Genomic DNA, 437931 nt, shown 5'->3' on the forward strand with positions numbered 1-437931 from the left:
GAACTTATTCATATTTTGGCTGGAAGGACTGGTGACCTCCACCTGTGCAGAAGTCAGGAATGTCTAGAAAATTAAAGCACAGTGAGGCTACAGGGATTTAAACAAAGATGGAGAAAAACCTCTAGATTTTGAGGTAAGCCATTACACCAGCTCACGTGCTGGTTGCTCACTTGTAAAAAGGACAGTTCAGGGCAAAGTGGATAGTTCCACAAGAACTGTAGGGGAAGGTTTAGGAAACCATCCAACCGTGGGTATTCCTGGGCAGAAGAATTCACATCTCTGATAGAATTATTAGGGCTTATTTTTCAAGAAGGTGAATCACATCCAACAGTTTCTAGGAAAAATAGAGAAAACAACATAAAGGTGGAAGTGAAATATATACTGCTGTGAATGGGCTAGGCTGCAATATTGCAAGTTTTGAGACCTTATGAGGTGCCTCATGCCTCACAAGGTTGAACTCTCATATATTCTTCCCTGAGAAATCAGGAAAATAATTAATTGTAAGAGTGGGAAGGAAGACAGCCATGCCAGTGCCTGCCACTTCAGTGAATACAAACTCATTCTGCTACTTCAAGACTTCTCGGCTGAATTAATGTGTAGGACATAATAACAGCCATGCTGAGAGTGAAATATTCCCTCTCTCATTAGAAACCACTTCTGTTCTTGTTGAGCTGTATCCTCCCACCTTCATCTGCTCTGGGTTCTATCCAACATTATTTACAATAATTGTATCCACCTTCGCTGTTGGATTTCTCAAAGGAATTGTGGCTAAGAGGGATAAGAGATATCTACACACTCAGTGGCTTTTTCCTCAAACAAATCAGGAAGTCAAGCATGGTTTACAACGAGGAAGAGCTACTTGAAGAGCTCTGGGGTGTATTTTTTTTAACCACTTAACGTTGCAGGACACCTTGACATCCTGTCTTATACACGAGGAACTAAAATTGTACATTCCGTCAAGTAGATAAGTGAGTTGATTAAAAAATCCCTGAGTATCCAAGAGCTCCTGCTGAAATCTCAGGAGACATAACACATTCCTTGACCTAAAGACTGGAGTAAGGTAATGTAGGAGTAATGTACCCAGAGTTTGTCCTTTCTTCCATGATTTGTCAGCTTGCTGGCAAGAAGCAGGCAAACTGCCCAGGACAAGTGTGGAGTGATGACTGGATTTGCTAAAGGTAGTTCTTTGCACCTCTATTAGCCTGGAATATTTGTCTGTTTCCTTATATAAAAGATAAAATTATAAACACCACAAGCAGGATGACGTGCAGCTGATGCCTCCTTGCACAGAAACACTTTGCAAGTCACACTGACAAACACCAAAATGCAAATGACCTCTCTCTCGTCACTAACCCACATTTATCCACATGGGTTTCTGCACAAGTGCACAGCTACAGTGGCTGAATGAGCGAGGAGGGGTTGGTCATATATAAATACATGAAACAAAAGATAAATATAGGGTTTAAACAGACTGTACATTTACCTGCCTCACTGAAGTGGGCACTCAGCAGACAAAAGAGTGTCTAGCTTAATGAGGTTAATGAAAATTGGATTTCCTTCTGCCTGGCATATTTAAGAACCTTAGGTGAGGAGTTCACAGCAGACTTCCCCAGGGGACTTTGTTTGCTTCTGTGCTCTCAATAACTGATACACACACGGGATCAGTGAGTTCTGAATGGCATCCTTATGTCTGAAAGTGAACACAGAGAATTTCCTGGGTTAGTTTGCATTTTTCCTTTCAGAATACAGAATGAGTTCAGTGTCCATCATTGATGAGGGAGAATTACTCACTCACCATAAGAAAAGTAAAAGCCTGAAAAAGGTGTCTTTGCTAATTCTGCCTTCTGAGGAGCTTGTTAAGTTCTTGGCTCCCTGTGGGAAGCTGTGGTGGCCCTGCCTCTGCAGTTATTGCTAATACCTGCATTCCAGCTGTTGGTGGAAGTTAGGCTGGGAGCCACAGTTATTCATTGTAAGCATCTCCCAGTTTGCTTTCCAAATATTTTTCCTTTCCCAAAGGAGATTTTCCTCAGTGCACTGCTCTGTACTTTTTCAGTGAGGAGGTGCACAATGTCCACCCACAGCTGTGCTGAGCAGCACCATGGAAATGCCTCTTCCAAATTATTTTGAGGACAGAGCGTGTGCTCAGTGTCCCCCCCCTTGCAAGGACCTGTCTCTCGCTGACCCTGCAGCTGCCTGGGCTCTGGTGGAAGAGAGGAGCCAGCAGCTCTTCTCTCCTGCTCTTGCTTCCCTCAGCAAGGAGCAGCTTCCATCTCTGCTGAGGGGACAACAGCTGGACTGTGGAGCAGCGTCACCACAACTTGGCAGCCCACTAGTGAAGGATGCACGTTGACCTGTTTGCTGCTCCTCCTTTCAGGAGAGATTTTGGCTTCTTGAAGCCTTGGTCTTGACTTCTACTGAAAGGCACGATGTGTGTCAAGTTTGTTTCTTAAATAAGTCCAACCCTCTGTGCACCCAGATTGTTTCCGTTTTTTCTGTTCTCATGTTCTGCACTTTAGGCTTTGGGATTTAGGGAATCTCTGTATGGCCAGGATGTTGGAATCATGGCTCAGATTGCTTTTAAACCAGAAAGCTCAAGTTAAAGGTATTCCCTTCACAGAGAAGGGAGGAAGAGTAGTTCCTCAAGGAGTAATTCAGCCCATCTGAGAAGCAATTATTACAATTCATTGTTATTTTTCAAACCTTGTGTCCTCTAAAACATGACTTTTGGGGTGTGGAGTCCTGCTTTTGGGATACTTGTACGGACTAAATGGGAATATGCCAATGTGTCTGAGTGTGGCATTTGCATTTCCTCCTGTTTGAGTGACTGTGGTGTGTATTTTCAAACTACCAGGGGATTTTGTGTTGCATTTCTGAGTACATCGGGGCTGGCTCACATGCATACATAACTAATGTCTGTGTTTTTGAAGTGCCAGGAATATAAAATGGGTTAGCGAGAGAACTGAGGCGAGCAGCAGGTCGAGACATGTCACAACAGAGTAATCCATCCAACAGAACAAGGATAGCTTGGGGGGTCCTAAGTTAAAAGAACCTGATTAGTCTCAGCTCAGAGTGAGGATTACCACAGACTGGCAAAGGCAGGAGCAGAGACACTCAGGCATGGCTCAGGGTGTTGGATCTGTAGGTTCTACCCACAGCCACCAAACTACTCAGGCAGTACTCCGCAGTGAGTCAGTGTGAGGGCTGAAGGTGCTGAAGCATCGTTGTGAACGTGTCTGTCTCTTTTCTGAACACTTTTACAGGAGGTGCTCAGCTCATCTCGGAGCTCGTCACTGTCAGGGTCCCGCCTGAAGGTGCTGTACTGGCAGGATGTGCTGTCACCCACTGTGACAACTGAACCTCCACTGCTGGGACAATCTTCCCTCCTGCACATTTCACCTGCTGCTCCTGCACTGCAGTGGAGCCACAGCTTCCAGCACTATGGACAAGCTGATCTCCAAAGCTCCCTTCCAACCCAAACCACCCCATGACTCTGTGGATGCTGTGAAGGGTCCAGATTCTGTCCTCAGTCTCACGATGGTCAGTCCCAAATAATCCCAGTTTTTCTAAGAGTTGACAATGGGTTTATGCTGCTGATTGTGAGGACAGAATACGGCACCTTTCTTATGTGCTGTGCTCCTTTTCATAATTTTGAGCAGGTTTAGGTGTGTGGGTTATTTCATTAGCACAAACAGGGGAGTTTGTTACGATGTCATGTGATGATTCCCCCATAACGGTATTTTAGAAAAGTGCCAAAGGATTGAATTAGAAACTTGTGACATTTGCAAAAAGTTGTTAAATGCCTTTGTGGCTCCTGGATTTACAGCTAGTGTGCTGGAGGGATGTTACCATGTTCTACACTCAACATCTGCAAAGCAATGCCAAGCTACTATATCCATAATTTCCAAAGTGACTATTTCAGCTGGCATTTTCCGCTGCATTTTAAATTCTAGAATTGTCCCTCATTTGGCAGTCCTTTTCTAGTGCTTTTAAGGATGGTGTAGCCTAAAATCTGTGCTGTACTTTGTGTTGGTACTGCTGCTTGTGTCCTATTCCACTCTGTGTGTGTGTCTGTAATGGAGCAACACTGGCTCCAAATCTGTGTGATGTAATCCAAACAACTCTGAGACTCACCTGCAATTAAACCACAAACACCTGCCATCAATTCAGTCACTGGGTCAATATTTAGATATTATTTTCTGTAAACTAAATTGGATTTTGCTATGCTGAATTTTTCTCAGAGGAGGTAGAACCTAACATTGTGAGATTTCAGGTGAAGAATTCCAATTTCTCACCCCAAAATTCTAGGAAGCTCCATGCCATATTGTAAACATTTGCAAAAATTATGCATGTGTGTTGGTACAGACAGAAATTACAAATGCAGCAGATTAATTCAGAAAATAAGATCTCATCCTAACAGAAAATGTGATAGTTGACCCCATCAAAAGCTAAATAAAAGACACATATATTCAGGTAAAATTTCTGACAGGGAGAACCATTTGTCAAGTCTTGTTCCTTCATGCTTTGAAAGTTTTAAGTGAATATAATTCCTTTCTGTGGGGATACCTGGCCAGAATGTTGGCAGATGTCTAAACCTCACCTGGTTTCCCAGAGCTCTTTAGCTTTCCTTTAACCTCTCTGCACTCCTGACTTCTGTTCTGCTAAACCCAAACTTCTCAGCATGGTTTCTGGCCAGCAAGAACAGGTTTTGTCAGCAGAAACTAATTACATTCTCATCAAATCCCATCTTGCAGCAATAATGTTGTGATCTGTCCCGCTGCTTCCAAGTCCTCCCAAAGAGTCCCTGAGGAGATGCCCTGGAATGACCAGCAGCACGAGGTGGGAGTGCAGGATGTGCTGGAGCGTGGAACATGAGGGTGACACCACTGACCACCCTGGCTCACAGTCACTGGGGGCTGAATTCTGTCACTGAGACAGCCATGGCTTCAGCTGGCTTGGCCAACCACCATCAACATAAGATAATATTAATAACAACCACAACAGCAATGCTTAAAAATAGGTTCTAGCTCAACCAGAAGACATGGCCTTGAAATTGATATATAAAACTCTATGGCCTGAGTTAGAGAGGAGAGGCTAGAGATGGGGTTTTTGATGGATTTGTCTGTAAAACTCTAGTGGAAAGCACAGTGGGTTTCCTTATAATCCATCAGCTCAATTATTTTGGTTACTGTTGGGTCTCCTGTTTTGGTTCTGCTGGATGGATTCATCTCCATGACAATCCATTTTCACCTGTTGTTGCCCAAGGCTTTCACAAATGAGGCGCATGCCTGCTTTTCCCACTGAGGATCTGGACAGGATAAACAGCCAGGGAATAAAAATAAAGAATTAATGCAAAAGGCTGGGATTTTGCTGCTTTGTGCTGTAGGCTTGTCTAGGACAGGCTTCCCATAGGGTCTGTAGATGCAATTTTGTGCTTCTGCTCCCTCTCTGTGGAACAAGGAAAGGAATAACAGCTTGTTTCAACCTTGTGGGTATGTTGGGAAGACAGATTCAACCTTGGTTTTGAAATACGCATCTACTGTGGTAATTAGAACAATACAATAGCAAATAAAAACAGGAAGAAGAAAAGTACCTAAGCCACAAAAGGATTTGTTTGATGTGCACCAAATGAGATATGGGACCACAGACTACGTGAAGAAGTTAAGAGAAATATTGAACAGCTGCTTTGCTACACAGTCCTACAAAATGAAATGACATCCTGCAGGAAAAACCGTGCAGGCTCCGGCACTGCCCAGGAGGGCAGAGCTAAGGTCACAGGGACTGTAACAGTGTTGTCATTTCCTTACTCCCAGGAGCTGCATTTTCCAACTTGATGGCTTTCCTAATGTAATTGCTCTTTATGTGATGATTTTTTAGAGCCTGACTGTTGCTAGCATAAATCAGGAGGAACCTGCAGCAAATCCAACCAAGTGATCTCAGTGCAAAAAATTTGGGAGCCACAGCAGAATCGGGCATGCTCTGTCCGTAACCTTCTCCAAATTCTGCAACAAATGCCCCATGCTGGAATGGCAAGTAGGTATCAGGTGAAAACACAAAACAATGACAACAGTGCATTTCTCAGTAGCCACATCATATTATGTCATTGGTGTCAGGCTGAGTTATATTAGCCTGCTTTTCATTATGTTGTGTTATGCCTTTTGACATAATGCAACACACTGTAAGTAACATAAAGTGACCTCCAAGTAAAAAAGAGTACACAGTTTTTGTCAGATTAGATAGTGGCTATGAATTCTCAGAGAGGGAGGGGTAGCTCAGAGAAGGGGGTTTGCATTCAGTGTCCTGAACAACAAATGCACAGAACTTAATTAACAGTTACAGCAGCCCTGGCTGTTTCCAAAACGATGGTTGTGTCTCTGCTCGACAGAGAGAGGAGATTCACAGTGGGATTTGCACTGTTTAATTTATTTAAAATTCTGCAGAGGTGTCTGTAATAGCTTCTTCTCTGTACCTGTACTGCAGGAGCTCTGTACACAGTGAACATAAGGCTCACTTGCCTGAGATTTGCTTTGTTGCCAGGCTCCTAAATACAGCACTGAGACCACACTTCCTGAGCAGCACGGGGTAACCTGTCCTCTGTACAAAGAATTTAATCAGCTACTCAGAGAAGAACTGTACAGAGAAAAGGACCATCATCATGGCTCTTGAAAGAAAGGGAATTCCTGTAAATTTAAGGTGATTAAGGAAAAGTGAGTGGTTCAAGGCAAGTTGCTAATTTTCTCTGGGGGGCTTGAAAATCTTGGTGGTTCTGCCTGGTGGCTTTGCTGGAATGAGCTGATGTTCTCCCTTTAGTCCTTTGGTTTATACTCCTGACCCAGAGTTTGCTCAGCTCCAGGACTCGCACTGAAACTGGAGTCCTTTGGTGTGAAGGATAGAACGCAGCTCTCCTGAAGGTCAGGGGATTGTTCCCACCTATTGGCAGGATGTTCCCAAGCCTGATTCACTGCCACAGGCCCTCTTTTGAAGGCATCCACTCAAAGGCAGGCCAGGAGACTCTCTGTGGGCAGGAGCAGAGTCACGTTGTGGTGTGAAGTTGGTCTCAAAACTTGCAATAACCTGCAGTAGCCCCAATACTTTCAGAAGTATTGAGTCGTTGAAAACCGATATAGTCACGGACAAAGACCTTGTAACTAATTAAAGTTAGAAAGTGGGATGTTTATTCACCATGGGCGGCACAGGAGTCATCTCCGAAAGGCGTGGCCGCCCCGAACAAGGCTCTTTGCTCTCTATTTATTTTCCAAGATCTTACATACAATACATATGCATAACGCCAGCACCTCCCATCCCCGCCCTCTATTAAAATGAGGCTATCAGTCCTTCACGCGTGCACAGCTCTTCTCTTGAATTGGGTCGGTGGTCTCGAATTGTGTCAGTGGTCTCAAAGGATGAAGTCAGGAGAGTCTCCATCAGGTCTCTGTGACCCTCTGGCACTGTCCAAGGTCCCCTGGTTCATGACTGATTGATACCAAGTCCAGGTGCTGGCCATTGTTCTTAGCGGTTTCAATCTGTTCTTATGATGGCTCACTTACTCCACTTTTTCTATAAACAAGCTCATAGTATAACAATTAGCTCTAGCTTGGGCATCTAATAATCATTAACCTACCATTTACTAATCTAACTTACATCTTGATCAATATAAATTGCTTCTAATCCTTAGCTAAAATTTTAACTCTTTAAAATCATGTTTCAGTATTTGCCGTACATTTCCTACATAGCATATTCAGCATTAGCATTTTTTTGGCTTCCACCTTCCATTTGGCACTGCATCTGGCATCCCATCTCTCCACAAGGATTGTCCCCAAGACCTGTCATCTGCCTTTTTAGATCATGAGAGTTGTACAGATCAGAAACATTCTCATGATCAGTCTCAAAGATGGAAATTGCAAAGGCATCTGAATACGTTTGATGTGGGCTTTCTGAGCAGTAATAGATGTGGAATCTCACTTTAAAAGGTCTTTTAAGATTAAAATTTGACATTACTAACAGGAATAAAGTATAACATTTTGTGTGAAAATGCTGCACAGGTGGGCACTTAGAACAGCACAGGAAGCCAGAATCCAATGTGTCATGTGCATTTTATAATTTCTCCATCTATAAATGCAGCATAAATTATTATCCACCTAACTTCCAGGTACACAACACTGCCTTAAGGTGTGTATGGGATTCTGTCCTTGTTCATTGGGCCATTAAATATCAGAGAATGAGCATTTACCTCTCCTGAGCAGTGTGCAATAAACCAGCTCCTCTTTCCATCCTGCCAAGAGACCTGTGCAATCAGACCCCTGTGACACCGACACCCACAGTGCTCTGCAGGACTGCACAGCTCTACCTTGAAGTATCATTTCCTGGCACCAGAGAGTCCAGAATTAAACACGAAACATCCTGCTAATCCTTGTTAAGTTGACAAAGAAAGCTGTTACCCTGTACTTGATCAGCTCCTAAAGAAAACTGTTCCCCTTGGTAGGACATCAGGCTGTGCTCGTGGCCAGACACAGAGACTCAGCACTGGAAAATCTCACTGAGATTTGCAGCCAGGCTGAATCTCAGGAGACTTCCTATTATTATTTTCTCTACTAATAAATCATTATGTTGTCTCCTTCACAGCAGAGAGTTCAAATAAACCTGTCCCTGTGACAATCTGATTTTCTGAAGGAGTGTCCTGTTCTGTTGAGTCATGTGAGAGGAAAATACAAAGAAGTAGAAAGACAGATCAAAAAGGGGTAGCAGAAAGGGCCCTGGAGGCAGACTTAAGTTTGGTATTTAATATTTCAGGTAAAATATTCACTTAGCATCAATTATCTTGTTGGGCTCTTTTTTTATTTTTTTTTTTCCAAATGAAATTGCTTTCTGAATCAGCCAGCTCTCTAATTACCAGATTGAATGATTGAAATTTTTAGGGCAATTAAATTCAAGCCTCTCTTTTTCAGTCCTTATGTTATTCCCCCCTTCTCTCCCTCCCCTCTCCAGTCTGGAGCCTTTCTATAATTTGGAGGCAGTTGCAGAAGCAAGCAGACCTTTAAAGCCAAGATGTATGTCTCCCTTAATTCCTCTGTGGATTTGTTTCACAGACTAAGCAGAGAGGGTTCTGGTCTCTCAGGACACGTGCATTACAAACACACAGTATTATTGTGTGGGTTTTATCCCAACGTGTCATGTCATTTCAAAACAGCTTGGAAGGATTCATTTAATACAGAAATTCTGTGAAAAGATAAAGATCAATGCAGAAAATACAGGCACTATTGGAAAACACCTGCAGATCAAGCTACAAGACTAAAGAGCAAATTGATAATAATGATGATGATTGATGGTATACTAGATAAGAGAAAACAAAACTCCCAATAAAACAATACAAAAGCCTGTTAACAGAGCTGCCAGGACAAAACCGTGAAATGCGTGGGTGAAAGGATTGAGGATTCTTCCAAGAAAGGACACAAAATTCACAGGATGGAATCCCAGGCCAGGGGACTCGGTGACAAAGTTGCTGCTGATTTGTCTCTGCTGTTGGGAGTAGGGCACTGATCCTGCAGAATGAGAAACCACATTCTCACATGAAGCTTTGTGAGCTGTTCTGTGGATTTCTGTGGGACTATTCCTCCCTAAAAGTTAAGTGGATGCTTAACAGCTTTGATGAATCAGGATCTAACCCTGTGAAGATGATACATCCTTATCACAATGAACCTTGGAAATTGTGTAGGATTTCCCTCAGAAACCTCACTGTGAGTGTTTCAGGTTTCCAGACCCAGCCTAGGACACAAACCTGGGGCTGCTCTCCAGCAGCCACTTGCAGGCAGAAGGACTGAGGGATTTATTTTCGTGCTCTGTTACACTGGGGATTGGTATAATGTCACTAAGTCAGAACGATGAACACAAGGCTAACTTCCAACGTGCATCCACGGCAATTCCACTAAAGCCAGATGAGCTGTATTATGTCTATTTATTACTTAATTATCCCTGTAGGTGTTTGAGGTGCCCCACAACAGCTAAAGCTCTCCTTGCCCTGAAGAGAACGCAGTCAGATCTAAGATTAGAGATGACAGCACTGCAAGGGGCTGGACCTGGAGAAAGAACAAGGTCCCAGTTCAACCAGAAACTTAAATGCACATCTGTCTCAAAGGTCAGTTAATTGGTTAAGCGCTGCTGTAACTCAAGGTTGGGGTGACTGATGGAGAGAAGAATTTCAGATGCAGCCTCCTGAAAAACCTACTGTTTCTGCTGAATTGAATGTTCTGATGTTCCTGTATAGATACTCTGAGAGACACAGATCAGACCTTCAGCAACCATGATTTCATGTCAGTGGAATGATACAATTTCATACTGGTTAATGTTTTGGCCCGTTGCAGTAATTCCAGTGGGATGGAATGTGTATTAATGTCCGTGAGCATTCCCTGGGAGACACAGCCCCTGTGGCTCCTACGCTGCCTCCTGTTTCCTCCCTCTCCCACTGCCATCTTCATTTCCACACATCTCTTTTTTCATGCTTTGAAGTCCGTGACTCTCCACCGCTTTGCGGTATCTCGGGACATGGCCCCGGATTTCAGGCATGTTTATAGATTCAGGGAAAAGAGACCTGGTCTGAGTCACTTTATCTGCAGAGAGGGGCTTCTCCAACCTCCAGGTACAGATGCAGTCCTGCAGAGCCTCACACGTTTTGCTGGAGCTCTGAATGCCTGCACCAAGCTCTGGGGCTACTGAAGTGGCCAGGATTTATTGCTGATTTATTGCGTTTTCTCAAGGAGTGTGTTTCCCTTCCTGCTTTTTCAGGATGCCATGTCCACTTAAAATCTTCCAGTGCATGCCCCGTGTTCATTATTTAGCAGTACATGGGAAAACCCCTTCAGCTCGAGCCTGCTGCGTGAGCGCTGTACAATTGTATCCCAACTGCCTCCTCTACTTATCTGCTGCATTATTTCTGTGAAAGCAAAAGCTATGCACGGAACAGATGCTTGGAATGGTATTGGGATCCAATTACTGCACTTTTCCAACCTTACATCTATTGTCTAAACTTGGAGCAGGCATATTTTTATTCCTTGGTGACACTATATAAAGGGACAATTGGCACTGTGTTTGCTGGCTGACTGGTTGGCAGAGAGGGGGTGGAAGGAGCAGCAGCACCATGGTAGGTTTTATCCTTCTCCATGTATCTTTATGTCTGTATTTCTTTCTGACTCTAACGATTCAAACAGAGCAGGAGCAATCACACAGCATCCCATGAAATGTCACCTTAGTATCACATCCAGAATGCAGATATACCCCACAGAGTGAGCTGGGAACTCCCAAGGACTCCTCTGTGTGTATTTAACAAATGAGGAAGGCAGAGAACGTAGATGAAGGTGCAGAAAGGAAGAGCTTGTGCAGCTCTGTCCCACATTCACACACCTGGCACAGCTGGTGTGAAGTAGAATTAGTCTTGTGGTGTGATGGGGACTGAGGGAAAGGGATTGCTCTGGAACAGTGACTGTGTTGCTCTTGTGACTGTGGCAAGAAGTAGGAGACACTGCAGAAATTTCTGTGTCGTGTCTCTGCCCTGCCTGTTGGCTTTTAGCTCTGGGACTCCACCAGCCATCTATCTCACTTGATGTGATTCCAAGGAGCAAAGAACTCCTGCCTAAGGAACCGTGGGCAGACTGGGCAGATCTTTGTCTCCTGCAAATTCAGAGGAATGACTACGAAAATATTAGAAAAAAAATGAGCAGGTGATTTTGTCTTTGTTTATTTTGCTCCTTTTTGCAGGTCCTTTTCAGGCTGTCTAAAAGCAATGCTGCCCAGTGGCTCCCCGAGGCTATGGAATATTTGATTGTGGAGAACACAAGAGAGGGAGTTGTATATGAAAAGCTTTCTCAAAGCTTAGTTCAAACTTGATCCTATTTAAGCAGGTGATGAATGTGATCCACGTGCTGTTCTGAGCAAGGCAAAACCACATTCAATGTCACTTCTAAAATCTGTGCACAAAACAGGTTCCAGTTTCAGCCAGTGCCAGCCCAGTGTCAGTGGTTTCACACTAATCATGTCCCTCACCAGTGCTTCAGAAGGGGCCAGTGCCTTGTGCTGATTATGCCTCCTCAGGTGTGGATTTACAGGTTTCCCTTTCATCAGCCTCAGCCTTTTGTGGGGTGGGGGACAAGTGATGGGTCTTAGCTTTTCTTTCCCCCCTCCCCCCCACCTTTTTCTTTTTTTTTTGTTTCCCCAAGATTTCACTTAACAGTTTTTTTCCCTGCCTACTTAGTTCAATGACACACCAACACTCATTGATGTTTGAAGATATTCCAGGACATTCTGTGATGAAATGCTTAAGTTAGGAGACGTGAAAATATAGTGAGAGACTCGTCTGTCTCCTCGCTCCCAGCTCAACTGACGATGCTCTGTGGTGGTTCTTTTCATTGTGCCTTTTGTTTTGGGAAAATCTCTTCTGAGGTACCTTACTATACAGGGACACATGAAACAGATTTAAAATGGAAAGAAAAAAATAGCCTTAATGAAAGAAAGCTGAAGAATATCTTTACATAAGGAAGTGATCATTTTTTATTAATCAGAGGGAAATGTATATGTAATTATGCTAGATGAACTCCGTGGGGAGGTTTTTTTCTCTCTTTATGATGTCTTAAGGGATTTATAAATATTACAGAGGTTTTATAGCATCATAATATTTCAGATGTGCAGTAAAGCTACTTTCAAAGGATTAGTGCAGACAAAGCAGCATAGTAAAAAATAATTACAAGTCAGCCAGTGCTACTAGGCTCTGACATCCCGGGCTGATGACAGTGAGAGAGGCAGGGTTCAGGGAGATAATTTTTCTAACAAGAGCAGACCACACAAGTGCTGTGGAACGGAGTTCTGAGAACTGTCTATGGCTCTCTGTTTATTCCAGGGAATTTCAGACAAGTTGGGTCTGTGATGTCTCCCTGCACGCTCTGTGCTGATGGGAGAAGGAAGGGCAGAGGCACAAGGAGGGAGAGGGAAGCCTTTTTCTTATTTCCCATTCCCGTGTTTGTTCAGTTCGAGCAACACCTCGTAGCACATTTCTGTGTGCTGAGGGGAACCGCGTGCCCAAAAATAGCCTGCATTGTGATCAGATGTGCTCTGCAGGCTGGAATGTGCCACCTGGGCTGAGACAGGCCCTGACCACAGCACAGCCACGCTGACTGACCCTGCCAGCTGAAATGGGGCTGCTCCTGGCACCGCTGACGTGCTTGAGTGTGTCCGTGTGTGTGACAGCCCAGTGCGTGTCCGTGTGTGTGTCTGTGTGTGTGTCAGTGTGTGTCCATGAGTGTGTGTCCATGTGTGTCAGTGTGTGTGACAGCTCTGTGTGTGTCCATGTGTCTGTGTGTCTGTGTGTGTGTCAGTGTGTGTATCCATGTGTGTGTGTCCATATGTGTGTGTCCCTGTGTGTGTCCATGTGTCCCTGTGTGTGTCCATGTGTCCATGTGTGTGTCCGTGTGTCCCTGTATGTGTCCATGTGTCCGTGTGTGTGTGTCTGTGTGTCCATGTGTGTGTCCATGTGTTCATGTGTGTATCCGTGTCCCTGTGTGTGCCCATGTGTCCGTGTGTGTGTCCATGTGTCCGTATGTGTGTGTCCATCCGTGTGTCCATGTGTGTGTCCATGTGTCCCTGTGTGTATCCATGTGTCCCTGTGTGTGTCCGTGTGTCCCTGTGTGTGTCAGTGTGTGTGTGTCTGCATCCATGTGTCCATGTGTCCATGTGTCCCTGTGTGTGTCTGTGTGTCCCTGTGTGTATCCATGTGTCCCTATGTGTGTCCGTGTGTCCCTGTGTGTGCCCATGTGTCCGTATGTGTGTGTCCATCCGTGTGTCCCTGTGTGTGTCCATGTGTCCATGTGTGTGTCTGTGTGTCCATGTGTGTGTCCATGTGTTCATGTGTGTATCCGTGTCCCTGTGTGTGTCCATGTGTCCGTGTGTGTGTCCATGTGTCCGTGTGTCTGTCCATGTGTGTGACAGCCTCATGTGTGCAGACAGGGAGTGCTCATCTGTTCACATGAAGGAGTTTTGCTGGTTGGAAGAAGCAGCTGTTGGATTCTGGCTCACCTGCTGGATTTGGGGTCCTGGGGGTGGAGGAGTCTGCGGCTGGAGAGGCTGGGGAGGTTATCGGCTGCTCCGGGATGACTTTGGGGAGATAACACCTTCCCTCTGCGTGCCTGGAGGAGGAGGAGGAGGCTGTGCCTGGGAAGGGTTTTCTGTGGGGCGGAGGAGAACGCTTCAGTGTCCGGGAGTGTGAAGCAGGGAGGCTGCAGCCCAACAAATTTTTGTATCTAGCAGGGATCAAAGGTGTGTCTGTGTGGGTGTGTGCAGGCTGGGACTACACACAAACCGGAGTCAGGATGAGAAGGGAGGGGTCTGTTTGTGACTGCGGAGCAGGTAATAAAAGGATCTTCTGTTTCTCACTTCTGATAACGTGGTTTATTTGAATGATCTGAGGCTGCTGCCTGTTTGAAATGCAAATTGTGCCCTTAGAGCAGTTTGTGTTGCTTACTCCCCTAGACTGTTCCCCCAAAGGCACGCACTTGGATTGGCCTTGTGCTGCTCACCTGCCATGGAAAGAACCTAAACCACTCTAAAAAAAGGTGGCTTGTCCATAGCTGGGATGTTTGGTGTGGATGCAGTGTAAATTATCTCAGCAGAGCAAACTCGCGAGACAAAAATTAATAAATATCCTGTCCCATGCTGCAGCAATCCCTTGTCCAGGCCTGAGATGTAACTTATGATTCAGAAGAAGTATTTGATGATAACAAAAATTCAAAGACAGGAAACATCAGCACCGAGATCCCAGAGTGGATGAAAAACAAGGGGAGAGCGTGATGGATGAAAAAGTAATGGTAACTGAGAGTTAACATCATACAGTGGATCACAGCAGGGGACAGAGTCTGAGCAAAGTGATGGATGATTCTGTCTTTTCTGTAGTTGTAGATGCAGTTGCAGAGGAAGGAAGTACAAAATGCGAAACAGTAAAAACCTGGTGGTATCTTATGTCTGCTTTGTCCTGGACTGAATAAACACTTAAGGGTACAAGACAACAGAATCAGGCTCTTAGCAGTGTCCACTGCTGACTGTCCCTGCAGGGCTCTCCGCCTGCTTATCCACTGAGGTGTTCTCTGGTAGAAAAACTAGAAGAAGACACAAAAAGTGGCTGAGTAGGGAAGTGTTTCTCATGTTTTTGAGTTTGCTGTCAGGAACACCACACTGTGTCATTGTTAATTATTAAAAGTATTTTTGTGAGGGGTTTAGAGTGTGGTGGACTAAACAAGGAAGTGACCTCCCCAAACCAAACCAAACCAAACCAAACCAAACGAAACCAAACCAAAGCTGTGGCTCGTGGCAGAGTGCTGCCCATCTCTCCTGACTGCCTCTGGAGAAGTCCCTGCACTGCAGGAAATGCAAAGTTGGTTACCTCCTACTTACTGAAGGGTACAAGTGTGCCTCTGAGCAGCCGCTGAGGGACCTTGCTCACCCTGCAGCTACTTGCCTGCTTTTCCATATTATTCTGGGTTGTCTGCACTGAGGGGTGGAGATGATAAAACTCTGCAATAATCCAGTGTCATGGATCTGCTCTAGCATCACCTCTTTATGAATTTATCAGGCCAAACAATGCCTCATGTTCTGAAGTAAGAACAAGGTGTTATCAGCTCCTTCCTCCTTTGTATGTAGAGACAGAAACTGATTCCCCACCCCCTTTTCTTCTAGGTCACCCTGAAATCAAATTTCCCTCTGATTCACTTGAACATCCCCCCCCCACACCTTTGCAGCATATAAAAAACGGATCCCTATTCTGACATCCAGAGCGGCAAAGGCTACACACACTCATTGTCTCTGCCTGCCTGTGTCCCTGCACACCCTGGTGCTTTTGGGCTCCCTGACACCACCAGAAAGGAGAAATATAAAGAGCCTCAGTGAGGGAAACTCAGCTCAAAGAAAATGTCTGGTACCACAGAGTTTTCTTAAACCAGATTTTGGTATGGCTCCATTTCTTCATTTAAAGCCTCTAAAACAAACCAAAACCAACCAAACAAAACAACAACAACAACAAGACCCTTTAAAATCCAGGCTAATTGAAAGAGTGCTAACACTGGTAAGACAAATGAGTGATATGCGACAAGCCTGTGGTTTCTCCTCTAAAGTCAAGTGTTGTTTTCTTCACAATGGGATGATTAATACGCTCAGGCTGGAATATTAATAGGCTTCTTCAGTTGTTGCAACATTCTTCCCACTGCTGTGCTGTTGAGGCCTCGGAATCTGAGCCCAGGGGACCCTCAGCTCTTCAGTTTCTCATCTGGCACGTTTTGTATGTCAGTCTCACAGCACATGTTGCAATGAGAGCTGCTCTGTCTTTCCAAAGTGCAGCCTGGCACACTTTGGTTTCAGGAGTGGGGAAATCAAGGCAGGCAGGAGTGATGTGTCAGTCACCCACTTTCTCCTCTGTGGGTCACCTACTAAATCCTTGACATATTAGAAGCCACATGTTTGCTCAGTTCTGTGATGTTCCTTTTAATATGCCATTCTTTCAGAGAGAGACTCTGGAGTCAGAATCCTGGTTGTGTTCATTAAAAAATTCTGGAGTGTTTGGAATTGTCAGACAGCAGCACAGAATTATTCTATTCTCAGAGTTGTGTGGGGTTTTTTTTTTTCTGTAACACAGACTTATTTCTGTTCTCTTAGAGCTGTCTTTTAACTCAAGTTACCCACCAGAAAGACAATGAGCTCTGTTCTGTTCCTGCTCCACCTACTTCTCTCTCAGCCTTCCTCCTCATAGCCCCTCCCTGCCCACAGTTGGTACAAAATTGGGGTGCAGTTCTCTCTGTGTTTCTGTGAAATTCTGTGACCTTCCTGGCTTTTGAGGGCAGGTAAGCTGCATTCCCAGTACTGGGAACTGGTAATTCAAGATGCTCTGTGTTGGATGCTACAAGACTTAGCTTGAACCTGGTGATGGAAACCAACCCCAGCTGGCAGATGGTCATGGACCCCGTGAAATGTATTGGTGGTCTCAGCCCCCTCTTATTTATGAGCAGGTCATAAACAGGATCCATATCCAGATCTCCAGCAAAAAAACTAAAATTGATTTGGCATCATGGGCACTGATCTCCACTGTCATCCCTGGACACCACAAACCAGAGAGTAACAGTGAACAAATGTGTTAGGATGAATTTTTCTAGTACTTCTAGGCTGGGAGTAAACTATTTTTAAGGTTCCTCCCAATCCAAAACATTCTATGGTTTTATGATACTACATTAATTGTTCCCTGTATAATCAGTTTTCAATCTTCTTTGCCTTGAAAGGGACTTCACTAAGGCACAAAGCTTTTTGGGTGGCTTTTGACTTGCTGGTCTGTTTCTAATAGATACTGAGCTGCAGCTTTTGTATTTATTTGATCCTTCCTTACAGCTACAGCTCTTGCTTGAAGCCTTACAGCCCAGAGAACCCAATAAACCGAGGAATAATGGAGGAATTGCCAGTGTTTGGCATTTAGAAGAGCTGAACCCCACTGCCCATGGTTGTGGTGATAGCTGAAAAAATGCAGATGGTTGGCTAGCACAGGGAATATCTATCAGGCTGAGGATGGATGCTGTGCTTGGCCACACCAGAACAGACCATGAGGAGGGCAAAGCCTGTTTTGTGTCCAGGAGGAGCAGCTGCAGGAGCCCAGCAGAAGCAGCCCCTCTGCCCCATCCCAGCCCCCAGCCTCGTGCTGAGTCCCCCACGGCTGGCAGGGCTCTCCCCTGGGTAACATCGGCTTCCCCTTCACCTCAGGGAACAAATACATGTAAATACATAGGATTGTTCTGAATATTTCCATTCGATCTGGAAGTGTTGAAAGCCTCCTCCAGGCACCTCACGTTATGTGGAAGATTGCCCATTACTGCTCAAAATAACACTTATTTCATGTGTAGGAGGAGGAGGGAATCTGTTTATTCCAAAATCAATATTTCTACATTCATTAAACATTCCACCTATTAACTTATTTTTTCCATGCCTTTGGTGGCATTCTATCCTTGTTTTTATCCTCGCTACAACTATATTTTTCACTTAATTTCCATTCCTATTTCCAGATTTTGAATTAGTTCTTTGAATTAGCTGATAGGAGCTTGACAGGTCTGGAGTGTGGGTATGTGGGAGAGTGTCTAACATTGCCCTAATCTCCCCCCTTCCATATCCTGGGATCTAAACCAGGGTGGCTGAGTGCAGAAATCTGCCTGGCAAATTAAATTGATCAGACAATGTATGCTTCAAACAGAGTCAAGTGGGAATACTTCCTTGAGCTGCTCTGCTCCTCAGGATATTTGAAATCAGTATTGAATTTGAACTTTCACAGGCTTTTTTTTTTATTTTGATGAAAGGAGACAGTAGAAGTTGCCTTCTGTTTCACGCAGAATAGCCCAAACTAAGTAAGACTAATTTTCTGTGACACGAGAACCAGGTGGGACTATGATAATGAAGTTTAAAAGCAAAAATGCTAAAGAAAAAAGTAATCTGTCTGGAAGGGAGCTCAAAAGGCAATGCAACTCATTATCCTGCCCCAAGTAAGGATAATGCTGTGGTTAAAACACTTCTGTAATCCTTTGGAATCACAGATTTTATTCTTTACTGCAGAACAAGAACTGTATTGTCTTAGGCAAGCTGGTTGGGCCTTTATTCAAAGATATTTAATGAAGCCTAGTTCTGGCTGATTTTTAGTGAGCATTAGATTTTTAGATATCATTGTAGCTCTTTTCCCAATCTTACTCTGTCTCAGCCTCCAGACTCAAGAACGGTGATAAAAGCAGTCCTGCCCTTTCATTTAAGATGGCTATCTTGAATATTAAAATAACATGGTCTGGTAAAGTACTGCACTGCAGTGCCATAGGTTGGTGCAGGAATAGAGGCTCCAAGAGTAGAAGGTGTTCCTGCTTGGGAAGAGTTAGCCTGTTCTGTCAGTGCTGGTCCAGGCCGAGCAGATTTTTAAACATTTCTGTATGAGTAGGAAATGATATAACTTCCCTTTATAGTTCCTGAGCTGAGTCTTCGTGCAGGGCCTTGTTTGGAGTCTGGCTGCCAGTCCCAGCATAGGAACTGGGAAGAAGGAGCCCTTGTAGGCACTTACCTGAATTTTGGAATTTCTTGAGAACAGCAGGCTGGGAATTCTAGCTCGTATCTCCAAGTGACACCACTCCACACCAAGGGATACCATCCCAGAGCTCTGCAGAGCCAGTGTGGAAGGGGAGTGGCCCCTGTGTGAAATGGTCTGGGATCCTCTGAGGTGGAGGAGACCCTGCCCAAGGACAGGCAGCTCCTCGGGGGAGCCAGCAGTGCACCAGGCAGGATGCTGAGTCACACTTTGGGTCCCTCACCTTTGTGAAGGCAGCACAATGACAAAGGGTCCTGGTTTTTCTGAGCTGTCAGGTCCCAGGACACAGCAGGGAGTGGCAAAAGGCCTCAATCTGTTAATAAGGCAGCAATTTTTATCCCTCGTACAAATATATATATATATATATATACACATATATATATTCAATCCCATACATATATCTAAATCTATCTGTCTATAAGATTGAATTTTAAAACCTTGTAATAACAAAGCACAATCCTCTTGTATTACTTGACTGTGTAGTTTTTACCTTCTGTTGAAGATGTAATTTGTTTTCATGGGTGCTTAACAGACAAAGGGATATGTATCTGATCTTCTTATTTGTATTACAGGCTCCCAAAAAGGCAAAGAAGAAGATAGAAGGCGGCTCCAATGTTTTCTCCATGTTTGAACAAACCCAGATCCAGGAGTTCAAAGAGGTTGGTCACTACTCTGCTGTTCTCTATAGTCTCCTGTTATTGCTAATGAATAACATAGGTTTTGTTTGTAATCCTTATTCAATTCTCCATCTGCTTTAATAGAACACACAGTTGTTTTCTGAATCATCCCTGTGGTTTTGGCTGGTAGATCATTTTCCTTGTGTGTTTGTTTGTTCTTTCTTTCATTCTTTCTTTCCTTACTTCCCTCACTCACTCCCCTGTTTCAAGCTCTAGACTTATTTGAACAGCACCCAAGCCCCCACCCCAAAATAAAGGAAAAGCAACCTCTCATCCACTTCAGCCCTGATTCAGGAAAACACTTGAGCACATGTTTAAAGTTAAGTGGTGTTTTAAATAAGAATAGCCTTACATGCTCAAGTATTGTCCTGAATAGAGATGCCAGGCCGAACCAGGGCTTTCATTTGTGCTCTGTTCCACAACAGCAACAGAAAATATTGGTCTGTGCCCTTCTAAGGCTGCCCACAAACTAGAAATAAAAACTCCAAGATGCCCTCAGCCAACTGCCAGTAAAACAAGACAAGATGTGGAGATGAGCTAAGCATCCTTCAGCTCCCAGGGGATTTGCTGTTCCATGCACTGCTGGTTCTTTGACCAGTTACCTGTGAACAGGTAAAACTGATGGGGTGGCCTAAAAGCCGGAGCATGTAAAAGACAGATAATCTGTTCGATGAGTTTGTGCTCTTTTTCTGTGTGGACCATCTAGAGGGTCCACAAAACCATCACATTCTGCACTGATTTGTCATTTTAAATTACTGATTTTTCCCCATTTTTTCTAACTCGTATCTCTAAAGCAATTTCCATTGTGATAAATATCTATTGTCTCTTTTTATGCTTTCAAGTGGCTTCCAAGTTTACTTTCCTTGAGGATTCCCACCAGGAAAGCTCAGTGATGTATGAGACTAAACCCCAAGGCAAGGCCTGGGAATATGACCCAGCTAAATTAATTGGAATCACTAATCATTTCCCCACAGTCAATGGGAATATGTTTGACTCTCTTCTCCTACTTCTTCTCCTAGGAGCTTCCATTTTATTTTCTCCAAGAATTACTGTTCGAAGATGGACCAACAAAAAGAACTGGAGAGAATGTCATTATTTGATCTTCTCTAAACATGATAATACCACCAGCATTTCTAGGGGGATGGTGGCAGAATAATGGCAAAAGCATGAGGCAGAGGAGTGGTCGAGTGAAACCCAAAACCATGTTGTGTCTAAGAACTGCATATTTGGGACACATATTTCTGCAAAGCTGGTTTGGATTAGAACATTTTTATCTAGAGATTTCAACCAGCTCATCAGCAAATGTTTCAGCATTGCTGTTATGTTATTTAAAATTCTTGCATTACAGTGCCTGATGCTCTTCCTGTCTCCTGTCAGCTGCCTAGGTTCGGCTTTGCTCTTCGTATTTTCTTTTTCTTTTGCTTCCAAATTGTGGGGAATCGCCACTTAAAGCAAGGGCAAAACATCTCTAAAGAGCTGGGCTTAATCTTTTGTAAGGGGATGGTTTGGAAGGTAAATGTAAGACTATGAACATAACGCTGAAAGGAGCCTCAGGGGCAAACTGGGCTGTGAGCAGTGGGGCTCTGCAAGAAACTGGAGGAGAAAATACCTGAAGATGTGTGGAGATAACTTGTTCCTGGGAAGAAGTACACCCTGTAGGACTTGAAAACACTGCAAGTTACTGCAATCTCAGGAGAACACTGAAGAAAGAATAATTTCTGGCCATTGCAAAGATACTCTCCCATAGTGATGTGCCTGTCACACAAATAACCAGCTTGAGTCATGCCAGGATCGACTAATATTCCCCATAGCATGACCAGGGGAATTTCAGGTCATTGAAATCTTTCCAAATCAATGAAACATTATAAGTGTGATGGCAGGCAAGAGATGGACACACAAATGGGTAAACAGATAGATGAGCAGTTAGCTGGCTTGGTAAACAATGGTTAAAGCACATGAAGTCTATGTTGGATGAAAATTTAAAAAACAAAAACAAAAACAAACAAAAAAACCAAACCGAACCAAAACCAAAAAAAACCCAAAAAAAACCCCAAAAAACCAAACCACCAAAACAAAAAAACCCACAACTTTTTTTCTATCAAAAGTTAAATTTTGCCTGACAAGAGTATTTAAGGTCAGCACATCAGTGTCAGTCATAGCACAAAGCTCAGTCTCAAAGATGCAGTGTATTGGAAAGGGGAAAAAACTTTGAATAAATAATCTTATGGAAGCTACACTTCTCTGTACTTTTGAAAGTTCAGCTATCTTGGTGTGATGGTTCATTCTAAGGCCCAGGAGGAACTGACTTCAGGTTGATAGCAGAGAGATATCCACAGAAATGGAATGTTTCACAGAAATGTTTTACAGAAACATTTCAGCCTTGTTCGAAGAATGGGGTATGGGGAAGGTATAATACACAAAGCAACCTCTGGCTAAATCTGCCCTGACTAAAGCCTCCCTAATTCAAACTTTTATGGGTTAAGGCCTGGGTGGCTGGAGCTGCCAGGATTGGCTGCAGCCCAATGCACGCTGCACTGAGCATTAATTTAGTAAGAAGAAGTTTGGCTGGGTTTAATTAAGCCCCTTGCCAAGATACAGTAATGTGTTGAAAGTGAGGAAAGTGCAATGATGTGAAGGAATCAAAGGAAGTTAAATATTCCTTTTTACAGCATGAATATCATCCTCCCATGGACCGATGTGTGTGACTGGAGCACTGTCCTGTGCAATGGAAATGGCAATACCTGTTCCTTTTCCTTCCCACAGGCTTTTACCATCATGGATCAGAACAGGGATGGCTTTATTGACAAAGCAGACTTGAGAGACACATTTGCTGCACTAGGTAAACTAATAATTCAATACTTAAGAGATACGCTGTCTCAATTTCAAGCACAGAAGAAAGGTTACTATTAGGATGACAGCGGGGGAAGAAATGAGATACACAGGGGGCAAAAGGAAACCTGTTCAGTTTGACCTTCCTCCCTGTGGTAGTTGGGATCTCAGTACAGAGCTCCAGCTGGAAAGTCTCCTGAGCAGGGAGCGGAATGAAGGTCTGATCCCTCCCCTGCAACAATTTCAGAAGAAGCCCCCCCAAGCGGGGGTCCATGCCAGGCATTTCTGATTTCCCTCTGAACCCAGGCTTCCCAGGCTGCACCTTTTTCATCTGGGAGCCATGGAATATCCACTGATTAGCACTGCAGTCATGGACTAGCTGCCCCTCTGCCCACACAAACTGGAGGGCTTCTTCATGTGAAGTTCTGTGCTGCTGTGAGTTTGTGTGGGGTGAAACGTGCATGTCATGAGATTAGGTATTGTCCATTCCACGGCTATCACAGTCTTGATAGTATCAGGCAGATTAGAGCAAATCTTCCCAAGGAAAGAAAAAATTCAAGCGCACGTGACCCCAAACCTGGAGTTGTATCCTTGTTGCAGTATTCGAGGCTTGAACAGTGATGTAGGCATTTGGGCTTCTGCCATCTGGAGCTTATTAAAAAGAGCTTGATAAGAATCTTTAGTGCTCCCTGGGGTGGAATCAGACGCCAGCGGAGTCAGTGCAAGGAGCAGAAGCTCCTGAACTCTTTATTGTGACAATGAGGTTTGCAAACTTTGGCCTGTAGCTACTGTTACCCTGAAATATTTATTTCTTAAGGCCAAGTTCTGCTATCTTTCCTGTTTAGTAAAGCCTTTCAATGCCTATAAAGTACATTCACAGCAAATTACCACTCAGTTTGAGGAGGGTTGCCAGGGTCTAAATTCTCATCAATAGGGCTGCAGAAGGATGGGGAAGGGATACCACTACTCAGCTCGTCCATCTGCCCTCTACTCAGAGAGGTGGCTCAATATACAGGAGGGCAAAGACTGAGACCTTGGATTCACTTCAGTCACTTTGATCTCCGCTATATTAATATCAGTGGGGCCCATATTTCACCTGAGGTTAAAAAAAAAAAAAAAAAAAAAAAAGCCCCAACCCAAAAAGCAGTTTATTTGGAAGTGCCCTTTCTCTCGTCCACTGCTGGCCACGGCTGTGTTATTTATCCTTCTTGCTCCTTCAGTCACCCTTTGATCTCAGAGCCAGCTCTGCCAATTTCTTTTTCACTGGGGTATTCGGGAGTTGTGTTCTACCATGTTATTAGCAAAGTTGCACAGAGCCCTGAGCTCCCCAGTGGGAGGAGATGAATGGGAATTGTTTTTTGAAACACAATTTGTGATTTATTATGAAAAATGATCTCTGCTGCAGGTCGTCTGAATGTCAAGAATGAAGAGCTTGAAGACATGGTGAAGGAGGCGCCAGGTCCTATTAACTTCACTGTCTTCCTCACCATGTTTGGGGAAAAGCTGAAAGGTAAGTACCTCTGGGGGATTGGAGAGGTATCTGTCAAAGATCCTCGGCACTGAAATATCTCAGCACCTTGCAAATTATAATAATGTCTCCACAGAACAATGCTTAGAGGCAAGGAGGGATCTCCAGTTTTGCAGACAGAAGGGAAGAATGAAAGGCTAAGGGACGATGCAGAGGACAATTCAAAGGTGTGATTTAGCTTACACAAGCTAACATGAAAGTGGTGAGTTGGGATCCAGAAAGTGATGAAACCTCAGCAGCCTGGAGCACGGTGCAGGGGAGTTATTCACCATCAGAAGGCTCCTGGGCTGAACTCATGCTCATGCTCTAGTCTCCCAGTGTTAGCTGGTCTTAAGTATCTCTAAAAACCCAAACTTTTTGCACTCCTTTGTCACATTAAGCAAACATGGGCTCCCCTCATTTCCTGTATTCATTGTAACTCAGCGGCCCAGCCTCACTTGAGGCCAATAGTGATTTTGCCATTAGGTGAAGATTTCACTGAATAACCCTTAATCGAGTGGATAAATTGAAATAATTACATTTCAGTGGATTTACAATAATAAGGGAAGGGGTTTTACCCATTGCCACAGAATATATAGGGAACACTATGGGAAGTTCAGGAAATGTGGGTAGTGAATTTGCTGTGTGAGCTGGTAATTTAGTCATGTCTCTTCCCCAGTTAATGGCTGGAAACTGCAAGAGAGGGGATGTGAGGCCAAGACAGAACTCCAGTCATCTTCCTACAGGCATAAGAGAAAAGTGAAAACCTTCAAAGCAGGGCTGGGCTAAGCCAAGCACATTCCAGAAGTTTGTTAAAGCAACTAATGAATAGAAAAATGGAAAAATCTGATCCTATCTTCTTAAAAACATTTTTGTTTTGCTGCTGGACTCTGGCTTTATATTGCTAAACACAATTCCAGGGAAGGGTTTTCTATGCTTGGAATAGAAAACAGAGAGGTCTGAAAGACAGAATTCATGTAGTTGGTTCTGGAAGAAAGACACTCTTGCTAAAGAGGGCAGGAAGTCTGGGAAGCATGAGAGGGGATGGAGAAGGCTGACTGAGGAGGGGATTTCATTCCCCAGACATCAACCTGTCTGTGGTACCCCCTCCAGGACATTCCAGGTGTCTTCTGGCAGAGTAGGGAGCGCCCTCCTCCATATTCTTCCTCTTGGGACACGTGAACATTTGTTGTGGGGTGGCCTGCTGTCCATTCCATTTGTGAGCGTGGAAATGAGCTCTTCCTCCTCTCCCTTCTTCCTCCTCTCCCCTCTTCTCCCCTGCCCCATGCAGTTGCTGGAGCTGGCAAAGCCTCTGGCCCTGCCAATCCTTTGGCCTGAAAGCAGAGCCAGCACAGGAAGGTGAATGGCAAAGCAGAACCCTCTTGTCTGCAGGTTTCCTGTTGGCTACTAGCAAAGGAGGAGGGTTTTTTTAATTTCCATTTGGTGAAGGGAAAATCACAGCTGTGCTTGTCATGCCCTTCTGGTTGGGTTTGTCATGCAAAGGAAGCAGAGCCAAAAGACTGCAGATTCCCAATCAAAACTAATTGGGATGAAGAGCCTTTGTAGTGCAATTAGAAAGGGAGAAAGGGCTGGAGGAAGTGGATATGGCAATTTTGCAACACTCTTTATTAGCTAAGTACCACTCAGAGAATTTGGTGAAAGGTGCTTTCTAAGTAAAATTTGTTGTGCTATAATTGATTTCTGTCATAAAGGGGAAGCTGGGATTTTCAGGATGAGCTTTAGCTTTGTATGTTGAGATTATGATGCCAGATGAACAGCTAACAAAACTCGGTTTATGTTAATGCCAACCACATGGAGCTGCTTCTACAGGGAGTCAGAATAATACAATTTGTACAGAAAACAGAGATGCCGCACATCAAAGAAACCACTTTATTTACCAGCTAATCAATAAAGAATGCCTGCTGCATTGCTTCTCTTCAAAGCCAAAGTCCAAGGATATGACAGAGTAGAAAATGTAAAACACAGTAAGGAAAAAAAAATCCCCCCCACAGCGGTGACTACTTAAAATGCAGCCCTCTCCCTGGAGCTGGGGGATGTTTCTCTTCATGGGACAATCAAAACACTCATTAAACACCAATGCTCTTTGTATTGATCACAGATTCATTGCAGTTTGAATACACTGCTTACAGCCTGGCAAAAATAATATACATGGCCATTGTGTGGCAAGGAGGAGGCCATACAGCCCGAGGTTTGTTCACTGTTACATCCTCCAGGATCCTGCTAATCCCTGTTTGAAATCTTTCAGACAAAGCAAACTGCGAAGGCATCAGGAGAGTCTGTAGAGCAGGGGACCTTGGCTGGGTTCTGTTCTGGTTCTACCCCTGCCAAACTTTGAAACAAACTTTGAATCTGCAACCCTTTGTCTTGTATCCTTTTTTAATCGCTCTTTCAGCACACCAAATAGCTTCATTTTGTCCGTGGAATCAGTTCATCTGCTTGTAAATTTGGTATCCTACAGTTAACAAAGATTTGTATTATGGGTACTACGGTAATATTTTGAAATATTGGGGAATAGTCAGGAACAGAGTACACAGTGTATCCTTTGGTGTGGGTTGAAAATGAGTGTACTCAGAATCTGCAGAATTACAGAATAGTCAGAAACCCCAGCCAAGATTAAGGCACTGTGAAAATGAGTCCCTGACACAAATGTTTTCCAGTCTAAAAAGATGGGATAGATAATGGAAGGAAGAAAAGGAAGACCATTACAATCATTTTACTGCTGGGAACAGAGGGACAGGGATATTAAAGTCATACCAAAAATCTGCGGCCCAGCTATGAGCAGAAGCAAAATCTTGTAGCCAAAGTTTAGTTCTTTAAACCATCCTGTTCCTGTAAGTAACACTTAATGAAGAGACACTTAAAGGCAAGGGCACAATGGGATTTAAGTGCAGATCCCCATCTCACATTGATCATCCTGTTTCCATTGCATTCCAATGGCATTTGGATTTTATGATGAGCTCCATTTCCTTTAGTGAGGGAAATAACCTCTTCTCTATATGGCCAAGAACAAGTAACATCAAAAAGTGTTTTTACAAGGAACGTACAGTGCAAGATTAAAGGAAGCCAGTGAGGGAAACAGTTTGTTATATTTTCATTTCTGAAAGCCACTAATCCTCTGGGTACTGATATTGGAGACCAGTTCCTGGAAGTTTTCTCTCCTGCAGACATAGAATAGATATGAGTTATTATTTTTAAGCTTCTGAGCATTGAACTATTCACCTCTATTGTTTATCTGACATGACAAATGCAGCCGACTTAGGGAACCTTTGTCTCCAAACCCACAACTGCAGTATTCTCCATTTTGCACTGTTTTCAAGCGAATGTAATTACTTAGCAAGTATTCTGCAGCCAGAGAAATACATCCAGGCTTCTAAATTATATTTCATTAATTTTAGGCACGGACCCAGAAGAAACCATTCTGAATGCTTTTAAGATTTTCGACCCAGAAGGAAAAGGCCGCATAAAGGCAGACTAGTAAGTTTATTTCAAATCCTTTAGAAGAATGGAAACAATAATAATAATTGCAGAGTTTTAAAGATCTGTTTAAAAGCTGTATTTTTCACAGTATTTTAAGAGGCAGAGAAACATTTAGCTTTGTAAGCCAGAGTTAAAAGTCTGGACTGTTATATGAATGTATCTGTATACCAAAAAGAGATGTTATTGTCTTCAGACACTGCAAGAGCCAACGGAAATATAATCACATGTAGGCCATTAGATAGCCTCTTTTTGGAGGTCTGGATATAAATCGACACATGACTCTTTCCAAATTAACTCCATATGTAAAATTAAAATGAATGTCTCGTGCCTAACTCTCAGTGCTTGGCTAAAATGGGAAAGCTACTCCCCTCTTTTAAAAAGTGATCAATTTAATTAACTCTGAGACATAGCTTTAGTGCAGGACGTTTTCCTTTTTATGTGTTTATCATTTGAGCCTTCTGCTTCTAGAAATAATTTGCTGTAAAATTCCACTAGATACTGTGAGAGCCAAACCAAATAATACTATTAATAATCTGGCAATTATTGTCAATACAGCTATTTTTAAATAAGGAGGCAGAACCTAATTTGTATTCATATCCTGTTGCACCAACAAAGCAATGTAAAAGGACTTTAAGAGGTATTTGCACAAATGCAAACCCTCCTTGCACTGTCAGAATCGTGCAAGCAGGACTTTCAGGTGAGTGAGATAAATCATCAAAAAATCAAATCAGGGCAGGGATGAGGAGGTTGGACCTACTGCTCCAGAGAAGTGTTTTAAGTGCCTAGATTGATGCAAATGTTTAAATCTGTTCATATGCTGAAATTTCATGGTGAATTTGGGGTCTGTACTTCTACTGCAGCAGTCATTTCAGGTAGACTTTAATAAAGCATGATATGTATAGGAAATCTATCTGGGAACCTTGAGTTACAAAATTGTATTTGCATCAATTATTTCTGCTTATGTTGTGATAGCCTCTGACCAGAACCCTGTGGAGATTTCCATGACATTATCTGCAATTATTGATGAAAGTTAGCAGAAAATGTAAAATTCATGTACAATATTTCTTTTCCTTTACCAAGGTGGTTTTCTATGGCACTACCCCAGTGGGTCTGAGAACTTTTGCAATATGTAAAATAAGAGAGACAGTCCTTTGAATAAGAACTTCCAAATTAATTAAAACAAGTGGACATAGCAACCAATCAGAAGGAACAGAGGGTTAAGAGTTGTCCTGATGGTTTTGAATTTAACATCACCCAAAGAGCTTGGGAAGAACAGTCAGGGAATCATATCAGAAGCGATTCAAACAACAGAATAAATGTAGCCTGTTGCCAAATAGGGCAGATCTCACAGTAGTGAAATCACAGCCATGAAATACGAACTTCTGATACTCCAGAACCCATGAAATGTTATATTTCCCACCGCCATCCGTAACAATATCCTGCATACAAAATCTGCAGCTTGCCACCCTGTGTCCAGCTCTACATTCCTTGGATGCTGGAAGGTTGGGGCAAATTAGGAATGCAGTATCACACTCCAAAATGAAGATGAGAGAGAAATATTTTATTTTTTCCTTGATGGAAAAGGTCAACCTTGTCCCCACCCCCACTGCACTGCTAACATTAGACAATTGTTTTAGTTCATCACCACAACAGAGCATAATGTTTACTTATTAGACCCGAGGGTAATGTTGATCATTACAGAACAAACCATTAAATCAATTCCGTGGATGTCTTTGAGGTTTAACTTCTATTCATATGCTTCCAAAATGTAGACATTTGAAGTTTTGAAATAATTTTTCTGTTGGCTCATGCAGCCATTTCAATGCGACAGTTAATGCTAATAAATAATATTTCTCCATATTAAAAAATCCTGGAATGTTTCTCTCCAAAACCAGCCGTGCTGACCTTTTAATCAGAACTTTTTTATGTTCATGGAGTTAACATCCTTCTGGGGATTTTTATGTCTCTTCCCTCTGCGTGTTTTCACCTCTAGTCTGGAAATGACTCACTTAGTCCATGTGATGGTAGCTGGGATGGAGCCTTCTAACCTTTCCAGAAGCTCCAGGAGTTTATAACTTACTTCCAAATTCAATGACAGACTTTGTTTGTCTGCATCATTATACCACACATACAACCCTTCCCACAGCACGACGTCAAAAAGAGAAAATGCTCTCAGTCCCCTTCCCAGTTGGTGTGGACGGGGGCAGGGTTTGAAAAGGTTGGATGATTCAGTCCCAAATGCCACTCATGGGGCAGGCTGAGTCAGGCCAACACCAACTGTGCCTGATGCTGAGGCCAAAGAAACTTCTCAGATTTGGGCCAGATGAAAATGGACCCGGGGGATGGAAGAGGTCCCTGGCACACTGGACTTTGGAGGTGTTTGGCTGAGCTAGAGATGATTCCACCCGCAGCTGTAGAGCTCTGCTCCTTCCCACTCACCTGTTTTCCTCCAAGACAGCACTGTAGAAAGGGCAAACCCAAAGGAAAACCAAAAATGTCCCAGAGATTTCACAGATAATTTTTTTAAAGGCTTTTAAAATATCAGAATGCAACAAGGTATTTGTAACTGTAGAAGGAAGTGATGTGAGGCAGGACAAGGGATAACATTTAGACTCCTAAGTCAAGGCAAATGGGGTGGGTTTTTTTTTTTTTGGGGGGGGGTGTTGTTCTTTGTTTTGTTGTTTATTTTTGGCCTAGAAGACTTGGGGTTTGTTTTGGGCTTGGGGGGTATTTTTTGAGAAGAAAATAAGCTTTCTAAAGAAAACAAGAAACAAAAAGAAAATAGTGCATGATTTCTGGCTTTGGAAATTGTGAGTGTTTGTTTCCCTATAAAATAAATAATGGAAAATGTGCATAGATCCTTTAGTCAGTCCTTCTTCCTTATGAGTGTGCCAGAGCCTACTGGGCTGTGCATCAGAAGATTATAATTAGATATTTGATCTTTTCCCCTAAATACTTTAAGCATGTGAATAGAAGACTCACAGTGCCCAGATCTCTTTTTAATTCAGGCTTGTTTGCGATGAAGTTTATTTCTGACTTCTGACAAAATTGCTGTAAGTGCTTCCTTCTATTCACCAAGCTCCTTCCTGGATCACACTTCCTATTTACATTTGCTAATGCAGTTTGTCCAGGGCATATATATCCAATAATCAATTTATGCTGAGGGGAATGATCTCTCCACTCTTGCATCCACTGATCATTTGAGAATTCGCCTTCAGAAATGCAGTCACATACCAAATGGCCAGAGGAACAGAACAGAACCAGAAACTTGAGACAAAGAGGTGAAGAAACTTAGCTGACTGCAGAGAATGGTGAAGTAACGCAGGAAAACTATATCCAACAGCTTAAGCTCTGTCTGTATTTCCCAGTATTTCCCAAAGCTTGCACAGGTATTTTCACACTCGTCCTTGTGGGTAAGATCCTTATTCATTGCCCAGAAACCTCTGTTTTCAATTTTCCCTTTCTGGGCTTCCAAATGTCCAATTGATACCAACAAGAGCTGCAGAAGTGTAGCTACAAGTGTATCCCCTGCTACAAATTGGGATGTGTAGCCTTTTCCTGGGAAAAAAAAAAATCACATTTGTCAGAGCTTTGAGTGCCACTGCAGCTTTGCCACCCAAACTGCACTTCTGTGTGGGGGACTCTTCTCATGTGCAGTGTATGGGAGCAGAAAGGGAAGATTTACTGTTTTGCCTGAACATCTGCACCCACAGTAGGTGAATGTTGCTCCCCTGGAAGTGTTCCTGTTCAGGCATGATTTCTATTATAAATAGTTTTAAATATTCCCTTTTAAAAGCAGAAAGGGCTTCTTCCAGAAGAGCTGCTGCTCTCACTCCCCCAGAACAAATTCTTCAAAAAAGCAGCCGTTTTTCAAATCTACAAACCAAACCAGATTTCTGTATTTGCCTCAGCTTTTGGTTTTGTACAACAGACTGCTCACCTGTTATCACAGCTTTACAGTTTGTTTTACTGCTCCAGAACTGTGTCTGATAATGCACAAATACATTTGGTAGGGACAAAACGAGACAACTCTGCCTCTTCAGCGTGAATGAAAACTGTGAGATTAATATAGGAATTCTTCTACAGGAAGGGGAAATTATTGGTGTTATTGAAGGGACGTTTATGTGAATGTGAGTGAGTTTATACTGGTGGATGTCCCAGCACGTGGTGCATGTGCTGCCCTCAGCACATGAGTAACTGGGAGAGGTATAAAGATATTTTATCTACAGCAGTTAGACTAGAAACAGAAATAATTCTTCCTGGCTTTTCTATTCACCTCTAAACTTAGGTAAGAAAAAAAAAGAAAAAAGAATTACATGCTCGACTGCCTTCCCACAATGGGTTTAAAACAGAGGGTAAATCAGCTGAGAGTCTGCCCCCAAAATATTCTCTTTGATGTGATTGCACGGGATGCAGATTGTGTGTGGGATAAGCTCCGTGCTACAGCGCTGTGGCTCCAGATCAAGACAGTGCACCGTGAAATACAGCAGGGCTCATGCAGCCCCACAGCCTCCTCTGGGAATGGCTGCATGCACATAAAGGATTCTCGGGTGATGATTCGGAATAGCGGCTGGAGCTCTCTTTCAAGTCCTCCTTCTCATTTCATGCTCCGTTCCTTTCATCCTCGGATTTTACAGAAAATATTCTCTCTTTTGGTTTTGTTAAGTGATCCAAACTTTGAGCAGCAAGTGAGGAAACCTACCATTTTAGGTTAAGATAAGCATACAAAATTGCTGTATTTCAGTTACAGTAATAACCTTAAGCAATTTTAAACCTCTGTAAAATGTCACAAAAGAGAAATAAGTTGGCAGAGCGAGGCATTGACACTGATGGGTGCCCACGGAAAATCTCTTACAATATCGTGTAAGGATTAACAGCTCTAATTTATGCGGTCACACAGATTTTCTTTCATGCAACTTCAGGAGGGATCTTGCCATCTGAATTGTCATGTGCCATTATCACCCTTTAATCAGGTTATTTCGTTTTATTTGAACAGCATCAAAGAAATGCTTATGACACAGGCAGACCGGTTCAGCCAAGAAGAGGTAAGGAACTTTATTCACAATGGGAATCCAGCTCCAGCTCCTGTTCAGCACTAAGTCCTTGCCCCTCTTTAAATGCATGAATTTAGCTGAAATCCAGACTGAGAGGAGGTTGATGCCAGCTCTGGCAATTAGAAACAATTCAAAGCCTCTCTTCTGAAGAGCTCCATGGCTAAATCAAAGTCAAATAGATTCTTTGGACTCCCATCCAAGTGCAAGTGTGGCCTATCTCGTGCTGTTCTTCCCCATGAGCAGCTGGGCACTTGATTTACTGGAATCCAAGTGGATTGGGGTGGGGACCGTGTCTGGTTTCCATTTCTGTGAGTTACTTGGTTTGAAATCTGAAATGAGGTACTGACTTGGTGGTTTGTGTGAGACTGAGCATGGATTCTGCTGGTTGGGAGGAATTTAGGGGGACTTTATTGTCATAAGTGGAGATGGAGTGGAGTTGGTCTGTGGACAGAGCAGACTGGACAGTCTGTTCCAGTCAGAACAGAGACTGGACTGCACATTTATCAACCAGGGCTTCCCTGGATTTCAGGGAGAGCTCTTTTCAACAGGGAACTTGTGGAATTCCAGCAGGACCTTATTAACCAGTCATGTTCCAACTCTGCTTTCAATTTTACGGAGCCCAGGGAAAACTTTTCCATGGCGGTTAAAGGACCAGGGCACCAGGAAGATGAGCTGGGTTGAAAATGGAAAGCTGTCCATGCTGCTGCCCCACAGGCTGTGACACTTATCTCTGTTTGCCTGGCAGATCAACCAGATGTTTGCTGCTTTCCCTCCGGATGTGTCTGGGAACCTTGACTACAAGAACCTCTGCTACGTTATCACCCATGGTGAGGAGAAAGACTGAGAGCAAAGAGAGGAGCTTCTCCTCTGGTGATGCACTCACTTATTTCATGATGCTCTTGTGTACAAGACAAAGGGCTAAGCATCCAGGATGTGAAGCCATGTGGTCATCAGAAGAGAACCAATAAAATAATTGAAAATAGATGAAAGTTATTTAATGCTACTGTTATTATAAAATATCAAAATACCAATTTTGTAAGGGTTTTCCCCCCATCTTTTTTTTTCCTGTCGGTGGTTTGAAATGGAATTTTCTTGATGAACCGGTGCTTTTGTGATTTATTGACAAATCTAATGCTCACCAGATGGTCCACTGGGCACTGCCGTTTTACTTAGCTTCTTGTCTTTTATAAATAAGCTCCATGTATTAATTGAGAATTCTTCTAACTTATTGCACCAGGAAGAGTGTCTGGCAAAATAGAATTATGTTCCATTCCACAGCCCCTAGCAATGGAAGTGTAAATAAAACAATCTTAAGCTCTTGTGAATATGCAATATGCCCTCGCCATCTCAGTGATGTGGCCAGTTCCTGAAACCACTTGGCTCGTTTGCTTTGGTGCAAAGGAGCAGAAGTAATGGAATATTGGCCGTTTCTCTCATAGCAAAGTTTACCTAGGTGCACTTGGAATCCAGCAATAATGAATTTCCTCCCTCCTCCACATCTTTATTATGTGGAGGAGGTTGTCCGTGACACAACAGTAACACCTGGTCTGTCACCCTTGGCCATCATCCTTGGGGTTAGAGGTGAGACACGCACAGCAAGGATGTGTTTGGCCAAAGATCATCAACTCCGGGGACAAAGAGGACAATTTGGGAACTGTAGCCCATGAAAGCAGATTACCTCTCACTTTTCGAATCCAAGAGCAGCCTGGTTTTGAAATGGGCTACAGTTTCTTGTATTTAGACTTCTAGGAACGGGGCATATTCTGCCTATGTGGAATATTGCATGAACACTTCCTGTGTGGGAGGCAGAAGGATGCTGCAGCCAAAGGAAAACAAGCTTCTGCTGTTTTAACAGCTCATGAAAATGCTTTCCTTGTGCATCATTGCTGCTGGAGCCACAGTCCCACAGACACTGAGAGGAAGCAACAAGCCACTTATTTTCTGTTTCCATCTCCATAGGCTTTGTAGGAAGAGAACTTGAGGGTAACATCTGGAATTCTGCCCTCCTCAAGAGGGGCAGAAATTCCATGAGAAAGCTCTAAAATCTGCATGGCTCAGGGATGTGACATTCATCCCCACCTGCATTTTCTGTTGTTCCAGCAAAATCCTGCACTCTGCACTTCAATAATACAGAACAACTGGAGTGAGAAGGCTCTTATCACACAGAAAATTCATAAAATAAACCTCCCCCTTGCCCCTGTGTGCAGAAGCTGTGTGAACACTCCTGCACCAGCACTGTTTTTCCAATATAACAAGCAGATTCCCAATTGTATCTAGTAGGGATTATCTCTTTTAAAAACATCAGTGGACACAGCTGGGGCAAAATTCCCTCTTTCCTGCACAAATCTTGCTGAAGATGTGGACAAGGCTTTAGCACTTCTTGCTTCCTGTAACAATTGAAGCAATACTGGAGCTGTCCCTCCCGACACAGTGAGCAGCCTCACTGGGCTCTGGTGACTCAGAAATCCTCCTGTAGTGCAGGAGTGCACACAACCTGTCCTTCCACCTCCTGGCTCACTCACCAGCTGAGCCTTCCTGGACAGCCCCAGCTTCTATCGCTGTTCCCACAATGGGTTTTTCTCTGCAGACTGTTTTTCCTCACAGGTCCATGATTACTGCCCGTGGGATGGGGTTGTAGGCTGGCAGTGGGAGGTCACAGAGGTTGAGGATTTTCTGTTGGCACAGTCAAAAAGATGATTTCTTTTGAAATCTATATGAGTTTCCGCTTTAGGCTCTTCTGCAGACCCAAGCGGGTGACAGCTCCTCTCAGCAAAGAACAGAGCCGCTCATGGGGGAAGGCTGCAAAATGGATGTTTCATTTGTAGAACTCCTTCGGAAATTTCTTGAGAGGTGGGTCTGTAAAATGCTCTTGTGTGGCACAAACACATGCACAAAGTGTAATGTTACCTTGTATAAGCCCCACAAAATCACATTCCCCAAAAATTGACTCCTGAGCTGAAGTCACTCAGGCATCAGACGTCAGACAGTGCTTATGGTTTTTACACTGTGTAAAGAGTTCAGAATGAGGCTGAAGACGAGATGAAACAGTACACAGGCTTACCTTTGGCCTTCAATCTAGAGAGATTTACTTTTCTTCATGCAAGCTGGTAGGCAAAAACTTGGAGGATAATGCTCTTGAAAGATGAGGTCACACTTTTCCATCAAAGCACAGTTTTTGATGAGTCTTTTTTCACCTGTAACTGTTGCATGACTTCTTCCAGTACAGCTTCTGTGACTTCTCAGGCTGATGGGAGTCTGGTCCATATTCTGAGCAGTTCCACATTCTCCCCTTCCCCTGGCTGCACCCTCTCCCTCCCTTCAGTCAATGGGAAGAAACCTCCTTGTCCCTAAATTTCCTTTCTGGACTCTGGGAGCTGACATCCTCTTCAGTTCTGCCTTGTTTGGATGTTGCTGAGGTCACTTTACCTTGCCCTGCTCAGACTCACACCTGCAGATGGGGCAGGAGCACTGAGCTGTGGGGAGGATGGAAAGCAGGACCTCCTGAGCGTGGATTAGGTTGAGCCAGATTTATCATGAGGAGAGCTTTAGTTCGGAGCATTGCAATTTTGAAGCAATCTCTTGATTGCCCTTACTTACCTTGTGCAACCTGGGTAACTTTTTTTGAGGAAGGTAAACCAGAGGCTCTGCTTGGAATTCAGTCCAAATTCCCTTTGGTTCCTGGTGGGACCAAACCAGGGTGCAGCTGTGATGCCCTGCAGCACCAAACAGTGAAGCACCACCAGGGTGCTCCCAACCACCAGAGCTCTCCAGACCCTCTGAAGTGGTTTGTGGCTGTACAAAGCCCCGGGTTCCATCTGACCCTGTGTGCCTTCAGGCTTTTTGCAGTTCTGCTCCTTCCTTGTTGCTGCACTTTTATCTTGGTTCAAAATCCATTTCTTGCTTTTCGTTTTCTGTCTGCTACCCCAGAATTATGGCACTTCAAGGGCAGTGCAGCTGAGTAGCCTGTTGCAGATTGCTTGAGGAGATCTTTGGATTGGGCTGTGCCACCAGTCTGGCTGCACCTTGGACCCTTGGACCATCATGCAAGGCAGTTTGGGGTTGTCAGGCTTCCCCTTCTATGAAGGGTAAGGACAAGTGTTCAGATAAACATCATGAAAATATTCAAGACTCAAAACAAACCTGTATCAACCCCAATTTCATTTCAATGTCCATTTTCATTGGGGGACACAGGGCTGTGCTCATGGGGTTTGGATGCAGATTCAAATAACCAAAGGGAACAAAGAACTCAGATTATTTCCACAAAACATACTTTCATCAAGGATCATTAAAATGATCAGATGAGAACTGAACTTGCATGAACTCTGGCAGTTGGTCTTCAGTGTCAGCCCTTTCACAAAAAATTACTATTTGGATGGGATAAAAACAAAGAAGCAGGATAGAATTGATAATGTATGTTATTAACTCTTGAAAGTTTAATCCCATAAACCTTTCTGAAACTTTGTGAAAGGGTAGAGCAGCCTTTGAAAGAGACTCCAGAGAAAGGTTCTCATGAGTTCCCCCAGTTTGTTGTTCTGCTTAGAGGCAAGATTGTTGTTACAAACATTTGTCTGACCTGTCTAAACTTTGTAGGTAGCCTCAAGTCCAAAGCTAGCCTTAGATTTATGCATTTTTCCCCCTAACCTAAATCTTTCTGTCTGCAAATTAAGCCAATTTCATCCTTTGCATCCTCTCTGTAATGACGTTAGCACAGTGGAAGCCTGTTTCGTTTTCTTTTTTCAATATTCTTTTTCCAGCTTTTCCTCCCAGTAATCTTCTCCGCTCCTAATTTTTCTTGCTCACTTTAGGATTACCTTAAATTTGCGCATATTTTGTTTTTAAACATCCTATGCCAAGTTGGACACAAAATTCCAGCACCAGCAAGATTGGAATAATTATTTCAGAGGTTGGTTGTCTGTAAAAAGCCAAACAAACCAATGCCCCCACTGTGATTCAGCAGCACTGAAGGTTATGAATGTTTCTAGGCAATGTGGGTAGGAGTTTATTCCAGAGCTCTCTTCCTTAATAACTGCTTGTTTCTGATCCCCCTGTAGCTTCTTCTGTCTATCCCAGAAAGTTCCTCAGATCTGATTCCCTCTGCCTCTGTTACCTTGGTAATGTGCCAGCAGGGGTTATCTGAGGACATACCTTGAATTTTCAAGAATGTTAACGAGGTGTAGATTGTCTGGAGCCTCCTTTTTCTATTTGAAAACAATGCCAAAAGTGTTTAACATTTTCATCAATGACCTGGGTGATGGGACACAACAAATCCATGCTCTTCCCATTGGTGTCCATGCACAGGGTGAGAGGCAATGGACATGTGGGAATACAGGAAAGCCCCTTTAAGCTTTTGGACTGTGAAGGGCATCAAATATCAGAACAGCTTTGCCAGATAGGTTGTGGAGCTCCCAAATATCACTGGAGATATCCCAAACTCAGCTGGATTTGGCCCTGGGAATCCTGCAGTAGCTGATGCTGCTCTGAGGAGGAGGTTTGGTCTGGACCATCCCCTGTGGTGCCTTCTCACTGCAAACCCCTGAGATGCTGATGTTACAGGTGTCAGAGCCTAGCACAGCCCAGGGGACGCTGCCCTTGCACTGGGGTGACACCTGATCCATCTGAACCTTGGATCCTCTCCTGACCAGCTGCAGCCTGACCAATTACTCCTTGAATGTTACTTTCTTCTAACTTGTAACAACCTGCACTGATCTTTAATTCCTTCTCCCTGGCTTTCTCTCTCTCCTTCAAAGCTGTTCCTCCAAACTCCACGTAAGTTGCCTTAGCTTACAGCCCATCATCCAAAAATTTTGTATGTTCTCTGTTTCACCCTTCAAAATGTTAATATTGAACAGTATCTGATCCTGGGACAGTCTCATCCTCCTCCTTTTCCTTCTCCCTTGTCGTCCTTGAAATGTCTCCTGATTTTATCAGTGCTAATTCACATTGGACATGGTTTTAGCTGTAATCAGGGGCACTGGTCTTTAACTTGCCTGCAGGTACAGAGAAAGTTCTGCATCTTTGGGCCTCACCTCATTTCTTCCTCAGTCTGTTTGAATTCAGGTGGTCACCAGCAGGATTTCCATGAGCCACATCTCCCTGAGCCAGCCTATGACAATGCTCATGCCCAAGGAGAGGGGATTTCCCACCGTGAATGGGCAAAAACCAACTTCAGTCCAGCTGGGTTATATGCAAGGGTAAATCCACTTGGATTCCTAGAAGAAATGGCTTGCACCAGAAAAGTCTCCAAACCCCATGGCCATGGTTGAACCAGGACCGGAGTTGCCAGCTCATGAAGGAACACTCCTGGGATGCTGGTGCTGTGCAGAGCTCTCTGTCCAGCTGCAGCATCTGAGGTCCCTTCTGGGCTGTGGAGCCTTTTTCCAAACTCCAAACAAGGCTTTGGGAGCCAGAGGAAGGAGACAGAATCTGGATCCCTCAAGCACATGGGGCTTTGAAAGTGTTTGAAACAACAGCTTCCTGACATACAAATCTGGGAAGTTTTATCAGTGTTATGGAATTTGGGGGATTCTCACGTGTATTGACTTCACTTTGGCCGCTTGGATGTGGTGTATATTCTCAAGGGGGCTCCTCTCTGCAGGGCTTCTCTTCAGAGGCTGAAGGGAGAGAGGTCCTTGAACAGGCATTTTGTGGCACTTAAGCTCCTCTCTCCTCTGATTCAGCCCCTGCAAGCATCTGTCCATCCCCACTGGTTGTAAAGCAGGAGCCCAGGAGTGCTAACTCAGGTATTTAAGGTCAAGCATGGCAATACCTCCTTGAATCCCTGTCTGGTGAACTGTTGACATTTGTTACTGTCCCTTTCAGTTTAAATGACTGCTTGATGTGCCTGTTGACCTCAGAAACATAAATTTTTTTGCAAAATATACGAGCAAGTTCATGTTTGGTCAGCTGCTTTAGCTTTGATACAGAACTCAGATGCCAGGCCAGGCAGGATTTTTTTTTTTTTTTTTTAATAATGATGAAAAGACAGCAGCTGCCTTTTCCTGGGGTAAGAAGACATGTAAAAGTGAGAGGAGTTCCAAACAGCTTTGTCCCTTCAAGGTTTGGAAGCTGCAGGTACCACCACAGCTGTGATGAGTATAAAGTTCACGACCAGAGAGTAGGGTGGGATAGGGACAGCCTTCCTCTAGCAGGTCAGAAAGAGATAATTCTCCATGAATTTCCTGGTAAGCCAGTGCCTTTTAGATATCAATGTAAAAAGGATGCAGATTAAATAGCAGCCAGAAAGGTGGGGTGTTTTTGTAGAACAGGCATTAGCTGGTTTCTGCAAGGATTGTGCCCCTCCCCGACCAGGCTGAGAGTGCAAAGGCTGTGACAGAGCTTAATGCTTGGAAAAATAATACTGGTGTGAGCCAAGTGCTGAAGCAGTACAAATATCCGTAATTTGTCTGGAATTGTAAAAAGCCTTATGGAAATACCAGCGATTTCTTTTTAAATTGGTGTCACAGTTCACCCGGGTTTGTCCAAACTGGTAACGCTGAAATACTGTGCGTTAGTGCCCTGGAAAAGGTGGAAAAGGCGGAAAAGGCCAGTTTTGTTCCCTGTGGCAGTGCGGGCAGACCCCCGAGGCTGTCACAGCCTGGCTGCTGGCGGTGACCCCCGTGTCCTCTCTGCTGGGGCACCAAATGCCACCAGGCTTCACCTTCCCACACCCAGCTCCAGCCACCAGCTGAGGCCTCTGGCCAGGGCCCCTCTCCTCTCCTCTCCCTGTGGCGAATGTGAGCTTTTCCACCTGCATTTTTGCAGACTCACGAGTCCACGTGAAATATTTTCAGGTTTGCTAAATTCAAATCCCGATTTGTTAAACACGGCCATGCCTTGGAGCTGCCGCTGAAGACAACTGGCAAGTATTTGATGCAACGTGTTTGAAACCTCTTTCTTAACTCCAGTGTTTCTGTACCTCCGGAGAAAAAACACTGGAGCTGTCCCACACCCGGTGCTCCTCCAGCCCTCACGGGTTAATTAATTAACAGGGGGCAGTTAATGCCAAGGGGCTCCCCTGCCCCAAGGCAGCCACCAGAGAGGATGAGGGGGGCTCGTCCCGTGTCCCCTCACAGCCCTGGCTCTGCCGTCCCCGCTCCCGCACAGCCAAGGTGGAGCCGAGGCCTCGGCATGCCGAGGTAAGCCGGTGTTTTTTTCCAAGGAGAATTTTAATTAGGGGGTTGGAGGTCTTAGAAAAACCCTGGGATTGTGCCTGGGGGACGGGTTCTTTGGGGAGGAGGGATGGCGAGGTTGCGGGGGTTTTGTTGTTTTGTCTTCCTTTGGCTGTGAGTGACTTTCAGTGCCCTGTTTAGTCAGCTGTGGCTGATTATATAAAGTAACCCCCTGGCTTTTCATATAACATAGAAAGCTTATCACCTTTTCCAGCCACTACAACACTCATTAAAGTCCCTGGAAAAGCAACCACCTGCTTTTACTGTTAAAGATCTCCCGTGTTTTGTGCCTGCTGTAGTGGGTGAAGCCCTGGGGCGCTGGGCAGTGTTGTCCTTGTGGCAGGGCCTTTCCAGGCTGGCCTTGTACCTGGCTGAAGGAGGGGGGAAAAAAATCTTTATCTTTATTCTAGTTATGTTTAAATCTCCCGGTAAAAACACTGCAAAACCTGGAGCTGAGTTCCTCGAAGCCCTGCTGTCATTGGTTTTCCACGTAGGAAAATAAGAAGCCTGGGCCAGTTTCACTGCTGTGGGTACTGGTGGCATTTTGTGGAAGGGCTGATGTGAGGAATCGGAATTTTGGTGCTTTTGTTGCATTCAGTGTAGTGAGGGACAGCCCGGAGGCCACTTCTGACCTCTAAAGGGATGTGCTGGGTCTGCACTGCTTCCCTGAAGAGGTCACCCCTCCTCTTATGACCACTATGTTGGGTGGCTAAAATCTGAATAACTCAGCTACACTGAAATGTGTCCAGTCATTCAAAACTCCTATGGCCTTACTCAGTGCTCCTGGCAAGTACCAAGGCGTATTTCTTGAGCTTTGGGTTAAAAATAAAGCCCCAGCACTGTGTGGGAGCATGGGGGCTCTGAGGAGGAGCTCCCCAGCCTTCCCTGTGACCTCCCACCAGCCGTGCTGTGGGCAGAAAGGAGCAGGAATGGATTTGGGAGCAGCTGATGGAGACGCAGCTGAGGCACAGCTTCAGCTGCTCTCACCAAGACAAGAGCAGATGTTCCCAATAAAACGTTGACTCCTCAGATGTGGGTGCCTGGCTGATAACAAACAGCAGGAGGGCCCTGTGCTATTAGACCACAATGAAGGCTGGGGTGGATTCCCTTGTGTCTCGTAAACACTTGAGTTTGGTGGAGCCCTCAAGTGCATCTTTGTCCTTTACCCAGCTGCCTGCACTGTGAAACCCACAGGAACTTCATATCTTTGAAACCTCTCCCACTCTGTCAGGCTTGGCTGGAGTTTGCATGCGGTTATTAGAGAAGAGGACAGGCAAGTGCATGTTTTATTGTTCTCCATCCCCCCCCAGTGTGCTTTTTCATGTGTGTGCATATATCCTGCTGCTCCTGAATCAATTTGTTGTTGAATCCTTGCTTTAGTGTAATTTATCTGGCAGGGCTGGGAACTTGGAGGCTTTCTTTTCTTTTTCTTCTGAGTTGTTTCCGTCTACTGTTTTATGAATATTCCATTGCTCAATAACGGGAGGTGGAAAATGAAATCCCAAGATCATCTTTTAAAGGATGTTAATGACCATGAATGTAACCAATACAGTTAATTACAATCCAGGCAGAGATGGAAGACCATTCCCTTCTTTTGAGTAAGGACCAACATAGCTTTCTGCTTATCCCTACTAGAGAGGGGTCTGGATATTAAAGGATAAGTCGTGCTAAGTATTTCCTTCTTAAACTCCTTATTCATTTATGCCTCCTGGTTTTTGTCATTTTTAAAGGTGTTGTTTAGCCTGCTTTGAATTACTTTAAACCAAAAGGTTTTAAAAGACAGCTCTTGAATCCATGGAGATGTTTGCTAAGTCCTTTGATTAAAGGGATGGTGTTTTTCGTCTTTAAGCAACGTTTAGTAACAAAAGTAAGAATTACTCTTAATTTGAAATGTGAAAGGGAGGGATGTGGATTTCAGAAAGCTCTGTTTGGTGGAAGGGGTGGCATGTGTTTGGTTTTCTTGTGCTTTGCTGAGTTAAGCGTTGGGAGGCTCAACAATAATGTACCATGTCATGGATCCCAGCATGGAATTCTTAGGAGGGAAAAAAATAACAATAATTGCTTCCTTTCCATAAAGGAAAAACCAGTAGAACCCCCCCCCCCACCCCCCCCCCCATATTTTACCCCTGGAGCAATAAGAAGATAACGAAGTATTGAGCAGAGGGAGAAACAAAGCCCTTTGGCTAAAGAGGCTGTTGCCTCAAGGTTTCTCTCGGCTCCACCTCTTTCCTTTGTCCCTGTATTCTTCAGTCTCCTCCTCCAGCCTAGCTGCCTCTTAACCTCATTAATACTTTGCTTTGATGGTCTTAAGTTCTTGACAATTTATTCCAGATGTTTGCTACTTTGAGTGAAATAGATTCCCCAAATTTCCTGTTTACTCTTAATGTCTTTTGTCTTTTTCTTCTTTGAAAGTGTGACTTTTTTTTTAACCTCTTAACGATCCAGACTTGTTAGTTCACTGTTCCACCCCCTCTTCCTCCTGGCATCTCCTAAAGTTTGTGGTGCTTTCCACAGAATGCACACTCCTTTTTTTTGTTGTCTTCTTGTGGGGCAATCTTGATCTTTTTCACCTTCCTTAATTCTGCACACATGAAAGTCTGACTCAAAAGTTTCTCAGGTGCGTTCGGTGCTGCTTTTTTTCCCCCTATGGGCTCGCGCCCAGAGGAGAGCAAGAAAATTATGGAGAGAGAAAATAAAAAAATCATACTTTTTGACAGGCTCCAGACCAAACGTCCTTCAAACATGGGTCTTTCTCGCTCCTACAGGTGCTTTCCATGAATTACCTGAAGAGTTTTGAGTAGACAGAGTGAGCTGGCACTGCTCCTTGAGCTGCTCAAGGTGTAGGAGTTGTGGCTGCTGTTAACAGCCTTGGCACAATTCCCTGCAGCAGGAGTGCAGTTGGAGCAGCACAACTGACCTGGGAATGGCTGTGCTGTTGGAAGTTCCCATTATAGCAATAAAAAATGTGTCCATTTTAAAGTGGATGTATGGCTTTAATTATTCTGTTGTTTTCTTTAAAAATAAAACCAAAAACAAAACAAACCTTGAAGTGAACCAGGTTTTCAAGTACAAAAGCTGTACCTAGACCAGGCCTTAGGCCTCAGTCTTGCAGACACTTTCACAGGTGCTTAACTTTACCATTATGAGTAATCCTATTGATTTTCAACGGCACTGCTCAGGCAATAAAGAGTGGATTTGTATGATCTGGGGCTTACCATGGGGTATATCTGAAGTCACTCTTCTGAAATTAATGATTACATGGGTGTAAGAGGAGTGTCCAGCCCAGGATTGAATTAAAATTAATAAGACTTTTGCTTGTAGGCTTTCTTTGAAGTATTTAGCTGTCCTGTCTGCTCCTTTGAGTGCTGTATCTTGAAGGCCGGGCGTTTTTTTTTTTACTTTTGTTATTACAACCTTCGGAATAAATATTCAGGTAGAACTTCATGTACTGTGACTTTCTATCTCTTGGCTCCTTGTAACTTTCCATGGAGGCTCTTCCAAGTGTCAGTGCCTTTACAATGTTATTTGTGTGGTGTCTGATGCTGGCTGAGCTCACTCTGCACGTTTCCAGCCTCTGGATCTCTCTTTTCCATCCAGTTGCCTGTTTTCATGAAACTTGTGGCAATGTGACAGCTCTGAAACTCCTGTCTTGCTCTCAGAATGGGCTGAAAGCAACCCGCTCATTCAAAAGTCATTAGAGATGCATGCTCATGCACACCATGATCATATATATGCAGTATTTTTTAAAGAAGTCAGGCAGGAAAAGTAAAATGTTATTTGATTAGGGATAGATGCATTATAATGTCTCATGAGCTTGAAAGACATTACTTTTCTGTACAGCTGGTCTTAGAAATACACTTTACCCCAACTTGTCTCTTACCCCTCTTAACAAAAACAGGCATAAGGCTACTATTTATGGAAAATATTAGGGAAAGGTTCTCCCCCCGAGGGTGGTGGGGCCCTGAACAGGCTCCTCAGGGAATGGGCACAGCCCCAAAGCTTCCAGAGCTCCAGGAGAGTTTGGGAAATGCTCCCAGGGATGCACAGGATGGGATTGTTGGGGTGTCTGTGCAGGGCCAGGGGCTGGACTGAATGATCCTTGTGGTTCCCTTTCAGCTGAGGACATTCAATGTTTCTATGAAATAGAGATGGACAAGCCTTTTTGGAATCCACAGAAGGAAAATTCCCCCTTTCAGTATTTCAACAATATAAATGTAGGCTTGGCACCAGGGCTGAGAGGTCTGTGCCAGTTACCGACACGGTGAGTGAGTCATTTCTGCTCAGGTGTTTGCTGGAGAAGGAAATCTTTGAGTTCTTAGAGAAATACTAGGAGGGAAATGGCCCTGTTGTGTTAAAGCACCAGGAATCTGACATCCCAGCCAGCTTTGTCCCAGCAAAACACCAAAGGGAGTGGGCATTTGACTCAATCCAGCCTCTCTTCCCTTTTCAAAGGACAATTTTAATTTAAGGAGTTTCGAAATAGGAAAAGAAAAACAACACCCACCCCCTACAGGTACTGAGATCAGGAAGAGAACATCCAGCTTCATCTGGAGCATGCAGGGAAGGAATGTTCAGTGTGAGAGGGTTTATTCTGAATGCTGCACAGCACCGAGTGCTGCAGTCCCAGCGCCCAGACTGTGAGTGTTGGTCATGTTGCAGCTGTGCAGGGAATGCCACAGCTTTGCCTGGCAAGAACCTGAACTGCAAATTTTGCAGAAATTGTGGAGAATTTCCATTGAGCTCAGCAGGAGCAGGCGAGCACAGGCTCGGTTGGATCGTGCGCTGTGGGATGCACTGGGGAACCAGGAGTGCAGGACACCAGGTGAAGATGGAGCTTCCCGAATTCTGTCACTGACTCAATAAACTCTTGAACAAGTTGCTTTTGCACTTGCCCATCTGATTGTGGAGTAATTGTGGCACTTTGTTAGGATTCCTAGCACTGTGCAAGTGGGTGCTCTGCAGGAGCCTTCAAGACCCCCAGGAATTGCCAGGTAGATGATGATAACTTGCATATCCATTATTTTCCTGGCCTTTGTGGGATTGCCTTATCCAAATCCAATCTGCATTTAAGTTCACAGGACAAATGTCAAAAATTCAAGCTCTGAAAATGCTGCTTCCTCCCTGCTGTTCAACTGTGTTTGCTGCCAGTTTGTTCTGCCCCTGTTTTGGGGAGATCTGTGGGGCTTTGGAAGGGGATAAAGTTGGAAGATCAGCAATAAAGGCTACAGCTGGCTTTTCTCCCTCCTGTAGCTTGTAAGACCAGACTCCTGGGTGCTAGCAGGAATCTTGCACCTTCTGCAGGGAGAAGGATGGGATTTCTAGATCTTGGACAGCCCCAGGGGCTGCTGCCACTGCCTTACTCCTTCTAAGTATTGTTCTTGGGGCACTGCCACTGCTACTGCCAGGACTTGAGGCTCCAGCTCAGCCCCTGCTGGTGCTGTTGCTGACTGATGCCTTTTTTTGCAGCTCTCTGGACACACAGTTGCTCACTGCAAACTTGGGGCATGGGAGATTGGGCACTACTTGTCTTAATTTCTTTTCTCCTCTTCATTTGCTGTTCACCATCTCAGAGATGAGTATAAAGGGAGACATGCTGTGCAGAAGTAATGTTTATTTTGGGAATGATCCTTTTAATCATAGCCTTTGGTTAGGTTAGGACTGAAGAGTGTGTCCATGAGAGGACAAACCAATGAATTTGGGTTTGAAGGCACCAACAACCTGTGAGAAGATATGGTAAAACTGGAGGCTGGGGTAGAAAAATGTCTTTATTGGGTTCTTGGAGCTATACAGCTGTTCTAGGATTTTGCTTTTAATTCTAAAAAAGAATTAATGGCTTTTCCAATCCCTAAGATGCCCCTCAGGTCCTGCTTGCAAAGAATAGGATCAGCCAACATTCTCCATGCAGGACCTTCCTCTGCCCTGTGTCATTTGGCAAAACAACACAGTAGAATCTCCAGTGTTACAAAATACTCACAATGGGCATTTGCTAACTCACACACTGAATTTGCTAATATGTCTCTTCATAACTTTTATGTCTAGAAGCCCCAGCTGTGATCAGGGCCTTGTTGTGCGAGATGTTATGCAAATACATATTTTGTACAAACACGATGATGAAATCACATGGAAAACATCATAATCAAAGCAGAAAAAGAGCAACAGGGGAAAGGAAAAAACCACATGGAGTTGCTTCTTCAGGGTCATGTGGTGGGCCACTGGCAAAGGCAGGAACAGCAGTGGGTCTCCTGGGTTCCAGGCTGGTCCTTATCTGCCGTGGCATCCTGCCTCTTCCCGACCATCCCTGTGCTTTCTCAGTGCTCCTTTAAACTCTGCTGCAGAACTACAACACTGAGGGGGTTCAGCTAATTCAATTTAGCCCTCGTTTGTCAATCTGCTGCCCTCCCCAGAGCCCTGTGGCTGCTCTGTGCTGCTGGGAACTGAGCTGGGCTCGTTGGTTTGCAGAGAGGAGAGAGAGCAGAGCTGGGATGCTGCACTGAACCGCGGAGGTGCCATCCCAAGAACAACTTGTGGCCGCATGCCAGGCTACCTGGTTTTAAACTGTGTCCAACTGCTAGAGCCAGGCAACTAAATACTTCTGAAACTTATTAAATTAACCAGTTAGACCAAGGCAATATACAAGGTACACAGGCCAAAGAAAGCATTGTGGGTGTAACTTTTTTGAAGGAGAATTTTGGTTGCTGCTGATCAGGCTGTTACAGTAAATGTGGTGTCAGTGTTTCCATATTGGTCTCTTTTTTTTTTTTTTTTTTTCCTCCTTTCTTTTTTCCCCGTGTGAAAAGGTTTGCACCCCATGAAAAGGTTTTCACGTGCCCTGAAGGGCAACATGAAACCACCAGATCTTTGTTACCCAAAGAACCTGATCTTTGTTCCCCAAAAAATCTGCGCTGTTTATACAGGGAAGGAGCAGCCTTTAAAACTGGGGTTTGAACCTGATGCCAGCCACCCAAATGTACCCAGCTCGTACTTGATTCTTCCTCTTGTAAAAAGTATTCCTCTTGGTTGTTGCTTAGTGCTGGAGAGGTGACAGATCCCTGGGTCAGGTACACCTGTGTGGTTCAGCTCTGGGGACAAACAGCTTTGCAGTGTTTGCGATTTGTCTTGGTGTGGGGTGGCTGGGATGAGGGCAGGGCGCTGCTGCACCCTCGCAAAGGGCTCTGTTACTGGGCAGGCTCTGCCTCAGCCCACACAAACGTGCTGTGCTTGATTAATCACCTTCATTATGGTCATATTCTCACCCAGCCAGGAGCAGGGCACTGTGCAGAACCAGCCTCCCTTTGTTTCCCCTGGAACTGCCAACCTGTTTCCCCAGGCCACACCCCCTTTCTAATTTGAGTGACAAAATTAGGGAAAAACTGGTTTGTGTCTTGCTCTTCCATCCGCCTGGGCATGTCTGGGAATCCCTAAGAATGACTGAATTCAGTGGTTTAAACCTTTTTTTTTTTTTTTTTTTTTTTATTACACACCTCCCACAATAACTCTGAAGTAGCTTCATAATGGAAATGCTGACACGACTGGATCGCCTCAGCCCCGGGAGTGTGTTCCACCTTCTATTGTTTGCCTTGGCCTCTGTAAATTGTATATTGCCTCAGTTTAATTGGTTAATTTAATAAACTTCTGCAGTGCTGTATCAGTTGCCTGACTTAGCTTTTATCCACCGGGCTGATGAAGAAAGTATAAGTTTCAAAAGCTTTCCTGTATGAAGTTAATCAAATAAAAGGTATCTCCTACTGTACTTTGCATGTATGTCTTGGAAAGATGGCTCGAATTGACACATTTTTATAATTAAAGCATTTAACAAAACCCTCTAAAAATCTTTGTGTAGCTTAAAAAAGGAAATTTTGCACTTAAGGCCGTGCAGTGCTTCAGAAGCCACATCTGAATGATCCTTTATGGTATTTTAGATGGACTCTTGGGTCTGCAGAGGGGGGAGAAGAGTGGGGGAAACACAATAGACATGATCAGAAGATGTTATAGAATGGAAGCCTTGCAATCCATGTGAGGCTTGGGTGATCTGCGCTCATTTTCTGGCTCTGGCTGAAGCTCCTCATAACCCTGAGCAGATCCTTTAACACCTCTCTGCTTTGTTCCCAGTTCTTCCTGTTCCGAGAGTCTCATCCATTCCAGTTTTGAGATTTGGGGCTCACACACTGCAGTGGGGCTTTTCCTTTCCCAAGCTGGAGTAACAAGGAGTCAGAAAGCTCAGTACCTGCACTGTGGGTGCAGCAAAGCCTCTTCCAGGCCAGCACAGAGAGCCCCTGAGAGGCCCCATGTGAGGGAGTGTTTGTCTGTGCTCAGCAGAGCCATGGAGCCCAACACACGTGTAACACGAGCCCATCTTTATCTCTTTTAATCCCCAGCTCGAGCATTCCAAGATTTAGGGGTGTTCATCTATCAAGAGCGATTTAGATATACTTGATCATGCCTCAGGGCAGGGGGACAGCCTAGGTTACCTCTTGATATCCCTTCCAGCCCTGTTTTTTTATGACTCTATTAGATCTGACAACAACAGAATCGTATACTTTGTTCCAAAGGCTCCGTCCATTAATTAGTACTTTGTGGTGCACAGCTCCTCTTCCCTTGAGGAGCTCTAAGAGGTTGACAAGTGCTAATTAAGTCCTACAAGAACTGGTGTGTTGGGTAATTATTATTTTACAGGTAGAGAAACTGAGGTGCAAATGTAACCCACAGGAAGTTTTGGGACAGAGTCTCACTTCGATGCTCAGCGTTTTAGCTGCTTAAAATTCTGTCTGCGCTGTGCCTCTGGGCTGTTGTCAATGGAGAATAAGGTTGTGTTTCGCTCCTCCTGCCCACATCTGATCAAGGCTGTAATGGGCTCACCAGCCACGTTTGGGCTGCATCAGCATCAGAGGGCCACTGCTGGTAAAATGAATCTGCCCTGCGTGCCAAAAATAAGTTTATTTTTTCTCTATTCCATGCTTCCTGGACTTGCAGAATTACACTGACATTAAAGGGGAGCTGCCCCAGAGCCTTGAATCAGGCCTCTTGTACGGAGAGGGAGGTAACCTCTTGCAGTCCATGCCGTTCGAGTGCAATTTTCAATCAAACGTTTGCCAGTGTAATTAGTCGGCCTCAGAGTTCTCTGGTGCGCGGTGACGCGGCCAAGTGGCATTTGAGAACACTTGAAGAGGAAACGGGCTAATTAGTTTAGCTCTGGGTCAACAGCACCTCAGGAGCCAGACTGGGTCTCTCTCTGGGTTGCTGCTGTTTGAAGTTCTCTGTTCAGTCAGCAGTGCCTGGCTAAAGGAGGGTCTGTGGTGTGGCTGCTGAGGTGTGGCTGGAAGAGTTTCCTTTGTCCTGTAGCAGGGTCATCACCCGTTGCTGTCTTTCCATCTGTGATGTTGCATCCCTAAGAGATGACACGTGCTGGTTTTTCCATGCTGCTTTTCCCGTGTCTTCTGCATCTCACAACACCTGTTTGCGAGGTTAGGCTTTGTGTAGAATTCCAGGAAAGCTCACTGATTCCAAAAATAATGTTCATTGTCCTTAATCAAATTCTGTCCCAAAGACTCGGTGATTCCACTAACTTCTTTGGGTCTTGTGAAGCCTGTGCACAGGGGTCTGAATTTGATCAGCCGTGGATTCTGATGAAGAAAATTTCATTCCGCCATGCCAATCCTCAAACCTCACATTTATAAATGACCCAGTTGAATTCCCACCTTAGGTCTACGCTCACAGTTAAAGATCAGTTTTACGAGAGCCCTTCCTGGCTCCACCTGAAACACACATTAAATGATGGCAAACCAGGAATGCAGACCTGAGAGTACAAATTCCAGGGTGGTAGTAAATTTGTCCTTGATGTGCTGCAGAGGGGCTGGTTAGACGAGTTAAAACTCCAATTAGCAGCTTTCGTGTGATGGAAATTGTAGTCTTGTTGCCTGTGTCCGGCCCTGTCACGCTGCTGCGCATCGATTCCCTCCCCTCCTCCAGGGTGTGGTCTCCATTAACGTGTGCACACTGTAATTTGTGGGGCTGCTCCGTTTAACAGGACCACATTTGCCAGTCCGAGCTGTGCCTTGGTGGAAGGGTGAGGTGCCTGTTGCAGCCGGGAGGGTTTTTCCCGTTCACGCACGGTCTCTGGTAATCCCACAAGCTGGGGTGTGATGCAGCTTTGCACGGCAGCACAGGCTGGGAGGGAATGGGCCAGTTTATCAGGAGGACAGGAGGATGTGGTGGGCATGAAGGAGCTCAGGACTTATGGACAACTAACTAACATCATTAAGCATTAGCTATTTATTGTTTACATTAAGCTGTACTTATACATTCTAAAACTACTGTTCACACAATCACAAATTATTTGATTGGTGTCTCTGTCTTGTCCATGCCTTCAGCATGCACCTTTCAGGATATAGAATTGGTTACAGTCCAGTGCTTCATGGGCCTCCTCTATCTAATTCTTGCACTCTTGGTATTCTGTTTCTCAGCCTCTTCTTTCTTATTTTAGAACAGTTTATGTCTTAGTAACCTTGACGAATTCCAGAGGGTTCTGATAAGAATGACTAAAGATGGTTTGGCTGGAGCACACTGTAGCCTAAACTGTTCAAACACATTGCTACAGTGGGAATGAGCCCCAGAGATGTTTCTGCCTCGTTTGCTCTCCCTGATGAAGAGGTTTCCTTGACTAGGACTACACAAGTAATCTTGTCCCAAACTGTGCTGGACATGCAGGTGCTCCCTGTGCTGTGTGAGGCTCCTGCCAGAGCAATTGCACTGTGAGTGGACAGGTCACCCCCACAGCAGTGCACAGCCCCTGTGCAGTGCCCATTCTGGGGGAATTCTGCCACAGGGCTGCCAACCTTAAAGAAATTGTCTGTGTGGTTTGGAACGTCTCTCCCTGTACTGGATATTTCAGAAATGGGGCTCCTTTTCTTTCAGAGGTGGCTCTGCAGAGTGCAGAAAGGAGAAAGGGATCTCCCAGGCTCTTTCCAAGGAAGCAATCCCAATGTGTTCTGGTGGAGAGGGATGGAGAAGCATTGGGAGCAAGTAACAGCCCATGTTTTTCTCATGATTTCAAGCCAAAAAGGCTTACGAATGGACAGTAGAAATGAATCCTTCCCCTTCTCCTCTCATTGTGGGCCAGACCTCCTACACCTGTCCTGCTCTGTTGTGTGTCCAAATCTGGAGTCTATTCCCACCAGGACAAGGCTGCATTTTATGGCTACGACCACAAAGGAAAGGTTCGGCATCCAAGGGCTGCAGTTGAGAGCCCAGCTGAGCAGACTGGGCAGCCCCCAGCTGCTAAGAGAGCAAATCAGTCAGCAGAAATGTTCTTGGGCATTGCCAAAATGGCCAATGCATCCATATCCATGTCCTAGCAGAGCTGGGCATTTCAGCCTGAGCATTCATGTGAAATCAGAGGTGAAGGACTGGCAGGGGACAGCAGCAAAGCAGTCCAGGGGATGTTAAACACCTCCTCTCACTGCAGCCAGCCCCTCTGAGCACGTCCGTGTCCATCTGGCAGGTAATTAGCTGGATCTCTGGTGGAGGAATCAATGAAGGGATCCCTCTTGCCACATCTCCTCATAAAGTGACTACTCCAATTCTTGTGATATCCAGCTGGAGGGGTTCTGTATCTGTCATTACAAACCATTAAATTCCTTCAGATCCATCTATATATTTTAAGTAGTTTCTGACCCCTGGGTGACAGTGGCTATGGGGGGATTTTTTTTTTTTTTTTAATTTTATTTTTAATTTTCTTGGATGGAATGAGTCAAAAAGTTTTTGGCTGAGGAGGGTGCATGTTGGCAAGCTCCTGTCCCAGCAGGCTGGGGATGGGCAAAATCTGCCTTCCACAGCAGCTTTGTATTTCCCAGAATACAAAAAAAAAAATCTGTCAGATTGTCCCTGATCTCACCAGCAAATGGAAATGGGACAGTTTTGTCTCCAGCAAGAATTCCTCCAGTTTCTTAATTACAGTGGTCTTGATACTGGTAGGCACAAATTTTCCTGGAAGAGGCAGTGAAGAGTTGAAATGCTGCAGGGAATAAACAGGCAGAGCAGACTGCTCCAAAAAAAGCTGCAAGGAAAATGTTTCTTAAAAAGCTCCTTGGATTCTGGAGGGATGGTGATAGTAGTGAAGGGACCAAAAAGGGGAATTGGCTCAGGTTGAATCAAATGCTGTTTAACTCAACACATAATGCTTCCTTTCATTAAAGTGCCTGCAATATTTTCTTGTTAATTGAAATTAATTTATTAATTTCGGTTTGAAAATGTGTGAGCACTTTCAGGCTGATGACTTTTATTTTTTCAGCTGAAGTGACAAATCCAACATAAATTTGCAATGTTTTTATTGACTCAAATACGCCTGCTTTCTTTGGGCTGGCATAAAAGTTTGAGCTGAGAAACTCTGCCTGCTTCTGATCTGGACAACACCTTCTGCCCAAGGATGCTTTCATTCATGAATGAAGGGATAAATAAGGAGAATCAAAGCTCAGGGAAGCAGTAGATGCTCTGTGAGGGCTGAGGATTTCGCACAAAGAAAGAAAAATTGAAAGAAATGGGCAGTGCAGATGTTTTGAACAAAGTTTGTGTCCCTGTGTAAGGTGGGGTTATGATTTCTGGGATGGTCCTGCATCCTGAAGTGTCTGTAACAGTGCTGAGCTTCTGTAAGTTACCTGAGCTGCAGATTTGCATCATTAATAATGTGTATTTAGAGAAGTGTGGGGCAGCAGAGGAGTAGGAGACCTGATCACTCCAAACCACCATTTCCAGGCCATCTTCATCCTTCACCTTCTAATCAGTGGTGGGAATGAGGTCCCAGTTGCTTATTACTGAGCCTTCAACCCCAGAAATAGTGCCCAGCCTTTTTTTTTTTTGGCTAAAATAAGAGGCCCTTTTCTTGCCTTTGTAGAACCAGGGATGAAAAGGTGAAGTATTCTTTAGTTGTTGTCAATGACAATATTTTCTTCTTGCAAAAGGACAATAGGAAAAGTTTACAACACTAATTGTCAGTGGAAGCAATTTTCTAAAAAGATGGGGTCTGGGCTCAGCTGTTTAAATGTTTACTTGCTGGTGCTTGATTAAAAGCTAATTAGAGAAGTATGATTTTATGTAGTTTCTAAATCTGTGAAATCTGGTGTCACTCAAGGATTGAGCTTGTAATTATATAGCATGTGTGGAAAAGTCCTATTGACAGTCCTCACTGATGTCCAAAGAAACAGCTGGAGTCAGTGTAAACACGGGACTCTGGAAAGGAAAACTCACTGGGGGCCTGTAGAATTTTTCTCTAATACACATTAAAATTTTATATAACAAGCATGGTGTATTAATATATCATATTTGTAAGTTGCTATATAAACAAGTCTATAAAAATATATATTACCTATTTATTAATTTGATTTCATAAATGAAACTAATGAGCTGAAACTTGAATTCCTGCTTCCTGAACCACTTTTTTTTCTCTGCCAGAAATCTGGAGGCTTTGGGGTCTCTCCTGTGAGAGGCAGAACATTTTTCTGGAAGGTGTTCAGAACTCAAAAGTAGATAACCAAATAAAAGTCGGATTATCGGAAGCGCGTGTCGTGTTTAGTATTTAATAACGCTGAGAGACTTTTCTGGAAGCTGCTGTCGGCGGTGTCCAGCTGCAAACCCAGCTCCAGAGCTCCAGCTCTGGTGCCATCCTGAGTCCGTGCAGGGAAGTGCCTTTCCCATGGGCTCTCCATGCATGCCGTGGTTTGGAGCCTCTCTCCATAAAGAAATTGTGTTGTAAAAGCTTCGGTAATGACTGAATGTGCATTTCTGCTGCGCTTTAAGATACTTCCTCCTGTCTGGAAATCTTCCACCTAGCCCCTAAAGGCACAGAATAAAAAAGAAGGTAAAAAAATCCGTCCATGCAGGATGGAAAGGGAAGGGCAGAGGAAATATTACTCTGCAGGACATCAAAATGCACTGAGTTTCTACAAATCCAGAGCAGAAGAACAGTTAGCCAGTGACTACCTAGTTTGGGAGAGCGATGGTATAATCACCAAACCCATTTTGAAATACATTTCTAAATAAAAAAGCATTTTGTGCAGTTGCAGTAATTACTGGTTGCTCTCTTGCAATAGCCTGGAGAAAAGTAACTCATGCGTTTGACAGCAAACATGAATATGCTTGTAAAAGTGAGGGGAATCGTTAGGCTTGTGTGAGCTTGAGCTCTTAGGAACAGCCCAGGAAGCTGAACAAGGCAGCAAGTCACGACTCAGGGCCTCGACTGAAGTCGAGGGGAGTTGGTTGGGATTAAATCCTACAGACAGAGGGAAGGCCCAGCTCATTTTGGCTGGAATATTTAATTTCCAGCTCATTTCCAGCTTCCCCGGTGTATGTGCATGTTACAGGGGCACACCTGAGACCCCAGAAAGCGCATGAATGTATTGAAGGACAATTGTCACAGCAGTGACAATTTGTGTTCTTAGACAATCTGTGGTTCTTAGAAAAGCTGGACCTTGCTGTGGAAGATGGTGATTTGAGATTGTTGTCCACACCTCTGGTTTGGGTTTGCCTCTGGCTTGCATGAGGGTGACTTCTGTCCCATCCTGGAATTCCTGTAGGAGGAAATATGGTTTATTCATGAGGGTGAAAGGAGGGAGGATTGGGACAAATCGTGCAAATACTAAAAATTTCAAAAAAGCAAACAAAAAGGTGATTCAGTTTGCTTCTCGCTTTGCATGTGCTTACTCTGATTATTCCATCCAGTGAATTTGCAGGCATGAATTTTCAGGAGTATTTATTGGAAAGGCTTATAAGGAAATATGGCAAAGCTTGCAAGGAAAGTGAATTAATTTCAAGAAGCTCTTTGTGTTGCTGATTCTCTTTATACACCTGAGCAAGGGACAGAGACACATTACGTGACCACCCAAAGTTTCTTCTTTGGCAATTTGAATATTTTAGATTTTGTTTGGACACTGGGAAGTTAGAAACAGCAAACATCACTTTACAAATTCTTTCTGAACTGTGAAAAAATTCCTCAAATGGAAGGTGGGGAAAAAAAGCCCTGCTGATTTGCTGGAAGTCTGTTGACCCAAGGGGAAGATAACGCGCTGACTTGTTGAAGATATGGTGTATGAAGTCTACTGAACATTTTAATTCATGCTATAGAAATTAAACATCTGATCTCCCCCCATTTTTCATTTGCATCACGAAATGCAAAACACAGGATTTTACAGCTCAAATATCCCGCACTTCTGAATTAATGGTCAATTTCAAATTTCTATTCACAGGATGAGTGTTTCGCTCCGGTTCTGGAGGAACAAGCAAGTTTTGCTTGTGTTTACAGAGACAGAGGCTCTGCTGCCTGTTGGAACCACCTGTGTGGGTGGAGAAGGACATTGGGAGTGATAAATGAACTCCTCTCTCCCTCTCAGGGCTGAGCAAAATCCTTTTGGAGCCAGATTTTCATCTCCTTTGTGTTTGTGCTCTCTAATGTTATTTCTAGCTGCCTCCTGCACTGTGTAGGATTGCTCAGTCCCTGGCATTACCTCAGTTATGAATATGACAATTTCCTGATAGATTGTTTATCAAAGAAAATATTATGTCAATAATGTCTAAAAGCTGTAGCAACCCTGCTCCCAGCCCTGAGATGTAAATACTCTGTTATCTCATGGCACAGCCTAAAATGACGCCACACATCTTGAAATAACATGTTCCAATGTGTCAGAGGAAGAGATTGTTAAAGCCTTTGCCTTATATTACGTGCCTGCTAGCAAATGGGTGGTGAGAGACCCAGAGTTTAATTTTTTTTTTTTTTTTTTAAATGTCTATTAGGCAGATCATGCAACTATCTAAACACAGTTCTGGAAAACCTGTTTGCTGGCTTACTCACAGCCCCAAATGGCTTTGAGTTGCAAGAGTGTGGTGCCTAACCCTTCGGGGGAAAAGAAAAACAGAGCAAACCCAACCCAGTGCACCTTCTAGAACAACATCTTCCGAATTTGTGAAGACTGGGGGGGGAGGAGGGAAGGGAAAAATGGTCTGTGTGTGAAACCACGAATTATATTATGTCTGCCAAACCCCTTTGAGAATTGGACCAACTGTCGGTTCAAATGATTTGTGCTTATCCAAACTTTACTCATCAAAGGTTTTTATGAGTTCACTTTGGCAACGGCTGTGTTTTTCCATGTGGTGAAATCATACACCTGGAAAACATGCAGCCAAAATGGTGTGGAGCCTGAATAACTCTCCTTGTTCTCCAAATGCTCTTGAGTTTTAAGCATCATGGTAGTTAAAGTGTTTGTGGTCCTATAAAATTTGTACAACTTTACAGTAAACCTGACTCTTGCATAACCCCCTCAGCCAGATGATTGACAGCTTGGTTGTGATCTTGTAGCACAAAAGGGAACAGATATTGGGCTTTAGTTTTTACTCCACAAAAGGGAAGAAAGCTATAAGTCTTTGCCTTGGTACAAGCTGTGCATGGCAGCATGGAAAACATCCTGCAAAGAGGCAGCCCAGGAATAATCCTGTTTTATGGTGTGCTTCACTAACAGCGTGCGGATCCCTATCCAAAAGTTCTGGGGTGGACAACAGCCACCAAGATGATTGCACTTCCCAGAAGTGATGGGGAGAGGCTGATGGAAGATACCGGCAAAAAATCCAAGAGAAAGGGAATGTCAACAGCAACTTGATGTTGACCTTGAAGTCACCTTAAGCAGCCTGTCTGTTGTTTCTCGCAGCCTGCAGCAAAGCCAGTTGTGTTGCCTTCCTCATTTGCAAATTGGGCCCTCCTGGGACTGGTTTTGAGGCCAGCCTGCCTTCCCCGTGGGCAGGAGGAGCAGCAGAGCTGGGGAGGAGTGCTGAGGAGCGGGAATGGTGGGATTGTTGTGGGTTGGCTGCTGTGCCTCATGCCTGTGCTGGCTCCAGACGTGGTTCAGGAGAACACCAGGCTGTAGGGCTGGCAGCAGAGGGGGGATCTCTGACCTGTGACTGAGCAAAGGTTCTAAGATCTTGGTGGGCAATTTGTGGCTTTGGCAACCTCAGGGTTAATCCCATTGGCATCCTGGGCACTGGGGAGGGTCCCTGAGCATGGATGAAGATGTGCAACACTTTCTGTTTAACTGGAGGGCGTCCTTCCCTGGCAGTGTAACGGGCTTTTTTCCAGCTGTAATTGAGCTGGAGTTGTCTAAGAAAAAGGGTGCGGCATAATTCTCAAAATGGCATCATGGAACAAAAGATACATTAAAGTGGTGTAACAAAACCGGTGAAGTTGCAAAGAATTCAGGCTACAGCGAGCATCAGTTTCTTTCCTGCAATGCCCAGTCACTTGTCTTTCTGTTTACACAACAAAATAGCCCGAAGAGAGTTAATATGTTTAGAAAACGGCACTCGCGTGTTTCTCTAAAGGGAGAGGAAATTCAGCAAATTGATGTGACTCAACAAATTGAGGATACAGAGCCGAACCACAGCTCTGATTAGGCCATGTGCAGATTGGTTTGAAGGGCACTGGCCTCTGGCCAGGGAGCTCCTTCTCCCTTGCAGGGAGCGCAGGACACTGAGCCGATGCTGTGGCTGAGGAATGGTGATCCCGGGCGTGGAGCCTCCACCACACCAGCCCTGCAGAGCTCTGCCACAGGGGCCTCGGAAATGGCGGGGATTAAAAATAATAGGGGCAGCCTAAAATGGAATTGAAAAGAATGAGAACGGCTTAACGCGAAAGCCATGAATAATGGTGCCTAAAACACCCGAGCTGTTAGTTCACTTCCCAGCAGTGAGCCTGGGTGCAAACCTGGGCTGCTCCTGCCTGCTGCAATATAAAAGTCTTTGTTATTGCATTTATATAACAAGACCCCACCTAATATCTAGGCAGCCTCGTGTGTGAGTTTTACTCACACGTCTAATTTAGTTGTTAAATATTGCTCCAAAACTCACACGTCCACCAGAAGAACTGTGTATTGTCGAACTGGTTTGGAACACATCAAGAAGCGGTGCTTGAGAAGGGTTGAAAGCTGAAGAATTAAAGAGCATTCCTTTTCATTTAGTGGCCTTGTAATATGTTAGGAGGAGAAAAGAATGAGCCTGGTGGCTCACTGGGGTCTTGTTGCCTCTGTTGACCTGGTGGAGCAGGAAGGTGAGGGTGTCCCCAAGCCCTGGAAAGAAGACCCTTGGGGTTTAACTCTGGGACAGAATTGTTGGGTTCACCGCCCTTTTCTCCATTTCAAATGCACATTAGTGCTTCTTCCCCTTAAGCTTTAACCTCACAGGCCTGAGGAAGCCCTTCCAGGAAGGGTCTCACTGTGAGATGTGGGACCCCTCCAGTGGTGTCCCAAGGCTGTGGTGGGTTTGGGAGGGTCTGGGGTCCCAGGGGTGATCCAGGGAAAGGGTAGGAACAGCTGTGAATTACCACGGAATCTCAGGAAGGCCAAAACAGTTGGGTTGTCAGAAACCTGGGGGACGTTAATGAATATCAGTGCTGCAATGAGGATTTTTTATTCTTTTTTATTGGTGTCTCCTACTGCATTAGGGCAGGAATCCACAAAGAAAACCCCAAAGGCCCAGCTCTGAGGAGCCAGGAGACAAACAGTTCACACATGAGCTGCCCTGAACGAAGAGGGGAGGGAAAGATGCTTTTCGTTTTGTGATGAGTTGTTAACTGGGAGTCACTTTGCCATGTGCCTGTGGGAAAGCCCAAGGAGGAGGCTTTGAGGACAGCCCATGGAGTTCTCACTGCTCCCCCTCCTAACCATGCCTTCAGCATGGAAAGCTAATCCCGCTGTGAAAGCACCACATGTTGGAAGTCTGCCACATTTTATGGGTAATTCTGAGGGAAAATGCTCAGTCTGTGCCCTCACAGCCCTCTGCACAGGGGGACAGCCAGTGCTTCCCCCCCACACGGGGGGTTTGTAGGGATTATTATTATTATTATAACGATAAGAGGTGTTTGTGATGCTGGAGTGGTGGGAGAACCTGACCCAGCCTTGGGTGATGGGTGCAGTGGGTATGAGGAGCTCTTCCCCAGTGAGCAGAGGTTTCTCTGCCTGCTCTGGGGGTGTTCAGAGTTACCAACTCTGCAGCTCTGTGTCTGTGGCCACCCTGGGCTGGTTTAGCCCCTGCTGAAGCTGTGCCCTGCTCCTCACCTCTGCATCCTCTCTCTGCCCAGCCAATTCCGCACAGAGGTTTTCCCAGAGGCTGCAGAAAAGTTACTCGGCAGCTTCAGTTCTCAGGTGCCCATTACAGATATGTTAAATACATCCATTAAAAACATCCTCCCTGCTGCTGTCCTCCCCCACGTCTGGAGCACCCATCACATGACCTCCTGCTGGCCAGGGTTGATGATGCAAGGGTAGGGATTACTCCTGCTTGCAGGAATTGCATGGCAGCTCCAGCCATGTATTATAATTTTGTGCCGGTCGGCGCCAACGCCGTAATCTCTGTGATAGCCTTGGGAGCAGCTTTGCCATGAGATCTTAGGAGTGATATGTTGTCTCCCTGTGAAAGTGCTGAATTAAACAAGTATTTGCAAATTGTCATGAATGAGAAATTCTATTCCCCCCCCCCCCACCCCAAACAAAACTGGGGAACTTTCTTGAATCTGTGCAGATGACAGATGTGGAGAAATCCTGTGGTTAAAGAGTCTGCCCTTTTAAAATTCCCTGCCCTCTGTTACTTTTGTTTCTCTGGTAGAGGTAATAGTTCTAAAAATCCCAGCATTATGGTTCAATATGTTCTGAGGGGAAAGAATCTGTAAATCTTTTGTTATGAACCCATGAATTTTGCTCTGTAGCGTTCCAAAGCTGCCCTGTGTTTTACTGAGTGGAGGAGGTGAAGTTTATTAAGTCTGTCTTCTTGTTGACTTTATGACTTTGATGTCACCCAAATTATCAAGTTCTTTGTATTAACATATTATAATTTCTACCTGTATTGATAGACAATTATAAATGTAACTGCATTATATCACATGATGCTAAATATGTGATTCATCCTTTGTTTCTCGTGAATCTAAAACTTGGATCTCCTGCCTTCCCAGGCTGTCTCTAATTTAGGGACTACAAGCTTAAGGCATCAAAATCTGCTCTGCTCTGTCTGTGGTTGTCACAAGGAAGTGGATTCTTCACCCAGTCAGGCCAGGGAGGGGAAGAGCCTCCCTCCAACCTGTAGCTCCACCACAGCCAAGTCCTCCTGTACCTTTGGCTCTTGTGAGGACAGCGGGTACATTCTTCCATTTAATGGGTACTTAGAGCAGTGCTGCCTTAAGATCAAAAGAATTACTCTGGATTTGTACCAGGGTAGCTAAACATGGAATCATACATAATTCCCAAGCACATTTGTCTTGCAAGAGCCACACCTGATCTGCCTCCCAGCTCTTATTTACATAAGACATCCTCGCTGCGTTGGGAACATCTGGGGTGGGGCTGCTCTCTGCCAGGGTGGGCAGAGCCTGGACCCCGCCTCTTTGTGCCCGTGGATCCCGACTGCTCCCAGCCCTTCCTCAGACAGCAGGAACATCTCTCTGCTGGGCTCGTGCATTTCTGTGGTCGTAGCACTATCCTGTTTTATCCCTGAACACAATGGGATAAAATCCTACACAAGAAAGACATATCTCGGATGTTTCCAGGATGTGTACATCAGTGATGCATGTGTAGTTTCTAGCACAGAGAGGATTAGAATAAATGCATTCTTAGTAGATACTGTTTTAATCTTCCAAGCTAAACTTAGATCTCGGACACCTGTCTCTGCAGCAGTCTGTCTTTTGAGCTCATGAATTTTGTGCACAGCTGTCAGTGCTGTATGTGGGGTTCTCTCTTTTCAGCTGGCTCTATTCCCAGTTGGCTGAAAAGTAGGAGCCTGTCTTAGAAAGAGAATTTCCACTCCTGCATACTTTGATGGAAACAAGAAGATATAAAACAAGATTTAATGACCTCAGGTTTTTTTGAACCATTTATTAGCTGTTCTGTACATACTCAGTCTCTGGGGAACTAAGTTACATATTATGATAAGTATAGAGTGCCTGTTCCCTATGGACTTTGTTTCATGATTTATGTGGATAAAATAAAGCATATAAACCACATAAATTACCTTGGATAGCTTACTTTGAAATAGGACTCCGGGAGGTGCCACGAGGTGGCCAGATGAAATGCTGACCTGAATCAGTGGTGCTAAAATGGGTCCAGCATCTCCTGGCCTTGCCTCCTTTCTGCAACTCTGAGATTGAGGGTTACAAAAGGAGGAGAACGCTTGTTCTTGGGAAAAACATCCACCTGTGTCATCTTCATTCCTTGGGGACTGATGAGATAGGATGTGTCACAAATGGAATGGCTTCACCAGCATCTTTGTGTTGAGAGGTGTCTGCAGAGTTTTGCGGTGTGGTTGACTGCAATTGGACTTCAGTGGTCCTTGTGGGTCCCTTCCAACTCTGGGCATTCTATGATCCTGTGACTGCCTCCTTTTTTTTCTCTGAGAAAGGGCAGCCTGAGACTTTAAACCTCACCTTGCTCTACTCACCCTCTTCAGATGGGAACAAAAGCAAAGCTGCCCAAAATGAGGAGTTGCCTGGTCGGGTCTGCAGTTTGTGTGCAGTTGTCTGCCTTGGGTACCTTCAGCACTCCAGGATGAAGTTAGGTGCAGCTCAGACAAATGTCTAATTCAACCTTCTCAAAAGCAGGAGTAATTGTGTGTTCCTGCTCAGAGGGAAATCTTGTTCTCGGATTGCTGGCAGAATTTAAGAAACCTGGTGCTTTATGAGGGAATCGTAAAAGCGAGGCCTTGTCCTTTGTGGGCAGTAACGGGGATGCATTTCCAGGGCAAAGCATTTCCAGAGAGAGAAATCCCTCATGTGGAAGTCAGGTTTGCAGAGGTGCAAATAGCTGAGATTTTTACCTACAAGTCATCCTGTGAGCAGTAACAGGGAAGTGGAAACAGGGCCCAGAAGGCCCAGTGCCACTTTCTGCACAACATGAGCCAGACTTGGAGGATCTGGCAAAACTGGAAGGGTCAGCAGGTTTAGCTCTGCTGGGCTGGTCTCTGGAAATGGAGATTTCAGTGCTGAGAAGAGATAACTGTTTTTCTCTCCTCTCTGCAGATTTTCTGTGATAACACTGCGGGCACAGCAACCCTTTTGGGGAAGCAGAAAGCAGGGCCTGCTCTGGGTGAGCACAGCCGAGTCCCAGCCCTGAATCCTCCCTGGAAAAGAGAGAAGCAGCAAACTGGAGGAATTTGGCTGGTGTTAGATGATACACCTACACCAGCAGATAATGATTTGATCAATCGGCAGCCTTGTCAGATCGGACCCCAGATAGGGTGGCTGCGTGCCAGGAGCTGGATCAGAGAGACTTTGTTTGATGTTATCAGAGCACAATTAGGTTACATGCTTTGCTCCGTGGCACAGGCCAAGTGCTGGCAACCAGGAGGTGAATTTACCTGCCCTCGGAGGGGTGGGCACACCTGGCACCCCTGGTCACCCTCTGCCATGGCTGGGTTTGCAGAAGGGGTGGCAGGAGGGCACCCTAAAGTCCCTGCCCGGGTTTTGGTTCCTGTCAGCCAGCAGATGAGAGAACAAGTAGATTCAGTTTCAGGAGACCTCGGGGCTTAGTAAAAAAGAAAGCTCAAAGGAATTACTCTGTAGAAGAGTAAAATACCAGGTGTAACATGCAGCTAATTATGCCACTGGTTTACAGGATGGATTTTAAATGTTTCTTTCTGAAAAGCCTGAAAGGAAAAAAAAATCAAAGGGGAAAGATTGAAAAACAAGTATGAGAAGATATAAAACAAGATTTATATCTAAATAATTTCCTCTAATTGCTGTTAGAAGACATTAATTTTCCTTTTGATGCTCCACTTTACCTTAGGCTTTGCTGTACCTGCCAGGATGGCAGGGAGTCAAAGAGGATTAGCTCAGCAGCTCTCTGCCTTAGTAGCCTCTGTAAAAGATTTAGCAATGGGAAGAATATACAGGTTTAAAAAAAAAAATCCTAATTTAAACAGGCCAACGTCAACCTTCGTTTATCCCGTGCAATCATGATGACTTCACCAGCATCCTATGGGTACAAATGAGGTAAAACCTGGGTTCAGAGTGCCAGGGGGGTGTGTGTTGCTTTTTTAAAATACACAAGTACCAGGTGTACCTGTGGCTGCAGAGGTGTCAGCGGTGATTTCGAAATAATTTCAAGTGGGAAACGTTTTGTCCATACAGCCAGTCAGCCTAAAGACCAGCACCAGTTAAGGTCTGCCTAAATCTTGGTCTGGAAAAGACTTAAATAATGTAATGCTCAGGGATGAGCTATCCCTTTGTCAAGAGGGAACTCTGCCTGAGGAGAATCCAGACAGAAGCAATATGATAATATTTAATTTGCCCAGATTTTTATAAGCTTTTCTTCTGGTTTGCACATGTGTGGGCCATCTCTCTGTGTCTAGGGTGGCGTTTGGGCTGTGATTCCCTTGTTGACCCTTTTTCTGTCTCCTCCATCTGAAGATTGCACAATTTTCTTGACAGAGACTGGGAGTGCAGAGGTTGCAGCTCCCCTCAGAGTTTGCTTGCTGAGGCTGAGCCTGTCACCTCTGCCAGCTGGGTCAGACGCTTTTTCTTTCACCTCTTGCCTTGTCAGAAATTTTCAGTCTAAGGGCACTTCTTGATGTCTGACTGCACCTGAAGTGCAGGATTGCTTTTGGTGGTTGTGGCAGCCACTTCCCAGCTTGACTCAGAGGCACCGACACCCGCTCGGTTTGACGGGAGTGGGAAAGTCCACATTCCTCAGGCTGTGCTGAATATCTCAGCCTGGAAGTGTTGTTTATCAAAACTTCTTTTAGATGAACCTTGCGGTAATTCTCCATTAATTTATTTCCTCCAGTTATTACAATGAGTTCTGCTCAGGGGTATCCTGGAAAACCACTTGGAAGCACCAGGGGAGAGAAATGAAGTGCGGTTGGCTGGAAGGAGCACCCTATGCCACATCACAAGACTTGATCTCTTCTTTTCCCACTGCTTTAATCTATTCTGTTCTCTGTGTAGGGCTTAAACAAAAGTTACCTAAGAAGATCCTGTCTCTTTGTTTTCGTCCTGCATATCATTTTGTAGGAGGCAGCAATTCCTGAACATGGCTCACAGCTCAGCAGTGGTGCAGATGGACCTTCTGGGTGAACAATAAAACCAGTGCACAAATAATGAGACTCGAAAGCTGCTTTTAAATTGCAGGTTGAAGTTACGACTAAATCCCCTCCTGCAGATGGAAATATAGAAATATATAGTGTGTATTAACTGTCCAGTTCACTGAGGTCACGGCTTTCATGAGAGTCATTCTCATTTAAGCACTAATAAATACCCAGGCTGTCCAAAGGAGTTTTAACTGTGTTGAAGGCAGACACTGGTTGCTGAGCTCTTCTAAAAATCTGGTCCCGCTAAATCAAGAGCAGACAGTCTCTCTTATTCATCTCCTTGTCTGGTGGTGGTTAAACAAATGCTTTTGAGTCTGAGGAACATTAAAATTCTGCAGCTTCCATAAATGACTTTGATTTCAAGATGAACAACGAGATGTTCCAATCAAAACCAAAACCACTGCAGAATGTAGCATTTGAAGGAAGCTGTGCTAATTTCTTCAGAAACAAATGTAGAAGTCAGTAACATGAAACAGCTGACCACGAGCCAGATGCTGCAAAGCGATAACGAGGAGTTCAGGAAGCCCCCAATAGCTTTGGCTTTCCAGAGAACTCGAAGATCCATATGTGCACCTTTAGGGCTAGAACTCCTTCACCAAATGCAGTAGTGCTCCAGACTGAAAAATAAGAGCAGACTGTGATTGTAGATACCAGTGAGTGAGCGTCTCCTCACTGTGGGGAGTAGTGCATTTGTCCCTTTGAATATCAAGTTAGGAATTGAGTTATTTTGCACAAAAAGCAGCCACAGGGTACAGCTGATAATAAGCAAAATACTTTCATCTGCTTTGATATGTTTCATGAATTCCCCTTGCCATCATATTTAGAATAAGCTCACAAACCCCTACCAAAATTACAAAATATTACTCAAGGAAACGTGCATTATTTTCAATTCTGTATTCCTGCTCAAGAAACTGTTCAGTGCCCCCAAATATGACCATGCCCTCTATTAAATCCATTGCATCTTGCCTGTATTCTGACCCACTGCACACTCTTTAATCACAATTTGACCAAATTTGACACTGAGTAATGGTGCAGACTCTGAACTAAGTAACAGCGGTTGGAATCTTCAGCAATATCAGAGTTACTGTGACTTTCTCCTATCAGGCATGTTCTCCTAAAGATGTCCTGTTCTGCTGTCAGGCTTTTCATTTTCAAAACAATAGATGAGTGTTTGGGAGTTGAGAGAAAGAAAACCAGTCCTCCTACACGAGATAAGATCTGAAATAGAGACCTTGGAAAGAAAATATGGCAAAATTTATGGTTGCTGTTCTGTATCTTATTTATCTTTTTTTACATTTATCCCAATTTATATTTATTGTTTCTCAAGCAATTCTGTGCCACTAAAAAGTTCTTTCCAGTGAATTCAAAGAATGAATTTAAATATTACAAGAAACGGGCAGAATCTCTTAGAACCTCCTACCTGAGGTTTCATCTGTTGAGGGCAGATGCTTTATGCTGGTGATCTGTGATGCTGAGGTTTCTTTGCACTGGAGGGGGATGGCTGCAAATCCATCCCTTGAGGGGCCTTGTTCAGAACTGGGGCCTGTACAAAATCATATCCACCACTGCATTCATGGGTTTCTGTGCTCTTGTGCCATGCCTGGGATCACATGAAAAGCCCTTGGGGAGGCAAGGGGCAGGAATTTGCCATTTTCCAGTGCTGCCTCCGTGTCCTACCCAGCTGGGTGATGCACGAGCAGCACTGAAGGGGCTCCGGCCATCGCTGACATCCTGTGTGTGACCCACACCACTGAGGAAGACCTCACATTCCAGTCGATAGAAATGTGCTAATAGCACATGTTCCTTTTTATATATTTTTTTTTCTTTCCCAGGAGGGGCAGCTGCTAGTCTTTCTCAAACCAAAACTCTCTGCAGGACTCACCTTCCTTCTTGGTTTTGAACATTATAACTATTTTTTAATCTTTCAAAATAAGGCTGTGGCTGAAATACCCACTCTCAGGATGCACTGCTTCTCAGTCTTTATTCAGCCTGCAGTATGGATCTTTTTTCCATGTTTTTGTACCATAAAAATGCTGTGCTATCTCCACGCCTTTGGGTCCTTCTCTTTCAGAAATTTACCCCAGCTCCCCTCAGCTGGTGACTTTATCCAGAGCTGTGAACACTCATGACCTCACAAAGTCAGTCCCAGGCTCTCTGAGTGACAAAAAACAAATTAGGGAGTGATTTGATTTTATTTTTAAGCAGAAGTTTATTTACTTGCCTGGGAGCCTGGGGCATAGCCAGAGAGAGACCTGAAGGTGTTCACAGCCCTGGTTGTGCCAGCTGTGCTAGACAGTGCTGCTGCCTTATATTAGAAAAACTTGATGATTAAAAAGAAACAGCTAGATATATCTAATTTAATAAGATACAACCCATGTGGATCATAAAAGGGAGATCATAGCTGATTAAAACTGCATGAATTGTTTTAAGTGCATTCCTCAATTTTTAGACTAGAACAAAGGAGATGACCTGATTTATCCTGGAATATGGAGATAGATAACAGCAACTACCTCGACTAGACTTTTCCTCTGCCAATTCAGGATTGTATATTTAAAAACTAGTCTGGACAAACACTAACTGTGTGCCAAGCAGCAATGTTTCCATCACTTCCCTTGGAAGATTATTCCATGCACTAATAGATCTTGTTGTCAGGAGGCTTTTTCTTACAGCCTAAATCCTTCACCTCAAAGCATTAAGGAACTCAGGCAAGAGTCTAAATGGGTTGGGTTTTTTCCCTTGTGCCCTGCTCCTCTCCAGTGTCTCCAGGCTATAGGCAAGGTACATGGAGCTGCTGCTGGGCTGGATTACCAAGAGTTTGGGAAGACTCTGTATGAAACAGACTGCTCTGAAAGGCCAGCCTAGAGACTGGTAAAAAAACTGGCTTTTGGACAGAAAATAGAGGATGTCGCAACCAGGAAGCAGTTCAGGATGGGGAGGTGTGGCAAGGTTCCCTTTTAGCTACGCTTTTGCTTCCTTTTTACATTAAAATGATCTTCACCCATTTTGGGGCTTTAAACAAATTGCTGTTGGGGCAAAAGGAGACCAAAAAGACAAGGTTTTTCAGTAATACCAGAGCAGTGCTTGGCTGACCTGTCTGGGTGTCTGTCCTTATCCCCAGTCAGTCCCTGTTGTAGTGCAGGACCATCAGCCTTACCTGCTGTGGGTTATCTGTAAATAAATACAACCAGAGCAGAAGTAGTTTAAATAAGCTGCCTTAATGTATTGGTCTGATAACAGATTTATGGGACTGTTTCCACTCCTGTGAATTGGCCCAGTTCCACTGACTGAATTAGGGCTGTGCAGATTTACACCAGCCGAGGATGTGTCTCATTGCCTTTAATATACCAGGAACTCTCAGGCCAAAAATAGCCATGGATACCTTGAAAGGAAATGCCATGTGAAATGCTGACTGAGAACAAGGCTGTTGGGAGGAGGAGGAGGAGGAGAAGGAAGGGAATGTTGGGGTGACTAATACTCTATGGCCATCTGCACAAATTGGCAGCTGCAAAATAAAGCAGCAAGGTTGTTGCAGCACACATACGTATGTATATATATAGATATTGAAGCATTAAGTGTAAAGAGTGCCGATATTCTGTATGGAAGCCTTCAGCATTAATCAGTGGGGAGCATGAAATAAAACACGTAGGCCATTGTGTGAGGGTTTAGTTCCCTCATTACGGGGAGCGTGGCGCACGTTGGAGCGCGCGGAGGGGGCAGCGCAGGGCAACCAAAGTTATTCAGGGATTTGGGGAATGAATTATAAAGGAAGATTAGCTAGGCTTGGCCTCTATAACTCTGAAACAAGAATTGTTGAGTTGAGCAGCTTGCTCAGGCACGGTGATACTGAATTGGGTGCTCAGGGAAATAATTCCTTATCTGAGCTCTTTGACAGACTTGCTGGAAAAAGCACCATGAAAGATTTGGAGGGTGAAACTCTGTCTCCGTGTGCTGAGGCTGACCCTGAATCCACGTGTGGGATTTGAGTGCAGGGATAGGTGAGAGAGCAGGGGGAGTTTAGGCACCTGAATTTCATTCCACTTTTGAACTTACAGGATAATTTTGTGGAGAGGGAACTGAAAGAAGGTGAGACTGTGGCCCTGCTCGGGTTTGGTGGTGCTGGCTTTCACCAGGGCACTCCACATTCCTGGTTTTGTACTGGAGTCTGTCATTGGCTTTTCAGGATTTAAAAAGGGTGACCTTCAAGCCTGGCATCAGGTGTGTTTTTATTTTCGGCACATTGTAGCTTTCATTGTGGTATTTCCAGCCAGGTTTTCTGGAAAGCTTTTTGGTGAGCACATCCTAGTTTAGCCTTTCCATCTTGAGGACCTACTTTCAGCCTACCTTTATTTTTCCTGGGAGTCAAACCAGGACATTTAAGCTGTCCATGACATCTTATGTCCTGTCTGTACAGTGAGAACAGAGGTGAGTTTACAGTGCTGTGCTGATCTGGACATTTGTGACCATCTCCACGCATGTGGAATTTGTGGTGTAATGAACATCTGAAAAGGGATTTGAGGTGCTTGGGTTAAAGGCCCATCTCCTGTAGAACACCACATTGTGGTTATTGTATTCCTCCTTGCTGATGAGCTGCCAGGGACACGGACTCAGTGCCGCTTGGCTGATGAAATGGCAGAACACCAATGCCAGCACCACTCCCTGGAGCAGCTTCCAGGAATCCTGCCGGGCACGGCTCTGGGAAGGGCCTGGCAGCAACACCAGCAGTGGTGCCGCTCCACTGATCAGCTGCTCATCCCAAGGCTCCACAAGTGCTCTGCCCATCGCTGTGGGCTCCAGAGACGCTCAGGAAACTCCAGGAGGTCCTCACCAACCTGGTGGGAGTCCTGTCCCAAGGCTGTATGGACAAAGCCTCCATGATTTGTTTTGTTTCTCAATCTCCATCTTGGCCATGATGGAAAATGCTGCACTGGTGCAAAACTGTTGCACAGGAAAGCCCAAGGCTCTGTCTGTTATTCAGGGTAATTCCCACCATCCCCAGCCCTCTGCTCTCCCATCCAGCCCTAGAAAAGGCTCTCACAAAAGTGTGTGGATGTTTTGGGGATCTGTACTTGCAGTAATTCCTGTTCCACCCCACAAACCGGCAGGAATAAGTGTTTAAAAATAATGGAAATACAGCAGTGTGTGTACATGAATCACAACTCAACGTTTCCAAGGCTGGGGGTGAGAGGTGGAAAGGAAGTTGATCTGAAATGGAGCCAGAACACACTGTTGGTGTTTTAGCTGGGGACTCTCTAAAAAATGTGCTCCTTTCTCAGGGCTGAAGGCTCCTGAGGAGCAGGAAGTGTGCTGCTGGCAGAGCCAGGCTGGAGCGAGCATGGGAGATGGTTTGGCACGTGCTGTTTTTCCTGGTGTGCCACTGGAAAACAACTGATGGAGGTGTTGCTCTTTGTATCCCGAGGTAGCCAGTCCCACCTCCCCTGGCTGGCCCTCTCAGGGTGTCTCTTGCTGCTTTTATGTAGGGGGATGCAGACCACCCCTTTTAAGGTGCTTTTATTTATTCATTTATTTGTTTATTTATTTATTTTCTTTACCTCAGAGTGACCATTTCTGAGTTCAGCAAAGCTTCTCTGCAATAAAGGGAAGCCCAGACAGACTTTGGGTTCTCCACATGAGAGGCACCCAGCAAACCCATCCCATGATCTCCTTGGGGTTAGTTCTGCTGGATGTACTGCATGGTGAACTTCAGGTGTCTGGTCTTTACCTGGTGTTCAGGTTTTTTTCCTGCTTTGTTTCGATTTTATACTTTTTTTCTTTTTTTTTTTTTTTTTTTTTCCTTTAACCTCAGGATAGTTCAAATGAGTTAATTACTGCAAGGTAAAGGAGACATCTTTTAATGTGAAGGCTACCCTTGCACATGTGAAATATTTAACACTTGGTATGCTGAGACTTGCTCTTCAAAGCATTTTCTTTAGCTCCAGGGGTAAATAATGTTTGGCAAGGATGATTTAGCAGGCACCAGAGGGAAGGTGCCACCAAACAAGGAAATCACCCAGACACCCCTCCCGTTTTCAAACTAATTTCGATACACCCCATGCACCTTGTTGCACCATGCTGCTGAAACCTGGAAGGTGCAAAGGAGGGGCACACATTGTGTCCGTGGCAGGAATCTCATTTCATCTCATAAATTTTATTAGCATCCTTTAATATGTACCAAATATTCTATTGGCATTTACAGAAAGAAACCCACTTGATTAGATTGTAAAGGCGTGATTTTGGATGTGCATATGGTTAAATCCCTGATGTTTTCTTTACAAACTAATTCCTGGCCAATTTGGCTACGTGAGCCAAAGCCTTAAATGGCTCCCCAGCGTTGAAACTTTGTGGAAAATTTTAGTCTCCTTGATGAAAGGCTGTATCCACAACACAGAGATCTTCTGATTCTCGGTATAAGTGCAATGCTGAAGAGTTTGTTTCTTAAAAAAAAAAAAAAAAAAAGAAAAAAAACTAGAATTAGTGCCATAATAAAGCAGACAATTTAAATGCAAACTAAAAGGAAATTAATTTTAGGGGGAATTTTTTTTTTTTTTTTTTATCTGCCGTTCCCAAGAAAAATTCTTCTTTTATGGTTCAGAAATTCAAATACTGAAAAACTCAGGGGTTTGGCCAAAAAGACGTTTGTTTTTAGGCATTTGGTTTTTCAGGAAAAATAGGACAAAAATTTTCCACACAAACCAACACTTTTCACAACCTTTCATGTTTCCTTGGAAATTTTCCTTCCAATTTGTTTTTGTTGGAGAAGTCGGGCTCCGTCCGCCCCCGGGGAAGGATCCGCAGCCTACCTGACTGGAGTCCTCAAAAGCAGGTTAATGCAAAGTTCCTCCGCTTAGCTGAGCTCTGTGGGCAGAGCAGGGTTATCCTTAGCACAAGTCACGGATATTCCTGGGTGTCCTTAACCCTTCTTTCCCCAGGCCTTTGCTGTGGCACCCTCCGGGTTATCCCTGCACAGCTGCCAGGTGGTGACCGTGGGCATCTCCTGGGAGCCGTGCAGGGCTTGCAGCAGTGTTGGGGCTCCTGTTTGGGAGCTCTCTCCTAGCTCAGGCTTGGAGAGGAAGCTCAGGAATTCCAGGCGAGCGTCCCAAAGTGGTTCTTCTCTCAGTGCTGTGCTCCAGGGCAAGGCTGGCTCAGTCCCTGAGGGGCGACAGGGTCTCAGCACAGGAGCTTTGCATTTCTGGAAGCCAAAGGGGAAAGGAGGAGCCAGGAAGGAATGCAGACAGGATTGTTCTTCTGCTGGGAAAAGGTGTTCTGCAGGCACAAAAAAAAAAAAACAAAAAAAAAAAAAAAAAAAAAAAAAAAAAAAAAAAAAAAAAAAAAAAGGCAGTCCCCAAAAGCTTTAAATCTGTGGTTTTCCTGGCTCTGAGGAGTTTCTGCTGTCACTTGCAGGGTACAGAGAGTATGGTGCATGAAGATGTGCAGAGGGCACCATGTCCCCACGTGGGTTTGGGGAATGAAGAAGGGCTGTGGGGGTTCCCAGGTGTGGATTTACCTGGGAGCTGGGCAGCAGGAGGGACAGCATGTCTCTCATCCTCTGCTGATGCACAAGTGGCCGTGAGCCTGCAAGTTCCCCGCTCTCCCTGCCACCATCCTTGTTACCTGGCCCAGACACCGAGCTTTCCATGCCTGGATTGCCTCTGTGCTCCTTTGGCTTTATCCTGTTAGGCTCCAGTTTCCAGAGTGTGTTCAGATGTTTGTCAAAAGCGCCGAGATGTGCTATTTTTACAGAAAATCAATGGGGTTTAGCTATTAAGTGCTTTCACCTGACTCTTTTGAAAATGTCCCCCATCAATAACAAAACAAAAGCAGAACCCCGTGTGTGAGCGAGCCGTGGGTTTGGAAACTGGCTCTGTGCACAGGCCTGGCCTCCAGGAGCCGGGAGGGGAGGAGGACAGGGCTGCAGCAGGAGCTGCATTAGCAGGGATTATCCCGGAGCCGCGATTTCCACCGAGAAAAGTTCACACCGCTCTTAAAACGTTTATTCTCACAAAGTGAGGGTGCTGCAGAAGCAAAACACTCAGCCTTTTAATGTCTTGTATAATTAAGGACCACTTTATTTTCTCTTTTTATTAATGACTTACCTTTAATGTTAGCCCGATGACACAGTTGTGTAATTTAATGTGAAATGTATTATTCAGCTCGCTGCTGCCTTACAGAAAGGTTTTGACAGGCTGGAATGGGTTTGGTTTCAGGACAATAAACCATCTTTTTTATACATGTTGGGAAGAAAGTTGAAGGAAGTGAGGTGGTTCTTTCAGTAGTTTGATGGGATTAATTTTTTTAAAAGAAAGTGTAGCTGAAGGAGAAAAATCCAGTAAAGGCCCTATCATAGCAAAGGCCAATTAATTGTTCAGTCCCCAAATCAGAGGAAGCATTTAGGCATATCCTTAAGTCTCACTGGGGACTTGCCTCAATGAAGCTTATGCTCTCTTGACTAAACACTGAGTTAAAGCAATTATTTACCCTTTGCATAGTGAAATTTGGAGAAAGAGATACAACATCTTTTATTAAACCAGTGTTTTGTAAGGCACACCAGCATGGCCTCTGTCTTTGGAAATGGCACTTGGAGGCAGCTGAAGATTAGCAGTTGCCTCAAGTTAAACCAATTTAGGAATGTTCCTGTGGTTTTGTTGAACTGGGGGGCAGAAATATTAATAATTAAATGGGCTACATGAAGAGGCTTCCTGTGGGAGCAAGCGATTCGATTCAGTGACCCAGTCCTAAATTCCATTTGCTGAAGCAAAAAAACATATAGGGAAAAAATGAGCAAAAGTTTGTTGCAGTCTTGTGCTTTAGACTTCCTTCCAACTGAGTGAAAATGTGGAATCTTTTTTCTGGTGCCATTTTCCTAGGAAACAGAGCCAGTGCAGTCAGGCTGTGGTGCTCAGTGACTCTGGATCTGATGGCTGATTTCTTCCAAACTGGATGGAGGTTTTGGCAGAAAGCTGGTTCCTGTGGGGATGAGGTGCCTGGGGAAAGGAGAATTCCCAGATCCAGGTCAAGGTCTGCCATGGGAATCTCAACACCGAGGCACCAGAGCATTCCTGGGTCACGGAGCAGAGGACACCTGTCCAGGGTGAAGCCCTGGTGGGGAGGAGCACTCAGGCCATGGCACACACCCTTCGTGCAGGGGCTCTCCCAGTTCATTTCACTGGTTTCAGGCTGCTGGATTGATCTCTGATTTCTGTACAAGTAAGAGACTTATCCGTACCTACGCAAAATCAGATTATTTTATCTATCCCTGCCTGCATGACAGGGGAAGATTCCTGAAAAGGAGTGCTTAGGAGAAGTTTAAATGCAGATTTCTGTCCAAAATCCAAGTCTTTGGTACTGCATTGTCAATTCCTCCAGCACGCCAGCCCTGCTGAAGGAAGTTTGTATTTCCTATAAACCTGGTCCTAGAGCATCCATGCATCCCTACATGCATTCCAGCAGCCTCAGCCAAGGGGAGGATGCATTACTGCTCTTGTGGCCAGACTAAAGGAGTGACCAAAGGTGCGCAGAGGCATCGCCTGAACACAGACACCCCCAGCAGGAGGTTAACACCTAAACCACGAGGGTTTTTCTTCCTTCCTCCCTGCCAAAAGCAGATGGTTTGGAGTGAAACACAGAAAGGAAGAGGAGAGGTCTGCACTTAGGGCAGTGCTGTTTGCTGCCTGCCCTGCAGTGCTCCCAGGGCCCTCCTGGAGCTGGATACCAGGTACGGGGGGAGGCTGTGGAGAGGAGTTGGTCTCACGTCCCCTCTGCATCAGGCACCACTGATATGCTTAAATTATGATCTTGCAATTAAAAACTGTATTAAAATCTTCTGCTGGTTCTGGAGTGGGAAGCTGTAGTAAATCAGATAGCTACATGGAGACTCTTAGACAAGTTACAAATTATTCATAACCAATTATGTAAATTCCTCTGGAGCTGTAATGGTAAAAAACATCCCAGAGCCCCATACAAAAAGTGGGTTGGTTTGGGTACCCCCAGAGAAGGAGCAGCACTATTATTGTTTAAGTCTACTCTGTAAATGTGTTAATGGATCCACTCTGAAGTATCTGAGGGGAGAAAGAACAGACGCAACCTATTAACTGCCCATGTCCTAGTAATCATCGAATAAATTGACTTTTATTGTATCCAAAAGTAAGAAATCTTCTGGGATAAAAAAAAAACCTTTTGCTACTTGGCTGCTGATAATTGGAATCAACAACTCAAGGAATTAAGGAGGCTAGATCAGCTACATGCTTTTAAAATGATTTGTAGCTGATGCATTGCCAGTTCTGCACTCCGTGGGCTAATCTCTAATTGTATTTTCATGTATGGCTCTGGACTGAGTGGGTGATTTATTTGACACACGGTTTGATCTACTCATCACCAGCCCTTAACATACAGGGTTTGCCATTCCAGATTGAGCTCCTTGTCCAACAAGTCCCATCCCCTGCCTTTAGCAGGATGAAAACCCTCTTGCATGGCAAAGGGCTCAGACGCTGCTGGAAGTGGTGGTGGCAGGGATGGCTCCTGGTGGCCCGTGGCTCTTCCCACTGTCACCTTTTGGGTGACAGACACCAGGAGCACATTCCAAGGCTGCTTCAGAGCCAGGAGTTGTTGTGTTTGTGAGTTTTTTGGGAGCCAGGAGGCAGCACCAGGACCCTCCTGTGCGAGGAGCCGGTGTGGGTGAGCACAGTTCAGAGGCCGGGGAACTTGGCGAGTTCTGCTGTGGGAGATACTGAATCACTCGCTCTCTCTCTCTCTCTGAACTTGTTTCCACCCACTCCCTCTCTTGCATAATTAGTCTATAAGCTCTCCAGGGCAGGGACCATCTTTTTATAACCTGTTTTGTGTAACACCTAACACACAATGGGGTGCCAGTCTCACCTCAGGCCTCAGGCACCGCACTGCTGTGGATAATTAGTATTTTTTTAGGCACCGCTGTAGTACAAATAACCAGGGTGTTTTGTTGTTGTTGTTTATTCTTGGCCGAGGCCTGGTGAAGGCAGCAGATCACAGAGGACTGTGGACAGGCTGAGTTTAGAGAAGAGCAGACACGTGAGCTTGTGGTAAGGATGGAAGGGCTGTGCAGACCTCTGTTTTAATCCCAGCTCAGCTGCTTCTCAAGTTACTTTTAACTGTCCACTTCATTACTTCTCACCAAAGTTTCCTTGCTATGAAAAGTGTAATTTAAGGACCAGCTCTTTTGTGAAGGCCTGTTAGAGGTTTGGCTAGAGCAGAAAGAGTAAGAAATTAGACATGGCAAATTCAGTTTAATTGTTCCTTGCCCTTGCACAGACCAGAGGATGTTCTTATAGCACTTCTGTAATGTGTTTTGCTGTGGGTGGGCAAAGCTGGGAGAAATCACAGAAGATCAAGTGCCAAAGTGTGTGTGTGTGTGTGTGTGTGTGCTCATCTGACCAGCTGGGTGTGCATCACGTGCGTGAGAAATGCTCTTTTTTTTCTTTAAATTCACAGAACTGCTCTTTGTTTCCTTAATCTCACCGTGGATGGCTTCCTCTCTGCATGCCCATGCTGTAATTCCCCCAGTAGACATCTGTCAGGAATACACAAAAACGAGCACAGCTTTGATGCAACAACAGAATCCTGGAAACTAATCAAGAAAAAAAAAATAAAAAATTGCCCTTGTAAAACTGGGTCTGTAATTATTATGGGAGCCAAGATATCGAGATAATAAGGAGACAGCCCTAAATAACTTGGGGGAATTACAGAAGGTAATAATGTACTGCACCGCTGCCAGACAGGGTTAGACAGACAGAGTGGCTTTGGGTTTTGGCCTGGGTTCTGCATTGTGTTAAGGCTGCTCCAGCACTGCCAGACCGAGGGAGGAGTGTGAGGAGAGGGGCTGTGCAGGCTCCTGCCTTGGGCTGAGCCTTCCTGGGGGATCTGCAGCTCCTCACCCCCTCATCCTACAGCCTGGGGAGGCTCCAGCCCTGCCCCGCACCCCAGAGCTGCTGCAGAGAGGCCTGAAACCTGTTCAGTTTGGGGGATATCAGCTCTTCCTTCCCACGTCAGCTTGGCCTTGACATCTCCTACCCACGAGATGCTCCACTCCGTGCCAGCAAACCTGCCCTGAGCGCTGAAATCTCTGCAGCTGCCCCCCTGCAGTGTGATACCAGCCATGCAAAATAGGCAAAGGGTTACCAAAAACCAAAAAAAAACCCAACAAAAAACCCAAGCAAAACTGTTGCTGTCTCCGAGGGAGGGAGTGTCAGCTCGGCTTTGCTGGTTATGGTAAACTGTTGTACACAAGCTCCTCTCCTCAAACAGGAATTTCTGTGCCAGGAAGTCCATGTAGTCTTGGAAGACAGATGGTGTGGGAGCGAGCTAATCAGGAGTGGTTGCCCTGCTGCATTTGTGTGTTGCCAGAAGAGTCAAGCCAAGCTCCCGTTGCTTTTTCACAGCCACCTTCAGCAGGGCAGGAGCTGCCCAAATTCTCCTGCCGAGGAAACGTGCCGGGCGCTGCTGGAGCGAGGCCGCTGCCAGCTCCGGAGAGCTCTGGCATGGGCAGCTCAGCGCTGCGGTGCAGACATATCCTTTGGGTGTAATAACAATAGAAAGATGAGATAGGTCCTTTTCAGAGGGTTTGGAGCAACAGGGTGTTAAGATAATACAGGCAATCAAGCTCGAAATGTATCTGGTGGTGGTTTCTAACCCTGCTGGTATTTCTCCTCGGGGTTCAGTGTGTTAGAAGAGATCAGGGGTGTGTTTTAAAGTATGCAGAACCCACAACCACGAGTGAAGACTTCCAAGGACCTTAACACTCATTTAGACAAACAGAAATCACTCCGTGCTACAAAGCTGCTCTGCAAACTGGGGGGATGAACTCCTTTGGAAACTCAGCTTTTAGGTGTCATTGATTTAATAATCATCAAGACAAGATCTCTGCATTCTTTTTCAGCAAAGCAAGTGCTATTTAAAGACACAAATCCACACATATTGTTAAACTTAATATTTCTGTTTTGCGAGGATATTCCAGCTCCAGGATGGGGATGCAGAGCTGTTACCCCTTCGGGCTGACTTCAGCCCTCAAAACTGAATCTTAAACAACAACCTCTTCACTTCTCCACTGAATCTTGGAGTTGCACTAAAATATTCTGTGCCTTCCTTAAACAGAAGAAGCCCCATGAGTTTCAGGTGTGTGAGCACTGAAAATTCCAGTGTATTCCACTGAAGAGTCCCCTGTACAGCAGCACTTTCCAGGGGCACTTCCTACCTCTCCTTTAACGTCCTCGTACTCAGTACCTGGAGGAGCATAGCATACTGCTAAGTGCTTTTAAATTAGGATTTTAAAACTTCTCCTGTGGTTGTCCCTGTTGATTACAAATCTGGGGTTTTTTTTCCCCACCAAGACCCAGTGTTTTGGCTCCAGCACCCTCATCAGTTGTAATTACTGTGCCCTTTTACATGGAAAATGTGATCAACTTCAGCTCCTCTGAGCCGCTTCATCCATCTGCACCTGTGGCTATGGAGGGAATGGCTCATGCTGGAAATTCTGACTGTATCAGAATGGCAATTATTAATCCTAGGAACTGCATTAAAAATATCTCCCTTTTTATTAGCACTATCAAGAGAAGTCTTATTCTTGATGATCTGCTAATCGCTTGTCATGTTAATTCCGATGTAAAGTATAAAAGCCCTTTAATTTGAGTCAAAATCATGTGTTTAAAGACACAGGAATATAGTTGGTGAATTAATGTGATTGAGGGTAAATATGGCCAGGGTAGATCTCTTCACTCCCTGCTCTCTTTGAATCCTGTTTAATTCACACACCAAAATGGCCAAACACATTCTGGATTTCAGTGGGTTGTGCTGAGCACAAATGGCCTTTGCAAATCAAGAGTTTTAGCTGAGCTGGATGGGGTGTTGTGGGGCACTCTGCAGGTATCAGGCAGCTCTGCCTGTCCTGCATCTTTCCACAGCTCACAGCAGGGCTGGGATTCCTCTGTGGCTCCAGGTTCAACAAAAATCTCCGCTGATGAGACCAGGTGGAGCAACATGAATAGTTTGCTCATTTAAAGGAAGTACCTGCTTTTGGTACTTCAAATCAATCGAGGGTGAAAAGACAGAAGTTCATGGTGTCTGTGCACAAACAGGAGAGGGAGAACAGGAGCAGTTCCCAGGTCTTACAGCAGCCCTGTAAGGCTTTGCATCTTTGTCCTGCTCTGCTGCATCAGTTCCAGAACCAGAGCCAGTTCCCTGGCCTAAGCCCTGTGCTCAGGTTAAGCCTGGCCACAGAGCTGGGATGTCCAGATCAAGCATTACTTGTGACCTTGTTCCCATTCTCACTGCCCTGCCTGTGTCTCCTGGGCTGTCCCAAGTCCCTGTGTGCATCCCTGAGCCTCCACAATCTGCCCTCATGGAGCAGAGGTGGGGCACTCCAGCCCCTTTGGCAACCAGCAGTTTTCCTGCCTCTGCTCCTGCCTGGGTGGCTCAGCAACCACAGCTCTCATCATTAGCAGCCACTGGTGGGTCCCAGATTTAGCCCTGTCACCACAAACCCTCTCTTTTGCTCCAGCTTTAGCAAGTGGCAACTCCCTTAATTACACATTTTTCTCTCCTCCACCCCAGCTACTGCACCCGGGGAAGGGAGGGGAGAGCAAAAAGAAGGAATCAGAGGGGGAAAGTTAAATGAGGAGCCCTGTGGTCCTGCTGGCTGTAGCGTGACTCTTCCCTGCAGCACGAGTTTAGCAAAGCCCTGGCTAAGTGTGCTTTCTACTGGGGCTGCAGCTTAGGGCTGGATTTTGGGGCTTCCCCCACCTCAGTCCTTTCCTTCCCTGCTCAAGGAGGCTTGTGGTGTGCCTCCCCTTCTCTGGCTTGGTTTGGGGTGAGCCCAGCTTTGCCCTAAGCCCACCGCCATCTCCTCAGGCATCCTCCAGCCCTGGCCGGGGTTTTCCAGGTCCCTTGTTCCTCCCTGCTCCTCTTTCTCTTTCCTTTGCTGCCCTCTATCCCCCAGCATCTCTCTGCCGCCTGACACATAAACCTCGAATTTGCTGCATGGGCATAAAATCCTGTGAACTGCTGCACCTTTTGCACATGGATAGGTCAAAAAGAAGTGTAGCAATTTGCTTGAACATGTGCACGGGCAGTATTAATGCAGATCAGTTGCAAGAAATAACGTAATACAGATTTGCCAACGTATGTATTGCATAAATGCTCACAGGTGCTGACAGAAGTGTGTGCGTAAACATTTAATAGCACTGTTAATTCATAGCACAACAGTTGCTGTTGGCATGGTTTGGAATTTATTATATTTTGCTATTTATTCCTAGTCAGCTTGTTGTCCATCATCCTCCCAGATGGCATGTCTGCCGCGATTCCTTCCTCCTCACATTTGCATGATGCTTTTCCTGGGAGGAAGGCAGGGTGGCTGAGAGCTCAAGTTGTGCTTGCAGGCTCCAAAGCCTCCTTTCTTGTTCAATATAAGCCCACTCAGTGACTGTGAAGAGTTCCCCTAATCTCTTCGTATCTTAATTGCTCTCTGTGAATCGGGGGAAATAAATATTTCATTCCCTTATAGATGTGTTTCCCTATTCTGTTTTTCTTTTGTAATCTGTTCGGATGCCGTGGTGAAAACCCAGCCCCTCTGAAGGCAAAGGCGAAACCACCACTGATTTCAGTCCAACAAAGATTCACCTTAACTGACTCTGCCTAAAAGTCCAAGATAATCATCAAGGCTCCTTTTACAGTCCCTGTCGAAAGACACTGGCACCTCCAGCATCAATCCACCCTCCCTGTCTCAGACAGATATCTTGGGAAGGCATGAATGGCCCTCCAGAGGTGCCAGTTTCCCTCTCCATTCACCACAGCAGGAAGTTCAAACTCAAAACTAACTTTTAGGAGAGCGGCAGGGATGAGTCCTTGCATTGCTGTAGTCCTGCCTCTCTCCCAGGCTCGGGATGTTCCCTGCTGCAACACTGCAAGGATTTATAGCTGGGTCGACGCTTTCGTGGGATTTTTCCCTCAGATATCCCCCTGGGAACGACACCCAGGTGGCCTTGGGCAGTGCCTGGCTCTGTCTGCACACTGGCACCCCTGTGTTCATCCATGGCAGTCTCCAGGAGCAGCGGGAGGAGGTGGATGGATACACTGAGCAGCCTTTAGCTGGGCATTGCCAAGGGAAAAACTGAACCAGTCCGTAGCTTTCACGTTTGGCTTTTCTCAGTGGAAAAACTGGACAATATCAAATGACAGGAACAGCTTTCCAAAAACATTTTCTTTCCAGCAGTGAGTGAGAGGAGCTTTTTCACTATTAATCTCCATAGGTACACAGTAATTGGTCGTGTTTCAGGTGTGAGGGGCAGTAAATGGGGTCTCTGTGGGTGTGCTCATGGTGTTCTTCAGAAACGTGGGAATAATGAATGGCCACATGTGACAGCCATTCCTCGCTGTTTTCCCCCAAATTCAGGGTGCTGGTTTGGAGATGGCCCTAACAAGGACAGTTTGATGGGATTCATTCCTTTAACTTCACCAGGAACCCACAGGAACTGCAGCGTGGCCTGGCTGTGGCAGGGAGTGGTGCTGCTAGACCAGGGTGGCCATGGGTGCTGAATCCCAGCCCTGAAAGCTGCTGGGGTGTCCTGCTGACAAGTGAGAGGGAGAGAAGTTTCTTGACTTCAACAGTCGCCACACAGGAAAAGTCAACATGGAGAAGAAAATAAAAAGCCCTTGTTCCTCTGAATTGTGAAAATTGTTTCCTCTGTGGGTGTAAATGGATGGGGGATATTCTGATTTATCAGGTAAGGATCTGCTCTAACGTGCAGTAAAAGCTTCAAGTTCTGGCTGTAAGTCAGGGGTTAGTCCTTTGGGTAGTCACAGAGGAGGTTTTGCAGGGGGATCAGAAGGTAGAGCCCTTGGGAACCCCAGGAAAAATAAATATAACCCAAAAAGCTGTGAGAGATTGTGTGACAGCCTCTGGTGAATGAGAAGTGACTGAACACCAGGTTTTTCTCTTTCACAGCCATAAACCCAGGCTAAGGAGCCTGTCCATTACATCTCTGCTGTGGTATCACTCCCCGTGTTTGACACTGCCCACATGATCTACGAACTGGGGCCTGGTTTTGATTTAGCACTGTTTATTAACTGAGCAGTGCTGACATATTTTAGTGCAACATATAAAATCTAAGGCTTTTTCTTAAGCTGAGGAAATGAGGTTATGTGACATTGATCCAAAATGGAGGGGAGTATTTTAGGTTTCACGTTAACAGACAAGGGAGCAGAGACAGGGGAAATGCAGTTTTTCTCCTGTCCTCCTTGCCAAGTCCTCTGCAAATGGGGCAGAAACACCAGGCTTCAGTAAAGTCCGGTGCAGATTTAAAACCAGCTGCAAATGGCTTTTGATCATTTTGTCATGTGTGTGAAAGATTGTAAGGATCGGTTTAAAACCTAAATTGAGACGATAAGAAATTCAAAATAACGACTGCTTGAGTTATTCAGCTCTGAAAACAGAATGTCCCGTGGCTACGGTGAAGGTACAATGTCATCCCCATTAAATGGAAGAGGAAACTGAGGCCAGAAATGGGAAATGGTGATTCAGTGGGTAGAGAAGAGGTTGGTCCTTCAGATTTTAGGACCTTATGGAATCCCACCAGTGCTTAGGAATGTCGGCTAAGGATAACTGATTAAGGAAATCCAGAGTTTATTGGCACAAAACAGCGATGTGCAGACAGGCAATGACAGGCCATTAATAGGCCTGGTAATATGGATTTGCATTAACTGTTTGAGGTGTTTTGTAAGGCCCTTGGCCGCCTGTCAAAGCAGTAAAGCTGGTGCATTGTTCCAGCACTGGAGTTGCTGCTGTTGGTGTGAGTCCAGGGCTGCTGGGGTTGTGCAACGCTCCCAAATCCTTGCTTTTCTCCTGGTTACCTCTTGAATGGAAGTCCTCTCCTTGGTTTTGATAACAGCTATTAAATTTGGCTGCACCCACTCAACATTGCTGTGCTTCTCGGAAATAGGGCAGCGGTTGTGTAACTTCCATTCATCCGTCCATGCAGAGCAGGTAATTTCCATTATTGAGGTTTCCCAACATCACAAGAGAGTTGCATTAACGGGGCTTATCTGTGATAACCAGTGCAAACTGGCACAGGAAAATCCATGAACAGAGCCAGCCCTGTTTAATTCGGCCTGGTGAGTGAACATTACACCATCACCTTCCACCAGCATCTCTCGTCTTCCTGCTCCTCCCCACACCTCTCCTGACCTCTGTCGTGGTGCTTGGAAACCCACTGGCTGTACTTTGGTCCCTGCTTCAGCTGGAGCTGCCTGTAAATATTCCCACCATCAGTTGCTCTGTGGTCTGAGCAAGCTGTGCTGCCATTCCACCAAATTCCCTCCGTTCCCACCAGGAGTGTGTGGAGTTGCTCGTTTTCCTCCTGCAGCCAGCCCAGAGCTCACTGGTGCATCTCTCCTTTCCCACCGCTCTTGTCACCCCAAGAAGAAGGGCTGAAGGAGCTCACATGTTGCCCCATGTAATCTCACTGCTAGCTGACGTTTCTCCTCCTCCTCCACTCATTTATCCCAAATCCCTTCCTTTTCAGATCCCTTCATTTCCTCCTGCTCTCGGTTTTTAAGCCTTCTCTTATGTGACTTAGTGTCTAGAACAGCTTCCCTCTGTACTTCTCGCCCCTTTCAAATCCTTCCTTAACCACAGCCACTTCAGCAAGTCCTCCTTTTCAGAGCAGTAATCCCCAGTTATGCCAGAGCCCACAAACATTATCTGGTGTCATGTCAAGCCTGTGCACAGCCTCTGAGGGAGGCTGGGCAGGTTTCTGAGAGGGAGCAGAGCTTCTAAATCCCTTTGAAATGGAACACAAAATCATTCTCTTTGGTGTCAAACCCCCATCCTTGCCCCAGGGCAGGGCGTGGGGACGGATTTAGGGACAGGATGCAGCAGCACCGTCCAGAGTGTGAGAGGTTTGTGTGGAACCACAAATCATTCAGATGTGTGAGTTAAGGGCATGTCCCCAGTGCTCAGATGGGCTGCTTTAGATGTGTCTCGTGGCACTGCTTCTTGCTCATTTCCAGATGTGAATTTTGAGAGAGGCAGAACTCACACGTGCTGTCTCCTGTCAGGGATCCCCCATAGTCAGTCCCTATCTCCATGTAAGTAACTGGGATTGCTCCCAATAAAACCAGCAGCAGCAGGACTCTGGATGCTTTGCTTTTTGGTCACCAGCTGGGTAAGAGGTTTGACATTGGGGGCATTCCCTCTGTTCCCAGCGAGGCTGTTGCTGTGAGAGTCCTGTACAAAAGGTGACACTGAGCATCGTGGAAATGTCAGGAATACTCAGCCTGCTGTGCTTCTCAAAGGGAAAGACGTTGGAGCTGGGATTTGAGAGGAGAGTAGTGTGGTCAGAAAGGGGTTTAGGGCTAGGATTAGGCATGGGTGTGACTATGGGGCACCCATGTTGGTTGTTGTCTAGAGGGCAGAGCAGAGAAATAATTCAGGTGATGGATATATCCCACATCCCCAAAAAGCAGGGTGTTCACAGGGGGCCCAGCACTGGGCTCATGAAAACTCTGTGGTAAAACCTCTGTGAGGAGGTTCTCGGGTCTCGAGTCCTAAACGTGTTGTGACCAATTCCATTTGCTCCTCAGGCTGTGATTTAATTCCCAGCAGCGTCGTCAGCAGCAGCCTGTGAGTGGATGGGACTCCCGTGGCTGCTCCCAAGTGACTCTGCCTGATCAAAAGTGATGCCCAAGATAATGTGAACTGTCACTCATGGTCAGGCCTTAACGAGTGCTGGATTCAGCTCAGTTAGAAACCCACTCTGAGGGGAAAAATCCCCTCCCATGTCCATGTCTATCCAGTGGAGGAAAACACAAATGTCCTGGGAAGGGGCTGTGGTGCACAGCAGATCCCACACACCACATTTGTTGGGTATATTCTCCTCCTTCAGAAAGATGAAAGGCAAAAGAATGAGAAAAGGCTATTCCTGATCAATTGCCAAAATCATAAAACGCAGAGAGGGGGAGAGAGGAAGAAACCAGCTGTAAACATAAAAACCAGCACAAAAATCCAGTGAGTCCATGCTGGAGCTGGGGATTAAACCCAAGCCTGCAAAACTCAGTTCCTGTGACCTGAGGCTGCCTGCATGTGCTGACTCCCTGCTCAGGGTGCTCCTGAGGGGAGCCAAGGGTGAGAGTGGGGCTTGGAAGCAGCGCCAGGTCCTGGCAGCCCTGGGGGGCAGCAGGGTCACATCCCCTCCTGCTGCCACGGGAGCTGGGAGCGCCTCAGAGCTCCCTGATGGAATCCCTGCCCTGGGCCGGGGTGGTGCAGGAGGAGGAGGAGGAGTGACTGCAGAGGATGAACACTGAGTGGGGACAGGCTTCCCATTCCAGCAGCTCTGGATTTATTTCCGTTCATTCACCACAAGTCAGAATCCATTCTCTTCATTTTCATTCTTCCATGCCGTGACACCCTTAAAATCCGTGCTACATTTAACTTTTTATTTCCATTTAATACCTTTTAAAGTGATCTAATGCAGACAGATTGCAGACAGTGAGGGTTGCTGTCCTTTGGTGGAAATACCCTGTTTAATAAAATATTGAGAGACAGACTGGCCCCTCCATGCATTAAAAAAAGAAAGATATACTACGTTTAGATGCTGTGGCAGTAAAACTTAATAGACTTATCAATTTTTGGACAGTCATGTTCTCCTGAAGTTTTCAAATCACCTTGCAAAAGGCAGCCAGCTCTCCTGGTTTGGAAATCAGAGCCAGTTGTTTTTGCAGTTTGCAGTATTTAATGTAGATCTATGTAAATTGCTAGGGGAGGGGGAGGAGAAGAGTCTGATCTTAAAATGTAATTTGGATTGTTCTCATCTTTTCTTGTAAGGGCTGTTTTGATCATTTGTTGCCACCTCCCAGTTTTCAAACATCTCAGTCTCAAAAAGTTCTGATACTTTTAAAGATAAGGATCAAATTTTATGTATTTTTGTCTCTTAGTTCTCATGCCTTTGACGTTCAGGTTTGCAAACTTTCCCTATCAAAGGCTTTAACATCTTTCCTTTTCCTTTCCTTTTTTTTATTTTCCTTTTCAAATGAAAATTGACATTCTCATTTAATAGTGAGACTCTAGGAGCCAAGACATTCAGAAAAATGCCAAATACCACAATACCTTTGGGAATTTGCAACCTTATTATTAGTAATGGGCGCCACTCGCTTCTCTTCAAGCCTCCTGAGATTTTGTTGTTTCATCTAAATCCACCCAAATTCTGTGATCTTTAAAAGTGGAAAGAGTGGAAAAGTACCTCCTCAAGACAAGAACTTGGATCTATTTTCCAGTTTGAACCGCTTTAAATATCAAATATTTTCAGGTGCAAGGTTTTGTTGCCTGAAATGTTGTTTATTCCCCACCTTTTTTTTTTGCTTTGCTGGTAGAATGAAAGACTTGATTTAACGTTATATGCCTGAAAAAAATAAAGCATTTAATTTACATTTTACAAGGCAGTTATTGCAGGTTAATTAAATATCAATTGAGTGTTATAGGCCACATTAAGATTTATTAATAACCCAGCAGATAAATCTCCTTGGAATTCAATTAAATGAAAATCACATAAAAATATATGTGCAATTTTATTCATATAATACATAAAACTTGTGAATTATTGTGCAGCATTGTACAGTAAGTTGATTAATGGGAATTAATTGCTGAAATGGAGAGAAATCAATTTAAACTTCCTGTAGCAGCTATAAGAACCTCGGTGTTCTTCTCTCACACCCTCGGAAAGCCGAGTCTGTGCCTGCCCTTCGACTCTGCCATAGGATGGGTCCTGGAATAAATGTGCTTCCTCTCCTCTCACCCACTTTAGCTCAGCGTCCTGGGCTCGGAGGAAGGAATCAGTCACTGTTGCCAGTGTGTTCTGTGGAGTTCATTGTGCCACTGGAGCTTTTAGAGGTGAGAAAAGGAGCAGAAAGGCGACACGGGTGGGTGTCCCTGGCGCTGAGAGCACCCCTGGGCTCGTGCCTGGTGTCCCAGGCAGGTCCCAGAGGCTCCCAGGAGCATGGAGAGCTTTGGGAGTGTTTGGCACAGCAGACGTGGAACATTTTATGGGAAGAAGTCCAGAAGTTTCTATGCCCTTCTAGAAGTTTCTATGCCCTCCTGACCGTGCTTGGCTCAATGCCAGGACAAAAACACTGGCAGGTCTCTTTAGCTGTTCCTCAGAAAAGTAGCTGTTGTCTGTTGGGCTGCTTGCCAGAAAACCCACCCAAATGGTTCAATATTTAAGGAAGAGCATATCTTTAAGAGGCTTCTCAGTGCATTTTTGGGGTGTCGTAGCACCTGTATGGGCTTTGTTGTTTGTTCCTTGGTTTTGTATTATTTTCTTCTTTAATTAAAACCTTTTTGCTTTTTCAAGACACATTTGATCATGCCGTCTCATGAGTTATTTTAAGCCATGTCTGTGAGGTGCTGGCCACCCTCAGTGTGTGTTGGACCCTCGTGGAGCTGCAAACCTGGCTCAGTGAGAATTCCAACAGATGTGGGAGCCTTTTACCCTTTGGGGGCCGTTCCCACTCTGTCCCCATGTTCCCAAGGCAGTTCCTGCCAGCCAGGCCGTGGGCTCAGGGCAGAGCAGCGTGTGGGGCTTTAACCAGGATCAGTGAGGAGCTCGAGGCCCTTTTGGGGCATCTCAGGTGAGGTTCAGGAGCTGGGCTTGGAAAATATCTTCCCAATGCTTGCGGGCCGATGGGGACCTGGCCTGGTGCCATCTGCTCCCTGCGCATCCTGAGCTGAACACTGTCAATATGAGATTATGTTCCAATTACAGGACCAGACCGACTGGTTTAACTCCTACCACGAATCTGTTTTGCTTTGTTACCGTGCCCTGACTCCGTGACTGATGTACCAGACACCAAAAGAGATGGGCTCTGCCCAGAGGGCTTTGTCTCACAGGAACACGCCGGGAGAAGACCGAACGCGGCAGAAAATGCAGATGAATGAGTAACTCAGTCGAGATTTTCTTTTTAATTTGGGGGTTCTTTGCTTGGTTTTGTGCTTGGCTTGAGTTTTAATATTGCTAAATTTGCTTCCTTCAGACGTTGCACAAGAACAGAGACTTCCAGGGAAGCTCCAACACGGTTAGGCATGTGGCTCTTTGAAGTGTGCGTGTTGGAGGGGCGAGCGCTCGGTGTGCACGCGGGAACGCTCCTGGAGCATGGAAAACCAAGGGAGAGCCCTGCTCCAGCTCACACAACAACTCCAGCTGAGCCGTGGCCCATCCTGGGGAAGTTTAACCATGTTGAAAATACAAGCAGGTGTCGGTCCTTGCTCATCCTCCCTGCTCCTGCAGCAGAGAGTGCCTGCATCTGTCTCCTCTGTGCTTCAGCTCTGCTTCTCCCTGCAATAGTTGTCAGGGATATTAGCATTAAATACTTACTGCCTGGCTTAACTAAGGGGTAAGATAGGATTTAATTTGTATGGCTGAAATCCAATTATATAATGGAGCCCCTGGGGGAAGCAGTTATACCTGCTGAATCTCTTGGATGAGTAATTGTGCACAAAGGCTCCTCTCCAGAAGTAGAAACAGATCTGAAATATTTTTTTTCTTTCCTCTTTTTTTTTTTCTTTTTTTTTTTTTTTCCCTGCTGCTGTTACATAATAAGACTGAGACCCTGAAAAGAAAAGCCAATGACAACTCAATGCAGTAGAAAGAATTAAAGCATTGCCAGGGGAAAACAAGTTATAATCTGATAAAATCAAGGATCTAACAGGAAGTCTGCAGCAGCATTAGCTTGGAGGAGCCAAAAGGCAGGGCAGCCAAAGGAAGCTTACTCATCTTTTTGGAAAATAGCACAGAGGCTTTGCTGTCTAAATTTTCCCCCTATTTCTACCGTGACCAGGGAAAGGGAATCCTCTGGTTGCTTTTGTCAAAGCTTGGGAGGCGAGTAGGTATTAAAAAAGCTGAGCAGCCAGCTAATTCAGATACTTTTGAAAAAGCCAGCACTTAACCTGCTTTGAAAATCCCTTCTGCTTATCCTGCATGTCATCTGCACCCTGATAAGCATCAGAATCCTAGGTGATGATGAGCAGGACAGGAACAAAAGCGTGATGAGGTTCCCAGCAAGGTTTATGAAAGCAGGCAAGTTTGTAAGGCATTAATCTCTGGGATAGTGCTGGGGCTTGACAGCTCTCCCATCTGATATCTGCCGCAGCTCCAAATCCCACAGAGGAATTACTGAGGGCCTGGGACTGAAGGCATCAGCCTGCCCTGCTTGAGCGAGGCTCCTCAGAGGTCAGGGCGCCAAAATTTGTTCTATTTCTGAAAACAAAAAGCAAACTTTTGTCCTTTTCTAATGAACTCCGACTGGGGGGAAAAAAAAAAAAAAAAAAAAATCCTCAGTGTCTTTGATTTCAGGGCTCCATGCGGATAAAATGGTGACTGCGGAGGGAAGGCCGGAATTCCCAGTGCCACAGCGAGGACACGTCCCTCAGCCTCGCAGCCCGGGCAGGGATTTCAGTCCTCGCAGAGCGCGGAGAAATCCCGGCGAGGCTCTGCGAGGAGGGACCCGTTCCCAGCCTCGCAGCTCCACCCAGTGGCTCTTTTTTGGCAGGATAAATCCGTAATTTCAGAGGCGTCAAAACCTGTTGAGGCCAGCGCTGGTGCGCTGTGGAGGTGCTCTGGGATGTGCGTGAGGAACCGAGGGTGTATTCGTTTGTCACGTCCTTAGTGGTGTCAGCTACTGTTTGGATAAAGGCAAAAAAAAACCTGCAAAAAGACTTTTAGTGAATATGGAAAAATCAAAAATCTTATTATACCCGTTCTTAACACCCCCTGCCCCAGCACAAGTGGAAGGGGAAAAATAGTAGGGAGCTGGTAATTTACACATTTCACCTTTTCAAATTCTCTGTGAGCAGATTGTAACAGTTTGGGCCAGATTTATTTGTTACATGAGCTTGGGAATGAATTACCAGAGCAACTGATTTCTGATTTGTAAGCTCATTTTGAAGAAGAATTCTCTCATGAGTGCAAATTTGGGCAAATTTAACTTGGCAGCTCTCACTGTATTACTCCACTTTCCTTCCTGGGTAATTACCAGGACTAACAGGAAGCAAATTTTCATCATCTCTATCAGGGATGCCATGCTGAAACTTGCTTTTTCCAGGAGTATCAGCTCACTTGTAATTAAAATAAGCTTCTATTTGTGCATGTGCGCAGTTTTACTCCAGGAACACTTAAGAGATGGGTGCAGATTCACAGACCACAGAAGTGTGATGTTAACAGAGTTAATTATCGACTTGAGCCAGTATTGTAAAAATATCCCATTCCTCCAAGCTCAAGTGAAAACTGAAATCTCAGTGGTGCATAATGTAGATTTATCAGCCTCTCTGCAAGTCATAAAAATAGAGAAGCTGATAAACTGATAGCAGCCACAGTTTCGCTGTGAATCTCCTGGAAGTGCCTGCCCCATCTGTGTGAGGAAAATATCATCTGTGCAGTGCTGCTCCCCGATCTGTGCAGCTCCAGCGCCATGGAAGGAGGTGAAATGACCTCTTCCTCCCGGAGTTCAAACGTTATTTAGCATAAATGCAGCCCCTAAGGCCTTCACTTGAAGTTGCTTTCTGCCAGCACAGCAGCTGAAGAGGGGCTTTAATCTGCTTTGCTTTGCCACTGGAGCGCTCTGTGGTAAGAGATTTGGAGTTGCAAACTAGGAGAATCCCACCTTTAAGCTTGTAGGCATCAGTTCTCCATCCACACAATTAAAAGGTTAACCAGCCTATGCCTTGTTAGGACAAAAGATCAGAGGTTTTACTTTCATAGGGATAATATTTCAAAATAGATATTCAATATTCCACATGCAAAGACTAACAGGAAGCACCTTGCCAAAGGCAGTTTTGGGAAAGGGAATATATTTTTTTTCTTTTTATTAAACCCTAAATCAGAGCAAGAACCTGCTAGGTTTAACTTTTCCTCCCCAAAACCATCACTGAAGAGCCCTTCAGTGGCTGAGCCAGGTACAGCTACCCCACCAAATGTCCCAGGCTGTGGAACAAAACTTCTTCACTGCTTTTACCACAAAGGTAAAATTTGCTGGGCACCATCTCCCACCTGAGCTTGTTCCATCTTGTTCCCACGGGTTGCCCGTGCAGCGCTGGCACCGTGGCAGTGGGGGAGGCCAGCAAGCCCCGTGTCTGTGTGCAGGGAAGGTTTCAAATGCCCATGGGACACAAAATAGCTGAGATTTTTGGCATGGTGAGGGTATGACTTGCAGCCTGAGAGTTTTTCTCCTCTGTCTCTGTACCAGGGTTTCTGTGGCTGCAAAGCTCCTGCCAAAGGTCCGTGCAGGTTGTGAAGCTCGGATGAAACCTGCTGCTGTCGTAACAAACCTCCTTAGCCCAAAAGTGCTGTTCAGTTCTTCTTTTCATGCAGCTGGGGGGATCCCAGGCTCCCTGCAGCTGCTTTCAGCCACTGTGCAGTCCTGAGCCTGCTCTCCTGCCACGTGAAGAGGGGTTTGTACCCGAAATGCCTGGAGGCCTTGTCTGTCTCGAAGGAGAAGGTGGTGACTATGGTGTTCAGCAGGGGCACGTTGAGGAAAGGCTGTGGCCTCCAGAAAGGGGACAGGATGACCCTGAGGATCCTGTGCAGTTGTATCATCAGCCACATCTTCCAGTAGGGGATGTGTGAGCCCAGCCTCACCGAGGGGTCTGCGCTGGACAGCAGCTGGTGCCTGACCAGGAAACCCTTCCTGCTTGGAGTGTCATCGTAGCAGTAATACACCTGTCCTGCCAGCAGGTCCGGCTGCAGCTGCAGGTTCCTCGCCGCAAGGACGTGCATCCATGCCACGTTCCCTGCAGAAATAACAGAGGGAGAGGAACAGGCATTCAGGAGGAGCTCAGTTTCCCTGTTTACCCTAAAATGAGTGCATTGGATCTGCCAGCTCCAGTGCTGGAAGCAGGGAGGCCCTCATGGTGTGCTCAGCTGTGCTGCAGAGAGGCTGAGTAGTTAATCCAGGCCTCCAAGATCCTTTAAACCTTTGGTGTCCCCTTTTGAGCTGGACAATTAATGTGCCTTGTGATCCTGGTTCGTGTGAAGCAAAAGGGCAGAGTGTTGTAGTGAGAGCAGGATGAATAGGAGGCAGAGCTCCAGGGTTTTGTCCCTGCCTCTGCTGTGAGCCTTTGAAGGAGTCACTTGATTTATCTGGGCCTGATTCTTCTCTAACAGCATTTTCAAAATGTGCACTTTTGGAAAGAGACATACATATAAGTGCGGTGCACAGAAATCACAGAATGCCTGTGTGATCTGGTGGTGAATTACACCCTCCTGAAAGGCACCAGAACAAACCCTTCCTATAGGTTTTGTGAGTAATTTCTTGTGCTTGCTAAAACTGGTTACGTAGTGCAGCCTTTTCTGTGAAGAACATGACAAGCAGTGGTGGTTAATTTTTTTTTTTTATAATGGAGAAGTGTCTTTCCCTTGCAAAAACATTTTTAAAAACACAGCTGGAATTTCTCTCTGCCCCCCATATATCCCTGAAACACTTCTCAAATGGAAAAAAGAAAACCCTTCCCAGGAAAACAGTAATAAATTAATAAAATCAATAATAAAATACTGCTTTTAAAATAATAATTTAAAATAAAATAAATATAAAAATAATAAAAATAGAATAAAAAATAGAATAAAAATAGAATTAAAGTAGAATAAAAATAGAATGAAAATTAAAAACTGTTTTTAAAATTCTTTAGCCAGTCTAAGTTTTGTGGTTCCAAACCCATTTGTGCTCATTCACCATACCCATCTCTCTCTCTGGGGAGATTATGGCTAAGCTGACGTGTAAAATCCCCTGTGACTAAAGCCGGTAGCACCCCGTGCAAAGAGCTCAGCCCTTCACTCACCCACGTAGGTGAGATTACGCTCGGTGTTTTCAGGCTCCAGGTAGTTGAGAACGCCATTCCTGGCTCTGGCAAGCAAATACATCTCCTGCAGGAACGCTGCCTTCTCCCCATACACGCTGTTGGGACGGATGACGCAGGTTCTGAGCGTTCCACCGTTGCTCAGCTGTGACAGCAGGGAGGGAACGTCAGGGGATGGATCCAGTTGAGATGGATGCAGAGATGGAACCTTCCACAGTGACACTGGGTTTCCCAGACAAACCCAAACCCTGGGAATATTGGCCTAGAGGAGGTGACATCTGCAGAGCTGCTCTGCATGCTGGGCACCTGCTTTGGGTCCCTAAAAACACAAGGAGGTGCCCAGTTTGATTTATTTGGTTTTTTCCACAGCGCACCTGTGGTGCTCTTTGAGAGGTGGAGAACGCTGGTGGCATGAACCCTTCTGCAGCTGTGGTGTGTAAAGGAGGATTTGCAACAACCAAAACCAGGTACCAATTGCATCAATACAAAACAATATCTGTATTGATCAAGCCAGCCAGATGGCTGGTCTCAGACTGGGACGGGGGGAGAGATGCTCCAGGCAGTGGTTTAGAGCACAAGTCTCATTTTCACATTCTCCTTCACTGTCTAGAAGAACTCATATGCCTGCTGACTGCGCTGCCAGTCTAAAACACTGAACAGCTACCTTGGGCAGGGGGCTGGCTCTGGGTACACCGATATTTTTAATTCTTAAGCCACTCTGGAAAGCCTGGAAATTACACTTTTTTTCAGTATGGACTAGGTGAGCCCATTTCCTTCGGCCCTAATTTAGCAGAGCCCATTCCAAGGTCACACTCCTGCTGGAGCTGAAGCACAGGCTCCAAGGGGAACACCCTTTGATCCTGGGAGAGTCTGGCAGCTTCCTGCTGATGTGGGAATATCGGGCTTTGGGAGGCTTGGGACAATGTGGTTTATGCATCAAATCCAGGCAGAGGTTGGATACACACTTGGACAGGAGCTGAGGGGTCGTTCCAACCATCTCCCGCTGTCCTGTGCTGTAATTCCAGGGGTGCCACCGCAGGATTTTGTACCTTTTTTCCATTGGCTTCCAGCACAATTTTCTCCGCCGCGGCTTTTGTCTTCCCGTAGGGCAGCTCCACTTCCCCGCTGTACTGCGTGTCCTCGTTCCCTCTGGCGCCGATTGTGGGAGACAGAGTGACCACAGAGCAGAGCACGGGGCTCAGGGACATCTGTCCCGGCGTGGTTTGCTCTGCATTCCCTGCTCCCCAGGGATTTCTGCTGCCTGGGAGCTGTGGGAGTCTGAGATCCTCGCTGCACCTTGGATAAAGCCTCAAGGAACACCGGGGGCTTCGGGGTGTTCACAGGCAGGTTTGCAGTGGTTTCTCAGGGCTGGATTTAGTTTTGGCTAATGGCATGGTTGAAATAACATTCCATCAGGCAAATTAGGAGGCAGAGGAGTTACGCTTTTAAGCAGCTCACAGAAGGCGAGCAAGGTAGAAAGAGCACAAGAAGATGGAGGGCAGGAAAATGAGAGCAATTCTAGTTCATTTTTTTCATTAGAGGCAGAGAAAAGCCTCTCATGAGCCATAAACTAAAAGGAGAAACTGCTACTTAATTTTCTCACAGAGTTGATTAAAGTTGGGAGGCATTTGCTGGGGCTGTGGTGGAGGTCTCCTGGAAGCCTTGCAATCAGCAGGGCTGTGCTGGGATTGCTCCTTCCTCTCCCCTCACAAATTACCCTTGAGGGGAAGGAGAAGCAGAGGACCCAAGGACAAGCAGGGAACACTGGGTGGTGACAGTGGATGACAACCTGCTCCTCAGGCTGCCACGGGGAAAGCCTGTGGGATCTCACATGGAGCCGGCCTCACGGGGCCTGGAATGATTCCAGGAAGAAAGCAGAAAGCAGCACTGTTCCCCATAGGCTGTCAGCGTTTTGTCCCAGTGGTTTTAGATCAGCCTGAGGCCATCATGGGGTTTGATTAAACATCTCCAGTGGGCTCTGGAGGGAAGGAGCCTGGCTTGCAGCATCCACTTGCTCCCGTGCTCCCCTGGGTAGCGCAGATCAGCTCCCTCTCCCCCTCCGTGTGCTGCTGGAGATGTTCTTCCCATTTTTAAATTACAGAATCACAGAATAATGAGGTTGGAAGAGACCTCTAAGATCATCAAGTCCAACCTATGCCTTAACACCTCAACTAGACTATAGCACTAAGTGCCATGTCCAGTCTTTTTTAAACACATCCAGAGATGGTGACTCCACCACCTCCCTGGGAAGACAATTCCAGTGCTTTATTATTCTTTCAGTGAAAATTTTTTTCCTAATATCTAACCTGTACCTTCCCTGACGTAGCTTGAGACTGTGTCCCCTTGTTCTGTCAGTTGCTGCCCGGTGGAAGAGACCGACCCCCACTTGTCTACAACCTCCCTTCAGGGAGTTGTAGAGAGTAATAATTAATTTACTCTGTATTTTGCCATCCAAGAGAAATCCACCCTGGCAAACCAGGATCTGCCAGGCATGGGTTACCCCATGGAAGGGCAAAGAGGAATCCTCACCCTCCTGTGGCTCGGGGTACATCTCCTGGAAAGGTTCAGTGCCCTGTGAGGACTTCACACAGCAAATCTGCAGCAGAGGTGTTTTTGTCAAACACTGGGCCCTGGGAGAGCCAGCTCTGACTCAGGCTCCCTCTTTGACCTTGGGCAAGTTGTTTTCTCTTTCCTGTGCTCAGATCTGCCTCTGTAAAACGTGGCTGATGCTGCTGCCTGGCTCTTGCCTGTTCAGCAGTCTGGCATGTTGTGTGTCAGATATCCCAGCTGAGATCAGGCTCTCCTTGTGCTACAGCAACAGAAATAAATTAGGAGCATCAGAAATGCAGACTCCTCACGCACCCTGGGATTCTATCACAAAACCCTCCTCCCCTCCCCTTGTTTACAGGGCATGAACAAGAGACAAACCAAAAAACAAGCAAGACAAAAGATTGATTGTGCAAGGTTTGTTGAGAGCCCTGGAGAGGCCCAAGACAATTAGTGGGGGGTTATCTAGAAGTTCTAGATTTAATTGCTTTCTCTCTTTTTGTTAATCAATTTTTTTTTCCCCCCTTGCAAAGCTTTTAAAACGCAGCAGCTCCACAAAGGGACAAACCTGCCTGCTGTTCCTGGGCTCTGCTGTGTGTGCCTTCCCCCACCCCTCTGAAGCTTGGTAGTAACAAAGAGCTCAGCATAATGCTCTTGCTTTTCAAAACGATCCCAGATAAGTGAACGCTAATCAGACTGGAGCAGCATTGTCAGAAGGTATCTCAGCAGTGCCTGTCTCCCAGGGATTGAGACTGACAGAGGCATTTTCTATTATTGTGGGATGCTGAGGTGTGAGCATTATCCCTGTGCCCATCACCCTGGCCAGAGACTCCTCCTGCTTTGTCCGTGCCAATTCCCCAGCACCTAAAAGGGAGTTAAATGATGGAGAAGGGGGACAGAGGAAAAGGAAAAGGCAGGCAGGATCATGGACTGCGAGGGAGAGGGCAGAACAGATGGGGTGGGGATGGGGAGATGAGGAGAGGGGGAAGGAGAAAGGCATCACCTGTGCTTTCAGTCTGGAAAACAGAGCCATCTTATGCTGCTCCCAGTCACCCCTGGGCTCTCTGTTGAGACAGGTGGGTTAAATTTTGGCTGGGGGGCTGATACTTCTCCCATTATCTAATCCCCTTCGTTTAAAATCAAAAGTAATTGGAGAATGAAGACTCCTCTCTACGGCTTCCTCTCAGCATAATGGGGGAATCTGAGTGTGTTCTGCAAAATGAGTGAAAAGCCCCAGGTGTGGTTTTGTTTGTGGTGGGAAGGGCTGTTCATAGCTCCATGAGCATCAGCCTGGGTGCGTTTTGTTTGTCCCTGCTGGTGCCACCATTACAAGACAAAAGGCTGTGGTCAGGCATGATCTGGGGCTGGTTTTTTAAGACATTTGTTCACATCTCTCTTAAGTCACAGCACTAAAGTACTGACGGGGATGTGCCTGTATCTACATGAATTCTTAGGAATTATTTGTATTTGCTAGTGACCAAATTCCATAGCTTTGCAGTGACACAGTCTCCAGTGCTTGTGGTCCCAAGTGGATTGGGTTGCTCTCGTGGATTTTTTCATAAGCCAGACATTTATTCTACAGATCTGAGTGCTTAGAGGCTTTTCCAAACAACAGGCTTATGCCTTGACTTACTTGTGAGCATGAAATTTAGGCTTGTAGGTAATTTTAAGTTATGCCTTTTTTAGCTGGGCTCAAATTTCTTGAGCCAAGGGACTGAAGGCAGCTGTGTCCAGCCTGTGGAGATACCACTTGACTTGGAGCCAGCTCCCCTGGCACACAAATTTCCAGGGGCTGAGCAGTTTGTGTGGCTACAACCAGGCTTAAAATCAGCAAGGAACTTTCCAATAGTACACATCAGACTGATCTCAAATTTAACCTAAAACTTCAGCCCCTGTTTTTCAGAAATATCAGCCCTGCTCTCTCGCCTGCTCTGCAGGTGCTGTTGCCCCAGGGATACAAAAGGTGTCCTGATGCTGAGCCCTGAGCAGGGGTGTCAGCTGATTGTCAAAGTCACTTCTGGAGACCAAAGCAGAAAAAACCCCTCAAAATTGTTATTTTGACCACTGTCTTTGTATTGATCTAAATGCCACCTTTGCCACAGGGGGTTTTCTATTGATCTGCTGCTGTTCCTGCGTCTGTGGGTCAAACTCATGGGAGCCACAGAGAAGGGATGAGCTTAATGCCCTGAAGAGGTGACATCCAGCAGCCCAGCAGGGAGCCCTCATGAGCATTGTTGCCAGCAAGAAGGATTTTGAGAGACAGCAGGGTACAATTTACAGGTCAGAAGCAGGTAACAAAGGCAGGCTCACACCCGTGCATCTGTCCCCTACGCCTTCATAGCAAATTGCTTTTTTCTGGGATAATGCTACAGGAGACTTGCCCACATTTGGTAACAGGAGCTGGGCACAGGCTTGCAGGCAGTCCCCTGTGGAGCTGGGAGGAGGAGGGGCAGTGTGGGGGTACCAGTGGGGTACCACCTGCCCTTTGGGTTGACTCATTGGGAGGGAGAGCAAAAACTGACCCAACAGCAGGATGTAATTTGCCCATATCCCAAACTTTGAGCACCTGAAACCTTATCTGCAAGTGATTTTAGGGCTCAGAGGAGCAGGGCTGTAGATCCAGGGACAGCTGGGACACACAGCTGTCACCTTGGGCTGTCGCTGGCCAGGCTTAGGCTGGGAACAGCCATGGTTCCTAAACGGGCAGAACAGCAAGGAAGGGGTTTCAAGAAAGAGAAGAGGAGCAGACAGGAAGGGGAACACAAATCTTCTCCTTGGTAGCCACAGCTGAAATCTCCCTCTGGCTGCAGTTCCTTTGCTGTTTGACTGGACAAACAGGGCAGTGGAGAAGATTTGCTGAGCCTCACCTGAGCAGGGGCTCACAGGAGGTGTTGGGCCCCACGGCAGCGATGGAGCTGGTGTACAGCAGGTAGGGGATGCTCAGGACACAGCAGGCCCTTAACACATTTTCAGTGCCTGTGGGGCAGGATGGGAAGGACAAACATCAACCACCTTGCCTTGCTTCCTGCTGTGCAAATCCAAAGAGATTCCCAGGCTTTTTCTGACTTGGAACGAATCCATCTTTTTTTATGGCAGAAAATATGTAAAGGTCAGGGCTGCATTTCCTCAGGAGGGGATGGTTGATAACATCAGTAGCAGTCACATCCATAGCTCTGATGTGGCTGACCTTCCATGGCCATTGGCAACTGGCTTAACTTGGGCTTTAGAGCTGCTAACAAAGGGAAGATGAGGGCTTGGCAGAGCGAAACTCCATCTTTTTTCACTTGTGGGCAGATTGTTGGTGAACTGCAGTCTTGTGGCAAAGGATCAGGGTTTTAGTTCTATGTGTTGCTCTGTAGAAGCTCTGCAAGGTGCTACAGGGTGAAATCACTCCATCAGACTCCTGATAGCTGCAGAACTTAAAATAAAAAAAGCGAGGGCAGCTTACAAGTCCACCTGAAACCCAGACAAATCCCAAACATGGTTTGCTTTAAGGAAGGTTGTTCTGGCTGAACCAGTTGGTCAGTGTGTGTGATTTGGTGTGGCTGTTTTGGAGTATTTTGGTGGGTTCAAATGATTTATGACCCTTGCAGGGTGGTTTTTGCATTCATTGTGGGTTTGATCCAAGCTGAACCTGTGAGAACCTCAATGACAAGGACTGAGGGCTGCAGATCTGATAAGGCAGATCTGAAAGGAAGCAGCTCCTGGGGTGGCTTCCAGAAACCTCCACACTCTGTTCCTGCCCCAGCAGGCTCTGCCCTGAGCCTGTCTGCAGATCCTGTGTTGGAGGGCCTGTGATTTCTCTTCTCTTTGCTATTAAGGGCATAATCTGAAATTACCAAGGAAATCCTGAGTTTAGGATCATTTCAGAGCACACGAATCCATCTGAAATCCCAGTGGAAGAGAATCAATGTGCTTCTCTATGAGCCTATCACAATATGTAAAGTTAACTGAGAACCCCTGGTGAGAAACATCACTGGAAACAGCTGAGTTAAAATCCATTCAGCTCAACAAAAAGCAGATTAAAAACTCTTTAAGTGACTAGATGGAAAAAATAACTTTTGTAGAAGAGAGCTCTTCAGTCAACAAGGCTGTAACAGGATTCAGCAGCCAGTGGTTGAAACAGAGGAGGGAATCAAAGCAGAAGATGTAAATTTTGGCCAGAAATTATAATTAACTGTGGCCACACCACCACTGCTCATCATTGTTATGGCTTGCTGAAAGCCATGATAGATAGCCCATTAACTTGCACCCTTAATTCAAGGCAACAAGCCTTTTGAAAAGGAATGGTCCAATTTCACCACTAATCGTTGGGCTCAGGGCAGTAATTGGGTGAATTTCTGTGGCCTGAGTTGCACAGAGGAGCCAGCTAGAGGATTATATACTTGACCTCTCCTGACCCTACTTTCTTCCACGGAGCCTACAGCAGGTATCAAATACCATTTTTATACTTTCACCTGCCGTGATTTTAATGGAGAACCTCAGACTAATCTCCTGGTTCAGGATTTTGAGGAGCCCTAGTGAGGGCAGCAGCCCCACTTTGGGGAGTTCCATGTGGAGCCATCCAAGGGGACGCAGAAATGCAGGACAGGCTCCTGTTAAGCCATCCCAGGCCATGCTCAAAGAGTCCCTCGGTGACACTGGGAAATCCTTGCGTGTGAGGTTTTCCTGGAGTGTCACCGACATCTGCAAGAGGTTTGGTTTGCTGAGGAGGAGACTTGCCCGGTGTTCAGTGCTCTCTGTAAATCCTCCCTGTGCTGAAGCACAGAGCTCACAGCGACAGTGAAGGGGAAGAGCTCACAAAGCCACTAAAAGCAGCAGGAACCCTGGGGCTCTGAATATCCTCAGAACACAGAGAGCACAATACAGGCTCTTAAAAGCATTGAGTTTTGAAAACAACTACAGCAGTGAAAAGAAGGCTGGAATTTAAATGTTACCCTTGAATGTCTCAGCAAACAGTCAAAGCCCTAAGCAGTAATTGAGTTGGAGATGTATATATATTAAAAAAAAAATAAAACTCCTTCCTTTTGGTTAACGACTATTTTAGTAGCTAACAGCCTGAGGTACCACTGGAATTGCTGCTGTAATAGGGATTTCATTATTTTTATAGCCTGTGCTTATTTCCTAGATTTATGAACAAATTTTCTCTGAGCAGATCTTGCACCAAACATGAAATTGGCTCGTGGTGGTAGGAGGACAGGGTTGTGGAGCTCTCAGTTATACGTGGCCTGTCGATACATGATAGCTGGGAACTCTGACTAATTAAACAGCATCACTCTGCTAATTAAAACAGCATCACTCCCTTCTGGTGGGTGCAGTTCAACGGGTACAGCCTTGTGCTGGGATGCACAGGGGAAAATCCCTGGGAGAGCTGGGAGCTATCTAAACAGGGTTTAATTTTAATTGTTGTCCTTGTCACTCACAAAACTGTTTCTTACCACTGCAGGTGCGTCCTGAAGCGCCTCAGTGCCATCAGGGGAAGTTCTGCCCTGGACCAGAACAGCTGTGCCAAAGCTGAGCCCAGATTTGATGGGCAGTGGAGAGGAGCAGCCCTGAGCAAGGACAGGGGGACAAAGGGAGAAATTTCCCCGCTGGGAAGATCCCGGGCACCTTTCCCACGCCGGGGTGTGTGGGATCCAGGGAAGAGGGAGCACTGACCGCGGGGGGATGCGTCTGCTGGAGCCCCCGAGGTGTGTGTGAAGGCAGGGCAGTGTTGAGGGCCCTGTTCCAGGCTCACCCCCGACGTTGACTGCTCTCATCTCCCCGAAGGGCAGCGTGCCCCTGTAGTCCACCACAGCAGCTGTGTGCAGCACCACGTGTGCGCCCCGCATGGCAGCCAGGAGCGCGCCGGCATCGCGGATGTCTCCTCTCATCACTGTCACACGGGTGGTCGCTGCAGGAAAATGATACAGAGGTGCAAGGGGGAAAGGAAAAAAGGGTACAAATCAGCGTCCTCACCTTCCTGCAAAGCGTGGGATGTCCCCTCTGCGGGGCAAGGCGAAGCTCTCTCTGATAGCGGCTGCACCGTTTGAATCCAGCACACCGGGGCAAAATTCCTTTTTTTTTTTTTAATTGAACCCCGAGAAGACAGGTTTGCATCTGGTTTTAACTCAACACGGTGCTCTGCATCCAGCATCGCTGTGTGTGTCGCTGCAAATCCCCAGCCTGCACCCAAGGGTAGCCCTGGGAGCAGGACGCCCCTGGCCCTGTGGATCGGGGAAGCTGTGCTGGACCCTTTCCTGCAGACAGAACATTTTAGGGCTTGCTGGGAATAACACCCAGAGACTTCAAGAGACATCGCACAGGGCTTTGTTCGAATTGCAAACACTGTAGATTAAGAAGGAAAACAATGTAATGGGTTAAAAAAGCTTCATAGGAAATTCCATAGAGCCACTTGGAATTTTCCCCCTATTCCCTTTTACCTCCTCCTTCTTCCTCAGAGTAGCTGTTCCACCCATGGCTACTCTTGGCATCTCCTCTTCATTTGCTTGCTTTGAGAAAGTGCTGTAACATTGAAGTAGGACTTTTCCCTTTTTCCTTTCCTGTAGCTGGGAATAGACCAGGCAGAAGCTGGGGTGAGGAGCCCGTGCTCCTCAGGCAGGGGGCTGCTTTGGGAAGGAGATGTCTGGAGAGCCCCACACATCCCAGGGTCAGGGGAGGAATTTCTGGAGGATCACACAAATCAGGGCAGGGTCTGTGCCTCCAGGTGTGATGATGTGGAAACCCTCAGGGAAGAACCAACAGGGCAAGGTGGGAAGAGGATTATTCCTCATGGTCCAAAAGGAGGGATGGAATCCAAGCCATCAGATGGATCTCTGAGCAGCCTGGGATGGAGGAGGAGACAGAAATTCTACCAAAGGGTCAGGCTGCTTTCTTAATTAATATAGCCAACAATCAGTGGACTCACTCTGAGGAGTTTTAATATTAAATTAATTAATATTGGGTATTAATATTAAATTAATTTAGCAGCAAAGCACAGAGTCGATTCAGTGAGAATAGAAGGTGAGAAGCAAGGAGCTGTCCATGTAGCAGAGGTAAAACCTTCACCTGGAGGAGCAGAGTGCAGAGGATGCTCCTGCTGGGAGGTGGAGCACGGTGCCAGCAGACCCTTGGGAGGGGGAATTTCTCTGCTACTCTGTGGTTTAGGAAAGCCTGGAACCTATCAGACCGAGGAGTTAAATAGTGTTTTTCACACCACCTGTGTTAAGGCAGCTGGTGTGAAGCAGCCATGAGGAATTTTCAAATTGACAAGGGCTGATGAGATCTTCCCAGGGCTTCTAAAGAGACGAGGGGTGTAACCGCAGCTTCAGTGTGTTATCAGCTGCTTTGGAGAACTGGGAGAGCTCAGCAGAACAAATGAAACACCCGTGCTTAGAAGGGAGATAAAGGAGAGGCAGGAAATCACAGAACATTTTGGTTTCAACCCCAGGAAATCCAGGAGCACTGCGCTCAAACCACACGTGTCTGTGAGCACCTGTGGGGTGATGGGGAGAATGGGAGCAGCTGACACGGATTTGTCAAGAACAAATCAAGCCAGATAAACCTCCTTTGTTCTCATGACAAGGTAACAGGCTGGAGGGATATTGTGGGACAGGTTGATGTCATCTATCTTGATTTTGGAAGGGCTTTGGAAACTCAGCCTCGTTCTCACAAGGAGTCAGTAGAACACGGGCTAAATAAGCCCCATTAAGGAGGGCACAAAGCTGGTGGAATTACAGTTCCCAGGGAATTGCCAGCTGTGGTAGGTGGCTGCCCTGGGGCTCTCCAGGGCTTATTGCTGTATGTGAGCCCTTTTGATTGTTTTCATCAAGAATCTGGCAGATTTGTTCATTAAATCAGCAGATAACATCAGACTGGGAGGGACTGTGCTGGAGGATTTGATTATGAGCTGAATGGGACTAACAGAGTCTGGAGAGGGGAAAAAAAAAGGTGAAATTTGATAGGAGCAAGGAGAAGTTTTTGGGTTTAGCAGGGAAGAGGCAGCTGAAGTTCATGAAGGAATTAAATTGGGCCAGAGCGGCTCAGGAGCTGTTGCTTGTTGTCAACTGAAAAAGGCACAGTTGCAGTGACAGGTAAAACAGGAGGGTAAATCGCAGGATGGAAGAGACAAATCCATCAGCTTTTTACAGCCCCAGGAAGGTCACAGCCCACAGTCCCAGGCCTCTCTTGCAGACAGGAATAATGCCGGTGCCCTGCAGTGCTGCATGGAGCAGAGGGGGAGGAAGGAGTGTGTGAGAGCTGCTTTAGCCTCAAGCAGAAACCAGTATGGAGTGGAAGGATGTGGTTTGCAGATGGTGAAGATTGTTGTAAAGAAAAAAAAAAAATAATGATCACAGTAATCCTGTAATACCTCTTTTACCTGTGAGTTTAGATGGGAAATCAAGGACCCAGACTGTGCCCACTGCCTGCTGGGGCAGAAATAAATGGGCTGCCCGGGGTGGCCTGGGGACAGAACAAACATCTGAGGGGAGGCTGTGGTGGAGCTGACTCTGCCTTGGGCAGAGGGCTGGGGTTGGGATGGTCCCTCAGGCTGCTTCTGCCTCGTTTTCTGTGGTTTGCTGGGGTGTCAGGCCACAGACCTCTCATGGAACTTGGATTTTGGCACCTCCCTAAGGTTTAAACAACTTTTTCTTCAATTATGGGTGCTTTTAAGGTAATTGGCTCCCTGAAACCTGGGGAAACCAGTCTGCTGAGTTCATCTGCCAGGGAGGGTTTCTGATAGTGATACTTCCCTGGGAGTCTTGACTTGCTGTGGGTGCATCCCCTTCCTGTCCATATCTCCCAACAGGATCTCCCTCAGCATTTTTTGCCTCTCTCAAAGCAGTCTGAAGGTTTGGGCAGCCAGGGACAGGGGACCCAGCCCAGCATGAGCTGAGCAGAGCACCCTGAGCTGCCTCGCCTTGTTTTGCATGGGTATTCCTGAATCCAGTAAAACTGGTTGTTTTTCCCCAACAAATCTCACTCTGCTCAACCCTGCATGAAGGCAGCTCTCAGAATATGATCAAATGGATTAATTCAGTATCTCTGAGTGTTTACTGAGACTTATCTCCTCCTTTTCTTAAGGCTGCTCTAGGTTTCTCTCAATTATTTCCATAATTTATTTCACAGTGCCTGCAGTAGGTGCTGAGTTTGATTCTGCTGCTGTCAGGATTTTCAGTTATTTTCCTCAGGAGCAGTGGCTGCTTGGAGCAGCTCAGGAGGAAGTTGTTTCAGCCCCTTTGTGTCAGGCTGGGCAGCCAAGGTCCCACATCACGGCCCCGTGTGCACGTGGCTCCTCACAACTGATCCCTGCCTGGGGACTCAGAGCCTCCCTGGGAGACATCTCTTGGGGGATCCAGCCCTAGGGGTCTTTTTTCCTTCATTTAGTTCAATGCTGTTCACAGGTTCACGGGTTTCTGTGAGCTGGAAGCTGTTCCTCACCCAGTCTGTTTAATCCCTGTTCCTGCCCCATGTCTGTAACTGTGGCATCTCCAGTGTTAACCCAGCTGCCAGGAAAGGGAGGGTTATGGCCTCTAAATGGATGCTGATGCCCTTTTCTTACCTGTGCTGAGTTTTTCTACTTCTTCTCTTGCTACTGAATCAAAAACTCTGACTTCTTTGATGTAGTCTTGTCGAGACAGGAGCTCTACGATCCTCTCCCCCACAAACCCACATCCTCCTGTCACCAGGTAGACCCAGGCCCCATCCATTTCTGAGGATGTCTTTGTGGTTGGGCAGCAGAGTGAAGGAGGCTGCCAGGATCTTATCTTGCACTCAGCCAGTGTTTTCTGAGCTAAGTCTAAAGTTTAGCTGTCACAGAATGCTGCTGGGTGAACATTAACTCCAGCTGGTTACACATAAATCAGGTTTGCCTTGGCACAGTCCCACAGTGCTGCCACAGGCCCCCTCTGGGCTCTCTGCCTCAGCCTTTCCCTGCTCCCATGGTAGCCCATGGCCAGTGGGGCACCTCTGCCTTGCCTCGGTGTGTGTCCAGTCTCAGGCCAAAATTCGGATGGCAGAAGCTCTGCACCCGGGGCAGTCCCTTCCCACAGGCAGGTTTATCAGCTGTTGGAGCTCTGGGCTCGGTGGGACATGCAAGGACGCTGCTCCCATGCCCTGGGGGTTTGTAGAGAGGTTTTACAGCAGCAAACCCTTCCAGTGCTGAGCTGTGTGAGGAACGGGCACCTGGGGTTCTGTGGTCACTGCTTCCTCCAGTGTGAGCACGTGGCATGGCTCTCCTGGATGGATGTGCCTGGAGTGGGATACGTCACACACAGCCCTCTCTCTGAGATATAGATACATATATTTATAGATATGTTTATGGATATATATTTAGGAGGAGAAGGGCCTCTCATAATTTGAAAACCATACTGGAGTGCAGACTCTGCCACATCCTTTGGCCAAGTGTTCCAACAATTAATTCTCATCACTGGTACGAGTTTCACCTGCCAGCCCACGGCTGACAAACCTTTCCCTGCTGTGCCATAAGAAGGCTGTGCCGTTTAGTTCCCCACTGGAGTCCAAAAATGGGATCAGCTTAGTCCAAGAGTGCTGGATCCTGTGCTAAAAGTGGGATGTGGCAGGGGAAAGACCTGTCCTGTTTCTCTCTTGCCTCTCCCAAAAAGGCTCAGGGATAACAAAGTCAGGCCTGATCAGCTCCCAGGCTCTCCTTGATGCCAAGCAAAGGACCTCCTTCAGTCTGGAACAGTCACATTGTTTCCAATCCATCTTTGAAGCAGCTTGTCACTGGTTTTGGTGAACTGTTCTTAGAGGGTAAATGAGGTAAAATAGTCTCCCTGCTAATTTTTCCTTTATAAAGTGTAGTAGTTACTTTCCTGTAGTGTTGCTTGGGAAGTTTAGGGTGAGTTTGTTCCTGTTTCAGGTTCACTGCTTCCCCATCCCAGGGCTGGAATGTGGAGACAATTCCATCTATATTCATGGCCAGAGCCGCTCTTAGCACAGCCCTAGTGCCTGGCTGGCTGCCTAAAGAGCCACTTGGTGCTGACCACGAGGTTAATGAAGAGTTAAGGCAGCGAGCTCCAAGAGTGGCTGTGTTTTGTTTGTGAATAAATAGTTTTCTTTTAATCAGCTGCTGCTGCAAGTTCAGTGTGTTCCCCTCTGCCATTGATTTTCCTGGGCTGTGCTGAGCTCAGGAGAAGTCAGTTCCCCTCGCTGTGATTACAATCAGTGGCCATAATGGCCCGGAGACCAACATGGGCCTGATGCTAATTTGGTGCCTGGCAGACCAGCACAGCCACAAATGTCCCAAGAAATTAATTTAGCCTTTTATCCAGCAACTCCCAATCTGTACAGTGGTGATTAACACAGCTGCTGTCCCTCAGAGGATTTTTTTTTGCAAGGATAAATACATTGGAGTTGGAGGTGTTAGGACTCAAAAACTGAGATAAATACACCCTGAGAGACCCAGAGAAGTGCTGCATGGGAATGTCTGGCATGAAGTAACCTTGAGCATGTCCTCATCAGTGATGCAAAAAGCCCTGTGAGGCAGAGGCCTCGGCTCTGTGGACATTTCTCAGTGTTTACAAGGCTCAGCCTCTGCTGCACTTTCCGTATCTGCATCTCTGCAGTGTAATCTGATCAGGAGGGGAAACCACTGCCTGGGATTTACACACCTCTTGTTTGCATTGGGATATGAAAAACAAGTTCAGAGCCCAGAGTTGTGACACATGTGACAGAAACAGCCCGGGTCCTCCCCTACTGATACCTTGGGAAGGCTGAGCTGGAACAGAGACTGGACAGAGCTGGAGAATAAAGTAGAGATTTATTGAAAGGCCTTTAGGTTACACCTTGGGCAGGACAGGGCCTGGCCAGGGCTGCACCCAAGGTGGATCCAAAATGGGCACAAAATGGACAAATGGTCATGAGATCTTACATTTTTATAAGTTTTGCTCCATTTGCATTTTGGGCTTTAATTGTGCAATTCCAGCTCCAGGCTGTGAGGTCCCATCCTTCCTGTTCCTCCCTCCAGCCACCCTTGTTTGTGCTTTTGGGCTGAAAGTTGTCCTTGGAGTGCAGCAGGAACAGGATTTGTTTTGTGTCGCTGCTGTGTGCAGAGAGCTGAGTGAGCCTGAGTGTGAGCTCAGAGCTGCACCCTGGGCAGCACAGAACATGAAATACATGGAAGCTAAAACTCAAGGCATCACTACAGCCTCCCTTTGCTAACACGGAGGGGCTGCACCACGAGGGGCAGTTGTTCTCAGAGTAGGAAGGTTAAAAAAAAGTCTTGACCCACATTGTCTTCTGGCAGTTTGAACTGTCACAAGAAATGACAACTCTGGGGGCCTCCATAAACCCAGGGGTGCACTGAGACAACACCCAAAGGCTGCTGGAGGAGGCAGATGCCCAGGAGGTACCAGGGGATGTCAGGGAGGGGGTCTGGGCAGCCCTTGCTGTCTTAGCTGAGCCAACTCGACTTCCCCGTACTCTGAGGAAACTTTTGGGGAAGTGAGGAACGCTGCAAATATCAGCAGATTTTAATTCACGCTGCTGGGCAGAGCACAATTCTCTCTCTGGCTTGTTCCCCCCTCACAACCTGCTGAGCCACTCTGGGTGCCCTCGCTGAGGCCAGGCAGAGCTTTGATCCCTGGGGCTGCCCTGGCACAGAATTCCTGCAGGGGCTGGAGGTGCTGCTCTGCTGGAGGAATCTGCCAGCTCTGGGGAGAGCCTCCCTCAGCAAGGCACAGCAAAGTGCTCAGAGGTGACCTGAGAGGCTGCCTGAGGAGCTAAAACACCTCTCATGAGGGCAGGGTGCTCCTGTGTTTGGGGTGTGCTCCTGTGTTTGGGATTTTCCGCTGTGTTTGGGATGTGTCCCTGTGTTTGGGATGTGTCCCTGTGTTTGGGGGGTGTCCCTGTGTTTCGGATGTGTCCCTGTGTTTGGGATGTGTCCCTGTGTTTGGGGGGTGTCCCTGTGTTTGGGATGTGTCCCTGTGTTTGGGGGGTGCTCCTGTGTTTGGGATGTGTCCCTGTGTTTGGGATGTGTCCCTGTGTTTGGGGTGTGCTCCTGTGTTTGGGATGTGTCCCTGTGTTTGGGGGGTGTCCCTGTGTTTGGGATGTGTCCCTGTGTTTGGGGGGTGCCCCTGTGTTTGGGATGTGTCCCTGTGTGTGGGATGTGTCCCTGTGTTTGGGATTTTCCGCTGTGTTTGGGATGTGTCCCTGTGTTTGGGAGTTTTCCCCATGTTTGGGGCATGTCCCTGTGTTTGGGGCTGTGGCTGGGAATGCAGAGGTGACTCGGTGTCCTGCAGACACACCGAGTGTGTCCATCCAGGTCTCTCTCTCCAGCCCCTAGAGAGGAGTCCGTCCCACCGAGGGCAGGGGAGCTCAGCTCTGGTTTTTGATAAGAAAAGCCCTTTTTTCCCCTCCAGCCCACAGCAGTGCCCAGAGCAGGGCCTCCATGCACATCTTCTTTTCAAGACCCTGCAAAGGAGCTTTCCCAAAGAGAAGGCTGAGGTGTCAGGAAGGAAAAGCAGCTGCCCTGATTTCAGGCTGCAGTTGCTTGAACTCGCTCTGAACTTTGCAAATAGAGGACACCTGACATGATATTCATTTACAGTAAGTTTATTTCTCAGTGCATTACATGAAAGGTCTTTGGTATTTGTGGGTCCTTGAATACTGTTCCCACTCTGCTCCGTAAGAAAATGCTGAATACAAAACATTCCATATACAGTAACAAACCCCATAGCAAATAAAGAGAAATAGATATTTTGAACAATAACATAGCAATATGAAAACAGATAAGTAACCATGCAAGAGGTGGGACAAACAGGTTGTGTTTACAACAAACATTAAAGCCTGCCATAAATGAGTTCATCCTGCCAGATGAGATTTATTCTTGCTCTAAGTTAAGAAATTACACATGATTGCAAGATGCTGCCTATGGCTGCCCTATAAAAGACCAAATGGTTGTAAAGCTGATCCCAGGAGAGAAGCCAGGACCATTGGCACACGTACGAAACAGCTGATATAAATAAAAAAGTTACTGCTTAAAATAACTGGTGAAGAAGTTACCATTTCCTTCTGTGGCTGGGAATGTGCCTCGTGAACAATATAGCACCTTTGAATCCCTCAGCTTCACAGGAAACCAAGAAATCACAGAGACTCTGAGCAGTTTAACCCCTACACCCCCAGTGGAATGTCATCTTGAGTCAGAGAGAAGCTGTAAACGTGGAGGAGGATGGGTTTCCAATCGTTCTATCGGGAGGGAATTCCAGGAGCTGATTGTCTTTAGAAGCCTTTGTCACAGTGCCCAGGGTCCCACATGACAACAGCTCATGGCAGGCACTGGAGCAGAGCCCACATAGCACCAGCACGTGCTGCTCCAGGGCTGAATCTGATTTGTAAGGCCTGTTCCTTTGAAAGTTGATGACAAAATGTCCGTGGAGTTTGGTGGGAGCAGGTGAGGGCTCTTCTCCCTAGTTTATTCCTATTTCCCTGGATTGCCATCAATTCCTTACAGTAAGTGCAAATTAGACCCTCTGGAGAGGAGCATTCCCTGTCTCCCAGGGGTTCCAGGTTCCTGGTGAACGTGAGGGTGCACGACTTGCAAAGGGTTTTGGTTGTGCAATGTGCTGCTTCTGGTTAGCTCAGGGCAAGGAAAACACTGCTACTACTACCAGAGCTGATCCGAGTCAAAAACACACTGGAGCTCAAACAAACACCAAGAATTTTTAAAAAGTCTTAGGGAAAAAAAAAAAAAAAAAAGGAAAAGAACACACTATGGTATTGCACAGTATGTACATAAGATAAAGCACTAAACATTTCAATTAAAATATATTTCTAAATGAGCACGCATTCAAAATAAATCCCCTAAGTTACACAGAGATGGCAAGAAGCATTATATGCCCTGGCTGAAATGAACCTCAGGATCCTGCCTAGGATGGAGAACGTGGTTGGAGTGGTTTTGCTTGGTCATCAGCTTCATTAATGTCAGTGTGTGAGGCTGCGCTCACCTTTAAACAGAATTAAACTGGGGTGGCACAACAGTGTGGTCCGGCTCACGTGGGAGTGGAGAGGAATGAAACCCCAGCAGAGAGAGAAAGTCCATGTGCTGTAACCCTGCTGTCCCCCATTTAAAGATACAGTACCTCATCAGAGAGGTGGTGCTATACAAAGCAAGGAGAAAAAATTACACAGCTCCTACTGTCAAAAGTTAAAGTGGTCTCAACCCAAGTTTAAACAGCCCTTTGACAATTGATTTGGCAGAATTAATTGCAAACAACTTCCATTAAATTTTCCTTTCATCTTGTCAGTAATTTGTTTTAAAAAATGAAAAATTCCAAATCCTTGTCAGTATGAATGCCTCAGCAATGTGAGTGACTAAAGCATTAGCACTCACCAAGCTCATGCAATATCTTTGAATTCAGAAGATGAACTTGAGGAAAGAAAGATTTCTCTTTCAGTTCAGTGTGAAGCCTCTGAAATGTCAGAGAAGCAAAAATGGCCTCACTGTATTCCCTCTTCCCCAAATTCAACCCTGTAGCTACAGGACCAGCGAAACTGAATTTCCCCATTTCCCTTTTTAAACATTGCTTTGGTTGGGTTTGGTTCTTGAAGCTGCCATGAGGACAGATTGTTCCTGTGGCCTCGACTACAGCTGGCACCAGCCTGCCCAGTGCAGGAGTTTAGACTGAACTGAGATTTCTCCTCACTCTTCAGGCCTGATTTTCCAACACCAACTGGCTGATTTATCTCCTGGAAGCCACCAGTGAAGTCTTGGAGTGTCCATGTGATCCAGACCAAGATGGTCCCAATTCACCACAGGGGTAACCAAGTACTCCTCAATTCCTGCACAGGAATCAGCCTGCAAATGAGGAAACATCCTTTTTTTTGGACATTTAATTCTTGGATGGAATGATCATTCCAAGAACGTTCCCATGGCTGCACCTTGCTTGGCTGGCCACAAACAGAGCTCTTGCCCTGGCAGCAGTGGAAGGAGGGACCTGGGCTCTTACAGCACCATGGACATCCTCAGACTCAGTGCTGGGTCTAGAGTTAGTGCTGGGTGTGAAACTAGGCTGCATTCAGAGAGGTTTTATTTCCTTCTCCCAAAGGGATTGCAAAGACAGGATGGCTCCTTGAGCTCAGGAACCTGCTGCACTCGAGCTGTGCTCATCTTCTTGCCTCCCTAAACTCCAGCTGAAACTCAGAGCGCAGCCAGGGAACTCCCCAGAGTCCTGCAAAGCTCTGGGCTTGTTTCTTGGAAATGTCCCGTGGAAAACTCAAACCATTCAGAAGCACAGCCTGAACCAGGTGGGCTGGTGCTGAACGAGCCCCACCACGGCACTGGCCAAGCAGGGTGAGGGTACACAAGCAGGGCAGGACCTTGCATCCCTGCTGCCTCCAGCACAGCTTTGTTACTCAGCTGCACAGCAGATAAAGCAAGGCTCTGGTGCTTGCCCAGCATCAGCCTCTGCCATTTCACCTGGCTGGGGATGGCTGGATTCCTAAAGAGCAGGGCCAAGTGAAGGCATGGTGGATTCAGCCATCCTGAAGGAGCCTGGAACCTCATTTGTCAAAATGCCGGGTTCCATAGAGGAAGGACTGGAATTGGATGTCTCTTTTGGTAGCACTGCCACATTTACAGTGTATATGGACCGTCAATCTAATGTGTGGCTAATGCTGGGCTGGCAGAGCTCCTCCATTTTTAGCCTAATTTCCACTGGGCTTTGCTTTTGGGGTGCTGAACACAGGGACTGCAGGATATTTTCTTTGGAAAGCCTCTGACAGAAACCCTGCAGCAGTGCAGCCCAGCTTGCTCACACAGCTGTGCCCTGCACAGGAACCAGAGGGGCAATAACACAACTCCATTTGCTCACTTTTGTCCTGGGCTGAGTTTGACAACTGTCAGAATGTGGGAATTAAAAAGTAAAAAAAAAAAAAAACAAACAATCCAGCCAGTTTTGTTGCTTAATCTCCCCCTTCTAACAAAAATCACTGTCTACATGAATGACATCAGCTTGTCCGACCTGGTTAACACAGCAGGTGGAGTGATTCATTTGTCACTGAAGGGCAGGTTCAACTTCTTAAACCTGGAAACTGGTACTTCCCCTAAAATAACAAGTTATTGCAAAAAGTAAAATGACTTTGTATTTAACTCCCAGTGCAAGATAAGCTCTTGACAAGACTCTAATTCCCTAGGCAGTGGTTTGCTACTACATTGTCTCCAGATCCAAATGATGAGGATTTACTCACAAGATTAAAACAAAACACTGTGAAAACATTTTTCCTGATTGCTGTAGGATTAAGCAACTATTGCAAAATATCCTTTTCTGTGAATAGTTACTGCCACCACTTAAATTAATTATCTCTGAATGTATGCACAAGCTGAACACAGTATGGGAAAATTCTTGCACAATTCCATCAGATCTCAGGCAGACTGCTCTATGTTTTCACAGAAAAAGTCTAAACTCTCTGAAGATAGACAGAAAGCCAATGTTGCCATGAACATTTGCATCAAAAGTCCTTGTTTAGCCAACCACAAATTGAAATAATGTCACTCACATGCAATTAGCAACATGAAAAGGCAGGATTTTGCTGCTGAAGCCCAGAGAGCCACCTGAATTTCCAGAGTAACATTTCTAAATGTACTTTGTATTCTAACTTGTCCTTTGCTTAAAAGAAATCCTTGCAGGCCATGCTTTCATGGCCTGTGGAAGTCACACCTGGCAGTCAGTGTGACACCAGCACAGGAAATAAAAGCTGGTGCCTCCAGCTGCAGCAATGGACAAGGCTGAGGCTCAGCTTTGGGTGAGATGGGTGGGCTGGGCCAGTTAAGCAGAGCTTTACTGAGTGACTGTCAAGGGCAGTGAGGGAGCAAGGGCAGGGTTAAACCCTCGAGGCACAGCCAGGAGGTGTCACTTCTGCAGGCAGCTTCTGAGACACCTGGCAGCTGCTATTCCAAAGGCAAAACAACAAAATCAAGGAAAACCTTCTCAAAACCCTCTCTGAGCTATGCATAAGTCATTCCCTGCAACCAGGGCTCAGTATTGGCCAGGGCAGGAAACCCAGCCACCAACACTGCAGCCTCCCACCCACTGCATCTGCAGGGTGCAACTAAGCACTGGGTACTGTATCTTTAACTGGAGGACAGGCAGGGAGGACACGGAGATGCTCCTACTTCATCCGGTGGCTTCTCCTTCTGGCTTCGGCATCATCCAGCAGTGAAGAGAGGATCTGGTGGGCCTGGGGCTGCCGGGGTCCTCCTCGCTTGATCTTGATGCTGCTTCTCAGGGGGGAGCCCGGGATCACATCCTGTCCAGAGCCTGGCTCAATGGAAGACAAAGAGTCTGTAAGGAGAGAAAGTCACGGGAGAGCGCGATTTAAAAGGGGAGGCTGAGGAAGACACTCATGGGCCCTTCCGAGTGGTTCCTCCTCTGGGAGCTGTGTGCTCCCTCCTGTTTGCTCTCCGTGCAGGAAGCAGCTCTGGAGCTACAGCTTTGCTGCCATCACACAACTCCTGCATTAGGTGCTTCCCCTCTGCTCTGCCTGAACTCGCTGGGGGAAGTGCTCCTACTGCAGGGCCTGTTCTCCTTTGCAGTTCCATTTCTAAAGTGCTGTTCTTTTATTATTTATACATTTACTTGGGCTCCAGCAACTACTCAGCACTGCCCAAAGACTCGTGGAGTTGGAGGATGAGCTGGTGGTCATGGACAGCGATGCTCTTAGGGTTTAAGTACAATTAAAAGACATTTGGAGGCACTGAAAGGATTGAGTGGAAGGACTGACCCACCCTGGGCTGCAGCCAAATCAAAATAATGCTGGGAATGGATGATGGCTGCCCCTGCTCCTCCAGGTAACAACCTCCTGCTCTTCCCTCAGCTGAACAAATTAAATACACACTGCTCTGGGCCACTTTTTGGCAGTAGATGCTGGTGGTTTGATCTCACTCATCATTTCCAATGCCCCAATTTCTTCTTCCTTCTGCCTCCAGAGCTGGATGTTTGTGTTTCCCTGCCAGGAGCCCAACGTGCCAGCCTTGGTCTGATCCCACGAGGCAGCGTTTCAGTTTCCAGTGAGCTTCTGGCTGCCAGAGGATTTGGGCTCTGTCTGCTGGCACCAAACCCTGCCAAACAATTTGGGCTTTGCTGTGTCCTGCTGAGCTGCTCTCTGCAGCTTCCAGGCCAGGTCAGCTCCAGCTGCCCTCCCAGTGCAGAGGAGAGCTTTGTTTGCTGGGATGTTTTGCCTTGTTGCTTGGGTGGCTGTGGGTTTGGAAACCACACTCAGTGGGAAATTTCTGGGGAAAATGAGAGCATGGGATTGGTATTTCTGAGTGGGGTTTTAAAGCTGGGCTAACCCAGGGCCTGTGGTCAAATCCTTAACACCTACACTGGGAACACGACCAGACAGTTGGTGCTGGGTGATTTAAACCTCTGTGGTGCCTTTCAGTCCGGGGAGGTCTGTGCTCAAGGAAAATTTTTTTGTTGTAATTTTATGTCTTTTTCTCTTTGTTCGTTGGGGCTTTTTTTTAACCATATACACAAAGATGAACATAATTGCACAAGGAAAATATGCCTTACTTTCCAAGTTCCCTTTCTAAACAGTATTTTTGTAGGGCCTAAAATACGTGTGAAGTGAAAGAATGTAACTACTTCAAAAGCACAGAGTAGAAGTACAATTATCAATACTTACGGGACAAAAAAACCCCTAAAGTCATACAATATAAGTGTTTAAATATGACCTAACCACAGTGCACAATTAAAAACCATCCATTTTTGCTGCTGCAGTTACACTGGTACAGAAGTGCACATGGGTGTAAATAACTCATCTCCATCCCAAGCAGTCACAGGTCAATACAAATGGTTTGCTGAAATGACTGTTCCAGAATAACACAGCACGTGCCTTGTTGCTGCTCTATTTCCAAACAGAGTGTGAAAAACAGCTAAACCAGGCAGTTCTGCTGGGGCAAGGCTGTGTGAACCCCAGAGTCCACAGAAGATTCTTAAAGAGGTGACTTTTTGCTTTCTACCATAAATGAAGGTACAAAGTAAAAGCCAAAGGAGGCCCAGGCCCTGTGTCCCGTAAATACCCTGTTCTTATGGATTCATAAACCCCTTTCCCTCCTCCCTGGAGATCATCCCAGCTGGCATGGATTGCTGCCTAGGAAATCCAGTGGGCATCTCCCTGGTACCTCCACCAGCTCACAGCAAAGCAGCATAAAAATATGTATTTTCTACCCTTGGAATGAAAATGTGAAGCGAAGCAGCAGCAGTGCCAAGGTAAGGTCAGGGTGAGTGTGGTTGAAGCACAGGGTTGTGATTCAGGGTTTCCCAAAAATCTTACACTGCTGCTGCCTGTTGCTTTTGGAAATGGCACTTGAGGCCTCCAAGAGCATGAGGCCACTGAGCAGAGCAGAGCAGAGCGGAGCAGAGCAGGCTCCAGGCCAGCCCAGCCATGCCCTGGCACTGGAAGGGTGCAGCAGCAATTCCATGCTGGCTCCAGACAGGGCTGGGATCCCGAGGTGCTGCCTGAAGTGCATTGTCAGGACTGCTGGGCATTTGAGCTGTTTAGCATTTCCACAACTTATCCAAGGGGAGGTGTGAGGTGGGCTCACAAGCAAGGCCAGGAACGAGGTTCCACACGTCAAGGACAGAAAAGTGCTCTGGGGCTTGGTCAGTGCCAAGGAACAGGTTTGCTGCTCACTGGCTGGGATAGCAGAGCCAAACATTTTGCCTCTGACTGCGTTTCTGAAAGGGGAGAAACTGGCACAGCAGGTTTTGGCAGCTGTGAGAGAATTGATCCTCCCAAAAGGAGCAGTCTGACAATAACCAGCTCCTGTGACAATGACCAACAGCACACTGTGCTTAAGGGGAGAGAACATTCTTGAAGGGATGATGTACACGCTGTACCAGTGATGGGAGAGCCAACAGCCTCAAGAGGTCACAAAAATCTATCTGAACGTAGGACATGTGGGACTTTCTTTAAATCCGGCTGTGAAAATAGGTTTCATGTAAGTTACGATCACAAAATGTCCAGGGATCACTGATTTTCAGGGTGGCATGGCAGCACTCTCTGGGCTTTCTCTGCAAAACGTGGTGCAGCACAAGGCAAGGGCCTCAGTGGTGTTCAAGTCACTTGGAAGATGCTGTTAACAGGATTAAATGATCTGGCCTAAAGACTGGAACAAGCAGCTCTGTGGGAAGCTGGTGGATGATCTGTGCCACATGGCTTGAGCCGCTGCTCGTGACTTGGCTGCCTGAACTGTAACAAAAATCACTGTAAGGGTCATTTCACCTGCTGCTGGAAAGCCAGAGGAGCTGGTGCAGCTGGTGGGGCTCAACAGCTCTAAGCACCCCTAAGTCATGGTACCTAGTTTTGAAAATGTGGCTTGAGCAGGCACCAGAGCTCAGGCCAGTGGGAGGATGTTTGACCATCAAGCCTGAACACAGCCCCTGGTTCCTTAGAGAAGAAAACCTGAGCAATGCTTACCATGAATTCCTATCATGTGCTCAAGGATTAACACCCTCTCAGCTAAAATCTTCAGAGCCTCTCGAAGCTGTTGGACACCTTCCCCCTGCAAGAAAGAAAACCAAACTAACATTGGAATGTGTTGCAGAACAGGCTTCTTGTCCATCATGTTGCTTTCACAGCACCAAACTCTGCAGTGTGGATGTTTAAAAATGAAAAGATGCAAAAGAGGAGATAACCTAAGCAGGAGTGCAGGAGAAATCCCTCTTCAAAGAGCTCCTCGTGGACACTCAGGCTGTAGTTTGTTGTCACCCTAAGTGTGGGCTTGGAGGGCCAAAGAGATGTTGGGAAGTATTTCAGGGATTGAAAGCAGAGATGTGAGAACTCCAGCACCCTGCACATGCAGTTTGATCTCCTCTGGAAGTCTGTCCCTCAGAAGGTGGGAGGGACAATAGGGAAGCAATTCCCAACCAGCTCCAGGTGACAGAACAGCCTCTGGAGACTGGGGCGTTCAAGAACATGGTGACAACATGGCCAAAGAAACCTCACAGAGCAGGGCTTCTGTCACACATGAAATTCAAACCCAAGGCTCACATCCCCACTTGCTCTGCACATTTAACTGTGAACTCACTCTCTGGCCCCCCAACCCCACCTGTCAAAGGGAATATGGTTGAAGGACAGCAAAGTGACAAAAAGGGAAGTAAAACAGTACAAACACATCCTTACATCAGTGCCTTTGTCACCTTCCTCACCCTTCTTGCCTGGTTCACCCTGAAACAAAGGAAGGGAAATTCGATTACATGTGGCTGAGGACCCTTCCAGGACCCCTTGGGTCCCTCCTCACCAAAGGAGCACATTAAAGAAGCATTTCACCAGCAGAAATCACATGGACTGGCACTTCACACCAAGGGCCAAAGGTGCTCTCCTGAACCAAATTTGCCCTGGCTCCTGTCAGTTTCCCAGAAGGTCACCACCACTTCTAACACCAATGAACTTGTCCAGGAGTGGCCAAGCTGCAGGAGCAGCCACCCAGCCAGGCCATAGACATCTCACTGGGCCCTCAGTGAACAACACTTGATGCTAAACCACAGACAAATTGCTCCTTTCCCCCAAACATGCACGTTTTTATCTTGATTCAGAGCAGAAAAATCCTCCATTCTGCTTTCATTAATTAGTCACATCACTTTCTGCCTCTGAAGATGCTCATTAAGCTTTTCTTGAACAAAGATCTCTCTGTGCTGTGTACATTGGTCTCATGTTTCCCCCTCAGGAAGTTCATGCACTTTCCAAAGGGCAGGTGACAGGGAGGGATTAAACCACTCTAAGCTAAACATAAAACCAACAATCTAAAATAGAGTGGAAAGGCTCAGGCTCTTCAAACCCTGTTGGGCATCCCTGAGATATTTTCAAAGCAGAGGTGAGCATGGGAGAAAGGACCAAAGAAAAGGTTGTGTGAATTGTATGAAATGATGAGATGGAACCAAAGAAGAGAGATGAGAACCCTCCCAGAGGTTCTGGGACTTCTCTGGAAGCTGGCAGCCAAAAAAAAAAAACCACCCAATTTTCTCCACTAGATCTCTGTCAGCCAACCTTCATCACCAGTGGTTTGTTCCCACTGGCCATATGAGCCAGTGCAGACATCTCCTCTGTGCATCTCTTCAGGTACTGCCAAAACATCACCTGGAGACATCCCTTAATCTCACTGCAGGGTTTCCAGCTCAGCTTGGCTGACCCAAGATGCAGGAGGGAGTTGAGAGCACCTGATGGACTTTGAGCTGTCTAACTGTGCCCACCTTTGGGCTCTGGCAGTGCCAGGAACTCCTGGGGCCCAGGGAGAGCTGAGTGTGCCCAGCTCTGGCCAGAGGGATCTGCTGGGGTGATGCCCTGCTGGTCACATCAGCACTGTGCTTTACACCAGGGCACGTTTCGTTTGCAGAGAGACTCCTTAAGGTGAGGAACATTGTCTGTGGAACAAATGGCTGAGCTGGAGCCAGCAGGGCACTGAAGCAGCTCCAGGCCAAGCCAGTGGCACCTTCAGTGCCAGGCACCAAGCCCAGCTGAGTCTGGCACCCACCCACGAGTGCAGCACTTACAGGAAATCCCTTAATGCCCCTCTCTCCAGGCAGACCTGCTTGCCCCTGTTGGAAATAAAGGCAGTGTCATTAGGAGATACTTTGCCACTTGACAAGAACACAGTGTAATTTTTACTAGTGGAATTAAGGTGGCTTAAGGAAAAAAACCTTACACTTGGAATAACGTGAAAAAAAAAAAATTTCCTCTCCCTTGACATTATCAGTTAGAGACTGCAAAAGGGGGTTATGGTTTTCTGTCAAGCATCAGTTCCAAATCCCATCAGACTCTGGAGGAGCTGGAGCTCCTGAGCTCAGTGCCCTCTCTGTAAGACGATTAGCAGGTTTTCTGAACTTTCCAGCAGTCAGTTACATTATACCAGGAAGGAATTTGGCTGGAGATTTGTTCCTTACAAAGACACTGCGTTCCTGTCTCTGGTAGAAGTGATGGGCTGCCGCTGCCCCAGCCAGAACAGAGCCCAGCACTCCCACCGAGCACTGATTTAATCTGCTCCTGCTCCACGCACACCCCACGGCTACTGAGCAAAACACAGGTACAATATTTTGGTTGGTTTGTTTCTTTCTCCTGCTGTGCCAATTTTCACGTTGTTCTCAGTGAGGGGCTTTTGTTCCTTTTTTTTTTTTTTTTTTTTTTTAATTTTTATTTTTTAACAGAAACAGTTTGAGCTAGTGTTGGTTTGGGGCAGAAGGAAATGCCATTGAACTGAACACCTTTTTTCCCCTCTTTTCCTCCACAGTACTGGTTTCCTACCCTGAAGCAGCTGGGGCAGAATCCCTGACCAGGAGAGCAGTTATAGGTTATTTAGTGAGAAAGCAGGAGCTTGGGAAGAAAAGGCAAAATGTAAAAGCATTTCTAGAAATTCATTGATGAAACAGCCACATATATCCCCTGGCTCTTCTCCCGTAGACACACACAGCAACAAACCCATCCTTTTCTTTCCCCCAAAAAATTACATATATGGTGGCAGGGTGGCAGATTTCTGCAGTAGAAAGGGAGAGCTGCTGGGTTCGTGTCCATCAAATTTGAAAAAACCAACAGGCACCTACAGAACATTCCCATGGAGGGCTGAATTCCTGTGGAATGCCTTGCCAGCACCAGGAACAGGGTCCTATGGACAGGGAGAGCTCTGGGAGAGAGGTTCAATCTGTCAGGTACTCCCAGTATCTTCAAAGGGAAATACCTGGATTCTGCACTGGAGGCAGCAAAGCTCACGAAAAAGCACAGGCAAGAGGAAAAAAAATCACAGAGAGGAGCACACTGAAAATACATAAACAGGCTGTGCTCCATGTCCAGGAGGAACAGAAAGGATGTTATCAGCTTAAAGGGGATCAAAGGATATTTAGGCTGGATGTTGGCAGTATCTTTTATCCCAGGCCTCCCTGGCTGTGCCTCTGAAGAGTGCCTGGAGATGCTGTGGAGCCTCCCTCCCTCCCTCCCTCCCTGGTGCTGCTCAGGCTGAGCCATCCAGGGGCTGTGCTCTGACTGCTTCAGGTCTCTTCCACATCTGCTCTCTCCCAGATTAAGCAGGAAGAATGTACAATAACATTTTCTCAGATCTCAGTAGATGTTGTAAAACCTCCTCTCCGCTTTTCTTTGCAGCTGCTCCTCTGCTCGAGCCCTCATTTGTATCCACCAAACCCAAAATTGCAGCGTGGAGTTGTCAAAACCAGCATTCACAGCCACACTCACAAAAGACAAAATGCACACAGAGCATCCTACAGAAATTCTGACAGAAAAAAGCTGTCAGCGTCCCTTTCCACACTAACAGAGCATGGACAGGAAATATGGGGTTTTTTTTCTATTTATCAACACATTTTGATATTTGAAAATCTCATTTGGCCCAAACCTAAGAGGAGAGTCACAGTTCTAAATCCCTAGCAAGGAGGGAATGAAACCAAATTCTAAGGGATCTGTCTGGAGTGAATGGACACAATGCAACAAGATTTTGTTTCAAAATCAGTGTAGCAGTAATATGGAATATTAGTAATAATATCAGTAATATGGTTGACCACAAACTATAGCAAAATGTGAGATGCATCATTGAGGAAGAGCTTTATCAGTTTCCTGGATGGAAATGTGACACTTGGCCACACACCATGCCCTTCTATTTTTTTTAGCTTCTATTTATTTTTTAGAAAATAAACCTGGAATGGCAATGAGACGTAGCTGGCAATCTGTGCATCCATGTCACCAGGTAAGGATTTGCTCTCTCTCAGAATCTTGAATTCTAGCCCCAGAACTCCATCAGTCTGTAATCTATTTGTAAAGCCAAGTCATGCCCAAATTGGCTGAGCTGCACAAGGAAAGCGTTACAAAGAATGACCAACAGTCACTCTGTCTTTCAGGGAAGTGCAAGTGATTTCTTACATAAGAACAGGATCAAGCACCCAAAACTAAAATATAACAGAGATTTCAAAAGGCAGATGTGCTCCATCTTTAGCTATCTGCTGCTCCTGACCCCTCAGGAGGGGTGAAACAAGCACCTGGGCCCCCCCTTGCACAGAGTCTGGACAGAGGAGCAGTTTGTCTGTGGCTGGTTATTCCCACGAATTTGAGAAGTCAACACAGTGGAGTTCTGATCTGCATTTGCCTGTCTTGGCTCCTTCAGGCATCCCTCTTGTCTGCTGGATTGGAAGGGAGCAGAGTGCAGAGGTTCTGCCGTGGGGGAATCACGTCACCCGCAGCCCCCATTCACCTCCATCTGTGGGACAGCAAAATGGTACTTGGAAGAAAAGGGAACTTGTTTCCCACAGATGCGGCAGGAGGTTGTGTCAGTGCAGACACCCATCATTTCAGAGGTCCCAGCCAATGTTTCCCCCTTGTCCTTCCCCCCTCCTCTCAGTGATCCTCCACAGCCCACGGTGCCCATTTCACAGACCTCAGGGCTCCTCTTCCACCTCGTGCTCCCACACTCACCCAGAGATTTCAAAGACCTTCTGGCAATTAAGCTGAACAGAAGCAGCCAAAGGCCCAAATGTCACTTTCAAACCCTTCTCAATGCTTGGAGGCTGGACTGGGAATCTGACACGTTTATACCCTTGCTGGATGTTCCTCTGGTAGCCCCTAAACTTCACCAGTTCAGAAATAACATTCAAACAGCCTTTTTGTTCTGTGTCTAGTTACCAGCACTGCACAGCCCACTAAGGACTGAGGCACATAAACATTAAGAACACGATTTCAGTATTCCAAATATGTTAGGAACATTGTTTGACGTGGGGAATGACTTGGTTCAGGCCAAGTCTGGTGAGTTTTTAAAGCCTTAGTGCCACAGAAGGAAGGGGTCAGTAAGACCTCTCAAAACACTCCACGCTAAACAGCTTTGGCTGGTGGAAGAGTGTTGGTCTCCAAAGGCCTTTTTGCATCATGTCTTTGCTACCTGAATCTCTTTGGGGAATGCCTGACTTCACAAGGAATTCAACCCTTTCTCTGTACAGGAAACCCTCATCTTGGTTCTTGCAGAAACCCCAGAAACTCTGCATTTAGAGCTGGCGGTGGCTGTAGCCCCAGTGCATCTGTGAGACCTGTGCTGTGTGGAAATCCTGAGGCCTCACCCCCAAAGGCTGTGGGAATCTCTCTGTGCATGTAAAACCTTACTCTCTCTCCTCGGTCTCCTTTGGATCCTTTTGGTCCAGGCTGTCCTGGAGATCCTGGCAAGCCCTAGAAGAGATGCAGAACGAGAAGGAATTCATTTCTACTGTGCAACCTTTGTGTAGGTGAAGTGAATACATTTCCCAGTGATCCTCAGCTCCTGAAAACCTCATATACCCATTAAGCAATTGGGCTGGATTCTCTTTTTCCCTCAGGCAAATACAACAGGAGCTCTGTTTGCAGATATCCCGAGCCCTGTACTTTCTGCAGATCCCTCTGCTTGGATCTTTTAATGCACTGCAGGCCCCTGATGTAACATTTTTTCGGGGTCAGTATGACAGGACAGTTCTTGTTCTCAGTTACCACGAAGAAATTAATACACAGGTAGAATGTTTAGCTTAAAAACCCCCACTGCTTCCCCCCACTTCTTAATTGCCTCAGTGGGTGGCAGGAGCAAGCACACATACCTGAAAATTAATTGGATTGTGCAGTGGAAATTATTTTGAAGCTATTCACTCACCCTAATAAACAATTTTCAAATTAAGCCCAATCTCTGCTAATAATTTTACTCCCTGGGTTGAACAAATCTATAAAGCAGTCACCAATGGCTAAGAAGGGCACAGTCTCCAGATTTCTACTAATTGAACTGCTATGCAGAAATCGATCCAAATCCTTAACTTATCCACCCAGAGAAGCCACAAGTTATTAACCAGACCAAGAGAGAAGAGTACTGTTTGTTTATATTCAGCCTGTCAGCTCTCCTTCTCCCCACAACCACGTACAAGATGCTTTTTTTCCACCTCAAGTGACTTGCACGTTGTCTTGGAGGCTGCAGAAGTGAGTCTGGAGCTCCCCTCCAGGCCACTGGGGATTTAAGCCAGCCTGGTTAGGAACAACCCCAGAGAACTGGGTTTTCTAGGCCCAGAGAAATGAGCATTGCTGTGAGGAGCTCAGTGCCTGTGAAGTGGCCCAAGGGGGTTGCACACGTGTGATTTAAGGGTGCAAATGAGGAGCCCTGTCCCAGTTTCAGCTGGAAGCCAGCAATGCTCACAGCAGCACCGTGTTCCCAGCCTGCAGCCAGCCCCAGCAGCTCAGAGGAGCTCCCCACCAAGGATTCAGAGAGCCAGGCCTGGCTTAGGAGGTTCCCTGGGGCTGCCAAGGTAGGGCACGGAGCAGGCTGGGCCCTGTGTCAAACAGGCAGCCGGAACAAAGCCCAGGGGTCCATAAGCATCCTTTGCCCAACAGTGTGTGGTGAGACAGGGATGCTCAAGAACACTGAATTCCACGTTGCAAAAATAAAAGATTTACAGTGTGTGCTGCGTGTCAAAAAGCCAGGCTCTGCTGCAGAATCTACTTATGAATTGTGAATTACCTTATATTTAATGATGTTAAACTGCATCTTGTCATTTGGCTGCCAAATCTCTCACTGTGTTCATATCTATCTGGGGTTTCTCATTGTTCTCCAGAGCATTCCCTAATTGAAAGGATTCTGCTATATTGGCCAACTTTCCCTAACCTGTTGTCCACTGCTTCTTCAAAGTGGTTAATAACCACATAGGAAAAGTCTTCTCTCTCTATTTTCAATTCCAAATCTCCTCTTATCAGATCGGAGTTACATCCCCCTATAAAGTTACTTGACCTTTCTCTCTGCTCTCCAGTCATGTGGGATTCCTTTGAAAAAATTGATGCTGCTGCTTTACCTCCACATTAAGCAATATTCTTCCCAAAACTGAGTCCCTTGGTATCAGCCAACCACAATTTGGAGTAGTTTGGCAGTTTTCTGTTCATGACTTCACTTTTTTCCATTTAATCCGCTTTTTCCATCCATGTGAGTGCTGTGCCCTTCTTCTACCATAAATTCTTTGGAGTGAGGTTTTCCCACTCCATTATTATCTCCCCCCTCCACAATGTTTGTATCAATAAATAATCAATCTGATGGGAATTTGTGACACTTTTCTTGAATAGAAAAGTGCTATGCCTGGAAAAGTAGGCTTAACACGTTCACTCTGGTGAGTTCTCAGAGATGCATTTTTGTTCTTTTTTTGTGTTCCACGGGAAATGCAGTATTTTTCTGTCACTGTGTTAGTAAAGCCCATATCAGATCCTTTGCATCAGCTCAGGCCACAGTGAAATGTTTTGACACAGCAGCAGCACAATGTGTTATGATTAAGGGAAACTCTGGAAAGCAGAACCGTTTCAACCTCTTAATCCGGAATGAGAAAAAGGAATTAAATCACAGAATTCCATGGGGAAGAAAACAGCAGATCTAAGATTTCTCTCTCTCCCTGTGCAATAAGATGATGTTCCACCCCTGATCCTTCCCTCTGCCCTTCACCCCAAAGCACCAAACACCTTACCTGTGATCCAGGGGCTCCAATGGGTCCTGGGGGGCCTTTGGGTCCTGAAGCACCTGGTGGCCCTGGTGGGAATCATAATTGGAGACAATTATAAGGAGACTTAGAAGGAAGAAGCCGAAATTCCAAAGGCACGCACTTCCTGTGATGTTCTGTGAGTCCCTCAATGCGTGAGAACCCTTCACCTAACACTGGATTACTGCACAGCCACATCCTGACAGAATACACCCCCATGGCCTAGGGGAAATGTTAGAGCTCTGGGAGGAAAAAAATGGTGAAAATAGGCAGGAAGGATGTCAGTAACATCCACATTCGCATTCCTTAAAGTGCAGCTTTTGAGAAAAGCTGAACTAGATCCATGGAACAGGAGAGTGAGGCACTGAAGGTGCTGGCCCTGAAACAATCTCAGGTGGGAAGGGAAGGGAAGCCCCAGGGCTGCTCCACTCGGTCTCTCTGGGGTGTCAGAAAGCTGATGATGAACACGAAGGAGATGGAGTTTGGCCAGAGCCAGAGGAGAGGCTGAGTGGGCCAAAGCAAAGCTTTCTCTTGGTCTTCACTCACTGCAGTGGCAATAAATTAATTTAAAATCTGTACCACAGGAGAGCTTCTTCCTGGATGAGTTAAGCACTATCTAAACAGGTCGACTTGTCTCACACAGTCACTTAACAGATTCATTCCTTTTGAAAAAATAATTATATCCCAACAGTAGCTGTTAAATTATACCTGCAGATGGGAGACAGGATATTTGCTTAGCCTGAACTTAGCAATACTCCTCTCTGCTTTAGTTGTCACAACCCTTGAGATGAAACAATGTGGACATTATACACAAAGTACAGCTGAATCAGCCTCAATCATTAATGCACCATACAAATGCTTAAGTCAAAGAATAAAGGAATTGAAGGATAAATGAAAGGCCCTCATAATGAAAGGAGAAGCCTTTTCTGCAACTAATGGGAGTTCACTCCTAAATATGCATCATACAGGGAAGTGCTGACGTTTGCAGGAATATTATCATTTAAGCCACCCATCAGCACAGAGAGAAAGAAGGCTTGTCACTGAATTTTCATCTCAGATTCTGATTTCAGTTATACTGGTGAAAATCTGCAACAGCTCAGACCATCTCCAAAGTTTTCACAGACATCACAGAGCATCCCATCTCTGCAGCGACAGGTTTGCAGCAGGAGGAGAGCAGGAAGGGATCACCCACTCCTAAAGACAGCTGTCAATCAGCCCCTTTCCCGAGATGAGTCCCGCCCCAGGTGAAACATTCGGCCAGCATCAACAGCTAAAACCCGCGGTCACTTCGTTCGCAGCCCCGCCGCCCCCCGAGGGATGCCCGGTGCCCGTGCCAGCCCAGCCCAGCGCCCGGTGTCACCTGGCGGCCCCGCGGGCCCCGGCGCTCCCCGCGGTCCGGGCAGTCCTGCCATGATGGTGTCGATGACGGTGGAGGCCAGCTGCGGTTCTCCATCTGCGGCACAGAGCACAGTCAGTGGCCAGCCCAGCCGGGATCGCTCTCCAAAATCCTCTGGCGCCCGTTGCTGGCCGAGGGCCGGCGGTGCTGCGGGACGCTAAATCGGGGCTCCTGCAGCGCCTGCCCTTTGCTCACAGGGCTGTGAGCCCTCGTCCTGCAGAGCTGCTCATCCCACCCCTGAGACCCCCGGACAGCTGTCCTGTCTCTGGAAACCTTGGGGTTTAATACACCTCTATAATCCTGCCTTGGAATGACTGACCCCAAATATTAGCGATGCCTTAACGAAAGGATGGGACCACAGTCAGGCTAATAACTATTTATTACTCCGATAAACATCAGCCTCAGAGGCAGTCAGATTTTAGAGGAGCAAGAAGTCGGCCCACAGTTCAAAAGCAGTCACAAGTTTCTTTGTTACAAGGCAATATATAACATTCTGATTCAATGGAAAGCTGCAGAGTTTATTTTGTTTTTCTAACCTATCACCTTTGCTTAATTCTGCCACACTGTGTCTGTCCTTCACCCAATAGCCTCTACCTCACATACACCAAATGCTTCTATTATACCATTTAAACTCTTAGCTTACTCTATAAAATTACATTGCTCCACTTTAAAACCTTCCACCATCTCACCTAATACAGCTTCTTACTTACTTAAAGCATATTCTTACTTGCAACTATAGGAACCCAAGTTTACGATTTCTTTACTTTGAGCCCGTGCACCTTTATTATTACATCCATCCCAGCTTCTCCCAAGGCTGCAAACCAAACCCTTCAGGATCTGGGGAAGTTTCTTTGTGTTGCCTGCACCCAAATTCACCATTTCCACCACACACCCAGCTCGTGTGGCAATCCAGGGGCTGTGGGGCTCCCTCCTGCCTGCCCCCAGGGCCCTGCTGAGCCTCCCTGGCAGCACAGCTCACCTGGGCAGGTGCCCTGGGGTCTGAGGATGCAGGAAAGCCCAGGGATGGGCGTGCTCTGCCCCCTCCATGTGCTCAGGAAACTTTCCTGCCATTTAGGATTGTTTTAGGTGTTCCATTGGGCAGGTTCACTGAGCTCTGGGGAATGGAGAGAAATGGGAGCGGAACAGGGAAGGGAAAGCCAGCAGTGGGAATTGGAGGAGGTTTGTGTTTTTGCACACCTTTCTCAGTTCTCTACAGTCAAGAATAAAACCCAGCAGCCTGGAGCTGTCCATATCTTCCCTCAGCCTGGAGCCAGTAGGTTTCTATTCAGTTGGCAGCTGAACAAAAACTCCACAACCATAAATAAAGAAGCAACCCTCAGTATTTATTGTGATGCCAAAACCACGCTCCCTGTGGAGCTGTACTGTGGCACACCTGTAATCTGGGGAGGTACCTGGGTGGCAGCACCTCTTATCTGAGCACCCCACAACGCTTTGGGACAGCTGTGGAAACCTGAGGCAAAAATCCAATCAACAACCAAGACAAGGCCACCAAAGAAGCCAGGGAACCCCACGTCCTGGTCCTACCAAGGCTTACTGTCCCGACCCTTTGCTGTAGGACCAACAAAGCATTTCCTGTTTAACCTGGATGAAGGTGTTGGCTCCTGGTCACCAGGGTGGCAAACCCTCTGAAAATCCCACATTTTCCACAGCTGGAGGCTGCCATGCAGGAGTAATGTCCACCTCCTCCTGCCCATGACCTCAAAGCTTACTCATCTTTCTGTAACTCATCACAGTAAAATTCAGGGGAACCCTGTGCAGGAAAAGGCTGGGAATGTCTCACTGCAAGTGTCAAGGGACACCAGGAAGGTCAGAAGGGTGTCTGCTTACTCTGCAGAGTCCAGCCCAAAGGTCAGAAGGTGAACTCTCCAGAAATTTTAGCAGACACGTTGCAAAGCCTTCCCAGCTTCTGGAGTGTTGGCAGTGATAGAGAAGAACTTCCAAGCCAGTTGTTTGAAAGCAGTTCCCAGAAAAAACTCTGCAACGGCTTTGACTGCCAAGGATGACAGGATGCCTCTGCAATGCCTTCCTGGCAGCAGGACAGCACAGCATCCAGCCCAGGTCCCTCTAAGAACCACATTTTGTGCCTAAAGCCTGAATGCAAACAGGTATTTATTTGACTACTGTTTCTAAACCCATTCATCCTCCCCCTCCTCACAGCCCTGAAACAAAACAACTGAGACTCTTCATGTTCAGGAGGAAAGGTACCCCAGTGAAGTGTGTAATCCAATTAATTTGAGTTTTATTTGACCATGTCAAAATCCATCACGGCTTGGGAATAAGATGAAATTGGGAAATGAGCATCAGACAGCAGTGAAGGCATTAACAGTTGCAGAGCCTTTTGTTTTTAAAGTCATCAACAAAAAATCAACTGCACATCCACTGAGAGGAGCAGAGGACGGACTGCAAACAACCAGGGTTTAATTTCTGCTGGAGGTAAGCCAGGGATAAAGATTTGGGTTACAAAACCTTCCAGCCAAATGGCACATTATTACAACTCCCACAAATCCATCCATCCTGACATTTGACTCAACATTGTTTATGAAAGGTGATTCCATGATTGTGACACAGAAGAGAGCTCTGATCAGCAGCCCTTGGGCTCAGCAGCTCCTGCTTGGCCTGGGCAGCACAGGACTGGAACTTTCCTTCCTCTGCTGCCTGGCCAGGCAGGACTCACCCAGACCCAGGTTTCCTTCCAGGATCAGCTCTGAATGAAACATACTGTGAATGAAATGGGACTGAAGGGTGTTAAAACACAACCCCCTTCTTTTTTTAAGGGATTGCCTCCATATTCTTGTAAAGCTGCAGGAAGAACTTGTATCTCCTTATAAGCTCCCTTATAAACAGGGGGACATTCTGGGGCTCTCTGCAGCTGGAGAGTGTTAGAGCTGCCACAAAATAGCATCAAATGGTAGCAGCAATCTTCCCTTCTCAGCCACCTCCTGCACTGACCCAGGCTCTGCTAGGCTCAAGAACTGGATTCTGTTTTAGTGCTCCTGGATACCCCAAAGCAGCAGACAGTGCTTCATTTGAGAAGAACTTGATACTGAATTTGTCCCAGGAGCTTTCCAACCCCTATCCAAGCCAAGAGGAAGCGTGAAACCAGTGTGACCTGGTCAGGTAGGAGCACCTGTGTTCTCTGGAAGGGGACAGAGACACCCTGAACCAGCAGAGAAATGCCCTGAAGGACACGGGGAAAGCTGAGCAGAGCAGCAAAGGCAGCTCGGGGCACACTTTGAAAGGACTCAGTTTCCTCAATTCCTTTCCTCCTCTCCTTCCCCTTCACTCCTCTGCTCTGTTCTCCTTCCTCAGGAAGGGCCTTGCTGGCAGCAGGCACCGGGATGCTGCTGCACAAATCCCTTATCACCACTGATCACGCAATCAGCCGCCCTGCCTCAGTTTCCCCTTGCTCTCCCCTCCGGCTGCCCAGGGGAGTGGTGGAGTCACCATCCCTGCAAGTGTTAAAAAATTTGTGGCTGTGGCACTTGAGGACATGGTTTAGTGATGCTGGGCTGATGGCTGGGCTTGATCTTGGAGGTCTTTTCCAACAGTGATGATTCTATGCAAACAGGTTCATTTCATTTCACGTGTCCTTTGCAGATCTTCGAGATGTAAGAAAACAGCCCTCAAGAGTGAGAGCTGCATTCTTTTCTCTACCTGTTCCCTAGAAACCATCGATGTTAGCACAAGGAATAGGTCTGAGCTGGCTCTACACCACGTACCTGATCACTCATTTTTAAGTGGCAGGGAAAGTGAGATCCCAGTAGCAGCAGCCCCAGCAGTGGGGAGCAGCAGCTCAGCTTCTGGCCCAGGGCTAAGGTTTCTGACTAAGGGATAAATTCCCCCATTACAGCCTTGATTTGTTGAGACAGGATGGAAATGAAGTAATCCTGTCTTCATTTTTTCCTGCTACCTGATCTGGAGGGAGAAAAATGGGACCATTTCTTTTACCGCAGCACAGGGAAACTGTGAGAAAATATTTGTCTCCCCATTCCTGGCTTCTGCCTGCGGATAAATATTGCCAACAGGAACTCGTTGCGATTAATAAAGGCACAGGCATTAACCATGTTCAGGCAGAACCAAACTCTGTATAATAACAATAACCTGATACAGCTCTCACATCTCATTCCCATTACCAGGAATATGCTTCCCTCTGCTGTCAGCAGCTGGAATTTTGTGTTTATAGATTTCAGATGTGCTCCTTTCAAAGCAAGTAAATACATTTTTTAAAATCTAAACAGAATTTACAAGGCTAAGTTTTACTGGTAGCAGAGGATCAGTTTTCCATCAAGCTGTGGGAGGCAGAATCAGCCAACACAGAGGCAAAATGGTAAGAAAATAGACTCGATATTGCAGAATATTGTCATGGCCACATAGATAACTTACACTTGCAGCTGGATTTGTATTAAGAAAAAGTGTCATAAAGTTTTGGGCTACTACTTCTGCAAAGCAAGGAATCCACAGGCATGGAGGGAGGAATGCCTAGGGATGTAAAAGGAACAGCCACCATCTCCTCACTGTTCTCAAATCCATGTGGCTGCCCCAGTGCTGCAGAGATAATAAAAATAATTATCCACCATTTATCCTCTTCCCATTTGGGCACAATACTGAGTTCACCCTTCTCACACATCAGCTGGGAAGGCCGTGCAATCAAAGCCTTTATTCACTTTTTAATTTATCCACTACTTCACAAGAAAGAGTTTAATTCAAAGGGTGGTTGGAGGGAGGGGGCAGCAGCAGCACCCAAACCAGCCTTAGGGATCACCTGGAATAAAAGGCAGAATTTGGGGTGACCCTGAGAGGAGGTCAGGGTCCTTGTCCTCAGGCTGATGAATGCCACATGTTGAGGAGTATTTTGTGAGCATCTTAGGATTGAACCTCAGTTATTCATCCTGCCCAAACACCCCAAGTGACTGAATATGAAATGGAGCTGTTAAAGTTCTCCCTAAATTAAAAATAAATCTGTTCACTTTTGGGGAAAGGAGTCTGGAGAGCAGAGTGGGGGGAAGGGAAGGGAAGGGAAGGGAAGGGAAGGGAAGGGAAGGGAAGGGAAGGGAAGGGAAGGGAAGGGAAGGGAAGGGAAGGGAAGGGAAGGGAAGGGAAGGGAAGGGAAGGGAAGGGAAGGGAAGGGAAGGGAAGGGAAGGGAAGGGAAGGGAAGGGAAGGGAAGGGAAGGGAAGGGAAGGGAAGGGAGAGCTTGAGATAACTGTCAGACATGGGGAGACTTCATAACCCTTGGCTGTAACTAAGACAACCGAGCTTTGAAGCTGGACAGGAGCAGCAGAGCTGGGGAAGAGGCACAGCTGAAGTCTGGGGGAGTGGAGATGGGAGACCCGACAGAGCTGGGGCTCCAGGAGTTTACAGACCAAGGGGAGACACAGCTGAGCTCTGCTTCCTCATTAATACCTGCCAGCTCCACAGGGCTGGACCAGGAGAATCGAGCCCAAATCTGAGAGCATTCCAATCCAAGTGCAGGATGTGCCTTTCCTAGAAGACCTTTTCTTGCCCTGCACAGCACAAATCCAATAAATATATTTTTCAAATCAGCATAAGCACAAAGAAATCCTGGCCCTCCTGTTACAGGGAAGGGATGAACCATGGTGTCAGTCTGGACTTTCCAGTCCATAACTGTGTGTTTTGTGTGGATGTGGGATAATGTGGATGTACCAGAAACACAGGTGAAAGAAGCATCCGCAGGGAAAGAGACACATTTAACAGATGTCCTTGTTATAACTCCAGAGCTGCAGATCTCTGGTCCTTGCTGATCCCTGGGCAACCCTGACACTCCAACACCACAACAGTGGCACCAAGAGGGCTCCAACTCTGCAGTTTTGGTGCACCAGCAGCTAATCTGCCACTCTGGGTTCCTCTGGCCCTTGTCTCTCAGGTGATGCCTCCTGAGCTCTGTCATTTCACCAGAGACCCTCTTCCCTGCAGCCACTCCTGATGGAAGCTTACAGGACACCGAGTTACCTCCCCAAAGCTGTGATGAACCTAAAAAAAACAGGCACAGACAACAAAATCCTCCAAACCCTGCTCTCACTGAAGGTCTAGGAGAGCAGGGACTTTGTCCTTCAGTTTGGAGAGGCGAGCCCCTTGTAGCTTCCAAGATGTTCCATCCTGAACAGGAACTTCCAAGAGACCCACACCACGCAGGCAGATTGTCCAGCTGCTCCCAGGGCCTGGCAGAGCCTGGCAAGGAGCTGGGAGCAGAGCTGAGCTGCTCTGTGCCTGCCCACTCTGCTGATTGAGAACTGAGGAGGGAATTGAGGAGGGAACTTACTTTCCTTTTCAGCTGTGGGCTGCAGTGAGTAGAGAACCCCTTGCTGGAAGGTAAGAGGGAGGCTCGGGGTGGCTGGTGGCCCTGGAGGACCTGGGGGACCTGGGATCCCAGTTTCTCCTGGAAGTCCTCTTGGTCCTTGAGGTCCCAACATCCCTGTGCAGAGGCAGGAGAGGATGTGTTAATGCCTTTGGGGATGTGCTAATGATGTTATCATGTAAAAAAGCAGCAAGAGGACAAAGGACTTCTGTCTTGAACTGCAGCTGTGGGAATCAGAGGGGTGGGGAAAATAGAAACAGCTTCCCAATTTTCCTTTTTTTTTTTTTTTTTTTTTTTTTTGTGTAGCGTCTTCCTCTGCAAAGGAGAGAGCTTGACTTGGCTCAGAGGTGCTGCCTTTGAGCAGCCCAGTTGCTGAAGGAGTGAAATCTCCCCTCTCCCTGAGGCTGAGTGAGAAACTACAGCCAGCGGAGTGTGAAATCAAATCCTCCTTCCCTCCAGGTACACCTGTGTCACCTCCCTGCCAGGAAAGCTCAGGAAGCACAAGGGAAGCAGAGTCAGTCCAGGAGCAGACAGATCACATGTCCTGTGGGGCTGGGAGGCTCTTGCTGCAGACTGAGAAACCAAAAAAGGCAGACACATCCTTGGCCAGACTTTGGCTGCTGACAGCTTGCCAGGAAGTGCCAGAAACTGTTCAGGGCTGCTCTCACATTTAAGGCACGCTCAGAGTTTTAAATCTTACCCGAGCTGAGGCTCACAAGGCACAGCCTTTTAGACACAGAGAGCACAGAGCCTGAGGTCTGGCACCTGTTGTGCAGTATTGCCTTCATCAAAATACTCAGGATCGTTTGGAGAATGAAGAAGGACTCCTAGCTCAGGAATGGAGTGCTCCCTGAAAGAATGGTCTCATAACCTTTTTCCTTTAATATACAAAAGCATCATTAGTTTGACATCCTGGCACCTGACAGCTTGACACAAACGGTGGAGAAAAAAGGGAGCTAAAGCAGGCACCCAGTGAGAGGGTTAAACAGGGAATGCTCTGCTCCAAAGGCTGACAGGTCACAGGCTCTCTCTTACAGCTCCTGAGCAGGATGGGGAAACATGATCCTGCTCTGCAGCTTTCTGGGACAGGCTCTCTCCAGCTCCACAGGAAATCCCAGGGTCTGTCATTGCTCGTGCAGGTGCTTGCCTGCCCTGGGAGCTCCTGGCCAATTCCAGCTCCCAGGGGAATCGCTGGAATGGATTTGATACCAGTTGAAGAAGCTCAGATCTTGCTTGTCTGGCCTTCTCCGAGCTGCTGTCGCAGACAATTTGTATGAAGTGCACCATCTCGTGTCACAGCAGCACTGCCCTCCTCCAGGACTCACCTGGTGGCCCTGCAGGGCCTCTCTCACCGGGCTGTCCCTTCTCTCCTTTTGGCCCTGGTGGTCCTGGGAGCCCAGTGGGTCCAACCGGGCCCGGGGGACCAACCTGTCCTGGAATCCCTGAAAATGTTCAGAAAGGAAATTAGCTGGAAGTTAGGACACTGCTGAGGGCAGAAATGCTGCAGCAACCTCGAGACCAGAGGAGAGGGACCCAGCGACGCAAAGGGGAAATGCAGCGGTGCACGAACAGGGTGGCACTGGTGGCACGTAGGCCAGACAAGCCAGACTGGATTTTGCTTCTCCTCTTCTTCCTTCAATCCCGTGAGGAAAAAGCACATCCCCATGCACAGCACCCTCCCCAAAAAGTCATCAGGATGTGCACCTCCAGCTGGGATGTGCTGGGCAGAGCCCACACTGTCCCCTTCCCCAGGCCTGGATGGCTCTGGGCTGGGTCTGGCTGTCCTTTGCTGGGTTCCTCCAGACACACATAAACCCCAGGGCCGTCCCAATGTACCAAAACACACAAAATAGATTTGCCAAAGAAAATCAAACCCTGCCTCCCACTTGCTCTACGTGCATCACACAGAGGTTCTGCCTCAATGGTGTTTCCCTGGTTTCTCCTGTGTCTGTTCATCTCCCAAAGGCTCCGTGCTGTGCACAAGGTTTTTCATCCCAAATTGACATTAATGCCCCCTCACTTCTGCAGGAACTGGATGTCAGTAATGCCTATCACCGAGCAGGCTTCCAGGGTGACTGGAAACACTGGGAGCAGCGATTGCAGCCCAGTGGGAGTTTCCTGGCAAGCCCACTCAGACCCCCAGGAAGCCCACGAAAGGTGCAGAGGCAGCACCAGAGATCTCAAAGTCTCTACTTCTGGTGACACTAAATAAAATCTTAACGTTGTTTTCCCCGGACTATCAAAATAATAACAACACTTAACAACACTTGGCAACTTTATTGTGCTGTTCAGAAGAACTGTGCTCATCTTGGGCTCACATGGAGAGCCGTTTAAACACTGTGCAAACAGCACTGAAGCTTCAATGCCCTGGAGATGAGGGCGAGTGGGTCTGTCTGCTCAGATTAAGTGGTTAATTGTCACAATAAAGGCATTAACTGCCAGAGCCAAGAGAGTTCAGAGGTTCCTGGTTTCTGGGCTACCAAAGGGCTCAGAGTATTTGAAAGCAGTGGCAGATGCAAGCCCCAAAGCCAGAGGGAGATCAGGATGAGTCCAAAGTTCAGTGCACTCAGATTTCAGATTTCAGTCCGTGTATTATGACCACAACACAGCAGAGCAATTTAAGGTTTGATCAACTCTTAAGGGGTGTCTTTGTCCTTCCCAGGGATCAAGAGAGGTACTGGACCCCCAAGACCAGTGCCAGCAGAAGATGCTGCATTTGGGGGTGGAGAGCATGGATGGGAATGGAGGGAGAGAAGGGCAAAAGGAAAGAAGCTGGGCAGCACCTTCCCAGCTGGTACCAGGGAACAGGGCTGCACAAACACATCAAGGACCTGCAGCTCCCATATTTGGATCCATTTCCCACTCTGGATGTGGGATAGCTCACCTGGGGTACAAAACCTCGTCACCCCAGACATCCAAACTCCTCATTTCTCAGAACAAAGCAATAATCCCCCAATATTAGATCCCCTGGAAAGATTCTCCTTCCTCTCTTCTTTTTTCCATTTTGGAGAGATGCTCAAACTGTTTTTTCTTATAAAAATGGAATCTCTCCCCCTTCAATCCATGATGAAACTGAGGAAATTACATTTCTCAATGGCTTTGAGTGGGAGTGTGAGCCTGTACTTTTTTTGCATTCAGTCATCAATAAAGATCTGATTTAATTTGAGTATTGAACAAGGAATTAAGGCCAGATTTTAATCTGGATCAATTTGCTTATCCACAGGACACAAACTGCAGCCATTTCTATGGATAGAAGGATGGATCTCCCCTGGCAGTGGATGCTGTCCTGGGGAGCCCAGGCAGGTGATCAGGAGCCCTTCTAGGAAAGCAAGAGCACTTTTTTACAGCATTGGAAACAGCTTTTACCCCTAAAAAAACCCCAGTACACCGGAAACTTCACTGCAGCAAATTCCAACACAGAGGGAAGAAGAGCAGAAACTGTTTTGCAAGCAGGACACGCTGTGCTGCTGAGTGTGGGTAAGGACATTCCCTCACTTGTGTAAATCACCCTCAATCCTTCAGTCCAACCTCGTAACTCAACCCCACAAAGTCCTGCAGAGCAGGAGCAATCATTTCCTGCAGCATTCTCAATCCCACTGCTGCAGCAGAGCTTTAGAGAAACTGGCACTTCCTTCCCTGGAGGGGGAAGCGCTGGAGGAAAGGCTGGGAGAAGCAGACAAGGGCTCACCCTGGTGACAAATGGTTTTACCAGCTTAGAAGAGATAAGTGCAACAGGGGGAAAGAAAGAGGGAAGGATTCAGGTTAAAGGGGGGAGGCCAAGTCTTCAGCTGGCATAAATCAGCTCTGCTGCAGTGGCATTGCTTCCAGAGAGCTGAAGTCTGTGGTGAGCCTTTATCCTCCAAACGATATGAAGCAAAAGACCATAGGAAAAATATTTTTAAAAAGGCAGAGGGTGAGTAATCTACTGCTGGAAACCAAATCAGATGTGCAGAGACCTGGATTTTCTTCCTGGCTTGGTCATTAACCTGCAACACACCATCTGCTCCCCTCCTCCCCCAGGGTTTTCCCTGCACAGGAGCTGCTCTGTTTACATGGAGCTTAGGAAAGTGATGCCCTGAGCACCCCCAGAAGCTCCTGGTGCTCCTGGCAGGTGAAACCAGCTAGAGAGGAGTTTTGTCCCATCACTCAGGACATGCGCTGCTGGCTCTGGCCACATGTGCTTCCATGATCTGCCTCTCCATCAGACAGTGCTGCCCATCCCTTGTGTGCTGGGGAATTCATGTCTCAGAGGTGATAAAACTGGTGTTTGGCCTCTCCAACCAAAGCAGCCCATGATCAGATAAAACCCAAAGAACAAACCCAGCCTCTCCATCGTGAGGCTCCAAAGGGTTCCTGACCTTCTGCTTTTTGGGACATAAGTACAGGACTGGGCATAACAACAGTTTGTGCTTTGAAAGAGAAATAGCAGAAGCTATGAACTTACCCTGTGGTATCAGCTGCTCCTCTGCACCTCTGTGTCCTTTAGGCTCTGTTTAAGAAGGACAGGGTAAAAAAAAAAAAAAAAAAAAGAAAGAAAGAAAGAAAAAAAAAAAGAATAATAGAAAGAGATGAAAAATTAGGTCTCTTGCTGCCAACTGGCTCAGCCAGAGTATATATATTATCTTAATACTCAGAAAAATGTATTCTGCTGATTAACAAGCTGATCAGAAAGACCAGTGGTGCAGCTGTCTCAACAGCACTGATTGCTTTTAAATGATTGTCTATTCTCAGCCCTGTCACTCACAGAAGGAATAACCACCCTCATAAACAGTAGCAAGTTTTCCTGGACCTCAGCCTGGAGAGGCATCAGCCAACCCAGAGCTACGGGGTCATCCAGAAACATTTCCAGAACTCACAGCATCCTGTCCATATCACCCACCTTCGTGTCAGGCCCAGCATCCTGCCCTTGGTCCATGCAGCTTGGTGGCGCGCAGGGTAGGGCTGGGGTTTATTTTGGCTGAACACCCAGAAGCAGGGCAAAGCAGGGAATGTTTCACAAAAGGCTCAGGGGAAGGGGTGGGAGGGACAGAGGTTTAGCTTTCCACAGCCCCAAATCACTCAGGACACTCAGGCTTGACTTCCACCTACTCCAATATCCCACATGATGAAAGATCTCCTGAGACCCCTGTAAGAGAACCTGGGGGCAGCTTCGAGCACCAAGTCACGGCACGGTGCTGAAATCATGCAAAATGGGCAGTTCCCCTCCATCCTAAATTGTGTGGAGCTCCCTTCACTCCACCAAAATCCACGCTGAGTTTGTTTGGCTGGCTGTGAATCGTGGACACAGACTGGTGTGGGGAGGGAAGGAGGCCAAATACAGACCCAGGTCCATGAAATATCCCCAAGGCTCTTTAGCAAAGCGAGAATTTGAAGGCCCCAGGGGCTGGGTCGGGGCTCCAGCAGGCAGCCACGTGTCAATGAGCGACTGAACTGATTATTTCTCTTTGCTGAAAGACGCTGTCCCGCCTCGAAACGCTCCGGTGCAACCCCGATCCCGTTATTACACCACAGTTATTATTCCACAGCAGGTTAAATAAATCAAGGCCAGAAAAACAAAGGGAAACAGTGAGCAAGGACTACACCTGGTAGCACACACACAGCCTGGGATCTGGCTGACGCCACAGAGCTCAGGCAGCACCGGCTGCTTTAGGAGGCGACCGCCAGTGGTGCAAGGCGCGGAGCCTGGCCCAAGGGCTGAGCCTGACCTAAGGGAAGCTGCTCTGCTTGGCAGCAGCCTGGGGGAGAGGCAGCCACTGCTCTGTGCCCAGCAGGACACCAGCACCTGTAAGGAGCCTCCAGGAGGAGAGGAATGGGTGGGGAAGGCCCAGAGCCGCCAGCATTTTGGTGCAGCAAAGTGCAGGTGCAGAGGCGCTGCCACAGCAAAAATAAACGACATGGAAAAGGGGGAATGAGCATATAATGGACACTGGGGGAAAGTGCTCTAATTCAGCTCCTGGCAGCCGTGGCTGTGGTTCTGAGAATACTTTGCAGAACATATTGTCAGTGAAACCTCCCTCCATGTTGTGGCATCATGTCAAATCATAAACAGGGACGACATCTGGGCTGTTTTGGTCGCTCCAAGTCTGCTGCAGTCAGGAAAGGCGGCCGTAATAAACTGCTCAGGAGGAAAAAATGAAAAGAAAGAAAGAAAGAAAAAAAGTAGAAAAAAGCAAAGTAGGTCCTAAAGAATAAAGAACTGCTCTGGGAGCAAGCAAAACAACAGACAGGGCTTTGGAAGGAGAGAGCAGGGATCTTGAAAAAAGATGCCAAGGTCAAGAAAATTCAATGCACGGGGATGTGTCTGGCCAAATGGGCTCAGAGGGAGACTTTCTTATAAGTGTATTTTTTTTTCATGCCACAAGAGGGATCATAAAACAGCCCATTGTGTTTATGGCAAATTTAGAAAATATAAAGCAGACTGCAACTGATGCTGCTATCCATGGGAAAATTTTTGTACTAATAAAACCAAGAATGATCTTTGCAACCCATTCCTTTACCCCTCAGCACTGCTCCCAGACTGGGAAATGCTGCATTTGGTGCTCAGAAGGTGAGCAGGAACTGTCCCACTGTGATCCTGATTGCCCTCTGGAGTTTCCTCAGGAATGTTTCAGTGTGTCCAGGCCTCAAAATCCACAACTTTTGGGCTTAAAACAAGCCCACTGAAACACACAGTGGCCCTGCTGGGGTTAACAGAACTCAAACAGACCCAAATTCAGCTCCCAGCACACGTTTGTGCCAACAGAAATTGTGGCTGCCACAGGCCACCAGGGCTGGCAAAATGCAGCTTCAATGGATTCCCTCCAAGGACATCTCTGCATCCCTGAACCCAAGGAGGGGCAGAGACCTCCCAACCCCTCTCCTCTGCAGCTTCCAAGGATAGAGCAGACCCAGACTCCATTTTAGCTACCCCCAAAGGCATCATGTTGATGCCTTAAGTTTTATTTTTCCAGTTTTCCAGCCTCTGTGCTGCCCAGGGTGCAGCTCTGAGCTCACACTCAGGGTCACTCAGCTCTCTGCACACAGCAGCGACACAAAACAAATCCTGTTCCTGCTGCACTCCAAGGACAGCTTTCAGCCCAAAAGCACAAACAAGGGTGGCTGGAGGGAGGAACAGGAAGGATGGGAGCTCACAGCCTGGAGCTGTCCTGTAATTGGACAAATAAACTCCAAAATGCAAATGGAGCAAAACTTATAAAAATGTAAGATCTCGTGACCAGCCAGCCATTTTGTGACCATTTTGGGTCCACCTTGGGTGCAGCCCTGGCCAGGCCCTGTCCCACCCAAGGTGTATCCTGGAGGCCTTTAATAAATCTCTATTTTATTCTCCAGCTCTGTCCAGTCTCTGTTCCAGCTCAGCCTACCTAAGGCATCAGAACAGCTTTCAAAAGGTTATTTTGGGCTCTACCTCAATTTGTCACCCCAAAATGTCTTCTCTATAACCTTGTGACTGGTCAGCCATTTGGTGACCATTCTTAGTCCACCTCGGGTGTGTCCCTGGCCAGGCCCTGTCCCACCCAAGGTGTATCCTGGAGGCCTTTAATAAATATCTATTTACTCTCCAGCTCTGTCCAGTCCGTGTTCCAGGCCAGCCTCCCCAAGGCACCAGTGCAGGTAGGCTGGGGGATGTGGTGAAGGGCAGGCCAGGCTTACCAAGAGATGCCACGTTTTTCCTGAGGACGGTGCCGGGGTTCAGCAGGGGGAAGGCGTCCGGCAGCAGCTCCTCGAACCACGTGGCCGCGGTGCCGGCGAGGGGCAGGCTGTTCTCCAGGGCCGGGCTCTTCTCCGCAGCCTCCAGCAGCAGGATCTGCACGGGGCAACGTGGGGAACACACCCGGGGTCAGCTGGCTCCCACAGCCAGCGGCTCTCAGAGCTGTGGGCTCGGCCCCTCAGAGCTGCGCTGGATGGTCCTTGTGGGTCCCTTCCAACCCAGAACGTGCCGTTGAGACATGACTTTAAAGAGTTAAGATTTTAGCTAAGGGTTAGAAGCAATTTATATTGATCAAGATGTAAGTTAGATTAGGAAATGGTAGGTTAATGATTATTAGATGCCCAAGCTAGAGCTGACTGTTATATTATGAGCTTGTTTATAGAAAAAGTGGAGTAAGTGAACCATCATAAGAACAGATTGAAACCACTAAGAACAATGGCCAGCACCTGGACTTGGTGTCAATCAATCATGAACCAGGGGACCTTGGACAGTGCCAGAGGGTCACAGAGACCTGATGCAGACTCTCCTGACTTCATCCTTTGAGACCACTGACCCAATTCGAGACCCCCGACCCAATTCAAGAGAAGAATTGCGCACATGTGAAGGACTGATAGCCTCATTTTAATAGAGGGCGGGGATGGGAGGTGCTGGGGTTATGCATATGTATTGTAGGTAAAGTCTTGGAAAATAAATAGAGAGCAAAGAGCCTTGTTCGGGGTGGCCACACCTTTCGGAGATGACTCCCGTGCCGCCCACGGTGAATAAACATCCCACTTTCTAACTTTAATTAGTTACAGGGTCTTTGTCCGTGACTACATCGGTTTTCAACAACTCACCGTGATCTGTGACCTGCGTGCTTTCAGACGTGGTCTCAGTTCCTGAGGAGCTCCTGAAACTCCTCCTCTTGCCAGACGGGGCTGGGGATAACTCTGCTCACAGACCACGGGATTTGGGCGTAAAAGCTTTATAGGTTTTAGGAGATCAGCATCAATTAGCTGGGAAGCTGCTGTGTTAATTGGGAGCGTGTCCCACACACACCCTCCTTGGGGAGGACTTCACTGCCTCCACAGGGACTCGGCCTCACGTGGGACAGTGTCCCTGGTGGGAAACATGAGACCAGGGGCCGAGGCTGCTGTCAGGGACGCAGCCTTTCCCTGGTGTTCAAGCCCAGAGTCAGAAAATCAGAAATTACTGAGAGCTGGGACGAGGTGAAGGGCTGTACCTGCAGGCCCAAGGTAGCAAACTCAGGACAAGAACTGGTTGTAAAAGCACAAATACAGACCAAATTAAAGATGATGGAGAAGATGAAGCTTTTAAAGAGTTGGAAGTGCCTTAACTTTGAAGCAAATTAAAAAAAAAAAAATTAAATTAAAAAAAAACGGCAGGCTATGTACTTGAGGAGCTCTGCTTAGAAGCAATAGGATATTATTAAAACTCACAGCTGTTTTTAGGCCTTGCAGAACACACAACCTTCAAACAAACCCACGTCCCCACAGGCATCCCTGAGGTGTCTGGGCCATTTACAACCTTCTCTCCCAGGCAAGGTGACCCCACGTTCCCCAGATGATCCAGGCTGTCCATCAGGCTCTGCCCCCTGCCCACTGGTAGCCTCCATGAAACGGGGAGCTGGTCTCTAACATGGGAACATTTTTCCAGGCATATAACACTGAGGTTTGCTACAGCAACATCTTTTCCTGTTTGAAAACCACCTAAGCAATACTAATTTAGGGATAAGGGAAATAAAAAGGAATATGGCTCAAACTTTCCACTAAATCCTAGAAGTTTCAGCCTTTACACACTGTGTTGTCTTTACATAATGAAGTCACACTGCAATTATAAATGAGAGTGACTTGGCTCCACTTGTTTGTTTTTAACTTGCAATTATTACAAGGTTTATCACTTCTTTATTGCAAGGCCTGGTGAGAGCCAGTACTGAAGCAGTGCCAGAAATGATGAACTTCCTGCAGAATGTACTGGCCTGACAGGGGTGAATCAGAAACTAATTAAACTGGGAGCTGGGTTAAGTGCAAGGGAGCTCAACCTCACTCTCGCAAACAAGCAAAATTCTTCCTTTATTGCAAGGATCTCTATTTACACATCCAGAGTCCTGCTTTCTGAGTACAGCAAAAAGGAGTAAGGTCACAATGCTTTTCTTCACCAGCTTTGACTGATGCCAGGCAGGAAGGAATCAGTTCCATCTGCCTTTTGCACTCTGTGCTCCTACCCAAAAGACTTTCCAGGAAACGTGTTATCAGTTCAACAAACACTTAAGCATGTGCCTTACCACAACTGTGCTTAACCCCCATTGCCGTGGGACTCAAGTGTGAGCTGAAGACCTTTCCTGAATCGCTTTATATTATTTATTATATCATCCTTTTACTTCCCCAGCAAGCAGCACATTGCCAAAATGTGCTCGGGCAGAGAGGCAGAGTAACCCCGGAGGTGGCAAACTGGAGGGGCTGCAGCCAGGGCAGGGGTGGGATGCTCCTGCTGTGAGGAAGGGGCACACAGGGGCTGTCTTGGACAGTGTTCTGCAGAGCTGTGGGAACGGGGATGTTAAATCACTGCAGCCACGGTCAGGGCCCAGCAAACCACAGGGGCCCGTGGCCCTCGCGGGCGGCGCGAGCACGGCTCTGCCGAAGGTCGCATCTGGAGTGGAACGGCTCCAAATCATTTTTATGGGTGATAATAAAAATGTGTTACCACATAATCAACACAAAACAGTGGCAACGGTATCCTTTTCATTAAAACAACATGTTTTAAATGAGCACTCTGCTGATAAATGCTGTAAAAGCTGTAAAGCCATGCACAGGATAATCCAGCGTGCGCTGTTATAAATTGACTATATATACTTTGCAGTCATTAAGGCTCAAACCATAGTAACAAGTTTATTTTCCCTGGGCACGAAACGATAGAGGTCAGGAAGTCCCAAGACTTGAAATTGCTGAGAAATTCTAGTTTTTATGATTAGGACTGAAGAAATGCCCAAAAGAAATAAAGCAGAAAGAAGAGAGCTCTCACGTCCGTGAGATCCACAGAGCCAAACTAAAGAAGGAGAAGCACAAGGGATTTAGTCACATTCAAAAATCTCAAACTACACATGGCTCTTTCAACAAGGAGTGTCCTCTCACACAGCACGGAGCACAAACGGGCTCCTTGCACATTATTGCAATAGCGCTGGAGCCATTCATCCATTTTCTGTCACGTTCTGTTTTTCTTAAGGCTGCCATTGCTGTAGTCAGGGGACATGGGGAGAATTCCCACTTTCATTAAACAAAAAAAAAAAAAAAAAAAAAAAAAAAAAAAAAGAACGTTTCGAGCCCTCTGAGTAAACTGCTGGAAAATGATACCACAGAGGCTCACAGCCAGAAAGAAAATTAGCAAAATGTGCAGTGTATTAAAGTCTCAGTACTAAAATCTTGGTATTTCCTAGTCAATAGGGTTGAGGTAGAGAGAGGGATAACATCAAGGGAAGAAGGAGTGGTGCTCAAAGGGAATCCTCATTGCAAGCAGTGCCCACCTGTGATGCTGCTACAACTTCCAACCCAGAAGTTGTGCCTCCATGAAGAATGAGGGCAGAAAACATCCTCGTGCCACCAGATAAATGAAATATGTCTTGCAGCCGTGGGTGATGTCACTCACCAGCCAGCCAGGGAAGGCAGAAGAGGACAATGGTTACTGCCTGTGGTGCTGGGACAGCAGATCCCTGCAGGACACAAAAACCCTTTTCTCCCCACCTTGCACTGTGCAATCTGAGTCCAAGGACAGCCACAATTCAGCAAAACACTCAAACTTTCGTCTTTCCGCACGAATGGAAGGAAAAACTCAAATCAGCCTAAATGGCCGTGCTGAGCTGGAGCCTCTGGCAAGGGAGGTCCCAGCAGCACAAGGGTTTGTCCCTGGCTCCAGAGCCCGGCTCTGACACAGCTGAGCTGGGTCAGGAGCTGAAAAACGGAGCCAGCTCTGCTGCCAGCAGCGCGCGGGAGCCGGGCCAGCCGCAGGAGCCACGTGAACGCTCAGAGGATGGGAAAGGATGGAAAAGGATGGAAAATGCAACTCTTTCCTCAGCAGGCACCTTCCAGGGGGAAGTCAGGGCAGAGAAGAGACAAAAGCCCAGGCTGCCCTGGCCAGAGGCTGCTGCCTGCAGCACCACCCCGGGGCTCGCACGCCCGCCAGGCTCCCAGGGCAGGCTCTGGCTCCTGCTCCGCTCCCGGGGCTCGAGGCCCGGCCGTGGATCCCGCTCTGCTCCCGGCCCTCCACGGGGACACGAGAGTTGTGTGCCTGGAGCTCAGTCCCAGCTTACTCAACCCACCTCCTCCTTTTCCATTTGCCAGCATAAACTTTCTCAGCTTCAGACAAATACCACATTTCTTGCGTCAGATCAAAAGCTCGGGCCAGGGACAATGGAAATGGGAGGACGGTTTTCATCTTCTTGAGATGTTCGGTGTCAGAGGACTTTTTTTGGCTTGTAGTGGCTTTCCAGAGCCCTATTTTTGTTGTTCCCACACATCAAAAAAGGATTTCACAAAGGCGGCCTCCTCCCATCATCTGTCCTCTGCCACATTCCTGATGTCCCGTAACTAGGTAGGTGTAAGAAACAAGGGGAGAGCAGCCAGGCTTCCAAAGATTTAAAAGTTGATATGACAGGGCTCAGAATGCTTTTTCTTTGGATAAAAATCCAGATGGATATTATTAATTAATAAACAGGGGATATTTGGTCTCTTGAAGCATTGGTGGAATTAACTCCCTTCCATCCCTCTCTAAAGAGGAGGAGAAGAAACTGCATGAATCCAGCTCATCAGCTAAAAATTCCAGTGTAAAGTAAGATCCCTTGATCTTGTAGAGACACAAGCTGATTAATAATGGTAATTGCATAACTTGGTGGACATATCTTTCTTCAGAGCAAATTATCTGGCAATATAAGAGTTTTTTAATCATTCATCAAGACAGACCTAAACAGGGAGTTTTTCAAAATGTGATGGGGAATGGTCTGTCTCTCACAGCAAGGAGGGACCTGTGAACACAAGGCTCCACCACAGACATAAGTGCTTGGTTTCAAAAGCCAAAAGACATCCAGCAAGTGTCCACCGACATCTGAGGAGCTGGATGCCCAGAGAGAACCTGGGTGACTTCAAACTTACAACATCTTAGAGGCTTTGGCCAAAGGGACAAGATAATTAGTGCATGGAGGAGTTCTTGTTGCACTGATAAATGATGGGGGGAGCACGAGCTGATGTCATCGTAGCGACTCAGTGCAGAGCAAAAGGTGAGGTCTATGTCATAGGATAACACACGGAAGACAGAAGCATGCACCAAAGGCTGCCATGGTAGCACAGTTCTTGTTCTTTCTACAAAGAGTGCTACAAGATTTCCAAAAACAGGATGGAAAATGCAACTCTTTCCTCAGCAGGCACCCTCTGGCGGGAAATCAGGGCAGAGAAGAGACAAAGGCCCAGGCTGCCCTCCCAGCTCAGACGAAACACAGACACTGTTCAGCAGCTCCTCAGACCCTGGAGGCTTTTTGAGAGAACAGCTGGAAGGGAAGGAGTGGCTGAGGTCCTGCGAGGCGCCCAGGGAGCTCCTCTGCTCCCCAGTGGGATATGCTCTGCTGCTGAGGCCCCCAGCCTGCCACAGCTGGCACCCCGAGGAGCCAGATGTGGAAAAGATCCAGCAATCCTTCGATGTACACAAAGCACACGAGGGAGCTCAGAGTGAAATGGGATTCGCCGTCGTGCCTTTAAAACACCTGATAAAAATACATGGGAGCTGTCGCCCTCAAAATCACATCATTCCTCTGCCCCAGGTGCTGCTGAGACCTGCTGGGGGTGTAGGAGTGCCAGGGATGTGAACCCAGACCAAGCTGAAAGAAAATGGACCCAAAGTTGTTTTTATCTTACAGTGGAACTTTACTTATGAAACTCTCGTAGAATTTCTGATTAGAGTCAAGTGGAAATTCGAATGTTTGGACACCAAATTACAAAAGGATCTGAGCACATCCCTTGGGCTCCTCATACACCTCTTTTGACAAAAACTTACTCTTTGTCCACAAATGTATTTCTCTTAAAAAAAATCAAAGCTTGTAAACGGCGTTCCCAGGTATTAAACACACCAAAAGTATCTCCTAAGGCAGACATAGGATTTGCTTGGCAAACTTAAGTTGCGTGTCAGGAAAAGAGAATTTTGCAAAGTTATTTTATGAAAATATTAAATCCATTTGACTAAAAATGCCAGACTTGTAACTAAAAGACTTTGTGGGAGGGAATGGTGGACAAGGAGGCCTTTGCAGCCTTTTTGTTGTTCTGGCAAACGATTTACAGCATTGGCCAAACACATGGAACAGTCTTAGGGGACAGACTGCTCCTTCAATCCAACAGTGATAAGAAATAAGGTCCAAAAATTACTAGAACTTGTGAAGGGAAGGATTTTAACCGTCATTCTGAGAGACAGCAGGATGCCCAAACCAGAGAAGGGTCAGTAGCCAAACTGCCTCATTGTCAGGATTATTGCAGATCAGCAAAAAAACAAGACATGGATGCAAAGTTACACAAAATTCAGTTTGCCCACCCAGTCTTGATTCATGGTTCCTCCCTGTAAGAACCAGTTAAAAAGTTGCATTTTATTCTTGGGGACATTTGAGTCATTAACTGACCTACAGAAACTCAGCGTTAAATTAGAAATTTTACAGGGATTGATTCCAGGTTGTTACTGCTACCAGAAACCAGCCAGTAATTATACAGCAACCTGTGAACCAGCACAAATTCTCCTTAAATTCAACGTACTGCTGCAGCAGGAGAAACAGATTCTGCAAAGAGCTATTAGGAAACCTTAGGGATTAATAAATAAGACACTTTCCTGTTCAGAAAGGGAAGGAAATACCTGCTCGTGGCTATCACATACAGAACATGGAAAATCCATGGAAGTCCTCGAAGTATCAAGCAACTGCTCATGTCCACCCTGCAGAGCCAGCAGCAGCCTCATGGCCAAGCAATTTTGGTTTCCCTCCCAACCTCTCAGCCATGTCACAGCCCCATGAAACATTTGCTGTCTTCCAAGTATCTCTCCCCTACAGCAGGGAATTGTTTTATTGTCTATCAGAGAAAGGAAAGACAAACCCCATAAAACATCCCAGACAGCTGCCAGTGTTTCATGTAACTGCTTGGGAGAAGGGGGAAATACAGGAACATTTCATACAATGATCACATGAAAACTCCAAATAATGATGCTTTACCATCCAAAGAGATGGGCAGTGAAGGTGCTGTTGGTAATCTGTCCTAAATAAATGGGCTGATTTCAGAAAAATAGCAATGAATCGATCAAATTCTGCGCGCCGCACAAAGATTTTCTTGAAAACCTTTCCGAATCTTCAGTGTGGGGAATCACATTACAGGGGCTGTTTTCATGCAAAAACTATGCATGTCATTTATCAATCACACAATGAATCCATCAGACACTGGATATGTAATGCTATCTCCAGGCATTAAAGCTGTAAGTGAAATGCCACGAGCTTCGCAAGAGCGGTGTCAGGAGATAAGGCTGGGTTAGATCAGCTTGGATCGAGCTGCACTCCAACCCCAGCCCAAACCTAGGATTAATATTGTGCTGCCCAGAGCTCTGTGGTGGTGCTCACTTAGAGAAACTGGGCGAGCAAAATGAGCAGAAATTTGTGTGCAGCTGCCTGCAGCCCTGCCAGCAAATCTGCCAGTCCCACCTGCATCCCTGCCTGCAGCCCTGCTCCCTCTCCAGCCCTGCCTGCAGCCCTGCTCCCTCTCCAGCCCTGCCTGCAGCCCTGCTCCCTCTCCAGCCCTGCTCCCTTTGCAGCCCTGCCTGCAGCCCTGCTCCTTTTCCAGCCCTGCCTGCACCCCTGCTCCCTCTTCAGCCCTGCCTGCACCCCTGCCTGCAGCCCTGCTCCCTTTGCACCCCTGCTCCCTTTGCACCCCTGCCTGCACCCCGGCTCCTTTTCCAGCCCTGCCTGCACCCCTGCCTGCAGCCCTGCTCCTTTTCCAGCCCTGCCTGCAGCCCTGCTCCCTTTCCAGCCCTGCCTGCACCCCTGCCTGCAGCCCTGCTCCCTCTCCAGCCCTGCCTGCACCCCTGCCTGCAGCCCTGCTCCCTTTGCAGCCCTGCTCCCTTTGCACCCCTGCTCCTTTTCCAGCCCTGCCTGCAGCCCTGCCTGCCCTCTCTGCTGTAGGTAGTGCTGTCACTCCCCAGGTTCGTCTGGGCTCAGTCCTGTGACACAGGAGGGCAGCACCAGGCTCAGGAAATTTAGGAAGGGCTGAACACACCTCCCACTAAGAGGCCGTGCTGGCTTCAGGGAAACCTTTGCTGTGAAATAAAAGCAGGGTTTGCTCTGCTGTCCCACCAATAAAGGTCCCATGGGGTCAGGGGCTGTTGTGGGGGTGTAAACTAAGAGGTCACAGGAGAGAAAAAAAGGTTGGCATGTTGGGGCCTGAGGAGGGGGTTGTTTTCTTCCAGTCCACATCATTTCTTGTGCTGGACCCCAGGATGGTCACCATCCTCCCTGACGTAGATCCTGTGCTGTGTAGATTTTGAGCTCAGCACCATCAACGAAGCTCTCAGAACTCTGGCACTCAGTGGGCCCGGTGTCCATGAAGCACATGAACTCCATCCTGGGGAGACAATGCTGGAAACAGGAGATGAGGATGGGACCTGATTCCACCTACCTTCACCTGCCTCCCTGCAGAAACACTTCCTACAGGCACAAGGGCACCCTAGAGCAGCACTGAGGAAGGTGTGAGGCACATGAAGAGTTGGTTCCGCTGCAGTTGAGCCAAGGCTCAGCCTCTCTCCTCCCCAAGGGCAATAAAAGCACTGGTCCCTAATGAGTCATTTTTCATTCCATTTGCTCTGTGTTTATTTTCGCTTTTCACCTTCTGATCCAACTCTCATATTACTAAAATAAGAGGGTTACTTTTATTACCTCATTTGGGCACTGATCTAACAATTTGGATGAACCAGTAATGAGAAAGATGAGACCATTGCTGGTTATATCCCCATTTCTAGGGGAGGGGGGTGCTATAAAAGCTGAAGAGGACTGGGGAAAGAAGAAACCTCAGGCTGGTTTTCCCATTGCCATTCCCTGAGCTCACCTTGGTCATTCTGGGCTGAAATTCAAAAGAGCAAAAGCGGCCTCAACTTCAGCTCCCTCCAGAGGGAGCAGAACTGTGGAACGAAAATCCAGCTTTGCTTGTGGGGAAGATGAAATTCCCCACCTGCCTTTGCAGAACAAACCTTCAAATATCCAGAGGGAAACAGCCTCTGGCACTGGCAGAGATGCGTGTGCCCATCCCGCCTGTGTTCCTCAAAATAGCTTCCGGTTGTTGTGGTGAAATGAGACACTACAAGAAGACAGTATGGACAGCTGAGAGACAGCTCCACATCCAGATCATCCAGCAAAACAGGGATCTTCCTCCGAAATCCAGAGCAGGAACGCAGACAACACCAAACAAACATAAGCACCTTTCAAATGATGCTGACTATTGTTGAATAACAACAACTGAGTTCATTAGATTGCTACAGAGATCAAACTGAACTTAAATTAACCTTAAAAAAAGGGGGAATCAGCATATTTCTCTTGTGTACAGCACCAGCAGTCGTGTACTGTTGCTTCACTCTCTGTTTCAATTTTTGCAAAGCATCCACAGCTTTTCAAACAAAGTGGAAGCCAAAAGATTGATAAGGACCTTGCTGGGCCGTGCTGCGGAAGGTCTCCTCGCAGACTCATGGTCTTTAGTACTTCAAAAACGAAGGCAATAACTCATTTTCCTCTGTAAATTTCCCTTTGATGAGCCTTGCTCCCAGCTCGGGTCTGTGTGGGAGCAGAGGGAAGTCAGAAGGAAAACCATCGCAGCGACAACACGAACTGCCTGACTGCAGCACTAAACCAGAGACGCGACACACTCTGCCTGACTTCCCGAAGGGATGTGGGCAGGTAAAACCTCCCTCCCCCTCCCCAAAGTCCTGCCAGGCCCCAGCTGAGGCTGCCACCCGTCTTTGCACGTTGTTCCCCACACAAGTGCTGAGCAGCACAAGGCAGCAGAGAGGGGAGCGATGTCAGGACGGCCTCTGGTTGTCCTTTGCCAGTGAGCCAGACAGAGAAAATCCTGGAAAGCGAAGAAAGGTACAGCCGGCCACGGCCTGGGAGGGAAGGGTGATTCACATCTCTCGGAGGCCAGGCCCGTGTCTCGCTTGGATTCGGGACTGCACACGCAGGGGTCACTCCCCAGCCCCTCTCTCCCCCCTGCCAGCCCCTGCTGCCCGAACATCCCAGCTCCCTTTTGGCCTTTGCACTACACCGGTTGTTTCCACTCCAACAATCCCGTCCCCCAGAATCTCATTCCCCCCGCCCCTTCATTCTCCTCTAGTGAAATATAACTGTGAAGGCTTTGAGGAGGCTCCAGACTTCACTTCGGCACAAACAATTCCCAAATTACCGTAATATCATGAACTGGCCTCAAAAACACCACACAGCCACCACCTCCCTCCACAAAGGTTTCTCCCTAAATTCTTTTATGTCATTGATAAGCATCAGTTAATGAATAATAACAGCAGTAAATGCCTTAAAGGGACCAAAGCATGATAAGTAACAGCCAGGAGTGGGCTGTCAAAGGAGGGACCACAGATCAAAGGGGAATGCTGACTCAGCTGCTTTGTTGCTAGACTGGAACAATTTATCTGAATCCCAGTAGGTAGAAATTAAAACTATTTGAAGGAAAAAAGAAAAAAAAAAAAACCCAAGCCTCCACAATGTGAAGGTCTCCCCCTAATATTTGTCTCCACTAAACTATGCATGAGAGCCTCCCATCCTTCAGGAAAGGGATAAAAAAGCAGGACTGGATTGCACTTGAACTACAGCAGAGCAGAGGGAGGGCAGGTGTGACAGGCAAACAGTGACAAATAAACACGTGGCACCGTATTTCTGAGGTCTGAGCATTATTTTGCAGGAGCTGGGCTCAGGCAGGGCCTCATGGGAAAGGCAACGGAAGGAGCAGCGCTGGAGTCAAACAATGCCTCATTTTCTGGGGCAGAGCCACTGCCATGGAGAGAGGAAGAGGCACCTGATCCCTCCAGGCCTGCCAGCACAACATGTTTTTCACCAGAAACTCTTGGAAATCTTGGTCAAACAGGAGAATAAAGGCGGCTCCTTACCTTGGCCTCCAGCGTGTTCAGCCTCTCGGTCATATCGGCGAGCCTCGTGCAGTTCATGCATTCTAGAGAGAACAAAACACAGAACTGTCACGCTGCCAGGGGCTGTGCACGTCCACCCAGGCTTCAGGCTGATCCCTTTGACCCAAGGCACGTGGAAAAGCGAGTCAAGATCAGTTGTGGGGGAAAAGAAACATTCAGATCCACTGCACAGGTCACCAGCCATGGCCACGTTACATGAACCTTGTTTGGGGATGTTTAGTGGGGCAGAGTGTGAAATTAAGTCCCCAATACGCAGAAGGTAGATGAAATAAATACCAGTTTTAAGACCTGCTGTCATAGGCAGAGACACTTGTCCTGCCACTGGTGCAGGCTGGCGTGGCACCTGTTCCCACCTCACAGGACACCAGGCTGCACAACCTCCACTCCATTTAATACTCTCCCCTCTACTATTTCCCTGCTAAAATACCAAGGCAAGCAATGAATACACAAAATGCCCATCTCTGTGGAGTCCTGCTCCATCCCTGGGCTGTGTTACCACTCCCAGACAAACGAGGCAAAACCCCATCTCAGTGACAGCCAGGAAATGCAAGGCAGATCCGAGGGCTGATGCAGCCCAGGGCTGCAGCCAGGGGTGGTTTCCATCTCACTTTGCTGCAGAGGAGCAGCAGACAGTCAGCAGCCACCAAAGGAGTCCTGACAGGACGCCTCAGCGAGAACAAACACTGCCAGAATGAGCTCTGAGTGCAGGTTAAAGTGATTGCTCCCTCCAAAGGACATTCCTTATCTAAACAGAAGGCCTGCTGCTTTGCCTCTGGTTTCATCTCAGCGATTTTAAAGTGAGTGCAAGAGGATAAAGCCCTGAACAGAGATTTAATCAACAAGGAGCCTTCCCAGTGCTTTGCAGCAGAGTGCAATTGCCCATTGCCAGCTCTCAGAGAAGCTTTCCACACTGGACCTCTCACCTCTCATGACTTCTGAAGCCCAGCAGTTATCAAAAAGGGAAAATGACTTGCAGCACGAAGCATTTCAGAGGATAAACCATCCATATTCAGGTGATGAATCACAGAGGAGAAATACATCTGTGTGGGTGTTTTGTGCTCCTTAAGAGCCGGAGTCTCTTTTCACTGACTGGCCATGGAAGTATTTACCTCTGGTGTTTCCATAGGGCTGGGAATCTTGACCTGTAGTTCCTGAGCCCCTAAGAGACCACTCAGCTGCAGCTGAGGCTGCAGTGATGCAGAGGATGTTGGGGAAACCCAAAACTTCCCCATGCTGAGGAATGGGTGAACATGGACTTTGGCCAGGGCGAACACCCCAACACTTGGGCTCAGCTGTTCCCCCCTACCAAACTTTGTCCCCTGCTGCACAAGGGCCCCCAGGGACCTCTCCAGTGTCCAGCCCCAGACACTCGACTGAGAACATTGCATGCCCTGGTGGCTCTCAGCCACACAAAGACTTGAGTGCATGGCTTGGAAGAACAGGAAGCTGGGCTGTTCCACCCTGGTGATTTACAGGCTAAAAAGATTGTTTGAGTGCTAACAGCACCCCACTGCATGCACTTTCCAAAGGAATCCTCACACTGGCCCTCTGTGAGGAGCTGTGTAGCTTCCCAAAGCAGCCAGACATAGATCTTCCACCTCATAATACACATTTTGCAGACAAAGCATCTGATGCTTCAGGAACACTCAGATGGAGGGATTTCCTCACAGCTCAATACTGACATGGGCTTTCTTTTACCCAACAGCAAGTAACATTTGTTTATTTTTATTTTCTGCGATAGATCTTGGGCAATATTTTTTGGCTTGAATTGACCCATGAACATGCAAGTGCCATAAGTGCACTGTCCTATGGGGAAGGAAATGGGTGAGGTTTGTTTGGTCTGGATCTGCTTCTGGTGTGTGAAACATGGAATTGGTTTCTCTGTGTAACTGGCTTCAGGCTTTTGATCTTGCTCATCCCCACAGAAAGATAAGACTGAATAAATCCAGTGCTCCCAGGAGCCAAAAGCCACATCAGATGTGTTACAGAGCAGATAAAACACAGAGTCCTACTCTCCCCTCTGCTGGCTTGCACATATTAGTAACTCCCACAGGTTTAGAGAGGCTGACCTGAACTGTCTGAAAACCACCTCTGCAGCTCTGAGATGGACTGACCACTTCAAGTCCCTCTGAAGAGCTCAGCTCACAGAAAAAGGGTTTGTGCCACCCCTGTGCACAGGGGTGAATCAATCAGCTCCCCCTGGGAAGGACAGGGTTTGGGACAGCACCAATCCTGCAGCTCTCTCTGCTCCTGAGGAGTGTCTCAAAGAGTCCTCTCAGGTGCATGTGCAACAGAAAAGGTTTGATTTGAATGGACAAAGTGACAGAAGAGGAGAGAAACCAGCAGTGTCACTGCATGTGATATTTGTACTAATATGATCTTCATGTCAGTGATGTTGAAACAAGCAGAAAACAGCCTGGGTCAGAAAGAGAACTACTTAAGTTCAAGCTGGATTTGATCTCTGATCCTTTCTGTTGTGAAATGCCTGGAAACCCAGATCCACACCCAAGGCACTTAGACTGGGCTCTAAAGACATTTAAATAATCCCGAAAGTGGATATCCTAATGCAAAAGACCTTACTAAGGCAAGAGTCCTGCCAACAAATCCATGTGACATGTATTTATCTGACCAAGAGGCAGACAAGGCTTTCAAAGGCAGAGATGAATGCTCAGGCTGCAGAGTCAGACCCTCCATTCAAAGCTCCCTCACAACACACCAGCAACCAGAATGTTCAGGGTCTGGCTCCACATCTGGCCTTGCAGAAAGCCTGAGAATGGTGGTGACAAATCAACCTAATAAATATCTTCCTTAACCACTGAAGCACTGAGGTATTTCACGTCTAATCTTGATGGCTGGCGGTTCCAAGGCCTGGGACTGTGAAGCTGAATTTTCTGATCAGGGTGAAAGCAATCTGCATTATTAAAAAGAGCTTGAGAATCTCACATCATTATTTCTCATGGAACAAATATAACACTGGGGCAAATGCACACACTCTCTGACCTGGGACTGCAGAGCAGACGCTTTCCATATCTGCACAAATCCATCACTTGTTGCTACACAGAACCACAGTTTATTTCCCTTCTATTCCTAGTTGGCAGATTTGTATTTTTCCAGCTAAACTCTGAGAAAGGGGTTGTGATTTCACTCCATGAATCCCAACCTCAAAACACATGGTAGGATTTGTTTTAGAAATATTCCAGCAGGGAGGATAAATAATTGAGATAATGAACATGAGACAGTACCAGCATATCCTGTGACAGCCAGTCTGTCTCCACAATGTCTCACAGTTACTGTCCCAGCACATCTCTCCCTTCCCATTCCTCCTTTCAACTGGAATGCAACTGGAGGGATGGAAAATTCTAACGCAGAGGAGATGTGGAAGACTTCATGTGCTGGAAAATAACCCAGGTACTCTGTACCAGCTGTGACTCCCTTAACCCCGACACAAAGGCTGCTGCGTTCAACCCACCTTTGATTAAAGATGAGCCTCCAGTGCTGCAGCTTTGCCATCAGATCTGTGCCTGAGCTTCCAGTCTGGATACACCCCCGAGAGTGACCTAAAGCAGTGAACGATGGCTTCAGGCACCTTGTAAACCTGGCACTCCTGCTTTGTTAACCTGGCACTCCTGCTTTGTTAACCTGGCACTCCTGCTTTGCATAATTTCATTATTAAATAGTTGCACACTTCAGCTTCTCAAGCCTGAAAGCCCCACAAGTCTTCAAACTCCTCACTCAAATCCTAACAAGAACGGCGTGATAACAGCCCGAGACCAACAGGGCTCTAAGGATTTCAGCACAGTTATCACAGAGGCACTGAGGGCAGTAAAAGAAGAACCAGCCCAACTTTCACCGTGGGGCCACGGGTCAGTTTTGTGTGAAAAGGCAAAGAAACCTCTTGGCACCTCTGCCCCATTTCTCAGCTCTGACAGCCCACACTCATTTGTACACCCAGAGTCTCTGCAGAATATTAAAAGAGCTTTTGGTTTCCCTACAGCCAGATGCTCAGTAGATATAAATTGCACAGCTCAACTGAAGTCAAGGGATCAAGGCTCTGTCTCTCTTTTTCTTGATGGATTGGTCCAAAATTTGTGTTTCAGAGGGGAGGCAGAGGAGGTGGTTTACAGCATATGAAAGGGGGAGAGAATTCTGGAATCACAAAGCCTTTGTTTAAACAAATAAAGTCTTTGCAGCCAGTTTTTTTCAAGACCATATTTTGCTATTACAAGAAACTTCAACCTTGCAATGCAATGGGGCGTAGCAGGCAGGCAGGCTCGGGGACATGAGAATCACATCTGCAGCTCATGCTTCAACCTGCTCAGACTCCAAATAACACACTTCCCTCCTCACAGGCTCCCTTTCCTTTCATCCATTGTTAGCTTAATGTAAAGGACCTGTAAAGAAGGTCAAAGGATGAAAAAGGACAAAATGGTAACATATATATATGTGTATATGTGTAACATACACAGAGAAACAAATGAAATACCTTGATTTTTGTGACTCTACTTGCCTGGCAGCTCTCCCCTCTCCGTCTAATCTAGCTCACCACTTCCATTGCATGGCCATGCGCAAGGAGGACAGGCTGGGTTATCCCCAGGGCAGGGCAGCAAACCAGAGCTGCCAACAGCCCATGTAGGAGCCCTGGGAAGGCAACAGCAGCTCCAGGAAACTCAACACAACAGCTCTGGCTGTGCAGCAGCTCCTGCACCACCACAGTCACGGCTGCACCGCCCTGACAGATCAGTGACACACAGCTCGAGAAGGTCTGCTCGAAAGAACATTTTGCCTGTCAAAGTAAGCAGGAGACCAGCTTTTCTCAGCAGACACCTTCCCCCCAGGACAAGTTCAAAGCGGTCTCTGAGCAAATCTGGAAGAACTCGGCTAAATTCACCCAGACAAGCATGTTTCTTTGCAAAGAGAAAAGGATGAACTCAAAACACCCAAGGGAAATAGGAAGCACCACCAACTCAGTGAGCACCCAGGATCTCCTGCACTGATGTTTTATTTGACCTCTCAAAATAAACCACCAGAGCACTGACCCTCCATCCCCTTACTGCCACACACATACGCACACTTTAGCCAGAAAAAGGACAGTGACACTTCCTGACACTGGCACAGGAGGAATTTCAAGTCAAATTCCACAGCAGAAATATGAACACAGATCTTCTGTGCCTACCTAGGTGGCCCCCAGCTGGGGGACAGCCAGCCTGGGCTTGCATCTCCACCTCTCTTTAATTTGTCTGATTTGACCCTTCCAGCCTTTTTACATGGTTACTGAGTTTCCTTAAGTAGTTTATGTTCTGGGCCTTTGCAAAAGCTTTCGCCAGTGCTTGTGAAGGATAGCAGGCCCAAGCCATAAATCACAGCCAACCTGGGATCTCTTTTTTCAACACATTTCCTCTAATGAGAGTCAGATGTTGGCTAGATAGGCTTTATTAATTGTGCTTGTTTAGAAGGGGCCGTGTGTGCAGCTCTGCGGCGGGGTTTGAGCTGACAGCAGGCAGGGAGGGGACGGACGCCTCTGTCACCCGGTAGCCTCTGGCCTGAGGAGCAAAGGCTCGGGAATCAAAGGTCTGGAGAGCTGCTGGAGGGAAGGGCTCCGACCCCGGCCACAGCTCCAGGCCCAGTAAAGCCAGAGCAGGAGCTGTTTGTGCAAGGGGAAGCTCTCAGAGTTTTGTTTAGTGTAGGATCGCTGAGACGCCACTGCTCTGTTTACTGCCCTGGCATTTACTTACTGTGTGCATTGTAAACCACAGAATCACAGAATATCCTGAGTTGGAAAGGACTCAAAGATCATCCAGTTCAACCCCTGGCCCTGCACAGACACCCCAACAATCCAACCCTGTGCATCCCTGAGAGCATTGTCCAAACTCTCCTGGAGCTCTGGCAGCCTGAGGCTGTGTCCATTACTCCCTGGGGAGCCTGGGCAGTGCCCAGCACCCTCTGGGGAAGAACCTTTCCCTGATAGCCCTGACACAGCTCCAGGCCATTCCCTCAGACCCTGTCATGGACCACCAGAGAGGAGAGATCAGTGCCTGCCTCTCCTCTTCCCCTTTTGGCAAAGCCAGTGGCAAGGGAAGGGCCCCACTGGGCAGGGGCTGTCAGAGCCCTGACGCTGGGACCAAGTCACCCACCCCAGAGAAGAGCTGTGCACTCAGAGCCTCCTCTCCCCAACATTTCACGCGTCCAGCCGCACGAAATCTGTGTGCTGGCTGACCTGCCAACATTGCGTGCTCCAGCCTGGCCACAGCCTCACCTTTCACCCTGCCTTTACACACCACGAGCCCTTCTGGTCACTCAAGATCCCTCAGGGCCCCTTCCAGCTCAGAGCATTCTGTGATCCAGGTTCCAGACTGGGACTGGCAGAGCCAGTCTCGCTCAGCCTGGTCATCAGCACCCTCAAAACATCTCACACATCACGAGCCTGGAGCTCAGAGGAACTTTAAGATGGTCTCTTTGACCAAAGAGCGTTTGTTCTTTCCCACGGTTTTCACATCAGGATTTTGCAGGCTGGAATGTTTTATCTTCACCTGGAAATTGTGAGTTATTAGGTTGCCCATCAATATGAAACAGAACACCTCCAGAATATTTTTGCCTTTTTACCTTCATTCCAGATAATTCACCATCTCTGCTACGAGACCCCAAATCACTGCCAAAATTCCCCCATTTGTAATGTCTCTCATATCTCTATTATAACAACCCTTACCCTTAACTTTACTGGCTATCTTTAAAGAGCAGCTCAGATTTCCTTTCTTATGAGAACTGCTATCTGATCCTTTTCCGCTTGTAAAGTGTTCATACTTCATTTTCGTGTCTACTTTCTTCTTTTCCCTCTTAAAGAGGAAAAGGTGTTGTTTTTTTCATAAACAAGCAATAAATGTTTTCTCATCATCATGATATTCAGTGATTTTGAAATGTCTGTAAGAAAAACCTCAGCAAAACTGAATGAAAAGAAAGCTTACCACAAAATGCAAGTTACTCCAAGTTGTTGGGGTAACAACTACTATTCAAGAAGCTATGCAAAATTTGGTACAGCGTTTCAAGTGACTAAAAATGCAATTTTTAAAAGTTTTGCAATATTATCTCTAGAGGTTTTTTCTTAAATGATTTTTCATACCTTCTAAATTAAAACGTTCAGCCTTAAGTTTTGAATAGCATTTTTTAAAAAATCTCACTTAAATTAAAAATAAATGAACAAATTAAATAGTCTTAAGTGAAAGTAAACGGTTTAGTTTGGGTCAAAAGAAACAATTCTGGTTGACTCAAACCCATATTTTAGCTATTACACTGTGTCAAAACCTTAAAATTTTCCATATCAGATTCTCTCAAATCATTTTGCTTTCCAATTTTTTTGATTTGGCAAATCAAGCCAAAAGCCCTTCAATTATTCACCCTGGTCTATTCTTAAACAGCTCACATCACTCACGTTGTTTTATTTAAGATTTCACACATGCACCCTCCCACCCCAGTCACTAATTTTATCCATAATTCCTCTCAGCCTGGGGATTTGTGCTCTTCCCCATCCTGCTGGTGAGGCCGGTGCTCCATCAGCATTTGGAATTTGATCAGGATAATTTATTCACGGGCTGTCAGCTGTGAGATCCGTGTTCAATCCGTCTCTATCTGCCAGGGGAAGGTTTAGCAGGGAATGGCTGGGTTTTGATGCAACACGTTTGGATGGAAATGCATCATCTTTATTTTTACAAGCACCAAGGACGTTTCACTGACGCAGCCTGACTGAAGTGACCCTGAAAACAAAGATTTTACCTGTCCAGCGTGAGTTTGCTGAGTGGAGCTGCTGATCCTGGAGCTCCAAGTGACGCTGGTGGCACTGGGGCCACTCAATAATTTTGATACTGCACCGAACAAACCCTCCCCTGCTTCACAGCTGTAGGAGGGCACGGCAGCAAGGCAAACAAAGCAAACAAAAGGACAGAAAATAAAGACACGCAGGTGGGATGAATGATTTGTATCTACAAACCTCTCACAGCAAGACAGGGCAAATCTAAACTGGATTAAAAGTCCCCAAATTCAAGGAGGGATTCCACAAACTTTCCAGGCAGGGAAGCTGAGGGCACGATGTCCACAGGGCCTGAAGCTCCTACCCAGGGGAAAACACTCCTCCTACAGCTGGTGCAGCCCTCACTGTGCCAAAATCCCATGTCTGATACCACCATCGTTGAACTAAACTCATTTCTCCCTCAATCCCAGCTCTATGACATGGAGAGAAACTTCATAGGACCTGACCCCAGCGAAGAACGCAGGGAAACTCCACTACACCCAAAACTTATCTCACATTGAGATGGCTTCACATCCCTTACAAACCAGACTGCTTTTCCCTGCTGGGAGCAGCAATCGGGGAAAATGCAGCCAAAATATGGCGCAGTGCAACACGAAATAAGGAAGCAGACAGGACAAAAGGAAACATTTGAATCAGGCTCACCGTGAAGCCTGCAGGGACTCTCACAATATTGGTTCTGCACCTGTGTAACACAGGTCAGGGAATCTCTCGCAGTCTCAAGCCAAGCAACGTGTGCTGAGCTGGGGTTTGTGTTTCATAAAGACACTCCAGAGCCAGACAACCAAGGTTTCCTTAGTGAACTGCATCCAAAGTTAACCACTGCATAGGAAATGTGCATCTTGTTTCCAGTCGGGATTTCTGACCTCAGATTCTACCCCTGCTTTGAGTTTTATTACTTGGGCCTGCAAAGCTGCAGGGCAGCTCTAGGGTTGGACACCTCCTCTCTGCACAAAGTCCCTGTAACCCACAAACGTGTGACACTCAGGATGCTCAGTCAAGCTCCAGTTGTTCCTCATCCAGAACATTTAGCACTGGCTTCCTTCAGCCAAGACAAAATATCAGCTGAAAGACCAATAAGGAAAACAACTCTTTAAGCCAGTGAAAAGGATGGTCAGAATTCAGAAGAATTTGGCTCCCTGAACACCAAAATACTATGTTTGCACATTCTTTCTCCAGCAAATGCACAGTGATGATGATGATGATTGTTATTATTACTATTGCCAGCGGCACGTTTGGAAAGGTTCGATTTCCCGTGTCAGCATTTCAGCCTCAGGTTTCACCCCACCATGGTTTGTCCATTCTCCCCTCCTGGGCCCCCAGAGCCCTGATCCAACCCTGCTGCCCTGCACAAGGCCAGTGACCAGCAGTGAGCCCTTGGGAGCTGGGCTGAAATGGCTCGCAGGACATCCCCCAAGGACCCTCGCTGCTCCTTTCCCCTCGCTGGCCCTTATCTGAATCTCCCGGAGCTCCGCAGCGATCCTCACAGATCTGAGCAGCAGGAAGAAGAATCCTTTCCACATTTCTCTGCAGCTGTGATTTTGTTCTCCAGGACACCCAGGGGTTTCAGGGGACCCAGCAAATCCCTCACATCCTCTGGTCTCCATAATGGGAAGAACAAGATAACGCTTGCATCCCATTAGTGCTGAGCACAGAGCTGTGCAAAGGACCTTTTGTTTGGGTTTGTTTTCTGTTGTTGCCTTGTTAACTTCTGGGAGAAGAAAAATTAGTAAAGGAAATATCTTCTTGGGCTTAGCCAGGCACATTGCAGTTTCAGATTTTAAACTCTTCTAAAGAAGCTACACCTCCAGCTCATTTCAGATTGAAAATTCAAAGGATTTTAATAATCAAAATGTTTTCCAGGATTTCTGCATTCTATTGTTTTAATCCAATACTCACAAAACACTTCCCAAACGTGGGGATCTATTCACTTGCTGATGGGACCAAGCCTTTAATCACCATTTGCCTATTTGCACTTTCTCTGACCTGTGACATGGACCCAACATCGAGCAGCACAGCGTGTCCCCTAAGAGACCTCATGCTGGTGGCAGTTTCAGGAGCTTCATTTTGAGGTTCTACATGATTCCACCCTGAAACTCTCCTTTAAAATGCCTTAAATGGCAAGTTTAGACCCACGAATGAAGGCCCAGCATGTGGGGAGATTTCTCCTGGAGCATGGCAAGCCTTGGCTAAGGCTGGGTGTCAGCCAATCTTCTCTCCCACGCCTGTCACCCCACGCACTCTGCCTCAATATCCTGTTACTCCTACAGCTGTGGAGGTTTTGACAATGAATTTTGACCCTCCCTCTGAGCACTGACGAGGAACAGGGAGAAGAGCCAGCGAGTCCAAAATAGACAAACCCAGAATGGTGCAATTTGCCTGCAATACACCAAGAAGGAACTGGATACCTCCAGAGACACCTCCATCCCTCCAACCCCACACCATCAATAGTCACCTCTGAGCACCAGGCAATGATACACTGGCAAATAAGCTCCAAGCAGGGCTTTAAAATGACACAGCTCGAGCTTTAGAGGCCAATGCAAGTCACTGGTGCCTGCTGCCATGGGATGCTGCTGGCAGCAGGGGTGATTTTGGCACTTTAAAGCAAGCACAGGGCCAGATTGCAATGGGAAACAACAACTACAATTCTCCTGCAGTCAGAGAGCTCCTAGGTTTTGTACCCACTGAGAGTTTAGCCCCAACAACACAACACAGAAACTGGAGGGTACTTAATCAAATCGAAGCTCTTAACTGTTTAAGTTCATCTTTCTCCATGAAATGTGTCTGCAAGACACTCTCAGGCACTTCACCAGAGTTAATTGCCTGAACCCAAACCATCACAGCCCACAAATCCTTTAAACTTTGAGAACTGACTTAATGCTGAACAGCTGCCAGGCTCTCACTCGCCCGCAGCCATGGGAACAGCTTTTCTTATCGATAAATGGGGATTCCTGTGTGTGCAACACCCAGGAATGGCACTGGGAATGCCTCTGCTTGGAGATCAGGAAATGCCAGCAAAAAAGTGCCAAGTGCAGCTGGAGGCCGAGCAGGATACACATTCCCACCAAACCGTGGCCAGTCCCTTTCCAGAGGTGTGGAACGACGGCCTCTGTGCTTCCAGAGGCCAGGCACTGCAGCTCTCCTCAACAGGGCAGCACTGGGATACCCCCAAGAGCCATTGGTAAACGAGGACTTTAATGGTGACAATTGCATCAGCACAAAAGCAATCTCCTATTTTAGTCCAGTTAGTGCTGTGCTAAATCATCAGCCCGGGTCTCGCCTGTCGCAGTGGAAAGAGACACATCTGTGAGGCTCCTCTGCTGCATGTGGTTTGTGTTATCCTCTAGCACAATATGCATAAACTAATGCTGTTCTACACTTACACAGCACCTCATCTGGAAATCTGAAAGCGATTTATGAATGGTGGGCATCTGTGACATCTTACAGATGGAAATCGGGGCACAGAGGGATTCGGTAATTAGCCCCAGACTCTCAAAATGAGTCAGCTGCAGAGCAGAGCCCATTATTTGTTCTGCAGTAACATCTAGTGTCCAAACACAGAGGGTGACGAGTCTTTCTCCCCAAAAAAGTGTACAAGCACACCCAAAAATACCACCCATGCCTGTGTTGAGACCAAGACTGTTGAGGAGCGGTCAGAGTGAATGCATAGCCTGAAGCACGGCCTCCCCTGGCACAGAGGTCTCTTCATTCTTGCAATACAAACACAGGCAAGCAGAAGGGTTAATATGCCTGAAAGTTTGTCTGCTTTTTCCACATCAGTTGATCTAATAAAAAAGATTGATTCTCCCCACAAATCTGGCCTCACTTTAACAAATCATTTGATTTGACACAAAGGACTATATTCAGATAGTTTAAATTCCACTTCACTCCCTGAAACTGAAGTTTCTAATGGGCTGAAGCTTCAGAAACAGCCAATAGCAAAGGCCAGGCAGAGACACCCACCTTGGGAAGGGCTGGAAGTGCCAGAGTGCAGCCGGAAGCATCTGCAGATCTCTCTGTACTGCAGTGCTTAGGAGCCCACCAGGAACGCTGCAGTGTGAGAGAAAACACACAGACCTTCCTGTACCTTAAAGAAACACAGCAGCAGCTCACACTTCTGAAAGCCTCTCAGTGGTAAACAGAACACTGTTACTACCTGCCCACCTTGACTGAAGTGACAATCCCAAAGTATTGGGATGCAGATCACCAGGGGGTAGAAAAAGCCCAGAAGCACATCCAAGCAAGACTGTCTCTGCTTTGCCACCTGGCCTCAAACTTCCAAAGGGTTTAGCCCACATCCTAAAATCAGAGTATCATTTGGAAGCTGAATGACTAAAATCAAATGATGGAAGGAAACCTTCAAACATTGGGCAGCAAGAGGAATCCCAGGCCAGACTGCCAGGAAGGAGGATTCCATCCACAGTCAAAAAAATTCCCCTAAAAATCGAACCAACCTATAAATCATAGAAGGATAGAATGGTTTGGGTTGGAAAGGAACTTAAAGATTATCCAGTTCCACTCCCCTGCCATGGCAGGGACACCTTCCACTGTCTCAGGTTGCTCCAAGCCCAGTCCTACCTGGCCTGGGGCACTGCCAGGGATCCAGGGGCAGCCACAGCTGCTCTGGGCACCCTGTGCCAGGGCCTGCCCACCCTCACTGGGAACAGTCTCTTCCTGCCATCTAATCCAAACCTCCCCTCTTTGAGTATAAAACCATTGCCTGCTGTTCTGTCACTACCTGCTTGTATAAAAAGTCTCTCTCCTTCCTTTTTATAAGCCCTGTTTAACCACTGGAATGAGCTCTAAGACCTCCTTGGAGTCTTCTCTTCTCCAGCCTGAACAATCCCAGCTCTCTCAGCCTGTGTTTGTAGGAGAGGAGTTCAGAGCATCCTCAACACCCATCACACCCATCACAAACACCCAGCCCATACTCTCTAACCTGCTGTCACATTAGCAGAGTAACAGCACCACTAGATTTTGCCTGGATGAAACCTTAAAAGGGTGTGAAAGTGCACTGTGGAGTAAAGCTCATTTTAAAATGATTTAATATCCTGCCCCCTCCAAGGGCTGTGGTGTGCAAGGGCAGGACTCTGTGCTCTCTCTGAATACCCAACAGCACAGATGTTGAAAAGGGCATAGCCACCAAGGGAGAAACTGAAGCACAAAGTTCCAGGCCAAGGAAACAAATCACCACTTTATAAAGACAGTCCAGAACTAAGAGTGGTCTGTGCCAGGAGCAATAATAAGGACTGCAGAAAATGTAGATATAATTTCTGCTGACACAGTACTTTCCCATGTGTCCTTGGACATGTCATCAGTTCCTCCACATGGCAGCTCCAGCACGAGGGTCACTGCGGTATGAAGTGCATTTGTGTGCCAGGACATGCCCAAGTTAACAGAGGGGAGTCAGCAACAGCATCCCAAACCAGAGCAGAGAGTAGGAAAGGGAATGAGGACAGAAACAAGAACTGAAGGATCCTTACCCCGCAGAAGGATTGGGGCTGGCTTCCCTAGTCAGACATTGATTTTTTTTTTCCTGATACAGTAGGAATTTCAAGGAAGCTGTTACACACTCCAAATGTCCTCTGGTCTCCTTAGTGAGCACTGGGAATAGTGTTGGGCATCTTCAGGGTCCCACCCAAGGGATGCAGCACTGCAGATTTGACACAGGTCCTTGCCAGGCTGCCCCCTCTGCCCTGCTTGGCTGCTTCCCACTCCTCCAGCTGTGCCTGGGACCCACAGCCAATTCCAGCCTGAACAACCATTCCATGAGGAATCAGCAGCACGCTCTGTGACACCCCTGGGCAGAGCACCCCGAGATGAACTGCAGCTACAGCAAGAAGCACAATTCCATAGAGGCTGGGGCACAACACTGGGGCTTGCCCTAATCTGAGGCTTCACAGGAGTTTCTGGGCTGTGGGACGTGGATTTTTCTGCGGAGTGTGTGCTCAGCAGGGAGAGCAGAGAGCAGAGCAGTGAGAGCTCCTCATGCCCTGTCACACCCCTGCCTTCACACCCCCAGCACCTGGGACAACGCAGCATGTGCTGCTTCAGAGCTGCCACGATTCCCACCTTCCACAAAACCTGCATGTGGCCATCAGGCACAAAGACTCCCATGCAAATTCCTGCTTCTCATTGTTTAACCATCACTGGAGATACATTTCAGAATCTAAAACCTTGGCTGGGCTTTTGCATCTGCCCCAGAGAGCTTTCAAGCCACTTTTTAACATCGGTTTGGAGACACACAGCTCATGCACCAGCAAGCAACAAATCAGCTCTCATTCACTCTCAACCTTTAAAACCAGTTTGTTTTACTCAGAGGAGGGTGTTCCAACACACCCAGACACGAGGAGTCACCAGGCTGCTGGATGCCCATGGCTGAGGAACCTCCCTCCTCATGGGAGAGCCTGCAACTGCAAAAAAGGCCACAGCCTCATTTACACACAGCCTCTGAGTACTCACCTCATCAAGTAACCTCATTCCTGGCTCTTCTCAGCATCCCACCCCAAAAGGTTGATGAGAAGCATGAGCAGGTTGGGGAGAACAGAGGCGAGGGTTTTAATGGCAAGGACAGCACCACAGGTACCCTGGGACAGCCCCAGGAGCCCGGTGTCCTCTCTCAGACAGTGAACCAAGCACAAAGGAGGGCAGGGAGAGCAGGATGGCCCTTCCCAGGTGCTCAGCAGGTACCCCCTGGGCAGCTCCCAGAGAGAAACAGGCCATTCCCAGCTCCCTTCTTCCACATCCTTGAGGGAAACTGAGGCAAAGAGCAGGCAGAGACTCACAGACCCCCCCACACCCCGCCTCCCACAAGCTTCTCCCCAGAAGCAAAGGGCATCCCTGGCTGGCACAGCCCCCCTCCCCCTGGAGTGCAGCCCAGCTGCTCTGGGGCTCTGCTCTGGGGAAGCCCGTGGTGCCCACTTACGGTCCTGGCTGGCAAAGGAGCCGTGCTGGCGGCCAGAGGAACCTGCGGGGGGAGACAAGGAATTATCACTGGGCTCGTGTCAAACCTGCACAGCACTGCCTCGGCAGAGGAAAGCTTCACTCGGCCCCAGGAGCACGATCTGGGGATGGATGGAGGTGCCTCCAGTGCCCCTGTGCCAGCAGCAACCCCGGCACGCCCAGCACACACCACCCTCCCAAAACAGCCCTAAACACCCACCCTGAAACAGCCCTAAAACAGCCCCTGCCTCCTCTGGAGATGGAGCTTCCAAGATATACAACCTCAGCCAAACCTCCTGAAGGGAACAGGCTGCAGCATCCACTCTGGACCAGTGTAAAAGGGGCAGGGGGTGGATCTGGGGTGGGTTTTTGGGATAACGGCAGGCGCTGCTTCCATCACACACGATGGGGGAAAAAATGATCCCAGGTGCAAGCAGGGAGAGCAGCTGCTGTTGTTTTGGCTGAGCCACGGGGAGAAGAATCCAGCACTTTTCCATGTGCGTGTGCTAAAAATGGTGTTTGTGACAAGAAGAGGTGGAATCAAGGTGGGGGGAAGGCCTTTAGCAGTGTGGGCACAGCAACATCTCCTAAAGCTTAGAAAAACAGAGTACACTTCAGAGGGGGTGTCTGTCCCCAGCACTGCCAAAGACAGCTTCTCAGCTGGTTTGGTCACCTTCCCTCTACAGACTTTTTCTGTTTTCAAGTGTAAAGCCAGAGATGATGACTCCAACTGCCTTTATAACCAGTCTGAGGTCTGTGAAAGCCTAATTATTTAAGTCTGCGAACCACAAAGCACTTTCCTCTGGAAGTATATAAGCAAACCAGTATCTGTGTTTTGTGAATAAAAGGGTAATAAAAGGAAAAAGAAAAATGCTAAACAAGCTGTGAAAATAATTGTCATAGTAGGAAAAAACTCCCCTCAGCAGCTGAGGGTGACAGTCTCACTCATGATCAGCACACATAAAACCATCTTGAAGATACTAACTGCAAACAACTGTTACAAGAGTTTACAAGAGCGTGCTTGTTGTGCCAGTGTCTAGAAACATCACATTAAAACCAAGCAAACAAGATCAGATAATTGCTTTGAATGTGGTTTTTGTTAGTTTGGGTTCCTGTATGGTTTTCTGCAAAGGCTTGGGAAGCTGAGCAGCCAACTTGCTCACAGTCCTCCTACTCACCCTCACTGGTGCACTTACACCAGTGCAAATGTGGACAATGTCTGGAGTCCCTCAGGACCCTCACAGAGTCACTAAAGCCCACACACATTTCTTTGGAGGATGATGCTTTAACTTTGCTCCAGCTCTGCTGTGTCACTCAAGCTTTAAAGCACACAAGCAGTGATAATGGGCCAAGGCCAGTCCCACAGTCAGTGTTACCTTCCCCCTAAACCTGTTCTTTGAGGAAAATAAATAGACTTGACTGCTGGTGTCACTCCCAGCAGATGTTTTCATAATGCTGGGCAAATCTGGGACATGTGGATAAACAGAAAACTGCCCAGAATGAACTCCAGCCCTATCTCATTCCCTTTCCCTTAAAGAAATCCTGTCTCAGCAGGACCTGACCCCAAGATCCTCACAGGATTGCCAGCGTGGGGAATCTTTTCAGCTAGTTGAATCCAAGATTTGGGACTCAGCGATGCTCATTCAGCAAGGACACAGTCAATCAGATCCCTGAGGGGATGCTGCCATAAATTCCAACCATGGTTTTTCTCAGATGAGCAACCACAAGCTGCGCTGCACTGCTCACAGCTCTTCTCCCCACACCAGCCTGAGCAGTGGGAGCCAGGCAGCAGCGTCTGCCTCTAGGAGATCCTGCAGGGACAAGGACACGGCCATGCTGCAGCCTCTCCTGCACCCCCAGTGCCAGGGGGCTCCAAGCTGTGCCAGCTCCTGCTGCAAGCCCATCTCTGGCTGCACAGGAGAGGGGGCAGGAGGGGTGTGGGACACATCCTAAGGCAGGGCAGCCTGGCTGGGTCACAGGGTTCAAACATAAAGTTCAAACATAGAAAACATGGCATTTATTGAGTGAGACCTCCCTGCGGCGTGGCCAGCACCACTTTTGCAGCAGGAACCAGGCAGGGGAGTCCCAGCCTCCCACAGAAACCTCCCTCAGATACTCCAGCTCCCCGTCCTGTCAGATGTGACGGGTGTCAAAATCTCTTTCCTCTTTTTATAGGTCTGCCTTAAGAGTGCAGCCAGCCACAGAAACACCCTGCTTCACAGAAAACCAGTCCCACCCACCCTGCTCCCTGCCTTGGCTACAGCAGCCACAGGATTGCAGATTGGGATGCAGCTCCAGCGCCTTCTCCAGCTCCCAGGACAGTCAGCAGGGCAAACTCATCTCCCTCTCATCTCCTTGTCCTCTCCTCTCTTATCCAGGTCAGGCACCAGCACAGCCAAGGCTCTAAGAGCCTAAAATCTGGTTACCCTTGGTCACAACAGCTGCCCTCCAGGCCAGGGAAGGACACATCAGCTGCAAGAGTGCAGAGAAACAGGAACCAAGCTTCACATTTTAACCCCAGATCTGGCAGAAGCCTCCCCTTTGCTCTGCCAGTGCAGCCTGAGGAGCTGCATCAAGGCAGCACACTGATCCTGAGTGAAGGGGAAGAAAATTAATCTTGTCCTTCATGTCTGAGGATTTAACATGTTAAGATCAACCAAGCACATCCTGCATGAGATTTTTGGGAGTGGGTGGTCACAGAAAATGGCAAGTCTGTGGCGCTGGAAGCCCGGCACAACTGCAGAGCGTCCACATTACCTGCAAGCCATAACAAAATGCTCAAAACCACATGGTTTTCACTCGTATCCAAATAATAGAATAATCACTATGCAATAAATATTCTTTCATCGTTCAACCATTACCAGCAACTTCAAACCACCGAGTTCTGCTTCTACTTTGAGAAGCAGAGAAAGATTCCAGTTTAGTCCTTTCCAGATGAAATTAGATAAATGTTTAATGCCTTCTGCAAGATCTGCAGAGTCAACAAAAACACTAAAGGCCAAATCCAGAGGGATCCTGTTAACTAACTCAAGACCCATCTAGAGTTAAACAGCATCCACGGTGAGAACAGAAAGTTTCTCCCTTTGCACAACAGTGTCAGGTCAAGACCAATGACATTAAAAAAAATGTTTACTAGGTCTTTTCTGCAATAGCAACAAGAAAGAAAAAAACTAAATCTCAAGAATTGCAGCAGAAAGGCCAGGCAAAGGTAGAAATGTATTCCACAGCCCTGTGCAGAGAATCCATTTCTGGACATCTGCCTAAAACTCTGCATCCGCCTCGTGCTGGCTCAACCCCCACTGCTCTTGGCAGGTGAGATAGAAAATTGGTTATAAAATGAGCTCTATATTTTATAAGTTTCATAAACATTTTTTTTTGAAAAAAAACTGGAATATGAGGTATTCTCAGAGATTTTGTGCCAGAGAGTAATGTGGTCTAACTTGGAAACAGAGTTACCACCTGCTCATGGCAACTGCTCTTTTAATCTTCATTTCTGTTTTATGAGCTGACCAACACTATTTTATTAGCTGACAATTAGTTTAGGTTGATTTAATTAAGCAAAATTGAGTACAATCCCTCTTTCTCCCAGGGCAAGCGTTCTGCAGGATTAGGGGTATGAGCAACTTGGAACCTGTATCAATAAAGTTAAATCCCAGACCTTTTTGTCAAAAACAATCACATGACTGTCCAGGTAAATATATGTCAGTGGACACAGAGATGTTACAGGTGTTCTAAGAGAAAAAGACGTGTTCTAAGGGAAAAAAAAATGTTCAAAGAGAAAAAGAGATGTCCCAAGAGAAAAAGAGATGTTCTAAGAGGAAAAAGACAGGGGGAAACCAGAGCTGATCGTTTGACACCAACATTTGTGCTTAAGTGTAACTGGTTTGAGCTTCCACCTTTGCTTTTAGAATGAGTGTCTGTGCCTCATGGAGGGACACTGCCAGATAAGAGGGAGAAAGATGAAAATTAACCCAATCTGGAAATAGTAATTGATTATTTTTCAGTGAGAAGATCATGTGCATCTTGAACAGATGCCTCCAAAACTGATGTTGCACAGGAGGCAAGGGTCAGGGCTAGCTCTTTTCTTTTCTGCCAGTGTTTGCTCTCCTGTGAGCAAATGCCCTCTTGCACCAGTGTTTGTGCTGAAGAACCACGTGTCTGCAAAGTACAGCACAGGGCAGCATGGGGTGGATACCTCAGCTCTCACATCTTTGGGTTTGGCTTTGCTTGTTGTTGTAACTGTTTTCTTCTTTGTTTCTTCCCTTGAATATTTTGTGTAACATTTGTAGAGCTCCTGTACCAAGAAGGAATTCCCACCTTCAAACATCTCTAGTTTAGCACCAGCTCAGCCTAACACACAGACAGGAGCTTTAGGTGCGAGTCAGGTATGAGGCTGAGAGGATTTAGCCTTCCTCAGACAGGTTGTACAGATGCTTCTGCTGGGCTCATTTTAAAGAATCAAAGCAATAATTGACCCAAATCAGCAGCCTTTCGAGCACCAGCCTCACCAATGTAAGCTTGAGTGGAATACTCAAGGATGAACTTCCTCCTGTCACAATTTCTTGAGTCCCATCTTGCACCAAGGCAGAACCCAGTGGTTAATTCTATGTGCAGAGCTTGCAGTAGAAGTTGTGGCCACAACTCAGCCCTAGAGCACTGATAAAAATGACTGTAACAGTAGTAGAGGCTCGGGTGCAGTTCAGTGCAGACAATTTTGCAGTCAAATGGCTCTTCTGTAAGATATATGTTGCCTTTGACACTTACTGAGCCTTGAAAAGTGAGCCACCACCATTAGTTATAACTCCCTGGCAAGAAAAGCACTAATAATTCTGACTAATTGTCATGGAAAGCTACCCTGATTGCAAATTTGACAGTTATAAAAATCCAATTTCGGAATTCCAAACAGGCCAGGAACATAATTAGGCTCTACATTTTAACACCCTCTTGATCAATGGTGGGGTAATGGAGACCCTTCCAAGGGCTTTGTTTTGAAATGAATGGCGCCATATTGATGAAACAGCTTGGACCCAAACCAGAAATTAAATTGAAAGTTTAAACAATGCAGCTGTATTTTATCATCCTGTATTGTCAAGCTTTAACGAAAATAGCTCCTAAACAGAGCCACATGTTTTGCCTGTTGCCCAAAAACTGAAGGTGAATTTTAAAACCCTTTCCTAAGCTGCAGGATGCCAAGATTTTTCAGCTAGAAGTTATTATTAGGACACAACAGTATTTCATATAAGCCCTGACAATGGTTTTGTATGGTTTCTGTAAAAGCAACTTCATTTTTCACACCGGAGATGGCTCAGATGAGTGACGCTTCAAAAAAATGGAACCTCTGCTATGGATTTCTTTTTTCCCATGTACATGTGACAAAGGCAAAAATAAAACCACATTTCAATCATCACAACAACCAATACAGGGAGTGTGAGTTGGATTTTTCCCTCATCCTACATATCATTAATGAAAATTGTCAGCTGCCATCGAATCCCTGGACCTGCAGACAGATTTAGTGAGGGTCTAGCAGATATTTGAGTGTCACTGAGAAACCTGCAGGCAGCTCTTTCTTTGAGAGTTATCTCCTGCCTTTACAACATTCCAAGAACCAGATCTTTGATTTTTCTAGCAAATTGGTCACAATACAGGAGACAAAATGTATAATGAGACTTAGTCTTTTTAATATCCAAGGATGGATTTGCACAGATGGAAAATTAGGGAAAAACTCTGGGGTTCGGTTTGTAATCTGTTCAAATAGCCTAGAGGATTTTAGGGGCTGCAACTCATACAAATTAAATGGGATTCTACTGCATTTATTTATTGGGGTATAGTATTGCAGCAAGATGGCAAAACTCAGTTCCACGTTGAGCAAAAATCTGCTGAAAACCAAAGAGCACGTTAAGTTCTACCAGCCAAAAATTGAAGTGTTCAATCTCAGTTTTGAATATCCATAATCCCAGAAACAAGACAAAAAAAAGCTCTGGGACTGTAACCCTCCGGTGGAATAGGTTCAATGGCTCAACCCTCCCATATGCTCCGAGGATGAGGTATTTAAATTGGATCTCTGAGGAAGCTTGCAGAGGGGTGCACAAAACTTTCATCTCAATCCACTGGGGGAAGGAAGGGAGATGAGACATGAGGAGATAAAAAAGCTGAGAACAAAGAGGTCTGTGCAGTGCCTCCAGCCTCCCTCACGCTGGATAAACACGTCTGTCAGAGCCTGAGGTCAGGCTAAAGCCTCTGACAACGGTGCTCTGCAAGTCTGAGTGTCTTTTATCTCCCTGCGCAACTCAGGCTTCCCAAGAGCACCAGGACCAAGCTGTGCAGGAGGTTTTATGGAGTGCCACCCGTTCCCCTCCTGCTGGAAGAGCTGTGAGCTGGGCACCGGGTGCCAGCGCTGACAATCAGCAGCACAGGAAGGGCTGTGGGAGCTGCTGTCCTGCCACAACACCAGGGATCCCCAGCAGCAGCTCCTGTGCCCAGCCCAGCAGGACAGACCACGGGCAGTGCCCTGCTGGAAGGCAGAGCTCCCCTGGGACTGGAATTTAGGCAGTTTCTCCACGAGGAATGGTGCTAACACAGGGACGCAGCAGCCATCCCAAGCTCACTGAGCACCACTAACACCACGTGGTGACACGGCAACCTCTGGTGTTCTTGCCAGGCACGCAAATCAGGCAGGGATGCTCAGCCTCTGGAGATATGCCTCCTTCTCCCTCCTCCAAGGGGAGCCCAGGTGACTGGTGAAAAGGAGACAGGCAGGCAGATGAACTTCAGTGACATAAATGACTTTCTTCACGTTTTAGATCAATGTCTAATAAACATGGATGTGGTACATCCTTTCCTTGCAGATATCAGGGATATGAAGTGTGTTACAGAGGCTGAGTGACACACTCATATCAGAGGTCACACGTGCTCCTTGGGCACACCATGAGAAATGTGTGGTTTTATTCATCTTTTCACCCAACATTTTACTGCACTGCATTCTCAAATGCTGCCTAAATGTCAGGATGAGGAGAAGATTTTTAATGAGGTTACGACTCTCATTCATCTGCCGTGTTCAAAATCTCATGGGCATTTTTATCTCTCTTAGCACACTAACAAGACAGTAAAAAGAGGCGAGATAAACACCAGCTAAACAACTTGGATATTGCAGCCTGGTATGTGAACATGGGCTTCAAAGGAGCACCCAACAGGCAGCCACTGAGGTGGCTGAAGAAGGAGAAGCACCGACCTGTCCTGTGGCAAGTTTTTTCTACAGTCCTTTCATGGCTAATGAACATCCAACAATGCTTGATAAAAACAGTGTCTGCTACTGATCAAGTACTGGTTGCTTTGTATCACACTCGAATCTAACAGGAAGAAATGTCCAAGAAGATGTATTGTCTAAGTTCAATGTTTTATCAAAACCAGATGAGCACACATAGCCCGAGGTGCTGGGCAAAAGCCAAAACACACAAGCAGGAAACTGCAAGCGGGTAAAATGTGACACTTGAATTAAAAGAGAGGTGGTTACCTCTGTGCCAAAAACATTTTTACCATGATGGTACCGTGTATCTGGAACACCTCTGCTTCCCCAAACAGAACACTGTAGCTGCTACAAAGCCTCCCCACGTCGGGCTCTGCTGCGTGGAAATCCCAGCTCAGACCACCTCTGGGTGATGCACTCCAGTACCTTTTCTTTCACACATTCATTTACACAGATGTGCACACACCCAGAGGAAACCTGCTTCCATCACAGCGATTTCTACACTCTGGAATACGACTGAGCAGCTTTCTGAATGATTTCCTTCATGTTATGGCCTTGGCCTTCAGTGAGGAACCTTGCCCAGTGTTCTCCTCAAAGACACGGTGTTATGGTGGAGAACAAGCAAGACAGAACTGCCAGAGGTTTAGCCCTGACTTTCCAATGACCACTCTCCATACCCCTCCACCCATCCTTTGCTCCACTCTCTGCCTGTTTCAGTCTAAGTCCCTCTGGAGTTCACTGAAGCCAGGTTTGGAGTCACTGGGATGTGGAGGTGTGTGTTTAAGCTGGAGTGGACGTGTCTTTTCTGATGTAAAGCCCCAATATGTAATTTCCCAGCTGCCAGCTGCTGAGGAAGCACAGTTCAGTGCTGCTTTCTGAGCCCACCACTAACTCCCAGGACAGCCAACACCAAGGACCAGCCGGCTTGTGGAATCCTGATACCTGTCATATGCACTTAAGCACAGATCCCAAACTCTCTGGGACGAGAACATGAGGGGAACAGAAGGCACTAAACCATCACCAAGCAATGCTTGCACATTTTTTTAATGTGCTAAATCATTGTTTCCAATTTACTTCCAGCAAGGAAAACATAGATGGAGTAGGTTTGCCACATTCCTGGTAAAGCACAATCCACCACTGCCCATTGAAAAAGCTGCAGGGCAACAGGAAATGTCTTAAATGGCCCCAAATTCCTCACTCCCCAACGCCATCCCAGTGGTATCCCTCTATCCCCGTGAAACCTGGCTACACTTTACACCATGAAAATTAGTAGCAGAAGAGGCATTCTAGCCCCTGGATATTTTATGTTTTCTGTCCAGCCAAGTCCATGAAAAAGGCACTGCCACAGATGCAATGGCCACAGTTCCCTCACTAACGTCTCCCTCCTCCTCCATTGCTGAAAAGTAACATAACTGCTGGAAAGAACTGCAAAATAGTTTTTAGGGTTCATTAAAATATTTCAAAAAGTCACTTTGATTTAAAAACCCACCTTAATAAAGCCATATTTATAGTTTCTTTCCACAGTCTTCATCCATTTATACAGCTGCAGTTCCTCTAGAAGACAGTTCAAAGAAATGCAGCTCCAGGCACCCGGTCAGAGCCTAAAAATCTACTGCTGAGTTGCCCAAGGTTTTACTAATAAAATTTGTCTTCAGTGATATAAATTGAAAAGTCAAAGCAGCAACCTGCTCACAATCTACTGCAGAGGGGTTCTCAACCTGCAGCTCAATTCCATGAAAAACAGTGTTCCACATGACTTATGATTGCTGGAGAGAGATAAGGAAAGAAACAGAGTAAGTAGGTGTTGAAACTTCTCAGAAATAAATCCTGGGGTATTTTCACCTGCTCACAGAAACAGGCACTTCATTTCTGATCTGAGATCAGAGCAGCCACTTGATGACTTCTAGAACAGGCCACCTGCTTTCACAGCCTCTACAAAAGGACATTCTCCCAGTTCAGGCTCCACATGTTCTCCACAAAAGCCCTGTTTTCCCAATGAAAAGATATTTCAATTCCTTCTCCCTGAGGTCCAAGATACCCCAAGCAGAGGCACCAACTGCAGGAGCACAACACATCAAAAGTTGTCCTCAAGGTGCTGCCAGATTAGCTCATCTGAAAAAACACTACAAATAAATCTCCTACCAGTGCCTGGGTACAGCCTTACTGCTCCACCCAGTAAGACAGAGGTCAGAATTCCAGACTAGGAACAGGGTATGAACTCATCTAAGAACCAAAAGCAACAAGAGTTTTATGCTGCACAAGAATTGCACAATATCAAAACTAGGATAGTATCAAAAGGGGCATAGAAAGCCTAAAAGGTATTTGTTTTCCTACATTGCTGCCCTTCAGCTGTAGCATCTACAAACGCAGCGTTTCTTTAGAGTCTCCATTACTCCCATGCAAAAAAAAAGGGAATGTTTAAGGCTGCAGAAGCTGCCACCTGACAGGTCCTGCTGGAGCGGTGAGTTTGTTCCATGCCCACAGAGGGCTCTGCTCTGAGTTGTCTCTCAGTGTTCCTGCAGCATTGCTGTTAAATGAGAGCACTATTTAACTTGCAAACTCAATTAAGCAAGTGTGGGGTTATGTTTGCTTTTTTGTAAAAAAAAAAAAAAAAAGAAAAAAACCCCATAAGCTTATTGAAGAGTCAACAGATAACAAATAGGACAAGAGTCAAGCATGTTATCAGTGAGTGGGGACAACCAAATCATTTTGAGCTGGAGATGTAAGATGTTGACTGAGAAAGGCAGGACCTGGGCTGCACAGTGACTGCCTGTAAGACCAGCAAGGTTAATGAGAACAGCAGGACAGGGATATCTCCAACAGCCAGATTCTACATCCTAAAATTCTTTCATTTCAGTTACTATGAAATTCCAGTGCTTCCCTGATAACATCTAGAAGGCAAATGTTACCACAGCACAATCTCCGAGGAAGCAAATTTCAAAATTGAAATGACCTCTGAAATATTTGCCTCCGTCACTTTTGCCAAGAAACTTGGGGCAGTTTTCATCTTTCATCTTTGCTGATTCTCAGCTTTTAACAAACAGCAAGCATTAGGTTATTATTAGTAGCAATATCTTAAATTAGTTCCCAAGAATCCATTTACCCTTTGGTACTGAAGGAATTTCAAAGGAAAAAATTATTTAAAAAAAAATAAACAAACACAAAACCCCCCCCCCAAACCCTACCACTCAGAAATTCAGCTTAGCTAGCATGCCTGGATTCAATCTATAGCTCCTCAGAAATCATAAGCCACTGGAAGATTAACTGAAAACCATGGGATGGGAATGCATCTGGAATTCTCGTTGTGCATGGTAGATGACATGATTTTAAACTCTGAAGCTTGGTTGATATTTCAGGTGGTGAAATACCTGCTCAGCCACCTCCTGCCCATGTTTGATGGGCTCCACTCACATCAGCCTCGAGCAGGACACCGTGTCCTCAGCTCTCACCCCCTCACGGGGTAGGTAGGAGGATCCTTTACCCCAATACCAACGCTGTCCATACTTTTCCAAGAAGAAGGCACCCTTCCTGCTACATTCTCTGGACAAAAAAAAAAATATTACTGACAGGGTTACAGCTCCCTGGGGACACAGACAATTGCTTTCTTATTTCACACCCCCTGGATATATGCATCTAACTCCAGATGTCCATGGAATATTTCGTTCTATAGCAGGCTACCAATTTCCCTCACCGTTTTTCAATTAACGAGTGATTACGATTAGCACCGGCCAAGACATGGGCGGTTGTGAGCACGCTGAGTTTCAGAAGGAGAGCTCCACCATAAAGTCACACGTCACACGAGACCGTTGACAGGAACTTTGAAAACAGCCATTATTCAGGAGGTTTTTGTGAAGACCTTCCCCCCACACAAACCAAGACAACCTCAGGGTCAGACAAACCACGAAACGCTGCTCAGGCCGCGCCTGCTCCGCTCGCAGGACGTGACGCCTCCCTCCCCCAGATAACTTGGCCTTGCCTGTGCTAATCCAGCTGTTTCATTTTGTGAACCGGAGTCTGACTGCACAGGCAAGAGAGCCACGAGTTGAGATTCGCCGGCGCACAGGGGGATTTTCTCTGATAATCCCACTCGTCCTTACGGAAGCTTGATGTGCGAACGATGAGCCGCTAATATCCCCCGGGAGAGCCCAGCCTCAGACTCTACCAGCCATTCAGGGGCTGATCCTCCAAACATGATTAAGTGCCTCAGCTAGAGGGAACTGCTTTTTCTTTCTTCCCTTTTAATGAATGGCTCGGAGTTCAGAACACGGGGAAGAGAAAAAGTGTCTGAAAATGGTCAACGGTGCATCAAAAGGAACTGGAAACTTCATCTTGAGTGCCTTCAGGCTCCTTACATCCTACAACCAAATTTATATCCTCTCTCTTGTATCTTAAGCAGAAAGGCTAAGGGGAAAAGGTCACACTAATCTCAGAGAACTGAGGATCTCCTGGTCTGGACAAAACCACACTAAAGGCCAGCGAATATTTTGACATGTCAAAGTGGAACCATGTCATTTTATACCAGGCAGAAACCACCCCTTCCACCAGCAGCTCAACAAACAAGTCTCCCCTTGTGAGCATGTAATGTTTTATATTAACTGAGTTAATGATGTCATGGCCAGTAACTCCTCCCTTCTGACTTTCACTTATTTCCCTGTGTTTTTCACAGGACATAAATTGCAAGTTCTGATAACCAGCAGTGGTAAACTGTGTGGAGCTTTCCCCTGTTCCTTCCCCTTCTCACTTTATTCTCTTCCCATAATCAGTTTTAGTTACATGAAAAAGTTCTACTGATTGTGAAATGCAAAATGCCTATCAATCAACTCCCTGCAGAGGTTAAGCACTGTAAGCTGCCAGTGCCTGCAGCTCTGTTTGCCTTGGGACACTCCTGCGTGGGCAGCTTCTGTCCCACAGCTTTGCCCACAACCTTTTGAGACATGCAGGGCTGACAGTTTGCAGCACAAAGTTCAGAGCAAGGAGCACTCTGATGAGGGCTCTGATACAAAGAATGTGAAAGATCAAGCAGAAAACCTGCTTTCAAATTTTTTTAGCTGGTGTTGAAGGACAAATCTCAGTAAAGTTGAGACGAGAGGCAACCAAGAGCTCAACTTCTGTAAAAAGTCACCAGTTATGTCACTCTGGCTCAGCTCTCAGTAAAACATCCAGCTCCAAGGAGCAAGTTGCTTGAATTTCTCTCTCATGGCTTACATTAATTAAGTACTACTTAATGCAATATGATGTTTTCGTCATTGTATTCTAAAAGAAAGTCAAGCAAGACTGAAACTGTTCTCATGGCAAAGTTACTTGGCTGCACTACATCTACAGATGTCATCACACAGATTTCACATGTGGGTCATTCTATCTGCGCAAATCGGGACGAACTGCAGCGGAGTCAGCAGAATTCCGCTGCCATGTGAGATGAGAAATGGGGCTGCTGCCTCCATCCCTCAGCCATCCTGGAACACCGGAATGTGCCACGGAGGAGGCACTTCCTAAGAGGAGAAGAGGTGAGAGGGAAAAGCAGTGTAAGAGCGTGGAGTAGTTCACATTTCTGGAGTTTGGACTCATTGCCCACTTGCCTGAGCTACAGAATGAGTTACAGGAGTCACTTCAGACAGATTGTGACATGATGGATTTGGAGAGGGTTTTTCTCCCACACTTTGACCGTATGAAGGTGAAAAGGAGTCAGAGCAATGGTGTGGCCTCTTCCAGCCTCACCAGCATCTGCTGGTTTTCCCTCCTGTGCTTTCCTCCTTTTTCTAGCTAAAGAGTCTACAGCACGTAGCGTAATTCCTGTTACAGGAGGAGAAGTTAATGCTGAATCTGGAGAAGCCAGGGAAGTATCAAGAGATTTCCAACAGCTGACGGCTGCTCTGGAGGAAAATCCAGCTGCTCCTTTCCATGCAGTGACCTGTTAAAGTTGGAACAGCAAATTTCCAAACCAGTCTGTAGCCATGCCTGGAACAATGAAGCATAAATAAATTAAATTCTTATCTCGGAAAAGCTTATGAGTGTCTCACTCTGTATGCAAGCTTTTCAGGAAATGGGGAAGAGGGAGAAAACCTTCCAAAATTTTTGCACTGAAATAATTTATACTTTTAGCAGTCCGAGAAAGGGAAAAACGGATAAGAGAACAGCAACTTTTTTGTGGGGTGGAACAAGCAACGCTGTCTAGAGGAGAGCAGGAAAAGTTGTTTTAGATTCTGGCACTCGCTCCTCATTAAAGGCGGTGGGAATTCGACCGCACACACGTACAGCTGAGACTGGCACAGGCTTTCTGCTGGATTCCCCCACAGAAAACTCCCCTGAAGGGTAACTGGTTCTGCTGATAGCAGCACACAGCCAGCACGTGTGGCCTCAAAACGACACGTGCACAAAGTAATGCCAGATCCAGCCCCAAAAACTTGTATTCCCACCAGCCAAGGGATGAGGCCAGCAGGAAACAGACAGTGACCAGCAGTGCCCTATTAAAAGGATAAAAAGGATGAAAAGGATCCTATTGAAAAGGATACAACCTATAAATGAGTGTTAACACGTGGAAGGTCTTTCACACAATTCCACACCCTGCATGGACACTGACCAGCGGCAGCAGCTCCGACACTTTGCCCCACTGGTTATGGAAAGGGAACATTCAAGAAGACTCTCAGTGACATCAGGCAGCTCCACTTGTCAGGAAAAGAGCACAAAATAGCAAACACCTGAATTAAAACCTTCAAGAGCTACTGAAAATTGCCTGTAATGACTGTTGGAAAGGGATCCTCTTGCTGACCAGAGCAAACCCAAGCCCAGCCTGCTGCTGTTCCCTGGGGATTAATTGTACCACGTGAAAACAGTGCAGGGTGTGTAGATAAAGAGCAGTCATGACATGAAACAAATGTCTCTTCAATTCAGTCATTTCCCACAGGGAGCAAAAGTTAACCACAAATCCTAAAGACCAGGCAACTGCATTTAAAAGTAATGATGCAAACCATTCTTGAAAATTATTTGCCTGTCCTTAGATTTTGACATTAAGACTATTATTTCAGTTTGACCTTTATGTCACCTAAGATAGAACAAAATAATCCTCACTAGCATAAAACAATACTGCTGGAGATACTTGTACATGTATTTTATGGTTTTATGAAAATATTTCTCCCAAGAACACTGTTAAATATCTAGTGCTTTCTTAACTAATCAGGGGTTCTCAGCAAAAAGAAAGACCAAAACTTCCAATCTGAAATTCTTAGTTTTGGACTAAGTTTTCACATGAAAACTACAAAGACTTCGGTCAGGGGAAAAAACAAAGGCAATTAAGTAACTTTTTAACTTAGACTAAATGTCAGCTCTCTCCCCTAAAAACGTCAAAGGCAAATGTTCAAACATCCTCCCTAACGCTAATTTTATTAATACTGTCAGCAATTCTCAGTATCTCAATCTAAGACAGTGAGTCAGGCAGCAAATCAATCCAATTGCCAAATCTCCAGAGGGAAAGAAACAACAGAGGAAGAAGGCCAAAGAGATTGCTGATAATGGGTATTTAGTCTTTATTTGGGACAAACACTTTGCTACTTCCTCACACTCCTTTTGCTCTGTTACACTGAGGGCACTCAGCGAGTTGTGCTCCAAATGCCTAAATATAGCCATTTGGATTACACTGCCTGGGATTTTTGTATGGGAAGAATTCCTGACTTCCCAAGAACATCCACAGCTGACTCACAGGACACCTCACCCAGGCTGGGGGCTGTGGCTTTCCAGGGTGGGACAAGTGACACTGCGTGGGGACTAAACCCAGCAGCTGGGTCAGGTGCTGCTTGAGCTCTTCTGTTCTGCAGCCCATGGGACACAAGGACACCTTGATGACCACAGCTGCAGGTCCCCTGTTAGCTCAGAGCCGTTCCACACACACCAAAATCCAGCAATTTCTGACAGAGTGACACTGGGATGATTACAGCTGAGCCCATGAGGGCTGCTTGTTGAAAAAGCTACTCAAACAATCTGGAAACTGGGTTGCTCTTGTTTGTAGAAAAGGAACCAGACAATGGGGTTAATGTCCTGGACAAAGAGAACATGGGGCCTTTGGAGCCATCCCTAACAGTTTGGGTTTCACCGGCATGGCAGGACATGCTGGCATATCCTGCCACCCTATTCCCTCAGACTCACCTACTCCTATCTACAGGACAGTCCCTGCCTGCACTGCAAGTGTGGGATTCACCTGCCCTAATTTAGGCACCTAAAAGCGAGACATTGAAGCCCAAGGTGGTCACCCTGGCCTCTCTTCATGCTCGGAGGTCAAGGGTGGGTGACTCACATCTCTCGGTGACCAGCCTCCAAGACAGTTCATCCAGTCTGGAGGAACCTGTTTCTGCAATGTCTGTGTGGGGAGCTTCCAGCTTTCCACCCAAGTTGCTCACAGCCATGTCAACTTTTCCTTTTTATGTTCTTTGCTGCAAACTTTTATTCCTGCCTCCAGCACACAGAAGATTTTCAGCTCCTAAAACAAGCAGGCAGCCGGCGTTTCCAGTGCAGCATTAATGAAAAACCAGCTCTGAAGAGTTTGAGACCTGCTGGGCACCAAATGGCCAGTAAACACAGTTGCATTTCCTTGCCAGCATTATTTTTCCTGCTTGGTTATATTTAAGCTGAGGGACTAAGGAGAAGCTTCTCCACATGCCTGCACGTGGAGGTTTTATTTCCTTTCCATGTGGGAATGGGGGTCATATTTGATTTGCGCTGACCCTTCTTCCCACACAATGCCAGATCTCTATCGCCTTGGCTGCAGGCCACACGCTGTGGTTTGAAACCTGCTCCCTCAGGTAATTATCTGAGGAACATGTACATGGAAATTGATGGTACAAACTCACAGCTGTCAGCCTGGGCTCTGAGTTTGGCTGAGCCAGAAAGGGATTCAAGGAAAACAGTCGGCTTCTAAATATAAATTAAGGGTTGAGGGATTTTTTTTTTTTCTTCCTCCTTATGGGTTTTTAAGAGGCAGAAGTGAGGGAAAGGTGAAAAGCAGCTCTCCTCGATGGGACAAAGCTTAGATCCCTCAAGATGTCTTAAAATTTCGATCAAATTACTTTGTGCCTTCAGCTGTTCTCCTGCAGGACTGGGCACTCTGTCAAAGGGAAATTGCACAGAGACTGAAGCACACGCTCACTGGCACGAGACATCAAGTCATCTGCTAAAAGGATTTGGGCTTCTTTGAGAAAGTTAAAACGTTTTACACCACTTATTGTGTTAAAGCACTCCAGCTAAAAGAATCTGGTAAACCCAAACACAAAGTGCAAAATTAATAGGTGGGATATCCGCTGCTTCCCTGCCTTATTTCTGAGTTGGGCCTGCACTACATAAAACCCCGGGGCTTTCTCTTGCCATACTTGGGTTGACTTCAATCAGCCCTTATGATCTTTTTTTCCAGTTTCCCAGCTTCTTTTGGACTTTTTTTCCCTGGGTGTGGGGGGAATCCACATTCAGACTCACCCAGCTGGGAGGCTGAGTTTCTGGGCATGACCAAGGTAGTGCACAAAGTTCAAAACTGCAAAGTTTTACAATGTGTTTCTCACAAATGTAGCACCCAAAGGGAAAAAAAAAAAAATCTTGCTAATTATTGAATTATTGACTTATCAAGGCAATTCTGAAGTTTCTGGTTATGTCAGCCACAGAATCTTGAGAGCACTTAGAAAGTGTTCTGGTGAGTGAATGGTGAACATGTCCTAGAATCTCTGGAGGCCATCCTGTGATCCTCTGGGCAGAAGGGCAGGATGATGCTTACTGTTAAAAATGGAGAACAGAAGCCAGCCATTTTTACATAAATACCCAGGAAAAAAAAATTTAAAAAATGAAGCAGTAAATAAACAGACTATTTATAAGCACCTGGAAGATAACCATCAAATCACTTTACAGTCAACATACATCTGTCCAGAACAAATCATGTCAAACTAATCTAATTTCCTCTGTGATGAAATACCAGGCCCCTTGAGGGAAAAGTCACAACAGTAGTTCACACATATCTCGATTTTAGTCTGAAATTATTCTTATTTTTAGTGTCTTTCTCCTGGTGAACTCAGAATGCAAAAGTGATTCTGGAGCAGAACAGGGAGTGCTGGATGCCACAAGCTCGTCTCCCCTTCTTCCTTGCTGCAGGCTGGAGAAGCACGGGCAGGAATCTCACCAGCCTGCACATCCCAAAGGAAAGCCCATCAATGCAGAGCTTCCTAACAGCTCCCAGCCTCTCTCTGGAATGTGTTTAATTTAAAAGAGAAAAAAGAGAGAAAGAGGTGGGAGCAGGAAGAGAAGAAAGGAAGAAAGATTCCAGGCCTAAGATTTATGGAGAGCCAGGTCAGTGGGAAGGGGGAATTAATAACGAAGGGTTGTGGGGTTTTGTGTGTGGATGATGATAACTGGATATTCACAAGATATAACTGGCAACAGGGGCTGAACACCAAGCAACCAAACCCATCTGTGTGGCTGGAGCCAAAACTGATCCTTGCTGCTACACCTGCATACATACTCCTTTTCCCTGTTCCTTTTCCCAGAAAGAGATGATTTTGAGGTTGTTTGGGGGCTGGGGATATAATTGCTTCTTCCAATATTTTCCAACAGCAGATCTGGGAAGAAGCAGAGACTGCTCCTGGTTCTACATGAATTGTTAATTGTTTAAGTGATCAAAACTGAAGCAATAGCAAGAGTAACATAACAATATGCACCAACGGCAATAAAGAAAAACACAAACAATCCATACCACCTTTATTTCCATATTCCCAAATCCTCATCTCAAACAGGAGCAGGAGCCAGGGTGAACCTTCCCCTGCTGTTAGAGCAGTGGTTGGGTCTAAATGAACACAGAGGTGCGAGGAAGCTCTGCTGTCCCCTGCAGTGATGCCTCCCATGGCTGCAGCTCCCAGCCCTGGCCAGAGCTGCTCCATCTCCTGCAGGGCCAGAGCTCTCCAGGCTGCAGGCACTCACTTCTGCATCTCATCACCTTCCTTTCCCACCACTGAGCCAACACCTTCTAAAACAATCTAAAACAATCTTCTAAAACACCAGAGGATCGCAAGTCCAGGGATTTTTAACAGTTTTAAACCCACATTGCAGCCAGGCTGAAGCCTCCACTGCAGCTCAGGGGGTGAGCTTTCAGACCTCTATAAATTGCTCATGAGGAATGCAAGGGCATTACAGTCACTGATTGACTATAAATCAATTAGATGATCTAATTTCTGCCACACATGTGGAGTTCCGTGAAGTTACAAATGAAAAGGTGAAGGAATGATTTCTCATTCTTAGAGAACAGAAGACATGGATAAATCAGCCTTTTCAGGGTTTCTGCTCTGCATGAACGGAGCAGACAAAGCAACAGACTCATGTTTCATGGCATGAAAAACACTCAATTCAACCATTTCACAGGGGTTACCCACCCTGAAGAACATTCCACCTACCAGGACAGATCTGACACCAAGAAGACTTTTATTCCTCTCCTCTTTTTTCCCTCCTTTCTGGAGATAAGCATTTCAGCCCGAGCCAGCCATGATGAGGAGACGTTCAGACTCTTTAATCAGGAAAACACCAGACTCTTCTTAAACTCTCCTGTGGAGGAGTCTTGTGTTTGAATGTGACAAGGACTGTGAATTCCTGCTGAACTGGGAACTCTTTAACTTTGCAGTGCTTTTTAATGATATCCCATTCAAGGTACAATAGCATCCTGTATCTCTGAGTTTAACAATGGAAAACCCACATTAAGAGCATGTAGAGCACAAATATTAGGCATAATAAAGACAGCAGAGATATGCCTGTGCTTTTTCCTTTAAGAGAGAGAGAAACCAAATTAAAAAAGAAAGACATCCTGGTTTTATGGGTTGGGCTGTTGGAAGTCAGAAAGGAATCAGATTAAGACCAAATTGGTTAATTTAATATATATGTTTCTATAAATCTCCCAGCCCTAGTATCTGAACAACCTCTAAATATTATCCTCCAAATTCCCTGTGAAACAGGAATACATAATTCCCATTGTACATGGAGGGAAACAAAATGCCCTGACCAAGATCATAGAGTTTGTGGCAGAAAACTGCTGTTCCCCACTGTGGGCAGTGAAGTTGTGTAACTGTCTGCCACGAACGTTGCACTGTAACATCATCCCAAGGACACTGCCCTTGACCAGATTTTTCACAGGTTCACAAAAGGATTGGAGCAAGCTACAGAAAAATCCACAGAGGGCTAAAAAGAGGAATAAAATCAGCTCACAGCTAAGGACATGCCTAAGCCATAGCTTGTTGGATTAAGGCCTGCAGAGTAGTCACAAGCATTACTACACACTTGCCTTTTTACTCACACTTTTCCACAGCCATCAGCTCCTGGCCACTGTCAGAGACAAGACTGAGGGATGGATGGATATTTGATCTGATCCAACGTGACCAGTGTGATCCCTGTACCTTCTTCTCCATCTGCTTTCCTTAGCTTTGAAGATAAGGGTAATTGGTAAGGAATTTCTCTCTTTATCTCTAACTTTTGAAGAACAGGAATCTTTGACATGGTTCTTGTCTAACCCACCTAGGATTCTCTCTTATGGAAATCAGAGCCTGGAAGTCAACAGCAAAAAGAGAGAGGGATATGATGGGTTCTTATCTCATCAAAAAGCAGCAGCTGCATCTCACCACCAACCTCTTGGACCATCACAGAAGAGTTGCTAAAATATGCAGCTTTTGAGGAGACAGCTGCTTAGGATTTTGCAGCAAGCAAATCCCATTTTAATTCTATCATGATTTTCCTGCTCTTTGGGATAAAGAAGACAGACAGAGGGATTAAGGCAAGAGTACCTGGAAAGTGTCTGCTCTAGCAGGACTAAGCCTCTGCTGCTTTTTCTAGCCCATAATGCTGGGGGCTGAGTGCCAAGTGGCACCATGTCAAATCCTCATTGTAGGCACCTGGTGGAAGCTCCACGAGCAGCTGCTCCAGGAGGATGGGCTTGAGGACCAGAAGGGATTGGGACTGTGGCCAAGCCTTAACATCACAGTCCTCCCTTTGATGTGTTTAGACAGCGCTTTCTAGACAGCAGACTATGCTGGAACAGACCTCTCTCTGCCTATGCACAAAGTGACCCAATCCCAGAATTTATACACACATCCTGCAGGGATCCAGCTGAGGGGGAGACACCCGGGGTTTAGTATCCAGAAAAAAAAAACCAAAAAACAACTTGCTGTAAAATTGTGGGATAAACCTGCTCAGGAAGGAAATGTGGAAACACTGCAGACATGAGTTCCTGAAGGATGAACAGTGCCTGGAGAGGCAGAGGCTGCACTCAGTGAACAAGGACAGTTTCTCCTGAGCAAAGGGAGGACAGCTGCAGGGAGAAGGGTCAGACCAAGCCCTGGCTGAGCAGTGTAGGTCAGACACTGCTGCTGGAATCTTTTAGCTGCTCCACAGTCAGGCTCAGGCACCATAAGCTAAATAGTGCTGTGTAAGGGAACTGCAGCTCAGCTGAATAAACCAGTTTGTGGATGGCCAAAAGTGCCCACAAATAAATACACATTTGCTGCAAGAACTCCTAATACAGCAGGGGTACATCACCAACTCCAGAAATGGGATGAACCAAGACATGTTGGTTCACCTAATATATAAATATGGCTTTTAATATGAGTTTGAGTACATGTGGCACTTGAAGGAGGACACCACTAACAAACCTCTGGTAGTTTCTGGGCTGCACCACAGCACTGTTGTGGAGCCTTGCTGCTTCCCAGATTGCCTCAGGAAAGGAAACTGAAGCAGCAACAGTGGCATCCCAGCATTCCCAACGAGGCACAGCCAAGGACTTTGCTGACTGCAGCTGCAATCACAATTATTTTGGACACTGGGGGCACCCTCCACTCAGAACATGCCACGAGGGGAAGTGAAGCAGAAGGATCTGACACAGGTCACTCACACTCACCGCTCCCACCTCCCAGGTCTGTTTTCCCTGCTCCAGCTCTGCTCTCAGCAGGCAGTAGCAGCAGGGTTGGAGTCATTAGTGACACACTGATTGATGAGCTTCACTGAACGGCACCTCAGGAGACACTGCAGAGCACGGCAGCAATTCCTCTGTACACAGCCAGCGCTGGAAACAAACGCTCAGCTCTCCCCATGCCAGCACTGTAACTACACTGCAGCAGCAGCACTGCCCAAATCAGCACACAGGCACTGGCAAACAGCTCTGTGACCTGGCTAAAAACAGTCTCTTTATGAACTTGAAAACGATCTGGGCAAATGCAGATGAAGGTCACTACAGGAAGGTTCCTTGTTCAGTTACTGAAGTTATGGGTAGTAACCATGGAGCCAGCTTCAAGCCAAGCACAAGCTCTGGCTGCTACAGAGAACAAGGCTTTCAAAGACATCAGTAGCTTTAACAACTTCTGGATGACCCCATGAGTTATTAGGCTAATCCATACTCTTTCCTAAACTGGTAAGAAAAAGAAATGCAGCCCAGCCAGGAAGGTTTGAAAGTTTGTTTGAGGGAAAACACATTGGAGTTTGCTGCAGGTAAGGGATTACCAGTCTTGCTGGGAGGCCTTGTGGGATTTCCAGATAATTTTTCCTTTAGCAGCAAGAAATGATCCAGTTTCAGTAGGAAAAGCTACAGGGAAGATTGATCCTGCATGTGTTTAGTCTTCAAAGGTTCAGTAATTTCAGCCACTTGGCTAGGCTTCCCTGCTCGTGTTGTTTATCTTCAGTGATTGTTTGGAGATGCATTCAAAACAAAAAAATCAGAACCAGATAGGGTGGATCCAGCACAGACATCTCAGAAAGGCTTCTTGTCCTCCCCGAGCAAGCTGTAAATTTATTCTTCCTTCAGTATTACATTAGGGAAGGAGTCATTTTTGACAGGACTCTGGTTTAGGAGTTGGCTCCTGGGGGCTGCAGGGCTCAGCAGATTAGCCAGGGACTCTTTGCCTCCAAGAAACACAGATTTTTTTTTTTTTTTTTTTACTTCCTTTCTTTTTCCTCTCCCTGTTTCTTTATGCTCTCACCCTCTGTTAGTGGTTTCCAGAGAAGCAGCAATCAAATCAAGGATCGCATGTAGTGTCCTTGATAAATGACAGAGCTGCTGAGCAGCTTCAGCAGACGGGACTTGGAAGATGAAATTTAATCCAACACTGTCTCAAACTATTGAATAAACGAGGCAGCCTGGGAAACAAGCACTGTGGATGGGCTTAGCTCATAAAGAACATTTTTTTCCTTAGTGCCCAGGAGTCAAAACTCTTACAGCTGCTTTGAAAATCCTGGCCGGTCTCTGAAATGTTCTGGACTCGCCCAAAGTACGTGCCAGCCCCCAGAAGTGGTTGCTGACATCATATAAAATTAAAAATATAAACCATGTTCCCAGCAGCACTGAAAGATCATTAGTTAGACATCAGCTCATTTCTTTGAAATATTAATAGCTGTATTTTTTTGGAAAGCTCCAGATTCAGAAATTTGTACAGGAGACATGGGGTTTTTTTCACAAAAGCCAGCATGCAAATTTATCCTGGTTTTAAATTATCATTGCAAGACTAATTTGGAGTCTAGGGGAGTTTTAACATGACAATCAACCAACCAAAGATTCCCCTGCCACATTCCCTGTTACCATTTATTTGACAGAAACACTCAAATACCCATTAATACTCCAGACCTGGAGATCAGCGACCATCTCAGGAGGCCTCTCTTTGCAGGATGATCCACAGCTCCATGCCTGGATCCACAGCTCCATTTCCTAGATCTACAGCCCCATCCCTGGACCCACAGCCCCATCTCTGGATCCACAGCTCCATTCCTGGATTCACAGCCCCATCCCTCGATCCACAGCTCCATCCCTGGATCCACAGCTCCATTTCTGGATCCACAGCTCCATTTCTGGATCCACAGCCCCATCCCAGTTCTCCAGCTGCTCTGTGGGGCACTCACATCCCACACCTGCAGCCCATTCCCAAGTGGAAAAGCTTCTCCCTGAGCCTCCTACTGTGATGTCCAAGCCTGAGCTGACAGTTTCACTCTTCCTCCTCCATCACAGGTGGCTCTTCCCTGGGTCTAGAGGGAACTCTCCTGCATCCCAACAATGAGAAAGAGGTGAAGGAAAAGTGTCCCAAGCTTTTATCTTCTCCCACTGCCTCTCACCAAGGTAGCTCATCGGTGGTCTGGGGTGAGGACAGAGTGAAGACACAAAGCAAAAAAAAACCCCAAAACTATAAGAAATAAATAAACAAAACACTGAGAACAATAAAAAAAAAATACAAAGAGCATCTTGCATTTGTTGATCTTTCCTAAGGTTCATTGACTTCAGAGTTTCCTGCATGTAGGCTGAAAATAACAGAATTTTTGTAATTTATCTTAGTCACTCAGCATAGGGCCTCTGTTCTCAGTTTGTACTTCAAATCTGTTCGGCAATGTACACCACATGAGTCAACTGTGTGGAGCAGCAGGCACTTCCCTGGAGAGCCTGAGTGTGTGTTTTGGGCTAAGAGTCACCAGGATATTTAAATAACTCGGTAAGTATGCACAAACATCAGTAATTCTAGCGTAGCCATAAAAACTGCACAGTATGGAAACATACAGAAAATGAAAATTGGTACCTCAGACAGCCATAAAACTTTGAACTAGCCACGAGTTTGACTTTAGGAGACCAAGGGTATCTCTAAAAAAACCTATTAGCTTGTTGGAATAAACTTTGCTACTAACCACAGGGGAACGTTACAGCTCAAATCTTACCCCACGGTTTTTATTTTAATGCTGAGTTAGACCAGGTATAACCTCTCCTAAATTATTAAAGAACTGCTCACCAAGTGCTCCTATACTGGTTTCCTATAATTCCCTTTTTCCAATTTATTTTCTCCCCCCTCTCCTTTCACATAACATGTCCTGGCTATGCAGCCTGTACTGCCTATAGATCACCAAGCTCCTTTTGTACAGATCATTTCTCTGCACTGACACTTAAAAATAGCACATTTTAGAGAAGCATCAAAACTATTACTTCAGAGTTGCAACTCTAAAATTCAGCTGCTTCTATATTCAACACCAGCTGCTGGAGCACATCCCTTTCTTCACAAGCCAAATTAAAACCCCAACAAGAGCAATTTTAATGCTGGTCAGATGGTCGAAGCCTTGTGAAAAGACTTTCCTCTTGCTGTGTTGCCACAACATCTTTGGAAACACGACTGCAGAAGGAAAACATCTTTGCAGGCTTTAGTCTCAAAGTGTCATCTCTCAGGAAAGTCTAACCCAAACCTTCCCCTCTACAGCTCTGACCCTCTCCCAGATCTAAGCTGGAGGTGGCCATGGCTCTTTTAGAGAGATTTCAAATTCTGACTCCATCCTGCCTCGTCTTGTTTCTCCAGGGTGGGAACAGGAGGTCACACACTAAAAGAACTTGTGACTGGTGGAGGCTTAAAAGCTTTATAAACTCAGGGTTACACTCAGCACTTGAAAGTGCCAACTCAAAGCCCCTTCTCAGAAATTCCTTTGCTAAATGGAACCGTGGGGGAAGTCTGGGATGGGCAGCATTTCATGTCATGAGAGCGTCTGGCTAAGACCAACATCAAAGCTGACCACTTTGCCAAAAGCACTGGGAAGACTAAATCACAGCAAAAATAAAGATTAAATCTCAGATTTAATCTTGAGGTGAGAAATGAAACCTCTGCACGGCACCAGTCAGTGATCCAGATTCATGAGGAGAAGCTGTCTCCACCCCAGCCCGTTTCCCCTGGTGTGGCTGACAGGAACATTTCCCTGTTGTGGGGCTGGGAATGCTGAGCGTCCCAGGCAGGAGCCCAAGCTCTGCTGTGCCTTCAGACCCAAATCCCTCACTGGCAGACCCAAATCCCAGAGAACCAGAGCTGCCCAGGGCAGGAATGCCACTTCAGAGAGGGAGGCAGTGGGAAAGGACCCTTCACAATTCCCAAGAAGAGGAAAGTCTTTGAGGAGATTTCACTCCCTCTGTTCAAAGCTCACTTTCTAGTGCTGGCGGCTGTAGGAAGAAGCTCCCTAGGGAAAACTCCACACCACATTTCTCCTGAACACTTTCCTTCCTGCCCAGGCACAGGAACAGGGCTGCCCTGAGGTTTTCAGAACCTGCTCTACCACCAGGGTTTTCTGTGCCACCATGTTTGGAAATGCAGGACAGGAAGAACGAGGCCAACCTTTGCAGTAAAGCCCTTCACACAAAATATCAGGTACAAATGAAGTATTTTTAGCATAATTCAGACCTGCTGACAAAGACTGCACTTTTACCATGATGGATGCATGGTTGGGTGTGTGGTGCAGACATTCTTAAGCAAGCCACTTGCAAAGTCCACAAACCCATCTGCATCCAATTTGATGCTTACATTTATCCAAGGCTATTTATACATCATGGCATTCTTAACCTCAGTGGCTTTGCAGCTCCCCACATCTTTCAATCACATAATTGAAATGATGAAATGGTCCCTGCTGTATTTATTTCACGATACCATTATCGTGACTGCACAATGCAAATGCCTGACGCCGGCGGAGCTTCGAAAAGCAACCTGTGAACACCAGGCAGCAGCAACGCTCCAACCAAAGTCATCTTTTGTTGCCATTCACACTCTGAATGACAAATGCACGAAACCATGAATGAGGTGCACAGCACACCCGACTCAAATAAAGGCAAAGAGCTCCGCAATAGCTTTTCAATGCTGACAGCCCGGTGATAATGCAGCTTAGTTATTCATTGTGCTGCGAGATGCAAAGCAGAACATCCAACCTGGAGGAGGAAAAGGATAATGTTTGTCTAATTTATCATGTTACCAACTGACAAATAACTTCAGCCCATAAAAATGAAAAGGAAGTGAAACTTTAATCCTCTCTCCTTTCCTGCTCAGTGGAACGCTTTTAAAGCATGTATTTGCATTCTGGACTACGGATCCCCGATCCTCCTAAAGGCTGCTGCGAATTAGTGGTTTCACACACTGCCCCAGTCCTACTCCAATAGATTCCAGCCATTAGGCAAGAAGAAACAAGCATTTGGGAGGAAGGGAGATGCAGGAAATACTCCCGAAAGCAAGAGAGACAGAGATTTTATCCCACTTCATAATGTAGCAGGGAAAGGAATTAAACACACTGACCACATAATCAAGAGGAGTTTAAAAAACCCCACCTCTTAAGCAAGAGCATTTGTATCACATAACCTTGGGACACAGCCGACACGTCTATGTTTGGTCTGGTCTCCCTGGGTTGCCGGTGATCAATGGACAGAGGAGTGAAATCACCTTCTGGATCTTTATCAGCTCCCGTTCTGAACAGACCCTCGAGGACTCCTTTCCTCCGGCTCTGATTAGAAGGGGAGCCTTGCTAGACAAGGCTGAGCTCTCGGGAACCCTGGGGAGAGGGGCTGGGAGTGCCCCTGCAGGGGCTCCAAGGCTGGGACAGCCACCCCACAGCCTCCAGCAGGGCAGCAGCGGCACACAGGTGTTGGAGCTGCTGGGCCTGAGCTCTCTGCAGTCTGAGCAGCCCAGAGGGGCAGCAAGGGGAGCTCGAAGGTGGCCATCACTGCCACCAGCAGCGGCAAAGGCAGTGCTCGCTCAGCACCAACATCCATCTCTTCTAGGCTTCAGCACAAGAGACTGCTCAGATCTGAGCTCCTGGATCCTTCCACAAGGGCAACACTCGCCTGAAAACACAGGTCCCTGCTGTTAACCCGCAGCCCAGGATCGTTCCTGGATCTCCTACAACGTCCTGTGCACCTCACACTGGGAAATCAAAGTGCTTTGTTCTTGTTTGCAGTAGGTTTTTAGGGTGTGAATTCCTGTAAACTAAAATCACTGTTTCTCTCATTTTATCAGCTACACTAAAAGGAAAGGGAGGAACCTAAACCTATGTGTATACAGTGGGGTTGTCCCCAAACACACACACTGGAACCAACTTCTCTTTCCAAGTTTTGCAAGTACTCTACCATGATCTGTGGAGGATCTCAAGGAAAACTGAATTTGTGTCTTCAAACCAGGGCAGAGAAGCTGAACTCCCATAAATCAGCTGCCTTTTTTCACTTACTTATTTTTCTGTTAAATTATTGTGTCTGCCACTCACTCAACAGCTGGTTCCAACCTTGCCATGTGAAAATGGCTAAATAAAGTCAGGCACACAACTGGGAACTGTGCATCTAAACAGAGCAGAGATTTTCCACAACCATGTGAGATGAGGGATCTCTCCCATCTTCATCATCACAGACCAGCAAACGTTGCAGAGGATCTTTTAGAAGGTACAAGGCACAGTCTGAGACCAACAACTGGCTGTTCTGAGTCACTCTCTACCAGCTTAACCCAAAAGGTTGAACCACACGGTGCATTTGTTCAAGCAACCTCTGCAGAGTCAGATGTGATGACCTACAAACAAACACTGCAAGCTCACAGGCGTAGAAAGCTGCTTAAAATCTCATGCAACCTCCAGCAATGCTGGATCCTCCTGGCTGACCCATTCAGTGGCCTCACCTAGGAGAAAAAACACTGCAAATTGCATGGAAAAGGGGCCACAGTCTGCGCTGCAGCCTTCAGCTCTGCCAGACAGTGGTCAGAGGAAATTAAAAGAGCTTAAATGAGTAATCAACCCCCAGGTTGCTCACACCACTGCAGCCAGAACGGAAATTTTCATGAGCTTGCAGAGGGTGGGGAATGAGGATTCACAACGGACTGGAACAACACGGGGGAAGAGATGAAATTCAAGCCTGATCTCAATCGGGGCACGTCCAGTCCAGAAAATGCCACTAGGACTTCCTCCAGCAATGAAAGGCAATGGGGAAGAACTGCTCGGAGCGGAACATTATTAAATCATTTCTGGCAGCATTTTGGAAAGAATTACTTGAATGTTGGCACTTTTATACCTCTGCTCACGATTCTGGTAGAGGTTTTTGGAGCCCATGGCCTCTATCTGGAGCTTATTGCTTCTGTCGCCTGACGTTTCCTCAGTCAGCAAGCCAGCTGGAAGGTGGGCACATCCACCCACACTCTTAATCTGAAGTGACTTTACCTTACTGGTGAAATATTTGCCTAATTTCCTCTGTCTGCAAGAGCAAGTCTTGTTAGAGGGATTTGTACAGCTCCCGCCGCTCTCACTCCTTGTCAATAGGACAGGCACTTCATGAACACTGGAAGCTGAATTAAGATCTAATCAACTTCCCTCCTGTGTTAATGTTGATCTGACTGCTGAACTCTTCAAGGGTCTTTAAGGATGAAGAAATAAATATTTTTTATTGCAAAGAATGTTCAACTTCCATGTCTGAGAAACCACACGTAGCCTTCCTTTTACAGCATGACAGCGATGCAGTGCATCCATAGCCACAGCTGTAACTCAGGATGGAATGAAAATACCTGCAGAAAAGCCCTGCAGTGAAGGAAGTCACTCCCAACACCCCCAGCATCCACACCAGATGGGCTGCTTGTCCTACCTGCAGTCCAGGTGCCATGGGACACGCGTTAGAGAGAAGAGAGACTGACTAGACACAAAAATACTGAGGAAAAATAGGTCTGGGATCACTCCACCAGAAGACAGTGACCTTCCTGAAGCTACAGGCCCCATCCCAACCCCTTCCCATGGCTGGAAGCAGCAGGTCAGCAGCCACAGAAGGGAGCAGAAGGGAGGAGGTGCTCCAGGGTGCACAGTGGGGGATGACAGTCATCTCCCTCATGTCCACACTGGGGCTGGGCATGTGTGTGGGTGGGTCCCAGGTCAACCCAATGACATCAGCTTCTTCCCCAGCCCCTGCTGGCCCCGTTCCCTGCAGCTGGAGCTGGGGCTGGCCAGCAGCTCCCTCCCACTGCCAGTCCCACGGCCCCACCAGGCACTGCCACGGCCTCTGGGACACCTTTGGGACACCTTTGGGACACCTTTGGGACACGTGTGGCTGGGACAGCACGAGTGGGCTGCACCTGGACACCAGCACATCGTGCTGGGGCAGCTCTCAGAGCCAGCTCCCCATTCCCAACCCAAAGTGTGGCTGTAGGCAAGGCTGGGAACGAGGCAGAGGAGTAAAGGGAAAGAAACCACGCATACCTATCACCTATTTAGCAACTGCTGAATAAGCTGTTCTGTACACATTGCCCAACAGAGAGGAATAGAGGCTCTTCTGAGTGTAACTCAATAAATTTGAAGGGAGGGAATGCCAACACACACTTCCAACTCCAACCGCTAAATAAGGAAACATACGTGGAAATTACAGATGAACAAATTCTAAACAGACCTAGGGGAGTTTTCTCCTTTTCATCCAAAAAGCAATAAATGTCACAGAACTGAGCAGCAAATCATTCAAAACAATGTAGCTTACCAAGCACGCTGTCAAAGCAAAAAAATCTGAGTCACTTAAACAACTGGATGCTATTTCAGGAGGGTTTTTTTAAGGCTCATGAAGTGCAAGTGGCTCAAATTCTCCTTTTGTACTTGCTAACAATGGGCGTGTTTCTTGGCCAGAGCTGATCTGCAGAGGTCTGATTTTTTGATTTTTATTTCGTTCTGAAATGCCTCTCTGACCTCCAGCCGTGGGGCCAGGACCTCGGCAGGCCATCTGCCCAGGCTCTCATCCCAAAGCAGGATCAGCTCAGCTCTTATCATTCCTGACATGTTTGCCTAAGTGGTTCTCAAAGATTTCCAACACTGGAGGCTCCACAACCACTTCAGGCAATCTTGTGTGTGTTTTATATAAATCAGCAGCTCATCTCAAATTGAATGCTACATTTAATTTTGCTCACTTAGGTCCAAAACAAACGTTTGAAACATGCAGGCTGATGTTGAAAGACCGGAGAGCACATGGCCACAAGTGCCCGCCGCCTACGCCGCTGTCCCAGCAGCGTTCCCAGCACATCCCAGGAATGCACAAGCACTTGCACCCGCTGCTGCAAACCAGCACCGAGCCCAAGCACCCTGAGAAATTTGCAGAGCAGGCAGATACACTGAGTTAGCGAAAGCACCTTTAGTGATTAGAAGCCATTGAGAGGTTTGAGCATCCAAAGCCACAATTATACAGCAATTTCCCCTCTGCTGAGGGGGCTGCGGCGCCGGGGACCAGCACATTTTGGGGGGTACCAACCTTCCCCAAAGGCTTCATCTCATTCCTCAGAAATGTTCACATTTTTACCGCACTGGGAACGTAAATTATAGTCTGCAGCTTGAGCTGGGATCTTGCAAATATTCCATCTGCTTGCTTTGCACTGGGATTCATACATCCACTAACTAGTTCCTTAAACATGTCATTCCTTTATCTGCATGGCTCATCAGATTTTCCAGGATTTCCAGCTATCAATCACATCATTGACAAGGCAATGACTTCCTTTACTTCTTGCAGCTTTCTTTTGATCCCTGTGCTTCAATATCTCTCTGTTCCCATCTCCAGATAGCCTTGGGGAGACTTCCCTGGATTCTGGACCCTCTCACCTCAGGCTGGAGCTGCTAAATCTCTCATTTCTTTAAAGAGAGCTACACTAATATATGCATTTAGCCATTTTTCTCCTAATTATTTATTGTCTGCTGCTTCTATCTAACTCAGACTCTTTCTTTCTGTCAAAGTCTAATTAAATTTAATCAATTTCCTCTGAAGCTTACCATTTTTGTTGTTTCCTGTATTTGGTCAAAACACACAGAGCATGTAATTAAAACAAACACAGCAACTGGAATTATGGGAAGCACTTCCAGACCCACCACGTCAGAAATTCTAAACACCCTCTAGAAAGTGCTTTTTGCCAGCTGGGTTTTTTCCCCTAAATTCTCAAAATAATTGGCAATTTACTTTAATGTTACTCCTTGCCGCCTTGATTATGGTTTTGTTGTGCTTTTATTTGGTTTACCTTGTGTTTGGATTATATTCAATTCCACACACAACGTATTTGGGGTAACTCACTGAATGGGTTTACAGAGAAAAATCCTATTTCAGTTTCTCCTCATTGGTTTATTCAGTTGCTTCCACCATAACCTCAGCTCCAGTTCCAATCCTACAGCATATTTTTTCTATTTAATCTAATATACCATTTGAAGTGAACATTTCTTCCTAATTGTAAAAACACGTTCTCATGGTTAGTGTAGCAGTTGTGACAAACTAGAACCTCTTGGCTGACAAATTAATTCTGTAAGTTTCTATTTACATCCTTTCGTAGAGTTTGCTGATTTATAACTTCCAGCCAGGAATGAAATGTGCTTGTAACTAAAAGTGTTGATTAAATCATTGCCTGATATTAATCAAAAGAAAATGCAGTGTGAGGTGCAAGTCATTTAAAGGATGACATAAATCTGCCACTTATTAAAGTTTAGTTCCTCCAGTGAGCCAGTAAGATGAGTTTAAGTTAAACAAGGAAGGTGTGACTTCCAGGAGTCCTCAATCTCTGTATCCCAGTGAATTTGGGCCGAGCTGCATATGCTCAGCAATCTCTGAAAAGTCAGGCAGCGAACCAGAAACAACGAAAACCACTGAATTTCACGCCAAAGGGGGACTCATCCTTTCCTGGAAAGTTTCTCTGCTCTCAATTTGGGCCCAAATTACGGATTGCAAATGACTTCTCCTCCACCCCCCCTTAAAGACAAACCAAAAAAGTGAAATCTTTGTCTCTCTCTGAGAGAGAGCTCAATGAAGCAGGAAAGCACCGCCTGCCAAGTCTCAGATGAAAAGAGGAACTGCGCATCGAAAGCGACGCAGGCAGACGATCCAGGAGGGAAGAAGTGACGGCTGTTCTTCCATGGGAGGCACTTCCATGGCGTGGGGCACTTCCAGCTGCTCCTGGAGGCTGTGGTGGGGTGCACCAGGCCGTCACTGCCCAGCCGCCTCCCCGTCCATCTGCGCGGGAACGGGGGCAGCCGGCGGGAGCTGGCACGGGGCAGGATGGATCCTGTTCTTCGGCAGACATTACACACAGCTGTGATGGTAATTTAGAGCCTCCCTACAAAGAGCTGTGATGGGAAGGTGACTGTTTTTACATTCCGTGCCAGATGAAAATCTCAGCTTCCTCTGAAACCTGCTGAGTCAAAGTGGAATAAGAGAAAGGAGCGATGGAAGGGCCAGGCTTGCACGGGGATTTCCTGGGCCTTGGGCAAGCGGGGGGAACTGGCAGAATGGCTCTGCTGACCACCTTCCACATGGGCTGTATTTGCTTCAGGCACGTGGGATGTACATCTAGACACAGGGCAAGGACAGTCTGAAAACAAAGGTGCTAAAAAAAAAGGCCACTGATCCAATCCAATGTGATATGATGGGAAAAATTATGGCCTGGAAAAAATCCACCCTGCTCTATGTCTGGTGCACAACATAAACCTGAACTACATCTCCTGGATTAGGCTTTGAATATCCTTGTACTTGACCTGGGTCTGCCGCAAATCACAATGAAGACGCTCAGGAACTGTGACATTTCCATCAAGCAGCTGCCACTCAGTGGCTCCTCCAGCTCACAGTTGCTCTCTTTTGTCATACAGCACCAAAGCCAGCTGTTTTGCTCAAAAATATGTAAGTAGCACTTGGTAAGGCCCAAGATTTAGGAGTTTGGGTTACCTAAGGTTACACAAATTTCCTTCTGTGTAAGAATGTGACAATCTTGTTATAACAGGCTAAAGAAACTGTTTCATAGGGAAGAGAAAGAATTAAAATGTTAATAGAGGAAGCAAACACTGTCAAAGTATCACACACAAAGAAGTCCTGCCTGAAAAGTTTTTTAAAATCTGTACTCAGGAAGGCACTGAGGGCCAGCAACCCCCTTAGTTTGGTCTGGTTTACCTCATGAAGGAAGAAGGAGATAAAGCCTTCAGCTAAATCCCAGGAACTGTGCTAAGGCTGCTCAGATGGACTGAGGGGATGGGAGAAGCAACAGCTCAGGTTGTCACCTGCTACACGAGGTGCCAGTCACAGTAAACAGCAGAATCTCTTCTCTCTTCCACACAAAGAACTCAACACATAAAATACCACTTTAAGAATTCAATCAGACCCATGTCAAAGCTTCCCTGGGATCCCAGCTCCCAGAGCAGCCAAGAGCTGCTGTGTGTGGAAGTGTACAGGACAAGTACAAAGCAATCCTTGACCTGGAAACCCTCCCAGACTCCAGTGGTTTGTGGTTCAGCAGCCTCCCTGGGCTGTGCTCAGCAGCTCAGAGCAGCCTGTCCTCCCACCCAAGCACCTGCTCCCAGTTCCCTGCAGAGACAAGAGCCTCCTCCTGCACTGGTTACACTCCACTCACTCCTTGACAGCACTTTCAATCAAAGCAACTAAATGTCTGGTGGATTTTTAATGAAAAATTAATGTTTGCAGCCTGAGATGGCAGATGAGAAGCACCAAGGTGCCAGGTGCCTGGCTCCATCCTCTGAAGAGGGGGCAGCAATGCAGCATTCCCACCTCAGTCCCTCCTTAGCATTGCAGAGACTCTCTGGAGGAGGAGGGAGAGCAAATGGCTCTTGCTGGAGAGACAGAGGGGAAAACAGAACCCAGAGAGGAAAGGAAACAGCTTAAAAACTTTTCATCTGACGATTTTTTGGGCAGAGATTCAGGATACTAAATTTGGGCTATGGATTAGGGATGTTGCTACACATCTTTAAAAAAAGGGAAAAAACCAAACCCTGAGGCAGAAGCCAGGAGTCCGATCACTCCAAAATTCCAATGACTCAGACGCTGGTTGAGATGACACCAAGACACAGCAAGGCAGGGGTGAACATGTGTCAGGAGAGGAGGAACTCCCCAGTGTGATTTGCTGAGCAGCCAACACTATGGAGCACTGTGGTGCTCCTAATCTTCCCAATTCAGAATCCCACTGGCCAGAATCACATCCATTAGATGTTTAGGAGCATTCTGATCTTATCAGCAGATCTGAGGAGACTGAGAAAGGAATGTACAGATTTTTCTCCCTTTGAGGAGTAGATTGAAAATGCCCTGGAGAACATCAATGAGGACTCTATAGCATTGTCTTGGAAATTAATCATTAAAAAAAAAAAAGTGGGAAATACTTAAGGAACAGCTAGGGCAATTAAAACTGAAAGCCAGGCAGGTTTGGGAGTCAAAATGAAGGCAGAACTCCACCAGGCTAAAGAGCATGTTTATATAGATTACACATATCCACCTTACTGAAGGTTTCTATAGCCAGGTTTATCACAGGGAGTTCTGAGGGAAGGGAGGTGATAGCCAAGAACAAAAGCTACAGCCCTGAGCACTGGACACTGCAGCAGCAGAGCCTCTGCAGGGTCTGTTTGGTGAGAGTCCTTGATCTCAGAGGTCTTTTCCAGCCTTAACACTTCTACAAGGAAAGCCAGTCAACAGCAGAGGCGGAGATCAGCCGCAGGGCCAGGTAGAAGCTTGGTGCCTGGGAAATAAATCCAAGGAAATGAAGAATCTGTGCTTCCATGGTTTGCTTGGGAGTGTGCACAGAGAGCACTGACCAGGAGAAGAATCACCAAGAACTGAAACACAACCAAGATGCTTCCAGCTCTGGTGAATTGAGGGGAGAGCCCAGCCCCACGGGGTGAGAAATGGTTCAGTTTCTACTGACACCTACTGACTGCTTGCTTCAAGGTTCTCACAGGCTCTGGATCACACCCCACACAGAGCAAATCACTTGACACCTACAAGGAAGGATGTTCGATACAGAAATCCAGCAGTGCAAGGAGAATCAGGTGCCTCACCCCCATGAAATCTCTTAAAGGAAGATGCTGAAGAGCTAAACCAGCCTCTACTCCCACACTGCACTCATCCATGGCACCAGAGCACCCTTCAGTAGCAGTTTCAGTGGCAGGAGCGTCCCTGACTTGCTTTGGTTTTGTTGTTCTACTTCCAGGCAAGAGGGAAGCGGCCTCGTGGTTAGTGACTGCCCTCAACACTGGGAGCCCCCACTCCACATTCCCTCACTTCTGCCATTCTCCCTCAGGCACTGAGAAATGCCAAAGGAGCAGGGGTTTGCTCCCATTTGTGATGTCCCTGCATTGCACTAAAGAGTGCAAAGCTCCCCAGTGACCTTTCCCAGCCCCTGTGCAATCACCTGAGTTCTCCCCAGTGCAGATGATCCAGCCAGGGAAGGCAGAGCACTGCATGGCACCCTGGCCTCATCAAGTCTTCCAAAGCTCCAAAAAGTTTTATAAATGCTAAAACCAGAGGTGATCTCATGGACAAAGGAGATCATCTAACTGAGTTTGAGACCAACAGCCTTGCTTCTGAATAATCAGGGGATGTAATGTGAAAGCAGCCAGAAGACTCTTAGCTAAAATTACGATGTATGGAACTTATTGAGCCAAGTACCTTTTTGCTAATAATTTTCCCCTATCTTAATTCAGGCTGATAATTTGCAATTACAGTTGTAATGGGCTCCAAGTGAAAAGCCCTTTTATCAGATGTTTCTGCTCTCAGTCGACTTTTCAAGAGGGAATCAGATCCAGATGAAGGCTCAGAAAAGTCCAAATCAATCAGCCTTTGACAAGAATTGTAGCCCTCCAGCAAATCCAAATAAAGCATCTTGATTTAGGAAGACATGAATGCAATTAACTGAGGAATCCACATTAATTTATTTCCCTTTGTAAATATTGTTTATTTCCTTAACAGGTTACAAAAATGGTGACACACTGAAAACTCAACAACTCTAATCACTGGGCTAACAAGAACTAAGTGATTCCAGGTCCCCCAAAGGGAACTCGGCTACTCTCAGATACCCAAGGACTGATTGTCTCTGTCAGAGAAGTATTGGCTAACATTTGTTAACCCATAAAAACCACTGTCTGAAAGGGGCATTGAAAGTAAAATCCTTGGCCCTCTAAAGTTTACATTTTTCCTATGTGAAGCATGCTGACTCTTTGATTAGCAGCCAAGAGAATGGACTCAACTCCATTCCAAGTCTTAAAAAATTGTATGAAACAAAACATTAGTGAAGTGATTTTTCCCTTGTTTTAATGTGGTTTTCAACATTAGGTTTATTGTTTTGTGGTTTTCTGCATGGAAAGCATATGCTTGCAATATGTTTACAATATTCTGGGGGTTTAAAGCTACAGCATAGTCATTTAAAGAAAAACAAAAGAGAAAACCCTGCAAATTGAGGAATACTCTAATGAAACAACACCTGATGTTTTCACTTGCTAAGCACCTTTGGAAAAAGTACACTACAGGTAAAACACATTCAGTGTTTCTGGCTCATGAATCAAATGATCTCAGACACTGTTTTTGACATCATATTGTAGAAGTGTTCTGGCTCTCCCACAGTTTGCAGTGTTCACTGGTCCACCTGCTGGAAGGTGCCATCCTTTTAGGTCTCAGTTTATCCAATTAAATATCCAACTCTTTGCTCTTTAAATGCACAGACTGTAGAAGTGCCCTTTAGGGTTGAGGTGATCCCAGCAGGAGTGGGAGGTACTCAGCACATCACCAAATCCAGAACCCCACTCCAAAGTGTCAGGGCGGTGACAAAGGGAAAAATATCAAGTAACTGAAGTGCTTTGGGGCACAGACAGAATCAACCACTGGCCCACGAGAGGAGGCAGGATGGAGGGGCAGGAAGGAAGAATAAACCAGTAATTCCAGTCAGCATGGAAGAGGTGAAGGAAGGAGAACAGCTCCCAGAGGAGCAGTTACCTGATCTTAGCACTGCAGTGTGGTGGCAATCCCAGGGAGGTTGGGAGGCACACAGGAGGAGCAGGTAACACCTGTCCATCCACAGGCTGGGTGCTCTGGGCAGGCTGAGGCCACAGCCTTTGTCCATGGTGTGCCAAAGGAGGTGCCTGTACTCAGGGTTATCTGCTAAAGCCAGACACCCACACCCATGGTACCAAGCTGGTGCCTGTCTGGGAAGTTTGGCTGCAGGCAGCCCAAAATCTGCCAGGAGAGCAGCATAAGTGGGTCTTAAACACAAAACAGAGGTGGTCACATAAAATGGATGCGGCACTTGATCCACCAAACCCGTGCAAAGCTGAAGAGTGAGAGGCAATCCTCTCTCCAACGTGAGCATGTGAAGCAGAGCAAGAGGGTTCCTCGACATCTTAATGTCCTCCAAGCTCTGATCTGAGTGAAGCAGAGGAGAAACTGCTGACACGACTCTTTGTACACAGTCACACACCCTTCCCTCACACCTCCCCCAGATAGCCTGGCTCCAAGGACTAGCGTCAGAAGAGGAAAGAAGCATTTAATTTTATAATTCCTACTTAAATGATTCACGAGGTGCTTTTGCAAATTGCAGGAGAACACCCTATGAATCAGTCAGTGACAGAAATAAATTGCATTAATCCGTAGCAGTAATATGCTCAGAGCGCTAGAGTTTCAGTAGGAATGAGCTCATTTGTTAAGCTCCCCACTCTGAGCATGTAGGATGGCTCTGTGCCCTAACATTGTCCCACAAGACAAGGGCCCACTTTCCTGCTGGAAGGGACCCCAACTTGCACACCAGATCTCTGTCTTCCATTTCAGACACTGCTGAGTGGCATCCTAGCCTTCCACTGCCTTCTCTCATCTTCTGCGTGCCAGCATCAGTCTCTCACCTACTAATTGTGGCCTCCTCACATCACCAACACTGAATTAGTCAGCAGAAACGGGCCGAGATCCAAACTCCATCTCCAAAAGCAGTGGCCACGGCTACACAGGGAACTCAGCCACCTGAGGATGAAAAGAACCAAACCAGGGCCTCTAAAGGTGAGGGTGAACTCTTCTAATGGCAATGCAAAATTCCAGAGCGAGATAAACGACAATAAACATCAGAGAAATCTGCGATCTGGGGCTCAGTGCACACAGACTGCTTGAAGTGCTCCTCAGGCAGCATCACTTTGCTTCACTCCCCTCATCCCAGGAGCTGAGCCCAAAGAGCTCTGCAAGGTAAGAACTGCACACAGTCATGCCACAGACACCAGGGAGGCTGGTCCATCATTTTTGTTTCAAACACCTCCCATCAACCCCAAGTGATTAAAAAAAAAGTAACCTACCCATTCCAGCAGAAAATCTGAAATTAGAATGGGAAAAAAACCCCCACCCAAGACACTTTTACAATGTTAATAAAGGTGCAAGAAATCCTGATGCTGTGCCTTTAGCCTTGCTAGCCCATTTCCATTGAAATAAGATTTCCTGTGAAGTGACTGGTACCTGTAAGAAACAACAGTGGCAACCTGAACACAAGTGCTGCTTCCAAATCCTCTGAAGCATGACTCGACACTGAACAACTTACACCTTTATTTCCAACAGCAGCTTCATTTTAGAGAACTGCTGGAAAAATCGTGAATTTTTTGAATGAAAAACAGTAACAGTTTACACAGTAACTGTTATGAACACATTCCCAAAGGAAATGATGGTCTCGGGCCAGTTTCACAGTCCTCTCCTCTACCATGACTGTATGTTAGGGATGCAGCCAGTCTGTGTTTCTACTGCATTTTCTCTATCTGGATAAGCACAGGATGACCTGAATTTTCCCTCTTCCAGTTTGTTGTGTGGATTGTCACAGCCTAATCACATCTAAAAAACCCAGAATTGTCCTTTCAGGCATCTAACTTCTGATGTTCTGATTATTTTGTAGTCATTCCTGCAATAAAATCTGTTTTTAGAGAAGCAGACAAGCAAATGCAGGGAAGAATACATACAACTGAGTGGTCCTACAATGCTCTTCTGTGAGGACTAACTTGCAATTTAAAGAAAATAGCACTGTTTTATGAACTGTTTGGGACAGTGCACCATAAACTGGGACTGGTTCCCCTCTTCCCTGGGGTCTCCACAGCATCAGGTCTCTGTCAGAGCCAGGGCCAGGTGGGATGTGCAGCCTCTGCATCCTGCACACCAGGGCTGGGCTCAAAAACTGCCTCCTAGCAGAGAGAAACATCAGTTTGACAACTGAAATCAACACTTCAAGCAATGATCTGGATCCACTCACATTATTAAAATGGAGAACTTGAGAAACTCTCCTCTCTCCGCGCGTTTCACACTGTGTGGTTCCAGAACCCTCGTGTGCTCTGGGTGACAGCTCCCAGCCTGTCACTGAACTGTCCTTGATGCCCTGGGAAAACATGGGAGTGCTGGGGATGTAAAGGATACCAAGTCCTGCATTACACACACACATCTCGGTGGGAAAAACATTTCTCTTGGTAGAACATTTTTCAGAGAAAAAAATGTTCTATGAAGTCCAAGTCTGAGAGAAATGTTGCGTGATGTTTTTTTGAGAACACAGGCCCTGAACTTGGGGTGAAATCTGGCCTTAGGTTCTTCCTTTATGTCTGCATTTTCTTTTGACTGGGTGGATTATTTTCCTCCTTTTGCTGGGCAAGGGTTTTTTAGTTAGATTTTCAAACTTTGCTCAGCTTTCGACATTAAAGGGCCAAAGAACCCAGCATTTCTTCAGTAAAGCAGTTCAAACATATAGAGACCAGGTTTACAAACTTTGAACAGCTTCTGAAATGTGTTAAAGTTAGATTCCAGATAAAAGCTGTGGCTAAGAGTCTGATCATTAGACCACTAGAGGTCCACAGAGCTGTTTCTGCTAAAGCAGCAAAAAATGCACAATAGTTTTTATTCCTCTGACCTTGAAAGTTTTGAGTGTCTCGTTTTAAGGGTTGAGCTTCTCTCCACACATTTGGTTAGCTGGATTACTGTAGGTCAAGGTTAAAAAAGCCTCTTCCTTTTTTGAGTGTATCACTGGTATAAACTCAGCCATGAAGAAGATTGCTGCTGACACCAACAGGAGTAAAACTGAGGAAGATAAAGCCAACTGGAAGTTAATCAGCAAATATTACAAAAGGCAACTGAGCCAGATTTCCTTGGTCATTGGCCGAGCAAAACTTCTTATATGAAGGCAAGTTTAGCACAGTTTGGTACCAAAATATTCAAGTCTCCAAGATGAAAGGGGATGCTAATATCCATAAAAGCATCTAACCCAAGAAAGCAAAAATAACAGCCCCAAGACAAAGTGGGATGGAAGCAATCAAGGACCTGTAGCCACTTCACTGGAAAGATTTTCTTGTTCTTGTTCTGGCTCCCCTAAAAACTCCACTGTTATTTTAACCAAGCCCTGCAGTTTAACATGAAAGAGATAAGGAGATAAGAAGGGGGAGAGGGGGAGAAGAGCTATCCCCAAAAAGATAGTTCAAGGCAAAGCCATGCTGCAAAGAGAAACTCTAAACCACGCTGGGCATTTAGAGGTTGTCGAAAGTTTTCCCAAAACAGACTTTTTACTATTATTATAGGCACTGCTGAAGAAAATCTCAGGACTCAAACCCACAGGACTGATGCCGTGGGGTTGTCCTGACCTTTCTGCTTTGCAGGGCATTTGCAGGAGAGGATTCTCCAGTTTTCAAAGATCCTCCCCCTTCTGTGTCCTTCCCACCTGGAGCATCCCCACACTGCTCAGGCTGTCCCAGTGGGTTGCTGTGGATGGGATTACACAGTGCCACAACTCAGTATCTTGACTCCAGGTGCAGAACAAACAGCAGGAGCAGATAAACTCCTACAGAACAAAGATCTTCTTGTCAACCAGACAGCAATGGAGAGAGCAGAAAGAGAAATGAGAACCTGCCTGCAGGAAGAATGTTCCCATCTCTGTTAAACCAAGGATGTGCACGGCAGTCCATCCATCATCTGTAATGCTGTTACAGCTAAGGCAAACTGGAGTTAATATGTGAACCCGTGCACAGCTTGTAAAATGGAGCAAGGAAGATTAAATAGGTTTAATTTGTATGGGATTGGGCAAGAATGGAGACACAAGCACACACAGATATCTTCTACTGCTGCCCTTCTGCCACAGACCCTTCAGAGCAGTTTGTTTTTTCTTACTGAAACATTTATCGCCCATTTACTCTTATCCTGCCAACATAACATCTGCATTTAGAGTCAAAAATACAGAGAAAATCTCCATTAGCAAGGACCAGCTTTCACACCCACAAAGCCTCTCTCAGGTATCAGAAAAGTTAATCTCTCCCTCTTCCCCTTCAAAAGAAACCAGGTTATTTTCCTGCAGTTACATTGGCTATAAAGCCACTATAGGCAATGCATTAAATTTTTATGTCTCCAGCACCTTTGCAATCACTGTTGTAATTAGAGGAAAGATAGTAAAGTCTGTCTTTTATCATAAGTTTTCCACAGGTGAGCTTTAACTGTTGTTCTGAAATTCCAAAGTTGTAACTCCTGGTGGCATTTTCTGCTGGGTTTGAAAAAAATCAGCAATATCTGCTTGACAAAGCAAAGATCACAGGACTGTCCTGGAGCATGACATGTGTGAAAAGAAAACAACATAAAGAAAATATCTGATCCCTTGCAGCCTTCCCACATGTAACTTCTCTTGATGGAAGTGAAAAGCAGTGCTTACTGACTGTAAGATCTGGCTAAAATAGGAATATTTTTCATTGTCCAGCTGAGAAACTCAAATGGCAACAAACAAAATCAATGGCCAAAACACAATTGTTAAAAACCAAGACCCCTCCCTGTGTTACAAAACCTTGGCTTATTAAAAGCAGAGACTTCTAATTCCTTGTTTTCAATACAAAGCTTCTGACACCATCCCTTTTAAGAAGGAAAAAAATGTTCATCTGCTACTTCCAGCTTCAGCTATGTCTGCTGGATAAAGCTGTTCCTTCTACGGTAGAGGTGAACAAAAACACCTGAAATGCAGTAATCGTACAATTGAAAAGTCTGGCTTTAAGCACAAAGGATAAATGGCAGGAAACTGGTGGAAGAGGAGTTTTAGCCAAAACTGGATGAGCGAAGACCAAAAATACTACCGTAAATAATTCACAAAGGAACACAGCCAGGGTATAACTATGCAAAAGCTTAGATCTTTCGCAGGATAATAAATTTAATGGAGATGCCTGATAGCATGAGCAGCACAGATCAGTAATTGCACATGTTTGAGAGGAGGCTGAGCACTGAAACACAAGCATGTGGTTGGAAGGGTGGTCTGAGGAGCACAGCAAAGGTCTCAGTTTCCATTCCCAACTCTAAGACCAATAATTTTGGCAGACCAATAATAAAGCCTCTTAATTTATCTTACTCATAGACAGATGTTATGTGATAGACACAGATGTTCCTCACCTGGCTGCCTGGGACCTGAGCAGGCCCAGTATTTGGAGAAGATTTGAGAGTGATAAAATTACAGAAATTGTCACCATAATTTAGTTTTATTTATTCAAAATTAAGATGAAAAAGAAAAAAAACAAAAGCACGCTGGTTCAAGGATCTAGGCCTCCTGACAACCCTCAAAACACAAATCATGCACTGAAGCTCAGCTGCTCATTCAGCTGAACTCCCAGCAATTTAATCAAGCAGCCAGACAACAGAAAAACACCCCTGTGCTTCCCAGAGGCTCTCACTCCTCCCACCCAAAGCCTGAAATGCTGGATCTGTCCTGCACCACGCCAAGAACAATTAAGATAATGCTACTCCATATCAAGGTCTAGGATAAACCCCAATGTCAAGGGCCTATGCCAGCAAACCATTCTAAAAACGAGATGACCTTCAGTGTATCCACAACTGATTCACCTGGAAAGCACAAAACTGCATCCCTGCAACACCAGCCCTGCATGGCGCTGCAAGGGCACAAGACTCAGCTTTTTTCCAGGTGTCACTGCCAAATCCCAGGAGCACCTTTCCAGCAGGGCAGCATCCAGCTATGTCAGTGCTGGGATTATCTCTAAAAACGCTGGTACTCGCCAAAATTCAAAGCAGGTGTGCAGACTGTGAGGATGCAGACTCTGTGCATGCCCCCATCTCAATTCTGGCCAAGAACTGACTGAAGGTCTGCGTGGGAAATGAGAAAAGAGGGTATTTAGATGTACCTGGAGCAACCTGGGCTCGTGGAAGGTGTCCCTGCCCATGGCAGGGGGTGGAACAAGATGAGCTTTAAGGTCCTTCCCAACCCAAACCATTGTGGGGTTCAATGATTAACCCAAGTCAGGTGAACCATTTCCTAGCACACTCGGGATTTTATAGCCAACAGATTGTCCTTGGTGTCACAATCTGCAGAGAGGGCACAGAATGGCCCTCTGCAGAAAAAAAAACCCTGAAACTGGAAAATAAAAGGAAGACAGAGCTCACTGAGAAAGGCTGTGATCTCAGTTAATTTGGCTTGCAATGGAAAGTACAATTTTGATTTTAAATTGTTTCAAGACCAAGGATAATTTGAAAAGGAGAAGTTCAAGAAAGCTTGGAGGAAGCGTCCTCCTGCTTTTTCCTTGGGTTATTTTTGTGTCTTTGTTATATTGTATTGGGGGTTTCCAGTATTAAATCTATGGGAGGCCAATTGTGAGGAGGGATTTTAAGGGAAAAGGGGATAAAAGAAACTATAGAAGAAAGTTATATCTGATCACTCAGCCTGCACAGCCTTGTTTCAAACCCATGGACATTATTTTCAAAGTGAAATCTTCTCTGTCAAAACTTTCATCAATAAGTTCTATTTCTTAGTAGGGTATCATTTTACACAGAGTGCCCAGAGGTCTTGAAATGTGGGAAGATTTGTTTTAGGTGAAGTACAGTAATTTGCTTTAGGATTGTGGTAGCTCAACATTTTATTTATGCTTTTGAACCAGAAAGGTTCTCAAACTTTACCCACATATATATGATAAATTATTTCTCTTGGGCAAACATACTAACAGCTTCTGTTGGTACTGTTAATACAGAAGAGGGGAGAGCAAAATGAAAGCCCACAGAATAACAGGAGCAGAAAAGAAAAACGGAAAAGAGGGACAGGGGAAAGGAAATAGACAATATTTACTACATAGATCACGCCATTGCTGCCTAAAAACTTTAATGGCAATGTACATTCCTGGAAGCACTAAAAAATCCCAAACACCTCCCTTCCTTCCTGCCTGCAAACCAGGCTGGAATGCCGTGCAAGGATTCAGGCACCCAAGCAGAGGATGGGAAATAGCCCAAGAACAGCCCCATGCTCTGTAAAACACAGAGGAGCAGTAACCAGCTCTTCTGTCCCAGTCAGACCTCCCTTGTGAACAAGATCAGAGAGGGATTTGTGCTTCAAAGACATTTCCAAATTGCCAGTATTTGGCTGGCTGTGCAAGGGGAGAAAAGGAAATAGCACACTGCAGAGTTTCCAAGACAAGGATGCACCCATTGGCACGTCCTCCAGCCTGGGGGCAGCTGAGGAGGGGGGCATTCAGGTGATGAGCACCTTCCAGCGTCCCAGCTCACCCTGCTTTGATCCCTGCCCACCCTTGCCAGGCAGCCACAGAGCCCACCAGGAGACCTGGAGCTGCTCACCAGCGTCACTCCTGCCTCTCTGGCCCCTGCCAGCAGCTTTGACACATCTCTCACAATAACAACAAAAGATCTCACAGAGTCTGTGCTTTCTGACACAAATCAGTTCTGTTGGGAAAATCCTGACCAGCTCTAGATGCAAAACAAAATATGGAAGGTTTGGAAGTATTTCTAGCCTAAGGATAAATCCATGCTGCCCAAAATAAAGCCCAGTTGCTTTGTGCCAGGACAGCCATAGGTCCAGGGTATGCTCATCAGGAGACACAAATGTAGCTGACTGAAATAGGATCACAATTAATTTGTATTTTTGAGCTGTGCTGTGGTCCAGGGTAGTTTCCTCAATATGCTGCTGATCCAACAGCACCAGAGCAAAGCATATGAAAGGCTGGGACAGAAACCCCTCAGTTGCAGCAGTGAAATTGTGGAATAAACATCCAGGACAGAGGAAGGGAATCAGGAGTATTGGGTTGTAGACTCACAACAGAGCCTTTTATCAAAACCAGTGCTTCTGCAAAGTTTCCTAAAGCTTTCCAGCCACAGTCAGAGTAGGAAAGGTTCTTCATTACCTTAAATATAAAACCATTAGCTGGGCATTCCTCCGAAACTCAACACACGCAGGTTTTATGCACAAATAATAAAGTGATTTCTAGCTATAATACACCTACATCCAGGAAAAAGGCTGGAAACCTTCATGGCCTTGAAGCCTTGCAGAATATGGCTGCATATTTATCCCAAAGCAAGGAGCATATTTCTGCATCTTTGGGCCAGTGAATGAAACATCCACATCCAAAAAATGGGTCCATTTTGGCCTGCATTTGAAAGTCTTCCTTACGATTCCACAAGGTTGCCCTAAAGTATATCCTAGAACACAGAGCAGGCAGGTTTGCTTTGGATCAGGAAGCTGATCTCTGTCCCAAGGGCACCAATCTGCAGTAGTTGCTATGGTACTGCAAGTATTTTTGTTTGTTAAACAGTAGATTAAACAGTCACATAAAACGATTAGACTGGACGTTGGATCATTCCCTGGGAAGGCTTAAGTTACAAACTGGCTTTCTGGGGAAATTATTTAAGCTTTTCACTTTAAATAAAAAAAAGTTTTTTGAATCTTAGGCTGATGCGTTTAAGAGACTCTACTCCTTACTCGGATTTAAACTTATTTGTGTAGGCAGGTAATATTTTTAGGCACTTTTACACCTATTAAAAATGTTGTTGTAACTGCTGGCTCCATGCAGTGAGTGCTTTAAAAGCTCCTGTTTTATCATCACTATCCTGAATGGTCAAGGCTTGGATTACAATTCTTTTGCAAAAGGAATGGATGCCTTGCCTTGGGTCGTAACAGTGATGCAGGAGTTAAAGATTAAGTGTTAGTCTGAATTACCAGACTGAACAACAGATTTCCCTTAAAAGGCCAAGTGCTCTGTCTCCAAAATCAGCTTGTTTGGTTACAAAAGTTACCGGGGGGATATGAGAGCTTTTAGTTTTACTTATTTCATTTACCTGCCTTGGCATCTGTAGCACACTCCCTTCATTAGGTCCAGGCACTGTGATGAAGGAGATCCAAAAATGAGCATAAATAGTCCATGGCTGATGAATGAGCATTGGACTAATTACTCAGATGACTTAACAGGCTCAGGAGCAGATGGTGGCTGAGCATAAGGCAGGACTAGCATCACAAGTGACAATGACACAAATGGAGAACCTCTCCTGCTGGCTCGTGCTACCCAAGAATTCCTGGTTTTCTTCAAGAACCTACCCAAGGTGCCAATCTGGGTGGCAGAGCAGTGCCAGATTAAAAATAAGGTGTTGTATCTTATCCAGCTGACCAGCGGAGAGCACCCAACTTCTGCAACCACAACAGCTCCCTTCCTGCTGATGGCTTCCCCCAGAATGTGACTTTAAAAAACACAGAGTACTAAAAACCAATCTCAGTGCAGTAAAAGTGAATCATACACACAGATACCAACACAGATAATTCTAGTTGCTAACAAAGATGCCTGATTTCAGAGAACTCCACTTTTTTAACAAAAACTTCTCTACAGAAAGGTCCAGCTAAGCAAAATAATATCACCATTAAACAAGTACAGCTGTAGATATCAGACAAGAGCAGTTCTGAGGATAATATTTGGCATATATTGCACTTCTTCATCTGTTTTTCCCGTACCCCCATAAATGATGACAGAACTCTTCTCTGCAAGAGTTCCCACAACCAAAGGCATTGATCACTGGAGCTTCCAAAAGAGAGGCACGAGGAGCCAATACTGGCTCCAAAGAAAACAAAATGTGTACCAAACTTGCAAGAAAGAAGTCGTAAAACTCCCATCAAAAATGCCAGTAGGGCTGAAGCAGATCAGCTGCAGGCAGACCTGGAAAGTTTAGTGCTGAGACCCCTTCTCGAGCAGGGGTGTAACAGAGCAGATGCTGCACAGCTAAAATGACAGCACCAAACACTCTGCCCTCAGGCAGGAGGAGACATGGACAGCAGCAAATGCAAATAAAAATGCCAATTTAATAGAATCTAAAAGCTTTCAGCCTCATTTCAGAGACCACAGCCACCATTCAAACCCCCAAAGCTGCAGCTTTGCCAGTGTCCTCCTGGGGTTGCTGCTTTGGAGTGATCTCGAATCACCATTTTTGGGGGCTGAACACCATCCTGCTCAAACCCAGAGCTCTCCATCCAGCCTGCCCTGGGAACTGGGCTGCTCCAGATGACCGCACAGATGTGAAAAACAAACTGGAGAACGGGAACACCCATGTTCAGAGAGGACAAGACTCGCAGGAGCCTGAAAAGAAATGCTCTAAATTGGTTCAAAACAGAGAGTTACACGGCATCTGAGCCTCCCATAGAGACAGGGCCATCATGAAAGCCTTGGCACCACATTTGTTTGCTTCACAACTGTTTCCTTTGAGGAAGCTAACTTTTTTTTTTTTTTAATCCTTACATCAACTATCAGGTATAAGCAATTGGTTGTAAAATTGTTATTTTACAGATGAAGAAAGAGACAAAGATGAAAGTCAACATTTTCTGGAATGGAAAGAGGACTTGGGAACTGGAGACTTTGGGTGTCTTAAGCTGGGATGTCTGAGCAGCAGCAGCAGGGGGTGGTGGATTTTTGCTTGTTTAAGGCTCTGCCTACCCCGAACCACCAACAGAAGCCAGTGGAAGCTGCTTGGATTTGGAAACTCCCAAACCAGACAACCCAAAAATTATTGACTGCCTCTGAAAAGCTGGTCTGACTACTTTGGTCCCCATCACAGGCAGGAGTTGGTTGTGGAGGCACAAAGCACAGCTCGGGGCCCCCGTTTCATGGCTCGCCGTGCTGGGCCAGGGCACTTCCCAAAACACACAAGTCAGTTTTTGTGTGCCTTCGGAGCAACTCCAAAAGTGAGCGGCAACATTCAGCTCGATTTCAAGCTGGACCCTTTCCCTCCTCTTCCATTTTTCTTCTTGAAAAGAGGAATTCCTCCATTTAGTTTTAATCCTATTTCTCTCTCTCGAAGCTGCCAAAAAAGTCGAGCCCAGTTCACATCAGACAGCAGTTTATTTCCTTGGGGTGAACCAGCAACCCCACAGAAACACACGGCGCCCTGGGCCTCCTCCTGCCTCTGGAAGGCTCTGAGGCCATGCCAGCAGGATTTGGAGATGTGGGATGTGTCCCTCGCCCTGAGCGATGGCTGGAGGCCCCTCCAGGCCCCTGGATGTCCATCAGAGCTCGCCCGGAGGCGGCTGCAGTCCCAGAGCCAGCACAAAGAGCAGCCCAGCAGAGGTTTTATTTACAACCTGCTGACAACAGAGTGGAAACTGATAGAAGCTGCAGGCAGCAAGTGACTCCCTGTCTGTCAGCACCAAATGGCAGCTCCTGCCATTACTGCATGGACAGGAGATCTTTAACTCTTTCTGGTTTGGCCTGGGATTCACAGGGTGCTAGAGGTCTCCACCTGTGTTTCTGTTTATGCCATCTTTATCAAAATGTTCTTCCACTGCCTTTGGCTGAGTTGCTTCCAGTTCCAAGCAGTGAGAACGGCCCAGGACCCCTGGAGTTACACATTTACTGTACCCACGTGTTGCTGGACAGATACTGCTCCTTCAGCCTCCTGCAGTGCCGGGCGTCGACACAGAGCACGTTTGAACGATTTGTCCTCTTTATTTCTCAATCTCTCTGAAGCTGAATTCACAGCAAGACCTTATCAAGGTCATTAAGATCTGCAGGAAGCTCAGAACCTTTTCAGAACCTACAAAAGCTCTTTGTGAGCCTAAATCCACCCCTGGGATGCACTACTTTGGAGCCAGCATAACTTCCCAAACCAAGTCCCATTCTCCAGCTTCCCAACCTAAACCCAAAGTGACTTTAAACACAAGATAGAACAAAAATGTTAAACTAAATCATTGTTTAAAAAAAAAAAAAAAAAAAAAAAGTTTTCTGTAAGCTTTTGCCTTCCACAGCAACCTGCTGTGACATGAGCAGGTAGAGCCACAAGGTCACCATCATCCCAGTGAGCAGACAGAGAATGATAAAGGAAAAAAAGAAACTCCAGATTCTTCAGCTGGCATCCACCTCTCAATGAAAGAGCAAACGCTGAAGGGCACCACAAGTGCCTTAAACCTTTTTGTGGAAGAATCTGTAGCAATTTCTGCCTCAAAAGAAGCAAATCCAACAGCTTTGGTCCAGTTCACCCACACATCTAATGGCATAAACAACATCATGTGGGCCCTAATAAAAACACCAAATGTGCTCTATGATTACACTGGGTCCAACAGTATGTGAGAAATGCAAAAAGTCCCTTGTAAAAATACCTCCTCCTGTTTCACCAGAATTTTCCAGATCACAGAAGAGTTGGTCAGATCTGAGCAAAGATGTGAGAAGATCTGCTGTGAGTCTGGCTTGTCATGCTCAAGATGCCCATCAGAGCAGACAGACAAACTTACTCTTGATTTCTGGAGCTTGTGTTAAATCTGTGGCAGCTCATGACACGTTCCCACTGAACAGAGGGCACACAATCCCAGACTGAGAGCAGCACACCAGCCCAGCTGAGCCAGGAGAGATTAAAGCTCTGTGTACTACTGGAACAAGAACCCAATACAACCAAACAGTTAAAAACATTTATAGAGCAAACATAAACTTTCCATCAGGCAGCTGGTTCTTGCTTGGGGAAAATATATACGTTGCTAATAGGAATTATATCCTGTTTCCTTTCTACTGCTTAAAACATACAAACAAATTATATTTCAGCCTAATGACATATTATTCATGGATCTTTTACTTCACTGGAATTTATAGTTCAATTCCAAACCTGTAATTTTAAATGTTGGCTGGTTTTTCTAAGTAATTCACCAGAAGGAGGTCCCAGGTCCCCTTCCTTCTCCTGCTGGCAAGGAAAAAAAAACCCTGCCAACCTCTACATAAATTGGAGTATATCACAAGCCACTTAAATGCTCAGACAGGGCTTTTCACATCAGAGCTAAAGTGAAAAAAACATTACAAACGCACACACACATTATTACATAGAGCCTTTCTTCTCCGAGAGTCACACAGCTGGTGTTAAACTGGCAGCAGAAGAGCTCTGAGACGCAGAGAAATAAATGCAGCATTTAGGAACACGGCAAAAATATCACTAAAAACGCCGTGTTCAAAGAGAAGGAAAACTGCTACCAATCTCTTGCTACACAAACCCATTGCTGAGTAGGGCTGGGCTGAGGGAGCATCTTTGGGGACAGTCAGGAGAGCTCACCAAGGCAGGTGTCCTGAGCAGGGAGCTGCTCCCCGCCAGCCCAGCTCCCCTGGTCACCCCTGTGTCACAGGCACTGTGAGCAGAGCACTGACACGTGGCACTGAGCTCCCTGCCAACTCACAGGGATCCTGGCTGGGAAATCTGCAGGCTGGCTCCATCTAACCATGCAAGAGGGTCCATAGGAGCAGGCTGGCACCTCAGTTCTGGAACACGTGTTCCAGTCACCTGTAGGTCGCATACCAGAAGGCTAAATGCTAAATTTTGGCTGGGTAAGTCCCCCACATCACACACAGCTCTGGAGGAGACCTGTACCCAAAGTACAAGGATTAGCACGTCCTCACAGGCACCACAGACTGAGTCGTGCCCAGCACAGGGCAGGGAACTTCCCCTGTTGGGGTTGGAGGCTGTCAGGCACAGAGCAAGCCACAAACCACATCAGCTACACACACAGGGACCTTCCAGTTGAAATAAGTGACAGTGGAGAAGAGGGTGACATTTGGGGAGCCCAGAAGGACCCTGGGACCCCACACCCCTAAGAACGGTCCCTGCAGAGCTCACAGCGCTTCCAGCACTGTTGCACAGAGCGGTTTCTCTCTCTGAGCAGGTCATGGGAGCAGACACATGAAGATGGGATTTGATCTAAGATGTTTCCTTGTCAGATGCTACACTGAAGTCCAGGGGAGTATTTTGCTCTCACCCCCTTGAAGTCATAGGGGCTGCTTCCTTGCTCTGCATTATGTCAGATTATTTTATAGCCAGAAAGGGTGGAAATAAATACCATCAAACTAGCCTTTGTCTTTCCTCCCCTGTGTTCCACCTTCCTCCCCCATGTTCCACTCAAGAAAATCCCTCAATCCCCACAAAACAAGCTGAAGCTTATGCCAAACCTAACACAGCTCATACAGACATTGTTATCTTTTGAAATGACACCTTCAATTTAATTATCTCCAAGATTAAATCATCTCCAAGCTATTAAGCAAAATAACTCGGTCATGCCAAAACACTGCATCACACCATGATTTCTCCTTTTTTTTTTTTTTTTTTTTCCCCTTTAAGCCCCCTCTCTCTCTAGATTCACAGAATGGCAGGAGCACACAGATGTGCACTCGTGCCTGGCCCCTGCAAAGGCCATCCTGCCTGCACAACTCGCCAAGTTTCCCATCTGCTTTAATCCCAGCCCTAGCTCTGCTGGGGCAAGTTCAGAGCAGTTCCAGGACCTTCAGGGGCAGGAAGGAATCCAATTTAACCTGCTGGACCATGTGGTGTGCAAGTAGAAGAGTACCTGAAAGTTCACCAGCTTCATCTGAGAAAGTGTGTGAGGAAAATCAACCAGCTCCAAGGTATTTTAGCGTTGCTTTGCCCGCAGTTCCCACAGAGCCATCCCACTCCCTCACTGCACCCTGCATCTGCCTCTACAGCTCTGTAGGCTGGTGCTTGCTGTGCTTCATTGGGCACAGGATTCTTAACCCATTCCCCCAGTGGTCTGGGAAGTCATGGCACCAGCACATGGCACTGGCCAGCCTGGATCACCCTGGCAACAGCACATTCCTAGTGCTTGGTGAACTGCAGACACTGCCTCAGCAGCCAAAACTGAAGAATTCCCATCCCTTTCCCACAGGAATGGACACCTGCCTCAGCAGGGACAGGGCTGAGTGAGCAGCATCACCACCCCACTGCAAAAGATAAAGATGATTCCTTGGTCTCACTGCACGCCCTCAAGTCAGGGGAAGTCTTTGCCAAGAAGAAATTATTATTCCAGCCAAGCTTGTTAGAACTGCAGTGTCCTTTACCATATGAAGGCATGTGGAGCAACATAATGAAGTCTGAAAGAGCAAGGAAATAATTGCAACCTTCTGGCTGCAGGGCCCAGACAGGAGCACACATGGCCTAGGAGTGGCTCCCTTGCCACTAAACCAGAGTGTGTCTCTAGAGATGATTTTAGAGCAGCTGATGCACCAAGGTCTGGATGAGGACCACAAGCCAGTTTTACCTGGACCCCAGGAAAGCCAATTTGCTCAGAGCTCAGGTGTTTGGGGCACCACATCCTCCAGCAGACCATGCTGGGGGTCAGGCAGGTGCAGGGTAGGGGGGTTTCACCAGACTCTCAGCAGTGCTACACCAAGTGGGCTTGGTCTAGGAGCAAAAGGACAGGGGCAGAATTTTACATGATCCAAGGCAGCTTCTATCAGTCAAACATTTGTCATTTCTGTTCCAGGGAGAGAAAATGCAAACTGGATTGAGAGGCAGAGCTGAGAAGCCCCAACATCTACAGAGCACTCTTCGTTAACCGTGGGAAAGTCGCTGGAGGTTTCCTTCAGTGTCCCAACCTGCACAGCACCTAGGTGTGCTGTAATTCCTCCTGTGTGCACAGGCACACACCATTCCTCCTAAGGAGCTCTTAAATTCATGGTGGTGGAACAAAGTGCCATCTAGGCCCTCAATACCAACCTGCCTCAGGTACCAACAAGGTAAATGCCAATAGGAAGTGCCAGGCAGAACAGGTTTTTGAAAAGGGAAAGCATAAAGGCCTATATATCAGACAGTTAACAGAAAAACTTATTCTTCCTTAAAGTTCTTCTCAAGCACCACCATTTTCTAGCTGGGCTGTGCTCTGGGAGGTTTATCTGCTCTGATGCAAGCAGAAGAGATCTCAATAGCAGTAAAAAGTTCTGAACCACACAGAAATTTCAGCTGTGTTCATGTCCTGTGACACTGAGAGCTGGAAACCATTCATATGCAAACACACAATTTCACAACTGCCTTAATTTTGTGATCTTTTAACTAAAGCAGACAGTGCAGACAAGAAGAGCACTCAGTTTGAGACTCTCTTCTGTGTTTACAGCACAATGCAGACCTACAGCTGTTATTCACAACATAAATAACTCCACCTTCTCCACTCATTCCCATCCTCTGGTATTCTTAAACCTTGGCAGGAGAATAAATCACTTGACTGGTGTCTGTGCTGTCTGTTATTTCATATTCTGTCCTATCTCCCCTTGCACAGGAATGGTGCTGAGCTCTGTGGAGAGAAATAAGAGTTTCCTATTTCTACAACAGTTTGTCTTTTAAAAAGTTTGAACATTTGGTTCTCTGGAGACCTGGAAATGAGATCCTGGCACAGGAGACCTGTGTGCTAATAGCATGACACCGTATTGGATATAGCTGAACCACAGGCGTGTGAATGACAGTGCCTGCAAGTGAGAGGCAGCTGATGCAGGACAGAGAGGGAGGAAAGGAGAAAAACATGATGTCAAGCCTGAGAACTCACCCATCTGAGTTACTGGGCTGCTCCGAGTCAGCAATTTATTTTATTAACATTATTCCCTCTAGTCTTACGTCTCGGTTACCCAAGCAACCCTTCCCCAAACTCCTTGTACTATCCCTGTGCTTAAAAGCAGCACAAATAAAGAAAAAGGTCTGGTAGAACTCGGGGCTGCAGTAAACAGGGCCATTATTACCTTCCAGTCCTCCAGCCTCAGGACTGAGGCTTCAGAAGCCAGACACACACAGACAGAATGGGGTCCACAGCAGGGAAACCGGGACAGTGCAAGACAAAGTGTCTCCTGTGAGATCCTTTGATGAAAGAAAGGAAACAGCAAAACAAACTAACAAACAAATCAAAAACAAGTAAACAACCATTTTAAAAAAAGGAATACATTTTATCATGCCAAAATATTTTATCTTTAAAAACCTTTCCACAAGTTGACAACTGCTGGTCTGACCGAAAACTCAAAGGTTCAGCTCATGGTGATCCTGCCTCTGTGCAGAAGCCAATTTGAAATCCTGTGTTGCCCCTTTGGACCGGTCTCTTGCTCCAGAGTCCAGCTCCACCACAAAGTGAACATCTGGCACAGGCCAAAGCTGACACTGGGGTATTGCAGTGGGGAGGGGATGCAGGACTGGGATTCCATCATTCTGGGTGGGATTTTAATTCACGACAAAGACAAGCAAAAGGAAGAGATTCCTGCAGAAGCTATCAGGCAAGTGGCCACTGCCAATTCCTCCCTAGGTGATAATTCCACAGGCAAATTACCACCAAACCCCCCAACTTTCAGCACGTCTTGTGTCCTTTATCACCTGTGAATGTCATCTGCTTCTCAAACCCTATTATCATCACCAAACAGGGAAAAAGACAGTTCTGATATAGCCAGATAAGCAGCAGCTCTCAGTTTTCACGAAAAAAGGAGATAAAGAGCTGCCCCTTAACAGGTTCCTTTTCAAGATGGAATGTCACTGAAACTATCAGGGTCTTACACAAGCAGTCGTGGACAGGCTCTTAAACTGGACTAGCATTTCCCTTTCCAACTTTCTAAACAAATCAAGGGTGTAAGAGTTACAGCCTGCCATGCCAGCATCCAGAGTTCCTCATGGTCCTTCAGCTCTCCTTAGACTAAGAATAAATTGCTTTCCTTCCTACTAGTTTTCCAGGTCTTTCTACTCATCAATTGTGCAGAGACCTGTGAGCTGAGCACAACACACTGAAGGTTTTCAGGATAAATTCAGGAGAGTTCAGGATACATTGTGTGGTGTCCAGTTCCAAAATGGCATAAATTATATCCTGGAACACATTATGTCCTGCTATGTTAGACAAGAGGAAATGTGGTATACAATGAAATAAAAGACATCCTGGAACCCATTACATACTCAAAAGACAAAAGAAACGACATTATAGGATCGATGTGGCTAATAAATGATGTGTTGGCATCTCTCTTCTACCAAGATGTGGATTAACAACAGATGTATTACACTAATGTCTATTTGTACACTAATCTAAAACAACTGCATAGCTGTTGCAGACAGGAATTTGATAAATGCAGCCCCTATTCCAGCTCCATGAGTGCTGCTGAGCTTTAGGAAAGGTGCGGAGGGAGGTGAGCCACTCCCAGAGTTCTGCCTTTCAGAGTTCAGGCACTTGCTCTCCCCTCCTCTTCTTGCTGGGTTGTTCCCTGATGCCTGCACAGCTGGGATCCTATAGATGCAGGGACGAAAATGGGCTGCCTTGCACATCCCAGGAGGCTCAGCTCAGTTGCAGGACACTTGGGAAGCAGGGGCGAACTCAGCATGTTGAAGCAGTCTGTTCTTGAGGACTCCAGAGGCTAAAGAGTTAAATCCTAGAGCCTGGCAATTTCCAAAGTATCACTTTCCTTCTCACAAGCCAACAGCCCTCCAGTATTTTCATGGAGCCCTCCAGGGAAAGCAGCTGCAGAAAGCAGGCACAGGAGATACCTTCCACAGGTAGCTGAGGAACAGGAGAGAAGATCCTGCTGGATTCCCCCTCTGGTTCTTTTCCACGAGGAGCAGCTGCAGAGGAGTTAGAGGCAGTCCTAGTGCAGTCCTAGTTTGAGAGCTGTGACAGTTCACTGACCTTCCTCAGCCTGAGGAGCCAGGCCCAGGAGAGCAGCCTTTGCCATTCTGAAAACCCACAGTAAGGTGGAGATGAGGCAGAGACACTCCTTTACCATCCCTCTCGGCACAGGAGTGAAATTCAGTTTATCACCAGTTGCAGAGAGGCTTCCTCAGGCATTGCTGCTGTCTGTGGCACACACAGAACAAATTTCTGTCCACAGCATCCCAGGTTTGCGGTGTCTCATGGCAGGGAGATGAGGAAACAATTGTCTCCTGATCCTTTTCCCATATCCGAAGCTTTACTAGGGACTGATGTGATTATTCCCTATTAAGAGTGCAGAAGAAGGGGCCTTGTACTTGTAGAATACAAAGAGAAGAGTTTGGAATACCTAACCCTGTGGATGCAGCAGAAGTTGTGGATGGTGGCACTGGTGGGAGCTGCTGTGAGCCCCCAAGGACTGGGCACAGAAGAGCAGCTGGGGCTGGGAGTCAGGAGCACACCTCAGCCCAGCACCCCAAAACTGCTCTCTGCCTGTTCCTGACTCCAGCTGTGCCTTAACCACTGGAAGAGAACAAGAACAATGGGTCTAGGGGGGAAACAAAAGAAACAGAAGCCTGGGAGGAGGAGGGAAAGGAATGTGAAGCTGGCTAGATGAGAAAGCCTAGGTGAATATATCTGATCCTTCCTCCCCAGCCAGCAGAGGCTTGCTCTGTGAAAAAGATTTTCTCTGAAATAATTTGCATTTGTTTCCAAACTTAGAGCAGATCTGTCACCAGTCACTCAAAGCTCCACTTCAGGAACTAGCTGAGATTATAGAAAAATGTGATGGAGTCTGTCTTCACAATGTTCACAGCCTGCCTTACTGGTGTGGCCAAGAGCACTACTTGGAAAATGGATAGATTGAGAGTCCTGCAACTACATGACACAAAATGCCAGGGTGGGCTGTCAGCCAGAGGAAAAAATGGAAATCTGTGAGCAAAGATGCTTCTTTTCAGCACATCCACAGATGCCACAAACATTTTTTTCTATGTATATTTAGAGCTTATATAAAGGGAAACTGTTATTTTGTGTTAACACATCTATTGAGAATCAGCATCACAGCAGGTTTCACACTACACTCCATCCACTGCTTCACTCCCAACAGGCATGCTCAGCTCCCAACAGCACTGACCCAACTACAATGTGTGAACAGCTAGTCCCACTGTTAACCAAGCTTTAACTTCCTACAAGTTAAAATTCCTATTAAAATTTAAAATTTCTAATAAAATTAAACAAAACCTCCCCCTGCAGAGTTCCTAGTGGTGATACTTAGAGAGATGTTCTTAAGAACTTTAAGAAGCTCTGCTTCAGATTAAGAGTTTATCTATGCACACACACTTGCTAAAGGCCATCTCTGAGTAGAAAGCTGCGGAATAGCTGTGCTCTTCCCAGAGATCATATCTCTTCCCTTCCCCATAAAAATCCTATAAAATCTGAAGCAAAAGGGAATCTCATATCCAGGCCATGGTCTCTGCCTAAGCAGCTCTGGTTCACATTTTCATTTCTTGCATTTCTGCTCCTTTCCCTTCTCTGGATGTATGTCAATGCCCTTAAGGTGCTGAAAAAGCTAAGTTACTCCACATGGAGTAGAAGTGGGAAAATTATCCAGCTTCCACATAGTTCAATATTCCAGCACAGTCTGAAGTTTTGCTTCCTGCAACACTTCAACACTTTGGAGAAAGTTAATTTTTCCTGGGACAATAGGATTTGCAAACTTCCATATGACATTTTTTTGAAAGATGGCTCACATTGACCCTGGCAAAGTTACATGGTGAACATTCCACAGGAGAAACACACGCAGTGGGGTCCACTGAAGAATTCCCTTTGTTGGCATAAAGTCAGGACACGACCAAGCCTCCTTACAGCTGAGGTAATGGAGTGACCAGGGGCTCAAAACCAGACACACACCCTGAGGCAAGATGGCCCATTAGTGACAATTTCTGTGCTAACTAGGGCTTCTGTTTTGTGGGTATTTGAAGCAAAGGCTCCAGGAACGGCAGAAGTTGGCATTCACAACACACACTCAGCAGCAGGACCAGAATCCTTTATCCAAAGAAACTGTTCCTCCATTGCAGAGCACTTCCTAGACACCATAAAGCAGAACAGGGTGCCAAGATAACTCTTCCATGAAACGCTGATTGTTTCACCAAAACTTTCAGCTCCCACGGATCATCAGCCATCACTCCCTGTCCTCCTGAGCCTGTAGCTTCCTGTCCTTGGAGAGGGACACCTCAGTATTCCAGGAAAGGAAGCCAGCTCCACCTGGGCAAACAAGAGCCTTGGAAAGACAGGATGAACGGGGAGGTGAGGGAGAGGTAGAGATGGAATAGGGAGGGACAACACATGGAGGAACCTACAGCATCCTGCCCCAGGTTATGCAATTCCTGGCCGTAGCCCGGTCCCTGAGCACCAAACACTTCAGATGAGTTAAGACCCTGGCCTGGGTGCTGCTATGGAGCTGGATCTCTGCTGCTTTCCATCTGTTTGTACTTGAGCTGATCAAGAGTCTCATGAAAGAAAAAGAACCTCTTAAAAGCAATGAATAGGGAAAACTGGGACAACTGCAAGTGGATATCCTAGAAGCAGAAGTGAGGACAAACTTTGGCTGACAGCACTTAGAGCTGTAATAACACTCTCCTCCTATGTTTAATAGCCATTAAAGAAAAAAAAAAAAAAAAAAGACATCCATGTACAAAAACAATCACTCAATCAAAAGCTCAAAAGGGGCCCTAAGGCCACCTCAGCTTGTGCAAGACATTGGAAGGGTGCAGTGGGAGTTTTAATTTCTTCAATGCTCTTAAAACAACAAAGTATTCCAGTGGCAGCATCTACTCCGTGGCCTTGCTTCAACAATCACTTTATTTGTGGATCTCTGAAGATGTTATAGTAATTTGTGGTGCCTTCATAAATACCTCAAGGTTTGTGCCCCCTGCACAGAGCATTAATCCCTCAGAAGACACCGGGCACCTGGCAGGACGCACAATGTTCACCTTCCACACACTGCTCTGCAGGCAGCAGCAAAGCAGGGGGAAACACAGGGAAATAATGCAGCAAAACAGTCATTCCTGGCTGACAGGGGACAAAGAGGCCACGAGAAACAATGGATACAAATGCATCCAAATGAAAACAGGTCTCACTGTGATCCTGAAAATCAAGACGGCAAAAAGGACCCGGAGGCCTTTGTACAAACACGTGGTCAGGACAGGGAAGCCAGTTCCAGAACAGATCTGACATCTATATTGCACAGGGACAGTTCACCTGATTGCTGTTCTACCAAAAACACAGGTATTGAGAGTGAACCAAGGCTTAGGGCTTCTCTCCCTAAGCTCATGGATACCAAAGAAAAGTCTTCCACACCAGTGGCCAGTGTGGACACTTCAAGTTCATGAGGCTGCAGAAACATGTGCCCCTCTGGAACTGAGAACATTGCTGCATACGCTGAAAACAGAGAGAAACTGTTCTTCAGTGTATTCCAAAACTGTCCCCATGGCAACAAGAGCAGAACAACTCCTCTAGAATCAGTTGCCATCTCTGCTTGCTGAGCATTAATAGTTTTCTCCAGAGACCTGTAGCATAGACAGCTTCCAAGAAACAAACTGATGTAATTACAGGTTAAAAAAAGACCATGAGATGCCCAGGTATGACAAGAGTTAGATCCTTGCTCTCAAAGAGGACACACAGATGGCAGACCAGGTGTCTGGGGACAGCAAGGTGTTCTTCTCAGGTAAGAAGAGGTATTGTATTTGGACCTGGCAGCAAAATCCACAATAGGCTTCTACACAGAGAAATTCTAGATGGCAGTTTTCTCTAATGGAGATGACTGAGAAAAAGCTTACTAAGAGAACTTGAGACCGAACACCAGTAAAAACGGAAGAATGTTCTTGCCAAATTCCTTCACTTGAGGACTGTGTAATTAGGCCAGGAAAAGCACAACAGAATACGCTATGGAGAACAGCCCTGCACTGGCTTGCTAAGCCAACAGGCCTCCTCCTCCTCCAAAGCCTGCATTTCCCTGCAGCTACCTGGAGGTATAGATTACACCAGGTGGAAAGCCAACCATTCCCATCTCACGGTGAAATTCAGCCCAGGCCAAGTGTGGGGAGCTGTATTTTGACACAAGTCAGAGTAGCCAGGCCCTGTCAGCAGGGGAGCCCTCCTCATGCAGCACTGGAGTTCTGCCCAAGTCCCTGGTGGTGGGCAGGACACTGATTTGCACACACTGCTCATTGATTTGCACACGTTGCTCACTGATTTGCACACACTGCCCACTGATTTGCACACACTGCTCATTGATTTGCACACACTGCTCACTGATTTGCACACATGGCTCCCCAGCACCTGTGACGGCCACCCCTCCCCTGAGCCAGCAGGCCTTGAGCCCCCAGGTGTGACACTGCCCATCAGCTGTGGCCACCATTCCCCTGAGGGCTGCAGCAGTGACTCCAGACAGAAATCCAGCTCACACTGCAGAGATGAGCCTGCTGTAAACGGGGTCCAACTTCCCCTGAAATGAAAGGCCCACGCAGCCTCATTGGGATGTTGCCGAGACTCCAGATTCTGAGTATTTGGAAAATCAGGCACCTGGGCACTACAGCAGAGTTCTTTCCCCTACCACCCCATAAAACAAAGCTACCCAAAATAGCAAGCCAAATTTTGGAAAGGTTGCTGTACATTCACCCCTTGTGTGACCTTGCCTGAGTCATGACTGGACCCAAGAGTCTTCTTCTCCAGCTCTGGACTCCGAGTAGATGGCTACACTGCTTCCCTTGAGACCCAGCGAGGCAGAAATAGGAAATGAAATGGAGAACAGGGAGGAAATTCCATCTCCCAACACAAAAAAATTAAGAGGCAGTCACAGAATTCTCCTGGTAAGAGGTAAAGAAATACGTATGCAAGAGTGAAGGCTAGAGACACAGAAATATCTTGTTAAATTTTTACAGTTTAACCACTGAACAAGCTACTTTCTCTCCATAATTTATACCTGAATTGTGTGTCTAGACATGACATCATTTTAAGGTATGCCTTGTGTTCTGTGGTAAGTTTACAATAACCAGAACTTATAATTGCTGTGGTTCAGGTCAGCAAAGGCGGAAAAAATATTCAAAGCCCCTTCTAAGCAGCTGTTCTTGGTAATCGCTTTAGTCTGTTGTTTTCTGTCAAGGAGACAAGGCCTAGCAAATGCTAAAAGCCAACACTGAACCAGCTCCCCTTCCTACAAGTGATGAATACCAAAGATAATCTTCCATCCTCAGTCAGCTTTATTTGGTATGGTTCATATTAAAAGAGTGAGGGACAGCCAGATAAGCAAGGGCAATAAAAACATCTACTGTGCCTCTGGAGATTGATGGCTCCAGGCACCCAGACCCTGCTGTATGCCCATTATCCAAACATCCTGTGGGGCTCAGGTGGGATCACCGCAAATCCCAGCGTATTCTCACCATGGAGGCAGAAATCCCAAGGCTATGAAATCTGGAACCCCAGTGTAGTTAATGTGCACCAGCCACTCTTACTGGAGGAATGAACCCTGCTGTGATAAGGGCTGCTGGCCAAGTGACTTTAATCACATGAGGAGTTGCAATCACTTCAGGCCCTGGAGAACACGGCCTGAAGCATCCTATTGCATCAATGAAGTGGAATTTAGTCACTGGAGTGAGGGAGAGGGCTGTGCCATTTGAACACAAATGGTGTTTGGGGGTTAGGGTTGGTCTGTTTGCACAGGCAGGCTGGACACCCCAGGACACTCCAGGAGCAGGAGCTGGGAGCAGAGCACTCAGGAAGATGCCTCAGGGCACATCAAAACTGTCTTCATGGCAGCAAACCCAGAGAAGCCTCCATGCTGTCAGATCCAAAGCAACTCCAAGATCGCAAAGAGAAACCTGGATCTACAGGTGCATCGGATGGAACTCAGCCCACAACATGCATCTCAAAAGGCATAGGAATGTCACACACAGGGAAATCGTTTTCTAGAATAGTCCCTGCTGGAAGGGACCTACAACAATCACCTAGTCCAAGTGCCAAATGGTTTTTTTGATGGGAACATTAACGTTGATGAGAAGGAAATACACGTGAAGGTTACACAGACTGTGCTCCTTCCTGTTATCTCAATGGGCAGACAAACAGCAGCCAAAATAAGGTCAAAGACAGCAGGCAGATGCCCAAAGTAGTAGTTACTGACATTGAAGTAAGCAAACTCTCAAATCAAAATGTAACATAACTGCTGCTGACATCTAGAAGGCAAGAAAGACTCTCCAAAATCCAGCTTTCTGCAACAGCCTGGAAAGACTCAAAAGACAGAGAATGTGACAACCACTGTCCCTTTTTGTCCATGTCCCACAAGTGATCCAATCCAGGCCACAGAAGTGCTCACAGTTGCAAGAATGTGAGTGGGTAGAAACAACATATTGATGCGCTTTGAAATAAAATCACCTTCCCTTTCTATACAGGTTCCACAGGGTTTTGTTATAAAAACCTTGGTGGCCCAACTCTTCTCTGTCATCTGGAGTAGAAAAATCTTGATGATTACTTCTTAGCTCTTCCAACACCCTCTCAGAAACTGGGAACCATTTCAGCTAACAGCAAATGGGAGAGAGCCCCTACTACTGCCCCAGCAGAGGTTGATTATTGCACGCAAACTGAAGTTAGCTTCTATTAGCTCTGGTTAATGCAGACCCAGAGCTCGCTCAACCCTGCCTGCTCCAATCCACATAGATGGGACATCAAGCTGCACAGGGATCTGTGCCAGAACAAGGGATTTAACACACATTTCAAATCAGCTGCGCACCTGGACCAGCAAACCTGGCACACTGTTGTGGTGCAGGGTGTGTGCAGAGCTACAGGATGACTCCCAGGGTGCTGTTCAGTGTGACACCATTCAGGGCCACGGGGAGAGCTGGGGAGCAAAGGAAAACCATGACAGATGCTGGCAAGGACTGCCCCAAGATGGCTGGTGCCCAGGAGCAGTGGTGAAAAGGAAAAAGTGCCCACTGCTTTTCAGTGCCAAAGCAAAAAGCAGCCCTGAGAACACCATTTCTCAATGGATCCCCTGAGAGGAAGCACATTCCTGCCCAAATGGTGCTGCTGACCCACTACATCCTCTGTCCCATCCTGGGTGCACATTAGGGCCAACAGCTGGCTCATTATGAAAGTCTGAAGTCATCAGGGCTGTTCTGGCTTCAGTTCTTGTTAAAGATGTTGAACATCAGCCCAGGTTTGGTCAAAAGGTTACACAGGTTTTCAAATCATTCCAGCTTGCAGTGACCGAGGGTTGATTTAGGGTTTGCTGTCACAGCATATTCACATTTACAGTTCTACAAGCTGCCATAAAAAGCTAGCTGAAGATCAGAGTTTCTGCTGATTTAAAATATAAATAAGGTACAAACCAATGTGGATAGGAAAAAGGATACCCATCTACTCTGATCATCACAATTTCAAGGAGAAAGGACTGATAAATAATAAGCTTTTGATAGACTTCAGGAAAACCATCCTCTCTTACCCCTGACCACTTCAAATGTGTTTGAAGAATTGAATTTACTTTTGTTGTCTTTTCTGCATCAATCAGCAAAGACCAAAGCTTAACAGCTGAACCTGTAGCAGAAAACAGATTCCAGGATGAAGATTTATATTCCAGTGCATACAACATTCACATTTGTTCAGGTATAGGAGACCAGTGCTGAGTGTCAAAGGACAGCCACTGCAGAAAAAAAAAAAGTGCCCACTAGGCATTAATGGAGCCATGTCAATGCTCTTTCATGAACGATGTGAGGGATCTGGTTACACTGGTCTGCAAGGAGCTTACAATTTTATGGTTGGTGTCCCAGCTACCACTGCTGGTAGACATTCTACTTCCCTAAAACAAGGGCAGGGCAAGAATGAGCCCTTTGTGCAGACACATCACACTGCAGACGAGGGAGTTCACTGCAAGGTGAAGGGACTGTTTTCCTGGAGAGCTAATAAAGAGCTGCTGCCTTGCTGTGAGTGCTAATACTAACACAAAAGCAAGAATCTTCAAGTTTAGGTTAAACATAAACCAATACCCATCCTCTGCATCCCACCCAGACAGACCAGATGCAATAGAAATAACTGCTTATTTACGTTCCCACAAGGAGCAGCGAGCGCTCAGCACAAGGACAGCGTTCAAGGCATCTCTGGCAGATCACACTGCAAGATGTGTTTAGCAGATCACACAACTGGAGAGTGCTTGAAAACACACTGCTTAATCACTTGAGGCTAAGTTAGAAAAGATCAAACAAGCCAAGTTTAGGAGTAGCTTGTTCCCCTCCTAGAATGGGCTGTAACTTTTTACGGTGCTGAGCCCTGCAGCAAGGCAGCAGAACCATCCCTACACAAGTACTCTGAGCCATATGGGTTTAACAAGTCTCCACACCAGTAAAGAGAAAACCAGAACCTTTGTTACTTAGCACAGGCCTCTGCCATTGAGGCTAAAACACTGGCTGACAACAGCAACAGGTTTGTATCTCCATTCAAATTGGCCGCTGAAGAACCAATTAACCAAGATACTTCACAGTTTCTGTCGGTGCCTCAGGGGTACCGAAGCACTTTCCACGGCTCATGCTGCAGGAAACTCTCTTTCCATGAGAGCAAGACCTGACACCTTCAACAGAAAGCACTAGTGCTTGATCTGGGGAGACACATTTGACAGTCACTGGCAGCAGGACATAGTCTAATTAAAGCCCATCTGCCACGGGTGTCCCTCAAGGTTTTTAGAATGAAGGACCACCTAGCAATGAACACAGGCCCTGCACTTCCCACAGTGGATACACGCCAAAACTTCTTTAGCATTACTGCTACAGAAGTCATTATGTACACACAAATGAAACATCAAACTGAATCCTGACTTGGTCTGGCTTCTTTTTTAGGCTTGAGTGCATTTCATTTACAGAAAAAGAAGAAAAAAAAAACACAGGAGGTTTTTTTCATCTCTTACCTCCACAACCAGGTAAAGGCTAGGACATCTTCTAGACCCAGATTTCTTTAATGTTTAATGCTTCTGACTTTATTAGAATTGCTGCCCAAACTAATTTCAGCCACTGCCTGGGGCAATCCTGCACCCGTCCCTGTTACTTTAATGCCCTTCTCTTGGATCTGCCTGCAGTGGAGGCATCTGCCACACCTGGCACTGCACGGCTAAAGGAGCAGCAATAAAAGTCCCGAGCATTATTAGCCTTTGAGTCCTCGTTTGATGGGATTAGCAACCAGAAAACCGCAAATGCTACAAGAATTCTCCTGTCAAGAACGAACACATGTGAGATGTGGTTGCATCTGTAGCATGACCCTGCTGTTGCCTCTCTTTTATGCTGCACCCATTGCTGTGCATCTTGAAACATCTGTGCCTTCCCAGTGACTGATTACCCAGAGACACGCAACAGAGCTCGGTATCTGCGCGAGGCCGGGGACTGAACCCTGAGTTTATTACAGAAGAGAGCTGGAGGGAGCTGCTTGCCAGAGATCCAAACTCTAGCCAACAAGTCCCTCCAGGCTCACTTGGAAAGGTCTTGTAACCTCACTGCTGTGTGCCTGCTGGGCTCAAAATGAAATGCAAACTTGCATGTTACTTGTGGATTTGGATGCACTATCCAAGGAGAGACAAATCAGGAGCCCCAGCAAGAAGCATGTGTTATGGGTCCAGAATAAAGTTTATCAGTCCTTAATGAACTTCATGATAGGGGATTTTTACAGAGCCATTCCTCAGTGTCTTTCTTGCTTTGGTGGTTGAGGGACCTAGTACAACTTGGTTAAATGGTGATGTTTCACTTGCTTACACATTTTGATGAAGACTTTTATTAAATGTTGTTCAAAATCTGATGGCACATAAAAGCAAAGCTCATTTCTCCAGTAAGTTTTTCCCTGCCTTCATTTTCTTAGGAATGGTAAAGTTGCTAAAGAACCATCCAACAAGACTTTCGTGACACTGCAGTGGCAATCAGGGTATCTTGCAGTGCTACACTCGTAGGAAACATTTAATCAGTTCCTAGACTTTCTGTAATCACGTGCATGTCATCATTAGAATGAGTCTACACTCACTTCTCATCCACCCTCTGAAAGACATGAGTTAGCCTAAATGACCACCACTCATGGTATGTTTAGAACAGCTTGGTTGTGCTGATGCTATTTTCAGCTGTGTATAACACACACCTACTGACTCCTCCAAAGTTAAGCTGTCTAATTATTTAACTGTACAGCATATTCACACACCATATACCACGAAAGGCACATTCCTTTTTGAGCCAAACACTTTCCTTCACAGATGCAACACATCCCTTTACAGTATTTAAGGTCCTGGGGCTCAGATGCACAGCACAATTAGGACTGGCTTGCAGATGAGTTTAGCAGTTAAAAGTTTGAAGTTCCAACAAATGCTGAAACTTGACCTTTCTGAGAAGCACCAACACACACATGCAGGTACCACAGTCCTTGAAAGTTTTGCTTGTTGTGTATCAGGCAGTGCCATGGATTATTTAGTAGTAAATATTACACCTAGTCAGAGTATCTGTAGCATCAAACTCCAACATGGCATTTCTTCTCCTGACTTTAGAGCGAGACTTCATTCTGACATCTTCCACAAACTCCCTTCCCACCCCTGGGATCCCACCACCTTCAGAATCTCTTATTCAAATCTGTGCATTTAATTATTCCTGCCTCTGTGGCTGTCCTTAATAGAATCTCACTTCATGGATTCTTGCCCAAATCTACAATTCAATCAAGATTTAACAGCATTTTAATCCTAGTCTACCACATATTCCCAGTACTGCTCAGCCTCTAACACACACAGATCCCATTAGGGAGGGCTCTCCATTCCTTACACTAACTTGGAAATGGAATAACAAGCCATGCTGGGCTGAGTACAGTCCTGGGTATGACTCCATTTGCTGCCTGTGCCCAAACAGGCACAGTCTGAACCCTCACTAACGACGGCCCTGAGTTTCTTTTGAGTGAACTGTGCATTTTGCAGTTGCACATTTCTGTAGCTTCCCAAATGGAGCTGTACTGACTCTGCTGCCTCTATCCTTCAGGCTCACATAGAGAAGACAACATTGAAACACATGGAACATGCCTTTGCCTAGCACTTCATGTTGAATTGAAATTAAACTCCACCAGAAATTATTATTTGGAGGAACACTTTTGGTTCCCTATTTAATAACAAGGAATGGTATAAGAATAAAGTCTAGGATTCAGCAACATGGGAATTCAATGCTTACCTCGTGTTTTCACCTTGAAGTTTACAAAACCAAACTCAAACTTCTCTGGAAAATCCACGTTTGTTCCTACTCCTGGGCTTGCAATCCTAATTCTACCTGGATCCCAATTCCTTGCAATCCCATTTCCACATGGCAAAGCATCCCAGGGTAGTTGCAATGGGGATTTAGGTACCTAGTAAATCTCTCCTTCCTGAAGTAACCTTGTGTGGATGAGGCTTACCCTGCTCACAACCTGCCCTTGCATAAACCCTCCTTGTGCTGATGTCTTTGAGCAGCCCATAACTGGAATTAGTTACCACAGAGAACACAAGTGTTACTGTGCCAATCACATGAACTTGTTTAAAGAAAAACCTATGTAAAAAAAAAAGGGGGAAAAGGCAAGAGTCCCTAAGTATAAATAGGAAAGTGTCCATCTGCTTTACCCCCAAATCTTGGCTCCAGTTCAGCTTGCTACCAACTGCACCACCCCATGTACTCTGTGGCCTTCTTCCGCCTCTCCCCTTTGTCTCAAACCCTTCAGACACATCTTGCCACTCACACATCCAAAAAACTTGCACTGTCAACAGCTTAGCTTAAACTTATTAAAAAACCCTTTGCAAGAGTACCTTGGCCTGTCCATCTGCTCCCAAAGGAAAGCTGGTGATGGAGTCTCCCATCTTCAGGACCTTCCTGTATTCTCATGTCTTTAAATGTCAGGAGTACAAGATATTTCTCTATCACTCGCACAAAGCGACAACTCATTATCAGATCAGTTCTGCACAGGTCTCTTAGAACTTGGGTGGTGTAAAGAATGTTCTCGTTCCTGCCCCACTATTTGAGAAATCAGAGATGGCAGCAGGATTCTGAACACAGAGACACACCAAGGCGTGAAAGTCCTGAAAACCTGGAATTTTGTCCCTCATCTTTCTCTTATCCTCACCAACATTCACATCTGCACAAGTCTCCACTGCTTCTGGAGTCAGATATCAAAGATAACTACAAGTAAATAAATTACTGCACTAAAAAGAAATGGCACTTGGCAAGTCAGGCCATTCAAGTATTCTCCTGAAAGAAATTCAGTAAGTTCTTCCTCAAGGAACCATCCCATTCAGCACTGTTTGACAGCAACATTAAATCCACACATTTCACAACTCAGCCCTTGAAAAGCAATGAGGAGGGAGCTGTAATTTCGTAAGTGCTCAAAAATTAAACACAAACCAGCTGGTTAAGTGGGTAATAGCCTTGCAAAGTGAGTGAAAGAAAGAGACTCCTTATTGCCACTCCTTCCAACTGTGGGCATTTCATATCAAATGCCTAAGCCACTTTTCCTATTTCTGATTTAAAAAAATCCAGTCAGTGCAGCAGCAAGGAAACTTGGAAACAGCATCAGCAGGTGGGTTTAATTCTTCCATTATTATCTGTAATTCACTTGAAATGCATCAAACTGATCAGTGAAATTATTATTAGAAACTATTTTTAGGAATATTTAGAAAAAAATATTATTAGAAACTATTATTAGAAACTATTCCTCTCATTTAGCTCTTTCCTATGCTAATAGGAGTGTACTCCAAAAAGTACTAACTTCTGGTATAAACACAGCTCCACCCTTTCCCCACCACCTCCAAGAAAATGTCTGTGGAAAAGAGAGGGTGGAGTTTTTTGGGAGAATATTTTTCCTGACTTTGGTACTAACTACATTTGCAGGATTCACAGCATAACATGTCACATGTCCCTTTTTCCAGAGGACACTACACTGTCAGCAACTCCCAGAGCTCCAACAGTGCGAGACTCACATAGGGGAAAAAAAACCAACCCCCTTCTAACAGCCTCAAGCAAATAAAATTTCATCATTGTGAGGATGAATGGGATACAAGTGATCATTTAGAGGAAAACAGGAGCTCTGGAGGAAGAGCTACATGAGAAAATAGCATGTTAAAAGCTCAGGATTGAAGGAGCAGTAAGGACTATGAAAGAAAATGTCAAGAGGTTGGATGCGCTCTTCAGAGCCCACACCTCCTAAGTTCTATTTTAAAGTAATTCAGTAGCTCCCTTGGGTGCAAAACTTTCAGTATCTAACTAATCAGCAACTAGAAACGTCTCTGAGCTTTTACAAGTCAAAAACAAGCCCAGAATGTTTGGGTAGGAAGGGACCTTAAAGTTCATCTCATTCCACCTCTGCCCTGGGCAGGGACACCCTCCACCAGCCCAGGTTGCTCCAAGCCCTGTCCAGCCCTACCCAAGGGAAGATTATGCTTAGCCCTATTAGAAATAAAGCAAATTCTTAGGAAAGCCCTTCACTATAAACAGGTGGGTCCTTCACTTGTGAATGAACCTATACACAGCAGAAAAGCATCCCATGTGTTTGAGAAAACCAACAGCTTATGAAAATACAAAAGATTCTCTACATACCGCAGTAATTTGATGGGAGCTAAAAAGTTTGGGACAGTGCGGTGGTGCAGAATACAGCTTTCCCACTTATGTTAAGATAACATCTGCACACATTTAGCACTTCAGATATTTTGACATTAGGTGCTCAATAAAATTCTCCCTGTTCAGATTAGAAATGTCCAAAAAAATGAAACTACTCAGATGCTGGAATGTAGTGTCAAAATATTTGGAAATCTAACAGGGATTTCTTCTCTCTCTCTCTCTTTTTGTTCTTTTTTTTTTTTACTATGCATTGAAAAGAAAGATGAACATTTAGAAATTATTCAAGTAGTCACAGAGTGCTGATGCCAGAAAGTGCTCTCAGCAGGCTGTGGATACTTCCAACAGTGACCACACGCTCCAGGAACTCCTCAGAAAGTTTGACCAATTTGATCCGGGGTGACACACATTATGCCTGAAGCCAGAGGTTGCTGAGTGGTCAGCACGGTGATGGGAGCACACAGCAAGTGGGTGACACATTGTAGGGTGCTTTGGGCAACTTCTGGTGGATCTTATATTCAAGAGGCCACCAGAAGCATGAGCGGGAACACTGGAGCAGCAGGAGGTGTATGCTATGGAAGAAAATACTGGGCTAGGTACTGTCCAGCACCTGTGACCTACATCACAAACATCAGTACTCAGGAAGCCACTTCCACCTATCAGCAATTCCATCACAGGTGATTATTCACATGTTTTCTGACGTTTTTTCGTAAAATATTTTTGAAGACAGGTTTACAGAGATAGCTATCCCATTCTACTGCCTACTTACTAACTGGGAAACTATTAGTAAATTCACATTGCACTTAATAGTCTATAACATGTATTCACACAATTCACTTACTGTATCTAACAAACTCTGGCATGAGAAGATATTTTCAGAAAAAAAATTGTTGTGTGGAATCAAATGTTGCACTTGGTTTCAAAAGTCCCACATGGGAGTTAAGTCAGGTTTCCCTAATGGAATTACAGAACCAGTCTCTAGTAGAGAACTACATCCCTGTTAGAACCAAACTTGAAGGGAAGGAACCTCAGTCTGCCATGTTTGCAGCACAGAACTGCCCAGGCAGTCAGAGGGCACTGAAAAAAACACCCTGGGGAGAATTTCCCTGTTCACATGGAAGCTTTTGTTTTATGACAGGAGTTGGACTCAGCTGCAGTGAGCAAACATCACTGAACCAGGATTCAGCAGGAATGGGCACTGCAATGGCTCTGACTCCCACTGTTTTCTGTTGCACTTTCTCAGTTTCTAAGTGAAGATGAAAAAGCTCAGCGGCAACAAAAAGCTCTGCTGAGGAAGGGACTGAGGGACGTGAGAAAAGGAGAACACACAAGCTCAGCTCCTGGAGAGAACTGCTGTGATACTGTAGGAAATGTTACTTCATATTCCCTGTGTTGCATCTTCACATCATGGACAGCTGTGTGTTTTAATGGCTCATGGGGAAGAAGGGCAAGGCTTGGAGAAGTGAGGTCTCATTAACACCACTTTGATTTCTCTTCCCTTCAGAGCACTTCAATTGGGCTTTCAAACCTTCAGGTCTCATTTTGATGTCCTTTCTCACAGTCTCATCAAGTTTTGTCTCGTAATTGCATTTGCTCATTTAAGATTTTCCAGGCAGTGTTGTTCTGCATCTCTCCTCCTGGGACCAAGGAATTTCGTAAACCAGCAATAAAAATGAAAAGGGTTTTTTGCACTCTATCATACCACGAGGAAAGTCCTCATTTTCTTATGCTGCTTTGAAAACCTCAAACACATGGGAGCCTAAAGAGGTTTGAAAAATATCAGGATGACAAGAAAGACACAAACAATACTTATTAGAAGTAATATTCATAATATTCCAAGAACTGAAATGAGGAGGAGGAGATATTAAAAAAAAAAAAAAAAAAAAAAAGGAAGTTCTCCAATGAAGCCATTACTTGAACAAGGCTGCTCAAATTTCCTATCTTACTTACATTCTTAAGAAAGAAAAAGAAAAAAAAAAAAAAGAAAGAAAGTAAGCTCGGCATCAAAACAGCATCACTTCAGAGGTGCTGAAGTTACTCTAGGAGCTGTTTCTTGCCCAAACAGCTAAGCTGTCCACCATCAATCTGCTTCGGGGGTAAATAGGATACTGGCTACTGTCCCAAACTCTAGCAGTACAAACAAACAAGGAAAAAAGCTATGCTATATTTGTAAAGTAAAATAAGACCTCGCCTGGCTGGAGAGCTCCAGGGCGGTGCTGAGCCCCTGAACTTGCTGGGGACACTTTTCCTCTCCCAAGAGGTTGTACTTGCCTTTGAACTTTCAGCCACACAGGAAAAAAAAAAAAGGCTGAGTTGAAATGTCAGCATCATCCTGGATTCAAATCAATCAGCTTGATGCATGATTGCAACGGCTAAACCACTTCACCCCTGCACTGCCCTCATCCATATGTTCTTTATATCAGCACTCAGCAGACTGGGTGGCTCAGTGCATTCATTTCCTGTCCTAGGCTTGGGCTCCACTTTAAACATAACAAAAAACCCCTGAAACTTGAAAATAAAAGTTAGTATCTAGTGACAGTTATATTCACCAGACTTGTTTGCATCAAGTCTTTTTCTCCATCCAAAGAAGTTGTGAGAAACCCTTTGGGAAGGCCTGGTACAACTGGTGATTTTTGACTATCAACTCAATGAGCAGGTCACAGTTCTACAAAACCAGTAAAGGAACTGGAGAACTTTCAAATACTGGCATACCTTGGACTGAGTGGAAAGCAAGGAAAGGAAAGGGAGAAAGCCCCAGGCAGTGTCAGCTTGAAAAAGGAAACAGGCTAATTTACCTCAGTAAATTAATGGCTCACTGAGAGCAAAATCTCCATCCACCTCTAGAGCTGGGCTTCCTCCAGACAATGCTGCTCTTTATCAGCTTCAATGCAGGAGTTGGATTCCCAGGATAATTTAAATCTAAAAAGGTGCAGCTTTCAGGGGTATTGTAGGTGCCTGTCAGCTGGTAAAATTAAGTGGTTATTGTCTCAAGCTAAACTTATCAGCTGAGGATGGAGACACTGCAGTGACTGAATTGCATTTAACAGCCTGCTCTAGCAGAGGGGAGATTTCTGTCTGAAGGTGTGTTACAGCAAGCCAGCCTCATCAGGAGTCTGTCATACTTTGGGGCTGGACACCCACACTGAACTGCTGCTTTTGCAAAAGGAAAGCTGATCTGCCATTTGGGAGATCACAGCAAGTTATGACATCAGAAATAGCTGCAGCCTCTGAATGGCTTCAAATTCTTTGACGTCTTTGGTTCACCCTCTCCCTGTCCTGTCTTCTGTCATAAAATGCTAAAAGAAATAAATTTTAATAGGGCAAGGAAGGCTTGATATAAAGACAGCTACTAAAAATAATCTATCCTCCAGACATGCTACAGTGGTTCCCCCAAAGACACTGTTCCAGAACAGCACCAAAAAGGAGCAAATATTAACTTTGCTCCCTGGGGGTTAAAGAAGGAATCAATAGATCTCACAGACAGAGTTCTATCATCAGGATGCAAAGACCACCATCAGCCATGCCCAGGCACACACAACTCCCAGAACTCTTCTGTGTGCTTAATCAATCCATCCCTCTGAGAGAAACACAACCAACTGTTCCAAGCCCCACTGGGAAAGGAAGTGTTTCCCTCCAGCCTCTGGAAGCAGGAGATGTTGCAGTGGAAGCTCAGAGCCACTGCAGCTGCCATTCCTTTGGCAGCAGTGGCTGTCAGAGAACGGGAGGATTTGCAACACAGCAAGAAAGCAAGTTAAAAATAGTGCAGGTCCAGGCTGCCTCCAGTCGTGCCTACCTCACATCAACTTCTAAAGCACCAGCTGCACATACAAGTGAAATGAAATATTGAGGAGAAATCTAATCACCAAAGAAAGATGAAAGCATTGTGAGGTTCTGCCCTGCTAATTCACTGTGGCTCCGTCCCTGCACTGTTTTTGTTTTGCTTCAGTTTAGTTTTCTGTTTCCTTTTGTCTGCTGTTTCCAGGAAGAACTCACACAGATAAGCATCCCACCCTCTCAAAGGAATCAGACTTGCAGTAGGGGAGAGAACAGAAAGGAAAGGGTACAAAAGGCCTTATATTGGGTTGCCAAAAACCCTAAAACAGCCTCTTTTTAGCCTTTTTTACCTTCATTTCCAAGTGACACTAACGTTAAGAATTAACATAAGGAGTAAGTAAATATTTCCATTTTAAAATTGACAGCTTGAAGGGCCATGCAGACTGCTAGCACCAGTATTTACACTAAAATCTAAGTGGCAAAGCCCTGCTGCACTAGAAAGGGGTCCTTTTTTGTTCTCCTCTTTCATTCAAGGATATGGGACTGTCAGTAGCACCAGATGTTTTGAGGAATGAAAAAAAAAAAAAAGGTAAAAAGAATCTCACACATGAAAGTAAGGGCTTACTACTGGCTTTCTTCTCACTCTCCACAGACCATATCCAAGCCCAAAAGAACAGTTCCACCTTGAAAAGTAACTGTATAAAATTGTCACCTCGTTCCACAGACCTGCTCCTGCGAGATCGCTGTCGGCTTCCTCACACAAGCTCATGTTGGCTTTTTATTTCCCCTGAACTCTGCTGAGACAGGTCTGGCACTGTGGGAGGGAGCTGGAATCTCTCCTTTGCACTGGCAGCACCACTAAGCTGCAATAACTCACACCTGTCCAAAGCTGCAGGCACGAACAGGCTGCACACAGGGGCTCCTCAGGTCACCAGCCACATCCTCAGCTCCCCTGGAGGTGGCAGCTCTGCCACCATCCTCAGCTCCCCTGGAGGTGGCAGCTCTGCCACCATCCTCAGCTCCTCTGGAGGTGACAGCTCTGCCACCATCCTCAGCTCCCCTGGAGGTGGCAGCTCTGCCACCATCCTCAGCTCCCCTGGAGGTGACAGCTCTGCCACCATCCTCAGCTCCCCTGGAGGTGGCAGCTCTGCCACCATCCTCAGCTCCCCTGGAGGTGGCAGCTCTGCCACCATCCTCAGCTCCAGGGGAAGTGGCAGCTCTGCCACCATCCTCAGCTCCTCTGGAGGTGACAGCTCTGCCACCATCCTCAGCTCCTCTGGAGGTGACAGCTCTGCCACCATCCTCAGCTCCCCTGGAGGTGACAGCTCTGCCACCATCCTCAGCTTCCCTGGAGGTGGCAGCTCTGCCACCATCCTCAGCTTCCCTAGGGGTGACAGCTCTGCCACCATCCTCAGCTCCCCTGGAGGTGGCAGCTCTGCCACCATCCTCAGCTCCCCTGGAGGTGGCAGCTCTGCCACCATCCTCAGCTCCCTCTTTTCTTGCAGGGACAGGTGAAAACTCAAGCTGCACGCAGCAGCTTCTCTCTGTTCTAGCATTAGGATAAAATGTAAAGCTCTCTCCTGCATACTGCAACTTTGGGTAGCTTTGCCACTTTGTAAGACTTTTCTGGAGCTTCTGGGAAGCTGTTGTCTGCTCAGCAGCCTGGAGCCAGCTGCTGTCTGCAGCCATCACTCTTTGGGACTGTAACGAGACAACTTCCTAGGCAGAGATATGCCTGAATTGTGTGATTGGTATTAAGATATCACAGTGCAAAGAAAACGAGTACAAACAGCAGACTCAGAGATGCTGGACACCCCTAATGACCCTTCAACAGCCAGAGACAGGCTGTGTTGACCTGATGCAAATGAACAGAAAATTCCAGGCTTAGTCTGTCCCATTCACAAGCTGTGAACTCTCAAGTCAGGTTCAGCAGATGCCTCACCGCCTAAACCTGAAACTTGGTGGAGAAGCAGAACTTGTTTCAAACCCCCAGAAATGACAGTTAAAGTAGAAAAAGTTAGGAAGGAAAATGTAAAACATGCCCTATTGTGATGAAACAAACAAAAAAAAAGAACATACTTTTTCCTCCTGCTCTGGAAAGAGCCCTGTGTTTTCCTCTGTGTGGAGAGAACTGTTTTCACATGCACTGTGTAATATGAATGTTGCACCAATAAGTCAAGGAGCAGGTAGAAAGGGGAACCAGAGGTATTGATTCCAAGCTCTCTGGGAGCACACATTATTTATGTCCAGACCTTCCAGGCATAAAACCTTTAGAAGCAGCCATCCAGGCACCAGCTTTTATTGGACACAGCAACTGATGGTGGTAGGAGGGCAGGGAGAAGATAACACACAAAAAAGGAGAAAGCACGTTTTCTGAATACAACAGGGATGCCAAGCATCAGCACATCTTTAAACAGGTCATCCCTGATCCCCTTTTCTTTATTTCTTTCCCTCTTCCTCTTCAGGCCTGTTGGTAGGCATTCAGAATGATCTGTTTTCCAAGACCACCTTTCAGAGCTCGTGTCACATTCAGATAACAATGGGGAGTGAAGGGAACAGGTGATTTGTTGTTGTGTTTAACAGATGTAGGGCACGTTAAGGAACAAACCCCAGCTCAAGGCAGCCAGTCCATCCTTGCTGCTCCATAAGGACAGAGGCATTGCTGGAGAACTCACCCTCCTCACAGTTGCTCCCCGTGAAGCCAGGACAGCACCTCCACTCCAGCGTGGTCACAGTTCTGTAGGACATTTTGTACGTGGGCCTGATGAGAGTCCTGTAACTAACACAAACAAGGAGTCAGCAGAGTGCAGTGACCGACTCGAGGACGGTGTTGCTACTAATCCATAGTCCATCTTCCCACCTGGATATATCCCAGAGCAGCCAGCCAACCCCAGCTACAGAAAAAGGAGTCACACAAAATATCAGCAAGGATGAGCATGGGTGTGGTTCAACAGTTTTTCTTTTCCTCCTTAAGCCCTCATGCTCTACTGGTTATTCCCCACACCTTTCCTCCCGCAGGTACCACCAGCAGCTTTGTGGAGATCTCACCCCTACAAAGTCCTGCAAGTAGCAGAGATTGTTTCCCACACTCTCCCTTCATGTGGATTTCTGTGACATTGAACAGGGGCTGGCAATAGCCTTTCCTCATCAGCAGTAACAGTTTCCCATCTCCCAGGTACCTTCCCTTTCCCCACCACTCAGACCTGGGATGTACCAACGCATCAACAAGAAGACAACTACATTGGTGACCTTCATGGAGCCTTTTTCCCAGCTATCTGACCTGTGCCTCAGTTTTCCCCTCATCTGAAAGAAGGTCACACTCTTCTGGACTACAGCCAAGGTTCTGTAGGACAGGTTTGTGAGCTCTGTGAGCAGCACAACATCCCCGGAGTCCCGATAACAGCACGAGCGTTGCTGTGCCCCTCTGGGAACTGCAGGGTGACCTGCAGACACAGCAGGGCTGTGAAAGGCACCAGTGACTCTCAAGTCAACACAAAACAAACAGTTGCATAAGGGACAATGTTTCCTTTAAAACAGCAGCTTGTCAAAGCTGACAACTCAGAGTTTTCCCAGTATACAGCCAAACAAGTCACTGCTGCTATTCATGAAGCTAAAAGCAAACACAGAAGTTGTACTCCACAAGCTCCCCTCGAAATTCCTACCCTTATTTAACAGCCAAAAGAATTTGGCACACACAGGGAGAGTCTGAAGCTTTGGGATTACAGTGTTGCAGGCTGCAGTTTATGCTCGTCTCTCCAAGCCAGGCAGACACAAGCCCTGAGCACCCTGCCCCTGGGGAAGAGGCTCCTCCTGGTGAGAGCCAGCAGGAGACAGAGCACTGCCCCGGGCTCAGCTGGCCTCAGGGGAAAATGGAGCTGGAGGTTGCATGAATCTCATCCAAAACTGCTCCAAGGGGAGGCAGGTGCACACCCAGGACAGCACAGCCTGGTAGCTACCCCAAAGAGCAGTAACAAAGGCTTGCCAGGAGAGGCTGCCCAGGTGTGTCTTGGAAGGCAGGGAGCAGCTCAGTCCTGGTTAGCAAAGTCTTTGGGAAGCTCATTTCTCAGGAAGCTGTTTGCTGATGATTTGTGCCATCTGCCAAACACAGGAACTAAGTTCTGCTATAGCCACTGGAGAGAGGGGGCTGCAGAAGCTTCCTCCTGAGCGTGGGGCTGTCTGCTCTGGAAATAGCCTCACCCAGAGACAGGAGAGCAGCAGTGACTCCTGAGAACATGATGTCCTCACCTTTGGAGCTGCCAAAAAGCACACCAGTCACTGCTAATGCCCACAGCTGTGCTCCAGGCTCTTGTCTGGTATGGGCTAGACAGAGCCAGCTCATCCCACCTGTTTCTTTGCTCTTCTGCATCCAATGGTGTTCAGGAGTCCACAGTCTTATGTGAGTTTGAGGACTTGAAGCACGCCGATGTAGGCAGACCTCCAGTGCTTTTTCACAAAGAGACCTAAGGCACAAAGACTTTAAGTGTCTTGCTGAGGGTCTCTCAGAATAGCTCTGGCAAAGCCCAGGAATTGAACCCAGGTCTCTCAAGTCCCAGTCCTGGTGTTGGACTCCGGACACATTTCCACACGTAAGCCCCAAACCATCAGTCAGAAGTTCATGACTTTGTCACTAACACCACAGCAGGATTTGACCTTCAGATGAAAGTCTCCAGCCTTGTTACCAGTGTCCAGAGCCAGCATGTCTCCAACCACACCGTGATTTTAAAACCATGTTTCTGCCAACACCAAGATGTTAAAACTCTTTCAAACTTCATTATGAAGTGTGGAGAGTGGCTTCAGCCAGACTGGAATCTTGGCAGCAGTTCTGTGTCGGGGAAGTAGCTCTAGTTTAATCCTCAAATGAGGGAGGACTTCTCAGGGCATGACAAGCATGGAGCTCAGCTGTCACAGTCTACCACCCACCCTGAATTCCCTGGAAGAGTCCTGATGTGCTGGAAGAGCTCTGTTCAGCATCGTGCACTCAGGCATCTGAATTGGGCCCAGCTTGCAAGTCCAGTTTGTTCTGAAGTTGCTCCATTCTTCATAGCATCATTTTTCCTCAATTTTGAGACATGGCACCAAGGTCTGTTGTCACCTATGGCATCACATCATGCAGATTTCTGACTGCTATTGCAGGAGGGGAGCAAAGAAAGCACCTTTAGCAAAGCATCACCACCATCTGACACTTGTAGTGTTGCAGCTCAAGAAGATTAAAAAAATATGAAAAAAGAGAAGGAAAGAAGATACCTGTTAAAGATCAGAAGCCCCTGAATGAAAATGTGTGGAAAACACAAGAGGAGAAAAAAAAAAGATTGGTAGCAAAATAAGGAAGCTTTTCCCTTGGATGCCACTCAAGCCACAAACACTGGCACAGAAATCTGCCAAAGCAGAGAGGAAGAGGTTTGGAGGAGCCACAACCTTGCACTGCTCTGCTCCTCAGGGAGCCAAAGGATATGCTCAGCACACACAGCTACCAGGATCTGCCACTCCACTGCAAGAGTCAGGAGTCATTTCCAGGGCTTTTGCTGAGGCTTCACAACAATATCCCAGGGAGTGGGCAACCCCCAGGGAAGAGCCCAGAAAGCTGAACCAGCAGCCACTGCTGTTCCTAGATCAGAGCCAACACATGGCTGTCCTTGGAGCTGCCTGATCCCTGTAGGATGAGCTACATGAGCTTGTCCACATACAATTATCATTTGAGAAATAGCATCTCTTGCTTGTGGCTCTAAGTGACTGCCAAGGAAGTGGTAATTTGGGGAAGGAGCATGAGCTGACTGATGAACTTATTTAGCTTCCATGTATTTCAGACTCTGTGCTGCCCGGGGGTGCAGTTCTGAGCTCACATTCAGTGTCACTCAGCTCTCTGCACACAGCAGGGAGACAAAACAAATCCTTTTCCTGCTGAAGACCAAGGACTACTTTCAGGCCCAAAAGCACAAACAATCGTGGCTGAAGGGAGGAACAAGAAGGATGGGACCTCACAACCTGGAGCTGTAATTGGACAATTAAACCCCAATATGCAAATTGACCAAAACTTATGAAAGTGTGAGACCTTGTGATTGGTCAGACATTTTGTGCCCATTTTGGGTCCACCTTGGGTGCAGCCCTGGCCAGGCCCTTGTCCTGCCCAAGGTGAATCCTTAAAGACCTTTCAATAAATATCTACTTTATTCTCCAGCTCTGTCCAGTCTCTGTTTCAGGCCAGCCTCCCCAAGGCATCAGGGGTACAAAGTTAAAAGTACCAGAGAGGTCAGGACACACCAAGGGATGGCAGCCAACAAGTCTCACTCCTCAGCACACAAGGACGTGTCCCCCCTGCTTTCGAGGAAGTGCCACTGAGCACAACAGGCAGACATGACACAAGAAAGGGGAAGTGTCACATTCCTGGATCAAAGCCTCAAAAATCAGGTCAAAAGAGACAGGCGTGATCTCTGCCATGACCCAAGCAGGACAGCCTGTCACACACAGGAAATACCTTCACCCTTTCTGGATTTCTCCTGCCCTTTGACACTCACAAACAAAGCTGTTTGTGCACAAAGACCACATGAGAGGGAAGGCGTGAAACTCGCTTCCACATCACAAGAGAAGGTTTTGCTACTCTGATTCACTCAGCCATTGCAGTTTGTGCCCACGGAGACCTCACTGACCCTCAGAGGCTTCTATTCATTTTTATTCAAGCCCCAGGTTAAAAGTTTCACCATCACTTACTGATGGGCTCCAGGATCACAAGATGAATGAACTTGCCTTTTTGACTGGCAAATAACCGGGAACCCAAGGGATCCAAGCTGTGTTTTGCCTACTTCTCTCCTGGCACTGAAGTCAGGTCCCAACCCAGTGGGTCCAACCCCATACACAGAACGGCCACATTGTCTTCCAGGGACCTTCATCTTCATTACAAGTGCATCAAAAGGCATTCCAAACAAAGCCTGTGGTAGTTCTAACTCTTGGTACCAATGCCCTGATTTACAGACACATCAGAACCCTGCAACTGCCCACAAAAAATCAGTGTTCTGATACCAGATTTCAAATCCATCAGGTTAAGTAACCACATCTCAGAGCACTTGGAAAGAAGGGAGTATAAGAGCTCAGAGAAATTATCAAATATATATTTGGTTCCCAACAGCACCACACCCACACAGACCATCATAACCATCCTCTCAAAGCCTGCCAGACACTAATTACACCAGGCAGCTCCTCTGTGTGACACACACAAGACAACCTCACCTCAACCCAATGCCACAGCTGATGAAGGGACAAGAAGCACCTTTGCCATCACATTTGCACTCACAGGCATGCCAGAAACCATCACTGTGAATCAGACCTGTGCTCTTGTTTCCTGCAGCTCTTCCAGCTTCCCTTCCTCAAACACAGTAGCTCCCCAGGGAACAACATGACCAGAGGAGTTTCAAATGGGCTCCTGCAGACACCAGATTAAAAACAAAAACCCAACCAACCTGCGGCTGCAGGAGTGTTGGAGCTCATTGTGTCTTCTGCCTTTGCAAATGTGGAGGAAGAAGAAGACTCTTTAGCTCTGAACATGTCTGGTTCAAACAACTCAGCAAAAGACTAAACCCAGGAAACAAAGTTCTCTACCTGCCATGCCCTGCTGTCCATAGCAATACTTGACAGTCTCTCTGTCCCAAGAAAAAAGGCCAAGGACACAGAGACAGATGTTTCTATGCCACCACAGAGTAATCATCAGCTCCTGTCTTTATTAACAATCAGATGTCAGTGCTACTACAGAGCAGCACTGCAGTAGGGAGGAGGAGTGCTCAGAGAATGTCTGGGCAAGATCAAAAGGCCTCAATCAGCAGCCTGAGCACAACCCCTGAAACAGGTGACCCTCCACCTGTGCCCAGCCAGCACCACACAGCCATTGTTCAAAGCTGAGAATGCCCCTTTGTGCTGCAGCCCTAATCCTACACACCCAGAGCCTTTGTCTGTCCTGTTTGTAGGAGACTGTTCATCCTGCATTTATATCCCATGTGTGCTTCGGAGAGCAGATGCCTTTTTCCAAGCACATTTCTCTCCAAGATGTGGAGTTGTAAGGGAATTAAACACATAAAAGAGTTTATGTGTAACAGGACTTCAAATAGCAATCCTAATGCACTGGAATAAGCTCTGGGATTTATTATTCAATTGACTGGAAAGCAAGAAAGAGAGAAGGATTTCCCTGTGGTATTACTAGTTCTGAAACTGAGGGGAAACATCATCTACAGGCCAATCTCCTGGGTGACAGATCCCCAACTTCTCCTACTGACCCTGTAGCAACAGAGTTTTCAAAAGCACAGAAGACCAAATTGGATGAGCCTGCAGAATTCCTTCTTTGTTATTCTACAAACTAGCTTGTAAAATCCCTCCGGGAGCAGTAATGCGTTCAATTTAAATGAAAAGAACAAAAAAAAAAAAAGAAAACCCAGCATTCAAAAACACCAAACAAGAATGATCCATGCAAGATGTGTAGCCTGCTTACATTAAATGCACAGAGCATTTGTGATAAGCCAAACCAGCTACAATACTAAAATAAAAAAAAAAAAACAGGCAGTGACAGGCAGCTGGAAAGGGCAGCACAGCCCAGATTTGCTATGTTGCAAGAACACTCTTTCTTCCATCTCTCCCACCTCTGAGTAAAGTTTAAAGCCAATACATGAATAACTACATGTTTGGAGTTTCAATGACTCTTATCAAAGTATGAGACCAGGTAAACCCATCCCTGTACAAGCCAGCCATGGGTTTCCCTGAAAAATCTGAAGGCGGAAAATGCTGCAGAGACAGGAGACTCAAAAGCCAAAGTGAGACAGCTCTGTGACTACGGAGTACAGCAAAGCATAGCAGAATAAAAACCTCACACAGTCTTGCTGGGAACGTGCATTTTCAAGGATGGGACAAGTAGGAGAGGAGCTAGAACATCCCACCACAAATGAAGAACATCTCCAGAGATGAGATGGGGATTTTCCAGTGATGAGATGGGGATTTTTCAGAGATGAGATGGGGATTTTCACAGCAACAACTGTTTGAAGCAGAAAGTGTTTGTTTTCTGAAAGCTGTAACAGCACCTGATCTGCCCAGGCCATTCATTCCATCCATGACACTACTTTACTGACCACAACAATCATACTCAAATATTCTAATCAAAACCAGGTTGATTTTGGCCAATGAGAGTATAGGAAGAAGGTGCCCTACTGTGTCATAAACCGCAGTAAGACAAAAGCAGTGCTGTTCTCATCTTACAGGTGAGGTAGCACTGTTGGTCTGAAGGCACTGGAAGTCACAAAAGCTCCAGCAACTGAATGTAGGTCTCAAATCCTTGCCTGGCCTTCAAGACCACCCCTCTCAGTGAGCCTTGAGGAGTTCAGTGTCCCAAGCAGGGCAGGACTGGGCATCACCCTGCAGCCGCTGCAGCAGTAGGATTGCTGAGGAGAGGGGTTACAATTTGGATGCCTGGGTTTATTGGGAGCTGGGGACAACCATCCAGGCAGTAGAGAACCATTAGGCTGCCACTGAAACCCCAAGGTAGGGACTTAGACAAATGGCACATGAGTTTGCAGCAGCCCAGGAGCTTCAGCCAGGCTGTGGGAGAGCTGCCCATGTAGCCTGGAGTGACACGGCACAGACACAGCCTGTGGCACACAGGAGCCAAAGCCTTCGCTGCACAAACAGAGAGTTCAACAACAGAGCTGCTGAGGGAAGTCCTCCAGCCAAGACTGCTCCAGAGCAACTCAGCACCCAAGCTAAATAAAGAGCCTGGGGTGGAGGGCAAGAACAGAGCAGCTCATCCCAGCCAAGATGACGACACTCCTGCTAAAGCAGCTCCTGCAGCTTCCCAGGAGCAAGTGAATGGACAGCAAGGACATCTCACAGCCAGGGCCGCAAGGCTGGGATCTCACAGACCCTCCTCTGGCAAAGGCTTGACCCTGAGCTGCAGTTTGTGCAGCAAGGGAAAGAAACCCAACACGAATGAATGGGAGACAGGAAAGGGATTAAATCCTCGTCTGGCCCCACCGCTGTCTGCTCGTAAGCGGAGCCTCTGTAGCAGAGAGCCCCTCTCAGCTGTCACCACGAGTCTGAGAGATGCCTTTTTCCTTGGCTGACGTCCCTTTTGCTAGTGAGCAGCCTGATAAGGGGTGCTGGCAGAATGAAAGCTCTCCCAGATATGGCTGACTCCCTGTAAACAAGGAGATGAAAACAGTTTGTTTCAAATCACAGCTGGGAGAAACACTGTAAAGCCAAAACGGTGCCAATGGCTTACTGACATTTTGCACTGCTTACAGTCACACAGAACGCTCTGTGCCCTTCAATTAGAGCTCAGGCAGCACCAATCTCCCTAGAGAAGAATAGAAGGCGGCCAAAAGACACTTTAAATTTACACTTTTAGCAAAAGAAAAGCAGATATGTTTATATTACCTCAACAACTGCAGGGATATAGAGAGCAAGAACATTTTTAGACACTACCAGACCTTGGAACAAGCCTGACCTTGCCTTAAGCTAGACTTGCAGAAATCCCAAAAAGAGAAGCTGGTACAGACAAGGTAAGGAGGAAACAGATACAAGTAGGGCATCCAAGCTGAGTTCTGTGCTCTGTTCATCTTCTGCAGGGATTTTCAGAGACCTGCCAAAGGAAGTTGTACAGCTTGATGGCTGATAAATGCCAGTTTCGTAACAGGAAAGGCACCACGCTGCCTTTTGTGACTCTGGGAAGTGTTTTTCTTATTTCTATCCTTTATACACAAGGAGTTTTCATCTGAAAACAGGAGATGGGGTTTGCCTGAATTAGGAGAGAGATTGGTGTTTCCTAAAAAGACAATACTCATTTTGACGAGAGAGGAGGAAAAAGTATTAAAAAAAAAAAAAAAAAAAAAAAAAAGTAGTTTTAGAACTTCAGCATCCCTATGGGCTGGCAACAAAATGCTGCTAGGCTTCTGTCTGCTCAGAAAACAACAACTTAACCACACAACCTGCTCAGGGTACCAAACATTGTCCACAGCAGTCAATAGTCACAAGATCCTTTGTTTCCAGCAGCCGTTTTTCATTGTCTTATCAAAGTCAGGTGAGTTGCTGAAAACAAACAACCACTTAAAAAAGATGTCTTGGCTGGAGATAACTTATCCAACAGCCCATTCAAATCTCAGGATCTCAGAGGTTCCACCTTTGATGTTACTCTTGCTTGGGGCTCTCCCTTTCAGACAGTGGCAGTAGGGGAAATCATCAAGGACCTGTTTTACTTGTGAAGATAAGGGGATGAGTTCCAGCATCTTGCCAGCAGCTTTCTGAGAGGTCCTTGTGAAAGAGGTGCAAGGTCTTTCTCTACTTTATGCGAGAATGTCATACAGTGTGTGGCTAGAGGACAGACATTATGGAAGGGCTCCATCCTCTTGTCCTGCGTTTCCTCCCACCTCAAAGGGAACAGAGCATTGATGTCCTCCCATCTCTTCTGGAAGGTTTCTCCATAGTGATCATCTTCCAAAAATGCAGCTCCCGTTAGCTGAGCTTTCACCAGCTCAGATCTTGAATATTAAATAACCCCAGCTTCTTTCCATGATATTTTCACACAGAAAGAAAAATTGAGATGTCTGCTGCTGTTCTGCATTGTCTCCAAACAATTGGACTCATCAGACAAACAAACCAAACTACATTTGAAACTGAAAATGTTCCATGAACAATGTCACAACAGCACACACTATTCCTAAAGTCTCTGGGTTAATGTAAGAATCAATGGCATCAATCAACTGCAGGGGCCCACAAAAAGAATTTTTTACTAATAACATGATCAAATGTTTGGTTCTTATGAAATTCCAGTTGTGTTAACAACGAAAAATAAGTAAGATTTTTGGCAAGTTTAGGAGACAAGGTGAAAGCTCACAAGTTTCTAATGACAATTATGTGCCTATAAAGCCTGGGAAATTAAAAAGCTTCAACAGAAGTTTGGCCGTGACAGTGTAAAATATGAAGTGTTTCAACCACAGCCTTGCATAAAGACCAAAGAGACACCAAAGCAGATACATTACAAGTGGAAAAACAGACTGACCACTGGCCAAGTGGAAACTGGAGAACCAACAATGGGAACAGCCCCATTCAAGATGTGAATTCTAGATGAAGTGTCACAAGAACAGGGAGGTGGGTCCCAGCCTGCAGCCACCTTCCAGCCAGGTTATCAACTACAGGAGGACCTCAACCAGCGCCCTGGGGGTGAATTGGTAACAATAACAATAAAATGACTGAGCTCTGTGAGCTAAGTCATGGCTTGTCTACTTGGGAAATTGTTTTAGAAGCTAGGTGCAAATTTAGAGCACAATGGCTTTTCTGCCCCAATTCCCAGATGGGTGGGCAACACTGTTGTGCTCTGAGAATGCCTTTCAGGAGAAGGCAAAGCACAACAATGCAGAGACATTTTACTGAAAGGTGGTAGCTGGGGACAGCTATTTCACACTTTTTTTTTTTTTTTTTCCTTCTTACATGTAGGTTCCAAGATTATAAATGATCTAAAGGCAAAGCAGGCTCAGGGTGAGTTTTTGACACTGTCGCTGTTTTTAAGCTTTGTTTCTCATCTGAGGAGAGGATATTCTGTTTTGATGAGTCTTTAAAGGGTACTGAAATCCAGGAAACCTAAAGAAATTCCACCCTGAAAGATACAGGGCACATTATCTTTGTCCCTCATTGCCCATAAGGGATTTGATCTCAGCTTCCCAGTGTGATCAGTATCAGTATCACCACTACAGCCCTCAGTACAGGGACACAACACCAACAAATCACAGAGAGCCATTGATCCAGCAGCCCTGCTCACCCTGTCCACTCACACTGAACATTTATCTGCTTTCATGCCTGACCAGCAGCAGCTCCTGTGTGAGAAGCACAAACTGGCACTACAGCCTGAGCTAAACTGCTTCACTTAACTTGTCCTAGTACTGATGTCTTCAAAATTGAACTATCTGTCCCCAGGCTGAATTTTCTTCCCTTTTGTAAATGTAGCTGATGTTGTCATGTAACTTCTACAATAGAAGTTGCTTAATGAAAAAAAGAACTTTATGTTTCAAGCATCTCGTGTGAGATTGTATCACCCAAATAAATAGGCACTAGGTAGGTGGAGAATGTGAATTAGACAGGTGGGTTCATATAAACTTTCCTGTATAAAATATGTAATATTTTACCCCTCGGTGTGTTTGATTTGTGGGAACCTCCGGCTTGCACAGAATAAACAATGTCTCCTTTCTAAATTAGACCCTGTGTGGGTTTAGAGAGCTCCTAAAATTGGAAACTGCTGCACTTACCTTCACCTGGGATTACCCTGCAGTCATGAGCAGTGGAGTCCCTCAGTCACTGCACCCCAAAGCAGGACATCCCACCTGACCCTCTGATCTCTGACCTCTCTGCAGCACTCACCAGCCACCCAGCCAAAGGGGAGGGGCAGGAAGATTTGGGCAACGTGAGACATGAAGATTTTTACCTCACTAAGTTGGCACAAGGTCCTGGCCACCGGCAGCTCTGATAAACTCTCTGGATCACCGTTTCTGACCCGTTCTGCACCTGGCAGGAGACTGTCCTTGTGACCGTGTAGTGACACCAGTGCCTGCAGAGAGAAAGGACACGTTAGTGAGCCCCAGTGAGACAACCAGTGAACCAACACACAGCAGACTGCAGGAAAAACACACCAAGAATCTGGGGGTGGGGTGGTTGTTTCTGCCAGCCATAGCCAGGCTAACTTGCAGTCTTCACTTCTCACCCCACCCTCTCCTTCCCCTAGCTGCAGGAAGATTCCCAGCTCCTGCCAACCTGAACCATAGATCCAGTAATGTCTCTTGCTTGGCTGTCAGAGGCCAGAATTTTATTTACAGTGCATAATTTAGTTCTGTGACTTATCAGAAACAATAGGACTTGAGAGGAAAAAAAAAAAAAAAAAAAAGAAGAAGTGTTCCAAATCTCCCGATAGTCAGCTCCCATTGTACTGGTCTTAATTCCATCCTGCTTGTTATGGTATCATCCCCTAGCCTCCCACCATTCAGAACAACAGCAGAGTTGGAAAATTCTGCTTTTTGGTGTGGTGGAGTTCTCTGTCAGCAGGGCTCAAACAGGCTGGGTGCTGAACGAGTCCTGTTGTTGTCCTCCTGAGGTTACTGCCTAAAAATGGGCAAGGGAAAATGCAGGGGAGGGAGGGACGAGTGTTTCACACCATCTCAAGAGAGAGACAGACCCCTCACTGCAAGGTGTATGAGATAGAAGGAACTTCAGCATCAGCACAGGAAATTCGGACCTAGAGACCCTTCAGGGACCTTCTTTGGAAATAAACTGAAAAAAGTTTTATGTTCCAGTGACATGCTTGAGGGGGTACAAAAAGGATCCTTTAATTTTCCCCCTTGCAAGCATTGCTTATCTTTGGCAAATGCTGGTTCACGTTTTTGTGAATATTTTGGTGTGGAATGTCCTGTGCTGCTTTTGTACATCAGTGTAGTTAACAGGTTTGAGACTGACTGGGGATCAGGACTGGGGTCACTGTGGGACATGGAGACACCAGCTTGTGCTCCAAAACACACCCAGTGCTTGTGTAAGCATTCCCTGCTGAACCACAGCCAGAGTCCTGGCTCCTCATCTATCTTAAGGCAAGAGCCTTCAACAGAGCTGATCCCTTCAAGCACCACAGTGACCCCCCAACCTTGCACATCAAAAATCAAAGTAGAAATGCACCTGCACATCCCCTTCTCCTTCCCTAAACCACCTCCTCTATGTCAGTTTGATTTCCCCAGAACATGCCATTTACAGCATTTGCTGCTTTTCTCCCCTTTTTGCGCTCCCCTCCCATCTCCACAGGAATCCCTGCTCTCTGGATAGCTCCCATTTCCATGAATAGGAGGCACACATGCCAGGACCACATGGGGCCAGCGGGCTGCTCGCTGACCCTTGGGCTACAGCCGGCCGGGAACGCTGGGACACCCAGGGAGAGGTGGCTCTGTGCCCAGTGCCACCAGCCCAGCAGCAGTGACAAGGCTCAGCCATGCAGCTTTCCCTGAGACACCGCTCCTGCTCACCAGAAAGCCCCTGTGATTCCTCATTGGGGAGCGTGGCCGGTGGGCTCACCTGAGGTGAGCCCAGGTGGGCAGGGAGGTCTTACAGAACCACTGATCTCAGATTTGTCAGGGATCTGCGGTGTATAAACAGGGATGGGGTACTCGAGTACCCAAATGTCTCTACTGACATCTGCAGTGTCAAAACAACGGCCAAACTAAGGGAGGAAAAGATAAAGTTAATGTTTATGAAGCTTCAGATCTTTTAATGGGCTCAACACAACTTCCACACAAAGTTTAGGGAGCAGAACCAGAAGAAACAACAGGAGCCAAAAGGCTGAAAATGTAATAACTCAAAGTAAAGTTTTCTTTTACATTTCACTTGCACACTTGATGCAATCAGCCATTTGGTGTCTGCAAGCCTTAGTCATGGGGTTTGTCCAGACAGGGGTAATATCTCCTCATATCACGGGAGCAGCCAGTTGAGCACGGAAGGAAAAGCAGCCAGGAGAAAGGGAGAGGCTTGGGAAAGTCACAGCCCAGCATTATTTACCCTGAATATGTTTTTAGCCCAGTGCTTCCAGCCATAGGAAGGACAGCAGTTGTGCATGAGCCCCAGAGCAAAAGCATTTCATGTCAGGTGAAACAACCTGCACATGCACAGAACCTGCCAGCAGAAGGGCAGAAGAATGTGTCCTGAAATCATGAAAACCAAAACTTCTCACTAAGATGTGAGGAGTGAAGGAATTGAGCCCAGAGCAGGAGAGGAAGGAAGCAGCAGCTTCCACACTAGTAACATGTAATAGAGCATTAAGGAGCATAAATACAGGAAAAAAATCCAGAACAGTTACTGAACATTTTAAATCAGAGTATAATTATCAAGGACTTGAGTGCCCCTCCTCACATTAACATCATTTTCTCTGGCTTGTCAATGAAATTCAAATAAATATTTAATTATACATGTTATGCTTTAACTGCTATGTGTGTCCCTCTGGCCTTCTCCCAGGGACAGCTGGGAAGAAGTGCTGTTTACACGGTACATGGATTATCTTACACTAATATTGATTTTGTTGGGCTTAGGAGACAGCTCATCCCACTTTCCTGGGTAGACACAAGGTACTTCTGTGTCAGATGGAAAAAAAATAAAAATCAACTGCACTCTGAAAAAACCCTTCATATCTCATGCTGAAATTAGACAGCTTCATGTTCTTGAAGGGAAAAGAGGTGAATGAAGGCAAACACCCCAGAAGACAAAGGCAGGTGATAGAGGAAGACTCTAGAATTGCCAGAGGGAATCTGGCAGCCAATCTGTTCTTGTTAATGGACAATGGCAGCTCAAAATTGCAACTCCTGAGAAGAGAACGGAAACTCATCACTACCCTCTTTAGACTTCCCTTGCACAGACACAAATGTAATGTCATCTTGCTCCTTCAAGAATTATTTTCGACCAGTTTGGGAGTCTGACACTTCATGTGACTCTGGAAGTGGCACTGTGCAGGCTGCCTACCTCAAAAACTGCAAGAAAGTTTGATTATTCTAAGCTACATACAAGGCTGAATCTGCCAGGGCTTCTATTCAGTGGGTGCTGCTGTGATGCATAGATTTTCTTTCCAAACAAGCCCCAAACTGCTGTTATCTGAGTAGGTCTCACATTTTTAACAGCTTATTCTAAGTACCAAGTAGAGCAGGTACACATATCCTTGCAAGTCCAAGGAATCTGGCAATCAGGTTGTAATTTCTGCCTGGGAACAGCCTTTCATGGAAGAGAGAGGAGCTAAACAGAACTTGCTACAACCTCCTGACAGCGCCTTGGGCAGCAGTTGAAGAGAAAGGCTGCTCCCATTCTACAGCACATTGAGGTGGGGACAAACCCAACACCTTCCCAGGTTCATTTCTTCACATGACCTCCTCAGGGACCTGCTATGAAAGGAATCAATCACTACAGGAAGCGAGAATCTTCCCTGAGGCTCTCCACGAATTGCTTTCCTTGCCAGGCTGAACAGGACTGACAGCTCACGGCAGGATAACAGATCCTTCACTCAAATCCAGGGACAACCTTTCACCTTCCTGAGCAGGAGCACAGAGAGAGCAGTGACAGTGATGAAGTACCATGCTTATCACCTCATCTCTAAAGCAGAAACAACAGTGTGGGCATTAAAAAAAAAAAAAAAGGCAGACTCCAAAGATACTCAGCTAATCAAATGTGAACACAGATTTCTCCAACTTCTCTCCGCACCAAAAGAAGAGAGGATTTGGTTACAAAGGTACCCACAGCCAGGAGTGAAAGGTACACACTTGGATTCCCATAAATAGCAAAATTTTCCTCCAAATACAACTTTCAGAGTGTTTTACTGTGGTACAGAAGCAGGTGAGACAACAAGAGGAATGCAGCTGGTCAAGGATGAATTAGGACACAGAGCTGGAACTCACTGCAGATAAAATAGCACAGTGATTACAACAGAAGGAAGACAGACAGACAAAACCATCCCAAGACTTCTCTTTGCAAGCCAAAAGTCAGCAAGAACAGCCTCCAGAATGCAAGCAGGCTTCAGACAATGTGACGAAAGGCCCCATCATGGCTTACAGAGATTATAAATGACCCTTTATATTATATACAGATGCTAGGATGGAAGGTTTAGGACTTTTACTGGCATGCATCCAGGGTGGCAGAGAATATATTGCTGCTTATTCAAAAAGAATATTCCAACCAAGCAAACAAAATGATCCAAACAGCAGCTCCTTTAGGATCTCATGCATGCTCATCACCAGCACATTTAGCGTGATGTTCTGCAGCATCCCATGGAACTGGTCCTCACTCAGAGAGAGAAGTTTCACTTGGTCCATTTCCTCCAGCTGCTTCCAAAGAAACACCCCCTCCTCTCACACCCTATTTAATTCTTGGAAGACTTTCACAGACAACAGAGGATCTGTAGATCATGGCCCACAGGCTGCTGATTTAGACAGTTTCCTTCTGGGCCTACAGACCAAGATCTCACATCTTGATCACAGCTGACAATGTTTTTCCAGAGGGAACAGGGGTGTTGATGCCAGCAGATATCTTATCATATTCACAGTGTAGGTTCAGGATGTTACTGTGGACCCTTCAGGCTAAATGGAACAACAAAATCAATAGTTTGTTTCCATTTGGAGAATCTCTGCAAACTCCTGCTTGGAGCTTAAAGAGACTCCTCCCTCAGCAGGTGCTGAGAGGCGCCTGCTCTCTGCTGACTCAGCAAAAGCAGTGATGGCTTCGGGCACCTGGACACTGGAGGACACAAGAAATCCTCACCTTGCAGAGCACAGCGGGGAACAGCCTGAGAGGATCTCACAGGGCATCCAGGCTTGCACAGAAAGCTGGAGGTGCTTCCCTAGGCAGACACCAGAGACAAAGCCATACCTGCACCCCACTGACTTTCTGAACCTCCTGCACCCTCAGCAGAAGCTTATTTGGACTCACAGTTTACCCCTGGAGGTTCTGGACGTTATTACAGTCTGTCAACCAACAATAAGAGAGAAAAGGGACTGCAGAGGGTGGAGAAGTGTACGCTAACATATAACCCAGCTAAAATACTTAAATAAACCTACCTAATGTAGGTTCCAGAAGAGCCACACACTCAGATATCAAAGCTTAATTCCTGGATAACATAGTTCCCAATCATTTAATGGATGGGAAGACACTGACAGGAAACTTCATCTTCCCTCTCTTCTCACAACTGGGATTTGCACAGTACTGCTCCCTAAACCCACGGGGTGCATAAGGGATCTCTCCATCCATCCATCCATCCATCCATCCATCCATCCATCCATCCATCCATCCATCCATCCATCCCCCATGAATGCTTAGAAACACTCACACCACAACACACAGAGCCATCCCCAAAGGCAGTGTTTGCTTCATTCCTAGTCCAAACTGCTCACTTTTTCCAAGCTTCCCTGCATCCTGGGGGTCCCTGGAGGAGGTTCCAGGTGGTTCAGAGGAGAAAAGCCTGGCTGTTAGCTGGCTCCATTTCACTGGAGAAGGGATCACAAACCGAGCAGTGCCAGAACCACCAGGCTGAACTGACTGGGATTCAGCGATCGGCCAGTGAATCAGGATTGTGCAGCTCAGAAATGAAAGTGGCTGCACTCTTGCCTAATCACCTCTTTCAGAGGGGCGACAGTTCAGCACCACATACAAATTCAGGGCTGCTGTGCCTGCTAGGGACAGACCTACAGCAGGCACCACCTCCCACACAGACCTGAGGGCTGATGCTCTCACTGGACTGATGGACACAGCTCCAGCTCCCGAAATCCGTGGCCTCTGAGCACACTGTGCTCCCAGCAGCTCAAAACTGCTTCCAGCAGAAACAATCCTCCCAGCTGGGCTCTGCTCAAAGCCATTTGTGTTGTTGTAGAGCTGAGTAAAATGGAGATTTGGTGTGGGTTTGGTAGAGAGTTAACTGGACAAGCCAGAAGGAAGTGAATTCCTTCTGGGAGTGGGAGAACACTTAATATGCAGGTTAGTTTCATCAGCAGCTGTCCATGTGTTTGGGCACAAACTGACTCTCCCCACTCTCAATAAATATCACAGAAGTCTCTCAGTAAGGTTGGCATTTCTGATGCTTGTGATTTGCCCTAAAGCTTTGTCCTGTGTAAACAACTGCACTGAATTATCTTTTTGTTTCCATAAGGATAACACACTGTATGTTATACTTAGCAGAGATCAACATTTAGGGCACAGAAAACAGTAGGAGTGTTTTGATAGTTAGGTAGATTTCCCCGAGTTTCCTCATAACATTTTTCACTGGAGCTATCAATTTCCCTGCAATCCTAGAGAGGAATTTCAATAAAATCAAAAGGTCACTGACTTTCACTGGGAAAAAGTTGCCGTTCTGACTCAATGAAAGCAAACTGTGCCCTTTTCTCTGTGTAAATAGTAGAGCATCCCATTTGCTCTGCCAGAAGAGCAATCCATACACTGCGTGCTGGAGGCCAGCATTAGGAGGGGTTAGTTATTTATATATTCCCTTGAGGCCACGAGCAGAAGTTGCCCCCTACATGCCAAGAAATCCAGATTCAAAGGCTGCCAGGCTCTCTGGGGTAACTCTTCCTGAACCATCCAGCTCTATAAAACTACATTATTCTTTTCTTATTCACAAATACACACCTCCCTGATGTGCTTTGACTCTCATCAGGATCAAGTTTACCAGCTAATTCAGTTGGCTGTGACCAGATTACTCTTTACTGCTGTGACCTGGCTAAAGAGGAAACAATCCCATCACATGTTACTGGAAAGCTCAGATGAAAGCCAAGTTGGGCTTAAGTTTCCCCTGTTCTTGGCTGTATTCATGCTCTCCCCAGGTAACTAGGTTTTAGGATCAAGGCTGTCATCCAGCTCATTGTCCAGCAAAGAGCCAGCTACAAAATTCAATTGTAACCAGCAGTCTCCACAATATTGGAATGTTCAGCGTTGATGGATCGATTCAGGATTGCCTGTAGATAAACTGGTAAGGAATCCATGGAATACCACCTGGCAGGGGCGAGGGGCTGGCTGTGCACAAGCTTATGATGGCAGGGTTCAGTTCAAAGCACATTCTGCTCCTCCATTACAAAGCTTTAAGAGGCCTGCAAGTCAGAAGCCATGACAAGGCACAGTAATCTTCTTGTCAATATTGATGTTTTACGCATGCCTTACTCCCACTGAGCACTTCAGAGTCACTACTAGAGGTTACCCTGACTCCTGCAAAAAAGGGAGAAAAATCTCTGTAACAGCCCATTCATTTTGGGAAAGGAATAAAACTGGAAGGCTGCTGGTGTTTCTGAAGCCAGACAGCAGCAGCCATTTGAAGCAGCAGAGAGCCAGAGGCACGAACAAGAATAAGACAAGTTCCAGGTCTCCCACTCCGCTGTGTTGGTCAGACAAAGATTGGAAGGAACTCCAATCTCTCTGCACACACCACCACTCCGCCCCCACAATAAGAGTCTGAACAAAGTGGCCATAAAAATAAGTTCTGGCTAGCAGAGTAAGATGGGACAATTTATCTAGGAACCTCCCAATAGCATAACCCTTCCCCAGGGGGGCAATATGTTCTGTGCTTAGTGCACTTCAAATATTCACTTGCCAACAACAGCCTTAAGTTTTCCCACACAAAGTGGATTATCAGAGCCTGCTGGAGGGAGTTTAGTCCTAGAGGAATCTTTACCTTAGGAGGAAAATACAGTTCAGTCTGCACAACAGCTTCAGTCTTCAACAAATTCTGCAGCTAAGCACATTTAACTGTGCTTTCCTTGCTTTGTTTTATGCGGGGATGACCCTCCAAAAAGCACTACCTCGAGGGCTGAGCTTTCTTCAATCCATAGGAATCTGAACAAGATTCTACCTTACCCTCCTGCAGCCACTGAAGTTACAGGGGCTGAGGGAAAACCTCTCCCTACTGGAATTATTAAACACCTAGAAGCAGCACAGCTAAATACTACAGAACATGTGTGCAACTCTTCTTCAGACAAAAGGAGGGGACCCAGCTCCCCAGAGCCACATTCAGCTCCTTCAGCCAAGAGAACATTCTCTTCTAACTTTCAAACTCACTCACTTTCAGCTGCTGCAGCTACTGCAGGAGTGGCTCTGAAGATAAGAACACTCACCTATTACACACCCTTGATCCACTTGTGGAGCATCAGCACTGATATTAATAAAGGACAGAACAGAGGGAGATGAAGATTTGAGCCTGGATCAGGCAGGATCACATTCAAAACATGCCCCTCTGTGCCTGCACACCTGTTTGTGTGTGAACAAGGGCAGAGGGCTGGGAAGACACAAGGAATATTCTTCCAGCATAAAATCCCTGCGATTCATACCCAATACCCATCCCTTCTCAGTTTGCCAGTGACATATTCCAACTGAATCAAACCATAAATATGGTTGTCCTGAACCATAATTACCTTCAGCATGGAAATGAAAGAAGTTAGTCCATGACTGAGCGCTCAGAAATAAAAGGGGGCTTCACCCCTTTGAAGTTCTTTGCTTTTACAGACATTCTTTTACACACTGAAATGTTTTGCTGCTCCCTCCCATGAGCTTATCACAATCAATGAGAAGACAGTAGTTTCCAGTGTTCACAGAGGGAGGAAAGAGGAAATGTACAAAAATATCCATGGAATCTGTCTTTGTTAAATTAGACTGACTTGATGGAATTTGGCATTTCATATCCATGCAGCGTGGAAATCATGCACAATTACAACCAAGTATGTCATTTTTGCAACATTAAAAGCTGTTTGAATCAGAGCCTTTCAAGAAAAGAACCTGAGTCTAAACATTTTTGCACAGCTGGATAATGTGCTTGTAGATAGGTCTAACACCTCCATACTGTGAATGCATCCATAGAACTGGTTTGTTCATTCCTAAAAAGCCTGACCTTAACAAGAGGGGTGAGACAGCAGGAAAAAAAATCCTTTAGACCTTGACTGAAAGTAGAGAGTTGGGAATTGGCCCACCAACTATTTATCTGAAACAGATCCCTGTGGTCAAAGTCTACATTTGGTACTTGTCTGTGTCCTCCTCTGAGGGTCTGATCTAGATCTGGTCAAGCTGAGGACAGTGACCCTGATCCTCATTAATAGCACCAGACTAACTTTGATCAAAGTCAGTATTTCTGAGTTTACAGGAATTCATTCAGAATTAAATGCTAAATTTGATTTAGCAAGAGGTAGAGTGTGAATTTTAAGTAGAAGAACAGGGCACTGACACATACCTGCTTGTCCTCAAAACCTCTGCAGAAAGGCAAACATTAAGAAAAGCAGTGTAAGGAGTCACTGACCCTGTCAGAGCATCCTGTGCTTTACTACTGCTCCTATTGGGGCTACAGCTGCTCCTCCACCATCCACAAAGCCAGTGCCCATGGGTGTCTTTAATTCCCCTTGTAACAAAACACTTTGCACAATTCAGTCCTCCAAAAGGGACAATCAGGCTGCTGCTGGTTTCAGCATCTCCTTAAATGCCACCCTTTGCCCTACAGAGCCTGTATCTGCATCACCAGCCAATCTGCAGGGATTGGGCAGGGCCTGCTCCCAAATTTGTTTTTGTTTTTTGCTTATAGACCTCTGTACAGACAACAGAGCATCTTTGTGCTTCCCATTCAGTCCTCTGGTGCCAAACTCCCAGCACTCACCAGCAGCAATGAATGCCACATGCATGACAGGAACACAGGCACTTGGCCTAAATGAAGCAGTGTTTTTCATTAACATTATACTGGCACCAAAAACCACAAACTACAGCAAGAACAAAAGGCAATGTCAAAAGTACAGTGTTGAGTGTATCAAAAAAAAAAAAAAAATAGGACGGCACGATCAGGCTTCCAACTATTGCATGATGTTAATCTGCTCACGTAATATGCATGTTTTGGGGTTTTTCTGGAGCTGAACAGTTGGGATATTGCTGCCACTGGAAACAGGTACATCCTTTTGATAGCTAGAAAGAAAAATATATGTATTGAAAGAGATCCCACAGACAGCATATTGCTTTCCCTTTAGGGCAATTCAAATATGTTTTCCTTATATTTTTCAACTGTTAGAGAGTAAGCCCCAAAAGGTATCAAAAACCAGATGAAAGTATCAGCTTCAGATTCACAGGTCTTAGGATGCAACTAGAAATACCTGCACAAATAGCTGTGTCAGGTAAACTGAACCCACAACTCTTCTAGCAACACTTCCACCTGCCCACTTCTCTCTTCCTGTGGCACATTACCGTTTTTTCAGTCTAGGTCTTCAATTTGGTCAGCAACTTGTAAAGGAATTTGTGGGCTCTGGTGTACAAAGGACTACACAGCAGACATTTCGAAGTAGTGACCTGCAATGTGGTTGCCCACCAGCGTTGGGAAGAGGATTCATGAGCCAAAGGCATGAAATCACTCTTCCAGAGTGAAGCTGCAGCAGTGTGCAGGCTCAGCTGTACTGCACATCACTCCTGGTTCAGGCCAAAGAGACGTGACAGCAACCCCACTGAAACCACCACGGCAACAGCCTTTCCTCAAGGGCAAGAAAACCCTACAGCTTTCGAAGGTTTCCTATGCTGGAGGAGGTGATTAGAAACAATAAGCCAGCCTAGACAAATCCATCTTCTTATTTTGCTTCGAGATCAACAATTTCTCTTCTTTCTTTTAGATTTCTCAGATTAGCCACTTGTGTTCAGTGAGGCAGCTGAAGCTCAGGTACCCGTGAGCCAGCATTTGCACCAGGCCTGAGACCAGACTCCTGCTGCTGCTCCAGGAAGATTCTTCTGGGAACAGCTGGACCCCACTAACATGTCAGCACCTCAAGAGCAAAGCATTTTTCCCCAGTAACTGCTCTATTATTGTGCCAGGTCATCTGAACACCAGGCTGTGTTGTACACAGTAGATAAATCAGGCTGTTACCCTGAGCCCAGCTCAGAGATCCCCAGGATGAGCCATGTAAGACCCAGTTCAGTGGAAACAAAGCCTTGGAAAACCTTTCTGCCTGGGTATTCAAAGTGTTAATCAGCCTGAAAAACAAACCCCAAAGCCTGTGTGTTAATTTGCTATTTAAATTGAAAACGTTTTATTCCATGTCTGCCATGTCTGGCACAAGGCTGTCCTGGGCGTTACTACAATAAAAAATAATTTGGAAAATAATCCTATTGTTCCAGTCACACCCATGGGAGTTTCATGTGTAGGGAAGTAGGAACATCAGAACTGAGATCTGTTCTGTCATCAGAGAGCTGAGTTTGCCCTTTACAACAGCCGGTTTTGATCCAAGGGCATATTGAGAGCAAGATCAGAAGCTGAACTAAGGCAGGAGGATGTATCAATAGCTTTAACAACTTGCACAGGCTAAAACTCCTAAAACCACCATTAGTGTAGCAAACTAGCAATGGCCTTTACAAACACATATCCACATCCATGGGTGGTTAGTTTATCACATCTTTTTCCTCCTTTCCTCCCTCTCAAGCCAGTCCTTCCCAGTGCCCATGTAAATTAAGTGAATTGCTCTAAAACACCTCCTGGGTGCCAATGACCAGCCCTTCCAAAGAGTCTCCTCTGCACTAAGTAGAGGCCTCACTGAAACCTCCCTGCATGGCTGTAGCATGGCGTGGATGAGGCAGTTCCAGGCACAACAATCCGCTGTTCCAGCAGCCTCCAGACTCCCACTCTTACACTCTCCTGACTGCACCCATCCAATGCCATAAAACATTTGCTGTAGCTCAGCTCCCTGCACACAGTAGTCCCAAACCCCTGCTAGTGAGCACCCAGTGTTGCCTCACCAAGTTTTAAACCCGCTCTTCAGCAGATGGTGTGTTTTAATCACACAGAGCCCACTGCACTTTGATATCTCTCCATAGACTGTAAAGAGACAGCAAGAAACTAAGTGTTCTACCTAACTATTTTCAATATAAAAGGTTTGTTCTGCTTTTAACACAACTTCTTAAGCTTTCACTGGTTCTGGAAGCAGCCTCTTCCTCATTTCTAGCCAAGAACAATTATTTGTATTCTTTTAAGCCCTGCTGCAACCCAGTTTGTTCATTAGGCATAAAAAGAGCTTAAAAAAAGAAAGCCTTTCTCTTGTGAATGGGAACACTAACACCTTCCTCTATTATTAAAAAATTCTTGAGCAATCTACGAAACTACTTTAGTGCCTCAGTGCTTTGGAAGCCTCTGTTTGGAAGGGAGGAGATCTACATTTTGGTATCCAGGTGGAAAATGGGTTTGATTTGGCCAAGTAATAACAGCTGAAGAAAAACCTCTCCATAGCCTGTGCATTCACAGTAGATTCCTTAGGAATGATAACACTGCCTTGAAACATTCCCCAGTACACACATGGGAAACCGGATGGGGAGAGAGCAGCAGTGAGCAAGAGAGGGGACAGCAGGAGGTCTGAAGGGGAGATACAGGCATTTGGTGAGAAAAATTCCTGCCCTGTTCTGTGCAGAACTGTACAGCAAACTCCACTAGATGGGGGGGGGGGTTGCAGGGTTTCTTTGGTGGTGGTTTCAATTAAAAGTTGCCTGCCAATGCAAAAGGACAGGGCAACCTAACTGCCCCACCATGGCAAAGTGCAAAACTCCACAACACAAAGCATTTTAACCACAAATTGGTGAGAGTGCAAACTGATGCTCACAAGTGAACCGAACTCCTAAAGCAAACACTTCACAGGCATGCCTCATCTTTCAGCTGGGATGGGAATGTCTGGGGTTAGTGGCGAGAGAATCTCCGTCTGTGTGTGCAAAGGAGCGGCTGACACTGAATACATTGAACACACAATACTGACAAAGCTTGGGACAAATTCAAGGTAAAACCATTAAAGAGAGATTAACTTATTTTCCTCTTCTATTTACACACATTTCTTCCATCAGACTATGAAAAGTGACACAAATAGCATGCAAAATAAAAGTTTGATTAAAACAAGCAGTTATGACCTGAATTTTATCAATGGGTGGCAGTTATTCTGCATTTCTGGTACCTTTTTTGTAGTTTGGGAAGAACATCTTACTGTTGCTTTACTGGCTGAGGGCAAATCAGCAAACCTGTGAGTGACACACAGCAACAATCTGTGTTTATTATTGCACTAAGTATGTACACAAACAGCTTTCACACACAACAGCTCAAACTTGTTTGTGGTTTTTCTTCCCTCATATAAACATACATGAGAGTTTTCCCGTACACCTTTCACTACGGTTTGGAGAAATTTTTCCATGCATTGTCTCAGCAAAGGATAGTGCCAGATTGAGCCACCCTGGAAGCAAAGCCAGCAGCTGCCATTGCCACAGCACTCACTTGAGCCATTTCTAAGGAGGTATGGGGGGATATATAAACACTGCAGCGCTGAACATCACATTGAATGGCTGTAACAGACTCACATCACAGCAGAAAAAAAAATGGTTAGAGTTTCATTTGAAATCACTCTCATCCACAAAAATCAAAAAGGTTGGTAGAACCTCAGAGCGCAGAGTGACAGAACAACTCATGGTCTGGTTCCCCTCGCTGGAGTTACGTCCATGGGAACAGCCTGTTCACCTATCCAGCTGTTACTGGCAACATTTGAGCCACAAGCCCATGGGAAGTGTGTGACTCTAGTCAAATACTTGTACGGGGTTTGATGCTGGTCTTTGTGGTGGTGTTTTTTGGCTGGTTGGTTAAAAAAATCCACCCAAACAACAACAACAAAAAACCCAAACCACCTCCACACATCAAAGCTCATGGAGGTGCCTTGCAAGCCGACCTTGCTTCCACAGGGATGCTGAGATCCAATCCATCACCCAGACACAGGCAGCACCAGATGATTCCCAGGTTCAGCCAGGACACCAGCTGAAATGTTCAACACAATCAACCCAGTTTCTAGCTGCATTCAATTCAAGAGACAAGCTGGAATGATCCCTACAATTTCCACATTCCCACTTTTCTCCTCCTTCTTCCCAGCCGCTGTGGAGATACCCAGCTTCACCCTACCCTTCCTAAAAGTTATGCAGCAGCTTCTCCAAGTGGTACCTGGGAGCTGAAAGTTTACCTTCAGCAAAATTCCACAATCATTTGCAGAAGCTACTTTGAAAACCTTCTAGTTCAGATGCCAAGAACCACTTGGCAGGGCCTAACAGACACAATTAGAGAGCTTGATTGTTTCAAAGGACATTACCCAAGAAAATTAGTATGTTGCTGAGATTCTTGAAATGAATTTACAATGGGTTTGGTTGCAGAGGTCTTGAAAGGGTTTTAGCAGACTTCTAATTACATATCGGGCCTCAAGTATTTTTCTAGTGCTTGGCAATATGAGATCCTATTATTTCTGCTTGCAATGCACACTCATTCAAAGCTTATCCACAGGCCGACAGCCTACAAATTCCTACCACTCTGTAATCCAAAATTTTTGTATCATTTGTGATATACATTAGTGACTTCCAGTAACAGCTGCCCCAGAGACAGCGTTTTACTGTGTGATAGTTTAAACCCTTTGGCTCAGGGCTGTATCCTGAAATACACTGCAGGGAGGCTATGGCTTTTGCTGCAGGTTATACTGATTTACAGCAGCATTAAGCCAAGCACCGTAACATCCTACAGAGCCAGCTTGCCTTTCTGCTCTCTGCTGCACTTCAGACAGGAACAGGAGAAGTTTGCAGCATCGCAGCCCAGAGCTCCCTTTGCTCCAAGGCTGGTGCTCTTGGATCACACTGGCACAGGCATTTGTGCCCTGAGCACAAAGCAGCAGTCAGTGCTGCTTTGAAAGGTATGTCCACATCCAGGCTCCCAAACACCACCCTGGGGGACAGGAAAGCCCCTCAGCCTGTGCCATCACCCAATCCTCTGCTACTGGTCAGTCCAGTCTGCCCTGCTCAGCACCTCCCTCTCCCACCCCTCAGCATCCCCTTCAAACTAATCCTTCTCTGCAGAGCTCAGGCAAAGGCTTACTCCCAAAGACCAATTTCAGTCATTCCGACTCGGAGAGGTGCAGTAAGCAGGGAGCACAATGACCTCTATTCTTTAAGAGTGGAAGTTTATACAAGAGCCAAGTACTATCATTCACAGATTTATTATAAACTTCGGCACAAATTCATATACAATACTTTGGATTTTGTAGCTTTCCCTCTAAGATATAACCACACCCTCGTGAAATACTCCCCAGAGCCTTCCTTTACATAAAGGGAAGTATTAGCATTCCCATTTTATTTAGGGGAAAGAAGAGAGAGAGAGAGAACTTGCAAGTCTCAGTTCCCAGACTCTGTGCTGCTCTATAGAATATATACTGAGCATTTAAGGAAACAGTCTTTGTCTTGGGAAAGAGGGTAGAAAACAAAGCCTTATGAATCAGCCAGCTAATAATTAAAAGCAACTAAATCCAGATCACTTTAAGCTGCACATGAGAATCTGAACTTCTCAGATGCTGAATTCCTCTGTCGACCAGAAAAGCCAGGGTCACTTGCCCAGCTGGTCACTATTGTTCTGTCCAATAAAGTTCTGGCAGGAATGCATGTTTAACAAAATACAGAGATTAGGCATAGCAAAGAATGCAGCTCCCCCCTCAGTGTTTAGGTTAGCAGGGTTTGCCATGTTGAAATACTGAAGCTTAAGCATATCAGATTTTCTCTGTCCTGTACTGCTGGTGCCAGTGACAGACACAAGCTGACAGCTCGGTTCTCAGGGGCGCTGCCATTTTAGCACTAAGTTTATTAAAAGCTGCGTTAAAAAGTTCACCTCAAATCTGCAGTGACCACAAATTAAATCAGTGTTTTCTTGGAGGTGTAGAGTCACAAATGAGAAAAGCTCTCTGTACCTCCCCAGATGCCAGAAACTTTAGAAGGGCAATTTAAACCAAGCCAGAGACTCAAGGGACCAGATTTTGAGAACCTTGCAACAAGGTAGCTCATCTTTAAACCAAAATTTCCAAAAGGAAACTAAGCACCCAGTGACTAAATACAGCGTCAGAATGGCAATGACCTTCCTAACATCTGCCATATCTGTCTAGCATTCTGTCAAGAGCTCTTTAGCTCAGTCTACAACAAGGGACAACACAAGACTAGAGAAAGACACAAATGTCACAAGAACAAATCATACAGATGATCTGACAGAGACCATCAGAGATCTTGCAGGAACACAGCTTTCACTAAGCCAATGCTATGCACAAAGCAGCTCTGATACCTCAACTGGGCCAAGAATTTCTCAGCTCAAAGAAGAATTATATTAAATGGACAGATATTTGAGACTCCTAAGTAGATTTGCAATGGATATAGTCCTTGGAGAACTGCGTACAAGGAGGTTATAAATAGCCTGGATTTACCTCAAAGTTAGTGGGTTATATTCAGAGATACCAAGGATTCCTAAGTTCCCCCGCAGGGGTACAGTAGCTCATGCTGGGTGAAGTTGTGGTTCATAGGTAGGAAGCATCTAAGATCCTGTTACCATGGCAATCTCCCCTCTCTTCCTCCCTCCACAGAAAGCTGAAATATAATTTTCTGTCGGAGGCACACAGTAAATCTGGAACAGGAACAGCTGAGACACTGGCCAGCTGATTTAGGTGTTTCTTCTAGGAGAGCCTTTTTGACTCATCCTAGCACAGCAACAGAAACCTTATTTTAGCTGGTATTGCTTTCACTGCCACTGAAAATGCAAAGAACTCAATATTTGAACAAGATACGGTGATGAGACAAGCAGCCAGACAGCCCACATTGAGCAGGGCTGCAGAAACCAGACAGGTTCTGGGGAAGCACAAGACAGAATCAGGCAAGAAGAAAGTCAGGAAGCCAAGCAACCCAAGGCAGGAACAAGAGAAGTGGCATTAGATGAAAAAGTCTTTTTCTTTAGGGAAAACATAGGCAGAATCTCCCTTGGGTTGAAGTGTTAAATTCATGTGGGGAGAGCTGTCACCCATTGCTGCCTCAAATGAGGATTTGAAAAAGCTCCCTGTGCTCTGCTGTGTTTACGGCAATAATGAGAGCCCGGAGGAAGGGGTTAGAAACATCTGAGTTTAATAAGGGCTAAGCAGCACACAGCAAAAAAGAAATGTCTGCCCTTCCGTTCAGGGCTACCACACCCCGGCAAGCACCACCACCCCGGGCCAACAGGAGCCCAGCACGGAGACGTTATGTCATCCAGCCAGCAGCCCATCTGCCCCCAGCCCTGCCCCAGGAGCAGCAGCTCAAAACCAAGCTGAGAGCTCCCAGCACCACGCTCCTGAACAACTGCACAAAGTCCTGGAGGGAAAAAGCAGATGTTGATTGACCCCAGGCACAAAACAAGCCGAGGGCAAGAAGGGAAGTTTTTTGTAGTGCCTTAACCGAGCAGCTCCATCTCACAAGGTCATCCCAACAGGGCAAGAGGAGTATTTAGCTCATTTAGCACCTATGCAGCTGCCTTTTATTAGTCCGAAACTGCCCTAACATCCAACATGCAGAGGCTGAGGGACATCCTGTTCCTGTTTCTCACACAGAAGACCAAAAACCTTAATATTCAGGTTCCACAACTGAATTTTCTGTGCTCCCCTCCTCACAGTCCACCCCCAAAACTGTCCTTGCATGAAACACCTGGTCCTCTACTACCTTTAAAAGAGACACTCTTTCCATGTCCTTGGTCTTTTTATTCCATTAAAAAGTGGAAATCAAGAATCAAGAGTTTTGTCCATCTGCAGAGACAAACACTCCTCCTCTCCAGAGTGCACATACACACACAGAAGAGGCAGAGGGACATCCACAAGAAACAGAACTGAACCTGTTCTTAACTCTACAGACTCAGTATAACTTGGTTACACAACCACATCCAGGGAATACTCCCCTGCCTCATGATTTCACTGCACTGGCATTTCTGAGATGCTCTGAACAAACACATGCCTGTATCCAGCACAAATGCTGCAAAGAATATCACTTCCACCCAGTTCCTAGGGGCAGAAAAAGTGGAATTGATTAAAAAGACATCTGACTACATAACCTGATGTCAATATTGGACATGAATCGGTCCCTTCTATGCAGTGGTACCTCACTTTTAGCTTTAATGTTTGGACAGATGGTTTGTTTGCTCAGCACAAAGGCAGGTGGCTGGATAAGAACAGCCTTACTCAGCTCTGGGAAGATGAACAGGAGACATAAAGCAAACCACAGAGGTAAAGGGAAGAGTCCTAAATAAGAGAATCTCACAGACACCGTCTCTTCTCATTTTCAAAATCAACTATTACGATTCTGAGTGGCAGATTCTCTTTTCCAGATAAACTACATCGATATGGAAGAGGAGACTGACCTGTTCCAAACATGAAACATTGTGAAGCTGCCTTCAGTTTTTGTCTCGGAGGCATCCACTGTGTGGGTCTCTGGGTGAGAGCCATTTCTAGACAGATAGAAGAGGCTTCTTCTGTCAGAAGGAGGATTGCCCAGCTTTAGAAGCGGAAAAGGAGTCTGAAATCTGAAATAGCTTCCTATATGTTGGTCCTCCCCAAAAGATTCAGCTTTTCAAACAGCAAACCTAAACATTACAGGCAATACTTCCACCCAAGCATATTCTTCACTTACACGTTTGTTCAATTCCAAGAGGAGGAAAACACTATTTGTCAAACCCAGCCAAAGCACCTAAATCATGTAATAAATTGTACATCAACAAACAACCATTTCTCAAAAAAAAAAAAAAAAAAAAAGGAGGCAAGGAACAAAACCAACAAGGAACAATATCATAGTTCCTACTCTTGCTAGTTTCTGCAGCACTAAGGACTCTAATTCACATGAGTGCTACACTGTGCATATTTACACTAAGCAAGAGATAGTATTATTCAGCTGTATAAAAAGCTGAAAAATATAGGACAGTGACCACATTAGTAGCATTGGCCTTTTTTCCAATTTGCAGCTATTATCCTCAACAGAATCTTTGTGATATCTAAGTTGGCACGGGCTGGCTGTATGCTCAAAGATTCAAAATAAAGATTATGCCTCAGTGGAAGTAAATTTAAGCACTGTCTAGATCTGCCTAATTAAAATTGAGTCGAGAGCTTTGTGCATATTTCAGAAATGCAGTTGGATGAATTTTTGTATTATCCTACAGGAAAGGCATCTTTGCTTTATAAATCAGTAACATTTCCAGACATGATGGAGGTCTGATGCAGGAAAGAGTCCATTACCCTGACCCACAAGACCTAAAGCACTCTATGCTTTCAGCTCTTAATCTTTATCTGAAAGTCATCCTTCATTTTCCCCCTTTATCAAGACATAGTCCAACAAAACAAAGATGTGAGTAAATATTCTGTGATCCCAGTGTCACAGAAGCACTCCCCAAGCAGAGCTGTGACATTTCTAACGTGACTTGTTTCCACCAGGACTTTAGCAACCTAACAAGCTCAACTTTGAGAAAACTAAAAAAATAAGGATTATTGAAAGAAACATTTGTTAATTTATCCAAGGGGAGCACAAGTTCACTGGCACCCATTGTTTTGCCTTTCTGCTCCCTTTGTTTTTTCCTCTTGAGCTGGTAAATGAAACATACCTAAGAGGAAATTATTCCCACAAGCAGCTGGAAAGGCAGGACAGTAGATTTCCTACAGGAATACAATTTACTGCAGCGGCTACAATCACATCTGGTATTTCAAAGCCATTCCAGTGTCACCAGACCCTTAGACTTCCAATGGCTCCACTGCTAATTGCATTGCAAAGTTACAGCCCTGAAGCCCACGAGTCAGATGAAGATCATATGGCTGCAGACTCTGGGGAAAAAACACCAGATAGTTCCAGGCTCTGGTGATGAGCTCAAGACCTTCTGACCTCTTGGTTACCTGGGTCGGGCACTTCAAAGCGGAATTAGCGCAGAGGACTCAGCGTGACACAAATCCCAGTTTGTCTGCTTGACATCCTCACAGTCCACAGCAAACCAGGGACCTCAGGCAACGAGCAGACAATTAGGTGATGGAGAAAATGACTCAGAGAGCAAGATCCTGTCACTAAAAGGAGAGAGAACCACATTTGGCCAATATGTACAGTTTTATATTCCACACCCACTTAAGAGTCATGAGAGGTTCAGAATTTGAGGCTGAAATAAGGTTCAAGTCATCTTTCTCTAGTGAGGAGGGAATTAATAAAAATCCATCAGGAAAACTCCAGAAACACATTCTGAAAGCTTTCTGTCAGACTGCATAAATAGGGATACTTATTCATAGATGACCTTTTAATATTAAGAACAGGCTTCTATCACATAAAGAGACCCACAGTTATTTAAAAGAATTAAAACCTCACTTAAGAGGCTGGAGGTTGCTACATTACAGCTCAGTTGTGCCAGGGAGGGTCGTTTCCAGCCCAGCCCAGATGGAGCTGTAGGGCCAGGCACAACACAGGCAGTTATTCTGGACAGGACACACCTACCTACAAGAGGTCCACACAGACATCTTGATCTTGAGAGCCAGACATTCAAGTGAAATGTTAGGAAACTGGTAGCTTCAAGGAATAATTAACATATTTCAAGCACCAACACTTTGGGTTTCTCAGGGAAGCAAGACAAGTTGCAGTACTGGAAAACTGATGTTCTGTTTAAATATCATTCCCATGTCAAAGCAGTTCACAGAGCATGTTTAACTATCCCATGGAATCCATGGCAAAGTGATTTTCCCACTGATATGGAGTAAACCATTGGTAGAGGAGCAACTCGAACCCAAGTGTTGCTCTCCTGGGCTGTGCTCTGAGTCAAAGTATGAAATGGCTAAAGGCCACCTGGCCTTCCATGTCAAAGCCTCTGGCTATCAAATATTGCACTTACAGCTATCAGATATTGCTTTCCTCACCATATCCATCCCCAAGAAACATCACTGCTGTAGGAAGCACTGGAAATTACTGTGACCAAGTGTGCAATTACTAGTAGAATGTGGATAAGAATACCTATTTGTACATTCCTGTTATTTGTAACATCATGGTTCTAATGTTCATTAACAGGAAGAAGTTTTTAGGCTGAAGAGTGTTTTGAAGACCTAACTGCCACAGCTGGACTTGCACCCACCCCAGAGGGTTTTTGTGATAGTACTGTAATGATCCCAGTAAAAAAATTTATCATCCTACATTGCTTTTGGGTTCATGTTTTGGGCTTTTCTTTCCACCACCTCCACTTTTCATCCAAAGAGGTTTCCTGTCTAAGCCCTGCATCTATTCTCAGAAGTTTCTGGCTCCCACAATTAAGTTCACAAGGACTCAATGCATGACTAATTAGAAAGTACAGGAAAACAGAATGAGGAGTTGGGAGAACACCAACCCCAAAGACAACTAACACAGAGGCAGGCGTTCCTTGACAGCTGAGCTACTTCCAGCATGGGAACAAGCTTCCCTTAACTCAGTTAGCAAAGCTTCTCAAAGCTTGGAGGACGATTTCTCCTTGGCAGGCAGCCCCTCCATTCTTATGCTTCCAGTAAGGCCCAGTTCCCATTCATCGCCTTAACACAGCAGCAAGTTCAAAATGCACACACTGAATGGGAATTCCAAGCTAAATTGTGAGGCTGCTGCAGTCTATACAATGCCAACAGACACTGCTGCCTGGATTTCAGTCGCTAGCACTCACACATCAGAAGTTCAATTCAAGCACATGCAAAGATGCAAGTGTCTTTGGTCTAAAAACCAAGACCTGTCAACTGAAGCCAACCAGGAGCTAGAACATTCATTTAAAAAAAATAAAAAAAAGGAAGGAAACAAAGAATACATCATTCCTTCAGAACAAGTATTCCATGGCTTCACTTTGAAGAATGTGAATAACCATATTTTTTCCTCCAAATTTCCCTTCACCACCACCCCAAGCTTTTTACAGTGCTCAGGGCCTTATTTTTCTGGCAAGAAACATGGTGAGCAGTCCTCAGGGCCTCAGGAGTCCATCCCTGAGTCAGTCTACATCCTAGATACCAAGGGCTGTATCAGCACAAAGGACTCCAGAAATTTCTCCCCTTGGAGAAATACAACTCTTGTGACAAGCTAATTTTTAGAAAATGGATAGCAGACTCCCAAACAGCCCAATCACTTGTTGACCAAGGAGAGGAAAAGACAACTGCAGAAACATGTTGTGTCCCGTATCAAGGAAACCTGTCAGTTGTACAGCATCACATCAGCATGTGCTGCAATGTACCAACACCTGGAGCTGCAGCATGAACTTTCAAGAAAAGTGCCAGGAGTCACTGGACAAAGCACACAGTGGGAAGGCTGAAGAAGAGAAAGTGCCATTAATAGCAATCACCTTCCCACCATCTTGTCTCCTCCATAGCCTCCCCAGGGCAAAGGCCAGAAAGCTTTGCTGTGATGGAGCTGCTGTTGCTTCACGTAATTCAGGTGCTACCAAGATCCCCTGTTTCAATGGCAAAAGGGACACTGAACAACATAAAAACCTATCTATACCAGTCTGATCCAGCCCTTGAAAAAAGATAGATCAATGTCAGACTCCGAGCAAAAAGCCTCACTCCTCTCATGGACCCTATTAAATCCAGACAAGTCCAGCTATCCCAACCTGAAGCTGCACCCGGCAGGAGACTTCCCTCAGAAGTCCAACACTGTGGCTGGGGAAAGTTTTCCCACACAGATTTTCCCATCAGAAAGTGAAGCTGTTAGACATTTTCCAACAACAAAACTTCACCACTCAAGGGGAAATTAAAACATACAAAGATTGCTTCAACGTGTAATATTTGACTGAGCACTTGAATTTTTCTTACACAACATCCACTGGTGATTTTTTCCTCCCTTCAATTTTTTACTTCCCCCCCTGCATTAAACTAGAATGGGAGATTCTCCCAGGGCAAGGTTCCATCGGACATAAAAAATAAATTTCAAAAACCTACCAGCTTTCCCCAACATCATTGTTTAAATCAGGTTTATGTGGTTTTACACAACACTTTATAGACTCGGAGAGAGACGTGTTTCCCTGACAAAGCATCAACAATCCAAACCACTGAAGCATGGGAAAACTGTGCAAGAGTGAGAACTGGGGAAGGTCTTCGGTGAGCAGAGTCCCCACTCATGTAAGCGTGGTAGCTCTGAACAAAGATCTGCAGGCTAATAGATATGTAAGACAAATGACATGTGGTTCTCATTGCAGCTCATGCTTGGGGAAGGGGGTACCTTGGAAGAGATCCAGCTGGGATAGGTTTATCCCATTACTCTCCTATAATTTTCTGCCTTTGACAAAGGCAGAAAACCCTTTGACAGTTGCTGTAGTTTAACATCACACCCCCTGCAGCCCCAGGCCTGTCTGACAGCGCAGCGGACAAAGGCACCTCCCCCCGGGAGGAAATCCGCACCATATGGGAGCCCCATGCTAGGCACGGGGCTGGTGCCCGGCCCTGGCACCTCCGACACGGAAATCCACAGGGTCCGTGCCTTTTCCCAGTCCCCAGCCCAAATAAGCAGCGCTAACAGAAGCCGTCCTCCACGGCAGCACAACTCACGCAGACGAGGTATTAGCAAGGGAGGATGGAAAGAGGTAGAGACAGGATGGACGAGCCCCGAATATTAAATCTCAAGTCACCATTTAAGGGAATGACAGGGGAAAAAAAAAAAAAAAAAAAAAAAAAAAAAAAAAAAAAAAAAAAAAAAAAGGTGAAATTCAAGAACAACTGGAATCGGGTTAAGCCACTCTCTTGCTTTATACAGTGCAGCTCATTCATCTGAACAGCTGTTTCACCTCTAGAGAAATACCCAGAGAAAACAGAGGGGAGGGGGAGAAGCCTAAATTGTTTGCTCTACTGAAGCAGTAAGATACCGTAAATCAAACCTGATTTATATTACGTTTATAAGAAATTGGGCTGGGGTGGGGGGAGAGGAGACGAGTGGGAGGTTTGGTTTTAAACAGCTACTTGGAAGTTGCAGCTCTTGAAGAGAGATCTGTAATTAAGGGCTTTCCTTTGTTGAGCTGAACAAGTTTCCCCTCGCAGCCGAGGGCTATAACAGTTCCCTCTGCCGGCATCCCCGGTGTCCCGGCTCAGGAGGTTTTCCTGCTCCGGCTGCGCACTGCGCAGGGACGCGCAGCCCCGGCGAAGCCCCTTCCCCTCCCCGACGGGCTGGGCGCGGCAGGGGAGACTTTGCGGGTGTCATTTACCCAAGCTCAGCACCTCGATTCCCCGGCCGCTCCCTGCCCCAGGAGGCGGGCACCGCTGCGGGCAGGTAGGGAGCGTCCCGCACCCCACTGAGGATGCGGGCAGCCCAACCCGGCTGGCCGAGGGGCAGCAGCCCAGCACGCCCCGCACCCTCCGAGGGAGCGCTGCCCGCGGCTTTGCCGTGCCCGTTTGTCCCCCCGGAGCCACCGGCGGGGCGCAGCCTCCCCGCCCGGAGGCGGACCCGCTCTTACTCACCGGCGACTGGCGAAGCCGCTGCCCGGCGAGCCGGAGCTCTGCTCTGGGTAGTTGTGCTGCAGGGTTGATGCTGGGAATTGATAGAGGAAGCCAGTGCCCAGCGCGCATCCATGCAGGCAGCAGCACCAGGACAAGAAAAGAGCGAGCTGCATTTTTGCAAGAACGGGGTTTTCCTACGGCCTCCCCCTCTCCCTCTTACACCGCACGGCAGGCGCGGGGCCGCACCGTGTTCCCCCGGCCGGGGTCACGGCGGGTCCCGCGGCACGGAGGAGCCCCGGGAGAGGGGAGCACGGGGTGCCGGGCACACGGGGATGGCTTCTCCGCCTGCCAAAGGGAAGCCCCGACCCTCGGCAAGCCGAGCCCCGGCGGCGGCGGCTGCTGCCCGCGCAGGGGGTCCGGGGCCAGCGCGGCTCGATGCTCCCAGGGCGCACACTCAGCCCCGGATGCCTTTTCAAATTTGGCGAGGTTGGCCCGACTCCGTCAAAGGGGGCGTGGGGCTTCGGCGTTAACCCTTGCCGGGCCTGGCGGCAGACCCCGCTGCGGAGGGGTTCCGTCGGGGCAGGGCCCGGCCCGGGCAGAGGAGCCGCGCTCCCGCGGGACACGGAACGCGCGGGGCTGCGCCTCGGCCCGGGCACTGCCGGCAGCACCCCGCGGGCAGGGAGAGCCCAGGGACCCCCAGTCCCCACCCAAACCAAGGCATCACCGACACAAAGCATGTGTCTCCCCAGTTAACCGAGGGCCAGGTCGAAGGGAATGCACAGCTCAGCGGTGCAGCCCAAATACCCCAAGGCTGGTGCCCGCTGTTCACCGATAACGTCTGCTGCAGAAGTTACACAGATAAAATAGGAAATAAATAATTTTAAGACACTTCATTCACAAGGTAAGCAGTGAGAAAGTAATCTCTGCTTTCACCATGTGCCTCCTGCTCATTCTGGCATCATTCAGATGGGGACATAGGTTAGTGGTGAACATGACAGTGTGAGGCTGACTGTTGTATTCAATGATCTTAGAGACCTCTTCCAACCTTCAAGAGTCTATGATTCACACACAAGCTCTCCGTTTGCCACCACTTCCCACAGGCCCCCTTGGTTTATCACCCAGCATGGCCCTGAGCTTGAAGAATTGCACGGTGACCCTAGGCAGGAGTAACATTTTTGCAGTTGTAGAAAGATGTGGGTATTTTGCAAAGGTAACACCCCAAGAAGGAAGGCAGCAACAAGGCTCCCTCCCTGTACAGCAGCTATATCTGTGTTTAAAACCCTTGTACATCTCCCATTTGGCAATAGTGTCACAACCCCATTTGCTGGCTCAGTGTCCCCTTCCCAGTTCCAGGGGAACCTGGGCTGTTGGCAGCTCACTGGCTGGGTAAGCAAGTTCTCTGCACCAAACACCTCAAGGAAGGATATAATTTTTAAGATGACACAACTGTCTTTCTAAATTTTTACCCTCAGATCCTGCAAGCTCTCAACACCCCCTCTGCGCCTTCACTGTGCAGTCAGCCCAAGACAGCCCAGATGTACCACTGAAAGCAGGTCTCTTGCTGGGGTATTCTAGGGGCCCAGGGCCTCCCCGTGGGGCTCTGCAAAGGCAGAGACCCTCTTCCCTCGAGGGCAATACAATCCCTGCGAGATGCTGCAGCTGAAAAATGTTCCCTAGCAGACACAGGGAAGATCCAGTATCTTGTATCTGGCATTTGCCCCCAGCCACAGGTGAGCAGCTACCCCTTCCCCCACGGTGCCCACCTCCAGAGCCTGCACACAGAGATAAATAGCCCCTGGCTGGAGCCTGTAACCAGACAAGTTTAGACTGCAAATGAGGCACCAGGTTTTTAAACAGCCGCTGTCATTAATCACTGAAGCAAATCACACAAGGAGGCAGAGATGCAGTTTGCAGTGCAGCTCAGCACAGCCCCAGAGCTGGGGCAGGCAGTGGACCAGCACTCTCTGAGCCCAAACGGACTTAAAAGTTCTGTTCCAGCAACACTGGACTGCCAAGCCCACTCAGAAACCGACACTATTTATTTACAAAAAGCCCTCAATGCATGAAGCTGGGACACAACAGGGCCCTCTGTCCCTAGCCCTGGCTCAGGGCAGCCTGAGCACTCTTCCCTTTATACTCTTCCCTTTATACTTCCCTCACCTCCAGAAAGAGAAACATTTTCCTTTCCCTTCTCTCACCCCCAAGAAAGCACACAACTCCCAGAAATTCACCCTAGAATATTCACACTTTGAAACATGCTGCTCAGAGTCAGTCCTCAGGAAACCTCTGCTCAGCCTGACAGGGTAACAAGAGACCTACTCTCTGCTGCTCCCTCTAAGCTGGACTACCAATCACTCCAAATTCAGCCTTCACCTAGGAAAGGAGTCTCAGGAACAGCAAAACACTGAGCAGTTCTCTAAGACCCCCCTTCCCCCGAATCTGGGTGCTCATCCTCAGCTCTGTGTGCACCAAGTGGGTGCAGCTGGACCCCCAGCAGTTTGTTGCAGCACCAGACTGAGTGTTGAGGGCAGGGTTCAGCCTTTTGTCCCAATCACACCTCCCTCCCCTGACAGGCTCAGATAGATCATTTATCAATATTTAACAACACTGAACAGCACCAGTGGTTTTCTGACCCATTCTCCTGGACTGGCTTAGACTCTCCAGAAGCTCTTTGTAGTCTTCAAGTCTTAGCTTTCCAAAAACATTTTATTTTCGGCTGCATGGAAAATTTGCTGCTTCAGCCTTCACTGATTTTGCAAGACCCTAGGAGATATTAAACACAGGTGATTAGACAAGACATGATTCTGGCAAATTATTAGAGACATCTGTAGGAAGCGAATGGTCTTCCTATTTCATGAACTGAGAGAATGGAGACCAGAGGTCAAATGACTTTGCTCAAGACTGAAAAGAGCTAAAGGCAGAGCCAGAAACAGAGCTCAGATCTCCAGACTCCCATTACTTCTGCTGTGTCCCTAATGCACACTTGCTTCTATTCTGTACGGCTGATTTAAAATGAAAATGAAGAATTGACTTCCAAGCTGTTTCTGGAAAGAGAGAAGAAAGGGTGATATTGTCTACTGTAAGGGGAGAATTAAAGATGACATTTCATTTTAGTCCTTTGGATATGCGTAATGTAATCAAACACAATAGCAGTAATAAATGAATTTTTTTTCTCCCCACGGTGCTTACGAGTGCAACATATTCTAACAATTTCTCAAAACTATGTTGATAAATTGGAAACACAGTGATGGAGGTAACAAAGACAGCCAACAAAAACATAATCCCTTCATTTATCAGAGGGACTGGCTTTGAGAAGAAAACCCTTGAAATCTGAACAGCCCTATTCTTATAAACCAGACGTGATATATTTAAAATAGAAAGCTACACTTTGTATGCCTGTTAATTAAAGATTTGCCCAGGCAAGCAGGGCTAAATAAATTATTTGAATGCATTTCACCAATTCAGTTCAAGATGGAAGGGGCAGATGCACACTGGAAAGCCACGATGCAGAGCAGCACGGGGGGAAATAAATAAAGAGGTAAGGGGCAGATTTTCATTTACCAGCCCTGTAAACTTTGCTGTCATAAAGAAGAAATCCTGGGAGGGCTGTCCCCCTGCACTCTGCTCACCTGCTATGCAAATGCCACCCTTATGGGTCATGTCAGAAGGATAATCCATTGAACATAAATCATGTGGGCACATGGAATGTGTTTCAGTTTCCCAGTCCATTGGGCAAACCGGAGGTTTAAGACATCAGAAACTGTTCTGAGAAAACATCTATAAATTTTTTACCCATACAAACCCCGCATGCAAGCCAACCAGTAAATGAAGCGGTGGAAAATACAGACAATAAAAGGAATAATCAAAGTTTAGTCTGATTTTTGTTCAGTTGAAAGGGAAAAACTGGAATGATACAGCAAAAGAGGGATCTGTGGCACAAAACGGTAGAAAAGCACTGTCATATCTGTAAGCAGGCTGCAGTTCCACAACCAAAATGCCACCTCAACATTTCAGCACCACTTAAGAGTATTACAAAAGTCAGTAATTAGCTGAAAAAGAAGAGTAACAATGTTGTTAGAATCATAGCAAACAAATTTGAAAGTCCAATCCCTAGGATGTTTCAAGTGCACTTTTCATGTGCATACTAAGAAGAGACCGAAGGAAAAGCAGCTTTGTTCTGGTTGATAAAACCTTGAGGAGCTTTAGAATTATGAAGCGTCCTTTTGAAGCTAGAATGAAATCATTGATAAGATCATCTAAACCCAAAAATAATTTAGATAAACCCCTTCTAGCCTCCCAAAATGCCTAGATCATTGTGATATACAAAGCATTCAAGAAACCTTGTAAAATTGAAAGAGATGGATAAGAGGTTAGAAACAGTAAGAGTTCAAGACCTCTATTATAAATTAAATTATAAGATTACTAAGGTTATTGTAACATGTCTATTACTGGGGAGTCAAACCAAACCTGAGCCAAACTGAAAATTTGATGGGACTGTGGAGGTTTTTCTTTTAAGCTAGTAGAGAGCTATTGTGTGGACATTTCTAACATTTTACCAGGAATAAATCAATCACAACTCAAAATGGAATAGAATTGAAAAAAGTCTGACTTACACAAGCAGTTTAGCATACAGCAACCATGAGAGACAGCGTTATTGTGTGAAGCACGAGAAACGAGTCAGAAGTCATGAGTGGCAAAATTCATTGACCATAGATGAGAACTTTGCCTGAGTGAAGCACTTGTGTGGGTATTATAAAGTAATACAAGGGATAAAATAACTCAGATTGATGCATAATTCAGCAGATGGAAAATGTGATGACTCAACTGATCAGCAAGACAATGCCTATGTCCGGTGGAATTATACATACTCTGAGCATTACTGTGTCCTGGGAAAAATGATTTATGTTACCTTTGATGTTGAGCACTGATCTGCACAGGCACAGGGAATTTGTGGACACACCCTTGATCCATCAGAATCATCAAGAATGCAGCAGGGCAGGGGGGCACACAGGTGTGATAAAGACAAGGCAGAAACAGCACCAAGGCTGTTGCACTCAGACCTGCCAGAGTAGAAACACATCCAGAAGTAGCCAGGAAGGATTGCAAAATTTACCTAATCCTTTTTCCTTCTCCCAGTAAGAAAGCAAGATCTGTTATACAGATTATTGTTGGCACAAGTTTTTCTGCCTTATTCTGAAAGACCTCAAAATAGAAAGTCTCTATGGTCATCTGAAAACAAATTTCAATGTTTGTACTCTTTTCTTGGTTGCTTTTCTTAGCATTCAACCTCATTCTGGTTTACTGTTATTTAAGCTTTTAATGGCTTACGTTTTTCATTATGGATGTAGAAAACTTCCTCCTCTCATTGAAGCAACTTTTTGTTCCTCAACATACTTCATTAAATGTTTTAAAAACATTCCTTGTCTTCTAGAAGCAAAACAATGGCAGTTTCCTCAGGTCATGTTAGACAATTCTGCTTCTTTTTGGTATTTTCCTCTGAATTTTCCAACTGGTCTACATCTATTTTATGGTATCCATGACTTATATTTTTGTGGAATACCACTGCCCTGCTGAGGATTTGCCTTTCTGACACCAGTACATCATTGTTAATCCATGTTCAGTTTGGGATTCTCTACCTTTTCCACAGGACTGCTAGCCTCACGTTGCCTCATCCTGCACTTGCTAGTTAAAATTATTCCTGCCAAAGCATAGTGCCCTGCAGTTCTCCTTAATGAGTTTCATCCAATTTTATTCAGATTATATCACAAATTTGTCAAGATCACTTGAAATTTTAATCCTGCCTTCCAGTACTCTTGCATTCAGTTCCAGCTTTGCCTCATCTACAGATTTAATAAGTATGCTCTCTCTTCCATCGCTGAGGTCACCAAAGAAAACACTGGGAGGTCTGTCTCCATGTCTGTATCCCCAAACCATGATCCTGTTCATTAACTGTTCATTAAACATCATTCCATCACTGAGGGCTGTCTGCTTGCTTGATGCTGTACAGAACATAAACACCGATATTATAAATTCTCCAGACCACAGAGAACCTTGAACTTCTACAACAGAACAAAGTACTTTGTTACATGCAATGGGAGCAGCTACCAGAGACTAGGCTGCAATTTTTATTGGAGTCACTGACTATAGGATATCCCAATTCGCTGGTTTCCCAATGCTTTGCTAATTTGAAAACCTGTCCCGAGTCACAGACTCTCTGAATCTCAGAGAAGGAAGGACTTCCATGACCAAAGAATGTCTCAGTTTCGTATTCTGGCCCTTAAATCCTCCGACTTCTTTTAATTTCCTCATGGACACAGGTTGCTTGTCTTGAGGAACCCAGCATGAGTGGAGTCTGAATTGCCCTTCTGTACTGGGCAAGTCATAAAGAGGGAGTGGGCTCACTCCCTTCCTCACAAAATATGCAAGTAAATGCACACAAAACATACCTAGGGAGTTATGGAAATAAGCACTCTCATCCCAGCTCCTGCACACCTGAGGCATTGTCACCTGCCCTGTGGAACCAAGGAGAAGAACCAGTGGGGATGCAAGTGGGGTGACTGGTGTTCTCTTTCATCCACTCAGCAAATCTCAATGTTCTAGCCATATTTTTACACTTTTTTTTTTTTTTTTTTTTTTTTTTAAATCTTCTAGTAACTTCCTCTGTGGGCCATGACAACAAGGACTAACCACAATAATCTGCTTTTCTTAGCTGGGCCCCTAGAAGTTGGCTTTGGTCCTTCAAAAATTTGTGGGCTGCAAGATGAAACTTGCTACACTTGGTCCCATTGTATATGGACCACCATGTCGACAGCAGGATTCTGCCCAGCTAAGAGCTGAAATTGCCTCCAGTATTTTCACCTTAGGTGTCTGCAGATCAGGTGGATTAACAGCAGCCATGTGCTTTCTCTTTCTTTCCTCCCCTGCCTTGTTCCACAAGCTGCTTACCTGTCAGCCTTTGTCTTCACACTGCAAACTTTTGTCAGTCAGTGCTTCCCTGCACCATCCTTGCCCATGCTGGACCTACCACACAGGCTGTAGGACCTTCCTTTTCCTCCTTGCTGCAGGTGTTTCCCAGAGCCTGCTCCAGCATGGCTTCCACTGCCTGTGTGTTACAGGCCAACAGTCACGATGCCACTGTCACTCTCCTATTCTCCTTACACTTCTATCTTCACCTTACCCTGCACATCCAGATTCACAGGACCCCTTTGATCATTGATATTACATATTTATTGGAGCATTCACATGAACCTCTTCCTTCTCTGTCTTCATTCTTTTCCCAAGATCTTATTTTCCAATTTAACTCTTCTTGTTTCTATAGACTTTGTCTGTTTCAATGTGATTAATTTCCTTTATTATTTTAAAATTATTTAAAATCACTGCAAGATCTCTTTTTAAACAAGGTAATACCAAAGCTCTTCAGTCTTGCTTTATAACTGAGAGCTGAAAGGCACAGTATTACTGTCATTTTCCTTGCTTTACTCCTTAATCATATCCTCCTTAGGTAGAGTGAGCAGTACTGAAAAGAGCACTCTCAACAAGAACTCACCAGTGGTTTAGGTAATACCAATAACACCTTTTTGATAGATATTCTGCTCTTACTGTAACACAGCCCAACATCCTGTTAAGTTGTTGGGGTCTATTTTTTTTTTTTTTTTTCCCTACAGCTGTGTGTTAGGCTGGGACCTCTGGGGATTATTTAAAGAGAATATTTTCCAGATTTATCAATTTACCTTTCTGAATATTTTGGTCTCCTCGTTCCAAGAGGAGCAATCATCCAAGCAAACGCCAGCACTGTTCAGTGGCACTGTCTTGCTCTTTAGCTGGCTTTCTACCCAATCTCCTCTCTTGAACCTGACAGATTCCTCCATGGAAGCAATAAAAAGGCAGCTAAGGTGCTAAATACGAAAGATTGCAGGCATTAAAGGATAAAGTCACTGCAAAGCAATAGGTTCCAAGTATTTCTTGGCTAAGCACAGGTACACTAATGCTAGCTTAGGTGTTCACAGTATACTCCATTGTCAGCAATGGATTCCACACCTAATGGGCTTGGTTTCCAAAATCCATCCCTCTTCCAAGGGCCTCGCTTCCACTTTTAAATGACCCAAGCTGGAGGTACTAAATTGTACTTTACAGATATCCAGCTCCACACACAGAACACAAATCTCTCTTACCACAAGAAATGCTCCTCATCTCACTGCTTTCTCTTCTGCCTAAGGGAGATCAACCTCTCTACAAATGCAAAACCAATCCCCAAAAAATCCTCTGGGACTACACTGGCTCACAGCCCCTCATGCCACAGGGTCTCAGGCAGGAAGGATAAACGGGCTGTCACTCTACACCCAGAAAGAATCTGGTTGAACTCCCTGACCTACCAGAGCCATCAGGAAATCTCTCTGAGTGCCTCCCTTTGTACCACAGGGTTCAGTGCTCTGTTATGTATCACGGCTGTTGTAAGGATAATAGGAATGGAATAAAAATGACATGGTATAAATAGTAACAACAATGAAAGAAGAGAAATAAAAATAAAAGAAGATGAGATGTAATCTAAAGAGAGATATAAATTGTTCTTTGGCAGAAAGGAAATTATAAAGTCTGCAAGATACTATGAAATGTTTAAACTGATTGTTGCCCAAAAAAAGAAATAAAAGATTTTGACCAGACTAAGGAGATTTTTGGTATGTGATGGAATGGTAGGACAAGACCATCAGCCTTGCTGGAAAGAAGTGTCTCCCAGCATTTTTTGGCTCAATTCAGAGTACTTAACTCCCAGATTGTTGTGAGAAACCCAGTGCAGTGCCCCAGTGTAGGGTGATGCCCTGTTCTGCATTGAAAACAGGTGTTCAGCTGGCTGCATTCTAGTGGAGCACAGGAGATTTGTCCCAGATTTTCTGGACATGATCTCTAGGTAATACTTGCCCTTGTTTTCAGATGTTCCAGTAAAATCAGATAATAATTGTTCATGTACTGAACCTTCCCTGCATGGACTGACAATAGATTTACAGAGCTGAGCTCTAGACTGGGCCGAGGGAGATCCTGGCCAGTGTCCACAGGAGCTGAATGGGCTTTGGTGCTGCAGTTCTGGAGCATTTCTGGGAACAACCACAGTTTGTTGGGAGTTGGACACTCCAGCTGCGGCTGTGACCTACAGAGGGCAGTCCCTGGCTGGGGATCAGGAGAACAACAGCCCTGATACCCCAACCACTCATTTCCTTAGTTTTGAAGCTGTGTTAGGTGCAGAACGACATTAACAAAACCCTTCCACTGTGTTTATTCATTGTAAATGGCTTTGAGATACAATTTCTTTGAAAGGTCCTAAACAATCAATCTCCATTGTCCTGTATATATTTGCAGAAGATAACAGCTTCATTAAAATATGGTGTGCTATTAACTGCAGTAAATATATAGCCTTAAACCTTAAAATGTAATGTAATTAAATAAGAAATATGAACCTAAGGAGGTTAAGTGCAATCAACCACTGACATACACATTTGATTTGAATTAAAAAACACACACAGAGGGAAATAAAGGGCCTCCGTATATACTTGGATAACAGGAAATCCCCTGGACATAAAAATAGTGAATTTAAGAATGGAGAATATAAAGGTCTAGTTCAAATTAAAGATTTTATGACTGAGGACTCCATTAAATCTTTGAGCGCTTACAGTTAAGAGTTTGGAATGCTTCCAGTCCAATTCTTTATGTTCTCACAAGTGACAGATTATACTTCTGAACTTCTATGGCAAAAGAAAGAAAGAGTGATTGTATTAATCCATCTAAATCTGCAGCTTGCTAATTAAGATGAAAACTATAACAATCTGTGTTTAGGTGAAGCACAGTATTTTTATAGCCCAGCTCAAGACAGCATCACTAGCCAAGCCAAAAGTAGAAGATTTAAGTTCTCAAATTATTGAAGAACAATAATGAACCACTTAATACTAAATGATCAACAATCTATATTAAATATGAACTCTTTTACAGTGCCCAGTCTACTTTGCTTTTTATATTTCCAAGACATTCTTTGTGGTGTTTAAAATACAGAGAACAACACAGTGCTTCAAGCCACACCTGCAGCAGTGGAAGGAGGTTCAGTTGCAGCAGGTCTACAGTGGCAGCTCCCTTTCAGAGGGCCAGTCTCACACATGGGTTTTTGTAGCCCAGAGATATTAAGGAGGGAATTTCAAATGAGGAGTTTGCAAGTGAGCCAAGCATTGGAAACTAATGCACTACTTTTACTAGGTTTTAAAGGGAATTGAGGCAAAATTATCAAGAAAGTTTAGGGTGTAGAGTTAAGGATTCATCACTGCATCCAGGTACCTAAGCAAAGGAGCAGGGATTTTTTTCCAGACTTCTCAAAACATACTAATTACTGGTATAAATCTGTTGTCACTAGTGGCATATTGCCAAGGGGTAATTGAGCCTTAAATGAAAATGAATGTGAGACATGTGAAAAGACAGCTGATTTGACCCAGGATGTTAGCAGAAACATAATGCCTGGAAGGATCGTGGGGTTAAGGAACTCCCGTGTTTGGCCATAAACTGCAAAGTAACACATAAGTCAAACCAGAGAATGAAACTGAGAGAAAACAAAATCTTCCTGTCAGTAGGCTCTCCTCTCCTACAGGGTACATGGCAGTCCCTCTAAAGACACTTTGCATTGCTTTGCTTTCTTTCTATGAAGTCATTGAGGGTCTGGCCTTGAGTGAATAACCAGAGCAGACAACATTAATAAATGCCGTCTCTTCCCAGACCAACACGGGTGGCAAACACCACAGCTGCCACTGAGAAACAAAGCTGACTTTGAAATTCTGCATTCAAAACAAAAAGCATACGGCTCTAATAGAAAAGGATCCAAGAGCCCTTGTGAATTAAAAATAACAATTATCCTGTGATTGCCTTCTTTCAGTACTTTCAGGTCTGCCACCTCTGGCAGCATTTTTACCAAACATTAAGGAAGATTTTTCGCCCAGCACAATGAGGCTGCCACATACCTTCTAAGAGTAAAGGTTGCCCAGCACATCCCAGCACAATATGCCTCATTTCTTACCATCAGGCTGTGTTTCTCTTTGCCTTCCCTCACAAACAGGTATTGGGAACACCAGATTTAGGAGGTCTGACTAATGGTATGTATGTATGCGTGCTTTAATTCCATGTACATCTCCACAGCAGCCAAAAGGTTCCATCCTTGTCTCACTTGACCATGTCCCCACTGGTCCTCCTGACCTCCCTTCTGTTTGCACCAGGTTTTTGTGCAGTTTTGCAGTAAATGGGTTAATGGAGCTGATTATTTTATTTTATTTTATTTTATTTTATTTTATTTTATTTTATTTTATTTTATTTTATTTTCCCAGAGGCATCAGGCTAGTTTTCAATTTAATCTATTCCATCTAAACATGTAATTGGGAGGAAGCTGGATGAAGAACTGGGGACGTGAAGGGAGGCAAATACTACTCTTTGAGTGGTGATACAAGTTAATATGTAAAAGAGAATATATCCACAGTGCAAATTAGAGTTCAGGCTCTGTCAACAGGCAGTGAAGACTCTCCTAAACAGATGCTTCCAATAGTAATTCAGAATACCTAAACCAGAAGCCTAAAGTTAAACAGCATGACTATCACAAACCCATAGTATCTCAGTACTGCAATTCCCACAAAGAGTTTATGTTCTATTTACAAATGTAAATGATCTGGGCTTAAGCCGAAATACTTTTGCTTAATGTTTTCTTTCTGTGGAAAAACTGAAACCTTCCCCTTTGAGGGGCATTGAAGACCCTCTGAAGGGCTCTCCTGCTAACACAATAAACATCTGTGGGTTCTTTCCTCCCTAATGCTGTTTTTCTAGGGGTCCCTCTCTGATGAATTAGCAGTCCCAGTAGAGTGCGGCAAACAATCCCACACACCACATTTTAGGAAATGGTACTACTTGGAACTGATTGGTTTGGTCTGCCTTAAAGCAGGCAAGTTAACACCACATTATCAAATGGACTGAGGTCACCAACCTCCACCAGATGATCTGCTTAAAAAAAGAGAGAAAAAGAAAATTTAAAAATTTGGATTCCTTTCAGAAATCTGAGTGCTCCAAGCTGGAAGCTGTAGGCTTGGTCACTTCACAGCCCACCCACCTAAAGATCAAGATGGACTTGAACAACCTCCTCCAAAAAGCCAGAAAAGTGAAGGGGGTTGGGAGGTGGGAGGAAGAGTTTCATATTTCATCTAGCACTTTTAATAGAAAACAGAATGTGGTGGGAGGTTGAAAGGAAAATGGCAAATCCCTGGAGATCCCAAGTGTTAGCCTCGCAAGCCAAAGCTGTCAATCACACCATTTGCCCTCCGACTCTACTTCTTGAAAGGAAGCAAAGAAAGGAGGAGCAGACTGGCACATTCAACCACTAGGTGTTACTGTTGCTCCACGGACTTTAGAATAAGGAAAACAACTATCTGAGACATCATCTGCAGCTGTACCTGAAGATTTAAACCACAGAAACGAACTCCTGGATTCACATACTGCGACTCAAAAATCAGAACACTTTGGTGTCTTTTCTTGGGGCGGCCATAGAGGCAGACTGATGTTCCTTGGGTTTGTTTTTACATCTCTGCTTTGTTTCTCCATCTATCAAATGGAAATAAAGACCCTCATCTCCCCTGGGAAGGACTTTGAGGCCACAGATCAATAAGAGTTGAAGTTCTTGACAATCTGTTGGCATGAACAAAGCAATAAGGTTTGCATGAGCTTTTCCTGTTGATTCCAGAATAGGTTTCCTGAGAGAGACTGAACTGAGTGTTACCCTGCAGACTCATGACAAAGAGCAGGACTGCACTGCATCCCTGTCAATGCACCTTAATGTCCTGTTTCCCTTTGGTCTCCTGCCATCGCTCCACCCAAAGATTTTTCCAGAGAGCAGCCACACTTCATCCAAACCACCATTTACTTAATCAACTATGTTTGGATCCCCAGAGACACATCCCTGCCCTGAGCTTCTTAACCAACAAGCTTGGAGATTACAATACTGATTTTCTCCTTAATTTTGAATAATGGGCTACAATGCTCAAAAATAGGTGTTCTTTTCTCTCAATTCCTGTATTCCAGGCCTTGCCCCCAGGTGAACCAGTATAAATAAATGGACGACGTAATGCAGATCTCTGTCTGCACCCTCTGAAGAGCTGTTTCTGCACACACACAATAAATGTCATGCGAAGCACAGCAACCAGGCAGAGCCTTCGCTTCATGGTGAGCTGTGCCATGTGGTTGTACTTCTAACCCAGGCAGCATTTTCACACACAACTGGAGTGCTCCAGGGCGTGTTTCCCAAAGTTTGGAAACATTGCTACAGTATATTAAACAAAGCACCAATACTGAGCCACAAAAGCTTATGAAAAAATTTTTTTTGAGTTGTTTTCATAGGAAAATTTTTATGTGCCACATTAAACGAAATACAATGCAAACTTTAAATACTGAAAGACTGAATGGTTTGCAAGGGCTCAAGTATTATCTGAAAGCTGACTGGCATTACATTTTACTGCTGCTTCCAGTAAAACTAGTGGGTCTCTATCTTGGAGGCAAATATCCTCTGATCTGCAATTCAGGCAAAAAGCATCACTTGCCCTCACACAGCAATCATTGCATCTCTCACTCAAGCTCTCACTGGCATTTCTAGAGCGAAGAAAAACTTTCTTGAAATATTATTGATATCTTGCAGTGGCTTTTGGCTTTTGAAGGAAGAAGGAGAATTTTTACAAGGAAAATCACCTAAAGATGATAATTTTTGCTTGCTACCAAAACATTTTGGTGGAAAGCCTGCCATCTAATAAATGCAAGACATAAAGACCATTACCAGCATTGTCTGGAAGTAGTTCACCTACTGCTGGGGTTTTCTCTCTGCTGCAGTCTGACAAAGAGTTTTAAATCAGTGAAGGAAAATGATTCACACACATGTACTCTCAGCCAACAAAACACCAGGAACTAACATAGCTTTTCCCACATGCCTAAGGCAGATGCTGATAACATCAAATGTACTTGACTTAGATGCCTTTGAAAACAGTCACCCTAAGTGGCTTGAAAGCTTAATTCCCACTTTCTAAAGTGACTTCAAACCCTAAATCACATGGATAAATCCCAAAATTGCACCCTTAGTCAGCTGTACTCTCCTTACTCTTCAGTGGCTAATATAAACACACAAAGACCCTATCTGACACTCCATCTAAAAATTAATCCTAATTGCTTTCTGGGCAGCTGCACAAACAGCCAGTTTTACCCAGTTTCAGTTACCTCTTATGCTTTATTTCCTCTTCTTCTGTGCTGATGTCCACAATAGGACCCTTTATAACACATTTCTCTCCATGTGCTAGTGTCAGCTAATACCATATGCCAGCTAAGGCTGTCCTGGTTCTTCTCTCTGGGCCACCCTTTCTGTCTTTCCTTTGGAAGTCACGGGTCTGAAATGTGGAAAACAACAAAGCTGTGGAAAGAATTAAGTATGAGTTGTCCCAGCTCATTGTGAATTTGGTCCTGAATCACACACGAATCTTCACAAACAGAAAGCACACATCCAGTCTGCTACAGCAGAATCGAATTCACGGGTAGTTGCAGCTACTGCTTCTTCATTGTCTTAGTCCCACAAACCTGAAAAGAAAGGTTTTCCTGAAGTTTAAAATACTGTGTGAACATCGGGATGCCACTGTCACACTGAACCACTGTAAACTATCCCTACACAAGGAGTGAAACAACAAAAGAGTCTCCACTGTGACAGAGAAGACTGTACCCCCTCAGTTAGAGCAGAGCATTTCTGGCTCACATTTATTAGCAGTACTGGTAATAAACATTTACATCGTGGTAGCGCCTAGAGGCCCTGTTTGAAAGCTTGTCTAGAAGTGCTATTGTACCTGGGCACTAAACAGCTCTGAAGCAGCACATCTGTCTGCCAGATGTTTTATTTTCTTAGAAGCTGCCATTGCAAAAAGCCTCTTGCTTCCCTTAACAAGCCTCAATAAGAATCTTCAAGAGCTTGCCTTCATTATCCTTCCAAGGAGAATCTGCAGTTAAAATTGCAATGAAACAAGGAAGGAGAGCACTGCTCGAGCTAGTGAGGGACACCAGAGCGGTGCAGAATGATCTGAAGACTACATTGACAGAGGGCTCTGGAAGAGGGCACTGACCTCTGCCTGTTTCATCCCTCCAGGGCTGCCTACCAGGGCACTGGGGCCAATGCACAGCAGCATTGCATGGATGTGGCCAGCAATGGCGTGCAGCAGTGGGCTTGGTGGTCTCTATTCCTTCTTTCATTGACTTTTGGACCCTGAAAGGTTGCACAGGAGTCATGGGTTTTATCTAATCATGGTTCAAAGATTGGTATCTATGGGTGGAAAAATGGTCTGAGAGAGACTTTCCACTTTCTCCCACTTCTGCCCTCAAGAGTCATCAGCTGTTATTCCTCTGGTCAGTGCTCAGGGGTCACACAGCTCAGGGGCTGGAAACCCTGCTGAAAGCAGCAGCTGGGAAGTGCCAGGAGGATTTTCCCCTTACCAAAGCTGCCCTGGGGCACACCAGCACGTACATTGTGAAGGATCCCTTCGCTCTTCTGCTGTGACACCATACTTGCTCCAGCAGACTGATGAGCAGGCCGGGCAGAGCAGGGACAAAGCGGGGGAACAGTGAGGGGACAGCGGGGATGAAGCACACAGAATTCACACACAGAATCACCAGCTTGGAAGAGACCTTTAAGATCATCGAGGCCAACCCATGCCCTAACACCTCAACTAAACCATGGCACTGAGTGACACATCCAGTCTTTTTTTTAAACACATGTAGGGATGGTGATTCCACCACCCCACCCCGGGCAGACCATTCCAGTACTCTATCACTCTTTCAGTAAAAAGCTTTTTCCTAACATCCAACCTAAAATTCCCTTGGCACAGCTTAAGATTGTGTCCTCTCGTTCTGTCAAGCAAAGACACTGCGGGGACACAGTGAGGCAACAGCAGGGACACTGCGAGGACGGAGTGAGGACACAGTGCACGAACACGAGGACGGAGCGGGGACACCGAGAAGACGAAGAGGCGACTTGAAGGGGACGGAGCACTAAAGAGAGCACGGAAAGAGCGGGAACAGAGCTGGGACATGAAGTGGACACAGCTGCGACGGAGCGGGGACACAGAGAGGACACGGCAGAAGTACAGCGGGAACCGGCCCGGGGACATGAGGAGGACAGAAGGAGGACAGAAGGCGAACAGCCCACAGAGCCAGAAGCCGCCTCACGCCGCGCCCCGCCCCTCGCGTCACGTGACGGCGACACAGCCAATGGCAGCGCGCTCCCGCCGCGCCGCGCGTTGCCGGGCAGCGGCCGCGGGGGGGCGCCGTGCCCGCCCGCCATGCTGAGGGCGAAGGTGCTGCTGGTGGGGCCCCGGGAGGTGAGCGCAGGCCGGGACCCCCCCCGCCCCGGCCGGCAGCGCCGGGCCCCGCGGGCTCACTGCGGCGGGAGGGGGGCAGGGAAGGAGGGGAGAAAGGAAGGAGGGACCGGGCCTGCACGCACGGAAGCTGAGCGGGAGGGATGGCGCGGGGCGTTTGGGTGAGCACCGACGTTGTGGCTTTGGCACATTAAATTCCTGCGTGTGTCTTTCACCCCCGCGTTCTGCTAGTCTGGAAAGTCGGTGTTGGCAAACTTCGTGTCCGAGAGCACGGAAGGGATCTGCAGCTACAGCCCGACGCAGGGGGTGAGGTGAGCGAGAGCCCCCAGAGCCCCGCGCTCTGCCGTGCCCTCTGTGGGATCATATCCCATTGTGTATCCATCATTTCCGCAGGATCCTGGAGTATGAGAAGCCAAACCTCCATGGGAACAGCAAGGGCGCTGGGTGTCGATTCGAGCTATGGGATTGCAGTGGTGATCAAAAGTAAGCCAGCATTGTTGCTTCCTCCAGGTTACTGAACTCTTGATAGTTCTGTTTACGAGATACTCATACTTAAGGCTCGAGCCAATGATCTGTTAGACATGAGGAGTATTCCTGACTCTTTACCCCAATACATTTTTATAGTTTCTGCTGTAAAGCATCCAACACTAGGTACTCTCTGCCATGATCTCAGCTGAACTCTGTTTTGGGTAAGGACTGACTAAAACAGTGAAGTCCACAACTCCTGGAATGAAGTTCCAGATACAGGAGACAGAGGCCCACGCTGTAATTGCCTTCATCTCTGTTAAATTATGTGAGTGGACTTCAAACAATGTATGCATATGATTGAGGCCTTAATTTCTAAAAGATGGAATTGAGAATGATCCATTCTTAGGCAGTGTTTTATGACGTTTGTATGAGCTTTTGACCAAATTCTACATTGTCAGCAAATCATCAAATTAGAAAACCATGGGATCAACTATCATAATAGATAAGTCAAAATACTTGGAATATGATCTATAACTGGCAAAGTTACTGATGTTATAGTTAAAAAAGTACTTGTTCTTGAGAAGCGGAAAAATCACGAGGAAGTCTGAGTGCACGTTTCTGCTCTACAGCTGTCAGTCTTTCAATTTTCTGTGTTTTTCAAGGTTTGAAACATGCTGGCCAGCTCTGATGAAGGACTCCCACGGTGTAATAATAATCTTCAACCCTGAGCTGCCCAGCCACCTGAAAGAAATCGAGATGTGGTACTCGTGCTTCGTGCAGCAGCAGCCACTGCTTGACAGTCAGTGTCTCCTGGTGGCACATCACAAGCCAGGCAGTGCAGGGGACACAGAAAACCTGTCCTTGGGTAAGGAGATGGAAAACTCCATTTGTAGCTCAGGGTTTTTCATTGATCTTTGTGTGTTTAAAATGGTTAGTGCTTCATGGCTTGCAGTTTTTATTTAAATTTGTTGATTGAAGAGCACTAAAGTGCTTTGCAAAAACAGAAATAATGGATTTCTAAGGTCACCTAGAAGGTGAGCAATATTCCCGTTTCACAAAAGTGGAATAGGAGGTTTGAGTGGCTTCTCCAAGTGTGCATGCAGCTGAGCCAGAAATTAGTACTCCTGCCATATTTCCTCATCAGTAGTAGTTTGGGTCTTACATTGGATTTTTTTTTTTGTAAAATACACTTTTGAGGGTGTTTAAGTCTGTATTTTGCCAGTCAAAAGAGTAGGAGCCCTTTGAAATAAAAGGCTAATGAGCAACATCTTAAAATTGGCAATAGTACCTTAGATACTGCAGAATTATTTGTGGTTGCTTATGGTTGTGAAAACACACCAGTCCCTTTTGGGCAGTCTGCTCCAGTGTTCAAACAAGCACAAGTTTGTTATAAGCATTAATATATTAATACATATTTAATACAACAGTATCATTCCATAATTTTGAAGTAATCAAAGAATATCATATCACTTCAATAGTCAAATTGCAGTTCAGTGCTCAATTTGTTTAATTCTTCTTAACTGAATGTGAGGCCAAAACCAGACTTCACACTTCAATAATAATAAACTTTGAAGAATTTAATCTGGCAATAAGCTGTATTTGTTTGCAACACTGACAAAATCTGCTGCATTTCTCCTTGTCCTGCTCTGTGCTATCTGGAGTGTCAAATGTGTACCACTAAATTCCAGCTGACTTCAGCATGAGCTGTCTAATGACCTTGACTGTGACTATTTCTTTTTATAAGAGGAATATACCTAATTATTCTTACTTACTTTCAAAGGTTATCCACTGAACAAGCTGAAATTGATACATTCTAACTTAGAGGAAGATCCTGAAGATGTTCGGATGGAATTTATCAAGTACTTCAGAAGCATTATCACCATCATGAATGAGAGCAGAGAGAGGGAAGAAATGTCAATTATCTCATAATATTAAAAAAATACTGAATAAGGAAGAAAAAATATGATTTTCCCTTTGTAAGCTACACTAGCCTGTAAACAGACCCTCCCACAGAGAATCTGCCAGGCTGCAAATACTTCAGTCTGTGAACAAGTGCTGACATCAGGTGAACTGTGGTGCCAAGGAGAAGGCTGCATATCCAGGAATTTGAGTAAATTTGTAGCTGCACTTTGACATCAGAGGCACAGGAAGGTGTTATTACGTTAGTGTGGCCCAAAATACAGAGGTATGGGTCATGTCCTCAAAATTCAAAGGAATTCTGCAGGGGTGAAGGGTGCTTGGAGAAGAAAGCCTGACAGAACATAAGACACTCGAGTTCTGCTGAAGCATCTGGGCAAAGTGTTCATTTTAGCTGGAGAAGTCTTATCTTTGGAAATCAGTACAAACTGATTGGAACAGAGATCTGAGAAGAAGCCATGGTGTAGAATCCAGTTTTTATGTTCCAAGTTGTCTTTCCCTTGAAGAGAGCACATGGCACAGCCATTGCCTTGGCAGGACAGGACAGGTTGCAGTCTTTCTCAAGACTTAAGTTTTTCTTCTATTCCAACAAAATAAACATGTTGTGAGGACAATTTTTAGGTCTCTCTGGGAGGAAGGAATTGAAATCTTGGTTTAGTGCAATATTTTGACTTATGTCAGGAGCTCCAATTAGTTCTGCATTCTTCAGAGGAGGAAAAGCTGTTTCAAAATTTTACTGTTCCCTGTTGCATTGAAATAAGTGGTTTCATAGATAATTTACTTTCTGATTTGTTTGGTTTGCACTCATTCCTGTTCTTCATGTGTTTTGCTGCAGAAGACATTTTTTTTGTAACATGCATTACTAAGGCAATAAAAACATTTTAAAAAATGCATCCTCTTTGTTCTCAAAGGGGAAGTTAATTATGGGTTTGTGGAACTCTTAGCAACTTGTTTCATTTTTAGTAAGAAAAATAGTGATAAACTTGTAATAAATTTCAGCCTACAAGAAGAGATGTAGCCAAAGAAATGACACCACATTGACACTGTCCATTAGTAAACATCCTTTAGAGAAAGTATGTTACAAGCCAGGAAGTACTTCATGTATTTTAGTGCAAGGCAACAGGAGTAAGAAACTCGGGTTTTTCAGTGATACAGCTTAATTAATTACTATTTTTCCTATTTTTATTGTTCTCCGAGGAGTGAGTAGGCTGTCCTTGTGCAAGTGCCATGCGAGGTGAAAGATTAAAAGATCTCTGAACAGTTCCTGTTCTGCCATTAAAGCGAAAAGCTACAGTTGGTTCTGGGAGGCAAAGAGGGTGGTACTGAAGGAAAACATCAGTGAGAGGGAGGACACCAGGAAAGAAACAAAATAAGCAGAAAAAGATGAAAAGAGTAGGTTGGAGGTGAATAGTGGGAAGCAGGCATTTTAACATCTATGTTTTATTTACATGATTTTTGAACAATCAGGCTTTCTGTGCTTGCAATCAATGTCATAGGGTGGTCTGTTGGAGGCAGTTCTTAAAAATACACAGTCTAACTAGAGAACAGTTTTTTACATGCTGTCTTAGATTACTTTTTCCTTGTTGCCAGCTGTGTGGTGCTGGAGCCAATTTTTAAAATATACTGCCTTAATAAACTCAGTTTTTCCCAACAGCAACATTGTGATATTCACTGGTAAAAGACTGGTGTGAAACCTACCAAATATTTTATTTGGAATGTAAAACTGTTTGGGTGATTCCAGGGTTGAAAAGTCAATGAACTTTCCTGTTCACCACCTTGCTTCATATAAAATGTTAATCATGATCTCACATTAAACTCAAAAAAAGGTTGTAAATTACAGGTATCTGTAGAGTGCAACACACTGTTCATCAGAGAAGAAAAATAATGTTAGAACCAAAGACAGATGCCTAGACTTGACTTTGTATCATCCGAAAAGGTCATAATGCACAATAAATATGGAACATCATTCATAAAATCTGGCCAAGAAATGAATTTCTGTCACTGCTGAAGAACAGTAAAGGCATGGAGTCATGCAAAATTAATCCTTAATACTGGAGAAGATAACAGAGAAAGTATTTATTCAGAAGTATCTTTCATTAATGATTTATGAAGGAGGACACCCAGCTAGGAGAGAGGTGTGGGAATGCCAAGGAATGCACATTGGGTCTCTGCCTTTCTGAGCTCTCTGAGCCTGCAGAGCCCCAGGAGATGCTGGGTTACTGATGATCCTGGAGATGAGGAGACCAGGAGATCCTGGTGTTACTCAGACTGTGGGGCAGTTGTGTCTGTGCCTGAAGCCAGGCGGTTCACAAGGGGCTGTTCCCTTCTCTGTCCTATTTCTGCTTGGGAAGCCAAGGAAGTGCCAGGCAAGTGTAAAGGAAAACTGGGAGCAGGTGGCAATCAGCCACGAATCAGCTGGCAAGCTGTGGGTTTGACTGGGAGTGGGAACCATCTAGGAGCAGAGGAGAACAGCAGCTTTGCAGCAAAAGCACTCTTATTTTATTCTTCCACACTGAGGACCTCACCACTATGCTGAAAAGTTTGTAAAGGCTTTTTGGAACGGCCATTCCAAGAAGAGAAAGGCAGACAACCAGTGAAGTCTGTCAACTCCTCCAAAATGCAGCCTTCTCCAGGTGTCCTTAGTCTCTTAGAGTGAACAGAGCATGTCCCCTTCTCATCCTGTCAGCAGCCATGAACTCCAAACCCTGGCTTTGTATCAGCTGTGCACAAATCGGGAGCCTCCAAGTTCCCTATCCCTTTCTGTGGATCCCTGTCCATACTGGAATTCAGTGGGTATTTTTTCCAGTGGTTTTTCTGTCATAGTTTTGGGAACTGAGGCTGGAATCAGGAGCATAGAACATTTTAAATATTAATTCAAATAAATTCATCCTCCACAGTGCAGAATCCAAAGTCTCCAGGATATGCCAACCGTGCAGTGACAAAACAATCTGTCACTTCAACAGAAGTTATTCAGGTGCAACATTATTTTGTCACTTGGCACTGAGTAATGATAATCCTGACAGCTTACTTCATTTTATTTATGATGTACAGAAATGGTTTTCAAAGTTTTATTGCTGTATAGCTACAAAACCCTTTATAGCTGTACGTGAGTTCTACTCACGTTGACACTCACCTCCCACAAAAGCAGTACATCATTGCTCTGGAGAGCTGACCTGTCTGGACAGAGTCAGCATGGAAATTTGATAGGGAGCAGTCAGAATCAGCACCCTGCTCTGCAGGGTTAAAATGCAGAATTTCAAGACTTCAGGGTTATATCCATAAAGTTAAAGACTGTGGCTACTTTGCAGGCTAGTCATTGAAGATATTTAGGCTCTTCAGTTATAAGAGTTTGCTCAGTTTACCTCTTACAAGCTGTCTTCTGCACGCACAGAACGTTGTGAATCCAGCAATTCCTGTTGAGGTTGAAGACAGTTACAGGCAGTGCTGCCCAGATGTGTGACTTGTTTACAACTAAACTTTGGGGGTAGCAGCAAAGCTGAATGAAATACATTTGGACCTTACCAAAAAAATGCAGCTCTCTTTTCAAGTCATATATTTTGAAGGCCAGGCCTTTGGTCTCGGTTGCTCTCAGTGGTATTGTTCTAATGGACACAATAGACATAAGAAATCCCACGTTCCTATTTCTATTATTGTGTTGCCAAGTGACTAAAGGGAGTCACGTAGGTCCCCACATTGAAGAGTGCCCATCCATGCTGGGGTTTTCCATGCTCAGTTTAAAATATGTAGGGTGCTGACATGCAGATGCTTTAGGAAGCAACTTATAGAAGGTATCCAGGAGACCTTAAAATCACATTTTAAACAACTCAAATTTTCAACAGCGGTACCTTGCTCTGGCAGTCACTTGTATTTCCTCTTATTACTTCTCCAGAATTCTCCACTGGTGGAATATTTGGTGCAGCAAAGATGTGGCAAAATTCCAATTTACCTTGTTGAGAAGTTGCCTTTCCCAAGACGCTGGGAACACTGCAGCAGTAATTCCCAGTTTCAGTTGGAGCTCTGCGTGCACACACGGACACCAAGGCACCGAGGAGTACCAGACATCATGTGCTGCTACTCCGAGCAGTCCAGGGCTTAATTCCTGTGTACAAAGCAAGCCTTTTGTCACTTCAGGTGTGCATTTTTGCATTGATCCATACAGTTTATTTACTTAGGACAAGTTTCTCCTTGACTGAGCTTTGCATAACTAGACACCTTGGAAGGGCACCTGTTTAGAATTTGCTGAGAATTCATCCTGTGAAAATTCTTCACAAGCTACACCGAGAACCTCTCACCTGGTGCTGGAATCACCAGAGAGATGGAACTGGCTTGTTCAAGTGGAGTTCAGGTTTAGTCACCCATCCTTAGAAAGATACACTGAATCAGGAAAAGGCCACTGAATGGCTAAAGAAGAAAGAAACAATTGGATAAGAAGTGGTAGGGGTTTTTTTCACTCTAGCAACATAGCAAGGGGATATCCTTGATGTTTGCAAATAAGTCATAAAGAAAGAAAATTGACTGCAATTATTTGGTAATAAGGTAACAAGAGCAATCAGAAGAGCAGAAATGTTGTTGAAAAAGGGCTGGACCATTCTAACTAAGGTACACAAACCTAACTATAAAGCACTCACTTACCATCTGCTCCTTTTGCTTATTCCATCCCTGCCCTTAAATTGTATGTGGAAATAATTCGACCTTGAACACAAGTTTTGTTAGGTTGTTGTTGTTTGTTTTCTTTTTCTGAAAGACACAAAAAGCAGAGGAAATCTAATACATTCTGTTTGTGTGTAATCGAAACTAAAATACAGCTTTGGCACAATACTAAATGTGAACAAACTAGTCAACCAATAACTCTAGTTTGGAAGCTGAAGGTTTCTGACAGAGTGAGAAAAACCTCGTTCCATAACCGTGTTTAATTAGCAGTTTGTGACAGATTGTCACTGGACTTGATCCTTCTAGTCTGTCTCTTTTGAAAACAAAAGACTTTTTTTTTTTTTTTTTTAAATTCATGCAGGTATATTTATGCAGAGGTGGCAGTGAACCAGAACATGAACTCCAAACTTCCTTGAACTTTGAGAAACTTGCATTCTGATTTGTACTCCCCAGCAGGAGATCAGCTGAAGACATAGGTTGTATTTACACATATGCAGAGGAATATGTGTAAATGGGTTTTATCAACCCATACCAGAAGAAAGATTACACAAAATTTCTCACGTGAGTCTCACTTTAGAGAGTACTGGCTGAAGACGGGCACTGCGTTTTGCTTGCATAACTGTCAGACAGAAACAAAAAGATGCCACATGTTTTGCTGAGTTCTATTGTCTCTCCCTCCTTTTGTAAGGAAATTAAAGCCCATTTCTCTCTTAGTTCCATGAAATCTATCTGAATCCTGGTAACAAGTCTCTGAGAAATTGCTCAGAGGGAATAACAGACAAGGGTACACCCTCCACTGCTATGTTACTGCTCCATGAGTTCCAGACAAAAGCATTTCTTGTGGTTTGGCAGCAAGCATCTACTCCTAAAACCCTGGGATTGCATTGTTCTTTACATGTCAAATGTTGACTTAGTACCCACAGGCAAAGATTGCAGTGTCCCTCTTTTTAGGAGGGACCTTCAGGTTTCCTAGGCTGCTGGGGTCACCTCTCACAGCAGTGACACCATTTGGGAGAGTCACACCCGAGTGGACTGTAAAGAACAGGCCCTCAGGACTGCCCTGCTATGAGCATTCCAGGATTTTTATCCTGACCTAGGTTAAATGGTAATACTCCAGAAACTGAGCAACTGACTGCCAGGCCCATAATAACAACTCTGAATCATTAAATAAAGATACATCTTCAGGATAGATTATTGTTAAGGCTCCAAAATAGTTCTGCTGTGTTTGGAATTCTAATAATGGTAGGCAAGCTTGACTGGAACCTCTAATGATACAAAGATCTTGCAGTTTTGCTTATCTGTAGCTAAGTTAATGAGCCTGGGACCCAAACACAGCTATTATGAGGCCCTTCTGCTCAGAATGGTGTATCTTTACTTTTAAAGCAGATCATTAAAAGTAATATCTAATGAAAACTCCATCTGTTTTCCATTGAGTGTACACTTGGCTTTTTTCTTTTTTATTCTCTAAGGCTCCATGAAGCTTTGCAGCACACAGGGCTGACACTGTCACATGCTAACAGGACAAGCCAGCCCTTGATGCAATTCCTTTGTCCAGGGAAGTTAAATATTGGGCATATCTGGATCTATCAACATAAAGGTAACCTTTTGGACCTTTAATTTCTTTCACATCCAGGAACTGGAGAGAGATGCACAAATATGAAGTGGTGTAATAAATTTTAAGTCACACAGACCTGCACAGAACCAAATCTACAGACCATAAATGTTATTGTAAAAAAGCATTAGCAATAAAAGCTGAGACTTGCCACTCTGTTCTCTCTCTTCTACCCAGCTAAATGGGAATTTCTGAGCCCTGTTGAGACACAGGGTCTGTGACACAAAGTTGGGCAACTGTGATACCTACAGACACTCTTACAGTTTTCTATCACATGAACCTACAGAAGCCAGACACATGCACATGCAGTTTCCATTACTAAATAATTCATTTGCCAGTCCCAGAAAAACCTGGGTAGTATCAGATACACAAATACCTTATGCTAAGTGCTGTTAAAGCCTAGTTTCCAACAGACTTGAGCCTTAAGGATTTGCCCAAGTGTAGAGTTTCTGTCCTCTTAAAGGGTTTTCCTCCCTTATTCCCTATACAGACATAGCTACCTGCAGTAATGGGTTTTTTAGGCATTTCACAGAACAAGAAAGACATGCCTAAACTGACCATGAAAATTAAAATGGTTTTTCCCATCAAAAGCAGGAAATTCTGGAACAAACTCCATATAAAGTGAGAAACTGGGAGAATAGGAGAGACAACAAGAAGAGCATATTTTTGAATAGCACCAAGCTGTTTATGAAAAAGATTGGAAACTTGGCTCACTAAAGAAGCAGAAGACTGGACTCAGCAATCCAAAAGATAATTTTATTTCTACATTTCCTTCACCAGAACTGGTGATAGAATAGATATCTTTTCCTTTAGAATTAGTTTTCTCTGCACTTGCCTGTGCAAACGTGTAAGTTAAAATGCATGGTACCTCTTTCCCATGCCCCAGCAAGGACAATAAAAAGAGAATGTGAACTCTTCTGTGGCTTGTAACAAGCATAAATTAATGATGTCTTAATATGCCTCCAATGTGGCAAAAAAGTCCCATATGTCCTACAGCTTTAAAAATAAAGCATATCTTCTATGGTTGATCACAAATAAACCAGAAGAGAATAAAGCAGGTAATGTGGAAATATAAAGAAATAAAGACTGATTCTTAGCTTTTGTTTTTGTAAGAAAATAAGAGTCATGTTTATATTTGTTTATATGAATTGGCCCCAAATAATGTTGAAACTGGTTCATAATTCCCACTCAGATTTTTAGAACTTACAATATTTAATTTCTGCAAGTTCTGTAAAAATAGACAGCCAAGTTAAGACAGATTATTCATTTCTCATTGAAGAAACAGGCTAAAATGAACTCAATCCCCATTAAACATCAGAGAATCCATGCCTAAACACAATCCAAGATATAAATCCATAGGAAAAAAATATTTCACTGTTTGCAGAACTACTTGTATTGAATGAGATCACAGAGATATAACATCAGCATGACAGAATCTAATCACCACTCAACAAACATTTTGGAAACAAGTCAGCAACCACATCTGCTTCATCAGAACCAGAGCCTCATGTGGCAGGAAGCTTATTAGAGACCCTGTCTCTCATTATTTTGTTTTTGCTTATAACTTCTCAGCGTGAATATTCAATATTGCAAAATCAAGCAGCTTCCTTTACAGATCATCCAGAAAGGAGAAAGAAATTGTGTCAGACATTCCAGATCCTGAAGAAATTGGTGCCTGTGGAGCTATGGATTTCTACCAGCAAAACATCTGGCACAAAACAACATTAAACATGAATAACTTGCTTCTCTTTCCCCTTACCATTGGTGTGAGGCAATAATAACTCCTCTGAAGTTTTCTTGATGTATCAAGCCTGAAAACAAGACAAAAGAGAAGAAATCCAGCCCTTTAAACATATCAAGACATAGCAAGACTAAGTAAAGGAATATAACTCAAAATACCTTATTTTCTTAGTAGCAGAAAATGTTACATTGTGAGACATTTTTTTTCTTGGTTACTATAGATGAAACAGTTGCTTTACAATACTACGAGTTCAATTTAGGAATTCCCATTTGATGTTCTTTTGTAGCTTTGGCCATAGCTCCAGGAGTCAGAGCCTCTGAGCAGGTAAATTTGGTAAAATTTACAGGGGAAAACACCATTCATAGGGAAATCTGTCCAAGAGTGAAGCCAAATGTTCAAAGTCTCAACCAGGGTAACAGTAGCTCTGTGTACTCATCCCTCCTTAGATAAAACACTTCCTAAAGTGAAAGGATTCATCTCAAACACTTCTAAATTGGGTGGTTCATATGCACCAGCCCTTGAGTCACCTCTGCAGTCACAGTGGGTGATGTGAGGCTGTCCCTCCTCGCTGTGCCCAGCAGTGGGAAGGGCTTGGGAAGACGGGGGGCTGTGGAATGTTGTGTGACTGAAATACAGGCACTTCCATCTGGGGAGTGCCATCAGTCCTATGACACACAACAGCTCCTGGTTTCCCTTCACATTCCTCAGCTCTGCAGGAGTTGTCCTTGCACATGAGGCTGGGCTGGCAGTGGCATTTGGAAGTGCTGAGTAGTGGGGTGGCACTCACCTTCCCTGGCAGGAAGGATGTTGGATATATCCCCACTAGGGCTCTGTGGTGGGCAGGCACATTTTATACAGAGAAAAGCTCTCAAACAGGGTCCCACTCTGCAGACACATCAGACAATATCTTCCCAAAGCCTCTGGATAACCTTTCTTCTTTCTCCATCACCTTGTGGACAGATAAAAAACCTTTCAGGGAAATCTTAAGTCGGTGTTCCATTTCAACCCCACAGATGTCAAAGTGTCACACTCTTTCTGCTCAGCTAATTGCCAAGCCCCCAGCAAAGGGACTTTAATAGGTTGCACCAGGCAATAAACCATCATCTATTGGCTCTAGCAACAAGGAAGGAAGAGAGGGAATGCAAAGCTGGAACAAAGCACAGACCCAGAGCAGGTCCAAATACTAGCAGAAACATCCAAATATTTGATACCAGATGTTGTATTCAGACAACTTTAACAGACCTCCACAGAATATTAAATGCTTTTAGTGTTTTCAGTACCCAGCCCTCTCCATCTGAGCACTTCTGCCACAGGGCACAAACAAAACACTGCTTAATATTAATCAAAGAAGTGAGTCTTGCTCTGCAAGTTCAATATAAAAAAGAGTAAGAGCAAACACGTGCTAAGCTGTTCCTGGAAACACTGAACACAACAGAGGAGCTGTCTTGGATTACAGCATTTCTAAATTATGCTCAAAGTCTTGTTTTAGGGAGCATATATTAGTGATATGTTGCCACAAATATTGTGCTAAACTCTGAGCACTCTGCATCTCTGATTAATAACTATCCCATTCATAATATACCAAATTCATATTTCCTTGTTTTCCTAGAGTTTCCACAGATTGTTGCACAGCTTCTAGTCCATGGGAATGTTGCATCCTTTTTCCTGGATATCTATTTGGGTATCACTTCTTTACAGATAACATTAATTTTTGCCTGCACCCTTTTTTAGCCCCATGGACTCCTTGTTCTCCTATTAGTTCATTCTCTCTAGCCCATTAACAGCCTGTAGCCATATGTACTAAAATTTATTACTTATTGCACACATCTGTGCAAAACATTTTTCCAAATTATTTTAATTCTTGAAATCCAGGACTACCTACATTTGTCAAACAATACCAGGCTGTTGAAACTGTGCAGTTGCAGCTGAGGTCACTTCTCCCTTATTTTCTCAGCTGCCAGTGCACCCTCCTAGTCTTTTTCTGCTGATTTAACTCTGCAAAGGGGAAGGATAACAGGATAAGTATCTGGCCCAGTTTTCCCTCTCTGCAGTAGCTCCTCTCCATCATGGATTTAATTCACTTACTTTTCTTAACCAGCCACATCTATTGCCACCTCCACTTCCCCCTTCCCTGTATCTCTTGCTCCCTCAGTCAGTAACTCCAACTCAGAATACAGCTCTTCTTTAAAAGATGTGACCTTCTCGGTTGTCTCCTGTTCTTTCTGAGAGGCTGACAGCTCTGTCAGCCTTCCCTTAAAACCTCCTTTTATAACTGACTGTAGCCTCTTCCTATGAACCCCTCGTGCATCCCACCAGGTGCAGCTGGACCATGGGATGTGCTGAGCTGCCACCGAGTTCTTGTGTGTTTACTCAGCTCAGGCACTGGATGGTGCTCTTGGCACTTTCATGCTGCAAAAGCTCTTTCCAAGCTCTCCCACTTCTCCCGAGAGCTGTGAAAATTCCCCGGGGTCGGATTCAGTTGCATATCTAAACCTCTAAATCCCAAGAAGAGCATGTTTTGACTACATAGAATGTAGCTGAGGCTGCAGTGGAAGAAGCTCAGCTAGGTAAGGACCAATGCCAAATGAAATGTCACTGCCTATGACACACAAATCCACCGAGCAGTGGCTTTCACAATCAGCCTCAAATATTTTATTTGCTAATTGGTTCCTTATCAATGTTCCCCATAGCAACAAGGGAGATGTAAGTGGCACAAAGTGGGCTGAGTGACATTATGTCTGCATGTAAATGAGACAGGGATTGTGCATGGAGGGGATGATCTGAGGGAGGTTAACAACATAATGTGAAACCTCCTGAGGTCTCAGAGGAGAAAGGAGCTTCTTAATGCTGCCTGAGTGAGGCAGGGAAGCTATCTCAGCAGCAAACCTTTCTGAGAGAATCAGACAGATTCCATAGAAAATGAGTTTGTTTGATCTTTTTGCCTACTAAGAAATGTTGATTTTACACCAGATGTTTGTCTTCGGTTATTTTTCATAAGAAGGTCAGAAGATTTTTGGTATGTTTAAAGGTGTCATGAATAAGCAAAGGAAATATGGGGGGAAAAAAGTAAAAGTAAAAGAAAAAAGAAGCTATAGGGAGATAGGAGATAAAATGTTCAGGTTTTTTTCCTTTCTTCTACTGATTTTTGTGCATCCCCAGGTAAATCAGGCTGTCTCTCTGAATTTGCTCAGCCTTGTAAATTGGAGATAATTCCTTCTCTCCCAGATCTTCTAAAAGGCTTTCTTCAATGGGAGGTGCCGTAGAAGTACAAAATATTTTGTGTGTCTGCATCTAAGGAACATAGGCCTGGAAAAGGCCCTCTAGCAAAATAAAGAAGCAAATAAAGAGATCGCTGTGCATTTAGGAGAAATCAAGGGAAAAAGGAATAAAAGGATTCATAAGGATGGGGTGGCATTGATGAGAAACATCTGGACTAGCTGGATGTACCCACTGGCCTAAGATGTGGGATTTAAACTTGCATTGATAAGTACTTGGATTGGACCACCTCGGGATATACAGACACCAGCACAACCCCAGAAAAGGCTCAGGAATCACTGAAGAATCCCACCTGGAGGAAGGCCTTGAATTACACTTTCCAGCAATCCTAGCTGGATTAAACAGTCCAGAGGATGGGCTTGTTCATCTGAAGGACTTGCACAGACTTGGTGATCCCCTGAAAGCCCATGGCAACTCTTCAGCTGCCTGGTCCACTGTTCACACACAGACTGCTCCATCTTCTTGGGTATCCTCCTTCTAAATGTCTCCAAAGACAGTTCTGAAAGGGACAAACTGAGGGTTAACAGCACTTGGATGAATAAAACACTCCAAAATGAGCACTGCTGTTGAAGCCTTAACATGGAAATCTTCTGGCTACGCCATTTAATACGACACACATGGGACAATGAATTTTACAGTACTTGCAACACTCCCTCCTTCTCTTGGCAAGTGGGCACTGCAAACCATTAGAATTTATGGAACAACTGAGCTGCTTGTGCCTCAGAGGAAGAAAATAGGATAAATGACCCAGTCCTGCAGATCTGACATCACTCATCTCATTGAGGTTAACGAACCGGCCGTCTCAAGATTCGGAAGTTGAATGCAGGAGATGCTACTGCTCACACAGGCTGCTGCTTGGAGAAATGCTACTACAGGCAGCACTTCTGTGTAAAACAGCCTCGAGAAGCAGAAAACCTGTTGTTATTTTAGGTTTGTAAAAGAAGAGTACAATCTCATGAACAGAGTGGAAAACAAGAGAGTTGTCTCTGGGGTCCCACTGCCCTCGTTGTCCCCACGTGCAGGACCATGTTAGGTTTGCTCAGTGAGGTCTGATAAGTGTGTGGTGACTGACACAGGCCTTGCTGGTGCCTCTCTCCTCTGTTGTGACATCCTGCTGCAATAACAGAGCTGCCAGGAGGAAGCTCTTGTCCAAGTCTGCCTTCAGCAGGGATTCAAGTAGGGATGCTGGTATTGCAGTAGTTGCAGTGTGTGCAGGTAACTTTGTAGTGCAGGTTTAGTGAGTCTGAATGGGGTATGGCATATTTTTAGATCTTCCCAGGAAGGAGTGTGTAAGCACAAAGCAGAGTTGTGTCTCCCTGCAATGGCAATTCTGATGTACTGCTGAGCAAGGTTACCCAAAAGACTCTGTTCTCAACGTGCCCTTTGTTACTCACACAGACTGAATTACTGATTTCTTGGTTATTTTGCAGGAAGAAATATTGTTTAGTTTCATGGTATATCACAACATTCAATGAGCTTGTCCCTTGGGAGCACCAAGAGCTCTCAGATCTTAATATAGACATCTTTCAAATGAGATCATTAATGTGTACATATCTGAATTTAGGGCCAATGCAAGCACTTCAATTTTTTGCCTGCCAAATTTTCATTTTTGGCTCCATTTTTCTTCCCATATATTCAAAGAACTGCACCACATGGAATTCTTTAAACAATAGATGGGATAACATAATTTTTCAATTGCTCTTGAAAAGGTTTTTAACCACATAAACTATTCCAGGGTTCGCTAAGAAGTTACCATTGCAAATAATGTAATTGTTCCAGACTAAATTCCTTGCATTCCAGAAGAACTTTTGAAGCAAAGAGCATGACTGATTTGGGATTTTTAACCAGCCTCTTTATGGTAATACTTAGATGAATGTAAATTTTCTCCAAAAGCTTTGCTTTAAAAAGAAAGGACCAAAGCCCAAAACCACTCATAGCTGCAGAACAAATACTTAATGCTAATGACCCATCAATCTCAACAGAAGGAAAGTAAACATTTAAAAATTAGGAAACTGAACACTCTATTTTAAACAATAGGAAAAAAAAAGTGAGAAAAACAGTAGATAAAATCTGGCAAACCTAGAAATATATAAAGTGCAAAAGCAATAAATTCTGGTTTTCCTCTTCTCCCTTGAGAGCAGGACAAGGCTGTTACTTGCCTTTGGAATGAAGCCAAGGCTCACTGTCCTGCACCACTGAGTCCCTCCTTAAAGATGTGTGTGATTTCTGCTTCCCTAGGCTTCACCTGGAATTTAAAACACACTTTTATTTTCTGGTAACATGTTTACTCTTATCATCTGAAACATTCTTGTTGCATTCCTCCAAAGATGATGTCATTGCGTGGTTTGGCCAAAGGAGACTGTTACCCAACTCTCCACTGTGTAGCACCTCCAGGTAGAGTAGGTGGGGAGATGAAATCTCCTACTTGCTGAGGCAGAGAGCCCCAGTTCTGCAATTCTCTTCCCCCTTGGGTGCACTGGAGTTTAGCCTTAACAACCCACAAAGCCGCTTCCCAAATCCACCTCCTTACTGATTTTTCTTGGATTAATTGAATTAAGCAGTGGGTGGTTTAAGAGATGAATTACTCTGGGAGCAGGGCCTGTGATGCACTGCAAGCCCCCACCATACAGGGCACAATGGAATCCAACTTCTTTGTGGCCAGTAAAGCAGCAAACATGGAAAAAAGCACTTTTGGACCTTTTGGATCTCCATTTTGATTCTAATGGCCAGCTTCTCAGTTCCCACGCATCAGCCTGTTTCCATTGGATTTACACCAGATGCAGAATTTGCCTTGCAAGTCCAGAAATTTAGTTTATCTTTTTAAAGACTCTAGGTTTTGCAGAATTGGCTTAGCTGTCGTTTAAAACAATAGTATCTTGTATCACTCAAAACAAAAGGAATTAGCTCTGTATTTATTAGCCAAACTTCCTGTGCATACAAAGATTTGGGATCATACTCTTCCTCAGTCTGATCACAGCCCTGCCCCTTTAATCATCCACAAAGAGGGACTTGCTGGAGTTGCAGGGACTCCCCAAAAGCTGTGCACTTTGTGGCAAGTACAACTGCGTCTTGTCCTGACACGGATCTGGGACACAGCCAGGGTAACTCAACCAGCCTCAGGATCTGGGACTAGTGTCACAGATAAGGACAGTGATAATTACATTCTTCAAAGCCTCACTTGAGGTTAAAGCGCCCCAAGTAAAGGGAAAGAGAAAAACAAACAAACAAAAAAAAAGGCAAAGACACAGAAAGAGAAAAATCTTTCTACATGATCAAAAAAATAAGCAGGGAAAGCTCCATTTGGTACTTGAGACAAGCACAGAAGTCAATCAACCATAAGATCTTTTAGGAAAAAAGGTTTAATAAGCTCTTTCTCCACTTCTTTATTTTCATCAAAGAAAATAAAAATACTTCTTCTCTCCTAGATATGTTATGTCAATTACTTCACTCTGCTCTTTGCAACCAAACAATCCCAGTCCCCCTCAGTTTCCTCCTAGTCTCCAGCAACCACTGTGTGTACACACACACTGCTTGCCCCTGGATGTTACTGTTCAAACAAAACCTGCAAACTTCTTCTTTTCAATGAGCCTGCAGGATTAAATTTCAGGCAGAGTGCAAGGTGACAGCCACTCTGTACTGACACAGCGCGCACTCTCCAGGAAGATGCATCTTCCATTCGCACGTGTCTGCTGCTTGTGGTGCTGATGCTGAAAATGCCCATGTCAGGCTTTTAGGCCAAATAAATTTGATAAAAATTCATGGGATTTTAGGAGCATTATTTCTGGAGAAGCTTATTCCAGAAATAGTCTCTGCTCACCTGTGTCACTGATTCCTTAACACTGCACTTGTCTAACATTCGCACCACCGGGACTGGAATTGAGGATTTCTGCTCTCTGCTGCTTCTGTGCTGCAAGGCCTTTTCCTCTGGCTGAAAACTGCTGCTAAACCTCCTTTACCTCTTTGAAGATTTAGCTGAGTCATGCTGGGAAATCCTTTGAGATCAAGGCTATAAGAACTACAAGTGAATAGAATTAAATGGGACATTTTGGGAGGCACAGAGGAAGTTACTCAATTGTTCCAGGTTAGAAGACGTTCTGTTAGATACTACACAAACCTTCACCTCTGTCAAGTCCAATTACTGTCCAGAAAAGAAAGATTAAGCAAGAACCACACCTAAACTGAAGAACAAGAAAGGAAAATAAAAGTACAAGCCCCTTGAGAGTTCATATATTTTTCAGCCTACATAGAAAACCCATTCAGTATGTTAGCTCAGGAGTTCAGATAGAGACTTGGAAATGTTGCAATTCCAATAGTCAATATCCTGTCATCCCATCTGTGAAAGTGATGAAAGTGAAATGATATTCATCCCTTAATAAGCACTTGTAGGTACAGCAGATATCAAACTTGTTATTATCTTACTTGCTTCTTGCAGGAAGAGTGATCTGCACATAGTTTGATCCTTGACCGACCAAAATGTGTCAGAGTTTTGCCTCAACAGGAACAAGATGGAATTAGCTGCTAATATGGGTGCTCTGAAGTACCCATATAAACACACACCAGGGTGGAGTTTCAAGAGCACAGTTCCTACACTCAGGACTAGATTTTCAGGGAGATTCATGCACTGAATGCTTGTAACATCCAGCTACTTACTTTAAAAAGCCTAAGCAGGAGCTAAGAAATTTGTAAATGTACCTCAGCTGATAGATACTTCATCCTTTGATCACTTGCCACTAAGTCAGCAATTCTGTGAGCAGGTGACACTTTTGGGTTCTCCAAATTTCCATGAAGAAAGCCCTTGATGTCTCAATTCAGGAACACTGAAAAGTTAAGTCTTTAGTTTAAGCCTGCTTTATACAATGGCAAAGACAGATTTATCTCAACTGATCAAAAAGGGCAAAATGGAATAATTTTTAAAGACTCCCTATTTCAGGTTTGCATTTGGTTTAAATGAGCAAAAATTAAAAAATTTTTTAATGAAGAATCTTGTGCCTTGCCATACCGTGTATTTTGGCTTGAAAGACTGTGCCAACAAATGAAATTCAGTTTAAAAGTGACTGATTTTAGAGTATGCAAGCCATAAGAAAAGTGAATTGTAACAGATCCTGCCCTTGAAAGGACTTGGTGTAATTTCTACTCCATCTGTGATTTTACATGTGCTCAAATGATGGAGATCTACGATTATATTGCTACAACCAGGAGTTCAGACATGTTCTCCGAGTTAAGTGGAAGGATTAAAACCCACCAAAGGACTAAACCTCCATCAGCACAGCCCAACCATGGATGCCGGAGGAGGAGGCCCTTGGCAGGACAGGCTCCTTCACTGCCCACCCGGGTCACAGCTGCACTATTGGTGTGACAACAAGTGTGACAACCAAAAATAGGGGTTAATACACCAGTTTCCATGCCAAGTGTGTAATTTACTAATAAAACTTTCCCATTGTTTGTGGACCCTCTGACATTTGTGGGTCCTTTTGTCCACGAGGATTTGTGAATCTTGGGTGCTTCCATCCCCTCCAGGGTGAGTCATCACATGAGAGAACGACTGGATGTGGCACTCAGTGCCATGGTGGGGGTGACAAGGTGGGCATCAGTCTCAGGTTGGACCCCATGCCCTCAGAGGTCCTTTCCAACCTCAGTCATTCATTAAAAGGCAAAATTTGTTGGCGTTGCTCAAAGCGACTTCCTTAATAATAAACATTAATTATGTCTTCGGGCCGTAGGCCCGGGGATTTCTCCCTTGCCCTGGGCTGAGGGGCCAGACAGGGCAGGGATCCGGGAGAAGCCACCGCCACCCTCACCCTGCCCCCTGTCCCAAGTTTTTGTCCCCGGTCCCTGTCTGTCCTCGGTCTCTGTCCCTGTAACCAGTCCCCGTCCCTGGTCTCAATATTTGGTCGCTTTTCCCATTCCGGTACCTGTTCCTCGTACCTCTGCCCCGTCTGTGGTTCCCGGTGGTTGTCTCAGTCCTTGTCCCTGGTTCCAGTTCCTGTTCCCTATCTCTGCCCCCGGTCCCCGTTCTCGGTCCCCAACCCCGGTCCAAGCCCCGGTCCCCGTCCCCGCTCCCTCCCCGCTCGGCGGCCGCCGCCGGTCCCGTGTCTCACCGTGGGCGCCTGCGCGGGGCTCCTCCTCCCGCTGCTTCTCCTCCTCCTGCCCGTCCTCCCCTCCCGCCGCCGGCGGCCGCTGTCAGGATGAGGCGGAGGAGGCGGCGGCCCGACCCGGCCGCTCCCGTCTCTCTGCCCGTGGCGTAGCGGTCCCCGCCCGGAGGAGGCCGCGGCGGCGCCGCCCGCCGAGCCATGGCCCAGCCGGGCCCCAGCGCCCAGACCGAAGGTACCGCGGGGGCGGCCGCGAGGCCTGCGCAGCCCCGGGCTCGCCTAGGAGCCGCGCCGGCCGCGGGGCGAGGGCGGCGGCCTGGGCGCGATCGGCCGGGCAGGGTGCGGGGGGCCCGCAGCGAGCGGGGTCCTGCCTTGAGGGAGCGGGGAGCGGCCCGGGGAGCTCGGCTGGGAAGGCCTTGGGAGGGGGCGGGAGGCAGCGCGAATGGTTTTTTAGGCTGTAAATGTGGAGCAAGGGCGGCTCCTGGCGCGCACGGAGCGGGGATAACGCTGGGAGGAGGACGCGCTGCTGCTGGGGAAGGGGAGCCCGGGCTCGATGGGACGAGGCCTCCCCGCCCTCGGGAGGAGGGGGAGGAGGGGAGGGGTGGCGATGTATCCAGGTAGACATTGATCCTCCTGGTGAGACGCCGTCATCGACTTGGCCACGGCGGGGGATGTTTTTCTCTGTTAGAAAAGGTACCTCGGAAGGTTCAGGTGTGAACAGTGTTCAGGTGTGCAGTGTGAACAGTGTGTTTCTTTGCTGGAAAAGACAAAGAAAATAACAGAATAGGTCTTCTGTCAAGATGGTATGCGCCTATGCAGAAGGAAGCTTAGCTTTCCTTGAAGTTTCCGGCTATGGAAAGGTTCTTTCTTTCTGATTTTAGAGGAATTGTGAACGTTTTTTACCTTGGAAGAGGTTACAGAACTGTGTGCCTATAAAAAAGCTGTAGGTAATGCTTAGGTTGGAAGGTGAGGTTGAAGAGAGTGTTTACTGTATGGGATGTGTGGGAAGGGGTGAGAAAGCCAGGGATTTAAGTTGAGGCTGGTCATAATGTAGATATAGGAGAACTGGAGAGATGTGCAGAATCCTGCAGGATTGGTGCTTACCCAGCCATTGGCCTAGGCCAGGGCTCTCCTCTTTTAGAGAGCGTTTGAGTTTCCTTGGGAAAGCACTCTGTTAGAAAAGGGCAATGATGTATTCTTAATTATGCATGTCTAGGGAATTGCGTGGGCCTTTTTTTGTTGTTTTGTTTTTTGTTTTGTTTTTTTTTTTTTCTTTTTGTGGAGTTACACGAGAAAGTGCTTATCCTCAGGGATTTCAGCCTGCCTTTTGAGAGTTTTAATGATGGAGGTGCATAGATTGTGGGGTTTTCCCTCCATTAAGGTCAGTCATTGCTGCTGTGTCCTTTGAGAGCACTGAGGAAAAGGTGAGTTTCCCTGATGTCATGCTTACAAGATCAGCGTAGGTAGGGGTTGTTCTCCTGTACTTTGTGGTGAATAACCATTGTTTATTGTTCTTCTGAGGGCTGCAGAACAACTTCCAACAAATTTTCTTCTTGGCTCTTGCAGACTGCCTCACTGCAGGTGTGCGGGGGAACTGTGCAGTGTACAAATGTTTGCTGCCTCTTGACCAGGAAAGGTAGTTGTAGGTTTGTAGTGTATTAGAAGATTCACGTTGGATGTATTTGTGTTGTTGTTTAAAAAGAAGGCAAAAAGGTGCAAGTAAACTTAGTGGTTTGGTAAGTTGGTGGGGTCTGTCTTACAGGAGGTATGGATTGCTGTCTTTTTCTTGTTCCCTAGTTGTGGGAAGATGAGGATGCTGTAGAGAAGGGGGCTGGATGGAAGGTTGGATGGATTCTCAAAGTGGTTGTTGTGTCCTACACTAAAGAATTGGAGCTCCTAAAATGGCTTCTCTCCCCATCCTCCTTTGGCAGCCCTAGGACCAGTTTGGGTTTTTTTATCCACTTTGATTACTATACTGTTGTTCTCATCTGTATCGCTTTTGTTTGTTACCAAAAGCGTGCCTTGAAATGGTTCTATTTTAATGTGGAGAAAATTCAAGAAATTAATTATTTAATATTTTTGTTGTCTGCATTGAATTTATTGCTTAAAGGAGTAGCGTAACCTCCGATTTAAGATTACATGTGACAAAATAGAACTGGATTAGTATGTTCCCCTAAGGAAAAATAATGGCTTTTTAGAATTATTTGTATTGATTATAAATAACTTATGCATTCTTAACTCATGCAAGACACATCAGCTATGATTTGTTTTGTGGAAAGCAAGTATAAAAGAACTACTTTTTCTGCTGTGGTAGAAATAACATACGGAAAAACACAAGAGGAATTAAGGTAGAAATTGTCTTCTATTCTAAAGCTGCACTGAAATGAAAATGGGCCCAAGAATAGGGGAAGGAATAGTGCAGAGGAATAGGAAAAGAATGGGCGTTGTGTCCTACCCTGGTTTGTACTTTGGATTAGTGGAGACGTTAATAACCCTCTAATCCAGTGTGGGGTAACAGAGTTTCTATACGATAAGAATCGCAAGGAGGCTGAGGGCAGCCCTTGGCTGCTGCTGGAGCTTTGTGCTCTGTGCTGGGAACTGTGAGCTCATGATCTTGACCTGTGCTGCAAGCAGGTGTGTGTTGCCTGCTGATCCTGGTCAATGGGCTTTTTTGGGGGGAGATTTTAATTTATGCATGTTGTCTAGTTTTACTAGCTGTCTACCACAGCTGTAATATCTTATTTTTCAAAATATTTTTACTTTGAATATGATATTCAAAATTCAAACCTCTCAGGCTCCCTGGGTTTAGTTTGGATCTGGGTGCTTGCCATCTCTGAATGTAAAGTTGCCAAACAAAATGTGTTGGCATAGCTTTTCTCTATCAGAATGCTCAGGATTTAGTGTAATTCTTCTCATTTCTGGAAAACATTTCAATGAAGGAATTGCAATAACATGAAACACTATTTCTTCAATACTAAAGTTAATTAGAATGATAGGCCAATTATTAATCTCTTCTTACTGCTCTAAACTTAAACCATTAGTACAGTCAGACTGATAATTAGCATGTACATTGATATTGTTCAGTGATAAACTATTAATGGCTCTATCAGATATTTTAATAAGAATTTGCTGGCAGAAAGAATTGATCCAGTATTGGAGTAACTTAGGCCAGCAAAAAGTGTCTGTCTGTCAGTGGTGGGAGGCTGTGCCAGCTCTCAATGGAGGGAACTGCTCGGCTGTAGATGGAAGATTGGAGGACGTTGCCATATTGATTTTGGTGCCAGCAGCAGTGCTGTGATCCACACTGTGTCCCTGTGTCAATAATCCAGGATCCCAACGAGAGCTGGGACTTGTTGTCACTGTCACACACCCTGGGGGCCAAGTGATGCTGCTGGAGAGGTCAGGGATGTCACATAGAACAGTAACTGACAAAACCTCAGGTGCTTTTATATTTCTAGCTATTTTCCTTGGAAGTATATCACTTTTAAACAAAATTGACACATCCAAAAATGCTATTATTACTCATCTCCAAGCTAGGTGGGGTTCATAGGGGACTGGCCATGAGTGCTGATGTTCAGCTCTGCGTTGTTGATGCAACTGTCAAATGTCAGATTCCTGTCTCTTGGGGGGTAACTTCAGAATTGTTGGTGCTTTCCAAGAGGCAAAAAATTCCTTCCCTCACTTTCATTTTGCTCCATCCTTGCTTTATTATTCTTCAATAATTACTAATATTATTGCTATTAATATATTTTAGTAAATTATTTCTAATATACAAAAATACATTTTAATTAAAACACAAACATTTGCACTTATTTTTTTAGGTTGTGTGCTTTTCTGTCTTTTCAGTAGACAAATCTGGGAATTGGTTTCAAACACAAAACAGACACCTTGAATGTACATGTTTGCATCTCTTAGAGTTTCTAAGAAAGTTTTGATCCACTCAGCAGGTCAGTTTGCCCTGAGATGGGAATATCCACATTTGGGGTGTCTGTTTTCCTGTCAAAGTCCAATTGCAAATCTCCTAGTTCTGCAAAATACCCTGGCCATGTTCTTTATCCTACCTGTTGGCACCAGAAGGCACAATGAATATGCTTTAACCTGTGAACTGACTCTCTCTTGCATTTTGAACACTGGAAGGTGTAAATTCTTTGCCAATTTGTATTGCTTCTTGGCCACTTCACCATTGTCATGGGGAAGATGGACTTAGTAATGTGTTTTCTTCCCTTCCTGGCCTGGTGCCTCAGGATGCTTAACTGCTTTCCCATAGCCCTTGGTGGGTGGACTGGGTTCCCACCGTGAAACTAGTTTGTATGTGCTCCCTTGAAAGTGACTGAAGAAGGAATTTTGTTTTAAAACTTTCAAGAAGCTAAACCAAACAATTTCTGTCAGTGTGGGAGTGGACCAAATCCCATAGGCTTCATTACATGTGATGGCTGACTGGCAGACTTGCTGGGCTTTCACTGCAGGCACTTTATTAAAAAGTACTTCTCAGATGTGAAGTTTTCTATCCTAAATTCAGGCATTTTAACTACACTCTTCTTAAAAAATACCAAATATGTGGTTCAAAAAAAAAGAAGTGAAAAGGCCTGAGGTTGAGATTATGGCTTTACTCTGAAGTCTTTCAGGGTGAGAACTGGTAACACTGATAAGCAGCACTTACTAACCAGGCTGCTCTAAAGCCATTGCGTGTGTGTTATTTCAGAGGAACATCTTTCACGCCAAAGGTCTGGTACTTCTCAGTGGTTCAGCCTTTACTTGCAGAGTTGGCTTTAGTGTCTGATTTAGTAGTGGCTGTGTTAATGGCACTACCCTCCACAAGCAATTCTATAAATAGGGTAAGCATTGTGTCATTTTAGTCATAGTATAGTCAGTTAAGTATGATGATGAATTATCTCTGGAAAAATTTAAGTCATTTGATATTTTTGTGTAAATTGGCATAGGAAGAATAAGTGAGCAGCAGTGTACCCTTGGTTAATGTTTCTGTGCTTTTCAGAAGGAAGAGGGGTTTTTTTAGCTGGAAAGTACCTGATGATCGAGAAAACTTCTGGGTTGTCCTGTTGCTCTATAAGCAGTGCCTGTAGTACCCTAAGAATGCAGAACTGCGGGGTGACAGCTGATATTATGAGGAATTGTGTGTATTTTTTTTCCCCCATTCATGTCTCCTTCTGTCAGCTACAGCTCCCCTTGGCATTCAGCTGACTTGGGATGGTTCTTCTGTCCTTCCTGTCTCTATCCTACACTTCTCTTCCCAGGCCTGGCTCCTTCAGTACAGTGAAGGGGGAAAATAAAGCTTTTGAATCACCTTTTATGTCCACTTCCATCTCCTCTGGCGATTCTTGCACCACACAGCGAAGCAGCAGAATTATGGCCTTGCTTGCTCTTTGGTCTCAGGTTTTTCTTCCCTCCCTGGTCAAACACCCAGTCATTTGATCATGTCTTGGGCAACTGCTGCTCTTCAGCAAGTCTTCTGGTTTCCTCAGCCCTCCTTCCCAGCCACCACCTCAGCTTCTTTAATATTGCTCTCCTTTTGCAGCCTCTTGTCTGTGGTTGTCCCCTGGACCTTGCCCTTGTTTTGGCTGCTCCAGGCCTTGCTTTGTTCTGTGGGATCACACCCATCCCTCTATTCTTCCTCTTCTAGAGAAACTCATGACTGTACAAACTTCCTCAGTGAAAAACGTCTTTTCCAAGCAATATGGCTCCCTAACTATGCTGAATCTTAGCTTACTTGCTCTTCTTAAAATATTTTTTTTCTTTGCTTAAGAGCTCTCCAGGTTCTCTTATTGAGAAAGGAAGATCTCATTGTGCTTTACTCTTGGTATAGAGAACTACTCATCTGCTTTCCAGCCCTGCCTTATACATGTTCAGGTTCTGAGTGTTTTTTTCAGAACAGATTATAGAATTTTGAGGCAGTGAACTTCAGTTCCCTAATCATGAGGTTGGCTGACATCTAATTTTTTAATACCTTGGTATCTTTATAAACTGAAGTAGTTAAGTACTTCATAGACTGCTGGAAGTTAATTTATGCCTCTTGGAAATAGAAGTAGAAAATAGAAGCGTTCCATCTTTTGGCTGTAAGAGCAGTTCTGAAAGTTGGTATCAGTTGAGAGCAGGACAGGAAACAGCAGAGCTGTGATCTGCTCATTTGGTTCTGTGTGCAGTTAAGGGCCCTATTTGTGTGTCTGGCTGTGTTAGGGACTGAAAAACAACCAGAATCCTGGAATAAAAAAATAAATAAAATTAAATTTTAAAAAAGGCAATCTGATTTTTAGTTATTTAATAAGCCAAAAGCACTTAATAAGCCCTACTGTGGCTGAGTCACACTTAGAAGAAGTTTAAATTTGGGTGGGATTTTATTAATATTTATCTTGTTATATTTTGTGGTTTCTGAAAGTGTTTTTTTGTAAAACTGTGGGGCAAAAATGCAATAACAGGAATTATACATGGCAGAGTGAATTGGAATCAATAACTGGAAGGCAATGGTGACATTAACTGTGTGTATTCCAGCCTGGAGGTGAGAGAGAAGGATTACCTGGGGATCAAACCAAACCAGCATTGTCGATTATAATGGTGTTCCCATGCCTTTAAGCCAGTGACCTGAATGGACTATGTGGTCTGTATTGCATCTTCTGCCAATACATGTTTTTAGCTTACAAATAATTGCAACAAGATTTCCTATGCTGTTTAAACAGCAGCAAAGGAGAGGAATGTGCACAACAAAAAGAGAAACAGGTTTTTTTCACCGTTTTTGTCAAGTGTTTCCGTGTGTAACTGTTTATCCCCTATACCGTGCCTTGGTAGGGTAACTTTGTATTTGCATGACTGGTCACCATTAAAATACTCCCCAAGAGAAATGATTTATTTTAATCTGTGCTGCATCAGTGCTATGCAAAATCGGGAGGGAGCACCATGGTTGGTTGCTTTAAAAAAACAAAGCAGTAACTTGCAAACAGTAATGTAGATAAAACCACAGAGTATAATACAATCCTTACATCTGTGTGTTCAGTGCGTTGCCTTAATCTGGAAGAAACAGAGAAGTGCTGGAAGATATTGCTTAAGCAATAAGTATTTTAACCATCTAGAATAAATTTTCGCGTCCAATATCCTTTAAGAAAATGGTCTTTCCTAGGGCTTACCAGAGGTCATGTTAGACTCCCATTGACTTCAGACACAAGAATTGGAACATTCTTCTTACATTAACAGTGACCTATGCCAAAATCCCTCTGATACATTTTATCTGTGGCGTTACTCAGTTTATTTTGGTGAAGTACAAAGCATAATTTTGGCTCTGTTAATTCAAATAATCTGACAGGCTGGCATTTTTGTCATATACTGCATCTTTTAAATTTTCTTTTAAAGATTGGTTTCAAGTAAGGTTTTCTTAATTGCCAGCTTGCAATGTCTGTTTATATCCTCTCCCATGTGAAATTAATGGGAAAGCAATTAGGCAAACTCTGGATTCTGCGCTTGAGTGACGCTTCTAGCTGTGAAGATATGAGAGCTGTCTGTCTGGTCTTCACAGCTTCTGTTGGAGTCTTAGATGAAACAGGAGATAAAGATGTTAAATCTCAAAGTGGTGCATTAACTCCTGGTGTTACAGAGTTAAATTTGTTGGAGGCACTGAGGATTGCATTTAGCCATCAGGAGGGGTTGTAATGGCCTGTTACAACGTCTAATCTAACTGCATATTTGCTTTCAAGTAAGAGTAAATGTGACCTAACCTTATTGTGGGATAGGAATGTTTCCTGATATATTTTTGTCTACAGCTCTGGTTTTTGTACCAGTCTAAGCTCTTCCATACTGGAAAATGCAGTGCAGTGCAACTCTTTCAGTTGCATTTGTTCAAAACCCGAGTGTATACAAACACTGGTGGGAAACCTGAACTTTGGAATTTGCTTTCTAATACCAATTAAGTTTGTCCGCTTCCCCTGGAGAGTCCGAATGGAAATCAGGATTTGAAAAAGGTCATTTATCACTTACAAGTGTCAGTCATCAAGTCTTAAAAAAGTAAGTTCTGCTGCATGACTACACCACTCTCAGTTGCCACAAGGGAGAGTGGGGGACAGAATGAAGGCCAGACTATTTCTTTTGGCAGGCAGAAAGCACTTAGGTTAAACTGATAATCAGCCTGTACCCATAGGCTGTGGTTTCATGTTGCAGCTAAGCCAGACTAGAAGGTTGCTGCTGCTGAAAGAAGTGTTCCTGCTCTCTTCTTCCTGCTCCCACAGTTGTGTGTCCCTCATTTCCTTTGTGCCAGCTCTGCACGTTGGATCCATCACTGAACCAGTTCAGCTCAGTCACCCAGTTGAGAACGACTCACTGCCTAATTAATTAGTTTAATTAATTTAGTTAAAGAGCTGATAAGCATTTTAGCTGGCATAAAGGAGGGGTGTAGACCACACAGTAGTAACATGAGAGTCCGAGGGTATAGTTCTGACTTTTTTTTTTCACAGTTTACTCCGATCTTGATGTTCACTGCCACGTGTGTGCCAGGTGTGCTCTGTGCTCGGCCAGGTGCTAGGTGTGGTCTGCTTTGGACCTGGCTTGAGACTCCCTCCCCTCCCACCCACCAGTTTTTTCCTGTATCACTTCTGATGCTGTCACTGCTGTCAAAAACTCTGCTAGCATGGTGGGGGTAAAAGGCACGTGTGCTCCCAGTGAGGTGGGAGTGCTGAGTTATGCTGTCAGATGACCACCAGTACAGAAATTGATTTAAAATGATTGTAACTGCAGGCTTCGCCAAGCCTTCCCATCCTGTATTACTTAGACCCCTGGAATATTTTAAATATTTTGAAATTTTCATGCTGGAGGAGGTTTTTTTTTCCTTTTTAACTGTTCTGGAATTCATATGGTTGACAAGTGGTAGCAAAAAATATGAATATATGGAATCACAGCAGTATTTTCTGTCAAGAAATAGATTCTAGAGGCTTGGGGGAGTACTAGTCTGTTGTTCTCAGGGAAGCTATTAAGTTGCTGTAGAAACCTTACTCCAGGTAATAGGATCTGTATCCTGTTCCTTATCAAATAAAGATGCTAATTGTCTTTTAGTATTTGCCATGCTATATTTATTATCACAATGTCTCCATAAATATATCTGGCAACAGTATTTTTCAGGCTTTTTATTAAGATTTATACCCTTTAAGTGGCTACTCTACAGCACTGTTTTTTCATGCCTACAACCTGCTGTTCTGACAGCTAAAATTTTAAAATTAGTATTCCTTGAAAATAAGTTCTTGCCTGTTTTCTTTCCCAGTTTCTTCTCTGTATACCAGTTTGAGTGGCCAGATTATGAAACTATGAATAGGGAACCACAGTGGGAAAGAAATTGGGTGTTAGCTCCCTTTTGTGCTGCTCGTTCACATCCATAACTCTTGAGTTGTATATTAGTTGCTGCTATTTCTGAAGTTTTTCTGGTACCTGTGAAATTACTGTAGTGCTGTCTGGCAGCTGTGCATGTAGAAATGAGTTTCCATGCTCTTGTGATTATTTCAGCTTTTGAGAATGTCTACAAAGATGCCAATTTGCTTTAAATGGCAATGTCCTCATATCTGTAGCAATGGTAAATGACAGAAGCCATTTCCTATGTAAATTCACAAACATTGGCTTCTTTCTGGTTTTTTTCCATATCACTTTCTTGGCTGAGCTATATTTAACTTTTGTTACCTTCCTTTGATTTTTTTCAGTGTGTTATCATTAATTTGTTCTTTCTGCTCAGAAATTGAGAAGCAGAGTACCTGGGGTGATCTATAGCCTGAATGCTCTCAAAGCAACACCTCAATTCTTGGTCCCATGACAAACAGGAAGACAGCCTGAGATCTCAGACTAGTGGTGTCTGGGGAAATTTTGGAATTAATGTAATGGTTTTCTTTTATATATTAACTTACTTCATCCAAGCGAACAATGCAGCAGGGTTGTTTTGTGTTGTTTTGTTGGTTGTTTTTTCCTGAGAGTTGAGTCATACTTTATTCCCATTTTTCTGCCTGAAGAGGACAGCCTTTAATAAATCTGTAGGCGAAGTGATAAACATACAATAAAGAGTCACAGGGATTTTTTTCCCTCCCACTGCAAATGAGTCAGCAATTAAATTATCTTGAAAGAAAATCAGTCTGTTGTCTGGGTTTAGCAAATGTTTACATTTTAAGAGAACAGTTATATTAGTGGTGTTGCAGTTACATTGCTCAGAGTGCAAATTGTGTAGGGGATCTCCTATAAAATGAAATATATATCAGAATCTTTCTCTAAATGACTCTCAATCTGAAATATTTTTATTTGATCAGAACAGCAGATTCCTGGTGGTTTACTGAAACTAAGACAATATCCTCAACTTAAATTTTCTTTTACTGGGAAGACACACTGAAAACCTTACTGTCAAGTGGAATTGCCACGTGTAATCCAGTTCTGGATTTTCTGGTTATATCATATCAATGATGAGACATGGTAGTGTGGAAAAAACTTGGCAGGAATACTCCTGTGTAAATATGAAGGCTCATTCATATTTTCAGTCTCGCTCTGGTCAGGAAGATTTATGTGACTTGACATTTTTGGGGGCTTGTTTTCAAACGCTGTGGAAGGGAATAGGTGGCTGTGCTGGAGGTCTGGTTCCAGGCTGGAGGAGCCTCTGTGTCTGCTTAAAACACCTGTTGGTGTTTACCGTGCAGGTAATGAGGAGGGACAGGCTGGTAAATGAAAGGGCAGGGACTGTGTGACGGGTTTGACAGCTGCATTGTTTGAGCTCAGGTGTGTGAAATGCCCAAAAAGCTTTGCCGAGCTTTTTGATCGCTTCAGGCTGTGCCTGCAGGGTGTGGAGATCTACCTAGGCTAGCCTAGAGCTGGCAGTGGTGCAGTCCAGCTGTGAACCTTCTTGGAGAAATTTTCCCAATTCTTGGGGACTTCACCTTCCCCAGTTCTGTGCTGCCATCACCCTGCTCTTGTTTGCTCAAGCAGTGACTGGTCTGAGTAAATGCTCACAGCCTGTAGAGTAAATAACCCCCTTCATAAATCCAAGGAGACACTGAGCAGTTTTGTTTTGTTTGATTTTTTTTTTTAATTCATCCTCCTCAAAAGAGCAGATATAAAAACGAAAATTGTTAAAGCAAGGGCAACAAGATGCAAGCACTTAGGGAACAGGGAAGATGCTGGTGATTATGATGAGATTGGTAACTCTGTTCTCTCCATTTTGTGTCACTGTAGATGAAGTCAAAGTTCACCAGACTGTAGCTTGCTGTTGACTTTTGAAATACTCTGATATTCATTCAAGCTTAGCAACACCGCATTTCTGAGGAGATTCACTGGTGGTAGCAGCAGGATACAGCCAAAATCCTTTCCACAGGATTCCATTAATGGTGTTGTCTGGTTGACTTTTCCAACTCTGTGATTTATCCACTGCTGCCCTATTTAAATTATTCAAAGAATTGATAAAGCACAGGGTGTGGTTGATTTTCTTAGAAAAAACGAATAGTGTTTTCCTGAAATTTCTTGATGAACTGTTTTCCTCACCAAAACATCAGTGGCTGAGATGAAATAGAGTGAAAACTAAGGATAGTAAAACTTCTTGTTCATTGAGTTGGGACTTTGGTGAAGAACTGAGAGTTCTGATGGCAGCCAAGTTAAAAGGAGAGAACCAGCTACTATGGTGAGAGGGATGTATTAAAAACCAGGCTATAATAATGGGGGTAGGGGACTGTCCTTGGGAAAAAAATGATGCTTTTGGCAAATGAAAAGAAACCGTTGGAAAAAACTTCAAGCTGACTTTTGTCAACATGGACATCCATGTTTAAGTGCATTCCCGTGATACTTGATGTGACTGAGCACTGTTCCGTTGCACTCCAATGTAAATAATGGTTAACTAAGCATAAATTTAAACCTAGACTTAAGTTAACCTGGGGTCAGAATGACTAAGTGTATAGAAGAGCATTCCTTGTCACATGGAGTGGACTTACCGAACTGGAAGTCAGGTGTGATTCTCCTTTACTGAGTGAAATGGAGTGTCAGGAGATGGAGATCAGGACCTCAGGAAGCATCTGCCTGCTTTTGTGTCCAGGAAAGGAGATGAAAGAGGCAATAACAAAGCAAGGAAGTAGTTAACACATTGTGAGTGCTGTGAAAAGGGAGAAAAAGTGGGAAGTGGAAGTAGAAAAAAAAAGGGGGAAGGAGAAATTCTGTGTTGGCCTTTTCCTTGCAGTTGTGCCTGAAGATGTTTGCTCTGCTGTTGAGGAAAATTACTTAGCTGCTACTGCATATGGCTATTTGTCTCTGCAGGTTTAATTAGGCCATGTAAAGCACCTTTGTTTACTCTTCCCCTTTTGCTTGTTCTTTTCTTGTGGCTGCCTCATCCCTGGAAGTGTCCGAGGCCGGATTGGACAGGGCTTGGAGCAACCTCATCTAGTGGAAGGTGTCCCTGCACAAGCCAGGGCATTGTAATGAGACAATTTTTAAGGTCCCTTCCAGCCCAAACCGTTCTGTGATTCTTGATTGTATTATAGAAGAAAGTCTTCTCATTTATTCAAACATTTAAATTTCTTCAGATTTTAATTACTTTTAGTGATGCCTTTTAATTTTCTCTCTAAGACCCTTAATGTCAGATGTCACACAATGTTTAGCATAAAAAAGAAAAATAAAGAGTGGGAATAGGCACTACTGAGGTTACAGGCTATAGTGAAAAGATGTTTGTCATTCAACTTCAATTAAAAAATAACATTACTTTCACACTTTAATAATATATTGCAAAGTTCCACTTGATGTTAATACAGTATTTATTATGTGGTTAGATGTTGGTAACGTGCAATGCGTGGCTGAATATTTTTGATCCTGCACTTGCTGATTTACTGTAATAAATATAAAGCTTCTGCAGCAGATATGATGCAGCAAGGCTCAGATCTGCACGGTGATATCTGCATCTGTTAGTAACACCGAGTTTTTATGGATTTGGCCTTAAATTTGTACTGGATTGTTTGCCTGCGAATGTTTAGTCAATAGAGAACAAATTGTGGTTGTCAAATAACCTTCAGCTGCACAATCAGCCAGAAATGGCTGGATGAATGCAGCAGTGTCTGAGAGCTGCGCTGCCCGAGATGGGGAACTGCCTGAGCTCCTTCTGCACAACAGCTCGGTGCTGGGGAGCAGGTCCCGTGCCAGGGCACAGCTGTGGGGCAGAACCCCCTGGTTTTCCCCTTGCTGGGCTTGAGTTCTCCTCACCACACACAGTGAAACCCCCTGAAAGGGGAGCTGGGACAGTCAGAGGTGTTTGGTGCCACTCCAAAAAAGAATGTGGCAAGTGAGAAGTCAGGGCTCATCTGCGTCCTCAAATAAAACAAGGAAAGTGTGTGACCGGGGAGCTTGAGCCATTTGGCCCAGTAAATAAAATGCTTGACGCTTGCAAATGCAAGATTGAGAAAAGCCAGTAATTATTTTCTTGCGTGTTTTTTGTTTTTGTTTTTGTCGTTGGTTTGGTTTTGTTTGTTTGTTTTGTTTTGTTTTTCCCCTCTAGTTTGATCTGCTGCTGCTGGATATCTGTGTGTAAGGTCAAATGTTTTTTCTTGAAAATAAAGCAACCCCATTTCATAAGTCAGGAATTGCTTCTGTTTAACGTGCTTGTTCAAAAAACCCTAATCTGTTCTTTGCTTCTGAGTGCCTTATGCAAACAGCTGGATTGGGGTGTATTGTCAGAGTGGGGGGGTTGTTTGTTCTTTTTTCATCAAATCCTGTTTGAGTAAAATAAAGAAAAGCTTTTTGCAGTCTATATGAGCAGTCTGGTGGCAGACTTAGATTAAAAGTTTATGTAGTGGTACTGGCTCCAGTATGATGTCATGATAGATGAAAATGAGCACTCATAGAAAATAGTAGAAAGTCACAGTAGAAACTCATAGAAATAAGTACTTTTTTCCACACCTCTGTTTCAAGAAATCATGATAGCAAAAGAAAGGTAGAAAATTATAGAAACAATATATTTTTTTGTCTCCAAAAAGTTGATTGTACATGTAGGGGTTTTTTCTGTTCTTCTTTCATATTTCAGCTATGTTGCACTGAACTCTTGATGTCATGTTTGACTCTTTAAATATCAAGCAGAAAGCTCTATGGCATTAATTTTATAAATAGACCTGGTACTCAAAAATAGTCTTATTGATAATCAGCTTTGTCTGTCTTAGTTCTGGAATGATCGCTACATGTTTGTGTAACTGGAAACTGTCATACATAAAATTTAATCCTTTTTGGAGCTGATCTGTGGAACAGCATATAAATAACTAGTCAATAAGAAATGTGTGTTTGTTCTAGTGTTTTCCTAGAATTGGAATTTTGCTGTGCAATGGGTTAAGAGAAAGCTGTATCTTTTTTCACTAGAGTTTCTCTTCATGCATTGCAGCAGTTTCATGGTTCTCCTGTAAATCGATGAGTCTGCTCTGAAATGGATTTTGCTGCCCTTCTTTTGAGTTCTTCTCCCTGGTTAAGGCACATGATGACATTCACTTTGCTTTGCTGTAATGTCAGTGCTCCACAGGAGATGGGGATCCCCGTGTCTGACCTGGAGACTCTCTGCTAAATCTGTTTTGCTAGCTAGAAATAAAGCTAGTGATTTAATTGGCATCTATAACTCTGTCATCTGTAGTCTATTTGGCTTAATAATCTGTGAAAAAGTGCTATTTTAAATTGTGGGCCAAAAGGATTTCTTGTTTGAATTTTGTGGGGGTTTTTTTGTTTGTTTGTTTGTTGTTTGGTTTTTTGTTTGTTTGTTTTGTTTTGTTTTTTGTTTAACGTATAAATTTTAATTAGAAGTTTTCTCGGCGTTATTTCCAAAGTTAAGAAATTGGGTCTTGACGGGTTTTGTTTGTTTCTTGATGACTTAGGGCCCTAAATAGGGAATTAGGTCTTCACACTACTGCTGTGAGGAAATACAGAGTGTTCCGTGCCTGCGCCGGTGCCGTGTGTGACAGCGGATCCCGTTTCCGTCGGGCACAGCTCCACCAGCGCTGCCCATCTCCTGGCTTTGTTTACTCTACCCCTCATCCTCGTTAAACATTGATAGCTGCCACTGGCAGCATGGGAACGGCGCCTGGCAGCTCGGGCAATACTGACTCTGCAAAATGCACCTCTTGCTTTGGGGGCTGGCGTCAAGTTCATAGCCTGTGATGGCAACTGAGTTTTGTGTTCAGCTCTGTTACAGGCCTGGGGTGAGCTGGACCAGAATTCACAGTGAAAATGAAGTGATAAATGACAAAGGCCTAATTGGAAATCTATGAATGAGTTCATTCCTACCACTGACTCCAGTGCATTTCCAGGTGGACTTTAATCTGTGCCATGCAGCCCGAGGGTACCTGTGCCTGGCAGTCTGGGCTTGGGATCACACTTGCGTTTTGGGCAGTGTCTGTCTGGCTTTCGTACGAATTTTCTTCTCCGAAGAAGAAAATAATTTCTTTGTAAACTTTATCACTTAGCAGAGAGGTGGTAGTTGTTAGAATGTCTCAGAAAATAAACTTTCTCTCACTTTTACTTCTTACGCAGGTGCATTTGGGGGGGGGGTTGATGTTAACGTGCATAATGGCCTGTTGTCCTCAAGTTTGTGCCTTGTTACACTGCAGTGGAGATGTGCTGAGGTCTGTCCTGTGCTGTATGTGTAGCACAGGTGGTAAAGCAACTTTAAACTTTGTATAGAATTGAAAGAACAATGTTAGTGCACAGTTGCAGTGATGGATGACCTGCAGTTGAGATCTTAAACTGCTTTTTTTTTTTTTTTTGAATGCCTGCAGCTGGCCCTGACAGCTGCCAGAGCTCAGTTGTGGAGGGGGTTGATTATTTAGTTATTTATTTATTACTTTTTAGACATAACTGCCAGGCTGCAGAGAGGGGGAATACTGTAAAAATGTAAATATTTAAATTTCATTTCCTTCTTCGTGACTCTGCCCTCCCTCTTTCTGTTTGGGTGAGAGGCTTTGAAAAGGATGAGGTTGTTGTTTCCCCAGCTTAAAGCACTTGAATATTCTGCTCTTGGGGTGTCCTCTTGCTCTTTCATCCTCAGCAGAAGCAACTCACACCTTCAGAAGAAATACAGCTTGGTTGCTTTGCACTTTCTGATGGGAGCAGCAGCACAGCTGCTACCGTCTCTCTGCTGAAGGAAGATGGAAAGAGAAATTAAGTAAACAATGCATCTTTTGAAGGCAGGAGAGTTGAGTCAGCAGTTGATTTAGCTTTCAGGATTACTAGAATTCTATTACATAGAATGAAATAGTTTGTGTGGTCTTCAAAAGAGTATGTTCAAGGTGGATGATGTCCACATTGCTCCTTGTTCAGTTGGAATGTGTGCATGAGGCTCCAGGGTGGTACCTGTGGGTGCAGAGCTGCCTGGCTGCCCCTGGCACACCAGGGCCTCCCTTAGGCTTTGGTGCCTCCAGAGTTTCCCTTCAGGAGCTGAAGCTGAGCTCAAACCCAGCTCCTTAGGGCCAGTGCTGCTGTTCATGGGGTGTGGAGCAGAGCCACAGTGGCTGCAGGCTCTGCATCACACAGGACTGGGGGAGTGGAAACACAAGCAAACCCTTTCCCTTTGCAAAACTTCAGCAGGAGATCAAAGGCAACCCTTTAACCTTGGGAAGGGTTTTTCCTACCCAGACCTGGTTCCACGTGTGCTGTTTCATCCCTGGTTTTGATCCAGATACTCTCTGAACTCACTTGAAGCTTTGCTCTCAGCGTGTCTTTGCTGCAAGTTCCTTTCATTTTCTGAAGAACACTCCTGTGCAGTTGGCTTTGAACTCTCCACATAGGTTTTTCTGACCAGCAACCTCTATGTGCTTGTATTTAAGGTGATTTAAAAAAAAAAAACAAATTCAGGATTTTTGTAAAAAAAAGCGACATTGAAGTTTTGTCACTCCTATATCTGCATATATCTTTTATTCAGTACAGAGCTGAACAGATTAAGTGCTGCATTTTATAACACCATAAGCTCTTAAAACCAGCAGTCAGTAAAACATACCTGTGCTCTTAGAAGATCTTTTTGTTTGTGTCTGCTCTTACTCTACGTCATCTGGTACCAAAAATAACTGGCCCCATCTCAATGGCGTTGCCCAGCCAGTGTTTTACCACTGCTAGCTGCAGAGCTGATTCCGGCTGTGCGTGAGTCTAAACGTTTGATCATGTACGCTTTGGATTGTGTTTTCACTGCCTGATTGTGGTGGGAAGTGTTGGATGGGATACACCAACACCTCTGATGGATCAATATTTTGTGTATCTAGCTTGTGCTGTATGGAGGCTGTAACTGAAGTGATTCACTTTGCATGGCAGAGTTGGAAAATGCCCACAAATCGCTTTTGCAGAACACACAGAGACCCATGCAGAGGAATGGCTTTTTTCCCCAGTTCATTGCAGCAGGGAGATGCATTTTGTTCTGGCTCATTGGTCTTTTCTTTCTCTTTCATATTTGAATTCTGAGATGTGCAAGTTGAAGCTGGCACCTAAAGTTCAAGTTCTGAACTTGAGGTGCAAAGAAATGAACATTGCACATGCAGATAAGTTGGTGGTTGTATAGCATCATACAATGGTATCATATGGGGGTTTTTTTTCAAAAATAAGCATGTTATAACAATCTTTGTAGACTTCCTGCTCTTCCTTCTTTTGTTGTACTACCAGATGAAGGGCTGATGTGGTAAATTCTGGAAAACAGAGTGATATATGTGCACCCTTGAGGGTTTTTACCTGCTGGAAATGAGGGAGAGTTTGATCTTACAGTCAGTTAATTCTCTGCAGATTGTGGTCGTCCTCTGGCAAACTTCTCCAGATGTAATCTGGTTCATCTTTTGGTTAACATGCAGAACTGAAGACTGGATTGATAATGGCACCTAATTTTTAGATTACAAGGTTTCCTTCCTGTGCTTTGCCCTTTCATAGCTGTTGGCGAGCTGCTGTCACTTTGTTTTCTTTGACCTCAGCCTTTGAGCACTTGGTGTTTTATTGCTCAGCCCTCACACACTTCCCAGGGAAAAAAAAACAAAACATCACCAGAATTATTTCTATTTTTTTCTATCCTTGTGTATACCAAATTGTGGTTTTCTTTGGAAGATTGTTTTCTGCAGTACTCTCTGCCACGTTCCCTCTATTCCCCTAGAGATGTTTAACTAGAATTTGATGTTACAGTCTTAAGAAAACCTGCCTTCCTTTGTTCCTTAAAGGACTGGCTAGTTTTCCTCATTATCATGAGGCAGCAGCAGAGCTAATGAGTAAAGATATTTTAAAAAGAGTAAGCCCCAAACCTCAGCCTTCAGAATGGGATGTCTGGATCACTGTTAGTGACGTACCTTATCTTCTGCTTTATTTTTAGATGCTCTTCTACAACGGGTAGCAGAATTGGAAAAGGTCAATGCAGAATTTCTGCGCACAAAGCAGCAACTTGAGCAAGAATTTAATCAAAAGAGAGCAAAATTTAAGGAGTTATACCTGGCTAAGGAAGGTAAGTTCTCAGTTCTCTGAATTATTCTAAAGTTTATTGAACTTCATCTTCAGATAATCCCTGTATGAAGCATAGTCTTTTAAAAAGTTATAATAAGAATGTAAGAGATTCAATAGGTGACTCCTGAGCATTCTAAAATGAACTTTAGAATTAAATTTAAAGATTTGCCTCATGGATAGGAGCCAGAGCAACTTGATGTCCTTGCAGAAACACCACCAGTGAGTTTTAATACTAATTTCCTGAATTCAGGGTGTGCTCTCTGAGCAGGAGCTGATCTGGTAAATGGAAGGACATTGCCTGGATGCTGTACTGTTTGTACTCTGTGGCCTTTTTTTTAATGTAGCATTTATTTGTCTTAAATTTCCATCTGAGGGTAAGCAGGCAAATGTTACAAAAGTTTTAATACCAGCCAAGGGCATCTATTTCAATAACACAATTTATAGGAAAATCTAAATTATATGAGCTCAAATATCTGATGAAGGAATCAGAGAGTAGAGATAGCTGTTCTGAGAGCCAGATTGATTTTTCTAAATCTGATGATTTTCCTGTCTTTAACATATGAAAGCAGAGCCAAAACATAATGCATTTAGACTGCAGCTGCTGTATAAGCTTATGAGAGCAGAAATCCAACAGGCATAATGAAGATCAGATCATACAGCAAGCCTTGTGTTTCTAGGGCTGGATGAAAGGAACTTTAAGATACAAGACACTACTGATGAGATCAGCAATAATTATCCCATTTGGTACAGTCAAAAAATATAAAATAAATCGTGATAGGGAAAGAAAAAACACCACAACTTTCATGGGTACTGAAGTGAAAGGACACCAGAGGAGAATGTACAAGCAAATACTTTTCTTTTTTTTACATCCCCAAAAGTTTTTTCCCCTCTCTGTCTCCAAGACCCTTTCCTAAATCTACATTGGGGCTGTTGGGACCCATCTTTAATACTGTCATTTGAAAACTAAGAATATTAATGCTACAGAGTTGTTTTTTTTTACACAAGGATTAATGTAATGTTGTTTTTTTACACAAGGAGTAATGTCCTTTTAAATACTTGATTAGCTCTGAGTTCTATGTTCTCTATCAGGGGTGAGAGCACCAGAATTGATTTGGTTTTTTTGCCCTGAGGGAAATACATGGAGATAGCTTGATGTTGGTTGTGTACTGGCCAGATGTTTCTGCTAAAAGTGATTGCCATTGAAGCAGGCTGTGTGGGCATAAAACACATATTTTGTGTTAGTGCTTTTGGAATTAATTATATATGTCTTCCAGAGCTGTTTGTTTCAGATTAGCCGAGAGCTCAGGAGGGTAATATGAAATTAGTTTAATTTCTGTTTATAGTTGCAACAATTAGGGAAGTAGTGGGTGTTCCATTGAAGGCATCCCTTTTCTTAGCAGAAGCTCACTTTTACCAAAGTCTTCGGTAAAGAGTGAATTAGGCTGCGTATTTTTCTTATGTGGGCTTTCCAAAGTGGTCACAGAGTGTTTCTGTTCAAGAAAAATGAAGTGTTCCATCCAGATTATGAACCAAGTTGGTCCCAGAAATGGGGAAAATCTGTTTTCCAGTCTGTTCGTGCCTTTTCCACATTCATTACCAGAATGAGTTAAATAATAAGAACCGATGAAAAGCACAGTTCACTTTCATCGGGTATATTGATCCTAGTTACATCTAATGTCTGCTTTATGTCTGCATCCATAAAATACTCTAATAAAAGGCAGGGGCAGGCAAAGTCAAGAAACAGAATTCCCTGGAGATACCTGCCAACATTTGTACAGTCATTACAGGTAGATGTTTTAATACCAGTGCTTCCTTCACTCCCTTCTGTTCTTTGCCATAGCAACTAGGGCTACCCTTCAGATTGATCTCATTAATCAAGCTAAATGTACACAATCCTCCTTTCAGAGGACCTGAAAAGACAGAATGCGGTGCTGCAGGCGGCCCAGGATGACCTGGGCCAGCTGCGGACCCAGCTGATGGAAGCCCACGCCGAAATGGAGAACATCAAGGCCATAGCCACCGTGTCAGAGACCACCAAGCAGGAGGCCATCGATGAGGTCAAGAGGCAGTGGCAGGAAGAGGTGGCTTCCCTCCAGGCCATCATGAAAGGTAACAATCAGCTGCTGAGATCAGCCATCCTGATGTCTTTAGGGATTTGTGCTTGCTCTTCCACAGAATGTGGATGATTGTTATGGCTTGGGAAAGCTGCAGAAGGGCTGGATGAAGTGTAGCTCCCAAGGCTGTGAAAAGGAGCTTGATGGGTTTTTTTATTGTCAGCTTGAGGACAGAGTTTAGAATTCATGGCTGTGGGAACCTCATGTATATGCAAAGCATTTTTGAGGGACTGTGAATGTGATACTTCATCCTTCCACAAAGATAACTATGATGTCTGTAATATGACAAGTCTGAAAACAGCTTTAAGCTGCCAGCATGATTTTCTTTTTCCTTCTGTGTGAACACAGCTCTGCTCTCACAGTCAGATCTCCCTCCAGTACTCACATGGGCCTTCCCCCAGGGCAGTGACTGCACATGCTGCTCTCTCAGTCCTGGGTGTTTCCTTTCTTGATAGTTCTGATCTATTCCTTGTTATATTTGCACATTACACAGCTGTTGACCTTTCTGAGACAAAGTGAATGAACAAAAGGATATGAACTGGGAACAGACTTTCCACAAATGTCTGTTTTCTTAAAGGTTCACAGACAGGATCACACTATCCTGAGCCTAGAGCCTGTTGGCTGTGGGCAGTTTTTCCATCATCTCATTGTGCTTTTCACCCAGAACAGACAAACCTTCATGTATATTGAGTACACAAATGTCTGTTTATTTATGATCCACACAGATACGTGAATCTAGATTAAGGCTCAGCTGTGCCAGCTGCTGTCCCTGTGTAAACAGAGGGGTCCTGACCTGAGAGGGTTAGTGTGAACCCTGGGCAAATGGAAACTATGTGAAAAGGTTGAATTTCATTGCATCTTGAAGTACCTTTTTAAGGTTTTGGTCATTTGTTTGGATTATGTACTTGGAGGTACAAAATGTGCTGCTAAACAGGGTATTAGTCATGTACTTGCCTTGAAATTAGGAGTTGCACAGTTTTTGGGGATTCTCTCCGTTCTGTTGATGGTACTAGTTGAATTTCAGTTCCTTTGGATTTTTTAGTTATGTATTTGGGTTTTGAGGCAGGAGTCCAAGGGAAAGGAGAGTTCAGTGTTGTCCTAGTTTTGATTAATTCTAGTGAATCATTGAGTGGTTGGAGATGGACTTCCTAAAGCTCTGTTCTTTAACTTACATTGAAAATAAGTTTCGAAAATGCTGTTTTCTAGAGACTGTTCGTGACTATGAGCTCCAGTATCACCACAGGATGGAGCAAGAGCGAGCTCAGTGGAACCAGTACCGAGAAAACATGGAGCGGGAAATTGCAGAGTTAAGGAGGCGACTCTCTGAAGGCCAGGAGGAGGAAAACCTAGAAAATGAAATGAAAAAGGTACATTGGAATGGAGTTCCTCAGTTTCTGTTTGAGGGTGGGCCCGTGGGGTCACGCATGGGTTCATTGCTATGCCTGCTGTAATTCCTCAGCAGTTCACACAGCCTGGTCCTGCCAGCTGCCAGCCTTTGTTCATGGAAGTCGTCCTGACCTCATCCATTTGAAGCCTTAACGGCTGTGTTCCTAATTATGTGCGTTCAGTGAGAGACTTGCACCTGAGAAGATGGCAAAGTTTTTGCCTTCAGCTTGTAAAAACAGCCTTGTAAAGACACTTGTCATGATGTCAAATGAGCTCAAGTAAAACCACCTTTGGGTATTTCTGGATTGAGTGAGGCTTTATAAAGTTTCCTTTACACTTCTGTACTTTTACTTCTTTTTCCAGGTCTTAAAAACTTAAAGTGCTCATTAAAAACCTCAGAATATCCAAGATGTCTTTCCTCTTTCTCTAAAGTAAGCCATGTTTGTGTATCAAACTGAGGCAGTGCTGCTGCCTCCCTAGGAAGTACAGAACCTTGCTGTCACAAAACAACTGCCTCTAGATGATGAAAAATAATTGCCTGGAGTATGGACAGATATTGTTGTAGGTGTTCAAAGATCTGTGACTAAGAAAAGTTCATAGAAGTAGGTTGAGGTGCCTTGTCTTGAGTTTGGATTTTTTAAATTTTTTTTTTTGTGGAGGTTGAAGATTTGATGTTTTTCCTTTCAGACAGGAAGGAAATTGAACCTGTCATAATAGATCAGTGCTTTATAAAACTCTTTGTTTATCTTGTTCTAATAATTTGCATTTTCATGAATTTCTCATCTCAGCAGGCTTACCTTAGTTTTGAAGGTGTTCTAACACAATTTTAAAGCGGTGACTGAATCTATATTCAACAAAGAAGGCAGCAAACATCTGGTAATCTGCCACATCACTGCATGTCCCTGTTCCCTCTTGCTGTCAGCAGAGGAAATGCAGTATGGAATACGACAAACATTCCACATGAGAAACATTTTAGCTATTTTTACTATGTTGTAGCAAGCAATCCGTGTTAGTGTTGCAAAATGGATTTTTTTTTTTTTTTCTGAGACTCAGGGAAGAGATTCCTGACTATTGCTAGTTGTAGTTGCATTATTGCTGTGGGACTGCTCTTCGTGGAGCCCTGATTTCAATGGTAAGAGTCAGTTCTAAACCCACTGCAATTGTGAGACATTTCCTGTTTTTAAGAAAAGGTTTTAGTCTTATTAAGGACAAAAAGGCTTTGGTTGAAGCTGAGTAGAGGTTCCAGACTGGATCAGTGTGGTGAGTCTTGCAGAAAACCCAGAAGATGCAGAGTTCATAGTGTAAAAGTCCTGGCATTGCACTCCCATCTAACTGCCAATAAGCTCTTCCAGAGAACAATCTCTCTCAACTGGTTCAGGTTTTTAATCTGAATTTACTGGTTGTGTAAGTTGAAATTGCAGGCTGCTGACATGGCAGCACAGCTCACCTAAACTCTGTGGCTTTAAGTAGAGAGGTTTAGCACAGCAGATAAATAGCATTTTCAACTGTAGTCCTTTAAAAGGGATTTAAATATCCCTGGTGATCCTAAAGGGAAAGGTGATCAGTTTATTAATCTCTGGTAACAGGAGTTTGGAAAGCTTTCTAGGCCTGCAAAGCAGAGGAACGTGTACCTTATGTAATAGGAGGGGGAGGGGGAAATCTGGTTTTCAGAGTGCAGCTTGAAATAATTGCTTAAACTGCTTTGCATGAGGTTTTAATCTTCTTTGTTATTATTAAGCCTGTTAGGTTTTTCCTCAAGGAGACTAAGAATTAGATCAAAATTAGGAAAAGGACATTCAATTTTACCTAAAAACAAACAAGCAAATCCCAAGCCCACAGAAAGGTTTGCTTGGGCAGCAAAATAATGAATATTCATGTGTCAGCAGTCAGTGTGAAAAGAGGAACTTTCTTGATCACTTGGGATGTGTTATTTGAAGACTTGTGATCAATTCCTCATGCAAAATGGCATTTGCAGCCAGCAATGCTTAAACTCCATCTTTATATCTTCTTTAGTCAGAAAGATCATGTCTGGTGGAACACATGCTCTTGTCTAGAAGCAGCTGTTTTGCTTTTCCATGTAAATATATTTCAGCTTGCAAATTGCTAATTTCTGCAGAGAATCTGTCTGTTCTGTGATTTTTGTATCACAAAGCAATGATTTCCAAGAAATATTTTTTTGAAAGAAAACCTTGTAACTTTATCTTCTTAATCTCCCTTCCAAACTCAAAAAAGTGGGTACCCTGACCTAACGATCAACATGCTCCCCTAGTGATTAATCTTTCAGAAAACTTACCAGTGATTTATAAAAATCTATCTTCCTGTTGGGTTGTAGTATCAGATAGGTCTGGGGTTTTTTGTTTTCACAGCAGCTCGAAGCAATCTACCACAGCACCGTGTACTTCTCTGCTGGGGATTGACCGGGCTGCCAGCAACTGCACGGGGATGAGTTGTGCCCAAACTTTGCCCACTGCCAAAATTTAACTTGGCCTTTTTTTTTTTTTAAAGTCAGACCTCATTTTCTGTTCAGGAAAGGATCTCTTTTGCTGTTGGAGCTGTGATGAATATACATACTCTTCTTAGCACAGTTGTGTCCAACTCTGAGTAGCAGAAGGCTGCAGAGCAGGTATTTTGTGGACAGAGAGATACAAGGCTCCTGTTAGGAATTGTGCTTATTAGTCGGGAGAAGGGAAGTTGAAAGGGGAGAGTAATCAGATTTCTGTGACAGAGTTGGCCATAAAATCTGATACACAATAAGCTATTTTTGTTGGTAATAGTGAAGAACGGTGGGATAAATTTAGAGGACTTTTAAATGGTTTAGTCCTGCTTTAAAGAGAAATCTTCAAATTGTGTCTGTGTGTTTTCCACTTGTTATTTTTAAGGAACAAGCTCAAGTATAATGTTACTTGGGATTTCTCCAGGCAGGTGTTTGTTCCTCTAAAAATGACTTGGACTCATTTTTAGCGTTATCTCTCCATGGAGTCATTTTCCTGCTGTGGCCTGCAGGTCCCCTCAGTGTGTTCTGCAGCCCCTGTGCTGGGGGAAGCAGGTTTGGTTGGGGCAGAAGTGGTTTGGGCGCTTGGTTCTCAGTTAAGAAATGAGTAAAGATGAGCTGATCATGAGTAAAACTGTGGCCGTTGACAGCCAAGTTATGTTTAATGTAAAGTTCAAAGGAAATAAACATTTTAAGGATCACACCTCTGTAAGAGTCTGAATAACACGTCCTAGCACAGGAAATTTGATGCTGTGGCACCTCTTGCCACATGTGACAGTAACTGTAAGTAACATTTTTCAACACAACAGATAGCCTCACTTTCTTGTAAGGTTGAGTGGAGCTTTAACCTCGAATTTGGAGTCTCAGTAATTCTGCTTTATGTCCAAGAGCAGACCCAAGGCCCAGCACTCCTTTTGTTGGTAGAGAGAGGCTGTTCTGAGTGTTTAGCTCAAGATCACACTGACCTTTAATAGGGATCTTTACAATATGTTGCAACCACGGTATCAAACTTCAGCTCTGTTTACCAAGCAGTAAAAGCCGGAGTAATTTTTCTGTATGTGGAATGTGATACAGTTTTGTCTTTGCAGTTGGTTGCCATTCACAGTCTGGTTTTGCTTTCAGAGAACTTCCTGACTGTTTCTCTGAACTGCTTGGTTCCAACACAGGCACATTTGTTGCTCTGTGTTCTGTGGTGAGCCACGTGAAACCAGGCTGGCAGTGAAATATTGCTGCAGTTATCCTGAATAATTAGAAAAGAATGTGTGGCTGTATTTAGTCCATATAAACCAGCTATAGATAACATTACAGGAAAAGAACTGATATGATAAATGAAATATAAAGCTGCGTCAAAAGTGGAACTCCTGCTCCCATCTGTTTGAAAAATGTGACTGTTGAGCTGCTGGCTGCAAGTGCCAGGGTCTGGGTGTGTGTGACAGTCACATGTCCCTGGTATTGAATTCACTGCCAGGTGACATCCCTTGCTTCCCTCATGGTTTTTATTGGTACTCACTACTATTGGTACTCAGCAGTGACAAAATGTATTGGAAATAAATGAAATGTAAAGAAATTTAATTTTGTGCTGTGTTCAGAATTCTCTGTAAAGCTTTAAAACTAGTGTTTATATAATTGACAGGTATTGCATTAACGTTTTGTGTTGTCTATTACATTTTAAGTTAGAAAACTTCAGTGGTTAAAAATATTTTCTATTTCTCTTCCTGAAAGCCTTGCTCAGAATACAGTCGTCAGTAAGCTCACCAGAAACTGAAAGGCCAAGGAGTAACCTCTAAAACCTGCATTCTAGTCTAGCTTTAAAACCAGACTGTTATCATTTACTGTCTCTCTTTGCTGATGATGTTTTGAAAGGTGTCATCTTTTGAAACTCCAGCTTTGGGGCACAGTTCCCTGCCCTCCCTCCCCTGCTGAGTTCTTCCAGCAGAAGGCAGAGAACAACTGAGCTTTCTGAGCCTCGTGCACAAAGCCAGCCCAAATTAGAATGCTGGAGTTCTCTGTGCCTTGAAGGGTTTTACTGCAGCGAGTGTCTGAGTGTTCTGCTGGCTCTTGGGGAGTCTGTGGGAGCTGCTCCTTTCGCTTGGAAAGTCTGTAGTGCATCCATGAAGGAAAGGCAGAACATTTAAGAAATGGGGATGTCAGGGCCGCACATCAACGGGCAGTTCTGGTTTTGAACAGAGTGCGATTTCTCATTTTAATTCTTGCTATTTTTACCTGTCTTTGCCTCCTTTTTCCTTTCCTTGAAACAGTCCTCTAATTCTGCTGCTCTTTGATCTTCTCAGAACTACTTTTGAAAGAAATCTTGGGATAAATTGTCTATATATAGTCTGAAATATTCAGTACAGTAACACCAGAACCTGATGCTGCATCAGTAGTAATGTAAAGTTGAAAAATCATCTTCTAAAAGAGAACTGAGCTACACTAGGCATTACTGTGCAGCTCCATTTGCTTTTAACTTTTTGAGTAAGTAACTGCATGGTCAGTACCTCATCAAGCACTTCTTTTGGGTTTTTTCATACGTGGCAGCAGGTTGTGGGCCAGTTAGACCTTTAATAACACATTTAATAGCACATTTTTTGAAATGCTTGACTCATACATTTCCTCCCAGGAATCAAGAGTGATAGATTTGCTAACATTCTCTTTTAAAACAGATATTTGTGGCTTAACCCATACATAGATGTAAAATTTAGTTGCCTTCTGTAAATGGAGTAATATCAGCCCATTGTCACAGAGATGGCTGCTGAGCTAAATAAATAGCAGTAAGATGAGCATTGAAAGTGGAAGTTTAGTCAGCTTTTTTTTGTTGATGTAGAGATTTTCTCCAAATGTCTCCAGCAACGGGAACTGTTGTGAAAATTGTGGTGATGCATTACAATTTATTGTCTTAACTCCAGGCTCAGGAAGATGCCGAGAAGCTGCGCTCGGTTGTGATGCCCATGGAGAAAGAGATTGCAGCCCTAAAGGAGAAACTGGCAGAAGCTGAAGAAAAAATAAAAGCAGCATCAGAGGTGAGGTGGAGCTCTAACTGGATCCTGATTTATATCTTGCAGCATTCTAGTTAGATGCAGACAAGTCAAATCTCATAAGAGAGAAAAAGATGTATTGGGAAACTCTTCATGCCCTTCTTGTGTCCTGTAGCTCAAATGTCATGTTTGGCCTAAATACATTTTTGCATCTTTCTGTTTTGAGAGTTGCAGCGTGTGTGTGGGATCTGGGTTTGGCATAAATTATACAGCTCCAGGTCTACTAGTAATAGAAAAAGCTCTAGAAGAATATCTGCTTTGCAGCTCTCCCAGCCACCTGGCCTCAGGGTTACTGTCACACTTGGAGCCCCGAAGTCAGACTTTCCCATTTGAAAGGCTCAGAGGGCAGCAGATGGAAGGTTTGGTGTCCTAGGGCAGGAAAGCTGTCCCCACCAGCAGTGCAGTCACAGCCCACGGCTGGCCTGAGCCCTGGCGTGGCGTCGCACGTCCCGTGCTGTGCTGTGCTGAGGAAGATGAACAGCAGTTCTGTGCAGCCACATAGGAATTGCCTCAAGGCTTTGGCTTTCTCTAGGATAAAACCTCCTGTGATTTCTGACTCAGCAAACCATAAAACTGAATAGTGCCATAAAGAAATCTTTCAATTTGTTCCTTGTTCCAAGGTGGAATCCATTTCTCCAAGCATCACGCCTGACAGATGTTTATGTAACCCTGTCTTAAAAGGTTCTCACTGGAGATTCTGCAGGACACTCATTTCAGTTCTTTGTTAGCTATGCTATTAAAAAAAATCCAAATATATTTCTTCAGTATTTCTTGATATAATTGCTCTTTGTTGATAGATTTCCCTTCCTTTTTGCAACAGTCTTTCATGAGTTGGAAAGTTCCTTTTCTTGTCTGTCCCCAAGTTCTCTGTCTTAGGCTTAATTCAAGCTTGCCTCACGGTCACTTTTTTTAACTCCTATGATTACTCTATTTTGAACTAAGGAGTTCTTGGCTTATCAGCACTTATCAGCTATTTAGATCCTGGCTATCAGCACTGATTACTTCACAGTGATCACTTCACTGTCTGCTTTCCTGAGATATTTCCCTTTTTACCATCTCTGTGCTCAGTGCTGCTGCTGCTGTGATCCAGCTGTTGTAACTGTGATAGGCTGATAGGTTTGACTTAGCAGAATTTTAATGAGTAACTGATTCAGAAATGAATACAAGCACTCATTGCACACTGGTAGTTGAATATTTGTGATGTCTGCAAATAAACTGGTCCTTCAGCACCTGTACATTACCTGAACAGGCAGCACTATAACTTCCCCCCACTGAACTGGTTATTTCCCTCTTTTTATTCAGGTTAAAGAACTGAACCATTATTTAGAAGCTGAGAAGTCGTGTAGGACAGACTTGGAGATGTACGTGGCTGTTCTCAACACACAAAAATCAGTCCTGCAAGAAGATGCAGAGAAGCTGAGGAAGGAGCTGCATGAAGGTACCTACCTAACAATAGTCCTTTGACTCTGCTCCACTGAGGATGCAAAACCCAGTGGAGTTGTGAATTCTTTTATCATTTCTTACTTGAATTTCTTTAAAAGAAATTGGGAGAGGGAAGCAGCACTTTTAAATGTGAAAGGCCATAAAGTGTTTGCAGAAGAATTGAATGTGGTGTTCTGTTATGACAGAAAAACAACAAAGCCATTCATTCCCTCAAGGCTGCTTGTTGAATATCTGCGAAGTTCTTAAAGCATCGCAAGCTGAAGTGATTTTAGGTGTGTTTTGTATTTGTGCATAGTTCTGAGCATTATTTCCGTAATGTATGGACCTGGCTCCCTGAGGTGTGACAGTGCTGAGTGCTGGAGAGTGGAAGTATCCCTGTAGGGCACTGCAGCCCAGGGTCACTGCAGAGGAGTGAAAACCAGAACCTGCTGCTGAAGTAAATAGGGATGGAGAAGATAATCTTCCGAAAATAAGGACTATAAAATCCCCAGAACTGTGAGAGTTCATGAATGAAGTTGAGGCATTAGTCTTCCTCACTGGAAAATCTTGAACTGTCAGTAATACATCCCTAATCACAAGCCAAGTTTGGAAATTAAGAAAATGGTGTTTGAAATAGAACATTATTAACCTAAATAGTTGTTGAACAAAGCCTGACTGTTCTTGATTAGAGCAGTAATTACTTTTATTGCTGAAAATGCTTCTCTTTGGGAAAGATATTTAAACGCTTGTGGTTCAGAGGAATTTTTTCTCTTTTTGCATAGTTTGCCATCTCTTAGAGCAAGAGAGGCAGCAGCACAACCAGCTGAAACACACGTGGCAGAAAGCCAATGACCAGTTCCTGGAGTCCCAGAGGCTGCTGATGAGGGACATGCAGAGGATGGAGATTGTGCTCACCTCAGAGCAGCTCCGGCAGGTGGAAGAGCTGAAAAAAAAGGATCAGGTTACCTGCTGCTTTCCTCTTTTTGCTTTTATTTTTTTGTAATACTGTAAGCTTACTGTGGTGTAACAGGTGTGGAAATCACGAGTTGGAGGCAAGTGGGGTAATAGCTCAAAAAAATGAGAACTGACAGTTGTAACTGAAATCTCCCCTTTGAATGACAGCTGGCAGTTATAATAGACCCCATTTGGACAAATATTTTAATATTGGTGTATATAGGAACTCTAATGTTGCCAATAGTTAAATGAAGAGGTAAAAATATCCAGAAATTAATCTCGGAGGAAGAAATAGTCATCTCTGATGCAAAATGCCTGGGTTAAGGATGTCAGCAAGTTTCACTTCTTTCTAGGTTTTTTTTCAGTCTTCCAGGACAGATCCTAGGCATAAATTAAGACTTTCATCTTAAATTTTCTTATGCAAGTGATTGTACAGACTTATGACTTAGTGATCTATTATGTTTTTTCTTGATTCCTTATATTCCATCATTTAGTGATCAAGGCACTTCCTGTTTCACTGTTTTTGTGTAGTGGCTGTTAATGGCTCCTTTAGGGGTGTAGATATGTTATATATTTATATTCTATGCAGCAGCCAATGTACCAGCTAGTTTTGTTACTTGCTGATCTCTATAATTAGAATTTTATACTAGGTAATATGCTTTTTGAATAAAATCATACTTGAGCATGAATTGGCCACTAAACTTGCAAAGTTCTCACTTAAGTCATTTTGGGTGCCTTGTGAGATGAACACTGTATTTATTAACTAGAAGAATATTTTATGTGATAGCCACTGCGTTTTAACCAAAGTAATCCTTTTCAGTGTCTTCTTTGTAGCTGAGTTTATCATGAAAGCTGATGACTACTATGGCAAAACTGAATCCTGTTTTCTGCGTATGCTCTATTGATCACTGATTTTTAGGAAGAAGATGATCAGCAAAGGCTTAGCAAGAGAAAGGAGGAGAAGCAAAAAGATTCAGATGATGAAACCAAGGCTTCATGTTCTCTGGCCCCTGAAGAAACCCTTACCCAGCTCTCTAATGAAGAGGTAAAACAACAGAATCTTTCACTTGCACTTTGGGCATTCCTCAGGGTGTTCATTGCAAATACAAATGCAAAGTTACAGCCCTCTATTCTCTGTAGCTTCTCATCTTATTAGGCAATAAAAAGTCCTCAGAGTTGCAGCTGAATCTATAAATCCTAATTAAGATTGGAAGACAATACTGCACCATCCTGAGAGGTTCCATTAAAAATGGTAATTTACATTTTGCATTCTGGGGGTTAACTGCTGGTAGATTCTCCTGGGATTTCTAAGCACTTTTTAACACACCTAAATGTTCAGGATTAAGCCAATTATATCTGAACATTCAGCAAGAGTGTTGTAGCTACTTTGCTAATAATCAAATTGTTGAATTCTGTACTTATCATTTCTCAGGGTCCATTTTGGTTTTGTGAACCAAATGAAGGAAAAATTAATAAAAACTCGCCGAATTTTTGTGATTATTTTTGTGAGCTTATTTAACCTTCAAGAGACTTGAGAATTTTCAGAATGAGCCAGTGTTTTTATCTTTTTTGAAGGGGAAAAAAAGTACATACATTAATATATGTATTCTGAAGTAATTCCTTTACTATTATCAAGGATTTATAACAGTTCAGAATACAGAAAGATGTTCAGAATCATGAGATCTAAATGTAGCTGATATCTAATTCTACTCTTTAGCTTCATATCTTCCATGTCCAGATATGCAAATGAGGCACATTGGTGAGGAACAAAAATTTATTTATGATGTTTTCTTTAATCTCAGTTCATAGCATATTCTTTAGTCCATCATTCACAACTTTATTTGATTCTAAGATTGATATATAATGGGAAAATTATATTTTGAGAAGGAGCATAATTTTCAGAGTAGTTTGGGTTTGTATATGTGTTTGGTTTTGTTATTTATGACCTTTTTAGCTGTTCAAAATATGTTTTATATGTTGTAATCAGTCATATTATCCATCAGTTCTTACAGCTTGGTATAATCTGTTATAACTTCTAAGATCTTCTCTCTTGGGCAGTTTGCAGTGCAAACAGATGATTTGTTAATATTGTTTTGGTTATCACAGAACAGTTGCAGCCTGAAAATGCAGTTTTATATAAGTCTGTATTCTCTTGACTTTTTTGTTATGAACTTGTATATATACATGCAAATATAAATACTACACCTAAAAATTATTAAGACAAGGCATTTACAACAGTCATAGAACAGTAGTACATTATATATATATATATATAAAAAAGAGGTTACAATGAAGTGCCAGCAGCCTGCTGGTCTCTGGACCTATTTCAGAAATAATAATTTTTCTCAAGAGGCTGGTTCCAGTGTTACTTCCTTATGTGTCTAATGGCGAAGCAGAAGTGCATAATATTTTGGAAGGTATTTTGAAAGCAGTCATGTGCTTTTTAAATAAAGCATTGCTGCTCTCTTTTCAGTGCTACAAAAAACAAAAATAGATTGAGAGGCCCCAAGTGCCTGATACACATCACAGGACAATTGGTGTGGCTTTGGTGCTGGCATTCCCCAGGGTACCTTTGTGTCTAAGCTGAGCCTTTTCTTTTTGTTTTATGTACAAATACTCTTGTGAAGAAAATATTTTGGGTTTTTTTTTTTTTTAATTCAAACAGTCAAAGCAGAAGAGAAAAATAGAAGAATAACATTCTTGTTGGTATAGAGTAGATTTAAAGCATATTTTTCTCTGTTTATTTTTGTGTTAATGCAAAGTGTTTTGTTTTATGAAAGACTTCTGAATTTCCTTTGCAAGTGGAGTATCTGCCTTCTGTTGTGTAGATTATGGTTGTAGAGGGGATGTTGCAAGTACATCTCTTCAGGGGAAGCATCTTGCCCCAGATATTGGAAGATGGAAGGTGACTGTGTCTTTTGCTTGTCTGGCAGGAAGATAGTCTTACAGAAGCACTCTGTTAAGACTTTTTTTTACTTGTTTTATTTGTTTTTGAATTCTACCTGGTTCATTTCAGTTCTGTCCCTTCCTCTGTGACCTTAAACTTAGAGAGCAGATGCTCTTGCCAAAGAAATTTAAACTTGAGTTTGCCATGCCTGATAATTCCTGTCCAGCATTCCTCCTGTGCCACTAAAATGGAGTAAATTTTTTTTATGCCTTGATTTTCAATTCCAGGTGCATGTGAATAGCACCCATGGCTCAGTCCATTCCCTGGATGCAGACTTGCTCCTTTCCTCTGGCGAATCCTTCAACAAACCAGACACTGATGTGTTTAAAGATGGACTACGGAGAGCACAGTCAACAGACAGTCTGGGCACGTCTGGATCCTTACAGTCCAAAGCTTTAGGATACAACAACAAAGCAAAATCTGCTGGGAACCTGGATGAGTCGGATTTTGGACCGCTCGTTGGAGCAGATTCAGCGTCTGAGAACTTTGATACGGCTTCCCTTGGATCCCTGCAAATGCCCAGCGGGTTCATGTTGACCAAAGATCAGGAAAAAGCAATCAAAGCAATGACACCAGAGCAAGAAGAGACTGCTTCCCTGCTCTCCAGTGTCACCCAGGGCATGGAGAGTGCTTATGTGTCCCCCAGCGGGTACCGCCTGGTCAGCGAGACGGAGTGGAACCTGCTGCAGAAGGAGGTGAGTCCACAGCTCTGCCTCCTGCGCCCAGAGCCAGGTGTGAAAGGAAGAGGTCACATCCAGGGCACCTTTCCCCTCTTGGAGTGCTTCTGTAGGTAAAACACGTCCAATGTGAGGTGTATGAGCTGGCCCTGCTGCTGGGACAGGCAGCTTCACTAAACACAAGATGCTTTGGATTTTGAGGAGGGTCTGGCAGAGGTGGCTCTTGAACTCAGTATTGTCTGAGAGGGTGAAAAAAGGTGGGAGAACTTAAAGAACAGGAGAAAATGGGAAGCTGAGGAAAGGGCATTATAGTGGAGCTGGGGGTGAGTAGGAGAGGGCAGAGAGGAGCAGAAGCAGCAGAGCTGGGAGCGCTGCTCTTTGTGCCAGGAGCTTTTGCTGAGGGCTGTGCACACTTTGGAAATGAGCAGCCAAACTATGCCCAACGCACAAAGTACCACAGAGAGGCTCCAGGAAACTGTTAGGGGCTTGCATCATCAGAAACCCATTTCTGAGAGCAGCAAGCAGCAGATGAGATAAAGCCCTGGGCCAGTTGCACTGTGGATGACCAAGGAAATTGTTGCTTCTGGGTGTTCTGCCTGTCAGTTTTTCAGCAGTTTTATATGATGCCAGTTCAAAGCTTGCATTTGGTTTCTTGCTGAAAAGGGGAGTATTTGGGGTTTCCTGTGGTTCCTTTTTCAGAGGAAGAGAGGCCAAGGAGCAGCAGTTTAGGGGGAAGAAAAGGTGTGGGGAGATAATAATCCATACTGGGTGAAAAGGCAGACAAGATGGGAGTAAAAAAAAAAAAAATAAGAATGTAGTGAAGGAGAAAAGGCCAGATGAAAGACAGATGAAATGAAGAGCTACTGATTTTTTTTTTCTCAATTTGTTTAAATTTTACTTAGTGCAAATCATTGCTTAGGAGGTCTCTCCAAACCTGTTGTAAAGTTGCTTTATTGCTGTTTTCCTACTGATTTGCTGTATATGGAGAAATTGCAGCATCCTGAGCTCAGAGCTGAGCTAAATCGCTGCTCTTGAGTATTTCCTTGCCCTGTTGATATTTTGATGGCACAGCTTCAGCCCTGTCTCAGAATCCAGAACAGAAATGCAGCTTCCCACGTGTTCTGGAGGCAGGAGCACACACTGGGGTGTGAATGCCTCTTGCGGTGGGTTGGACATGGAGCAGCAAATACAAAATTCAGCTCAAACTTGACCTGCAGCTGGAACTTTGATAAAACTTCCATTTTTCCCCTTGGCCAAAACCATTGCAGTTCCAGATTGACAGCAGGTCTACTCTTGGTTTCCCTGCTGCCCACCCCAACACTGTTGTTTTCTTCTCTCCTGTTTGGTTTCTCTTTGTCAAAAGGACACAGCAGTGACTCGATGAACTCTTTGTGTCACAGCTTTTTGTGCTGATGGTGGGACCCAGGGCGGGAAAAGCTGATATCCCACAGCTGATCTGAGTTATCCTTCACTTCTAGAGCAACTCACTCCTGCCGTTACATGATTCTGCCACTGTCTTTTGTCTGCAATGTTTTGTGGGCACAGCACACGCCTGAGTGTGTGTAGCATTCCCTGGAGACTTCCTGGGCTGATGGCAGGTGCTGGCTCTGTGTTGTGCAGGTGCAGAACGCAGGGAACAAGCTGGGCAGGCGCTGTGACATGTGCTCCAACTACGAGAAGCAGTTGCAAGGGATCCAGATCCAGGAGGCTGAGACCAGAGACCAGGTGGGATTTCTCTCCTTGCTTTAACCAGGCTTTTGCAGCTTTTTGAGCTACTGAGGGTGCAGCAAAGATCCATCTGCTGTTTTATTCATTGATTTTAATTGAGCAATATCAACATACTGGGATACTTGACGTGTTATTGACGTAACTTGACTTGTTATTCATGTGTGGTCATGAGCACCAACATGTGTATATTTCTTAGGGATTCACCTTGGAGAACCCATTTATTTGATGCTGTAAGACCATGCTGTAAAGGCAGTGTTCTATAAAAAGTATTATGCCCATGCTGAAGTCAGTATCTTTAATAATTTATATTTTAAAATGCTTGGAATGCATTAAATTTTATTATCTTTGATACTCTAACAACTGTTAACAGAAAAGGACCTCATCCTAGCAGCATAAGATGACTTTCAAGTCTTGGAGGATATTTGTTTCCTGCCATATAGCAAAGAACAATTTTCAGATGGGTGTGGAAGGCATGAGTCACATTCTGCTTTGAAATAAGTGATTGAAGTCATTACATGGCCGTGGTCCAGTGCAGTTTGATGTCCCATGTTTCCTTAGAGGGATAATCTGTGCTGGAAGCTGTTCCAACAGCAAAGGAACTTCTGGGTTGTATAGGATTTTTGATGGATTTTATGTTATGGTTTGAGCAGTGAAGGGGTTCAGGAAATAAATGCTCCTCAGGAAAATGGGAAATGAATTAATTTTTTTGTGACAATACAGGTGAAAAAGCTGCAGGTGATGCTGAGGCAGGCTAATGACCAGCTGGAAAAGGCAATGAAAGATAAACAGGAATTGGAGGATTACATGAAACAAAGTGCTGAAGACTCCTCTAACCAGGTACAAGGATTTGGTAATAGAGATCCAGGGACGATGAAATGTTCTGCAAAAGTATGTAACAAGAACTTGTGTTCTGTTAAATATGGTGGGCTGCTGGCTGGAGAGGCAACACAAATGAGAATTTCTAGGGTTAGTTATGCTCCACCTGAGTCTGCCACAGTTTCTAGATAAATCTTTTGTGTCTCTAATATTGTGTTACCCAGTTTTGGCCTTAAAATATCATTTCTAATCATGAATTCCATTACAGAGTGACAGTAGGAGTTTGAGTAATGTTAGAGTTTTGGTGTTACCTGTGTCTGAAATGACCCAAACCCTGTGCTCTGGGCACAGCCTTGCTGCTTGAAGTGGTTCTGTCCCACCACCTGCTCTTCCCAACACTTGACACCCCGTTAATGGGTTTGTGGTGAGGAATGCAGTAACGAGGAGCTGAGCAGGCCAAAACAGGCACTGAACTCCTTTAAAATAATAGCCCACTGGAAAGATGTTCCAGGCTGAGATGTGTTCCTAATTCTCCTGGAACAGTGAAGCCAAATATAATGGGTGGTAGTCATAGTTAAAAATGAAAAAAAAAAAGGAAAAAGTCATCATCTGTGGCCTATTAAAGCTTACAATAGTAGGTACATGCTGTGTACAGGACACTGAATTTTCTTCACTTGGGCTGGAACTTTCTCTCTTCGATCCCACCCTGGATTTTTCCTTAGTAAAGAAACAGTCATTAGACAAAGCCTGGCTTAGACAACAGGAGTGTGTTTATATGTTCTTCTGGCTGTACCAGGGTGCTGTTAATTAAGTAATGATTAATCTTACATGTGGTGTTGTGGAATGACATGTAAAGTTTTTGAAGGTGAGTGCTTTCAGAGAAAGGTGCAAAAATTTAAAAAATGCTGAAATCTTAGATAAAAGCTCTTCAGTTTCCCTTCGGTGTCTCTGAAGTGGCTTACATCTCAATTTTGTTAGAAATAACTGTTGATTCAGAGTTCTGGTAAATAGAATATAAAAATATTGTTGGTGCAGAAACACAGCATCTGTTCTTACTGCCTGGAGCTGCTTTCCTGCTTTGCTGAGTGAAGAATTAACATAAACTTCAGTGGTTAATTTGAAATGTCTAAGTACCTATTAATAATGGTAACAGGCAAGAAAACTTCTTTATTTTCCAGAATCTGTTCCATGCTTTATTCCTTACATGTCTGTCTGTGTTTTCTTTCTCTAAGATCTCTTTGCTCATGGCCAAGTGTCAGAAGTCAGAGAATTTCCTCAGTGAGCTGCAGCAGGCGTTTCTGCAAGCCAAGAGAAGCGTCCAGGAGCAAATGGTAAGACATGGTAATTCCAGAGATCCACGACCAGCCCTGTTTGTCTGACCCTGGGAGCTCAGTGTGTCTGTAAAAAGCTTTGTCTGCCCAGCCAGGGTGGGCTGGAGAGGGCTGAGCATCTTCACTTGCAAGGGGCTTGGTGCAGTGAGCTCTGATGGCAGAAGAGCAGAGCTCTGCTCTGCTGGAGCACTTGGTGTCATTCTGTGCTGCTGCCTGTGGTCATGCACATTCGAGCATGGAGATCCCTGGCCAGCTTCTCTTCCCCTTCTTCATTATCTAAGTCCACGTCTCTTTGGTATCTCAACTTCACCTCAAATCTGAAGACAGTAGATTTTCTCAAGACTCTTTTTTAGGATTCATCACAAGTACCATCATTAGTGAATGTTTTCTCAGGTTTTAGAGATGAATACTCAGTGTTGTTGCAAGTCAGACTTAAAATAGCAGCTCTAACACCCGGGGAGAGAGATGTATGGGAGCTTAATATTTTAAAACTATTTTTGAGCATCTTGTTGGAATTAATCCAGAGAATAGGAAGAAGACCTCATGTTCTAGAACTAAGTTTGACTTCCTTAGAGCAATTCATTCCTTTCTATATCAGAATCAAGTTTTTTCTTTTTTCCTCCCTGGCACAATATTTGTGAGGGACCAAGAGAATTCATCCTCATGAACCCCATTATTGCATTTTGGGGTCTGGGATTGCGTGTAGCACATCAGGACATTGCTGGCAGAGATGTTCTACATGAGAACATGTCTGGTGGACATGCAGGACATTCAGAAAATGTATTGATCTGAGTCTGCTTCTCCTGCTGCCCTCCTGTAACAGCTCCTGCCATTGCTTGAGTCCCTGGTTCCCCATTTCCATTCCTCTTGGAAAACTCCACTGGATTTTCTTTCTTTTGTAATGCAAGCAAAGCCGTGTCCTCCTCATCCTTTTTCTTTCCATGGGATCAGCTGTTCTGCTGCTCTCCTGGGAGGACAGTGGGAGGCAGACACCCACCGTGGAAGGTTTCATGGTGGATGTTTCGGGTTTTTGAGCAGCCTGCACTTACAGCTGAGTGCTGAGGCGGTGTCAGTGACCATCCCTGTGATTTCTGCTTCCCCTCCATGAGCGCAGCCAGCTGCTGGATAAACACAGGAGGAAAGTGGGAGACCGAACAAAGCTGTATTTATCACTTGCTTCCTCCCCTCTGCCTGGACACTTAAAGTTGACCTTGTCTTTATTTCTGGTGCATAGCCCAGGCAAGAGAGAGGTTGTGTTGATCCACAGAATCATTTTGTTTCCCTTCTTTACAAAGGCTATCAATTCACCAGACCATTGAAAGCAGTGGTAGTAAATGGGGCAGAAGAGATCTGAGCATGACCCTAAGTGTGAATTTATACTTCTCTTTGCATTGTAGGCTGTCCTGACACAGTCAAGGGAGCAGGTTTCAGAAGAGCTGGTGAGACTGCAAAAAGATAATGAAAGTCTTCAAGGAAAACACAGCTTGCACGTGTCCTTACAGCAGGCTGAAGATTTCATTCTACCAGAAGCAGCAGAGGTAAAACATTTTTAAATCATTAACACCAACAGTGCTTGTGATATGATCTCACTGGGATATTTTTCTTTATCAAAAAGCTGTCTCCAACAGCACAAAGAGCAGTAATTGGGATTTTAACCCTGTGAGTCTGTGATGGACAAATCCAACAGTGTGATCCCCCTGTGCCCTGGCTGCTTCAGGGCGTGGATGGATTGTAAAACCAGTTAAGTGTGGCCTGACAGCTGCTCTGTGGTCAGTGGAGTGTGGGTTTGGCCCAGGTCAGCCAGTTCAGGCTGCATTTCCCAGCTGGGCACACAGGTGTTCAGTCAGCAGGGCCCCACTGTATCGATTCAGCAATTCAGGTGAAGTCAGTCACTTCTGTCCAGTTAAGCCCAGCGATAATCCAAAGCCTTGAATAATGAGAAACCTTATCATCCCTTTCATGGCCACTCCCTTCCTTTCAGCCTCAAAGATTTGCTGGGGCTGAGGGGCAGGGGGAGCATTCTAAACCCCATGGGGGATGTCAGTCTTGCCATGTTTTCATTTCCTGTGCCTGAGCAGGCTGTGGCAGCAATTCCTGGCTGGAAGCAGGGTCTGGGATGTCAGGACAGGCTCAGCACAGCTTTGTCCCTGTGCAGATTCCCCAGTGCTGGGGTGAGGCACAGCAGAATTCACATCTCTGCTCATCCTGATGCAGGAGCTGCGGGAGCTGATCCTCAAGTACCGGGAAGACATCATCAGTGTGAGGACAGCAGCAGATCACCTCGAGGAGAAGCTGAAGGCAGAGATCCTGTTCTTGAAAGAACAGATCCAAGCTGAACAATATTTGAAAGAAAATATAGAAGAAACTCTACAGCTGGAAATAGAGAATTGCAAAGAGGAAATAGGTGAGCGGGGCTGAAACAGTGTCAAAAGAGGAATATAAGAAAGTAATAGGATGCACAAAGACTTGATTTTGTAGTAGATTTACCTGAATTCTAAATACTGTCCACTGTTGAAAGCAGAGACACCAAAGCTGTGCAGCTGAAAACAAAAGTACAATTATTTGTTTGCTTTTGAGGTACCTTTGACGAAACACAGGCTTAATTCTCCTTTAACTATTAACAGGAGTAAACAGGGTATGAACAATTTCCTGTGTTTCTTGCATTCAAGTTTTAATATTCTTGTTTTTCAGCTTCCATTTCCAGTTTAAAAGCTGAACTGGAAAGAATAAAAGCGGAAAAGGAACAGGTAAGAAGTCTTAACTGTGGGCTTTTTGGGTTTGGTGGTTTGGGGGTTTTTTAATAAAGGTTTTTGTTTTTCCTGTACTGATGCCAGTGTAGGAGTAGGACACATTCATAGTTCTGTTCCTTAAAAGGTGTTTGATCTGTTTAATTAATCTGTAACCTAAATATTGGATTAACTAATTCCTAACTAATACTAGACTACCTAACACTGACCTAAATGTCAGGTTTGGACATTTCTCTCCAGCTCCAAAAGTAAATAAATGGAGAGAAAGTGATGTTATTCAGGTGTTTTCTCTGCCCCTAGAAGAGATTATTTGTGTTTCTGAATCCCCTAAGTACCTGAAGGATACTTGGGCTTCCTTATAGAGGAACTGTGGGAGATGGAAATGTTAGGAAGCTTAATTAATTTTTTTTTTTTTATATTATTATTACACAGTTGGAAAGTTCTTCACAGGAAAACCTGCAGCAGCTGGAGAGTCTGCAGGAGGCAAAGAACGCTCTAGAAGAACAGCTGAAGAAGGAGACTGCAGCAAAGGTAGCTATGATGTCTGGATGTGAAGTGTATCTGCATCTTTTGTGATGAGCAGCTGTGTCAGAGAATGTGGCACTACCTAAGAATGAAAAAAAAAGAAGCTTTTGAATGTTGGTAAGAATCTGGCAGGGCAGTAATGTCCTTTGGATGTGGTTTAAATCCTCACCTCTGTTTTCACTGGGGTGTGTAAAGTGGTGGGTCTGAATTGCTGCTGACCTGAGCAACCCTTGGGTTTCTCTCCCGAGTGAAGGCTCAGTAACATTCCGGGAGTGTCCTGAGAGCCAAACCTTGGCTTGAATGCTTTGGTGCTTTGGAGAAGCGCTTTTTTTGTGGTTGCTGTAGGGAGGGGCTCTACTTCAGCTCTCAGGTGAATTAACTGTGATCTGAGCACTCACTCTCTTCCCTCTCTTGTGATTTTGGCTTTTTTGGGTCCTTTCCCCCAACACTTCTCTGACTAAAGCTCAGGACAGCAAGACACTTACACTGCCAGCAGCAAATTACTGCCCTTACCATGAACTTACTTCACTGAAACTCAGAACTCTGCCTTTGTATTTTGACATCCCTGCCCGTGGTGCTGTTAAAGAACTTTGGGCTTTTTCATGCTTAAACCAATCTATTGGCACCTGCTCATGGGTATTAGCCCCTGATTTTGCACTTTGGAAGACTGAGGTGTGGGATGACTGGTTTAGTTTGTTGCCAAGGCCCTGTGAGTACTGTGCTGCTTTAATCAGTTTATACAAGCTGCTGATTTTTATTCATTTCAAGCATAAAGAACCTTTTCTTCCTCAGGCCAACCTTGAGCAGCTGGTGTTTGAAGAGAAGAACAAAGCTCAGCGGTTGCAGACTGAATTAGATGTCAGTGAGCAAGTGCAGAGAGACTTTGTAAAGCTTTCTCAAACACTTCAGGTAAGAGAGTCCAATCAATGTGTAAGGGCTACTTTAGTTTCATTATTCCTCCAGAGCTGTGTAAAAGAAGAAATAGTTGTTGTAAATTTTCTCATGTTGGTATTTATTTTAGAATTTGTTGGTGTAATAAACTGATCAGGTATTCCTACTATGATTTTTTTATTAAAGCTATTGGGATTCTATTCTGACTATTTGGTTCCAGCCAGTTTTCAGTTATTTTACTAGAAGAAACTGTGCAGAGCCAAAGGTGATGGCTCTTCCAGACCAGTGTTTTTCCTTGTCCATCTCCTGATGCTTCAATGTGGTATTTTCATAGCAAATCATTCAGGTGCAAGTATTTAAGGCCAAAGTAAGGAACTGGTACTGCTTTATCTGAATGTATGAAATGGTTCTTTGTGTTACAGTTACTGCTTTCGGTCTACACGCTCTCAGAGTCTTGTCCTTGCTGTTGTCTCTGTTGTTACCCTTGTGTTTCCTCCACCAAGTGGAACCTGTGCTTGATGTGAGATGCCAGGAGGTTGCTGAGGGGGAGCAGTTTTGTCAGGGGTGTCCCTGAGGCTGATCCTGGCTTGTCAGGCTGCTCTCTGCTGTGGAGAGCACGGAGGAAGCTGCAGTTTGTGTGTGCAGAGGGACTGGCAGTGTCCTGGGGAAGCCAAGCTGGACTGGGCTCACCTTCAGGGTCTGTGTTTGCAGAGTTTGTGCCCCTTTTATGTTCCAACTTTGCTCACTGAGGAGGTGCTGAATTTCAGCTCCATCTCCTTGGAGTCCTTGGCCAGGCCCTCAGTGACACCATCAGAATTCAACATACACATTTTCTGAGTCAGACATTCAGGGTTTACTTGGAAAATTAGCACCAGAATGTGGGAGATTTGTTTATTGCACGCAGTTTGGCTGGATGGACAATGGAGATCTGTCCTCTCTGGCTCTGTGTCTGGAGGAGTTGGTAGGACAAAGGGGACTGCTGAGTTATCCTGCCTGGGGAAATTGCTTCTTGTTTGTCCTCATCCTCACTCTTTGTTTTTTGAAGTCCTGCAGGCACAGGTTTATGCAGTTCTTAGAGCAAACAGGCACCACTTTGAAGATGTGTGGCAGACTCTTCCACAACTCGCAGGTAGTTTAGTAAACCAGCAGTATGAGCTCAGTGAGAGCTGTAGCTGTGTGTTTGGTGTTTTCTTTCTGCCCTAAGCAGTTATTGCACATCAGTTTGTGCTGCAGTATAAGCAGTGGTTTGTGCCATGTGCACTGACACAGTGTGAGATGACCATCAGAGGAGGATGTGGTTTCTTGGCAGGGTTATTCCCTTCCCTGGCTTTGTCAGTGAGAGCCTGGGCAAGTACCCCTTCTGTGAGGGATCCACTGGCCAAATTAGTTATCAGCAATTCAGAGGAAGGGCTGAAAAGCAATAAAATGCTAGTTGGGGATTTATAACTGAAAGCCCAGATCCTGTTGCAAAGAATGTGAAAGTTTGAGCTGAGACAGAAATCAGTTGTGCTCTCTGTGCATTGATTTCACTACAGTTCTGCTGGGCCCTTTTTCAGCAGACAAGAAATAGCTTAAACTGGATGTCAGCAAAGCAAGGAGCGAGCTTGGAAATGGGATGTTTGCTCCAAGAGCATTTTGTGATCTTGGGGGGCTCCAAGGCACGGGTTGGGCTGGGAAGGTTTGCTTTGCACATCTCCAGTTCTGCAGGACAGTGTCAGTGAGTGGACACGAGACAAAACACGGAGTGCTGGTGCTGGCTGGAGCCCCCCAGAAAGTGGGAGTTTATTGTAAAATCACAACTGCCTCACGTCTTCCTTCCTCCCATCCTCGGGCCCAAATGAAGCTCGTGCTCCTTCGCTCCTTGCGTTTGTTGAGGCCCTGGTGGCGTTGGATGCCTCGGGGGCTCCCTGTGGCTGTGGCTGTGAGCTCCTCCCCCTCGCTGACCGGGTGCCTGTGTTGGTTCCCTGCAGGTGCAGCTGGAGCGGATCCGGCAGGCAGATTCCCTGGAGAGAATCCGTGCAATCCTGAACGACACAAAACTGACGGACATTAATCAGCTCCCTGAAACATGACACCCTGATGGGCTCCGAGGCTGCGTCTGGGGTTTTTAACTCATCTTTATAGCAACATTAATTATTATTTAACTCTAACCGAGAGAGCAGAAGACAACAGAGGGGAGCGATGACTTAAGTTTTGTTTCTAGAGGGGAAAAGAGGTTTCGTACTGGGCAGGAAGAGAGCACAAGGGTGACTTGTAGTGTAGGAAGGAGAACTTTCTAATGGAAACACTAATGAGTGCAGTGTTTCGTGTTCCACTGAGTGGGATCAGTCCTTACATTCTGAAAAACTTCCCTCTTTCAGCCGACTTCGTAACCTAATATAGAGTTTTGGAACATATTCCCCTGTCTTTCCCTCTGTCCTTTCCCCCACTACTGTGATCAAAGTAGCTGCTGGAAACTGTATTGTCCCTCCAAAACGTTGAAGAGCAAAGTGGTTGAAGTTTTTCTGTTTGAATAGTCAGTAACAGTATTCAGCTAGCAGAGAGAATGAGGTGTAGAGTATGCTGTACGAATATTTTATATTAAAATATGACTTTATTAGCAGGACACTGGATATTGATCTTATTTCATAACTCAGTACTTTTTTTTTTTTTTTTAAACCATTGGCTCTGTGAAGAATCTGAATGCTGCTGAAATGTGGATATGAGTGAGCTGTATATCTCCTGAACAGATAAATGCTAATCCAAAAAAAAAAAAAAGAGAACACTGTACTGAGAATTTAACTCCTTGCCATTTTTCTGTTGAATTCAGATACTGAAAGAAAAGCACAAGAAATGCACTGTTTTGTAATCTCTTTTCACAAATGTAATTTAGAATATGGAAACCGGTTGTTTCTCATCTCCTAAAGCTGAGCAGTGCCTGGAATCCCTTCTCTGTGGAACAAAAAAACAAAAAACAAATCCAAAAAACAAGCAAACAAAAAACCCAACCAGAAAAAAGCTGCATGGTGTGCATGTCTGAGCATTGGCCTGAGGTGGTGCAGGTGTGCTCTGCTCTGGGGGTAGCAGCAGGTGTGAAGGCAGGAGCTCTGTGGGGAAGGTGCTGAATGCAGCTGTTCCTGGCCCCTCTGCTGCGTCAGCGCACAGGGAGCCGCTCCCAGACACTCCTGGGCAGGGCACACGTGCAGGAGCTGCAGGATTGTGCTGCTGCAGCGTGGAGGGCGCAGTGCAGCTCTTTGGTGTCCTGGCACTGCTCAGAGGTGGCTCCTGTGCTGTCCCCTGGTTCTGCTCCCAGACAGTTAAATTACACTGAGTAATGCGGCAGCAGAGGCAGGAAATGCTTGTGATCGCTCAGTTGCCAGGTTTGGGTTTCTTGTTCTATAAATGTCCAGAGGTAACATGAGCATTCCTCCTCCTCCCGCTCCTCCTCCTCCTGCACTGCTGGAGTTCCATGCATGCAGCTGGACGGAATCCTGAACTGTTGCAGGTGTTGGTGATCCTGATGGTACAAACCCAATTCTTGAACTTTACAACTCAGTTAAAAGGAGGCTGAAGGAGCAGATCCCGTTGTCCAGAACTTCCTAGTTTTTCCTCCATTCCTTGCTGGTTTTTGTTCACATACTTGGCCAGAGATCTGCTTTTCTTCATCACCTTCAAAAGTGACAGAAAATGCTCCAAACTGCAATGCACATGACTGTATATTTTAAGTGCTTAGATCCTATTCTTAGCAGTGTATATCCTGCTACTGACATAAAGTCAGAACCAGTGGTTTTGAAGAGGAATGCCTTAAAAACAGCCAAAAAAGCATCATACAAGCTCAATTCCTTGCCACTCATTACCAGAAGTAAAGCATTTTATTGACCCTAGCAATTAATCCCTTCATAATCCTGACACCCAAAAGTAATTTTTCCCACCTTAATGACTAACAGATGGCAGAGCTGTCATGTCTAGAGATGATGCTTACTTTCACATTAAGGTGATGTTGAAGTGTGGCTTGAGTCTTACTTGGCTTACTAGATTAAGGATTTTTTACCCTTTCTCACTATTTGCTGAGCTGTGGGTGACAGCAGCCAGGTCCTGGTGCATAAATTCAGATGTTTTCATACGGTTTTCCAGTGGCTGGGTAGACTTAGGAGAAAAATCTACAGGCCTTCAGTAGGAGCTGCAGAACAGAAAGGAAAGATTTTTTTTTTCTCTGTTCCCATCCTCCCTCGCCAAAAACTTAATGTGTAACTGGTTGTGGGGTTAGTTACTGTAACGGGTGACTACTTCACCTATGCAGGAGGTGTTAGGAAGCCTCTTGTATGGCAAAACCACACCACCTCCTGTACCCTCTTCAGCAAGCTGAGTGCTTGAGGAACTGCACCTTGAAGTCTTTCACAGTGAAATATTTTTTGGTTGTGTTTCTGGATAGTCCCAGTGCAAGGCAGCAGGGGAACGGGCTGTTCCTGGCCTTCCAGCTTCCCTTCTGGTCCCCGTTCTGGCTGTTGTCAGCAGCCCTGGCTGTGCTGGCTCGGAGCCCTTCAGGTGCTGCAGGGCTGGGTGCCTTTTCCTTGGTGTGTTTTCATGGCTGGTGGGCACAGCTTTCCCCAGGTGTGCTGGTGTCAGGGTGAGGTCATGGCTGCAGCCTGGCAGCAAGGACGCGAGTGGGGCAAGTGCTTTGGGCCCCTTGGTAGCCCCAGGGCCAGTGGAGCTGTTTCCAAACACAGATCTGCAGGCTTGGGGCGAGTGCACTGTGTGCTTTTCCTTGTTTGTGAAGCAGGCACTGCACAGGTCCCTGAAGGAACTTCCTTTGGTGTGGAGAGGATGGGCAGGCAGTTCTTTATGGTGGTTTTCCTTTTCACCACCCTGTTCCATCACACACCTGAACACCGTGCTCCTGTCTCAGAACCAGCTGGGACCATTTTAGTGTTGGAGACGAGTCACCTTTTTTCACCAACTGCTGTAATGTCAGACTTTTAAACAATTCAGTTTGAAATTGGAACCCTGGCTGTTCACAGAAGTGGTGGGAGATGTGCTCCCTGCAAACTGCTGTCCCTCCTGGGGAAGGACAGCAAAGCTTCAGCAGTAGCAACTGAGTTTCTGCTGAACTCAAAACTCAAAAGGGGCCTTTAAAAGCAAAACAAGACAGTGTGTGCCAAATTTGCAGAGCAAATTTAAAAGACTGTAAATGTAGGAAAAGCTCTTGGTGTAGATACTCACTGGATGATGGATTCTGGTGTTACTGCTCGTGAACATGGTAAAACAAATGCTCTTCCTTGTAGTTCTGGCTGGGGCTGGCGCGGGTTCTCCTGTCTCAGGCAGTGTCACCTGCCCAGCTGTGACAGGGGTGAGCCGTTGGTGGAGGCTGTAACAGGGCCCAGATGGAGTTCTGTCTGCATTCCTGTACCTGTATAGTCTTAACCTGTACAAAGTGTTCTTGCAGCATGTCTGGTACCTGTCCCTCCCCAGCCGTGCCCTGCTGTGCCCTTTTAGCAGTGCAGGAGCTCCTGTCCCCCCCGAGCTTCACCACGGCACCTTTTCCAAGGGCAGGGGCAGGGACAACGATTACTTACTGTCCACTAGAGTCTGTCCACAGCAGAGACTGAATTGGCCTTGTAATGGCAAGAAGGACTCCAGAGCCATCTTTAGCAAAAGGCAAACAGTGTTTGGAAGTCAATACTGCATTCCAGTGAGCCAAGCCATTGGTGTCCTGTGCAATCGTGGGTGTAGAATTCTGCTGTCTCCAGGATTCCAGTGTAACCATTTGTTAACTGTACTGAAGGTGTGTCCTTTATGGAGAAAGTGTTCCAAATTAAAAAAAGCTGCTGAAGTGTGTGTGTGCACGGCTCTGCTCTTTCTCCTCTGCCTCCTGCCACAGCGTTCCCCCAGGGAACCCCTGAGGGAGCAAGGGTGGGAGACAATCCCAGGATAACCCCAGGGAGCAGCAATACCCCTCTCCTGAGGTAGCTAATGACCCTCTAACACCCTGAATATAAAACACCTGCAGCACATCCTCTTCCCATGAGAAAACCAAACCCACAGCCCCTGAGGAGTCATATCAAAAGTATTTTATTTCACAATTCTTTACAAAATAATAAGCAAAAGGTGTATTGTTCAACATACAAATGGTAAATATACAAGGGGAATACCAGGGACAGGTAAAGCTCCTCCAGCCTCACTACAGGGTCCTCTCCAGGGACACGTCAGAAGTTCACGTGGCTCCTGATGTCGTTGATCTGTTTCACCATCTCCCGGATGTGTTCTCCCCTTCAAGAAAAAATAACCCAAGTCAAAAGGCTGCAGGTCCCATCTGCACAGAACTAAGCAGGAAGGGAAACACTTCAGGGGTAGAAGCAGGGAATTGGAGCAGTGCTCATCATCCCAGGCTGGATTACAAACTGCCCTGGGCTCCTGGGGAAAAAAGCACTTCCATACCTCTGCTTCAAGTGCTGCTCCCAGGAGCTGCACACCCTGTGCCTCAGCCCCTCTCCCCCAGCCCCAGCCCTCCTGCAGCCAGCTTAAATGACACCTGAGACACCTGAACTGAGCTGAGGGCCAGGGCTCAGGCTCTTCAGGAGCCCAGCTTGCACTTACTCCTCTCTCAGGACAGCCTGGATGCACTTGCTCTGGTAGGCACTGAGGCTGATGCTGGGTTTGCGGGGGCTTCGCCCCTTCTCCATCTGTTTCTGTTGGTATTCCTTTTTCATTTTCACCTGGGAGTTGAGGAGAAAAGAGAAGTCCCCAGTCAGTGCTGGTCGTGCCTGTCACAGTGAAAGCTTAATTACAGACTGCTGTGGTGTACTGCAATTAATTGGTTCTTTTGGGGTTCAAATCTGCCTGCTTTTGCACTTCCCACAAAGGGAAGCAATGTCCCTGCCAGGTTGGGGAAGGGGGAGCTCTCTGTGTGCAAAGGTTCTGTCTGTATCACCAACAAGGGCCCAAAGTATGTTGTTGCTAATTAACACAAGTACAGCATCACTTTGTTGGCAGGACTCCTCTGTCAGTAACCTCCCAGCCCAGTCATTCCTCCTCTCACCTGTCTGATGGCATTGCTCAGGTGCTGCAGCTGGTCATAGATTGTCTGCAGTTCCTTCTTCATATCTTTCTCAGTGTCAGACAGAACAGGAAGCTGAGAGTGGAAACTACGAAGGACTTTCTTCATCCTGTGAAAGCAAGAAATGTCTCTGAGTTAACTTCCCTGGTACCCAGCTGTGCTCAAACACCTGCAGCCTGGCCATGCTTCCGTGTCTCAGGGGCTTCACCTTCCCCTTGCAGCTGGTCTCAGGTGGCATTTCTGAGCACGGGGCTGGCTCAGGCTGGGCCTGCAGACAAATCACACCAAGCCCCAGCACAGGGAATTTCAGAAGTCCGGTCTTGTAGCAAAGCAGTGCAGCAGCTCCTGCGCACTCTGTTCTACCACGCCTGCAAACTTTGTTTAACATCAGGTGGTGTGAGGTGAAACAGCCCCGTGTGCACTCACCTGTTCATGATGTCTTCTTGCTTCTCTTTGGCCTCCTCATACTTGTCAGCCAAGCGCTCGGCCATTTCCCGCAAACTTTTCCTTAAGGCAAGGGAGAAGCAGTTCCTTACTCCAGATTCACTCACAGGACAAGGCAGGGTGTGAAAATAGGACAAGGAAGCTGAAGAAGCTGGAGGAGGGAGCAAACCTACAAGGCTTCACCGTGGCTGGGAATGCCTTCACCTGTTTCACACAGGGCCTTGTCCAAACCACCACCACACATGCATCATTCCTGAGGTTTGGATAAAGGAGACAGGTTCCACTCACCTCTCCTCTCGACAGTAATTCAGATCCTCTAGTTGTTTCTTCTTCTGTCCCCACAGCAGCTTCACTCTGAAGTAAACACATACCAAAAAAAAGAAACATCAAACCACTTGTAAGCAGGTGAATCAGGATTTACACCACACAGAAAATGCTGGGACAGTGGTGAGAAAAAAATTCCCATTTTGTCCTAACTGTATGTTGTAAATAACTGACTATGAAGTGAAGCAGCAGAGACTTAGGGCAATTTTCCTTTGTCAGGATTAGTGCTGAGGTTGGATTTCCTGCCACCCACAGGCCCAGGCAGGCCAGACACCACCACAAAAAGAGCATTTTCTGTGTGTGTGTTTTTACCATTTTTTCTTCCCCTATAAGCCACTAGAGATCAGCTATTAAACCCACCCCTGCTTTTCCTGATAACTCAATTTTAAGTTCTAGTATTCATTATTAGTTCTACATTTAGTACATTTACTCATTCACCAGGATTAGGCACACAGAGGAGGGCGAGTGCCCAATACTTAGTGCTGCTGTGTCACAGAGAGATGGCCCAGCACATTCTTATGAGTTTTGCATTACCTTTGCTGAATTTCGTCTTTTGCCAGGTCCTGTTTCAGTATATATTCCTCTCTGAACACCTGGGTGGCTCTGCTGAGGAGCTGAAGGCATTCTTCAGGAGGAGGAGCAGCATCTTTATCTGCCGATCTTAAGATTGAGATTTTTGCAATCTTACTAACATGTTCCTTTGAAAGGCTAAACCACTTCCAGCGTTTATGGTAAAGGCTTGAGGGATTACAGTAAAATCCCTTTGCCAGAAATTATTTTTATTACATGAGGAAGTCCCCAGGTAGCTTAAGAAACTCCAAACCCAATGGGCCAAGCAATGAGAACCTCATCAGCTGAAGGCAGCCGTGCTTTGAGCAGGAGCCCAGAGCCAGCTGATCCCCTCCCAGCCTGCACCATCGCTGGACTGGCTGCCAGCCCCACAGGGACACAGGCACCAGGCAGTGGCAGGAGCTGGGCCCAAGGCAATGTGTTGTTCCATCAGGAGCTGCCCACACCCACTGTTCCCAAGTGTTCCCACTTCAGGTGCCCCAGGAAAACGCATTTTGCTTACTTGAGATGCAGGGGGTTGGCAGAGCTGCGCTGCAGGATGCCCTGGATGTGCTTCTCAAAGGAATGCTCCGACTCGGCCACGATGCGCAGCGGGGACACAGACAGGTCCTTGTCCTCTCTGGTGCACAGCAGGGGAGGGGAGGCAGGATGGACAGTGCTCCTGCCACACAACAGCACGAGGGGGAACACAGTCAGCCCACGCAAACTGAAACCAGCTCGGAGCTTAACTGGCACTGGAAGCGAGGAACTCCTCCAGTGTGGAGTTCCTGTGCTACTGCAGGGGCTTCTAAAGGAGCTGTTTCAGTTACGTGGTAAATCCAGCCCTAGCAGGGCAGGTAAAGCTCACATCCCCACACCTGTTTGGTCGTGGCTCAAACCTAGTAAGAATCATAAATATCCTTTGGCTTAAGGAGAAGAATGTTCCAGATCAAGGCAGGCAGGCACTGGAACAGCAGCATGACCTTCACAAGCACCCTGCCCAGTCACTGCCCAGCTGTGTGGAAACAGTGAAATAAAAGCTCTCTAGGAGAATCTGATGTTAACACTGGCTCTGCTGATGGCACCTGTCCTACCTTAAACAGTGTCCTGCAAAAAATAAGCTGAAAATAGTGTCATCCCCTCAAGGTGTTCATTTCATTGTGCAAATGCACATTTACACCACTCCGTATCTTTGCCACCACCTCCAAAGAAAGTGACTGGAAGCACAAATGAAAATCCTAGGGTTTTTTTTTTTCCCTTTCATGCACACATAACCTCAGTAGCCCATTAAGAATATCCACACCACCGTAGAACCTCAACAATACCATCAAGAATATTTGTCCTAAGACTCACTAAAAGTGATCTGATTAATTATATCCCCTACAAACACCTTATCAGCAGTAGGTAACCACTACAGTAACACTTTAGTGCTCAGCCAGGGAGTGTTCAGAAAGCAAAACTTCATTGTGTGTCCTAAGAGGTGCAGAAGCCTGGGGTGGAACAATCAAAGAGTAAGTGAAAAACAGGAATATCCTTTTTTGGTCCTTTCCATGCAGTCATGGACTTCAGCTGAGAACCACGTACAAGAGAGGCCTTGTAATGCACTCATAGGTGTTGGTGATGCAAATCATTGTGGGGCCCAGGACATCGGAAACGATCCAAAATCCTCTGATTGGAGCAGGCTGCCTGAAGGGAAGAACACAAAAATTACTCAGTCAGGAAAGTTCTTTGTTCCTGAAGTTGGGCACGATCATTCTTTTGAAAATGCTCCAAGGTCAGGTTAATGGAAGTAAAAATTTCTGCTGTTCTGACAGGTGATTTTCAGACAGTAACATAAGAATTTCAGCTACTACCCTAACTGTGCCATAAGAATCCTGATACACAAATTGCTCAGTTGTATTGTTTGAAATCTTTCGAGCCTACTTTATTACTTTATTGGCAAGAATGTAGCAAAAAATGAGAAATCATAAATATTTTCCATAGTAAGTCCCCGATTTGAAAGCAACTGAGAAAGGGTTTGTTTTTTTACCTGCATGGCAGTGGTTTTGTACAAAGAATATGTTCAACAAAGCACTTCTGTTCTGCTCCCAGCTCCTGTAAGCTGTCTTTGTCTTCCTCATCTACAAGGAGACACATCAGGATGCATCAGATCCACTTTGCAGGGTGAGACATTCAGTAGTACCTGCACTCACCAGCCTGTTATTGGCAGATGTTCCTCGCTTCCCTCACTCACCTGAACCAAGGAATTTGTGCAGTTTATTGATCCACGTCAAGCCCACACTGTGGACACCAGCTTCATGTGTGCAGTGGTATCTAGAGGGACATTTGGGATCTGAAATGTAAGCAGAAAATGTAAGAGATGGCACTGAATGGAGAAAAACTCACCCTTCACACCTGCACTGCTGATCCTGCGTATCAACTTAGTGCCCAGTCAGCTTTAACATCTTAGTGCAAGTGCCACAAACAGAGCTACGTGTGTTAGAGTCTAAAATGCTGATGAGTTGCTTTGAACCCTTCCTTCCACACCACATCTGCATCAATCGGATAGGTTTTCAATGGCAGATTATTAAAATTAGCAGGCCAGCATTCTACAAGCTGCTTGCTCCCAAAGACCCCAACACTTCATCCTGTCCCCAGTTCCACGGGATAAGCAGGTCCTTCCCTCAGGATCACCCTCCCCCCAGCACTCCCTCACACAGGTCAGCACAGATGCAGGAACTTCTACTTTATAACCCTCAGATGACAGGATTTAGTGCTGACCATGTGTAATCCGTCCTTGAGCCAAAACTGGAGCCCCTCCCAGGCTTGCTCCTTTCACAGCTCTGAAGGCATCTGGCAAATCCTTACTCTAATCCCCCTGTTTGTCTGACATGGATGAGAACATGCAAATAACTGGATCCTAAATGCATGGAATAAAAAGCCACAAGCTGAACAACAACCCTACCTCGGTGCAGCTTGATTGGGCAGGAGAAGTCAGACTCCAAAGGATCCTCTTCATCTCCTGTCGCCAGTTTCAGTGCAAGTTCCAGCTCAACACATTCAAACACGTACAGGGAAGGAATAAGATCGGATCTTGGGTCCCAGGACTTTTCTGACTGTAAAGAGCATTGAATTCTTCTATGAGACATCATTTAAATAGGAATTCCAACATAAACAGCATCAAGAAAGACCAGTTTTAATAATCAAGGAATGTAGTTCAAGTTTACTTAAAAAAAATTAACTCAAACCCAGGGTTTCTTAGAAAGTCCTCCTTAAATTAGATGATAGTAAATTTGATCAAAAACCAATCTACTGTCAGGGTACATCGGACTAAGATTTACAATACAAGTGTCAGGGAGCCACAGGGACTGGCTGAAACAGGAGAAAGACTCGCTACCTCATTCCAAAAGAATGCAGCTTTGGCACTTGGCACACACTTCCAGGCATCCTGCCACCTTGCAGCCAGGAGCTCGGATTAAAGAAACAAAAACGCCTACAGAAAAAAAAACCTAACCAAGACCAGGTACCTGCTCATCGTCCTCCTCTCCGTCCAGCACCACGCAGTGGTAGAGCATCCCCGACTCGGTGGCAATGACCAGGATGTTTGGGACACAGGGCAGGCACAGCACGGCGCAGGCGTCGTAGCCGTAGTTGTCCTCGGCAGCCGGGTGCATAGGGAGGGGGCCCAGCAGCTTCCCGAGGCTGCCAGCGCTGCAAGGAAGATGGGTTTGTTCTCAGCACCACGTCTGCAAGGGGACTTCCCGTGGCTGTCAAACAATGGCTTGGAGCTCTAAGCCCTGTTAAGACTTCTGCAGATCTGACCTGCAGCTCCTTGGTAGGGATCTCAGAGGGGAAATGGAGCTCACTTAATTGTAACTTATGCTCTGAGAGCACCCAAAGCTATACTGCAAAAATTCACAAGGAAACATTTTCATACGAGAACACAAATTACTACTCATGGAAAGCTCAAGTTAACGATTACTCAGCTGGTTTCTTGCACTTCACAAGCAGCATTTTGTGCTGTGGCATTTCTTTGGGCAGAACTTTAGATGGACTAAGGCCATCTCACTGCCTGCAGACAGATCAGCTCAGTGCTGAGCCACACAGTGCTGTTGCTAACCCAAGTACCACACTCCTTCATATTCAGCTACACAAGACCTAACTTGTAAGTCTTGCACCATCTTCTTAGTTTTTTAAAGTAATTCCTTCTTGTATCATATTTATATCCTCGATGAATCATCCTGGCTTTCCACTGCAGAACATAACTGTGAACCCCCTATGCTCTTCAAATATTTCTTTTCCTAGGATGCCTCTGGTTCAATGAGCCTCATCCAAAGCTAAGGATGTCTGTGCTGTGAACTGAAGGCCACAAAATACACTGAACAGCCTCAGACCCACTGATCTTTTTACAGCCCTGTGTCTTCATATCAGGTTGCTGATGGCAAATAATGCACAGTGCATTCTGAGAAGTGGAAGCTGCACCCATAATGTTTGGATGAGAAGGGATGACACACTGCTTTTGGATTCCAGTCTATCAGCACCGCCACAGAATCAGAACAGGCTGCAACAGCACATAACTCAGCCCAGCCAAGCTGAGAGGTGACTGTCTCACCCTAGCACAAACATCCAAGCACCCCGTGAGCCCTGAGGGTCAGACCCTACCTCTGCAGCAGGCTGATGTAGGTGAGGAAGGTCTCTCCATTCTCATACAGGATGTACAGGGGGTAGCCCAGCACCTCCTCGCTGCCGCGCTGGCCCAGGATGTGCTTCGGCACCGGCACCTGCGGCCCGAAGTCGAAGGCCACGGCCGTCTCCCCCAGGGATGCTGTGTAGGCTCTCCTGGGACAGGGCACAACGAGCATTGTCAGCAATGACTGAGAGCACAGTGCTCCTGAGGGATGTGCTGCCAAATTCCTGCCAAACCCCCACCCAGCAGCGCCCTGCCACGTGCCACGGCCAGCAACCAGAGGGTGTAAGCGACACCCTTCTCATTGCACAGTGGTTCTGCAGTGCCCTCACAGCTTCGGAGGATACAAGAGGTGCTTGGTACTTCTTGTGAGGTACACCACTCTGTGCAAAGATTTCTGTTTCCAACCAGGCCAAGAAGGAAATAAAGATCATCTATTTTCTACATTCCTCACTCAAAACCCCCTTCTGAACCCCCATCTTAAATTCAATGTGTGTTTTTCAAACAGCTACTCTGACAAATGCTTGAATGTACAGTTTGTCACCACTTTGTTTTAGAAGGATGGGGGAGAGCAGAGAGAGAATAGGAGAAAGGAAAAGAAAAGAAGGGGAAAAGAAGGGGAAAAGAAAGGGAAAAGAAAGGGAAAAGAAAGGGAAAAGAAAGGGAAAAGAAAGGGAAAAGAAAGGGAAAAGAAAGGGAAAAGAAAGGGCATAGGTACTCTGCCATGAAGTACTAGCACTATAGAATTCATATCAGATTTTCAGGCACATTTATCACTTATTCATTAAAAACACAACTGAGAACACTGAGCTTATTCTGCAAAACCGTTTCAAAACACAAGAAGCCACACCAACCCTGTTTTGATTGTAAGAGTCTCCTCCTCGGTGTCCGAAAGCGCAATGACTTTGATGGGTGTCTGCGGCACCTTCAGACTGTAAAACCTGGGGGACAGAAACAGCAGCTGTGTTCATTCTGCTGGCAGTGCTGCACACTCCCTGCTGACACAGGAACAGCAGCCACCCTCAGCCTGAAATTCCTCACATCCTATTTTTCCTACTGCTAACTCTGGTAAAAATGGCAGGATGCAAATAACCAAGTGACAAATTAAGACTGGACATGACAAAAACACCACACTTCAGATAATCAGCCACAAATGGGGTTTACCTTATGGTGTTGTCTGATGTCAAGAGCACAATGTGGGGCTCCAAGGTGTCGCAGGGGTACCAGGCTGCATGCTTTAAAGTCAGGGATGTCGAGCTGGTGAAGAACCGTTCCGCAATAGGAATGGTGCTGGAATACAGAGCGGAAACTTGTGCTGTGACCAGAAACACACAAGCTGCTTCTAAAGGGAACAGGGGCAAGAAGAGCTAGAGACACAATGAAAAGGTTTTAGAGTCTTTATCTGTACTACTGTGAAAGTTGGAGAGGCAGCTTTAATTTGAAGCCCTCTGTTATTTCCCCCCAAACATCTGCTTTTAGCTGCTGAAAGACTCCAGAGAAGCTGCCCCATCTCTGGGAGTGTCCAAGACCAGGTTGGGCCAGGCTCTGAGCAACCTGGTCTAGTGGAAGGTGTTCCCGTCCATGGCAGGAGATGGAGCTTGCTGGCCTTTAAGGTCTCTTCCAAACCATTCCCTGATTCTGTGAAAGGCCAGAGAATACTAGAGGAGCATCTTGCTCCTCAGTAATTGCAACAAGTTTAGAAGGTCATTAATTCGGGTCACTTGACAAGCAGCAAGTATTGGAGCTAAAATAATTTCATTTGTGACCACCCCGCAACCCAAATTCAATGTGTACCTTCCACCAGTGTCTTCTAAATCTGCCTAACCCCAGGAAAGGGAGGCTGTGGAAGAAGAGTGATAGGACAAGGGTGTCATTAACCACTTGAGGTCTCACCCACCTACAGTTCACCGTGGATTTCCCACCTTCAAACTCGGAATTCTTGCCCCAGCGTTTGGGCAGCTCCAGCACCATGAGCCCCTTGGTACCAATGAGCGCCACATGGTGCTGGGCAGGGCTCAGCAGCGTCTGGTGCACCTCGAAAAGGGGCGGGTTTATGCATAGAAGGGTCTGAAAACAGAAACGCTACGGTGAAGCACAAGCCGTTCGAAGCACTCGCAGAAGTACAGCTCATCTTTATTCTGGATGGTGATTTACACGGCACGGAATGAGGCACAGCCCGGCCCCTCGGCACAAAGCAGTGGGTTCCTTGGGGAAAGACACCCCAGGGCGGGCTGAGCGAGGATGAACCGCCCAAGAGCCTTCAAGGAACAGACCCCCTCAGCCCCGTGCCCACCACGGCCCTCCTCCCCTCACACCTCGCACTCCATGACATCCCCCACCCTCTCCACACATCCCCTCACGCCCGCATCACGCCCCTCTTCCTCCACGGTCCGCCCAGACCCTCACTACAAGACTCCTCATCCCCTCACACCCCAAACGCCCCCACCCCTGGCCCCCTCCTCCTCCTTATCCCCTCACAGCCTCCGCCCGCCCCAGCCCCTGCCCCTCTTAATTCCCGCCCCCCCCCAGCCCTCCGTGCCCTCACACGATGCCCTCGGCGCGGGCCGCACCTGGTAGCGGCCGAGCGCGGCAGGGTCGGTCCCGCCGAGGCGGCGCAGGCCGATGGCGAGCAGCTGGGCGGCGGTGCCGTCCCACAGCAGCAGGTCGGAGCCCAGCCCGCACAGGAGGTCGCGGAGCCGCGGCGGGCGGGGGGCGGCGGGCGCGCGCTCGCGGAGGCGGCCGAACAGCGCGTGCTGCGGCAGCGCCGCGCGCCACTGCTCCGCCGGGCCGCACTCGGCCGCCATCGCCCCGCGCGCCGCCGCCCCGACGTCACCCGCCCGCGCGGCCAATCGCCGCCGCCGCCCGCGGACTACACTTCCCGGCGTGCCCCGCGGCCACGGCGCGCTGCGGGCTCGGCGCGATGGAGGCGCCGGTGCAGCGGCACCGAGCGCGGTACAAGAGCCCGGGCGGGCCGCCCTGGAGGGAGACGTACCGCAGGGTGAGCGGGGAGGGCGCTGGGAGGGGGGGACATGGGCTCCCTCCTCCTTTGGACCCAGTGCGGACCCCTCCCCCCGGGACTGGTCGCGCTGGCGCGGGTGAACCGCGTCCCGTCCAAAACTCTCCTCACCCCGTCCCGAACTCCCTGTGCGAGTGCCCAGCGCTGGGAGCTGTCATCCAACTCCCCTGCAGCCCCTCCGGGACATGGCCAGTCCCGCTCCGCCCGCCGTCTCCCCCTCCTGTCTCTTACTCCCCGTGCCTCCCTCCATCCCGCTCTCCAGGCCCGCACCCTCCCCCGTGTCCCCCCTCAGGGATTCCCGGTGTCCCGGCCCTCCGGGACGCGCTCCCCCCGCCGTGTCTCACCCCCTGGCTCCCCCGGCATCCCCCCGTGTCCCGCCCAGCCGGCACTGACGGCCCCGGGCGCTGTCCCCTGTCCCCAGCGCTGCATGGAGCGGCTGAGGAGCAGCCGGGCCAAGCTGCTGGACCGGTACCGCCAGGCCGGGGACGGGGCGTGTGGGGCGGCCCCGGGAGCGCTGCTGGTGCAGGAGGTGATGGAGCAGGAATGGCAGGAGCTGCAGGACCGGCTGCCCGGCCTCCGCAGAGAGCAGCCCATGGAGCAGGTCAGTGCCGGGTCCCCAGCATCAACACCGGGTGTGTGATACGGGAATATCAAATACAACTCCCTGCGGGTCTGACTTCAGCTTCTCACGGGAGCTCACAAAACTCAGGAGCTTCAGGGTTTTCCAGTACTACTGCTCAGGCAGGGTGTGTGCTCTGAAAGTGCCTTTGGGCATGAGTGGGGAAATTCCTTTTTTCCTTCACAAACACGTTGCCTGCGGACCACAGCAGAGGCTTGGTTTTCTCATCTGTGCTTTTTCTGGCTGGTCTGTCTCTTGCCTCTTCTGAGGATGGGAACGAAGCCCAAATGTCTTAAAAAGCAAGTTCTCAGACAGGCTGTACTTGGATCTATTCTGGCTCTGCACATGTGTTTACAGTACAGGCTGCTCCCCACAGTGCATGGGTTTGCGAATACATGGATTCACTAGACAGGAGAAAAAGAGTGAATTTATGCTGCTCAGTCAGGTGCTGAAAGTGAGAAAGTGGCTGGAATGGGAGAATCACTGACTGATTCACCTTTCAGATGCTGGAGGACCCTGATGAGCTGGCAGTCCTGGAAGAGATCCAGCAAGAACTGATCTTGCAAGGTAAGATCTTTACACATTTTCTGACTCCTGTTTGATGTGTAACACTCCTGACTTCCTAGTAATGCAGAAGAGCTGAGGCTGCATTTCTTGGTTCTTGCAAACCACGTGATAAAGGGGAAGAGCCTTCTTAGAAATCTTGGTGTTGAGGCTTTGAGGTATTGAGACCTCTTCTCACAGTTTTAAAAGTCTGAGTGGTGTTTTAAGGTCTGTGAGAGAGGCCAGAGACACAGCACTGAGATGTCTGTTAGCTCTAGGAACCTTTATAAACCAATTGAGAATGTTTCTAAAGTGCTGTTTGGAAAGTAGAAATATGAGACCAGCTGAGCCATAGAAAAAAAAATGGATTAGCAGAAATGATTTCACCAAGTGTAGAAATCTGACTCAAAGGAAAAAAAGTTCTCAGAAACTTGTATCCAGCCCAGCCTGCATCTGCCCAGCAGCTTTGGCTGTGCTGCCCAGGCAGGCCCTGAGGGTGTTTTGCTGTGCTGTGCTGTTGCAGAGCAGTCTGTTATCGAGGAGTATGAGCGGAGCCTGCGCTTCGATGAGGAATGCCTCAACGCCATGCTCGACGGCCTGGATGCCACTGACAGGGTCATCTGCCCAGTATGTAGGAAGTAAGAAAGCCCTTGGCATTGGAATCAGATTCCCCACTCTCCTACAGCACTCTGGGCTTAGAATTGTGAAAAGAGACTGATGTTCATTTCAACAAAATAAGAACGCCTGAGCAATGATCTAAATCTAAAGCGGGGGGAAGGTTTGGGTTGTGTTGTTTTGTTGGGTTTGGTTTGTTTGCTAAAATCTTCCCTTGTTTTGGGTGTCATGATGCTCATTGTTTGCTCTTCCCAGGAGTAACCTGACTGTGAAGGCTCACTCAGTTTGCTGCCAGTGTGGATTGTACATCAGCACACAGGTAGGCTGCACTGTGCCATGTTGTGTGTGGCATCCTTGAGCTACAGACAGGAACTTCAGCTGTCTTTGAATCGATTATTCTCAGGATATGACAGAAGGGAAGCTTCGGTCACTTCTGGAGAGCACCTTGACAGAGCACAGTCAGAGGTGCTTGCACAGCCCTGAGTTCACAGTCACCAGTGGCATGGAGGAGGAAGCCAGTCTGCTCATGAGCTGCCCGGTGAGTGTAAATGTCAGGTTCCTGGAAGGGATCCCTGTCCCAGTTACATGGGCAGAAACCACCAAGTCCATTGATCCCTGAGGTTTGTGTGGCTGGGTTTTTTTCCTAAAATTCCTTGGAAATGGCTTTACCTTTGACCACCAGTCACTATAAAAGAGAAGTTCTAAAATATACACCTTTAACTGCTGGATTAGGGAATCTTTCAAGGACCTGTCAAATTTAGTGCCCTAACTTTAGCCAGCAACTTCTAAGACTTGTGTGCACCATCTGTTCAGGTAAGTGGTTCATGAAGAAAAGTTTTAAAAATTACTTGCTTAAGCCTTCTGAAAAGCTTCACCCAGGTGTCTCAGAGAACACCCAGCAGTCCTTTGGCTCAAGCTGGAGCTGGTGCTTGCTTTGCTATGTAAAACTAGTGTGAGGACAGTGCTAGGGGCAGAGCATTTCAAATAGAGCCGTGGAATTGTTAAAGTTGGAAAAGACCCCTAAGATCAAATCCAACCATTCCCCCAGCGCTGCCAAGGCCAAACTTACCCATGTCCCCAAATCTCTGCAGGGATGGTGACTCCACCACTGCCCTGGGCAGCCTCTGACAGCACTCAACAACTCTTTTGTGAATTTTTCTTCCCCAATCAATAGTTTTTCCTGTTCCAATAGTTTTGAACTTTATACATTAACACAGCTTCTATGTTCCCTTTTTTTTGTGAAGGTCTGTGACTCCTGGATGATTCTCCTCTAAGATGATTCAGCTGCTGCTTAACTTCTGTAAAACTTCAATACTAAACTTCACCCAGAGCTGCTAGGACTCTTCTGTATATACTTCTAACTGCTGTGTCAAAAAGACACTCCAAAAGGCAGTAGTACTGCCTTGACCTGCACTTTTTATTCACACAGAATCTTTTGAAATAAATATATTTAGTTTATTTTGGCCTTGGTGTTGTCTTTAGTACTACATCAGTGATCTCATGTTGGACTTCAACTTTCTCTTGGGTTTAAATGAATCTTAAAATACATTAACTAACTTAAATAAACTTAAAACCTTCAAACAACAAGTGGAGGCACTCTGGCCTCTCTCTACCACCAGCAACCATCACTGCCACAACTACTCTGAGCAGCTCTGGCACAGACAAACTCTGCCATCGCTTTCATGGCAGCTCTGGTACAGCAGGAAGAAGAGAAACCACCCATTTCAGTGATATGTTGAACAGTTTTTATTCTTCACATTCACTCTTAATTGTACAAAAAACCCCCTGCAGGGCAAGGCAATTCTGGCCCATAGCGTTGGAGAACGTGACTGGGGCTGCACCATCACTGCACACCCCCAAATCCAAGTGAGAATCCTCCTTCTCCCATTCTCCACCTTCCAAGTTACTTACTCTCTGTATCCACTGTGAAGATATATTTGGGTATTGCTGGATGAAGCAGCACTGTGGAGCACCCACACTTGAGGATACGTTTCCTAGCCTGACCTACTGACATTTAACAAAGCTTTTAAGGTCTTCAAGGAATTTAATGTACTCCTGGTGCTCCAGGGCAGTGCTGAGCTCTATTAACTCATCAGCAAAGGTGTTGTCCACTCCTCGGTCAGCCAGGAAATCCATCAGGTGATCATAGAGAGCCTGGAGCAAGGAACAGAAAACTTCCTTAGTGGAACACACCTGGGTAGGGGGTGCATTGAAATGTCCCCTGGAAACTGGCACTTCCTCCCAGGAAAATCAGGCCCAGCTCCACAGGCCTGACCTTGGGTGGAACATTTGGACAGAAAGGGCCTCAGAACACGTAATAAAAACCTAAACCCAACAGTACAAACGAGCTGCACCCTTGGGAGGATCCCCAGATTGTGGGAGTCATCAGGGGAAGTCTGTCAAGGATGACACAGGCCAAGCTCTGCCTGTCCCCTCTACCCAGGGGTGAACTGACATTCTGCAAAGGTATCTAATGTGCAAGTTTGTTTGAAAGGCTTAAATGTTACAATCATGAACTTTGCTTTTTTCTTTTCATAATTTTTGATTAATTTAATATCTTAGGAGGAAAAAAGAATAATCAGTGTGGGATTATTACACAGCACACTAAGCAATTTTAACATGAGTGCTTCTCAAGGGGATACACTCTAGGACTTCTACTTTCAGTTTTAAATATATGACAGCCTCAAACTAAAGACTGTAGCTGTTGAAATCCTGGCATTGAGAACATAAAACACAGATTCTTGTGCACACTTTTAGTGTTACAACTGTAACAAAAGACCTGGAAAACCAGGACACAATGTATTTTACCGGACACCACACACATGTATAGATGCCTTTATCTATACTTGGTGTTTGATAAGCCACATTGTTAAACACACAGATCAAAAGATGTTTAACAAGCATCAAAGCATTTCCAGAGTGCGATTCCTGGCTGGAAAATCTGCCTATAAAACCTGGAAAGGAAGAAGTTCCACTTGTCTGTCCTGATTCCTGGCAATGCCACCGTCAGTGCACGACCCTGGGACCAGGAAACACCCTCGGTCTGCAGCAGAAGCACAGCTCAGGGGCAGTCCCTGTCTCAGACATCCAGACAGGTTTAATTCCCAACCCAGGAGCAGAGGGACAGCCAGGTGAGGTGAGCAGAGTGCCCTCTGTGGCCTTTAGCAGCACCTACCCAGTCAAGGGAATCCGTGTTGAGGGTGTAGTTGGTGTCCTTCCAGTCGGCCTCTCCGGTGGGCTGGAAGCTGACCTCCCGAATTGTGAAAATATCACTTTCTTCCTCTCCTTCATGTCCAATCTGAGGCAGGAAAACAAATACAAGACATGCAATTAGCTCCAATTAGTGGGCACGCTCAGCCAGTTCATCCCCAGGCTGGGAATACCTCAGGAAAAGCCCCAGGGCCAGACAAGCTGTGCCTCTCTCCTCAACGTGTGCCTGTGAGGACAAGCACAGACATGCACAGAACACAGGAAATCCTCTAAGCTTGTGCTGCCAGAAGGGACCTGATGTAAATCAGCAGCCTGAATTTTACAAATATATAAAAAGGTCTTCTGTCCAAATATGTCTTCCCACGTCCGTCTCACTTTTGCCAACTGTTAAACATCTCTAACATTTACAAAATAAACCACAAATACCAGTAAGAGCAAAAGCTCTCAATCTTATTTTCTCCCGTCCTTTTTTAATCCCTACTTCTCTACTGTAATTCAATAAACAGCCCAATAAGCAGCTGATCAGAAATGCCAGGGCAGGATGTCAGGAATACCATGAACGTTTCCTCCCCACTGTTCTTGGGGAGAGAAAAAATGCTTGGAAATAAAGAAATAACAGGTGACTGGATATTGTGCCAATTCAGAAAAGCAAGAGATTACAAAGAGCAGTTAAATCCAACAGGGGCACGGTGATACTCACCTCATCTTCAGGGAAATGGCAGTCAAGCACAAGGGTCTGTTTTGTATCATCTTTTATTACTTCCACAACAAAGTTTGGAGTTGATGTAAGTTCAGGCTAAATAAGAGAACAGTTGCATCAGCACTGGAATCTGAACAGGAGCCAAAGCAACCACAGCACAGCCCAGCCAGCACTGGGTATTACCTTCCACTATCCCAGGTTGCTCCAAGCCCCATCCAGCCTAATCTTGGACACTTCCAGGGATGGGGCAGCCACTGCTTCCCTGTGCCAGGGCCTCCCCACCCTCACAGGAAACAATCCCAATATCCAGTTTAGCCCCACTCCCTGTCAGTTAAAAGCCATGCCCCCCTTAACCTGTCACTCCATTCCCTTGTACAAAGTTTCCCTCTCCCACTCTCCTGCAGACACTTTTGTTACTGGAAGGTGATAGAAAGTCTCAGAATTCCTCTAATTTCTCCTCACAGAGCCTTCCCACCCTGCTCTGCCTTTCTGCAGCAGAGAGGAAGGTCACAGCCAGGGGAGCCCTAAGAAATCTGCATTTTGTGACTTAATGCTCCCAAATATCGAGTAAGGGGGAGAAAAAAGCCTCATCACTAGAGGGCAAGGCTCCAACTTCCCTAAGGCAAGATTACGACTTTCATCTGTGTCCCCAACATTAAATGCACATCAAGGCTAGGTTACCTCCTGCTCATCAGGTTTCTGCTGCTCCTGCGTGTCTTCTTCAGCCGAGGGTGGAATGCTGTTATTGATGTTGAATGTAACTGTTATCCTGCAAAAGAAACAGAAACAATTCTTGAGCACACCCCAAAAATGCCCATCAGAACGGGTCTTTCAAGCCCTGGTTCAGAATTCACACAGTGTGAGCAAAACAGGTGCTGCAGTTAAAAGATACACCCGAGAGAAGCTGCTCCCTCCAAGCGCTCTCACTTTTTTAAAGTTTTACCAAACTGTAATTTTTAAAACAAGGACGACCATATGAAACTTTGTAACACAAAACACAGTTACAAACTGGTGTGGAAAAAGGTGCCTTTGGCCCGAAGTGGTAAAACAAAGAGCTTTTGCATGGTGCAGTTTGGAGCACACGGAGCAGCCCGGTGACAGTGATCCACCCACCCCAAGGTGCTGGGGACCCTTCCCAGACCCCACTCACTTCTCCCCCGCGATCTTCCGCACCAGCTTGGCCTCTGTGCCGTGGACTTCCAGCTCCCACCCCCCGGAGATCTTGGGCAGGGACTTGTGCTTCTGGATCTTCTTCTCCTCCTTGATCTCATCCGTCAGGAACTGTGCAAAGGCTTTGTCTCCTGGGGGGAAAGAAAAACGGGGTAAGGGAAAGGCAGGGTTATGGAGAGGGGGAAACTAAGGAAAGGGGGAGGTAAAGAAAGGGAGGGAAAGGGGTGTTGGAAAACAGGGGATTAGGGAAAAGGGGATAAGGAAAGGGAAGGTTAAGAAAAAGCGGAACGGGGTTAAGGGAAGAACAAGTAGGAAAAGCGGATTTGGGAAAATGGGGGCTTGAAAAAAAAAGGGTCAGGGAAAGGGGGGTTGGGGAAAAGGGAGTTGTGAAAAAGGACATTAGGGAAGGAGGAGGAGGGAAAGAGGAGGTAGATAAGGGGGTGTAGAGGAAAAGGGGGCTTAGGCAATGACGGGATTTAGGGAAAGAGGTGGTTTAGGGAAAACGGGGATTAGGGAAAGAGGGGAGAGTAAGGAAAGCCCCCCTCGCCCCACGTGCTTCCCAGGGCGGAGGAGAGGGCGCCGCGCACGTGTCGGCGCCGCGCCCTCCCAAGGGCAGCTCCGTCCCCGCTCACCCTCGGTGTGCAGACCGCCGCACCCGCAGGACACGCGGCCGGCCGAGCCCCGGCGGGGCCGCAGCAGCGCCGTGCGCCCCGCGCCGCCGCCCAGCTGCCACAGCGAGCGCGCCAGGGCCGGCGCGGCGGCGGGCGGCGGCAGCAGGGCGCGGGGGGACGCGGAGCTGAGCGGGCGGCGCGGCGCGGAGCGCAGCGCGGCGGCGGCGGCGCGCAGGGAGCGGGCGAGGAGCATCGTGCGGGAGCCAGCGGCGGGCGAGGAGCGAGTGCCCGCCCCGGAACCGCGCTCCGCTTCCGGGCCCGGCGGGCACCGCGCGGGGCCCTGCGCCGCGGGTTCGAGTCCCGGCGCCGGCGGGATGGAGTGTGCCCGGCTCCTGGGATACCTGACAATGCACAGAGCACCCGTGCAGGTCCCTTCTCGGGTGAAGGCACAAAGAGGGGTTTAGGAATGTGAAGGACACGCACAGGTTTTGTCCCAGACATCAGCCCGCTCCTAGTGAGGAGGGCCAGAGGGTGATGGGCTCCTCAGAAAAAGAAAGAATGAGGGTTTGCGGGGTTTTTACCTCCTTGAGCGATGTGTGTTTTAGAGGAAAGACTGACTAAGGCAGCATTTCCTGGCACCAAGCCTTCCCTTTACCAAAAGCTGGCACTAGTGCCCACTGAGGAGCACAGAAGGTCCATTTGCTGCTCAATGCAAGCCAGGAGAGCACCTGTACCACTCCATCAAATTGATACCACCCCATCAAAGCACCAGGATTTTAACTCTCAACTCCCTGCAGGCGTCTGAGCACTGCACATGTAAATGGCAGAGTCCATTCTGCACAAGAAGCACAGATTCACTGTGCTACCTGCACATCTTTAAGCCCAGACTGCTGACAATGAACACAGTCCCATGAGAACCATCAACACCAGGACTGGTCCTCGACTGTCCCACGATCATTTGTTCCGTGCCTCACAAAACAACGCGCAGGATCCGGATTTCCACCATCGCTCCTTTATTCTGGATAAAAACATACAAATCCAATCTAAATAAATACCCATCCCCCTTCCTTAAGCACGCTTCAATTATCCCGCCTATAAAAAAACCATGTGGTTATGCATACATTCATTAATTTTTTTTTTTAAAAAATAAGTCTTTCAAGGCAGAGCTGAGCCAGCTGGTCCCACGCCCACGGGTCAGCTCCTGGCCGCGCGGAGCTTCCTGCGGAAGTATTCGGGCGCGGCCTCGCGCAGCCACTCGGCGTCCACCACGCACAGGTCGCGCATGTAGCACTTGTTGGTGCGCAGCAGCCCGTTGTACACCACGCAGGCCGGCCTGCCCTGGAACAGCACCGACGACGGGTGGATGGCCACCGCCTGCTGCGAGTCCACGGTGCCGTAGGTGCCGTCGGGCCGCAGCTCGGCCGCGTTCATGAACAGGCTGTGGGCCAGGCAGCGCCGGACGCTGGCGGTGTCCCCGCGGGAGGATTCCAGAGGCATCGACAGCTGGGAGACACGGGAGTGAGCAAGAAAAACCCTGGTGGGGACACAGCCCCGTTTCACTGGGCTCTCTTCAGAAATCCTGGGGGATTTTCCTGTGTCAGAACGCTGGGGGGCCACTGGGAATTCAGCTTGAGCGGATGCCGGGGTAACCCAGACTAGGCCAACAAAATGGATCAACTCTTCTTCTGGAAATGAGTTTAAGGCCAACCAGCATTCAAATGACACCCCAGAGGGTGGTTCCCATGTCACTGCAGACTGGCAGGGGTTCAGTGGCAGCACTGTGTGGCACACAGAGCACAGTCCTACCTGCTTTAGAGCAGGAAAAGCCCTTAGGAAAACCTGTCCTTTCCCTGAGAACTCTTCTCCAGAGGTTCCCATTTCTCCTTGACCCATTAAGCTTTGCAGCTTAACGATTTTGGGATGCAACAGCACAGTCAGGAGCTTCAGGCAGCTGTTTACAGGAGACTGAAAACAACCCCACATTTCCTCACTCCTGGGACTTGGTGCACAATAACATCAGTTTGGGGAAAAACAGAAAAATACCAACAGGTGAAACAGAGAAATAGAATATGGAAGCAAGTTACCTTTACACAAATGTCCCTGAGCTGAGCTCTGACTTCTGCCATCAGCTTCATGTTCCTGCCGTTGATAAAGTTCTCTCTGCACCATCCCTGCAGCAGAGACACCAGGAGTTAGAAGGGGGTATTTCTTCACCCCAGGAGCATGACAGCCTTTGGATACCCTGAAAAGCAGAACTCCCCCCTACAATCTGCCTCAGAGAAAAGGTGCTGACCCCTTCCCTGGTCATATTTCTACCCCCATTTACTCCCCTGTGTCTAGATTCCCTCCCACAGTGCTCAGAAAAAGTACGTGGTGGTTCTTTTCCCACTCAGAGCTGCTCTGCAAGGCCACCAAGAATGAAGAACAGCACCTGCTATCCCACAGGTGGTAAAAACAGATCAGGTAAGAATGACAGGTGCTGCAAGGAATGGGGTGCATGAGTCCACAGATCCACAAATCAATATGAGGGGTTAATAAGGCAGGATAAACCCAAATCTGCTTTTAATTACGCTCAGTGTTTTTCCAATGAATCCTATCACAAGGCATGTCCAGCTATTTATCAAGTCTCAACACTCTCCCACTCCCTTCTGTTTCCAGCTGGAACCAGGGAAGGAAGAGCCCTGGCTGTCATTACAGAACTGGCCCCACAAAGCTTTGCCAGAGCTTTCTGTAGGAACTTTTCTTACTGAACTTCCTCTGACTCCCCAGCTGTAAAGGACGAGCCCTCTTTTCTCTCTGCTTTGGAGGATGCCTGTGGCACCAGCCATGAAGATGCAGGTGTCACTCTGCTCTCTGCTAAAAACTCCCCACCCCATGAGCTCAGACAGCCCTGGCAGCCTCAGATCATCCCACCTTGTGCCCACTGACGTTCTTGTAGGCCCTGTAGACGTTGAGCAGGGTCAGATGATCGCCCTCACTGGAGATGAATTTCTTCCTGACAGCCTGCACCTCATCCCGCTGGGCAGGGGGGTTGTGGAGGACGCTGTCCACCGATAACAGTGACACAATGGTCAGGATCTCCTCTGCACAGTGGAACTTGGGCGACAGGAGGATGGCCTGCACAGACACAACAAAACTCATCTTTGGTTGACCAAATCCACTTCAACTGGACAGATATTTCTACTGCCTGGCAAAACTCAACCAAACATCGCTTAGGACAATCTCATAAACATCTGGGCCTGGGAACAGCTGTAAATGCTCTGATGGGCTCACCAAGCACCTTTAACAGCAACTGCCAGGCTCCTTCCTGAGACTGACCAGTGCATAACCAGTGCAAGCACAGTGACTGAAACCAACCACAGCAACAGACATTTCATAGCCCTACCAAACAATCCTGAAAATTGCAAGCAAATTTGCCTCGTTCACCTTCAGAGGTGCCAGAGGAAAGAAATTCTCTTTAAAAATTTTCCCTGAATTTAACAATGAATGACAAGCAATCCAGCAAAAGGGCTGTAAATTATGTATATCAACGTACAGCAAATATACCAGTACAGCTGCAAACACCCCAAATTTCACACCTTGTTTAAGGAGTTTGAAAGAGCCTCAACATCACCTCAACATCACCTCAACAATGTCAGTGGTACAGAGATGAGTACATGAGACTAAAAAAGTTAATTTTTCTGTAGTTTTTACCTTGGAGAACTTCGGATCCAGTGGAAAGGCTGCCATTTTCTTTCCCAGGGGGGTCAGGACAAGCTGACCTTCCTTTTGGGTCACAGCTCCCAGCAGGTCCAGCTGATCAATTGCTGCTTGAATAGCATCTGCCAAAACAAGGATACTGGGCTGGGAGGCCTCCTGCCTCCCACTGAGGGTTGTGAAGGACCAGCTGGTTCCATCGCTGCCTCCCTCCCCTGGCCAGAGGGACTAGAACGTTCCACTTAGAGAAATTAGGGTCCCAAAACGTGGTTTATCCTCCTCTGTCCAGGAGAACAAGCACCCTTCCTAATTTATTCCAGATTCCCTTGGCAGCCAGGGCACACCTTCATGTTGTATTGTTATGACACCTTATGACTCAAGACTGCTCCCTGCTCTTTTCCCCAAGGCTGCCTTTGTTGCCACTTACCAGGAGATGGTTTGGACATGAAGTCAAAGGTGAGCACATCGGGAATTTTCAGGGCCAGGAGCTGAAGCACCACACTGGCCAGATTACACCTGCATAGGCAGAAAAAACATCTGAGGTAGTTCCCTTCTTTGATTTTTATTCTTTTTTGCAGAGAAGCTGAGATAAGAGTCTCAGGCCTGTGCTGCAGCTTGACAGAGAATAGTCTGATGCTGCTGGTGAAGCCTAAATTCCTAAACCAGAAAGAGGCAAGTCCAAGATCTGGAGAACAGTCTAGAGAACTATTGCCTCAGTGCCCAACTGTCCACCCTGAGCAAACATTTCCCAGTTTTTCTCTTTAGTCCCCACACTTCCATTTTTCTCAAGTCACCCCATCAGTCCCTAGATCCAGTTTTACTGCTCATTTCTTTCCACAGCTGCAGCTGTAAAAGAGGTGTAGCAAGGAGTGTGATGGCTCTGTCCTCACCTCTGTATCTCAGGTGTTGTCATTTCATCAAACTTTTCAAAGTCCTCCTCGGTGTAGAGCCGGTAGCAGATCCCGCTCTCCTGTCTCCCTGCTCTCCCTGTGCGCTGCCAAGCCTGGGCCTTGGACACCTGCTGCACTGCCAGCACCTCCAGGCCAGTTTCTGGGCATGGAAAAGCATCACCTCAGTCAGTGCCTGTGTAAGGCACGGCTTTGGAAAACACAGAGGATTCACAGTAAGAATTCCCAGGGTTTGCCATTCAAATACGGCTCGGAGCTCACTTGGTTCAGCACTGTGAAGCACAGTGAACTGTCCCACGCTGTGTCCATGAAGAGAAGATTCACATTTGACAGATTTTTATCCCCTCATGGCTGATACTCAAAAAAACCCACAAAAACACCACCAAACCCCACGCCCCAGACCTGGGACATTCATTTAAACAGCACTGGAGGGTGTTTGAAATCCTCCTACAGTGGGGCTTATGGCCTCCAGTAACTTCTACAAACCCAAACCCAATCTTGGCCCTGTTCCTCCTCAGAATTCCTCACCAGGGCTGTACTTCTTGGCTTTGACCATGCCTGTGTCCACAACAAATTTTATCCCCGCAATGGTGATGGAGGTTTCTGCGATGTTGGTGGAGAGGATCACTTTGCGACAGCCCTGGGGAAACCAAACCCAGGCCAAGGCCGCCTTAGAGCAGCTGCAACACAGAAATTCAGCTGCTTTCTGCCACTGTGCGCCAAGCCCTGCCCCACATCATGAGAACAAACTGAGCTTGCTGTGCCAGCTCTCACAAACAAAGGTAATCTCCAGTTTCTAATCGGCTTCTAAAACATGGGCCAGCATTTGCAACAAAATACTCCACCAGAACAGCTGTTCTCAACACATCTTTCAACAATTCTGGTTTCATTTCTGGCATAACATATGTGTTCTTAATTATCTGCTGAGTAGGTACAAAAGAACCTGAGGCAGCACAAATCCCTTTTCTCATGGCTCTGACAAACATTCTCAGGTTTTCAGCTTTCTCAGTATTTCCCCCATTAGCTGCTGTAGCTTTTTTGTGATATGGACAAAAAAATCCTCTGAAATGGGGGAAATGTAAATTCCTGTGCACTTTTCACTCCTTCTAATCCATGACTTACTGGATGCATCTGTTAAAAGCATCACATTTACAGTGTCTTATATCACACTGGAATCACTCACCCTAAAGCCAATGGAGATTTGCTCACTATCAGTACAGACTGCTTTAGTCCCTTAAAGTCCACGTGCTTCTTCCAAAGACTCATGGAAGCAAAAACATAACAGGTGGTGATCCCCCATCCTGTTTCCTCACCTCAGGGGTAGGTTTAAAGGCACGGAGTTGCTGGGAGTGGGGCAGAGAAGCATAAAGAGGTAGCACTGTCATCCGTGGGCAGTCCTCAAGGAGATGCTGGGCAACATCTCGACAGGTTTTGGTCATTGCTTCAATTTCTTCCTGACCAGTCAGGAACACCAGGATGTCCTGGCATGCAGGGGCTTCCTGGAGCCAGAGGAAAAAGCAGGTTAGGAGGGTTTGGAGGGAAAAGGAGAACTGAGATGGTAATGAGATGTGGCTCTGGCAGCAAGTCACTGAAGCAGGCTAAGAAAGAAAAGACACACATGTGGTGCAACAGCCAGAGTTCTCACTGGTTCACCAGAGGCAAAGAGTAAATCATATTCTGAGGGATCGAGTGTTAAAAGGTTGGAGGAATTGCTGTGTCCTCAAATAACTGTTCAAGTCAGGCTGAGAGAGCCAGCAAGAGAGCCCAGGTACACCCAGGTACAGAGAACTCAGTTCAGGCTTTAGGCATGAGTTGACATTAGAAAGCTTTGCTTAGCAGTCTCCCTTCAGCTCCAGCCTGGACATACAGGTCCCAAATTCCAACAGCAGCAGCAACTACAAAGCACTAACTGCAGTTTTTAATGAAACGACACAACAATCCAGGTGCTTGGCAGTCAAACATCCCAGCACAAAACACCAACCCCTGGCCCCAGAGGGACACAAACCTGGAGAGACCCTCATACCTGGTGGATTTGGAAGATGGACACCAGTGCTGCCTGCAGGTAGTCGCTCTGCTGCTCCTTGGTGTAAAAGATCTCAATGGGATGCTGCCGGCCTTCCAGGTAGATGACAGGAGCTCCATTGAAGTACTGGGAGAACAGGTCAACATCCATCGTGGCTGACATGACAATCACCTTCAGGGGGAGCACAGGAAGGGTCAGCACTGCAGCTTCCATCCTGCTGGACACTGACGAGTCAGGGCCAGCCAAAAGCCAGCTTCTGGATCCTGAGAACCATGCTCAGAACAGCTCACAGGTTTTGGGACAGAAAAGTGATTTCCTCTCATTGAAGCCATCAGCTTTTTAACACAAGCAGAAAATGCTGGTGTGACAGAATGAGCTGGTGTCTGGAACAAGACCATGCAAGGTCCCTGCCAGGCCCCTCCAGCAAAGCCAATGTGCTTTCACACAAATTCCTGACATGTCCACCTATCCCATGTGCAGTGCCCTACCTGGGAATGAGCATGTCCCACAGCAGCCCCATCAGCCAGAGCTCCTGCACATGGAGTGATCTCCAGCACCGTGTCTAGTCTAGAACTCACACCCAAAGGACTGTTGTGGAAAAAAGGTACCATGGTGGTGACCAGATACCTTGTTTAGATGTGTCATATCAGGCCCACACCTCATAAGTCAGACACCCTTAACTACTCAGATTTAAAGTGACTTTTTTGGAACAGAAAAATGGTCAAGGCAGAAGTTCCAAACACTTTGGAAGGCACCAGGAGATGCTCAGAGCACTCAGAGCCCAGCCCCACCCCGCCCTTTGCTGCCATCCCGGATGAACACACTTTCAGTGGCCGCAGGCCTCGCTCCTTTCGCTTCTTTTGTGCGGCTTTGACCACGCCGAAGAGCACGTCGGTGTGGATGGTCCTCTCGTGGGCCTCGTCCAGGATGACCACGCTGTACTTGTGCAGCAGGGGGTCCCCGATGGCCTCCCGGAGCAGCATCCCGTCCGTCAGGAACCGGATCCTGGTCTCGGCACACGAGCAATCATCGAAGCGCACGGTGTAGCCGACCTGGGGAAGGGATCACAGAGGGATTATAGGGAGCACGGGCACAAAGCCTGGCATTTCTCACTGCCATTGTGCCACAAGGAAGGACTACAAAGCCCCTGGTCACTGCATTGGACAGAAGTGCATGGAAGCTCTGAAAAGCCGAGCAGTTTATCTGCTGTCTGTGAGCAGTTCATCTTCCAGATCTAGGAAGCCACCCAAATGATTCTCCCAACATCTCTAGTTGGCTTCTTCCTAACTAGAAGTTCACCACAAATGCTCCCCAAGTTTCCCTCCTTCCCTTCCTTCCTCCCTCTCTTCCTCTCCCTGCTAGATAGTATTCCACACTATCCAAGGATTTTATGCAGGGGAAATCTTTCTCCTCCACTTTTCTCCCCCCAGCCTGCACAAATTCAGCACTCTGCTCTCCTTGACAGTAACTTCTGACACAGGGAGCAATGAAAGACAGCACAATATTTTTTGTTTTATTCATGAATCAGGGTTTTTTCCCAAATGGAACAACCCAGATAATAATCAAGAAGTACAATACCACAGAGACAGACCATGCCCACCCTGTCATGGGGCAGGTCAAGAGCCATTTTACTCCATTTATTTAATTACAGAATCACAGAATATCCTGAACTGGAAGGAACACACAGGGATCATCCAGTCCAGCCCCTTGCCCTGCAAAGATCCCCCAACAATCATACCCTGGGCATCCCTGGCAGCTTTGTCCAAACACTCCTGGAGCTCTGGCAGCCTCAGGGCTGTGCCCATTCCCTGGGGAGCCTGGGCAGTGCCCAGCACCCTCTGGGGGAAGAACCCTTCCCTGATATCCAACCAAGACATCCCCTGACACAGCTCCAGCTGTTTCCTCAGGTCCTGTCCCTGGTCACAGAGAGCAGAGACTGAAGCTGCCCCTCAGAAGGAAGCTGCAGACCTTGGTGAAGTCTGACAAATTCTCCACTTCTGCAGCGGAACAGGTCAAGTGATCTCAGCCATTCCTGTTATGTGGCCCTTCACCATCTTCATGTCACAGATTTGAGCGCTCTCTTACAGCTTTTACATCCTTGTTATACTGTGGCACCCAAAACTAATTATGAAATTAAGACTATCACCCCTGTGGCTGGCTATTATCCTACCCACTGAATCCTGACAGGGCCCCATCCCCACTGCAGCACGGAACCAAAGCTCAGCTGCAGATCAACCCACCAGCCTCCCCAGCTCCGTCCTCTTCTCCTCGGCGACTCTGGCAGCCAGGGTGACAGCTGCCACCCTGCGGGGCTGGGTCACAGCGATGACGCCAGGGTGCCCAATCCCGACTTCGTACAGGTACTGAGGCAGCTGAGTGGTCTTCCCTGAGCCCGTTTCTCCTAAGGAATATCAAAGAAACAGGTTTTCCCCTCCGTGCTGTCAAACTCGGTTTTTTATGTTAATTTTTAGCCCTATTCGAGGATGGGGAAGCTGAAGACAGGGAGATAAAATCCCACCACAAAGCGGTGGCAGGTCAGAGAAGCCACCCAATGCCCTCCTCTTGCTGCTGCTCCGCAGAGCTCCCTCCACCCAGGTGCTCTCCAGCCACACTAGTTCAGAAACGTACTCCAGCCTCTCTGGAGGTGAAGTGTCTGTGGTGTGACACTAATAGAGTGACACGCAAAGCATTTTCCATTTAATTACAATAAGTGCTGACTCTTTAGACTACCAGGTGGGAAGTTGTACACCTTCAGCTCCTGAAAGTCTGACAAAAAGCTTTTTACTTTACGCTCACAGAAAGCATAGTAAAAGCAGTGAAAAACCCTGAAAGTGTAAGTGAGGAGAGTATTCAGAAGAGGAGAGTTTTGCCATCTGGCTTTGACTGAACTCCAGGCAGACAGCGAAAGGAGAGGGAAATACTTTTGCCTTCTCCATAAAAACGAAGTCCGCGGCTGCCAAAGCACAAAAATCATTATACTCCTTGTTCACTACACTTCAGATTTACACCCAAACCATTTCTGGGCAGCGTGTCCCAGCCCAGACCACTCCGACACCGCCCGACCCGGCACTCACCGATGAGGACGGCGGTGTCGAGGCGGCGGAGCCGGGCCAGAAGCGGGCCGCGGGCTCCGGAGATGGGCAGGGAGCGGCGCTGCACGTGTGCGGGTGGCGCGGCGCTCTGGGGCTGCGTGCCGGGGGGCGCCGCCTTGAACCGCTTGGCCGGAGGCCCCTCGTTGTCCTGAGCCATCGCCCCTCACCGGCCGGTGCCGTCCCGGGGCTCCGTTCGCTCCTGGCGCGGCGGGACCCCGCTCCACAGGCTCCCCGGCGCACTGATGACGTCACCACGCGACGCTGCGCGGAGCATCCTGGGAGTTGTAGTCCCGACGCCGCCGCCATTTGCAGAGCTCCCGGCTCCGGGCACCCCTCAAGGCCCGGGACCCTCGGAAAAATCACGGACCCCAAACGGCAGCCAAGGAGGGCAGGGAACCGGCTGCAGGTAGGGTCGGGACATGTTCCCATTCAGCTACGGAGGGGTTCTCAAACACTGAACTAAAAAATCCCCACAAAAATAAGGTTTTGATCTAATTCCTGCCTCATAACCTGTGCTGAAGCAACTTTGTCCAAAACACTTTCATTCCTGCTCTCTAGGAGCAGTAAAAGTCTGTTCTAGAAACAATCAAAGCTGCCCCCAAAAAAGAGACCAAAAAAACCTGTAAAGCCCGCCACAGTTCCCATAAGTTTTTATAACCTTTAACAGACAAAAATGTAGATACAAATTACCTCACACATTTTATCAGAATTTAACACACTGCTCATGGACAAAGCATTTTCCCTGAGATCCCACAGATTTCCCTCCTGGACTACAAATTAAAACAATTAAAACCTGTAGCCAGTTTTTAAAAACAAAACCTGAGACTAATTGAGATAATCACATGTCACGGGAAAGGCCATCCTCTAAAATGTAGAATGAAGATGCAGCTTTAACTCCTTTTGTCTCCTATGATATAATCAATGAAACCGTACCAAATGCTTTCTATGGCAATTTAAGAACAACTGACCATGATGACCTGAATTGAGGTCCAAATTCCTCTGTGGCTCCCCAGAGATATTTATAATCAATGTAGCTTCAGCTAAATCCCACCGAGTCTCACTGACCTGCGTTGGACACAACAGTCCCACAACAAATTTCATCCACAGACCACAGATTCCACATCCTGAGCAGACAATGCTGTGCTCTGACACTTGTGGGAAAAGCTTCAGTTATCTGTCTCCTCAAGGACTTGCTTTTTCCAGCCCCTGCTTTTCCACCTCCTGCCTCAAGAATACAGCATTATACAGAGGATTAACCAAAAAGAATCCACAAGACATTTTATTCAACTCATCATCATTTGAGTCCTGACTCCAGACAAGTTTCCTTCTCTAGTGCTGCAGGTCATTCAATAACAGCAGAGGGCACATGGGGGTGGATTTTGCAGGCACACCTATTTAACCACCAGTCTGAAAACAGGGCACCTGAACATGGAGGAGAAAAAAACCCCAAAATATAGCCTCGGCCTGCAGAACATTCCAAAAACCCAACTGGTAGAGTGAAGAGCTGCATTATGCTGCATGTTGTGTTCCCTGCAATTCAAAGATGACTGGAGACAGCAGCACCTCAGATTAAAAAACCTTTTGCCATCGAAATAGTGACTTAGCCTTTCAATCATCTTGTAGATGTTTTATCCAAGAATAAAAAAAAAAGAGTTAAAACCCAAAAAGTTGGGTTTGTCCCCTGTAAAGTTTCCCATAGAGTTTCATGTATCAAATGACTTGGAAAAAATGCTTTAGAAATCACTTTTAACAAGTACTTGTGTGGCCTTGTTAACTGCAGTTACCAGGAAACAGTTTCCAGTTTTAAATTTTTGGCTCCACTGGATTTAGATTATGTCCAACACAACGAATTCCCTGATTGGGAAAGGTGCTGGGAGTGCCTTGGGTGAGGCTGCCATTTCATAAAGTGCTTGTATTCCAAACCATAGAGCTGTCAGAGAGTCCTCTCTGTGCTGGAGAAGGAGAGTCCTCGCGTGGGACTGGACCCAGGCCAGTCTCTCCCAGGGGGTGGCTGGCTCCTGGCACAGGCCCTGATTATCCCCCGAGGCGCTGCCCCTCTCCCCACGCAAAGCCCCCCGGCCGCTCCTCTGGCAAGGGGTTGTAATTCGGGTCATCCTCCGGCGTGTCAAATATTGCTTTCCTGGAAAACACAAAGGATGGTTAGCCCTTGAAACACAGTAAGGTCAGGACAGATCAAATGCTGCACGTGGAACAGCGTCCTCCCTCAAGAACAGCTTGCCCAGGCAGAGGGATTTATGCTGTCCATAGGAGATCCTAAATCAAGACTGATGAGTTTAATCTTCTGCTATTTATGACATAAATATTCTATGCCAGGCATCTTCAGGATAGTCTACGATTCTGTGAAAAACAACCATCAGAGATGTTCTGGGAGAGCACCACAGGGGAATAGAGCATCCACACAAGAGGGAATTGAGTGGTAGCACCACTACTCAATACAATAAACACTGAAGGATTTTCTTCCCCAAAATTGTGATGTGAGGATGATTTACAGAAGAAAAAAAAACATTATATATCTTATATGTAATACCGCAGCCACTGTTGCAGGGGATACAGCTTTGGTGCCACCAAAAAAAGCTGTCAGCAAAGCCTGACAAGTGCTATCAGAGAAAGCAAAGGTAAAATCCTTTAGCTCTTCTCCCAGTCAACTTGGTTCCCACTTAAACAAATGTCAGTTCCTTGTTTGGCATCATGAGTTCAATAAAAAGCAAGAACAGACATGCTCCCAGTTCTGTCTCTGCCCAATCCACCAGAAGCTGATGTGACTGAATTGCAAACAGTTTTCCAAAGAAGCACTTTTTCCATGTCTCTTCCAAAGCAGACACCAATACTCACAGGACAGACGGTGTTCTCAGGAGCCTCCCACCACCAGGCTGATTGGGAAAGACATCCTCTAAGAAAAAATATATATGCCCAACAGCAATGCCTGGTATAGAAACAAAAGCCAAAAAGTGATTTTTTCAATAGTCCTCCTTTACAACTCTCAAATGCTTTACACTAGAGTTTTCAGAAAAACAACACATTGGTTCTTTCATAGAAAAAACGATGATACAGAAATACAAAACCTAAGGAAGAAAGCTAACAGCAGATAAAAAACTTACACTACAAGACATTAATATTGGGAAAACGTCGTGTCATTATTAAAAATATTGATGGTTTGGCTCTATTAGAGTTGATAAAATAGTAATATAAACTATTTTATTTGAGTAGACTGATGCTATGGTCAGATGCAACAGGGCTGATTCCAAGCAATAAAAAGCCAAATCATCAGAAGCTCTTTCCATCCTTATCACATCATAAAATGTGCTACAATAGTTAGAAACCAGAAGAGCCTGGTATAAATATATCAGAAGAACTAACACCACGCATTAGGGCATTTATCCCTTGGATTTGTCCCCATTTTTTTGTTTCATGAGGAGGAACAGATCCTTGTGATTGTTGCCATTGCTCACCCAGGAGATCCACAATGATGGAGTTCCCCAAAAGCAGTGAAAAGCCCATCAATACCCAGGGTAGAAATGGGGCTTGGAAGATGAGGAGACCGAAGAAGTTCATGCGGACGTAGGGATTCCTGCGGCTCCAGACGTATACCAGCATGATGGTGAATGCCTGGCCCAGGAACACCAAGTTCACAAACAGCCCAAAAAGCTGGCATGGCTCGTTAAGGAAACACTTGTGAGGTCAGGAATCTCACAGCTTAATTTGTAATCCCATGTTTTCCACACAGCTGGTAACTCCACTTTCCCCGGTGGATGTACATCGAACTACTGTCCAGCAAATCCAACAGCTGCAGCACGATTCAGGGTACCTGCAGCACGAATAATCTCATTAAAGCATAATTTAATTCTTCACACACAACCTGAGCATGATCAACGTGAACAGTCCCCTCATAACCTCATTTCCACGATCAAGCAGACAAAAACCCTGAAAACCCAGCAACAATCCCAAAACATTCAAAACTACCCTAACAAATATCGGTACTCCTTGTGCAACAAACTATATTAAGGTAACAGTAACAACACTGTTTCCCATCTCATTCACACATCTTTAGCTTTACTAAAGGAGCTTGGAATTAAAACAGAAAGGATACAGTCATTAAAAGTCCTCCAAAAAGGAACATAAATACAAAATCTGCTGTCCGACCCCGGAAAGAGCCTTCCTCAAGCATGCGGCAGTACCGGTATCTGAGACCACAGGTCAGGAAAATTCCATTGCAAAGGAGTTTAGAGACAGATCCAAGCAGAAAATTATTCAATTCTACATCAGCTTAAAAGTGTTTTATCAATTTACTGCGTCACTTGGCTCTTTCTGGATACTTCAGCAGAGAGGGTGACTCAGGAGATAAAAAAGTTACCTGGAATTTTCTCCTGCACCATGTCAGCACCAACCTGAAGGATCAGGCTTGTACAAATTCTTATCATCAAAAAAGGAACTGGCAAAATTCTTGACCACTTAAGAAGGAGACCCCCTTGAAGCCCACTCATGACACCAGTGAAGTTGGCATTGCTGAATTCCCAGGAACTCAACCTTTCCTGTGTGCAGGTACAGCAACACTCCCGCACTCTGGAGCTCTGCTTGCCAAGGGAACCAACGCAACTTGGTGAAGGATACAAAAAGATCATGTTAAATAAAAAATTAAAGCCAACTGGTCCAAAGAACAAGTAGTTTGTGATTAACCTCCATATCTGGAAATAAGACAAATACAAGGACTTTAAACATGACAGCTTATTTTTATTTTCTAAACAGATAAGCAAGTAACAATGAAGCTGAAATCTCTTTTACAGAAAATGAAACTAAGACCTATTTTATGGTACAGTGGTCTGCACTCTGGCTACAGTAGCTTTTAAAAAGTGTATTTCTAATACAAAAAGTACACTGTTTTGAGAAGACAAGCTCTTGAAAAACTCTACACCACAGTTTAAAAACCTCCCGTGCTTCAAAACACTTACTTGAAAGTGCTTAAATATTAACTCAGGGTTGAAATACAGCTGGAAGGGTGTGATAAGTTCTAATTGCTGAAAAAGAAGAGAACATTTTGAAAGGATCAGTACTTTAAAAAAAACCCAAAATAAAATAAAATTCACGCCCCAAACAGCAACCCGTTCTTGTGCCAAAAAGGGCCCAGCAAGTCCACAATCAGCACCGTGAGTTTTCTGGCAAGTGGGGGCCTCAACACAACAACTCTCTGGCGCTGTTATTATTTATTAGTGCTTTGCACGGGGCCTGTTTCGGGAATCCCCTCGCTCAGGGGGCCCTCGGGGCTCCAGACCCGGCTCTAAGCGGGGGCGGTGCCTTAGGGCTCCCCTTCCACGGCTACCCCGCGCCCACCCCGCTCCCAATTCCCGTCACGACCTCCCTCCCGCGGCCGCGCACTAACCACGGCGGCGGTGGTGAGGACGCAGGCGGTGGTGTAGGCCCGGGTCACGGGCGGCACCTGCAGGTACTCCTGCCGGAACGTCTGGTACGCCATCTTGGCGGCCCCGCTCCGCCCCGCCCCTCCCGGCCCGCCTCCGCGCCCGCCCGACGATCCGGGCTCCCATTGGCTGAGCCGCAGCACCCTCCCCTCACTCTGCTCTCTCATTGGCTGACCGATGAGCTCGTCGCCGCCGCTCCGCCCTCCCATTGGTGGAGCTGCACTGCCCGCCCACCACCCCGCGCTGTCATTGGCCGAGTGGCCAGCGCGCGTCCGCGTTCTAGCCGGAGCCCTCGGTGATTGGGCGGTGAGCGTGCCCTGGCGGGCGCTGATTGGCCGCAAGCGGGCGTGCCCTGAGGCGGCGCTCTAGCGAGGCGGGAAAGCGACGGCGGCGCCTCCGGCTCTCGGAACAGCCCTCGGGCAGCGGCTCCGGGCTCAGCCCGCGAACGCGAGCGGGACCAGCGGCCCCGCAGCCTCGGGTAAAGCCCTGCGACACCCACCTTCCCCTCGCGGCGCCGCCGCCCCGGCCCCCCGCCGCCATGTCGGTGGATCCCATGGCCTACGAGACGCAGTTCTTCGGGTTCACGCCCCAGACGTGCATGCTGCGCGTCTACATCGCCTTCCAGGACTACCTCTTCGAAATGATGCTGGTGGTGGAGGGCGTGATGCTGAAGAAGCTGGACGGCATTCCCGGCTGCAAAGTCAGCCCTTCCCAGATCCGGAAATGCACCGAGAAATTCCTGCTCTTCATGAAGGAGCACTTCGATAGACTCTTCGCTAAAATGGAAGAAGTGCTGCTCCAGCTGGTGCTGAACATCCCGAAGAACGTGCTGCTGCCCGAGGACAGGGTGCATGAGCAGTATCCCTACAGCAAGGAGGAATTCCAGGCGCTGCAGGACGAGCTGCAGCAGCTGCAGCAGCAGTGCAGGGCAGAGGTGGCTGCAGAGCAGACACTGCGAGCAGAGCTGGAGGAGCAGAAGGTCGTCAAGGCCGAGCTGGAGAAGATTTTGCAGTGCTTTGATGGGCTTGAGAGCATCTGCAGGGAGCATGGGGCCGGCAACTTCAAGGAAAGTTTTGCCCTCCTGACACAGAACTCTAAGAAACTGCAGGATGTGCTGAAAGATATTGAAAAGAAGAGCCAAAAAATGAAGCAGCATGATCAGTTAATGTGATGGAAATTATGAAAAGGCAACAGATGTCATATAGAGAGAGCTTACTTAAAATTACGGAGGCATATCTTTCCCTTTCTCTGCTCATCCTGCCAGGATTTGGTCTAAAAGCTGTTGAATTGTGCCAGTTTGCAGCCCCCTAAGGCAGGAAGGGGAGAGAAGCCTGTAAAATGTAACTCAGATTGTTAACTTCATAAGTTTTGGGTTGCATAACCGGGATTTGATAACACTGAATGTTACCTGTGAACAGAGTGTAGCATTTGCCCATTTTAAGGATTATAAAAACAAAGCCTCGTTAAGACTTGTAGGAATATGTAGGTAGTTTCCAGCCTGAGGCCGGTGCAGGGCTTCAGTGAGGACTTGGGGACACTGGCCATGGCCACAGTGCCTTTCAGTGTGTTTGGAAAGCCAACAAGGAGGAAGTGCAGGGAGAAGGATGCTGTTGACGAGGTTCTGATGAGATCTGCTGGCATCAAACCAAATTTCAGCCCAGTTTATGGAATCTCAGGGTTCCTCACCACTGCACCTGTGCTTGTGTTTCTCTCAGCACAGAGCTACTGCTCCACAGAGCAGAAGCCACTGGAGGAAATGAGTAATTTCATCCCTTTGTCCTACTTCACCTTATGTTGCTTTATAAATGTATTTGTTTGGGTTTTGTTGTTGTTGTTCAGTGTCCCTTTTCTACTAAAGAACAAAGTTCCTTTTATTAATGTTTAATCAGTTTTTCCTGTGAAAGTGTTATGAATACTGATAAGCTCTTAATTAAACTTATCCTCTCTGTACTTAATTCAAAATCCCCGACACTCTGTGCATCTTTCCACAGTAGTTTTTAAATCTCCTGTTTAGTTCTATCATTAAATATCAATATTAATTTCTACTTTACTAGCATAGAGGTTTAAAAGTCCTTAACCCTGTGAATCACTTTGAGGTGACTGCAATAAAAAAGTATTGAAAACATGAACCAGTCTGGAATTTTTTCTTCTCTGAATTGAGAAGATGTGAAAAGCGTCACTTGGCAGCAGAGGGCACCAGCAGCCCGGACCAGGGCTTGGCTCCACAGCGGGTTGGTCTGTTTTTCCAACTCAGTGTAACTTTCTTGGACACCAAGAATTATTGTGTTTCCTCAGGTGAATCAGTTGTTTCATCCTCAGTAAATAGGAAAACACTTTGCCTGGATGTTCTGTGCCCGGAGTGACCACACACGGATTGGCAGAAAGCTGGACCCTGCCTAGTTTATACACCCCGACGCTGTATTTTCCTTCAAAAAGGAATTATTTTCACATCTTTCTCCTCTCCCAGCCAGAGAGAGACAATTTCACTGCCAGGCCAGGGTTCTCTGCAGCACATCCCGGCTGGAGTGGTGGGTGAAGGGAATGCTGGGCACGATGGTTGTACTGGGCTGTGCCTGACCCACTCCCTGACCCCTGGCATTTTGATGTCCTGCTGTGTCACCAGCCAGGGAAATGTGTCCACAACTAAATTTGAGATTGACCATCCCACCCTCGTGATGTGGATTTAACCCATGCCAGCCTCGGCCCCTCCTGTGATCACCCCTTGTCCCTTCCTGCTCCCAGAAATGCCATCCTCCCACATACGCTCCCGGCAGTGCAGTCACTATAATTAAATATTTTACAATAAATTATATCTTGATGCTCCAGAGAGCAGTGCAGAAGCAGTGCCCTCGGGCAGGGAGCTGTGGCAGCTCACAGAACCATGGAATTCTTTGGGCTGGAAAAGCCATTTGAGCATCAAGTCCAGCAGTTCCCCCAGTGCTACCATGGGCAGCACTCACCATGTCCTCAAGTGCCACATCCACAGCAGCTGGATCCAGCTGATATTGGCCAGGCATTCCCAACTCCAAATCATGTCCATGTGTTTGTGGGCTCTCTGGAGATTCAGACCCCCATGAGCAGTTTGATATACCCTGACTCCATCCCCAGTGGCCTCTCCATCCGTCCTTGTCCTGCTCTCCCCAGGCTCCCATCACTCTCAGAGGCAGATCCAAAGTGACAATGGCCATGGCACAGGTCCCATTGGTGACAAGGCAGGGAAAAGACCGGGGTAGCACCAGGCTGCTGCAGGAGCAGGACCTGGAACTGGCTTGGAAAGGAGGAGGAGAACTTCAAGATGGATGATTTTAATGCTCATCTTCTCCCAGTACTTGCATGGACCTGGAATATTCAGAGCCCCAGGCTGGGAGTGAGGTACTTCATAATACCCAATGTAAAAACTGTAACCAGCTGTTGGTAAAACATTTCCAAGAGCCTTTTTCAGGAGAAAAAGCCTTGTTGTCAAGCACTTGGTGAAATGAACACCACAGCAGAAGAGCTGAAGTCTGAGGGGAACAAAGCCACCAGTTTTCCTACCAGGATATGCCTTCCTGGTTTGGGACATCCAGGAGCCCTGAGGATCCATGGGGCTGAGGATGTCTTGGCAACTGGATACTCCATCAGCTAGAGAATGGCTTCAGGCCCCTGAAGCCAGTTCCTGGGACTAACAGACTCCCAGCAAAACTCATCCCTGGGAATAAAAGCATGCTCTGGCTGTGAGGAGGAGGACATGCAGCCAGATTTGCAGACCCTGTGCATAGAGAGGGGTCAGGTAAAGCAGGGAGGGCACTGGCTCTGTGTCCCAGGGATGCTGGTTTGCCCTGCAAACCCCCAGGGGTTCAGTTCCCTGTATAAGGAGAAAACAGAAAATTTAAACTAAGAAATTCTTGGCAGCATTCACAGGCAATCGGAGCACACGGTTCAGGCCCTCCTTGACTTCGAGACTGAGTAATGGTGTAATTAGCAGCTGTTAATAAACCTACACCTGGCAAAATGCCGGGGGAGAGGAGGGGGTTACCATATGCCTCCTCATTAAAAGCATTAATTACAGACAGGAAATGCTGGTGGCAGCCACAAGCTTTAATTTCTTCACCTCTAGGTGGTGATGCGTGAGCTCCTGCCTTTGCTGTCCCATGGTGGCTCAGGGCTCCCATCCCTCTCCACATCCCACAGCAAGACTGAAGGGACCAACACGGCAGGGAAAAAGATACTTTTTCATTCTAATAGTGAAAAAAACTGCTGTCATGGCAAAAAAATTTCTTCCACAGGGATGTTTTGCTGGCACAAACTGAGCAAGAGCATCTGCCACCATTAAAACAACCCTGTGGAAACTCCAAATAAAAAATAATAGAGATGGACAAGAGAGAGCCAGGCACTGTGAGTTATTCCAGCTGATGAGTGCAGCAGCTCTTCCGTAATGTGTTTGCACATCACACACCATAAAACGGGATGGGACTGAACATTCCAAGTCCTCACTGGGATTTCCTGAGAGCTGCCCCGGTGCTGCCTCCCCTGTACCCCAGCCCTAGCAATAAAATAAATGGGGCATGGAAAATGGGCATTCAGCTCCCATTAGTGGCAAAACATTGATTTACTCAAGCAAAGAAACTTGGTCAGGGCTTGGCTGCTGATGGCTCCTGGCTGTGTTTGCTGGACGTCCCTGGAAATTGCTTTAGAAAAGAACATGGTAAATGACTTTTTCCTACTCAAGGAGGAGAAAATGGAAAACCTGGAAATGTCTGGCAACAAAGGAATCACTTTCACATATGAGATTTTTTTTTTCCCCTAATTAAACCATAGGAGAGCGGGAATTTGATTAAAAAGGTTCTGCTGGAGGGAGGCCTTGGAGACAGCTGTGCTTGTTGTGGAGCAGCACGGACAAGAATAAAGGGTTGAAGTTTGTGATTTTCCTTTGCTGGGGACTGGAAAAATTATGTTCCTCACACAGCTCTGCATGGCTTTGGCTGCTTCCCTGGCTGCTCATCCTGCCCTGTATCCATCTCACCCCTGTTGCAGCTGGTTTCGGATTGGAAGGGACCTTAAAGATCATCTATTCCCTGCCAGGAGCAGAGACACTTTTTACTAGACTAGGCTGTGACAAAATCATTGCAGGAATTTAATTTCAGCTTGAAGAGTAATAAATAAATAAATAAATAAATAAATAAATAAATAAATAAATAAACCAAACAAAAAAACTAGGAAAATAACATCAAGACAAGATGGAGCCTTTGGAGGTCAATCCACTGGATGGATCTGCCAGGTGATGATGCTCCAAAACTGAACGCTTTGAATCTAATGGCTCCACAGCTTTGACCCCTCTACTTGGTGTTTTTGTAGATCTGATTAATTTTGTCCTCTGCCCACACCCCCTTCCTGGGCAACCACGCCTCCCAGTGCTGTGCTACTGGGGATTCCATTAATACTGATTTCCCTACAGAAAGGAAATTGTCCTGCTGCTTTGTCTGCTTATCCTTCCTAGGCTGTTATTACTCCCACTTACACAATTCAGAATATTATTCCCTCCTGTCACCTTAATTTCTAATAATTAGTATTTGGTATAACACTACAGCAGACAGCAGGTCTTAATGAATATTATAATAAGCACTAAATTATAATTTACTGCTCTAGAAATCCATTTTGATACATAGCTCGCTTACAAGAAAATTAGGGGGAGCAGTTTTTAAGCCATTTACCTGGATGGATCCACCCCCAAATTGAATCCTCAGCAAGATCCTAAATGAGCATGAGCTCCAGGGGCATTTACTGGCCTGGGACACGTCACTGACCATGTCAGCCCTGGATGTGCCATAGTGACAGTGACATGACTTCACCAGGACACTGCATTCCCAGAGAACCAGCAATTATCTGCTCTCAGTATTTTATTTACTCCCTGACAAAATGCTGGGGTATGAATACATCTGAAATGGGCAACAGCATTAATCCAGGAAGAGTGCTTGTGCAGTAAGGAATCCTTGATGTCCCCATTTCCAACCTCAGCCTCTGCCAGTCCCTCTTTTGGAGCTGTTTTCCTTCCTTTTGTGGTAGTGGTTGCCAGGAATTTATTTATCCATCAATTAACAGGTAGGTTTGGCATAGGCAGCTATTGGGCCCCATTGTGTGTTTGAGCAGAACACAGAGTCCCAGAATGGTTTGGGTTGGCAAGGATTTTAAGCTCATCCAGTCCCACCCTCTGCCATGGGCAGGGACACCTTCTACAACCCCAGGGTGCTCCAAGCCCCATCCAACCTGGCCTTGGACACTGCCAGGGATGGGGCAACCACAACTGCTCTGGGACACTTTTGCCAGGGCCACACCACCCTCACAAGGAAGAGATCATATCCAACGCACTGTATAATACAGAAGCAATGAAGGAGAATTTCTCTGGGGTTTTTATGGAGAAATATGAGAAAAGTCTGGTAAAGAATCATGGGGGTCAGAGTGATTTTCACTGCACATGCCAGGCATGTATGGATGAAATAATTCTATTGCACATCCTGGCCAAAATAAAGAGATGCCTGCTTCTCTGACACTTAAAAGATGTTGTTGGAGAGTTTCTGTTTTTCCTGCAGTTTTGGTGACACATGGACTCTGATGCCACGCTGAAGGGCTGCACCCAAAGGCTGCCCTCTTGGGAACAGAGCCAGAGACCTCCATAAACACCCTGATTTATTATTACTACTACAAAAAAAATTTAAAAGAAAAAAGGAATTAAAAGTAAAAACATAGGCTCTCTGTGCTGCTCCCTTCTGAGGGGGCTCAGGGGAGGTCTCCATTCTGCTCTTCCCTATGGGGGTGCAAGTGGTCTCCATCCTTATCTGTTCTATGGAGGACCAGGGAACCATTATCTGCTCTCCCCTTTTGGGTGGCTCAGGGGTGTCCATCCTCCTCCCCTTTTGGGAGAGGGACGGAGGTGGTCAGTGTTCGTTCTTACCTTTGGACACAGAATCCATGGAGCCATGGACAGGGAACTGGCAGCTCCAGGACACATGCTGCTGGGACACTGCTTCTGGGAATATCTTCTAGGAGAGGGCCTGGTCCCCTTTGTATTTCCAGGCATCTCCAGGCCATCTGCATCCTCAGGGATGAGCAACTTCTGCACACAGCCGAGGCTCAGAGGGAGCAGGCTTCCTCTGTCTCCCGTGCAGCAGCTTTCACACAGGCATTGGGAGCGATGGAGAATCTTGCCATAAGTATCCCAACTGTGGAGATCTTCCTCTTCCTGCTCCTCCACTGCCCGCTGCAGAGAGTGAGCCGGACATGGGAACACCTGCCTTTACTGCGGGAAGAGACCTTGTCCAGCACCACACCAGGGGTCTTCTCCTGTGGCAAAGCTGCACTTTCCTTACAGCCATGGACTGCCAATTGGCAGCGCCAGGATATTCACACCTGGGACACACCCTTCACCCATTGCTGTACTGCTGTGGGCTGGGCTCACATCTCTGCTTTCAGGCTTTTCTGGGCCATTTGAATCCCCAGAGATGAGCAGGTCGTGCTGTCACCCATGGCTCTGAGAGAGGAGGCACTCTTGCGCTAAAGGCTTCCTCTGTCTGCACTCTGACAGACCACTCTACCGATGTGGAGGAAAGGTATCAAAAGCTTGGCAAAGGCTGAAGGGAACACTCTGATTAGCCCTGTTCCTAAGAGGTTTCTTAAGCTGAAGTTTCTAACAGGGAGCAGACTTGACAGCCCGGAATGGGTTGGAGGTTGTTTTATTTTTCGGACCCTCAGTCCTGCGTGGGTCTCGGTAAGTGGGGGCTGCAGAGGCTCCGCCAAAGGCATCAAAGCCGCCCGCCCCACACCCAAGGGTGGCACAAGATCTGCTCCAGCACTGGCCGGTCCTCGGGGTGCAGGGACAAACACCAGTGGATCAGATGTTGGCACTCTGGGGAGAGAAGGCAGAAAGCGCCGGTCACTTGCAGAAGGCTCCTGCCCGGCTGCTCCCGGCGCCTGCAGAAGCCGCGCCACGCTGCCTGCGCTCAGAGCCGCCCTTTGCGGGAGAGCGGCACGGCAGGACAAGCGCCACCTCCTTCAGCCAAGCGTGCCACACCGAGCCCGTCACGGGCCACCTCCTGCAGCCGGCCCTGGAGGCCACATTGACCTCGGGCACAGCTGCGTGAGGGCCGTGCTGGGCTGCGCCGTGCCATGTGCCAAGGCCTGCCTTCTTGAGGCCAGATACCAACCTGGAGAGACCTGCAGCCTGAAGACGAGCTGCCCCGACACGATGTCACGGTCCGACTGGAAGGGCATCTCCCCGCAGACCATGACATACAGCAGCACACCCAGGGACCAGATGGTTGCCGCCTGGCCGTGGTAGCAGCCAAGGCAGATCCACTCGGGTGGGCAGTACAAGTGTGTTCCTAGGGGACACAGGCGGCGCTGTCCAGGCGCAGGCTGCTGGCTCCCAGAGCCTGGCGCCAGCCTCCTGGCACAGGCAGGGGCTGCACCGGCGGCCACAACTTCCCCCCAGGCCGCCCTGCATCCCCCAGACAAGTGGCCAAAGCCAAGGCGCCGTTCTGCAAGGCAGAGAAGGCCAGCGGAGCGGCCCAAGCCCTTGCGGGTCTGCCGAGCCCAGGGGCCGGGGCCTGGCTTTTGCAGCGCCCCTGTGTCAGCAGGGCCGGCAGGCGGCTCCCGGGGCACAGCATCTGCCCCGTGCCACAGGGCAGCCGCCAGCCGGCTGAACGCCGCAGCCCACGGCCCAGGAGGGAACGGGGCCGTGCAGTGCCTGGCACCGGGAGCAGGGCCCGGGCTGTGGGCTCACCCGCAAATGTTGTAAAGGCCTGCTCCTGGAGGAAGGTGCCGCAACCGAAGTCGATGAGCTTCAGGTCACCAGTCTCCGGGTTCACGAGGAGGTTTTCTGGCTTGATGTCCCGGTGCAGGACGCCGCAGGCGGTGCAGTGCTGCACGGCGTCCAACACCTGGCAGAAAAGCCAGCGCGCAGACTCCTCGGGCAGGAACTCCTGCTCCAGCAGGAGCTCCAGGAGATCCTGCGACTGCTCCGGGCGCTCCAGCACCAGCACGAAGCTGTCAGGCAGCTCGAACCAGTCCAGGAGCTGGATGATGTTCTGGCAACCAGAGCCCACCTTCTGCATCAGCACAATCTCCAGGGGAACACGGGTGCCGTCGGGCTGTGAGGAGGAGACAATGCCTCCAGCAGGCCAGATGCTGCCCTGTGCCTGCGCTGGCCCCTGCCTGGGATGCCCTTTGGGCAGCTTCCCTGGGGCTTGGCATTCTTCCCGCCCGCCCAGGGGATGCTTGGGCAGTGCCCCCCTGCCCGGACCCCCCACCACCGCTGTTTGGCATGCCCGCGCCCGCCACGCTCGGCCTCGCACGCTGAGCTCACGCCCGCTGCCGCCGCCATTCCCCGCCCTCGGGCCCGGGCTCATCCCTGCCCGCCACGGCCCGCTCTGTCCCGCTGGCCCCGCTCACTCACCAGCTTGTGCCACTGCAGGACGCTCTCCCGGGGCACGCGCTTCACGGCCACCTGCAAGCCATGGAGACAGGGGGGCTCAGCTCAAGCCCTGCCCCGCCCCGCGCCGCCCCTGACCCTTCTCCTGTGCCGGGCAGTCCCGGCCACTTACCGGGCTCCCGTCCGACAGGCGGGTCCCCGAGAAAACGGTGCCGAAGCCACCGCTCCCCAGCTGCGGGCCCAGCAGGTACAGCTCCTGCTGCTCCTTCTTTTGCCCTGCGGCCAAGACCCAGCCATCAGCCTTGCGCCCACCAAGCCCCCGAGTGCCCCGAGTGGAGCGGGCCGAGCCACCGCGGGCCACCTCGCTCTCACCTGCTTCCTGCTGCGCGCCGGGCAGCGGCCGCCGCCTCGCAGCGCTGGGGCTGGCGAGCGGCACAGCTGGGGCAGGGCAGCGCGCAGAGGCGGCTGCAGGAGCCGCGCTGCAGCGGGGCAGGGCGGCACCGTCGCTGTCCCCGGCCTCGTGGGCTGCACTCTGCTGGTGTGCTCGGCCGGGGCTACAGCCCGAGGCTTCGCACAGGGGGGTGCCAGGAGCAGCTGCAAACCAGAGAGCGCTTTTCTGAAGCCCTGGCATCAGAGGCACTGAAAATAGCCAGGGACTAGGCTGCTCTCAGAGGCCCTGGCCTGCTCTGGCCTGGGAATGCCCCTCAAGAGCCCCAGGGGAGCCTCAGACAGCTCCTGACAAGAGCTCACCTGCCACTACAAAGGCTGTCCTGCTAGATGGTGGCCGTCTGGGAGCAGCTTCCTGGAGATGGAGGAACCTCCTTGGTCTCTCAAGGCTCGTCTCCACCTCCACGCACGGGCTGTGGCCAGCTGGCACAGCCGGCACAGCGTCCTGGGAGCTGTGGGCCGGCAACTCCTGGCTCAGGGACGCTTGCTGCTCCGCCACCTGCTCCTGACATGGCTCCCCTGGCTCGGGCTGGGCTCCCACGTGGACTTGCGGGCTTTCCCCCGCCACGTCAGTGGTCAGGGTTGCGCCCGTGTTGTTGGTGTCCATGGGTCCAAGGGAGCTGCGAGACCTGTCCATGGGCTCTGCACCTTCTGCAGGCCGACAGGTCTCACTGAGCCTCTCTGGGGGATGGAGGCTGTCAGAGATAGCCGAGGCTCCTGGCAGGGTGGACATTCTCTGACAGCCTGATCCTCCTGCATGGATGGCGGGTCTCTTCTGCTGTGCCATCCTTGCAAGAGTTGAGGCTCTCCCAGGGGTGTAGAATCTTGCTGGGAGCAGCCTCTTGAAGGGATGGAGGCTTCGGGAGCAGCTGGGCGAGCCACAGCAGGGCAGGTGGCCTCGCTTCCCCAGCTTCTCCAGTTGTTTCCACAACGCCTGCCACATCCCAGTGTAGAGCGGCACAGATGTCCCATTGCCAGCCCAGAGCAAGATGATCAGTTCCTGCAGCTCTTGGGCCACTGCCACGCAGGGGCCGCAGCTGCAGGACCTGTGCAGGGGGCTTGCGGGATCACCTGGCCGCTTGCGAGGGGTGGCCCGAGGCCTGGAGCACCTGGGAGCCGCAGGGGCTCCTCGGTTCCTCCGTGAGCCTCTGGGCCGGACCCCGGAGCGCTTACGTCTCTTTGTTGTTCCTGCCTGCCGCCGCCGTGGTGGCCAGTGGCCAAGGGCCCAGCAGACTGCCACAGCGGCCAGCAGCAGGACAAGCGCAGTCATCAGGACGCCTCCGTCACCCATGGCTACGGCACGTCCCATCGCGACTGCACTGGCAGCTGCGGGGCCGGGCCCGGCTTATATAGGCCTGGCGCGGTGATGTCACAGCGTTGTGACCAGGACAGCTGTGTGACATCACGGCCCTGCCTCACACCAGCGCTCTGCCCCTTTGTGCCGTCATGGCCACGCCCGCCTCAGGGATCCGCAGAAGATGGACATGGCCAAAAAAAGCCTGGAAATAAAAAGTGGAGCTCACCCTCTCTCAATGAATCATTCCCTGGAGCAAGTGGTGGCACCTCAGGAACAGTGCTGCTGCCACCAGCGTCATGCCCACGGCTCCCAGGGTGCTGCAGCCGTACCAACTTCAAACAAGGACTTCTCTGTTCCTAAGAAGACCCTCCAGAGACAGACTTGAAGTTCCTGTGTCCCTGGGGAAGTCTCCTGAAATGGCTGTCGAGGGATGGAAGAGTTTTTTGTTGGCAAAAAAGTCTTTTGTTAGTTTTTGTTAACTTCTGCGGAGCCTATGTTCTAAATAAATCAGGATTTTCCAAAGTGCGCTCATGCTGCTCCCACTGCTCTGGTCTTGACTGTGCTAGGGTTCCTTTCTTCCCAATAGCTGGCACATGCTGGGTTTGAATTCAAGATGGGAATGCTGTGGATCAAACGGGGCTGGTTTGCTTTCTGCTGAGCAGGGCTTGCCTTGCCCTCTTCCAGGACTTTGCAGGGTCCCTCGGTACAACGAATGTTTTCTGCTGGGAAGGGACAGATGAGTGTTGAAGACAGGATCAAAGAAGGCATGAAACACCTGGACCGTGTCTCTGTCCCTGCTTTTGAGGTGCCCATCCGCATCCTGGAAGGGGACGATGTTATTTCTACAATATTTTTTTCCTTTAATGTATTTTAAAATGATCTTTTTATTGTGCCCCACAATTCTGGCCACCTTCATCTCCAGTTGAGCTTTCACTGCACCAGATTTCTCTCGACAGTGGGAAGAAGCATGTCGGTATTCTTCTCCTGACCTCGACTCCACTGGGCACACAGCTTACTTTTCCATTCTCTTTCCCAGAAAAGATGCCACTTCAGGCAAGCCAGCCTTCTGCCTTGCCTGCCTGCTTTCTGTCATTTCCTAACCGCCTGCTCTTGTGCCCTTAGGAGGTGATGTTTCAAAAGTGACCAGCACGGATGAACCCCAGCACCTGCAAAAGCATTTGCCCTAGGGACTGTGTTTACCAGTTCCCTGAGCAGCCTGAAATCTGCTCTCCTCATGCCCCGAACTGAGGTTTTGCTGGCCCTTTTCCTCTTGTCAGAGGTTTGAAACTCATTTTATTTGTGGTCGACACCCCAGGGGCAAAGCCAGCGCAAGGGGACATGAGTGGGGTGAGTGTGAGAGGATCACCTCTGCCCCTCCCGTCCCACACCAGGGAGCAAGGATCTTCCTGGGATGGATCCAGGAGGATATCCAGGACCATCCTTGCCTGGGACGGGTAGCAAGGCAATCCAGGCGCGACCAGTGTCCAGCTCTGTGTCCTGGGACGCCCTGTGCTGTGTTCCCCACAGCCCCGATTTTCAGGAAGGAGGCACAGGAACCTCCTGGGCATTGATGGGTTTGTCTTGCAGGAATTCGCTGTGGAGCTTGTTTCTCTTTCGTTCCTCTTTCTGAACTCGTGTAAATATGGCATGAAGCTGGAAGGGGCAGGGTGGGGTGATGGAACACACACATGCGGGGAACTTTTGAGGGGTTCTGTGTCTCTGGCACCCTGCTTTCCTCCTCTCCCTTTCGTGTAGGTGTGGGCCGGGATGGAGCATCTTTCCCAGGGGGTCACAGTGCCCTGGATCCCTGGCCTGAATGGAGGGGCAACGCTGGGCATCTCTGCCCTGCCCCACGCAGCCGGGGTGTCCCACAGAGCTCCTCCAAAGCACTGCTCTTGGGCCGCCAGGGGCTTAATTAATGAGGTATTAACGAGGGCCTAAGGGAGGGCGTTAATTGAGGAGGGGAGGGCGGGGCGCCGCCCCGGGCCGAGGGGGCGTGGCCAGAGCTGTGGGGGAAAAAGGGCGGGAAAAGGCTCGGGGCTGCTGAGGGGAAACGTCGGGAAGGAGGGGACCGAGGGATATTGCTGGGGAAAAGGGAGACACAAGAGCTCTTGGGGGCCTGAAACCGCTAAGGGTGGCTGCGGAAAGCTGAACACAATCTCCCCTGCATGCCCCAGCCCCTTACACAGGGGAAGCCCTGGCTGAAATCCAGGAAAAAACAGTGCTGTGGATGCAAGGGATCAGAACCAGGGTCCGTGTGGGGAGTGTCCCTCACGGGAGGAACCTGAATGGAACCGAGCAGGGCTGGGGCAGGAGGGTCAGACGGAGCAGAGAAGGGGCACCCTCTGTCCATGCCACGGCCCAGGGCAGCCCTATCCTGGCAAGAGCACGGGGAGAGGATCCTAGAGCTGCTGCACGTTGGCGCTGCCCTGGCTCAGCCCGGAACCCCCTCATTGCCCAGGGGCAGCTTGGGGGCAGTGGGGAGTGGGAGAGGGAAAGCAGCGGAACACAAGGATCTCTCCTACACGCACATGGACTCTGACTGCCGTGTTCATGGGCTGTGCCAAATGGCTGCTCTGTTGGGAACAGAACCAGAAATGACCCCAACATCCCACTTTACTGCTCCAGAAAAAGAAAAAATAAAAGGAAAAAAAATTTAAAACAAAAACATAAACAAAAACAAAAACAAAAAAAAGGAAGAAAGAGAAATTAAAACTGTTAAGGATGAAAATTGGAAAAAATATTTAAAGAAAAAAGATAAATAAGAAGGAAGACTGAGAATAAGACTTCAAAGGTGCAGAAAGTGGGGAAAAAACCAGGAAGGTGAAGACAAACAAGAAGGAGGAAGAAGTAGAGCAAGAGGAGAAATGAGCCAGAGGAGCAAAGCGCAGGACAGAGCAGTAATGCCCAACACAAGCGCCCAGCACCCTCTGTCTGATGCCCAGTCGATTCTCACCGGGAAGCTCTCCTGACCAGCTTCCCCAGTTGTTAGACTCAGCAGGACATCCTGTGGTGTGGAATATCCCTCTGTCCAGTCCAGGTCAACTGTCCTGGACATGCTCCCTCCAGGCTCTTGTCTCATGTCTCAATGGCAGAGCCTGAGACATGGAATGGCTTCTAGGACCCTGCAGAGTCCTTGAGGGGGCCAAGCCCTGCTTAGCAAAAACTGAACTCTCCACCTGTGATCCACAGCATTCCCCTCCTACATTAAAGCACAGCACTGTGAGAGTTTCCAGAAGAAAGGAATCCCAGGCCAATCCAGAACAGAGGGAACACTCAGACAGTTTTCCAAGAAAATCCAAATGAATTTAACACCGATGCTCCTAAGAAGATCTGATCTTGCTCTGTAGACACATTCCTGGTAGTCAGAGGTTATCTCGGGGGAGCTTCCAGGAGATGGTGGAACCTCCTTGCTTTCATCTGGATCATCTCTGCTGACAAGCACAGGGTGTTCCCCATTGAAAGAGCCACGGCCTTGTGATACCTCTAGGCTGAAAACTAATGGCTCCAGGACACTTGCTGCTGGGACGCTTGCCTCTGGGAACATCTTCTTGGAGAGGGCGGGGCTCCCCTTCTTACTTCCAGGCATCTCCTGGCCATCTGCATCCGCAGGGACGAGCAGCTTCTGCACACAGCTGTGGCTCTGAGGGAGCAGGCTTCCTCCGTCTCCGGTGCGGCAGCTTTCACGCAGGCATGGGGAGCGATGGAGACTCTCACCACGAGTGTGCCGTCGCATTGATTTTGGAGGCAGGAATGTGACACAACTCACCAGGGCTCATGCACAACAGCCGACTTGGACTGAGCGCTCTCTTTCTTATACAGACCCGAAGGTCGGCGAGCTCAATCCCCACCGGCTGAACCAGCTGCCATCCGGTCAGACAAAGCAACAGCTGCCCTTGTCCCCAGTGGTCTAGGCCTGCTCTTCAGCAGTCCATACTGCTTAACTTATATAATCAAGCTACTTATATCATCAGTTGCTTTTCAGCTATAAAGTGGGGATAAATTCTTATTGTGAGACCTCCAGGTCAGCTGTTGGCCATCACAGTAGTGTCCCACCTGTGGAGATCTTCCTCTTCCTGCTCCTCCACTGCCCGCTGCAGAGAGTGAGCCGGACATGGGAACACCTGCCTTTACTGCGGGAAGACCTTGTCCAGCACCACACCAGGGGTCTTCTCCTGTGGCAAAGCTGCACTTTCCTTACAGCCATGGACTGCCAATTGGCAGCGCCAGGATATTCACACCTGGGACACACCCTTCACCCATTGCTGTACTGCTGTGGGCTGGGCTCACATCTCTGCTTTCAGGCTTTTCTGGGCCATTTGAATCCCCAGGGATGAGCAGGTCGTGCTGTCACCCATGGCTCTGAGAGAGGAGGCACTCTTGCGCTAAAGGCTTCCTCTGTCTGCACTCTGACAGACCACTCTACCGATGTGGAGGAAAGGCATCAAAAGCTTGGCAAAGGCTGAAGGGAACACTCTGATTAGCCCTGTTCCTAAGAGGTTTCTTAAGCTGAAGTTTCTAACAGGGAGCAGACTTGACAGCCCGGAATGGGTTGGAGGTTGTTTTATTTTTCGGACCCTCAGTCCTGCGTGGGTCTCGGTAAGTGGGGGCTGCAGAGGCTCCGCCAAAGGCATCAAAGCCCCCCGCCCCACACCCAAGGGTGGCACAAGATCTGCTCCAGCACTGGCCGGTCCTCGGGGTGCAGGGACAAACACCAGCGGATCAGGTGTTGGCACTCTGGGGAGAGAAGGCAGAAAGCGCCGGTCACTTGCAGAAGGCTCCTGCCCGGCTGCTCCCGGCGCCTGCAGAAGCCGGGCCACGCTGCCTGCGCTCAGAGCCGCCCTTTGCGGGAGAGCGGCACGGCAGGACAAGCGCCACCTCCTTCAGCCAAGTGTGCCACACCGAGCCCGTCACGGGCCACCTCCTGCAGCTGGCCCTGGAGGCCACATTGACCTCGGGCACAGCTGCGTGAGGGCCGTGCTGGGCTGCGCCGTGCCATGTGCCAAGCCCTGCCTTCTTGAGGCCTGATACCAACCTGGAGAGACCTGCAGCCTGAAGATGAGCTGCCCCGACACGATGTCACGGTCCGACTGGAAGGGCATCTCCCCGCAGACCATGACATACAGCAGCACACCCAGGGACCAGATGGTCGCCGCATGGCCGTGGTAGCCACCAAGGCAGATCCACTCGGGTGGGCAGTACAAGTGTGTTCCTAGGGGACACAGGCGGCGCTGTCCAGGTGCAGGCTGCTGGCTCTCAGAGCCTGGCACCAGCCTCCTGGCACAGGCAGGGGCTGCACCGGCGGCCACAACTTCCCCCCAGGCCGCCCTGCATCCCCCAGACAAGTGGCCAAAGCCAAGGCACTGTTCTGCAAGGCAGAGAAGGCCAGCGGAGCGGCCCAAGCCCTTGCGGGTCTGCCGAGCCCAGGGGCCGGGGCCTGGCTTTTGCAGCGCCCCTGTGTCGGCAGGGCCGGCAGGCGGCTCCCGGGGCACAGCATCTGCCCCGTGCCACAGGGCAGCCGCCAGCCGGCTGAACGCCGCAGCCCAGGGCCCAGGAGGGAACGGGGCCGTGCAGTGCCTGGCACCGGGAGCAGGGCCGGGGCTGTGGGCTCACCCGCAAATGTTGTAAAGGCCTGCTCCTGGAGGAAGGTGCCGCAACCGAAGTCAATGAGCTTCAGGTCACCAGTCTCCGGGTTCACGAGGAGGTTTTCTGGCTTGATGTCCCGGTGCAGGACGCCGCAGGCGGTGCAGTGCTGCACGGCGTCCAGCACCTGGCAGAAAAGCCAGCGCGCAGACTCCTCGGGCAGGAACTCCTGCTCCAGCAGGAGCTCCAGGAGATCCTGCGACTGCTCTGGGCGCTCCAGCACCAGCACGAAGCTGTCAGGCAGCTCGAACCAGTCCAGGAGCTGGATGATGTTTTGGCAACCAGAGCCCACCTTCTGCATCAGCACAATCTCCAGGGGAACACGGGTGCCGTCGGGCTGTGAGGAGGAGACAATGCCTCCAGCAGGCCAGATGCTGCCCTGTGCCTGCGCTGGCCCCTGCCTGGGATGCCCTTTGGGCAGCCTCCCTGGGGCTTGCCATTCTTCCCGCCCGCCCAGGGGATGCTTGGCAGGTGTCCCCCTGCCCGGACCCCCCACCACCGCTGTTTGGCATGCCCGCGTCCGCCACGCTCGGCCTCGCACGCTGAGCTCACGCCCGCTGCTGCCGCCGCCATTCCCCACCCTCGGGCCCGGGCTCATCCCTGCCCGCCACGGCCCGCTCTGTCCCGCTGGCCCCGCTCACTCACCAGCTTGTGCCACTGCAGGACGCTCTCCCGGGGCACGCGCTTCACGGCCACCTGCAAGCCATGGAGACAGGGGGGCTCAGCTCAAGCCCTGCCCCGCCCCGCGCCGCCCCTGACCCTTCTCCTGTGCCGGGCAGTCCCGGCCACTTACCGGGCTCCCGTCCGACAGGCGGGTCCCCGAGAAAACGGTGCCGAAGCCACCGCTCCCCAGCTGCGGGCCCAGCTGGTACAGCTCCTGCAGCTCCTTCTTTTGCCCTGCGGCCGAGACCCAGCCATCAGCCTTGCGCCCACCAAGCCCCCGAGTGCCCCGAGTGGAGCGGGCCGAGCCACCGCGGGCCACCTTGCTCTCACCTGTTTCCTGCTGCGCGCCGGGCAGCGGCCGCCGCCTCGCAGCGCTGGGGCTGGCGAGCGGCACAGCTGGGGCAGGGCAGCGCGCAGAGGCGGCTGCAGGAGCCGCGCTGCAGCGGGGCAGGGCGGCACCGTCGCTGTCCCCGGCCTCGTGGGCTGCACTCTGTTGGTGTGCTCGGCCGGGGCTACAGCCCGAGGCTTCGCACAGGGGGGTGCCAGGAGCAGCTGCAAACCAGAGAGCGCTTTTCTGAAGCCCTGGCATCAGAGGCACTGAAAATAGCCAGGGACTAGGCTGCTCTCAGAGGCCCTGGCCTGCTCTGGCCTGGGAATGCCCCTCAAGAGCCCCAGGGGAGCCTCAGACAGCTCCTGACAAGAGCTCACCTGCCACTACAAAGGCTGTCCTGCTAGATGGTGGCCGTCTGGGAGCAGCTTCCTGGAGATGGAGGAACCTCCTTGGTCTCTCAAGGCTCGTCTCCACCTCCACGCACGGGCTGTGGCCAGCTGGCACAGCCGGCACAGCGTCCTGGGAGCTGTGGGCCGGCAACTCCTGGCTCAGGAACGCTTGCTGCTCCGCCACCTGCTCCTGACATGGCTCCCCTGGCTCAGGCTGGGCTCCCACGTGGACTTGCGGGCTTTCCCCGGCTACGTCAGTGGTCAGGGTTGCGCCCGTGTTGTTGGTGTCCATGGGTCCAAGGGAGCTGCGAGACCTGTCCATGGGCTCTGCACCTTCTGCAGGCTGACAGGTCTCACTGAGCCTCTCTGGGGGATGGAGGCTGTCAGAGATAGCCGAGGCTCCTGGCAGGGTGGACGTTCTCTGACAGCCTGATCCTCCTGCATGGATGGCAGGTCTCTTCTGCTGTGCCATCCTTGCAAGAGTTGAGGCTCTCCCAGGGGTGTAGAATCTTGCTGGGAGCAGCCTCTTGAAGGGATGGAGGCTTCGGGAGCGGCTGGGCGAGCCACAGCAGGGCAGGTGGCCTCGCTTCCCCAGCTTCTCCAGTTGTTTCCACAACGCCTGCCACATCCCAGTGTAGAGCGGCACAGATGTCCCATTGCCAGCCCAGAGCAAGATGATCAGTTCCTGCATCTCTTGGGCCACTGCTACGCAGGGGCCGCAGCTGCAGGACCTGTGCAGGGGGCTTGTGGGATCACCTGGCCGCTTGCGAGGGGTGGCCCGAGGCCTGGAGCACCTGGGAGCCGCAGGGGCTCCTCGGTTCCTCCGTGAGCCTCTGGGCCGGACCCCGGAGCGCTTACGTCTCTTTGTTGTTCCTGCCTGCCGCCGCCGTGGTGGCCAGTGGCCAAGGGCCCAGCAGACTGCCACAGCGGCCAGCAGGAGGACAAGCGCAGTCATCAGGACGCCTCCGTCACCCATGGCTACGGCACGTCCCATCGCGACTGCACTGGCAGCTGCGGGGCCGGGCCCGGCTTATATAGGCCTGGCGCGGTGATGTCACAGCGCAGTGACCAGGACAGCTGTGTGACATCACGGCCCTGCCTCACACCAGCACTCTGCCCCTTTGTGCCGTCACGGCCACGCCCGCCTCAGGGATCTGCAGAAGATGGACATGGCCAAAAAAAGCCTGGAAATAAAAAGTGGAGCTCACCCTCTCTCAATGAAGCATTCCCTGGAGCAAGTGGTGGCACCTCAGGAACAGTGCTGCTGCCACCAGTGTCATGCCCACGGCTCCCAGGGTGCTGCAGCCGTACCAACTTCAAACAAGGACTTCTCTGTTCCTAAGAAGACCCTCCAGAGACAGACTTGAAGTTCCTGTGTCCCTGGGGAAGTCTCCTGAAATGGCTGTCGAGGGATGGAACAGTTTTTTGTTGGCAAAAAAGTCTTTTGTTAGTTTTTGTTAACTTCTGTGGAGCCTATGTTCTAAATAAATCAGGATTTTCCAAAGCGCGCTCACGCTGCTCCCACTGCTCTGGTCTTGACTGTGCTAGGGTTCCTTTCTTCCCAATAGCTGGCACATGCTGGGTTTGAATTCAAGAGGGCCTTGCTGTGGATCAAACGGGGCAGACAGCAGGGTAATCAATCAGGCAGCCAGGAACTTCCTTGTCATCTCACACTGCTGAAGGATGCTGGGAGCCTCCATGGAGCAAGAAAGCGCCATTCCAGCACATCCCTGGGTATCTCTGTGTGTCCCTGGGAGTGGCAGACAGTACCACAAAGTCGGAGGGCTCTTGTATCCCATCCCCAGCTTCCAGGGCAGGGAAAACAAGGCGGTATTGTTCCTACGGTCCCGCCCTGGGATAACTAGAGGGGGAACCCAGGACAAGACACCGAGGGCCCCTAAGATACAGGTGACAGGGATCCAGCAGATGACTCTGCACCACGTTGTCTTGGGGGGTCACAGTGGATGATTTGGGTTATAAACCAGAGACATCAAAGGGGCCCCCAGGAACCAGGGGACGGGGTTGGCAGCACAGAGCAGAGCTGACAGAAAGAGCCATGGGGAAGGGATCAGGGCCATCTGCAGGACAGAAGGACGCTGGAAGTGTGAGTGACCACAGAGCCACAGAGGATCCTGCCATAGCCCTTGCAGACAGGGAGAAAGAATTTGATTTTTATGTGGATACTGAACAGGAGCATGCCAAAGGAGTTCTAGTGCAAGAACACCACGGGCTGGTGGGCTGGTACTTGAAGACTGATGGCCTGTTTTCTAAAATGTTACACCTCTAGGACAGAGGTGGCCCCATTGTTTGCAAAATTGTGCAGCCACAGATTTAATGGTAACTGAGGACGCAATGGTAATCCTTACAGCCTCACATCAGGTTAAGGCTTTGTCGGCTAAAAGAGCCTCTCATGGAATGGGTGGATGGAGAATTACAAAGTGCGGAAGGGTTTAAGCCCACTCCCTGTTTACCTGGTCCCAAGGGAGAAGACCTAAACAAAACTCATGACTGGATTCAGGAAACAGACTACCATATGCTGAGCAGATATTCAATTATCCCCCTTGCAATTCATGTTCGGGATTTTTCTTTTTCTGGAGCAGTATGGTGGGATGTTGGTGTCGTTTCTGGTTCTGTTCCCAACAGAGCAGCCATTTGGCACAGCCCATGAACACGGCAGTCAGAGTCCATGTGCGTGTAGGAGAGATCCTTGTGTTCCGCTGCTTTCCCTCTCCCACTCCCCACTGCCCCCAAGCTGCCCCTGGGCAATGAGGGGGTTCCGGGCTGAGCCAGGGCAGCGCCAACGTGCAGCAGCTCTAGGATCCTCTCCCCGTGCTCTTGCCAGGATAGGGCTGCCCTGGGCCGTGGCATGGACAGAGGGTGCCCCTTCTCTGCTCCGTCTGACCCTCCTGCCCCAGCCCTGCTCGGTTCCATTCAGGTTCCTCCCGTGAGGGACACTCCCCACACGGACCCTGGTTCTGATCCCTTGCATCCACAGCACTGTTTTTCCTGGATTTCAGCCAGGGCTTCCCCTGTGTAAGGGGCTGGGGCATGCAGGGGAGATTGTGTTCAGCTTTCCGCAGCCACCCTTAGCGGTTTCAGGCCCCCAAGAGCTCTTGTGTCTCCCTTTTCCCCAGCAATATCCCTCGGTCCCCTCCTTCCCGACGTTTCCCCTCAGCAGCCCCGAGCCTTTTCCCGCCCTTTTTCCCCCACAGCTCTGGCCACGCCCCCTCGGCCCGGGGCGGCGCCCCGCCCTCCCCTCCTCAATTAACGCCCTCCCTTAGGCCCTCGTTAATACCTCATTAATTAAGCCCCTGGCGGCCCAAGAGCAGTGCTTTGGAGGAGCTCTGTGGGACATCCCGGCTGCGTGGGGCAGGGCAGAGATGCCCAGCGTTGCCCCTCCATTCAGGCCAGGGATCCAGGGCACTGTGACCCCCTGGGAAAGATGCTCCATCCCGGCCCACACCTACACGAAAGGGAGAGGAGGAAAGCAGGGTGCCAGAGACACAGAACCCCTCAAAGTTCCCCGCATGTGTGTGTTCCATCACCCCACCCTGCCCCTTCCAGCTTCATGCCATATTTACACGAGTTCAGAAAGAGGAACGAAAGAGAAACAAGCTCCACAGCGAATTCCTGCAAGACAAACCCATCAATGCCCAGGAGGTTCCTGTGCCTCCTTCCTGAAAATCGGGGCTGTGGGGAACACAGCACAGGGCGTCCCAGGACACAGAGCTGGACACTGGTCGCGCCTGGATTGCCTTGCTACCCGTCCCAGGCAAGGATGGTCCTGGATATCCTCCTGGATCCATCCCAGGAAGATCCTTGCTCCCTGGTGTGGGACGGGAGGGGCAGAGGTGATCCTCTCACACTCACCCCACTCATGTCCCCTTGCGCTGGCTTTGCCCCTGGGGTGTCGACCACAAATAAAATGAGTTTCAAACCTCTGACAAGAGGAAAAGGGCCAGCAAAACCTCAGTTCGGGGCATGAGGAGAGCAGATTTCAGGCTGCTCAGGGAACTGGTAACACAGTCCCTAGGGCAAATGCTTTTGCAGGTGCTGGGGTTCATCCGTGCTGGTCACTTTTGAAACATCACCTCCTAAGGGCACAAGAGCAGGCAGTTAGGAAATGACAGAAAGCAGGCAGGCAAGGCAGAAAGCTGGCTTGCCTGAAGTGGCATCTTTTCTGGGAAAGAGAATGGAAAAGTAAGCTGTGTGCCCAGTGGAGTCGAGGTCAGGAGAAGAATACCGACATGCTTCTTCCCACTGTCGAGAGAAATCTGGTGCAGTGAAAGCTCAACTGGAGATGAAGGTGGCCAGAATTGTGGGGCACAATAAAAAGATCATTTTAAAATACATTAAAGGAAAAAAATATTGTAGAAATAACATCGTCCCCTTCCAGGATGCGGATGGGCACCTCAAAAGCAGGGACAGAGACACGGTCCAGGTGTTTCATGCCTTCTTTGATCCTGTCTTCAACACTCATCTGTCCCTTCCCAGCAGAAAACATTCGTTGTACCGAGGGACCCTGCAAAGTCCTGGAAGAGGGCAAGGCAAGCCCTGCTCAGCAGAAAGCAAACCAGCCCCGTTTGATCCACAGCATTCCCATCTTGAATTCAAACCCAGCATGTGCCAGCTATTGGGAAGAAAGGAACCCTAGCACAGTCAAGACCAGAGCAGTGGGAGCAGCATGAGCGCACTTTGGAAAATCCTGATTTATTTAGAACATAGGCTCCGCAGAAGTTAACAAAAACTAACAAAAGACTTTTTTGCCAACAAAAAACTCTTCCATCCCTCGACAGCCATTTCAGGAGACTTCCCCAGGGACACAGGAACTTCAAGTCTGTCTCTGGAGGGTCTTCTTAGGAACAGAGAAGTCCTTGTTTGAAGTTGGTACGGCTGCAGCACCCTGGGAGCCGTGGGCATGACGCTGGTGGCAGCAGCACTGTTCCTGAGGTGCCACCACTTGCTCCAGGGAATGCTTCATTGAGAGAGGGTGAGCTCCACTTTTTATTTCCAGGCTTTTTTTTGGCCATGTCCATCTTCTGCGGATCCCTGAGGCGGGCGTGGCCATGACGGCACAAAGGGGCAGAGCGCTGGTGTGAGGCAGGGCCGTGATGTCACACAGCTGTCCTGGTCACAGCGCTGTGACATCACCGCGCCAGGCCTATATAAGCCGGGCCCGGCCCCGCAGCTGCCAGTGCAGTCGCGATGGGACGTGCCGTAGCCATGGGTGACGGAGGCGTCCTGATGACTGCGCTTGTCCTGCTGCTGGCCGCTGTGGCAGTCTGCTGGGCCCTTGGCCACTGGCCACCACGGCGGCGGCAGGCAGGAACAACAAAGAGACGTAAGCGCTCCGGGGTCCGGCCCAGAGGCTCACGGAGGAACCGAGGAGCCCCTGCGGCTCCCAGGTGCTCCAGGCCTCGGGCCACCCCTCGCAAGCGGCCAGGTGATCCCGCAAGCCCCCTGCACAGGTCCTGCAGCTGCGGCCCCTGCGTGGCAGTGGCCCAAGAGCTGCAGGAACTGATCATCTTGCTCTGGGCTGGCAATGGGACATCTGTGCCGCTCTACACTGGGATGTGGCAGGCGTTGTGGAAACAACTGGAGAAGCTGGGGAAGCGAGGCCACCTGCCCTGCTGTGGCTCGCCCAGCTGCTCCCGAAGCCTCCATCCCTTCAAGAGGCTGCTCCCAGCAAGATTCTACACCCCTGGGAGAGCCTCAACTCTTGCAAGGATGGCACAGCAGAAGAGACCCGCCATCCATGCAGGAGGATCAGGCTGTCAGAGAATGTCCACCCTGCCAGGAGCCTCGGCTATCTCTGACAGCCTCCATCCCCCAGAGAGGCTCAGTGAGACCTGTCGGCCTGCAGAAGGTGCAGAGCCCATGGACAGGTCTCGCAGCTCCCTTGGACCCATGGACACCAACAACACGGGCGCAACCCTGACCACTGACGTGGCGGGGGAAAGCCCGCAAGTCCACGTGGGAGCCCAGCCCGAGCCAGGGGAGCCATGTCAGGAGCAGGTGGCGGAGCAGCAAGCGTCCCTGAGCCAGGAGTTGCCGGCCCACAGCTCCCAGGACGCTGTGCCGGCTGTGCCAGCTGGCCACAGCCCGTGCGTGGAGGTGGAGACGAGCCTTGAGAGACCAAGGAGGTTCCTCCATCTCCAGGAAGCTGCTCCCAGACGGCCACCATCTAGCAGGACAGCCTTTGTAGTGGCAGGTGAGCTCTTGTCAGGAGCTGTCTGAGGCTCCCCTGGGGCTCTTGAGGGGCATTCCCAGGCCAGAGCAGGCCAGGGCCTCTGAGAGCAGCCTAGTCCCTGGCTATTTTCAGTGCCTCTGATGCCAGGGCTTCAGAAAAGCGCTCTCTGGTTTGCAGCTGCTCCTGGCACCCCCCTGTGCGAAGCCTCGGGCTGTAGCCCCGGCCGAGCACACCAACAGAGTGCAGCCCACGAGGCCGGGGACAGCGACGGTGCCGCCCTGCCCCGCTGCAGCGCGGCTCCTGCAGCCGCCTCTGCGCGCTGCCCTGCCCCAGCTGTGCCGCTCGCCAGCCCCAGCGCTGCGAGGCGGCGGCCGCTGCCCGGCGCGCAGCAGGAAACAGGTGAGAGCGAGGTGGCCCGCGGTGGCTCGGCCCGCTCCACTCGGGGCACTCGGGGGCTTGGTGGGCGCAAGGCTGATGGCTGGGTCTCGGCCGCAGGGCAAAAGAAGGAGCTGCAGGAGCTGTACCAGCTGGGCCCGCAGCTGGGGAGCGGTGGCTTCGGCACCGTTTTCTCGGGGACCCGCCTGTCGGACGGGAGCCCGGTAAGTGGCCGGGACTGCCCGGCACAGGAGAAGGGTCAGGGGCGGCGCGGGGCGGGGCAGGGCTTGAGCTGAGCCCCCCTGTCTCCATGGCTTGCAGGTGGCCGTGAAGCGCGTGCCCCGGGAGAGCGTCCTGCAGTGGCACAAGCTGGTGAGTGAGCGGGGCCAGCGGGACAGAGCGGGCCGTGGCGGGCAGGGATGAGCCCGGGCCCGAGGGCGGGGAATGGCGGCGGCAGCGGGCGTGAGCTCAGCGTGCGAGGCCGAGCGTGGCGGGCGCGGGCATGCCAAACAGCGGTGGTGGGGGGTCCGGGCAGGGGGACACTGCCCAAGCATCCCCTGGGCGGGCGGGAAGAATGCCAAGCCCCAGGGAAGCTGCCCAAAGGGCATCCCAGGCAGGGGCCAGCGCAGGCACAGGGCAGCATCTGGCCTGCTGGAGGCATTGTCTCCTCCTCACAGCCCGACGGCACCTGTGTTCCCCTGGAGATTGTGCTGATGCAGAAGGTGGGCTCTGGTTGCCAAAACATCATCCAGCTCCTGGACTGGTTCGAGCTGCCTGACAGCTTCGTGCTGGTGCTGGAGCGCCCAGAGCAGTCGCAGGATCTCCTGGAGCTCCTGCTGGAGCAGGAGTTCCTGCCCGAGGAGTCTGCGCGCTGGCTTTTCTGCCAGGTGCTGGACGCCGTGCAGCACTGCACCGCCTGCGGCGTCCTGCACCGGGACATCAAGCCAGAAAACCTCCTCGTGAACCCGGAGACTGGTGACCTGAAGCTCATTGACTTCGGTTGCGGCACCTTCCTCCAGGAGCAGGCCTTTACAACATTTGCGGGTGAGCCCACAGCCCGGGCCCTGCTCCCGGTGCCAGGCACTGCACGGCCCCGTTCCCTCCTGGGCCCTGGGCTGCGGCGTTCAGCCGGCTGGCGGCTGCCCTGTGGCACGGGGCAGATGCTGTGCCCCGGGAGCCGCCTGCCGGCCCTGCCGACACAGGGGCGCTGCAAAAGCCAGGCCCCGGCCCCTGGGCTCGGCAGACCCGCAAGGGCTTGGGCCGCTCCGCTGGCCTTCTCTGCCTTGCAGAACAGTGCCTTGGCTTTGGCCACTTGTCTGGGGGATGCAGGGCGGCCTGGGGGGAAGTTGTGGCCGCCGGTGCAGCCCCTGCCTGTGCCAGGAGGCTGGTGCCAGGCTCTGAGAGCCAGCAGCCTGCACCTGGACAGCGCCGCCTGTGTCCCCTAGGAACACACTTGTACTGCCCACCCGAGTGGATCTGCCTTGGTGGCTACCACGGCCATGCGGCGACCATCTGGTCCCTGGGTGTGCTGCTGTATGTCATGGTCTGCGGGGAGATGCCCTTCCAGTCGGACCGTGACATCGTGTCGGGGCAGCTCATCTTCAGGCTGCAGGTCTCTCCAGGTTGGTATCAGGCCTCAAGAAGGCAGGGCTTGGCACATGGCACGGCGCAGCCCAGCACGGCCCTCACGCAGCTGTGCCCGAGGTCAATGTGGCCTCCAGGGCCAGCTGCAGGAGGTGGCCCGTGACGGGCTCGGTGTGGCACACTTGGCTGAAGGAGGTGGCGCTTGTCCTGCCGTGCCGCTCTCCCGCAAAGGGCGGCTCTGAGCGCAGGCAGCGTGGCCCGGCTTCTGCAGGCGCCGGGAGCAGCCGGGCAGGAGCCTTCTGCAAGTGACCGGCGCTTTCTGCCTTCTCTCCCCAGAGTGCCAACACCTGATCCGCTGGTGTTTGTCCCTGCACCCCGAGGACCGGCCAGTGCTGGAGCAGATCTTGTGCCACCCTTGGGTGTGGGGCGGGGGGCTTTGATGCCTTTGGCGGAGCCTCTGCAGCCCCCACTTACCGAGACCCACGCAGGACTGAGGGTCCGAAAAATAAAACAACCTCCAACCCATTCCGGGCTGTCAAGTCTGCTCCCTGTTAGAAACTTCAGCTTAAGAAACCTCTTAGGAACAGGGCTAATCAGAGTGTTCCCTTCCGCCTTTGTCAAGCTTTTGATGCCTTTCCTCCACATCGGTAGAGTGGTCTGTCAGAGTGCAGACAGAGGAAGCCTTTAGGGCAGGACTGCCTGCTCTCTCAGAGCCATGGGTGACAGCACGACCTGCTCATCCCTGGGGATTCAAATGGTGAAGAAAAGTCTCTAAGCAGAGATGTGAGCCCAGCCCACAGCAGTACAGCAATGGGTGAAGGGTGTGTCCCAGGTGTGAATATCCTGGCGCTGCCAATTGGCAGTCCATGGCTGTAAGGAAAGTGCAGCTTTGCCACAGGAGAAGACCCCTGGTGTGGTGCTGGACAAGGTCTTCCCGCAGTAAAGGCAGGTGTTCCCATGTCCGGCTCACTCTCTGCAGCGGGCAGTGGAGGAGCAGGAAGAGGAAGATCTCCACAGGTGGGACACTACTGTGATGGCCAACAGCTGACCTGGAGGTCTCACAATAAGAATTTATCCCCACTTTATAGCTGAAAAGCAACTGATGATATAAGTAGCTTGATTATATAAGTTAAGCAGTATGGACTGCTGAAGAGCAGGCCTAGACCACTGGGGACAAGGGCAGCTGTTGCTTTGTCTGACTGGATGGCAGCTGGTTCAGCCGGTGGGGATTGAGCTCGCCGACCTTCGGGTCTGTATAAGAAAGAGAGCGCTCAGTCCAAGTCGGCTGTTGTGCATGAGCCCTGGTGAGTTGTGTCACATTCCTGCCTCCAAAATCAATGCGACGGCACACTCGTGGTGAGAGTCTCCATCGCTCCCCATGCCTGCGTGAAAGCTGCCGCACCGGAGACGGAGGAAGCCTGCTCCCTCAGAGCCACAGCTGTGTGCAGAAGCTGCTCATCCCTGCGGATGCAGCTGGCCAGGAGATGCCTGGAAGTAAGAAGGGGAGCCCTGCCCTCTCCAAGAAGATGTTCCCAGAGGCAAGCGTCCCAGCAGCAAGTGTCCTGGAGCCATTCGTTTTCATCCTAGAGGTATCACAAGGCCGTGGCTCTTCCAATGGGGAACACCCTGTGCTTGTCAGCAGAGATGATCCAGATGAAAGCAAGGAGGTTCCACCATCTCCTGGAAGCTCCCCCGAGATAACCTCTGACTACCAGGAATGTGTCTACAGAGCAAGATCAGATCTTCTTAGGAGCATCGGTGTTAAATTCATTTGGATTTTCTTGGAAAACTGTCTGAGTGTTCCCTCTGTTCTGGATTGGCCTGGGATTCCTTTCTTCTGGAAACTCTCACAGTGCTGTGCTTTAATGTAGGAGGGGAATGCTGTGGATCACAGGTGGAGAGTTCAGTTTTTGCTAAGCAGGGCTTGGCCCCCTCAAGGACTCTGCAGGGTCCTAGAAGCCATTCCATGTCTCAGGCTCTGCCATTGAGACATGAGACAAGAGCCTGGAGGGAGCATGTCCAGGACAGTTGACCTGGACTGGACAGAGGGATATTCCACACCACAGGATGTCCTGCTGAGTCTAACAACTGGGGAAGCTGGTCAGGAGAGCTTCCCGGTGAGAATCGACTGGGCATCAGACAGAGGGTGCTGGGCGCTTGTGTTGGGCATTACTGCTCTGTCCTGCGCTTTGCTCCTCTGGCTCATTTCTCCTCTTGCTCTACTTCTTCCTCCTTCTTGTTTGTCTTCACCTTCCTGGTTTTTTCCCCACTTTCTGCACCTTTGAAGTCTTATTCTCAGTCTTCCTTCTTATTTATCTTTTTTCTTTAAATATTTTTTCCAATTTTCATCCTTAACAGTTTTAATTTCTCTTTCTTCCTTTTTTTTGTTTTTGTTTTTGTTTATGTTTTTGTTTTAAATTTTTTTTCCTTTTATTTTTTCTTTTTCTGGAGCAGTAAAGTGGGATGTTGGGGTCGTTTCTGGTTCTGTTCCCAACAGGGCAGCCATTTGGCGCAGCCCATGAACACGGCAGTCAGCGTCCATGTGCGTGTAGGAGAGATCCTTGTGTTCTGCTGCTTTCCCTCTCCCACTCCCCACTGCCCCCAGCTGCCCCTGGGCAATGAGAGGGTTCTGGGCTGAGCCAGGGCAGCGCCAACGTGCAGCAGCTCTAGGATCCTCTCCCCGTGCTCTTGCCGGGATAGGGCTGCCCTGGGCCGTGGCATGGACAGAGGGTGCCCCTTCTCTGCTCCGTCTGGCCCTCCTGCCCCAGCCCTGCTCGGTTCCATTCAGGTTCCTCCCGTGAGGGACACTCCCCACACGGACCCTGGTTCTGATCCCTTGCATCCACAGCACTGTTTTTCCTGGATTTTAGCCAGGGCTTCCCCTGTGTAAGGGGCTGGGGCATGCAGGGGAGATTGTGTTCAGCTTTCCGCAGCCACCCTTAGCGGTTTCAGGCCCCCAAGAGCTCTTGTGTCTCCCTTTTCCCCAGCAATATCCCTCGGTCCCCTCCTACCCAACATTTGCTGCGGTCACTTCATCCCCCCTGTCCCTGCCGCTCCTTCCTCTGCACTGGGGGCCTCCTCAATCTCTTTCCCTGCCCCAGCGCAGGAGGCTGAGCCCACTGGAGTGTGTCCAGCTGTCCTAGAATCCCTTCTGGCATTTGTGCATCCCTGCACAGCTCCTTTGGATGCCGCCTTCTCCCAGGAAGGTGTCCTTGTCTACAAGATGTGTAAAATGATACTATAGAGATGATTTTAAAAACTGGATCTTTTAATGAAAGCATTGCCTCTATAGTTCGCATGGAGACCCCACAGTTTTCTTTCAGATTCTCATGGCTTTATTCAGGAAATTGTGTTAAATATATATATGTTAATAAATGAGCCGTGGCCAAAGCCTTGATTTAGAATACAGTGGTTATTCTACAGTAACTTCTCCTGTGAGCAGTCATCCAAGTTCCTGACTCTGGCAAAGACTGATAGTCCAGAAGAAAGCACAGAACCTCCAGTGGGAGAATTCTCAAGTGGAGTTTTCCCAGAATAATTATTTCAGGTTATGCTTTCTCCAGACAAAGCAGTGCTTTGTTCTCTGGATCTCAGGAAGTGCTACCACAGCTGTAGATACCGACAGATTTGCAGTTAGTGGTTGCAAGCAGCGCTACCTAATGCAGCGCAGGGGCAGAGAATTCAAATCTCCACCAAGCTGATCCACTACTGCACCTTTGGAAATGTAATATCTGTGTAGTAACAACACAATGAGGTCAGGAACAGACATAGTAAAATAGCAAAACATTACCCTAAAGATAACAGAGCTAAAGGAGGAAATGATACATCATAAAAAATTCACTAGAGAAGCCAGTGGACAAAAGTGGTTTTGCAATGACTCTGTTTCAAGAAAACGTTGAAGAAAACATACAGTCGTTAGCAAGGTACTTCTAAAATCAGCTTTCATTTTCATTACAGAAACACACCCAGGAAAATCTAAGGATTGCATGTACTACGTGATTTCACATCAAAAGAAATGGACCGTCTTTGCATTTCAGCGACATCTTCACAAAGGTAGGTGCATTCAAATTTGAACTCTACCCTTTTCTTCTCAAGCAACATTCCTTTGTTCAAAAGCAACAAAGTCCGTACAGGTAACAGTGGCAGATCCCTGGCTGTTACTGTCACAGCGCCTGCCAGCTCACTTCACCAGCTCCTGTCTGTTGTTTACTGCTGCCCAGTGAAGAAGAGTCACATTTTCTTTGTCTGGTTGCCCAACATCATCTCCTGCTTCTACCAGTCCTTTGCATCGCTTTGCCAGTCCATACCTTAAATGAGAAAAAATAGAAAAGTCACTTTACTTTTCATTTTTTCAATATTTTCCAGTCTGCAGACAGTTGCAGCCTAAAGAGAAAATGCATCTCAGGAAGCATCAGGAACCAGCAGTTCCTACTTGAGGAAATTCCACACTGCTTTCAATGGAAGCCTTGTCAAAAGAGTGGGGCTGTGCCTTGAGGAGTGGAATTTTCTTCTTAAACAAACTTGCTTGAAATGCTTTTATTTACAATAGCGGTTGCAAGTGAGTTTTCTTCTTCCACTACAGGAGGAAAATGAAACTGGAAACGTTTGCTTTGTAAAAATAACCGTCCTGGTTCACATTTCAGGACGCTTCCATCTGTTTCAACACTTTGCACACTCAGAACATGTACTTACTGTGTAGCCTTGACAATATGACAGGTGCTGAGCTCTTTAGCAATGGCGTGTGGGCCTTTATCTCCATGGGCACTGGGGCTGCTGTGCATATGAGGGTGGTGAGGCCCGTGGCAGTGGCTTTTTGGCTGTTGGTTAACAAAACAATTATTAACCCTTATTATTTACTGGCTGCACACCACACACACCTCCCTTTTTACCAGAAGCACTCGCTGTGCTGCGTGTCAGGTTCTGGAAATACAAAGAAAGATGTTCATTCAAAACACAGTTTCTCTCATCCTGGAGAAAAGGAGGCTCAGAGGGGACCTTCTCTCTCTCTACAATTCCCTGAAAGAAGTAGTGCCACCTCCTCGGTGGCAAGGTTCCCCCAGGAGTTCAAGGCCATTTGGGACCATTTCCAGCCCCAGCCGAGCCCCAGTGTCCCCTCACAACAACTGCCAGGGTGAGGGAGGGAGGGAGGGAGGAGCGGCCATTTTAGGGCAAACTGTGAGGGGCAAATGGTCGCCCCCTGAAGAAATGGGCATAACCTGGGAAAACACCCACACGTGTGAACTCTCAAAAGCTTCCCAGCTGAGGTGGGACCCTGGCAGCCCCCAGAGTGATGCCATCTCCTCTGGCCGGAGGAGAAGCCACGGGGTGACTGGAGACTGCCAGCTGTCCATGGCTGTGGGCCAGGGCAGAGCGGGACGGGGCCTGCGGTCACCGGCACCCTGGGGCTGTGGGGCTGTGGGGACCTCCTGCTCCTGGAGGAAACGTGTCATGGCCCTTGAGGAATTGGCAGTCACCGCTCACAGGCCATCAGAAAAGGAATAATTACCACTCCCAGCTCAGCCTCCAGACCAGGGCTGACACACAGAGCTCTCAGCATCCTCTCACAGTGGGGCCCTGGCTGGAAGGAACACGGCTCAGGTCAGGCCTTCATGTAGAGGCTTGGAGAGCCATTCAGTGTACAAGAGGGGTGGCAACCCTCATAAGGGAGAAAAATGAAAGAGCAGGTGCATTTATGAAAAAAACATGTCTTTTTCCCAAACCCTGTTCTGATAGGTCAGGGCAGTAGACAGAAGGTGGCACAGGTCTGTAGCTGGACCCAGCCCAAAGGGCCAGGGCAGGCACCTGAGTGCTCTCCTCTGACTAGATTGGTAGCTGCACTTTCCATCTCCTTTTTTTTTTTTTTTTTTTTTTTTTTCTTTTTTTTTTTTTTTTAAGGCAGAAGAAGATATTTTTGGGGAGTACAATGAGCCCAGCACCATGGAAACGACTCCAGCACCTCAACATTTCCTGTGGCCTCCATGCCTGTGACTTATGAGGATGGGGTCAAAGGCCCAGCGCTACATCCCATTTCAAGGGAAGAAAGAGGAAGAGCTTTGTCAGGGCTCAACCTGAAATGACATTTGCCGCTTTTAATTGTACTTACAGCTTTGGACAGGAGCGACGTTTCTGTTCCTGCCAACCACTTGCCGTTGGAACTCACACACGGCCCCGTGTGTCACTTTGGGTTAACCCAAGTGGCCACATCAGCTTGAAAGGGCAGCTGTTATGTCACTGCAGTATTTCTTGGCGTGCCAAAGCCCCTCCTGCCTGTACTACAGCCTTCGCTTGAAGACACAAATCTACCGGTGTGGACGAAAAGCATCAAAAGCTTGGCAAAGGCTGAAGGGAACACTCTGATTAGCCCTGTTCCTAAGAGCTTTCTTTAGCTGAAGTTGCTAACAGGGAGCAGACTTGACAGCCCGGAATGGGTTGGAGGTTGTTTTATTTTTCGGACCCTCAGTCCTGCGTGGGTCTCGGTAAGTGGGGGCTGCAGAGGCTCTGCCAAAGGCATCAAAGCCGCCCGCCCCACACCCAAGGGTGGCACAAGATCTGCTCCAGCACTGGCCGGTCCTCGGGGTGCAGGGACAAACACCAGCGGATCAGATGTTGGCACTCTGGGGAGAGAAGGCAGAAAGCGCCGGTCACTTGCAGAAGGCTCCTGCCCGGCTGCTCCCGGCGCCTGCAGAAGCCGGGCCACGCTGCCTGCGCTCAGAGCCGCCCTTTGCGGGAGAGCGGCACGGCAGGACAAGCGGCACCTCCTTCAGCCAAGCGTGCCACACCGAGCCCGTCACGGGCCACCTCCTGCAGCCAGCCCTGGAGGCCACATTGACCTCGGGCACAGCTGCATGAGGGCCGTGCTGGGCTGCGCCGTGCCATGTGCCAAGGCCTGCCTTCTTGAAGCCAGATACCAACCTGGAGAGACCTTCAGCCTGAAGACGAGCTGCCCCGACACGATGTCACGGTCCGACTGGAAGGGCATCTCCCCGCAGACCATGACATACAGCAGCACACCCAGGGACCAGATGGTCGCTGCATGGCCGTCGTAGCAGCCAAGGCAGATCCACTCGGGTGGGCAGTACAAGTGTGTTCCTAGGGGACACAGGCGGCGCTGTCCAGGCAAAGGCTGCTGGCTCCCAGAGCCTAGCGCCAGCCTCCTGGCACAGGCAGGGGCTGCACCGGCGGCCACAACTTCCCCCCAGGCCGCCCTGCATCCCCCAGACAAGTGGCCAAAGCCAAGGCACCGTTCTGCAAGGCAGAGCAGGCCAGCGCAGCAGCCCAGGCCCTTGCGGGCCTGCCGAGCCCAGGGGCCGGGCCCTGGCTTTTGCAGCGCCCCTGTGTCGGCAGGGCCGGCAGGCGGCTCCCGGGGCACAGCATCTGCCCCGTGCCACAGGGCAGCCACCAGCCGGCTGAACGCCGCAGCCCACGGCCCAGGAGGGAACGGGGCCGTGCAGTGCCTGGCACCGGGAGCAGGGCCGGGGCTGTGGGCTCACCCGCAAATGATGTAAAGGCCTGCTCCTGGAGGAAGGTGCCGCAACCGAAGTCAATGAGCTTCAGGTCACCAGTCTCCGGGTTCACGAGGAGGTTTTCTGGCTTGATGTCCCGGTGCAGGACGCCACAGGCGGTGCAGTGCTGCACGGCGTCCAGCACCTGGCAGAAAAGCCAGCGCGCAGACTCCTCGGGCAGGAACTCCTGCTCCAGCAGGAGCTCCAGGAGATCCTGCGACTGCTCCGGGCGCTCCAGCACCAGCACGAAGCTGTCAGGCAGCTCGAACCAGTCCAGGAGCTGGATGATGTTTTGGCAACCAGAGCCCACCTTCTGCATCAGCACAATCTCCAGGGGAACACGGGTGCCGTCGGGCTGTGAGGAGGAGACAATGCCTCCAGCAGGCCTGATGCTGCCCTGTGCCTGCGCTGCCCCCCTGCCTGGGATGCCCTTTGGGCAGCTTCCCTGGGGCTTGGCATTCTTCCCGCCCGCCCAGGGGATGCTTGGGCAGTGTCCCCCTGCCCGGACCCCCCACCACCGCTGTTTGGCATGCCCGCGCCCGCCACGCTCGGCCTCGCACGCTGAGCTCACGCCCGCTGCCGCCGCCATTCCCCGCCCTCGGGCCCGGGCTCATCCCTGCCCGCCACGGCCCGCTCTGTCCCGCTGGCCCCGCTCACTCACCAGCTTGTGCCACTGCAGGACGCTCTCCCGGGGCACGCGCTTGAGGGCCACCTGCAAGCCATGGAGACAGGGGGGCTCAGCTCAAGCCCTGCCCCGCCCCAGGCCGCCCCTGACCCTTCTCCTGTACCGGGCAGTCCCGGCCACTTACCGGGCTCCCGTCTGACAGGCGGGTCCCCGAGAAAACGGTGCCGAAGCCACCGCTCCCCAGCTGCGGGCCCAGCTGGTACAGCTCCTGCAGCTCCTTCTTTTGCCCTGCGGCCGAGACCCAGCCATCAGCCTTGCGCCCACCAAGCCCCCGAGTGCCCCGAGTGGAGCGGGCCGAGCCACCGCGGGCCACCTCGCTCTCACCTGCTTCCTGCTGCGCGCCGGGCAGCGGCCGCCGCCTCGCAGCGCTGGGGCTGGCGAGCGGCACAGCTGGGGCAGGGCAGCGCGCAGAGGCGGCTGCAGGAGCCGCGCTGCAGCGGGGCAGGGCGGCACCGTCGCTGTCCCCGGCCTCGTGCGCTGCACTCTGTTGGTGTGCTCGGCCGGGGCTACAGCCCGAGGCTTCGCACAGGGGGGTGCCAGGAGCAGCTGCAAACCAGAGAGCGCTTTTCTGAAGCCCTGGCATCAGAGGCACTGAAAATAGCCAGGGACTAGGCCGCTCTCAGAGGCCCTGGCCTGCTCTGGCCTGGGAATGCCCCTCAAGAGCCCCAGGGGAGCCTCAGACAGCTCCTGACAAGAGCTCACCTGCCACTACAAAGGCTGTCCTGCTAGATGGTGGCCGTCTGGGAGCAGCTTCCTGGAGATGGAGGAACCTCCTTGGTCTCTCAAGGCTCGTCTCCACCTCCACACACGGGCTGTGGCCAGCTGGCACAGCCGGCACAGCGTCCTGGGAGCTGTGGGCCGGCAACTCCTGGCTCAAGGACGCTTGCTGCTCCGCCACCTGCTCCTGACATGGCTCCCCTGGCTCGGGCTGGGCTCCCACATGGACTTGCGGGCTTTCCCCCGCCACGTCAGTGGTCAGGGTTGCGCCTGTGTTGTTGGAGTCCACGGGTCCAAGGGAGCTGTGAGACCTGTCCATGGGCTCTGCACCTTCTGCAGGCCGACAGGTCTCACTGAGCCTCTCTGAGGGATGGAGGCTGTCAGAGATAGCCGAGGCTCCTGGCAGGGTGGATGTTCTCTGACAGCCTGATCCTCCTGCATGGATGGCGGGTCTCTTCTGCTGTGCCATCCTTGCAAGAGTTGAGGCTCTCCCAGGGGTGCAGAATCTTGCTGGGAGCAGCCTCTTGAAGGGATGGAGGCTTCGGGAGCGGCTGGGCGAGCCACAGCAGGGCAGGTGGCCTCGCTTCCTCAGCTTCTCCAGTTGTTTCCAGAATGCCTGCCACATCCCAGCGTAGAGCGGCACAGATGTCCCATTGCCAGCCCAGAGCAAGATGATCAGTTCCTGCAGCTCTTGGGCCACTGCTACACAGGGGCCGCAGCTGCAGGACCTGTGCAGGGGGCTTGCGGGATCACCTGGCCGCTTGCGAGGGGTGGCCCGAGGCCTGGAGCACCTGGGAGCCGCAGGGGCTCCTCGGTTCCTCCGAGAGCCTCTGGGCCGGACCCCGGAGCGCTTACGTCTCTTTGTTGTTCCTGCCTGCCGCCACCGTGGTGGCCAGTGGCCAACGGCCCAGCAGACTGCCACAGCGGCCAGCAGCAGGACAAGCGCAGTGATCAGGACGCCTCCGTCACCCATGGCTACGGCACGTCCCATCGCGACTGCACTGGCAGCTGCGGGGCTGGGCCCGGCTTATATAGGCCTGGCGCGGTGATGTCACAGCGTTGTGACCAGGACAGCTGTGTGACATCACGGCCCTGCCTCACACCAGCGCTCTGCCCCTTTGTGCCGTCACGGCCACGCCCACCTCAGGGATCCGCAGAAGATGGACATGGCCAAAAAAAGCCTGGAAATAAAAAGTGGAGCTCACCCTCTCTCAATGAATCATTCCCTGGAGCAAGTGGTGGCACCTCAGGAACAGTGCTGCTGCCACCAGCGTCATGCCCACGGCTCCCAGGGTGCTGCAGCCGTACCAACTTCAAACAAGGACTTCTCTGTTCCTAAGAAGACCCTCCAGAGACAGGCTTGAAGTTCCTGTGTCCCTGGGGAAGTCTCCTGAAATGGCTGTCGAGGGATGGAACAGTTTTTTGTTGGCAAAAAAGTTTTTTGTTAGTTTTTGTTAACTTCTGCGGAGCCTATGTTCTAAATAAATCAGGATTTTCCAAAGCGCGCTCATGCTGCTCCCACTGCTCTGGTCTTGACTGTGCTAGGGTTCCTTTCTTCCCAATAGCTGGCACATGCTGGGTTTGAATTCAAGATGGGAATGCTGTGGATCAAACAGGGCTGGTTTGCTTTCTGCTGAGCAGGGCTTGCCCTCTTCCAGGACTTTGCAGGGTCCCTCGGTACAACGAATGTTTTCTGCTGGGAAGGGACAGATGAGTGTTGAAGACAGGATCAAAGAAGGCATGAAACACCTGGACCGTGTCTCTGTCCCTGCTTTTGAGGTGCCCATCCGCATCCTGGAAGGGGACGATGTTATTTCTACAATATTTTTTTCCTTTAATGTATTTTAAAATGATCTTTTTATTGTGCCCCACAATTCTGGCCACCTTCATCTCCAGTTGAGCTTTCACTGCACCAGATTTCTCTCGACAGTGGGAAGAAGCATGTCGGTATTCTTCTCCTGACCTCGACTCCACTGGGCACACAGCTTACTTTTCCATTCTCTTTCCCAGAAAAGATGCCACTTCAGGCAAGCCAGCCTTCTGCCTTGCCTGCCTGCTTTCTGTCATTTCCTAACCGCCTGCTCTTGTGCCCTTAGGAGGGCGATGTTCCAAAAGTGACCAGCACGGATGAACCCCAGCACCTGCAAAAGCATTTGCCCTGGGGACTGTGCTTACCAGTTCCCTGAGCAGCCTGAAATCTGCTCTCCTCATGCCCCGAACTGAGGTTTTGCTGGCCCTTTTCCTCTTGTCAGAGGTTTGAAACTCATTTTATTTGTGGTCGAAGCCCCAGGGGCAAAGCCAGCGCAAGGGGACATGAGTGGGGTGAGTGTGAGAGGATCACCTCTGCCCCTCCCGTCCCACACCAGGGAGCAAGGATCTTCCTGGGATGGATCCAGGAGGATATCCAGGACCATCCTTGCCTGGGACGGGTAGCAAGGCAATCCAGGCGCGACCAGTGTCCAGCTCTGTGTCCTGGGACGCCCTGTGCTGTGTTCCCCACAGCCCCGATTTTCAGGAAGGAGCCACAGGAACCTCCTGGGCATTGATGGGTTTGTCTTGCAGGAATTCGCTGTGGAGCTTGTTTCTCTTTCGTTCCTCTTTCTGAACTCGTGTAAATATGGCATGAAGCTGGAAGGGGCAGGGTGGGGTGATGGAACACACACATGCGGGGAACTCTTGAGGGGTTCTGTGTCTCTGGCACCCTGCTTTCCTCCTCTCCCTTTCGTGTAGGTGTGGGCCGGGATGGAGCATCTTTCCCAGGGGGTCACGGTGCCCTGGATCCCTGGCCTGAATGGAGGAGTAATGCTGGGCATCTCTGCCCTGCCCCACGCAGCCGGGATGTCCCACAGAGCTCCTCCAAAGCCCTGCTCTTGGGCCGCCAGAGGCTTAATTAGTGAGGTATTAACGAGGGCCTAAGGGAGGGCGTTAATTGAGGAGGGGAGGGCGGGGCGCCGCCCCGGGCCGAGGGGGCGTGGCCAGAGCTGTGGGGGAAAAAGGGCGGGAAAAGGCTCGGGGCTGCTGAGGGGAAACGTCGAGAAGGAGGGCACCGAGGGATATTGCTGGGGAAAAGGGAGACACAAGAGCTCTTGGGGGCCTGAAACCGCTAAGGGTGGCTGCGGAAAGCTGAACACAATCTCCCCTGCATGCCCCAGCCCCTTACACAGGGGAAGCCCTGGCTGAAATCCAGGAAAAACAGTGCTGTGGATGCAAGGGATCAGAACCAGGGTCCGTGTGGGGAGTGTCCCTCACGGGAGGAACCTGAATGGAACCGAGCAGGGCTGGGGCAGGAGGGTCAGACGGAGCAGAGAAGGGGCACCCTCTGTCCATGCCACGGCCCAGGGCAGCCCTATCCCGGCAAGAGCACGGGGAGAGGATCCTAGAGCTGCTGCACGTTGGTGCTGCCCTGGCTCAGCCGGGAACCCCCTCATTGCCCAGGGGCAGCTGGGGACGTGGGGAGTGGGAGAGGGAAAGCAGCGGAACACAAGGATCTCTCCTACACGCACATGGACACTGACTGCCGTGTTCATGGGCTGTGCCAAATGGCTGCCCTCTTGGGAACAGAACCAGAAACAACACCAACATCCCACTTTACTGCCCCAGAAAAAGAAAAACCCCGAACATTAATTGCAAGGGGGATAATTGAATATCTGCTCAGCATATGGTAGTCTGTTTCCTGAATCCAGTCATGAGTTTTGTTTAGGTCTTCTCCCTTGGGACCAGGTCAACAGGGAGTGGGCTTAAACCCTTCCGCACTTTGTAATTCTCCATCCACCCATTCCATGAGAGGCTCTTTTAGCCGACAAAGCCTTAACCTGATGTGAGGCTGTAAGGATTACCATTCCGTCCTCAGTTACCTTTAAACCTGTGGCTGCACAATTTTGCAAACAATGGGGCCACCTCTGTCCTAGAGGTGTAACATTTTAGAAAACAGGCCATCAGTCTTCAAGTACCAGCCCACCAGCCCGTGGTGTTCTTGCACTAGAACTCCTTTGGCATGCTCCTGTTCAGTATCCACATAAAAATCCAATTCTTTCTCCCTGTCTGCAAGGGCTATGGCAGGATCCTCTGTGGCTCTGTGGTCACTCACACTTCCAGCGTCCTTCTGTCCTGCAGATGGCCCTGATCCCTTCCCCATGGCTCTTTCTGTCAGCTCTGCTCTGTGCTGCCAACCCCGTCCCCTGGTTCCTGGGGGCCCCTTTGATGTCTCTGGTTTATAACCCAAATCATCCACCGTGACCCCCAAGACAACGTGGTGCAGGGTCATCTGCTGGATCCCTGTCACCTGTATCTTAGGGGCCCTCGGTGTCTTGTCCTGGGTTCCCCCTCTAGTTATCCCAGGGCGGGACCGTAGGAACAATACCGCCTTGTTTTCCCTGCCCTGGAAGCTGGGGATGGGATACAAGAGCCCTCCGACTTTGTGGTACTGTCTGCCACTCCCAGGGACACACAGAGATACCCAGGGATGTGCTGGAATGGCGCTTTCTTGCTCCATGGAGGCTCCCAGCATCCTTCAGCAGTGTGAGATGACAAGGAAGTTCCTGGCTGCCTGATTGATTACCCTGCTGTCTGCCCCGTTTGATCCACAGCAAGGCCCTCTTGAATTCAAACCCAGCATGTGCCAGCTATTGGGAAGAAAGGAACCCTAGCACAGTCAAGACCAGAGCAGTGGGAGCAGCATGAGCGCGCTTTGGAAAATCCTGATTTATTTAGAACATAGGCTCCGCAGAAGTTAACAAAAACTAACAAAAGACTTTTTTGCCAACAAAAAACTGTTCCATCCCTCGACAGCCATTTCAGGAGACTTCCCCAGGGACACAGGAACTTCAAGTCTGTCTCTGGAGGGTCTTCTTAGGAACAAAGAAGTCCTTGTTTGAAGTTGGTACGGCTGCAGCGCCCTGGGAGCCGTGGGCATGATGCTGGTGGCAGCAGCACTGTTCCTGAGGTGCCACCACTTGCTCCAGGGAATGATTCATTGAGAGAGGGTGAGCTCCACTTTTTATTTCCAGGCTTTTTTTGGCCATGTCCATCTTCTGCGGATCCCTGAGGTGGGCGTGGCCGTGACAGCACAAAGGGGCAGAGCGCTGGTGTGAGGCAGGGCCGTGATGTCACACAGCTGTCCTGGTCACAACGCTGTGACATCACCGCGCCAGGCCTATATAAGCCGGGCCCGGCCCCGCAGCTGCCAGTGCAGTCGCGATGGGACGTGCCGTAGCCATGGGTGACGGAGGCGTCCTGATGACTGTGCTTGTCCTGCTGCTGGCCGCTGTGGCAGTCTGCTGGGCCGTTGGCCACTGGCCACCACGGTGGCGGCAGGCAGGAACAACAAAGAGACGTAAGCGCTCCGGGGTCCGGCCCAGAGGCTCACGGAGGAACCGAGGAGCCCCTGCGGCTCCCAGGTGCTCCAGGCCTCGGGCCACCCCTCGCAAGCGGCCGGGTGATCCCGCAAGCCCCCTGCACAGGTCCTGCAGCTGCGGCCCCTGCGTGGCAGTGGCCCAAGAGCTGCAGGAACTGATCATCTTGCTCTGGGCTGGCAATGGGACATCTTTGCCGCTCTACACTGGGATGTGGCAGGCATTGTGGAAACAACTGGAGAAGCTGGGGAAGCGAGGCCACCTGCCCTGCTGTGGCTCCCCCAGCCGCTCCCGAAGCCTCCATCCCTTCAAGAGGCTGCTCCCAGCAAGATTCTACACCCCTGGGAGAGCCTCAACTCTTGCAAGGATGGCACAGCAGAAGAGACCCGCCATCCATGCAGGAGGATCAGGCTGTCAGAGAACGTCCACCCTGCCAGGAGCCTCGGCTATCTCTGACAGCCTCCATCCCCCAGAGAGGCTCAGTGAGACCTGTCAGCCTGCAGAAGGTGCAGAGCCCATGGACAGGTCTCGCAGCTCCCTTGGACCCATGGACACCAACAACACGGGCGCAACCCTGACCACTGACGTGGCCGGGGAAAGCCCGCAAGTCCACGTGGGAGCCCAGCCCGAGCCAGGGGAGCCATGTCAGGAGCAGGTGGTGGAGCAGCAAGCGTCCCTGAGCCAGGAGTTGCCGGCCCACAGCTCCCAGGACGCTGTGCTAGCTGTGCCAGCTGGCCACAGCCCGTGCGTGGAGGTGGAGACGAGCCTTGAGAGACCAAGGAGGTTCCTCCATCTCCAGGAAGCTGCTCCCAGACGGCCACCATCTAGCAGGACAGCCTTTGTAGTGGCAGGTGAGCTCTTGTCAGGAGCTGTCTGAGGCTCCCCTGGGGCTCTTGAGGGGCATTCCCAGGCCAGAGCAGGCCAGGGCCTCTGAGAGCGGCCTAGTCCCTGGCTATTTTCAGTGCCTCTGATGCCAGGGCTTCAGAAAAGCGCTCTCTGGTTTGCAGCTGCTCCTGGCACCCCCCTGTGCGAAGCCTCGGGCTGTAGCCCCGGCCGAGCACAGCAGCAGAGTGCAGCCCACGAGGCCGGGGACAGCGACGGTGCCGCCCTGCCCCGCTGCAGCGCGGCTCCTGCAGCCGCCTCTGCGCGCTGCCCTGCCCCAGCTGTGCCGCTCGCCAGCCCCAGCGCTGCGAGGCGGCGGCCGCTGCCCGGCGCGCAGCAGGAAGCAGGTGAGAGCGAGGTGGCCCGCGGTGGCTCGGCCCGCTCCACTCGGGGCACTCGGGGGCTTGGTGGGCGCAAGGCTGATGGCTGGGTCTCGGCCGCAGGGCAAAAGAAGGAGCTGCAGGAGCTGTACCAGCTGGGCCCGCAGCTGGGGAGCGGTGGCTTCGGCACCGTTTTCTCGGGGACCCGCCTGTCAGACGGGAGCCCGGTAAGTGGCCGGGACTGCCCGGCACAGGAGAAGGGTCAGGGGCGGCGTGGGGCGGGGCAGGGCTTGAGCTGAGCCCCCCTGTCTCCATGGCTTGCAGGTGGCCCTCAAGCGCGTGCCCCGGGAGAGCGTCCTGCAGTGGCACAAGCTGGTGAGTGAGCGGGGCCAGCGGGACAGAGCGGGCCGTGGCGGGCAGGGATGAGCCCGGGCCCGAGGGCGGGGAATGGCGGCGGCAGCGGGCGTGAGCTCAGCGTGCGAGGCCGAGCGTGGCGGATGCGGGCATGCCAAACAGCGGTGGTGGGGGGTCCGGGCAGGGGGACACTGCCCAAGCATCCCCTGGGCGGGCGGGAAGAATGCCAAGCCCCAGGGAAGCTGCCCAAAGGGCATCCCAGGCAGGGGGGCAGCGCAGGCACAGGGCAGCATCAGGCCTGCTGGAGGCATTGTCTCCTCCTCACAGCCCGACGGCACCCGTGTTCCCCTGGAGATTGTGCTGATGCAGAAGGTGGGCTCTGGTTGCCAAAACATCATCCAGCTCCTGGACTGGTTCGAGCTGCCTGACAGCTTCGTGCTGGTGCTGGAGCGCCCAGAGCAGTCGCAGGATCTCCTGGAGCTCCTGCTGGAGCAGGAGTTCCTGCCCGAGGAGTCTGCGCGCTGGCTTTTCTGCCAGGTGCTGGACGCCGTGCAGCACTGCACCGCCTGCGGCGTCCTGCACCGGGACATCAAGCCAGAAAACCTCCTGGTGAACCCGGAGACTGGTGACCTGAAGCTCATTGACTTCGGTTGTGGCACTTTCCTCCAGGAGCAGGCCTTTACAACATTTGCGGGTGAGCCCACAGCCCGGGCCCTGCTCCCGGTGCCAGGCACTGCACGGCCCCGTTCCCTCCTGGGCCGTGGGCTGCGGCGTTCAGCCGGCTGACGGCTGCCCTGTGGCACGGGCAGATGCTGTGCCCCGGGAGCCGGCTGCCGGCCCTGCCGACACAGGGGCGCTGCAAAAGCCAGGCCCCGGCCCCTGGGCTCGGCAGGCCCGCAAGGGCTTGGGCCGCTCCGCTGGCCTGCTCTGCCTTGCAGAACGGCGCCTTGGCTTTGGCCACTTGTCTGGGGGATGCAGGGCGGCCTGGGGGGAAGTTGTGGCCGCCGGTGCAGCCCCTGCCTGTGTCAGGAGGCTGGTGCCAGGCTCTGAGAGCCAGCAGCCTGCGCCTGGACAGCGCCGCCTGTGTCCCCTAGGAACACACTTGTACTGCCCACCCGAGTGGATCTGCCTTGGTGGCTACCACGGCCATGCGGCGACCATCTGGTCCCTGGGTGTGCTGCTGTATGTCATGGTCTGCGGGGAGATGCCCTTCCAGTCGGACCGTGACATCGTGTCGGGGCAGCTCGTCTTCAGGCTGAAGGTCTCTCCAGGTTGGTGTCTGGCCTCAAGAAGGCAGGGCTTGGCACATGGCACGGCGCAGCCCAGCACGGCCCTCACGCAGCTGTGCCCGAGGTCAATGTGGCCTCCAGGGCTGGCTGCAGGAGGTGGCCCGTGACGGGCTCGGTGTGGCACGCTTGGCTGAAGGAGGTGCCGCTTGTCCTGCCGTGCCGCTCTCCCGCAAAGGGCGGCTCTGAGCACAGGCAGCGTGGCCCGGCTTCTGCAGGCACCGGGAGCAGCCGGGCAGGAGCCTTCTGCAAGTGACCGGCGCTTTCTGCCTTCTCTCCCCAGAGTGCCAACACCTGATCCGCTGGTGTTTGTCCCTGCACCCCGAGGACCGGCCAGTGCTGGAGCAGATCTTGTGCCACCCTTGGGTGTGGGGCGGGCGGCTTTGATGCCTTTGGCGGAGCCTCTGCAGCCCCCACTTACCGAGACCCACGCAGGACTGAGGGTCCGAAAAATAAAACAACCTCCAACCCATTCCGGGCTGTCAAGTCTGCTCCCTGTTAGAAACTTCAGCTTAAGAAACCTCTTAGGAACAGGGCTAATCAGTGTTCCCTTCAGCCTTTGCCAAGCTTTTGATGCCTTTCCTCCACACCGGTAGATTTGTGTCTTCAAGCGAAGGCTGTAGTACAGGCAGGAGGGGCTTTGGCAAGCCAAGAAATACAGCAGTGAAACAACTGCTTTGAAACTGATGCTGCCACTTGGTGTCTCTCTATCCTTCCCTCCTCTTTGCATTAGCCAGGGATTTTCCTTGCTCCTCCCTTTTGGGGGCACAGGGTGATATCCTTCCTTTTTTGCCCTCTGAGGAACTGGGGATCCTTTGTCCACTCTCCCTTTTGCGTGGCTTGGTGGTCTCTGTCCTCCTGCCATTTTGGCGGGGGGTTGGAGGTGGTCTGCATTTGCCTGTAACTTTGGCCGAGAAGTTCTCCCTCCACTCTTTTGGAGGGATCTGGGGCTTCGCTCTCCTTACTGACCTTTGTGGTTGCAGGGAGGTCTCATCCTTCTCTCGCCTAGGGGGAGGGCTCCATGCTTTTTTCCTGGATGGGGGCCTGGGCACCTAAATCGTCCTCTCCCCTGGGGGATAGCCAGGATTGTCTCTGTTGCATTTTCTCCACATGGGCAAATATCAGTCAAAGCATTTGATGTTGTTGTTAAGTTTAACTTCTTCCAATTTTAGTTTGTCGAGTCCCCGGGGTGTGCTTGAGGGGTCTGCATCCCCCTCGCCCCGGGGCATGCTTGGGACAGACTCCAGGCATAAGGGCAGTGTTCCTGTCCCTCTCACCCCGCAGGATGATCTGTAATTTCTCTATCCTCCTTACCTTTGCTGGGTTGTCTGTGGTTTCCGACTCCCAAAGTGGAGGGGGGCTGGCGTTGTCACTGTCCTCACAGCCTGGGCGGTTCTCTGTCCTCCTTACCTTTGTCAGGCTGGCAATGCTTTTGGTCCCCCAGGGCTTTTTGGGGGCCCTCTTTGTCCGTCCCCTTCTGCTACAGGGAGGCAGGTGTTGT

At 47.0% G+C, this 437931-nt stretch overlaps 11 protein-coding genes and 1 long non-coding RNA gene across 21 annotated transcripts; 6 read left to right on the top strand and 6 right to left on the bottom strand.

Moving 5' to 3' along the window:
* The first annotated feature begins 10978 nt into the window (after positions 1-10978).
* Positions 10979-33669, top strand: MYL10 (myosin light chain 10). Its single transcript, XM_040082233.2, has 7 exons — positions 10979-11131; positions 19693-19779; positions 22561-22636; positions 24032-24136; positions 27550-27628; positions 32628-32676; positions 33431-33669. Exons 1-7 carry the CDS (start codon positions 11129-11131, stop codon positions 33527-33529), a joined length of 498 nt encoding a protein of 165 aa, XP_039938167.1. The 5' UTR covers positions 10979-11128; the 3' UTR covers positions 33530-33669.
* A 6149-nt stretch (positions 33670-39818) lies between these two features.
* On the top strand, positions 39819-42127 carry LOC120761407 (uncharacterized). The gene is made up of 3 exons (XR_005703632.2): positions 39819-39866; positions 40590-40820; positions 42024-42127. It is a non-coding gene; the product is annotated as an uncharacterized LOC120761407 (long non-coding RNA).
* A 48649-nt stretch (positions 42128-90776) lies between these two features.
* HSD3B7 (hydroxy-delta-5-steroid dehydrogenase, 3 beta- and steroid delta-isomerase 7) lies at positions 90777-105035 on the bottom strand. Of its 4 annotated transcripts, XM_040082622.1 has the most exons (6): positions 104888-105035; positions 101084-101239; positions 98214-98322; positions 93849-93948; positions 92782-92944; positions 90777-91737 (listed from the first exon to the last, which is right to left on the bottom strand). In XM_040082622.1, the coding sequence occupies exons 1-6, from the start codon at positions 105033-105035 to the stop codon at positions 91298-91300; spliced, it is 1116 nt and encodes a 371-aa protein (XP_039938556.1). In that variant the 3' UTR covers positions 90777-91297. The 4 variants fall into 4 exon arrangements, 1 of the variants encoding a protein (XP_039938556.1); XR_005703629.2 differs by lacking the exons at positions 90777-91737; positions 92782-92944; positions 93849-93948; positions 104888-105035 and adding exons at positions 101769-101894; positions 102394-102510 and having other exon boundaries at positions 96528-98764; positions 101084-101673; XR_005703626.2 differs by lacking the exons at positions 90777-91737; positions 92782-92944; positions 93849-93948; positions 98214-98322; positions 104888-105035 and adding exons at positions 101769-101894; positions 102394-102510 and having other exon boundaries at positions 101216-101239.
* Positions 105036-108949: 3914 nt separating this feature from the next.
* On the bottom strand, positions 108950-277038 carry COL26A1 (collagen type XXVI alpha 1 chain). 4 transcript variants are annotated; one of them, XM_040082619.2, is made up of 17 exons: positions 276748-277038; positions 252447-252569; positions 241684-241781; positions 166156-166197; positions 151397-151458; positions 140176-140329; positions 136970-137014; positions 133851-133967; positions 132490-132642; positions 126154-126246; positions 124782-124843; positions 122431-122493; positions 118839-118883; positions 117472-117516; positions 116767-116851; positions 113459-113627; positions 108950-112389 (listed from the first exon to the last, which is right to left on the bottom strand). In XM_040082619.2, exons 1-17 carry the CDS (start codon positions 276897-276899, stop codon positions 112365-112367), a joined length of 1533 nt encoding a protein of 510 aa, XP_039938553.1. In that variant the 5' UTR covers positions 276900-277038; the 3' UTR covers positions 108950-112364. The 4 variants fall into 4 exon arrangements, with proteins under 4 accessions (XP_039938553.1, XP_039938554.1, XP_039938552.1 ...); XM_040082620.2 differs by having other exon boundaries at positions 113459-113603; positions 241684-241787; XM_040082618.2 differs by having other exon boundaries at positions 241684-241787.
* A 16007-nt stretch (positions 277039-293045) lies between these two features.
* IFT22 (intraflagellar transport 22) lies at positions 293046-301869 on the top strand. Of its 3 annotated transcripts, XR_009208425.1 has the most exons (7): positions 293046-293126; positions 293355-293434; positions 293517-293606; positions 294254-294456; positions 299398-299639; positions 300520-300719; positions 301628-301863. XR_009208425.1 is itself a non-coding variant. In XM_040082851.2 (5 exons), the coding sequence occupies exons 1-5, from the start codon at positions 293088-293090 to the stop codon at positions 295518-295520; spliced, it is 561 nt and encodes a 186-aa protein (XP_039938785.1). In that variant the 5' UTR covers positions 293048-293087; the 3' UTR covers positions 295521-296401. The 3 variants fall into 3 exon arrangements, 1 of the variants encoding a protein (XP_039938785.1); XR_005703671.2 differs by having other exon boundaries at positions 300520-301869; XM_040082851.2 differs by lacking the exons at positions 299398-299639; positions 300520-300719; positions 301628-301863 and adding an exon at positions 295372-296401 and having other exon boundaries at positions 293048-293126.
* An 11110-nt stretch (positions 301870-312979) lies between these two features.
* Positions 312980-356965, top strand: RABEP1 (rabaptin, RAB GTPase binding effector protein 1). 2 transcript variants are annotated; one of them, XM_040082849.2, is made up of 18 exons: positions 312980-313111; positions 331172-331300; positions 333205-333408; positions 334620-334780; positions 340194-340307; positions 341625-341760; positions 342527-342705; positions 343618-343743; positions 345873-346340; positions 347943-348047; positions 348771-348887; positions 350099-350197; positions 351595-351735; positions 352412-352601; positions 352889-352944; positions 353377-353475; positions 354262-354378; positions 356331-356965. In XM_040082849.2, exons 1-18 carry the CDS (start codon positions 313078-313080, stop codon positions 356430-356432), a joined length of 2577 nt encoding a protein of 858 aa, XP_039938783.1. In that variant the 5' UTR covers positions 312980-313077; the 3' UTR covers positions 356433-356965. The 2 variants fall into 2 exon arrangements, with proteins under 2 accessions (XP_039938783.1, XP_039938784.1); XM_040082850.2 differs by lacking the exon at positions 312980-313111 and adding an exon at positions 313520-313569.
* Positions 356966-360385: 3420 nt separating this feature from the next.
* On the bottom strand, positions 360386-370180 carry NUP88 (nucleoporin 88). Its single transcript, XM_040082514.1, has 17 exons — positions 369947-370180; positions 369274-369443; positions 368541-368666; positions 368231-368317; positions 367352-367528; positions 366217-366400; positions 365655-365805; positions 364944-365042; positions 364740-364830; positions 364295-364396; positions 363234-363392; positions 362696-362821; positions 362126-362191; positions 361820-361900; positions 361376-361502; positions 360934-361052; positions 360386-360606 (listed from the first exon to the last, which is right to left on the bottom strand). The coding sequence occupies exons 1-17, from the start codon at positions 370178-370180 to the stop codon at positions 360543-360545; spliced, it is 2163 nt and encodes a 720-aa protein (XP_039938448.1). The 3' UTR covers positions 360386-360542.
* A 90-nt stretch (positions 370181-370270) lies between these two features.
* Positions 370271-373627, top strand: RPAIN (RPA interacting protein). The gene is made up of 7 exons (XM_040082516.1): positions 370271-370374; positions 370814-370993; positions 371515-371578; positions 372078-372192; positions 372425-372488; positions 372573-372707; positions 373414-373627. The coding sequence occupies exons 1-7, from the start codon at positions 370297-370299 to the stop codon at positions 373441-373443; spliced, it is 666 nt and encodes a 221-aa protein (XP_039938450.1). The 5' UTR covers positions 370271-370296; the 3' UTR covers positions 373444-373627.
* A 264-nt stretch (positions 373628-373891) lies between these two features.
* C1QBP (complement C1q binding protein) lies at positions 373892-378113 on the bottom strand. Its single transcript, XM_040082515.1, has 6 exons — positions 377882-378113; positions 377230-377380; positions 376761-376848; positions 376080-376175; positions 375345-375467; positions 373892-374323 (listed from the first exon to the last, which is right to left on the bottom strand). The coding sequence occupies exons 1-6, from the start codon at positions 378111-378113 to the stop codon at positions 374174-374176; spliced, it is 840 nt and encodes a 279-aa protein (XP_039938449.1). The 3' UTR covers positions 373892-374173.
* Positions 378114-378896: 783 nt separating this feature from the next.
* On the bottom strand, positions 378897-387788 carry DHX33 (DEAH-box helicase 33). Its single transcript, XM_040082808.2, has 12 exons — positions 387562-387788; positions 386728-386888; positions 385312-385539; positions 384488-384658; positions 383778-383963; positions 382993-383104; positions 382447-382606; positions 381984-382072; positions 381554-381681; positions 380774-380977; positions 379945-380031; positions 378897-379363 (listed from the first exon to the last, which is right to left on the bottom strand). The coding sequence occupies exons 1-12, from the start codon at positions 387734-387736 to the stop codon at positions 379055-379057; spliced, it is 2010 nt and encodes a 669-aa protein (XP_039938742.1). The 5' UTR covers positions 387737-387788; the 3' UTR covers positions 378897-379054.
* A 1043-nt stretch (positions 387789-388831) lies between these two features.
* Positions 388832-393086, bottom strand: DERL2 (derlin 2). Its single transcript, XM_040082827.1, has 7 exons — positions 392975-393086; positions 392547-392612; positions 392209-392282; positions 391688-391781; positions 391050-391245; positions 390433-390523; positions 388832-389719 (listed from the first exon to the last, which is right to left on the bottom strand). Exons 1-7 carry the CDS (start codon positions 393065-393067, stop codon positions 389614-389616), a joined length of 720 nt encoding a protein of 239 aa, XP_039938761.1. The 5' UTR covers positions 393068-393086; the 3' UTR covers positions 388832-389613.
* A 347-nt stretch (positions 393087-393433) lies between these two features.
* On the top strand, positions 393434-395129 carry MIS12 (MIS12 kinetochore complex component). Its single transcript, XM_040082555.1, has one exon. It carries the CDS (start codon positions 393550-393552, stop codon positions 394180-394182), a length of 633 nt encoding a protein of 210 aa, XP_039938489.1. The 5' UTR covers positions 393434-393549; the 3' UTR covers positions 394183-395129.
* Positions 395130-437931: the final 42802 nt, after the last annotated feature.

This window comes from Hirundo rustica, chromosome 19 (genome assembly GCF_015227805.2).
Source record: "Hirundo rustica isolate bHirRus1 chromosome 19, bHirRus1.pri.v3, whole genome shotgun sequence".
Taxonomy (NCBI): Eukaryota; Metazoa; Chordata; class Aves; order Passeriformes; family Hirundinidae; genus Hirundo; species Hirundo rustica.

Bases quoted from the DNA above. Each gene is read 5' to 3' on its own strand.
- RPAIN (XM_040082516.1), top strand. From the start codon at position 370,297: ATGGAGGCGCCGGTGCAGCGGCACCGAGCGCGGTACAAGAGCCCGGGC. The intron at 370,994-371,514 runs GTCAGTGCCGGG...TTCACCTTTCAG, and splicing joins GAGAGCAGCCCATGGAGCAG to ATGCTGGAGGACCCTGATGA. The intron at 372,489-372,572 runs GTAGGCTGCACT...GATTATTCTCAG, and splicing joins GATTGTACATCAGCACACAG to GATATGACAGAAGGGAAGCT.
- DHX33 (XM_040082808.2), bottom strand. From the start codon at position 387,736: ATGGCTCAGGACAACGAGGGGCCTCCGGCCAAGCGGTTCAAGGCGGCG. The intron at 383,105-383,777 runs GTGAGGAAACAG...TGGTTTCCCCAG, and splicing joins CCTTTAAACCTACCCCTGAG to GGCTGTCGCAAAGTGATCCT. The intron at 381,682-381,983 runs GTAAGTGGCAAC...TTGTTTTGGCAG, and splicing joins CATGTCCAAACCATCTCCTG to ATGCTATTCAAGCAGCAATT.
- COL26A1 (XM_040082618.2), bottom strand. From the start codon at position 276,899: ATGCAGCTCGCTCTTTTCTTGTCCTGGTGCTGCTGCCTGCATGGATGC. The intron at 137,015-140,175 runs GTAAGCCTGGCC...CTTCTTAAACAG, and splicing joins GAAAAACGTGGCATCTCTTG to AGCCTAAAGGACACAGAGGT. The intron at 118,884-122,430 runs GTAAGGTTTTAC...TATTTCCAACAG, and splicing joins AAGGAGACCGAGGAGAGAGA to GGGCAAGCAGGTCTGCCTGG.
- RABEP1 (XM_040082849.2), top strand. From the start codon at position 313,078: ATGGCCCAGCCGGGCCCCAGCGCCCAGACCGAAG. The intron at 331,301-333,204 runs GTAAGTTCTCAG...TCCTCCTTTCAG, and splicing joins GTTATACCTGGCTAAGGAAG to AGGACCTGAAAAGACAGAAT. The intron at 351,736-352,411 runs GTAAAACATTTT...ATCCTGATGCAG, and splicing joins TTCTACCAGAAGCAGCAGAG to GAGCTGCGGGAGCTGATCCT.
- IFT22 (XM_040082851.2), top strand. From the start codon at position 293,088: ATGCTGAGGGCGAAGGTGCTGCTGGTGGGGCCCCGGGAG. The intron at 293,435-293,516 runs GTGAGCGAGAGC...TCATTTCCGCAG, and splicing joins AGCCCGACGCAGGGGGTGAG to GATCCTGGAGTATGAGAAGC. The intron at 293,607-294,253 runs GTAAGCCAGCAT...GTGTTTTTCAAG, and splicing joins GATTGCAGTGGTGATCAAAA to GTTTGAAACATGCTGGCCAG.
- NUP88 (XM_040082514.1), bottom strand. From the start codon at position 370,180: ATGGCGGCCGAGTGCGGCCCGGCGGAGCAGTGGCGCGCGGCGCTGCCG. The intron at 366,401-367,351 runs GTAGGGTCTGAC...TCTTCCTTGCAG, and splicing joins TACATCAGCCTGCTGCAGAG to CGCTGGCAGCCTCGGGAAGC. The intron at 361,901-362,125 runs GTGAGTGGAACC...CCTTGCCTTAAG, and splicing joins AATTACTGTCGAGAGGAGAG to GAAAAGTTTGCGGGAAATGG.
- C1QBP (XM_040082515.1), bottom strand. From the start codon at position 378,113: ATGCTCCTCGCCCGCTCCCTGCGCGCCGCCGCCGCCGCGCTGCGCTCC. The intron at 377,381-377,881 runs GTGAGCGGGGAC...CTTTCCCCCCAG, and splicing joins CGGCGGTCTGCACACCGAGG to GAGACAAAGCCTTTGCACAG. The intron at 375,468-376,079 runs GTGAGTATCACC...TTCCTGCCTCAG, and splicing joins GCCATTTCCCTGAAGATGAG to ATTGGACATGAAGGAGAGGA.
- MIS12 (XM_040082555.1), top strand. From the start codon at position 393,550: ATGTCGGTGGATCCCATGGCCTACGAGACGCAGTTCTTCGGGTTCACG.
- DERL2 (XM_040082827.1), bottom strand. From the start codon at position 393,067: ATGGCGTACCAGACGTTCCGGCAGGAGTACCTGCAGGTGCCGCCCGTG. The intron at 392,283-392,546 runs GTAAGTGTTTTG...TCTTATTTCCAG, and splicing joins TAATATTTAAGCACTTTCAA to ATATGGAGGTTAATCACAAA. The intron at 391,782-392,208 runs GTATCCTTCACC...CTGTGGTCTCAG, and splicing joins TTATTTAACATGATCTTTTT to ATACCGGTACTGCCGCATGC.
- HSD3B7 (XM_040082622.1), bottom strand. From the start codon at position 105,035: ATGGATGGGGCCTGGGTCTACCTGGTGACAGGAGGATGTGGGTTTGTG. The intron at 101,240-104,887 runs GTAAGAAAAGGG...ATTTTCCTGCAG, and splicing joins AGTAGAAAAACTCAGCACAG to CGACCACCCGTGTGACAGTG. The intron at 91,738-92,781 runs GTGAGTGAAGGG...TTATTTCTGCAG, and splicing joins GCGTAATCTCACCTACGTGG to GGAACGTGGCATGGATGCAC.
- MYL10 (XM_040082233.2), top strand. The intron at 19,780-22,560 runs GTTGGTCACTAC...TCCTTCCCACAG, and splicing joins AGATCCAGGAGTTCAAAGAG to GCTTTTACCATCATGGATCA. The intron at 27,629-32,627 runs GTAAGTTTATTT...TTATTTGAACAG, and splicing joins GGCCGCATAAAGGCAGACTA to CATCAAAGAAATGCTTATGA.